Source organism: Rhinolophus sinicus, linkage group LG02 (assembly GCF_036562045.2).
Source record: "Rhinolophus sinicus isolate RSC01 linkage group LG02, ASM3656204v1, whole genome shotgun sequence".
Classification (NCBI taxonomy): Eukaryota; Metazoa; Chordata; class Mammalia; order Chiroptera; family Rhinolophidae; genus Rhinolophus; species Rhinolophus sinicus.
Window position 1 is genome coordinate 37,490,453 of NC_133752.1, and position 576,716 is coordinate 38,067,168.

The window sequence follows — 576,716 nt, forward strand, 5'->3', positions numbered from 1 at the left end:
ACCACCCCTTTTACCTGTATCCCCTGCTATAGGTAACACTTTTGTTTTTTTCATCCCTTGAAGAAAAGGAGCAAGGTAAACAAAGTAGGTGATGGGAAAGGTTCAGGAAATAACGCATTCAGGATTTTCATTTATTCCTTCATTCACAAATGTTTGGGTGCCCTTCTTAGTGCTAGTGTTCAAGCTTTGGAAAACATGTCTTTTCTCCCTGTCCTTAAGGGCTTGCCTGAGAATACCAGGCAGCACAGATGGGACTCTGAAGCAGTGGATATGTGCCCAGAGTTGAGAAATAAATCTTACTCAGCTTTTCATATAATGAAAATGCTAGCTATTGTTTTTAGCTGCCAAGGACACCAGTCAGATTACTGGCCAATTCCCGTCACACCTTCTTCTAGTGGCAAAGCTTATATCCCTGGTCATGTGGCTCAGTCCAGGTCAGTCAGAGTACTTCTCCCTCTGGTGAGGTAAGTCATGTGATATAAGTCATACTCCTTCACCAGGTGGAGATAGCAAGGGAGGCCTTGCCTTTCAATACTGGAGTTAGAAGTTTTTGAAAAGAGACACCAGTGCTCCTATTTCTTGTCTTGTGAAGAATGCTTATTTGCAGTAGGAGATAAGGAAACCACCAGACATGGCAGAGATTAAAGATACAGAAAGATAGAGGGAGAGAAAGAGGAAAAGAGAGAGAGACAGATGGGGGGAGGGAAGGAGGGAAGCAGGGGTGGGGAGGGGGGGTGAGAGAGAGAGAGAGAGAGAGAGAGAGAGAGGGAGAGAGAGAGAACACCAGGAAGCACTGAATGCTGTTTCTAGGTCTGAGGTTCTAAAAGCTGACATTCTTCAGTGTGTTAGTTGATGAAAGATTCTGGGCAGAGGCGTCGGCCTCTTCAGCTCTGTATCTCACTTCACAATCTGGAGCTGAAAGCAGCACTGTTCAGAATGTGTCTTACATAAACAGGTCCTTCAAACTCTAGCCCCAGGTCCTTATCTTCTATCAGCAATGTCCTCAACTCACATGTCCCAAGAAAAGCAACCCTTTCCAGGTATAAAGCAGTGTCACTCTCAGGGGAGAGATTCACTCAAAGGAACCAAATTTGTGGAAATTCAACTCTTGTCTACCAAATGAACAGTCTTTTACATAGTTAAACAAAACCCCATTTTATAATAGTAGTCTTTGCTGTATATTTACATCACACAAAAAATTCAAGAGGTTTAATCAGAACAAAGGGGTTTGTCTGAAATATGTTTCCACGTTTTTATGGAACAAAAAAAACTACCCACAGCTTTGAAATGGCAAATTTTCAACTCCTACCCTTCTCAACCAAGGTGGTAAAAATTCAAGGTACCCCACACCTAGCTCAAGGTACCCCACTCCGTCCTTCCTCCTAGGAGCCTGTGCAAGAAGAAGCTTTTCACAGCTTATGCCCTAGAAGTTGGAACTTCACCCATGGGGATGGTAACGCAGGTGACGTTCTTTTCCGTTTTGTTCCCGGTATCACGCTGATGTTCCTGTGCAGGGCATAAACATCTGAGTGGGGTTGTTCTGTGAGTAGTTAGACATGTAGGACTGGAACAAGGAAAATGCCAAGGAAAGTAATAGAAATGTAGGAGAAACTACAGTGGAGGTAGTTGGTTGAATTAATCTGTCATGTGGTGGGTTCACAGTGATGGTGACTAACACCTGTGGCACATTCTTCAGAAGCCGTCAGGAGACCAGGTTAGAGCGTCATGTAGGTTAGAACCCACTGCAGTCCACATAACTCTATCTGGGTGTAGTGCAAGCCCTCCAAATCTCTTGCCCTGCCTCTTCATATTATTGCCAAATAACAGCCGCAATCTTGATCAGTTCCTTTCAAATTAAGTTTTCACAATAGCCCTTGGTGCTTTTGCCTCTTGACTAGGTTCCTGACCTGGCCCCACTCCTCTTTCTGCTCTTGCTATTGCTGTTAATAGCATAAAGGGGAGTCTGACCGACTATATGACACAAGATGGTTTTGGTATTATTTTTATTCCTATGAAGAAAAGGGATGGGCATTTAAAAGAAAGACCACAAGTAGGTAACAAACAGAAGTAGGATGGTATTGGAAAAGCTGAGCTGCAATAAGATGAAATTTCAACTGGAGAGTGAGGACTTATAATTGGAGTGGTCTCATTCTTCCTCCAGCATCAAGAGAGAAGCAGACACTGGGGAAGATTCAGAGTTGAGTGAGATACCATAGGTGCATGGCATGGTGAGGAAAATCTAGGGTACTGAACTCCTGCTAGAAATGGCTGTATCCAATATTGTCATCTCGAATCTCCGTGTCTCAGATACAATAGATTGGTCCATATAACACCCATTCCATACACCTTCACGTCTTTTTCTTACTCGACTCTATTATAGCAGCTATAAAACCTAAAAATTCAATTCCTCAGCCTTTCTTGAAACTAAAGTGGTTATGTGACATGGTCCTGGCCAATGAGATACAAGCAGATGTGATTTCTGGTTTTGAGGCCTGGAGGTACTGCTGCCATTTGGTATGGTGAGGCAACACGTAAAGAGGACAGTGAGAGCATGATCAGGATTACAGAACAAAAACGTAGAAAGAGCCTGGGTGTCCAATGGAGTGGCTGAGCCATAGCACCAGCCTGGAACTACCTATCCCAAGTCTTGTGTCAGGTTTTAAGCTGGTGCTTTCCATCTACTTTTTTTATATCTTGGCACACAAAGAAATGATAGTATTCGTATGCCACATGTAGGTAGATGGACGCAGCTGCTTAGGACTGGAGACAATCTGTCACACCTCAAATGCCCACTCCAAAGACTAAATGATCATACCTCAGCTTACTTTGAACCATTTCAAGCCCTCAGAAAATTCTGATTTAACCAAATTTTAGTTGGGGTTTCTCTTCCCTGAAGCTGAATACATCCTGGACACACTGAAGTTTGAAAAAAGTCTTGAGAGGCAAGGATAGAACTTGTAACCTGCGAAAGAGGGAATGGTTAGGTAGCTGCAAATGGTGATGAAGGTAAAAAGCAAGTTCGCCTCCGTAAGGTAAAAGTGGAAATGTGGCCTGTAAAAGAGAAATTCTGTTAAAACAGAGGGAGTTTTGATTTCAGGAATCTGAGGATTGATCATTATGATGAAAAGATCGAAATAAAGGCTCTGCAGGTGATGGCTGATGGAAAGGAGACAGAGGGCTGCGGAGTAAAGGAGGGAAATAGGGACTGAGAGAACTGGAGTTGTTAAACTTCCTTGGGATGTAGAAGATGCTGGTGTAGAGGAAGAATGTACTGTTGCAGGTTGAAGGTATTGAAGGGGAAGGAAGAGTCTCTGCTAGATGAGAGCTGTCATGCTGTGAAGTAGGAAAGGGGATTTAGACTGAGGATATACTTTTGCAATGATGAGATTGGAAGGGAAGGTGCTCACTCTGTCTTTTAGAAATAGTATTAGGAATCTGGGAGAATACCAGTTCTAACAAATAAACCCTATATTTTCTCCTTCTCTCAGCCTTGTCATTCCCTCACTCCCATCCCTCCCCCTTAACCCTTTCCTGCTTCTCCTCCTTTGGGCAATGTAGGTCAGATTGTGCACTGCAAATACAATATATAGATGAGTATATTTTTCCAAGCCACCTTCCCTGATGACAAAGATTCTCTCCTTCACCAAACTCTACTCAGTCTCTGCTGACCTTTTTTCAAGTAGGCCTGACTTTTGGACTCTGGTGTTCCTCTCAGTATTGTCCAATTTTAGCAAAAATATTCATAAGTCAGTTTAACTGGAACTCCCATCCTCCATATCTTAACATTATCAATGTCTAATTTGGTTTCTCCTCTGCCACCCCCCACCCCCCCCAGGTAATGTGTGACCACCCCGGCCTGCCTTCAGCAAGAATCCTGACAGGTTGTTCTGGACTGACTCCCCTCTGGTTTCCTCTTAGTAATGACGCGATCCTGCCCCTTGGCTATAAATTCTCATTTGACTATGTTGTATTTCCTGTTGAGTCTACACTCGCTCCCACTGCAAGACTCCACTGAAATTTCTCTATGCCCATTGCAATGATCCCTTTTGAATAAAGCCTGTATAACCATCTTCAACAAGTGTCATGAATAACTTTTTCTCTAAGACTCTGAATAATATTTTTTTCTCTAACACTGATTAAGCCTTAACAATAATTAAATAATTATTATAGATAATATAGATATTACAGATAACACAATATTGAACACATACTAGATATCTGACACCATTCAAAGTAATATACAAATATTAATACATGTTATGCATTGTTTTTGTTTGTTTGTGTTTTTTTTTTAAGGAGGGTGCAGCTCGCAGTGGCCCATGCAGGGATCAAACCAGCAACCTTGGTGCTACCAGCACCACGCTCTAACCAACTGAGCTAGCCAGTCACCCTAAATATTAACATGTTTAATCCTCATAAAAACCCAATCAACTTTGTGTTGAGGCAGCATTGAACAGTACGATTTGGTGTGTGAAAGACAAACTACACTGGACAATTAAGGAGATTAATTTGTTTAAACAATTGCAATAGAGAAAATGTTTATTGATGAGGAACCCTCAAAGAAAAGGGAGGCGCCTGGGATTTTTTTGTATACAGGCAGATAAACAAGGGAGTCATGTGCTATATAGGAGTCACGAGGAAGGATGGAGGCATCTTAGAATGTGAGAGGCCAGGGTTGTGCTTTGTGGTTAGCCATTTCCCGGAACACAAAAGGGTACAAGGATTTCTTAGCCATTGATGCTCAAAGACAGCTCAGCTCAAAGTCCAATACTGTTAGGTGACAGAAGAATGAGAGAAATTGATGAATGTAGAAAACAATTTAATGGCAATTTTTAAATTCTATGCCCCTGATCAAACCTTTTAACATGAATTAACGTAATTATTCTTTGCATCTAAAATTATTTACTGTTAAATTTAAGGAGAATAGAAAATTAGAATCATCCTCAGTGCTACATGTTAAGAAAAACCAACGTGTGATTGATAATTGTGAGGTGATCATTTATGCTATAAAATGATTACTTGAAGTTTTTAACAAGCTTCCCAATAATCCATTTTTGGAGATAGTGTCAATGGTGAGAGGCTACCCAAGGACTTAACAATAAGAAAAATAACATTGCCCTCTAGGACAGCTACTCTTTATGGCATTTTCCAAAAAAGCTGCTTCAGTGTTTGTTTAGGTCATAGATTATACCTAGAACATCAAATAGTGTTTTGCATAGAGTAGGTACTCAAATATTTGCTTAAGCTAGTAACTTTGTAAGGATAAACTTGGAAACTGTAGAATTGTAGGACTAAAGAGTTTCAGAGTATCTCAAAATCTAATCAAAACAAGTTAGGTGCAATCTTACGAGGCAAGTCTGGAATGTAGTTAAAGTTTAATAAGTAAAACCCTCGGCAGTGGTATTGTACCTTACTTAGAAAGACTATATAAATGAAGCAGTTCAGAAACATCACCCAAAATATGCTGATCTGGCATATTGACCATTTTGAGCTAAAGACACTTGAAAAACAACAGGTGAAAGAAAGGTTCTCTGATTTCCCTTTTCTACTGAAAGCAGGAGAAAATTCCCATGCAAAATATGCTCTTCCTGCACCTAGAGGAAAAGAACAATCTTATCATCAGAGACAGGTAGTTGAGGCTCAGAAGAATCTATACCCATAAACCCTGTTAAAATAATCCTTATCTTCTTTTATTTTCCCCATATATTTTAGGTACTTTTCTTTCCACAATTACTACACTTTTTTCAACCTAGTATATAAGCACTTAGGTCTAATTACTTTTTGGGTCTTCATTTTCCAGTGAAGACTTCCATATGAATATGAAAATAAAATTTGTATGCTTTTCTTCTGTTAATTTATGCCCAGCTGGAAACCCTAAGATGGTAGAGAAAAAGTTTTGGCTCCCCTATATAAACAAAAACGTTAGTTCTGTTTGGAGTAGAGACCATGGAACCCCAAATGAAAAGGTGCTAATCTCCACATAAGCGCTGTCCAGGCAGAGAGTGTGCAGACTGATGAAAATGGCTGCGGAGGTGAGAGCTCCACGCTTTAACCTGATTTCTTTAAACGCTTGAATTATATAACTCATGTTTCTATTCTAAGCAACATTTAAATTCTAATATGGCTTCCTGTGACTATCAGAGGAACAAACCTTGGATTTAGGGAGTTTTGTACTGTCTGTACCAACCATGACAAATTGAACTGCAGCCATGCATTGAACTATTTCTTTACAGACACATTGTTAACTATTGCACCTTGGAGACTAAGAGACTGAGAAACACAAGTATAGTAATATGTTTAGAATTAGGTTTTAGATGGATTTCTCAGGCTGCAGTATGGGATTTAAGAAATACAAGACTGGACCAGGCAGAGGAGTTAGAAGGGAATAATTGAGACTGTTCAGTCAGAATAATGAAAAACCTGAATTAGGAGGCTATAGAAATGTGGAGCCAAAACAGGAAATAGTTCTCTGCACCCTTACTGGTACTGGGTGTTATTTTCTAAACCTCCTCATTTGACAGGTGAGCACTGCTACCTCATTATTTGGATTTCAAAGTCTTTCATTACTAATAAAGATAAAATTTTATCACTTAATTCTTTTGTTTAACTACTGTTTAATTTTTTAAATTTTTCTTTCATAAAATGCTTTAGACTTTAGATGTATAAGAGATTCAAACTACTTAGCATTAACCAACAATGGTAATAGGGACATTTAAGTATATAAAACTAAATAGCACTAATTGAAATGCAAAGCAACCTTACTTCACTTTAATGTAATGCATTAACTTTGTTCTGACCTTCAGCTTTGATTTACACAAAGTTGCCTGGGAGATAGAATTTACTTACTCTGAATAGACCAAAGGATTTGTGTTCTAAAAGAGTCCAAAAAGCTAATTCTAAGAAATGGAGTAAGTTCATCCAGAATTTAACAGTTCCAAGGCTCAGGAAGATATTTTTAAAAATGAGGCTAGACTGATCAGTGCACTGTACACCTGAAGCTGAAGTTGAGCAATAATGAATGCCAACTCAATTATATATATATATTTACAAGAAGTGGAATACAGCATTAGGAATAGAGACAGTGGAAATGTAATGGCTCTGTGCAATGTCAGAGGGGTAGTGGATGAGGGGAGGGGGATTGTCTAACTATTACATTGTTTTGTGCACCTGAAACTAATTAAAAAGTGTTAAAAACAAAATAAAATAAAATGAGGCTAGAAGTGCAATCAAAAAGCAAATTCCACTGTAATGGTAACGTTTTCTTCCTGATGTTTATATATTGTAAAATTAGCAAAGATAAGAACAACAAAGGACTCTTATTTGTTAAAAGAAAGTAAAATCATCCATAAACCCATGACCATATCACATTTTATTTAATTTTATTCTTCTTCAGTTTCTGTATCTGTGTAGTTGGTGTGAGTTTGATATCTCTATAAGAGTGTTTGGGAATTCACTTGAATTTATTTCCTTTTAAATGTCTTTAGAGAAGCTACTACATTTTTCTAGAGCAATAATAACTAGACATTACTATCAGTAGTATCTAACAGCTATTTGATATTACTGCAGTGATGTACCTAATAATTTTTTTTCATGGACCAAAAATTCTTACAATCCAGACTCGAATTTGAAAGATGTGTAAATGGCATTTAAAAATCATGTTACAATCATTTTGCCCTTAGTCATATCTTTTTTCTGTTGCTTTCAAACAAATATTAATTAGTATGAAAGTAATATACATATATATGTACTGTAACATATGAAATGTATCTTAGCACTGTAACTTACGTCACACATTCATCACTAACATTTGATCTTTAGTTTTCTCTTCTGTTAATCAAAAAATGCACACAATTCTTCTAAGGAATAGATGATGCCAAATTATAGATTATGCACTCAATGAATGTTCACTTTCATTCTATGAGTTGTTTTTAAATATATTGCTACTTCAAACTGAATTATGAGCTGACTTATGTGTGTGGTGCAAAAGATCAATGCAGAAAAAAAATCTATGATTACTTGAGTTTTCCTGAGCACATCTGCGAGTGTGTCCTTCCATTAATGGCTATAATCTGAAATACATTTACCTCACCCCTCTGGGACTGCCTTCAACTCTTAAGATTGCTTGATAAACTGCAAAGACTGAAAAACAAAACAACAAGCAAAACCCAACGTAAGCTTTATAACAAGCAATAAGGAATTTATGAAGTTACAAAAATTCTTTAAAGCTATCAGTAATTGTATTGAAAGTTCTAGCCAGAGCAATTAGGCTAGCAAAAGAAATAAAAGGCATCCAAATTGAGAGGAAGAAGTAAAATAATCTTTGTTCATAGATTATATGATCTTGTATATATAATAGAAAGCTCTACAGATACCACAAAAAAACCTGTTAGAACTAACAAGTGTCAGGATAAAATGTCAACACATAAAAATCAGCTGAATTTCTACACAGTAACAATAAACAATATGAAAATGATATTACAAGACAAATTCCATTTCTAATACTATCAAAAATACTTAGGAATTCATGAAAAAGGTAAAAACAAAATTATACAATTAAAACTCCAAAACTGGAGTTTTGCTGGAAGAAATTAAAGACAAATAAATGGAAATATATTTCATGTTCATGGATTGGAAGTTGCGTATTGTTAAGATTGATATCCCAAAGCAATCTATAGACTCAATCCCTATCAAAATCCTCGCAATATTTTTTGCAGAACTAGAAAAACGCATTCTAAAATTTATATGAAATCTCAAGATATCCCAACTAGACAACACTATCTTAAGAATAAAGAAAAAAGCTGGAGGAATCACAATTCCTGATTTCAAAACATACCATAAAGTGGGAGTAATCAAAACAGTGTGGTACTAGTATAAAGACAGACATATTGACCAATAGAAAAGAATAGAGAGCCCAGAAAGAAATCCTTTTATATATGGTCAAATGATTTTTGACAAGGGTATCAAGACCTACAGTGGGGGAAAGGACTTTTTTTCAACAAATGGCTCTGGGAAAACTGGATATCCACATGGAAAAAAATGAAGTTGGACCCTGACCTAACACCATATACATAAGTTAACGAAAATGGTCAAAGACCTAAATGTTAAGACTTACAACTATAAAACTCTTAGAAGTAAACATATGACAAAAGCTTCATGACATTGGATTTAGTAATGATTGCTGGGATATGATATCAAAGGTATAAGCAAAAAAAGAAATAATAGACACATAGGACTTTATGAAAATTAAAAAAATTTGTGAATCAAAAGACACTGTCAACAGGATAAAAAGGCAACCCAACAGAATGGGAAAAACATTTGCAAATCATATGTTTGATAAGGGATTAAAATCCAGAATATATAAATAACTAAAACGAAACAATAAAAAGCCTAACAACCTAATTCGAAAATGGGCAAAGGACTCAGATAGACATTTCTCCAAGAAAGATACACAAATGGCCAATAAGCACATGAAAAGATCCTCAACATCATGAATCATTAGAGAAATGTAAATCAAAACTACAGTGAGATCTATCTCATACCCATTATGATTGCTACTAGGATGTGAAGAAATTGAATCTTTGTGCACTGTTGGTGGGAATGTAAAATAGTACAGCCACTGTGTACAACAGTATGGTGGTTCCTCAAAAAATTAAAACTAGAGCTACCATATGATCCAACAATTTCACTTCTAGGTATATACCCCATAAACTGAAAGCAGAGTCTCAATGATATATTTGTATACCTATGCCCTAGCAGCATTATTTACAGTAGCTAAAACATGGAAACAACCCAGATGTCCATTAACTGATAAACAGATAAGCAAAAGGTGGAATATACACGCAATGAAATGTTATTTAGTCTTAAAAAGGGAGAAAATCCTGACACATGCTACAACATGGATAAACTCTGAAGACATTATGCTCAATGAAATAAACCAATCATAAAAATACAAATAATGAATGATTACACTTATATGAGGTACTTAGAAGAGTCAAAAATCATAGAAACAGAAAGTAGAATGGTGTTTTCCAGGGACTGGGGAAAATGGGGAATTGGCAATTATTGTTTAATGGGTATACAATTTCAGTTTTACAGGATAAAAATATTTATGGAGATGGTTGATGGTGATGGTTGCACAACATTATGAATGTATTTAATACCACTGAACCGTACACTGAAAAATATTAAGACGGTAAATTTTGTTATGTATATTTTACCACAGTACAAAAAAAAAAAAAAAAAGAAAAAAAAAAGAAAGCAAACCCACTACAAGTAATAATTATCCCTAAAATTTCTTGAACTTTTCTTGTTTTCTGGCATCATGCTCTGCCTAGCATGCTGGGTATGACCGGAAGAAGTCCTGTAGGCATGCTCTTTGCTGCCCATCTCATGAAAGAAAAGGGTCAAGAACATCCAACACTCTTCCAAACTAGGTTCTGACAGCTTGAAATGGGTTCTGGTTCTCACTGCTGCAAGAACCAGTAGAATCCCTAGTACTTTCCAGATATTGAGGGGATACCAGAATATGCCACCCCAAAATATGCCCCTTTGAGCATATGGATGATTTCGAGCTAAAGGCTATTAAAAACCAGAAGATTCAGGAAAAGCCCTAAAAACAGACACAAGTTTTCTTTTCACAAAGGAAATTTACATTTATAAAGAAAATTTTCATTTGCAGAGATGTCTCCATTTGCCTTATCAGGGAGGAAGACTCTTAGCAGCTTTTATCAACAGAGACGGCACCAATTTTAATTCTGTGTAACAAACCCTACTAAACAACCCGTTCACCATACTTTTCCTGGTCATCTTCACATAACTTGCCTCCTCGGCCCAACAAAACGTCTTTACTTTTGCTGGTATTTAAACTCAAGTTTTATTATAATTACCTCTTTGGGCTACTCATTACTGAGTACTCCAATGCATACACGTGGGGAACACATTAATAATCTTCTGTTTGTTATTTTCTTGTTAATCTGCCTTTGGCCGGTCTAATTTACAGGGCTCCAGCTGGAGATGAGCAGAGGAAGAGATTTTTCCTTACCTACAACACCCTTCTTTTCTCTCTGAGCACAAACCACGGATGGGTCCCTTCTCAACCTGGGTTGAGCTCACGCTAGCTCTGTGGTTGCCTTGTTTTTTTCTTTTTGATAAAGTTTAAGGCTCAGAGCACCTTGGGCTAAATGCTTGGTCCTAACATTTCTTTCTGTTCTTTCATTTGCCTGAGGAACAATTCACTAGACAAAGATGTATGTGGAAGTTCTTTCAGATAGATTCAACTATTTAATGAATTATTCCCAACTAATGTGTAGACCTCTTCTCAATAATGACTATCTAGCTATAATAGCAGCAGGTTTTTCTACATTTGTAATTTTTCTTCCTGTAAAGTGTGCAACTTAAATCTTATTTTTGGCCTGAAGGATTCCTGGAGTTTTCAGCTCAATTGTCTATAAGAGACAAATGATATACTGTGAGTCCAAGGACCCCCTGTCTACTGCCTCTTTGACTCATTCCTTTCCAATAGAAAGTCAAAAATCTGTTATTAGCTGACAATGAATTCAGGTATGAATTATTGATGGATGCCAAACTATCTCGTTGATGAAGAATAGGATATCTACATAGCCTCAAAGTATCTAATCACAAATTACCAATTAATTACAAAAGAACTACTGGTAGTAACTTTACAATGGAGGAACTTGGCAGATATCACCTTAATCAAGTAATTAAAGTTAACATCAGCAATTGTGGAAAAAATCAACATCATGTGCCTTCTGTTATGAAATACTGGTAGGAATACAATAACACTTATGTAGTATTCCAGCCCAAAATGCAGAACCTGAGTCTAACCATGAGTAATCATCAGATGAACCTAAAGTGAGGGACATATTATGGGCTTCCACTCTTCAAAAATATCAAGATCATGAAAGACTAAAAAATTGTTCCAGATTAAAGGAGACAAAAGAGACATAAACACTAAATGTAAAGTGTCACCCAGACTGGCTCCTGAACTAGATTTTGTTTTGCTATTAAAGATATTAAAATATTGGTAAAATTTAAATAAAGTTCTGTAGGTTAGATAATATTGTTCAAGGTTAAAATTCCTCACTTTGATCATTTTATTATGCTTATGTAAATGAAGTCTCTTGCTTGGAAACATACACTGAAGTATTTAGTGGTAAAGGGTCATGATATCTGCAACTTTATTTCAAATGATTCAGAAAAATTAGAATATATATAAAATATATAAGTAATATATATATAAAATTATATAATATAAAAATTGTAATATTTTGTTTCTCATTTGTTTGTCTTGTTCTTTTGTTGTTTTTGGTTTATATACCACATATCAGTGAAATCATATGGTTCTCTGCTTTTTCAGTCTGATTTATTTCGCTTAGCATTATAATCTCAAGATCCATCCACATTGTCACAAATGGTCCTATTTCATCTTTTCTTACCACTGAATAGTTTAGTGGTTATCAGAGGGTAAGGGGGGAGGGGTGTGACAGATGAGGGTAAAGGGGTTCCAATATATGGTGAGGGAAAGAGAATTGACTCTGGGTGGTGAACATACAATGTGATTTATAGATGATGTAATACAGAATTGTACACCTGAAATCTATGTAACTTTACTAACAATTGTCACCCCAATAAACTTTAATTAAAAGAAAAATTTTAAAAATTGTAATATTATAGAGATAAAGCAAATGGCACAAAATATTAATAATTATATCTGAGTGAAGGGTATAAGGAAAATTTTTGTACTAGTCCTACAATTTTTCTGTACATTGAAATGATTTTTTAAAAAGTTAAAAATGTATCACTAAAGTTAATAACACCATTATAACTTAAAAAAACAACAAAAAAACACAAAACAGAATAGCCATGAAGTGAGCAAGAATACAAGAAGTTATTAAACTAGGGATTATCAGGCCTTTTCTACAAAGGGCGAAATAGTAAATATTTTAGTCTTTGCAGGCTATATGGTCTCTGTTGCAACTATTCAACTCTGCTCTGGTAGCTGGAAAACAGTCATTGACAAAATAAAAATGAATGAATGTGGCTGTGCTACAATAAAATTTTATTTACAAAAGAGGTAGTGGACTCAATTTGGCCTACGGGCCATAGTTTGCCTACCCCTACTAGATTGTCATGTCTTTGACACTAAGGATGGTGTCTTCTTATTTCTCTCTGTTTCTCTGATGCCCAGAATAAGACCTAGCACTCAGGCCATCCTCAACAAATATTTGTCAAGAAAATGAAGATGATTCTTCCCTACCTTGGCGCTGGGTCTTTGTTTCTCACAGGTTATGTAATTTTGACCAAATCACTTGCTATTTCTTTCCATTGCCTCAAGTTCTCACCCTTAATTAGTACTAGTGACATCAGCTGTGACTACTTTGTGAGCCTGCTGTGAATATCTGAAGAGCTTTGATACTATTCCATGTGAATAGCCAATTGACAGAAATTCCCATGAGGTCATGAGAAAGAACATAATCTGTCTATTTGCTGTTAAACCTGTTGGATTTTAGTTGTAATCTTTTGAGAGCAAGTGATGTTGAGAGTTTCTTTTTCATAAAATCTTATTGTGACTTACTGACCAGAAAGCGCTTGGTAACTTGGTTGGAAAACAAAACACAGAAATGAAAAAAATTATATTCTTCCATATACCTGCCAACCTTTATTTTCATCTTCCTTGCCACAAGCTCATATGTCATTGATCAATTAGAAGTCATCTCCTCTTTCTGTTAATTCATATGGTATTCTGTCTATAGGTTGAGTTATAATCATTTCTGTGTGTATATTTTCTCTAAGGATTTTCCCAATAGAAATAGCCCTGCCAGCAGAACAAATGTATTCATCCCTGTGTTTGGGTGGGTTTCCCTGGGTGATTCCCCTTTTGCCCTACTTCTATAGCCAATCAATGTCCCTTTTTAATGGCTCCATTCTTGCATTAGCTATGCTAATATATTCAATAAAGTACAGTCAAATCTTATGGACTTGACTTGGCAGGAATTCTGGCTTTCAGGGGACTTTGCCTATAAATCAATTATATGTAAGTACACATTTTAACTCTTTGAGGACAATATTATTTACCCAATATCCAGATTCTTGCGGCATCACCCACTGCAGCACTTTGTACTGACAATTGTAGAAAGTAAATTAATGTTTTATTTATAAGTCGCAGTTGAGGTTGGTGTCATTTCCTGGACATCAATAGCTATTCTGATTGCGTAAGACGATGTTTAAGAAACTCTCTTAGGCATTGTTCCTCCTTGCAATTATTTCTCTTGAGCTTAGCTACCCTGGTGCTGTATTATTCCCATGTGCCCACATTTGCATATTTTCATTGTGATAAACATCTGCATTCATCTTTATTTTCTTCCTTCCTGTCTCAGAATATGAAGTGTCCCTCCTACCGTTCAACCCACAGCAATCTGGCTTCTGCCTATGCTCCACCCCCTTCACCCCATGACTGAAATTATCTTTGCTGAAATAAAATAAAGCATTATAATTACCAAATTCAGTGGATCCTTTTCAATCTTTATCTTACTGAGTCTCCTCTATGTCTGATTGTTGGACAAGCTCTTCTCAAACCTCTAGCCTTGTGCTCTTGGCTTCTTTGACATTGTTTATTCTGATTCTAATCACATATTCCTAACCAATTTCATTTTGCTCCCCAGGCTCGCTTCTCGTTTTGCCTACACATCTTTAATTTTGCTTGTTTCTGAGGATTCTTCCTGTATTTAGGCACTGCTTTTCTCTCTTTGTCCCCTCATGTTGGGTTATCATTAAAATACTCATAGTTTTAATTATCTGTTGTATGCTGACTTTCAAATCTCTATATCAATCCTGATACCTCCCGTATTCACTTATATAATTAACTATATACAAATTCCCAAGTATCGGTGATGTTTTGGTGTTTCATACTACGAAAATAAAGCATCACTTTCGTTGACCAAACTTTAAGTTTCTCAACCACATATATTGGTTTTAGGTAGAAAATTTTCATGTTATCACAGAGATAACTTCCATGTAATCTTGTTTTGATTTTTTCTATTTTATTAGATATGTAGATTAAAAAGCGAAGAAAATTAGATACTTTCTTAAACATGTGAGAAATTAAAGTACAACTGCAGCTGGATGTATGTTATCTCAAGTTTCTCATTTCAATATCCAGTGTTCTTTTACCTAATGCTGTGTTTCTAGTTGTAAATATATTACAGATGCACCTCAAATTAAGTTTGTTTCTCCTACCCTATTATGGTAAACTATCTTAAAGAGACAGCTGATGGATCAAATTTGGAGTTTCTTACAAACCTTTACGTAAAACATGTAGTAGAATTATGGCAAATACAGAGCTGATATTGGTTCAGCTGTCATCGGTAAGTCACCTGAGATGTCTAGGAACAGCTTTCTATAAACACTCACTGTCCACTTAGCATTACCATTGATGACCTACTTATGGACTCATTAACTTTCAAAGATCTCTGGTATTGCTTTAAGACTTCCTCTTCAGGAGACCAGATCCAAGATGGCTGAGTAGATAAATGTTGTACTCACCTTATTCCGTGAACAGATCAAAATTATAACTAAATTATAGAACAATCAACCTGAAGTCTAGCTCAACAGCATTTTTATAACTAAGGATATAAAGAAGAAGCCATGTCGAGACTGGTAGGAGGCGTGATGACATGAAACGAGCTGGTCCCGCACCCACATGTGGTGGTTAAAAACTAGGAGAGATGTCTCACCCACAGAGGTTTTCCATGAAGGAGCCAGGGACCCTAACCCCCCACACCAGGCTCCCCAGCCCAGAGTATTGGTGCCGGGAAGAGGAGCACCCACAACTTAAGGCTGTGAAAAACAGTGGGGATTCCGACTATCCCGTGGGATGGAAGGCAGCAGAAAATCCAGACATCCTCTTAAAGGGCCCGCACAGGCACTCACCGGGCTCCGGCAAACGGTCCGTGACTCTGAGTGCGTCGGAGACATATGGGGAGAGACTGAATTGTGTAACTTTGGGGCAAAGACTGGAGCAACATCCCCGTTTTCCCTGTGTGGAGCCTTCCTCCCATGCAGCCAGCAGGCTGCACCATCTTTCCTGTGTTGAGCCCACACTCACAGGCCAAATCTGAACCTGATTGGCCTGGTGAGCTCTGCTGCTCCACCCTGCTGATTCACTGAGACATTGCCTCACCCAACTTGCATTACCACAGGAGTCTTTATCAGAGGCTGAACCTTATGGGAGCCAGCAGGTGGTCATAGGCCTCGGAGTGTCCGGCTTTTTGCGGAGCTACCCCAGACCCAGTACTGGTAGCAGCTGTCCTTGGTTCACAGCATGGCCTCTCCATGCGCCTCCATGGAGTACAGTGCAGGCAGCGATCAACTGGATCACTTTGTAGCTCCTGCCAGGTACTCCATAGCCAGTCACAGGCAGTGGCTGACCTGGGCCTGCACTGGAGTCCCTCCCAAGAAGTCCCAGAACCAACATACTTGGAGGCTGGCTTCAGACCATAACAGAGCAGCACAGAGTTAGCCCCACAAATGGCACATACAAAGGGTGGTCTCAACAGGTACCAGAGTCCACTGGGATGAACCCTGCTCTGTGGGGTAAGCAGCTCCGCATAGCAGGGCATAAGCTGTGGATATAGCCAAGCCCAACAGCCCATCACCCTGAGGGTGAAACCCACATACTAACATGCCAACAGCAATAAAGATTCAACTATAACAGAAGGGCACACAGAATCCACACAAGGGACACTCCTGGAACACCTGGCACAGGTGACCAGGGAGACTGTGCCCCTGGGCCCTACAGAACCCATACTACATAAGGCCACCTGGCAAGACTGGGAGACATAGAAGCCCTACCTAATACATAGAAATAAACACAGAGAGGCAGCCAAAATGAGGAGATAAAGAAATGTGTCCCAAATAAAAGAACAGGAGAAAACTCCAGGAAAAGAACTAAATAAAATGGAGGCAAGCAACCTACCACAGACAGATTTCAAAACAATGGTTATAAGGATGCTCAAGGAACTTAGTGAACACTTCAAGAAAGAGATAGCATGCATAAAAAAAGACATAGAAACCATAAAAAAGAACCAGTCAAAAGTGAAGAATATAATAACTGAAATGAAGAATGCACTACAAGGAATCACCAACAGACTAGATGAAGCAGGGGATCAAATCAGTGATTTAGAAGATAAAGTAGCAGAAAACACCCAACCAGAACAGTAAAAAGAAAAAAGAATCCAAAAATTGAGGATAGTTTAAGAGACCTCTGGGACAACATAAAGTGTAACGACATTTGCTACATAGAGGTACCAGGAGAAGAAAATGGAATATTGGTTGGCCCGGGAAAGGAGTGGGTTCTCGCCATCTGTGGGAGCATGGATGGACATGGAGAGTATTGTGCTGAGTGGAGTGTCAGACAGAGAAAGACAGATGCAATGTGATTTCGCTTATATGTGGAATCTAACAAACAAAATAAAAAAACAAAACAGAAACAGACTCAGATATAGAGAACATTTTGATGGCTGCCAGATGGGAGGGGGGTTTAAAGGGTGGGTGAAAAAGGGGAAGAGATAAGAATTACAAATTGGTTGTTACAAAGTAGTCATGGGAATGTAGGGTATAGCATAAGGAATATAGTCAATAATATTGTAATATATCTACATATGGTGTCAGATGTTTACTAGATTTTTGGGGGTGATAGATGGGAAGGGGTTGGGGGGCAGGGTGAAAAGGTGAAGGGATTAAGAATTACAAATTGGTAGTTACAAAATAGTCATGGGATGCAAAGTAAAGTATAGGGAATATAGTCAATAATATTGGTAATAACTATGTATAGTGTCAAGTGAATACTAGACTAGTCAGGGGATCACTTCTTAAATTATATAAATGTCTAATCATATCCTGTATACCTGAAATTAATATAATATTGAATGTCAACTATAACTAAAAACTTAAAAAAAGGTGGAGGGAAAGGTGGAGGGCAATAAGTAGTCCAAATACCCAAGTATAAAATAAATGTCATGGGGATATAATGTACAGTATAGGAAATATAGTCAATAATATTGTGATAGGTTGGTATGGTGTTAGGTGGTTGCTGGACTTACCATGGTGATCACTTCTTTTGGTATATAAATGTTGGATAACTATTGTGTACACCTGAAATTAATATTATATGCTAACTACATTTTTAATAAAAATCTTAAAAAAAAGAAAATTGGTAAATAAAAGGAAAGAATAAAGTATGAAAAAAATTCCTCTCCAGGAATTGTCCAACCTCTCTAACTCTCTCAGCCCATCCACCGCCCTGCTCTGTCTAATCTGTTGAAATATAAGGGCAATCTGGCTATATAGCATGTCACTCCATTAATATCTAGTGTAGCTTGGGACAGTCTAGCTAACAAAGGAGATGTCATTTTCCCTACCCCCTTCTACATATGTGGACCTGCAGAAGCTCTTCCCTTTGCCCAAGATAATGACTTTCCTCTAAAGAGGACTTTTCATCAGGCAAGAATATCTAAGTGGAGACATTTCCCTATTAAAGTCTCTTAGGCAAGGATCTATCACAGTTGATTGTACCATCTGATAGGATTGTTCACTATATAATTAGGCAAGACTTTTCCAAGAGCCCAAACCAGGTCTAGGAGGTCCATGTGAGGTGTATATTCTGTTTGGCTGATGTGCTGTTTTGTATGTGAAGATATAGCTCAAGAGCTGATAAACTTTCTTAACTATAAATTATTCCAGAAACTGAAGTGATAGTAAAAAAAAAACTGGATAGATCTGAAACTTTGGCTGTAAATACAGTAATGTTAGTATACAAAAGGTCAACTGGATTGTAAATCAGGTAGACCTCATTTTCTATTGTTTCTAGATCATATTTTTTTCTATTTTTATGTATGAGGAAATTAAGGTCCTAATTGTGTATAACTAATTGTATATAATTAAAGTCAAACAGTGAAGTAAGAAAAATTCAGATTTTTGAATTCTTTGTCTAGTTAACTCATTTTAAGCATTCATAGTGAATGGAATCACCAGTCCACTTTGTTATATTATAGAGTTTTATGTATATTAAAAATGTACATTTGATAGATGTTAATGTTTAATATCTCTAAGTATTTGATGTATTTCACTGTAGAGAGACGATTTTCTTTGGGTTACTTAAGTTATTCATCCAACACTGGAATTCTGGTTATTATGTTCATATATAAGAACATGAAACATGGTATATTAGAATTATTATATTTTCAAAAACTTATTTCTTTATTGTTATACAGGTTTCCTGTTCAATTATTTGGGTGAACTATAAAGACAAATTATATTATTTGTGAATTAATGAGGATGAATTAGCATAAATTGGTGAAATTGTGCCATCTAGTGCCCTTTAAAAAAATTGTTTTTTAAAAAGATTTTTTCAGTTCCCACAATCTTAAAAGCTACAGATTAAAAATGAGTCTAGAAAACTATTTTTCCAACTCTTAAATATTAAAGATAAGAAATATGAGTACATAAATGAAAATTAAGTTAGGACACATGTTACTGAATGAGTGTATTCCAGCTACAGTAGAAAATGCTAGCTGATCCCTAGGAATCGGTGTGGTCATTCCAACTATTTCCTAAGATTTGTTTACTATATATAACATGCTTTGTAGAGTGTGTGTATTAGTGGGGAGTAGGAATAAGAAGAGCATGAGACTTAAAACTACTAAATAATGAGGTTTTTGGTGGTTGGTGATGGAAGGAAGGGAGCATCTTGAAGACTGGGGCTTCAGGATTCTGCCCCCCTTCCGTGTTTTTCCCTGTCTACTATATCACCACCACAGGCTCTATTCTGAGAACTGGGGGAAGCAGAGGGTGTGTGTTTTGATAAGAGGAAGAAGATAGGAGTCATGATCTGCATTGGGATAAACGGCAGAAATGTGAAGGAGAAGGTAGAGAAAATGAAAAATTATATTTTAGTGTTCTGGCAGCTGAAATTAATTGACAGAAAGCTTTGGAGTTACATTTACCCAGGTTTGGGTTTGTGTGAGTTTGGAATTACCTGATTACTTTTGAAGACTTAATTTTCATGTTTTAAACAAAGTGGAGGTGGAAACAAAGAAGGTAAAATCAGGTACCTTATAAAATAATTGTCTGGATCTTGTGACTTCTATCATTTTCTTGAAAATATTTTGTATCTTGAGTTGCTATTTAATTTATATTTTTAGGATTTGTGTCAACAACTCTATACCTACATATAAAAATGTTTTGCATACTTCTTATGTCTTGTTCATAGTAGACAATTAATAAATACTTGTTACATTTTTTACTGGGCTTCAGTGGAATTTTCCTTTACATAGGTAAAGACAAGTTATCAACAAATCATTTATAGTACAACCATGAAAAAAAAGTATATTTCATTAAGTGCATTTGAGATTTCACAAACACTCATGTAACTTAAGATAATTATTTTATTTAGTTTTGATTGTAAAAAACACATAACATAAAATTTAACATCTTAACCATTTAGTACAGTCCAGTAGTGTTAAGTACATCCACATTATTGTACAATGGATCTCCAGAAGTCTTCCATCTTGCCAAACTGAAACTTTACATCCATTAAACAATTCTCCATTTCCCGCTCTGCCAGCCCCTGGCAACCACCATTCTACTTTGTTTCTATAAATGTGACTCCTTTAGATACCTCAGATATGTGGTATTATACAGTATTTGTCCTTTTGTGGCTGGCTTATTTCACTTAACATAATGCCCGCAAGATTCACCCATATAGCATATGCCAGTATTTCCTTTTTAAGGCTGAATAATATTTAATTTTTTAAAGTACTTAGATTGTAGTCAGAAGACTTATTTAATCCATGTGAACTACAAATCAGTTTAATGTGGTCTACATATATAACAGAAAAAATATAGCTACATATATTTAGTAAAATACTGTACAATGCTGAGACAGAATTCCAACAATTGAGAATCTTTTAAAACTATAATAAGCTTGTTCCTTTGGGACATTATGCAAGACAATACATTATAAAAAATGTAAATAAATATGTTCTTAACAGTTTTATCAGCAATTTATAAGTTGAGCCACATGAGACGTGGACCTCAATACTCACATACTTTCCATTTTTAAAAGGAGTGGACATACGGTATATGTATAGGTAGGAAGGTCTAGGAAAAGAATACAAGTGAGTCACAGCTCTGTGAGGCTATACAAAGTTATTATAGCTTGGATTAAAGCAGAACGCATGCTAAGGAAATGAAGTTCATGTGTAGTTACAGTCTCTGTCTTTAACGGGTGGATTTAATGCTTCACACTTAATGCAATAACTCATATGCTTGATTTTATTTAACTTAACTTTTGGTATTTATATTATGTTGTTCTTTTTCCCCCCCTCATTTATGCTGGCTTGATCTAGTGATTACTCATTCCATTTTCTTTTGTTGTTAATGTGGAAGTCCTATTGCAAGATTTTTATTTTGTTATTGGTTACCACTTTTTCCTGTGCTGCAAATGAGACACATTTCTTTATCATTACTTGAAAACAAGATATTTTTCTTACAAAGGGACATTGTATTTCTCTTTTAGTCACTCTTCAAGGTAAGACTTTAGAATATTTTCATTTTATTCTTCTCTTCCTTATCAAGCCATGACCTTCGGAACACTGTGTCACCTCTTCTTCCAGCTTCTCCAATTCCTAGCTTTTTTCTATATAATTTGTTAGACTATTATTAGTTTTTTATTTACTACATCTTCTTAGTTTCTAGGGTCCTTACTTAGAACATATTTTATATATATTTGGCCATTTTTTGCATATTAATACATTTAAATATAAACAATGGTACATTGGTTAGAAAACTTTCATTGACCAACACAATTTCTTCTCTTCTTTATTGTGTCCTACCTTGAGGCTTTTCATGTAGATCATTTCTTTTTTGGTCCATTTTTAGAGCCATTTCATGAATCTTTTAATTTGGTATATATGTGAACAATAAGTAGTACTTTCTAAATCTCACATATCCACACATATCTTACTTATGCCTTGACAGATGAACAAAATTATTACTGGGTATAGGTTCCTTCGGTTTCCATCCACTACTTATTTTTAGTAGTGTGCATATGGTTTTGCTTTTTATACTAACTTAGTGTTGAAGATGAGAATGCTGACTTCATTCTAATCCTTTCCCTTTATAGATAACTTATTCTGTCTCTCCCACAAGAATTTTTTGGATCAGATATATTTACACGTATGTTATTTCTCATTAATCTCAACTCAATCTTAGTTCTTTTAATCTGAAGATTCAGATCTTGTTCTCAGCATTTTTCTTCTTTCTTTCTTTCTTTCTTTCTTTCTTTCTTTCTTTCTTTCTTTCTTTCTTTCTTTCTCTTTTCCTTCTCCCCTCCCCTCCCTCCCTCCCTCCCTCCCTCCCTCCCTCCCTCCCTCCCTCTCCTTCTCCCTCTCCCTCTCTCTCTCTCTCTCTTTTTCTGCTTTTAGAATTATTTTCACATTAGTTCTTGTGGGTCTATCTTCCAGATCTCTGATCTCTTCCTCTTGATTTCTGTGTTTTCACATTTTGTGTTCTCTGTTTTGATGAATTTCTGCCATTTGGTCTTCAAGGTAATTTGGGTCTCAACAATGACTAACCTCTCCTTCAGTGATGCATGAAGGAACATAAAAACTGAAAAATGGCATATGCCAGGGAGCCTGGAAGAACAAAGCAGCTGTCTTGAGTATCTCATAGTCCCACTATTTGTTTAATTTACAATCACTGTTTACCCATACAGTATACCCTGAAGTCTTTTATCACTTATTTTACAATATTTCCCATGCAATTTAACATAAAAGACAAATCTTTTTTTTTTTTTTTTTTTTATGATTTTATTGGGGAAAGGGAACAGGACTTTATTGGGGGAACAGTGTGTACTTCCAGGACTTTTCCAAGTCAAGCTTTTGTCCTTTCAATCTTAGTTGTGGAGGGCGCAGCTCAGCTCCAGGTCCAGTTGACGTTGTTAGTTGCAGGGGGCGCAGCCCACCTTACCTTGCGGGAGTTGAACCTGCAACCTTGTGGTTGAGAGCCTGCACTCCAACACAGCCATTTGGCCACCCGTGAGCTGAACGGCAGCTCACTGACTTCATTCTAGTTGTGGAGGGCACAGCTTGCTGGCCCACGTGGGAATCAAATAGGCAGTCCTGTTGCCCAGGGCTTGCGCTCTAACCAACTGAGCCACCTGTCCTCCCCAAAAACAAATCTTTTGGGGTATTACAGGGGCCCTTCTGAAACACTGCAAAGTTATTCTTACATATATTGAGATTTTAACACTTAAAACCTCAATTTCTAATGAAAACTAAGAAGTAACCAATTAGCATTCTTTAGCTTGGACATTTTAAAACACCTAGAAACATTTTTTCCTAGACATCAAAGTTAATTATAAACATGGACATATTTTTGTAAAATCTGGGTAAAATATAATACCGATAACTCAAAAAATATGTCTATTCTACTTAAACCAACAAACTTGAACTAGCTTTTATTTACTAAGGATTAATCTTAGATCATGTGGATTTAAAAGAATTTGAGTTAGTTTCTATTTTTCTGAGAATTTTAGAGTAGTCAATCCTCACAAGCACTTACCTTTATATTAATTTTAATAATACCATCTGGAGGTAGAAAATTACCTCACATTTACAACATATGTATATAGACATGCACTGATAGACACAGAGACCTTTTAGTCATGAAAAAATGCATTAGTTTATAAAAAAATAGTTGGATCCAAATTTTGTTTTAGAGGCATTTGTAATTTATATCTGTCATTGACAAGTCAAGTTCCAAATGATCTTTTCCCTTTTAAAATAAGGACAGCTATTTTTTAAAAAATTCAGGATGCCTTTTTAAATATAGTTTTATAGAAAGTTACAAAGATGCATTTATGAACAAGTAAACTATAGCTGCCTGAGGGACACAGTCTCCTTCACAGACGTTTCATCAACACTCCAGAGCCAAAGAAGGGGTCTGGAAAGTCTGAAAAAAGAATTGCAGGTCTCTGTGAGGTCGACATTAGTTATGAGTGGTGACGGAGATTTTGAGGTGTCCATGTGTGCCTTCCTGGGAAAAGAGCCCTAAAGAGATTCCGGCTGCAGAGAATAAAATCATGGCACAGGACTGATTTCATCAGCATGATGCAAAACTAGAGGAACACACTTCTCAGGATTGTTTATATGTTCAACACACTGTAGACAGCTGCAGGAATGGGTTTTGCTTGCTGACAACTAGCTTCTGATGCTGATGTGATATTCAGCCTCTAATGCAACCCACGTATATCAGGTTGGCCAGAAAACAGCAGACTTCATCAATGTCCGTGTCTTCCACTTGAATGAATTTCAAGGTAACTAGAAAAGCATCCAGAGATAACTGGTGTGTTTTGAGTAACAAGTATACTTTCTTAAAAAGATTCCTGTAGGTGATGATCTTCAGCTTTTCAAGGATAAGGAAGACACTACAGTGAATAAAAAAGATCATGGGCTTCGTCAGAGCTTTGTTTAATAGAAGGAGATTGTCTTACAGCTTTGGTTACTTCAGCAAACTGAATGAGATGATACTTTTTCAAAAATTTAATGGTTGGCATATGATCCAATATCACTTTTACTGGAAGTAAATATACCAGAATCTTTTGTTCTTCTAACTCAAAGGCAAAGGACAAGTACTCCTTGGCTGGCTTAGTCATTATTGAATGTGGCCTTTCATCCAACATAGTACTTGTGTGTGACCCTCTGGACAGTGCTGTAATCATCTTTCAGGTTTGAGCTGTCGGTGACTGATTAGGGGTTTAGACAAACGGAATCTGTTGATCTTAAAGTAAATGTTGAATAACTGATTCACCAGAAACAGCATCCCCCACTTCTCAGAATCCTCTATACCAGTGCAAACATCACTGGCAGAGACGTGGAAACAGCTCATCAACAATTCAGCTGCTTTTTCCAACATGTCCCTGACTTTGCTTTTTCCTTTCTTTATTAACTGCAGACCTGCATTATTGGCAAATGCTCAAAGGTCAAGTGCTGCTGCATACATGATAGGCAGAGCCCAGTTTTCTTCTCTGTGGACCTGAAATGCCCGCAGGAATGATTGCATGATGACAGTCTGGGATTTGTGTGCCTCTACGAAGTCGTGGATCCTCACCGTGTAAGTGCACCGTAGATAAGCTGCAACATTTCATCGTAAGTGGGCTCCAAAATTCTCTTCTGGAGAGGCCAACTGAAGCCATGGGTTGGCAACATGAGCATGCTGGAAAGACACCAGCTCTGCCCAGAATGCGCCATCTCTAGTGTCTTTTGTTTCATAGACTGGCTGCAGGAACTGGTTTATAGTAATGTGAGCCACAGTGGCACCCACTGCTGGCAGGACAGCCATTTTTAATACCTCAAAGAATTGGGTGAACACCTAAATGACATTATAGGTTGATCCATTTACTGCAATCCTATTTTTGAAGCTTTGAGAGACCAATTAAATATATGTTTTCCATTTATTCTGTCTAATATTATAGCTAGCTTTTTCTAATTATGCGTGCAAAAGATTCATTTAGAAGTATCAAAGGCTCCTCATCTTGGCCATCTTAGTATTGATGGAAGGCTGACTGCTGTGGGTATTGTTGGCCTCAGAGGCACAATTTCCCATGTTAATTTTGCGATCTGTAGAGTCTGAACAGACTTCTAGGGAAAACCAATCCTTTACATACATGTCTTTAGATGAGCCAAATGCGGTGGATATCCCTATAGGACTGCTTCATGCCCTTGAGGAAATTGTTCCTCAAGAAACCCCACAAAGATTCTTAGTCACCTAAGAATACCTGAGTAAGGGGCAGCGAGAGCTTACCAGACTTCACTGGAACTGTGATGCTTTCCAAGGTATAGGCCACTCTCTCGGGATAAACCTATTCCGGGGCATCCTGCCCTTCGCCCTGGGGTTCTTACCAGCTTCTCTGGAGTTAGCTGCATTTCCACACTGGACACCTTGTGGTACCTATCTCTGCCACTCCAGATTCAGGCATCTGCAACAACTATTGTCGCCCTGTTGGCTGTTTGGCTTGGGGAAACTATCTCTTTCAAAGCTAAAGAGAGTTCAGTCTCTCATTTAACCAGCAAAGATTTTATTCAGACTCAGTAAGTAATCCAATTAAAAAGCTGAAATTAATAGCCACCCATTCCCCACCCCCCCTTTTCCTAGGTCATCTCAACCCTTATCCACCTCAAGGATTTTCTAAGAACAGCTCAGATAAAGTCATGGCCTGCTACTTAAAGCAAGGAGGACTGGAATTCCAAGAGAAAGCTCACCCAAACTCACCCAATGTGAAGTGGAGAGCCAGCCAGTGATGCACAGGGGGCCCTTGCTTGTATGTAGTACCAGGTTTGCAGGGTAGTCCTGGATGGATGTCTTTGGAATCCTGCGATATGATGCCAAGTAAATGACAATATAAGAAACGTCCAAACCTGTAGAGAATTCTTATGAGTTTATTTTAGCCAAAATTGACAACAATTGTCAGGAATCAAGATCTCAAATGCTTCCAAGAGTGGCAGTTTGCAGCTTCTTTTATGCATTTGAAATTGAGGAAGGAATTTAAAGAAGATTACATGAAGGTGGGAAAGAGCAAGGCAGGAATTAAATTATAGGATAGTTAACAAGACTATGTGCTCTTTTGAGGGTGGTTGTACCTTTGAAAGTACTACTTCTGGTACTTCAAAGGTGTGTTAACCTAAATGCACAAGAATAATGGACAGGGCTTGCATAAAAACCTTTCCCTAAAGATGTAATAGGCTTAGGGTGTGACTACCCACCATGACATGCCCAAATTAGCAGGTGTCAGAAAGTACAATGAGACCCTGGAGAGTAGGGTATAGTTTTGGAAACCACAGAGGGGAAGGTTTCCCAAAGGGGAGATTGTAGAAGAAACCAAGAGGTGCTTTTCTTTAAACAGACTCCCTTCTCTTTACTAATAGAATCTGGTACCACAAAATGGGCTATGTTTCCCTGCCTCCCTTAAAGCTAGATGTGCTTATTGACATAGTTTGGGCCAATGAAATGTAAACTTATTTTTGTGCATTACTTCCAGGAAGTCTCCTTGAAAGGGAGGGGGGCATACATTTATTTTTCTTTCCTGCTACCTATAATGGCTGGAACTCCAGCAGATACTTTTTGGACCATGGGGTGATCTAAGCAATAGAAGCCAAAGATAAAGATGTAGAGTAGAATGGTAGAGCATTCTTGTTTCCTGTCATCAAGGGGCCACCATGACACATCTGAAGGACAACCATTAGAAGTTAATTTTTAGATGCACAAAAAAATGCAGTCAAGCTCAAATAAGAACTGAGGAAAAAAATCATTGAATGTGGGAGTAGAACACAGTTGGGGGCATTTCCCTCATAATGGACATGAAAGCAGGTTCTAGAGTTAAACTGATTAGCTTTAAATTAAGCTCCATCATTCATTAGTTATGTGACACTGGACAGAAATTTAATAGCTCTAAGCCTCATCATGTTAATAGATAGAGCTATTAATATAATTTACCTTATGGGTTATGTTAGAAGTGATTTAGATTATTCATGTAGAGTACTTCACACAGAGCTAACACATAATAGGTGTTTAATAAATGTAAATAAAAAATCAGATGGTTACTGATAACATGGTATTAGTTTTTGAACACATTTCACGAAATTTGGTGATTTTACAGTCATATTAATCCTAGAGTTTAGAGAAATACAAATTTATATTAAACAAAATACTGAATGTAAAATATACCTTGTAAGCTTCAAATTACTATGTAAAAATAATTTTTTACCATTTTAGCTTGAATGCCTATCACTTTATGTGACAGCGAATAACACTGAAAAGGTATATTTAGTTGATTTTGATACATGCCAAATGATTTATTACCATTAATTTTTATTTCTACAAAAAATGTACACACATTTTAAGAGATGTTAACTTTGGTCAGCGTTGCTCAAGCAGTAGTTCGCGGTAATCACAAGTGTCTGGACGCTGATGGTAACCACTTCGAGCACCTCTTGTAATTGCAGAAGTCAAACATGACTTGTATTCATTTTTTGTTATCAGTATATATTAATACAGATTGTTCCTTTCTTAAAAATGTATATACATTTTTTTTTGGCACCCTCTGTATATATAGCCTTTGTATGGAGAGCATTCTAACACATAAGGACCAATTAAACCACAATTAATGACTCACTGAGTAATGAGAACTGAGTAGCAAATTGTGTTCTAGAGTTCTACAAATACTATAAAAATTCATAGTAGGGACAAATTCAAGTACTGTTGTTCATTTGGGTAAGGTATGGTTAAGACAGGATGTGTTTAAATCCTTCAAAGGATGATTAGAATCTGGATAGGATTCTTGCTGGAAAAAGCAGCGTGAGACAATTCTGACAGGGATTCTGACAGACTCCTTAAGACCTATGCGGAAGCCAGGTTCCTTTTGCCTAAGGTTGGGAGTCTCATTGGTTTAGTGGGGTGGTCTGGGCTTTCACAGGTCCTTCACTGGGCTTTGTAAACAGTGATGAATCAATGTTGCTGTAGCCTGGCATCCAACAACAGAAGCAGCTTTCAGTTACCTGCACTTGCATCGCTTCTTTGAACTTCTCTTCTTTCTTCGTTCCCAGGTGCTTGTTACTAGCACATTCTGAGTTCCTCTTACACAGTTTGGACTATCTATGGGACATTCTATACGAGTGTAGCTGTAGTAGGAGTAGGGGGTGAGCTGGCACAACCCAGGCTCTGCTTCGCGCGAAGGCTTTTCTTTTCTTTCAGGTTTTGCTAGTCTCTTCCCAGTCGCCCTAATTCATTTTTTTGGAGTCAAGTTAGCCCTAACCCTTTTAACTCGTTTAATTGAGCTTTTCTGATGAGTCCAGGACCTGCTGTTTAGAGAGTGCAAGGTGCGCAAGCAGGAGCGCTCACGACTTGGAGCGCATGCTCCGAGGGCTCGATGCGCATGCTCCAAGGGCTTGGCGCGGGACGAGCCCTTCTGGTTCTCTCCCGGAAACTTCCGTGGGGTAGAGAAGTAGGCGGAGTCAGGGCCGGAAGCAGAGTGATGGCGCCTAATCTTTAATCTCCTGTCTGGGAGAAGCGCCACGGGTCTCCGCTGGTGAATAGATGTTTGGGATGTCTTATCTCTGGTCGCGCTTTCTTCCCCTTTACCACAGGGCTGTAAATCGACCTGGGTAAACCTGACACCCATGAGTAGGTGGGGAGACAGCCCCTAAGTTCTGCCCGCGCCTTCACAGACTGTTATCGGCTTCCTTCTGCTGCACACCTCCTCTAGCCGCAGTGTTTTTATTCCTTTCCAGTGGCTCCGTCCCACCCCTTCCCAGCCCCTCCGGCCGTTATGTATGATCGGGCTCCCCGCTCGCTCAGATTGACGGAAGGTGGCAGCACTGAGGATCACGTGGGTCCTGGATCTTACCAGGTACCGTTCCTGAAGCAGCAGGCAACAGGTAAGATGTAATGACAGGCAAGCCCTCTGTGACAGGCACCTCACTTTCATCCTGCACCGCTCCCTTGTGCTCGTGTGTTAAACCTAATAGTACCACTTCCTAAGTATAACAAAACATGAAGCAGGCAAGGAAAATTCTCATTTTACAGGTAGAACTGGTAAAATCATTTGTCCCGTATCACAAGGCCAGAAAGCATATGACTTGGACTTCTGATTGTACAATGGTGGTCTACATCATACTTTCAATTCTATAGATCAGATCTAAGATTTTGATTTCCTGGCTCAGTTGACTATGAGTCTCCATATCCTGTGTACTTCTTACTGCCTGCTGTCTCTTCATTGTAATCCTGGCTGCCGCAGACACCTTTCCTACCATTAGCCAGAGACACATTATTTACTAAAATGTAACTTATATTTCTATTTTGCAACATCATTTGAAGATAGTGCCATGTATTTTTCCAGATAAATGTCTGTTATGTGACCAAACCCATGTTCTCTTTGAACATAATAAGTGCCCCCTTCATCCCACATTCTGTAAAGAAAGGCTGTACTCTTGGGAGATGGAATGGAAATGGATAATTTAAATAATTATTTGTTCTCATTTGTTTGCAGTTAGTGACTTAGGGGAAATTGAATACATACTTCCAAATTGCTTTCTGCTTGTTCTAATCTGATGATTTCGTGGAGTTTAATATCATCTAAATTAGTTTTTCCCTTGCATTTTCCCTATTTCTATGCTATGTTTGTATTTTTAGACAAATGCCAGGATCCATTACTGTTGACCGACTGATCAGATTAGGGTATTAGATTAATTTAGTTTTCTATGGGTGGAGTACAAATTTGTCATTTGTTATTATTTTAATCTTGAATTTTATGACTTTTCAGCATCTGATATCAATATCAGTACTCTTGGAGCTTATTATTTCTGTCTTTAATGCAGCTGAGTTGTTATAAGCATTAACTCCCTAATAATTTATTAGTTGCCAATGACCACCCAAATGCTTCCACTTATGATACTTTTCAATCCTTATTTTATTGTAGCACTCTCTTTTTAGAAATATTTCTTCCCCTCTTATCTGTAACATAATTTTTTCCTGCTTCTTTTCCCAACTATTGTCTTGGAACAATGCCTGATACATGGTTAGGACCAAATAAACATTTGTTAAATGCTGAATTAGGGAATCATTTTCCCCCCTCTCCAACCCAACCCTTCACAGTTTTCTTTAAAAGTTTTAATTTTTCTAAACATCTTTTAAATGTTTATATATTATACTTTCCATTATTTGTTTGTTGCGTCTGTACTTGCTCATTCAAATCTATAGCTTCAACTACTGTCTATATTCTGACTCTGAAGACTCCCAGAAAAAAGCCCGTAAAGATATAGGTAATTTAACAACAAAAAAAACAAACAACCCAATTGAAAAATGGGCAGACGACCTGAAGAGACATTTCTCCAAAGAGGACATACAAATGGCAAATAGACATATGAAAAAATGCTCAACATCATTAATCATCAGAGAAATGCAAATCAAAACCACAATGAGATATCACCTCACCCCAGTCAGAATGGCTATCATCAACAAGACAAATAATAACAAGTGTTGGAGAGGCTGTGGAGAAAAAGGAACCCTCATACACTGTTGGTGGAAATGCAGGTTGGTGCAGTCACTATGGAAGGCAGTGTGGAGGTTCCTCAAAAAATTACAAGTAGAATTACCATATGACCCAGCAATCCCTCTCCTGGGTATCTACCCCAAAAATCTGAAAACATTTATACATAAAGACACGTGTGCTCCAATGTTCATTGCAGCTTTGTTTACGGTGGCCAAGACATGGAAACAACAAAAATGTCCTTCGATAGATGAATGGATAAATAAATTGTGGTATATATACACAATGGAATACTATTCGGCGGTAAGAAAAGATGATACAGGAACATTTGTGACAACATAGATGGATCTTGAGAGTATGATGCTAAGCGAAGTAAGTCAGACAGAAAGAGCAGAGAACAATATTATTTCACTGATGTGTGGTATATAAACCCAAAACAACCAAAGAACAAGACAAACAAGTGAGAAACAAAAACTCATAGACACAGACAATAGTTTGGTAGTTACCAGAGGGTAAGGGAGGTGGAGGGTGGGAGATGAGGGTAAGGGGGATCAAATATATGGTGATGGAAGGAGAACTGACTCTGGGTGGTGAACACACAATGGGATTTATAGATGATGTAATACAGAATTGCACACCTGAAATCTATGTAATTTCACTAACAATTGTCACCCCAATAAATTAAAAAAAAAGATATAGGTAATTTATATCTCTAAGGTAAGCTTTCTCCTTATCTTAAGTCCTCTGCATTATCAATTACTTTTTTGGACATCTCCACCTCTGGCATCTGAAATTCCAAGTGTCTGAGCCCATCATTTTCCCCTATTACTGGCTCTTTTGAAATTATATCAGTCAATTATAAACTTTAAGCATTTTCCCCACTGTTACTGGTCCCTTTAAAATTATATCAGTCAATTATAAACTTTAAGCTTTGGAATTATTCTCAACTCCTTTTCTGATTGATCATTCCCATTGATCTTTAAGACCTATTGATTCTATCTTCTCATTATCTCTCACATTAGTTCCCTTTCTTCATTTAACTGCCCTTGTCTTAGTTCAGGCCTCATTATGTCTATTCTGAAATAAACCAATAAAATGCTACTGGTTTCTCTCTATTTCAGTCTCCAATCCAACTTCTATCTTATGGCTAATGTGATCTTTCTAAGATATAATGATGTCGCTTGTTTAAAAATTTCCCTTTAACATTAAAAGGTTAAAATCTGAACTCCTTGCATGGTGTATAAGATTCTTCATTATCTGTTCCTGACATGGTCTCCTGCTTTATCTGATCTTTCCAGGCAGCCACACCTCCACCAAGACTTTACCTACTGTGGGGACAGAGCCCCAGAAAGTAGTTTCCAGGCTCTCGGCCTCACATAGAAAGGTGCTGGCTCAGGTAGTAAATGGCCATCAACTATGATTGGATGGCCATCAGCTGTGGCTAGTTGGCCGTCAGCTGTAACCAGTGAGCCATTGGCCACTAATATAACTGCTGTGGCTACGCTAGCAGAAATTGGGGGGCTAGCAAGAAGATGGTGGCTGAGCTAGCAAGTGCGGATTGCAGAGAGGTGGGTGCCGCCAGAGAGAATATAGTGGTATGACTCCCCTACTTATGGCTCCGTGGGTGTTCCTTTTTGGCTTTACCATGTCCTGCGTTCTCTTGTGGGGAGCGGGAGCAGAGAGCCCGCCTGGCACCCTGCGCGACACCTACATACCAGCAATTCCAACTTTGCATCTTCTGTCAGTTCATGCTTAACCACTTCTAGGCCTTTGTACCTGCTGATGCCTTTGCTCAGTATGCTCTCTGCTCCTTCCTCACCTGACTAATTCCTACTTATTCTTCAAAACTCAGGTAAAATGAAGTTGTTCTCTCACTGTTCTTAAGTCTTTCTTCTTTGATTCCTTAATGACTCTTTCATAGCACTTTGATTCTATATTGTAATTATCTGCTAACTCATCTGGCTGCCCCACTAAAATGAGTTTCTTGAGGGCAATAACCAGGATCTTTACTCAATTATTCTGTTTTTAGCTCAATACCATAACAGATAAGTACTTAAAAAAAAACAAAAACACAGTAATTCTTGAAATAAAGTTTAAAAATTTTAATGATCAACGAATAGCAGAATAAAAACTCTTACAACATGGCTTGTGTGAACTCTGTTTAGGGAGCAGTAAATAGGATATTGCAAGGCCCTTCTTTTACTGTTTTATAGAACTCTCCCTTGTCTGAAGGAAACTAGGAAATTCCATGCTTGAGAACTTTGAGCAGCTGCATCCTGGAGATCCCTGTTTTTAGTAATACTCAGTGATAACATGCTGATAATTGATGAAAGGTACAGGTGTCTCTAGTCATTTCCCTACTGCGTTCCCTGGCAAGATAGTTTAAAAGTAGCTGTTATCTCTCTTGTAGGTATATTCCGCCTTGCCTCTCTTTAAATCAGTAACACACTGGACTATTCAGAGGTACACAATTAAGGGTCAGGTAGATTTTATAGAGTATGATGTAGAAAGAGCAGATGTTGGAACTTTGTATAACTTAGTTGTTACCTTGAATTACACAAGAGGAGAGGAACTTAACTTCTTAGATCTTCAAAAAAAAGAAGCAAATAGTCTTTATTCCCAGCCTTTCTTTTTCCTAATTACCACTTCTCTCTTACTATGACATACTTGGTCAATCCTGCATTGTATTATCTTCACATTTTCCTGAGGAAATTCTTTCCACCTAATTTGCAAACTTCATTGCCTTGGCTTTGGCCATTGGGTCAGGGAGACTCCTTTTTTACCAGATTTGCAGCCTGAAAGGGACAGAACTGAGCTGCCTTGGTTTCCTGAGTGGGAAGGATAATGGATACTCCAATTACAGATTAGTGAGAGCTGTTGCTAATATTCTCATAATTATCTGAGCAGCAAGTATGTCTTATCTCATCAAAGCAAGTTTTCCCCAGAGACAACAGCCTGGTAAAATATGATAAAAACATAATCCTTTTAATAATGTGATGGCTCGTGGCATTACTGAGCTAAGGAATATTTCATTGGTTTTTGAGCTTGATTTTCATAATAAGTGACACCCCACATTAGCTGTATGTTAGTTATCTTGGTTCTGTATTAGTTATCTAAGCTCAGTGACACCAGCTTCTAAATATATTCTTTCCCAGATTTCTTCTCTGATTGGAGAGCAGTTAGCTTTATCTGCCACAGAGGCATGAGCTGTCTCAGGTCTTGTGCTTATGCCAAAAATAAATGATTTTATCTTATTAGCCAATCAGAACGTAGGGAGATCACCTCAGGGAATGCAGTCTATCTTTATTTAAGTTTAAATAATATATATGATTGTTCTGTATGTTGATGTTCCTGAAGATGAGCATATGTTTTAAAGATCTAGTTATTGCTTTTATGCAAAGAATCCTTTTCTTTGTTTTGTGGCTATGAAACTTATCTTTTAATCACATGCTGCCCACCCTTCTTTCTCAGAATGGACTTTTATTACTTTATCCCAGTTTGACTTATCTACTACTGTTGGCACCTCAAGCTCAATATATTCCAAACTGAACTTATTTCTTCTCAAATTTTTTCCTCTCGTGTAGTCTTAATTTCTTTCTACCCGACAGTTTGTTTTATCATTTGTAGTTGGCACTCTACATGTCAACATATCCATAAGTCCCAAATAAAGCTTTTTATTTTACATTCCATCAATCCTAATTCCCCAGAATCCTCTTCTATTTTTTTTATCTTACTAATTATTAGCACTGTTTATAGTGTAATTATTTGTGTATTTGTCTGGCTTCCCCACTATTCGAGGCCAGGGTTTTAGCTCATTCATTATTGTACCCTCACTGCCTCTGTCTGACACATAATAAAGCATTCGGTATTAGTGAATGAATGACTAACGGTGTATTTTAGAATATTGTCTATTAATTCTATATTTATTGTTTAATACCCATGGCAGTATGATAGGGTTACCAGCCATCTTGGTTTATCTGGGAATGTCCTGGTTTTAGCACTAAAAGTCCTGTTTCCTGAGTGACTAGGACAGGGTGGCACCCTAACTGTAAATATTGGGTATACGGCCATGAATAAAACAGAAAATTTTCTTCTCTCATGGAGCTTATCACTATAAATACTTTCCTTATGGTTTTACTTGAGCTCAATATTTCATATAAACTTTTAGCCTATTGATGAAAGATTCCATATAATTAATTTTGGAAAACTTCAATGAAGATTTTATGAGTACCAGCTTTCTGAATACATGTGGCTATTATGTAGGTTTTTTTCAAAAAACAAATTTCAGTATTTTGCAATTAGTTTTACATTTGTTTAGGTGGGTAGATTCAGTTAGAATCTCTGCCATGTTCTGATAACAGCAGCCTCAAAACTAGCTTGAGCTTAGGTTTATTCATTCTCATATTACGTATTACCTCAGTGTTACTATGAACCTAATTAAAAAAAAAATGTATATATATCTTTAATTGTGACATGAAATACACAGAAAATTACATAAAATATAAATTTATGACTTAAGAAGTAAGTACTCGAGTCAAGAAATATAACATTGCCAAATTTTCCTTTTCAGTTATAACCCTATCCCTTTCCCCTATAGGTAAGCACTATTTTGATTTTTATGCCAATTATTCCCTTTATAGTAATGAAATGTCTCTCTTATCTCTGGTATTCCTAGTTCTAAAAATCTACTTTGTATGCTTTTTTCATATGGTCACAACAGCTTTCTTTGATTCATGGATGTATGGTATATCTTTTTCATCCTTTTATTTTTATAGGTGGCTATGCACCATTCCTTTCTTTGGCTGCCAGAGAAAGTACTTTTACAGTTGCTTCTAACACTGAGAAAGCTGTTCCAGGTCCAGGATACTATAATGTTTCAGATGCACAGGTAAATTTATAATAGTTATTATAAGTATCTAAGTTAATAAAAGTCATGCTTTCTTTCTTTAATAGACTATCATGTCCATTTTCATATTTTATTTTCCCTTCACATCATCTTTTTCCTTTTAATCTATATTTTGTAATTAGAATAAGAGAAAATAAGTGTGTTCAATGTTGGTTGTCTCATTGGGTATTTTTCATTATTCTACATATTCTCTAAGTCATAGGATGCTTCATGGTTCTTGAGACTCTTGAATGGGAGAATAAGACTATGAATGAATTACGGCTCATGAAAATTGTACAGTTGGTCAAGATATATAGAAGAGAGATAGACATAGAGTGAAGGCATTGGTTTGTGTGCCCCACTCTATAGCTAGAGCTATTGCTATTGACCTATGTGTCTCCTAATTCTATACAGTCTCAGGAATCTGATATCAGAATATCTTCAATGGTCTATTCATGTTCAGAACAGTGGATGCAACTCTAATATTTTCATAACTATGAATATCATCTTCTACCATTTCTACATAAATTTTGCATTCTTACATAATGACTCCAAGCCGACCCTACCATACATATCTTTATCTCCCCCATTGGAGGCCCAGATGCAGTCATTGAAACCTTAGACTTCCTGAATGAATAATAGCAACCATTCTGTCAGGGGTTTGGTTACAAGCAATAAAATAGACTTAAAACAGATACTAGTTTTACAGTAAAAGATTTATAGGAAGGGCACTTGGGTAGCTCATAGATTTGAAGAACAGTGAGGTCTTAAGGAAGGACAGGATTAAAACAATTATAGGTATTTCAGGAGTACGAACTTCTGCATCATTCAATAGGAACTGCCATTACATAACTTAATTCTATAACTTTCTTCCATTTTATTTTTTATTTGTGACTCCACTCAAGATTAAAATTTCTAGTAGGGAGAATCTGATTGGTCTAGTTTCATTATGGTCTAACACCTGTAGTTCCTGGGATAGGAGATCCTGTGTTTGGCAGATCCTTTAAAACCATAAAAGGTGGTTTGATTACCATTACATTTCACCTCTTGATTGCCCAGTTCTCTTCTCTTCTCTTCCCTTCCCTTCCCTTCCCTTCCCTTCCCTTCCTCTCCTCTCCTCTCCTCTCCTCTCCTCTCCTCTCCTCTCCTCTCCTCTCCTCTCCTCTCCTCTCCTCTCCTCTCCTCTCCTCTCCTCTCCTCTCCTCTCCTCTCCTCTCCTCTCCTCTCCTCTCCTCTCCTCTCCTCTCCTCTCCTCTCCTCTCCTCTCCTCCCCTCCCCTCCCCTTCTCTCTCTCTCTCTCTGCCCCCCACACAGTTATTCTTCCCATATATATAATTTATAAAAATGCAATTATTTTATGTATGATTTTCAAAAATACCTTCCCAGAAGTAGCCAAACTAATGTCTAGCTACTGTATTCAGAGATGATATTGTAGTGTCACTACCAATTGAATCCTAGATTTCTAGATTAAGGCCATTTCATCTCTTCTTCTTTCACATTTCTATTTAATTGTTCTGCAACCTATAGATTAAATGGTAACCAACACTCAATATTTTAAAGAAATGGTTAAGAGTGTAGACTCTGCAGTTAGACTACCTAGATTCAAAATCTGTTCCTCCACTTACTAGTTGTGAAACTTAAATCACTTAATCTCTTTGGGCCATAGTTTCCTCATATGTTAAATAGGAGTAATAACTTTATAGGCCTTTTCTAAGGGCTAAATATATTAGTAAGCATTTAGAATAGTGTCTGACTATAGTTCGCATTCAATACATTTTCACTATTATTAGTGTTTCCATTTTATAGTAGGGGGGGAAAGGAAGAGATGGAAAGTGAAAGAAAGTGATGTAGGAAGCAAGGAAGTACAGGTGGGGACCTATTTTGTTTCTGTAACTGATCGTAAGGCTGTTGGCAGCCTAAGATTTTTCCAGCACTCATTCTGTGTTCTCCATCTTTTCAACAAGGACTTTATCTGCTGGAGTTCTTAGCTTGGTGGGGTGACAAGAATCTTCAATTCTAGGGAGTCTGAGTGCTTGGTTCTCAGGCTTGCTTCTCAAACCTTTAAATAAACTAGCTCTTAGCATTTTCACTGGGTTTTATAATGCGAGGAAGTGCTATAGGGTGTCTCTGTGATCGATCCCCCCACACTCTTCTCATTAGTCCTGTTTTTCTGTCCTGGTGAAGGTTAACCTCCTCTGCGAATACACTATCCTCCTTATTTTGCTTTGTAGCATAAAGAGCCTGGAATGATCAGTTGGTGGTCTCAACTTTTAATTCAGTGGAACATCTGTTACTGTTACTCGTGGTCTTAAAACTTGCAGAATACCAGAGCTTAGAGGACAAAAACCAAAAAATTCGATAGTGGGTCATTGGATGTAATCACTCCCGCTTCCACTCCATGGCCCACAGATCAGCATATTACGGGTGTATGAGCTTGCTAGTTCTACAAGTAGTTCCCTGATTAAAACTGATACATAACTCCACTATTCCAAGAGGGAAATGTGGTAAAATACACACAAGAGGTAGATTTCAAACTTGTTAAATATGACAAGTGTCAGGATGTTGGAATATTATTTTCATACTGATTTTAGTCACTTCCACATGTAAAATACTATGAAGTACAATTTAGATCAAATTTCATTTTATTCCAAATTGGGTGCATTTCTTGAATTTCTGGAATAAGGAATTAGGAAATGTGCTTTTTGTATAATGAATGATCAAGAAAAAACAGTTCTAGTAGTCTCTATTTTTTTTTTTCCTTATAAACAAATACCGGAAGAAGATTGATTTCCTTGGTTTAGAAAATGACTAGTGACTTATTCACTCAATTGCTGTTGAGGCTTTTTTTTTTTTTTGGTAGTTTATGCTAAATTATTGCAGAACTGTTAGAAGTTCAAGGAGTGTGAATTTATTGCATTGTTTAAAAAATAAAGTCCATTTCATTTTCAATAGATGAATTAGGAAACATGTTTATAATGTGACATAGTTTACATATTCTGTAAATAATTAATATGGATAATAATTAAAGGGACAACTCTGGAAATTAATGCAAGTATGTATGTATGTATGTATGTATTTTTGGAAGCATAGGTTGAAATGTTGCTTTCTATCAGCAAAGACTTAGCAAATATTATTTAGAAACTTCAAACGAAATTCCAAAAAACATAAATGTGGGTTGTAGTTGCAAGGGCCTTCCTACATGGTAAAATACTAAATAGTTGAAACTTTATAAAGCAGAACATTTAGGAGTTGAAACTGTGTGCCCCAATTTGGTTCTATTTCTCTGTACCTCTTACGGTTACTTCACTTTGATTATAGTTGCCACCACTATTCCAAAGTCAGTGGTGGGGTTGGGGTATACTTTTTGCCTTTGCAACTCTTGCCCAATTATGGGCAAATTCACTTTGTCTTTGTTTCCTTTAGCATACCTGAAACATATTAACTTTTTTCGAAAGGAAGTTTGCTTAGTAGAAAACATCATAAAGGAATTAAGAAAATAAAAGAAACAAAAGAATCAAGTTTACAAAGTACAGGCTTCTGATCCTTTGATAGTTATATAATTAGGTTATTAAGTCAGAATTTGTTCTGTTCTCCTGTTTCCTAGGATGATTCCTGCTGCAAAGGGTCAGTACAAATTTTACTTATGTTTTCTGATCCTGTTTTCTTTCGTATTTTTTATTATCTGGGAATCTTTTCTGGGTATAGACAAGTAGTTTCTGTCATATTTTTTATTACCTAGCCTAGGAAAAGATGTCCAAATTAGGTTTGATTTTTGATCCAAGAGATACCCTCCTTAGAGCTGAATGATAGGATATCATAGGTGATACAGTATCTGGTCTCATGCTTCAGGTGAGACTCTGACCCTGTAGTGTTGGGGGCATTGCTGACATATAATAATTCATCAAATAACTATAGTATATAGACAAAAGCACAACATTCAAAAGGTATTCATATAAATATGAATACCATTTTCTCATTGGTTTTCATATAAAATGTATAATTACTTGGTAATATTATTTTGGGTCACTTATCTGATACATATGCACTTTTGTAACCTCTTATAAAATGAGAATAATTGGTAATTATGAAATGAAAATTCTGAAAAAAACTTCTGGTTAGTTCCACAGTTTAAAAAAAATCACCTACATTAGATTAATTTTATTATCTTCTGTTAAAGTATTTAATATAAACTCAAATTGTAATTTGAATTGTAAGATCATAGAGACCATAGTAATGGCTTTTCAAAGAATAAAAAATGGAGAAAGCCTTCTTTTTTTCATGATTGAACTCTTTACATAACTTGTAATATTAATGGTTTTTGCAAAATCATTAAAGTCTATTATTATAGATGCAATCTCTTTAAACATAGGAATTCTGATCTTATTTAAACAGTAATCAAGTAGTGAATTGGCTATCTATGAATGTAATTTCACTCATTTTTAAAAAGAAAACCTCTTTTGTGTATTTCTTAAAAGCTGAATGAAGCTGAGTGAGATGCAAATTAGAGACAGGCTCAGTTAAAAGTGATTGTGAATAACTGACACGTGCACACCATGTGAAAGGTCTATTGGTAAACAATGACTTAAAAAAATCTGATCAATCAAATGCCAACCACTGTTATTATGAATCATCTTTAGAATGATTGCACTATGACTGTTTATAGAAACTAGTATGATGGAATTTTATCTGAATTAACTGGCTACTAGCCAGTTGATAATTTTCTGATTCTAGAGAATCCAGATATGTGGCATGGAGAGCCATGGAAGATTTCTTCCAGTGCCTCTTCTGCAATAAACAATGTTCAAAACTAATCTGAGCATAAAACCAACTGTTGCCAATAGGCCTACATCCCTAGAAATGACCAGAATGTTATTCATGAAAATAATTAATCCTAAACAAGCTTGGAAGTTTTGCTTTTTTCCTTGCAATATAAATATCAGCATTTTTAGCTCATCTCAGAGGTATAAATTCTCCAGGGGCCTGTAAACATGCGCTCTTTGTTCTTGTTCCACAGCCTTGGAGATTCCTATGCCACTGATTCCTGTTTTAAAACTGTTTTGCATTCCCTTACAGTGTTCTAAGTACACTAAATTTTAGTTTGAGTTTGGAGTTAAAATTGACAGCTATCGTCATTTTCTCTTACCCTGTTTTACTAGAACTATGTTTTCAATCAAGAGCCTTAACTTTCTCAGGCTGGGTTTTAAAACTGTTTGTTCATATTAATATATAATGTTTATTAAATAGGTATTATTAAGTACTTTTAATTATTTTGTATTTTTTTTTCTCTCCAATTTAGTATACTATAAAAGGAGGCCGTAGTCTCCAAAACCGGGAGAAACGTTTTACGAAGTTTATTTCCAACAGTCCAGGACCAGGAAGCTATGATCAGTCTTGTCCTGGAACATTAGGTATCACGAAGAGAAAAGTACTAAAGGCTAAAGAGCATTTTCAATCAGTACGTTACAATTTTAAAGTATTCTTCTAATGACACTTCTTTTAGTTAAAATAAAATAATAGAAAAGGCTCAATGTTTTAGATGATGTTAAGTACATTTAAAAAGCCTTAGTATAAAAAATCGTAGGTTTGTTAGTATCCATATTGTAGTTATTTTATAATAAATTGAATACTCATTTTTATAAACTTTAGCTTTTAAGTGTTTTAACATCTGACTTCTTTTTTGCTTTTGATAAATCTATAGTCACTTCCAATGTCCATGGTGAACAGAAAGTAAGGGAGATTTTACAAACCGCCTTCATGGTTTACCTGAATATGTATATAGATACACAGGAAACTCTGTTTAAGCATTATTAATAAAACAGTAAAATTTAAAACATGATTCCTGAAATAAAAAGAGCTTGAATTTTAGATAGGAAAGATACATAGATAGCTACCAAGATGATATGTGACAGTTGCAAGATGAAATAGGTGCTAAGTGAATGACTATGTAATTAAATGCCATAGGAATTTAAAGGAGGATTACTGTGTTATGGGGAAGTATAATTTGTAGAGGATTTATAGAGGAAGTTGGCTTTGAAGTATATGCATTTTGGGCATAGAGAGCTACGTGAGTGGAGAGAGAGAAGTGGGATCTTACAGAGGACAATGAGGAAATTATTTTGACTGGAAAGAAGAATTTGTATAGGGAACTAGCAGGTAATTTGTTTGGAAAGTCATACTGGTGTTATATAAATGAATAATTTTTCACCAAAGGCCTACTCTTTTGAAATAAATAATATAATCTAGCAGATTTTGGTCATGGTTTATTTTGAGTGGTTCCGTCTTCTCTTTCCATAACTCCTTCACGTAGCTCATATTAATTAAATTTGGATTAGTTTTGTGTTTAGGATGATATAATTTAGGGTTCAGTACTCAGTTGAATAATGTCAGTGCAATGAGAATGAGGTTAAGTTTTATACGTGTATTTAATATCAGCTATTTCATATGTAGGGACAAAGTAAATATTTATTTACTAATGCAAGGGTTTATCAGACATTTTTTTGAGTGACTATGTGTACCAGACAGTGCTAGGCACTGATAATACATAGAGGACAAATCACTGCTCCCTGGGATCTATAATTTTAATGGGAAAGTAATGAATGAAATTCAATACCAAAAAGTTGATGAAATGATATCTTAATAAACATACATCATAATAAAGTGGTCACTAGTAGCCCAAACAAGAGAGCTTTTGAAGGGGGTAGAGATAGTACAGTTGAGCTGGCTCTTGAAGGATTCACTAAGTAGTTAAAAAAAAATGGAAAAACACAAAACAAAACACTCTGGCAGAGAAACCACAAGAATAAAGATGTTGTAGTATTTAATGGTGTGGTATGTTCAGAGAAGAACAAAGTTCTTTGGAATACTTCGAGTATAGGATCTAAGGGAGAGTAGTAGACATAGAAGCTGGAGAAGATAGGGGTACATTTTGGAAAGTCTTGACATCATGCAAATATTTTTTGAGAGTAGTGAGTGGAGGGGAAGTCATTCAATACTTTCCTGTTTTAATTTGGTAATCAGTCTAATTAAGTATTAGGGAGAGTACTTAATAATTGTCTCTAATGATAGAAACATTTTCAGCTAATGATAATATGCTAATAGCATGCTAATAGCATATTATCATTATGCTATTAATTGGGCATGTGTGAACTCAACTATAGCATTTATCTATCTATTTATTTAGAAACTGTAGAGGATCAATATATTTTTAGTAAAGAATTTTCCAGATAACTAATTTATTTGTCTGTATTTTATTTGATATATTTTATTCTAGCATTTCTTATATATGATACTCCTTCCTGTTTTTATTTAAATTATAAAATATTTTTCATTAAAGGAAATTTTGAAAATATTTCCCTAAACTCCTGACTCTAACAGTGACATTGAATTAATTTTTGCTTAGCTTCTTTCAGTATTAAATCACATATGTATATGACTTTATACACTTATATATACATTCACATAACTTGCATAGCTATAGTTCTAAATTCAATTTTATATATATATTTTTTTATTTCCGTTCAGCATTATATCACAGACATTTTCCTTGCCACATAGTCTGCACATAATTAGGATATTTATAAAGGGCAACAGTAATATGGAAATAGGTCAGGAGCTGGGAAGAAATGAAGCCAGGAAATGTTACAGGAAATGTAAAGTTTGTTTTTGCCTGGCAGATACTATGATGGCATAGCACAAGTAACTAGTTTGGACTGTTGATTTTTGACGTGATTATAGGAATGAATGCCTGTTTCAAGAATCAGTGATACTAGTTTTACTAAGCAATATAAATAACTAAGCCAAGTGAGAGAGATTCCTCACTTGGAATCTCTCTCACTTGGCTTAGTTATTTATATTGGCTCATAAGGTAGCTATAATAGTATTGGTGTATATTATCTTGGTTTATATGATGAGGTAAGACTTGAATTCTTAAATTACTCCCTTAAATTACTTTTATAGAACAGATATTTTTGGCTTATGTTATGAAACTCATTAAATCAATATTTAATAGTTGCTTTTTAGTAAATTTTATTATTTGATTCTTCATTTTTTTCTCCTCTTGCCTTTGAATAAATAATGTGTTTTCTTACAGAAAATTTCAAGGACACCTTCAGCTTCCAGAAGTGTTGATGTTCCTTCAATTCCTTCTTGTGGATGGTCATGTGGTTATTATATTAATGAGGATGACAGTATTATGAAATGTTTTCCACCTGCTAGGGACAGCACACTCGGTCCAGCATACTATAAACCTCAATTTGTAAGTAGATTTCATTTTATATTGGCAATTGAAAGGTTGTTTATGATTATGTGTGTTTAGTTAACACTAATTGCAGTAACTAACTGTTACTAACACTAACTGCAGTAACAAATAGACCCCCAAATCTTAGTGGCTTAATGCAACAGAAATTAGTTTTTCCTCATTCATTTGGACATTCTTTGTTAAGAGACTTTTTCTCCATGTAGAGATTCAGTCTCACTCTATTTGTGTTACTGTCATCCCCCAGGACTTGGGTGTCATCTGCTTCCAGCTGGCAGAAGGGGAAAGAGGATGGAGGACTGCTAGTGGGAAATTTTTGTAGGCCAAGCCTGGGAGTTAATGCTGTCACATGGATAGACTTAAGTGCTAAAGAGGCTGGGAAATATAGTCTAACTCTGTCTAGGAAAAAGAGGAAACAGGTTTAACTTAGTAGAAGTCTCTGCTCTACTGTGTAATCATACTCAGTACATAGATATTCTTTTCCTGAACTGGAAAGTGAAAGAAAACATTTTATTTATAAAAGAATTTGGGTCTGATAGTGTATTATTTATTTCACAAATGATTATTAAAAAAACATAAGGAGCTTCTCTCTGATTAAATATCAAACACAATCTATCAGATCCATCTCATCCAGGCTTTAAATTTTAAACCTGGCCAGAGCTGAACCAAGATTTTATTCAGCTAGTTGAAATATATGAGTTATCCATGAATACAGACAATAAATATAGATAGATAATATGTCTGGTTTTACTTAATTATAAGACTGAAGTACACAGTGCTTTGAACCTGTTTGTTTTTATATTTTTATGAGATCTGGAAGAAGTAATCCTAAGTGAGGAAAATGGCAAAAATTAAGCATAGGTTTAAGGAGAGGCTGATGAGACACCTTAAGCAAAGAATAAGAATAGGTGCTCTCAGGATTTGCCTTGACCTTCATTCTCAATACTCTACAGTTTTTTTTGTTTGTACATGTCTCCATTTTTGGGCTTTGGCTTAAGCACTTTCCAAAACCATTTGGTTTGTGGCAGTAGGTATACCGAAGCATTTTTGGATCTTAGATCTATTGAATTGTGAAATGTTTTTTCTTAAAATATTTTTACTGTAATTTATATACTCATAGTTACACATTTATTGTACAAACATAATAACATACCCATGTACCCTCCATTACATATAACAAAAATAAACTTTTGTCAATCTTGAATTAGCTATGTTTTAAAATAAATATATTATTAATTATTACCATACTCAATTTCCTCCCTTCATTCTTCTCTTTTTGCCAAAGTAAACTTTAATCTTTATTATATACATGAATAACAATATATATTGTTGTATGATTTTAAAAATATGAGTAAATGGTGTCATCTGGTATGTAGATTGCTTACTGTTTCATTTGTTTAGATTTAACCATATAAATATATTAAATCTAATTTATCCATTGTTTCTAGTTAGTAAGTTTCTTTCTTAAAAATAATTTTAAATCTTGAAATAGTTTTAGACTGTTTCAGAAAAGTTATAAGAATAATACAAAGAATTCTTATATACCATTCATTCAGATCCTGCAGTTAACACTTTGTCACATTTATCCTTTTTTCTCCCTATACATTTATATTATTATGACATTCAGTATTATATTAGTTTCAGGTGTAATAGTGAAACTATTCATAGCATAGTTCATAGCATAGTGGTTAGGCATTTATATAATTTATGAAGAGATCTCCCTGATTTGTCTAGTAACCACCTGGCACCATACATAATTATTACAATATTACTGACTATATTCCTTATGCTGTACTTTACATCCCCATGACTATTTTGTAACTACCAATTTGTATTTCTTAATCCCTTCAAGTTTTTCATCCAGCCTCCCATCTCACCTCCTATCTGGCAACCATCAGTTTGTTCTCCGTATCTATGAGTCTGTTTCTGTTTTGTTTGTTTATTTAGTTCTTTAGATTCCACATATAAGTGAAATCATATGGTATTTGCTTTCTCAGTTTGACTTATTTCACTTAGTATAATATCTTATAGGTCCACCCATGTAGTTGCAAATGGTAATATTTCAATCTCTTTTATGGCCTAGTAATAGTCTATTGTATAATATATATGTACCACATCTTCTTTATCCAATCGTGTATTGTGGGTGCTTAGGTTGCTTCCATATCTTGGCTGTTGTAAATAGTGCTTCAATGAATATAGAAATGCATACATCTTTTTTAATTAGTGTTTTGGATTTCTTCAGATAAATACGTAGAAGTGGAATTACTGGGTCATAAGGTAGTTCTACTTTTAATTTTTTGAGGAACCTCCATATTGTTTTCCATAGTGACTGTACCACAATCAGGGATTGTTATTGCAATCCTATATACAGGGCATGAGGATTCCCTTTCCTCACGTCCATGCCAGCACAGTTTTTTGATTACTGATTCGGTTTCATTAGTTGTAATCAGTTTGTTCAGTATTTCTGTTTCCTCTTGATTTAGTCTTGGAAAATTCTATGTTTCTAGGAATTTATCATTTCCTTCAGATTGTCCAATTTGTTGGTATATAGTTGTTCATAGTACTTTCTTATAATCCTTTGTGTTTCAGTGGTATCAGTTGCCACATCTCCTCTTTCATTTCTGATTTTATTTATTTGGGTCTTCTCTCTATGTTTCTTGATGAAATGGATTAAAGATTTATCAATTTTGTTTATCTTTTCAAAGAACAAGCTTTTGGTTTCATTGATATTTTGTATTTTTTAAAAAACTCTATTATTTCATTTATTTCTGATCTGATCTTTATTATTTTTTTCTACTCACTTTGGTCTTTGTTTGCTGTTCTTTTTTCTAGTCCCTTTAGGGGTAAGGTTAGATTATTTATTTGAGATTTTTCTTGTTTCCTTAGGTAGGCCTGCATTGCTATGAATTTCCCTCTTGGGACTGCTTTCTCTGTTTCTCATAGATTATAGGTCATTGTGTTTTCATTTTTGTTTGTCTCAAGGTATCTTTTGATTTCTTCCTTAACCTCATTGTTAATCCATCCATTGTTTAGTAGCATGTTATTTAGCCTCTATGTGTTTGTGTGTTTTTCAGTTTCAGTTTTCTTTTTTTGTTTGTTTTGTTATTGATTTCTAGTTTCATACCATTGTGTTTGGAGAAGGCATTTGATATGATTTCAATCTTCTGAAATTTATTGAGACTTGTTTGTTGACTAATGTGGTCATTTTGGAAAATGTTCTATGTGCATTTGAAAAAAAAAACATATTCTGCTGCTTTGGGGTGAAATGCTCTAAAAATATCAATTAAATCCATCTGGCCTAATATGTCATTTAAGGCTGCTGTTTCCTTGTTGATTTTCTGTCTGGAAGATCTGTCCATTGGTGTCAGTGGGGTGTTAAAGTCCCCTACTATGACTGTATTACTGTCAAGTTCTTACTTTATTTCCATCAATATTTCTTTTATATATTTAGGTGCTTCTTTCTTGGGTGCATAACTGTTTATAAGGATTATATCCTCTTGTTGGATTGATCCCTTTATCATTATGAAATGTCCTTTTTTGTGTCTTATTATGGCCTTTGTTTTAAAGTCTGTTTTGTCTGATATAAGTATTGTTGCCCCAGCTTTTTTTTTTTCATTTATATTTGCTTGAAATATCTTTTTCTATCCCTTTACTTTCAGTCTGTGTGTGTCTTTCTATCTGAAGTGGGTCTCTTGTAGATTGTATATGTCTTGTTTTCTTATCCATTCAGCTACACTATGTTTTTTGATTGGAGTATTTAATCCATTGAAATTTAAAGTGATTATTGATAGGTACCTAGTTATTGCTATTTTATTGTCTATATTTTTGTTCTTTTTCCCCTTCTTAAAGAAATCCCTTTAACATTCTTGTAATACTGGTTTGGTGGTGATGAACTCCTTTAGTTTTTTCTTGTCTGGGATATATTATTATTTTTATTAAGAAATTTGCCCATTTTTTAATTGGATTGTTTGACTTCTGTCACTGAGTTGTATGAGTTCCTTATATATTTTGGATATTTACCCCTTATTGGAGGCATTGTTTGCAAATATCTTCTCCCATGCAATTGGTTGTCTCTTTGTTTTCTTGATGGTTTCTTTTGCTGTGCAGAAGCTTTTTAGTTTGATATAGTCCCATTCATTTATTTTAGCTTTTACTTCCCTTGCCATTGAGGTCAAATTCATAAAATATGCTTTGAACCCAATGTCCATAAGTTTAGTACCTATACTTTCTTCTATGTGGTTTATTGTTTCAGGTCTTATGTTTAGGTCTTTGGTTACCAGAGGGAAAGTGGGGAGGGGGGATGGTAGAAGAGGTTAAAGGGAGTCAAATATATGGTGATAGAAGGAGAACTGACTCTGGGTGGTGAACACATAATGCAATATATAAATGATGTATTATAGAATTGTATACTTGAAACCTATGTAGTTTTGTTGACCATTGTCAATCCAATAAATTTTAAATAATAAAAAAAAGATCAGTGTACGAGGTACATGCATTGCTACATGGGTGTCACTGGTTCTAGACCCTCTCAATGGACAGAGTTAGAAATCTATATTTATTTCTTCTCTGTCTGTCTATTAAACACTTTGAGTTTATACTGATACCTCCAATTTCAATCCAACACTATAGGTTTATTCTAGCTTTTCCTTTTCCATATTTGAACTCTCTTCTCCCACAGGAAAAACCTGGTTCTCATTATCCTCAATATGTTTACTTATTTGCTTAATCTTATAAAACACTGAGAGCAGTTGCAGAATTGCTAACCCATCACTACGAAAAACAGACTTAAGAAGGTACAAAGCTCTTGTCTCTAGGTGACTTTGAGGCTCCACAAAAGCAGGAAGTGAAGGCTAAGGCAGACTTTAAACTACCTACTTGTGTGTTGAAGGTGTGCCTCAACACATGCACAGAGCTCCTCTGTGAAGGTTGGAGATTTATTGGTTCAGGCATTTAAGGAAACCTCTATCCAACCATTACGTGAGTATTCAGCTAACCAGCCTGAGACCTCAGTGGACACACGTGACAAGGAATACAGAATTTAATGCATTAGTGTAGGAAAAATCACTAAATAAACAAACAAACAAAAAACCCTCTTGGGGTTGGGGAGATTCTTATTTTCAGAGTTGCCACATTATATCATTTTAAGTGTCTAATATTGAACAAAAATTATGATACATGCAAAGAATGAAAAGATATGGTTTAAATAATTCTCTCATTACTGTTAACTTATATCAAAATGGTATTCTTGCTTTAAAATTATATTTTGATATATACCATTTCTTAATTTTGGAATAATATGTCACCTATTAGAAAGCCAGAATAATTCCTCCAAGCTTCCCTAGATGTACAAAATCTTTTCACATGTGAATAAGCATTACTTTAACATATAAAATTTGATTTCTTTTTGGGTAAACTATTATTCATAGAAGATAGAAATAAGAAGAAAATTTATTCCATAATTTTAATAGGTTAATTTATTTGATGACTTAATTTAGTAATTATTGAGTCAATCCAACTTGTATTTATTGGAATAAAAATCTACATCTAATTTAAGAAAACATTTAAAAACATAGATTTATATGTAAATTAAAAACATAGTTGTTAATATTCAAGAAGATCCCACAAAGTTCAATCTGAATTGAACTGTGATATTTTCTGAAACCTCCTTCTTGAATTTGAGAGAACTAAGTAAAGCTTCGTAGCCAAAAACTTTATTTTCTTGTTTTCCTACAGCAAAAAACAGTTTCCTCACTGACCACTGTGAAGTTGATACTGTAGTAATGTTAATTCATACCTCATGCAAACTTCTGATAATTGTTTTCTTTAGATGTTTTTTGAGATAATACTATATGTGTGCTCAGATTCCAGATGTGAATATTAATAGAAAATTAAGAAAATAATCTAATAAATGGATAATTATTGTGGTTCTTCCCTGAACTGGTGAATAACATCTGCTGAAGTTATCTTATATAGCTTAAATACAGAAGCAACTCTGAAATTAAGAGTTGTATAAGACTCTAGCCAACAAATTATAAGTTTTAGCTACACTTAATCTGTAAAGAGAAATTATATTTATAAGTTATTTTGTATAACATTTTGATTTGTAGAATTTAGCTTCTCTCTGTCTTTTTAGAAGAGCCCTAGTGCTTTAGAAGTATCGTTATACATTTACTTTTCAGAGCAAAGTTTGCAGTTGGAATTATGACACTGACATGTTTGCTAATGATAACATGCTGAGAATTACCTGTATGCTGCCACACTGGAAAGCAGTCCATTAGTGTTTAAATTGATGCACTTTGGGACTTTTAATTCTTCATAAATTCTACTTCCATATTTAATTATGGAAAAGACTTGGGGGAAAAGTTGCATAGTTGTTTCTTCATTCATTTCATTGTCACTGGGAGTGACAGTTAGTAATTCTTCTTCAAGGTATATTCCAACATTCACTTAAAATAATGCAGTTCCATGCTGAGTTTGCTTCAATTAAGTCATATTTTATTTGTTAATGATTTTCCAAGTTGACAATGACCTTGAAGTTGATATTGTCAACACTTCTTGACATAAAGAGAGTGTGATTTAGAGCTAAGAGTGCATCAATTTATTCTTCATTTTCTGTCTGTATTTTTAAAAGACTTTTAAATTAAATTTCAGATGGAACATTTACCTGAGTACTGCAGAGGTTAGTGAGTTAAGTGCTTTTCAATTCTCATGACTTAAATAAAACAAATTTTAGTGTGCACACAGGAAAAAGATTTTGCTAATGTCTTGAATGGTGTGTGTGTATGTATAGTCATAATCTTTCCTTCCACTGGGTTACCTTAAGAATTGTTAAATAATGTTAATTAAATCGCAAAATCGCAATAGTGTAAATTAACCCAAAGAAAGCTTCCTGGACATAATTCTGTTCACGGTCCTGAAATGCTGTGTTAAAAGAATTAATATAAAACCTTAACATGTATTTTTTTGGCTATAAAAGAATGATGTAAAAGATGACTTATAAAAATGCTCTGTTTTAAATATTGATTTTCCTTTTTTACAAACCTATAGGCTATAATAGTAAGTCAATATATTAGATATGCTTCTGCCTGAAATATATAAAATATCTAACATGGCTATATTATATTAGAACAGAGTTCTACATCTGTGTACTTCACTAGTGATTATACTTAAAATCTGCACATTTATAAAATTCTGCTTCATTTCTAAGTAAAATAAAGTACAACACAAATGAGAAATTTTGTTCTTTCTTCCATCAAAACTGTATGTGTACTTTAAAATCCATGGCTATATTAGGTAATTCCATTTGAAAGGTGGTCTAGAACACTTATTTTAGCAAGCGAAAGTATTGTTTCTTTTCCTGAGGCTCTATAGGGTGCAACCGTCTTTGGAGTTGCCACTGACCCAATGGAACAGAAGGCTTTTCAGCTACTCTAGTGGGTGCCATGGTTTCTTCCAGTACTCTCCTACTACCATCTGCTGCTCTGCTGGACATGCCAGGCTGTGCCATTTTTCTACGCTACTCTGCTAGGTATTATAGCATTTCTCTCTGCACTCCAGACCCAAAGCCTTTGGATGAGCCTATTGCCTTATGTTCTTTTGTGTTGCACTCAGGAGTGCCAAAGTAATGTGTACTCTATGTGTGATAGAGCCTGGTAGGATAGCTCTTTTGATTTTTATTCATAGCTCTGTTCTAGGACTGACAGAGGTCTGGGTTTGGGAATGCTGTATCCACTAGACAACCTCCTTATAATAGTATTAATACTACTACCACTACTGCTACTAATACCTTACTTTGATATAGTGTTTGATAGTATTGTAGTTTCATAGTGTGTTAAACCTAAATGTCCATAGTGAAGAGAGGAAAATACCACTCTGCTCTTTGTGTTACAATTCATTAGAAAGGATCTGCATATCAATTAATATAAGCACATTGAGACCACTTACAGTGCTGGACATATTCCTAGTGGAAATAAGGATTAATACTTTTTATTTATCTAACAAGTTTTCGCAGGCTTCATTAAATTGTGGGTATAAAGAGAGTCACAGTTATGTTAATAACACAAATATGTATGCTGTCTCCTCTTATTGTGGTAGAGGACCACTACCTTCTACAAAGTTCCCTTTTCCAAGTGTTTCTAGAAGCCCCCAGAGGCTGTCACAACCAGGCTCCTGAACAAATTTGTTTCCACTGAGACAGCTGCTGCTCCACCAGACATCTCAGTTTCTTGCCAGATGGTGCTCTCTGCTGGGCATTTCCACCAGTGTACTCATCATAGCTAACGCTGCATGCTGAGTTGAGTGAAGTCCGGAGAACAATACTCTTCCTTCCTTGTGTTATATTCCTTTAGAGGGCTCTAAAACTGGTGCTGATTTTAACCAGTGTTTTAATGAAACAGGTCTTTTAGATTTTTATCATAGCCCGTTTGCACTTTGCAGGGCACAGGCAGAAATCCACTGGGGACTTTCTGTTAGGAGACAAATTCAGTCAACAGAAAACAGTATTTAGCACTGCCACTAAGATTTTTTTACTGGGCGAGGGTCATGGTTAGCTGCTTTCCATAGGATTAGTTTTCACATTCACTGTCGGGCGGTTTGCTCTATTAGTTCACCAGACATTCCAAAATATGTCTGAATCTTACTTGGACATAACTGGTAACTCCCTGCTTCTCTCAGCTCTAACATTCTCCACCATCCTAAGCAAGGAACTAGCAAGGAGATTTACTAAAACCAAAACACGAGAAATCTTCAGAGAAATTATAATTCCATTTCTCTATGAGATTGCATCTATGAAAAAAAGAATCAACAAAGGTCTCTCTTCACTCTGTGCAAACATCTAAGTTCTGTCAGATTGTGTTGGCCTCTGTTTAATTCTCTAAGATCAGGTGGTGTGGAAGAGAAAGTTTAGTTTTATTGTGTTTGCATTTGATAACATCCGAGGGCTAGTTGTTAGTGGTAAGTTCTAGGAAGTAACCCACATTTTCACACAGTAGGGAATTTTAGTGCTGTGCTAGCTTCTTTTTGCATTTTGTTGTGGCATCCCAAAGCTTTCTGGAGTGGTGCCTTTCTAATTAGAAAGTCTGTCCTCATTAGGAGCTAATAGCAGTGCTTCATTCATTTCCAGTCACCCATGCCAAGAAGAGAGTGGGTGTTAGCATTCTCTTTTACCACTTCATGTCAAGGCACTGGTGCAAATATCTAAAGGTATTAGTAGTTTCGAGATTGCTCCCTACTCATTACCAAGAGTCCATCCGATTTCCTATGTTTGTCTTTCTGGGGACATTAATAAGGTTCAGCTGAGGTTCTTTTTACATGCAGTGAAGTCTTTTTCTGGTTCTAGTTTCTGCTATGCTCTGTTTTTCAGAAATTCCTCAAAGTTTTGGAATGTGAATGACACTTTGTCTTAGTTTCTAGCACTGATTATTTGTGTCTCTTTTACACACATTTTATATTTCGGTGGGAGTGGGGCAGATACAGGTTTAATTAACCATTTTAAACTGGAATTATACTTTTTATGACAAATATTGCTATTTGTTTTATTGTAGTTTATAATAGTAATAGGGAGAGGTTGGTTCCATTGTTCTTGAATAGTAATGGTTACTTAGAACAACTAACACACTTATGCAGTTAAACTATAAGTTTATGTTATGGGGATTTTATTCAGTATCATATTAATTGTTTTAATAATTCAAACTTATTTTAAAAGTGTATTTTTACAAATATGAATTAAAAATGAATTAAATAGACTAGTGTTTACCTTTTACCATCAGTTAAAAGATGAATTTATTTTAAAATATTCTTAAATGATTGCTAAATTTAGAATGTAATTAAGTCAACAGAAGAGAACTCTTGTAAGAGAAGCTAGTATTCTTATACTAATTTATTTTACTAAATTATATTAATTTATTTTATTGGTTTTTAATAAAACCAGGTGCTCTAACTTCTCTAAAGTGAACTTTTTAATGGATCATGCTTAATTTTGATATATATAGTGGATGTAAAGGAAAGATGATTGATTTCTCATGTCATGAGTAATTTATTTGGCATTAAAAGACTGATCTTGACCTCAACATTAGTAATAAAATGAAATGGTAGTATTTAATTTTTTGTCATATATTTGTTACTCTTTGAAATGTTATAGTTTTAAATATCAGGTAATTAGAAGGTATCTAATATCAGTTGATGATGTTTGAAATTTAATTTAACTTCTTGAAATTAATGTAATTTCTGTTTAATTTAAGTCATCTTTAGTAGGTTTTCCCATTCCCTAAATCATAAAATTTGTCCCCCTCTTTTTAAAAAAATGTTGAGCAGCTCATTTTCTTTGCCCTTAAGGTTTTAGATTGCTGAGTGGACTGCTGGGAGAGGAAATGCTAAAACTAGAGGTGCTTCTCTAGGAATTCTGGCAGACATAGGAGTGAAATGGGGCATAGCAATAATAACTTACCTTGAGATCTTTCAAGAAAGACTAGCATTTACCAGTGGAACTCCTTAACTAAGGTTATCCTTGCTTTAGATTTAGACTTAAATATAGTTAAACATTGTTTCATAGCTTATTTAATTTCTCTCTCATCTTCACTTTTTTTTAATAGGATTTTTCCAACGCAACTTTGAAATACAAGGGAATACATTTTGGCAGCTCTTTGGGAAGACTAGAGTTACCTATAAAGTCAGGGCCTGGTCCTGGACAGTATGATATAGTCCAGTAAGTGAAAAAAAGTATACCTTTAATATAGTTCTTGACTATATTCTAACAATTTAGACTAATCTATGCTATATGAAAGGAAAAATCAGTATAAAATCTCCAAGAAGTAGTATATTTTGGAGTAACCCATATGAAAACTATTGTTTTTTTGTGAGTTAAATCCTGTGCTACCTGCTTTACATATATTTCCTCATTTAATCACCACAAGTCTCTGTGTAGTTACTATTGTTATACCTATTTTATTAGTGAAAAATGCAAGGGTCAAAGAGAATAAATAACATATTCCAGATCATGTGGCTATTAAGTGGCAGGGCTAGACTTTAACTGAGGCCTGTTCAATTACATAGCCCCCGTATCTAAGTTCTAAAATATACTGTCTTCCATTATAAAACAGACAAAATAGAAAAAATATCAAAGAAATAACCCAGGGTTCATCTTGTCCCTGACCCCAGTGTCCATTCTTCTGACTGCGTGATAGATTTAGAAGTCATTCTTGGTGTGCATCAGAGCCGTAACATAAGATTGGAGGTAATATTAATGAAATTTAATGAGGAAATACATTTCTGCTAAAATAACTCTGTCTTTAGTTTCTCCTACTCATACAGTAAGGCCTTAGATTTGGGTCCATTGAAGACAAAATTGAGTAACAAATACCATGTTTCTCTTAGACTATCAATCCATTTCATCATTAATTTTCTTTTTTTAATCAAGGTCCAGGTTGTCTGCCTGATTCTTTCGCTCTCATAGAATGAGTTTTCTCACAAGAAGTTCCATAGTGATTACCTATCCAAGTAGTTTGCTAGACAGATTCAGAAATATCTACATACCAGTGGTAGATACCACTTATGAGTAGACTCTTGTTGGACTCCCCTGCTACTGTTTATTCATTGAACAAACATTGTTTGAATTCTTGCTGTGTGCTAGTGCTAAACTTAGTAACTTAGAATAAAAATAGTAAAAGATGGCTTTTGTTTTGGAGAGTTTATACACTATTCTATTGTCCTTTCATTTTTTATTCTCCTAATATGGGATAGCCACATTGTGTTTTTATTGTTTTGGTAGTTATACTGGAACTTTAAATATATATTTAGCTTAATGGGGTCTAAACTTAATATCTTTGTCATTCTTCCAAACAAAACAAAGTCTGTTAAATGTGCTAACTCTACTCATCCCCTTGACATATGCTTTTGTTATACAGGATTCAAATTTTATCCTCCTTGTCTTCCAGTTGGGCTGGTTTGCTTATCTATCTGTCTGTCTGTCTGCCTACCAATTTTATTGAGGTTTAATTGACATAAAGCAAAATTAACGTTTTTTAATGTATGTAGTTCTATGATGATTGTTTTCCATCCATTCTACAATACTTCTCACTAAGTACCTCAGGCATAACCAGGACTCTATCTAATCATGTTGCTCTGATTTTACATGGCATTTTTTTTCTAAAGCAACTTTACTTTTTCAACCCTGTCCCATTCCTGTTCTTCTGCTATTTTTTTTTTTTTTTAATCGGGGAAGGGGAACAGGACTTTATTGGGGAACAGTGTGTACTTCCAGGACTTTTTTCCAAGTCAAGTTGTTATCCTTTCAGTCTTAGTTGCAGGAGGCACAGCCCACCATCCCTTGCGGGAGTCGAGGAATTGAACTGGCAACCTTATGGTTGAGAGGATGCTCTCCAACCATCTGAGCCATCAGGGAGCTCAGTGGCAGCTCAGCTCAAGGTGCTGTGTTCAATCTTAGTTGCAGGGGGCGCTGCCCAACATCCCTTGTGGGACTCAAGGAATCGAACTGACAACCTTGTGGTTGAGAGCCCACTGGCCCATGTGGGAATCGAACCGGCAGCCTTCGGAGTTAGGAGCACAGAGCTCTAACCTCCTGAGCCACCGGGCTGGCCCTTCTGCTATTTTTTAATATTATTTTCTTTTTGATCTTTGTCATTTCCCCTGTGTTTTTCCTTCTTTTGTTTGTATTTTTATTTTTTGCTTCTAGGAATGTATCCATATGAATTGCATTCCAGACTACTTCAGTTATTACCATTTCCATTATTTCTCTGCTCTTTGGCTTTGCTGTCTTGTATCTTTTACTTGGAGTTGTCTTGGTTCCTTCTGGCAGCTGACATTTTCTACCCCTTTTTAAAAATTTTTGACTTTTGTTTTATTGGGTCAAGTCTGAATTATTCTTGGAGATTTGATATAGTATAAAGTGGTGATACTTGCCCATTGTAAATGGAAAGATGAGCTTATAGATCTCTGGGAAAGACCAACCTAAATGATATGTGACCTTTCTGATGTCCCAAATATAAATTTGTTATCCGTAGAACTGTTCGAGGTTTTTTGAAAACTAATTTATTTGTTGAATTTTGTGTGAAAAAAATCAGTGAAGTTAGTTTTTAACAGTGAAGTAAGATGTTAAATGAGTATTTAAATCATAGCAATGTCAAAGAAAATAATTACAATTATGCAACTTGAGCATTTGTCTTTATGTTGTTCTTTAATATTATTTGCTTTTTAATCTGCTTATGTTCAGGATAGTTCACTGGAAATGTTTAATGTGAGATTTAAAAAAAATTTTTTTCTTTAAGAAAAAGAAGAAAATAGTTGATAGTCAGTATAGCCGATTTAAATATAAGTCTTATAATAATAATAGCTAACAGTTATTGTGAACTTATTTTGGGCCATGTATTGCACTAAACACTTATTATCTGCTTTAATCATTACAACCTTGAGAACTGTTTATTACTGTTTCCAACCAGGTGAGGAATCTAATCTGATGCTTAGAGAAGTTAGGTAATTTGTGTAACATTACACAGCTAGTAGGTAGCAATGCTGGGATTCATATCAGGCTGTCTGACTCCAAAGCTTGGGCTCTTAATTACTGTTTATTTAGTTTCTTATTCTTTCTTGAGGTTGTATGAATTTCAACGAAGCTTCTCCTTCATTTTCAAAGATCTTTCTTATGCTCTTTTCCTGATTATTTTATGATATAAATAGCATAGAGCTATTTTCCCTATTATATTAGTAATAATTGAAATACCAAACAATTTGAAATTTTAAAGACTTTTTATTATAAATAGAATACACAGGAAACTTTTGGTAGCCTTTTATGTAAACTCATGACATAAATCCTCTATTTTCTTTTCTTTTTGGAGTTGTTATTAGAATGTGTTTATTATAATGCTCTAAATTGGAAAATGCAGAACTAACCAAGATAAATGAATATATTTTATAAAATTTAGAATATATTGGCCTAACACATCCAGATAATGTTTTTATTGCATATTTTTTAAGCAGAAAATGTTGGTGTAAAAATGTTTTGTTGGTTTGTTTAAATATTTATGCATTTGAAATTGAGACCTCAATTTCTTTTTAATTTTCTAAAGGAAAAAGATACCACATTATGAAAATATTAACATCAAGAAAGATCAACAGAAAAATTATTACTCACATCTACCACGATTTTATGAAGTAATAATATTACAGGAGGAAAAAAAGGTAAGTTGAAAAGTAACTATTTCATTTACTTTTTAAATTTTAAGATCATTGAATCTTACGACAAGGTTAAAGTACTCCTAGATCTACTGTGCCTGGTAACTAGCTAGTTGTCACTCAATGAATGTTGTGGAAGAAACTGTACTTAAAATCCCCATCAAGTGATTACTGTCTCTGCTTAAACACCTCTTGTGATAAAGAACTCACTAATCCTACAGTTTCTTATTTCAGTAGTGGGCAACTCTGTTTCTTACAATTTTCCTTCTTAAACTGACTTAAATTTACCTGTTTGCTGCCTACTTATTCTTTCTTTTCCTATGACTTTTTAATCTCCTTATAAATCCTTTCTAGTATGGATAAATATGTTCAAAATATCTTTGACTGTTCTCATTATTTAACTGAAAAGGGATCGCTTCAGTTTGTGAATCTCTCTCTTTAAAAAACAAAACAAAACAGAAAAATCATACGATACCAGAACCAAGCATAATATTCTTGATGTAGTTCCTAGTAAGATTTTTCATCTTCCTGTTCTGGATAGTGTATATTTATTAATACAAGGCAAATACAAGGCCCACAATTCCATTAATTTTTTTTTTTGTGTTTATGTTTCAGTTTACTTATTTAGAACTTGTAGGCAAATAAAGCCCAGGATTTTAATTCCTTTAAGTATATTATATTTGAACTTAAAAACTTGAAGATTCTAGGATAACATTTTAAAAATAGACCCATTAAGAGTAAGGATAAATGATATTTGGTTTAAAAATCAATACTATTTCATTAAGAATTTTCTCTGCATTTGATTTCCTTGGTCTTCTCCTGAATATTAATCAGCAATGAAAAATATTGTTTATGGAAATATTAGAAATGCACACAATAACAGAATAATATAGTACAGTTGGTTTCACAGAATAACAATTATAAATCTTAAACAGGATGAAAAAGTGTTAATTTAGAATTACGAGAGATACTGGTTTATAGTTGATTTGTAATGTATTTGTCTTGTTTTGGTATTAAGGTAGTGCTGGCCTCATAGAATGAGTTAGAAAATGTTCCCTCTGCTTCTATCCCTCTGAAAAAGATTTTAGAGAATTTATATAATTTCTTTCTTAAATATTTGGTAGAATTTACCAGCAAACCATCTGGGCCTGGTGCTCTCTGTTTGGGAAGATTATTGATTATTGATTCAATTTCTTTAACAGATATATGCTTATTCAGATCATCTGTTTCTTTTTATGTGAGTTTGGTACACTGAACTCTTTTAAGGAATTTGTTCATTTAATCTAGGTTATCAACTGTATGGGTATAGAGTTGTTCATAGTGTTCATTTATTATCCTTTTAATGTCTATTAGATCTGTAGTGATGTCCTTTCTTTCATTTCTGATACTAGTAATTTGTGTCCTCTATCTTTTTTTCTTAGTTTGCCTTGCTAGAGGTTTATAGATTTTATTGATCTGTTCAAAGAACTAGCTTATGGTTTTATTGATTGTCTCTATTCACTTCTTTCAATTTCATTGATTTAGGTCCTAATTCTTTTATCCCTCCCGCTTTCTTCCACCCCCCCTCCCCCCCTCCACTCTGGTTCAAGCCATTGTTTCTCAGTCTAGTTGTGTAGGAGACAGCTTCCTGGTCCATGCTAGTATTATGAGCCTTGAACTCCCCCTCCCTCCACTGAGGCAGTCAGTCGCCAGTCGTTGGTCGGCAGCTCACAGCAGCTCTCGCCAGCTGTGGTCGCTCATGATGGCTGCCGGCCGCTCATACTGGCAGCTGGCCATCCACGCTGGCCACCAGCCGCTCATGGCAGCACACGGTAGCCCATGGCAACACACAGCAGCCTGCGGTAGCACACAGCAGCTCACAGCAGCTTACACCAAGCTCTGACTGCTCATGGCAGCCCCCCTCCAGGGAGAGCTGTTGTTCACAATCTTAGCTGTAGAAGGTGCAGCTCACTGGCCCATATGGGAATCGGACAGGTGACCTCTGCATTAGGAGCTCGGCGCTCCAACCACCTGAACCACGGGGCTGGCCCGGCACTAATTCTTATTATTTCTTTTATTCTCCTTAATTATTCTTTGTTTTATTTTCCTAAGGTGGAAACTTAGATTATATATGATTTTAATGCTATAAATGATATCAATTATATCAAGTTGACTGTTGCTATCACTGAGTTTAACTATGTCCTTATGTCTGCTGGTCAGTCCATTTCTGAGAGGCTTTGAAATCCCCAACTGTGATATTGGATTCACGTATTTCTCCTTGCAATTCTATTAGTTTTTGCCTCATAGTTTGCTGCTCTGTTGTTATGCACATACACATTAAGAAGTGTTATGTCTTCTTGGAGAATTGACCCTTTTATCATTTTGTAATGACTTTTTTATCCCTGATAACTTTTTGATGTGTGCTGTGGTCTAAAATCAATGTAATCACTCTTGCTTTCTTTTGATTAGTGTTAGTATGGTATGTTTCTCTACATTCATTTACTTTTATCTGTATGTGTCTATATTTAACGTGGGATTCTTCTTTTCTTTTAATTATTATAAGAGTTTACTTAGCCAAACTGATGACATATGCCAGAGAGCAAGATCTCAAATGCTCTGGAGAAGAACTGTTTTTCAGTTTCTTTCATGCATTTGAAAAAAGATGGATGTAAGGAAGATTACATGAAGGTGGAGGAAAGTAAGGTGAGGGGTTAGATTACTGGATAGTTAAGAATATTTTCTCTCTTGAGGGTGATTACACCATAGAAGGAGGGGAGTGAAAGGGTGGTTCACACATTAGAAGGAGGAGTCTGAAAGAGGCATTTCAAAGGTGTGTTAACCTAGATGTACAAAAACAGTGGACAGGGCTTGCTTAAGACAAAGATAAACATTTTACTAAAAAAGTTATATGCCTAGGGTGTGACTACCTACCATGATCTGCCCAGTTAGGAATCTATGATTAGATCACACTGTGAGGTTACTTTCCATAGAACTCCCATTTTTGTCCAGAGGTCCCCCTTTTGGTCATAAATCAATCCAAAGGATGCACTGACAACCAAACTTTTGGTCAGATAATGTGGTCTCAAAATTCTAGGAAGGCTCATTTCTAGGTAGTCTCAGTATCTATGTTGTCTTATTGACCATTGGGGATGGGGCAATACCATAACTATGTGATATGAGTTGAGTCCGAATTTTCCCAAAAAAAGAAGGGCAAATTAAATGAAAAGCAGTCAGGTCTCTTGACTTTCACTGCAAAAAAAAACTCACTCTGGGTCATTTTTATCTTGTGAACTGTCATGATCTGAGTTTTGCCTTCTATCTCATTTTTATGTATTTGGCATCTAGTATAACATTTACAAAAAACATGAAATGAATAGTAACAGTTATCTTATACATGTTCAATAATCATAAACAGTTGCACTATATAGAAAAACTAAAAGAGCAAGTATAACTATTATTGTGACTAGTATCATTAGCAGAGAGTTAAAGATAATCAAACAACATGGATTCTGAGTTCAATATCAATCTGTAGCTATACAGACCTTGTCAATGTCTTGGGATAACTGTCTACCTCTGGTGTAGACAGCTTCTCATCCTCTAGGAGTCTTTGCTGTCTGTAGACAGGGATAGATGTCCATTCTCAGGCGCCTAATAAGGTTCCTTCCAATGAGATTGGAGAGTGTCTTTTATTTGATGTCCTTTCCAGTAAACAAAATCTCTGGGTGGCAGTCAGAAAACTCTAAAGTCTTTGTTTCCTGGGAGCTTGCTGTGAAAGGAAGCAGTTAACCTATTTGGCATTTTTTTGAAGTGACTTTATGAAACCTTGGCAACAACGTAAAATGTCTCCTTTCAATAACGTAAACTCATAAGTTTCTTCATCTAAGTCCAGCTTAAATGCACTATGATGATGCCAGGGAGCCGGGAAGAACCACGCGGCCATCTTGGGTTTCCCAAGCCCTGATTATTTGTTTAATTTACAACCATTATTTGTTTACCCTTAAAAAATACTCTAGAAGTTTTTCATCACTTATTTTACAATGCTTCCCATGCAATTTCAAATCTTTTGTGGTGTTCCAGGGGTTCTTCTGAAACACTGCAAAGTTATTCTTACATATTTTGAGATTTTTGATCCTTAAAACCTCAATTTCTAATGAAAACTAAGAAGTAAGCAATTAGCATTCTTTATTTAATAGATTGATGAAGGTATTTTATAACCTGTAAAAACATAGTCTATTTTACTGGCAAATACACACACACACACACATATGTATGAATATATATGTATATATATGTGTATATATATGTGTATATATATGTATATATATATATACACATATATATGACATATAATCTCTAGAAACATATTCATAGATATCAAAGTCAATTATTAACAGACTTATTTTGTAAAACCTAGGTAAAACATAAATATTATATTTAATATCAGTAACTCAAAAGACATGTCTGTTCTACTTAGACCAACAAACTTTCACTTTTATTTACTAATGATTAATCTTAGATCACATGAGCTTGAAGAGCATTTAGTTAATTTCTATAGTCCTGGGAATTTTATTTTTATTTATTTATTTAGTTTTTTTAAGGTATTTTATTTTTTTATTGGAGAATATTGGGGAACAGTGTGTGTTTCTTCAGGGCCCATCAGCTCCAAGTCGTTGTCCTTCAATCTAGTTGTGTAGGGCGCAGCTCAGCTCCAAGGCCAGTTGGTGGTTTTCAATCTTAGTTGCAGGGGGTGCAGCCCACCATCGCATGTGGGAATTGGACCTGCAACGTTGTTGTTAAGAGCTCTTGCTCTAACCAACTGAGCCATCTGGCCGCCCAGTCCAGGGAATTTTAGAACACCCAATCCTTACAAGCTCTTGCCTTTAAGTTAATTTTAACAGTACCATCTGGAGTAGAAAATTGTCTCACATTTACAACATAATATACAAACAGACAGACACAAACAGAACAGTTGGATCCAAATTTTGTTTTGGAGGCCTTTTACTATTTATATCTGTCCTTGACAAGTCAAGGTCGAAATGACCTTTCCCATTTTAAAATAAGGACAACCATTTTTAATCCCTTAAAGCATTGGGTTGGCACCTAAATGACATCATGGGTTGATCCATTTATTTCAATCCTTTTATAGAAGCTTATAGAGACCAATTAAATACGCTTTCCATTCATCCTGCCTAATTTTATAAGCTGGCTTTTTCTAATTGTGCATGCAAAAGATTAATTTAGAAGTATCAAAGCAACCTTATCTTAGCTATCTTAGTATTAATGGGGGGCTGACTGTTATGGGGCTTGTTGGCCTCAGAGGCACAGTTTCCCATGTTAATTTTAGCTTTTCCTTTGAGGTATGTAATATCTGAAGAAACTTTTAGGGAAAACCAACTTTTGTATGCATGTCTCTGGAAAAGCCAAATGCAGTGGGTTTCCGTATAGGACTGCTTCATCCTCTAAAGAAAAATTTTCCTTAGAAAATCCCACAAAGATTCTTAGATACCTAAGAATACTTGAGCAAGGGTCAGCAAGAGCTTACCAAACACCCCTGGAACCGTGATGCAAAGTGGGAGCTAGTGGGGCACAGTGGGCCCTTGCTTGTACATTGCACCAGTCCAGCTCCACAGGGTGGTCCTGGATGGGCTTCTTTGGAATCTTGCTGTACTATGGCAAATAAATGTTGACATAAGCTAAAGTGGGATTCTTATAGATAACAAGACTACTATTAGGTTGGTGCAAACATAATTGCGGTTTGTAATATATAAGTCTTGTATTCTGCATTTTGTCATTTGATCCACTCTGACAATCTGTCTTTTAACTGGTGTATTTAGACCATTGACATTCAATAATTATTGATACATTTGTAATAATATCTACCATATTACTTACTGTCTTCTATTTGATGACCTTTTTCTTGTTACTATTTTTTCTTGTTACTATTTTTTTTGTCCACTCTTTTTCTGCCTTTTGTGGTTTTAATTCAGCATTTTATACGATTCCATTTTTCCTCCTTCCTTAGCATATAGCTATCTATACTTCTTTTTTCACTTTTAAGAATTTGTCCTAGAGTTTTTAATATTGATGTACAACTAATCCCAATCCACTTTTAAGTAATACTATACTACTTCACAGTTAGTGTGAGAGTTTTGTAATAAAATAATACTAATTCTTTTCTGTTGTCACTTGTGTCATTGCTGTCATTCATTTCACTTATATATAAGCATAGATAAGCCTATATCTGATATATATATATATATATAGAAATACATAATCAAATATATTGTTGGTATTATTATTTTGAGCATATTATCTGTTATCTGTTAGATCAATTAAGAATAAGAAAACTAAGAATTTTTATCTTACTTTCACTTATAACTGCTTTGATGCAGATCTAAATTTCTGTCCTATGCTATTTTCCTTCTCGCTAAGGAATTTCTTTTAACATTTCTTTCAAAGCAGGGCTACTGGAAAGAAATTCTCTCATTTTTTTGTTTGAGAAAGTCTTTATTCCTCTTTCACTTTTAAAGGACAATTTCACAAGCTATGGGATTATAGGTTGTTTATTTTCTCTTTGTACTTTAAATATTTCACTCCATTCTGTTTTTGCTCACAGATATAATTCTTTGTTTCTCTTTAGGCAAGATGTTTTCTTTTCTCGGACGTCTTTCAGAATTTTTTCTTTATCTTTTATTTTCTATAGTTTGAAGATGTTATGCATAGGTGTAAGTTTTTTGGTATTTATCCTTATTTTGGGGCATTGGTGCTCTCTGAGATTTCTGGATCTGTAGTTTGATATCTGACATTAATTTTGGGAAATTCTCAGTTATTATTGTTTCAAATATTTCTTTTGGTCCTTTCTCTCTTTTTTCCTCCTTCTGGTAGTCCCACTATGTGTATGTTACACCTTTTGTAGTTGCCCCACAGTCTTTGGATATTCTGTTTTGCTTTCTGAAGTCTTTGTTCGCTTTGCTTTTCAGTTTTGGAGGTTGTTATTGATATTTCCTCAAGCTCAGAGATTCTTTCCTCAGCCATGTCCAGTCTACTAATAAACCTACAAAGGTATTCTTCATATCTATTATGATGTGTTTGGCCCATAGCATTTCTTTTTGATTCTTTTTTAGGATCTCCATCTCTCTGCTTACATTGCTCATCTGTTCTTGCATTCTGTCTTCTTTATTCATTAGAGCCCTTAGCATATTAATTATGCTTGTTTTAAATTTCCCATCTGATGATTGTATCATCCCTGCTGTACCAGGTTCTGATGCTTGCACTGTCTCTTCTAGTTTTTTTGCCTTTTAATATTCTTTGTAATTTTTTCTTCATAACTGGATATATTAGTCTGCTCAGGTTGCTATAAAAGAATACCATATGCCGAGTGGCTTATAATCATGAGAAATTTATTCCTTTAGTTTTAGGAGTCTGAAAAGTTCAAAAATCAAGGCATCAGCAGATTCAGTGTCTGTTGAAGTCCCACTTCCTGGTTGGTAGATGTTTATATTTTTGGTGTGTCATCACATGGTAATAGAGGCAAAGAAGCTGTCTTGTATTTTGCCTTTTTTGTTTGTTTTTGTTTTGCTTTTTGTTTTTTCTTTTAATAGGGGCACTAATCCCATTCATGAGAACTCTGCCTTCCTGAGTTAACGCAACTCCCAAAGGCACCCACGTCCAAATACCATCACATTGGGGAAATAGGTTTAAACATGAATTTTGGGGGAACACAAATATTTAATCTATAGCAATTGATATGATATATGAGGTAAAGAAAAAGTTTCAAATATTTCTTAAAATGTGGTAGTCAGTTGTGGGGGGATGGAAGCATTCTACAGTCTTATGATTAGTTCTCAGTCTTTTAGTGAACTCTTGCCTCTGTACTGTGAACTTCATAAGTGTTTCTCAGTTTTTTTCTCTCCCGTTGGGGAAGACAGGATGGCTGGTGTGGCTTGGAGTTGAGTATTTTCTTTATACTATGTGGAAGCCTAGAGGTGACTGGAGTTGGGTATTTCCCTTCCTCAGATCTTTTAGGAACTGATGACATTCCAGCAGGGCAGGCTCTGGTTAGTTAGATTCTCCTGAGAGCAGAACTTGCTGAAAGAAATAGATTATTCTAGTATATTTAAAAACGGTTCCTTTCTCTCTATCCCTGCAAGAAGCATGAGGGAATATTTCTCCTGTATTTACTGTGAGAACCTCGTTGAGCTCTTGGAGATAAATCAGAACTGTGGGGTCCTCCCCTATGACTAGGCCCTTAGAGTGTTTAACAATCAGACTTGTCTGCACTGAGCATCCAGTAATTCTTCAATTACAGTTCCGATTATCCTAGCCTGGTACTGGTTCCCACCGTGGCTGCTACTTGTAAGTCTCTGCTGTGAAACTCTGTGATTCCCTGTATTAGCCTGTCTGCCTCTCCAATCCGGGGGGGGGGGGGGGTGGGGGTGGTTTGCTCTGTCAAAACAAAAAGAAAACAATTTTTCAAAATGGCAATAGTAGATCTTCACTTATTATTAATTACCTTAAATGTAAATGCATTAAGCTCACCAATCAAAAGGGCTATAGTGGCTGAATGAATTAATTAAAAAAATCCAGCAATATGCTATCTATAAGAGACTCACTTTAGAATGAAATGTATACATAGGCCAAAAATAAAGGGGTGGAAAAGATATTTCATGCTAATGGTGGCCAAAAAAAAGGCAGGGGTGGCTATACTTACGTCAGACAAAATAGAATTTAAGTTTAACACTGTCTCTAGTGACAAAGAAGGTCAATATATAATGATAAGAGGGTCAATTTTATAGAAAGATATAACAATTATATATACACTCAATATCAGAACACCTGCATACATAAAACAAATATTGACAGATCTCAAGGCAGAAATGGACAGCAATACAAAATAGTAGGGAATTACAATACCCCACTTTCAATAATGGATAGAACATCCAGACAGAAAATCAATACAGAAACAGCTAAGTTGAACAACATTATAGTACAAATGGATCTAACTGACCTGTGCAGATATTTCTATCCAACAGGAGAAGAATACACGTTCTACTCAGGTACTCACTAAATATTCTCCAGGATAGATCCCATGTTCGGTCACAAAAGAAGTCTTAACAATTGAAGACCATCAAAACCATCTTTTTTAACCACAATGGAATAAAAATAAAAATCAATGACAGCAAGATAATGGGAGAATTCACAAGTATGTGGAAACTAAACAACACTCTTTTTAAAACCACTGGTTCAAAGAGGGAGTAGAAAGGAAGTTTCAAAAGTATCATGAAATAAACAAAAATGAAAACACAACATACCAAAACTTATGGACTGTAGCAAAAGTAGTTGTGAGAGGGAAGTTTACATTACATTAAAACAAACAAACAAAAAAAGATCTCAAGGATGCTAACTGTATACCACAAGGAACTAGAAAAGGAAGAACAAATTAAGCCCAAAGTTAGTTGAAGGAAAGAAACAATAAAGATTAGAGCAGATATAAGTTAAATAGAGAACAACAACCACAACAGAACAAAAATGAACAAAACTAAGAGTTGGTTTTGTGAAAAACGAAATTGACAGATTGTTAATAGACTAAGAAAAAGAGAATAATCAAATAAAATCAGATGAAAGAGTGGACATTACAATGGATGCCTCAGAAGTAAATATGTAGGAGTATAAGGGATTATTATGAACAATGATATGCCAACAAACTGGACAACCTACAAGAAATGAATAAATTCCTAGAAACATACAACCTACCACTGAATCAGGAAGAAGTAGAAAGCCTGTGCAGACCAATAACAAGGAGTTTGAAGCAGTAATAAAAATATCTGACAACAAGGAAAGCTCAGGACCTAATATCTTTAGGAGTAAAGTCTATCAAACATTTAGAGAAGAATTAATAACAATCCTTCTTAAATTCTTCCAAAAAATAGAAGAGGGACTCTTCAAAACTCATTTTATGAGACCAGCATTGCCTTGATATCATAACTGGGCAATGACACTTCAAGAAAATAAAACTACAGGCCAATAGACTTGATGAAAATTAATACAAAAATCCTTTATAAAATATTAGCAAACAAATTTGACAGCACATTAAAAGGATCATATACCATGGCCAATGGGATTTATCCTACGGATGCGAGGATGGTTCAAGATACACAAATCAGTCAACATGAAACAACATGTTAGCAAAATGAAAGCACAACAACACAAAACATGGTTATTTCAGAGATGCAGGAAAAGTGTTTGACAAAGCTCAACACCCATTTATGATTAAATTCTAAACAAATAGGTACAGAAGGCTCTTTCATCATCATCAACAACACAAAGAAAATAAAAATGGTCACTATCTGAGATGAGAGCTATATTAATTAGCTTGGTTGTGGTGATTATTTCACTATATATGCATATCACATGATCACATTGTAACCTTAAGTTTATACCACTATAATTTTGCTTTCCTCTTGCATTTTTTCATTTACAGTTATTGTAAATTGTATGCCAAAATATTATCTCAGTTTTACCCTATTGTATATCTGTTATTTGCTGCACATGGAAAAACTAAAAGGTACTGAATGGTTATAGCACAAGTCTGGGTGTGTTGGGGGAGTGGGTGGTAGCAGATAAGAATACTTGAAAGAACTGAAGATTTGATTGCTGATTGGTATGTCCTTTTATAGTGAGATCTAATGTACAGTTTAAATTTGACTATATTTACGGGTAATTTACTTCTAAATACATCTATCTATCTAGATGTATTAGATAAATACATCTATTTATCTATTTAGATAGATAGATAAATATATCGGAGGAGCCAAAAAAATGTATACACATGACTTGTATTCATCTTTTGTTATCGGTATATATGGAGTATTACAATTTTAATATAGTTTTTTCCTTTCTTAAAATGTATGTGTGTACACACACATACACACACATATGTCTCGGGGGTGCCAAAACAATGTGTACACATTGTGTATACATTTAAGAGATATTATATATTAAGATATACATTTAAGAGTTATCTATGCTCAAGCAGCAGTTCACTGTAATCAGAAGTGTCTGGACGCTGATGGTAACCACTTTGAGGACCTCTTGTAATTGCAGAAGTCAATGTGACTTGTATTCATTTTTTGTTATTCGTATATATTGAGCATTACAATTTTGATACAGTTTTCCTTTCTTAAAATATGTATACATTTTTTTGGCACTGTGTGTGTTTGTATGTGTGTGTGTGTCTATGTGTGTGTATACTTCTAAATACAAATTTTAAATAGAATATTATGTTTACCCAGGGGCTTATCTGTTGTAACTATATGCAACTTGTTTCTTTCCCCTTCAAAAATCAACTGTGTGAAAACAATTTTGATAAAATAAGAGCATTGAGGTATCAAATACATTTATAATTAAAGCAGATGAGAAAATACTGATTTTTTTTCCTATTTAGAAAGCTAATAAATGTTTGTTTTAAATGAAGATTGTTTTCCCTCCACAGCTTTTTCCATGACAGCATCTGGAAACTAGAGAAAGAAAATCTAAATAATAATTTTTCTTATCTTTACCCTATAAATAGAAAATAGAATAAGGAATTAAATTGAATGAATTAGTTGCAAAATAGGATCTTGATTGTACATGGCATTTATCAATACTTTTTTGTCCATAGCAAACAACTGTATAAGATATAGGGATTTTTAATCTAAATTTTGAGGTAATGAGGGAAGATGGACTCTTTTCCATTTCCTAAACTCTAAATTTCTCTGTTTACATTATGATAAATGGCAATTTCTCAGTGATTATTAGGCTAGATTTGGCTCATAGGCCATAGTTTGCTGAACCCTGAAAGCGAAATATTGAGATGTTTAGTAGATATATTCAGTAATTTTATTTGGATGTCCTATATCGTTTTGGTGACATACGCAAAACAGACCCTCTCTCCAGAGGGTAAGCGAGTTAGATGTTCAACACTTGAGAAGAATGAATATACACTATGAGGAATGTGACAGGAATAAAATTAAGATAAATTAAATAGTTGCAGGACAACAGAAAAAGTTCCTATTTGATAGTGATCAGCAAAAGCTCTTTATATCAATATGGGGATAAGACTGGGAGCCCTTATTATATGGCTATACATTGTTAGAGATTGGAGCTATAAATATAGTAAATGGTGAGGGTTTGAGAGAATCAAAATTTTAAAGACCAGAATGGCTAACCATGGAATCAAGGCTATCAAGGGGATAAAATAAATCAGAAGGGCTGTAGAGGGTCGGCCCGGTGGCTCAGGCGGTTGAGCCATGTGGGGAGGTCAAGGCAGGGTGCAGGCAGAGAGCACAGCAGGATCTCTGGGGCACATGCCTTAATTAGAGTCTATGGGCGGAGTACTTTGGGGTTCCTGGGCTTAGGTTGGATTGGTCAATTAAAACAAAAAGAGAAGAGTTTTGGTAAGCAGGCCACTTGACCACACAAAATGGATGCTGAGGCAATAATATGGAGCAGTTTGGCTAAACTCTCAGCTTGTGCCTGTAGGTAGCTGAGGTGGAGATTAATTTAGTGATTAGGTGATAAAAAGCTTATAAAATTTTCTTAGCTCTCACAGTCACTGGTACTTTACTGCTACTGCATCATGCTGGCTTTCCTGTAGGTTGGATAAGCCCTATATTTTGCCGCTTTCCTAGCTGCTACATAGGAAATGAGGCATACGTTTTCTTTCTGAGTCATAACCCATCTGGTATAGATTATACCTTCCTACCCCTCAATTGACCATGTAGCTTTAGGATGGGGAAGTGTAAGGCTCAGGACCCATTCTCAAACACACATATCTAAAATCTTTTGCTTTTTTTTTCACCCCCTTACACATGAAATCTTTCTTTAGGCAAGGAGAGAAGATGCATGGGGAAAATGGCCTTTAAAAATTTTTTGTTTTGATGATATTTTCTTCTTTTGTCTGAATGCTTGATCCTTGACTCTAGACAATGCCAGGAAATTGCTTCTTGTTCTGTATGTCCTTTACCTTCTTAGCTGCCCCAGTGCAGATGAAGAGAAATGAGAATATGGGAAGGGATTTCAATAGTGGAATGCTGCAGAATTTTAAATAGCTGTTATGAATAAAGAAAGTAGCTAGTAAACAGACTGAAGAAATAATCTTGGGGACCCAGGATGGGAAAAAGAGCAAGGAGAAGTGACTAGCTTTAAAAGTGCAAGAAAAGTAACATTTTGGACTATCTCCCCCACACATTAAGACCAACTGAAGGAAGTATGACTTGGGAAAGATGATAAATTTGGTGTGGGTTAGACTGAATAGCTTCACTCCATTTCTTGGCTTTTAAAATTCAGCTGATGCACCGATAAGAATATTGAGGTATCAAAGAACATTTATAATTAAGGCATATAATGTGAAAATACTGATATTTTCTTCATAGTCAGGAATTATTTTATAAAGCAGCTGTACTATTTTACATTACAACCACCAAAGATTGAAAGTTCCAATTTCTCCACATCTTTGCGACACTTGCCATTATTTGTCTCTTTCATTATAGCTATCTTTGTGGGTGTGAAGTGGTATATCAGTGTGGTTTTGATATGTGTTTCCTAATGACTAACGATAGTGAGTATTTTAAATGCACTTATTGGACATTTATATCTTTATAGAAATGTCCTTTGCTCATTTTCAAATGGGATTGTCTTTTTATTGTTGACTTGTAAGAGTTCAGTAAGTTTGATTTGCTTTTGCCTGAATTTATGATTAATTTGAATAACAGTATTTCTTGTATATGAAATCTTTTTAGAAAAAATATATTTATCTATATCCCCAATTAAACCATTGTTCTTAGAGGACAAGAATCTTTCATGCAAATTGTTTGTTGGTATACCTATAGTTAGTGGAGTGAGATACATAATGTTTAATAATGTTTTTTAATGAATTGATTACAGATCTGAAAAATGAGCAATTTAATTTTAAAATTTGAATTTAGAGAAAGAATTCTTAGGTTTTCTCTTTCCTTCCATTTGCCCTATTGCCTTAAAAGATTAAGTTTCATAGCAGTAAAATAATTAAATAAGTAAGTACTTCAGTGTCTTTGGATTTAAGCATTTTTTGATGGTAGAAAAAAATTTAATATATAACAATGTGAATATAATATTTTAATGAGTGATTGTTGAGTTTTTAAATTTATCATTCCTTGAGATCTATTTAATTCTGTTGTATACACAACATTGTTTCAATGCATCTTTTAAATATATTGATGGAAGGAGAACTGACTCTGGGTGATGAACACACAATGGGATTTATAGATGATGTAATACAGAATTGTACACCTGAAATCTATGTAATTTTACTAACAATTGTCACCCCAATAAATTTAATAAAATTAAAAAAAAATATATTATGACATTCTACTCTACTGAGAACTCCTGTTAAAAAACCCAAAAATATCTTTTATTCAACCTGAATATTTTCCAGAGAAATATGTCTTGCCTTCTGCAACAATATTTATTTTTATTATCTTTCTTAACATTAACGAAGTCTTTAATGTACAAAAACATTTAACAATTGTTTCTATTGAAGTTCTTTGAAGTAGTAATGCAAAATTTATGAAGTTGCTGTATTAGCTTATCAGTTAAAAAACAGTAGAATTTCACTAGGTGGCGCCAATACTCTGGATCTTTCTTGATATACAACTTTATTCATTTCCACATTCATTAAAATAAAGATTTAAAAATTATGTTGCGAGCATGAAAATTTTCCTTGTAGTTCTTGTGAACAAACCTAAAATGGAAATTTTAATTCTTTGGAAGTTCTGCCAAATGGATAACTGGAGCTAGGTATTTTAAAATGTTTATTTAAATTCTAGTTGCAAACTAAATTTAGAGTTGTCATTTCTGTTCATTTATCTATATAAATTCATCAAAATTCTTAGAATATTAAAAGTTATATTTTAAAGATATAATTTATAAACTAGCTTTCCTCTGAATTAGTAGATTACCTAAATGTAATTTACTAATCTTAAGTAGATTTCAAGTAGAAAGGCATAATTTCATATAAGTAAAAATATGCTAAAAAGACTAATAATTAGGATGTAGGAAGCAGCTGAGATAAGACTGCAGTCCATTCCATATTCTCTGCTCAGATTTGTGCAGAGCACATTTTTTGCTGACATGTATCTGCAGATTTATTTTTGCAAGTTTCCCTTTAAGTATTGAGTTTTGGGTAAGGTACTTGGCAAGTCATTATTTAATATTTGGACTTAGGTAGTGAGAATTTGCATAGTGATCTAGACCTATATTTTTTATTTTTTTTATTTTTACTCTTTCTTCCAGTTTTATTGAGACTTTAAAGACCTATATTTAATTATGTTTTTTAAAAAATGAAATGAAATACATTAGTTTTGTTGTGGACTTGTAGGTTTTTTGATTTGCTAAACTTATTCTCTCTCTCTCTCTCTCTCTCTCTCTATATCTATATATCTATATATCTATATATCTATACACACACACACACACACACACACACACACACACACAGAGTTCTTTCTTGATATTGTGCATTTAAATAAAATGCCTTTTCTGTGTCCTTTTGGTTAAAGTCACAGACACTGAAAAATTATAGCATGGACTTTATGAAAGTCCGCCGTTGGTTTGAGTTCTGCTGTAATGTTTGCTAGTTGTGGGCCTTTGAGCAAAGTATTTAACTGTCATAAGGCTCTTCTCTGAAATGAGGAGAATCTCATAGTTTATTGTGGGAATTCATTTAAACAATACAAGGAGATGTGCTTAGTTAGTACTTATTATAGAGATGAAAACATAGTATTCTACTCAATAAATAATTTATTACATTCTGTAATACTAAAAATATAGTAAGTTTAAAGTCACAGTTTGTATAAATTTTTTCTTTTGGATTCTTTCCTACTAATATGCATTTATTTAACTTAACTGAGTTAAAGTGTTATACTTGTGTTCTTCCAGTTTTTAAGTTTTTTCTGTGTTCATTTAAGCCATTGCCTACCCTTGCCACCAATTATTTTGTCTTACATTTGAACAACATATTTATAAAAGTAACATGAAAATTATGATAACCATTGATTATGATTGATTAATTCGTGTTAATTTGGTATTTTTAACACTCTTGAAGAACCCAAATACAGAATCATTTCCTGATATTCCTTTTTTTCTTTAATGAAATAAAATAGTATGATTGCCTAGAACAAAGTTATTAGGACAAATAGGTGAGTGTAGCAAGAACACACAAGGTCAATATACAAAATAAATACTAATAAAATATATATAATATAATGTAAGATAATATATTATATATAAAATAAAGTATAAAAATCAATTGCGTTTCAGTAATCTAGCTGTGAAAAATTAAAGCTTGAAACAAAAACGCTATAAGTACTGCACATTATTAGAAACAATGAACAAATACAGTAAAGTTGCAGGGTACAAAATCAATGTACAAAAATCCATTGCATTCTTATATACTAACAATGAAATTTCAGAAAAAGAAATAACCAATTCTTTTTGCAATTGCAACAAAAAGAATAAAATACCTCGGAATAAACTTAACCAAGGATGTGAAAACCTATACACTGAAAACTATAAGACATTATTAAAAGAAATTGAAGAAGACACAAAGAAATTGAAATATATTCCATGTTCATGGATTGGAAGAATCAACATAGTTAAAATGCCATATTACCCAAAGCAATATACAGATTTAATGCAATCCCCATCAAAATCTCAATGGCATTTAAAAAAATAAATGGAACAGAAAATCATCAGGTTTCTATGGAATCACAAAAGACCCCGAATAGCCAGCAATCCTGAGAAAAAGCCAAGGCTGGAGATCTCACACTCCCTGATTTCAATTTATACTACAAAGTGACCAAAATAAAAACAGCATGGTATTGGCAGAAAAACATATACACAGACCAATGGAACAGAACTGAGAACCCAGAAATAAACCCACATACGAGGTGTGATCAAACAATACGGTAAATGTTTAAATAAAAACATAAATTTATCACAGTAAAAGACACATAGCCATTAATTCCCCTCAAAATACTCCCCCTCACTTTGAACACACTTATTCCATCATTCTTTCCAGTTTCTGAAACAGTTCTGGAAGTCCTTCGTGAGTGTCTTTAGTTGAATTGTCGTGGCTGCCTCCATGTCCTGAATTGATTTAAAATGTTTACCTTTCATGGTCATTTTGACTTTGGGGAAGAGCCAGAAGTTGCACGGTACCAGATCCAATGAATAAGGTGGATGAGGACACACAGTAATGTTTTTATTTGACAGAAATTGCTGTACCAGAAGCGACGTGTGACATGGAGTAGTATAGTATATGAACTGTAGAAATTCCTCAAACAATTTAAAAATTACTTTACATTAACCAATATCTTTCATAGTGTTATTTATACATAAAATGTGCATATGGTTTTTTTTAAAGTATGTTTTCACATTCTGACTGTATATATATATATATTTTTAATGACTTACCAAATGCATTTTTTGTGTTTTTAATTAGGGAATATTTGGGGAACAATGTGTTTCTCCAGGGCCCATCAGCTCCAAGTTGTTGTCCTTCAATCTAGTTGTGGAGGGCGCAGTTCAGCTCTAAGTCCAGTCGCCTTTTTCAATCTTTAGTTGCAGGGGACACAGCCCACCATCCCATGCGGGAATTGGACCAGCAACCTTGCTGTTGAGAGCTCGTGCTCTAACCTTCCGAGACATCTGGCTGCCCCTCTGGCAGCTGAGCGGCAGCTCATTGTCTTCACTCCAGTTGTGGAGGGCAAAAAGTAAACATGTGGGGCGGCCCGATGACTCAATTAGTTAGAGAGCGAGCTCTGACCAGGGTTGCGGGTTCGATTCCTAGATGTGACAGTGAGCTTTGCCCTCCAGGGGTAAGTGAGCTCCCTGGGGGTCCCTTGTAGAAGGGTACTAGTCCCATTCATAAGGGCTTTACCCTCATATCCTCATCACCTCTGAAAGGCTCATAGGTTTTTCAATTAATAGCTGCATTAGGTTTTCTTTAAGAGTTTAGATATAATGTAATACAGATTTTATTCTGAAAAGCAACTGCGCAGATTATGATTCTTGAGTCTTACCCACAGCATTTTTTAGAAAGTAAAATGACCATCTCTATAGATTTTTATGGGTATATAAATATTTCATGAATTGATCTCCAAAAGTGAACATTCTTTTTGGAATATGGAGTGAAGTAATTTTATTTCAAAGCAGACATTTCAATACTGTTTTTAAAAGTATCATTATGGAAAGATTGATATTTATTATAAAGTTATATAAATGTACCTAAAGAGTTTTATGACATAGGAAAATATTACCTTTTGTGTTTCATATCTATAGCATTGCTGTATCATAATATGGAGTGGATTATATTGTGAGTCAGTCAGTAGAGAAATTTAGGAAGAATTAATTTCTCAATAGTGCTAGCAAGGTTATTTTAAAAGACTGAGTCTAATAAATAAGAGTAATATTTTCTAAGAATTGATAAAGACAACTAGTAAAGAGTGAATTTGGAAGAGACAGTGAAAGCAATGTCCTGGTATGACTAATGAGTATGTGAAATACTCATCTTTGCTTTTCAAACTAAACCTTTTATTTAGGTCATCAATCAGTCAAGTGTGGCAGGTAGTGACCATTAGGTGCGTTCATTAACACCCTACAGCCTGTTTGTACAGAGTGACCCACATCTGTCTTCATTAGAAGTTTTCTAGTTGCCAGTAGTGAACAGATGGGTCATTATTGCCAACACTGCCCTCTGGGCCTACCTGGAGGACGTGCAAAGTCATCCCGTACAGGACACATACCCACATTTACCTACTAGGGTGTAAGCAAAATATTTTGAGTAATGGGGTTATATTAAGACATTTTTAACCAAAAAGCTGCCCCTATAGATTCATATTTGTAAACAGTTTATACAAAAATATTATTTTGAAGGAGAGGGAAATTATTTAAATGTGTTATTTAAAGTATAACTATTGTGAACATCTATAAAAGCTAGTATATAATTGAGTTGTAAATTAAGCATAAATTAATGATAAATTTTCATTCAGATTATTTGAATTTAAGAGTATATTGAGAGACTATTAAAAACATGTAGAAACATAAATATGGTTATTATTGGTGTTTTACATCACAAATACAATGTATTTCAAGATTTCCTTCCATTTATCTAATGTGGTCCAAATAAGATTATACCTTATAACACATGATATTAAATTAAAAATTTAAGATATTAAAAGCTTAGAGTTCTATATATTTAATCCATTTAACTGATTTAAATAAAAGGAAAATCATATTTATAGTCAAAATATGCCATTTTAGCAATGAATTATATCTTGAGAGTGTCTATTTAATTCAATGGCAGTAAGCACTTTTGTAAGAGCAGATTAATTATATTTGTTGTAATAACCTGGGTGTAAATGATGGTGAGATATCGACTGTGCACATTTATCTTTGCACCCCTGCTTCCCTTTTTATCTACTGAGATGCCTTTGTTCGTTAATATTCAAGGTCACCACAAATGCATGCTTCCTGTGTATAGATAGAATACTGAACCAAGAAAATTATTTCATGAAATTGTTACTCTTCACATAATGTTGTAAAGCAGTATTTTAAATCTAGCGTTGTTTGTTTAGAAATCTGGATGCTAAGGTCCTGGGGAATTAGAATAATTAGCAATTCTGGGAATTAATTTTTTTCTTAAATTTGATCGGCTGACGAGTGATGAATACGGTTTCTTTCATATAGGTTTCTAAGAGAATTATATAATGAGGGCTTCTAGATGATGATGATGATGATGATGATGATGATGATGATGACGATGACAGGAGTAGGAAGAGGAGTAGTAGGCAACTAGCTTTACTTTATAATGATCGTAGAGATATTCTTTGCCTAAGGAGTCAAATGAAGGTACACTAGAAACACAATGCCCTACTTTTTGTTAAAAAGTGTATGTTTTCTCATGGTTCCCCTTTTCTTCTCCCCTCAATGTGATCAATTTGGTTTACAATTGGGGAGAGAAGCAAAGATTTTTAAGAATTATATTTGAGATGACATTCAAGCTCTATGTCTGAGATAAAATTAATTTAATTTCAGGAAAACTGTCCTTGTATTAAGTTTTAAGTTTTCAAGGGAACAAAGAGGATAAAAGAATTAGGAATATGTTGTGGGGCGCATGTACAATGTTTTTGTTCTGCCATTGTGATTGTCATTGAAATATGTTGTAGGGACACAATTCAATCCATAACATTCTGTGAGAGTTAGAATATTTAGTATTAGTGAATTTTGCATTTTTGATTTAACTTTTATTATATTAACTTTTATTGGTACATTTAGGATTTATCAATACAATAGTATAAAATTAATGTTTTACTATTTTTATCTTGTGTGATGTTTTAAAAAATAGTTCTGTAAATATAGCAACACTTTTTGGTTTGATCATTTTCTCTCTTATCATTTAGATTTGTGGGGCACTGGTTCTCAAACTTTTTGACATCAGGACTTCTTTATACTCTTAAAATGATCGAGGACCCTACAGAACTTCTATTTATGTGGGTTATATCTGTCAGTATTTGTTATATTAGAAATTGGCTGAGAAATATTTAAAATATAAGACATAGAAGTGTTCATGAGAGAGCAAGCGTCAAATAGGCAAACAAAATCTTAGTATTTTCTAGAGACTGAATGTGTCTCCCTGAAATTCTTATGTTGAAACCTAATTCCCAATGTGATGGCATTTGAAGGTGGAGCCTTTCAGAGGTGATGAGGTTATGAGGGTAGAGCCCTTATGAATGGGACTAGTACCCTTCTACAAGGGACCCCCAGGGAGCTCCCTTACCCCTTGCATCTTGTGTGGATACAGTGAGAAGATTGCTGTCTATGAACCAGGAAGGAGGCCCTCACCCAGCACTGAATCTTGGACTTCTCAGCCTCCAGAACTGTGAGAAATAAATTTCTGTGGTTTAAGCCACCTAGTTTATGGTAATTTGTTATACAAGCCCAAACATACTAAGACAGTATTACTATGAAAATAACTTTGATTTTGAAAGATCCTGAAAGGATCCCAGAGGTCACAGGACCAAACTTTGAGAACCAGGACTAGAGGGTCTTTGAAGTTACAAATAGCATCATTTGTTGATTAAATGCCTAGATCAGAGAGTCTTTAACACGTTAGCCAATGGTTAGTAGCAAACATTCTATTATCCTATATAATATCAACTTGTGTGTTTTAATGTCCTGGTAGCTTTTAATAGACCTATGTTTTTCTGTTAATAAAGTAAAATTATAGCCTTTCCTTAAACATGCTGTGAAATTGTAATTGGAAATGAGAATAGATTTTCTAAATATACCTCTTAAACTTATAGTGACCTTTAGAGATATTGCTGGCATTTGCAACTCTTATATTAAATGTCTTCCAATATTACATTCTTAGCAGTGAACATGAGGATTGACTAGTTTGAAATGGCACTCTAAAGAAAAGACATGAACTTTGAAATAACCATAACTGCTTTTAACATGAAAAATCACACACGGACAATCTCAACATTTGTTTCAGTGATTCTAAAATCTCTAAATTTCAAAATTATGTTGAAGAAGCATATTCTTACTTGAATTTGCATCACATTTTCATATTGCTACCCCGGTTTTTTTTCCATTTTCATTTGCATGAAATATCTTTTTCCATCCCTTTACTTTCAGTCTGTATGTGTCTTTTGAGCTGAAGTGAGTCTCTTGTAGGCGACATATGTAAGGGTCTTGCTTTCTTATCCATCAGCTATGCTATGCCTTTTGATTGGAGTATTGAATTCATTTACATTTAAAGTTGTTATCAATAGGTACATAGTTATTGCCATTTCATTATTCATATTTATGGTTCTTTTTCTTCCGTCTTCTTAAAGAAGTCTCTGTAATATTTCTCGTAATACTGGTTTGGTTGTCATGAATTCCTGTAGCTTTTACTTGTGTGAGAAGCTCTTTATCTGTCCTTCAACTTTAAAAAAATATATATATATATAGCTAACACACAACATTAGATCAGTTTTACATATACACCATAGTTGTTCAACATTTACATACCTAAAGAAGTGATCACCATAAGTCCAGCAACCATCTGACACCTTAGCACACTATTATAATATTATTGACTATATTCCCTGTGCTATACCTTACATCCCCATTATTTATTTGTTTTATACCTGGAAATTTGAACCTCTTATTCCCCTTCACCTTTCCTCCCCCTTTTAAATTTTTCAGTTAGAGTTAACATTCAGTATTATTTTGCATTAATTTCTGGTGTACAGCATAGTGGTTAGACATTTGTATCATTTAAGAAGCGATCCCCCTGACTAGTCTAGTACTCACCTAGCACTATACATAGCTATTACCATATCTTTGACTATATTCCCTAAGCTTTACTTCACTTTCCCATGACTATTTTGTAACTACCAATTTGTACCCCTTGATCCCTTCACCTTTTTTATCCTGTTCCTCAAAACCCTTTCATCTATCACCTGGATAAATCTAGTACCCATCTGACACCATACACAGTTATTACAATATTATTGACTATATTCCTTGTGCTATACCACACATCCCCATGACTATTTTGTGACAACAAATTTGTACATCTTAATCGCTTCTTACACCCTCTCTCTCAACCCCCCTTCCATCTAGCAACCATCAAAATGTTCTTTGTATCTATAAGTGTGTTTCTGTTTTGTTTGTTCTTTAGATTCTACATATAAGTGAAATCATATTGCATCTGTTTTTCTCTGCCTGACATATTGCATGCTGCACAATACCCTCCAGGTCCATCCGTGCCACTGCAGATGGCAAGAACCTTTCCTGAGCAATATTTCATTGTATATATGTACCATCTCCTCTTTATCCATTCATCCATTGATTGTCCTTCAACTTTAAATGATAGCCTTGCTGGGAAGAGTAGTCTTGGTTGTACGTTCTTACTTTTCACCACTTTGAATATTTTGTGCCAATCCCTTCTGGCTTGTAAAGTTTCTCTTGAGAAATCAGCCTACAGTCTTATGGGAGCTCCCTTATAGCCAACCAACTCCTTTTCTCTTGCTGCTTTTAGGATTCTCTCTTTGTCTTTATCCTTTGCCATTATAATTATAATGCATTTTGGTGTGAGCCTCTTTGGGTTCATCTTGTTTGGGATTCTCTGTGCTTCCTGGACTTGCATGTCTATTGCCTTTGCCAGATTAGGGAAGTTTTCAGTCATTCTTTCTTCAAATAGTTTCTCTATCCCTTGCTTTCTCTTTTCTCTTTCTGTTACCACTATTATGCAAATGCTATTTCACTTGATGTTGTCCCAGGGGTTCTTTAAACTATCCTCATTTAAAAAAAAACACTCTTTTTGCTGTTCTGGTGGAGTATTTTCTGCTATCTTGTTTTACAAACCACTGATTTGATCTTCTGTTTCATCTAATGTGATGTTGATTTCTTCTAGTGTATTTTTCATTTCAGTTATTGTATTTTTTATTTCTAACTTGTTCTTTTTTTTATAGTTTCTATGTCCTTTTTTTATGCTTACTATATTTTTGTTGAAGTTCTCACTAAGTTCCCTAAAATTTCTTATAACCAGTGTTTTGAACTCTGTATCTGGTAGGTTGCTTGCCTCCATTTAACTTAGTTCTTTATTCTGGAGTTTTCTCCTGTTCTTTCATTTGGGACAGGTTTCTTTATTTCCTCATTTTGGCTGCCTCTCTGTGTTTGTATGTATTAGATAGATCTGTTACATCAACTCGTCTTGGCTGGTTGGCCTTATGTAGTAGGTGCCCTGTGGGGCCCAGTGGCACAGTCTCCCTGATCACCTCCACCGACCACTCCAGGAGTATCCTTTGTATGAGCTGTGTTTGCCCTTCTCATGTAGTTGAGCTTTGATTGCTGCTGGCTTGTCAGTGGTTTGGACTGACCATCACATAGGCTGACTGGTTGTGAGGATTGGCCATGAGCACAGTGTACGAGGTGTGTGGAGGCCGACCACACAGAGCAGTATTTACTCCAGCGGGCTCTGGTGCCTGCTGAGACCACCCTCTTTGTTTGCTGTATGTGGGGCTAATCAGGTGGTTCTCTGTTGTAATCTGAAGCTGGCTACCAGGTGTGTTGGTTCTGGGTCCCCTTGGCAGGGGCTATTTTACAGGCCAAGGTCAGCTGCTGCCTGTGACTTCCCCAGTGCTACCTGGTAATTGCTACAAAGTGATCCATGGTTGGTAGCTGCCTGCGCATGACCTGGGGTAGTTGGGAGAGGTTATGTTGTAAACTGAGGCTGCTGTCACTAGTATCAGGCCTGGGATAGCTTAGCAAAAGGCACAGGGCACTCTGTGGCCTGCAGCTGCCTGATAGCTGTCCGTAAGGCTCAGCTGCTGAAAAGAGCCTTGAATATTATGTGAATCGGGTGAGGTGGGGTCTCAGAAAGTCACCGGGGTTTAGAGAAATTGACTGTTAATGTCTAGTTGTATGGAAATGTGAGCGATACCTGGAGAGTTGTCTCTGAACAACTAGACATCAACTTCTGTTCTGATGAACACCAAATATCTGTAGCCACTATATTTCATGCTCTTTCCACTAGAGAGACCCCTACAAATTATTGCTCTTACTTAAGGCATCTGTCAATGAACTTTTTGTCATGATATCCCAGCCCACAGCAAATTAAAAAAAACTTGTTAAGGGCACACTGATTGCAGCAAGTCATGAAGACAGATAGGGAGAAGGCAAAATTTTATAAATAACATACACCAGGATTTAATAAATACCTAGAGCTATTTATTGTGGCAGAAGAATTCACATATTAGTTATTTCTGATAGAATTACTATTCAATAGCTAAAAATACTTAAATTTAAAAAGTCCAGTTATTTAAAGAACGCTTTTCAGTTATCTGGAAAATTTATGTATGTAAAACACTAAATCTCCTATGATTAAAAATAAGTATTACAGGCCGGCCCGGTGGCTCAGGCGGTTAGAGCTCCATGCTCCTAACTCCGAAGGCTGCCGGTTCGATTCCCACATGGGCCAGTGGGCTCTCAACCACAAGGTTGCCAGTTCAATTCCTTGAGTCCCGCAAGGGATGGTGGGCAGCGCCCCCTGCAACTAAAATTGAACACGGAACCTTGAGCTGAGCTGCCGCTGAGCTCCCAGATGGCTCAGTTGGTTGGAACGCGTCCTCTCAACCACAAGGTTGCTGGTTCGACTCCCGCAAGGGATGGTGAGCTGTGTCCCCTGCAACTAGAAAACGGCAACTGGACCTGTAGCTGAGCTGCACCCTCCACAACTAAGACTGAAAGGACAACAACTTGAAGCTGAACGGTACCCTCCACAACTAAGATTGAAAGGACAACAACTTGACTTGGAAAAAAGTCCTGAAAGTACACACTGTTCCCCAATAGAGTCCTAAAAAAAAAAAAATAATAATAAGTATTACAATGCAAGTGTTTAAAATAATGGTGATTGACACATTTATATAGTTGATCAATTTCGGTAGAATGAACAGACATTTTTGCACGTACATTTTTAATATATGTTTTAAAATTTAAAAACGTTTGGTGCCTATTTGTATTCTGCAATGCAGTAGCACGTAGAAGTTGTCCCTATACTTAAACTTTTTGGATCTCATTGTTTAAGTCTGGATCCAGAAAACCCATATGCATGTTTAAGGGAAAAATAAATAATTTTCTTCTCCTGACCTTGGTTATCTTTAACATTACCATGAAACTCAGGAGCTTTTTCAGATTAACGGCCATTTTTAAATACTTGTGCTTCATTTAATTTATTCAACATATATTTAATAAGCTTCTGCCATAATCCAGGTATTCTGCTAACCTCTGGAGATGCAGTGGTGAACAAAAGTACATGTAGTCTCTCACCTTAGGGATGTTATAGTTAGTCTAGCAAAACAGCACGTCACATACAAATGCAAGGGAAGAGAGGTACTTGGTTTTGAGAGTTTAAAAAAATGAAATTTGATATAGTCATGGAGATTAAAAGAAAGGCTCTCCTTTAGAAGTGACATTTGAGGTGAGGACTGAAGGAGAACATCAAGTAGAGGAAGAGGTAAGGGAAGTGAATTCTAGACAGAGGGAACTTCATAGGACCTGTGGTGGCAGGGGCAGATGAGAATCAAAGGAGCACAGCCTGCATGGTTCTTGACATACATATACATAAAGAAATATACAAAAGATTATGAATTATTTTGTAAAATCAGCATCTTATTGTGGAATTAAGTTTAGACAACCTAGGTCGTTTAGAGCATACCATCAGAAAAACTTTTACCAGAGAAATGAAAATTTTAAAAATTGCTTTTGTTTTCATCTAACTTCAGTAATAAATGGATCTTTTGGAGCAAAAATTAACATAAGACCCGATATTATATTACATTATATTTATTGTATATATTATATTATATTATATTATATTATATTATATTATATTATATTATATTATAATTATATTATATTATTTACTATATGACCCGGTCTTATACTAAAATAAGACCGGGTCTTATATTAAGTTTTGCTCAAAAGACGCATTAGAGCTGATTATCCAGCTAGGTCTTATTTTCGGGGAAACAGGGTACGATTTTGGATGTTGATAGAAAAAATACAGGCTTATGTACAGAATGATTATTTTCCATAATACCCAATAAAACATAATATTTGTCGGAATATTGTACATGATAACTACAATAATTTGGGCTTCAACCCCCAAAATAAAGTTGAAAGATACAGGTTTATCAGGAACCCTTTTGATTTCAGTGCTCATTGTTGAAAACCTTTAAAAAATGTATTTGCTCTACCCCTCATCTCTTTTAACTTTATACCTGAATAACATTGTACCAACAATAGACTATCTGGATTTAGGTGCTTTTAATATATAAAAAAAGATGTTAAATATATTTTATAAGTTGATACTGCCCTCCTTTCCTGCTCCCAAAACTTCATGAAACAGCTGAATCTTTTTGATATTATTGGCTGAAAGATGATTAAGACGTTAATTTACTCTAATATAGGAAGTACAGGCTCTCTGTCTTCTAGATGGAAAATGGTAAGCAGTACTGTTCAAAAGGTTAAATTGTTTAATTATTCTTAATAGCTAAATTATTGTGATTGGCTCATTGAAATGAAATTTTCTTTAAAATTGAATATTATGGGAGCTATATCAATAATTCTGCTATGAGTTTACTTCAGGTCAAAGTAATCTAGTGTTTACATTGTGGAATTCAGACTTTTATCAAGCACTCGTCTGAGATACAGTGTCAGATTGCCTTCTGAAAAAGCCTACCTCTATATGATAACCAAATAAGCAATTTTAAGTGTTTTTATATGAGGGGAATGTTTGACTCAGTGAACTATACTGATAGTTTAGATTCCTGAAAAGGAGAGAAGTGAGAAGTGAATATTTCCTCAATATGTTGCTGAAATTGATGAGGCCATGTTTAAATCTTGAGCCTTCTGACATCCATAAATGCTAAACTCAAAAAAAAAAAAAAAAAAGAATGTAATTTTATCATGTTTCTGAATACATGTTTTTCATTTAATAAAAATGACCATGACTGATATTGATTGTCAGAAATAATAAGCTTGTGAATAAATAAAGCAGTCACTTGTACAGTTATAGGTAGAGAGAATGAATTAGGCAATTTGAGTATATGTTATTCACTTGATAGTGAAGGTGATTTATGGATAGTACATTGTCTTGACTCATGAATAGTAACTTTAATAGTTGGTCTAGTAGAAAGGGGTTATATTTGCTGCCATTTCTGCTTTCTTTTATCAGTGTTCTGACAGATGAAGATATATTTTCTTGTTAGATATGGGTAAAGGAATGTGGCATAAGATTTTTTCCAAGTGGAATAAATATTAACGTGTGGCTTTCTCTTTAAATTTTGACAAATAACTTCTGCATTAAGACATATTACATATTCATATTCAATTTGTCTTTTGTGTGAGCCAGGTTGGATTACATTGCCCACCAAATGTGTAATTAAAAAAAAACACAACAAAACTTTTAGCCAATAAAGTCATTTAAATACTTACATAGGTGATATATTTGATTATATTATAAACAGTATATTTTTGATCTATAAAACAAACTTCCTTCAGCTTTGATATATCTGTATTTGATACATATTGTTTTACTTCTAAATAGCTGAAGTCTCTGAGGCTTCAAATTGTTGAGTTATTTTTAAGTCATAGCATAATCCAGTAGAGAACATTACATAAAATGAATGATATTAATATATCAACTTCTCTCTACTCACAAAACACATTATAATATAGTACTTTACTAAACTGCATATAGATACCCAAATTAAAACATGGATACATATATTTGCAAATTCACTTACCCTGATAAAGTTGCAGCTATAAAACATACAGCTTAAACATAGAGTGTAATAGTGTAAGTCAACATTATAACTAATAGTGGTCTTCTGAGTGCATCTATATTTAAACTCTATTGCCTTGTTATGATTAAATAGCAGAAGTAGCCTAGATATTGCGGCAGTTGTTTAAGCAAAGTAGCTCTGTGTTGTTGAAATGAAGAATTGGTTGTGAGGGAGTTTCTGACATATATTTTGTTGGATGGAATTATTTAAGTACGTATTTGTTTACTTTGTATACTCCTTATAGGTATATACTTTTCTTGGTTGGTGTATAAGATAAACCAAACTTAATCTGTCTTAAATAGAAAGGGAATTTGATGGTACATTTTAGAGTAGGTCTGACTCAGCCACTGTTTCAGGCTCCAATGATGTCACCAGAACCCATTTTTGTTGTTGTTGTTGTTTTTTGGCTCCTGAGAACCTCTTCTATACTTCTTTTGTTCACATAGGATTTTCCTAACAGTGACAAGATGGCTGTTGCGCTTAATAGCCTCACAGCATCTTGTTCAAATATAGTGAGGAAAAGAATATCTCTTCCTGGACTATTCAAACAAAAGTCCATTTTGACCAGTCTATTGGTTTGTGATGTTTATTTATCATGTATTAAATTCTTACGTACATTAGGATCAATTTCTGGCCCATTTAAATTGTTCAGACAGCTGATACAGGGCAGGATTTTTGGGGAAGAAATAAATCTTTATCCAGTAACTGGATTCCTTAAAAACTTTTTTTTAAGAGATTATCAAATAATTCTCTTAGCTGTTCTATACATATATGATCTTTATCATCAGAATGATAGTTTGGCTCCTGCCTTTGTCAGCATTATTTTTGGTTAGCTGTTTTGCTGCCCTGGACAAAATTACAGGACAATATTTAATGATAATGGTGGCATCTGATGTTCTATTCTGATGTTTTTAATGGGAATGCTTTTAGTTTTCCCCTTTAAGCATAGCATTGACTTCTAGCGTAACATGAATATTCTTTATCATTTAAAAATATTTTGTATTCCTGGTTTTGTAATGTTTTTCAATTTGGAATGTATATTTAGTGCTTTTTGTGTTATATATATGAAGTTATTATGTGGTGAATCTCACTAAACCTACTGACATTATAGATCTTTTGAGAGATTTTCTTATATTAGGCCACTCTTGAATTTTTGAGGGATGGTAGACTGTTCTCTTAATATACCACTGAATCAATTTTGCAGGTATGCGACAGGCCCACAGAACATCTTCCCGGTTAATGTTTTCCCAGTAGGGACTGCGTCTTATTTATGAAGACAGTAATATCATAAAATGTACATCCTCTAAACAAAATATGAAATTTTCAACAAAATGATATGCAGGCACATTCTAAACTAAAATTTGTGCAGAATAGAAAATTCACCTATAGGTATTTTGTAAAGTACACTGAGTTATCAGCAAAGGGATGTTCATCTGCAATGTTGCTGGACTAAGAGAGGCATCATAGTATTAAAACACGCAAAGCAACTAACTGTTTGTTAATAGCTATGTGAATTGTTTGATTATCAGGGAGCTATGTTTTAGCATTTTACTTCTTAAATATATAGGCATGTATAGGGTTTTAGTTACTACATAAAAAAGTGTTAGCAGTTTTAGATTGATTTATATATATTATAATTGTTATTTTAGCACAGAACATCTAAGTTTTAGGAAGTAATGATGTTATACAGTTGATGCCTGTGCTTCATTTGGATTTTTTTTCACCTTTACTCTGTAGTAGTGATAATAAATATGTCAGGTTATGATATCAGAATTTCTTTCATAAAATAAATGGAATAATTTAATCTTGATATTTTAAAGTACTTAGCAAAATTTTCTAGTCTGGGTCATTTTTGAACTATTAGTTAAATTTTATAATTCAACTTTTATCATTTTTTTTGTTTAATCAGATTTACCTACTTAATTTTGAATCATTTAGCTTTGAGTTTTTATTGTGGTTAGCAGGTGAGGCCAGCCTGGGGGTTGCCAAATGCTGGTAGGGTTTGAAACTCTTGCTGGTACCAACAGAGGGGACACTCTGGCTTTCTCATCAACTTGCCCAGATGTGGGCAGAGGGGAAGAGGAAGAGGTGAAGTTTTAGAAGCCCTCAGCAGTCAAACATCAAAAAAGGGAGTCACACTCTATTTTTCAGTGAAGTTTACAAGAAAAGATATAATAATAAATGATAGGGTATTAGTCTGCAACAGTTTTACGACTAACGAGTGAAGCAGTTGATTTTGTTTGGTTTCCCTACAGAAGTCATAGTCACCCTCTGGCACTTTATGATGTTGTGTCTGAACTGGAACACAAGTAGGATTTAAGAGTAGCTGTCGTCCTACAGGCTGGATGGAGTATGGATCTTTGTTGCTAACAGAATAATTTCAACATGTAGGGAATTTGGTTAGTAGCCATCGTAACTTCCTACACACCTGTGGCTGGGTTTTCTGACCAGGTCCACTTCATGGACCACTATGGGACAGAGCAGTTTTTTACTCTTATAAAACTGGGTTCACTCAGATCTTTATGTGCTCCCACAAGCAGAAGATTTATTTTCTATTTTATGTCTTCGTACTTTTGCTATCAGATGAAGGGTTAACAAGATACCCTACTCAGGCATCGATATCTCATTCGCATCTCCCTCCTCATTTATATTTTTTCAGTCTCTTCTTCCACTCAATATCTTTTCTCTCACAGTATCTTGAACATTGGGTCAATGGTCTGAAAATCTAGCCTCTATGGTTAAGCTTTGGATCAGACTACTCAGAAGAATACAGGCTAGAAACCTTAGCTTGGCAACAGGGCAGCATCATGCATTTGTCTTCTGAGGACTTGTAGCAGTGTCACAACACTGCAGCTCAGATGCAAGAGATTTACATTGTGTAGGTGCAGGATCCTGGCTTAAAGGCCTGTGTCCCTTTGGAGCTAATATCCCTTGTAACAACTTCATAGGCATGGCTTCCAGAAATTCCACAAGACATGGACCAGTTACAATTGTCATATTCTGGGAAACCCAAAGCAATGGTATCCCCATTAGGTATTTATAGTTTTCTCATTCCAGATGCAATGTACAATGCAGGGTCATTTTTCACCTAAGTGATGTGGCCTGCAACGCAGTTGACCTACTACCCTTATGTTACCAGGGTAGCAGAGCCTGACTTCTGCCGTATTTTCACCTATCAACAACCCTATGTTGTAGCTTATTTATCCTTATATCCCAGAACCTATTTCACTACCTGTCATAAAGTAAGTACTTTTTTTTTCATATTAAATAGGATTGCAATACATTTTAATTTTTTTTCCAAGGGAAAAAAGGTGTTTTTCTTTTTCTTTTTTTTAAATTAAAGTTTATTGGGGTGACAATTGTTAGTAAAGTTACACAGATTTCAGGTGTACGATTCTGTGATACATCATCTATATCTCATATTATGTGTTCACCACCCAGAGTCAGTTTTCCTTCCATCACTATATATTTAACCCTGTTTACCCTCTTCTAGAGCCCCTTTCCCCCTTACTCTCTGGTAACCACAAAACTATTGTCTGTGAGTTTTTGTTTCTTCATTTGTTTGTCTTGTTCTTTTGTTGTTTTCAGTTTTATATACCACATATCAGTGAAATCATATGGTTCTCTACTTTTTCTGTCTGACTTATTTCGCTTAGCATTATAATCCCAAGCTTCATCCATGTTGTTACAAATGGTCCTATTTCAGCTTTTCTTATCGCTGAATAGTATCTCATTGTGTATATATACCACAACTTCTTTATCCCTTCATCTACCGAAGGACACTTTGGTTGTTTCCATGTCTTGGCCACTGTAAATAAAGCTGCAATGAACATTGGAGCACATATGTCTTTACGGATAAAAGTTTACAGATTTAAATTTAAAGAGGATTTCCTGGGCCATTCTGAAGTCACAGTAATAATTGTGTATCATAGTATCATTTCTTTTAGCCCCTTTATCCATTTACTTTATCCATTTACACTGTTCCTTTCTGTGCTCAGCTTGTTTAGATGGTGCCTTTCCTCTAAACTTCTACATTTCTTAGCAGAGATCTCATTCAATTCCATGGCTTTAAATACCATGTATGTGCTGATTACTTGCAGATTTCTACCTTAAGCCACTCATCCCTACTGTAAATACTTTTATTTAACTGCATATTAACACATTTCTACTTGGATATCTAATAGGCATCTCAAATCACGCAGGTCCAAAACAGAAATTCTGATTTCCTCACTAGTCTTTCCAATCAGTCCAGCAAGCTAGTCATTAAATAGTACCAATTTCTTGTTCCAAGAAAACTTAGGTGTTTTAATTGATCTCTCTATAATCCATTACACACATGTCATTCAGAGATATCTTTCTAAAATAAAATCATATCATGCACTTCCTCTACTCAAGACCCCCCACTGATTTCCATTACCTTAAGAATAAAATACATACATTTAATCATAGTTTATAAGGTCTGTGATGATATAAACCCAGCCTCCTGCTTCAATTTTATCTTCTGCCACTTTTCTTATTACTTACCCTTAGGTATTCTACTGTCTTTTTTCAGTTTCTTTGAACATGCTCAGCTGGTTTCTGCTTTCAGCTATTTTGTATTTATTCTTCCACCTTGAATGCCTTTGCTGTTGAGAGGCTTTCCTCTTATTTCATCAAATTTGTGCTCCAATATTACCTCTTCAGAGAAGCCTTCTCTGACTAGCCGATCTAATCACCCACCTCCATGTAGTATTTTTCATTTTTCAACATTATGTATAATGTTATGCATTATGTATTTAAGTATTTGACCTCCCTATTCATTCTCCTATTTATAGACTTACTGTGTGTTTTTGTGCTCAAGGCAAACTTCATGGATGTGCCACCAGTGCAGTTACATAGAGCCTCAACTCAGAAGGGTCCCACACTTGGTTTAATGCTCTACTGTTTGTTTTTTTGAATTTGTTAATAATCTTTTACAAACAATACCACATTGTCATTTTGCGTCGTGCCTCAAGATCATGTAAGAACAGCAAGTCCTCAATGTCGTCAATAGGTTCTGCAACTTTAAGGGAAACAATGTATAATGAAGCCAATTTTACCATAGGCTAATTGATATAAATAAAAGTTAAGTTCCTAGCGTCTCCTCAATGTTATAATGTAAACATGTTGAATGATATGATGCTATTTGCTGACCTGCTGTGGTCCTATCTGTGCGCCTTATTTGGCATTGTTTTCAGATGATAGTCTCGGTTCCAGGATTCTTCCATTGGCTGTTTCAGGTTTCCGTGCTCCAGCCGGCTCCAGACCTTTTGTGATCCAGCCCAACCCCAGCTTCCTCTACCTCAGCATAGCTCCCAGGAACAGCACTGCGGTTAGCCTTGTCCTAGCCCTAGGCTCCAGAAATTTTTACTACAAGAATTTTACATAGGTATTATAGAAAATATTTATTAAACACTTACTAGATACCAGTTACTGTAATTGTTAATTCCTTATTTTATGAAAACTTGTAATTTATTAAAATGTTGTGAAAAGAACTTTACCAGAGGAAAATTGCAATAGAATCACTGAATGGTATGCACCAAAGAGTGATTATCTTCATTATTTTCAGAGTTTAATAATATTTTCAATAATAGCTTTGGCTCCAAAACGGATTTCAGTTATAAGCATTTCATTTTATAGTAAATGTGAAATTCATTAAAATTAGTGAAAATTTTTAATAAAATTGAGTTAAAACTTTTCTTTTAGCAGATAAAATAAAGATAATTTACCAAAGAATGTTGAGATCTAAGTACCTAGAAATATCATACTTAGTAATCTTTAACAAAATAAACCCTTATGCTGATTAATTTTGCTCACAATTATACTCCAAATTATGGTAATGCAAAGGTTATTTTTCTTCATATCATAATTATTTAGGGGTGTGCCTTCGAAGGACAACTTATTTGTATTTTGTTTCTTTGGAATAAATTGTATAAAAATGTAGGATGCAAAATTAAATATTATGTGAGTAATAACTGTGCTTTTGTACCCTGCTGAATGGGGTTATTTTATGTTATTTGTTTTTGCAGCTTAGGGATTGATTCTTAAAGGTTTCATACAGCTAGAGTTAATGGCTCTTGTAGAATGAAGACCTTGCTAGAAGTGTCTATAGAAACCAAAATATTAAAGGATATGGGATGCTGTGTACCTATACTCTAAGCAAGGGAATTCTCAAAGTGTCATTACTAGCAGATGGGTTCTTGTGAAGGGTTAAGAGCTGATCCCCAATTGCATGTTCTCATTTGTTTCTCATCAAAATCAATGACATCTTTGGCAGCAATTCTGACGTTATTTTGCTGGTTAACAGAGAAGTCCTTTTAATTCTAATGTACCTTGATTTTTTTATATTACTTTATTTTTTCCTAATTCTTTGTTATTAAAAAACTGGCAATGTTTGATGTAAGTGGGCCTGACATCATTTGTATAACCTAACCAAACTATCAGGGAAACTCATCAACCAACCAGCCTTTGATAGCTACTGTCCTTTTATTTAAGTCTTTGTGTATTCCTAAAACCTTGAAAGGTAAAGTATACCTTGAAGTACTCTTTTTATACTGAGAATATAGACTATGTTAACCTCTCTCAGTGAGGTGAGGGAGGGAAAAGACTGGATATAGTCACTGAATTTACTAGCTGTCTCTTAATAGGTGGTGACAGTTTATGAGTATATCAACATAATATAAAGATTCTCCTCTAGAATGGGTCCATCGTTTCAGTGTCTGCTATGACAGCCATTGTTATTTTAAATATATTATCTTATTTAGTCCTTTCTAGTTACTAAATATTTGCCTCTATTTATTTTCCTAATAACTATATTAGGTATATATTGGCTTTTCTTATTTTATTTCACTACTTATATAGATTTATATTTATTAAAATAGAATACTAGTTGTCAAGAACATATTACTGAGTTTTAAAAGCCATTAACAAAACCCATTTAATTTAAAACTGTATTATTCATATGTATATGCTTAGACAGATGTCTTAAAGGGTATTTACCAAAACGTTAACAGTGGTTAATAATTACTTAGGGGAGGAAGGTGTGAGAATTCATGAATATATAATATTTTTAAAATAAAAAAAACAAGCTATTCTTATTTCAGTACAAAAGACAATGAACCCTATCTTTGACTTGACAAATTCAAGTATATTTAAATTCTCATGAAGAAATAAAAAAAAATAGGAGCAATAAGAAAGCTCTCCAAAAATGCATCAAGTAATAAATTACATTCCTATCTAGAAAGAAAAGCTGCTAGGGGACAGAGGATTCGATCTCTATCAGGTACTCCTTTCCCATCTAATTAATTTTTGGAAGAGAATAGATTTTGTAGCCCGTTTTACTGGTAAATGCTAATTCGTTTCCCATTTATACATAACAGCCTGAGCTTCTGTACCTCCTCCATGATGCTATCAAGCCTCCTGTCCTCTTCCTCTCCATGACAATCTGAATAACCTCCAAAAGTTATCTAGAAGTTGCTTTTCTTCTGCGCTAGAACATTTTTTTTTTCCAAAGAAAGAATGATAAGGTAGCAGTTTTGATAGAATCAATTTTAACTTTGGCAATTTAAGGCACTTCCTCCACATGCCTAGTCGGGGCCTTTGGTGTGGTCTTCTCTTAATTTGTCAAAGACCTGAACAGAGTTCATCAGTTATTTGAATCTTCTAAGCATACCTTCATTGTTCTTCTCTTTGATTTGACTAAGACTTGCACTGGGCTTTGTAAGAAAGAGGACTTTACACAGGTCAAGGAGACACTCGGTCAGTGATGCTTCTTTCTATGATTCTTGACGTAATGTTGTAGTTCAGCTCAGTCAGTGTACACTTGGCACTCACAGGGAAGTTTCCTTCCAGCCACTGGTGAGGCATGGCTATTCCATCTTCATCCTCGATGTAGTCCTTCCCAGTCAGTGCCTGTGCCGTCCGTTTGCAGTTATTGGTTACTTCCATGGCACAAAGTGTGTGGGCTTCAAATTTGCACACTTCCCAAGACAGTCCTTCGTGGTTGGCAAACTATGGTCCCTGCACCAAACCATGGCCTATAAACCTGTGCTTCTTTTTTTACACGCTCTGAGCTTACAATGGATTTTACATTTTTTATAGGGTTGTAAAATAAAACAAATAAGAATATGCAACAAAGACTATATATGATCTACAAAGCGTAAAATGACTACTATCTGGCCCTTTACAGAAAAAAAAATTGCCAACTCCTGATTTATGTGATGTGACCCTAAATTAAACCTCTTGACACAAAGTACATTGGCCTAACATGTGAATAGGAATACCAATTATACATCCCCGAGAAATGGTACGTGTGGTATTAAGTAGGCTCAAAATATTCCCCATTCTGAATGTTTTTCAGTCTTTTGGTCCAAACTTTCATTTCTTTTTTGTTATCAGTACACAAGAAGAACTTTCTATATGGAATGATGACCACAAAGCTGTTGGTATTGGATTTAACCATATGAGCACGTGTCAGACCCACCTCATCAACAATGATTGCCTTTGTAGTTTTTGCATAGTACAATACTAGTCTTCGAGGCTTGAAGTATCTCCCTATCCCCTACCCCTCCTCTCTGTTTTAAATGTTGGTATGGGTGTTTCTTTTCATTTGATGATTGTCTTTTAGCAGATCTAGCCCCGATGAAGACCTGGCAGATGAGCTTCTGCAGGAACCCAGTTCTGCCTTGGACTCACTGTCCTTCGACTCTTCTGGGTGTCAGAAGCTGCAGTGAGCTCTGCTGAGGAATGCCTCCCTGCTGGCTAGCACACTGGCTGGTGTAAGCAAGGCCTGCCAGGGAGCAGAGGGACATAACTCTATTTTTTTATTTAAAAGATAAGAACAGTTAAAAGCATATACAAAAGTGGAGAGACTATTATAATGAGTTACCATATACTCATCACCCAGCTTCAATAATTTTCCGCTCATGGTCAATCCTGCTTATCTCTTTATTCTCCCTCTTGAATTATTTTGATACAAATCCCAGTTATTATTTATTTTAGTGTGTAAACATTTCAATACGTGTATCTAAAATATAATTGCAATCCCATTATTATACATACAAAGTAAACATAATATCCTCAGTAATATCCTATTTGGTGTTCAAATTTTCTCAATTGTCTCAAATTAAAAAAAAAAGCTTCAATAAGAATCAAAATAAGTTATACACATTGTAATTGGCTGATAAAGCTCTGAACTTTAAAAAAAAAATAGGCTTTCTCCATCTCCTTAGATATTATATTTATTGGAAAAAAAAGTTATTTTTTTCTTAAATTACCTATAGCCTGGCTTTGCTGAGTATTTCCCAGTGATGTCCTTTAATATGTTCCTTTGTCTCTTGTACTTTCTACAAATTAGTAGTTGAATCTAGAGGCTTACTCAGATTGATGTCTAATCCTTTCAGCAAGACTACTTCATAGGTGTATTGTATACTTCCATTAGGAAGTACATAATGTCTATTCTCTCTCCTCTTTCTGATATAATCTAGACCTAGTTATTTCTTAGGGGTTTCAAAGTGGTGATAGTCTATAACATAATTTCCCATCCCATTTACCAGTTGAAATACACACAGCTGTTTGATTATGCTATGGTACAGTTCATATGGAAAAGTCAAGATGAATACTTGATTCATTCGTTTTACTTACTACTTTTCAAAATACTAATGTATTGTTGCTTAGAATCCGCCAGTGGTGACCAATGATCTTTTAAAAATATCATTATGAATTTATAGAATTAGACATATTATGTGTGTTTCAATCAATATTTTTATTGCTGCCCAACATCTTCCATTCTTGGCAATTGGGAGCCTAATTTGACTTAGGCTTCTTTTTATTCAAACCTTATAGGCTTTGCAACCTTTCTTATTTTCTGGTATAGTACAGTGTTCCAAACTCATCCTCATATGACATTTAATCAGCCATTTCTTATGGAGCCCTGGTTCCTTTTTAGTGTTATCCTTGTTTTAAAGCTGAGAAGATGAGTTTGGCCTGGGTTTTATAGCTTATAACGATGGGACTGACATCCTGGCTCAGATCCATTTTATTTTAAAACTTCAAGTCCAGTATCCATTGGAGACTCTTCTATTCCATGAACTCAATTCTTATTTTGCATTGTTTGTCTATTTAAGTTTCCACATATTCTACTTTAAAGGGGAAAAAAAAGCCTCAAAACTTTTTATGTGTGCTTTCTTTTGCTTTGTACATCAAAAGGCCTACATATAACTTTACTTGCTTTTTCTATTTCAAGTTTAAGAGAAACTTTGTTCATCAGTTAGGATTAATTGCTTTGCTGCTATCTCTAATTATATGAACTCTTATCCAGCACAGAGCCTTATTCTTCTGAACATTCTGTAGTTCCTCTGAACATTCTTATACCTATTTTATCTTCTTTTATCTTGTGGATTAAAAAGGAAAGCCAAGAGAAACAGGACAAGACTATAACATTGTTTCATCCTTTCCAAACTTAAGAGTTTCTCCTGTTGGCCCCTCTGTACATTTCACAGTGCAGTTGTTCTTTTTTTTTTTTTTTTAAATTTATTGGGGTGACGATTGTTAGTGAAATTACATAGATTTCGGGTGTACAATTCTGTATTACATCATCTATAAATCCCATTGTGTGTTCACCACCCAGAGTCAGTTCTCCTTCCATCACCATATATTTGATCCCCCTTACCCTCATCTCCCACCCCCCACCCCTCTTACCCTCTGGTAACCACTAAATTATTGTCTGTGTCTATGAGTTTTTGTTTCTCATTTGTTTGTCTTGTTCGTTTGTTGTTTTTGGTTTATATACTACATATCAGTGAAATCATATGGTTCTCTGCTTTTTCTGTCTGACTTATTTCGCTCACAATTACACTCTCAAGATCCATCCACGTTGTTACAAATGTTCCTATATCATCTTTTCTTACCGCCGAATAGTATTCCATTGTGTATATATACCACAACTTCTTTATCCATTCATGTATCAAAGGACATTTTGGTTGTTTCCATGTCTTGGCCGCCGTAAACGAAGCTGCAATGAACATTGGAGCACACGTGTCTCTATGTATAAATGTTTTCAGATTTTTTGGGTAGATACCCAGGAGAGGGATTGCTGGGTCATATGATAATTCTATTTGTAATTTTTTGAGGAACCTCCACACTGCCTTCCATAACAGCTGCACCAGTCTGCATTCCCACCAACAGTGTATGAGGGTTCCTTTTTCTCCACAGCCTCTCCAACACTTGTTACTATTTGTCTTGTTGATGATAGCCATTCTGACTGAGGTGAGGTGATATCTCATTGTGGTTTTTATTTGCATTTCTCTGATGATTAGTGATGTTGAGCATTTTTTCATATGTCTATTTGCCATTTGTATGTCCTCTTTGGAGAAATGTCTCTTCAGGTCGTCTGCCCATTTTTCAATTGGGTTTTTTTTTGTTGTTGTTGTTGAGTATGAGTTTCTTATATATTTTGGATATTAGCCCCTTATTGGAGGCGTTGTTTGCAAAAATCTTCTCCCATTCAGTTGGTTGCCTCTTTATTTTGTCAATGGTTTCTTTTGCTGTGCAGAAGCTTTTAAGTTTGATATAGTCCCTTTGATTTATTTTAGCTTTTACTTCCCTTGCCTTTGGAATCAAATTCATAAAATGCTCTTTGAACCCAAGGTCCATAAGTTTAGTACCTATGTTTTCTTCTATGCAATTTATTGTTTCAGGTTTTATGCTTAGGTCTTTGATCTATTTTGAATTAATTTTGGTACATGGTGACAGATAACAGTCTAGTTTCATTCTTTTGCATGTGGCTTTCCAATTCTGCCAGCACCACTTATTGAAGAGGCTGTCTTTTCTCCATTGTATGTTTTTGGCTTGTTTGTCAAAAATGATCTGTCCATATTTATGTGGGTTTATTTTTGGGTTCTCAATTCTATTCCATTCGTTTGTGTGTCTGTTTTTCTGCCAATACCATGCTGTTTTGATTATTGTTGCCCTGTAGTACAAGCTGAAGTCAGGGAGTGCGATACCTCCAGCATTGTTCTTTTTATGTCAGGATTGCTTCAGCTATTTGGGGTCTTTTGTGGTTCCAAACAAATCTGATGATTTTTTGTTCTATTTCTTTAAAAAATGCCATTGGGATTTTGATGGGGATTGCATTAAATCTGTATATTGCTTTGGGTAATATGGCCATTTTAACTATGTTGATTTTTCCAATCCATGAGCACAGAATGTCTTTCCATTTCTTTGTGTCTTCTTCAATTTCTTTTAAAAATGTCTTATAGCTTTCAATATATAGATTGTTTCACATCCTTGGTTAGGTTTATTCCTAGGTATTTTATTATTTTTGTTGCAATTGCAAAATGAATTGTTTTTTAAATTTCTTTTTCTGAGATTTCATTGTTAGTACTATATAGGAATGCAATGGACTTTGGTACATTTATTTTGTAGCTGGCAACTTGGCTGTATTTGTTTATTGTTTCTGATAGCTTTTTAGTGGAGTCTTTAGTGTTTTCTACATATAGCATCATGTCATCTGCAAAAAGTGACTGTTTAACTTCTTCATTCCCAATTTGGATGCCTTTATTTCTTTCTCTTCTGATTGCTCTGGATAGGACTCCCAATACTATGTTGAAAAGCAGAGATGATAGGGGACAGCCCTGTCATGGTTTTTCACCATCAACTATGATATTAGCTGATGGTTTGTCATATATGGCATTTATTATGTTAAGGTATTTTCCTTCTATACCTATTAAGTGTTTTAATCATAAACAGATGTTGTATATTGTGAAATGCTTTTCCTGCATCAACTGATATAATCATGTGATTTTTGTCCTGTATTTTGTTTATGTGGTATATCACATTGATGGATTTGAGTATGTTGAACCATACTTGCGCCCCTGGGATGAACCCCACTTGATCGTGATGTATAATCTTTTTAATGGTTGTTGCATTTGATTTGCTAGAATTTTGTTTAGGATTTTTGCGTCTGTATATGTCAGAGATATTGGTCTGTAATTTTCTTTTTTTGTGTGTTCCTTATCAGGCTTTAGTATCAGGGTAATATTGGCCTCATAAAATGAGTTAGGCAGAATTATCTCTTCTTCATTTTTTTGGAGGAATTTGAGTGGGACAAGTATTAGATCATCTTTGAATGTGATGGTAGTATTCACTGGTGAAGCCATCTGGTCCCGGAGTTTTGCTTTTGGGAAGGTTTCGGATGACTGATTCAATTTCCTTACTGATGATCAGTCTATTTAGATTTTCCAGTTCTTCATGATTCAGCCTATGAAGGCTATACGTTTCTAAGACCGTGTCCATGTCTTCTAGGTTATTTCATTTGGTGGCAGATAGTCATTCATATTATTCTTGGATGATCCTTTGTATTTCTGTGGCGTCAGTGATTACTTCCCCTCTTTCATTTCTGATTTTGTTTATTTGTGTCTTTTCTCTTTTATCCTAGTGAGTCTAGTGAAGAATTTGTCAATTTTATTAATCTTTTCAAAGAACCATCTCTTTGTCACATTAATATTTTTAATGGTCTTTTTGTTCTCCATTTCATTTAGTCCTGCTCTGGTTTTTATTATTTCCTTCCTTCTGCTGACTTTGGGTTTCATTGGTTCTTTTTCTAGTTCTTTAAGGTGTAATGTGAGGTTATTTATCTGGGATTTTTCTTGTTTTATGAGATAGGCCTGTAGTGATATAAATTTCCCTCTTGAAACTGCTTTTGCTGCATCCCCAAAATTATGGTAGCATCTATTTTCATTCTCATTTGTTTCTATGTATCTTTTGATCTTCTTGTTTCTTCTTTGACCCAGTCATTCTTTAAAAGTATGTTGTTTTATCTCCACATATTTGTGTTTTTTCCTGCTTTCTTTTTGCAGTTGATATCCAATTTCAAAGCCTTGTGATCAGAGAATCTGCTTGGGTTGATTTCAGTCTTCTTAAATTCGCTGAGGCTAGTTTTATGTCCCAATATATGGTGTATCCTTGAGAATGTTCCATGTACCCTAGAAAAGAATGTATAGTCTGATGTTCTAGGATGAAGGCTCTATAAATGTCAATTATGTCCATTTCATCTAACGTGTCATTTAGGGCTGCTGTTGCATTATTTATTTTATGTTTGGATAATCTATCCATAGCTGCAAAGATGTATTTATGTTCCCTACTTTAATTGTGTTTTGGTCAATTCTCCCTTTAGTTCTGTTAGTAGTTTCTTGGTATATTTTGGTGCTCCCTGATTGGAGGCATATATATTGATGACTGTTATATCTTCTTGTTGTATAGACCGTTTTATCATTTTGAAATGTCCATCTTTGTCTCTTGTTACCTTTTTCATCCTGAAGTCTGTTTCATCTGATATCAGTAAGGCTATACCTGATTTTCTCTGGATACCATTTGCTTGGAGTGTCAATTTCTACGCTTTCATTTGGAGTCTGTATTTATCCTAGTAGGTGAGATGTGTCTCTTGTTGGCAGCATATGGTTGGGTTTAGTTTTTTGATCCAATCTGCTGCTCTGTGCCTTTTTATTGGTGAGTTCAGTCCATTTTCATTAGGGTGATTATTGATATATGAGGATTTCCTATCATTCTATCTTGGTTTTTTTGGTAGAACTGTGTCTCCATTGTTTCTTTGCCTTTTTATTGCTGTCTATTATTTCTGTATGGTGGTATTCTACGATTTTTCCCTCTGATTCTTCTTTTATTATGGTATATATTTCAGTTCTGGAATTTTTTTTTAAGTAGTTACTGTTAAGTTTATGTAAAAAAAAGTTTCATATTTAGAGTGTTCATTTTCTTAAGCATGCTTACTTTCTCTATTTCCTTATGCCTGTTCAGATCTTTACTCTCCCCCCTTTTATGTTGCTGTTGTCACAAATTATCCCTATTTATGCTGGTCAAATAGCCTCCTTCAGTATTTATTGTAGAGGAGGGAATGTGTTATAAAATTCCCTCACCTTCTGTATGTCTGGAAAGGTCTTTACTCCTCCTTCATATGTAAAGGATATTTTTGCTGGATATATTATTCTTGGTTCATAATTTCTCTCTTTTAATAGTTTGATTATTTGATTCCACTCCCTCCTGGCTTGTAGAGTTTCTGCTGAAAAATCTGATGATAACCTAATGGGCTTTCCTTTGTAGGTTACTGTCTTCTTTTCCCTGGCTGCCTTGAGTATTCTTCCTTTATTGTTAATTTTTGACCACTTCAATACAATGTGCCATAGAGAAGGCCTGTTGGGGCTGAGGTAATTAGGTGTTCTATTTGCTTCTTGGATTCGAGGATCCTGTTTTTTCCGCAAGTTTGGGAAGTTCTCATCGACTATTTGTTTGAATGTACTTTCTGTTCCCTTCTCTCTTTCTTCTACTTCTGGTATGCCCTTTATTCTTATATTGCTCTTTCTGATGGAGTCAGCAAGTTCTTATAGAGTTCTTTCATTTCTTTTAACTCTCAAGTCTCTCTCTTCTTCCATCTGTGTCATTTCCAGATTTCTATCTTCGATGTCACTGATTCTTTCCTCCGTCTGGTCAGCTCTGTTACCTAAGCTGGCTATTTCATTCTTCATTTCTTTTTTTGAGTTCTTAATCTCCAGCTGTTCTATATGGTTCTTTTTAAAAATTTCAATCTCTTTGGTAAAACGTTCATTTTGTTTTTTGATAGTGTGTCTGATTTCAGTAAACTGCCTGACTGTGTTTTCTTGCATCACATTGAGTTTTTTCAGAACTGCAATCTTGAATTCTCTGTCATTTAAGTCACATATTTCCTTTTCTTTAAGTTCATTTTCTGGAGACTTTTCATTTTCTTTTTGAGCTTCCTTGTTACCTTGGTTATTCATAGCAATTAGTGAATTATTATTTTGCTTCCTGGGCATCTACAGGAGTGGATTCTGCAACAGGTTGATAGAAAGAGGTCTTTCTTTTGTTGGTGTTGGTAGAATGTTTTATTTTCTCTCCAACTGCAGCCTTTTATTCTCTTTCACACTGTAGTGTTATGTTTTCTCTGCACTATTCCAGCTTCTTACACAATGGGCAGATTCCCTGGAAGGCAGGTTTCTCCTCTGTGAACAGATCACCTGGGTCAGAGCGTGCTTCCTCCGTGTTGGGATGTGGAGAGCTTCTGAAGTTCCAAAGCTCTTCCTGCACCAGATTCAGAGCCTGTTTATTTCAGCAGCTCTGTTTATTCTTGCACGGATATGCCCAGAACAGTGGGGGCAGGGGTGGGATGGGTTGTGAGAGGTGGCCCAGAGCAACGGCGGCGACATCACCCCAGCCAATTCTGCTTCCACAGCTCCCTCCCATTTGCTGGAACTAGTTGGGCTGTGAGTCCATATCTGTGGACCACAGTTCTCAGAACTGTAAATATTCTGTTCTTTTGATCTGACACTGCTACTGTTCCGCTTCTAGCATTGTGCAGGTGAGGGTGGGGCAAGCTCTGGGAGGTTGGGGAGGGTTGGCTAGGCTCAGTGCCTAATCCTTCTGTCCTCTGCTTGGCAGTGAGGGCTTAAACTGCTGTTTTTACCCTTCTTGCCTCAGTCTTTGCTTCAAGGTCTCTGCCCTGAGTGTTGGGTTCAGCCGTGTTACATGCTGATCTCTCAGGCAAGACTGTGGGCCATAAAAGGAGCACTAGAAGTCCAAGTTCTTCCCTATCCTCCAATTGCAATGCTCAGAGCTTTGAGCTAGATCTTCACCTACCTGTGTGGTCTGTGTCTCACCACTTCCCACTTCCATCCTCTCCTGCTCGCCCAATTTGCCCACCTTTAGATGATTTCAGTTGTGCGTCTCTTAGTCTTGCCTGTCTGCTATGCAGGGAGTCCTATGTGGAATTATAGTTGTTCAATTGGTTGTAAATTCCAGGGGAGATTTCAAGAGGCTCACTTCACTCCGCCATTTCTGTCACATCATGTGAGATACATTGCTACCTGATATTCTTATAAAATGTGATGAAAAGTCAGTGACAGTAATTATGCTGAGAGAAGCAGAGTGAAAATGAAATTCCTTTATTAAATCAAATCTCATGTCATATAATATCAGTAGCATATTGTAAAAAAATCTCCTATAAACATGTACTACTATCTGTTCAAACATGTTTTGGTTTATACTTGTGTTAAACTACTGAATTGCAGAAAACGATTGACTCTGGCTTATATTTACTACATATATACTGAGGGTGCCAAAAAAATGTATACACATTTTAAGAAAGGAAAAAAAACTGTATTAAAGTTATAATACTCAATCTATACCGATAGCAAAAGATGAATACAAGTCAAGTGTATACATTTTTTTTTGGCACCTCCAGTATGTGAGGAAGAATTTGGCAACTTTTAGTTATATTTATCTTTGAAAACTCAAGCAAAGGGAGAAGTAGTGTGTCTTTGATTTAATTTTATGGAACATATAGACTTGAAAACTTTCATTTGGATCAGCAATAAGTAGCACCAACCGTATTCACAACATAGAAGAGTGTTATGTAAATTAAAGAATTTCTACCTGAGTGACAATCCATACTCTGCTTTGTTCAGAGAAAGCAGTTGATAATCAATAGTCTACTTCCTGACTTTAGACTGGATTTGAAATAGAATGTAAAAAATAGGAACATATTCAAATTGCAGTCAGTGTATATATGTATTTTAGTATGGATTGTGAAGAAAGAAGTAATGGATACAATTGTTTGATAATACTAAAGAAAGAATGTTGATACAGGGACAGATGATCATATGAGTTATTGAAGTAAAATACAAATTCAGTGCCAGTAAAGACCATTATAATTTCATGTGGCCTTTTCAAATGGCATGTCTTAGTATCTTGCATGGTCTCAACTCTTCATTTCCAAGCCAAAGTACTATACTTTTTAATTGAGCATATTTTGAGGATATTTTGTCAGGATTTTAAAAGATAATTATATTATAACACAAATAGCTTGAGACAAACATTTGGACTTGTTCCCAGCTCAATGTTTTCTTCATGTATGGAAAAAGAAACTGATGATGTATTACTTAGCTAATATATAAACCACATCCAAATGCTGCAACAGAGCATGAAGAAATAATTTCCATGACTGAAACAAGAGTGGATTACTGTTGTCTTCCAAGTAGAAACATCCAACCAGCTTTTTGGCTGTAAAATGTTAGAACCTGTCATCTATTAGAGTCCTGAAAAGTAGTCTTCAGTGAGCCATCTCTCCATAATTTCTGGGCCATTGGTGTTTAATATGAATATCCAGACTTATCTGGCAGCCACTAAACACTTGGTGCCATTTACAGTGATCTATGATTGTGAATTTGAAATTTCTAATTTAGTAGAAGCCAGCATGAGAAATCCATTGCAAATATAACCTAAATTATAAATTAAGATATTCACCATTGAATGATATAAAGCTACCTTGGTGAAAGCCTGCAAACATTATTATCCTTCTCATTGAAATAAAACATATTTTATTGCTAATTTAAAAATACTGTGTATTTTTGTTATAAGAAAATTTAAGAAACACATTTTAAAAAAATTATCCAAAAATTGATGATCTTCCTGCACACAGATTACTCATTAAGGAGTGTGTAGGTGCCAAAATTTAGAAAACATTACTGTTGAATCTATAGGCAAGGAATCTCCTTTATCTTGAGTATTAAATGCCTTGTTTATTTCAGAGTTCGTAAGTAATCACAAGTATCCTCAATTTAGGGAGTCAGAATTTCCCCATCATCTTCACCCTCCATCTATGTGAAATTCATATTGACATTCCATCCATCATACAGAGTCAGAGAAAGTTCTTATTCTGGTGCTTTCATTACTTGATGACTTATCTGCTCAGAGGGGATCTATAAATCTGTCCAGCTGAGCCTACTTTCACACTTCATTTTCTGATTGCCACCAGCACATCCCCATACACTTCTTAGAGAAGTATGAAAAGTTCTAATTTCTTGTGTTCACTAAGTTGTGAATATAGTAGAAAGGTAGATCGTCTTTCTGATAATGAGAATTGTGAAGAGAAAAAATCAGTCTCTTTATAGTATTAGGCACTGCCTTTGATGTGACTGAGTCTGATCACTCTATAGTAATCTAGTTAAAGTAAATATGAGTAATTGGCCCCCTTTCCTACACAGCATTTCACAGATTACTTCAGACCGAGGCAATCCTAGTTTCAGATCTATCAGTGTGTGTAAAGATTGAGTGTCTGCTAATCACTTGTAATTATGAAAATTGTAATTTCATTTTGATACTACAAGTAGGAATAGAAAACTCCAACTCATTTACTGAACCTCTTTTGGACTTTGATTTTGCAAAAAGTGGAGTTATATGCATGAATTTACGTATGGAGGTATATTTTTACTATACCTACACTTAGACTAAGATATACTTAGACTAAGAGTTGAGTGTGGAATCTAGTAGCCAATGAGCTAAATTTAATCCATAAGTGGATTATGGCCAGTTCATAGATATGAAAAATTGAATTAGTTGCCAACATTTGTGATTTGTAGGATTACATATACAAATCCAGATTTTCAGCTTTTCTTAAAAATGAAAAAAAAAAAAAAAAAGAAACAAAACCCAACCTAACAACAATCATTGGGCTGATTAAATGCTGCGCTTAGGGGTGAGGGTGGGTGATATCCAGTACACCATTTTCCTTTAAATACTTACTTGCCTGCCTGGCTCCAGTAGATATTTGAATTTTCTATCCTTGTGAGTGTAACATCAATTAATCTAACATGGGTCCTTGAGCTTTATTTAAGATTTATAACCCTTAGCGTTATTTCATTTGGATGTATTCAATTGTCTGTGTTATTGTTACTTTTTCCTTTAAAAAGAGGAACTTGGGTTTGCAAAGAGCAGGAGGAATACACTCAAATAATTCTATGCAGAAGTTCATGTTGCATTGCACAGTATAAATATTAATGAACTCTGAACATTTACATAGTACTAACTTACCAAAGTAGGCATTATAAATCTTGACTGCTACTCGATAATCCACCATATAGGGTATAGTAATTACAGGGAAACAATATAAACTATTGTAGTTTATGTTATAAAATGGGCATTACAAACAATTATAAAATAGGCATCATAAATCTTGACTGCTACTAGATAATACACCATATAGGATATAATAATTACAAGGAGACTATGTAAACTACTTGTATATGTTTCCTCTTGATGAAAAAGATTTTGAGCATAAGCATAAGACTCTTACGTAATTGTTGATCATAAGATGTTTTGGGGATAGCCACATTTAGTCATACTCTAGCTCAGAATGTAGCAGTGTAACTTCAGATTTGTGCTATTAAATTTTTGACTCAGCTTAATTACTAATACCAGTGTTGACATGAACTGTTATTTCAACAGATATATTAGAGAATCTAAGTAGCTTTTTATCAGCTGTACTCAATTTCATGTTGGAATGGTTGAAATTGAATGACAAACAACCCTATACTCTAAAGCAACAACATACATTCAAACCTAGTATCTTACATTTAAATTCTCTCTCCTGATTTACTTGTCTAGATTTATGTGGGAAAGCCACTTTTGTTTTCCATTTTTGTTACTGAACATATGGTAAACTAACCAATATATGCTTTATTCTACTAAGCATTTTCTATCACTTATTTAATTTTTTCATTTCAATGGTATCTAACCTGAGTGTGATATCTGAGACCCAGTGATATTTGTAATGCTACTATTAGTAATACAAAGCTATTTTCAATTCCTTTTTGTTCACTAAAGAGTTTTTCTTACCACGTTTTTTGATTTAGTTTTGCTTAAATTTAATTAGTTTTTTTTTAAGTCATATAGAGCATGTGTGTTTCCTGACATCAGAAACAAAAAAAATGCATTATGCTTTCTAAATGAAATAAAATTTGTGCTGTAATGATGAAAATTAACATATGGACACATGTTCTTTTCTACACTCTCAAGTCAAAGTTATATATTGCTGTGTCCAGTTAATCATCATGATTGAGTGGATTTATTTATTTATCTGGTACCTGTTATTTGCCTGTCTCCCTTACTGGAATTTTCGCTTCATGAGTGCAGAGCTCTGTTTTGTTACCCATCCAAGAACCTATTGTATACTTGAAACATATTAGACCATTAAATAAATATCTGTAACAATAAGGAATGGATAACCAAAGATGTTCACATCTTATATTTCATTTTGTTATGAAATATAAGACAGGATGCATCGCTATATAATAGGTTAATGAAAAGTTAATATTTTTCAATCAGTTCTGTCATGATATCTGCAATATCGCAATTTTCTAATACCTGTTGAGGAACGAAGAAGGACTTTGTAGTTAATCAGACCTTATAGTTTGATTTGTGCCCCTCTAGTTATGTTAGAGGTAAATTACTTAATCTTTATGGATCTTATTTTCCTCATTGGGCAAACTTGAGTAATGTCTATCTTGTAGGATTTTTAAGGATTAAAGATAACATAGGAATAGTATCAAGTATAAGTGCCTGCCACACAGTGGTGCTCAGTAAATATAGGGAATTAATGTTTCTTCATTTCATTTGTAAGAAGGATCACCAATAGAGTAAACTAAAAACATTATCTAAGTAAGTATTTTTGTAGAAGTGAATGTTTTATAGACAAAGAGAAACCTCTTAACTAAAATAAAACCTTTTCTGCAATAGCTGGATGGATGCTAATAGAAAAAAAAATTATTTTTTTCTCCCTTTACACTCTTTCTGCAACATCATTGCATTATAGTTTGGATATATGAGGACATTGCTTTAGAATGAGGCCACTTAGTTACAATTATACTGGAAGAGCAAGCAACAATTAAATCAGTGAAACTAAAGTGTATAGGAACAAATGAAAACCTTAAAATTAGACTTCTCTCTGTGTCAAACTACACCAATCCTCATTTGGTAATCATTACAATTTCCTCAGTTTTTGTGTTTTTTGTTTTGAGTTCTGGATTGGAATAACCAGTTTAAGTCCATAGCATAGTTTCAGATGCTATATGTATAGTATTATATTCTGTCCAAATATCGGATCTTGAAAAGTATCTTCTGTATTTGAAATCGAGATGCAGAAAAGTCAAGAGTTATGGATAGTATTCATTAGTCTGTCTTTATAGTCTCGTCTATTCAATTAATACTGTTGAATTATTATGCGTCAAAAGTATGGTAAAGCTGACTTTTTCCTTTTCAGAATTACCACCACCATGACTCTTAGACTTTGATGGTACCATTGTTATATTGTCTGCTACATTCCTAGCTTCATGAAATTCTTTATATTTTGTAGTTATTGTAGGAAAGGATAGAAGGGCTTCTTATTGAACAAGGTTGATTGGATCCATGCTTATATCTTAGCTTCCTTAATCTGTTAGTTTCCTAGGGTTACCATAACTAAGTACTATAGGCTGGGTGGCTTAAACAAAATAAATTTATTTTCTCACAGTTCTGGAGGTTAGAAGTCTGATATCAAGATGTTGGCAGTGATTTTTTTCTGAGGTCTCTCTCCTTGGCTTGTAAATGACTGTCTTATTCCCGTGTCTTTACATGGTCTTTCTTCTGTGCACACTCATGTCTGTATTCAAATTTCCTCTTCTTATAAAAATACTAGTCATAGTGGATTAGGGCCCACCCTAAAGACCCCATTTTAACTTAATTACCTCTTTTAAGATCTTATCTCCAAATATAGTTACATTCTGAGGCACTGGGGCTTAGGATATTAACGTGAATTTGAAGGGGGAACACAGTTCAGCCCATAATGCTCCCAAAGCTTCACTAAATTAATAAGTAAAAGAATAAAAAGGTGCAATACAGCAAACACAAAAAGAATAGAGGAGGGAGATGATAATTGATAAAAGAGTTTCAGTTTTCAAAGATGGGAAACTAATGGCAAATGGTAAATGTAAAAGCTGGTGGGTAAATGTTAAATGGTAGAATGTATAAAGCTGTTATGTAAATACCTTAAGTGGGTGATGACAACATGAAAACCAATTCACATTATAGTCCCTTTGAGAAGGACTTTGAGAAGTCCTTCTCAAAGGAATATTAATTACTTTGGAAGGGGCAGGTGGGACTGAAAACATCAGGATTGATGATAATCTGGATGAGAAGCACAGTCTCTTATAGTGAGGCCACTTTGTCATCCCCACTCTAGGAGAAGATATGAGGTCTGTTGGTTGAGAAATTAAATGGTAGAGTTTCTGGACTCAGGGACACTGATATAGAAGAGGAAAGGGGTGAGGTGATGTAACAAAAACGGAAGATATTTCTGGACAATAGATTGGGATCTCTAAATATTACAAAGAAGGATCAGAGCTCCTTGGAGAAATGGCTAATTCCAGATCTGAAGTAGAAATGGTATATGATGAGCTTGAAACATCTTGTCAATACCAGAGAGCAAGGGAGCTTTGAAAGACTACTAGGGTCATGTCAAAAGGACTCAGAGGCTCATGCAAATAGGTTCTCACTGACCACAGATGGGATAATTTCAGCATCAATAAGCAATACAACTCCAATATGTTTAAATCCATGGGTTTAAAATTAGAATTAAAAAAAACTTTGAGACTCTTAAATAAGAGGGAAAAAAGATAAGCATTTATCTTGCTTTTCCTATATGAACTATACCTTAGAATAATAACTAAATAGTTGATGAAGGAAGTGTCTCTTTATAGAAGTATTTCAGCCAATGAATGGGAAAGAATTGTGGAATTATAATACCATTTTGGAACCCCTAACAAATTATTAGATCTAGTTAGTAATCATCTGTGGCTGCTAAAATTGCAGAATGAGAGAATCAACTATTTTGTGTGCCTCCTTGTGGAAGCATGAAGCACCACCTGTGAAGTAATCTTGCAAAAAAAACAAAAAAAAACAACAAAAACAAACAAAAAAAACCCACGGAAAATTGAATTAGAATCTGATTAAGCCTTTATATCAGACTGCCAGTTTACAGAAAATATGAGGGGCAGGAACCACATAGATACTCAACCAGGAAAATAAAAACTGGGGAAACTAAAAAAATTGGACAAAAAACTGAGCTTCTTCACAAATAAATTGAAAGAAAAAAAAGTGTTGGAGAAGAAACCTATTGGTTATAAGAGATTTAAAAACATATTAACCATTTATAATGGTATGAACTTTAATTAGTTCTGATTTCAAACACAAATATGTATTTATATATTTCTATACATATATTTAATATACACATAAATTGATGAAGCAATAAAAAATTTGAACTCTAAATAATTAAGGATTCAAATAATTGTTGATTTTTTTAAGATATAAAAATGGTATTGTGGTATGTTCCTTATATTTTAGGGATACATTCTGAAATATTTGTTGATGAAATTAATGACATTTTGGATTTGCCTCATACATCTTTGGAGTAGGAATTGGGAAAATTGGTTGGATTAGGAAACAAATTGGATATTAGTTGAGGATTCTTGACCTTGGGTGATAAACATATGGGAATTTCTTATACTATTCTTTATTTTTCTGTGTGTGTTTATTTTTCCATAATTAAAATAAGACTGGAAGAAAATGGAGAGTTTAAATGAAAGTTTATATACAGAATGGGGAGACATTTTCAGGCACTTTCCCCACTCACCTAAATTGTCAACCAGACTTTAGAAAAGACTGACATTTGAGGGCCTGCTAATACAAAGGTGAATTGTGATTCCATCACAGCATAATGAAGTCCAGTCCGGTAGGTTTCAAATCACATTCTTCCTAAAACACTAGCGACAATGGCAGTATAGAATTAGTGAAAAGTTAGTGTACCTGGGTGAAGCCTAGGATTGTGAGTTTTACATTGATTTAAACCTCAATATTAATTGTACATAGAAACAATCAGGAAGCTTTAAATTAAAAAAAAATTAATAATGCCTGGATCTCATTTCCATTGACTTTAATTTGAGTCCGATAGAATGAAGCAGGGTTATTTTAGAAGTTCGCCAGAGGATTCTCCTGTACAGCTTGGGTTCACAACCATTAATCTAGTGTGAGCTTCTCAAAAGCAGAGCCCGTGCTTTATTATTACTGTATACCAGTGCTTTGTACATTGTAAGCTGTTAATAGTTTTAATGAAAATAATAATCATCACTGATGGTGGCTCCAAGTTAGAGGAGGAAAGGTGAAACTGTATCACTTTCCCCACTCCCCCTAATACTTCCTGGTCATATCTCTCCCCTTAAATACGATTAGATCAAACGGATGATTATACCCCAGTTTTTAAAGAAAGAAGCCCATTTTTATTAGGTTGTACATGCAAAAATGCCATGAATAACCCTTCTCCACTAATCTAACCTCTGTTTCTGAGGCAGAACTCTCTCCCTTCTTCCTTCGGGTGGGTGTAACTAGCAAAAGAAGCTGTAGTAGTGACCCATTTGGGGATGAGTTTTTTTATGGTTCATGTGAATTATTGTGAGGATTGTTAAAAGTGTGGATTCCTGGACCCAATAAGATCTGAGTCACCAGATATCAAATGAGATACCGTGGCGCTACGTGTTTAATAGGTTGATACCAATGCAGGTGGTCTGTTGATCATAATTTGAAAACGCAGGATAAACATCACAGCATTTTCTGCGTGTGTCTAGGGTGTGGTCTTCTCAAAGTCTTTTTGCTTTTTTTATATTGTCATAAATGGAGACCTGCCTTCAGTGGTCAGTGTCTCACAATCCTGTTTTGGAGCTTATTTTAAATTTGCTTTTTAAATCCTAAGTACAATTTTTAGAAACAAAGACCTAATTTTACTACTCTATCTTGTATTAGTGAAGCAAAGTTCAGTGACATTAAGAACTTTATGAAAAAACAGAAGAAAATAAAAAAATCATTGAAGGGGTCAACGTTTCATTTCTACTTTTATGTGAAAGAGTTCCCTGAGACTAAATATATTCACTTATTTCACTATTCGCACTTAAAAGTCCCCCCTGTAGTCTCTTAGTAATGACCACTTATACAACTGTTGAAAACTGTAGGAAGGTAAACCCAGAATGTCAGTAGTTGATTATTGTTTTTACCATGCCTGTCTATCTAGGGAGAAGATGGATATAGCATATCAGTAACAAGAAAACAGATTAAAGTTATGTATTTCAACTTATGCTCTCCATATTTCTATATTTGATACATATTGCATAGGTTTATATAAACACAAAATTGTGCACAAGTTTTTTTCTTCTAAAGTTCACTTACTACAAGTTCATAGATTAAAAACAATTTTACACACCATAGACAAAGTGCATCTTTTCTATGTCACCAAATAATGGCATAGAGTTGTTCATTTGAGACAAGATAACATGGACCTTTGCATAAATTTTTAGAATCTAACCTATATATATAAGAAGAGGTACTTCTATTTTAGAATTTCTGCTGAAGAACTTTTTTCAAATTATTGGTTCTTTTTTTAAATAGGTCAGCTTTAAGATATTTTGCTATAATTAGAAATGGCTAATGCTATTATTTGGAGCCACTTTGTTTCCCAGATCATATCTCATTAGATGATGAGATGATATCTCATTCTCTAATCATATCTCATTATATGATTAGTGAAAATGTAGGATTAATACATGCATTTGTCAATTTATCCATTCTTTTGGCAGATGTTTACTAAGCACTTCCAGATACTCTTCTGTACCCTAAAGATATAGCAGTGAACAAAACAGAAAAACAAAAACAAAAACAAGCTTACAACATGGCAGAAAATCGTATTTTGGATAGTAAAAAAATAAATTGGTAGGTTAATAAAGAGGTAGGAAAGGAGACAGAAATTGTTTGGGGGACGCAATGAAATTTTAGACAGGATGGATTGGGAATGACACATTGAGAAGGTGACATAGAGCAGTGACCTGATTGAAGTGGAGTGAGCACTGGAGCTATGTAGGAGAAATTCCAAGCAAAGAGAATGGCAACTGGAAAGGTCCTGAGATGGACATACACCAAATCTTTTTGAGAACAGAGTGAGGGGAGTGGGGAGATTAGTAGAAGATAAGGTTAGAGTGATAATAGTGTGCCTGGAGGTAAACTTCATATCATATTAAAGACCTTGGTTTTTACTTGAAGTGAGATTGGAAACCATTGGATGGGTTTGAGAAGGGGAGTGGTGCAATCTGACTTGGAGTCTTAACTGTTTTCATCACCAGCTGCTGTGCTGAAAATAGGCTGGTGATGGACAAGAATGGAAGCAGTGTGGGTGGTTAGGAAGATTTCACAATAATCTAGGTAAGAGATGGTGCGTTGGATCAGAGTGGTATTTGTGGAGGGGGAAAGAAGTGGTTGAATTTGGACATATAATGATAAAGGTGACAGGATTTGCTGGTAGAATTTCATTATACATCCAAGTTATAAGCTAAGTATATAACTCACAAATAATGGAATAATTCTTTCAAATATAGAAAAGTAAAGGAGGTATACATAAAACAGAAGATTTGAATCTAAATTTTTATAACATGAAGGATACTTTTTCAAGGTAATTAAGATGTTTGATGATGAATGAATAGTACTTCTTGATATACATTTAAATTGCATTACTAAGATAATAAAAACTCAATCCCACTGTTTACTGAATTAATTTTTATCTATTTTAAAGTATCTAGTTAAAAGCTTAATGTCTTATATCTTATACCATTTGTAGTTAAAATATATTCTGAAGTTCATTTGTTGGAAACAAAACGGTCTATTGATTAACGGAAATTTGAAAGACAATAAAATATTTATTTTTATTTATTTTTAAATTTTTTTCCTTTTTAAAATTTTTTATTTTCTTTTTCTTTTTCTTTTTTTTTAGTTCTTTTTTTAATTAAAATTTATTGGGGTGACAATGGTTAGTAAAATTACATAGGTTTCAAGTGTACACTTCTATATACAGCATCTATATATCACCTTGTGTGTTCACCACCCAGTCAGTTCTCCTTCCATCACCATATATTTGATCCCCCTTACCCTCATCTCCCACCCCCCACACCGCTTACCCTCTGGTAACCACTAAACTATTGTCTGTGTCTATGAGTTTTTGTTTCTCATTTGTTTGTCTTGTTCTTTTGTTGTTTTTGGTTTATATACCACCTATCAGTGAAATCATATGGTTCTCTGCTTTTTCTGTATGACTTATTTAGCTTAGCATTATAATCTCAAGATCCATCCATGTTGTCACAAATGGTCCTATTTCATCTTTTCTTACCGCTGAATGGTATTCCATTGTGTATATATACCACAACTTCTTTATCCATTCATCTATCGAAGGACATTTTTGGTTGTTTCCATGTCTTGGCCACTATCAATAAAGTTACAATGAACATTGGAGCACACATGTCTTTATGGATAAATGTTTTCAGACTTTTTGAGTAGATACCCAGGATAGGGATTGCTGGGTCATATGGTAATTCTATTCATAATTTTTTGAGGAACCTCCACACTGCCTTCCATAGCGGCTGCACCAGTCTGCATTCCCACCAACAGTGTATGGGGTTCCTTTTTCCCCACAGCCTCTCCAACACTTGTTACTATTTGTCTTGTTGATGATAGCCATTCTGACTGGGGTGAGGTGATATCTCATTGTGGTTTTGATTTGCATTTCTCTGATGATTAGTGATGTTGAGCATTTTTTCATATGTCTATTTGCCATTTGTATGTCCTCTTTGGAGAAATGTCTGTTCAGGTCCTCTGCCCATTTTTAAGTTGGGTTGTTTGTTTTTTTGTTGTTGAGTTTCATGAGTTCCTTATATATTTTGTATATTAGCCCCTTATCAGAGGCACTGTTCGCAAAAATCTTCTCCCATTCAGTTGGTTACCTCTTTATTTTGTCGATGGTTCCTTTTGCTGTGCAGAAGTTTTTAAGTTTCATATAGTCCCATTGATTTGTTTTACCTTTTACTTCCATTGCCTTTGGAGTCAAACTCATAAAATGATCTTTGAACCCAAGGTCCATAAGTTTAGTACCTATGTTTTCTTCTATGCGGTTTATTGTGTCAGGTCTTATGCTTAAGTCTTTGATCCATTTTGAATTAATTTTGGTACATGGTGACAGATAGCAGTCCAGTTTCATTCTTTTGCACGTGGCTATCCAATTCTGCCAGCACCATTTATTGAAGAGGCTGTCTTTTCTCCATTGCATGTTTTTGGCTTGTTTGTCAAAAACTATCTGTCCATATTTATGTGGTTTTATTTCTGTGTTCTTAATCTATTCCATGTGTCTGTTTTTCTGCCAATACCATGCTGTTTTGATTATTGTAGCCCTGTAGTACAAGCTAAAGTTAGGGAGTGTGATACCCCCAGCATTGTTCTTTTCTCTTAAGATTGCTTTGGTTATTTGGGATCTTTTGTGGTTCCAAACAAATCTGATGATTTTTTGTTCTATTTCTTTAAAAAATGCCATTGGGATTTTGATTGCATTGAATCTGTATATTGCTTTGGGTAATATGGCCATTTTAACTATGTTGATTCTTCCAATCCATGAGCACGGAGTGTCTTTCCATTTCTTTGTGTCTTCTTCAATTTCTTTTGAAAATGTCTTATAGTTTTCAGCATATAGGTCTTTCACATCCTTGGTTAAGTTTATTCCTAGGTATTTTATTCTTTTTGCTGCAATTTCAAAAGGAATTGTGTTTTTAAATTTCTTTTTTTGAGGTTTCATTGTTAGTATATAGGAATGCAGTGGACTTTTGTACGTTGATGTTGTAGCTAGCAACTTTACTGTATTTGTTGATTGTTTCTAATAGCTTTTTGGTGGAGTCTTTAGGGTTTTCTGTATATAGCATCATGTCATCTGCAAAGAGTGACAGTTTAACTTATTTCTTCCCAATTTGGGTGCCTTTTATTTCTTTCTCTTGCCTGATTGCTCTGGCGAGGACTTCCAACACTATGTTGAAAAGGAGTGGTGATAAAAAATATATTTTTTTGGAGAAAAGCTGGTTGTAAACATTTAAATGGAAGAAATATAGAAGCCTCTTTTACTCATTGTAATGTTTAATCATGTGAAAAACCAGATAATTTTTTTTGGAGCTCTATCAGTAGAGGGCAGCAAAGTTTCAAGTAGTGTTTTTTCATGTTTCTGAGAAGCTTTGATAAAGGAAAATTCCCCCTCCCCTTTTTTTTGTTGCTCTTAAGTTTATTCTGTCTTGCCTTTTAATGAAGTGCTTTAGTAATATCATATAGGAATTCACTTAAAAACCCTGTAGCTTTGGTTCAGATATTTAGCCAACTGTTCCCTTAGGTGCTATAAATGTTTTCTTAATGAGAACATGTGTTTTTTTCTTTTCTTTTCTGTAATGATTTAGGGAGTACCAGGGCCTGGAAAATATGACATTAAAAGTCAATTTCAGAAGACTGAAAGTATGACACCAAGTGTAAATGATGCATCACCTGCTTTTCTTTCTCAATCCCAGGTAATGGTCTATAGTCATTTTCATAAGCAGAGTATAATAGGTATAATGTGAAGCCAGCGACGAATCCAATGATGTTCAGGGAGATTATAAAAAAGGAAAGTGATATTTAAGCAAATTGGAAACAGATATGGCCTGGGCAAATCATATTGCCAAAAAATGGGGGCAAAATAAAATGAAACAAGATTACAATATTAACAATAATACACATAGATGAATATTTGAATTGAAACCACATATTGAACATTTTCTATTATGCTGATTTGCATACATAAATGTTCAGTTTAGCTTATAAAAAATTTTATTCTGGGTTTTAAATATACTTTGCCAATGAATATGTAGAGTGTTGGCGTGCAGTCTGTGAAGAGCTGACGTTCTTTTGGAGAAGGTTCTGAAGGCTCTCTGCGGAGCCAGGTGATAGGCCATATATAGAACTGCCACTGGGGCTTTATTAATTATGCTAGAGTCTATTTCACAGTAATCTTTTCACATTGTCTAAGGTATATACTAAAGAGACTTGAAAGTATCTAAGATATTTCTAAGGCAAGAACATTACAATACTAGCAAACTTTTATAATGTGGTAATCTCCAGATCAAAGTAGTTGTGATATTAATTCAATTGTACTATGTACAGCTCTGATTATCTTATTTAACCTGGGAAGGTTATTAACCTTCAGGTGACAGCAGGTGACTACTTTAGTTTTATTGTACCTAAGTGGTACCTCCTTGGAGAGAAGTAGATAGATTGCAGGTATATTTTGAAATTATAATTAACATGACTTTTTTTAATGGGTTAGATGTTGTATGAGGGACTTAAGAATCAAGAATGGATACCAGTTTCTGCCTTGAGCAGCTTGATGGTACTTAAGGTACTACTCAATGTGACTGTGTGGTAATAGGAAATTATGCATGTGTGTGCCCTGGATTTTTAAAAATATTTCCCAGCTAAAACTCTCAGTTTTTATTCTATTTCTGTTCATCTAGTATATAGTCCTAATTTGACATCAGTTGGCATCAATTATAATATTTTAAATATGTTTGCAGAAATGGAGTAGATCATGATACCAGTTTTATTTAAGGGGATGACAAAGAAAGAATAATGGTTCTGGGGTAAAAATATGGAGGAGTTAAAACCAATAGGACTGCCTGCTAGGGGTACTATTGGTGTTTAGTTGAATATGAACAAATATACCAATGACTCTGGTAGGAAAAGCAGTAATGAGATTAATAAGATAGACTTAACACACACTTTTTGGTTTATAGGTATAAAGGCAAATTAATTTTCTGGAATATTCATTTTAATTATTGATTTAAGGAGTTGTCTGGTATTTTATCTAAATGCATTGAATTTCTTCATGTCTTCAACTATTAATTTTTAAACATAAGATTTCCTTTATCACAATGTTCTTCCTCTTGCTGTGTATTAGAAACACCTGGGAAATTTCAATACCTTCTAATATCCAGGTGCCTTCTTCCCTATCTCCCAGGGATTGATTCAGTTGGTCCAGCATAGGGCCCAGGCATCAGTAGTTTTTGAACTCCTTGAGTAATTCTATATGCAGCCCGGGTTGAGTATTACAATTTTTAAAATATTGTACTCAGGAACTAAATAATAAGATAGTATTTAGGAGAAAAATTTAGAGAGACTTTTTTGTTGGTTTCATTAATAAATTTATTTTTGGTAGTGTTAAGATTTATCTACTGTATGAAATGCAAGAAACAAGGGAAAATAAGAAACATACATGTAATTGCTTATCTTTACGCAAACACATCAAGGATAAATCAGAAAACAGTGAAATTGGTTACCTGCAGGGCTGCTGAGGAGATGGCGTGGAAGCACTGCTATACTGCTATATGTATATATACATATACATGCAGTTCATTTCTGCTGGCTGGCAGGAGCCAGTTGTTAACTTTTCCAGTTTTGCATGTTGGTTGATGTTATGTTGGTAGTGTAAAATTAGCCACCATGGAGGTGTATTTATATCGTGGAAACAAGCAAATGTTATAAATTTGGACATTTTTACCCCAGTGGCACAGATTCCATGGGGAAATGAGAGGGAGCAACACTTCTTTGAGTAAACCTTTAAAAATATATATTGGTCTTTTAGAAGCATGTCAGTGTTCCACATATTCAAAAATAAAGATTAATAAGAATGGCAAGGGTTCAAAAAAAATCCCTAAAACTGAAAGCAAATGGAAACAAATGAGCCATTGTATTCTAAATGTATACTCTTACCCACATTGAAGGGGAAAAACAAAAGAATAATCCAGGTTACCAAAGTATTTGAGTATATCAGTCTTGGCTAGGATGGAGTGGGGTGTAAGGAGTGCAAGAATTGCATTCTGAATTCTTCTTAGTAGATTGGTTCATTGTAATGATATAGGTGAAGCAATCATGACACTATTTTAGGTGTATTGCAAGGTTGAACAAAAAGTTGCTATTGTGAGCCAGGTTTTCACCATGGAAGAAAGTACATACAAATATGGACCTGGGGGAGGTGAGGTGGAAACCCGTGGAACAGGTTTGCATTGAAAGTTTTGATGTGAACTTATGACTTACAAAAATATGTATGTATACATGTATGTGTATATGACATATACGCACACATGTATGTGTGTCTGTGTATATGTGCATGTGTAGATACAGATATATAGATATGTATTTTAGCTCTGACTGCTGAATGAGTCAAGAAGCAGGGACTGTGCAGAGTAGGTGGAAGATGAACCTGTAACATCTTGTTATGTCAGAAAGAAATGTGTCAAAGAAAAAAAACGATGAGGGCAGATCACAGGGACTTATGAAGCATCTTGAAGGGCCCCCTACTGGTAAAAAAAGTAATTAATTATAAATCATTAAAACTGGCATTCATGAGACCATATGGATAATAAGTAGATAAGTAAGTAGCTAGATAGGTAAATAAATAATTAGGGGAGAAGGGAGGGCTCTTGCTTTCAGTAGAATGCTGAGTGCACACTGATAAATGTAGGTGGAGTGTTGCGTTTGATCAAAGTTAAAAATCACCAGTGAGGTCCAGAGGACATTGTGTGCTTCTTGATGTGATACTCTGAGAAGGGCACAACATCACCTATTTAGTATTCTGTCTGGAAAGGCATAACCTAACATAATTGTGAAGAAAAGGCAGAGAAACCCCAACTGAGGAAGTTTCTATTATACAAAAGAGGGGGTGCTATGTTCTACGAAAGTCACAAAACTAAAAGGAAGCCTTTGAAAATGTTCCTGCATTAAAGGAGACAAGAACAATATCTGATCCTAGAATAGATTATGTATTGGAGGGCAAAAATGCAATAGAGGCATTATTAAACCACCTGACAGATTTGGAATATGAATGGTAGAGTAGATAAATACATCATTGATACATTTACTGAAGTTGATAACTGTACTTCATATATGTATAAAATTTCCCTATTTTTAGTAAATACACACCAAAGTATTTAAGGATAAAGGGCTATCCATATGTAACTTTCCATTAAATATATATATATATATATATATATATATATATATATATATATATATATATGTATGTGCGTGTGTGTGTGTGTATAGAGAGGGAGAGAGAGAAAGATGGAAAGAAGGGGAAATGGATACAGAGAAAGAGACAGAAACAGAGAGAGTGGGCAAACAAACACAAAAAGTAAATGGTATAATATGCAAACAATAGGTGAATCTGGGCCATATACTATCATCTAGAATCTCATATTGAGATAATTTCCTTCAAAAAGTCTATGTGCCTTAGTAAAGTACATAATGCGTTGCTGTATTAGTATGTAGATTATTTTACTAAAAGCTATATATTTTATGTTTTGATAGGCACAAGATCTTAATTCATCTACATTTTCTTCACTCCATTAAGAACTAAATTAAATTCCAGATGTTATATTATTAAGAAGGCAGTTTTTAACTCACGAAGTATAAAAATGTACTATAGTTTCTCACTGGCATATTTTCTTGTTCTTCACCAGAGATTTGCACCTAATAAATCAACCACCCCAGCTCCTGGCACATATAATGAATCTCGAACTGCTTTCAAGTCCTTGAAGAAAACACCAACACTGAAAAATACCCCATTTGGTCAAAGTGCTGCTCGATTCACACAGGTCTCCAGGACAGAGGAAATTCCAGGTTAGGAATTAATCCGTGCATTGCTACTTTGTAGCTATATGCAATTTAATATTCTTAACAAGATGGATGCACTAGAGAGCAGTCATTTCGTTGTTGTTGTTCTCTCATTGGTGTTATCACTTTAAGTCAACAATGCTTTTAAAAAGCATTGTCTATACACTAAACAGATACAAATAGCATACAGTTTTGGTAAGATTTCAATTTGACATGTCACACATCTTAGTTACAATTGTCATTCAGTGAATTTCCTAATTTTCTCTTGGTGGATGAACATATAGAATATATCAGCTATGTAGTCATTGCCAGTAATATAACTTACGACAGTCAGTTTTGTTAAAATTTTATTTGGGTAGTCCAATCACATACTCTAATATTTTCAGTGGGCGTTCTAATATACAGAGCTAAGAGATAGAACACCAAAATAACTTATATAATTGTGATCATATAGTTATCTGTTGTTGCATAATAAACTTCGTGGCTTTGACAAAACCAGGCTTTTCTATTATAGATCATTATGTTGTGGGGTAGCTGGAAGGCAGAGCTCAGATGGTACTGTCATTCAGAGTGCGTGCAAAGAAAGCTCCAGTGTTGTTGCCCCCAGGTAGCTGGTCTTCGAACATGGTAGCTCAGAGCTGCATAAGACCTGGCAGGATGCTGCAAGGCTTTTTATGACCTATCTTCAGAAATCCACTTTCTATCAGTCAATCAAGTCGCTCAGGGAAGCACGTGTAGGGCATGAAACTTCATCTCTCAAAAAATCTGTGGCCACCTTTAACTTACTATAGACTACCCTCTGGTCAGGAAATACTTATATTTTTTTCTATGTATCTTCTCAAGGCTTCCAAAGTCTCATGCAATTAAGGTATAATCTTGAAGTCCGGGATCTTGTTATCTAAGTCAGGGATAGGTGCAGGTGAGGATTCTTGGATGTGGTACTTCAGATAAACTTCTTGAGTATGACTCCTCTCTATTAGAAGAGCTATGAACTAAAGACACAAGTCATCTGCCCCACACATCCAACACACTATGGTGGGAACGAGTGATGGGGTGATCATACTAAACAGACACTCCTGTTTAAAAAAGAGGGAAAACTGGAGGCCCATAGCAGTCACAGGGCTATAGCAATTCTGAAATCCAACCAGGCAGGCATACGTTGCTATTTCCTTGATTCTGTCTTTTGGGCTCCTGGTTTCATCCTTTGAATCATCCTTCCTTTCTATAAGAAATAGGCTGTGTTTGCAGCTGGAGCTTTCTCAGCCTGCTTTCTGCACACTGAACGTTGGTATCTATAAGCTCCTTTTCATTTTGCACTAGTGTTCCTTTCATTGCAAGTTGGTACAATTCCTTACAAAAAGGTTGTAGGTTTCTTAATTTACAATCAAATCTACTGGACAAAAGCCACACTTGCATGCATGAGGTGTGATCAAATAATACAGTGAATGTTTATATAAAAAAAAATATTACAGTAAAAGACACATTGCCATTAATCCTCCTCAAAATACTTTCCCTCGCTTTGAACATACTTATCCCATTGCTGAGTAGTCTGTTTGGCTCTAGCACAGTTTGATTGTCTATTCGCCCACTGGTAGACATTTGGATAGGTTTTATTTCTCTTGGGAAAATACGAGTAGAATTTCTGTGTCATATGGGAAGTATATATTTAACTTTAAAAGAATTTGACAAATTGTTTTTCAAAGTGCCATACCATTTTGCTTCCTTCTAGCAATATATGAGTTATTTCTAAAAAAACCTTTAAGATTTACTCCTTAGCAAATTTCAAGTATACAGTAGAGTATTATTAACTGTCGTAACCATGCAATGCATTAAATCTCCAGAATTTATTCATCCTGCATAGTTGAAACTTGGTACCCTTTGACCAATATCTCTCCATTTCTCTCACTGTCCCCCCTACCCCAGCCCCTGGCAACCACAATTCTAATCTCTGCTTCTATGAGTTTGACTCTTTTATATTCCACATATAAGGTAGATTATACAGTATTTGTCGTTCTGTGTCTGGCTTATTTTACTTAGCATAATGTTCACGTTCATCTGTGTTGTCACAAATGGCAGGATTTTCTTCTTCTTTTTTTTTTTTTTAAGGCTCAATGGTACTCCTGTGTGTGTAGACCATATGGTAGCTCTGTCTTTAAGTTTTTACAGAATCTCCATACTGTTTTCCACAGTGGCTGTGCCAATTTACATCCACACCAACAGTGTACAGGAGTTTACTTTTCTTCACATCTTCACCAACACTTGTTATCTCTTGTCTTTTTAAGAATAGCCATTCTGACAAGTGTGAAGTGATAGCTCATTGTGGTTTTTATTTGCATTTTCCTGGTTATTAGTGACATTAAGCATTTTCTCACATACCTGTTGGCCATTTGTATGCCTTCTTTTGAGAAATGTGTATTCAGACCCATTGCCCAGTTTTTAATTGGATTATTTTTCTTGTCATCTATGAAAGAATTGTTTACTCAGTTAAAAATATTTAAAAGCATGTTTATTCTTACATATGATATTCTTCATAATTTTAGGTCCTGGGTTTTATAATATCCTGAACAATACTATAATTGACAGCTTTAGCAATAAGTGCTTAAAGAAACAAAAGAAAATTGCTTTTGGTTCTTCTGTTCCTCGGACTTTCTTCTCAGTTCAGAAAGAAGCTTTTGATACTCCTGGGCCTGCTGGTTACCAGGTAATATATGAATAACCAAATAATATTCCTTATGTGGGTTTCAAAAAAAAATTACATGTGACATATACGAGGTCTGACAATTAAGTTCACGAACTCACCCTAGAAAAAATGCTATGTACCTCATTGTTGAATATCAGTATGGTCACCTCTGAAGTACTCTCCTTGGGAAACTATGCACTGACACCAGCGCCTGGTTCACCCTTCAAATAAATTTTGGAACTTTTTTTCTGGAATGGCCATCAGAGCTGTTGTCGTGTTACACTTGATGTCCTGAATGTCATCAACATGTCTGTCTTCCTTTCAATATTTCCTTTATCTTTTGGTAAAGAAAGAAGTCATTAGGGGCCAGATCAGGTGACTAGGGAGGGTGTTCCAATACAGTTATTTGTTTACTGGCTAAAAACTCCCTCACAGACAGTGCTGTGTGAGTTGGTGCATCGTCCTGATGCAGGAGCCATGAATTGTTGGTGAAAAATCAGGTCATTTAACTTGTTCACGCAGCCTTTTCAGCACTTCCAACTAGTAAAGTTGGTTAACTGTTTGTCCAGTTGGTACAAATTCATAATGAATAATCCCTCTGATATCAAAAAAGGTTAACAACTTCATTGCAACAAGTTCGCGAACTTAATTGTAAAATCTTTGTATGCCTCATTATTAAAAGCCATACTATTATTATTGAAATTATTTATTGAGTAAATTATGGTATAAGAATAAAAAATAATTTATTCCACAGCTTTATTTGTAATTTCTTTTTAAAAAATATTTAAAGAGATAAAGAATCTTATTCTTTATTTCTTTGACAATCTCATATGTACTTCATTAACTGCTTATCTTCATTTTTAGATTGCTCCACTGTGTTTTCTGAAAATACATTTAGGTCTTTTTAAATTTAGGTCTTCTTTAAATGCTTCTCAGCTTTATAATTTTTGTGTAGAAGTCTTGCACATCTTTATTAGATTTATTCCCTTGTATCTGATTTTTTAAAAATTCTATTGTAAATGGTACTTTTTAAATATTTGCATTATTTAGCTTTCTGTTATTGATATAAACAAATGTAATAGTCTTTATTAAAGATTTCATAATCCTTCTGCAGGTTCATCTTTAGAAACCTTATTAAAACTTTCACTTTATCTGGATAGTCTAGTTGGACTGTCTTATAGGTGCTCTGCCAAGGTGTGGACCAACCTGGAGGTCTGATTTGAGTGCCCCATCAAACCAATCAATACAAGCTTATGCTTCATACTGGGAATTTCTTGTTCATTGGGAATAGCTGCAACCCTGATTCCATGATGAATGGGGTCCACAGGGTTACCTACACTTACAGTTTCAGAGTGGGCCTGTGCTGAGCCAATCGGTTTTAGTGTGCATGCAAACCGGGACATCTAAGGGCATCACAGACCTGTTATTTGCTTAAATCCTGGGTGACTGCCTGCTAAGAAGTCAGGTGAATGGCCACTGCTTGGGGGTTGCATAACTAGTTATTATGCCAGAATCTTGTTTGTTATCAGAATCAGCCAGACAAATTGTTGTACCAACTAAGAATGGCCATGCACCACCACCTATGGAATTGAGGAAAAGCTATCAACTTTTCAATCTTTTTCGTGCCAGGGCCAAGTGAGGTATCCTATGTTGAGTCGAATTAAGCTACTGCACATGACATTTTTGTTAATTATTCCATTACTATTTAACAGGAAAGCCCTCCTTTTCAGCCTTCAATACTTTTCTCATTGCCCTTTCAGCCTCCATTAATATATTGTCATCCCTCAAGCGTTTGCTAAAATCTTTCCCATGATATGCAGCAGAATATATGTCGAATACTCTTGAGAAGTTCCTATTCATTCTTCAAAACATTGTTTATATGTCACCATTCGTGGAAATCTTTCATTGGTCACATTTTATCCCTGCTCCCACTCCACTATTCCTCCTTTTTGTTATCATGTATTTTGTATGTCTTCAGTAATTGCATGCATCACACTGTATTTGATTATGTCTATGTCCCTTCCTAGTCTATTAGCCCCTGGACGCAAGGAAACTCATCTTTTTCATTTTGGTAGTTCCAGTATCTAGAATACCCCTCATGTATTTTGAGTGGACTGTAGAGTTGTGTAGCTGTAGTAAAAGAACTTGTTAACCATGCCTACTTGGAGAATTTTGTTTTGTTTTCTTTTCGCTTTTAGGTGCCACAATTTAAAAGGTATTTAAACAAATTGGAATGTGTTCATGGGAGGATTATCAGACTTGTGAAGGCACACAAGTTAAAAACATATCATATAAAGAACACTTGAAAGAAGTGAAGATGTTTAATACAAAGGTTTAGAGACTTATGGAAAATAAACCAGACAGCTGGTTTAAAATGGAAAGTTTTCTAATATGGAAAAGAGTTCTTTGTGGCATAAGGCATACAGTGAAGACTAAAAGCTGAAAATTATGAATTTCAGATTTCAGTTCAGTGGAATTAGTTACTAGATTTTGATTTAGCACAGTTTTCAGATATATAATGCAATTTTAAGATGAGAACAAATGGCAGCAACAATGAAAACATAATAAAACAAACCAGAAAAAAGTATGCTTAATAATTTAAAGGTGGCAGTTGTTACTAACTACTTTGAACTGTGATGTTCTGAATGAGTGATGCATTTACTCTTTTATGTTTTATTCATAAACTTTATGGAATTAATTTTTATATTTTTAGAAATTTTTTTTTCAGGTATCTAACTTTTATAAATTTATCTTTCAGAGATTTACTTTCTATGTAAACATTCCCAAGGAAGTTTGTTTTCTATCTAAAAATCCATTTTTATTCTTTTTTATTATTAAGAGCCAGTTCACTGTGGGTGTTTTGTATTTTTGTACATTTTTTTTTAGGACTGTCCTTTCAAAATTGATTGCATAGCCAATAGCTTTGGAAGATAGAGCTAGTGTCTTCCCTTCAAGCTGTGGGCATGCATGCTTACTGCTCATTATAAAAGATTCGGGTTCCCTAGATTCATTGTTTTTTTCTCCTGAAACAAAGCACATAGTATATACAAGTGTCCATTTTATTCCATCTGTCTTGTCCTCATTAGGACTTGAGGGCAGATATCACTGTTGCTAGCATGCTGATGCTCATGCTATTTGTTATGCCATGAGTAATAAGGTCTTTTGTCTTTGACTCAGGAGTCTCATGTCTTCTGCCAGCATCAGTAAACTGTGGCAGGTTAACTTGTTAACTTGAAGTAGGTAAAAATCTCAGCTCCTTTACAGCTCTCACATCCATATATCCTTAACTTATAGATGTTTTCCTTCTATTATTTTTTGCCCGCAAAAGCCCCAGTAGTACATTTGATAGCCTTCTCAAAAGAGCTCTCCTTTTCTGTCAACTTTTTTCTGTTAAACTAGCCAGTTTGTTATTGAGATTCTAAAATAAGAACAAGTTTAACATGCCTTTGCATACTCTAAAACATCTTCATTTTTCTAGATTACTAGATTTTCTAGATTTCTAGATTTTTAATGTGAGTTTCTTTCTTTGACATGTGTATTTTTCTAACTTTTACAGTTCATTCAGTCTGATAGAAGTATATATATTTTTAATGTGGTGAAAAACACATAACACTAAATGTACCATCTTAACGATGTTTAAGTCCTGATGTAAATGTATTTTAAATACATCATGAATGTTAGTAGTTTTTAGAACATTTCTGTTGTATTTTGTTTAAAATGTACTAGAAGTTCATTATTGTGAGTAATCTGACATTTAGATTAAAAAGGATTATTAAAATTATGTGTTAAAATAATTATTTTTAAAAATCCTTATTGTAAACATTCTATTCTCCACTGAAGATATTGAAACAGTATAGCACAGTGATTATAGTGTAGGAGTGCTTGAATATATATTTTTGCTCTGTCACTTACTTTGTATAAGTTATTTGAACTCTTTATGCCTTAGTGAAATGGAGATCATAATAGTACATATCTCAAAGTATATTGTATTAAATGATCAATTCATGTAAAATACTTTAATTAGCTTCTGGCACATAATGAGAATGCAATAAGTTTTGTTTTTATTATTTTCAATTAAATACTACCTTTAGGTATAACTCAGACTCTGGTAGTTTACACACTATAAGAATGAAAGATACATCCTAAATGTGCAAATTTAAAAAATCCAGTCTGATAAACTTTGTGTTTAACTACAGTACCAATGCATTTATATTTAATGTGGTTACTAATATAATTGTATGTATATAAACTGTATCATTTTATATAATCTACTAGCCCATTTATTTTAGTATTTTTCTTACCTCATCTTTTTTCAAATTAATGAACTACTTTATATTATTCCATATTATCTACCTTTTTTACATTTTAGTTATGCAATGTTTTACTCTTCTTTTAGTGATCACCACAAAAATTATGCATCCTTTACTTTTTGTAATCCAATGAAAAGGATTACTTACATTGCTTTCCCAATAATGCTGACCTAGAACATCTTACCTCAGTTTTGCTAACTCCTATTTTGTTTAATTACTGTCATACATTTTATGTTTATTTATATTTTTAAACCCTTTAAATATTGTTTCCTAAAGTCAGTATTTATTCATATTTACCTACACAATTACCTTTCGTGTTGTGCTTCATTTCTGTCTGCGTTTCTAAGTTTCCTTCTGGAATCATTTTTTTTCTGCCTGGAAAACTCTCTTTAGTGCTTCTTCTGTTGATGATTAATTATTGTAGTTTTTGCCTAACAATGTCTTTATTTAATCATAGTTTATGTTTTTTGTTTAGATTTTTCGGTTGGTATAAATTTTCTTTTAGCGCTTTAAAGATGCTATTCCATTGTTTTGGGCCTTCTGTTATTTCTTTTGAGAAGGGAGTTTGACAGCTTATTTCTTCTCATCAATTTATTGTTTATTGGTATTGTTTTCTTTTTAAAATTAGTCTCAGGTGTACAAAACAACATAATGATTAGACATTTACACCCCTCACAAAGTGATAACCCCCCCAAGTCTACTACCCCTCTGACATCGTATATTGCTATTACAATAACATTGACTATATTACCTATGCTGTTCTTTATATCCCATGGCTATACATACATACATATATATATATATATACACACACATATACATATGTAATTATACATGTATATAATTATAGTTGACATTCAATATTATTTTATATTAATTTCATGTGTACAACCCAGTGGTTAGACATTTATATAATCTATGAAGTGATTTCCCCTGATAAATTCGGTACCCACCTGGCACCCTATATAATCTTTACAATATTATTGATTATACTTCCCTTACTGTATTTCACATCCCCATAGTGACAGTTATTTTAAAGTCCTGTCTGCTAACTCCAGTATCTGGACCACCTATCAGTCCGTTGTTATTTTCTGTTATTTTTTTTTTCCTTTTTGAGTGTTTATCATGCATGTCTGTCTTTTGGCATGCCCCATAATTTTTAATAGAATGTCAAATATTGTTTATAATATAGAGACTCTAAATGGTGTTATATTCTTCTAAAGAGATTTCATACTTTGTAATGCAGACCAAAGTCAGATGAGATCACCTTAATCCAATCATGAATTGTTTTTCTAGGACTTAGTTTACTTCTGGTTTGGTCATTTTTAAAAGTACAGTCCTCTGGGGATTTCAGCTGTGAGCCTGATATATTCAGTATCCCTCTCTCTGTCATGTTCTGAACTCTTTTAATACCTCTGTGTTTTAGAATTTTGACTTAGATTTTTAGCATCATTTTGCCCCTCATCCCTTTGCAAACATCTTGATGGGTGACAGAACGTGTTTTATGCCTCCTCAAATCTGCAATTTTTATCATTCTGGCCCAACAAGACCACAATAAGCTTGTTTCTCGGTTCTTTAACAACAGCCCTCTGCCAGGTCTAAATCCAAATTCTTTCTCTATTGCCTATTATCAGCAAATGCACCCAGGGACAAAGCACCTGCAGATTGGTAGCTCACCTTTCTGAGAGTCTACCCTCTTCAGAATCTTTGCGCCTCTTGTCTATAGTGACAACTCTTAGAATTGGAAGCATACACAACTCTATGAGGCCTTTAAAAATAGGTTTTTGTTATATTTTATTTGGATTTTATTATTTTTAATTATTTGGGTAAAAAATGTTGTCTTTTGTACAATACTTATTCCCCCTAAAATTGAAGTCATCCAATGAGTAATTCATTACTTGTACTTGTTAACTTCTTCCCCTAAACAGAAAAAATTGCAAAATGCTTTTGAACTTCTTTATGTCATAATTTCCATTCCATGTACATGATAATAATAATATTATAAAAGTAAATTATTTTGCAGTTTCAGTAAACATAAAACCACACAAAATAATAATGTTGGCTCAGATGCTCTATATTTGTAGGCTTTCACATTTCTAAGATGTGACTGCTATTTTTCTGTTTTTGAAAGAGATAAAATCTATTTTCTTCTGAGTGACTAGTTAGGAATAATAATATAATATTATGAGAAAAAGAGTGGAAAAGCACCAATTTCAGCATTTAGGGTAGAGAGACACATAGTTTCAAAGTTATAGTATGTGAGGGATGGATTTTTTAGTAGATTGGTGTTCTTCAAAAATGAAGAAAACGATATCCAAGTATTCTACTAGGTATAAAATTTGAAGTATTAAATATGAATATCAAATTCTGAAATAAAAACAGTGAAGTATGCAAAAATGGGAAAATAAATTCTCATCCCTTTTGTATACATAAAGAATGGTTATAGATGGCTACTGCTCATTCTGGTTTAAATTATTAAATGAATCCAAATGGTTTAATTGTATGATAAATTGGAAAGTATCATATTGCAAGGATTATATAATGGCTAATTAAATTTTTGATTACATACTTCATCTAGACTATTAATTTACATCTTCAATGCATATAAAATTATGATATTTAAGAGGATGTGAATCATTTCTAATAGAAAATGTATTAATCCAAGATTGTCACAAAATCCATTTAAATAGTTATTGCTATTATATTTTTATTCCACGTGTTAATAGTTAAGTATTAACAAATAATACTGTATAATTGGCTGAATATCTTATATAGTATAGAGATTACAACTTTCCTGGTTATGAATCAGAACGAGAATTGATGTCTGTATTTGACATTAGAGTATAGCTAATAACTCACCCCTAATATGTTTAAATAATGTATGCAGATCCATCTTACTTTCTTAGAGGTTCATATAATCAACTCTTTTTCCATTTTAATATCTCATTAACTTGAAGGCTTTTACTTCTATATTCCATTTAATTTTTCTTTTTTTGAATATATGTCTGTAATGATAGAGCAATATTGATGAGCTTCATTGCAAACTTATTACTTATAGTGCCACTTGTATTGACAAATATAAATGATATACTCCTTTCAACATGCTTTTTGGAATTCACAGGTCTGTGGAATTTCTGATGAACCTCCTCACTTGACTAGTCGATGTACTGCTTTTTTGTCAAGAACAGAAAGAACTACTAAACTAGTCAATATGGTAAGAAGACTCTTTATAACCAAACTTATTTGTAATCTGAAAATCTCAGAGTAGAATGTTATATTGTGATCTGAGAGAGGTACCCGGGAGCCTGTTGTAACATCTTTGGCTAGTATGATACTTCCATATTTTCAAAATTCAACAAAATTCTTGAAGCTAAACAGAAGTCCAGCATTGTTCCGTGAGAGAATATTACATGGAACATCTCCTGGAGGATTAGAGAGCATTCATTCCTAGGACATATAGGAAAACTGAATTCGTGTTACATATGAAGTGGAATTTACCTTAGCCTCAATTCAGTTTAGTCATAAGTGTAAATTTTTTCTCTTTTCAATTTGAATCTATCTTAAAACCCTAGAATCTTCAGAGATTTTTTATCCCCATTAATCTGCATTTTATACTGTGTTGATATGAATTTTTCTAACTGAACATTCATTTTTATAGGTACTGAATAAGTAGAAATAAGTAAAGCAGATACAATTTAAAAATGAATGCTTGACTGTTTCATTCAGAATTAACTTATTAAAAGATCAAAGTGAAATTTACAGTTAAAAAGTTAGATTTCTGTGTATAGGTATTGTTAAAACAAATTTTAATAGAAATTGGACTATCATTGTAAGATATTAATTACAAATGAGCAAAACAGGATCATCAACCAGGGTTTAAAATGAAGCCAATCAACCAGAAAAGTAGCACTGCTTGCTGAAATAATACTACTAGGTGCCTGATGCTAAGACTTTATTTATAAAGCTTTCCATGATGAAATAACTGGTACAAGATTAGGATGAACTAATTTAAGTACAAATACAATGCTAGTTAAATTAATATAGCTGTGAATGTCTAGGATATCATAGGAATTAGATTAATTTGGTGAGAGCCATTCAGAAATGGGTTTATTTTTTCTGAAACATCAGTTGACTGAATCTAAGAGATGGAGTCAAAATTAGCATCAGGTTTCATGAGATTTTTTTTTTTTTGTAGATATAAATTCAAAAGACAGTTTAAAATCATCTGGCAGTGTTCTTGACATGTAAGAGATTCTCATAATTGTTAAATAAATGTGTTGTTTTAATAGATCATTTCTTCATCTTGAGGAGTTTAAAGATTGTTCTGTGTTTCTCAAGTGAGTCATGCAACCCTTAGGTTCCACGGTGAAGTGTCATAAGTAATTTATTACTAATATAAAGCTTTTATATTTAGGGATATTTACAATGGATTCATAGTTATTTCTGTCATAATATTATAGCTACTAGGAAAAAACAATGCGAATCTCTGTGGGTACCCATGGGAATGCGTGTGTATATGTTATACTTTATGTTTGTAGTGAAAACAGATGGAGATCTGCCTTAAAGGAAGATGAGTTGCTCTACCAATTGCTCCTATCTAATATTTACATTTTTCTCTTTTAACTTTGTCTCTAACTGTATCTGGAAACTTCTTTTTGGTGTTTTGTTTTTGTTTTGGCAGGAAACACTTGGCAATTAAAAGCATTGGGTGAGACTGTGCTTACCCAAGAAGCAAAATAGTTTTAGTCATATAGAATACATAGAATACTTTGGTTTTTGAATCCTTTTGCAAATGAGAATATCCTTCAAACATGCAGGTGTATAATATGTATCTAATGAAAAATCCAACTTACTGATCTCAAATAAAAATTGATGTCAAACTTATAAAATAATGCAATTAATTTTATAATTTTTATTTCAAATACAAATATTAGAAAATTTACCTCCTGCATACTTAAAATTTGTGTATATGGTATGCTGCAATCTTGAAGGAAGGCATATAATTTAATTTTCAACATTTTACATAAAAGTTTCACAAAAGTATTTAAAAGCCCAGACTTCTTGTTTCAAATGAAATACAAAGCACATACACATCTCCCTTCCTTTTACAAGTTCCCAATGAAATAATTAAAAAAAACTATGATATAAGCATTAATTGGATATAAAAAGGACAAAGAGATTGAAAATATGATAAATGGAGGCTAAACACAAGCCATACATCTGTTTATTAGACATTCCAGAAACAGAAGGCTGAGATAGTAGTTGGGAGTATTTGATACAAACAACAGTAAGTTATCCTGAGCTGAATAAAGACATAAATGTTCAATTCGACTAGTTCAACAAAATACCAAGGAGGATGAATTTTAAAAGACATATGTTTTTCACATTGTTTTGCATTTTCAGAAGACTAGAACTAAACAAAACACCCTGGAAGCTTCCAGAGAAAAAAGTAACTGAGTTCCTTACAAAGGGAAGAGAAACATACTGAGATCAACACTTTCTCAACAGCATTAGCAACATTTCAGAGCTACGAGATGATGGAATATATTTCCCCACATTTCTGAGAGAAAATAATTTTGGATATTAATTTGAGGATTATCCAATAACCAATAATTTTGGATATTAATTTGAAAATAATTCGAGAATTCTGCCTCCACCTAAAATTTCAGTTAAATAAATCAAGAAAAACAATTTTCTGACATGTAAGAGCTCTGTTCTAGCAAAATGAAAAAAGGGAAGCAAGCCCAGGGTGACATAAACCGAGTGAAAAATAGAAAAAGCATTTTCCAGATGAAGTAAAGTGAAAACAAACTAATAAAGAAGGTGCTTTTAGCTCATGCTTGGAACATTCTTCAAGAGTCAGGGGATTGGTGACAGAATTTCATTTACCTCTATAGAAATTGCAGAGGACTTAATTATAATATAAAAATATAAATATTAGAAGCATTAATATCAATAATCAAATAATAAAATCAAGAGATGAAAGGTTGCGAGGCAGTAGAATGTGTCAAATTTCTTATTTCATATTGCAGAGTGAACAGATGTCAAAAAATTGAGAAATTACAGTGCTAGGCCCTATATTACATTTGTAATGGTAAATACAAAGCAAACAAACAAACAAACAAAGAAAAGAAAACAACAACAAAAAAACCTAAAAAAACCCAATCACTGTGAAAGGAATTAACCGTTAATGCTTGACCAACAATGGTTTGAACTGCATGGGACCATTTGTACCCAGGTTTTTATCAGTAAATATATGTACTGTTTTGATTCCTGGTTGGGAGCCCATGGGTACAGAGGTCCTACTGTAATCATTAATTTATGTCATTTTATATAGGGACCTTGAGCCTCAGCAGATTTGGAACCCATTCCCCTCTGCCCCCTCTATCCCAAGGACAACTAAGCTTTTCAATTTATGGCTCAGAAAGGGACATCATTTGGCTAGTGACAACTGGTATCAAAAAGTATCATAAAAATTTTTACCCATGTTTTCTAAAAATTAACAAATGACTTGAAATTAGAATTGTTTGGCAAACAGTTTGAGCTGAAACTTTTGTCATTTGGTAAATAGTTTTATGGTACATAGAGTTGAGAATGAAGATAATTTTTTTTTAAATTAAAGTTTATTGGGGTGACAATTGTTAGTAAGGTTACATAACATTTCAGGTGTACATTCTGTGTTACATCATCTATAAATCCCCTTATGTGTTTACCACCCAGAGTCAGTTCTCCTTCCATCACCATATATTTGATCCCCCTTACCCTCATCTCCCGCCCCCTACCCCCTTACCCTCTGGTAACCACTAAACTATTGTCTGTGTCTATGAGAATGAAAGGAATTTTAAAAGTAAATTTTGACTTATATTTTAATTTTTATTCATATGAGTTGTTAAAATCTTTTAAATATCATCCCTGAATAGGTTCAAGTTTAAAAGCAAAAGTTTTGCAATCAGAAACACTTGTCTAATCTCTGCTCTGCCTTGTAGATACACAAATGTAAGGCAACTTCCCTAAATCTCAGTTTCTTCAAATATTAAATAGGGACATAAATTAAAAAGTGATAACCTGATAGGGTCATAGTAAGAAATAGGTGTATTATTGCTCATGAGAGTCACTTCATTTTTACCCATAGTAAGTTTTAGCTTAACAATAAAAATGATAAATGGCAGGGTGATGACTCAAGGTAAATATATTTGCATTCCAAAGCCTATGCTCTTTTTTCATCATTCCATAGATTAATGAAGAGTATATATTGAAATATGGCAATGTCTTTTTCTTTTTAATACTTCCTTGCAAGTGGCATTCATCTTCCTCAGTCAGAGGTACCTCTGTCTTGCATGGTATTGCTATATCAGGAATGCAAGATGGAAAGAATAAGTGTTCAGTTTTTTACTTTGGAAACATTTCTTGAAGCTAATTTCAGAGACAGTAGTTGTGGGAAGCATGGCTTTATAATGGAATTTTAAAAAGAATGAAAAGTGTTTTCTAATATCCACTTTTCTTTAAATATTGTAGAAGTAGAGTATGGCTAAGAGGCCTAACTTCTGTATTAGTTAGTTATTTCTGAATAATAAATCTTAGCATCCAAAAAAAATCATTTATTACTTACTCGTAAATTGGCAGCTCAGCTAGAGAAGCTTACTTCAGGCTGCAGGTTTGCTGAAGAAACTGCTTCATGCTGTCATTTGATGGGGGTGATAACTCTTGGGACCAGCAGGATTGTTGGGCATGTTCTTCTCATGGTGTTGCCAGAAATACAAGAATATTACTATAAGAAAGAGAATAGAAAAATTTTAGGATAAAGGAAGTTTCCTACTACACTGAATTAGAAAGCCTGTCCTGAATTGAAAGGATAAAGAAAGGTAGCATAGCAAGGGAGTTGCTATTTGAGTATGAGGCCTATTTCATGCTCTCCCACCTTTTGAGTGAACTCTCATAAGACTGGGAGTTGAGTAATAGGGGTGGATAAGTGGAGACTCAGGTTAATACATCCCAGAGATGATGGAGTATGAATTCCACTTCATACCTGAGAGCCTGGGAGGGTGCTAGTGTAACACCCTCCTTGCACATACTGGGTGGCTGCTGTAGAAAGTTATAATGGTATGTTTAGGTAGAGAGGGCCTGTGTCAGTCATGGTCTAGTCAGGAGGCAGAACTGCACTAGTGAGTTTGAGGTAAGTAATATAAGGAATTGTGGATATTGGAGAACTGAAAAGGCAAAGAGAGAACACTAAGGTATCATGGAAGCAGGAACACAGGCAATGCCACCGTCCTTTAACTTTGGGGAACAAAGGGAATAGGTTGGAATTATTAAAACGTGAAAGCTGGGAGAGACCTTTTATTGCTGGGATTCATACCTCTGAAGGGGGAGACAATTCAGCTGGTACTGGTGACCCAGGAGCTCATAAGAAAGATCTCATAAGCCTGGAACACAGAGCCTTAGGACCCGGAAGCTAGTAAAACTATATTAGACATGAATTTCAGCTGAACTGTTCCATAAGAATCACAGTTATTATGACTAAAAACTCTATTCTGTTACCCTCAATCTTTCTTTCCTTCAATTTTTCACTGGAATATTTATTTATAGAAAGTTCTTAGATTTTTGCATAGTTTTTGAGTTTATTTTGTTGCTTGGCTAGTTTGCTTGCTGGTATCTTATTCCTCATCTAACCATTGATGGAGGAGAGCACATTAAAATGAATTTTGCAAGCCCATCAATGCAAATAAAGGAACTGAGGCAAATCATTTGTGACACACTGAAGAGTGAATTGGGTGCAGTACACTTACAGGCTTCCTGTACTTCCATTACATTTTAAAGTCTATAAAATTTTATTTTAATTTTCTAACTTCATTAGTTCAGAAAATGGGTTTGATATGCCAACACCAAGAATAAGTGCTGCTCAATGGCATCTTCGTCAAAGCAGAGAAAACACAGCAAAGGCAACTGCCGAGCAAGATACACTGTGATACGTCAGATTCTACTAGCCTGCTTCTTGACTGGGCGGGATTGTCTGTCAGTGCTTACCCAGATCGTGAGAAGAATGCAGTTATACAGTTTTAGATTAGTTATTTTTTTATTGCCCTACATAAATCTCAGAAAAAATAATAACTTCACACAGACATGATTTACTCTTTGGTTGATAAAAAGCAATTTTTACTTTCATCTGTTTTGAGATAGAAGTTTGTCTGAACATTGAAGGTGCCATGTCCTTTTAAAATGAACAATAGCAACATAACTCATATTCTACATAATCTTCGAGACTTAAAGTATACTCCCTTTGTGGCATCCATTTCAATCTGATTACTACAGGTTATATCAACCAATCATTGTTTTGTAGCTTATATGGGGATTAAAAGAGAGAAAATAATGTTAAAAGTGATGTGGAGATGATTAGTCAAGACCTTAACTTCATCATTTAAGTCTTTGTTGCCAACATGATTACATATGAACCCTACATGTGTATAATGATGGCATGGCATAAATACCATTAAAATCTCTTTATAATAAATTTATGATTAATGAAACATGACCTTGAGAAATTGACTTCTTCAAATGTCTCATTATCTTACTCAGATGCACATATTCATGAGGAGTAAACCTTGTTTCAGTATATTTAAATGTTTAGGAATTCATATCTCTTTTCGAAATTACCTCCACTGATGAAGGCTGCAATGCTGGAGTCTTTTACAGAAATCTGATCTCATTGGCATGATTAACACAGACATATTTTAAGCAATTCAGAATATTAAACTTTTGAGTATCTGGTCATCATTATTATATAGAAGTATGTACTAATAGTCCTTCTGTTGGCATTTTTAGGGTAAACAGTAGTTCCATTGTATTATTAAAAATGTCTAGGGGGAAAGACATTTTCCCATTACATAACTTTAAAATGTAGTTGCAAAGTAATATATTAGTATCATTACAAGTACACAGGGAGTGAATATGGAAAACCCTAATAGGTTTATATAAGTTCAAATGACACTGGTAGAAAAATAGAGAAAAAAAGAAGGTAAAGGAAAAAGGCCAGAGATATGAGGAGTACAAAGAAGTGAGATAATGGAAAGTGGTACTTATGTTGTAAAGTTTGAGGGGGTACAGAGTGACAGAAGAATAAACAAAAGCAGAAGCGTGTTGGAAAAATTGCAACTAGATTCAGTTGCTACTATTGGAAGGAGCTGCTGCTTCTCCAATGATGAAGCAGATCCATAGGAAGAAATTCCTTCTTCCACCAGCCATGCACATACCCTCTAGCATCTCCTGTTGGCCCAACAGAGGGCCATCTGACAAAGCACAAATATGGTTTGCAGACTCCCAGGTTTGGAGCTGGGACAATGGTTTAAAATCTGGTACCTTTCACACCGTTGACTACTTAGCATCCATATTCATCTTTCTACTTATATTTGAACTTCCACATAATATTCCAAACAATTATATTTCTGCCTAATACAGTACAAGTATTCTTTGTATAACAAATGTTTTCTCACTCTCCAAAATGAAGAGACAGCTTTCCAACAGATTGTTTTTATCTTTGGGCAACTTTAGTCATTGTCCATTTAAATATTTTGGTATTTAAATACTGTTATATATTACTGATTTATGGCTTTTAATTGTTGTCTGTATACTAAATCATACATTGTTAATTTCTTATAAAACTTTAAAAAAATAAAGAGGAGGAGGAGAAGAAAGATGAAAATAGTTAACACACACACACACACATACACACATTTATCTGAATAGCTGCCACAGTCTTTGTTTCTTAACTGATTCAATGCTGTAGAATATGTTTCTGACTTTCTTCTTCTGTCACCCTCTCTGTTTCCTTTGCCCTCAACCTGGTTGTCGGCTGTTTAAGATTCTTTATCTGATGAAAGACCAAACCTTCATTTTTGAAGGCTATGAATCCTAGCGATCCCTCTCTTTTTTTTTGGTCAATGTAATTTTTCAATAATTCTTAATATTGGAGATTGAAATATTAAGAGAAATCCCAGAGAATGCGTGACAAGCTCTTCCAATTCTCACGGTGTAGGAGCAACTCAGATTCCACTTGTTAATCGTGACAAATAATCCCAGTCAGTAGACTAACAAGTACTTTGTTTCAGTGGCGTGAGTAGCCCAAAATGCTAGTTGACAATCTTATGAGTAAGTTTCAATTCTGTAGAATCAGAGTTGTGTCTCTAAGTGGAAGCATTCCTTTCTTGGGAATTCAGACTTATAAACAATTAGAGATCAAAGATAAGGAGACAAGAGAAAAACACTTTGTGGGTGTGTTTATTAGGTGAAGTCATGAGAAAGGTACTTGATGTATGTTGCATATATTGCATCATGTATGCATAAATCCTGTCCTCTCAAGGTCTGGGCTCTCAGCTGGCACCATAATTGAGTTGTCAGCAAGCCCTTCTGTTGTTCTAGGTCAGCTGCTTTTAAATAACGAGGGCATGTTAGACCTAGTGCATTCTCTGAGCGCAAGCCCATTGTTTCATTTCTTTTGCTGTGAAGTGAGTTCTTTGATCAGAAATAATTTGTCTAGAATACCATAACAGTAAATAAGCCCTTTTTTAAGTCCAAGGAGGGCAGTGTTGGCAGAAGAATTATTGGCAGGGAAGACAAATGAGGTCTTTTCTTGTAATGACCTTTTCTTAGGTTTTGGAGTCAAGGTTATGCTGGGTTCTTAAATAGAGTTAAGTGTTCTTTTTCCCTCTCATTCCTGCAAAGAGTTTATTTATTTTTACACCACTGAGTTATTCTTCCTTAAATGTTTGTGAGACTTCAGTATTAAAGCCTTCTAGGCTGGTGATTTTATTTGTGGGAAGGTTTTAAAAGAAAGGATTCAATTTCTTTATCTATTAACCATGTGTTCCTATGCTTTGGCATCTGGGGCCCTTGTAGACTTTGGAGAGACTGTCCCTTCCAAGGTTGGCCAATTACTAGAGATAGCAAATGACTGTCCTTCAAATATGTCTTATCTATGCAAACTGTCCAATCCAGAGCTCACCCATTTTCTATGAAGCTTTCACACTCACGGGCATTATTCTCCTGCTCTAATCACCCCAGGGCCAGGTACTAGCCAACTAGGGACAGCTCCCTATGACCCAGAGCCTGCTGAAATTATTCCAACCAGCCAATACTAAGCCTGTGTACCCTGCCTCACGGACTCCTTCCTGTGGAAACCACAGTAAAGTCACTCCTCTATATTTTCCCCTATTTCTGCCTCCTGACCAACACTTGTGCTTCTCAGTGTGAACTTCTCTGGCATGGCGTACTCCTCCTCTGGAATCTGAGTATAACAAGCTCTCTTTTCAATGACAATCATCTCCTGATCTGTTGGCCTTGATGTACCTAAATAATAGTAAAACCTAATTTGTAAACATCTTACTAGATATTGGACTATTTATATTTTTTGTTTTGTCTACTTTTATTAATTCAACTTTTAGAGAAGTATATTCATTTCTTCCAATTTGTCATATATATTTGGTTAAAGTTAATCATGATATTACCTTCTTTTGTTTGTCTGTAAGATTTATAGAGATGCCCTGCCTTTTCCCGTGATATTGCTAATTTGTGCCCCCCCACCTCTCCCTCTCTTTGTTCCTTCCTTTTTTCTGTAATCTTACTGGTGATTTATCAATATTCATAATCTCTTTTTTAAAGAAAAACTTTGACTTTGTTGACTTTATTTTATGTTTATTTTCTATTTCATTGATTATCTTTATAATATCATCCTTTGTGCTTTTCTTAGGTTTGCTTTGTTTTTTTTTTTCTAGTTATTGAAATGGAAATTGTGTCAATGTTTTTCATCTTCTTTTTGATTATATGTACTTCTAAGGCAATATATGCCTTCATATACTACTTTAGTTGTATTCCACACATTTTGTTATGTTGTTTTTAATTTTTACTCAGTTAAAACATTTTTTTAATTCACACTTTTTCTTATTTGACCTGTTTAGAAGAGTACTGTTTAATTTCCATGAAGTTGGCTTTTTTTGGTAGTTATTTGTTATTGATTTCCAGCTTACTTCCATTATGAAAATAGAATATACTCAATTATTTCAATCTTTTAAAAATGTATGAAAGAAATGACCTATCCTCACTTTGTGACATCTGTAGAATTCTACCTAATGCTTAACGTAGGCTTAAGAATACACATTATTTCATCTACTAGCTCTCTCCATATCATGAAATAGAACTCATGGAGAGCTGCAGTTTTAATTTTCTTTGAAATATTCTGATTATCTCTGACAATTATTTTCAAGTTTTTGAAATCTATTTTGTGAACCAATATATGAATTTTTATTTTGAGTAGGAAAGTTACTTTTTGAGAAAAAAGATGGGCATAAAATAGGATTTCAGTAATTTTTCTTTCTCAATCTTCTAAAAAAGCCTTTTTTAAAAAATTGATGTTTCTCGTCTCTTTTTCTTTTTTTTAAATTTATTTTTTAAATTTATTGGGGTGACAATTGTTAGTAAAATTACATAGATGTCAGGTGTACAATTCTGTATTACATCATCTATAAATCCCATTGTGTGTTCACCACCCAGAGTCAGTTCTCCTTCCATCACCATGTATTTGATCCCACCCTCCACCCCCCTTACCCTCTGGTAACCACTAAACTATTGTCTGTGTCTATGAGTTTAAAAAAGCCTTTTATAAATATCATTACTCAAGAATGCTTTTTTAAAATCTTAATTTCACTTTGGACCATCTGTCACACATTGAATTAAGAACATTGCTATGAGGTTGGTTTTTACTTTCTTTACATGTGCACATATTATTTATTTCTTAAAGGTGAAGATTCTGTCTTCATTGTTGCCCTTTATGGTTTGGTATCATGCTAGTTACATAACAGGTCTTCAGCATATACTTTTACATTTAAGGAAGAATGTAAATCAGAGCCTGCTCTTTTCTCTTATGTGCAGTACCTTCAAAATACTCTCCAAATGAAGAGTAGATTTAATTATGAAATATCTTATGAGCTAAATAAAAAAGAGATGAAATCTTGTCAAATTGATATAGTGTAAAAGAAACACTTGACATACATAAAAGTTGCCAGAATGGTTTTATCTTTTACTATGTACCTTGCACTTGTTTAGCTGTGGTGTTTTTGTACCTAGTGTTTCTGAGATCTAGGCTGTTTGAGATTATTTCTATTCTCTGTATCAATATAGCTTGTTAGACGTATCTTTACATGAATCAATATACTTTTAAATCTGAAATTTATTGTTTATTTAAAAATGTGTATTAACTTAATTTCTCACCATTGTGTTTTAAATTTTTCTTAGCCAAGTGAAATATTATGCTCTTATATAAAAATGGGGAAAAATATGAAAGTTGTTAATTAATTCTTTGCCAGTGTTTAACTTGTGTTCAGATTTTCTCAATTTGTTCTCCTATTTTCCAAATCCTGTCCTGACTTAGCTCTTTATTTTCCTGGTGGCCTATCCAATCTATACTTTCTTTAGGTTAGTTCAGTGTACCAATTCTTTCTTACAATGATTACAGTGGTTTTCATTGGACTTCAGAAAATTCTAAGATTGGTTGTGTTTGCCTTAAAAGTAATCTCTAGGAATGTATGATGAACATCAATTTAACTTGAGATATGAATTTGCTCTCAGACAAAGATTACTCTGAAAACAACTCTATAGAGGGAGGTTTTCTTGCTTGTTGATATCAAGTATTATGTGTGTGCAGTTCACATACATCATTTCAAAGAATTGGTTATCTTGCATATGTAGGTCTAGATCTCATAAATGTTGTAAATTTTGGAGATTTTATTTTTAGTGCATGTTCTAAAAGTACAGTTTTGATTTGAACTTGAACATTCTCAGGCTTTGCATTTATAATTTCATGTTATTTTTGATTAAAATAAACACTCAAAATCAGGAAGCAACCTAAAAATTACATTATTGTAAATGTTAAAATTTGCCTTCAACTTGCTCATTTAAATCTGCTTATTAAGTTTAAAATATTCACATTTAAATTTCAAATTTAGCATGAGATTGTATAGGAAAATTTGGATTTCATATATGCTTTAGACGCTTTACAATTTGTAATCCAATGATTCTATTTGTTACATTAAAAACATGATGATGCTCCTATATTGAATGAGGATTTTTAATATTTAATCCATCATGTGTAGGTTTGTGGTCCAATTTAAATCACCCTTGGGAATATTAAACACTTAGAATTACCTACTATCATGCACTGTAACCTTAATTGAGAGTTTAAAGCTACACTCCCATCATTATACCATCAAGGAGTAGAAACTGGAAACTGTTCTATAGTTCAAGGACAAGTATATCATTTATGAGTATGTCGACAGCCCATCTTCTCCTTTGACCTAAGTGACAATTAAGTTTGCGAACTTGTTGCAACAATGTTGCTAACCTTTTTTGGTATCAGAGGGATTATTCACTATGAATTTGTACTAACTGGACAAACAGTTAACCAAGTTTATTATTTGGAAATGCTGAAAATGCTGCTTGAAAAAGTTAGACAAAAAAACCTGAATTTATGGCCAACAATTCATGACTCTTGTATCATGACAATGCACCAGCTCACAGGGCACTGTCTGTGAGGGAGTTTTTAGTATTAAACAAATAACTGTATTGGAACGCCCTACCTACTCACCTGATCCGGCCCCCAGTGACTTCTTTCTGTACCTGAAGATAAAGGAAATATTGAAAGGAAGCCATTTTGATGACATTCAGGACATCAAGGATAATATGATGACGGCTCTGATGGCCATTCAGAAAAAGAGTTCCAAAATTTCTTTGAAGGGTGGACTAGGCGCAGATGTCTGCATAGCTTCCCAAGGGGAGCACCTAAAAGGTGACCGTAGTGATATTCAGCAATGAGGTATGTAGCACTTTTTCTAGGATGAGTGTGCAAACTTAGTTGTCCAACTGAAATGTGGTTATTTCATTTTGTCTGGAGCTAAAAGCCCCTATTTAGTTTTCACAGTTTTTAGATAGCTACTGTATGTATTCTGTCTATGGTTTTTAGATGGATTCAGTGGGAGAGGTGAGGTGAACATTGTTTGCTCCATCTTAACTGGAACTAAAAACCGGTATTTGATTTTTTTCCCCTTAGTGCCAAGGTACAAGTATCTTTTAAAATTTTATTTTCCAATTGTTTGTTCTACTGCTTAGAAATGCGTTATTCATATTGACCTTATATTAGTGATCTTGTCAAATTCACTTATTCATTCTAATAGTTTATATGTAGTTTAATTCAATTTATTTGCATATAAAACTATATAACCTATGGAAAATGACTTTGTAATCCATATGCATTTGATGATGATGATGATGATGATGATGATGATGATGACGATGATGACGACGATGATGATGATTATCATGTATTAGTATACTGGCACTAAACCAGTGCAATGTTGAATGAAACTGGTGAGAATGAACATCTTTATTTTGTTTCTGGGAGAACATTTCAGTATTTCACTATATTGTGTAATGTGAACAATAATTAAAAAATAATCTTCATCATTTGAATAAGTCCTCTTCTATTTCTGGTTTGCTAAGAGTTTATATTGGGAATATGTATTAAATATTTTTTTTACATCTATTGGGATATATATAAATATATATGGGATTCATGATTTTACTTCATTATTCTCTTCATGTAGTAAATTATATTGTCTACTTTTTAAATACGAATCCTTTTTTGCATATAATGAATAATAGCTGCATTTGTTCTTGATGTAGTATCCTTTTATGTGCACATTACTTGATAATATTTCATTAAACACTTTGTTTCTGTGTTCATGGATAGATTGGTCTTTAATTTTCTTTTTAGCAATTTCGTTGTCAGGCTTTGATATCATGGTTATGATTACCTCATAAATTAATTTGGTAAGTGTTGCCTCTTGTTCTAGTTTCTGGAAGAATTTGGGTAAGATTGGTAATTGTTCCTTAAATGTTTCTTGAATTCACTGGTGAAACCATGTGAGGTTAGAATTTTTTGAGATTGCTTTACATAACAGATTAAATTTCTTTAGGATATCCAGGGATTATTTTTCTTTGTTTCTCTTGTGGATGTTTTCTTTCCATTAAATTCAAAACATATCTGCATAAAGTTGTTCATATATCCTCTAGTATTTCTAAATATCTTTAGGGTGTTTGGTAGAGGTCTGCTTTTTTATTCTTTATAATGGTAACATGTTTTACCTCTTTCTCTTTTTTGATCAGTCTTACTAGATATTTTATCAATTTTACTGATCCTTTTAAGTAATTATTTTGTGATTTTGTTGTTTTCTATGTTTATTGTTCTTTCTGTCTTTATTTTATTTTCCACTATTTTTAATTTGCAGTTGTTTTTCTCTAGAGTCTTAATTGGAAGCTTAAATATTTGATTTTTGGTTATTCTTTTTCTCTATAAATTTCCCTGTAAGCCCCATGTCAGCTGCATTCCACACATTTTGACACACCATATTTTTATTATAATTTTAATAGATTTTATAATTTCCATTATAATTTGTTCCTTGACCCCCATGGGATTTTAGAATCATATTACTTAATTTCAAGACACTTATGAGTTTACTATTTATTGTCTTTTTCTGGGTTCCTGGCTTATTTCACTGTAGTCAAAAATATAATCTATATTATTTAAAACCTGAAAAACATTATTGAGACTTTTTTTATAGACTGTCTATCACTATGTGGCATATTTTGGTAACTTAAAAAGAATGTGTATTCTGCAGTTATTGGATACAGTCCTCTAAATATGTCACTCATCTCAAATTTATTAATTGTGCCCTTTACATCTTCCATATTCTCAAGTCTTATCTCCTTGTTCTGTATCTGCTTTTTAAAACAAAGACAATTGTTTTAAAATCTTTAACTTGCAATATGGATTTATTTATTTTTCCTTTTACTATTGCCTGTTTTTGCAAAATCAAAAGAAAATGAGGAAGTCTGATGATTATTTTCAACTCTTGAATCTATCCTTTTAAAAATAATTATCGTCTTCCCTCTCATTTCACATTACACAAATAATTGAATTTTTCTAAGTGTAAAAATACAACTCATTTATAAGTTCCAGCTTTTGTTTGCCATTTCTCTCTGAATTTTAACCATATCTTCACTGAACTTTACAATTTCCGTTTATCTGTATTTGATAAGCATATCATACCATCATTGCATTCAAGTTGTTTACCATTTAATAACTAAAGAATTTAAATTACAGTGTAGGCAGTCTCATGAAAAACTACCATGTTTCCCAAAAATAAGACCTAGCCGGACCATCAGCTCTAATGCGTCTTTTGGAGCAAAAACTAATATGAGGCCTGGTCTTATTTTAATATAAGACTGGGTCTATAATATAATGTAATGTAATGTAATGTAATGTAATGTAATGTAATGTAATGTAATGTAATGTAATATAAAATAATACCAAGTATAATATAACATAAAATAAAAGAAAATAATGTAATGCAATGCAATATAATATAATATAATATAATATAATATAATATAATATAATATAATATAATAATATAATATAACCGGGTCTTATATAATATAAGACCTGGTCTTATATTAATTTTTGCTCCAAAAGACCATTAGAGCTGATGGTCCAGCTAGGTCTTATTTTCGGGGAAACATGGTAAGTACCTCTCCATGGAGATTATTTTAAGTAAGGAATAAATTATGGTTTCCTAGAGTGCTATGGAATTGTTACCGTATATGGAAACATTCCAGTTATTGGTATTTTGCGAGTCTTGTAAGCATTAGAATACCATATCATGGACATTTGCACAAAGAACATGCACAAAGATTTTGTGATTAAACATTCAGTTCTTAGAAAAGAAAAATGTAGAATTTGAAATATTAAGAGAATTGAAGGATTTTAAAAAAGTATTTATATCCCTTAGTATTCACAATGATTCTAAAATTGAAACAATTTATTGGTCTATTAAAGTTTTTTTTTATTTTTTAAATTTATTGGGGTGACAATTGTTAGTAAAATTACATAGATTTCAGGTGTACAATTCTGTATTACATCATCTATAAATCCCATTGTGTGTTCACCACCCAGAGTCAGTTCTCCTTCCATCACCATATATTTGATCCCCCTTACCCTCAAAAAATTATTTATAAGAGTAATACCTGCTTGAAGAAATTTTTGAGCACAAAAATGACGAAAGAGCAAAACAAGTTCATATAGTTCTGCAATCTAACAGTAGCAACTGTTAATGTTTCATTGAATTTTTATTTCATTGTAATAGTAGTGAAAATACTTTTTTGTATTTTGTTTTCTTTAATCAAGACTGTATTGTAGTATGTGATATAAAACATTTGATTATTATTATTTAATGACTGTAAAATATAGAAATCTCTCATTTGTTGTGAAGAATGCATTACTGAAGATGGCCTATAAGTCAGCTCTCATTTAAATTAATACTTTTCACATAGGAATGAATATACAGTTATGGGTACATTTATATTCAAGGATCATCTGCTGTAATTTAAGAACAAATTAGTTGCATTGATTTTTGTAGTCATATCACCCACAGGCTTATTTTTTTTTTAATTTTTCATCATCCCTAGCTAGTTATGTAATATTTTTTTTGCAAATTAAACATCTGTGGCATCTGTCCTTATTTACTTGTGACACTATTTACTTGCGATTTTTCTCTTGTTTTCCATGTGTACTCTGAGTTATAATAGGCATTCTTAAGGGGAGTTGACACTTTTGCTTCATTAGAATGTTATAGGATTCATTAGTTCCAGACATAAAATTTTATATTAATTTTATGTTGCTTCATTTAGGTTAATTATGATAGTTAGCATAATTCTATCTCTCTTGCCATGGTGATTGGTTCAGGTGGGATTAGGAACCAAGTTGGCCCAGAGAATAGCCTAGGATTGTGTTCTATGGTTACAAAAAAGAAGCTTTCTCTTCTTCTAGATTCTGTAACAGATGGATATAAGGCTGTAGTCATTATTCATCACAAAGAAAGCCTGCCTGCAGGAGTTGACACATGGAAGAGAATAGGGTTTAGAGAATCAGAGAAATAGGATTGATATATTGTTTCAGTCACATCTAAAACCCACCATTCTAAAGCAGTTTTGTTTAACCCTGTGTATACATTGGAAGTTATCTGGGAACCTGTAAAAAGAAATGTCTGGAGTACCCAAGACCACTTAAAGCATCATCTCTGGGGAGAGGCCACTGAGATGTGGGCAAGGACAGTTTTTTTTTTTTTTTTTTAAAACCTCCCTAGCTGATTCTAATGCACAGAAAAACTTGAGAAACATTGCTCCTGATTTTTCAGTAATACGAAGCCACAATTTTCTTTATTATTTAAGTCTATGTATGTTTCTTTATCTGTTATATGTGACTACAATCAACCTTTCTGATACATAGAGAAAGGGGATTTCATTAGACAAATGTAGGAAGGAAAGTTATCCTGAAAAACACATAGAACTCCTATCTCAACATCCCTTAGGCCCAGGACTTATTAAGAGAAGATCTAGTAAGTTCAATTTATTAGGAAATTTTTAAAAAAGGAATGGTGCAAACCATTGAAATGAGGTGAGAAGATGTGAAGAAGATAGAATTATGGCTTTGTAAAAGTACTCTTATTCATATTAGATGATGGAGTGAGTATATGTAGAACTAAACATACATGTACCACGATCTTTCCACTTGGATAGGAAAGATACTTTGTCATACAGTTGACTGTATCTCTTGAAAGGTAATGTGATCATGGGCTTGGTTTATGCATTTTTTCTTTTTATGTTACAGATAAAGATTGCCTTTTTATTTCCTTAGAGTATTTTAAGTGTAGATGAGGCACTTTAAAGGTGGTATTTCAGTATCACACCCTGCTTTTACATGGCAGGATGCTGCAGCATTTCTTATTTGATACTGAGCCCTCTTCATCAGACCTGGTTTCAATTGCTTCATCACACATTGGAACTGCGTTTTCTTTTCAGGTTACATAGCACAATGCCTACCGTATTCTTATTTTCTTTTTGAGTTATGTGATTTCCTTGTTTAGCATTTGGTCACATTTATTTTAGAAATTCACAGGATGGCTGAAAAACATAATACTGAGAAACAAAATTGAGACTGCAAATGACGTCAAGTATTCTTGCTAATTTTTGGAATTTTTTCTTGACCACTGAACTTCAATAATTTTCTTCTTTTTTTTAAATACCAATTTCAGAGATCTACTTTTTCTCTGAACTGCTTTTGTTTGATAGCCCTTGCAGATGGTTATTGTTGAGACTTAGCCCTCTGAATAGGGATACTGGCATTGCAAAATCTGTACAAGTTTCCTGAACTGGTGTAAATTTAGATCAAGGAAGACTTCAGTTTAGACATGTAGACTCTGTAGGCATAGAGATGACTGAGAATCACCTTGAGCATGACTTAATATTAGCTGGCAGGTGAAGACTATGGTTAAGATTTTAAGTAATTAACTGGAATCTTGAGATAAAGGAGTGAAATGTTGAACCCCTTGCAGATGATCATAAAGAAAGAGATAAAGGCAAAGTTACAGCCAAAGTAGACAAGAGGGAATTCTTATCTTACAAGTTGTTTTAGAAAGTCAGTGCTATTCTATTTTTGAAACTAGGAGCGAGAAGCAGTTACTTTGGTTTGAATGGCCTGTTTTCTAAGTAGTACAACGGGCAATAATACTACATTTTATTTTTTTCATACTAAGAGAAAATTATAATATTTTCATGAAGGAATTTACCACTTTAAACCCTTTCTGAAACGTGGTGACATAAATGTTATAGTAAGTAATTTGTGAATCATATGTATTATAGAAGAGTTATGTGACAAGTAAATTTAAAAAAAATCAAATAATATTTACACCTGGATTTATTCATAAAACAAACCTTGTAGAATGTGGTTCATCTTTCATAATTACATAGCCAGGTCTTTTAGGAACCTAGGTTTCTGGAAAGCACACCAGACTTTTTTTTCTAAACACATAGAACTTTATACTTCATATATTTGAATAGCTTTTTTGTTGTTGATGTGTTTTGTTTTCTTCTCTTGTTCTGTTTTATACTCCATTGGCTTTTACCTCTATTACTGGTACCAGGACCCATCATCTTTGATTTCCATATTTATAAATGGTATATTTTAGAGAGCTCAGAAAAATGTACCATGTATGTGGCAGGCTGCCATCTTCCTCCCTCAACATTTATTCTCCTCTTCTTCTTAGCAGAACACTGACTCTTTTGAAGCAATAAATGTACCAATTGTAGCTATATGTAGTACAGGGCTAAGTTCTGGCTAATGAAAGATAAACTTAATTTACTTAATAACTCGGTTTCTAAGCCCCTTTTCTCCTTTGTAAAATATGCTCCTTCCTTATGTTTTACTGAAAGATAGCCCTGAGTTTCTTCACTTCGAGCAATTTCTTTAAAAGAGAGTGAGTGGCTTTTTCTTTTCCATTTCTTGGACACCAGGGACAAGGGCCTGGTGGAGCAGTGAGGGACTGAGGAGCAGTGAGTTGGAAGAATTTCAATCCCTGATAACTCTGAGGAATGCCATATGAGCCCTGGATTACCTCGCCCTAGAATTATTGTCTTTATTTATTTATTTATTGTAATGATAGATAAAATTCATTGAGTACTTTCTATGTACCATTTATCACATTAATCTTTCAACAAGCATTAGCTCATTATGACCTTATTAACCACACTTTACAGATAAAAAATGGAGGCCTAAATATTTGCTTAAAGTCATAGTAAGTCGTGGAATTCAGCTTTTTCTTTGAAGCCGGTGCTCTGAACCATTATACTTTATCTTAAGGACAGGTATTAGGAAACCTCGGGGCTTAGTCTTAATTCTGCCAGTAACTCCTGCATCAGTGGGAAGGTGTCACCTTTCTTTACCTTTAGGAGCCCATATAGCTGCCCTTTTCCATGATCCCAAATCATCTTTAACCTGACGCCAATCCCTGTCATCCACACTTCACTGTCTTGTCTGTCAGTACTTGTCCTCAATGCAGAAACTGAACTCTTAAAGGTCACCATTGTCTTCTTTGCCAAAACAACCAGTATATCAAGGTCATTCACTCTGAATTCTCTCTGGCTTATTTAACACAATTGGCCAGTCCACTGATGTCAATGAGCTCTTCCAACCTTCCCCCACCCACCCCTTTTAATTACTATTCTCACTTTTTCTGCTTCTCTGATTCTTTCGTTTTTAAATGGAGCTCTGTGGAAGTAAAATAGATTTATAGTTTGGCTATTCTGGTAGGTACCAACTTTTCAGGGTTTATTTAGGGGTGTGTAACCAAAACAGTTTCATTCATTCATTCCTGCATAGAGTACCCTTCATTGTAGGTCCTTGCTTTTCATCAAGTTGAATATTTTGTGCCAATCCCTTCTGGTTTGCAAAGTTTCTGTTGATAAATCAGCCGACAGTCTCATGGGAGCTCCCTTGTAAGTTACTAGTTGGCCTTTCTCTTGCTGCTTTTAGGATTCTTTTTGTCTTTAACCTTTGCCATTTTAATTATAATGTGTCTTGGTGTGGATTCATTCTCTTTGGGACTCTCTGTGCTTCCTGGACTGGTATGTCTATTACCATCATCAGGGTCAGGACAGTTAGGACAGTTTTCAGTCGTTATTTCTTCAAATAGATTCTCAATTCTTTGCTTTCTTTTTTCTATTTCTGATACCCCTGTGATGTGAATATTATCCCTTAAGTCTCTGAAAGTATCCTCTTTTTTCTTTTTTTCCTGTTCCAATTGGGTGTTTTATGCTACTTTGTCTTCCAAATCGCTGATTCAATCCTCTGCTTCATTTAGTCTGCTGGTGTTTCCTTCTAGTGCATACTTCATTTCAGTTACTGTATTCTTCACATCTGACTGGTTCATTTTTTATAGTTTCTATGTCGTTTTTTTATGCTTGCTCTCTCTTTGTTGTAATTCTCACTAAGTTCCTTGAGCATCCTTATGACCATTGTTTTGAAATCTGTAACTGGTAAGTTGCTTGCCTCCATTTTGTGTAGTTCTTTTTCTGGATTTTTTCCCTCTTCTTTCATTTTGAATGTATTTCTCTGTTTCCTCACTTTGGCTGCCTCTCTGTGTGTGTTTCTATGTGTTAGGTAGATCTATGTCTTGCAGTCTTAGCTGGGTGGCCTTATGTGGTGGTGCCCTGTGGGGCTTAGGGATGCAGTCTCCCTGTTCACCTACTTTGGGTCCTCCTGGAATGTCCCTTGTGTGGATTGTGTATGCCCTCCTATTATAATTGAGCCTTGATTGCTATTGGCACTTCAGTGGGTTGGATTGACCTTCAGGCTGATTGGCTGTGGGGTCACATCCATAACTTATGGGCTGCTGTGCCCCAATGGGCTCCAGTTGCTGTTGAGACTGCCCTTTGTGTGTCCCACTTGTGGGGCCAATTGGGCAGTGCTTAGCTGTGGTCTGAAGTCAACCTCCTTAAGGAGAGAAATAGGACTCAGTTTTCTTAAGTACTTTTTCACTTTTTCCAGTTAGTAAAACTGAGTTGGAGCTTAAACTAATATCTGTTTGATTCCCAAACCCATTATTACACCTCTACATTTTATTAATCTTTTACACAGAGATTACAATAGTGTTATAAGTGCATTGATAGAATTTTACAGAAAAGTTGACATCTCAGTAGGAGTTATCTAAGTGACTTCTGGCAGTGAGAAGCACTTAGGTCAGGTACCATGGAAGTCAGAAGGTAGTTCAGGCAGAGGAAAACTCCACTACCTACCAGGTAGCAAGTTTTGGAGCAGTGCTTGATTTAGTGGAAAAGACAGATGTGATGGTTTCAGCTCTTATGGAGCCCAAGTGTTTCTCTAGTTTTGTAGAAAAGTTCATTGCTCTTTCCATTGAAATGAAATATTATTCAATTATTATTAAGTTTCTTCTTCCTTCAGAGGTTTAAGTAATTTCAGTCTAAACAATGCAACCTCTAGAACAAACAAGACTGAATAATGGAGTGTACGTGAATCTTTTTTCTTTTCCATCCCACAAGATATTTTTCTCTTTATAATAAGAAAATAAGAGGAAGATATATTTTTGTTTTGCAGATAGGACGGAAAGTAATATATCCAAAGCAAATTTACACACAAACTAATAAGCTGTGTTAGTAATTTCAACAACATAACAGCATATTATTCCTTATTCAGTTATCAATTGTTCTTAATATTTGGGTATCTCATTTCTTCATTTGGCTTCTTTGATAAATAAAGGTTTATTTTTTAAGAGTACACTTTTGATCTTAAATGTAATACGTTAACATAGAATCAGGGAGCTATTACTATTCTTAAAATATCATTTTTTTATGCAAAGCTTTCTCATAATATTGAAAGCAATGAGAATTTGCATATATACCTAGTTTCTATTTGCTTGAATTTCCTCATATCTTTCTTTTAGAAAAGTCTTTATTTATTTAATGAAATAGTGTTCTATTACAGGTAAACTAGTTACAACCCCAAAACGAGAGTGAGTAACCAATTTAAACACATTAGTTGGCCACAATTAATTACATCATATATAACTAGCTACGGCATACCTGATTCACAAAATATTAAATATCATTGAAATATAATTTTAATTCCTGTTGCTTAACCTCTATGAAAATAAGAATATCCTTTCCAAATAGAGGTTATTTTAATTTATTGAAGTGACCTTATTTTCTTTACTTATTCAATGCCTAGAAAACATGACCTCAAGTGAAGAGGAAAAATTACACTCTGATTTCAAATATATAATATAAAACAAAGTAAATAGTCATTTTAAAATAGAACATTTCTTATAAGAATGTCATTGTGACACTTGATTTTCACAGGTTAAAAACTATTTTGTGTTCTTTCTCCTCTTGGGTAGCATATCTATACCTCTAGAGGAGAATGGTTAGTTTAACAATCTTTCAAATAGTTGTTTTAAAGGTACTTTAAAAGGTTTGTATTTATAATTCTCTGGAGACTTTTATTTCTTTATACTTTTTGTTAGAGAGAACTTAAATCTTTGAAAAACTTCTCCTCTGTTGCCAGCATACCACAGAACAATTTTCAACTGTTTGACTTTAAATGAATTTATATACTTTTTTTTATTAACCTTTCAGTATTACATGTTTTCTTTTCTTGTTGCCTCATACAGAGCACCATGTAACTTTATCATATATGAAAAATATTATGCATTTATAATTTTTAAATCATTATTTTAAAAGAAATAGCAGGGGCTCCAGAAATTCGGACACATGCTATAATCTAAAGAAATCATCCAAAGAGAAAATTCTCTGCTTAAATGTCAGTTTACTGTTAGCACTCTTGCTGTGGATTTTCTGTGTGTAAATACATTGTTGTGTAATTACACATATAATGAACAATACTTTGATAGTGGCTCTTTTATAATATAAGCTTTTGAGGCTGGAGCAGATCACATTTGTGTATATACTTAGAAGAAAGTAGCTAGAAGAAAGTAATGAAAGTAAAAATGCTAGTTATTATAAATCGTTACAATCACGGTTGTTTTACTAATTACTTTGACAAATAAAATTAATAATAATTTATCTGGACAAGTAGTTTTCTAGATGGTCCAATTTAATGTATTCCTCTTAAACACTGGGAATCCTAAACAAGTTTGAAAGTTAATTGTTATGTGTTATATAAAATTAGCAAATTATTACAAGTAGATCACAGATGGAAAGGAAGTACTTTTTGGAAGTCTATATATGGTGATTTATAATCTCATTTACTTAAAAATTCTTTTAGAAGAAAAATAAAGCTCCAATTTATTATATGTTGAGTAGGTTTAGAAATTAGGTTAATGAAGAGATTCTCACATAGCTTCAAAAGTGTCTTTTTTTTTTTTTTTGGTGAGTTTCCATAGCTCTTGAGATACCTGAAAGTCTGAGGAAGGTCAAACGAATCTTTTAAAAATGTTTTTTTTTTTTTTTTTTTTTTTTTTTTTAATCATTTTTTAAATGGTCTGAAGCTATTCAGAGAAACAAGCTTTACAAAATAATATACCAACTTTAAATGGAAAAGGATAGCTTATAGAAAACTATCACTAGTTTCTTGAAAACCTCAAGTGTGTTAAATCCAAACTTTCATATGTAAAGCTGGATTAGTAAAATTTTATGGTGTTTTCAATGAGTTATTGCAAGAGGTTTTCTTGAGTTATGTTGGATTGTTATTAATCTAATTTATTGTTATTTATTTCTAAATAGTTTGCCAACCATTTGCTTGAATTACTTTAGCACCTGGAGAAGGAAGATTTAAATTTTGTCAGATCCAGGATTTTTTTTTTACTGTCAAAAGCAAATTCTAAATTATTTCTCCTGTCCATTGTATCATCACTATCATTCATTTCACTTATAAATAGTATATATGTGACATACTTAAGCAAACCTAATTGATTACATTTTGTTATTTTCAGCAAACTTGTATCTATTAGATCAATTAAGAATAAGAAAAATAAAAGTTTTTATTCAACTTATTCTATTTTATTCACTTATCCTTTCTTTGAGGCTCTTTCTTTCTTTATGTAGATCCACGTTTCTGACCTATATTATTTTCCTTCTCTCTCAGGAACTTATAACATTTCTTGCAAGGCAGGTCTACTGGTAACAAATTCCTTCAATTTTTGTTTTTCCAACAAAGGCTTTATCTCTCCTTTACTTTTGAAGGATAATTTTATTGGGTACATTATTCTAGGTTGGTGGGTTCATTTTCTCTGAACACTTTAAATATTTCACTCCATTCTCTTCTTGCTGGCATGGTTTCTGAGGAGAAGTTGGATGTAATAATCCTTATCTTTGTTCCTATATAGGTAAGTTATTTTATATTTTCCTCTAGCTTTTTTTTTTTTCTCCAGAGGTTTTTCTTTATTTTTGATTTTCTGTATTTTCAAAACTGATACGCCTAGGTGTAGGTTTTTTTTTTTTTTTTTTACGTTTATCATGACTAGAGTTCTCTGAGCTTCCTATATATGTGGTTTGGTGTCTGATATTAATTTGGGGAAATTCTCAATCATTATTTCAAATATTCTGTTCTTTTCTCTCTTTCTTCTCTTTCTGGTATTCCTATTACAAATCCGTTAAACCTTTTGTAGTTGTTCCACAGTCTCAGATATTCTGTTCTGTTTTCTTTTCTTTTTCTTTTTTTCTATTTTTCTGGCTTAGCAGTTTTCCAGGATTCTTGATATATTCTCTTGGTCAGAAATGCTTTCCTCAGCCACATCTAGTCTACTGTTTTCATTTGAAGTTTGAAATCAGTCTAAACTGATCTCTTGTTATTTTGACTAGTTTAATTTCTTTTCTTTAAGCTGGAAATAATAAAAAGTAGCAAGGATCTTTTATGTTAATGAAATAGCATAAAATTACTGCTTCCAAAGGATTATTTTTTTCAGATAGTCATAATGTACGACAACTACATTTTTAACAGCTTTAGCTATTTAGTGTAATAATCCAAAGGAGCCTTGGAGACTCTCATATTTTATTAATCCACAGAAGCAGTCAAGGAAATAGTAAGTTTAGCTCAATGACACATTTTGAAAATCATTGATTTTGAACTTTGTGATCCTGTTTAACTTGTTCAGCCTCCTACTTTATAATCATGTTATGTTCAGATCAGATCAGCAAAATATGTGTGGTTTTGCTGGTTGTTTTGTCATTAAAGCAAAATTACAGGCATGCCACCAGAAGAGGAATGTACAATACACAATCTGAATTTTTTGAAATGAGAAATTTGGAAACTGGACTTTTTTGCTTTTATGTGATATTTTTCCATGTTTGTTTGTTTGTTTGCTTACTTACTTTTGAAATGTGAGGCAATACAACTGATTATTGAGAATGTGAGCCTAGTGTTTTCAGGTCTAAATTTTTTTTATTTTTCCATTACAGTTGACAATCAATATTATTTTATATTAGTTTCAAGTATACTGCATAGTGGTTAGACATTTATATAATTTACAAAGTGATCCCCCTGACTAGTCTAGTACCCACCTGGCACTATATACAGTTATTACCATATTATTGACTATATTCCCTATGCTATATTTTATATTCTCACAACTATTTTGTCACTATCAATTTATACTTCTTATCCCTTCACTTTTTTCACCCAGTCCCCTAACCCCCCTTTCATCTGGCAGCCATTAGTTTATTCTCTGTTTTTATGAGTCTGTTTCTGTTGTGCTTGTTCATTTATTCTTTAAATTACACATATAAGTGAAATATGGTATTTGTCTTTCTCTGCCTGATTTATTTCACTTAGCATAATACCCTCTAGGTCCATATATATTGTTGCAAACGGTAATATTTCATTATTTTTTATGGCCTTGTAATAGTCTATTGTAAAATATATATGTACCACATCTTCTTTATCCAATCGTCTATTGTGGGTGCTTAGGTTGCTTCCATATCTTGGCTGTTGTAAATAGTGCTGCAATGAACATAGAGATTCATACATCTTTTTGAATTAATGTTTTGGATTTCTGTGGATAAATATCTAGAAGTGGAATTGCTGGATCATAAGGTAGTTGTGTTTTTAATTTTTTGAGGAAACTCCGTACTGTTTTCCATAGTGGCTGCAGCAATGTGTAATTCAACAGCAGTGCATGAGGGTTCCTTTTTCTCCATTTGCTTGCCAGTACTTGTTTGTTGATTTACTGATGGTGTCCATTCAGACAAGTAAGTGTGAGCTTACTTAAGTTATCTCACTGTAATTTTTATTTGCATTTCTCTGATGATTAATGACATTGAGCACCTTTTCATATGTCTATTGGCCATCTGTATGTCCTTTTTGGAGAAATGTCTATTCAGGTCTTCTGCCCATTTTTTAAAATTGGATTGTTTGTTTTTTTGGTGGTAAGTTATATGAGTTTTTCCATAAAATTTGGATATCAATCCCTTATCAAACATATCATTGGTGAATATCTTCTCTCATTTAGTAGGTTGCCTTTTTGTTTTGTTCATGGTTTCCTTTGCTGTGCAAAAACTTTTTAGTTTGATGTAGTCCCATTTGTTTATGTTTTCTTTTGTTTCCCTTGCCCAAGGAGATACATGTGATTATATCAGCAATATCAGCGGGTTTACAACTTATGTTTTCTTCTAGGAGTTACATTTAAGTTTTACATTTAAGTAAGTCTTTAATCCATTTTGGAAACTGTAGTTTTTTCACTTTTATGTGATATTCTGTCATGTCATTTAAATAGGATACCATACCAATAATAATAGTAGTAGTAGTAATAATAAATATTCAGAAATCTAGAACATTCGCACTAATATATTTGAAAAGTAACGTAGCATTCGAAAAAAGTATTGTATTATTACTGTTGTTGTTGTTGTTATTTGCAGCAACTTGTATAGAACCTGCTTGAGTGTTTTCACTAGCACATGGTCACAGTTACTACCACTCTTTCATTGGCTGCCTTTAGATGGCCTTAGATCTTTTGAAGTTTTGTTGATTCCATCAGTTAGATGTGTGCAGTATTTAATAGGTGAAAGGCTCTCGGGCCTAATATTTTCCCCAGAATTGACCACTGCTACAATCACCTAGCATTACAGTTTGATTTGGCTTTGTTTAAACTGAGCTTCTGAGACTCTCATATACTACAGCTTTCTTTTTATTTTTTATTTTTTTATTTTTATTGAGGAATATTGGGCAACAGCATGTTTCTCCAGGGCACATCAGCTCTAAGTCGTCCTTCAATCTAGTTGTGGAGGACGCAGCTCAGATCCAAGTCCAGTTGCCGATTTCAATCTTTAGTTGCAGGGGGCACAGCCTACCATCCCATGAGGGAATTGAACTGGCAACCTTGTTGTTAAGAGCTTGCACTCTAACCAACTGAGCCATCTGGCTGCCCCTACAGCTTTCTGAGTAGATGCCAACTTCTCTCAAGGTAATGCCACAGAAGTTACAAGGAATCCTCAGTGTCATATAATTCTGATTCCCAAGAGGAACATTTGGCTTCCTCTGGGGTATAGTCCCACAAGGAGGATATTTGCAGAGGTCAAAAGAGCTGGCATTACATGGGGAAAGGTATCTTTCTCTATAATGCTAGGGAATAGTTTTGATAGTATAAGGCCAATCTATGTTAGAGTAGGTAACAATTAGCCAATACCAATTTAGATAACCCTGAAAGTCATTAACCTGGGAGACCTCTCACTCACAAACCATAAACATCTTGTCTAGCATCTAGGATCTCTTGTTCAGAGATAATACAGCCCAAGAATTTCAAACAGAATCTCAAAATACATTTACCATCATTAACTTGGACTCAGAGTCAGTGCTGCAGTTGGAGATTGAGGACTAATTTGAATCAGGGATTGTGTAAAGTCAGATTGGGGCAGTATATTATTAATTTACTCATGGAAGCACAACCTTTAGGCAGGAAGGTCAGGAAAGATGCTGTTATGTGCACTTGATGTGAATTAAAATGTTTTCCAAGCCAAATGGCATCATCATGTACTTATATTGGCCCAGGCTTTATTTGGATGACTATCTTCTATTAATTACTTTCCAGGTAGGGATTAAGATTGCAGGTACTAGGGGTATAATTTTGTAGTGTCAACTAAATAATTTAGCTTACAAAATACAGTTTTCTCCTTTGAGCTTGTGTTGCTCATATTATGTGTCAGTTTTTTTTTTTTTGATCAGATCCAGTGTGGATATCAAATAAAAATCTCCACATTAATTTAGGGACTTTATTAGGACTATTCATAACAAATTGAAGTGTCTCACAATTTGAAGGATGAATAATAGTTTTAACAGATGTCGTATTGTATCTGAATTGTTTAGCAGCATTAACAGCAACTTTTTCCAAATAGTTTTAAGTTTTGCTGCCTTATTTTGTCTCCTGAATCTTATCAACCAATTCAATGTCTGTAAACTTAGTAAAGGCAAAACAGTGCTCTTTATCAATTAGAAAATGATGGAAGTTTGGGAAGCTTTCGGGGACTCATTGTATAATATAGATAAAGAAATTTAATTTCTATAGACTACTATTACTTTAGAGTTATCAAATAATACAATCTTTTATTTATGTGATTAATGTACTTTAACATTATTTATGTTTGTAATATTTGTGAAACTATAATTTAATTCAACTTGTGAATTTAATTGTGAAAGTATATTTTAATATAACTTAATTTATTTAATGTGATACATTAAAAATACAAGTATTTTTATTTAAGGCTTTTTTTAAAAATTAAAGTTTATTGGAGTGACAATTGTTATGAAGTTACATAGATTTCAGGTGTGCAATTCTGTAATACATTATCTGTATCTCACATTGTGTGTTCATCACCCAGTCAGTTCTCTCTCCATCACCATATATTCGACCCCGTTTACACTCTTCTAGAGCCACCCTCTCCCCTTACCCTTTGGTAACCCCTAAACTATTGTCTGTGTCTATAAGTTTTTGTTCCTTCATTTGTTTGTCTTGTTCTTTTGTTGTTTTCAGTTTCATATACCACATATCAGTGAAATCATATTGTCCTCTATTTTTTCTGTCTGACTTATTTCGCTTAGCGTAATTTCAAGATGCATCCATGTTGTCACAAATGGTACTATTTCGTCTTTTTTTTTTTTTTTTTTTTACCACCGAATAGTATTCCATTGTGTATATATACCACAACTTCTTTTTCCATTCATCTATCAAAGGACATTTTGGTTGTTTCCATGTCTTGGCCACTGTGAATAAAGCTGCAATGAACATTGGAGCACACTTGTTTTTATCGATAATGTTTTCAGATTTTTTGGGTAGATACCCAGGAGAGGGATGGCTGGGTCATATGGTAATTCTATTCTTAATTTTTTGAGGAACCTCCACACTTCCTTCTATAGTGGCTGCACCAATCTGCCTTCCCACCAACAGTGTATGAGGGTTCCTTTTTCTCCACAGCCTCTCCAACACTTGTTACTATTTGTCTTGTTGATGATAGCCATTCTGACTGGGGTGAGGTGATATCTCATTGTGGTTTTGATTTGCATTTCTCTGATGATTAGTGATGTTGAGCATTTTTTCATATGTCTATTTGCCATTTGTATGCCCTCTTTGGAGAAATGTCTCTTCAAGTCCCCTGCTCATTTTTCAATTGGGTTGTTTGTTTTTTTGTGGTTGACGTGTATGCATTCCTTGTATAAGTTGGATGTTAGCCTCTTATTGGAGGCACTGTTTGAAAAAAATCTCCCATTCAGTTGGTTGCCTCCTTATTTTGTTGATGGTTTCTTTTACTGTGCAGAAGCTTTAAGTTTGATATAGTCCCATTCGTTTATTTTAGCTTTTACTTCCTAGCTTTGGAGTCAAATTCATAAAATGTTCTTTGATCCCAAGGTCCATAAGCTTAGTACCTGTGTTTTCTTCTATGCACTTTATTGTTTCAGATCTTATGCTTAAGTCTTTGACCCATTTTGAATTAATTTTGGTACATGATGACAGATAGCAGTCCAGTTTCATTCTTTTGCATGTGGCTATCCAATTCTGTCAGCACCATTTATTGAAGAGGCTGTCTTTTCTCTATTGTATATTTTTTGCTTCTTCGTCAACAATTAGCTGTCCATATTTGTATGGGTTTATTTTTGGGTTCTCAATTATATTCCATTGGTCTGTTTGTCTGTTTTTATGCCAATACCATGCTGTTTTGATTATTGTTGCCCTGTAGTAGAAGCTGAAGTCAGGGAGTGCGATACCTCCAGCATTGTTCTTTTTTCTTAGGATTCCTTTAGCTATACAGAGTCTTTTATGGCTCTATACAAATCTGATGATTTTTTGTTCTATTTCTTTAAAAAATGCCATTGGGATTTTGATGGGGATTGCATTAAATCTGTATATTGCTTTGGGTAATATGGCTATTTTAACTTTGTTGATTCTTCCAATCCATGAGCACGGAATGCCTTTCCAGTTCCTTTCTGTCTTCTTCAATTTCTTTTGAAAATGTCTTACAGTTTTTAGCCTGTAGGTCTTTCACATCCTTGGTTAAGTTTATTCCTAGGTATTTTATTCTTTTTTGTTGCAATTGCAAAAAGGATTTTTTTTTTTGGTCTCATTTTCTGAGATTTCATTGCTAGTATATAGGAATGTAGTGGACTTTTGTACATTTATTTTGTAGCTGGCAACTTTACTGTATTCGTTTATTGTTTCTAATAGCATTTTGGTGGAGTCTTTAGGGTTTTGTATATACACCATCACGTCATCTGCAAAGAGTGACAATTTAACTACTTCATTCTCAATTTGGATGCCTTTTATTTCTTTCTCTTGCCTGATTGCTCTGGTGAGGACTTCCAACACTGTGTTGAAAAAAAGAGGTGATAGGGGACAGCCCTGTCGTGTTCCTGAACATAGAGCAAAGGGCTTCAGTTTTTCACCATTGATGATATTAGCTGAGGTTTGTCATATATGTTCTTTATTATGTTAAAGTATTTTCCTTCTATACCTATTTTATTAAGTGTTTTAATCATAAATGGATGTATCTTTCAAATGCTTTTCTGCATCAATTGATATAATCGTATGATTTTTGTCCTTTATTTTGTTTATGTGATGTATCATATTGATGGATTTGCGGATGTTAAACCATCCTTGTGCCCCGGGGATGAACCCCACTTGGTCGTGATGAATACTCTTTTTAATGCATTGTTGTATTCGATTTGCTAAAATTTTGTTTAGGATTTTTCATCTGTATTCATCAGAGATATTGGTCTATAGTTTTCTTTTTTGTGTTACCTTTATCAGGTTTTGGTATCAGGGTAATGTTGGTTGGCTTCATAAAATGAGTTGTGGAGTATTGCCTCTTCTTCAATTTTTTGGAAAAAATGAGTTGGACAGGTATTAGATCCTCTTTGAAGATTTGGTAGAATTCTAGTGAAGCCAGATGGTAGAAGTCCAGATGGTCCTGGACTTTTGCTTTTGGGAAGGTTTTGGATGACTGATTCAATTTCCTTACTGGTGATCGGTCTGTTTAGATTTTCCAGTTTTTAATGATTTAGCCTATGAAGTCTATATGTTTCTAAGAACTTGTCCATTTTTTTCTAGGTTATCGAATTTGGTGACATATAGTCCTTCATAGTATTCTTGGATGGTCCTTTGTATTACCATGGCATCAGTGATAACTTCCCCTCTTTCATTTTTGATTTTGTTTATTTTTGTCTTTTCTCTTTTATCTTAGTGAGTCTAGTGAAGAGTTTGTCAATTTTATTAATCTTTTCAAAGAAGCATGTCTTTGTCACATTAATTTTTTTAATGGTCTTTTTCTTCTCCATTTCATTTAGTCCTGCTCTGATTTTTATTATAGTCTCCGTTATCATTACGAAATGTCCATCTTTGCTTCTTGTTACTTTTTTTATCCTGAAGTCTGTTTCATCCGATATCAGTATAGCTACACCTGATTTTTTCTGGATACCATTTGCTTCGAGTGTCAATTTCCACCCTTTCACCTTGAGTCTATGTTTGTCCTTGTAGCTGAGATGTGTCTCTTGGAGGCAGCATATGGTTGGATTTAGTTTTTTGATCCAATCTGCTACTCTGTGCCTTTTTATTGGTGAGTTCAGTCCATTTACGTTTAGGTGATTATTGATATGTGAGGATCTCTATCATTCTATCTTTGGTTTTCTGGTAAGACTGTGTCTCCATTGTTTCTTTGCCTTTTTGTTGTTGTCTGTTATTTCTGTGTGGTAGTATTCTATGATTTTTCCTTCTGTTTCTTCTTTTATTATGTTGTATATTTCAGTTCTGGATTTTTTTTTTTTTTTGAGTGGTTACTGTTAAGTTTATGTGAAAGAAAGTTTCATATTTAGAATATCCCATTTCATTCAGCACGCTTACTTTCTCCATTCCTATATTCCAGTTCAGGCCTTTACTCTCCCCACTTTTATGTGTTGGTTGTCACAAATTATCCCTATTCTTGGTGGTCGAATAGTCTCCTTCAGTATTTCTTGTAGTGCAGGTCGTGTGTTAAAAAATTCCCTGAGCTTCTGTATGTCTGGAAAGGTCTTTATTCCTTTTTCATATCTAAAGGTTATCTTTGCTGGATATATTATTCTTGGCTCATAATTTCTCTCTTTCAGTAATTTGAATATTTGGTTCCACTCCCTCCTGGCTTGTAGAGTTTCTGCTGAAAAATCTGCTGATAATCTAATGGGCTTTCCTTTTTAGGTTACTGTCTTCTTTACTCTGGCTGCCTTGAGGATTCTTTCTTTGTCGTTCATTTTGGATAGCTTCAATGCAATGTGCCTTGGAGAAGTCCTGTTGGGGTTGAGGTAATTAGGTGTTCTATTTGCTTTTTGGATTCGAGGATCCAGTTCTTTCCACAAGTTTGGGAATTTTTTTTTGAATATTTGTTTTAATATACTCTTGGTTCCCTTCTCTCTTTCTTCTCCTTCTTGTATGCCCATTATTCTTATATTGGTCTTTCTGATGGGGTCAGAAAGTTCTTGTAGAGTGCTTTCATTTCTTTTAAGTCTTAAGTCTCTTTCTTCTTCCATTGGTGTCATTTCCAGATTTCTATCTTTGATGTCATTGATTCTTTTCTCCATCTGTTCAACTATACTACCTAAGCTGGCTACTTCATTCTTCATTTCTTTTATTGATTTCTTAATCTCCAGAATTTCAATTGTGTTTTTTTTTTTTTAATTTTAATCTCTTTGGTAATATGTTCATTTTGTTCTTCGATTGTGTTTCTGAGTTCATTAAACTGCCTGAGTTTTCTTGCACCTCATTGAGTTTTTTCTGAACTGCAATCTTGAATTCTCTGTCGTTTAAGTCACATATTTCCATGTCTTTAAGTTCATTTTCTAGAGACTTTTCATTGTCTTCCTGAGCTGTCTTGTTACATTAGTTATTCTTGGCAATTAATGATTTATTGTATCTCTTCCTAGACATCTACAGGAGTGGTTTTTGCAACAGGTTGATAGAAAGAGGTCTTTCTTTTATTTTCCAGTAAGTGTTGTTAGAATGTTTTGTGTTCTCTCCAACTGTGGCCTTTTATTCTGTCTCACACTGTAGTGTTATATTTTCTCTGCACTATTCCGGCTTCTTACACCATTGGGGATCCCCTGGAAGATGGGATTCTCCTCTGTGAACAGTTTGCCTGGGTCATTGGACGCTGCCTCCATGGGGGGATGTGGAGAGTTTCTGAAGTTCCAAAGCTCTTCCTGCACCAGATTCAGAGCCCATGTATTTCAGCAACTCTGTTTACTCCTGCAGGGATCCACCCAGATAGGTTGGGACAGGGGCGGGGTGGGTTGTGAGAGGTGGCCTAGAGCAATGGCAACGACCACCACCATAGCCAGTCCTGCTTCCACGGCTCCCTCCCCGTTGCCAGAACTAGTTGGGCTGCAAGTCCATTTGTGGACCACAGTTATCAGAACTGCAAATATTCTGTTCTTTTGATCTGATACTGCTACTGTTCTGCTTCTAGCACCGGGCAGGTGGGGGTGGGGTGAGTTCTGGGAGGGTAGGGAGGGGGCAGCTAGGATCAGTACCTAAGGCTTCCATTCTCTGCTCAGCAGTGAGGGCTTAAATCACCATTTTCAGCCTTCTTTCTCAGTCTTTGCTACGAGGTCTCTGCCGTGAGCATTGGGTTCAGCTGTGTTATGTGCTGTCCCCTCAGCCCTGTGGTCATAAGCAGAGTCCTAGCAGTCTGAGTTCTTCTCTCTCCCACAGCTGTGGTAGCTCTGGAATGCAGTGAGCTCGGAGCACCGAGGTAGGTCTGCGTCCTCTGCCCGCATGGCTCCGTCTCCTCATTTCTCCCTTCCTTTTTCCCCCACTAGCGCAATTTGCCCAGCTTTAGATGATTTCAGTAGTGCACCTCTTAGTCTTGCCTGTCTAAGGCAGTCCTTTGTGGAGTTATAGTTGTTCAATTTGTTTTAAATTCCAGAGGAGATTTCAGGAGGCTCAGCTTATGCTCCCATTTTTATGACGTCATCCCTAAAGGCTTTTCTTATCATGTAGGTTTGAACGTTTCAAAAAAAATACTTTGTCGTAGAATCATTGACTGAGTTTAATTATCTAGACTTTAGTAACTGTCAGTATTTAAAAATTGAAAGCAAACATAATAGCTATAAAAAGAAGACCATTTTTAGTTATATGGTTTGAAAGGCATTTAATTTTTTCATGCTGGGCATCCTTTTACCAAATTTAATGAAAATCAGTATGATGTTGTAGCAGTTAGTATTTGATATCTGCTCTTATCTTCATAAGTAGTGAAATGAGAGAGATTCAAATAACAGCGAATAAGCTAATATTATCTCTATCACATTCCTTATCTGAATCAGAAACTTGCATGGGCCTTCAGTAAAAGTTCTCTCTCCTTTGAAGGTACTTTCATTTTCTCTGTTCTCTGTGAGATTAGATCAGAATTGCTAAATAACAGTTTAGTAGCCTTCTTCTCAATTAAGTATTCACTTAATTAAGTATTCAATTCAGTGGATGTTCGTATATATAGTCGTTCTGAGAGATTCAAGGCAGAACTCAGTGATTTGACTTGTAGTCTGTGATGAGTCCATGAAAAAGACATGTTATGTCAATGTTTCTATTCATTGATCTCCATGAATACAATGAAGACAGAGTAATATTAAACTTTTCTTATCTTTATATAAAATATTATATGCCTTTCAAGCTAACTGTATCATTCCCATTTTGGATTTCTTTATAATATTTAAGGTCAAAGTTTTATCGCACAATGTTTGACAACTCTTGGCTTCCATGAGAATATAAAGACTTGATCTTTTACTAATATACTTTTTACTCTTAAAAATAATTAATATGTTTAAAAAAATTAGTATTGGCAAATCTTGTGAATGGTGAAACTGTATATTGTCCTCTAGTTTTAGATACGATGGTATTTTTACCCTTTTGTGATACTTTTACCCATTAATCACTCTCTTAGTGGTCTTGACATAGCTGTCATGATACACCTGATCTATGGCACATTTTCACATTTGGTGGGAAACATTTAGAGTTACTATGGTAACTCACTGGGAGCACTGTGGTAAGTTTTTGGGTTGAAAGCCTTTAGGAAAAATTTAGCTAGAAACCGACTACATTTTTGAGAAAACTGAAATGAGACCACAAATTTGGTATTTTGTACTTAGAAAAGGATGCCTAACCGAAAAAATGTGATAAATATTTTCTCAGAGATATTCTTAGGGGAAAACATTTTGAAGTAAATTCAAATTTAGAGTAAATCAAATTAAGGTTAAACTATTATATAGTATTAAATATTATGCAGACAGAAGAAATTATACTACCAATCTAGAAAAATTAAATTCGCTTTTAATAGTTGCTTATTATTTTAAGTTTCCTTTTATACTGTACTGTGTTTCGAATCAATAGGTTCTTTAAAATTCTACCTTCCTTTGTGTGTGTGTGTGTTAAGCTTTACTTGAACTACTTTGAAGAATAAAACTTTCTTCAAACTTTCTCCTGTAACTTTCAGGCTAGTGGGGGAAATGGAAAAATAAGGGCACTTTTGCAATAAACAATGGTAGACACTCTGCTCAGAGGGGCAGGTGGTTTTGCCCAAGGAATGACAGAAATAGAATCCAATTTTAGAAAGATTACTCTGGCAGCCAAATGGAGAATGAGTTGGAGTGGGATATAGAGGAATCAACATGACCAGTAAGGAAATGTATGAGATTTCTACAAGTACTATCACAAATGACCACAAACCAAGGAGCTTAATACAGCACCCATTTGTTGTCTCATACTTTCTCATAGTCAGAAGTCCAGGTGCAGCATAACTCAGCTGGTTCTTTGCTTAGGGTTTCATACAGCCAAAATCAAGCTGTTCACAGAGCCATGTTTCTTTCAGAAGTTCTCGAGAAGAACCTGTTCCCAGGTTTATTCGTGTGTTGACAGAATTTAGTTCCTTGAAAGTGTAGGGTTTAGTCCCTATTCTGGCTGCTAGCTGTCAGCCAGAAGAGCTACTTAAGATCAGAAACGTTCCTTTTCATGTGACCTATGCCATCTTTAAATCAGGAATGGCAAGTCAAATCCTTTGCATGTTTCAAATCTCTTTGACTTGTGACACCAGTCTGAGAAAGTTCTCTGCTTTAAAGAGTTCGTGTGATTAGGTCAGCTCACCCACTAATTCAGGATTATCTCCCCATTTTAAGGTGCATAATCATAATTAAATCTGCAAAATCTCTTTTGCTAACATATTTTCAAATTCTGGGGATTAGAGCATGGATATAAGGGGGACCATGCTGCCTACTGCAGGAGATCAGTCCTCTAATCCAAGAAAAAAGATTATTGTGACCTAAACCAAATCAGTGCCATTGGAGGAGGAAAAAAGTAATTAGCCCCAAGGATCACATCAATAAATTTATTAATTAGTTGTATGTGGAGAATAAAGAAAGAGGTTTAGTCTTTCCTTAAAAATTATCCTTTAGTTTTAGTTCTTCCAGGAATCTATACATGTTTACAAGTCTCCATCTGTCCAAATGTCAGTGTCTATTCATTTTGGTTTTTTGAAGCTCATTCTTTAGTAGATTCATCAAGAAGTACTCATAGGAACATTATGCCCTGAGTTTTTGCATGTTGATAACAATTTTTCTGTTACTTCTATATTTGAAAATTGCTTTGGCTGCATTAAAAATATTTAGCTCATAGATTCTTTCCTTGAGTAATTTAAATATGTAACTCTGTTTTCTATTGGTATAAAGCATTACTGTTGAACAGACTGATAAAAGTTTTATTTTTGTTCCTTTTTAAGTGGTTTGGTCTTTTTGTCTAGATACCTAATATTTTTTTCTTTTATTTCTATAAAGCCCAGTAATTTTACAAGTATGCATTTTGATTTTGCTCACTCTGGGAAGATTTTCCCAAGTAGGTGCTGTGCCCTTCATATATGTTGTATATACTCAGTTTTAAATCTTTTTTTTTTTTTCTCCTAAGGTTTTCTTGAATTATAGGTAGTAGTGTATGTTCCACTTCTTTGGTTGTTTTCTTCATATATGCACAATCATTTTTGCCTTGAAGAGTTTTCTTTCTTCACTTAAGAAACAATTTAAAAAATCAGCCTTATGTTCATCTTGGGACAGTATATATAGTGTGTATTTATTCTCGTGTGCCTTTAAGTTTATTCATTATATATGAAATCGTTTTTTCATATATTTCTATGCTTTCCTGGATTCTGTTATTTCATATATGAGATTTTCTAACTGTGATTTATATTGTCATTTAATATCTTATACCATTTAAAAATGTTTAGCTTGTTTAGAAATACAAGGTGTTCTGGATTATATATGGTCAACTGAGTACCTCAATACTTTTTACTAAAGCTGGAAAATGCATTTTCCAGAATTCCGTTTCATATCTATTTGTTTCCAGGTTAGAGTTTGACAATGAGGGAATTGCACTTGATTTTTGAAATGTGGAAATAAATTGAAGTCATTATTCTTGGGATGCCATGATCCCCAGTTGCCACAGCCTTAGAGATATTTCCACAAATTCCTACTTTATATTTGGAGTAACTGGACTCCACATTTCCTTTCAGACTTTTCTGTGAGTTCTGGCCTCTTCATCAACTGTAGTGTTTTAGGCTAAAGTTTAATGACTATTTCTTCGGTTCTCTGACTAGAGCCCTCCAAATGTTCACTTCTCTCACAGTGATGTAAGCCCTAATTTCCCTATTAAAAATTTCATTTCTTTAATATTTTTCATAGCTTTTTTTTTCTTGACTAAATCCAGAGAGATATACTAGGTTTGAGTTTTTAATCGTTAGGTACACATGTACTTGTATTTCCTAGAGTGCTGTCTTTGTCTGTAGCGGTGGTTTTTTGCATCTTGTTTTCTTTCATAACATGTTTGTGTATGTTTCTGTCACAACCCTTTTCTGTTGATCATTATTATACCAAATTTATTTTCTTGAACTTTTAAAAGGGAGAGATGGGTCAGGAGAGACTTTATGGGAACCAAACTGATTCAGTATCTTCAGAACTTCTTGGGAACCAGTGTGATACTCATGAGTGTGCAAAGCCCTTTCTTCTGCCCTTTCTCTACCGCTCATCCCTTCATTATCCTTCTCTCTCTCTCTCTCTCTCTCTCTCTCTCTCTCCTGTTTATACTGCATGGTGTTCTTTGATCATTATCTGAGGTTCTTTGATTATTATCTTTTGAAAGTTTTTGCTCATTTTCTCTTCAATATTTATTTTGCTCCTTCTATCTCTACTTCTGTGATTTCACTTATATATATATATGACCATTTGCTGTTGTACAGATTCTTTTTGTTGTTGTTGTTAAGCCCTTTTTCTCTTTCTTGTAATTCACTGGGAATAGCTTCTATTGGCCTATTTTCCATGCACTGATTCCTTGGCTGTGTCAAATCTATTGGTGAATTATTAGGAAACATTTTGCATCTCTGTTTCTGCATTTTTCATTTCTAATGCTTCTATTTGATTCTTTCTTAGAGTTTTCATCTCTTTGCTGAAATTCCCCATTAGTTTGTTCATGTTATTTTGTTGTTCACCTTTTTTCCTAAAGCCTTTATCTTTAATCATGGTTATTTCAAGTTCCATGTACAAAAGTTTCAACATCTGGGTCATATCTGTGTCTGGTTCTACTGATTATTTTCTCTCTTGACAGTTTGTTTTTCTTTTCTTTTTTTCTTTTTGGTGTGTGTGTGTGTGTTTGACATTGATTTTTTTCCATTTGTGTCTCATAAATTTTAGTTGAAAGATGGACATGCTGTGTAAGAGAGAAAAGAAAAAAGTAAATGATATTTATGCCTAAATTGGCATACCTTTTCTTCTGATAGGCCTTAGCGTGAAGTGTTGTGCCAGTCATGTCAGGAATTGAGTTGGTTTTGTGTTTTGTGTTAGAAATACTTACCTCAGTGCGTTGCTAGCTTTGCAGTAATTTTGTTACCTTATGTTTAGGGTGAGTATTCCTTGACAGAATATTTTTTCTCAGTATTTCTATTCCACCAACAGCTTTAGGCTATTCCTGATGTTACTTGCTACTGAGGTCTTACTGATGTTAGGGGGTGTGGGATGGATGTTCTACATTGTTCTGGCTCAGCCTCTGTTTCAGGCAGACCCATGTACCTAGGTATCTGGGATCTGGGTAGATCTTACAGTTATTTTGAGCTTCTGCTGTATTCTTATGATTTTAGTACCCCCCCCCCCCCAGAGGATTTTCTTCCCCTTGCTCCTTTCCTCCAGCCAGAATAGTTCTTCACCTGTGCCCAGGACGTTTACTGCCCATCTTCCTACAGCTTAAAGCTTTTGCTCTTGGTAGAGTTTTTACCTGTTCTATAGCAGTAGCTACTTTTCTTCTGCAGGTCTGCACCATGAGAGATGCTTTCTCGAGTTTCCCTCCCTGCCCCCAATATTTCTTGTGAGCACATGGTCCACACAGTAGAGTCTGCAAGTGGATACAAACTACCTTTGTGTCTGTTGGTCCCTGATGTTCCATACTCTCATACCAGCCTGCAGTTAGTCGTAAGCAATGCATTAAAAATTCTTCATACCAGTTTGCATGGTGTTTCCCTTCTTCCTCTCATGCTCCACCCCAGGTAAATAGGTACTTGTGACATGTCTTTTCTTGGGGACACCTGTCTCTTAAATTTTAGGCTAATTTTTTGCCCTGTTACTTCTTCTAACTGATGGGTTTAGGAAACGTTATCATTTTGTACAGTGACTTTTTCTTATTGTTAAGATGGAAATGACACTTATTTCAGCTTTTTACATCTGAAGTAGATGCTGAAAGTCAATTCTGACATTGAAAATGTTCATTTTGAATATGAGAGAATAGATTTGGTAATTATGATGGAGTACTACTAGGATACTATTTCGATAATCTTTGTGTTAGATAATGATGGCTGAAACCACAGTAATGGGAGAAGTATAAAAGTCATACATTTTCAGGGTGTATATTATAAGGTACATTTGAGGAGGAAATATTTTAATTTGAATCTGCTCTGATAAAGTCACTATTTAAAAGCATAACATTTATTCCTGAATATCATTTTTTCATGCTAAATGAGCTAGAATATTATTTGTTTTATGTCATTTTCAGTCTTCTTTTTTTTTTTTTTTAAGATTTTAATTGGGGAAGGGGAACAGGACTTTATTGGGGAACAGTATGTACTTCCAGTCTTCTTTTTTTCCCAAGTCAAGTTGTTGTCCTTTCAATCATAGTTGTGGAGGGCGCAGTTCAGCTCCAGTTCCAGTTGCCATTGTTAGTTGCAGGGGGCGCAACCTACCATCTCTTGGTGAGAGTTGAACTGAAAACTTTGTGGTTGAGAGGAGGCGCTCCAACCAACTGAGCCACCTGGGAGCTCAGCGGCAGCTCAGCTCAAGGTACAGTGTTCAATCTTAGTTGCAGGGGGCAGAGCCCACCATACCTTGCGGGTGTCGAGGAGTTTAACTGGCATCTTTGTAGTTGAAGGCCCACTGGCCCATGTGGGAATCGAACCAGGAGCCTTTGGCATTAGGAGCATGGAGCTCTAACCACCTGAGCCACAAGGCTGGCCCCTCGAGAGTCTTTAGAGTCATTTTATTTATGACTATAAGAATGTTTTAAACTCGGGGGTATTTCCTTGCTTGTCTATTTATGACTTTTGTTACTTAGTTCAATAATATTATTCAAAAGTATAGAAAATGCATTCGGAAAGACCAATGATGAAGATTTGAGGGAGGAAAAACTACTTAAAATAACAGCATTTTGGAGATGATAAAGACCTTAGGGAACTTTTAAAGTGATATTTTTGCCTTTAGTAAATGATAAAATTAAGGGGCAAAAGGTGAAGTGACTTGTAGAAAATATTGTAAAGAGATATAGTGCAAAAAGGAGAGGTTTGGCTTAGATGATCTTTGTCTGAGAAAAAGTTTTGTGTTTTGTCTTTTAATTTTAAAATGTAAGGGCCTCTTCTCAGACTTGATCCTATCTACTTTGCTCTTTTTTTTCTGGATTTTGGTAGACCCAGGGTACTGAGCCTCGGATTTCATTTTCTTTACTCATTTACACCATCCTTATTTCCTCTGCCTTCTTTATGCCTGAGTCCAGCTGCACTCTTTCATTTTTGCTTTTATTTTCAAAATTGGTAAATGGACCTCTTTCTTATTAAGGATAATCCTTGTAGGAAAACAGATTGAAGACAGCAGTAATAAAACGGACATTTTGAGCTGTCAAATATTAAAATTATGCTAACAAAAATGGCTGGAATCCTTTTTAACTGGTAACAGAAGTCTTGGTGGGCTTATTCCACATTTACTCTTAAGTGTGTTGTAGATTCATACCTGTTTCTCAACTTGACCATATTCCCTTTCTCCCTGCAGGCTTCATTTCCCAGCATGCAAATAATGGCAAAACATTCAAATAAGAACAATACTGTACTTCAGTTCAAGTGGCTAATTTGCTTTTTTTTTTTTTTTGCTTTGCATCTACTGATGTCAAGTCCCTTACTTACACTCATGCATGATCAGTTCTTGAGGGATATGACTTCTTACCCACCAAGATTATTTTTGCTATAGGACTATTCGATTTGGGGCTTCCCTAGTATTCCAGTTACACTGTAAGAGACCCTGAACTAGAAATCACAAATCTTGATTTCCTGCTCAAGACTTTATTTTTGATACTATGCTGCTTTCGAATAAAATAGATATTGCCATTTTTGCTGATGAATGAAGGTAATCTTCTTTCATCTGTGCTATTTCCTGTGTTTGGGCATACTTTCTCTGTCCCTACTAGTTATGCTTTTGCCATCTCTATTTTTTTCCTCTTTTTAAACTATACCTACAGAAATAGAGGCTCTCAATGTATCTGAAGTAATTGAAACAAAATGCAAAACATCTTTAATGAAGCATTTTATATTCACATGATGCTGTGTCCTAGTCCACAATTTTTCTGTTTTCTCTTGCTTATTACTAAACTAAGAGAACACAAGAATCTCATTGCAGAAAGTAAATACATTCATAATTCTCATCTATATATAATGGAAACTCTTTAAAAAATCTAAATAGTAAAAATTAAAAGGAAAAATGAGATTTTATGCATTCTATTGTTTTAGCTTCCCTTAAATTAAAAAAAAACTGTTATTAAAAATATTTTAAAACTTACATACACTAAGTTATCCATAACTTTTAAATGTATATAATGATTAATGTGGGAAAGATGTTCAAAGAAAGTATAAAGCACTTCCCTAAACAGTAGAGAACAAAGAAAGCTGCCTGTAATTTAATGGTAAATATCTCTGAGGACTTTCTAATTACTTTCTAATATGGCATTTATATCTAGAAAATTAATTTACCCATTTTTATGGTCCCACATCCAATTTTAGAAATATGCTTTTAAGACCTCATTGCTTTATTATAATAGACGCATTTACAAACTAGATTTTTAAAACCTGAATTTGCACATTTGAGCATTTCACTAGAATTGAAGCCCTTTTTTAGACTTTTGGTTTGCTGTACACAAAGAAAAAAATCACATATTAAACATTTGCCAACAATTTCCTAATGTGCATTGTAAATACATGATTACATCTGTTTCTTCATATGAATCTCATAGTGCACACTTAGGGGGCTTTTCTTCTACTGGTATTCAATTGATTTAAGTAGGCAAGTCCCACTGATGTGCTAATTGGAAGACAGACTTTTTAGCATTCGCCTGAGATTAGATTGCATTCATGGAATCATAATTATTTTGATGGCTTGCCACAGTGAAATAGATTAACTGCTACCAGCTAAATTTTTAATGAAGTTAACTTCTTACTTCCATTCCTGCTATAATTTCTCTTTTCATTTTGTATATAAGATTATTTCTCAAAATGTCCTTTGTTTTCTTTTTTCAGTTGTCGCTATCTTTCTAATCTGCTACATCACAAATGTTTTCATAACATTTTGTTGTATATTTACAAGATTGTCAAATGAAAGAAAGACAAAACAATGTTAATCTGAAAACATAATGCTGGGAAGTAGTAGTAATTAAAATTACATATTAGAGCCCAATTGTGGCATAAAATATTTTACCTTATAAGTTCTTAATATTTTACATTCTATTATACTTTCTGATAATTTATTTCCTATTTATTTAACTGGTTTAAGTTCATGATTCTGACTAATAAAACACTATTATGACATTGTTATGTTCCAATCATTGATAGCATTTGGACACAAAGATAACTGTGACCTTTCTGTAGAAGAACTTCATTAGTAGAATTAATGCCTTTAAAAAAACCTGAGGAACATTATTCGTTTTTTTTAATATTGTCTAGAACGATTCATTTTCCCATTTATATGTTCATTCTATCTGTAATTTAAGGTTATCATGGATTCCCAATTTTTCTCTTCATTTCTTTCCTTCAAAGTCTGATCTTTTTACTTTGCCCAATATTTCAGAGGTATTTGACCTTTAGAGAAAAATATATAAACAGATTGATGTAATTGCAATATAAATAAGTATTTAAGAGATAATCATGTACAACCACTTTGGAAAGCAGTTGGGCAGTTTCTTCAAAAGTCCAAATATTCAAAACTCACCTACCATTGATCCAGACATCAATTTCTATATTCAAGACAAATGAGAGGTATATATGTGAGTGTTTATGGCAATGTTATTAACCAAAGCCATTGTTATTAACCAAAACCTGGAAACAACCCGAATGTTCATAAACTAGTGAGTAATCAGCGGAGTAGTATATCCATACAATGGTATACTAGAAATGTAAAATGAATGAAATATGGATATACATAAGAACATAATGAATCTCAAAATTATTATGTAAGTGAAGGAAACTAGAAACAAAATATAATATGATTCATTTATATAAAACTCTAGAAAATGGAAACTAATGCATAGTCACAATAAGCAGTTTACATGTGGATGTAGCTAGAAGGTGGGATCGCTTATAAAGGAACATAAGGAAAATTGAAGGTGAAAAAAATGTTTATTATCTTGATAATTGTGATTGTTTCATCATGTGACATGCCAAAACTTATCAAATTGTGCACTTAAATATATGAGGTTTACTGTATATCAAATATACATTAACACAGTGCAAAAAGTTACTTAGGTAAGATAAATTGATATACTCATATGTCATAAAAATACAGAGAAAAACACATTAATGACAAACAAAAATACATCATTAAGATGATCATTGCATGAATTGGTAAGCCTAGAGAATAATGGGTCCATAAAATGTATCCAATGAAGTGTTAAATAACTAATTTTTATTTCAAATGTTCAATGTTTTTAAATGATTCTGTTTATTTTGATTGATGAGTGAACAGAGTTTATTTCTAATATCTGCTTTAACACTGTTTTCTAATGTAAAATTCTTCACTCCAAGGACTTTGACTAATGTTTAAGCTTCTCTTTTATTATCTACATTCCCGATTATCAATTATTTTATTTTAATTACATAATTAAAGAAAAGTGATTTAGGAAAAATAATTTTACTTTTTTATTTTAAACAATTTTTTTTTTTTTTTTTGGTGTGCTTCAGTAATAAAAACCTTCAAAGCAACTGTGAACTTAGAGGAGAACAAGTCTGTTTCTAAATTCAAAGATTTAATATTTAATAGAATTGATGTTAAGTTACAAGCTAGAATTTTAATTTTTCAAGAGATGGAAATATTTCTCATTCAAACATGTAAGGGTGCTATAGTGGAATGATTTTATGTCTGTTTTTGTCCCTGGGAAAATAAATTATATATAAGGATATAAGAACCGTGGTAGGTATTTTGAGCAGTTTGAAATGAAAGAAAAGGCATGACTTGAATACTGCTCCTTCATTTAGAAGGAGCAGTATTCAAGTCATGAATACTGTTTTTTCATAGTATTGTGAAATATAATAAGATGTATTTCACAATACTTTTTTTTTGTAGTATTGTGAAACATTACTCCTTAAAAAGAGAAGACACATCTAAGAGAAATTTTACACGTTCAATAGTGCTTTTTGTTGTTGTAATTTCCTTGCAATTAAAAATAATATTATAATTAGGAATCCAAACAACATTTGAACACGAATTTTGAACAGTTTCAGACTAAACACAAAAAGAACTGCTAAACTGTATTTATTTGTTCTATTTTTCACAGTGATATAGGTTGGCAATTTTAAAACTACTTTCTATGTAATCTAGGAGTAAATAAATAAATGACTGTACTGAGAATAATGAGAACTGTGATTCTCATTGTTGGAAAAGAGAGTCATAAAGAAGAGTCATGGAAAGGAGAAAAATCAGAATGTACATTGCAGAATTAAGTTGTATGTAATTGAAAGTACTGCTACGAATCCTCATTTTATATATATATATATATATATATATATATATATATATATATATATATATGTATATACTGTGTTTCCCCAAAAATAAGACCTAGCCAGACAATCAGCTCTAATATGTCTTTTGGAGCAAAAATTAATATAAGACCTGGTATTATATTTATATTATATTATATTATATTATATTATATTATATTATATTCCCAGTCATATATTATATTGTATTATATTATAAGACCGGGTCTTATAGTAAAATAAGACCGGGTCTTGTATTAATTTTTGCTCCAAGAGATGCATTAGAGCTGATTGTCTGGCTAGGTCTTATTTTCAGGGAAACATGGTATATGTATATATATATATATATATATATATATATTTGTATATACATGTATATATATATGTACAAAATATATGTGTGCATATATATATATGTATATATATATATATATATATATATATATATATATATATATATGTAGATAGATATAGAGGTATTTCTATATATACACGAGTATTGGTGGATATGCATTTTTCCCCCTAGCTCTGTCTGCTGATTTTTATGTGAACTTATCTTTCTTGGTTATCTTGTAGCTTAGTCTCTATTTGTTAGATGGTTTTGTCCTTTTTCTTCCACATTTTTTCCTATGTCAAATCAACCTTTTTATTTTGTTCATATCTGTTTTTAATTTTTAAATTGTATTCAGTATATTTTTAATCTCCAAAAGCTTTTTTGAGGAAGTTTAATTCAATTTGGAGTTTTGTGTTATAGTTTTCTTCTGGGGTGTGTGTGTGTGTGTGTGTGTGTGTGTGTGTATTTGGAGGGCATTTATTAGCTATTTTCTCCTCATTTAATTGTGGAAATGCAGACTGAGCTCATATATTTATTTTGTGGACAGGCTTTAGGCTTGGTGGTCTAGTATATCTCAGAATAAATAAAAATGCTCTAAAATGAACACACTATCCCCCCCCCCTTTCAATATAAGCCCTATTTGCTTGAAAATGAGTAGAAAGGAGTTTACTTTTTTCTTTCCATGACGTTTCACTTAGCTGACCTTAAGCTATGAGCAGTTAATTAAGAACATACATATTTGTCAGTTTCTGGGGAAGGTCATTTTAATCTTCTAGGATATGACATGATGATATTAAAAAAGCATGTGGCAGAAGATCTTATATTTGAAAATATAATAAATAAGATTACTATGGTGATGAAAATAAGCAAAATGAGGAAAAATCATTATATGCTGGTTGAAAGAAATGCCTGAACAGATTTTTAAAAATGATTGAGAAAGATGTGCTTTATAGAGTACCGGACTGCAAGTGGAAGATCTGTGTTCTTATCCTGACCCTGCCACTGATAAGCAGTAATGTGAATTAAAGTCAATTTATTTGTTGGCAAGAAGGCCTACAACTTAGAGATAAAGATTTGAGGACCTTAAACTATTACTTGATGTTAAAAGAGACTGAAAATTATGTTTAACTGAAATCCTCTGAAAAAAATTACTGAATGGTAGTTGGTTACCTCTTTGGTGTTGGAGGGCAGGTCAATACTTCTAAGAGTTATGCTTGAGTAATAATAGACAATAGCAACATTACTTTCTAAAACAGTAGGGGCTGGTTAACTACAGGAGTTTGATTGTTGAATGGCATTTTGCAAGTTTAGAGACATAGACATTCTGGATGAAAAGCAAAGACTGAAACCTGCTAATTAAGGGTTGCCCGTTTCATTCATTCAATCCCTGATTTAAATATGTATTTTTAAAAATAAGTGCTTTAAGAACATCTAAATGCTTAAAATATATTTAAAGCTTATCTGTTTAAAAATGCATGAAAATATTTGTCTTCTTGGGTCACTAAATAGTCTGTCTGGGCTCTGCACAACTCTCAGTTTAGTTCTGACTTAGAACAAGTAACTTAGCCTTGTTGTCCCTTTTAAAAAAATTTAGTAATTAATAAAGATGACTATCAGGCTATTTTAGAATTAATTTTAATTTAAATGACTATATGTAACCAAATTCAATAATCTGGAAGAAATGTACAATAATTGGAAGACATTATAAACTCATTCAATAATAGAGAATGAATTTCATCTATCCTAATTTTCAACTTATTAAATTTTTGAAAATATTGTTATTTTGTTTATAAACTGAGATCATTAGGGATTTATTAATACTTTCAACAAATTCATCAACAACGATTGAGCAGAATAACACAGAGCTCCACAAATTATCTTGTTTCCTGGCCATAAGATCTGCTGACCATATGCACATTTTTCACATAATCACATGCTCAATATACAAAACTGCAAAACTAATAAGTTGAAAACTATATCAAAGGATTTCTAGTTCTGGCATAATGTCAGATTAGGTGACTTGAAACACTTTCACAGCAAAAGCTTTGAAGTGCTAGATACATTATAACAAACATCTTAAGAATGACCTTTTAAGAATCAAGGATAAGAAAGGACAAGGCAATTAATAAAAACTGTTTTGTTAAGTATAGTCTGTTGCTGTGTATACCTGGGATTTGGAGGGTAGATGAGTATTGGGTACAGGTTTAGTAGGTAGATTCTAACCACTGTATGGGGATTAAAGATGCAGTCTTGGAGCTGTATGAGATGGGGAGTTAGGAATGAGACAGCACAAAGCCAGAAAATTGAAAGGAGAGGATCAGAAATGAAAGTGTGGACCAGAAATATTCACCAACCAACCCAAGAATTTGACAGGAAACCTTTTTGTTGGCATCTGAACTCTAAGAATTAAAAATAAATTCTCTGAAAATTCTAATAATGGTCTTATGTCTCACATAGCTTTGTGATCTTAATTTATACTACTACCAAGGTCTGGGAATCTCTATGCTAAGAAATCAATATAAAAATTACCTCTGCAGTAGAGTTCCTATGGGAAAAATATAAAATTACCCTGACAGGACATGATCTTAGGCTTGGATGACCAAGATTTCCATAGATAAACCTTTGCCAGCGATGAACTCACAGTCTGCAATTACAGTATCAATAAGGGAATAATCCACCATGTGTATGATTCATGTGGCACAACAAATATCAGGGATAGTACCCGTGAACTTCAAAAATAGAAGCATTATATAAAAGCTATAAAAATGAATTTTAAATGATTAAAGGTATAAATGAAAGAACTAAAATATAAGATAAGACACAATAAAAATAACAGATTGAAAAGAAGTCAAGTAGAACTTGAGAATAAAAATATACAGAAATTAACAATTTTTAAAGAGCTCAACATATGTTCATGGCAAGCACTTTCAATTGCTTTCCTAAAATCCTTTTTTTCCTATTTAGCAGAACACCTGGTTTGCTTGGGTTTGAAATATGACTATTAAAAAAAAAGTATGTTTCTCAGTATTCTTACAGCTGTGGATTAACCATGTAATATTTTGGCCAAAAAGCTATTTTATTTTATTTTATTTTATTTTATTTTTTATTAACTGAAAAGCAGACAGGTGGAATGCAGTGAAGCATCCATTTTGCTATCATAACGCAATCATGAGAATTAACCATGTGTTAAGGTTGACAGACTAGAAAAGAGGAAGAGCTTGGGCACTGATACTATTGTAAAGCTGCAGCATCAGCTCTGGGCTGCCAGCTTTCAGATGTCATAGTATGTGATAAAAATAATTTCCTGTTTGGTCAGCTTATGTTACATGTAGCAGAACAATAGCTAAAACTAATAATTAGCTAAGGAGAGAATTAGTGTACTGGAAGATAGCACTGAAGAAATCACTGAAAATACTAAAGAGATAATTAGTTGGAAAACAACAGAGAGAGTAGGAGAAGTGAATGAGAATTCCCAGAATACATCTAACAGGAATTCCACAAAGTTAATTGTGATGGTATGAGAGAGAATATCTGAAGAAGTCATGATTGACATTTTTCCAGTATAAATTGGAATTCTTAGATTCAGGGAACTGAATCAAGTTCCAATGAGGAAAAGTAGAAAATAAATACATGCCTAGATGTATCATAGTGAAACAGCAGCACACCAAAGAAAAGATTGTATAGAAATGCAGAGAAAGATCAAAGACTACCTACAGCTGTAGAGAAAATAATACTCTTGATAATTTAAAGGGAACAGTTTTATTATAATATATTCGTGGCTTAAATCATGGACCAATAAACAGATTCTAGGCTGCACTTCCAGGAATGCATCCCAAATTACACCTCAGCACCAGGCTACCCTATAAACTGCTGCTCCTTCACAGTTAGGAATTCACCTGCCTCAGTGGGAGATTGCCACTCACTGTAGCTGTTGGCCTCAGCACCTAGCTACGGCTTCTTGATGAGGGAGCCACATGCTCAAGCTATTTTGCCTTGCTGCAACTGTCGGTTTAAGTCACACTGCCTCTAGTGTATTCTCCCTAGCAAAGAATGCCTCGTGCACTGTCTCTCATTTCACATAACTTAATTCCCAATTCAAGCTTACATAAATGCATTCGAATGGTAAAAACAAATCATGTTTGGATTACTAGCTGTGAAAGTTTCCTGCAAGTACCGTTTTTAGTTTTGTAGTCTCTAAAATACAGGAAGGCAGAGAAGAAGGAAGTTGAAAAAATGTTAATGAGTCAATCTATAGTCATGACACATATCAAAAAAAGATGATTAGCAAAACAACATAATTTTCAGTACCAAAAATAAGCCAGAAGACAAGTTAGCTAATATCCTTAGATTACTGAGAAGACAAACATGTTTTTCAAAAACAAAGAATTTACCCTAACAGACCCTTTCTGAAGGAACTATTAAACAATAGTTTCATTAGGAAGGACATAAAACCTAGCAGGAAGGAATAACCTGCAAGAATAAATGATTTTCTTTAATAAGAACGTAGTCTCTTATCATAAGAAAATATTAACTTAGAAAGTAACAAAAACTCATCAAAGAAATAAAAGATATATATTTCAATGATTACTTTGAGGAAATAGTGCTAGGATCAAAGATGTAGTCTTTTGATTTTACTGTAATAATAATTTTGCGGATTTTTAAATCATATGATTTTTAAATCATATTGCGTATTTTTAATTCATATTCAGAGACATGAAACACCTATATCTCTCATTACTCCATTTATACTTAGGACAAAAAGGAAACCAAGATTCTAGGTGCTGTACAGTTGTTCCCAATCTTAGCAGACAATAATGTTTTCATACTTTCAAATATCTTCTTGTATATAATTGTAAGAATGGTAACAATATAACTTTATATTATAACAGATTTTCAATAAATACTTTAGTCAACTACTTAAAATATAAAATTAAATACTATCAGGACATTAAATTAATACTTATAAACCCATTATTAAGTAGCATCTTATAAAGATATTTTTGTCTCACTAATTGAATTTTAGTACCTCTAGCTATAGCTCTCAAAATATATTAACTATTAATAGACAATGGTTGTTCTCATCTTTAAAATAATCCTCTATTCTTTGCCTAGCGAAATTTGATTTGTCAGTTGCGGTGGGCAGAATTCATTAAATGTTTACCAAAGATGTTGTATCCTAATTCCTGGAATTTGTGAACATGATGAATTATCACTCACATAATTATGATATGTTTCACAGTTGACTTTAAAATAGGGAGGTTATTCTGGATTACATAGGGGGGCCCAATGGTGAGCCCATAAGAACAGAGAACTTTCTCCAACTGGTGGCTGAAGGAGAAACCAGAGAAATTAGAATTCTGAGGACTGAATGGGCCATTGCTGTTTTGAAGATGGAACAGCCACATGAAAAGGAATATGGAGGATTGGTCTCTAACCAGAGAGAGGCCCTCAGTTAACAGTTAGCAGGCAAAGAAGGACTTCAGATTTATAGCTGCAAGGAACTGAATTTTGCCAGCAACCTGTGTGGTAGTCAGTTCTTCCCCTGAGCTTCCAGGTTAAGAGCCCAGTGAAACTGACACCTTGATTTCAGACTTGTGATACCTTGAGAATAGAAGCAAGACCTGTCCACCTCAAACTACTAACCTGTGGAACTGTGAGCTAATAAATGGGCATTATTTTAAGCCACTAAGTTTGTGGCAATTTGTTATACAGCACTGGGAAACTAGTACATTAGTCCACAAAGTGAAGCCTTTATTTTTTTCATACTAAATTTTTTCAGTATCCATAAGAAATAATGTGACTTAATCTGTTCAGATTAATAAATGGTTTAAAGATAGAATAAGGAGCATGTATTTTTATTCCAACTCATGTTTATAGTTCCCTTCTCAACACAATGTGCTTTGATTATCTTCTGTATTTCATGTATAGATAAAACAAAACAAAAACACTGTGAAACTGTATTATGAGTATTTTTGATGCTTCGGAACATCATTAAATGATGATGTAATCACTGATGAATGTGACAACACCATTTGAACTAGATGAATGCTGAAAATGCAGGAATGATAATAAAATGCAGATGCAGTGCTGAGAAGTAAATGCCTTTATTAACTCTATTGATTTAAAAAATCATAGCAGGGACAATTTTTCATACTTAAAACAGAGCATAAAACATACTCATAAAATCAAGAATTATAGTATATTAACTATTAGTTTTTTCAGCAACATTGCAGGTAATATTTAAGAATGTCACATTGTGATCTTGTTTCTTTCCTGTATTTTCACGTGGCACCATTTATCAACTTTAATTTGTATTGTCTAGGTTTTAATGGTATATATTAAAAATGGTTAGTATGAAAACATTACTTAATTTGCCTTCAAAAAATCAAATTTCTATAGATCTTAGATAATATTATATTATTTGGACTAAAAGCCTTTCAGAGTGCAATATGTTTTGTAATAGATTAAATATTTTCCTTGGAAAAAGGGAAAGGCAACAACAGTGGTTTTTGCCAAATTTTGGAAGGAAGGAGGGGGGAATAAAGGGATGATGAGCATACTAAGAGTAATAAAAATTGAGCACCACCCTTTCATTTTGGAAAAAAATGTTGGTTTGCCAAAATGAAGGCTTTAGGTACGTTTTGAAAACCTCATCTCCAAATCTGGTGTATTATTTATAAATATTTTAGTTCTACTCAAACACTGGCTGGAATCAAAGTTATACTCAAATGTTTTTAAAATTCATAATTTATTTATAATAATGAAATCTGATAATAGACTGACCAAGTGTTTCAGAATATAGAATTAGTAGTTTGAAATGATATTAACAATAATTGAAAAAAGAAATTCAACTCAATTTTTAGCTTTATGTCATGAAATAAAGAATACAAAATAATGCTTTGCACCCTCACACCCATGGGAATGTGTTTGTGATGGTGACTGGGAGCAGGCTGGAGAGGAAGGCAGGAGGGCTGACTTCGCTGGTTTATGGGGAGAATCACAGCCTCTGCCTGCTAACGTAGAAGCCCTGCCCTCCAGCAGCAGACTTTACGGTATGCAGATAAACCTCTACCGGAAAGACTGGGAGGTGTTGCCTGCCCTTTCCACACTGAGACCTAAGGGAATAGCCCCACTGAGTTCTGCATTCCTTAAGAACTGCTTCTTGTGGGCCTTGTGGATACAAGCCACTCTGGCTTTCAGAGATAGGTGTTTTGGGAGCCCTTCCCTCTGGTGGGAGCCTTAAAATTTGGGGTGCTAGATGTGGAGTCCAAACCCTTCAACTCTTCAGGGAGAAACTAGGGGTTGGGGGTTCCCTCCCAATTGTTTGGCACTGTGCCAGGAGTGGGGTTTATGGCAAGAGTGTGTCTCAGCCTTTCGTAACCATTTTGATGTGGGTACTTTCCCATTCATCAAATGTGTAGTTGTTCAGCTAGTTTCTGGATTTAGTTGAGGGATCGGAGGGAATTGTTCCCTGTTTAGTTGTATGTTTGCTGTGTTTGTGAGACAAGGGGAGCTCAGGAGCCTCCCATGTTATGATCTTGATAGATTCCCAGGAAATATTTAATTTTTATTATTTTGATTATTAATTGATCATGGTGTATGTTTATTGGCTAATTTTATTTGTTTAAATATCAACCAATCATGTTCTTTTACACTTTCTATTGTAGAATGTATATTTTTCTTATTGCTTTCTAAGAGATATTCATATACTATAGAGAACAACCCATTAACAATAACAACTATATTACTACCAATAATGGTTAATTGCTAATTGGGATTTGTTGTTTGTCTTTAAATTTTTGCAATAATCTTTGTAGAAAAAAGTTGAAAATTCTTGTTTAGACAGTTACTGATCTTTTCCTTTATTCTGAGTCTTTTTGTGCAATTATAGGACACTTATCTTAAAACTAGACAAATAAATACATTTATATTAGTTCTTGTTCGTTTTTTTTTTTTTTTTTTTTTTCACACACCATTTTAAGTCTTTGGTTTGGGAAATGTTTCAAACATACTGGAAAGAAAGAGAATAACACCACACAACGAAGGCTTTCACACTCATCATCCTGCTCTATCTATCATACTCACATGCTGCTATACATTTTAAACATCCTTAAATGGGATAAAACAAACTAAACCTAGTAGATAACAACATACTGGTTTTTGTGGCTTTCTTTTAACCCTGCTCACTATTGAATTGAGTGATAGTTGATCATCTAATCTACAGCTGCTGTTCAAGTTGATTTGTATATATTTTTGATCCATTTTCATTGTCTAGTAGGCATTAATCTAGAGCAGTTGTGTGCAATTCAATTCCCTTCATCTCCCTGTTACAGGAAAAGAGGGTTCTTGGTTTTATCTTGGAAAGAGCTTATATAGAGTTTAAAGTAAAAGTAAGTAGAGAGTATGAAAACCAAGGCCACCCGACAGACAGAGTAGCGGTCTCTAATGGCTAGTGGACGAGAGACCTTGTCCATTCCCCAGACTAGGGTTTGTATGTGTTTTCTGCCTCCATGGAAAATTCATTGGTATGTGGAGAAAGGAGGCTAGAAGAACAATAATGTTTATCTTTAACTTCAGTTAAGATACAAGAAGAATAGGGGCAGGTTTGTTTTTAACTCTTATAAAGCACAACCTGTGTTTTCTTTCCATGGGCTTAAATATGGGGATGGTCCTAAGGGAATCTCTGATTTGCTCTGTATGATGGATTAAACTCAGCCTGAGTTCTGTGTCTTGAGTACATAGGTAGTAGGCTTGGAATCCAAACTCTTAGTTCCTTCTGCAGCAAAAATAATCCTTACGCGCCTTCCCTATGCTATCCCTATCCCCAGCCTCCAGCCTGTTTTCCAGCACTTGGAACCCATGGAGTTCGTGGAAAACTGCAGTCCTAAGTACTGCTATGAGAATACTTTCTCTCTTTCTCTGACTGTAATGTTTTGCTTTTATGAGTCTTCCTACAATGCATGTTCTGTGGCTGCTTCTCCTAGTCTCTACTAGGTACCTTTCTAATGTGGAGTGACAGGCTTCTAATAGTTACAGAAATATAAGTTGATTACTTTTCCTGTAAAACAAATTAAGTTGATTAAAGATTTAAATGCTCAATTAAAGACAAATTTGGATTAAAAATAATCTTTCATTTCAAAGGTCTTTTTGAACAAAGTGTTCATTCATAAAGGAAACATCAGGTAAATGTGACTTCAAAAAGTTAAATGTTTCTATAGCAAAACTAAATAAAAGTTAAATATGTTTCTATAGCAAAACTGAATAAAAATAAAAATGCCTTACTAAAATAAACAGAACTCTGAAAAATTTTAAACCATAAAACAAATGCTATAAATAGATGCAAAGGATAAATTATAAACTAGGAATAATATCTTAAACAAATATGGAAGACAAAATCTATTTTCTTGATATACAAGAACAATTTATAAAACAAGAAAGAAAAATGATGAAGAACTCGATTAGAAAATGACCTATAAATAGCTAATAAATACATAAAAAGATGTTCAAATTCACTTGAAACTAAAGAAATATAAATTTAAAAAGAGAAAATATATTTTCTCATTTAAGAGATTTTAAAAGATAATATGCATTGTTAACAAGGGTGGAAGAAATAGATACACTATTGGGATAAAACCTTTCGAAGCAACCGGAAGTTAAATTGCACATATCCCTTGCCTTAACAATTTTTGAGGAATTTATCTTATTGACATTTTACACATAGTGCATAAAATACACATTTTCATTTATTATTTCATTGTTTATAACAATGAGGAAATGAGCTAAATGTTTGATGATAAAGACTGGATTAAGTAATAGAATAGCATAATATAGGAGTTATCTTTGTCATGTGGGACTGTGTTGGTTGGTAGGAGAGAGACTTTCTTTTTTATTTTATATTTCAAATGTTAACAATGAGAATGTTATTTAAAATGCATGAGTATAGAGATGGGAAAGGAAAATGAGCAATACCTGATTGCATCAAAGTTGACCTACTGGCCCAGTAATCTGGGTGGTATTGATCTTAGGTGTCTTAGCCAGGAACAGACAGTGGCGGCAGGATGCAGTGTCTTCTCCCTTTTAATGCTAATAGATACTGTCTATTTCAGGTAACAAAGCAAGCATTTTATACCAGTTTTTGTTTTCCCTGCAGGACTATATGATTTATGTTATCAGATATTCCTCTTCACTTCTGGTTGTTGGCTTTTTTTGTTCATGTGATTTCACTTTTATGTGTACTTCTTTCTTTTCTATAGATGCCATGAATACCCTGGCAAATTTGGAGTGGCTTCATGAGACGTGAATTAAATACTTTTCTAATCTGAAAGCATGAACTTTTCTTTCTTTCTCTTACACTTATCTTCTTTCACATGCTTTTGTGCATGCTTAGTTGACATTCCTTTTTATTGTGCAGGTGTTAATATGGACTGTGGATTTTCTAAATCAGAAATGTAGTTTTTTCAAGGTAGTTGTATCTTTAAGGTATTAAAAGTATATTTCACAAATCCAGAAGCTGGGACTAGAAAAATTACATTTTTCTTAATATATTGAAATGTAGATTCTTGATAACTATAACAAAGGCATTTAAATAACACTTTTTAAAAGAATTGATTCATTCCCCTGAAATGCATTCAGAATGGTTAAAATAAGTATTTTTTAGCATGACATTTCTTCAAAAATATTAATAAATGAAAGAGCCCTATATGTTGTTTTATTTTTTCATGTCTATAAAGGTATTTGTTAAATTATATTTGGCCCATAATCAAGTTACAATTCCATGTCAGTCTTTGTACATTTTGTCATTTGAAACAGATACACTAATATTTTTTTAAACTGTTTGCTCTAAAATTAATTTATTTTTGACATTGAAGAATATATTACTTTCAAACAGTACTTGTAGTAGTTCTTTGGGGAAAAAAAATCAAATACCAGGAATTTAATATGTATAATGATGTATGATAATAACTAACGTTTAAGTAGTGCTCACTTATGTGCTTGGCACTCTGTGTTACACATATATTAGCTCATTTAATTCTTACAACAACCCTGGGAGCTGGAAACTATTTTAATTATATTCATTTTACCACTGAGGATATTGAGACTTAAAATACACCCATGGCCATATGGTTAGCAATACTGGGGAGCCAGAGATCCACTGAGTCCGTCTTTACTGCTGGTGGATGCTAATGCCAGTGCTGAGTAAGGCTCAGCAAAGTTCTGTTGTTTGGCTGATAGACCAATACTAGCATAGTGTAGCACTTAAAAACAGTATCATTTAAATAACATTTTGTTTATAGTACTGGGGGAAACAGTATAGCAATTGTTCAAAAGAAGGGAAAGGAAGAAGTAAGGATATTAACATCTTTATTTTAGATGATCATTTTCTTTATTCCTTATGAAGTTGAAAAATATTTTTGGATGTTTTTAGACAGCTATAACCTTTATACGTATGGCTCTGGAAAATAGTAATAGCACCATTGAAGCCCTTTCATCTAATGTTTTAATCTGCTTGTTGTTTTTTTTTTTATCTATTCAATCAATAAACATTTAGTGCCACTAAAAAATATGCTGTTAAACTTGACACTAAATATAAGCCAAATGAATAATTCTTTAGTGTCACATAATCAGTGTAAATCTGGAAGAAGATGGGATATTTAAAATATATTTTATTCATCAGAAAATATATTTATAGGAACATTAAGGGAGAATAATTAGGTTTCCTACATTTTCAAATGTATGATTTGCCTTTTGCTATTGAGATGTATAATCTATGTGTCATAAAATGGAAAACAGTTATTTTTGTGTGTGGTTAACATTACCAGTGCCTGCTATCTCTCTCTGTCTTGACAATGTTCATTGGCTCTTGTGACATACCTTCTTTGTCTTAATCACCTTGCTTTCTCTCCTCTCTTTTTATCTCTTTCATAGTTTATGCCTCTGTCATCACTTCTACTCTTCCCTGTCTAGATAGAACCAGAACTCTTTTTGCAATAGGTAATGGGATGCTAAGATTTTACAGCTTACACAAAGCAAGTCTGGACCATTCTGCTTACTACGGTAGAGAGAGCTTCCAAAAATGAATAGTTCTACAACTCGTCTTACTGTCAGTCTCATAGAATGAAAAAAGAAAGACACATCAACTGCACAGTGACCCATTGAATTTTTCTGAACATGACTTTGAGCATACATCATGGTGGGAGGGCTTTGGATGAGTGGGTCAGATCCTTGAGGGCCTTTTGGAGGCTAATAATAAGGCTGTGAACATAACCCAGGAATTCTGACTTCAAATTCTGTGGTATTTCCATGTCACTACCTTGAAATTATCCTTTTTTCACAGCGGATGATTATCGCCATATTGAACATAAGTAGATGACAGTAGGGGTCATTTGATTTAAAAAAAGTTTGAACATAACACATCGATTTGACTCTTGCTTACAGACATTTCTCTAGGGTTAATCAATAATTTTTACAACTCAAATTCACATGTCTCTCACAAATCACTTTCAAAATTTTCCTCTTTTAAGTTTTCTAAGTTTATTAAGATGATTTTAGGGTGTTATTTAAATCTGTCCAACTGGCTGTGGGAGCAATTATTTATTTTTTAAAGAATCATATTAACTTTCTCCCTTTCACATTCAACTTCAAAAGAATTAACTTTTGGGGTATGTATTGAATTGATAAAACTAAAGAAATGACATCATGTCAATTAGAACTATTATAACTGGCAATAATCTATGCTTTTTTCCTGCCTCGGTAGCATTAGCATTTATAGGAAGAGAAAGGTTATGCAGGCCATTTCTATTCACATGTTTTACTTTAATCTTCTGAGATATGCATTTTTTTTTATAATACTAGTGTCAAAGATGGTCATGAAACGCTTAAGCATCAAAAGTAAAAATCATCTTTTTTTTGACAGCAAAGAGAAAGAAATGCATCTCACATAAAATATTAACCAAATTTAACTACCTGGAGACACTTTGTAATGATATTGTGAAAGTTAGTCCTTGATTAGTTTGTATGGATATATCCATACTTCTGTATCATTGCTGAGGTCACAAATTGTATCTATCTTTAATAGAAACAGGAATATCGTTAGGGAAAGCAATACCTGAGTAGTCTTTACACAACACACATTTCTTATAGAACTACTTATATATGAGACAAACTTAAGCACTGTAGGCATTACAAATACTTTGAAGGCATAATGTCAGCCTTAATATTATGGGGAAACTCAGTAAGAAGGCTGAATGTGAGCAGGAGTGCTTCAAGGTAGACAGCTACTGACAGACTCACTCACTTATTCGTTTGCTCATATATCCATCAGCGATTAAATATATTCATTGATCACTTACTATGTGCAAGGCACTTGCCTTTACTGAGGGTACAATAATGAACAAAACAGATGCTTTCTGAACCCTCAAGAAATTTACATTCCTATGGATATGAATGATATTAAACAAATAATTAAAGACTTGTTTAATTGTAAGTATAACGGTTGCAAAGTTAAGAGCTGTGTATTCTGAAAACATCCCAGGAGACCTGACAAAGCAAATGGACTCAGGGAAGATTTGAGACCTAAAGGAGGAGCAAGAATTAGACAACAAAGCCGATAAGCCATGGGTTAAAGTAGCTTTTGATAGAGATAGTCTAACATTCTGGGGAGTGTTCTGGAAGTTAGCTTTTTTTTTTTTTTTTTTTAAATAGTTCTAGTGCCCTCAAAGGCAGAGAGCTATTATGACTGAGATTACTAGTTGCCTACTACATATTTATTCTCTTGTTCTTCCTTATTAGTAGAGCACAATTTTATTTAGAAAAACAACAAGCCCAGGTAAAACAACTACCTTTTCCAGGTTCCCTTATAGCTATAAGGTGGTTATTTAACATAGTCTTAACTACTGCAAAGAAAGCAAACATTACTGGATTGGGCTCTAGGAGAGTTCCTCAGAGAAGGCTGTTTTTTTTGGCTGTTAAATGCAATTTTGACTGTTTAACTTTTCCTTCATTTCTGAAATGAGAATGTTACGGCAGGAGCTATGATCAATATCTTGAGAGCATAATAAGCATAAGGGTCATCATCTAAGTCTGGAACCACAGAAAGCATGAAAGGGCCTAGATGCCCAGTGTTATTGTGGAGCCCCTGTACTCCTGGATTCCTACCATGAGTTTTCTTTAATTTGAGAGAATTAAATAAAAATTAATTTTCAAATGTGTAGGGTACATAGAATCTTATCAGAGGAAACCTTGCCTTCCTTCTCATCAGATGGCTTTATCCACTTTCTGCTTTTATAAAGACAAAGAAAGAAAGAAATGTTCAAATAACTATGATATATTTGTTGATGTGCTATTTATATGTTTATGTGTTTATGCAAACAATAACTAAAGAAGAGTTAAAAAGTGAAGGGTATCACTTTTAGCTAGGGTGATCAAGAATACTTCATGGAAGAGGATTCACTTGAACTGGGTTTTAAAATTGCATATTTGCCTTCAAATTTAAAAATACTTTGCAATGGAATACTACTCTGCCATAAGAAAAGATGAAATAGTGCCATTTGGGACAACATGCATGGATCTTGAGGTTATTATGCTGAGTGAAATAAGTCAGACAGAAAAAGTCGAGAAACATATGACTTCACTGATATGTGGGATATAAAACTGAAAGGAACAAAGGAACAAGACAAACAAACAAAGAAACAGAAACTGATAGACACAGATAATAGTTTAGTGGTTACCAGAGGGTAAGGGGGGAGAGGAGGTCATAGATGAGGGTAAAAGGGATTAAATATATGGTGATGGAAGGAGAACTGACTCTGGGTGGTGAACATAAAATGTGATACATAGGTGATGTATTACAGAATTGTACACTTGAAACCTATGTAACCTTACTAACCATTGTCACCCCAATACACTTTAATTTTTTTAAAAAAAGGCTTTGCATTCAAGGAGAATCTTCTGAATTTTTTTTTTCCCTACAGGCACTTGGGAACCAATGAACATTTTCAGAAAATTTCTGCCATCTTACTTGCTGTTGAGGTGCTGATTATTTGTGACTGGAAGATGTTAAGGTTAAAGAGGCAGTTAGGATAATTGTCAAATAATACATCAGAGCTCATGCCAGGATTGTTTTGATAATAAAGGAAAGAAAGAGATAAGGTGAGAGAGAGTACAATAGATAACTGATGATTTTTAGAAACAGAAGAGAAAGGTGAAGAAAAGTGAAAACCACCTTTCTATTTCCAGTCCTGGCTAAAGAAGGAATTACTGTAGGCTGGTGAGAAAGGATAGATGGTTGGGTAATTGCGGAAGGGAAGATAATGAGTTTTATTTTAAGGCTATCTGAGTATAATAAAGTGGAAATGTCCAGCAAAGAACTGGAAATTTGTGATTCAAGTGTGAATTGTATAGTGTTATTTTGGAGAAACTGGTTGGAATCAATGGTTATATTGCCTACATGATTTCATCTATCAGCACTTTTTGTTATTCTTGACTGAGCCTTGAAGTATCATGGTATAGCTGACAATTCTAGTTCCTTTCATAAAACAGCATTAGGATAAGGGATCTTTTTTACTGTGCCAAGAGAATATGGAAATCAAAATCAATATTTCCCATTTTTGCCTATCACAATTACTGTTATGTTATATCTATATTTAAATACTTTTCTTTCTCAAATAACTTGTTCTTTTCAAAGTCATATATTTAAAGAGGCAGATGTTTAGAATGATGAATATTAGGAATGCTGAAAAATGTCAAGAGTAACATGTTTGTAATTATAATTTGCAATTTGCAAAACAAAGATAATTTGATTATCACCCAAAATGACTTTCTTCTTTATAAAGCCCAAATTAAGCAACTTGGATAAACATATTGGTAAATTCTTTAATCAGAGTTTTTTGCATATTCAGGCAAACTTCCCTACATTTATGGCCTATCCATTTTTTCACCATATTTATTTGATTAAAAACTTTGAATCTTTCATTGAAGTCTTCTTACGTTAATTCACTGATATGACAATCTTCATCATAAAAGAAGTTCTAAGTAACTCTTTAATAATTATATATTTGGGATTTTAAAACAAAATTTTAGACTGGAATATACTTAGCTATGGAATAACAGCTAGAACAAGTACCCTCAAATATAATTAAAGTTTGTTTTAGCCCAAATCATAATTAGTGATTTTTACTATATTACACCACCCAACATTTTATATATTTATATATCAGTAGAAACAGAAATGGAAGAATATTTATTTCATAACTTGAAAGAAGCAGTTCTGGTTTAATTGCCTAGAATTTTAACTTTAGTGTAGTGCATGAATATACATATAGCTGTTCTACTCAACCTGTTGTATATTTCTGTGGGTTTGTCCTTTGGGTGAGAGAGACTGTGTCTTTTCCTTAGACATTTTATGACATTTCCCCTAATTGCTTCTTTCAGGTTTTCCTCCCACTGTTGCCTCTGGGAAATGGACATAGCTGCTAGCACAGCCAGTCCTCTCACTAAAATGGAATTTTTAATACTTTGTGTGTCTTTGAATAACTGGCTGATGGTTCAAAGGCTGGCATATACTCCTGTGACCTAGATTCATGTTTTAGTTAAAATTAAGCCAGGAAAATGAGAATCAGGCAGTTTTAGCTTTTGTGCTGCGATTCAGATTCTGCTGCAAAGCATGTAGAATTTCCCAAACACAGGAACAGAATTCAAATACTGGGTTTTAAAGAAAAAGTCATGAGAAATGTCTATTATATCCACTCATCATTTGCCTTTCCTATTTTCTGTGATCACCAACAGAGATTTGATAATCTTATCTATATAAACTATTTTTTTCCCTTGAAATGATGTCTAAGGTCTATATATAAGTATTGTTTAAGTCATTGCGGCTAGACAAAATTTCAGATTTATCTTACTAATCATTAGCCTGGAAAGTTACTTGAAATATTAATCTTTCAGTCAAATAAAATGAGAATTGAAGATGAGTTAGAAGAGCCCAGAAACATCTATAAAGGACACAAGCAGGGAATACATTTTCAGAGAAGCATAAATATGCTATAAGAAGCAGTTGTCATGAACAAGGGTAGTATATTTTCTCTTGGTAGAGGAGTCAGTGAATCCATTGAAATTTAGGGTAACTAGTGTGATGAACTTTCCTAGGTGGGAACACACTATTGTTGAAGAAAACTGACCACTGATGCTTTCTTACCTTTGCTTCAAGGCCTTTTTAAACAATGGATCTAGCCTTTTTAAAAATGTGGTTCCTGTGTGCCAGCAGCCAAACCCATCAGTCATGTCTCGTCTGGGCACTGGAAGAAGGAATAGATGGTGACACAAGGCATGACGTTAAGGGAAGCAGGAACAGTAATGACTTCTGATAGGGAAATTAAAATGTATAGGAGAGACAATCAAAATCTTTGCAAAGCTTTCCTAAATACTCTGGGTATAATGTGTACTCATGATTTCCTTGTACTTTTGCAATCTCTTCCACTTTCCTTTCTCATACCACAGAAGCACTCCAAAAAGATCCAAGTCATCTTTGGAGCTACTGCTACCAAATATACTCTTCATGCAGACAAGAAGAAAGCAGCTGCTGACATTTCTTAGTTGATTTACCGATTATGGTCTTTGGTGTTTCACACAGGACTTAAACCAGAAATGTGGGGTTTCCTGTAAGAATCTCCCAGTCATGATCAGTTATAGTTAGAATTAACTATATTTAGTAATTCTTGGAAGTGGATGATAATGTTGTTGACATATGCTTGAGGATGATAATAGGGATATAAGAAATAAGAGAAAGTATGTTTTAAAATGTATGGCTCCTAGATGGTCTTTAAAAGTATGCTTTCTCAGAATCCAAGTTTGTTTGACTTACTTGAAACAGTAAAATACTTCCCTATTAGCCCAAACCCTGATTGTTCAGTCTTGATTTTTGCATTGAAATTAGCTTTTGTGGAATATAAGATTAGCTAACACTTTTATAGAATCAAATATTTTACTTGTTTTAAGTCATTTAATGTTCCCAACATCTCTATGACATAATACATAAATACTATCATTTTCCCCACTACAGTTGAGGAAACTGAGGATCACAGAGGTTAAAAGGCTTGCCTAGGGTCTCACAGCAAGTAAGGAGCAGATATTTGGAACTCAGGATCTAATGCTAGAGTCTACACCTGTAGCCATAATAGTCTCCTGACCACCGGAAAATAATTAAAACGTTGGTATTTAAACATAATACAGATGAAGATATATGTTATATATAACACGTTATATTTTAAAATAATTTAAGGAAATGAGTTTTAGAAAGTTTTCATTGAGATAATTAGCTAATGGTTTACCAAAATTAATTGTGCAACAAATTTATGATGTATTTAATTTGATTTAGAATTATTATTGCAGTTATTAATATCTATGTGGTTTATGTTGATTAAAAATGTTAATATAACTGTAGAGCATATAAAGAACCATAAATGATGAAAGGGGTAGCCTTTTAACTTAATTGGAATCTATTCAAAATGAAATAAAGAGTCTCATTTGTAGAACAAGTAAAGTATGCCCACATAGGAGAGTAAAGCAGGGATGGTTTTGCTGCTTATGAAAACAATAATCATTGCTGTTATTCCTGTATGAAATTTGATTTTCATTATGAAATTTCAAAATGAGAATTTGGCAATTGTTAGTTGTCACCCCAATAAACTTTAATTTTAAAAAATATGAGAGTTTGATCTGTATTATAAGGCAGTTTTGTTTCATGAATATGGACCTAAATTTCATAATTCTGCTTATTTTACCTTAAATTTTGACAAGTGAATTTACACTTTTATTAAAAGGGCATAGGGACCCTATTTTAAATTTCTATTTTTAATGACTAATTAAAGAAAATTTTCGTATTTTTCTGCATATACCATTGATGAGTGTGAATATCTCCGCTATATTTTCTTAGATATTTTCTATGTAAGATATATTTATGATCATCCACTGACATGTTTTTCAGGATATTCCAGCACCAGGCAGCTACGATGTTCAAAAATCATATGAGATGTCCCAAGTTCAACATAGATACATGCCACCTCGTAATTGTGTGGCTAAAATAAAACATTCCTCCTTTCTTAGCACAACTCCTCGGTGCCTGGACAAAATGACTGATGGACCAGGTAAGTGTAGACTGTCTTTTTAAAGCTATTGGGGAAAAAAGACAACAACTGAGGTTTCCATATTAAAATAGACAATTGTAAACATATACTCACATATACCACGCCTCTTTTAAGTGTGCAGGACAAAAGCAAAAACAAAAACCCAAAACTCTTATTCAGTGAAAGATTTTAGATTTTGTTTCAACTGTAGATTTGTTTGGAGTTTTATATCTCTTAATTTTACCAAAGACAATTCTACCAATTTTCTTAAGCTAATAAAGTCATCTTCTATTAGGTAAAAAACCCAGAATTTTTTATATGCTAGAGTTGTTTGAGGAGAAAGTTACTTTACAATGATTTGGGACATCAGTTGCGTACAAGATACATATCATGTTAGTCTTCAACATTAATTTACAAATGTATTTCCACTAAACAACCAAACTGTTGTAATGAATCTTTATGAGAATTTGAAGAAAAAAAAAAAAAAAAAAGATAAAAGAAAAGAAACAGAATGGAAAAACTCATTCAAGAATTTTTAATGAAAAACCAGAGCAGAAGAATACAACCTGTCCAGCAAATAAAAATACCTGGAGAGCTTGAGATCCATAGAAGCTTACTTTGTTTTTCATTGTCCTTTAAGAATCAGGTATATTGCCAACTTAAAGGTTCACTTTAAGTCAAAATTTAACTTTTCTTATTTTCTTTTTCTTTTCTTGAGTTATTGTATGATTTTTGATTTTGTCAGGTTTTAGCTTTGTTAATAAAGTAGAATTTAAACACCTTTAGAGGTCCTTGACCACACTCAGTAGTCGTACTGAGAAGTGTCACTCAAAAGTGGTACAGGGAAATTAATTCTTTGAAGTTATGGTACGATCACTCACACCATCACCAAGCACAATGAATCAAATAATGAATAAATATCCACTTAAGAGTTCCTGGAAGTAGATAAGGTTGAACATATTTTCTGAAGATTTTATTTCCCTCTGCCTTTCCTTTCCCTTCCGTAAAAATGACTCTAGGTAGAAAGCTTAATAAGAATTTCAGTAAATGCCAGGATTGGCACTGTGAATTTCATTACTTCAATATCTAGACCAGGGCAAATAAATTCCCTAATTGTTTCATTAGTTTCTATTTTACAAAATTAAGATAATGTTTGCCACCTACTTGGCTCTCATGAGACTACTCAAGATTAATAAGACAATATTTTAAAGTCATTTTCAGAACCTCTGAAGCTTCTTATAAGTATAAAATCTTATAATTTGAGACATATTTCTTCTTAGTGTCAAACCAACACTAGCTTTTGAAAGCATTTGGGAGAGGAGAATATCTTCATTATGAAGACAGTTATTTGAAAGTCAAAGACATAGTGATTGTTAAAGTCACTGTTCTACTGTAGAATAGTCAGCTTACTAAATGAAAAGAGTTTATCACAGTGGTTAAACCAATAATCCATCGTTTGTCATCCTACATCTTCAAGTAGACTATACTTCAAAGAAATGATAGCAGAAATCCTACATGCCTCTATAAACAACACGTGAGAAGAAATATGGGTTTCTGAAGCTATTACCTGATGCCATGATGTATGAAATTTGATTCCCTCTAACGTGTGCAGATATTGTAATAATTACAGAATTATCCATATTTTTAAATTTAATATGCTATCTTAAGATATGAAGTCCAAAATATGTCTCCAAATAGATTTAATAGGTGACCAGGACCAATTCAATTCATATCTATGCTTCATTTTGGTAATTGAAGATTAACTTCTATTTGTCCTAACTTTGTTATATTAATCCAGTCAAGGAAAAGATATTTTGGTGTGATGTTATCAACTTTATCAACTCTAGATTCTTTATTTTTTATTGATTTTTACTTAGGTTAGGTTTATTATTGATCAATAACACAAAGGATTCTTGATTCTTTTTAATGCTATATACATACTAATGTGGTTTTCTATTTTAAAATGAGAAGAGCCCATTTCTGTTTATAATTCTTAATACCATCTAATTTTTGCTGGGGACAACTAATATGTTAAATCTTGTGATTTAAAAAAAAAATCTTTGTTATAAAATCAAAAGATACAGTGATAATAGTTCTATTGGTTATATGCTTTGTGTCAATGTTTGTCCTATGAGTGACATCCATTCATATCTTCATATTGTATCTTCTTAGAAATAAAAACAAGGAAAAAGTGTTTACTAACCCTATTATTTGTGATTTAAACATTGGTAATTTTGTTTTATCTTAATACCAATGGGAAGGAATTTCTTGTGTTATATGTCTAATTTTTTATGAATCAGATAAAACTATTTTGTGTTAGCATGTGTATATATAGGTATACATATACATGTAAATGAAACTATAAGATTGAATCAATTTATAGAGTATGATATGCATATTTGTTACTTGAAATATGATATCACTAAGAAGAATTGAGGGCTTTGCTTTATAGAACATAAGGAACATGTATATTGTTATCTTTCTATCTATAATTAGAATAATTGGCAAAGTGAAATTAATTACTGGATATCTTACATCTGTAGGTAGAAGTGTTAAGAATTGAGGTTGGTAAATGATATGAGTTGTGAGTTTGATTATTATATAAACAGTATTCTCATGAGATTTACAAATTTATAGGACATTCATTCAATCCCTCAGCATTTTATAGCCTAGTATTTATTTTAAATTCTTTTAGAACTTTTATTAACAATATGGAAATGATTTTGTTTTGTTCTGAAATTTTTTCTTTTAATGCATATATTTAAAAGGATATAAGCCATTATCATTTGTCTAAATTAAAGAGGGAGATATATTTGCAATCAGTATACTATATACCATTAAATGTTGTGTAACTAATAAAAACACATTAGAATCACTTAATGAAGATATTATTAAATGAGGTGTATCGCATTGTAAAGTAATCTACTCTTAATGCACCAAATTTTAATTCATGGATACATAAATGATTTTCTGATTGATCCAGCTCAAGTAAAGTAAAATTGTTAAGTGGAAAAAGATTTAAACATTACTTTATCTCTCCTATTGACATGGTTTTGGACATTTACAGGAGGGAAATACTTAGCAAACTTAAATTAAAAAATGAATGAAAATAATGAGAATGTAGAAAATTGGGGTCTCTCATACATCATAGTGGAAGTATAAATTGATATTAGCTATTCTCAAGGGCAGGATGGCAGAATGTTTCAAATATACATGGCATTTAACACCAAAATTCTACTCTGGGATTACCCTAAGGAAATAATTAATGATATGCCCCAAATTTAAGAATCAAGGATATTCATCAAAGGACACTAATAATAAAAAGTTTAAAATATCCTAAATGAAAGAAAAATGGGGTTTAGTTAATTATGATACATCAACTGAATAGAGTACTATGAAATATTTAAAAACAGTATATATTTTTTAAACCTGGTAACAAGATAGGATACCTTTGATTAATTTTTTAACACGTGTGCACTGAGAACTTCTTATGTATTAAGCACTGTTCCAAGGACTTGTGAAACAACAGTGAACAAAATATAAACATTGTTTCATAGAGCTTAGTTTCAGGTAGAAGAGATATTTAATAAATGACTGAGGATATGGATCAATAGATTGACAGAAGAAAGAAAGAGAAGGAAGTGAGGGAGGGAGGGAAGGAAAGAATGAATACCAGGTAGTTATAAATGCTATGGAGAAAAATAAGAGAGAAAAGGAGGATTGGTTAGTTCAGAATGGATACTGAGTCAGTTTCAAATAATGTCATCAGAGACGGCCTCACTGAGAAAATGATATGTAAGTAACAACCTTAGGCTTGTCAAATGTTTTGTTTTCAATTTTAATTGTTTTCTCTGTATAAACATACACTGCTTTATAGTAGGTAAAAATTTTAGCATTTTTAAATGAAGAAAAACAATGGAATTTCAAAGCATAGTTTTTATTCATATCAAGTATGCATATAAGACATTTGTAGGCTGAATAAAACAAGTACTGAGACTTCACATAGAAAGTATAGATCATTTCTCATGAAAAGAACATTGTGATTTCTTTATCACATTCCCACAGGAGATTAATTTAGGAAACAAATACAATTTATCTTAGAAGTTAAATATAACTCATGTAGGTAGTTTTACTCACTTTTTCAATAAACATAAGCAATACCTTTGACATAAAAATCAGTGTAGTGTGAAAACTAATTATTTATTCTATTTTCTCAGTGGCTTGTAATATAGTTTCAGTAGCGTTATAGAGTTTACAAGAATATAGTTCATCCCTCTTGCTGAGTACTGTTAACCTATTGCAATAAATTTGTAATTTTTTTGTTGTTTTTCTATAGCTTCCAGAAATGCTTCTGGGTTGTTAAAATGCAAAATAATTCTGAGTATAGGCGGAAATTGATCAGATCAATTTGGGGGTTTGTTGATTCTATATCTTTATAAAAAATGATGGAAATTTTAATATTGAAAATTAGCTAACTTCATTAGTTTTCTATTTCAAGTTATTTTTGTTTCTTTGAGTACTGTGTCTATCTATATATATGAAGTTCTTGAAATATATACACATATATATTTCTTTGGGTAACTATTTCTTTGGGTACTATATATATATATATATATATATATATATATATTTCAAGTAACTTCATATATATGTATGTGTGTGTGTGTGTATATGTATATATATATATATATATATATATATATATATATATATATATATGTAGTACCCAAAGAAATAGTTACTTGAAATATATATATATGAGAATGATTATATTTATAATCATATAACATAGTATATACTATATAATATAGGTAAAATTATCCCAATAGTCTACAGATTACTAATCTTTGAAGATTATGGGGAAAGCTTCATTTGAAAAGGAGAGTGAATAGGCAAGGGTGGGGAGGAAAGAATGGATGCATGATATTTTATAACACAAAGGGTAATAGAATCAAAGTCTGAAGTAGAGTGGTAACTTTAAGGCAGAAAATGGACTTTGTTTATTAAGATGGGAGATATGGTATATATAATAATTGAAAATATGTAGATTTTATACAGAGACATACTATATAGGTGAAAGCTTATCTCAAACATTTAGTGATTGTGGCAGTGTACAATGGAATGAATTATAAATTGATAAAACAAAAAGGCCACACAGTTTTTAAAATAATTATATCAGCTCGAACTAAGATATAGACACAGTATATAAAATAAAAAGAGGCCTTTGGACTATGTCTGTTCACCATTGTGTCTGAGCCTGACACATGGGAGGACTTTAGTAAATTAATATCAGATGAGTGTATATGTGCATGTTCAGAACATTGTTTTCCTTTCTATTCCTTTAATATTGTTACTGAACTCAAGTTTGGCTGCTTGTCGTTTGTGAGCCAATGGCTGAGAGACAAGGGTTAGTGGAAAGAAAAGGAGGATTATTCAAAATGCTGGCATTCTGGGAAAATGGTGGACTCTTGTCTCAAAGGCCATATTCCAAGTTCTGAGACCAACCGAAGGTTTTATAGATTTTTAGGCATGTAAGAAAAAGAAGAACAAAGAAAGGGGGGAGATAGGCGATTCGTGGGTGCTGACCCTAGAAAAAATGCGTACTTGGGGTCTGGTTTGCTTCAAGCTAATGTTATCTTGGACCTGGTCGTAGAGGCAATTCATGCATCATCTGGTGGAAAATTGCAAGGGAGTTGCAGCCTGGTTATTGGCATCCAGAGGTCTAAGAGCTGAACAGTTGCTTTCAAGCAGTGTTCTGACAATTAACCAGATTAACAGGGTATGCATGTAACCTTTGGAAAAACAGAGCAATTGAATCAGGGATGAGGGTAAGGAAACAAAGAAAACAATAAAAAAGAAAAATAAACTAGATTGTTAAATCTTGAAAAGTGTACCATCACCCTTACACTGATTTACACCTTTAAAAGAAGTTAATGTGACCAATGCAGTCCTTATATCGGAGCAGCAACAAAAGCATCTTTGGTTAATTCACAAACTATGACCAGAATCTTAAATTCATGTGTTGAGTTTTGAAAATTATGTTTTTATTGGTTTTATGCTTATACATTCATATAGCTTTCTAATGATATATTATTGTTCCTAACATGTTGTGGGTCTAAACATTGTAACATCATATATTACTAGTGAATTTGTCTTTCATTGCTGTATTAACAAATTGCCACCAACTGGGTGGCTTAAACCAACACATATGTATTAGGTCATAGTTCTGTAGGTCAGAAGTCTGGGCATTTCTGAGGTTGTATGCTTAGCTTTTCAAAACTTTAAATCAAGGCATTGATGAGGCTGGATTCTAACTGGAGGTTCTAGGGAAAAATATTATTTAAAGTTCATTGAGGTTGTTGGCTGAATTAAATTCTTTATAGTTTTAGGATTGAGGTCCCTATTTCCTTTCTGGCTGTCAGCTGGTGGGACACTCTGAGTTCATAAAGGCTGCCTGCATTCCTTGGCAGACATCTTGGTTTCCTACATTCTCAAACTAGCAAAGGCACATTAAATCCTCTTGTGCTTCAAATCTCTGATTTCCTTGCTTGCCACTAGCCAGAGAAAACTCTCTACCTTTAAAAGAGTCACCTTGTTCTTTTGTTGTTTTTGGGTTATATACCACATATCAGTGGAATCACATGGTTCTCTGCTTTTTCTGTCTGTCTTATTTCACTCAGCATTACACTCTCAAGATCCATCCATGTTGTCACAAGTGTTCCTATATCGTCTTTTCTTACTGCCGAATAGTATTCCATTGTGTATATACACCACAACTTCTTTATCCATTCATCTATCGAAGGACATTTTGTTTGTTTCCATGTCTTGGCCACCGTAAACAAAGCTGCAATGAACATTGGAGCACACGTGTCTTTATCTCTAAATGTTTTCAGATTTTTTGGGTAGATACCCAGGAGAGGGATTGCTGGGTCATATGGTAATTCTATTCGTAATTTTTCGAGGAACCTCCACACTGCCTTCCATAGCGGCTGCACCAGTCTGCATTCCCTCCAACAGTATATGAGGGTTCTTTTTTCTCCACAGCCTCTCCAACACTTGTTACTATTTGTCTTGTTGATGATAGCCATTCTGACTGGGGTGAGGTGATATCTCATTGTGGTTTTTATTTGCGTTTCTCTGATGATTAGTGATGTTGAACATTTTTTCATATATCTATGGATCAAATATATGGTGATGGAAGGAGAACTAACTCTGGGTGGTGAACACACAATGGGATTTATAGATGATGTAATACAGAATTGTACACCTGAAATCTATGTAATTTTACTAACAATTGTCACCCCAATAAATTAAAAAAAAAAAAAAAGGGTCACCTGATTGGGTCACTCTCATCGGATAATCTCCATTTTTTTTTAAGATCCATTGACTGGGACTTCAATTATATCTACAAAAATCTCTTCATAGTAGCAGCTAGATTAGTAGTTGATTGGATAACCAGGAGATGGGACTCTTTCGAATTCTGCTTATCATAATTAGTTTTATAGTGAACACATACTATCATCCATTACCAAGATCCATTTCTATAGTCCTTCCTTTTTTTTCAATCTCATTATGTGTCTAGTTTCAATGTATATGGGACTTTAGATAATCTCCATCTTAGTGCTGATTAAACATTTTAATTATTTGATTTTTGTATTTGTTTTCTTTTCCTATAGTTCACTCAACAAGTTTTACATTTAAAATGATCAGTTTTATATTTCTTTTTTATTTCCTAATTATGCTATCTAATCTTTTACATTAAAAACAACAACAACAAAAAACACACACAGACAAAACACATTTGTTTTCTTTGTTACTAAGAAAAGTATTTTAAAATTGGCCACTAAAATTTTGGAGTTTCTAATGGTTAGACCAGTTTTTGCTTTATATATTTTGAGACTATGTTATAAATGATTTTAACTTCCTGGCAAAGGAAGTTTTAAGTATCTCTATATTTAGTGTTTGCTTTTTTGTTTTGCTTGAGAGTGTGTGTGTGTGCATGTGCCTGTGTACATTCTGATATTAATGAAACTAAGCTTTCTTTGGTTTAGTAGGTTTTTTTTATATATTATTTTTTATCCTATGACTTTCAACCTTTTTGCATCCTAATGCTTTTATTGTTTCTATTTAAATAATATATTGTCTTTTTAAATTCAATTAAAATTTTTTTATAATTATAGCTTTTTAGTAAATTTACATTTAATAATTTTACTGATGTGATTGAGTTTAAATCAGTTACTTTTAAGTGTTTTCTATTTCTTCCCTCCCACTCACCTTTTCCTATCTTTTCTTGCCTTTATGAATTGAGTATTTTTAGGAATTTAAATATTATTAAACAATTTTTAATAACTTGGAGATTATGTTCTTTTATTTTTATTTTAGTGGGTAATTAGTGGTTACATTTTTGATTTATCAAAGTCAAGTATCAATTGATATTGTTACCTTATTCCTGAATAATGCAAGAGTGCTAGAATATTTCAATTCCGTTTACACTTTTTTTCATTTTCTGCCATTATTTTCGTGTATTTTGATTCATTAATACCTTATACTTAAAGATATTGTTTTGTACAGGTGGACAATTGGCATATAGTTTTATCTATTTATACACTTACGGTTTCATTGCTCTGATTTTTTTTTCTCAATCAAGGTACCATCTATGATCATTTACCTTCTGTCTGAAGTATACCCATAGTATTACTTTTATGGTGGACCTGCTGGTGGTGAATTCTCTTTGTTCCTTTAGTGTGTGCCTAAAATATTTCAATATATATATGTGTGTGTGTGTGTGTGTGTGTGTGTGTGTGTGTGTGTGTGTATTTTTAGGTAAAATTCTATGTTGTTCAGTACTTTTAAAATCAAGAAAGAGAAAGAAATAAAAGACATCCGAATTGGGAATGAAGAAGTCAAATTGTCACTTTTTGCAGATGACATGATACTTTATATAGAGAACTCTATAGACGCTACCAGAAAAAGCTATTAGAAACAATAAACAAATACAATAAAGTGGCAGGATATAAATTCAATGTACTAAAATCCATTTCATTCCTATATACTAAGAAATTTCATAAAAAGAAATGAAGAAAAACAATTCCTTTTGTAATTGGAACAAAATGAATAAAATGCCCAGGAATAAACTTAACAAAGGATGTGAATTACCTATACACTGAAAACTATAAGACCCTGTTAAAAGAAATCGAAGAAGACACAAAGAAATGGGAAGATATTCTGTGTTCATGGATTGGAAGACTCAACATAGTTAAAATGGCCATATTACCCAAAGCAATATACAGATTTAATGAAATCCCCATCAAAATCCCAATGACATTTTTTTAAATAAATAGAAGAAAAATAATCAGATTTGTATGAAATCACTGAAGACCCTGAATACCCAAAGTGTTCCTGAGAAAAAAGAACAAAGCCAGAGATATCACACTCCCTGATTTCAATCTATACTACAAAGTAACCATAATCAAAACAGCATGGTATTAAGCAGAAAAACAGACCCACAGACCAATGGAACATAATTGCGAGCCCAGAAGTAAACCCACATACATATGGGAAGATAATTTTTTACAAAGGAGCCAAAAACGTACAATGGAGAAAAGAAATGAAAGCCTTGTCAATAAATGATGCTGGGAAAATTGGAAAGCTACATGCAAAAGAATGAAAATAGACTGCTATCTGTCACCATATACCACAACTAACTCAAAATGGATCAAAGACCTAAATATAAGACATTAAATAATAAATTTCATGGAAGAAACAAAGGTATTAAACTAATGGACCTTGGGTTCAGAGAGGATTTTTATGAATTTGACCTCAAAAGTAAAGGAAGTAAAAGGGACTATATCAAACTATTAATAAAAAGCTTCCGCACCTCAAAAGAAACCATCAGTGAAACAAAGAAGCAACCAACTGAATGGGAGAAGGTATTTGCAAACAACTCCTCCGATAAGGGGCTAATACTGAAAATATATAAAGAGCTCATACAACTCAACAACAACAACAAAAAACCAGTCCAATTGAAAAATGGGCAGAGTACCTGAACAGAAACGTCTCCCAAGAAGACATACAAACAACCAACAGATATATGTGCAAATGCTCAACTTCACTCGCTATTAGGGAAATGCAAATCAAAACCACAATGAGATACCAACTCATTCCTGTTAGAATGGCTATTATCAGCAAGACAAGTAATAATAAGTTGTGGAGGTTGTGGAGGAAAAGGAGCCCTCATACACTGCTGGTAGGAATGTAAATTGGTACAGACACTATGGAAAAAAGTGTGGAGATTCCTCAAAAAATTAAAAATAGGATTACCAAATGACCCAGGAGTCCCTCTTCTGGGTTCTACCCCCAAATTCTGAAAACATTTATTTATGAAAATACATGTACCCCTATGTTCATTGCAGTATTAGTCGTGGTGGCCAAGACATGGAAACCTAAGTGTCCTTCAATAGATGATTGGATCAACATGTAGTTCATATATGTAACGGAATATTACTCGGTCATAAGAAAAGATGAAATATTGCCATTTGCAACAACATGGATGGATCTTGAGATTATTATGCTAAGCGAAATAAGTCAGACAGAACTATATGGTTTCATTCATATGTGGAATATAAGACTAAAAGCAACAAAAGAACAAGAGAAACAAACAAGCAAAAACTCATCGACACACAGCAGTTTAGTTGTTACCAGAGGTTAAGGCGGGGGGGAGTGGTAGAAGAGGGTAAAGAGGGTCAAATATATGGTGATGGGAGGAGAACTGGCTCTGGGTGGTGAACACACAATGCAATATATAAGTGACGTATTATAGAATTGAACATTTGAAACCTATATTGTTTTATTAACCAAAGTCACCCCAATCGATTTAATAAAACTTTAAATAAAAAGAAAATCATCATTGAATTAGATTTTGGCTTCCATTATTTCTGTGTAGAATTCAGAAACATCTAAATAATGTCCATGTAAATATTGCTTCTTTGAAGATAATATATATTTGTTTTCAACCAAACCTTGTCTTTAGTTTTCGATAATTTTAGTATGTTGTACCTAGGTATACTTTTCTGTGTATTTATCTTAATAGGTTTATACACTGCTTCTTGAGTTTGTTCCTTGCTGTCCTTTTTTTCCAGTTTGGGAAGGTTCTATCATTATATCTTCAAAAATTGCATCTTTTTTACTTTTCATTATTTCCTCCACCTCTTTTCCCTTGTAGTTCTCATCATTTTCCTGCTTCTTGTTTTTCGACTTCAATTCAACATATCTTTTCTTTTTGTTTTTTTATTACAACCTCTTCGTTTTCATCCTTTTGTTTCCCCATTCATCGTGTAGGTATTTTATTTAGCCTTCTCTTCCAGTTCACTGATTATTTATTCTGTGTATAATGTGCCGTTTGAACAATCTAATACATTCTTAATTTTAGTTGTTATTTTTATTTCTTCAATTTGCAGTATATCACTAAATGATTGGCATTTTGAGGAAGTTTGTTTAGTTGAGTGTCTTTTGGATACTCATAATCTTTACCATGTCCAAAGGACTAAATAATTATTTTTTGGTTAGCATTGTGGTACATAGCAAAAGAAAAGGATACATATTTCTGTTCTTAAGAGTTTAAAGGTTAAAATGTCAAACAGTTGGGCAGAGGAAATATTAAAAATGTATAAACAAATTTACTTATTATTTTCTAATTTAGCCAATAAATATATTAAACAAATTAATGTTATTTGAGAATGAAAGTCCAAAATTGATGAAAATTGGAATTATATCATTTTCCTCAATTTAAATCAATGAAGGAAATAAAAGCTGAGTGTAATATTATCCACATTATGGAAAGACATTGGACAAATATTTATAGATGAACTATAACATTTGTTATAATGATAGAATATATATGTATATATGTGTATATTACATAAATATGTATTTAATGTTTTACTAGATCAGTCATTGATTGTAGGAGGATATAACTCAGGAGTAGCCAGATAGAAGAATATGTAGGACAAGGTATGGGGAAAGGGTGAGGAGCTTCCATGTCCTTTCCCATGTACCATTTCCTCCAAATCTCCACATGTTCATCAACCCAGAAGCTTTCTGACCCACATCCTTTTGGGTTTTTATGGAGGCTTCATTACTTAGTCATGAATGATTAAATCATTTGCCATTGGTGATTGATTCAACATCTAGCCCCTCTTCCCTTCCCTGGAGGTCAGGGGTCATGGGGCTGAAAATTCTAACCCTCTATTCAAATGGTTGGGTCCATGAGCTACTAGTCCTTATCTTTAGGTGTGGTCCAAAAGTCACCTCAGTGGCAATTAGCAAATGACATCTTTGTTGCTCTTATGATAGAATATTTGACGTAATACTGAGAATCAAGTCAATTGAATATTATTCAATGATGAAAAATCATGTGATTTATTCTACTGTAGTGCATGTTTCTTTAATGTGAATTAGCTTATATGTTGTTTTAAGAATAGGACAAAGAAGTCAGTAAGTGTCAGAAATTGTCTTGGTTCGTATGCAATTGTGTTTTGAAGCAACCAATAGCAAGCTTTCTTATAATTAATGATAAAGACAGCAATGTATGAAGATCTTAGGAAAAATAAGCTAACAGTTGCACACTTGTACCTTCTAAATGCTCATACTAGTCACTGACCTGCTACACGTTTCACCACGTTAAGATTTTGAGAATGCTAAGAGAAGAGATCAAGAGGTTGGAAAGACATTTCTCTTTGTATTAACAACACCCACCCTGCAAAAACAAACAAACAAACAAACAAACCTTGATTCATAAAATCTTTACCTCAGATCAAATTTTTATTATTGATGGAAGTACTTTTTATAAGGAGTGAATGCCTTCAAGTCTCCAACCTTGAAAAATAAAGCAGGATCTCTAGAGTTAAAGGCTGCAAAGATGGGATGATACTGATGCCAAGTAGAGATTATGGATTGTAACAGTATCTGTTAGTACACTGGATACTAGGTTCTCTTATTTTCTTTCTTTATTTTTTGTGGGAAAATACACATAAAATAAAATCGATCATCTTATATACATTCATTATATTCTGCAACCGTCACTACTATTCACCTTCAGAAGTCTTTTCATCTTGTAAAACCGAAACTCTATACTCATTAAAGAGTAACTCCTCATTGCCCCTCCCATCCAGCAGCCCCTTCAAACTTGAGAGTGAATGGAGGGCCCACCATGTGTTACAGATGAATACATGAAAAATATTTTTCAGTCAGATATAATGTTCTTTTCAAGCAAGACATGTTTAATTTTGTAGAGCAGGTTCTCTTTGAAAATGGTACATTTTCATTGTTGTAAAAATTGAATTCAAACACTTGGAACACAGAAAAACAACTCCTTTTATATTAGAAAACATAATAAAAGTTTTAAAATAGTTTAGTGTAGGATAATTGTTTTACAAAGTCTATCTAGATAATGCTGCAAATTTATTAAAACTCAACACTCTATGATATAATAGTTTTATATAGTAGCTTTACAGAAAGCTCAGAGTATGCAATTTGTTATACTTATTGGAACTGAATTTCAGTTAAAACACTTAGCAGTTTCTTTGTTCTTTTTGAAATATTTTGAAACCCATTAGTGTGTCAGTGACTTGGCATTGCTCTCTAATTGCAATAGATTTCAAGTGATAAAAATTGATTTTTTGTAGCATACTTTGTAGAGTCAGCATTGGTTACCTGAATACATTACAGTTCTCTTAAAACATTATTCTATGTTGTTAGAAGGTTTTATTGTCTGAACTTGAGATTATATGTGCAGTAGTTATTCTTCACTACAGAGTGATTTGCATTTCAAGGAAATGTGATGAAATGTGGAGTTTTAAGAAATATTAGGGTATTGAAAATATATTTCAAAGGCTTTTTTTAAACACATAAAGCTAAATTATATCAACATAGGTTCAATGTATTTATCTCTTAGCATTTTGGGAACCATATGTGTAATTTTTATTATAAATTTATCACAAAGCCATAAAAGAAATATCAAATTTATATTTCCAGGATACAGTGAAGCCTTGTGGCTTTCTTTACCTACTAATTATGATCCTCAATCTCCACACCATACATTTTTTAAGATAAAAAACATTATTACATTAAAAAATACTATAGAAAAGTACAGATTATTAGTTTGTATCAATTCATCTTTACAAAGTGAACCACCCATGTAACCATTACAAGCATCCTCAACCCTTCTTTTACTTTCTCTGAGTAACTACCATCACCCCCAAGGAACCGCTGCTATTCTGGCTTCTGTAACCATTGGTTTATTTTTACTGTCTGCAACTTATGTATAAATTGAGTAAAATATGGTATGTACTATTTTGTGACTGGCTTCTTTCTCTCAACCTTATAGTTTTTGGGTTATAATCTATGTTGTTGCAGGTAGCAATAGTTCACTCTCAAAAGAATGTATCACAATTTTTAAATCCATTTTACACCTGATGGAAATTTGTGCCTTTTCTCAGTTTAGTGCTTTTATGAATATTGTTTCAGAGAATATTCTTGTAGCTATCTTTTTTTGTGCACATAAATACACATTTCTTTTGATTATATACATAGGACTGGAATTTCTGAGTCATAGGGTCTGTGGACATTCAGTTTTAAGAGATCTTGCCCAACAGTTTTCAAGTAGATGTAGTGATTTATATTTCCACCTGTAATGTATAAGAGTTAACAGTTGCTTCACAATCTCACCAACACTTGGTTTAATCAGTCTTTTTCATTTTAGCTATTCTGCTTTAGGAATATTTCATTGAGGCTTTAATGTGCATAGTCCTCATGACTTAATAAAGTTTAATACTTTTTCATATGTTTTTTGGCCACTTAGATATTCTCTTCTAAAGTGCCTTTTTATGTTTCTTACCTATTTACTTATCTAAGTTCTTAAATACTTTTTATGGAAGTTTCATTGTTTTGATTTTCACAATTAGATCTACAATATTATCTCAAAGATTTTTGCACATATATTTATAAATAAGATTAGTCTGTAATATTTTATGAATTTTCCTTGTCAGTCTTTGTTATCAGATTTTGTTTGTTCCTTTGTGGCTTCATGAAGAAAGATTTGGGGAGTTTTTAATCAGTTCTTGGTCTATTTTTAAACAACGAATTCAAAATCTCAGTGGCTTAAAGCAACTTTGTTTGTTTATTTATGCTACTTCTCTTTGCTTACTTTGTTTTCAGTATCATTCAGTTCTAAATATATCCTAATTTACATTATCATATCTCCTTTGACCTATAAGTTATTTAAAATTGTGTTTAAATTTTCCAAATATTTGCAGCTTTATTAAAAAATAGTGTTTTGGTAATTGATTATTAACTAAGTTGTAAATTTTCTAGTCAAGAAATATGATCTAACTACTGCCCATCTTTTGAAATTTCTTAATACTTGATTTATAGCCTAATACTTAATATTTTTGTAAATGTTCTGTTTACATTTGAAAATAATGGATGTTTGCCAGTAGTTGGATGTAATCTAGATATCAGGTAGATTAAGCTTATTAATTGAATTTTTCATGTCATCTATATCTTGCTTAATGTATTACTTTGATTATCTAAAACTCCCACTATAATCATGTGTTTTATAATTAATTAATCCTCATGGTCTGTTTAATTTTTACTTAATAATTTTTGAATCAATACTATGAGGTAACTGCAAATTATAGCCTTTTGTTGAACTGAACTTTTCATCATTTTATAATGCCTCTCTTTATCTTCATTCACGCTTTTAGCTATTATATCAACACCCCCCCCTTGCGTTTTTTTTTTTTTTTTTGGTTAGAATTTGTCTATTGTATCATTCTTCATCCTTCTATTTTCAACTATTATCTGACTATGGGTTTTTTAGTGGGTCCCTTTTATTACTAACATATTCAAGAAATAGGTTGATTTTGTTTTGATAACCAGGTTACAAAATCTCTATTATCTGTTGTTTTCTACTTTTCCATATTGCTTTGCTTCCTTCTTCTCCTTCTTCTTCTTCTTCTTCTTCTTCTTCTTCTTCTTCTTCTTCTTCTTCTTCTTCTTCTTCTTCTTCTTCTTCTTTTTTTCTTGTGCCTTTTTTTGAAATGATTCAGGGCTTTTCCAACATCTTCCACCCCCATACCTTTTTCATATGTTACCTTTACTGGTTTGGAATCGATACACTCTATTTTTGCTTTTTTAGTAAATACTGTTGGTGTTGCTACATGCACACTTACTTAAAAGTTTATATGTTGTCAACATCTTTGCTCCCCTGAATAATCCTTTGGCTTTGTTTACTTTTTTAACCTTATAATCTGTCTTCTGCAATAAATTGCTGTTTAGATTCAACCATATGTATTATTTTCTTCATTTCCTTCTTACATCTCAACATTCCTTACAGGGTCATTGTCCTTCTTCCTGAAGTATATCTTTTACAAATCCCTTTAGTGACAGACTTTTAGTGATAAATGCTCTCACTCATTCATTCACTTATTTAAATCAGTATATTGTGTGCTGGACATAACAGTAATATACTGAAAAATCCCTGTTTCATGGAGCTAAAATTCTAGGAAGGGAACAGGCAATAAACAAGATAAAAATGTAAAATATATAGTATATTACATTGTGCAGCAGAAAAAATAAGGCAGAAAACTGTGATAGGCGATTTTAGATGGGGTAGTCAAGGAAGGCCTTACTGGGAAGGTGACTTCTGAATCAAGAGCAGAAAGAACTGAGGGAATTTGAAGATAACTAATGAAAAAGCATTGCAGACAAAGAGAGCAGATTCTACAAGAGGATCTGGCAAGTTCAAGGTATAGCAAGAAAGCCAGTAAGTCTATAGTGGAAAACTTATTTGAATATTAGTAGATGTGCCCCTAGATGTATATCCAGATGGTACATGGCTTGATAGACCATGATTCACAGTGAGATGGAGGGCTGGGCTATTAGAGGATTTTGAATCAACAATTGATCTAGTCTGTTTTAGCAGGTTCACTCTACACATTATAGTCCGGAGAAGAGCAAGAGTAGAAACAATTAATAAGCGACTGCCATATCTGTGAGAGATAGTGGTGGCTTGAAACAGAGTATTGGCAGTGTGGCTGATGAGATGTGTCACAGTCTAGGTATTTTTTGAAGGCAAAGCTGATAGGATATGCGGTGGTTCTGAGGTAGGCTGTGAGACAAGGGAGAAGCCGAGGATGACTTAGAGTTTTAGGTTCAAACAACTGTCAGGGGAGATTTCTCATGAACTGAGATGGAGAAATGTAACTGGTGATGATTTTGAAGAGATGATCAGGAGCTTATTTTTGAACAAATTAACTTTAAAAAATATTCAAATGTTTTAATTCCATCCTTATTATTACAATAAAGCTTTGCTGGCTGTATCATTCTGTTACATATTTAGTTTCTCTTAGCTCTTTAAAGAGTCATTCCACTGACTTCAAATTTTTATTGTCACTGCTGAAAATTCAGCCCTCAAATTGTCATCTCATTATATGTAACTGGTCTTTTCTTCCTACTTTTAAGATCTCTTTATTTTTCATATTACTTAGTGATCTTGTATCTCATGCTAGGCATTCTTCTGCAAAGTGATTGTTTTCTTTTGTTGTAATCATCCAGGAATTTTTCTTGCCCCTAATTTTCATTAATTTGAATAAATATGAGGGCTTTATTTGTTTGTTTTGTTTGTTCTGCTGGGATCTAGCTGCACCATCTCAGTCTAAGTTCATATGCCTTTCTCTCATTCTCAAAAATTCCCAGCAATTATTCTCATATTACCTCCCCAGCCTTCCTTATATTTTTACATATGTATGTATTTACTTAATTATTTATAGCTAATGTTGGAAATTTTGGCCTCTAGGTCACTTTTTCTTTCAATATCTTCTAACTCTTTGTATCTTTGTTTTAAGTTCTTAGAATATCCTCGTAAACTGACCCATTTGCCTGCTAACTCAAGCCATGTATTTATGTATTTGTTTTACAATCTGAGAAGTAATTTCTGTATCTACTTGTATTTTTTGTAGATATCTTTATTTGAGCCCACATGTTCTAGAGTTGTACATGTGTTAGCTTATCTCTCTTAGGACATTAAATATTCTGATTTTAAACTATGATTCTAAATGATCTTTTCACTTTGTTTCTTTGGTTATGATTTTTTTTTAAATTATCATTTTAATCAAGTTGTCTTTCTTCAAGTGTTTGTCAATACTTGACTTTGTGCTCATCTTTGTAATTGAAATTTCTTACTAGGTGGAGCATTTATGTAATGTATCACCCAAACTTGGCCACTATTTAGCAAAATAAATGCTAAATTTAATAGGACACCAAACCTACAGGCATAGACCAAAGTCCTGGGAAAACCAGGCCACAGGGTCACACAACTGTTAGACTCCAGAGTGTATGTGCTGGTATAGCCCACCTGTACCAGGGGAAGGAGCTGCTGTTATGGCTTGCTCTCTGAACACTATTTCCAGTAAGGAAAGAGAACTAACATGCGCCAATACATGGGGTACTTAGACATTTGGTTTTCACATACTCTATTTCACATAGTAGCCCTCTGAAACACTCCCCTGTGTGTCCAAGGTTTTCCACTTATACTTTCTGTTCTCACCACCTGTCCACCCCCACCCCTGATCCAACACAGGACAGAGACTTAGATGGCTTCTTCAGCGAGAGTAGTAGTGCCTAACTGTTCTTGCCCAGGCACCTCAGATAATGACCCTGTCTGTTCCCCTGAGTTCTGTCCTGCATGATTCTTGCTACTTCAGTGCGTGTCCTGGAATGAGATTTTTTTCAATCTTATCTACTTTCAATCTCTCAGGAATTTTTCATCACACACACACACACACACACACGCACACACACACACACACTTTTCTATAGTTTTACATCTTAAACCTGACAATCACTAAGTTCGTTGTTACTATTAATAGATATTTCCAGCTGTTCAGTAATTCTATCAATTTTAGAGTTGATATCATATCTCTATTCACTATGACAGTATTGAAAGCTATTTATTCTTTACTATAATGTCTCTAGACTAGTTAAGTTTTAACATACATTTGACACAATTAGCAAAGTAATCCTCTTTCTAGAAATGTGATATGTGATACAAATTTAGTTTTTGTTAAAGGTTAGTATTGATGAACAAAGTTGTACATTTGGTATACATGTCTATTTAGAAAAAAACAAAATTCACACAATTATTATGTATCATAATATGTCTATTTGCCCAATAAAGAGGCTGCTGTATTTGAGGTCCCCTTTCCAAAAACAGTTTTTATATGATTACTAACTGGATAATTTCACAACAGTTCTACTTATGTGATTTGTATCCTGATGATAGTAGAGGTATTGCAGTTTGCCTAATTTTTCTTAATTGAATATAATAAGATTACTATATTTGTAAAAGATTTAGAAGAGAAACTATCAGCTTGAGACTTCAATGTGACGGAAACAATATTTCATAGAGATTATTTGTATTCTAAAGTAGTTTTGACAACTTTAAATTGCATTCAGTCCTAGGCAGAAAAATGGTGTTACATAAAGTCATAACATTAGCGCAGAGTATGAAGTAAGCATAATAGTCGTACTCTTAGCCATTTTATTTTGTTATAAATGAAATTCATTGTTCAGTATAGCCTCCTGAACTGTACTTTCCAGTCAAGTTATTTTGTAAAGATTAAATTCATTGCAGGGTACGTGCATTCAGAGATTGTAACAATTCCTATATATTTGAACTATACTGTGAATTTCTTTTTGGGTAGGAAAAGGTACAGAAAAACAGTTTTCTATCTCACTGCACCTTTTCAGGGCAGTTCTCATACTTCAACCACAAGGTTTTATTAAATACCAATCGAATGAATTTATGTCAGTAAGAAATAATGTAAATACACCTTCAAAGGTCTGATTTGCTTTTTCAGAGTAGGAACATAAACTGTACTTCAAGATTACTTAGAGAGTAAGCAAAAATTTTGTAGAATTTGAGTAACTGCTATGTTTAGAATATAATGAATGCTGAATAACTCATTGTCATTAATCAAAAGTCTTGCAGACAGAATAATGCCTTCCCATCCCTTAATCTCATCCCTCCAAAATGCCTCTGCTTTAATTTCTAGAACCTGTGAATACATATTATTGTTACATGGCAAAGGGATTTTGTACATGGAATTAAAGATTGCTAATCAGGTGACATTAAATTAGGGAGACTATCTTGTATTATCAGATAATCACATGGGCCTTTAAAATCGGAACAGAAAGGCAGAAAAGTCTGTGAAAGATGCAGCAGAAGATAGAAGAAGAGGACAATTAAAATGTGAGATGGATTTTTACATTTACTTGCTGGCCCTAAGGTGGAGGAAGGGGGCCTTAAGCAAAACAATACATTCAGCCTCAAGAAGCTGAGGATGACCCCCTCAGCCAGCAAAGAAATGAGGGCTACTACATCTGTATGGAACTGTGTTCTGGAAAAAGGCTCAATGTTTTGTGAAGTAGATTTCCCTCTGGAGTCTCCAGAAAAGAAAGCAGCCCTACAGCTACTATTTTTTTTTTTTTTTTCCCGCCTTGTGAGACAGAGGCTGAGAAACAAGCCAGGGCAACTGGAATTCTGACCTGAAGAGCTGTGAGATAATAAATTTGTGTTATTTTAAGCCACCAAATTTGTGGTAATTTCTTATAGCAACAATAGAAAACTACTGTGTTTCCCTGAAAATAAGACCTAACTGAAAAATAAGCCCTCGCATGATTTTTCAAGATGACATCCCCTGAACAGCCCTAATGCATATTTTGGAGCAAACATTAATATAAGACCTGGTCTTATTTCTGGGGAAACACGGTAATACAATTGGATATATGTATATATTTATATCTATATACCTATATCTGTATAAATATAGATATATAGATATAGATACAGATATAGATCTTTATATATTCTAAAATAAAAACCTCTGAAAAGGTCAGAGATCTCATCATATAAAATAAATTGAAATGATAAGGTAAAATATTGCACTTTTTCTTTCTGAATCCCATCCCTGCATCCCTTTCTATCTTTTCACATTCATTATATTTGTAACTTTTTCTTTCTTTCTTACACCAGTGACTATATGGGAAGAAGGTACACAGTCCAGGTTGTGTTGTGAACTTATAAACACTGAAAAACTCTATTTAAAAAAATTAAACAAAGGACTATCCAAAAAAAGAAAGAGAGAAATTGAGAAAACAATACTATATATAATAGCATCAAAAAAAACAAAACAAAAAACACCAAAAAAACACACACCACAAAACCTTAGGAATTAATTTAACAAAGAAAGTGAAAAATTTGTACACTGAAAACTATAAGACATTAATGAAAGAAATTGAGGAAAACAGAAATAAATGGAAAGATATCATGTGTTCTCAGATTGGTAGAATTAATATTGTGAAAATGTCCATATTATCCAAAGTGATCTACAATTCAATGCAATCCCTATCAAAATTTTGATGACATGCTCACGGAAATGGAGAAAACAATTCTATCATTTGTATGGAATCCCAAAAGTCCCCGAATAGCCAAAGCATCTTGAGAAAGAACAAAACTGGAGTCATCACACTTCTGACTTCAAACTATCTTACAAAGCTACAGCAGTCAAAACAGGATGATACTGGTATTAAAACAGACACATAGACGAATGGAACAGAATAGAGAGCCCAGAAAAAAGTAACAAAACTTACATATATAGTTAGGTAATTTATGACAAGCGTGCTAAAAAAACACAATGGGGAATTGATCATCCCTTCAGTAAGTGGTGCTGGACATCCACATGCAAGAGAATGCAACTGTACCAGTTTCTTATGAGGTCGGACAATTAAGTTCATGAATTTGTTGCACCGATGTTGCTAACCTTTTTTGATATCAGAGGGATTATTCATTATGAATTTGTACCAACTGGGCAAACAGTTAACCAACTTTACTATTTGGAAGTGCTGAAAAGGCTGAGTGAAAAAATTAGATGACCTGAACTTTTCGCCAACAATTCATGGCTCTTGCATCACGACAATGCACCAGCTCACACGGCACTGTCTGTGAGGGAGTTTTTAGCCAGTAAACAAATAACTGTATTGGAACACCTGCCCTGTCCACCTGATCTGGCCCCCAGTGACTTCTTTCTTTACTCGAAGATAAAGGAAATATTGAAAGGAGGACATTTTTATGACATTCAGGACATCAAGGGTAATGCAACGGCAGCTCTGATGGCCATTCCAGCAAAAGATCCAAAATTGCTTTGAAGAGTGGACTAGGTGCTGGCGTTTGTTCATAGCTTCCCAAGAGGAGTATTTCAAAGATGACTTTAGTGATATTCAGCAATGAGGTATGTAGCACTTTTTCTAGGATGAGTTCACGAACTTAATTGTCCAACCTCATAATCGGTGGTATTGTAACAGCTATATACAATGTTGGAGGAGTAGTAGGTTGGGGGGGTTATCAATTTGTGAGGGGTGTAAATGTCTATTTTTTTAAATTAAAATTTATTGGGGTGATGATGGTTAGTAAAATTACAGAGATTTCAAGTGTACAATTCTGTAATACATCGTCTATATATCACATTGTGTGTTCACCACCCAGAGTCAGTTCTCCTGCCATCATCATATATTTGACTCTGTTTACCCTCATCTACCACACACTTCCCCATTACCTTCTGGTATAAATGTCTAACTATTAAGTTGCTTTATTCACCTGAAAATAATAAAAACAAATCTTTTGAAATATTTTGTAAAAATTTTAATTTATTCACCAGAAAACTGTGAGACTTAATTTTAGTTTCATATAAGAGTTTTTATATAATCATTCATATTTTGAGCATTTGAAAATTAATAAATTTGAATATCGTGATTATAGTATATGGTGCTTACATTTGATTACTAACAGATATAGTGATGGTGTAGAATGTGGGTTAAAAAAAGAATGTAACAATGGTAAAATGACTTTCCCTTGTTTATGGAAGCAAAGTGGTATGAAATAGGAGACAAATTATTCTTAGATTTTTAAAAATATTTGATTTTGGAAAATTTTATGCTTTTGTTGATGAAACAGGAATATTGTGACTGCTGTATGAATTATGCTATCTTTTCCATCACATTTTGATTAGCCTAAGAATTAAGATAATTGATACATGAATATTTTAGTTTTATATGTGACACATTTTATTTAAATCCCATAATTAGAATAACTAAGAAGCTAAGCATTCCTCTTACCTCTTTTAATTCTGTCAGTTATCCTCTGAGACAGGTATTATTTTCTCCATTTTATTAATGAAGTAACCAAGAAAATTGTAACATAGTAACTAGCAGCATTGAGATTAGAACTCAGGTCTATCTTAACTCCAAAATGAGGTATTTTTCTAACATACCATATTGCAATCAATTGTTTTTATTTAAATTTTTATATCAGAAAAGAAAAAAGGCTTGAAACTCAGTGGAACAAAAAATAGACAATGAATAATGACAAAAATTAATTATTATAAAAAGTTAATAAGATTGATAAACCTTTAGTAGACTCACCAATATAGATGACACATATTAAAAAGATACAATATATACATAAAAACCTAACCATATTTCTATATACTAGCAATAAAAACTTTTAAATTGAATTAATAAAAAAATACTATGTAACATCAGAAATTGAAAATTGGACATTTTACATATTCTACACACTTTAAAAGGGTAATAATAAAATATGAAAAACTTTATGCCAAAGAATTTGACAGCTTAGATGAAATGGACACATTTCTTGAAAGACAGAAATTACCAAAATTGTCTCAAGAAGAAATAGAAAATCTCAATAGTTCAGGACAATATTTACCTAAGAAATTGAATTCTTATTTAACACCATCTGACAAGAAAATATCAGGCAGAAACATTTAAGGAACGAAAAATATTGATACTAAAAAAACTTTTGTAGAAAATGGAAAAGATGGGAGTATTATTTATCTTTTTTATGAGGCCAGTGTATCCTGGATACAAAGGCATACAGATACGTTCCAATATAAGAAAACTACAAATCAGTATCTCTCATGAACACATCCAAAAATCCTTAACAAAAAATTATCAAATTAAATTTTGCTCTGTGTTTGTTTTACTGTCTTCATAAAGATTATGCCCATTGAATTTTCATTTCCCATCTCCAAGCAGCTGATAAAGTATTTTTCTAATGTAAATTAGTTCTCTTTCTAAGAAAAGTCTGGTGCCAGGTGGGGGAAATTATTGTTTGTTGGTTTTGTTTTGTTCTTATGTTTTATTTTTTAAAACCCTGATACACATATTTTTCTTTTACCCTTCAATATTCTCCTTCACATTTGTCTTTCTGTTATAACCACCATAACATGTGAACACAAACTTTTTTAAAAAAAGAAATCCATTCCTATTCAAATCATTAACTTCTTCATTTGTAGGAATATAAACCTATATATAATATATTTATTACAAATTATAGTGTAACTTAAAATAGAAAATGCGTGGAAAATCTTATACAATGATTTAAAATCATTCTTTTTATGTTGTTGAGAGTAATCTATGGTAGTACTTTAAGAGAAACCCTCTCAAAAATAGACTGATGAATGGACAGATCATGATGTTCTGATGAATTACATTTTTATGTTATAATAAACAACAGGAATTGCCTCTCACGATACCTTCTGTTTAGGATACTATGTAGATGAACAATTTTTAAACATATGCTAAGCTTTATTTTCATCAAATTTCCTTTAATTAGCAAGAAAACTCTTACTGGAAAAATATTATATAATTTAGCACAATTATAAGCTACTTTAAAGACTAGTAAAATTATGCTGCTTATATTTTAAAAGGTGTATATTTTTTTATCTATGCAGTTCCAGCAAATAATACATTTATAGTGCCTCTATTTTTCACATTGAAAATATTTTATCTTTTATCAGAAAGTTAAAAAGCATCTGAGGCAGAGTTCATTAAGAAACATTTTTATAGATGATTGCCCTTTTGAGGCATTACAGAAAGATTGAATTAGGATAATTTTATCAGAATTTATGGATGTAATTCACACAAGAATTCTCATCCATTTCCCCTTTGTTGTTTAGCAGTGCTATTTATGGTTTTGAAAAATAAGATATTCTCTATCATAACGTTACGTTTTAGTAGCTCTTGTAACTAATTGCATGAAATGACATAATAAAGAGCACAATTTTCCTATCTTGTGTATCTCTCTTTGCTATTTATTAAGATTAATGTTGTAAATACCATCATTGAGTCTCTCAATTGTTTTCTGTGGTACATAGTCAAGTTCAACTATCAGCATCTAGGGGAAGAAAGTTAATCCTATTTGCGAAATAGTCTTCTAATGAACTACTAATAGAAAAGTTGGCTGTATGCATTCCTTCAAATTTGTTATTAGAAATATTAATGAAATTAGTTCACATGTTATAGGAAAATCTTGCTAAGGTCCATATATATTATTGGGATAAAGTTATAAACAGGGATATTGTGGAGTACACTATAATACAGTTTTCATTCATGAACACTTTATGGTAGTTAAGAGTGTAACTGGTGAACTGTTAAGTAAGATACCGTATTTGATAGGCATCTAGTTGAGAGTTGATGGAATGCCTTGTCAAGATAAAGAATTTGGCAAATTTGCTTTTATCAGTTTTAGTCATCTTTGATCAAAGTGAAAGAAAAAAGAGATAATGTGAGTTTTATCTATGCAAGATAAAGGCTTTGGACACATATTTATAATTCATGGAATTGTAGAATCTGCAAGGTAGGCAGGACTGTATATATCATCTGATCCAATTTCCACTTAGAAATCAGGAATGTGAAAGCCCAAGGATTGAAGGATGTTCAAACCATTGCATAGCTTGTGAAAGAAAGAGACAAAACTAAAATCTAGGTTTCCCAGTATTTAGCCTATTGGCCTTTCTTCCCAACTACAGACTTTATGGGGAAAAAACTATATATATATATATATATATATATCTCCCCTCCTCTTTCTCAGAAGCTGTATTATGGATATGGATATAGATATAAACAAAATAGCAGGATATATAGTCATTAAATTTTTTACTTTAAGGAAATATGGTTAAATAAGTACATCCATAAAGCAGCTAACAAGGATTCATTCATAGATTATTTAACTCATTGTATAGTTCTCTTTAATCATTGCCAATTGATTATATAAATCCAAATTATTTGAACTAGAAATATATATTTTCCCCATAATTTTTATAATATAATAATATTAAACAACATGAATCACTGAATAATAAGGCAAGAAGATATTCCAAAGGCAAGAAGATATTCCAGAGTCAAGATTCTGCTATATTCCTATTGATTCAATATAGAACTAACTTAAACCATTCATAGTTACTGTATTTGGAAGAAAAAATATATTCAGAGATAATGAACGAAAACATTATTGGCAACATATCTTGGTGTCTTAATTTCTCTAGTGATATTTTCCCTATATACAATATCACAACATTGCTATAGTAAGATTGACATCATTATTTGAATCTCTAATAGGGAAATGTTATTGTCATACATAATTGGCACAGGCAGTGTAAACTGAATCAAGAAAATTTAGTTCAGGAAAAGTAGCAGACAGTTCTTTGCTAAAAATGGAATCTCTGACACATAGGAAATTACCCAAATTATGGAGCTATTCTACCATGTTTGACCTAATTTTATGCAATTAAATTTTAATTTTACAAATAAGGAATAGGTCAAAGATTGAGTATATAATCCTCATCTTTGGCGGATAGCTTCTAAAAGCAGAAAATTGATAGTAATTTGATATCTTAGGTTGATACTCCACTAGAGGCATAATATAAAAAAATAAAAGAGAATGGTAAATCCACTAAGAATCACAACTGAAGAGAGATCATTTTTATCCTAGTTAAAGCAAGCATTAAGTCAATAGTATTTAGTCTAAAGTAATGAAAGGTAGAGTAGAGAAGTTAACTGATTATATCTTTTTAGTGAACAAAAAATAGGGGTTCATACTTTTTTTACTTTTGACTGTAAAACCAATCAAAGAGTAGCTTTTATATACAGAAAGAAAGAAAGAAACTGAAAGCTGCTCATTCATTGATTTTACAATCCTTTCTGTGTTTCCTAGAGCCAGTAGCACCTGGTATAGCAATGTGGCTGGGACAGTCTCACACCGGACCAGGAACCTGCACCACTTTACTCACAGCACAGAGTCCACATGGGAGATCCCTGATCAGAAGTGGGATTTTTGACTCAATATTGTGCTGCCTGGGAAACATGATTAAATTGCTCCTTGGCTCTTTTTTTAAGTACAATTTGAATGGCACCTTTTAATTTGATCTTTAAAAGACTATTTTGTGATATGGTTTTATCTCAAAATTGTCAGGGCAAAAAAGTGACAAACCCATACAGGCAGTTGTTACAACTTAACTATAAAATATTTGCTGAAGGGTCAATAATACTTCCCCTTTGGCTAAATGGGACCATCTATTCCTGCATTTTTGTGGAGTTCTTCCTGGATCAATTTTTCAGTGTGAAGGGCAGTGTGATCATCCTCTAACCTTTATTTACTGTGCTCGTATATAATGATGGCGATTAAGCCTAATGACCTACTCTTATATTTGTATAGCAGTTCATAGTTTTCAACATGCTGAAAGAAAAACCAATGCTTTTTATTCTCAAATTAAACTTGTGAGGTAGGCAGCCAAAGTTGACATTGTTCTCCTATTATTCCTAAAGTTAATAAACAGAAGAACCAGCACGGAATTCTAGGATTTTTGGCATGCTCGCCAGTGTTCTTTTAGTTGCACAGTGTTGCCTATCCAAATCTCACTACTCTGAAAAATAACAACAATAAAGAACATTTATTATCTTTGGAGATATTTCAGAGATTTTTCCATGTTTGATTTATCTGTTTAATTTTATTAAAATAGTAGACACTAATGGCTTTAATGCTTTTAAAAGTGCTCTTCTTCCCTATACAGAATATCCTTCTGTCCACATTTCCTTTTGAAATTCCAGCCGTCATTCCAGGACTGTATTAAACGCCACTTCCTCCACACACTCGGCAGATCTCAACTTCATACTCCTTACTCCTCTCTCGCTAATCCATTCATCTGTCTATACTATTTTGTTCAGAGATCAGCCCTTTTACCGTTGCTGGAGTTAAAGAAAATTGAATAGAAACATAATTATGATTAATGGGTGTAGAAAATAAGGTTAGGGAGACTGAATGAATAGACAATGGAGAGGAAGAGTAATGAACTGGGTAAAAGAACAGATTTTAGAATCAGACTCCCAGAGTTGAATCTCAGCTCTGCCACTTATTAGTCGGGTGACCATGGTCAGGCCATTGCCCAATACGTTGTCACTAAATTTTGTCATCTGTGGAGTGGATATTAGTTATGCCTTGTCGGGTTAACACAATGCTCACGGCCCTCCCGACTGGACACTGCTCCAGGCCTCCTGCTACCCCAAGGCCCCTGCTCCCTCCGCACTTCCACTGCTCAGCCTCCTGGCTGCAGTGAGTCTGCACCCTGTGTCCTTCCATTCCCTTTGCGTGCTGGCCATTGGCAGGGTCTTCCCTCACGGATACCGCGCTCAAATCCCTGCGGGGCATCAGAACCCCCATGCCCTCTGCGTGCTCACATGCCTGCGTGCTCACCTAGGTCCCACCTGTATCTCCTCCTGCACTCCAGAGGGAAGCTTCCAGCCTCCCACGAACTACAGAGCAGCTCTGGACTGGGAAAGTCAGCTAACTTCTTTGTTATGCAATAGTCTGAAGGACACCTTCCCCCCAAAAGTTTGAAACTCACCCTTAGGAAGGAGGGCCTCCTTGCTGTGTTTGTCCTTCCTTGGGACTCTCCCTTAGCCCTAGGGCATGGTACAGAGTTTTCTTATATCCTAGAGTTACTCTCTTATTATAATTAATAATCCTTTATTCACCTTTCCCTGTTTAAACCACCGTGTGATTTCAGTCTCTCCTGATTGGCCTGACATCGATACAGCATGCTTTGGTTTTACTGCACTTGTGGTGCTGACAGGATCTGACGGTAACATCCATGATCACAAGTACCAGAAATAATGCCAGCATTTAGTATATTCACTTTTCCAAAGTTAAATAACAGAATTGACCTCAAAACCAACTCTAAAGCTGAACCTTAGGGCATTCCTGCTATTATTAGTGTTCAACTTCCAAATGTATATATCCAGCCTATATTTCTCTCCTGAACTTCAGACTTGTATACCCAGGTGCCTATTCAACATTTCCACTTGGATTGTTAACAGACCTCTCAAAAACAAATCGTAATATAAACAAAAACAAAAACAAAAAAAGCCGTGTCCAACACCAAATACCTGATCCACCCCACCTCTGCCTCCTGCATTCTGAACTTTAACTGTCCTCCCCATCTCAATAATGTCAATTCTACTGTTCATTTTTCTTAGACGAGAAACTTCATCCTTGATTCTGCTGGTACTCTCAACCCCAAACCTAGGCAAATCCTGTAGGCCCCATCTTCAAAATATATCAAGATTCCAACAACTTTTTTATCTCCTCTAATGCTAATACTTTGATCCACGCTGCTATCTTTGCTGGATCCTTGCAAGCATTTTCTAACCAGTTTTCTTGCTTCATCTCATGTTACTCCTCTGCTCAGAGCCTCTAGTAGCTTCCAGTATTAGTTAGAGTAAAAGACAAAGTCCTTATTATGGCCTACGAGGATCAGCATCTCAGAACTCCCTCCGCTGCATCTCTGAACTCATCTTTTCTCTCCCTTGTTCACTGAGCGTTAGGCACATGACAATTCCTTGAATTTGCCAAACGAACTCCACCCTGTAATGTTCTTCCTCCAAACATCCACATGGTTCACTTCTTCATCTCCTTCAGGTTTCTGTTTAGATCTCATCTCACAGTAGTCTTTCCTGATGACCCACAATCAGCACTCATACCCTCTTTACTTCATTTTATTTTACCTATGGTACTTCTTTCATGTCACTTGTTTAATATTTACATCTCCGTTTGCTTATTATCAGTCTGCTACCCTTAGAATGCCAGCTCCATCAAGGGTAGCACCTTATCTAGTTAGTTCACTGCCATAGCCCCAGCACCTAAAATAGTGCCTGGACCATGGTAGGTGGTCAATAGATGTTTGTTGAATGAAATGAATTCATGAAAGAATTAATGAATGACTTGGTTGCCTGTAATATTTCATTCAATCCTTGACATTAATTTTGAGGAGAAATATCAGATCCCAATTTTCAGACAGAAAACTGGAATGCAGAAAGTTTAAATTATTTTCCTATGGCAATAATAAATAAGTAGCTAACAATAAACAAATAGTAACAAATGGCAGCAGAGACAAGATAACCAAAACCCATGCATGATTTTCATCTAGATCAGGGGTGTCCAAACTTTTTTCAACGTTTTTCACAAAGGGCCGTATGCGGTAAAATACACAAACAGCCGGGCCACTCACTCGAGGTGAAGTACATATTGCCTCACCTGGTTTATTTAAGTAAACTAAATATATTTTTGGAATTTGCTGCAGGCCAATTAAAAATGGATTGCGGGCCGCAGTTGGCCCACGGACCACAGTTTGGACACCCCTGATCTAGATCATAATGTCTCTAATTTCTAATACATATATAAATAGATGTGATCAAATATATGACAATATAAGAATATGTATTTTTAAAAAGTATGTTTGAAACTAAGATTTTCTTAGTCATTTATGTTATGAAGGTAGGCTCCTTTAGTATTTAAGTGTTAATGCTTGGTCTATTTTCTTCTAGTTAGGGTATCAATTATACTGCAGAATATCCAAAATTTGTGCTTAATAATTACAAACTATCTGGTAGTACTTATTTATTTATTTTTTACTTTTACTGTGTAATGAACTACCCTAAAACTGCTTTAGGGACAGCTAGGGGTTGACAGGGGGTTTGACTTATGTTAGCTGGGCTTGCTCACATGTCTGGGATGCAGCTGGCTATTGGATAATCTAGACTGGCCATTGTTGAGACAACTGGGTCAATTTAGATCTGCTCCGTGTGGCTGTCATTCTCCAGTGGGTTAACCCAGGCGTGTTCTGTTATTGGCCAAGGTGGAAGAGAGCATGCCTAATTGTGCACACCCATCCACTTCCAGCCTGTATTTGCATCATGTCTAAAAAATCACTGGCTAGCAAGTCATCTGTATAAGCCTGGAATTGAGCAGTTGCCTCAGTGTTTTACCTTCATTATTCCTGAGTTTCTCTTCTCATCCTTTGACTCTTGCTTAACCTCTATTGAGTTTCAGTTACTTTTTGTTTTCTCTAAAATGACAATGTTCTAGGAAAAGGCCAAATTAAACAAATTCTTTGGGGGATATGTTATAATATGGGAAAACAAAACATTCAAACATTCATTATGTAAAGCTATCTCCTAATTTTGAAAACAAAACAGGTAACTGATTTTTGGGAACGTTGCTTTCAAAATTGCAATTTTATGAAAGTTCATTATGAATCAAAAACTACATGGGAACGTAAATTATGTAAGATTTATTCCCTTCTTTTGTAATTATGTATAGCAAATACTGTAAAATTTAAATTCTAATAGAAGCTACAGTTTATTATTAAAACATACTGTCATATTTGTCAGAGATATTTAGGATCTTAAAAAAAAATTTTTCAACAAAACAAAATGGTAATCATTGAGAATAAATGATAAAACCTTTAAAAAAAATTAACTAGAAGGGAAAATAAAGCCAAATTGTCCCTGGTTTATTTACTACACTCCTTTGTGGGTTTGTTTTAGGTATAAATTGGAAAAACTGATTAAAAGAATACATTGTACTTGGTATTTAGTCAACATTTTAACAGAGAGAAAAGACAAACATAATTAGCAGCAGAATAAACACTATAAAGCCTTTTTTCAAATAATCAACAGCTGAGTTTCATTTGCCCTTTAGGTAATAAAATCACTGAGCTTCTAAACTTGAAGCTGAAAGACAATTTTCTTGAGTGTCCAAAAATGTATTAGAGTTGCCCATGGTGAATATTTTGAGATTCACACTTTTAAAATACTGATTTTTATAGTGATTTTGCATTTCTTATTGAAATTTAATGAATATTTACTTAAGTGACTATGTACTAGCTCCTTGAAAAAAATCACAGTGTATGATAAAATTAAACATTATGTCTTATGATAACTAATATTAAATATAAAATATCTAATTAGAAGATAGAGAAGAAACAGATTTTGGCAGCCACAAACATGTTTATTATTTAAGATGGCATTGAACTTACTTGTTTGACGAAAACAAATACCAAAAGAAAACTTATCTAATAGTTATTTTTCTTATAAAAAAAGCAAGCATGAACATTCTTCTGAAGATGTATGTAATTCATTAAATTTTAATTAAAAAGTTGGTTGATTTTAATATTAAAAATTTTTAATAAATTCTATAGTGGATGGAAAAATTGAAAATCATCAAATTTCCTATCAGTTGTCATGCTAATGCCTACAAACACACCATAAACTCATAAATGAAGTAGAAGTCATATTCTGCACACACAATAGAGGATCATTTTATAAATCTCTGTGTGCTCATTAGTAAGTCTGTTTTATTTTTGAATAATATTTTGGAACAAAGTCAATTTTATATTTGTAATTTCCTATTATAATTTAAAATTTAATTACTTGATTTTAAATATTTAATCTAAATCTTTGTGAATGGTAAAACTTTGTGAATGGTATTACATATTTGACTGCTACACCCAGTCTTAGTCTTAATTTTGGAAACATATAACTTATTTAAAAGGAATCCTTCCTCTCTGTACCAATTCTTGTTCATAATGATTTTATAAGAACAGAATGAAGGGAAGAAACCAACATATAATGGACATTGGGTCTTTGGAAAAAGGTCTATACTGGTTGACTATATTTTGTTATAAATTTTGCATTTTAAAAAAGTAGCCCTAATAGTCTTTTGACCCAACCAATATTGGAATTCTTTTAAAATAAGCTATTGGAACCTCCCAAAGTCAGGAAACTTTCCAAGCATCTTAAAACTACCAATTTTATTTTTGACAACCTCTGCAAGTTAGAAAATCTCTCTAAATGGGTTATCCAGACGCTTCCAGTTATTGGTCTTAATTTCACCAAGTAAGAATACACAGAACAGTTGTATTACTGTTTATTTGACCACTCATTAAATATGTAGAGTGCTACAATGTCCCTCTACATTTTTTCTTTAACAAATGGAACATCCCAGTTTCTTCAACTATTCTTAATATGAAATAGTCTCAAAGTTTTTAGCTATTCAGGGTGTATTATACTATTAGTCAGCTTTCTCTAGGTTTTGCTGTGATAACTAATAATTTTATAATCTTGGTTACAATAATACATTTTATTTCTCACTCACATAATATGTGAGCTGTATATTTGCTCAAGTTCTTCTCCATATGCTTTTCTTTTAGGACTCAGGCTTAAGGAGAAGCCTCTAAGTTATGCCAATATTTTAATAGAGGAAAGGAGTAAAATTTGCTCAGAAGTGGCATATATCATTTGCTCATTTTCACTTATATATTTTACTCTTTTTTTTTTTTTAAATCTAAAGCAAGTCACCCATTCAAATCTAATATTGATGGGATAGGAAAATATACATCTCCCACTGGGATGTGCTGTAAGTCACATAGCAAAGGGCAGGGATCTACAAGCCTCTTACAGAAAGGGCAGCGAACAATTAAGAATAATAATACAATCTGGAACAGCCTCAAAACATGTCCTGTCTTTCTCAGTATGTTACATAAAGTGACGTTCCACGATTAGGCAGTACGCCAGGAGTGTTCTGAGTAGCTCTGTATAAAGTCTTATTATTATGCTCGTTCTAGACTCTCCTTTGTTAATTCACTTTAAGATTACAATATCTCTTCAGGATAATATTGAATAGACCTCTGTTATTGACTATGTGTAGTCCTCAGAATCATTCTTAAAAATTCCTGGTCTGTGTACCATGTGATTATGTTAGCTATATTCTCCATGGTTAGTCAATTGAAAGCAAATATTGGACAAAAGTTGATAGTTATAATAGAGCATCAGCACTTACAATACTAAAACTAAATTCGAGACTATAACAGGGCCCTGAACACTCTTACCATGTAGAGGATAAATGATGTATTTGTATTTATCATTTACCACTTATCATCTACCACCCCCTGGTCTGCATGCAGCTATGTCTAAGAAGCAAAGAAAAAGAGAAAGTAAGATAGGTCCAGATGACTTTCCTAGGCCATGGCCTTGTTCTCTGGTCAATGAGACTCCATGGAAGTTTCTGTTCATCATACCAATTAATATACTTTTTTTTTCCTAGGGGGGAAAGAGCAAGAGAGACAGTAGAAAGAAAAAACATATAGTTTTTACTATATTATTAAAAATCCTGTCATCATTTTTTTACATACATATACTTGTAATTATTCCCACTCTTTCTTGTGCAATTGTTTCTTTGGTCCTAACTGCAGTACCTCAACTTTATTCCTGCTATATTTCATTTGTGATATCACTCACCTTTCTAGTCTGACAAGATTATCTTGGGTACTAATTCTCTCATCCAACATGTTCTCTATCCTAATCTTGTATCCTTTCACCTCCTAAAGCACAATTATTGATGTGTATTTACTTTGTACTAGGGCACTGTGCTGAATATGGTAGCCATAGTAGTGGATAAAATTCATTCCACTGACCTAATGTGTCACAACGTGGAGAGGGAGATCATCAGCTATTCTACAAATATTTTAAATTGCAAACAAAAGTAAATACTATGACTAAAAGTAAAGGATGCTGTGAGAGTATATTAAAAAGGGTTCTGTTCTAGTCTTCAGGGTAGGGTCAGCTGTGCCCAGGTTAGTGCCAATTGAGTTGAGGTCTAAAAGTTAACTGTGTGTATGTGTGCAGTTTGTTGTGAAAGTTGGTTTTGGAGCGTGATCCAGGCAGAGGCACGACTGTGTTCTATAGCTTTGAGTCGGGCACAGTTAAAGAGCTGAGAAAAAGGGAGGATGGCTAAAATGGAGAGTAGAGAAGGGTGATCCAGAATAAGGGTAGAAAAGTGGGCTTGAGCCAAATCATGTCGGCCTTGCAGACCATATTAAAAATGTTTAACCTTAATCATTATGTAGTCAAAGCTGTGACTTCAATATCATCTAAGATAAGGATAAAAAAATTTGAACACAATGATGTCAAGAAATATCCATACTGATTAATGCTGATAATTAATCACCAACATTTGCTTAATATCATACAGAGTGAATTCCCTTTCCTGTTCGGGCTGGTCGTGGGTTTATTCCATGGGGCTGGAGGTAGAAGAGGGAGTACCTATCTCTAGAACACCAGAAATTAGTGTGTTAGGGGAATAAGACCCTGAATTGAATTTTGAAGCTGAGTTCAATAAGCCATAAAACCAAAGATCAAGTGAGTCTAAAGAAATATTAATTCCTGTAGTATTAAAAAACAACTGAGGTCAAAGTCTGAGGGCTAAAGGTTGAGCGTAACCTGGCTTTGTGTAACTAATTGCCTACAATAGGTGTACTTTTGTCTGGGTTGATATTTGTGAGAGATACAATGTGACATATGGGGTAGCCAAATTGTGAAATAGTAGGTATAGTCACATAAAAAAATTATCCACATTTTGTACACTGATATAATGAAAGACATTATTAAATGCCTTGAGAAAGTCTGGCTAGACTATATTTATGGCTCACTATTCCAGAGTAGTAAACTGAGGAACACTGATCTATTGTTTATAGACTCTATCCTGTTAAAATTAGAAAAAAACAATTGGAATTAAAGAATTTCCATCTCCTCACATTCTTTAATTTCCTCCTAGATCACTGTAACACTCCCATAATCTAACTTTCAGGTTGTCTCACTTCCCTGCTCTATAATGCTTCCAAAGCAGTAGACTTGAATTTCTTTAATTTGAATTTCTGAGCAGATAGGTGCATTACCATTGAATTTTTATTTCCCTTATTATCAACCTATTTCTTCCCTTTTCAGTGACCCAAAGTAGATAAGAAAGCCAACTTAGAGTTGGAGCCAGATTAGAGTAGAATGCTCTGCTATCCATAAGTGGTGCTTTACTGTCAATAAATCACTAGATAGAAATAACGAATCTATCTTAACTGTATACATTTTATTTTTAAAATTATAAATGTAACAAAATATTTTTATAATGCATTTGGGGCTTAGCCTTCCTGATTTAATTATTTTGTATAGGGTGACTATAATATTGCTCATCTAAGAGGACTTTGAGAGTGCAAAAGTCTCTGTTAATGACTTCAGACAGCAGGCAAAAATAAAGTAAGACTGTCCTGGTCAAGCTGGGACACTTGGTCACCTACTTATAGGTCCTGTATTTGTCCTAAGTTACATGCCAACTGAGAAAGCTTGTCCTGAAATCCAGTAAACTATGTAATAGAAATGTATATGTATAGTAGTGACATTTAAATATACTCAAAAAATTTATTTAAAATCCTTTCAATTAGGTTTAAATAATCTTTTGTTTTATAGTATTTTAGCTTACCTTTGTATGATTAATCTCTTGTTTTCTAAAATCCAAGGTTAAGGAGTTAGGGCAGTATGTTTAAATTTACCACTTATCACCTATATACGACGTAAGTAACTAACACTCTATAGATAATTATATGCTAGTCTCTATAGCATTCTTTGGGTAAAGCTTCTTATTATTTTCTCGTATTAAAATTTGTGTCCATTTTAAAAAAATATAACATTGATTATTATATTTACAGTTAGGTCTTCTGAGAGTCAAAATTGAGAGAATATTAGCAAGATTTAACCAGGACGCTTTGACTATGTGAGAAAACAGATATGTTAACATTTATGAAAAAACTAGAATGCATTATTCTTTTTTAGCCATATAATTTTATGAATAATATCTTTTATAATCTGATAATGATAGCTAAGGAAATGAAAATACTTCACAAGAAATGGAAGAGTTCTTGAATGACACTTTTTTTTTTGTCTTGAGGCATTTCTTGTTTTCAATTTGTAAAACTTAGTATGTAGTTAGTCTTGAAATTAATGTAAAATATTTTTTAAGTAGAACAGAGGCAATAGCTTTGATTTTCTTTTCCATTGCTGTTGCAAAATAAAATTTTCTCTGTCTGCTTTTTTTCCTGAGGCATTTTAGCTACATGTTCCTCATAATTGAAGTATGTATGTGTGCATATTTATTAATGGTGTGCACATCTATAAGGCAAATGAGATCCTTTTCACAGGGAAAAAGCTTTCTGTTAGGCGCAAAGCTCTCATTTTTCAGCTGCACAATTCACTTTCTCCTGTTCCTTCTGTTATCAGCTACTACTTATATGGGCAGAATAGGTCTGAACCTAATGTTCCTATAAAGATGGGTCACTAGGGAACATCATTGAATGTGCTTATCTCAAAAGACAAATGTGTTAATTCTACTCTATTAAGAAGGAGAAAGATAAATTTGACAACGAAAAAAATGTGAAGAGTCATTTTGTCTCTGTGGGGTTAAAAGATCTTTGGAAATATATATTTCTTTTTTTTTTTTTAAAGACATTTATTCAGCGTCATGATCAGACTGTTACATTTAGGTGCCAACAGCATGGGTGCCAAAAAAAAAAAAAAAATCTACATTAAAATCCCTTGTTGGAATGCTTTTACTTTCCACAGAACAGAAACTAAAATAACCTGTTATACAGTTAGTCACTAATACAGTCCTCGAGGTTTTTGCCCATACACATGAGTATTGTCTAAAACGTGTCTTCTTTGTAGCAGCTAGGCCTTGCCGCCACTGTGCTTGGCTGTGTTCACAAATCTGTTGTAACCTGTAGCTTTCCTATCACTTCTCTGGCTCTCCTCTCCTGCTAAGCTTTGTTTCCTGGCAGTAATTAAAACCTTCTGCCACTGCTATAGTTACTGCTGCTGCTGGAATTGCCATAGCCACCTTGGTTTTGTGGTTTGGCAACAGATTGGCCTCCACCACTATAGGGGCCAGAGCTTCTGCTTCCAAAGTTTCCTCCTTTCATGGGTCCAAAATTTGAAGATTGATTGTTGTAATTGCCATAATCAATGTAGCTCGACTACCTCCAAAATTGCTTCCATCATTACGAAATCATTTATAATCCTCCACCACCACAACTGCCACCAAAGCCACCTTGACCACTGAGTTTCCCTCCACAACCACAGTTGTCATTCCCATGAAAACCACCACCTCCTTGACCACCACCAAAATTTTCCCAAACCACTTCATTCCAGTGCTTGGCTGGATGAAGCACTAGTCATCTCTTGCATAGACAGGGCTTTCCTTACGTCACAGTTGTGGCCATTTACAGCATGGCATTTGTGAATGACAGTCTTGTCAGAGTCATGGGCATCAGAGGTTACAAAAGCAAAGCCTGTCTTCTTGCTGCCACTGCCTCGGTCAGTCATGATTTCAATCACTTCAATGTTCCCACGCTGTTCAGAATAATTTATCAGGTGATGTTCTTCAGTCTCTTCTTTAATATCACCAGCAAAAATCTTTCTCACAGTGCAGTGGGGACCAGGTCTCTGAGAACCTTCTCTTGAGACAGCCCTCTTTGGTCCCACAACTCTTCATCCACCTCATGTGGCCTTCACAGCTGCATCCACCTCCTCCACAGTGGCACAGGTGACAAACCCAAAGCCTCTGGAGCGCTTGGTGTTTGGGTCTCTCATCACCACAGTCTGTGAGTGTTCCCCATTGCTTAGAATGGCTCCTCAGACTCTCATCCATTGTTCCAAATCTCCAACCTCCAATGAAGGGCGTCTGCAGCTGTTCAGGCTCTTTGGAAGACTGACTTAGACACGATGACCGTGGGAGGGGAGACTTTAACGATACTTTCTTGGCGGTGTCGACCGACAGAAAGCCTGGAAATACGTATTTCTCTCAAAGTAAGAAAAGGAAGGAAATTCTGTCACCCCTGAGAGTGTTGTTAGATACTAGCTGCAATTAATACAAATTTAAATTTGTCTTTAAAATATTCTTCTGTATAGCAAAGGAAACAGAGTGGAAAGGCAACCTACGACTGGGAGAAAATCCATATATCTGATAAGAGATTAATCTCCAAAATATATAAGGAACACTAACAAGTAGGAAAAAAAAAAAAAAGCAACAACCAAAAAACCTAGTACCCAATTGAAATGGGCTAAGGACTTGGATGGACAGTACTCCAAAGAAGACATACAGTGGCCAACAGGTACATGAAAAAATTATCTGTGTTACTAGTCATCAGGAAATGACAACCAAAACCATAATTAGATATCACCTTACACCTGTAAGGCTGGCTATTATCAAAAAACAAAAAGATAACAAGTGCTGGCGAAGATGTGAAAAAATTGGAAACTTTGCACACTGTTGATTTCAATGCAAAATGGTACAGTTGCTATGGAAAACAATATGCAAGTTCTTCAGAAAATTGAAAATTAAAAGTAGAGCTACCATATGATCCAGTAATTCCACTTCTTAGCTATTTACCCACAAATTTGAAATCAGAATCTCAAAGACATCTGGATGCTCCCAAGTTCATTACAGAACTATTCACAATAGCCAAGATGTGCAAACAGCCTAAATGTACATCAAGAGATAAATGGGTACAGAAAATGTGGTGTATACATACAGTGGAATACTATTCAGCCTTAAAGAAGAAGGAAATTCTGCAATATGAGACTTGATAAAACTTGAGGACATCATGCTAAATGAAATAAACGAATCATAGAAAGACAAATACTCTATGTTTTCTCTTATATGAGGTATCTAATATAGTCAAATTCATAGAATCAGAGTCGAATGGTGGTTTCCAGAGACTGGGGGAAATGAAACGGGGAGTTACTAATCAATGGTATAACGTTTTACTTAAGTGAGTAAGCTCTAGAGATCTATACAGCATTGTATTTGCGGTCAACAATAATGCATTGTACACATAAAATTTGTTAAGAGAGTAGATCTCATGTTAACTGTTCTTACCTCAATAAATTAAAAAAAGCAATCTCCTAAAATTGAGAGTAGAAACTAATTTTATTTCCTTTTTTTTTTCACCCCAGTTTACTTAAGCTCTGTCATAGTGCTTAATCTATACTTTGGCTGCACATTTCTTATTTAAATTGTGTGTTTTCCTAAATTGAACTTAAAGTAGCCTTCTACAGGTAAGCACTTAATTCACTTGATAGTAAAATCGGTAAAAAAGCAGTGGTTTAAAATTGTTGCTAAATGAGCCAAAAATCTTAATAGAAGTTCCAGGAAGATAAAAGCCTCAGGGTACTATATAAATTAGAAGAAGAAGAAGACAAAAAGACCATCATTTCCATTTCTTTAAAAAGATATTTATCTTGTTCTTTCTTAATTAGAGGGCAAATGTCTTCTATTTTTATCATTTTGCCACTGACTGTAAGTCAAAATAATGCCTTCCCCTTCCCCCAATAATGTCCATGTTCTAATCCTCAGAACTTGTGATTATGTTTGTTACAGCATGTATTAGTTTGCTAGGGCTGCCGTAACAAAGTACCAGAAACTGCATGCGTTAAAACAACAGAAATTTGTAGTCCCACAGCTTTGGAGGCAAGAAGTTTCCATAAAGGTGTTGGCAGGGGGCCATGCTCCCTTTGAAACCTGTAGAGGAGAATCCTTTATTGCCTCTTCTAGCATCTGATGTTTACTGACAATCTTGGCATTCCTTGGCTTGTAGATGCATACCTCCAATCTCTGCCTACATAGTCTCATGGGTATCTTTCCTCTGTATGCTTGTCTCATTTTATTATAAGAACACCAGTTGTATTGGATTAAGAGTCCATACTACTCCACTATGAGCTCATTTTAACTAATCTGCAACAACTCTATTTCCAAATAAGGTCACATTCTGAGGTACTTGGAGTTAGAACTTTAATATATGTTTTGGGATGACACAATTCAGGCCATAATACATGCCAGGGATAGTGAAGGTTACAAGTTGCTAATCATGATTTTTGAGATGGGGGAATTATTCTAGATTTTTTTCTGAGGGGGTCCAATATATTCACAAGGGCCTTTATATGTGAAAGAGGGAAGTGGGAGAATTAAAGTAATACATTGTGAGACTCAACCTGCCATTGCTGGCTTGAAGGGGTCGTAAACCAAGGCATGTGGGCAATATTTAGAAGCTAGAAAAGACAAGAAAATGGATTCGCCCCTAGAGCTACCAGAAAGGAATGCAGCCCTACAGATAATCTGAATTTTAGCCCAGTGAGACCTGTTTTTGGATTTCTGACTTCCAAAGCTGTAAAATAATAACTTTTCATGATTTTAAGCCACTATGTTTGTAGTAGTCTGTAAAAGCAGCAATAGGAAACTAGTATGCTGATCCTTGCTAATGAAGTATATATAGAGATAGTTAGGAACCTGGGTTAGTGTAGACTTTCTTCTAATATGACCATCTTTACATGCTTAGCATTATGTTTTCTTTCTGATTCTCTCTTTATTTCCATTCCTAACATGCTAACCATGGAATTGTTGACTCACAAATTCGGAAGAAATTTTGAAGACTCTATATAGTCCAATCTACTGTTTCAAGTTTATGTCCTCTCTACATCATCCCTGAGAGATTATCATGGGTGCCTGATTTTTCTTGTTTTATGTGAATTGCCTAAATATTAACTACCTGGTAATCACTGAATCCTCCAACCTTCCTTTTAACATACATTGAAAAATCCAGCCCTTCATACTCCCTAACCATGCAATATTGCTCAAGATTCTTGATGATTTACATTCTTTCCTACCACCTCTTATTTCAGTTTCCTCTTTCCGCTCAATCCTTGATCTCTGCTTTATATCTCACTACCTATATTTTTCTTCCTGCCTCCATTCCATTAATCTGAAATGCAGAATTCAACTCTCTTTCCTTTAGTTGCCCCAAAGTATCATGTACAACAGACTGCACTAAAGATAGGTGGTGAAAAAGGTTTTGTTTTTTTCAGAGAACGATGGTAGTATTGACCATCTTCCCCACCCCACGCCCCTTTTTTGAGCCCTGTAATATGGGAAAGCAACAGAGATTAAGAAATCCCCCACCTTTTTGTGTACAAAGTAAAGACTGATGGCAAAGGACCTTCCTGTCCTCTGATATGAGACCAATCTTTATCCTTTCTTGGTACACCTATATGATTTGTGGAGGACTCACCTTTTCCTGCCTCTGTAAAACTTCAGGCCCCCTTCCTTGAGACGTTTCTCATTAATGACATCTTTTATGCAGTAACCTCAATAAAATTATCTCCTTAATTGTCCAGTGTATTTTGTCTTTCTCATCAGCAAACAATTTAAACGTAAATATTACACATGCATTTTTCCCAAGTCTTTTGCAATGCCCTCCCTAGCAGGTCATGCTTTCTGTCATCTCGCTAATTTCTTTTTTTGTTTTCGAGCCTAAAATTGTATTGTTTCTTTTATTTATTGGGTTCTTCATCCCTTTCTGTCTAGAATGCCAGAGCCAAATGTCTTTCATTTTCTAATAGTCTTTTATCTCTCTCTCTCTCTTTCTTTTTTACACTTTCCTTGAAAATCACCATGTAGGGTTTCTCTTTTCTCACGCAAATGGCCTCCTAAAATGCTTTGATAAACTAAAATCATTCTTTTCTGAAATATCTGTCACCACCTCTTAATATATCATTTTAATTATCATTAAAATTACTTATGGCCAGTAATTCAGATCCCCTGAAGCCTAGACTGACATCGTCAAATGATGTATGAAAATAATAACTAACACTTTTAATTAAAATTGCTTAAATTTTTACAGTTTATCTCATTAGCAATATTTACCGACTTTGTAATGCAGATTTTTTTCTTCATTGAAGGTAATTGTCAGAGAAATTAAGTGTCTTGCTCTTAACTATATGATAAATTGGGGCTAGTATAAGGTCAATGATATAGTCACAAATGTTAACTTCACAAGTTATTCAACCTGTTGACTTCTATCTACACCCCTATAAAATATGTACAAGAAAATGATAAGGAAAAAACACACTATATAGAAACAGAATGAACTGACCACTCATCATGCATAAATACACTTGTTTTGGAAAGTTGATACTTTTTGAACTAGTGAAGGTTTTTAGTCTCATTGTATGTAAAGTATTATTAATATTAATCAGAAGGAGATCTACTATTTTGTATTGGAGATATATACACACACACACACACACATAGTACATATATGCATTTAATTTAGGAGTAAATATAGAAAGTGTTAACTCTGAATTCTGGACAGTGTTAATTCTGAATTCTTAATGTCATAAAGAATATTCAAGAGGGACTTACTTTGCAAAGTGTTTACTTATCACGACAAACATGAGTTAAGCCCCTATTGCAGCTGAGACTCAATCTCATGTAGCAGAATATTAACCTAATTGCCAACTAGAGTACCTCATCCTAGTGTTAGCGATAATAAAATGAGAAAAGTACACTTGTGTTTGGAGTAAGCTTAATTAGGAGAAGAGCTGCTTGTGATATAATTAACTTCATTTTGTAGGAAGGTCAGGGAAGAGTTTTCAAAGGGTTTTTTTTATGACTAAAACATGAAAGGATGAGACAATGAAGGGATGCTCTTGAATTATAATAAACGACCAGCACCGAGTTTTCAGCTTCATGGTTACTATATGTGATATGACTGTAGTCAGTGGAAATAAAAAAAAATATCTGTGAATTCAAGTTTTCTCACATATTTCACCTGGTGTTCTCACTGCTGAACGAAAAGTCAAGGCGCCTGGAAATGGTAGGTTGCATTCTTATAGTGGCTCTTACAAATGGTTGGTTTGGGTTACAATCTATAATAATAGCTTGCTACCTTGATTATTTTCTAGGCCCTTACTACAGCAGAGGAGTGTATCTACACAAAGAGGATGGGATAATAGAAAAGGGAAGCAATGTGATGAGCACATAGAAATATAACCAGATAAAAAGTATTTTTAACTTTTTTTCTGATGTTCTACTATCAGTTTTCTTCTGAAATTAAAAAGAGGAAAATAGAAATAGTAGAAATGCTCCATAAATCTGCAATGAACATCAGAACATATATATCTTTACGGATAAATGTTTTCAGATTTTGGGGGTATATACCCAAGAGAGGGATTGATCCAATCAATTTCAATTAAACAAACAAACAAGGAAAAAAACAACAACCCACATCAGATTGTATTCAAAGAACTGCTTTTGGCAATGTGAACAATTCTTGAGATTTTAATAAAACCAGCAGATGAGGCTTTGGCTTTTAAAAAAATAACAAAAAATTTTATTTTGGAAAAAAAGAGAACTGTTCCAATGCTTCTTGGAATGAGAGGAGGAAACAAGAAATTAAGGGACTTCCTTCCTCAGAGACACTAATTTCTCTTTAAAATAAGAAGAAAAATCATTTTCTAAAAGGTACAGGGAATCAATTATATAAAGAATGTAAGAGGGAATAATTTGCTTGCACTTTTAATAATTTTGTTCATCTTTTGATTTTTTTTCAATATTAAAACTTCCCAATATGCCAAGGCACAAATTGCCACTGAGTGATTCATTCATGTCCTTCAACAGGTGGGAAGATTTGAAATAACTCTTGTGGGGAGAGAGGAAGGAGAGAAAGAGAGAGATAAAAATAGTAATAAAAAAAACAGAAGGAGAGAAGAAACAGCAGAGGAGAGAGAGGGAAAAAATTCTGGTTAGAAACAATCAGAAATATGCTCAGGCAATGTTGCTCGGTCAACAGGAGCCACAAGTTTGAAGGGCTAACCCATGTCATGGTCAAGGTTTTTCATTGTTTTTGTGAATCTTATTCTAGGTGTCATGAATATTTATTTTACATTTTTAGAATATAGCTTACTGGGCTGTTTCCTAAGACTTATGCAAGGAATTTTTAACATTCAAAATCGAAGAACATGGCATGAAATAAAGATAGGAACCCATAAAAAGAGAATGGAGTTTACACATCTTTCATAGAGAATCATTTTTAAGAATATAAATGTAGAGCTTTTATCCACTTTGCAGCATATTCAGGAAGCCCAGTAAATATAAATTAATATAAAGATTTAGCTGATCTCTTCATTTAAGAAAAGAATTGGTCAAATTTAGGTACACATACAGTGAGAACCAAATATTTTTTAAACATGAAATAAAGATGAAGAGAAATGAAGGCAATATAAAGCATATCTTTATTTTTTTAAGGTAATGGACAATTTATACCACTAGGGGAAAGGAAATGTAGTATGTCTATGGGAAATGGGTTTATGTCAAAGTAAATAAAGATAACTCAGTTCTAGAGCAGATATTGATAAATCCTGACAATAGAAGAGAATAATACTAAAGCATGCAATATGAGCACAGTTTTTCCTCTCTGCACTATTATGTTGCTTTCCATGTACCTGTAATTCAGGTAGAATATTTTTCAGGGTTTTATATATTACACTCTGATTGCAGTTATATTAATAGTATATAGTTAGAGGACAAGCTTGAGTTACTAATAGACATGGTGTACCGTTCTCTGCAAAATTTTCAAAATATTTTATACTTGAGAAGCTATAGGTAAAGACTCATATTTATTAGGTAATTGTTAGAAAAATGAAAATAATAAAAGTGGAAAAGTGTACCCTATTCCTCAAAATTCGCACACAGAATTTTTTTGAAGTATGAAAATAAGCAGAAACCTTGAATTAACCTTTTTTGTTTGTTTGCTTAATTAGACCTAGCTACTCTCATGCATTCACCGAGTGGTGTTTTAAAAATTATAGTTAGCAAAACTAGCCACAGGATATTCCTGTGTCATCAAGAATGTGGTAGATTTCTAAAATGGCCTCAATGATTCTCAGTCAGGAAATACTGAACAAGAAATCTGGAAAAATTATTTTTCTCATCTTAAATCTAATATGACTAGCTTTGTGACTTTGGGGAAGTCATTTACCTGTCTAAGCTTCAAACTTCTCATCTGTAAAAAGAAGCAATTGAATGTTTCATTCTGATGGAATAATAAAGCCATTTAAGGGACATACTTCTAAAGCACACTTAGGATCTGCTGATAAGATGCCTTTAGTAAAATGTTAATTGAAGAAAAAGAGTAGATAAAAATTTCTACAGAATGTACTCTCATTAAAAAATATTGAATAAAAATTGTATGTGTTAATAATAAATAATATTCATTTTAAAAGGGATGGAAGTAAAGACAACTAACTCATAAGGTATTTTTATAAAAGAAGTGATTTTTTAAATTATTTTATACTTTGTAAATATAATGAGCATGTACTACTTTTTAATTAAAAACACACAATAAAAGAATTTTGGATTGTACATTAGAACTTGGACTTCTAGAGTATTGTAGTGTAGGGACCAAAAAATGGGAAGGTGGCAATATGTATGCATACAAATAGATCTGAGAGAAAATCTGAGGGCAATTGGCAGGATGTAGTAATTGGGTGAGAATTTGAAACCATCCTCATGATCTCCCTTTGTTCCCTTCAGTTTCTTTATTGAAGAGGACCTGTGGAATAAATTTCCACTTGTTGGGAATGTCTGACACACTCCAGATCGATGCTCATAAATGCAATTAGGCCTTGACTGCTGTTTGGGAATTCAGTTACATTTATCTATTTGATGCAATGAATACTTTCACATTGGCTGTTCCAAACTTTTGGCTCTCCTTTTAAAATATTTAATTCCTTGCTGAATTATTTTTTTCTGTTTTCATTACGTCAAAATTTCTTCATAGAAATGTGCTCAGTTTGACCCTTGTCCTTCATCTTGTGCTGTGCATAACTATTAATAATGCCTTGTTTCACTCCAGTAAGTATATCCATCTGGAAAATGACTTGCGTGGTCATCATAACTTTAGGAAACATACGATACTATTTTGTAGTTGTGTCTGGGGTCCATAAGACCACTCACAGGGTTGATGACTCACTAGAAGAACTCCCAAGAATTGGAAAATCTATTATACTCACAATTACTATTTATTACAATAAATGATACAGATTAAAATCAACAAAGGAAACAGGTACATGAGATGGAGTCCAGAAGAAACTAAGTACAAGGTCCCAGGTATCCTGTCCCAAAGGAGTTACATGGATGCACCTAATTTCCCAGCAATCGTGTGTGACAACATGTGAAATGTCAACCAATGAAGCTCACTTGAGCTATGGTGTCCACAGTTTTTCTGGGGGTCAGTCACATAAGACAGGCCTTTCTTGGAAGTGTGCAGTTTGAGCAACCCAGGCCTGGAGTTAACTCTTTCCTGCACAGTAGTTTATAACTGAGAATTCTATTCTCTGAAGATTTTGCCTTATTGAATTTTAATGTATTTGTATTATGTCCTCAGGGAAGAAGGGAAGTGACTAGATACAGCAACTATGCATATTAAGTGTCTACAGAATATCAGGCTTAGAATTTGCATGAATTATTTTATTTAATTTGTACAATAATTCCATTATTGAGGTGTCCCCTACTTTAAGAGATTCCTCTGTGTCTATTTTCAACTAACTTTGTCAAATAAGTAACATTTATGTTTTTCAGGTGTCACCACCTGAAATACTGTTCTGAAATTACTTTCTTCTGTTCCTAGCAGTCTTTTTTATAAAACTAATATCTTTTTCTCATATTTTATTTTTCTTATTGTTGCTATATCAGTTGGTTGATTAGGTCTTGTCTGAAAATCCCTCCCCTCTTAACATCAATTGCATTCACTTTTTTGGTTTTCTTCTTACCTCTTCCATTCCATTTCACTGTTTTCTCCTACACTCTCCATTCCATCTAGTTTCTGAAAATATGGAATATTAGATATTTTGAAAATCTTCACACTATAAAGAAATGCTGGATAGATATGGCAAACATCCTTTGAAATGCAAAGCTGAGTTTTCAAGAAATCAAGAGCTTTCAAGAGGTATCATCTCTTGAGTAATAAGCAGTTAATAATGCTTTGTCTGCCTGTGGAAGGTGGGGAGTTGGCATTTTGATAACCATGCAGAAGAGAAGATTCATGTTATGGACTAGTAGACTAGTGAGTAAAAACTGATACCTACATACAAAGCCAAGATTTTCTAAGGGCTCCACTATCAGTTAAAGGATGGGCTGGCAATATATATATTGAGTACATATATATATATTGAGTACAGATCAAGTGTAGCATTTACATTATACTACCTTCAAGATTTTGGAAGACCTTAATGTCATGGCTGTTGATCAAGCAACCAAGACGACCTGCCCCACTTCTAAATTTATAATTCCATTTGTATAAATTTCCATGTAAAATGCATTATTTGTCTTAAAGTAAAAATTAGACAACATGTAAAGTAAGAAAATACAGGCTTCATGATATCCTGAAAAATAGAACATCTCATGAGGAAAGAGATGCTTCAAAGAATGTACAAGTATGAAATTGAATGTGATCCCAACAAAGAAGAAAAGGGAAAATAATTTTAATATGCCTGCATGGCCACAGAACTGGCAGCAAAAGGTCCTCAAATTTGTAAAAAGTTTAAGTATAAAGGACATAAAAGAAGGCATACTAAGAAACTTGGACAGAAATTAAGTTATTTGCTTTGCAGTATGTAGTTAGGAATTTGACAGCATGGATTGAAATGCCAGCATTGCCACTCTTAATGGTTATGGGACTTGGACACATTGCTTAAAAATCTTAATTTTTTATTTACTCATTCAGTCAATGGATATATAAAAGTACCCAATATAGATTTTGAAACTTAGCTGTAATAATATATTACACTGCATGGAGATTGTGTTAGTTAGCTCACATCACACCTCTTTCTCACCCCTACCCTACCTTTTCTTCTAGCTAGGGTTGATTACATAGTCTTGTTTTGGCCATGAAACCTAGAGAAGTCTTTTGGCATATTACTGTAAGAGGTTTTGCTTTTTATACAAAAACAGAGAGATTGTTTATGCTATATTTTCCCCAATTTTTCCTGACTTAAAAATAGATTCATTCATGTATTTAAGATATATTTGTTGAGTGCATGCCTATTATGAGACATATCAGTGACTAAAACAGACAAAAAGCCCTGAATCTCATGGAGCTCGCTGGGAAGACATAAAATATAACCTCTGAAAAGGTGATGAATGCTCTGTAATGGCATTGAGAATGCTGGGAGGAGGGTGGAGAGCAATAATAATTAAGTGATCAGGACAGGCTTTGAAAAAATCACTTTACAGCAGAAATCTGAGGAAAGTGAGAGTATGAATGTATGAATAACTGGGGGGAAAGTATTCCAGCAGGAGTAGCCAGTCAAAGACCCTGACATGGAAACATGCCAAATAAAGAGGTCAGTATGACTAAAATGAGTGAGGGAGAGCGAAGTGAGGGCTGAAATTCGAGACGAGATGTGAAAACTTGGCTGTGGCAACTGTCTTGCCAACATGAGAGAACAGCTGATAGAGTCACATGCACACCTACTCTGACATTGTCAGGCAGTTGAGCCATCACTAAAAGCCATCTAACTCAAGACTTCTTGTTATGTGAGAGAAATAATGACCCTTTTGTTTAAGCCACTAGGTGAGTTTTTTGGTACTTGTGGACGAAATCATTCCTGACTGACAAAAAGTGTTTAATGACTGGCATATGCAAGTGCTCGCAGCATGTTGGCAAATACAGTTACGTGTACGTCTCCGGACTAAGCAATCCAGTAGAGTTAGAGGATAACAGGCCTTTAAAAATAACAACAGTAACAGTTCCAATAGACATAGTAATAAGAAGATTAGATGGGGTATTTTAGGAGCTTGTGAATTCCCATTCCTGTGATAATTTGTGAGATAGCTTAGAGGTGCACAGAAAGCTGAGTCTGCTGTGCCTTTTGCCATACTAGGGAAACACAAAGACGGTAACAGTGCTGTCAGTGTAATTTGTTTAAGCCCTTTAAAACCCTTCTTTTTATCCCACTATGTGTTATTAATAGCTTTATGATTTAGCTGACTAGATTTTGGGTATGATTTTATCTTATAATATTATCCATTATTGAATCCTCTCGCAAGTATGTGCTATATGGCTGAAATTAAGTGGCTTCTCAATATTTTTCATTATGGATAAAGTTTTATCCCTTCTGTTTCTGCCAATAAGAGAACTTACTGGAAAAGATCAACTATTAAGCTGGATAATCACATTGCAAGTATATTGCAGAGGGGATCTCAATGGGTAAAACCTGGAACAAATAATTTTTTAGTACTTTTAGCTTTAAAATCTTTGGATTTAAGTATGACTATCATTTTATCCAATATATATAGCTTTGTTTTTAAACTCTTATTATGATGTCCTTTAATTTAATAAGCTAGAGATACAAGTTGATACGGTTTTATGTGTGTACATTGTAACTGAATATACTGAAGGCTTAACGGTAAAGTTATGGTACAGTCTATAATTCTCATGAGTGTGTCCATTTGTTAACAATTTATTCAACCACACTTCATCTATCATTATCAAATGACCATCTGTATAAAGAAAACTAAACTTGATGTAAAGGTTATAATATTACATAGAAATGGGCAATTGGAACATCCAAGAACTTTTAGAGAAAAAGATGAAGTTCTTAAGCCCAAAAGATAAATTAGCTCAAATGACTGTCATCTTCTCATACCACATCTTATACAGAAAATTAGAAATCCAGATGTTAAGATTAACTCTTCGTATTTTCAAACAAGTATTAAATTGCAATGTAATTTTGAGAGCATTCATTTTGTTATTCTGAACAGCTATTTAATTGACTTGGAGAAATATTTTGTAAAGATAAAGTCATATGCACATATAATTTCAGCTTTCTCCAAGTTTTCTTAACTGATTTTAATCTAGGTTCATTGAACAATATCGTCTCATATAAATCAATGTAAGGCTGTTTTATTCATCCACAGATTTGCTAAATTCTAATAGAATACATTTTATTTTCCCATAAATATTAAGACAACAGCTTTTCTGACATTTTATTTATGAAGATATTAATTTTAGTAAAGATCTTTAATAAAAATGTTTAACAAGATGTATCAAGCTATGATATTTTATATGAGAGGATTTCATGAAATAATAGACTAAGAGGAAAAAAAAGAGGAAAAAATACCTTTAGTTTTTTAAAAAACAGAGATAAACACATAATTTTATACATTGATTTAAAGTGGAATAAAGTTAAATATGCCATAAATGCTCTTTACAGATGTGCATTTGATTTATTGGACCAATTACGGACATTTTTCTATACAATTTTATTTTTATGTTGTGCAATAGGCTCTGAAAGAGAAGGTAAACAAGACTTAAATTTGACTGAAAGCAATTCAGGTTAGGCCCTAGTTTTGAAGTATCAATAAAAATATCCATAAATTATACCATATTGCGGCACATTTCTTAAACCATTGGTGGCTTCTTTTTAGAATGACTGAATAGGCGATTTTATAGGGAATTACTTCTGGAAGTACCCACTCAGAGTAATTAAGAGAAAGCTCATTGGCACTTTTAAAAGCAATGTATTTCTCTTTTATGTGAAAAAGATGGTAAAGAAGAAACATAAATTTACTGGAGTCTTCCATTTGAACCTATAATTTGTTTTAATTTTTTGAATGTAGTAATTATCAGCTCAAATAATCAAAACTATTATTAAAATAAAAATTGAACTATTTTGTAAATTTTTTTGTAAATGTTTAATAAAAGTAAAACAATATTTGTGGAAATGTAATATATATAATAAGAGGATACTATCATTTCTCTTCTCTATCCCTCCCAACAATTAAAGAGCCATTTGATATTAAGATAAGGCCACACAATAATTACCTCTGGGTTTATCCTTTACAACTTATTCTACACTTCTTAGAATAGTACATATTACATATTCTGAGTAGTATGGATAAATTGTCAAGTTTATTCTATAGGAAATAAAGTTATAAAAAAAGAAAAAATTAAGACTACCATAATCTCAGAAGCCATTTTTATTATATATATATATATATATATATATATATATATATATATATATATAACATGTATATATTATACATATTATATATAAATATTAATATATACATATACATATATGTATCGTATATATATAATATATACAAATTAACATGTATATATTATACTATATATATATGGTTCAAGAGTATCCTAAAACACAGCTCCGGCCATATTATTCCCAAGCTCAACAGCATTTCATGGTTTACTATCAACTACTATATAAATGCAAAGGCTTCAACTTATGTAGTATGTCCCCATACTTTCCATTCCAGTTATATCTTCTCTATTCTTCATCCTCTCCTTTATTCTGTTCTTTTACTATATCATCTAATAGAATTATACTATTCAATCCCCAAACTGTGCCTTATGCTTTGCTTTGTAAAGATTTTGATTATGCTGTTTCCTTCAACTAGGAATAGCTCATACCTATTTAACAAGAATCCACTCATTTTCTAGACATATCTCAAGTGTCTTCTTTTGTGAAACATTTTGTGATACTGCCAACCAAATGAAATCTCTCACTCTTTAAAGCCCAATAGAACTTATAGTACTAGTCTTATTCTACCTGATAATATAAGCATATATGCATTTGTCTTTTTTCCCTTTCCACTCTACTGGAATTTCCTAGAGGTAGAACTTGATTAATTATCCTCTTTGTATCCCCTGTAACACCAAGATGCTAAATGAATTAGCACCTTTAAATGGAAGATATGACATGAGAATCTTCTTCAACTTCAGTGTCTACAGATTGGCTCTCCAGAATATGAAATGAAAGATCAACTATTTAGGTGATTCAAACTCTGAGTAATTTAGAAACAAATGATCATACCTTTGGTTTATCATAGTCTTTCACAATAATAATTTAAAATTTAGGTTTCTTTGGTTGTGTAAATAAGAGGAAATCTATACAAATGAGACAGTGGTCAAGATGTAAACATTTATCCAAAGCTTAGAACTGAGAGTTTTAAATCTGATCTCATTCCTTCATTCACTCTGATAATATTTAAAAGCAAGGCAGGCAGCCTGGTTTCAATCTTGCATCTGCGGGCTAGATCCAGTCCACCTCACCCACCTTGTTTAATATTTAAAGCTCCTGAATGTGTAGGTAGGAGGGGAAAGAGCTCCTCCCCAAAATGTCAGAGTTTGCAAAGGCACAGCATTATCACATACGACTTATCTAATACCTTGAACACATTTCTATTTCAATAATGGTTGTCAAAATTAATGTAATTCTGAAGTTACAACTATATCATCCATCCAGGTAGCTTTGTCAAAATAAGAGGAACTGTGGTGACACCAGTTCTGTTTTATTCTTTAACTTTGAAAGATGGCAAAAGTCATATATTCTTCCCCATAGTCTACTAGTGTCCAACATAGCTTCCTCTGAACCTTGATAACAGGTGCTTTCTTTCCAGAAATGAGCTAAGGGCACATGTCCTTGAAATGAGATTAGGATTTTAAGATCTAAAGTTATGCACTATTTTGTCTTTTCTCAGTTAGCCCCAAGAAATCTTTTTCTGTCTCTCTGTCTCTGTTTCTCTTTTACTGTCCCACATGCACGCGTTCTCTCTCTCTCTCTCTCTCTCTCTCATACTAACACAGATTTCTTGATATAAAGCTGTCCAGAAGATATTTCTAGGGATAAGGTATTTTTCCTTTCCTTGGTTGTATTTTGGATGACATTTTCTGAAGTCTAACACTGCTGTAGCCTTGTAGGTCTGCTGAGAGGCTTGTTCAATTTGGTCAAATATGTTGTATAACTCCAGGTGAGCTTGGCTCTCGTCAACTTTTTTTTTTTTTCTGTCTCAGATCTGGGCAGTAGCTTCAACAAGTGTGCTCAGATTTTAAAGTGAATCTGTGTTCTGGGACAAATAAGCCTTTAAGGAAGATTAGATCCTGAAATTTTCTCTATGATGATCATGAATAAGTTACCTTGGCTATGTAGGAGAGGAAGTCAGTAAATTACCAAGATAATGACAACTTGGGGAAAAAAAAATATAGATAGATAGATAGATAGATAGATAGATAGATAGATAGATAGATAGATAGATTCAACCAAAAACCAAACAATTTCTACCTATTTAGGTGACCTTTTTTTGCTGCCTGTGAAACTAAAAACATACTAATAAAAGTGAAAAATGTCATCGATGGAATGGAAGGCCTTTTTAAACTAATATTTATAAATAAATAAACTTCTTGTCCTCAAAGTATCTCATTTCTCTAATTACCCGTATTTGTTTTTACTACCATATAATAATTCTATTGTATAAATTTCGGACAGATTATAGCCACCATGCTTCTAAGTTTTGTCTTATTTTGTTTTGAATTGGAGGATAGAGAAGTTGAAGAGAATATAAATGAATAAATTTCTTGCAGCTGTGACCAATTATAGCGCATACCATTCAATATTGACGTCATTCTTTGGTTCATACTTTATGGTTGCCCAAAGATACTGCATGCTGAAACTGACAAAGTTATTGTCTGACTAGATAATATGCATTGCTAAAGATGACTGATTATACAAACTGAGGAGGACAGTTTTATAATATCCAAAACCAAAGATGATATAAATGGCTTTTTAATGTGGCTTTTTAAATGGCTTTTTAAGTGTAATTTACTTTGAATTTTTTTAATAACAGTAGAAAAAAGTCTTTATTATAATTTTGTCCCTGCTTTCATTTGTGCTTTTTAATCAGCACCATGGCTAACATTTAAATTACAATTTCAGAATTAGTACATTGAAAATGACACTAGAAATTGGGGAACGAATATGGCTTTACTGAGTTAAAGTTTCCAAAAATATATTCCACAAACATTAGCTCTATGAGAAGATTGTGGGGGGAAAAAGAGGTGTTCATGTTGAAACATGTGTGGTGGGAAATGCACACATTGTATTAATCCTTTGTGATGTATGAATTAGAATATCACAGGTGCTGCCGTGACCTGCGATAAAGAAATCTGTTTTAATCTTGTTTGATCCAACTTTCCCCATATTTATTGGATCAGGGAACACTTTATGTGTGACATGAACTAACATTCTGTGAAACTTTTATTCTGTAGAAAAAAACGTGGGGAATATTGTTTCAATGCTTGGAAAAGCAAGAGTTTCAGGTTTTTGCAAGTCTGATAAAAGATGAAATAGGCATTGTCATCTTTGCTTGACTTTAGCTTCATCATTTGGCAAACGTACCACTTTTTCACTGAAACACCACACAATCCATGCTGGCAAATTAGTTATAGACAATCACACTCATATAAAAGACATTTTATGTAACTTTGTCAATGATTTGTTAAGGAAAATAAATATTTAAAAGGGTAAGTGTAAAGCTAATATGGGACCATGAGCTAGACATATCATTAATATAGAATATACTATACGAACACACAGTATACGCCTAATATGTTTATTTACATAATTTTGCCTTTTCAATATTTAACTATAGAAACCAATCTGTGGATAATTATGTATTTAATTTGCACCTATTCCTTCTGATTATTTTATGAATTTCAAACACATTTAAGCATATTTGAAGATATTTCAGCCAAAAGCATAAATTCCTTTCTTTTCAAAATTCTGTTTCTATCTCTGCAGGACATATACTTTTAGAAACAGAAGCCACAGAGATGTGTGTGTGTGTGTGTGTGTGTGTGTGTGTGTGTGTGTGTAATCATGTACCTGATAACAAACCAAACTGTATAAAAGAGCTCAAAGAAAAGCAATAGACTATTGCATCATTCTTCCACATTATCAGAGACAAACTTTTTAAGTTACTCATCGATGAACCAAATGGAATGCAATGGTGAATTTTCTGTTTGTGGTTCCAATGCCATTATCTTTTGGTTTTTCAAAGTAGTACATTATTGTCATAAAAATAACTTGGATTTTCTCTTTTACATTCCATTTGTAGCTTAAATTTTGCCACATTTTAATTAGTTTCATATTTAGGCCATAACTTATGATATCTGGAACTTTAACTTATCTTTTTCAAAAAATACACATAAGATTTGCCATCTTTACCATTTTTAAGTCTACAGACATCTAGAATTTATATCATAATTTCCTCAGCATTTTCTATTTTCTCTTTCTGGAAACTGGATTTAGTACCTACTAAGTGTGTTTTTTTTGTTCTTTATGTCTCCATATCTTATTATTAGGTTGGTGCAAAAGTAATAGCGACTTTTGCAATTATTTTCAACCTTTTAAACTGCAATTACTTTTGCACCAACTTAATATTATGTTATCTCTTGCTCTCTCTCTTTTGTCCTTTTGCTTTATATGCTGAAAGGTCTTTTTTTCTTTAGCTATTTTCTTGTTTCATTGAATTTTCTATACCCAAAATTATGAGCTCTTAGAATAAATTCTTGTTCTCTGATTGTTCTTTGTTTTATAAATGCAATATTATACTAAATGTATTTTAGTACATTATTTATTTAATTTTTTTAAGATCTATTTTTTTCCTGAACAATTTCTTATTCCTCTAAAGTTAATTTTTAAAATTTATTTTGGTCTTTGTCTTTCATGCTTCTAGCTCTTGTCATATGCCACATGATCTTTGGTGCCTGATCATATATTAAATAAAAAAGACTGTGTATCTATTTGGGTACTCTTTGAGCACACTGCTATAAGTGGTGTTATTCTCTTCTTCCCTCTTTTAAGAACAGTTCTGATTTGCAACTCTATCTTGTTTGGTGGAGGAAGGGATATGTTGAATAGTGGGCCTTTTTTTAGGATGAATAAGTAGAACAGCTGACTTCTTTCCCACTATAATACCTCATCCTCAGTTTCATGTGCTCTTTTCTGTTAGATACTAGCATGAAGGACAGTAGAGGGTGATGGGCAGAAGAACACTGCGTCTTAAACTGCTTAGTCATCTAGGAGCAAAAATAATTCAACAGAGGTAGAGACAAGAAGAGTTTTGCTGGCAGTGTGTTCTAAGGTGGTTTCATTTTTCGTACTATATTGTTTTAAAAAGTACTGTAATAAAGAGCGGTGGAAACAATATCTTAATTAAATGTACCTATTTGTGCTTAAGAAACAAAAACTTGGAAAACAGTACAAATAAGTTCCTTAATTTGAAAAAGATTATAAACCAAAAATTTGTACTGAATACTATTCCTAAAGGAAGGAAGACAAAGACACCCACTGTTACCACACCGTCTGAGCAAAGCAGGTAGTTCACACCAATACCTAAGGATACAATACCTCAGAACACAAGAAATGGAAGGATTGAAAGAAAAGTGATAAAACTACCTTTAATTTTAGATTATAGCGTCTTATAGCAAAACAGCTTTTAAAAATGTAGAAACAACTAGAACTAATAAGAAAATTCAGTGCACTTGTTAGATATAAGAATGATGTACATAGTACTAGTAGTGATCAAGTATGAAAAAGTAATAAAAGTAAGTACAACTCCCCAAAGAAATAAAGTTTCTAGGAATTAACTAAGAAGACAAAGGTTTCCATAAAGAGATTTTGTAAATTCTGATAATGGTCTGAGTAAATGAAGAGCTGATTCAAGGCTCTTGAATGGGATAACTTCATATAATAATAATATCAATTTTCCCTATTTTAATCTACAAATGTAATCTCACTTTAGATTCTAGTTAGATTTTTGAAGAAGTTGATAAACACACTAAAATTTATGTAAACATAAAAGTACATGAATAACTGAAAGAAAGAAAAGGGAAGAAATTCCCACACCATTTATTAAGACATATTGCAGAACTATATTAAAAACACTGTGGTTTTGGCACAACAATAAGATAAATGGATAATGAAACAAAGAAAACAGCTCAGAGACATTTCTGTGCATATATGAAGACAATTTATCATAAAGATGTCACTACAGATCAATGAGTAAGGGAAAACTTTAGTAGAACATACAGGGAAAACTAACATACTAACTAAAGAAAAATAAGGTTAGATCCTTAGAAAAACCACATACAATGATGGAATCCAAATGGATTAAAAACCTAAATGAAAAGGTAAAACTACAAAATGAATAGAAGAAAATATTGGAGAAACCATTATAACCTAAAAAGTGGAGAAAGACTTCTTAATAAAAATCTTCAGAAGAGCCTTAAGGCAAAAAGTTGTATGAGTTTGATTATATCAAAACTAAGGATTTCAGTTCAACATTGGGCACCCTAGGCAAAGTTAAGTAGATGACAGAAGGAAGAAGATAAAACTGTCAGATACTCAAATCTGGCCTAAACAAGGAGTTGATAAACTCAAGGGAAACAAAACAAGAAACCCAAAGAGAAAATGGTCAAAGCATATGAAATTATTTTATATTCTCTATTAATTATTGCTTGCTTTATTCTTTTCCACAGATATTCAACTTATCCCAGAAAGACTCATGTTCTTTCTTTTTAAAACTCATTTATTTTTAGGTTACTACTCTTAGAGTATAAAGATTCATGTTACTGTTTTTAAACCTCAAGGAATAACAATGATTGTAACTTTCCTAAAAAGTCTGTTAATTATGCGAAAACACATAGGACTCTAACTTCAGTGATAAAGTTTTCTAAAAAGACTCATTGGAGTTACAATTATCAAGTCATTTCTAAAGAAAGGATAAATGTATTTTACAAAACAAATTGGCTTGGGAAATAATGTAGTACCAGGTTTCATCTAAGTGTAGAACTCACTGTTTCCCCTCGAGGCTTAAACAAATATTACATGAGTGAGGGCTCTTGTAAAATGTTATGTTTTGAAATGGATTTCATTAATGGTTTCTAGTGATAATTTATTTCTCCCTTTATGCACAAGTCTCTTCTCATACTAATAATGGATAGCTTATTTGCATATAAATAGATTTCAGTATTTGCTGAAGAAGAGACCAAATATATTTCTTTTTTTTCCCTCCTGGACATTATTAAACAGAAAAAAAAAAAAAATAGAGGGGAGGGTGGTATTGCAATAATTAGCAATCAGGATTTATAATAATTTTCTTTAGTGTTTTTATTGGTATACTTCATGTCAAAGGTTTTGACCTCTATTAAAATCATTAAAAGAAAAATCTTGCACAGTTTTCTCAGTGATGCTTTTTGGTATATAGTTTGAACAAAACAAACACAACAAAGCAGCATGAATTGGTTATTGAAATGTTTACTATTACCCTCTGGGTATCTTCTCTTAATTAGTTTTTACTGTTAAGGTAGCATGTTCTGTTTTAGAGAAGGTAAATGTTACTTTTTTGACTATATTGCTTAATTATATAAATCCTTCATTTATGAGATATAACAAGTCACATGCTTATGATGGAGAGAGATTTTGTACTTTTCAGTTAAAAATATACAAACACTAATCTTTCAGTTATCATATGGTTAAAAGCACCAAATCTCAAAAAAATAATTAATTGTAGAACATAATAGACTTCCTAAACACGTCTTATATTAAGAAGACCTTTTGAGCCTATTTTCATTACAACTAAAAATGGTCATTATTAGAGAAAGAACAGTGTTTTTAAAGACATTTCATATTTGCTTTTTGACTTTCAGTGTATGAAATAGGATATGTACCTGTATTATTGTTCTTTAAGTGAATCGGAGGCATCATAGTATGGTACACTGTGTTTTTCAGTAATTCCTTCAGGAAATTAAGAAAACAGCTGCTTTCTGGTAGGTATGTTGTCGATTAATAAATGTGTCTTTTTGACCAGCAGAGGTCACTCAGTACAAAATGAATAATGACTTCAGCTTTCAAAAAAGACAGCAAACATGTCTATTCTATTTCAGCAATTCTATTTTACTTAATTTCTGTTACTTGCATAAATACTGTTTTCATCTGTTTTTATACATGCTTGCCTAGGTAAGTGAGACAGTTCCTCAGGGTCCAAAGATCTTTCCAAACATGGAGACAAAAATATCCTGAAAGAAGTGGTAATGTATTTAAATGTATGTATTTTTCAGATCTTGTCTACTAGTTAAAAAAAGCGAGAAAGTTGTCCTTCAGAGAACATGACACATTGCATTCAGCCACAGAGAGGCAGCCTTCACCAAAAGATGGGACTTAGGGCTATTTGGTTTCTAGGAAAATAACATTTAACCCTAGATATTGTTTATAACAGGTTTAGAAGTAGCAGTTGTGTGGCAGCTTTGACAACTAGCAGTGTGAAAATATGGAGATCTGAAGACAATTTGATATTTAGGATTGTGACATTTTTGTTTACCTTAAATGTATATGTACTTATAAGTTTAAAAGTATAGGTGTAAAACCAAAATTATATTCACTTTTGGTATTCTAATGAATTAATAATCCAGGCACAAAATCTCCCTGAATTTATCAGATAGACCTCAATTTATTCCATCTCCAAGACCAAACTGACCTGTCCGGGGAATGTCACATTCAGGTAAAGGTGTGACATTCTCATTTAATTAACATGATATTTGTTTGGCCAATTTGATGTTTTTGGAAGATGCTAAAGAAGATTAAGAAGGCAGTGTGTAAGTGTAAGGAGAGTTGTTAAATCCATAGCGCCAGTACCGGTCAGCTATTAACTCAGTTTCCTGGAAAATTTAAATGATTTTATTTTCCCTTCTTTTCTCTCAGGATGTTACAAGGATTAAAAGTGGTTGAATAATTTGGTCCTTATTCATTGTGTGACTTTGTGTGCTGTTTTATCCCCCTTACATAAAAGAGGAAACTAAACTTAATAAGGTTTAGGGAATTTATGAAGTGTAAATGGCTAGAAGTCTTGAATTTGGATTTAGATTTACAGTTTATTGTGGAAACAGACTAAAATGAAATAGAGATGATAATATAGTTCAAAGAATTGCAGTCTCCATGATCATGAAATAAGTTTTGCACATTTCGCCCTAAATTGAAATAGTGTGACGTGTCTATGACAGAATTCATATTGTTTTTAAAGGATATCACTGAAAAGTAAATCTCTTTTCTATGTTAATAATGCCAGTCTGCACTAATCTCTTTTCTCTCAAACAGCAATTGAGTGGACTCCTTAATTGACTCATCCTTCCTTGGCTTGGCTCAGTTCAGCTCACCAAGCATTAATTGAGGCTTTACCATAGGCAGGCACAGAGACAAAACATTCAGATATTGTCTAGAGGATAGTCTCATCCATAATTCAAGAAGGTTTATTCTCTGGATTACTAGGTTTTGAGATTATTTAAGGAAGAAATGATTTAATGTTAAAACATAGTATTTGAGAATAGCTACATACTAAATTGTTGTATTTTAGAAGCCTAAAGCAATGCATTTGTTAAAGTTATGTCTTCTTGGTTCCACTTTCAGAGAATATGATTTTTTATTTTGGCATGAATCCAAGAAATATGTGTTCTAATACTAATCTGGGTGGTTCTGATGCCTGTGAACTACATGTTGAGAAAGACTAGTTTAAAATACATGGTACTGAATATGATCCTCTTTGTTTTTCAGTCTTGATATTTCTGGGGACAGAGTCCCAGAGAGCAGTTTCCAGGCTCTCAGCCTCACATGGAAGGGTGCTGGCTTGGTTATTAGATGGCCATCAGCTGTAATCAGCTGGCCGTCCGTTGTGGCTGGGTGGCCATTAGCTGTTACCGTTTAGTCATTCGCCACTGATATAACTGCCGTGGCTACGCTAGGGGGTTGTTGGTTGGTTGGGAGAGAAGCAGACAGCGGATTGCGAATCGTGCTGCTCCTACTTTCTCTGTCTCACCCAGCCGCCAGTGAGACTGGGGTGCAGGAAGACCCCTCATTGGGGTACTGGCAGATGTTTGTTTGTGTCTCAACCAGCATCCATCGAGAATATAGTGGTATGACTCCCCTCTCTATGGCTTCGTTGTTGTTCCTTTTTGGCCTCACCATATCCTGCGTTCTTGTGTGGGGAGCGGGAGCTGAGTCCCTGCATTACAATATTTCAAACCATAGAACAAGTTCAGCCAAAGACCAGTGGAGAAACATGTCCAAAGCCATGGAAGGGCTGTAAATAGGCCTTGTGGGTCATGGGTATAAGTCAAGTGAGGAAACCCTTAACTTTTTGGAAATAAACATTATTAATATAAACAAATCACACTATTACTAGTCTTGGTTAAAATTAGCTAGTGGTAGTTGAGAATGCTTGCAAGGGAAGATCCTGCTGAATTCTCATAGTAGCCTGCTATTATTCCATGAAGATATGGAAACAAGGTTAGAGAATATTTACATTATACAATCACAGGAACAGAGTGAATAGATAACACTGTTAAGGTAAAGAGATAAATCTTATTTAGTTTTAAATCTTTGTATAGATTTAAGTTTACTGAAAATACAAGAAGCTTTCTGAGATAATCAACGGTTAACCTAATAGTTTTGTTCAATCTCTGATGAATGTCAACAAAACATTTGTGCATCAAAGTACAGAACCTCATTGTATCAGTCATTTAATCTATAAAACGTTTAAGTTGCAGAATTTATTCATTTAACTCATAAATGAAAGTATTAACCTTTGTTTAATTGACTTGTCACTATGTAAATCATGTAGGCTCTTCTTTTAGAAAACTCAAAATTCGGTGAGTCTAACATTGTAGCTGAACTATTCAAGGAGAGATTCAAATATAAACACTCTTAGGAGCCTAACCATTTTGAGCAAGTTATGAAAATGTCAAAAAGTCACAAATGGTAAAAGAAAAATCAGCCATTTAAAAAAGTTTTATTTAAATAATAGCTCCTTTACTATAGCTTTCTTAAAGAATTTAGTTTGATTAATATTAATCAAATATTTTAATTATTTTAAAAATATAGTTTGTATTTATATTTAAAGAACTCTACATAATTTGATCTATGTCAGGATGTGTTTTCCAAAGACATCAAGCATTATCTTGATTTTTACATATAATAGTTACAGAGGTAGGTGCCAGTCTTAAGAGGGAATATCTTACAAATTCAGCCCTAATTGAGTGTTGAAATAATGGTGGTGATCTAATATGTCAGGCCAATTGTGAGGTATCTTATTTACCTTGAAGTCAATTTATATTTTATTGATTATTTGATAACTTTGTTCATTCATCAATAAAAATCACTCATGTGTTACATATTTACATACTATCTACTCAAAATGGTATTAGATGAAAGGTGATCATTTTTCCTTTCAGTTGGTTCCTATAATTCATACAAAAAGTGTGTTATACCTACATTTACAAGACTGGTAAAAATCATTCAAATTTGTACAGTGTAGTTATTTTATCAGTGAGAGTGAAAGTATATTTTATAGGAGCAGGTCAAAGACTTTATTTGAAAGGGCTGTTGATGCACATTTTGATAAATATGTACATAGAGATACACAGATAAACAGACATTGTTGTTTGAAGATATATTTCAGCCAAACCAAATCCATGTGATTTTGTATTTGTATGTCATAAGAGTGACAGCACTACAGCTAAATCAATGCTCGGAACACAAGTTTTAACGGTGGATGATTTAGGTAGGCTCCAATAGATGAAGTTCTCTGTTTAGGTTGGAGTGCATTATAATAGTCCATTGCTTAGGGACTATGTTGGTAATAATTCCTAGACATTCCATAGAGACTTTGAGATATCATCCTTAAATATTTAAGCTTTTCTTAAAATGTATAACATCCATTTTGTTTTTTGGACAGAGAAGTTAGCAGGATGGTAAAACATACATGGAAATTTCGGTTAAAAGTTTATGTATTATTGGGATTCTTTTTCTCATCACATATACACTCAATTTAATAGACTGTGCAGTTCTGTGGTCATAATCTGAAGTGCCATTTAATCAAATCGAGTGTTAGAAGCAGGAGAAAAGCATTAAACCTGAATGTAGCCTTGACATTGATGATAATACTTCTTTGTGTACTAATCTTTTGTCTTTGCTGTTATTTTATTTATAGCGCTGAAGGATAAAATCAGTGTGAAAAAACGTGTTCCATAAATATCTAAACTCTCTAAATGACATTTTAAAGCCATGCAGTCCATTTCAATGAACAATTTCATAGATCCTTTTTAATTTCTAAAGATATGCTCACATATGGATATTTACTTTTCAGTAGTTTTCTGTCACCTTCACATGAAAAAAGGACTGAATATTCATAAGCAAAATTGACTACGTGATTTATAAATTTCAGCTCATTATGAAGACAGACATTTCTTAATCTGAGGCTTTGCAGCTTTATTTATACAAGTAGTTATTTCTGAGTCCACTGTAATGTACCAAAATGAATTTTATTTTAAATTACTCATTGTTCCTGTTCTCTCCCATTTTTGCCCTGTAGCATTGGTTGACATTTCATAGAAAGTGAGTTGGCATAGGGCTGGAAAATATGTAATTATAAGAATCACCTGCTCTTGAATTTCCCATTATATAGTAGTCATGATTCAAGGTGTGTGATTTGGAATGAGAAGTTTTCTTCTTCCATGACCTGTGATTAAAATGTGGCCTTTTGGTAAATAAATAGAAGATAGTTTCTGCATAATCCAGCTGTGAATCAGAGCTGGTGAAGCAATGTAAATCTTTGACCTGTATCATATAAGCAGTAGCATATGTAATTGGAAATATATTTTAAGCTGAAGAGCATTAAACCTTTTTTAAACGCTCTGTATCTTACAGCAGCCTAAGTGCTAAAATGCAGCAAGATGCATATTTTGCTTCACTTGATGCTCCTCAAAGGAATTCCAATAAAAGGAAATGCACTACAACTACATTTGAATATTTTCTTTTTTCTAATGAGTTATAACCACGAATGTAAATATTTATCAGTTGCTGTAGCGTGATGGTAAAGGCAGGGTATAGAGTATATTTCTTCATAATTGAAAATGAAACTTACCGTTACAATAGTATTTAGATAATAGTCTTACCTGTTGCATTAACCTTTATAAATCTTTATGGTTAAAGTTGCAATTTTCATTTAGTTGACTGTGGAATTATGCACCGAATTCCTGATTATAGTTTGTGTTTACTGGATACTGAAGTAACTGGTACATTTGTTTCCCCATGCCTCGTTTAGCTTATGTATTTAAGTTTATTTGTAAAGATATTATGTATGCATATGTACATTATTTTTTTGCACTGTAAATATAGACTATATTATTCCAAAGTCATAAATGCTATTGTTTTATAGTAAGATGGCAGTTGCTATAACTCTTTACTTGTCACTTAGTAGATCAAAGCACATTAGCTTTTGTTTTAATCAGTTCGGGCTGCTATAACAAAAATACCAGACTGGGTGGCTTTAAACAATAGAAATTTGTTTCTCACAGTTTTGGAGTCTGGGAAGTTCATGATCAAGGTGCCCGAGATACTGACCTTTTTGATTCCTAATGAGGGCCCTCTTCCTGGTTTGCAGGTAGATATCTTTCTGTATCCTCACACAGCAGAGAGACAAGAGGGAGGGAGGGAGGGAGAGAGAGAGAGAGAGAGAGAGAGAGAGACTCACTCCACCCTTGTGATCTAATTACCTCTAAAGGGACCATCTTCAAATACCATCACATTGGAGATAAGGGTTTGAACATATAAATTTTAGAGGGACACAAACATTCGGTCCATAGCAGCTTCTCATAAGTACTTTACCACCTTGGTTATCTAGCCTGTTTAATTGAATTGGTATTGGAATAATTAAACTAGAGCCACATGTCAGTTTTTACTTTAAATTTTGAAATGTCCTGTGTTAATGAAGCTACAGCATTAAAAATGTGTTATATGAATTTATCTATTATAAAGTATTTTAGATTTTAAAACATCAGTATTCTTCAAAGTAGATGATTTTGGATTATGTGTTCACTAAGGAGACAGAGGCATTGATCTTATATTTGATTAATACCTTTATATTTACTATTTCACTGTTCATGTTCATTGTCAGTATTCTATGCTCAAAGTTGTGTTTCCTCTCCCTACACAGTCTCTTTAATTCCCTCTAATGTAGTTTCATCCAACACCACTCTTCTAAAGTTACATTCTATGTGTTCTACAGTGACCTCACTGCAAGTCCTCTCTTGAAATACTTGATATATGAGGTGTGATCGAAAAATAGGGTGAATGTTTAAATAAAAAAAATTATTACATTAAAGACATATTGCCAATACTCCCCCTCACTTTGCACACACTTATCCCATCATTCTTGCCACTTTCTGAAGCAGTTCTGGAAGTCATCTTTCATGAGTGTCTTTACTTCATCCTCCATTATGACAACGCTTCATGTCACATATCGCTTCTGGTGCAGCAATTTCTGTCAAATAAAAACATTACAGTGTTTCTCATCCACCTTATTCACCAGATCTGGCACCGTGCAACTTCTGGATCTTCCCCAAAGTGAAAATGACCATAAAAGGTACACTTTTTGAATAAATTCAGGACATCGAGGCAGCCATGATAACGGAACCAAAGACACTCACAAAAGAGGACTTCCAGAAATGCATCAGAAAGTGGCAAGAATAAGTGATAAGTGTGATAGGATAAGTGTGTTCGAAGCGAGGGGCAGTATTTTCTAGGGGATTAATGGCACTGTGTCTTTTACTGTAATATTTTTTTTTAAATTTAAACATTCATCATATTTGTTGATCACACCTCATATTAGACCTCTAACACTCTTGAAATACAAAGCTTGGCATGTGATAGCACTAAGTATTGCTAAACTTATAAATGGAGGGAAAAAAAACCTCTTCCTATTTTCTCTCTATTGTGTTGTACTTACCAGATTCTATGCACTAGATTCTTTCCCTTTTTGACTCTTTTCCTTCCTCTCTATATTCAGCCCCCCAAGTTTCAGTCCTCAGTTTTCTCTCTCTGCACTTTCACTTAGAGAAACCTCAACTATTGTCTCTACGTGAATAACTCCATTCTTTTTCTCCAGACCAGCTTTCTCATGAGCTTTAGGTACGTATGTACAGTTGTCCTCTGAATGTTTCCATTTGGATATCCTGCCATCTTTTTAAATATAACCAGTTCAAACACATGTTGTTACTCTCTAATGGTATCTTACTTCTGTGTTTCCGAATTTCTGTCACCGTATTACCTTTTTCATAGCCACTATTTATTTTTATCTTCTTCCAATCACTATATATACTGTTTGTTGAGTAGCTTGGAAAATATTCTGAATTGTTTTTTCCTTTCCCTTATCAATGTTAGTAAATTCCTTGTTAGTGTCCCTTAAAAAGACTTTCTTCAAGTCATCCCATCCTATAAATTGCTGCTAGACTTTGTTTTTTAAACTATCTCTTTTTTCATGTGTCTCCTTTAGTCTAAAATCTAAGAGCTCTCCACTGATTATGGAACTGGTTTTCAAAAGCTTTTTTTTTTTTTTAAAGTACTAGATAACTTTGGTTAAATAAAATATTACATGAGACCCAAGCAAAACAGAAAATCTAGAGTTGTTTTTAGAAAATAATTCAACCCTCGACTTGGGTTTTACTGACACATTGTCCCCTAAGCACTTTTGTTTTGGAATTTTGGGACATTTTAGAATATAATTTGAAATCCATTGACTCTAGTACAAAATCCTTATTTAGGATTAAGCCCTGTTACATTCAACCAATCTGTTTACAACTTCCAAATGTTCCATGTAAATTCCATCTTTGTGCCTTGGCTTCTATCATGTATACTGCCCATAATGCTCTTAAACCATCTTTCTACTTCTTTAAATCTTATTCATAGCTCCAAATGAAGTTCAGTCACTACTTCTTCATTGGACATATGAATGAATATTTAGGAAATAAAAGAGTTGAGTATCTTTTTTCCTGATGTATATGTATCTTAAGGGAGTACTGTTTTCTTTCTTTTGGGGGGGGATTTCTTCTGTATTATATTTAACTATTGGATAAACAAATGTTACTATTTTATGCATATAGTATTTTGAAACGCTGAACTGAATGATTTTAAGCATTTAAAAGGAATGAGTCCAAGATTGTTTGATCCTAAATTTACATATTAACAGCATAAATCTAAGAATAATATCGCTGTGACCAAAATCAGTACTTTAAAATATACTTTATTATTTTTACATCTGTTTTCTTTTAGGGCCTGCAACATACAGTCCTGTTTTACAGAAATCTTGCTCAATACCCTTATTTGTTAAAGAATCAAAGCATTTTCAAGTTCCCAAAGAGATGACTCCTGGTCCAGCAACATATGAGGTTTGTCAATGATGTTTCACTTTTATGAATAACATAAGAATAGAATAATTTCTAGAAAGTACTGAAAATATCTACATTAAAGTCCTTTTCATATTTTTTATTCATATTGCTCCCTAATCAAAATATTTTGTCTAAGGAGCCTTTTTTTGAAGACAGTCTGACTTTTTAAAAATAATTGTTTAACAATTTATTTATAAATAACCTCTACAGCATTAATATATGTAATTTTTCACATCCATGCAACTTTAAGTATTTACTTGTCTATGTATACAAATTGAAATTTCCAAGTATTTATTGAAATCATGAATTTATTAGAGGGCTCTGAAGAAAGCCCTGTGGATCCAATAAAATCAAGTATTCATCTTTTACTTTCTTTTAATAAATGTAGATACTGTAGTTTAGATTCATAATAAATAAGAGTCTCTCTTAAGCTATGGAAATTTCTGATTGTAAGGAGAAATTTTAAATAGACCTGCACAGTTTTAGAAATTATGTTCACAGTAGGTCTTAATTCCCCATTTCATATGAAATAACTCCCCTTCCCTGCCCTACTAGTGAAATATTTTATAGTGGCTGATAGCAATTAATTTGAGTTACTACTCAGTGCAAATCATGATGAATGTTCTTCTTTGGGTTAGTTAATGACAAGTTTATTTTTATTGGATGTATGCTTTTCTACTTAATATGTCATAATCTAAATAATATTTCAGCATTGTCAAAAGCAGACTCATAATATCAGAAAAAAGAAAAAGAAAATGAATGAGTTATTATTTTACTTGTTGGCTGTGGAGTCCTCCAAAAGACCACTGCTAATGCTTACTGATTAAGCAAAAGTGATTTTATTAGATTTACTTCAGAAAGAAAGACTCTGCTAGACAATCTTAGTGTTTCTGAAGGTAGAAGTCAATGGAGGATATTTATAATGTTTTAGGACTTGGGCTGTATGATGTGATGTAAGGCAAGTCTTGCAAATTGGGAACTGGTTGGGATTTGGCAACATTTATGACATGTCTGCTTTGTATTTGTTGGGTACATGAGGAAGGGTCTTGAAGCAAGTATTGAACAGTAAGCTATTAAGTCTTGATAAATTAGATATTGTAGCTTTTTATAGTCTGATCATATTAAATCTTTAGCTGAATGCTTTCGCCCCTCCTTTTCAAAACAGATTTTAATGGTGTCCACAAAAATAAATGCCAGTAAATCTAATGTTAATCTTTTTCATTGTGATGCATTTGTCATAGAAGATGTAGTCACCAGTCCTTCTAGTATTTAAAGATGCTCTTTTTTCTTTCATTAAGATTTTTAAAATTATATTTATACTTCCTCATAGTCATTGAGTGTGGAAAATTATTTTCCATGTCAAGAGAAAACAATTTTTGGATTTAATAATGATGTTTATTAAAGTATTGCCTACAATTTCAAACTAATATATAGCCTATGTATACTGCACTACCAGGTAACTTTTCTATTGAGAACTGAGTGTAATTTTTTTGGTCTTCCCAATATCATTTGTTTCCTTTAACAATTGAAAACTTTTTTTGGACAAATAATTGTCTTTCATAATTTTCCTTCTTTAAGGAAAGGATACTTTTAAGCTGATAGGCTGATAAAATTCTAGGTCCCTTTATTATATGAGTAACTTGCTCTTAATTTTTATTTAATGTTGTTCTTTCTCTGTCAAGTTTAATGTTAAGTTGGTGACTCTTAAAAATATGTTTGCCTTAAACATTTTACATTTTTGTTTCAGAAAAGATGATTCTAGAAATTTATAACATTGCTTTAAGACTGTAATATTGGTTTTTTATTTGAAAAGTACTTAAATGTATAAGTATATGACATCTAGATGGTTATAAGTTTTTTAGTGTTTCATGCCCACACTGGATATCAAGTTGTCCAGTGCTGGTGGTCTTTACAATAATATTATAATAATTATGTCTCTCTAAAGTTACACACCTATATTTGTAAAATCTGCTTGTCATTTTCATTCTTTTATGAACTCTGTTTTGAGTTTCATAGGCAGCATTAGTTTTCTCTTTTTTTTGTCAGAGTTGCCATTGGAATATTATCTTTACTTTGCCCATTATATTTTAATTACAAGCTAATCTGTTTGTCTTTTTTGCTTCTTCTAGTTGTTGCTATTTATTGATTCAGTATCATGAACCCTTTTAAATATCTAATGAAAGCTAGAGGCTGTTTAATTTGTGGGGAAAAGCAAGTATATTTATAACAAAAAAACTGTGAATACAATTTTAGAAGGTTTATTAATCCACAAAAGCTCAATTATGGTTCTAATCAAGAACTCCCAATAGATTCTGAGCTCTATGAGGGCAATGGCGTATTTAATTTTATATGATTAGGGTTTCAACCATAGAATCTGGCACATGGTAGTATATCAATAATTGTTTACTGTATAAATTAACAAAATGGATAATCCTAGGATTTTCTTCCTAGTATTAAATCACTAATCTTTATCTAGAAATAAAGATTTATTTATGGACTTAGTTCTCAGTGAAAAGAATATGTATATGTTCTTTTAAAATAGCAGTAGGTTTTATTGATTGATTCACATTCTCTTGTTAAGGAAGTGTCTGAGCAAAATCATGTATTTTTAAGTATTAGACAAGGCTCTGCATTATTTCCTGAAATTTAAAATTGACAATTATTATATGAGAATATTTTTTTAAATGGATAAAGGAAACTTTGATGAATTTAACTTTAAAATAATCCTTCATTTAAATATTATATAAAACTTTAAATACACTTCTCTAATAAAGCAAATTCTACTGAAATTGATTAAAATTAAATAATACAAGTTTATTTTTAATATGTTTTTCTACTTTATGGAGAGGTTGACATATAACATGTATAAACTTAAGGCGTGCAATGTGATGATTTTGTGCACATATAGGTTGTGAAATGATTACCCGCAGTGGTCTGTGGTGGCTGTATGGGACATTGGCTTCATCAGTACGGAATTGTTCCTGCAATTGTTCCTGCTGCATGTCTGCTAATAATAGCCTCTGATTTTCTTCCTCGTTTTTAGCCAGCTCTATACATCTCAGCTTTGCCAGTTTGGGTAGGGTGAAACCAGAATGGGACCTTCCGGAAGTCTCTGGGAGGCTGGAGAAGCTAATGTTACCCCACTCTTCCTTTTCTGGCACGTGGGGCTCTTTCTAGCTGGAAAGTTCCTTTTGGGCCCTAAGCAATGTCGTTTGGGGGATAGGATGGTACAAGCAAAATTGTTCTCTTCGTTTTCCTCTTGTGCAATTATTCTCAGTTTTTTGTTGTTGTTCCACTGTGTTGCTAAACTTCCTAAGTAGACTCTAGAGATGTCGCAGAAGTGTTTTGTTCATGGATCACTGTCAAATCATTGATCTTTGTTGGGGGACAGGGAAGCTGCTTTTTCCCACTTTACCATTTTTTTTTCCCTCCAAAATATCAGCAGCTTTTTTTCTTCCAGCACTTCGAATATATCATCCCACTCCCTTCTGGACTGAAAGGTTTCTTTTCTGCTGGAAAATCCACTGATAGTTTTGTAAGGTTCCCTGTAAATGACAAGTCATTTTTCTCTCGCTGCTTTCAAAATTGGCTTTGTGTTTGAGTTTTTTTTTTTTTAATACTTTTAACATTTTTTATTGGGGAATATTGGGGAACAGTGTTTTTTTTTCCAGGGCCCATTGGCTCTGTGTCAATTTGTGTATTTTTGTTTGTTTTCAATGTATTTGTGGAGGGCACAGATCACTGGCCCACGTGGGAATCTAACTGGTGATTTTGGTGTTATGAGCACTGCACTCTAACCACTGAGCCAACTGGCTGCCCTGTGTTTGACTTTTGATAATTTGATTATAATGTGTCTTGGTGTGTATTTTTTTAAATTTTTATTATTCATCTTTTTTGAGATCTTTTGGTCTTCCTGAATCTGATTTCCATTTTCCACCCAGATTTGGGACATTTTAGACAATATTTCTTTGAATAACTTTTCTGGTCCTCTGTCATCTTCTTCTGGAACTCCCATAATGACCATGTGGTCCAGTTGAAGGTGTTTCATAAATCCCATTAGCTTTCTTTGCTCTTTTTAATTCTTTTTTTCTCTGCTCCTCTGACTGAATAATTTCTAGTGACCTACCTGTAAGTGTATATTCCTGTCTTCTGCTTATTGTAATATTGAAATATTCTACTGAATTTTTCAGTTCAATTGTTATATTCTTCAATTGACTGATTTGGTATATATACATATACATATATATATATATATATAATTTTAACTCTCAGTTTAAATTCTCACTTTGTTCATTCATTGTTCTTCTGACCTTGATGAACATATTTATGATGATTATTTTGAATACTGTAACATGTAAATCATATACCTCCATTTCCTTAGGGTCAGTTTCTGGAGATTTATCTTGTTTTTTTGCTTGGAACACATTTCTCTATTTCTTCATTTTCTTTGACTCTCTGAGTTGGTGTGCACATTAAACAAAGTAGCCACCTCTCTCAGTCATCACTGGCCTTGCACAGGAGAAGACCTTCACCAATAAGCTCGAACAGAGATTCTGGAGACCTGTCAAACCTGCTACTCCAACCCACCTTTTTTGCTCTTAGTGGCCTCCAGGAATCTAGAGTATGCTACATGCTGTCAGTGCTCAAAAATAAGTGAGACGAATTCCCAGTTACTTAGGCAGCTTCCGGAGAAGTTAAATCAGTAGAAACTCTGTCTAGCTCTTTCCCTCCCTGGGGATAAGTTGGGATTTGAGGTTTTTTTAGCCTGTCCACTCTGCATTGAGCTGTGATCAAGGGGTCTGGCAATTAGCTGTGTACTAGATTAAATGCCACTGTTTTACTCACTAGATCCCAGGCAACTAGAGTATGCCAGGTCCCATTAGCACTCCAAGACAGGCAAGACAGTAGCCAGTTCTTTGGTTATCTTCCAGAAAAGTTGGAGCATTACATGTGTGGTACATCTCATTCCTTCCTGGGATAGAAGGTAGGAGCTGGGGTTCATTACCTGCTCATTTTGTGCTGAGCTAGAGGCGGAGCTGTGGTAAGTTAGTTCTAACACATTAGAATTCTCGCATTAGTTCTAACCACTTAGTCCCCAGGGCGTTAGCATATGAAAGGGCCCTTTCAGCTCTCTGAGACAAGTGAGACAGAAGCCAGTCTCTCAGGGAGCACACAGAAAAGTTAGGACCTAAATGTGTGATATAACTCCTTCACTTCTCAGGGAGAAGTTGGGAGCTGGGGGTTTTCCTCCTGATTGTATGGTACTATGCCATGGAGGGGGATATAGCCTGAAGCTCTCTCCACTTTTCATATCAGTTTTTTCTTTCCCTTATCAGTTTTGATACGGCTTGTCTCACAGTCACCAAATGTGCAGGAACCTCTCAACTAGTTTCTGGATTTCTCACAAAGGGAATTGATCTATGTGTTGCTGTGGAATTGGTATATCTATGGGGGAAAGGAAAGTCCAGGGCTTCCCATTCTGCAGTCTTCCTCCGACTCACATCCCTATTCTCTCTTAATCTGACACAAGGATCTTCCCCGAACTACTTCACAAAAATGGCTAGCCAGTGACTTTGATAAATTTACTGCTGAGTCAAGTGATTAATCTTGTGATGAATCTCCTCATCTTATTTGTCCTAACAACATCATTTAATACAGTGGATTCTTCCTTCTTGGAAACATTTTCACTGCCTCCTACTGGGCTTTCCTATCATTTTCTCTGCTTATCTTCCTACCTCACTGGCTACTCTTTCACAGTCTTGTTTGTTGGCCTGTATTCTCTTGACTTATAAATGTAGGAGTTTCATTTTTAGATATCATCTCTCTCATTACTTTGGTGATCTCATCCAGTCCTCATTGCTTTAAATACTGATAACTCTCTATATCTAAATAGTAACAATTCTCAAATTTATATTCCTAGTCCAGAATACTCTCCTGAACTCCAGATCTATCTATGAAACTCCCTAGTCATTACCTCCTCTTGGATGGCACATCCCAAACATTCTCTATTCATCGTCTTCCTCTTTCTTGGGAACACAATCTTAATTGCTCAGGCCAGGAACCTTAGAGTGTTCTTTATTTCTTCTCTTTAATTCACACCACATAGCCCATTTATTCACAGGGATATCTTGTTAGGTCCCCTTATGATATGTGTCAATAATTCAATGACCGTTACCACTATGGACCAATGTACCATCACATCTAGCTTTGACTATTACAATAGCTGCTACTTTGGAAATATTGTCAGAATCTGATCATTTCTCACTATCTCATTATTATCACTTTCTTTTTAAGACACATTCTCTCTCGGATTATTTCAATAACCTCCTATTTATTCTTGATGTTTCTATGCTACTTCAAGCTAATTTTTCAATACAGCAGCCGGAATGAAATGGTTAAAATGTAAGACAGATCCTATTCTTTGCTAAAAAACAAAAAACAAACAAACAAACAACAAAAAATAAACCGAAAATCAAAACAAAACAAAACTCCATTGTTTCCCATTTTTCTCAGAATAAACATTAAGTCATTGTAACAGTCGACTAGGCCCCATACAATACTCTAACCAACTCTTTCTTCTCTGCACTTGTTTTCTACCACATAGCCTGTATTTTGCTTAATTTAGCCACACTGCTCTCCTGTGCAAGCTTGCGTGGCACATTCCTACCTCACAGATGCTGCCTTAGTTGTTTCTAGTGCCGTGAATACTTATCCCCCAATACATGCATGTCTGAATCCTATATCTTCTGCAAGTTCTTCATGAGGACTTTTTTTTTTTTTTGGCTTTTCTCACTGATTTTCACTTATTAGAACAGTATGTAGTAATAGTAGGGATTCAATAAATATTTGTTTGATTTTTAATGGATTTTAACTTTTTTCCATGCCATATTACTAGTTAGATATTTTATAAACTTAATTCTAGTCTTTATCACCAGCCACGAAATTATAATTTCTACTCTTGCTTGTTTCTTTAAGACATTTTAAAGAGCAGTTTTAGATTTACAACAAAATTGTGAAGGAAGTACAGAGATTTCCCACATACCCCATATATGCATAGTCTCCCTCATTGTCCCCATCACTCACCAGGATGGTACATTTTTTACTAAGGATGAACCTACATGACACATTTTAACCACCCAAAGTCCACAGTTTATTTCAGGGTTCATTCTAAGTGTTCTACATTCTACGGGTTTGGGCGAATGTATAATAACATATATTCACCCTTACAATATCATACAAAGTATTTTCACTGCCTTAAAAATCCCGATGCTCTGCTTATTCATCTTCCTACCCATTGGCAACTACTGATCATTTTATTGTCTCCATAGTTTTGCCTTTTCCATAATAACATACAATTAGATTCATACACCCTTTTCAGATTGACTTCTTTTACTTAGTAATATACTTTTAAGGTTCTACTCTTGCTTTTTAGAGTTTAGCTGTCTTTTAATTATTAATGTAATGAAAGAACATATCTCTGCGTTTCTAAAAAAAATGTATAAGCACATTGAAAAGGAGATTTAGGGTTTTGCCATTTGAATTTCATAATCAGAAATTCAGATGGAGGATATACAATTTAGAGAAAAAATATCACCAAATCATCTTTTCTTTCTTTGATTTATTACTTGACAAAATATGTGTTAGATATGAATTGTTAGTCTCAGATGAGCTCAAATTGGCTTGATATTAGTATATTTTTGTCTCAGGTGCTGAAAAATTAGGCTTTTATTATCATCAGAGATTTCTGAAGTTTGGGGGTGCCTTTTTGTGTGAAGTTTATAGATCTTATAGAAGAAGTTGACAAGATTGCTTTAAGAACTGCTATTCAGAATACTTTTTAATATAGAAAATTGCCTATAGACAATTTTGACAGTAAGTAAAATGGAATAAGGTGGTATACGATCAGAGCTATTGAAAACAAATTCTGTAGGGCATTAAAGTGTCTGTATTTGTTCCAAAGGGCCACTTACAAGAAATGAAAGGATGCCAAGTATATGTGTCTAGACGTCCACTATCAGCTTCAACTGGAATAGCTTGTTGGGAAAGTATCCTGAGGTGTAATGGAACTGACCTCTAATGGAGGATGGGGCTTAGAGAAGGAAGAAAGAGGCTGACAACTCCAGAATTAAACTAAGGGTCTATTAAGGAAACTTATGGACAGACGCAGTCTTGGGCGGCAGCAAGATGGTGCATCGCCTCACCCGAAAGGGGATAGGGACTTGATACAGCTAGTCTCCAGAATACAGGTGGCTTGTAGCCACATGACGTGTGCTTGTTAAGAGCTGTACATTCCAAAGCAGTAAACAACTTAATGATCTACTTATCTATGTAAGAACATTGCTTTCAGTTGATATGGGCCCACCCTTCCTGGGGAGAACCAATGGTCACTGAGAGCAACTTGTTTCTTAAGGTGGCATCAGTTATCTAAAGCACCAGAAACTGTTTTGTCTAACATGGCTCAATTTTGTGTGCTTTACTATATTATACATTTGCATAAAATTACCTTAGAGAAAGAGTTCTACTGCATAAAGTTAAAAAGAAAAATGTAAAGCCACACTTGTAGAGAAAAGGTAGGTTTCTCAATTAAGAGAAAACTTAGTATAAATGTCATTTCAAGCATTTAATAACTCAGATATAAGGTTAAAAATCTACTACAAGTATAGTACAAAACAAGGACAAAAAAAAAAAGCGTTTATTGGATCCAAACAGTTGGATCCATAAATTATAGTTATTGTTACTATTACTTTTATTTCATAACTATATTCATATTTTTCTAGTTCATAAATATGAACCCAATCTGGTCTAGGCTCTGAGAATAAAAAAATTTAAAAAATCTGTTCTCAAATATATAGCAATCTGGTAAAAATATATAAATATTTTACTTCTAATAAAATAATTATTGTATTGGGAATAGGTGAAAGGTATCAAGGTACATGTGGTCAGAAATTCCTAAGTCAGTCAAATGCAGTGAAAGAATCCTCAGAAAGCATTTTATAGGAAATAAGAGATTAATGAGATTTTGCTATTTGGACAAGCCAAGGGAGCACATAGTGGGCAAAAAGAACCATAAATGCAAACTCCAGGAGGCACTATAGAATAAAATATCCTTGGGAAACTGTTATTAAATCAGTATTACAAAAAATATGTAATAGATGGTATGACATGAGACATGTAGACAATATTAGATCATAAGTGTGTTAAACAATATGCAGAGTTTTTGTTTTCTCCTCTAAACTACAGGTAGACACTAAAGATTTCTGAGTAGAGGTTATATACTTATATAAATTAAGCAAACCCTGTTTTTAAATTTTTAAATATTGTTTTCACCTATTTGGATAAATTGCTAATAAAAATGATAAGGTTGATTTAAATTATCTATAGTTTTCTTGGATGAAAGTTAGTTCTTAAGTTCATTTCCAAATGTTCACAGTCTTTGCAGAAAATATTTGGTTGTAGCTATAAAAAATTTATTTTGAAATATGACTTAAACTTCTATTTTTAAAAGTTCAGTTTTATACCTTAGTTTTCAAGTTTGTGGGATAGTATTTCAAATCCTTTGGAAATGTGATTTAAACTTTTCTTTTAGAAATCAGTTTTGCACTTCAATTGTAAAGGTCATGGCATGTTACTTAAAACCCCAAAGTGAACGCTTAAAAGCTACCTGTCATTTGCCATTCCCAAAAAAAGGTCTTTGACTCTCCATGGACCACAAGCGGCGTTTAATTTCCCCTGCTTCATTTCTGCTTATAGAGCTCTGCATAATCCTCTGAACTTCCTCAGTTACTAAGCTTTGGAAGACCGTTAAGGTCTGTCCTGGCAATTCTATTTTATCCTATTGTATTAGGCCTTGAAATGCCTATCAGAGGTAGGCTCTGCTGTATGGTATGTTGAGAGGATTCCTGATTAATCATGTTGCTGGATATTATGTTGGACTAGCAATGACTCTCTGGATCTTAAATACTCGTTTCAATTTAGAAAGATTGCTGGGTGATTGTATATTATGGATCATTCTCATGATGTCCATAAATTCTTTAAAAGAAGCAAAATATTGTGTGCTCATACATTTGTGTATTTTTCTGTGGATAGTTTTCATAATACACTCAAAGGGAACTGTACCCCCTCCCGAAATAAAAGTTTAAGGATCACTGCTTTTTACCCAAAGAATACCTTTAGATACTAATAATTCAGAGAAAGAGCAGAGAATTACAATTTCTACCACACGGGAGGCAGTGTGGTAGAGGAAGGAAAACAAGGAAAAAACAAAAAAAAACAGCTCTACCTATGGTAATTGCCATAACTGCAAACCTTTTTATGTACTAATCTATTACTTTCCTATATATGTATAATTAAACACAGAACTTATTTATGGAATTACCTATCAAAAATATTTTTTAAACTGGGATAGTTACACCTCATATTTTACACAGTGGAGTAGTACTATAGTCAAAAAATGGGTGAAATATATGACTTTTACAATGGCATTGGGTGATAACTTGAATGTAATAATATCAAAATAGGGAGAGTGGAAAGGAACCAGGTTCATGTCTATTTAACCTATTTTTAACTTGAAATAGTGTTGTTTTAATGGGTTACATTGAAATATATTAATTTATGTGTGTTTCAATATGCTAAAAACTTACCTGAGCCATGCCATGACTATTTTTATTACTAAAAGGTGTTTTTGCCTAAGACATAATTTAAGTTTGTGCTATGAAGGCAAGAAAGATCTTATGAAAGATCTAGTATTAATAAATGAAAATTATGTTTTTCTACTTTATTGTTCTGATTGCAATTTAGAAGTTTCATTATTTGTTCAAAGAAGTATTTTAACTTTTTGATAAATAATCATGTTTATAACCAAAGAATGAATATTTTATAAAGCTTCCAAATTCTTATCTCTGGTTATCAGAATAACTCTTTTTAAAAAAAATATATTCTCCTAAAATATAAACTTTGGTTTACCAAGCCATAGCATATGTTTATAAATTGAGGTTTGTGGATTAGAATCATTAGAGAAATATCAGTAATAATAAAGGTACTAAGGAAAATAGGCTTTGCTTCGAATTCCCCCAGTAAAATTGTTAGAAATATCAACTATTTTATCCTCCAAGAAAGTCAGAGATGAGTCTGTTGTTCTCACTGGCTGTCAAAAACATTTACTGACAAATGCCAAAATGTAGCCCCTCTGGCCCTCTTTTTCCTGATACCACCTAGTTCCAAGGATGATGTCTCTCAGGGTTCAGTGTCTCCTTTCCTTCGCCTTCACTGCAGTAATTGCATTCTGACGGGATATTGGCACTCAGTGCAGTAATGTTTCATCTTCAGTGATGCTGTCATTGATGTTTACCTAGTCATTCCTGAGGCAATTGATACTGACCTATTTATGTTTATGTTCAATAGTTGTATTTTTGAGGAAGAGGGGTATAGCTACAAAAGAATATATCCTTTCATTCACAGTTTTTCAGAATCCCAAGTTATGTTATTTGCCGTGATCTTTCGTTTTTCCCCATAGCACCTTTTTTTCTTGGCTCTAGAAGCAGTTGGAAGAAAGCACTATTAACATGAACATATAAATTAATAGCCACATGTATAAGCTAATGCCATCAGGGATGCCTAAGCAAGCTAGGGTACCCTGAACTCTCTCTGCCTTCAGAGTGAGTTCTCTGCTCATCAGGTATTTTATATAGAGAGATATTAAGCGATTGGTTTCTTCAACATTGGTTAACAATATTAGACTTTGGAGAAGACCATCCGTATCACTTTGTATAATCATTACACATCAGAAATGGTCCTTGATTTTTCTATAAATAGGACTACTTATTGATTTGCCCAAATAGATTCATATTTTTACCCTGAAGATTAGAATAGGCCACCTTCTTGCTTTTTCCTGTATTAATCATCTTATCTTTTAAGATAGTTCATTTTATGTACTGAAAAACATTAGTTTCTTCATAATTGACTCTGATATGGTAGCTCAAACCTAATTCTCATGAGTCTGAAATATATGGTGAGTAGCTGTTGTCAGTAAAATGTAAACATATCAATTACTCTAATTTACTGGCAAAGAAGGTGATGTTATTCACCTTGTAAAGTGTTAATTTTGTATTTGTAAATGTTGGAAATTATATTTAAAAAGTCCTGGCCTAGAAAAAGTGCTGTTGCTTCAGTGACTGCTTTATTGAGTTAAATATCCTTGAAGTGTAAAATTAGTTTTAAGCCCCCTCAAATACTAAAATATTAGTGAGGACTTTAGAGAAAATATTTCAAATATAAGTCAAAAAAATAATCCTTACAGGTATTTTATAAAATTATGGACAGAGAAAATATACATGGTTTTGGAGTCTTCCCTCCTTGTGAAATTTTAAGGTGTCAAAGTTGACAATCTGAATTCTCTTTTTCACTTTTCATGAAAACTGAAGAATTCCCAATTAAGACTTCCTTTTGAGGGACCTGTGTCTTAAATGGAATTAAATGATTAAAGTTTATTTTGTTGACTATTATGAATGCTAGTGTTCCAAACATTTCTACAATTAAATTATGCTATCATGCAATGTCTGTTACTGTGCCTGCTTATTATTTTATTTTCATTTTCTGTTCCAAAAAAGATAAAAATCTTTCTAAACTTTTCTAACAAATGCACCATTTAATATTCATATAAACTACTTCCCTATTTGAAAATTACTAATTGTTTTTGTATGTAAAATAGCAAGTATGGCAACTACCATCTATTATTGCAACAATTTTCCCCTTGTAATAATAAACATTTACATTTCAGAGAGAGGAAGAGAGAGAGAAGTAAATCTCCTAAATGTACTTTTTCATATATTGATATAATGGCCATTTTAAAAAAACACCTTTTTCTATGTGTGACACATACTGCTTTACATTTGGTCAAAACATTTGTCAGTTTCTTGATTATAGGAAGAAAAATGGGAATATAGATTTTTATGAATGCAAAGAGTTTCGTGTTCTTTATTGTAAATCCTCAGATGCTTTGCTATCAATCTTGTATCATTTACTTTGTGATGGCCAAAAGGTTGACTAGAAAAGTAAAACCAACATCAGACAGCATATTCAGTTGCATGTGAAAGCTATTTATTTAGCTTATTTGAGAGTATAGTGCTCAGTGCTGCAAAAACAAGCAGCCAAGCTTTCAAGTTATGTTTTGTTTCTATAGAAGTAGAGGAATCAATAGCATTGATGATTTATTTTTTACCAATACCTAAAAATAATACATATACACGTCTTTCTGATCTCAGTCCAGAGTGAAAGAAAGATCTTAGATTACATTTTCTGTTGCATAAGGATAATGATAATAAAGAGTTAATGATTATTTATTTAATTAGTAAATGTGATACCAGTTTATTCTTAATATTAAATCCTTGTTTTCTTCACTATTCTATAAGAATATTACTACCTTCATTTCTGTATGTTCAATAATTTTAATTGATTGCTGAGAGATTAGAGACATATGTGACCTTCATTTTTAAATAATCTGATACCTATTAGATATAAACAAGATCTTCTGTTGTCTTATTAAAAACCTTATATCATTGTCATTTTCAAGAAACTCTGAATTGGTTTATTATTAGAAATCTAGCATTTTTCTATTCATATGTTTATTTTTTAATGTACACTTGCCTTAATAGAACTTAATTACTCCTATATTTAAAATCTTAATACATTTGTATAATTCTAAATATTTTCTATAATCTACTTAATAATTTGGTACAAATAGCAGATAAATGATTTTGAAAATGCTTAATGTCAATATTTTGCCTAAGCTAACTAGATATTTATTAAAGATTTTCCTCATTTGGGTTTTAAATGAATATTTGCACAAGATTGCTAAGTTGAACAACTAATGGTTATGTACATATCATGTAAAGTTTGCTTTTAGGTCATAAAATTTCGTATTTGAAGGATACTGAAACGTTACCTAATTCAATTCTTAATATGCTGTCTAATTTTATTCTGTCATTGAACAAATACAGCACGCAAAGAATTATGCTTGAAACTGTGAAGGATACATAAGTAGATTAGTCTGTAGCTGTTGATAGCTGAATTCAGGGATAAAAAATACAATTGTGTAATTAAAAAGAGAGTGGTTTAGTAAGAAAATAATTTCAGAACATATATCAAATTTTTTTACATGTGATATGCATGTTATAATGTATTCAAAAGATCCCTTTTTGAAATTGACTTTGTCACTACTAATTTTTAAGAAGCCAACTCATCCCTAAATCCCTCACCCACTCCACACACGAAAGTGGAAAGACAAGGCTGGGAACGTTAAGATTCTATTCTATTCATATACTTTCATTATCCCTCCTTCTTCTGAAGTTAAATGTGAAAGCATATTGAAATGTTAAGTATGTAATTTGAGAGAAAATGAAAATTTACGTTTGGAAAATTAAGCATGTGAAATAATGTTAAAGAAAATATAAATATCAATTTATAAAACTAAGAGTATAATGCATTTATCACTCTGACATATTTCGTCTAGTGGGGAAAAAAAGATTCTTAGCTGACTAAAAAAATGATTTAATATCATATTTAAAAATCATCCGTAAAATAAAAATATTATTTGCCAGCCAATAAATTTAGTATCAAAATTGAAAGGGGAGACATGATGTACATAAAAAGGGGAGGGAGTAAGTGAATAAATATTCACTGCAGATTGAGACGACCAGTCTTCTCCCAGCTTACTTCTAGAAGAATGGCATCCAGGAGTTTAACTTTTAGGCAGGAGAATGGATGATTCTTTTCTGAATAACAGATCAATGCTGAAGAAAAAGCAAAAACAAAAGTATCTTGAAGGTATTCACATCAAGGTTTTGTTAATGAAACAGCTGAGCCACATCATCCTTGACACAAGTTCAGTTGACAAGCCCCAGCTATGCCCAAAGAACTTCTAACCAACTTTTAGTGGCCTCAGGAGTGAGGCAAAAATATGAATGGGCCACAAAGATCAGTGACATTTACATCCAATGCGTTTGATATGAGAAAGGCAAAAAAAAAAAAAAAAGGAGAGAAAGAAAGAAAGAAAAGGAAAAGAACACTTTGAGGAAACATAGGTCTTGCAAGGAGAAGAAAACCTTTAATAATCTAACATTCATAGTTTTCAGATTTCCATGATATGAGTGCACTCAGTGTACTTTTATTTGGTAAGGAATACCTATGAGGACTGAGTGTTGTTACCTGAAAGAAATAACATGCTTTTTTTCATTCTTCCCATCCAACAATCCTCAGTGTCTGACCTCATCTACAATTCAGGTTGAACCATATAAAATTACAAATTTTGTAGGTCAGCAGTGGTTAAATATTGACACTTTAATATAGTTTGACCGAATACTATTCTTTGTTATGTATGTTATACACTCTCACCCAGATCATTCTCCTTGCGTTTTTTAAAAAATAGATTTATTTTTTTTTAGAGCAGGTTAAGGTTACAGAAAAATTGTGCTGAAATACAGACTTCCCAGACACTCTCCCCTTGCACATACAGAGTTTCTGCCATCATTTAACATCTTGCATGTGTGGTATATTTGTTGTAACTGATGAACCAATATTGATGCATTATTATTAACTAAAGCCCATAGTTTATATCACTCTTTGCATTGCACAGTTCTGTGGGTTTTTACAAATTCATAATGTCCTGTATTCACTGTTATGGTATCATACAGAATAGTTTTACTACCTTAAAAAAGCCCTGTGCTCCACCTGTTTGTCCTTCCCTTTCTTCCTCTGATTTCCTGGAAATTACTGACCTTTTTGCTGTCTCTATAGTTTTGCCTTTTCAAGAATGTCATGTAGTTGGAGTTACAGTGTGTAGCTTTTCAGACTACACACTGTAACTCCAACTACATGACATTTTCAAGTCTGGTTTCTTTCACTTTATAATACGCATATAAGAGTCCTCTATTACTTTTCATAGCTCATTTGTTTTTAATCACTGTATAATACTCCATCTCCATTGTATAGCTGTTCCATAGTTTATCCAGTCACATATTGAATAAAGGACATCTTGTTTACTTCTTTTGGCATGTATGAATCAAACTGCTCTCAACATTTGTATGTAGATTTTTGTGTGGACATAAGATTTCAACTCATTTGGGTAAATGGAAGTGAGATTTCCTGGATCGTTAGATAAGACAGTATTTAGCTTTTTAAGAAACTGGGAGACTGACTTCTAAAGTGGCTGTACCATTTTTTTGTTTTGTTTTGTTTCCACCATCAGTGAATGAATTGCCAGCATTATGTGTTATCAGTGTTTTACATTTAAGCCACTCTAATAGTTGTGTAGCGGTATTCCATCGTTTTAGTTTGCAGTTCCCTGATGACATGATTTTGAGCATCTTTTCACCTGGATATTTTCCATCTGTATCTCTTCTTTGGTGATGTGATTATTCAGCTCTTTTGTCCATTTTATAATTTTTAAAAAGTTGAGTTTCTTTACGTATCTTGGATACAAGTCCTTTATTAGATAATGTGTTTTGCAAATATTTTTTTTTCCCTGGCTTATGGCTTGTTTTTTTTTTCATTCTTCTAAGAGTATCTTTCATAGAGCCTAAGTTTTTAATTGTTATTAAGTCCAATTTATCATTTTTTTCACATGGACTGTGCTGTTGGTATCTAAAATTTTTGCCAAATGCAGGGTCACCAAGATTTTTCTCCTATATTATCTTCTAGAAGTTTTATAGTTTTATGTTTTACATTGACATCTATGATCCATTTTGAGTTAGTTTTCGTAAAAGGTGTAAGGAGTCCATCTAGATTTATTGTTTTCATTTTTTACACGTGGATGTCTACTTGTTCCAGCATTATTTGTTGAAAAGGCTATCATTTCTCTGTTGAATTGTCTTTGCTCCTTTACCAAAGATCAACAGACTTTATTTGTATGGGTCCATTTTTGGGCTCTCTGTTATGCTCCATTGATCTATTAGTTATTTTGCCAATATCACATTGTCTTGATCGCTCTAGCATTATAGTTAGTCTTAAAATCTGGTAGCTTAAGTCTTTTGACTTTGTTTTTCTTCAGTATTGTCTGGGCTATTCTGGGTCTTTCACCTTTCCATAGAAACTTTAGGATTCAGTTTTGCAATATCCACAAAATAACTTTCTGGGATTTTGATTGCAAATGTATTCAATCTATAGATCATTTTGGAATATTTAACATCTTAGTAATATTGTCTTTCTAAGCATTAACTTGAAATACTTCTCCATCTATTGTTATCAGCTTTGATTTCTTTCATCAAAATTTTGCAGTTTCCTTGTATAGACCTTATACATATTTGTTAGATTTATACCTAAGTATTTTACATTTTGGGGTGCTGATATAAATAGCATTGTTTTTAATTTCCAATTCAATTATTCACTGCTCAGATATAAGAAAGCAATTGATTTTTTATTTAAATTTTGTGTCTTGCAAACTTGCGATATAATTGCTTATTAGTTTCAGAAGATTTTTGTTGATTCTTTGGGATTTTATGTATAAGTAATCATATATGTTCCAACAAAGACAATTGTATTTCCTCTTCCCCAATCAGTATTCCTTTACTTAATTTTTTGTCTTTTTATTGCATTAGCTAGGACTTCCAGTTCAGCACGGAATAAGAAGGGTGGTGAGCAGAAATATCCGTCTCCTGTTCTGATATTAGGGAAAAAGCTAGTTTCCCACCACTAAGTATGATGTTAGCTGTAGGTTTTTTGTAGATGTTCTTTATCAATGAGGATTTTCCTATTTGTTTCTAGTATGCTGAGAGTTTTATCATAAATGGATATTTGATTTTGTCGAATGCTTTTCCTGCATCTATTAACATGAACATATGATTTTTCTTCTGGTCAAATCTCCTTGTAAACATGTTAATAACATCTTTGCAATCACACTAATGGTATTTTCCAGTGGCAGTCCTTAGCTACGGAATGCTTTTATAGCAGGATATACCTGGTCTGTCAAGGTTGCTAATTGTAAATAAGTCTGAAATATATTGATTTATGAGACATGACTCTCTGGAAAATGTCACTTATCTATGCAATTATATGAGTATAAAATAGAGATCTTTAATGACTGAATAGCTTCCTTTTCTATTGTTATGCGTGCATCATTTAGAAGCCACAAATGTTAAACCTGGGCCAGGCCACATCCTAATGTGACAAGGCAGGGTGACTGACACAGGTATGTTGATGATCATGCTGCTGCTTGCTGGATCTTGCCTCAGTAACAGAGCTCTTTGCCTCTGACACAGGAATCTCATTGTTTTTGCCAGCATCATGAAATAACAACTGGTTAACTTATTAGCTTCTAACTAGGGTAAACATGAAATCCTGACTCAACACATTTCTATATGACAACAGTTGGCTGGATTTACTTGGCAGCTGCCCCTTTCAATGAATTATGTTTTCTCCAGTTTGCATGGTCCACACTACTGTGGCCCATTGTCAGTTTCCTCTTTTTATAATTGACTTTTTATTGTTTTTATTTTAAAATTAAGAGTAACAATTACCACCAAGGACACAAACTATGATTCTAGTATTCAAATCTGAATTTTACTACATAAACCTATATGACTGTAGGCAAGTTATTTAAAGTTTCTTTGCCTCTATTTACCCATATGATAATGATGGCGGAGACAGTAATGCGCTCTTTATATTTGTTGTGAAGGTTCACTGACCTAGTTACCAACTAAATTATGCTAACTTAGTTCACTGAGTTAATATGCTTAAAGTACTTAGAATCATGCTGACTATATAGTGTTAGTTATACTACTAAAACACATGTCCCTATTAAAAATGAAAAAGTAAAGGAGGGATATTTGGGTCAAAATTTGAGAATATATTATTATTTGTGGAATTCTTCTGTGTGCTTATATAAATTGTATCTGTATTGGAGAATTAGTTTAGTAATATTCCAGGTAGCTATAGGAAGCTGGAAATGTTTCATGGTTGTCTTTGTGATCTAATTTTGGTAATTTTTTTTTTGTAAGTTTGTATTAGAAATTTAAAATTTATATAAAAAAAGAAAGTAACAAAAACTTAGATATAATCTCAACAATGAGAAAAGAGCATCTTATAGAACATTCTAAGCTTTCACAGTATAAAAGAATACCTCCAAATATTGTCAGAACATCTATTGATAATTAAATTATATAAGAATAATACCAATACTCAATTTATTCAATTCAGATTTAAAAAGAAACAAAACAGAAAAGCCAAATGTGGTGTGACAATTCTTCATAAATAAAGTATACTCAAGATATATTCCATCTGTCAATTCATGGTTATGATAGAGGTTATTACTCATTCATTTTTTTTGAGTTGTAAATCTTGAGTCTCTTGGCCACATTCTTTTATAAATGACATAGTTTTTGAAGTTACAGATCTTTTGGATACCTAGTAGAGAGTTTACTATGACCTATATAATTTGTGAAATCTGGTAATATGAACTTTCTGCGTTTAACAGGAACCTATAGGAAAAAATGACCATTCTTAAGTAGAAAATACAAGTTTTAGATAATATGACAAATATCTACATTATAAAGATATTAGGGATTTGATCCTAAACATTTTTTATAACATTGTATGAACACATGTTTTATCAGCAGTGGTCTTTTAGAACAATAGCATTTGATTCAAATGGTTCTTAACTCAGTTTACTTGATTCAAATTAGACAGTTGATCATATCAGAACAAGGAACACTTCAAATACTAAATTGGTAACTGCAGAGCACTATGTGATAGTATTGTTATATCACAAAAGAGATTAAACAGGGGTGTAAACAGAACAAATACATTAAGTAATATTAGAGCAACTCTGCCATTCCTAGAAATCTCTTTAAATAATTCTCATATGGACTGTTTGAACACAGGTAGATTTTCCATAATGAAGATGATAACTAGTTAAGGTTTGACTTCTGATTTGATTTTAAAAATAGCTATGCCTTTTGTAAAGTGCCTAATTGCTTGTATGGTCAGTTCCAATTCACTAGAAACAGGGAAATGATGTATCCTATCATCCTCCATGATAGAGACTTCAAAAATTAAATCCTGAACTTAGAATCCCAATTTATGAATATCTAGGGAGCCTAGTGACATGAGTCACACTTAATTTAAGTAAACAGAATTTACTGTATTCTGGGCAGCTAAAATGGTTATAAAATCAAACTTCACTGATCCCCAGCGTAGCTACAATTTCTCCCGTAAAAGTTCATTTTTTTTTTACAGTGGCTAGAACATTTCCTGAAACACTGTAATAGATTTCCTTTTCTTGTTTCTATATAGAACGTAAAATGAACCTATTCACATCAGAGGTCAGAACCCCTGCTCAATTCAACAGTCTACATATTATCTGAAACTTGTATTTTGTATCTACTTAAGAATGGTCATTTTCTTAGACCTTTCACTTTCTTTTTACTTCCATCAGCACTAATAATGGGTTTCTCTTTGGGTATATATTTCTTCAGGAAATGTAGTTGTAATAGTTACTATGTTCCTACGCATGCACAGGCAAATAGAAAATTACCACTTTGAATTGAAATGCAGATGCCAGCATCTTAACAATGGGTAATGAAAATACATATTTAAGCAAAATAACATATCATAAGTTTTTATAAATTCTTACAGTAGTTGAAACTATATGGTAAATTCAATAAAGCCAAATTTCTATCGTAGTTGTGATTACAACTACTATCCATCAGCTAAGTTCAAGATGATCTTTGAGTTGAAGGCATAAAGGGAAAACTATATATATTAAATCTCCTTATTATTGAGGTCTTTGTCGATAGCATAGTCTAATCATTAGAAGTTCAACTTTTCTGATAAAAGACATAGGAGCTCCACTGGCTCTTCCACCCTCTCCCCCCTTTACTCATCCAGAGAATTAGAGAACTGAGCCCCAGATTCCTTATCTTTAAAATGAGGGTGATACTAGGATATGTTTGATAGGATATTTTAAGGCTATGAAAAAAATATGTATGATGCCTGGATACAGATTAGTTCTGTTTACATTATTTATATGAGGTCTGATCAAACAATATAATGAATGTTTAAATAAAAAAAAATAATTACAGTAAAAGACACATTGCCCTTAATCCTCCTCAAAATATGCCCCCCTCACTTTGAACACACTTATCCCATTGTTTTGTCACTTTCTGAGCAGTTCTGGAAGTCCTCTTTCGTGAATGTCTTTAGTCGCACTGTTGTGGCTGCCTCAGGACATGGCTGCCTCAGTGTCCTGAATCATTTTGACTTTGGGGAAGATCCAGAAGTTGCACGATTCCAGATCCGGTGAATAAAGTGGATGAGGACACACCACATTGTTTTTATTTGACAGAAATTGCTGTACCAGAAGCAATGTGTGACACGGAGCATTGTCATGATGGAGGATGATTTACAGCACACTTTAAAACACACCTTCTCTCAACTGTAGCTCACACAGGACTCACTGCGCTGAACAAGTTGAACCTTGTCACACACTGTTACTAAGGTTCGATGTGCTGCTTCCTATGTTGAAGATGCCTGCCTTTCCATTGGATGGCACTTGGCAGCAGCATTCACCATAGTTTTTATCACAACAGAAAGGCTCTGTGTCACCCATAGCTTCCGGTATATGGCAATTTCTGTCAAATAAAAACATTAGGGTGTGTCCTTATCCACCTTATTCACGAGATCTGGCACCATGCGACTCCTGGCTCTTCCCCAAAGTCAAAATGATTTAGGACATCGAGGCAGCCATGACAGCACAACTACAGACACTCACGAAAGAGGACTTCCAGAACTGCTTCAGAAAGTGGCAAAAACGATGGGATAAGTGTGTTTGAAACGAAGGGAAGCATTTTGAGGGGGATTAATGGCAATATGTTTTTTACTATAATATTTTTTTTTATTTAAACATTCACCATAGTTTTTCATCACACCTCATACTTTTAAAAAAATTTTTATTCATTAGTAAGCAACAGTTTTAGCACACTTTTATTTTTATAACCTAATCTATTAATAAATATTTAATTTGAATTCTATTGTATTTAAATATAAATCATTCCAAAATGTTTGTGTGCTGACTTTATTTCTCCTAAGTGGATCTTTCTTTGGTTTGTCTTCTGTATGTTAGCAGAGAAATATTTAATTTAGTATACAGTTGTTAATTAACTCTATATGTTCATTACTGGCATGATTTCATAGTGGTTCCAATTAGAAACCTGGGGAAAAAAAGTAATTCATTCTAAATATGAGTTCTAAGTTATGTGTTAAATACGTATGGTTAAAATGAACTTTGGATATTTTTGTTGAGGTATATACTTCCTGCAATACCTAGCATTTCCATTTACGATTTCGATTTTTTGTTCCCAGTATATTCACACATAAATCATAAAATTCACAAAAAATTTAAAGAAACAGTTGAATAGTTTTTTTTCTAAAGGACAATATTTAATGGTATATATATATATATATATATATATATATATATATATATATATATATAGTTTTCATGATGCTTTAAGAGATTTTAGAACTACAATTTAATGAGAATTAATCTTAAAAATGTCAATGTTGATTAGGAGTAGGCTCAGTTACATATAAAAGAAAATTCAAAATAACTATAGAAATTTTTCCTTTCTCATGTAAAATACATAGTCTAGGGCTCATACAGAGGCTCTGTGAAGTTACCAGGAACTTGCCCTTCAACCAGCTTACCACTTAGCAACCCTGGCCATTTGTCTTCCTCCTCCTGGTTCAAGAGGGCTATTCCAGACATCACATCCCAGTTCCATGTACCAGAGGGAGAGAAAGGAAAGGGTATCCTCTCTCCTTTTGAATGAAATGCCACCAAATTTGCCACAAAAAGTTACTTTTGTAATCAGATAACAGTTCTCTTTACTTGTTAATAGCATGCACTTAACAGATGCATGTTCACATCCAGATATAAGTGGCACAACTAAAAATTGGGATATTATAACCAATTAACAGTCTCTGCACACCATCTTTTGAAGAATACAGGTATGTACTCAAACGTGGTAAAGATAACTATTAAATCTGTCTTTGTAAACTATAGAAAATTGGTCAGGCTATTCCAACCTAGTCATCATTTCATTTCTTTTCTTTCTTTTTTTCATGATTAAATTGTTATAATAGCTATAATTGGTTCTGCATCATCTGCTAAGGAAATGGTAGTTGTTAAAAACAGTAAATGCCATGTCATACTATTCAACTGTTCAATACATCAAACCATTTAGAATTCCTTTAGAGTTTTTACTAAGTAGGTTACAGTCTTTAGCTGCAAAGAGAATTTTATGGTTTATGAGCAGACAGTGCCTGTCTGTTAGTATTGATTTAGAACAATATTCATATTGACTAAAATGCTTCACTAATTGACTTTCAAAAAAACATTTTTTACCTCATGCTTTTAATTTTGAAAAAAACAAAAAAGCCTACAAAACTACTAATCTAAATTTGTTAAAGATTGAAATTGAAATAGCTATCTAATTCATAAAGTTGTTCATGAGTAAATAACTCTTTATTCAAAGTAGCACTGCCTCTTCTTGCTTTCTAATGGAACTACTAAAATATGAGAGAAATTACTGGAGAATTTTAAAATGCAGGTTTTTGTCTGTTCTGTTTATAATGGAAACAAGTCATTTGCCTTAGATTCAAGAATCTGTGACAGTACAGCTAATGTTTTAACTTTAATTAATTTATCAAGGCATAGAATTTTAGAATTTGTGGAAATCTTTGAGAATATATTCTTCAATGCTGTCATTTCATGTTGAGACACTAAGGTCTGGAAAGTGTAAGTGACTTGGCAGTCACATTAATTAGTTAGTGGCAGTACTAAAACCATGGCTGAAGTTTTATTGTCTTTTAATCTAGTACATTCTATCTCCGTTCCCCTTTCCCTCACTCTCCTCTCCTCTCCTCTCCTCCCTCTCCTTCTCTCCCCTCCCCTACTCTCCTTTTCTGTCCTCCCCCTCCCCCTCCCTCCTTCCTTCTTTCCCTCCCTCCCTCCCTCTCTCCCTCCCTCCATCCCTCCCTCCCTCCTTTCCTTCCTTCCTTCTTTTGCTTTCTATATTTTATTAGTAGCACTAAGATATTTGTGTATCATACCAGGTTCAGATGTAGAAAAGGAAATCAATTTGATTTGGCAAAAAAAAAGTTAAATACAGGGAACTACTGGAAAAATTGGTGGAGGAAACTCTAACCTGGGCTTCCAGAAATAACTTGCAGAACACCATGGTACAGCCCAGCAGGGAAGCAGAGACTGCTACCACACATTTCTCTCCACATCCATAAAACATGTAACTGCCATCTAAATACCGGTAGGGAAGCTGCACTGACACTGTGAATGACAGGCTTAAAGCTATTGAGTGGACCTTGGAAAACTCCATATATTAACTACGTCTACCAGGAGACAGAGCTAAGCACAAAATGATGGCCTCCACTTCAGTACTCCTGCTACTCCACATGTTTGCATTTAATTGTTGGGACCTAATATACATCCAGAATCCCAGCTTTAAAGGATTTTCCTGAAAGTTGTCTTCAATTTTGTAACCTCTATAATGCAAAGAAGGCACCCCATAAGAGGTGCTTATGGAAACTGGTGTTATGTAGTGCAAACATAAACAAACACTCCTAAACACAGAGCCAAAACAGAGCAAAAGAGAAAATACTGCTGTGGCTTTGGCTGGAAAGCCTCTTCTTATTCGTTGGGCACTCAAGGAAGTACGACTTCACCTCAGTGTGGAGCAGCACATCTGAATGTGGAATATGTTCCAAAGTCCAAAGAGGCTTGGCGAGATATGCACTTCTTTCTTCATGTTAGGGAGGATAGAGGACGTTTTTTTAACTTTTCTTTGGCTGCATCAGCGCAGTGGAGCCCCAGACCCTTCATAATAGTGGCAGGTCTTCGATAGTGGCAGGCCTTCGATTTTCATCAAGTTGCTCCCACGCTTGTAAATATAATTAATTCACATAATCATAGAATTCATAGAAACTGTGGAGAATGTATACTCCAGTGCTATCTATTAATAGTTGGGACAGTTGAGGTCAAAATCATTTAGGTCATTATGGAGTAGCAGTGCTGAGGGTAAAACTAAAGATCTCTTCTCTCTAATTTAATGCTTTTTATTGCACCCTGTTTCCTCTAAATGTGTGATCATCATTAATATGTGGAGAGTTTTGTTTTAGGTAACATTTTAATTTTAGGGTTCAGATAAAAATTATTGGAAAAAAATGAATGTTTTAAATCCGAGAATGAATGAATGCCTGCTTTGGTTAATCTCTTCAAAACAACAATGTCATCAATAGCAACACAGTGTGTTGTAGTTGAAGGCAGACTGTATTACAAGGACAGAATTGATCATTTGAAGGTAGGAAAAACTGAATGTCCACTCATTGTAGCGCTCTGAACATGTTTAAGGGATTGATTGCAGAGCATTCAGCACCATTCTTTTCATGATGCTACTCTGTGTAAAGGGAAAAAAAATCAGTTTGAGCTCCAGAAAAGTATATGTGGAATAAACATACCTGAGTGAAATATGACTGCTGCATTAGCAGTTTGGGCTTGCTTGACCAATGTACTGCTATATTTTGTCAGCTTTCCAAAATAACCTACTGGAGTCCTACTCTCTCATGTTCTGAATATTATGAACCACATTTTGAATTTCAATATTTCTATAATAACACATTTCCTAGATATCTGCCTCTGCCCCCTTCCCTTTCTCTTCTTTCTTCTCTGTTTGCATCATCGTTCAATCTTAAATTAAAAAAACAAACAAAACATTTTATGAACCTCTGTTATGTGACTTGATACTATCTACAATGGGAATATGAAAAAGTAAGGCACTCTTGTCCTCAAATAGCTTCTAGTCTGGTTAGAGGGACAGGCCCTATCCTAGCAAAAAACGGGTTAACATTAAACAAAACAAAACAAAACAAACAAACAAACAAAAACCAATGTATGAAATGATAAGCATTAGGGAAGATCAGAGCAGGAAGAGATCACCAGTGAATGGCAAGTCAATTAACAAAAACTTCAGAGAAGAATATCTATTTTAGATTTGAGGGATTTAGTTGGGATACATTACAATATGCATAAATTGTACTAAACCCTTTAAGCCAATGTTAGGTCTTTATAGACATTTAGAGTAAATTTGTTATAAACTACCTGACATTTTAAAGTTATGATGAACTAAATCGTCTTCAAGGACATTTAAATTTAAAACACAAAATGAAAAATTTCATTCAGATGATATAAACCAATTACAAAAATGTACACTTTAAATATGTGCATATATATATTACAAAATGCTAGATATGTTTTATACACTGCAATAAAGAGATAGGATGTGATAGAATAATCACGTATGTTTCTGCACTTTAATTCTTTTCATACTTAGTTATAGGACCCTGTCAATGTAGAAAGAAAAACAATATAAACTCTCATATTCTTTAATTTAATTCTTGTAGAAAATATAACTGAAGCCAGAGGCTACGAGCCTCAGTTGACAGTTTAATGAAGACTTGAAAGAATGGTAGACTCTGGGTGCTTTAAGACAAGCTCTGAGCAAGTCATTACATCTGTTTAGACAAAGAAAAGATTAGCGAATATTTATGTATCATTACAAAAATATTTAAGTTAAATACATGTTTATTTTTTATCTAGTTATCGTACATTTGCATTTTTCTTTAAATCTATTGGCTATGAAGGCCAAAGAACTTTCCAATAATATTGAATCATTTATTTTTAAACTCCCAAGGGCTGTTGGCTTGTGACTGTGAAACTATAAATATTCATTATAGAAGACTACATGCTAAAATGTTTGTTGTGAAATACCTGCCTTTTCATTTAAAGTTGTAAATTCTGTTGTTTCTTTCAAGCTGATTTTTTTTTTTTTTTTACCTACTACACTTGTGATATCAACTATGACATTTTTTTCCTATAACTTTCCTATATAAGTGGCTTGAGTTTGTTAGATAGAATGCATCAAGGTTTTTTTTCCCTACAGGCTTACTTACAATAAACCTTGAGACTCTAATGCACTCAGTTTTGGAAAGCATCACAGTGTGAGTTTTTCGCAGACATGAAGATGTATTGTACACGGTATAAGTTTGTCAGGTTCAGGTTCAGAAACTGCTGCAAATATGGAGGTAACTGGGGAAGTTAAAAAGGCAGTAATTTCCTGGATCTAAACACCAGCACATTAGAAGCCAGTAACAAGTTCCTTCCTAACCCCACCAGTGGATTTTAACATGAATTTTACTGTGTCTTACACAAACCATTATCACATGCCTGCCTGTAACTAGAGAAGATAACGCTCTTCTTCTTGCTCCAGGTAGTTCAAATGCATACTGACCTCCTTCAGATAAACTCAGTTATGTGCTTCTGAGATCCACCCCTAAAATTCCTTTCCTTTGACTATATATTTTTATGCCCCTCTTCCAACTCTCATTAAATTATTACCTTATGTCATAGCTACGTGTAGACATATTTTATATTGCTGACTCCCCTTACTATATGAAACTTGTTAGAAACAGGTTGTGTAGACATACCTCGGAGCTACTACGGGTTTGGTTCCAGACCACTGCAATAACGTGACTATCAATAAAGCGAGTCACACATATTTTTTGGCTTCTCAGTGCATATGAGATTTATATTTCCATTACAGTCTCATATATTAAGTGTGAAATATCATTATGTCTAAAAAATATTTTAATGAAAAAATACTTGATTACTAAGAATGCTAACCATCATTTGAGCCTTCAGTGGGTCATAATCTTTTTGCTACTATGGGGTCTTGCCTCAATGTTGATGGCTGCTGGTGATCAGGGTGGTGTGGGCTAATGGTTGGGGTGGCTGTGGCAATTCCTTAAAGTAAGACAGCAATGTCATTTGCCATACAATTGTCTCTTCCTTTCAGGAACAGTTCCTCTCTGTAGCAAGTGAAGCTGTTTGATAGCGTTTTACCCACAGTAGAATTTCTTTCAAACTTGGAGTCAGTCCCCTCAAACACTGCCACAGCTTCGTTAACTAAGTTTATGTAATAGTCTGAATCTTTTGTTGTCATTTCAACAATCTTCACAGCATCTTCACCAGGGATAGATTCCATCTCAAGAAACCACTTTCTTTGCTCATTCATCAGAAGTAACTCCTCATCCTTTAAAGTTTTATCAAGAGACTGCAGCTATTCAAACACATCTTCAGGCTCCACTTCTCATTTTAGTCCTCTTGCTATTTCCATCACATCTGCAGTTACTTCCTCCACTGATGCCTTGGACCCCTCAAAGTCAGTCACCCATACAGGTTGGAATCAACTTCTTCCAAACTCCTGTTAATGTTATTTTGACCTGTTCCCATGAACAATAATGTCCCTAATGGCATCTAGAATGGTGAATCCTTTCCAGAAGGTTTTCAATTTACTTTGCCCAGATCCTTCAGAATAAGTATCTATGGCATAGAGAGAGGAGTTACTATCAATGGCAGCTATAGCCTTAGGGAATGTGTTTCTTAAATAATAAGGCTTGAAAGTTGAAATTACTCCTTAATCTATGGGTTGCAAAATGTGTGTTGTGTTAGAAGGCATGAAAACAACATTAATCTGCATCTCCATCAGAGCTCTTGGGTGACCGGGCAGGTACCCTATCAATGAGCAGTAGTAGTTTGAAAGGAATCTTTTTTTCTGAGAAATAGTCTCAACAGTGGGCTTAAAATATTCAGTAAACCATATTGTAAATAGATGTGCTGTCATCCCTCCATTTCTTGTTCCATTTATCGAGCACAGGCAGAGTAGATTTAGCATAATTCTTCCGGCCCTAGGATTTTTGGAATGATAAATGAGCACAGGCTTCAACTTAAAGTCACCAGGTGCATTAGCTCCTAACAGGAGTCAGCCTATTCTTTGAAGCTTTGAAGCCAGGCATTGCCTTATTTGTAGCTATGAAAACCCTAGATGGCATCTGCTTCGGATAGAATACTGTTCCATCTACATTGGAAATCTGATGTTTAGTGTAGCCACCTTCATTAACGATCTTGCTTCCTTCAAGAAACTTTTTTTTTTCCTTTTGTATTCACAACCTGGCTAACAGTTTGGCATAAGAGGCGTAGTTTTTGGCCTATCTTGGCTTTTGACATACCTTCTTCACTAAGCTTAGTCATTTCTAGCTTTTAATTTAAAGTGAGAAATGTGTGACCCTTTCCTTCACTTGAACACTTAGAGGCTATTGTAAAGTTATTAATTGGCCTAATTTCAATATGGTTGTGTGTTAGGCAATAGGGAGGCCCAAGGAGAGAGAGTCAGTGGAGTAGTCAGAACACTCACGTTTATCGCTTAAGTTCCTCACCTTGTATGGGCATGATTTGTGGCGCCTCCAAAACAATTGCAGTAGTACCATCAAAGATCACTGATCACAGGTCACCATAACAAATATAATAATAATGAAAATGTTGAAATATTGTGAGAATTATCAAAATGTGACGCAGAGACACAAAGTGAGCAAATATTTTTGGTCAAATGGTGCTGATAGACTTGCTCGATGTAGGGTTGCCACAAAATTTAATTTATAAAAAACGCAATGCCTGTGAAGTTCAATAAACCGAAGTGCAATAAATGGAGGTATGCCTTATTAATTTTTATGTATCCTAGCTTTTCTAATACTGATGTAAAGAGAAGACTTTGAATTTATAGTTGTGTAAATAGTTTAACTTCTTTGAGACTCAGTTTCTTACTCTGTACCACGGACATCACGACAACCTGCTGCTCTAGTATTTTATGTCCATCCAAATAATTGAAAGTGCCTAACAGTGCCTGGCATGTAGCTATCGCAGCAGCAGCAGTAGCGATAGAAGTAGTAGCACTGGTAATAGCAGTAGCAACAGCGGCAATAGCTGCTGGACAGAATTTTTCTTTTCTAATGTTATAAAGAATATCTTTTTCACATTTTTTTTTGTTTTGTTTAAAACATTTTTGCTTTAATGTTGGGGAGCACTGGTAGCATTCAGTTCAAAATAAAAAGTGTTACAACTAAATACAAGGCCTGCATATCTAAGTTTGTAGGTATGCAATTAACCTAAAAATAAAAAGCCAAACTGAGAGGCAACAAGTGTTTATTTGAGATTACCGAATTGCAATTTGGGGCACCGATTCAGTGAGAAACTCAAATGTGCCCCAATTACAGGGTAAAGACAGCATTTTTTTTTTTTACGAGAAAAAGGAAGGAGAATGATTGCATGGATAGAAAAGGAATTTCTATTGGTGTTAAAAACTGAGATACTTTTTAGCTATCCCTGTCTGATTACTGATTCTATCTTCAGAAAGAGTCCATGATTCTCAGTACTTGTGGTGAATTTCTGCTTTTCCGGTGAGCTTTGCAAACAGTTGTTTGTAAGATGATGTTTATTTGGCTCAGTCCAAAGGTTATTTTGCTCAGTTTAAACATTTCAAGGGTTGAAGGAGCAAAATGTACAAGCAGTTCCTCTGGCTCTATTTCAGAATGGCTCCGCTTATGTCAGGTTTTCACAGTAGTATGTATTCTTACCACATACTGTTTTTGTGCTATAATCCATGTAAGAAATTCAGTCCCATTGCTTTTTAGTTACATTTCCTAGCTGAATATCGGTAGATATATATGTGACATGAACTAGAGGAGCAAATTAAGTGAAATGGTACAAAAATATTTGCCTTTCCAGTGCAATCTTTTGAACCTTTTTTGCCTCAATTGAGCCCATTTTCACAGAAGCCGAATGTAAGGGCTTGGGGTGTGGTGTCTATTGTTTGGTCTTATTACAGTCATTAACCGCAGTCAAGGTGCCTTTCAGGAAGAAAGGATGATCGATAGTCCGCATGCTCAGGACCACATTCGCTGTCATGGGGAACAAAAGTCAGGGAGGCGGGAGGTAGCAGAAGACAGAGTGCAGTGGGATACAGGTGCACGTTTCCAGAGAAGAACAAGATGAATGTTCCCATTGTCACTGCTCCCTGCATTTCCTCAGTCATTAGTGTGACAGGTCTGTAATTGATGGCATGACAGGGGACCTGTTGTGAAGCTTCTTTCCCCTCCTTTGAAACTACTTCTGTGTCCTTTAAGCAGTATATGGTTATCTAATGTGTCATTACATCTTCCTTCGTATCTCAATCTAAGATATTTTGGTAATGACAGAAAATCACATCACTTGTAACAAGGGAAGATGATATTAAAGTTTCATAGCAGTGTTAACTGCAATTCTCAGCAGTGGTTTCTTATGTAATAATAGGCAAGGTCAAGAATAAATTTATCAGAATAAGAGAAAATAGCATAATGTGAGCTCTCAATCTGCTGCAGGAAATTCTTTATAGTCTCAAGCCATTGTTATATGCTTTCTCTAGTTGCACTGTTTAGATTAAGAAACAGTTTCACAGTTCTGTTTCAAGAGATACTACGTTATGTACGTCATTTTAATGAATTATTTAAACTAAATACTTGAGTAAAACAACTAAATATGTAAATCAGGACTAACCATCTTAATTCCTTTTTAATAATTGTTTGAAAATTATTAAATCTTTCAAGAACTGCTGGAAAATATACTTAATTGTAATTATATACTTAGGTTTATTTCACAATTACTTATTAATTAATCAATATTGTCCATCTGGGATTTTATTAAGAAAATCACTGTAAGAAACCACAGAGGTGAAATATATGTGCTCTTATAATACATGTTAAAAATTTAAAAAATGAATCCTTATGATTAGAACTTTATTACTCATTAAAAAATGTTACCAACATTTAATGAAGTTTGTTTTACTTGGCTAAGATTGGTTTTTCTAATATTATAAAGGATATTTTTTTCCCTCTAAGTTTTTAGTAATATAGCAAAAATAACAAGATAGGAATATAGCAAAATATTTTATATTATAGTAAATAATATAGCAAAAATTTTATAATATAGCAAATATTTTATAATATAGCAAAATAAAATATAATGTAGCAAAAATTTTCATAGGAATTGTCTATGAAATACCCTATACATGTTGGGAATAAATCCATTTTTTTCTATATTAAATTTGGCTACTGCATATGTCGAGTTGCTTTACTATAACTCTTAATATTTGTAACCTCATTAGGAATGTAATGACTTACGCTTGCAAAGGAAAATTACAATGAAAATTAAAATGAGCATCAGTGATGATACAAGTCAAAACTACATTTTATTAGTATATTTCTAGCTTCTTTGTTATTCTGCAAACTACACTCCCATGTCTGATTCTCCAAGATTATATCTTTAATAGAAGTATTATAGTTACCTCCTTCAGATGTATACCTAATTGTAATATGTTTTACATGAGACTGTAACCTGTCATCCCGGTGAACTTTACCAGTTCATGAACCAACATATATATATATTTTTGTTGACTAGTTAGGTCAGACTTTGTGAAATATTTTCTTAACTAAAAAATCTACTTAGATAGCCATCAAAACATCAAGGGAAGAGTAAATACATTTAACTGATCTCTTCTTTATTTGCCAAGCACACATTTGTTTTTTACCTTTGTTTCTGAATCAAGCATTCCTCCTGGTTTTCTTTCACTTCTCTGATTATGTTTTCTGTTCTTCTTGATGTCAACTCCTTCTTTGCCTGCTGCTTAAATGTCAGTCTACAGATATTTGTCAGAGTTCTGTCCTATCCTATTTTTTCCTCAGGTACTGTAACTTTATTCTCAATTTTATAGCATTTAATCTAATTTTTTATAATCTTTCATTTCTTATTGAGATTGGGTACATGTTTCTTGTCTTCTGAGATCTGCTCCTGAAAGACTTGCTGATAATGCAAACACTGCTTTCCCCATCAAATCCCAATTTTTGTTTCTTTTTTAATTTTTAATATATTTTTAAAAATGTTTAAATACAGTTGGCATACAATATTATATTAGTTTCAGGCATACAAAATAATGATTAAACATTTATATAGCTTATAAGTGATCACCCAGATAAGTCTAGTACCCATCTGATAACATAAATAGTTATTACAATATTATTGACTATAGTCTGTATGTTATTATTTACATCCCCATGACTATTTTGTAACTACCAATTTGTACTTCTTAATCCCTTCCCCTTTATCACCCACCCTTCTATACCCCCTCCCATCTGGAAATTCTCAAAGTGTTCTCTGTATCTATGAGTTTGTTTCATTTGTTTTTGTTTCCTTTTTTCTTTCTTTCTTTTTTTTTTTAGATTTCACATATAAGTGAAATCATGGTATCTGTATTTCTCTGTCTGACTTGTTTCATTTAGCGTAATACCCATAAATCCATCCATGTTGTTGCAGATGGCAAGATTTCATTATTTTTTTACGGCTCAGTATTATTCCATTGTATATATGTACAACTTCTTTATCTATTCATCTATTGATGGGCACTTAAGTTACTTCCATGTCTTGGCTATTGTAAACTATGCTGCAATGAACATATGGATGGATGCACATGTCACTTCGAAGTAGCATTTTGGATTTCTTCAGATAAATACCCAGAAGCGGGATTTTGGGCCTTTCTTTGTCTCTTGTTATAGCCTTTGTTGCTACCCCAGATTTGTTTGTTTGTTTGTTTCCATTTTCGTGAAATATCTTTTTTGATTCCTTTACTTTCAATCTGTGTGTCTTTCAATCTGAAGTGAATGTCTTATAGGCAGCATATGTAAGGGTCTTGTTTTCTTATCCTTTCAGCTACCCTATATCTTGAATGGAGCATTTAATCCATTTACGTTTAAAGTAATTGTTGATAGATATGTAATTATTGCCATTTTATTATTCATATTTTTGATCTTTTTTTCTCCTTTTTCTTAAAAAAGTCCTGTCAACATTTCTTGTAACACTGGTTTGGTGATAATGTGCTCTTTTAGCTTTTTCTTGTTTGGGAAACTGTTTATCTGTCCTTTGATTCTATTAATAAATGATAGCTTTGCTGGGTAATCTTGTTTGTAGTTCTTTGCTTTGCATCACTTTGAATATTTCGTGCCAATGCCTTCTGGCCTGCAAATTTTCTGTTGAGAAATCAGCTGACAGTCTTATGGGAGCTCCCTTGTAGGGTAACTAAATACTTCTCTCTTGCTGCTTTTAAGATTTTCTCTTTGTCATTAACCTTTGGAATTTTAATTATGATGTGTCTTGGTGTGGGCCTCTTTGGGTTCATCTTCTTTGGGACTCTCTGTGCTTCCTGGACTTGTATGTCTGTTTCCTTTGCCAGGTTAGGGGAGGTTTTCATCATTAATTCTTCAAGTAGGTTTTCAATTTCTTGCTCTCTCTATTCCTTCTGGTACCCCTATGATGAGAATATTGGTAGGCCTCATGTTGTTGTCCCAGAGGTCCCTTAAACTGTCCTCATTTTTATTTTTCTTATTCTTTTTTCTTTTTGCTGTTCTGATTAGAAGTTTTTTGCTACCTTATTTTCCAAATCATTTATTTAATCCTCTGCTTCATGTAATCTGCTGTTCATTCTCTCTAATGTATTTTTAATTTCAGTTATTATATTCTTCCTTTCTGACTGTTTTTATTTTTTTTCATGTTTTCTATCTCTATTTTTATATTTTCTGTATCTCTCCCTGAGATCAGTGAAGTTCTCCCTGAGATCATTGAGCATCCTTATAACCAGTTTTTGAACTCTGCATCTGATAGATTGCTTGTCTCCATTTTGTTTAGTTCTTTTTCTAGAGCTTTGTTCTCCTTTTCATTTAGGACATGTGTCTTTCCCTCCCCTCTTTGGCTTCCTGCCTGTGTTTGTTTTATATATTAGGTAGCACTGCCATGTCTTCTGGTCTTACTAAAGTGGTCTTATGTAGTAAGAGTCCTGTGGGGCCCAGTGGTGTGGTCGCCCTGGTCTCCTGAGCTGGGTGCGTGAGGAGTTTCCCGTGTGTGTGTGTGTGTGTGTGTGTGTGTGTGTGCCCTCCTATTGTAGTTGAGCCTTGACTGCTGTTGACACACCACTGGAAGGGATTTTTCCTCAGGCTGATTGATTGTGAGGAGTGGGTGTGACTACAATTGGGGATCTGTTGTGCATGGACTGACTCTACAGAGCAGGATTTGCTTTAGCAAGTCTCTGGTGCCTCCTGAGTCTACCCTTTGGGTTTGTCATTAATGGAGGTGGTTGGGTGGTGCTCTGGTGTGGTCTGTAGCTAGATACCATGTGTGTTTTTTCTGGGGCCTCTTGGGAGGGGCTCTGGTGCACACCAAGGTCAGCATCTACCTGTGCCCTACCTGGGGCCACCCTTTATGAGCTACAAACTGATCTGCAGATGGTTCCTACTTGTGCTGGGTGTGGAGGTGTCTGGGAGAGTCTAAACTGTGATCTGACACTGGCTGCTACTAATGCTGGGTTTGGGTCTTCTTCGGAAGAGGATTAGGCCAGATGCTGCTTGTTTGGAGTTTGTGAACTTTTGAGAGATTTTAGGAAAGTCCACAGTATGAGCCAAGACAATCCATTTATATGGAAAAACCACTGGAAGTGGTTTGGGTAGGTCACAAGTTGAGTCGGATGGTGTCTCAGGGAATCACCAGGGTGGGACAAAGGGTGTTAGCTAGGTTGATGGAGACTCAGATACGGCACCCAAGGGCTAGGTGGTAGAAGTGTTCAACAAAGGACCAATGCGTTCTACCAGCACTTCTGTGTGGGAGAAAGCTGCCCCTGCGGCTCTGACTCTGAAGTCAGACAATTCAGTTCCTCCTTCTACGTCCCTTGTGCCTTTCGAGCTGCTATCCTAGCACAGAGCAAGTAAGTCCATCAGTGAATAAGTCTGTGCACTGGCTCTTTAAAAGGACTCCAGCCCCTTCAATCTCACTCAGCCACAATCTTTGCTTGTTTTCACAGCCAGAAGTTGTAGGCACTTATCTTCCCGGTACTGGAACCCTGGGTTGGGGAGCCTGATGTGGAGCTGGGACCCCTCACTCCTCAAGGGGGACCTCACAGGCAAGACATCCCTCCCATTTTTCACCACCACACATGGGGGTGGGACCAGCCCTTTCCGTGTCTCCACCCCTCCTGCGAGTCTTGAGGTGGCTTCTTCTGTATATCCTTAGTTCTAGGACTTCTGTTCAGATAGACTTCAGAGGATTCTCAGTGATGGTTGTTCTACAGTTTAGTTGCATTTTTGATGTGATTGTGGGAGGAGGCAAGCGCAGTTTTGACCTACTTCACTGTCTTGACTAGAAACCCCCATTAATTATTTCAGTGTAGAAATCTTGATGTCATCTTCCATCTTCTTTTTCCCTTTCTACTCCTTCAATTCTGTGAATCTGTAATCCTGTGAACTTGATCTCTACAACTGCTCCTAAATTCATGCCATTTTTTTTCTATTCTCAGAGAGAGAGTCACGTGTTATCTTTTACCTGGATTATTGCAACAGGCTCCTAATTCTGTTACCAACCTCATCATGTGATACTCACAATTATCTTCCTAAAGCATAGATCTGATCATTTCACCCTCCTGTTAAATTGCTTCACAGGTTCTTCATTTCCAACATAGTAAAGTCCGAATTCCTTAGCACAGTCATCAGGACGTTTCATAGTCTGACCACACTGTCTGTCTTTGCAGCCTCATTTCCTGACAATTTCTTATGGAACACTGCTGCCTTTCCCAGAATATGGCATACATCTCTGTGTCTCTCTTCCTTTACTTTGGTTTTGACTGCTGTCGTGATGCCTTACCCACTTTTTCCTCCTTATGCCTTCTTCGTTATTCTTTAATTCAGTCACCAAATATCTATTATTTATTACTCTATTATTATTTATTTTTTTTACATAATTGATTCATACTATGTATTAACTTTTGGTAGCTGGCTATTTTGCCTCAATTTTTGAGATGTAGCTATGTTAAAACATGTAGATTTTGTTTATTACTTTTAATTGCTGATAGTATCCTGTTGTATGAATACACCATTCTTTTCCATTCCGTATTGAGGATAAATAACTTGTTTTTACTTTTTGTTCCCTTTGAATAAAACATGCTACAGAGAACAATCTTGCCCTTGTATTTTTGAGCATATGTGCACAATTCATTAGGTAATTAATGAATTAGTTTCAAATGGCTAGTCTGGGGACTTGTGGAGAGTAATGAGAGGATGGTAAAATGTAGACACCTGCCATCATTTTCCAAATTTTCTTCACTTCAAATGTCCTTGTGTGAAGTATGATAGTGTCAAAATGCCTGTGTTATGCTTGGTTTAGCATGTAGTTATATGATGCAAATAATGTAAGGAATGAAATGTTTTAAAAAAAAGTTATTAACCTAAGTTTTTTCTATGCCATGTCAAATTGTAATACCATTTTACCTAATAAGGCTCTCTCATTAACATGCCTTAACTGCAGGAACAAATACAAAATCTTGAACGTCAGTTTATATTGTATTATTTTCTTTGTCCTAAATTATGCAAATAGATTAGTACTTTAGGAATCATTTATTCCTTATAAACCTAATTGTTTTTTATAGTGAAGTCTTACTAATATACTTGCCTGAAAAATGCCTGAAAATTATACTAGGTCATACTGTTCCAAATGGCACAAAATACAAAGGCGTGTACACTGCATCTATATTTAAAACATTATTCCATTTACCCTTTTATTTATATTTTTGTAACCTTAAAAAATGTTTGTTGAAGTATTTTAACAATTGAAATACTCCCCTATAAATTGAATCACTATTGCATATTATAATGGTCGTTTTATTTTACTAGTGTAAGAATGCCTCGGGAGTGTGCTAAGATATGTTTTTTGTTTCTACTACGGAATACTCTGATTCAGTCGTTTTGGGGTATATATTTTGAATTTTATCTCCCTGACCTTACTACTGCTACCACTATTCCGATTATGCTCTGGAAACTGACTTCTTCGGAAACACAGGTTGAGGCAAAAGATGGGGTGGTAGTAGTCATAGTCATGGTTGTGGTGATGGTGGCAGTGATGGTAGTGGTGGTGGTACTGGTGATTGTTGGGTGATGTTGGACGTGGTGCTTGTGGTGGTGGTGGTGGTGATAGAATGGAGCTGCCACAATTCAGGCCTTTGGAATCAAATAATTCTGAGTTTGAATCCTAGTTCTAATACTATCTTTATCATCTTGATCAGGTTAGTTAACTGTTCTATATCTGAATTTTCTCATTTGTAAAACAGAAATAATAATTTACCTAATTTATAAGACATTCACAATTTCTGGCCTGTAGTTAGTACATAAAAATTGCCAACTGTTATATATTCCTAAAGTGCTTTTATTTCTTTTCTGGTTTTGTAAACAATATTTGAAGGTGGATTTTTTATGGAAGAATAGAAATAGATCTAAAACTCTAGATCTCTGACTTTCATAAACCAAAAGCCAAGGGATATTTAGGTATCTCATTTTCCTTATTTCTGTGAAAATTACTTAATGACACTTTAACATCAGAAAACTTAAAGGGCATTTAAAGAAGAATAGAAGAGAAATCATAATTTTCTTCCAGAATTAAGTTTTGAACTTCATGAAACTGAGAATGATGTTTTATATATTATCACATTAGAGGTATTTTGAATTGTTGTGGTGCTTTGCTAGGCAAATTTAGGGTACCGTTAAATTACCAGTTTTAGATGGGGAAAATATTGATTCTCTTTTCATATATATGTATATAAGTTGAGCATTAACTGCTATGAAGCATTTTACAGAGTGGTAGAGAGCTGTGGCATGGAGGTGGCAGATGGTGCTCTGAGAATGAATGAGAACATAAAGAAAGGAGAGCTTAGTGTTCAGACTTAGAATGCAAGGCATATCAAGTCCACTAGAATAAGGAAGGGGACAAATTAGAAGGTCAGCTGAGAAATTTAGGAATTCATAGACTTATGAAAGTATTATTAAAATATTTATTAATTTAACTAAAATATGGATTATTATATTAATATGTATTCATGGAATGCTGAGGAGAGAAGTGATTATTAAGGGGATGGGATAGTGATCAAAGCAATCAATTTAGGCTCCTAGGTGAGAATGTAGTGGAAGTTAGAAGAGGCATTATGGGCAAACCTGCATGTCTTGAATCATACTCTCTCTACTTTTTAATAGACCTTATTTTTTGGAGCAGTTTTAGGTTTACAAGAAAACTAATCAGAAAGTTCAGATATTTTCCATAGCTCTTCTGTCCCCTCACATATATAATCTTCCTTATTCTGAACATCCCCCTCCAGAATGGTACATTTTTATAATTGATGAACTTATGTTTCACACGTCATTATCAACCGGAGTTGATAATTTACATTACGGTTCACTCCTGGTGTGCATTCTATGGATTAGGACAAATGTCTAACCCCATGCACCTACCCTTATAGTATCATACAGAGTAGTTTCACTGCTCTAAATATCTTATCTCCTGTTAACCATTGATCTTTTTACTATCTCTAGAATTTTTGTTTTTCTGGAATGTCAAACAGTTCGAATCATACAGTATGTAGCCTTTTCCCATTCCCTCTACTTTTTTTTTGTGACTTCTAATTCACAGTTCTCAACTATATAAAGTACTTTACTCCAAAAAAGCCTTTGTGAATACACAATCTAGTATATCAGACTTAATGTTATGTTTTCACATTGCCCCTTTAATTTTTTCTCCTGCAGTACTTACTGTAGTTTATGTAATTAATATATATCCCCATTAAAATGTGAACAATTCAATTGTTGATATTTTTGTAGCTAGCAGTGTTCAGCATATTCAGGTACTCAGCAAATATTTGTAGAATATTTGAAACAAATTAAACCTAGATGTCATATACTAAAATACATTAAGCATATGTATATAAACTGACAAAGCTGATTCCATAAGCTATAACATAAACTCAAATTCTTATTTCATTGGTTTATCACACCTTATACTTGTATAGGTGCTCTAATAACATATACTTTTATTTTTAATCTAGTAGAGTTTATATTATTCTATTCTAAAACTACCTAAACATTGTTATGAACAAGTTGGGTATGATTTCTATATACCAGATAATGTAGTTGTTTATAGGGCATATTTTGGAATACTCTTTCAATGTTTTAGTAGCCATCTTTCACTTATCTCCTACTGAAACCTGTTTGGTTACAGTTACTAAAATAACCAGTATGCAGTTATTGGATTTCATAGCTTGTAGAGACTGTAGAATTCATGCAAATAGTCGAACACTCATTTTACAGAAGAATAATCTCAGAATCTATTGATTTGTATAGGATTACAGCAGTACACAGGGCTGGACCCTCCTTACCTAACCCTGAATGCAATGTTTCTTAGTGTACTGCTCTGGGCCACTACTTCCAAAACTCTTTCTTGGTAGATCAGGCCTATAAAATGTAGCAGAGAATTGAGAAAAGTAAAGTCAGAAGCATAAGCCTAGATTTGAGAAGATAGTTTTTTTCCCTTTCTTATTTATGGTCTTTTTCCCCCATTAGTATAACTTCTTTTCACTCAAAGTATATATAGTGGCTAGCATTCTTCTTTTAGGTATTAATGTTGTAAGAAGTACGGATAACTTAGACTTCGCCCCTTTCATCTCCATTTTAAAGAACATTTGATAACATGTGCCCTGTGTCTTCTAATTCAGTGTTCCCACATTTATTAAAAGTCTTCCTTTTTCCCCCCTTGCATGCAAATGATCAGCTCCAGACAATAAACACATTATGCTGATACAATTCACTCTAGAGAATGATATGATGGATATGGATTGTGGGAGAGCCACCATGTCACAATGGCCTTCGTACACAACCACTAATTCTAACAATAGCCATGCCGTTCAGTTCCTGAGATCCTCATTTTATTGATGAGGAAACTGGCTCAAAGAGGGTAAGTAACATGCCCAAATTTACACATCTCATAGCAGCAAAGCTAGGTGTATCTAGTCTATGTTTGTATTGGCTTTGTTTTGCTTTCATGACACAAATTCCTTTTATTATTATAGATTGTTTTCTTAACTGTCAATAATCCATATTAATCATGGAATCATTGCTATAACTGTGATAGCTATAAGTAAATTGTATGTAGAATTTCCTTCACCATTTTAACAATAGAGTGCCATTTAAGTCATTTTTGCCTTCATAGAAATATTTTGTGACTCTCTGTTTCTGATAATAATCTTTCCATCCAAATGTGTATGGTTTTATTTTACGTGCCTTGGCCAAGTGTACTTCATGGTTCTTACCAGGAATGTGAGTCCCTAATTCAAACAAATCTCACAAGTCAGAATATAGCTAATGAATTAATATGTACATTGGTTAATCTATGAAATGGGTGTAATTGAAAAAGTTAACAACCTAGCCTCTTCTATTTGCTAACTTTGTGATTTAGGGCAATTTATTTAACCTTTTTGAACCTCAGTTTCCTCACCTATAAAATTCGGGTGATGACAGTACTCCCTTATAAGATGTTTTGGGGATCACATGAGAAAATGCATGTAAAACACTTGGCACCATATCTGCTCAATAAGTTTTTTAACCAGATCTTACTTTTCCTGTCTGTGGATTAAACAGTCAGAGCAATATCCCCAGATCTGGGAATGTTGCCATTATTTAGTAAGTGTATTTTGTGAAAGAAGTATGAATAAATGGCACCCTTTTTCATCCATGCTGGGAGGTGTTTAAAAAGTCCCTCATATCATGTATCACATCCCTCTTTAATTCTGATATGATTGCTGCACTATTCTCATTCTGGTAGTTGTATGTGATAAAGTACACAAAAACTCTTGTTGGGGTGGGGCGGGGAATTTCAACAGCTAATTTGCTCAATAGCTACAAGGCAAAACCTAATTTACCAGATCCATCAATATAATATGAAGCCTCATCTACAAATGCTCCACTCCCTTAGGAGGATCATGTCCAAATTACTGGTCAGAGGCTGAAAGGAGCCATATTATGATGAATTATTGTTGGGCTATGATAGATGTGTTCTGTCTCAAGTTGACAGAACCTGCACTAGAGTGCAATAGTTTCCTTTTCCAGTTCTTTTAAAAGTGTGTTCACTAGGTCAGCTACACCTTGACAACCTTTCCCCCCCTACTTACTATTCATTATGTAACAAAATGGGATCACGTCCAGCACTGTGGGTGAACTGCTCAGAAGCCAAAAGTAGTCATTATTGTATTACTGAATGGACATTAAAACCTAAGGTGTATGTAGTAGGCCAAAACACCTTTCTTTTTCTCTCTTTATTAGGTAGATACAGCTTTATCTGAAACAGCTACTTCAAAAATAAAAAGGTTATTCACTCACAGATTTTCTAGCATCATGAGCTGACAGAGGCCCTAGAGTAAATAAGAAATCACTGCCACTGTCATCCTATAAAAGACAACATTACCTCTTTTTATATAGTAGATCCCTCTCCAGCTCTGTAGAGACCTAAAGTCCACTTTTGTAAATTAGGTAATAAATCCTTGGATTAAGCTGTAATTCTGTCTTTAAATGATTTGTAGTAGTTAGTCCAGAGTCTGAATATGTTCAATCCAAGCTAGATAACAATTAAAATGCCACATGTACACTGAACCTATTTTGTTGTTTGTTATACACATATAAATGTTCATGAATTTCTATTTTTTGAAGGGAGTTCTCTAACAGGCCTTCATCAATTCCATCTAGAGAGATGTGCAACCAACTGGGTTCCTAACTGTTATTCTGATCACAGAACCACTTTACACTCTAAAAGCTATGGAGGACTTCAAAGAGCTTTTCTTTATGTGGGTTATATCTACCAATATTTACTGTAGAAATTAAAACAGATAATTTCTATCAGTATTTATTGATTGTTTTTCTGCTGGGTCATTCCTCCCCCAAGGAATACAGAATGGCTAGTCAAATGAGTTGGGGAAGAGGGCATCGGGCAGGGAGGATAACAGGGGCAGAGACTCTAAGGTTCATATTTTTAAAATTCCTGCAGCATATGTATTTATTCATGGATGTTTGTATATATTTCCTTAATACTCCCACTGACTACAATAATCTCTGCTATTTTAGAGTTGAAATCTATTATATATTTCCATACATATGTATGTGTATGCAATAATATCTGGTCTAGTGATTTTTTAAAGAAAATTTAATTTCTTAGAAAATGCAATTTTCTACACAGTCTACTGGCCAAGTGCTCTTTACAACATAAAGTGTCCCATTAATGTCTCTTAGTCAAGTCTCTTTCAGCATCTCTTTCCTTATCCAGGAAATATAACTACTGCTGAGATACCTTTTATTATTTCATGGTCTATGAAAGGCTAGACTTTATTTCAGTAAAACAGCTGGGACAGTTACTCTACAACTTACTCTGCCATGGGCAGTGAGTCAGGGGTCTATTTCCAAGTAGTTGTCCCTCCACCTAAGCTTAAGCCCCATTTCCATGCAGTTTACCAGGCCATGCGGTGTCTTACCAACATATGACATAATATTTTCTGCATACTGACATAAGCATGGATGATTCTGCCTGATCTTGTTTCTCTAAGTAGTTCAATTCAACTTAATATATTTGTCACTAGTATTGTAAAGTTGTTAATGACTCATATACTTGAAGGCAATGGGTGGAACTTATTATATATTTTTCCTTAAAAACAAAATCCCAAATTTAAATATTGCAGGTGTATATCGTATTTAGTATTGATACAACAGTGAAAGCATATTACAGTAGATATCTTCTGTTTCTGATCTCTCAAAATATTGTCATTCTAATTGTTAGAAAGCCTGTCTATGAAATGTGATAAAATGTGGACATTTTTAGAATAATCTTTGATCATGGAATTATCCATCTTGGAAAGGAAAAAAATAAACAAATCATGTATGTTTTTCCTGCAGAATTTTATCATTTTGTGTAAGTCATATCTTCTGAGGAAGAATCAGTTTTGACCACAAAGAATCATTTCTCCCACAACATGCAGCAGTTTACATGGCGCCTCCTTACTCTGCTACGCAAACACAAACTAAAAACTAATCGATGTTCATAGATGTGTTTATAAATGGGGTTTTCATTATTTTAGATAGTTCACTTTTGACATGGAAAACTGGGCATGATATATAATTAAGTCAACAAGGCAGCTTACCAAAGAGTATATTTGTTCAGTATGACTCACTTTTAGATAAATATGTATTTTTCATGTAAAGTTAAATCTGGAATCATATGCAGAGAAATATTAATTCTGGTTATTTCTGGCAGCTAGAATTCACAAGTTGATTCACTATTCACAGATGATTTTCAATGTTTCTACTATGAATTTTATATATACCGTGTTTCCCCGAAAATAAGATCTATCCAGGCAGTCAGCTCTAATGCACCTTTTGGAGCAAAAATTAATGTAAAATCCAGTCTTATTTTACTATAAGACCAGGTCATTAATATAATATAATATAATATAATATAATATAATATAATATAATATAATATAATATAATATAATATAATATAATACCGGGTCTTATATTAATTTTTGCTCCAAAAGATGCATTAGAGCTGATTGTCCGGCTAGGTCTTATTTTCAGGGAAACACGGTAGTATGTGCTTTATAAGAATAATGCATTATAAAGCTATTTCTAATGAAAACATGTTGAGTCTAATATAAAGAGCCTATGGTGGTTAAAATACTATGTCTTTAATTATTACAATGTAGTGAACTGATCAAACATAAAACAAACATTTGAAAATGAACAAAACATTTGTATATATTATATTATGATACTAACTTTTAAATTCTTTATATAATCTAGATTTGTATATTAGAGTTGCAGAACTGTGGTATGAAAACTAATCTAGCTTTACTAGTTCTCTAATGAGATATATTTATGTGCATTTTGTAGGAAAAAAAACACACTAAAATTAAAGTTGTTCTCTTTTACCTTTTCAGGGATCTGATAGACTAGAACTATTAAACCAAAACGTAACATTTCATTTTGGTTAGTGTCTTGATTCGTATTAATGTCAACTTCTTATATTAATACTTTTGATGCAATAGAGAAAATAAAACTCCAAGAAAAGAAGACACTTCCATTTTTTGTTTATCAAGATAAAAAATGTATAACACCAACTATATTTTAATAATGCCTAGAGCACCAAAAAAGAGACTTTAGGTATTTACTTAAAATAGCTGGCATAATTATTTGTTTTATTTGCTACTTCAGTTTTAGCATTGTATCCATCACTTATGTTGCTGCAATACTACAATCTACTTTTTTTTTAAAGAACAGAATTTATACTATTTATGACAATTAGTCTCCTAATCCCTTGACATATTTTAATAGAACAAGTGAAAAACAAAAACAAAAAACACTTTAAGACCAAGTAGTGATGCAAAACTAGAACCTAATTTAGTGTATATCCTTTTCTCTAGTTAAATAACATTTATTGTTATTTCATATTTCATGTATTTTTAACATGACTCATTTGGTGGCAATCACAAGAGCTATATAGATGTGCATCTTTAAAAATTATTTTTAAATTAATTTCCAATTATAGTTGACATTCAATATTAATTTATATCAGTTTCAACATAGTAGTTGTTGCACAACTACTATGGTGTACAACATAGTAGTTAGACATTTATACACATATAATTTACTAAGTGATCTCCCCAATTAGTGTAGTACCCACCTGGCACTATACGCAGTTATTACAATATTATTGACTATATTCCCTATGCTATACTTTATATTCCCTTCAGTTTTTTATTACTGACAATTTGTGCTTCTTAATTCCTTCACCTGTTTTTCACCCAGCCCCCCAAATCCCGTCTCATCCAACAACCATCAGTTCTGTTATAGATGTATAGCTGAAAATATATGACAAGATCCACTGTCTTTAGGTGGTGGTTGCAGTAACCACATATCACATATCCTCAGGACTGCCCGTAGTACCAGCAAGAAGGGCCTCTGCCTCATGCCCTGTGCTTAGAGGCCCTGAATATCACAAACACGCGAAAATAAATGTGTTAAACAGTGCATGGATGTTCTTGTCATTGTGTTGCCATGCTCAGTACAGGTACGATGTGACCTATAACATTGCAAATCCACCTTTATGACTAACACCCTTTACCTCAGGGAAACACTTCACGTCTCTTTCCCTATGTCCTCAAAAATAAAGAGTGACTCCATCCAAAGGCCATGAGGTTTGTGGTATGTGCTTCTGTCAGTGTTGGACAAAGGCATATTTTAAAAAGGGGAGATGATTTGAGTAGTAAGTACTTAAGTAAGAGAGGGGACAAATTAACTATCAGATCCTTACTCTCAGGACAAATGCAATTAAAGTCTCTTTTTTCCAGCTTCATTGAGGTATAATTGACAAATATTTTTCTTTTTACATTTAACATGTAAAATTGATGTTTTGATATATGCATACATTGTGAAATGATCAGCACAATTAAGCTAATTAACATAGCCATCACCTCACATAGTTACCATTTTGTTTTTTGTGTATGTCTGTGGTGAGAATGCTTCGGATTTGCCTTCAGCAAATTTCAAGTTTACAGTGCAATATTGTTACCAATAATCCAAGGCTACAGAGGTCATTCTGACCTTTAGCATAGTGGACCACAAGTGCCAGAGAATCGACACTCCTTAGGGCAGCTTTGAACCAATGGCTGGGACGAATTAGTGGTAAATAATCCACTTTCCGTGACCCCTTGTGTTTATAACCCTGATGCCTATGTTTTTGAGATTCCTCAAGTTTCCCTATAGGATTAGCTATTGTCACCACAGTGGTAGCTGCTTTGATAATGTTCCCTGTATTAGCTGCCTGCCACTTTCCCTCTTTCCTGCCATTGCTTCCAATGCTTTCCATAAATTCTTCATATGTGAATTCTTTTCTTAAGAACAGTTTGTAGACACTCAACACTATTCTCAGACAAGAGTTGTTCCACTTCTCCTTCATTGCTACAAGCTTTTAAGTTATCAATAATATAAGCATTATCAGTTACATAACTTACAGATAGATTTTTAGTTTGTGGGTTTTTTTGTAGTGTTTTCTCAGAGAGCAAATTTGCATTTTTATTAGGTGAAATGTATCCAAGATGTTTCCTTTATAATTTCTGGCCTTAGGGCCATATTTCGTTCTTTTTTTTTTTTTTAATTTAACCTCACTCTAAAATATGAAAAAACCAAAAACACTCTTACTGCTTTTTTTCTTTTCTTTTTTTTAACTTTCCATTTGAAATTTTCGTGGAAGATGCGAAATCTTTGGTGGAGATTCAAGTTACTTTTTTTTCATATGGGTAGCTATTTTTCCCAATACAGTTCATTAAGACATTATATTATTTGATCAAAACTTTCCTTGGGTTATGTTATTAAGTAACAAAATTAGATCCTCAAACCAACTCTCCTTTCTTTTCCCATTCCATGCTGCTGTGTGGTTCCCTAAGTCCTGAGTGAAAACCTGCAGTTAGGAGTGATTCTGATATTTAAATATATATACCACATTGTGAATTTTAGTTACTGTATTACCAAGGCTACCACTTTTGTTTACATATTTAAATTTAACTCTTACTGTGACAAAGTTTTGGTCTTCTACTAAAGGTATATAAGGTATCATTGTATTATATTTGGACAAAAAGTCCTCTCTTAGCACCCAATAAATCAAAGAAAGTGATCATTTTCATCCATCTTCGTCTAAGGACAAACTTGAAACATCAGTAAAATGAGTTGTTGAAGAATCTACTTAGTTATGGCTTGTTGCGTCCAGCGCAACACGGGCAGTGAGAGAACGAGAAGGGATGGCAAAGGGTTAAGAAAAACAGAAATCAAGAAACTTTTGAATCAGAGGGCCAAGGGTCTCGCAGCCTCAAAGGACTGAGAGCCCAGAATCAGGCTGTCTTGTGGCTTTTATTGATAAACATACAAGGAAGTAGCATTGTTGTTTTCCACGGTCTGTGAGTCTCATACATCATACTAGAAAACTGATTGAAATCAATCACCCTTGCCTGCAAACAGCCGGAATAGAAAGTCCCATGATGTCTTAACAATTATGATATGTGCCTCCCCAGGAACAAATCCTTTATGCTAAAACTTATTGTTAAGAATGGAAGGAGAACTGATGTTATTACTTCCCAAGCAGGTTGTGGGAAGGAATATAGCCACATAGGCAGAAGCTCTCCTTAACCGGGGGAAGGTGGGGACTGTGCCCACCTCTGTCGACCCCGTGAGTTCTCCTGGTGGTCCCCACACGGTTCCGCCTGGCTTAGGTTGTTTCTCCCCTGAGAAATCTTACCAGTCATTGGCTGGCAAACCATCTTTTGGGGGCCAAACAGAGAGGCATGAAATGTATGCACATAGGTAAAGCAAGGTCCCTGAAAGGAACAGTCTCACAGACTCTTCTTTCTTCAGGGATAGGCACGAGGGGACAGACGACTAGGCTGCTTTGTGACAACAATTGCTGACCTCATCTTTGATAATTTTCTTGGCTTTTAATGTGTTTGTGCTCTGAGGAAACTTCATTTAATGTCTACATCAGTCACTAAAGTTTTGATGATAATTTATGCTATTATATTTTATAATTTTATATGTACATAAATTTTCTTTTCCATGCCCTTCTACTATCTTTTAAGGTGTAGGTTTCATTTTATTTTTTATTATCTCCCCAATGTACATAGCTGAGAATGAAGTAGGGAAATTAATCTATAATTTTTGGATAAAATATATAAATTTAAAATATTTAAAAGCATATTTATAATTTTACAAAATACACATTCTAATACAATTAGCTTATGGATAAGTAACATAACTTACCCATAAACTGTAGAATTTTTTTCATGGAAGAACATATAGTATCAACTTCTAGTACTGTTCTCTTTACTTTTATAATCCTGAGTAGAGCACTCAGTGGTCAAAGACAAAGAAGGTTGATGATGAAGGTGCATTTTATACAGCAAAAGACATGCTTGCTTTTGTTTATATTTTCATCAAATTTTCATTTTATAACAAGTTACAGAATAGTTATAAAATGGAATGATAAGAAAACTCTACTTCTTGTTGTTTTTTGTTTAACTTTTATTCTATCAGTAAAAGACTGATAAATCAGTGTATTTGTAGGGCATGGTAGAGGACATGCTGGCAATTTTAAGTCTTTTCTATGCTTCACTTTCTTCATTACAATATGTAAATGAAAATATTCGTCATAAATGCCATAAAACTTTTATCATAAAAAGTATCTCAAGGCCTTTAGATAAAAACTCATTTGAGCTTGTACAAATCTGTGATAGTAATATTAATACTAGAGTATCCATTTATCTGTTCAAGATTATATACTTGTTTTTATTATATGTCAGCAATATAATTCATATTAGTAGGCTTTACCAAAGTTTTCACTCACGATATTTTTAGCATAACTATATTCATAAAATGGGAGTTCTTTCATTGGGCAAGAATAATTTCCTAAGAATTTTGTAAGAGTCAGTGGAGAAAATTCAGATATATTTCACATTACGATAGGCTAATATTGTTAAAAATGTGGAAAATTCTTTTAAATATGAACCTGTTTTTCATTTCTTCTTTATTTACTTTCCAGATTCACACTACTCTTTCTTAGTTCATGCAACCTTCATCTGTTTTCCTCTAATTATATCATCTTTCACTGTTTTTATCACCTATTTTCTTTGCTTTCAAGCGCGATTACTTATAAAATGATAAAGAGAGGAAACGGCTTTTTTTTTGCTACTTAAAAAATAAATAACTTACAACAAAGTCTAAAATATAAGTTTATCTGACCAAGTGTATTATCATTCTGATGTTTCACTTTTCTATTTTAAACACTTGTCTACATCATTTAGGGATTTATGTTCAATTCAAATTCTACCTTGATGATTTTAATGTTCCAGGTAGCATGATAACATAAATATAAATATATAAAAATAATATAGCAACATAATTTATGAAAATGTTCCTCATGACATTAAGTTTGGAGCTATTTTGTACTCTAGATTGATTTTTATAACAATGATTTTATCTGTTAATCTCTGATGGTGAGCATTCATGATAACACATTCCCTTTCATTTATGAGGTTTCTTCATATTTTTAGATATAGAAATCATTTGTTTTATAAATAAGGAGATATAAACAGTAATTTTTGCTCTATTTCAGAGAACTATATTTGTCCAAGAAGAATCACATCTATACAAGAAAGTTATTGACATATACAGGATTTTAAATTGGATGGTTTTAAGGGCTTTGTAACTTTCATTCTTAGGAAGAAATGATGGGGGAGCATCTTGTGCTTTTCTTACAGTCTTTTACATGCACACAACATGCATGGCTCATTATTTTTTTCTGTTGGTTCTCTAAAAGGAGATACAACTGAACCGGACTGTTAAAACTATTAGGTAGGTGCAAAAGTTATTGCGGTTTAAAAGGTTGAAAATAATAGCAAAAAACGCAATAACTTTTGCACCAACCTAATATTTTAAAATTCAAATAGCTATCTTGGTTAAGTCCGCATCTCATAACAGAGATCTGAATGTCTGCTCCAAATTATGTATGGAAATATCTGCATTAAGTTTTTCAGCCCTTCATCTGCAGCCCAAGTGCCGTGATCTCCTCTGCTACTTCCAGCTCCTACTGACTATGGACAATCTTCCCACTTTGGTATAATATATCCCTTTCACATACCCCTGAAGCCCTCAGTCAAATTAAATCAAATCAAATCAAAAATAAAATTCTTCTTAAGTATTATTTTGCCTTAAAAGTAGCCTGTCATATTAGGATAATTTCGAATTAAAGCCAATTCAAGATCTAGAGATAGAGAAATGCTTTACAGAGTGTTAGAATATCTGTTTCTCTCAGTAAGTGTTAATATACGATTAGAGAAGCAAAATAACCTTTACCTGAAGCTTTTAACCTGGACTTCCTGATTCATAAGTCCACAGAGTGAAATAATTATCTGATTTCTAGAGAAATGCTAAACAGAACTAAGATAATAAGTGTTAATACTCTCTAGTGATAAGAATGGTCCAGATCCTTGGCAGATTATACATCAGAATGCATGCATTTCCTGAGTTTTTATTCTTTCCTTAAAGTCTTTTCTGACAATTAGTGGAAAATTCTTTAATTGCACATAGATTTTAATGCAAAAGAAATTGTCAAGTACTGTGTTTTGGATTATTGTTAGACAGTCTTGGGTTCTAAGTATGCAGCAAACTTATAATCTGGTTGTATAGGATGAAAAAGAAACTAGCTGAACAATCAGTTCTAATGCATCTTTTGGAGCAAAAATTAGTTTAAGACCGGATCTTATTTATATTATATAAAACCTGGCCTTATATTATAGTACAATAAGACCAGGTCTTATATTAATTTTTGCTCCAAAAGATGCAGTAGAGCTGATTGTCAGGGAAACACGGTAGTGGAAATCCCATTGTTAATCTAGATAGTACCAATGTTTAGCCAACAGACACTGGGATGGCTTTATCTGTTGTTAAAATGTGTCTATATCTTGACAGATAATCTTTGTCTCAAGCTTCCTTCCCCCCAACCCAGGGCTTTTACCACCCAAACTGCCCCAGCCCTCTCCTGGGACCTTGTCAGACTCCTCATCAACTACAGATTAATGTCTAATGAGGACCTTTAGGATTCTACTTCTCCAAAGTTTGCAGCTATTATGTTTGATCAGTGCCATCACTGGCCAAACTATCAGATCAACCCTTTGGCAAAAACATGGGCTCTCCACCTAGTAATGCTCAAGGCTTTCCCTTGTCCCATGTCCATCCTATGTCCCATGTTACAGAGACCTCATCGTAGGCACAAGAGCCACATTGGCCCCAGCCAGTCTGCTGGACCTCCACATGGCTCACTGCACTTATTACAGCTCTTGGACTGGCCCATCCACTTCTTTTTCCCTCTACCCAAAGTAGGCCCAAACACCAGAAGGAAAGGTGGCAGCTCTAGTGTTAGCATGTTGGAGGACAGACACCTAGTGTTCACCTGCCCCCAAGAGGTTGTAGCCACCACCACTGTTCCTATCTCAGCCATCATCAAAAAGTGCTTGGGTATACTGTAGCCTCAGTAGGACTCTGAGAAAGCTGACAGAGATGGCGAAAGCTGGTAGATAGAGAGTTGTGGGGGCAGCATCAGGCAAACACCAGGGACTGCTGTCTCTCTGGAAGAGTGGGGATTTTTGCAAAGGAGAAAGAAGCAGAAGACAGAAGAAGACTGTGGGAGTAATATGCGGCCAGAAGATGACAAAAGTGCAAATCCTTGTTTTCAACCTTCTCAGGTAAATATCACCTCTATTTATTTTGCTATGCGACAGCTATTCACAGACATTAATAGCATCCATATTAACAATAAATCAAGGGCCAGAAACCATTCAATTCAATAGGCAAGGAAACTGAGGAATTGAGAGTTTATTTAAAACTTAAATGGTGGCAGAGCCAGGATTTTAACTAGAGCATCCTGGCAACACACCCATGTTCTATAATACCACTTTACAACTCTCACTTGATCTGAAGGATTAGTTTAATCTTATTACAAGTGAGATTCAGATTTATTGTCATGTTTTAATTAATAATAGAAAATTAAATCTATAAAAATCTCAGATATCAGTTAGAAAAAAAATATATATATATATATTTTATCCCTATGACTATTTTATGACTACCAATTTGTATTTCTTAATCCCTTTACCTTTTTCACCCTGTCTGCCAACCCCCATCTCATCTATCACCCCGATAGATCTATTACCCATTTGACATTATACATAGTTATTACAATATTATTGACTATATTCCTCATGCTATATATGTCCCCATGACTACTGTGTAACAACCAATTTGTACTTCTTAATCCCTTCCCCTTTTTCACCCATCACCAACTCTCCTCCCATCTGGAAACCATCAAAATGTTCTCTCTATCTATGAGTTTATTTCTGTTTAATTAATTTTGTTCTTTAGATTCTACTTATAAGTGAAATCATATGACATTTGTCTTTTCCTGTCTGACTTACTACACTTAGCACAATAACCTCTAGGTCCATGCATGTTGTCTCAGATGGCAAGATTTCATTCTTTTTTATGGCTGAGTAATATTCCACTGCATATATGTACCACCTCTTTATCCAGTCATCCATTCAGGGACACCCAGGTTGCCTCCAAATCTTGACTATTGTAAATAATGCTGCAATGAACATATGGATGAGCAAGTCCCCTTCAAGTAGTGTTTTGGGTTTCTTTGGATAAATACCCAGAAGAAGGATTACTAGGTCCTTCTTTGTCTCTTGTTATAGTCTTTATTTTAAAGTATATTTTGTCTGGTGTAAGTGTTGCTATCCCAGCTTTTTTGTTTGTTGCCATTTTCATGAAGTATCTTTTTCCATCCCTTTAGTTTTCACCTCTATGTGTCTTTTGATCTGAAGTGAGTCACTTGAAGGCAGCATATGTAAGGGTCTTGTTTTCTTATCCATTCAGCCACCCTATCTTGTGATTGGATTTTATTTACATTGTGATGAAATGTAAATATTTGTGATAAATGTGATAAATTGTGATCTTGTGGTTTCATTTACATTGAAAGTAATTGTTGATAGATATGTAATTATTACCATTTTATTATTCATATTTTGGATTTTTTCTTTCTTTTGTCTTAAAGAACGCCCTCTAAGATTCCTTGTAACACTGGTTTGGTGGTGATGAACACTTTTGTCTTTTTCTTGTCCGGAAAGCTCTTTACCTGTCCTTCAATTCTAAATGATAGTTTTGCTAGTAGAGTAATCTTGGTTGTGGGTCCTCACTTTTCATAACTGAATATTTCATGCCAATGCCTTCTGGCCTGCAAAGTTCCTGTTGAGTAATCAGCTGACAGTCTTATGGGAGCTCCCTTGTAGGTAACTAACTGCTTTTCTCTTGCTGCTTCTAAGTTTCTCTTTTTGTCTTTAACCTTTGACATTTTAATTACAATGTATCTTTGTGTAGAGTTCTTTAGGTTCATCTTCTATGGGACTCTCTGTGTTTCCTGGACTTGTATGTCTGTTTTTTTCATCCAGTTAGGAATGCTTTCCAACGTTATTTCTTCAAATAGGTTTTTAATTCCTTTCTCTTACTCTTTCTCCTTCTGGTGGCCCTATAATGCAAATATTGGTATACTTGATGTTGTCCTAGAGCCCTGATAAACTCTCCTCATTTTTTTTTTTTTTTTTGGCTTTTTTTCTTTTTGCTGCTCTGATTGGGAGTTTTCTGCTACTTTATTCTCTAAATTGCTGATTTGATCCTCTGCTTCATCTAATGTAGTGTTAATTCCCTGTAATATATTCTTCTTTTCCATTATGTATTCCTTATTTCTGACTGGTTCTTTTTTTATGTTTTCTATATCCATTTTTATGTTTCCTATCTCTTTGTTGAAGTTCTCCCTGAGATCATTGAGCATCCCTTACAGCTTGTGTTTGGATCTCTGCATCTGGTGCATCACTTGTCTCCATTTTGTTTAGCTCTTTTTCTGGAGCTTTTTTCTCTTCTTTTATTCGGGACATGTTTCTTTGTCTCCCCATTTTGGCTGCCTCTCTGTGTTTGTTTCCATGTATTAGGTAGGGCTGCTGTGCCTCCTGGTCTTTGTGGAGTGGCCTTATGTAGTACGTGTGCTATGGGGCTCAGTGGCACAATCTTCCTGGTCACCTGAGCCACGCACTCTAGGTGTGTCCCTTGTGTGGGTTGTGTGTGTCCTCCTGTTGTAGTTGAGACTTAGCTGCTGTTTGCACATCAGTGGCAGGGATTGACCCTCAGGCTCATTGGTTGTGAGGACTGTCCATGACTACAGTGGAGGAGTTGGGGTATAGGAGCTGACCCTACAGAGCAGGATCTACCTCAGCAGGCGTTTGGTGCACCTGCCTGGTTTGCTCCTTGAGTCTGTTATCCTTGGAGGCAGCTGGTTGATGCTCCGGTTCTCCAGCCCCAGGACCACCCAGGAGGGAATCTACTGCAGGTCAAGTTCACCTGCAGCCAGTGCCCTACTTGGGGCCACCCGGCAGGAGCCACAAAGTAATCTACAGATGGCCACTGCCCACACCATGCTTGGAAGTACCTTGAGAGGCCAAGCAATGAACCAAGGCCAGTTGCCGCTAGTGCCAGGATTAGGGCTGCTCAACCAGAGATATGGGACATGCTCAAGCCTGATGCTTCTTGTCTAGATTCCACAAACCTTGAGAGACCATAGGAAAGTGCAGAATGAGTCAAAACAGGGATTTTGTAGGAAGAAGCCACTGGAAGTGGCTTGGCTGCGCCCAAAAGTTGGGCAGGATGGGGTCTTGAATCACTAGTGTGTGGCAAACAAACTGCCTTAGCCAGCTTGATTGAGACTAAGATATGACAGCTACCTACATCTGTATACCAGGTAGCATGAGGTCTCAACAAGGAAACAATGGCTTCCGCCAGCTTCTCTGTCCAGGAGAAAGCTGAGCCTCCAGTCCTTGTCCTAAAGCCAGACAACTCAGTCCCCCCACATATGTCCCTGTTGCCTCTGCAGCTGCTGCACCAGTGCTGGAGCTCAGAGCCAGTGATTCTGTCCATGAATAAGTTAGATGAGCATCTGGGACTCCAGCTTTCCTCCATCTTACTCAGCCACAATCTTCACTAGTTTTCACAACCAGAAATGATGAGGACTTCTCTCCCTGGCACTGTAATCCTGGGCTGGGGAGCCTGGTGCAGCACTAATACTCTTTGCCCCTTCAGGGCGCCTCCACAGCTGAGATATCCATACTGATTTTTAATGGTCACAGGTGGGTGTGGGACCAGCCCAGTCTGCATCTCTGACCCTCCTACCAGTCTCAAAGTAGCTTCTTCTGTATGTCCTTAGTTGTAGAGCTTTGGTTTATCTAGGTTTCAGGCAATTCTCAATGATGGTTGTTTTGTAGTTTAGTTATAATTTCCATGTGGTCATAAGAGAAGATAAGCCCAGCATTTACTTACTCCATCATCTTGACCAGAACTCCTGTATTTAGTTAATTTTGATGTATAATTCAAACTTTATATAAAAGACCAAGTTTTCAAAGTAATAGAAGATATTGCATTATAAATTATTTCCATAAAATAAAACAAGGTATATCAAAACAATTAAGTGATCCCTTTGGATTCATACTGAGAGTGATAAGAAGATAACATGAGACTTCATTGAGATACAAATGGTAGGTGGAGGTCTAGCTTTTGTTATAATAAATCTCACTCCTTCTTGCATATAACCTTGCAGTGTGTGCAGATAAAACTAGTTTCTTAGCAAAACTAAAAACTGCTACTTGTCATAGTACTTCAAGGACTCTCACAAATCTTCAAAACCACACATTTTAATTTGTGAAAGCCAAGCATGGGTCTGTTTAAAGCAGCATGAAGTTTGTGATTGATTACATATAGAAAGACCCACAGAACCATGGGCTTTTCCAATGACACAATATCAGATCATTCATCCCCACGCCTCATTACAAAGATGAAGCAACTGAAACCCAGATCCCTGGACTCAAGAAGTTTGTATGTGGCAGGGCTGGGGCTGGAATTTATGTATAGTGGAAACACTTTATTCTAGTACCTTATGTTACCTCCTCACTAAGCCAAGTATAGGAGAGAATATTAAATACTTTGCAGTAATGATTTTTACCTCAATGAAATTTTAGAAGGAGTCCAGAAGCAATATGTGTACCTATAGCAAATGAAGTAAAACTGTAAGTAATTGAACTGCAGGAGTCATGAAGTTGGCCAAAACGAATTTGAAAACGTCCTACAAAGGATGGCTTCCACATGTAGTTTGGTCATAGGATGTACCATCTGGCTGATTTCTCAAAGCCTGGAAGGGAAGCAACTGAAGGTTGCCAACCCCCCATGAGCAGATATGAGAGGCTCTGACAATGCCTATTAATTATGTCATAAAACTAACTAAACAAGCCACATTCACATGCTGCATGGCAGAGGTTAAAATGCAGCTTGCGAAGCCTAAGGATGCTAGAGTATGGGGAACTCCAATAGCTGCAGCCTAGTTGGAAGTCAGTAGCAGAATAAAGAGGCTTCTTGATATTATTTAGTGAACTCTATCTTTAAAACCCAACTTTCAAGTCCTTCATGTGAAAAAGAATAGAGAGCTGAGCACACATTGTTGTGCTGCTAGTTTCTTTGTTTTCCTAGCAAATGCTTTCAATGCGCTCTGCTCAACAGCTGCCATTAGTAGAGGCTTTTTCTTATGAGTGGGGAATTTTTTTTTTTTAACCATAGGTAAATAAAACAATAGGCCATATTCAGTTCTTCATCTGTCTTTTATATCCCTCTGGATTGCTTAAAGAGGCAATAGTTTATTTACAATCACCATTGTACTCTAAATAATATTTAATGAAGGCTAGTTTTTAAATTATGAGAGAAATTATGTAATTCTACCTTTAGGATATGAGAAAAAGTGCACTGCAGTTCCCTGTAACTTTCCTGACCCTGCTGAGCCATGCAGTTTGCTGGTACACTTTATCCAATTTTGAACATGACATTGTAGGGAACGAAAGATGACAACAGTTGATACAAACTCAAGTGTTGTCACTGACAAAAAGCTTGACTACTTTTAAATATGTGCTTGGGAGGAGGACAGCAAAGTAAATTGACCTGTCTTGACCAAAAGTTCAAAATAAAGAGGTGTTAGAGAACTAGGATACTGAGAAATACATTACGCATCTGTTAATTGTGCTCTGGTAAATCACTGGCAGCTCTTCAAGTGAGAGAGTATTGAATATCATTATCCTTTTAAGTGAGATCTGCTTAATTGAAAAATAAATCATATTACGTTCAGTGTTCCCAACCTGCTGAATGTCAAATTTGACCCAGAGGGTTTCACAAAGTGGTTAGAACCATGTGATATTTGCTTTCTGATTTTTTCAGTTTGGTATTAGAAGGTAGGGCATATCAACAAATTGTGGATCAAATAATACACATTCCTCCGGCACAATGTCGAGACGGTTTGTCAGAGAAAATAATCTATTTGTGGAGTGTTTATTTGTTCCTTTTAAGGTGCTTATTTGCTTGGCTGGGGACCAAGGAAAGATAATTCTTTTGTCAAAAGCAGTGATGCAGGACAGATAGAATGCTCATTTTCTTCCTGAGTTCTTGTGACAATTTGTGTTTTATTTTTATTTTTTTGAAGGGGAAAGGAAATAATGTATCCTGATACCTTACATGTTTTGCATGCTTTAAAAACATTTTCCCATTTTAATGTCATAATAAATATGTGGGGCAAGTTTTTCTCATAAATAATGTATACATATGTCATAATAAAATGAAAGATTTTTACTAAAGTTATGTTTTCATTTCAAAGGCTTTGAAAATCAAAAGATCAAAGATCACGTCAAAGAAACATCACATCCTCTTTGAATTTCATTCTCTTAAATCACAGAATGACAGGACATTTGAACTTTGGTATATCAATTCAACTCTAGATTTTCAGATTTTCAAATCCTTGAAATGGAAAAGATTGAAAAACAGCTTATTTAAAGATATGCATCTACAATGTTTGAGGTGAAGTCACTATTTCCAATTTCCCAGTGATTCACATTTTGTGTAACCCAGTTCTCAGCCTACAAGTATTGTTAGAAAATTAAATATGGCTGGAAATAAGGTGAATTTCACCCAAATTATCTTTGGAATAGAGGAAGTTGTCTCAAATTCTCTCTTAGTATCAGACACTGTTGAAACAAAGTCCCATTTGGAAAAGACGTTAATCTAACACAACTTTAATTATTGCTAGATACCATGTTTCCCTGAAAATAAGTCCTGGTCTTATATTAATTTTTGCTCCAAAAGACACATTAGGGCTTATGTTCAGGGATGTCATCCTGAAAAATCATACTACGGCTTATTTTCTGGTTAAGTCTTATTTTCGGGGAAACACAATATGTATGCTTATAGAACTCAACTGAAAGAGTTCCATTTGAAAAAACAAACAAAGGAGGGAAAGAAATTTTACATTAACCTAATAAATATGTCTCGGTATATGACCTCACATCTATATGTGTAATGCTATTGCAAACAAGACATTTAAAATAAAGAACTAAACAGTTAAATGATTATAGTGTTGAGATTACTTATATGTAAGTGCAGAATGAATGAAGAAAACACTACTATAATATATAGAGAAGTACATGTGGCTTAGTATAAAATTTGCTGTGACAGTATCAAAATTTCTTTAAAAAATGGCTGCATTTCAAATTACTTAGATGGAAGTGAGAATAATATGCTCCAGGAAACTCTGTGACTACAAATGTGGCTATACAATGAGAAAGGTGTTGATGTCTAAGATGAACGTAGAGGTTTAATAAAATTGTTTCATGAGATGTGAAAACAGAACCAAGGAAATTCTTTATTAATAATTTAAATAGCCTCAGTAAAGTATTGAGATTATTTTATAATGTCTTTAAAAGCTTTTCTATTGAAATCGAACAACCGCCTCTTTTTAAGTTGTGTCATAAAAATTTCTAACAGAATGTAAGCCTCATGAGTTTCCATTCTAGTATTTCTGAAATACAACAGGCATTCAGTAAATATCTGTTGAATAATGAATGAAAAGTGATTTGTATCATTTCCAATGAAAAAGTTGCAATTGCATAATTTGATTGATTCATTTATTTATCAAATATTCATTACTACACTTGCCCAAGAGTTTTTCAAAGTGGTGATAAATATTGCCTGGATTCTGAAGAGTTCTGTTGTTTTTCAGTCCTTTTGAATTTATTTGACAATTATTCTCTGAGGTTTAATTTTCTCTTTGATTGTTTTGATTATTTTATGTTTTTCTAAAATTTCAATTAATACATTCCAGTGTGACCTAAGATATAAGAAGAAAGATACATATATCACATGAATTTTCCTTTATTTATTGTTTGATGTTTATTTTACTTATTGTGTGGTATTTTCATTTTTAAGTTCAGCAATTCAGAAATAGCAAATTAAGATTATTTCCACACTTCCTGTTCATAACTGATCCAAAGTGAAATAATTTTGTTATATTTAGTAAATCACTTCAAAATTTATAGTGTTATCCATGTAAATCAGTCATATATTGCTTTAGCTTTTCTAGAAAATGTTTCAACATTAATATGGCCATAAAATATTTTTCACTTTTTTGAATGTGAGAAATTTATATATTTCTATGCATTTTGTTATAAATACTATTATAGATGAACTATTATCTTAAGTATATCAAAATAATATCAAAATATTTTTCATAAATGCTGTTAATATTTTCCAAATATTAAATATGTTAATATATTTATCAAAATATGTGATTTGAATATATTAGTATGGTTTTCATAAATATTTTTGATGGTATACCCTAGGAATTAAATATATGAGTTATCAGGAATTAATGTATTACATCAGAGCATTTTATTATTTTTGTACTGAATTAGATTTCCCTAAAAATACTCTACAAATAGGTAGCAATTGAATATCTATGGATCTACTTATGTTGAGCAGTAAAAGCCATAGGCGCATCACTTTCATTTGTCATTATTGACAATAAAATAATTTGGAGAAAAAACAGGGTTATGGTTTATTGGTTAGAGCATAAATAAGTTAAATTGCAAATAGAATCAAGGGGAAGGAAGAATATGTGTTAGTTTGTTTATAAAGACTACACCTGCAGCTTTCCTGTGTCATATTACTCCTACATACTGATGAAAGTGAATTATAAATACAGATTTAAAGGGAAAGAGTTTAATAAGCTTCATTTCATCCTTTAACAAACATTGCCTATTTAGGAGGAAAATAGGAAAGAAAGCAACATAATGAATTGCTTAGAACACTTCATTGAATTTCCTTTGTTGTTATAGTACTACAGAATAATTGTATGTATGTTCAATTTTTTTTCATTTTGTTCATTTGGACATAAAAGTAGAAAGAAATACGTTTTAAACTAAAAATATTTTTATATAACTGCTCTGCTGTCATGGCCTATGATAAGGTAAAAATAATTATAGTAAAAGTTACAATGCATTAGAAAATTAGCTAAAATTGTATCCATATGTTTCCCTTTATATTAATTCCAAGATGTTCTGTTCTAGATATGTAATAGAAATACTAAAATACAACTGATAAAGAACACATATGCCTATTCATATATGTCTGTGTGTGTACAACCATATGCTGTAATGGTCCAGTAAGTCTAAAAAATTGATTTCTATGATTAATATCAATTACAAGTGGAATTATTTTATTTTTAATTCTTTTCTGGTATATACAGAGATATTGTCTATTTATGAATTTTGATTTTGAATTTCATTATCTTACTAAATTAATTAACTTACTAGTTCTAGCAATTGCCTTGTATATTTCTTAGTTTTGATAATAACATTGTTTGCTAAAAGAGAAGTGTTAACTCTTGCTTTAAATACAGTATGCCTTCTGGTTTTTTTTTTATGCCATTATTTTCCTAGTTATCACCTCCAGTACAATATTAAATAAAAATGGTGAGGGCTACCATCCTGACCTTTCCTCCAATTTTAGAAGGAAAGATTCCAGTATTTCACTTTATTTAAGATGTAGGTTTTCATAGATGTAGCTTTCACATATATGTCATATATTCATTATAAGATCACCTGTGTTACAAAACTGAGCTCCTTTGTTCCTCATAGTGCTTGTTGCATTACATGCTACTTAGTCTGATATTTAATTTCGTTTTTAAAGTCTAATTTTATTATGTCTCTGCCCAACTTCTATTTATTTTCTCTGCTATTTGATTTACATATTATCATCTCAAAAGATGCATAAAAAGCATTTGACAAAATTCAACAAACTTTCCTGATAAAAACTTAGCAAATTAGAGGTAGAGGGAATGTTTCTCTACACAATAAAGGCCGTATACGACAATCCCACAACTAGCATCATGCTCAATGGTAATAAAACTAAATGCTTTTTCTCTATGTCTCTGCAGATGAGGTAAAATACCGAAAGGAAAAAAACCCAGACTACACACACACACACACACACACACACACACACACTCACACACACACACACACACACACACACACACACACACACACATTTTCAACCTTAAAAAGTAAATCACGCTATTTACAACAAAACGGGTGAGGCTGGAGGACATTATGCAAAATAAGCCAGAAACCAAATGACACATACTGAATGATCTCATAATGTGGAATGTAAAAAAGTCAAGCTCACAGAAAACAAAGGGTAGAATGGTGGTTGCCAGAGCTGAGGGGAGGGGAAAATAGAAAGGGATTGGTCAAAGGGTACAAACTTTCAATTATAAGATGAATAAGCCTGGGGATCTAATGGACAGTGTAGTGACCACAATTAATACTGTATTATATACTTGAAATTTGCTGAGAGTAGATCTTAAGTGTTCTCAACACACACACACACACACACACACACACACACACACAGAATTTAACTGAGGTGATGGATGTGTTAATGCATTGTGGTAATCTTTCACAATGTACATGTTTATCAAATCAGCATATTACACACTTTAAATATGTACAATTTTTATTTCTCAATTACACTTCAATAAAGCTGCGGAGGGAGAAAGAAAAAAGTGAGAAAGTTTTAAGAAACAAACATCATGTGTTGTTAGGAACTTATAGGGAAAAAGCAGCATGATTTTTCTGAGATACAAAAAAGAAAGTTAAATATTTTGGAGTATAAGAAGTCTTTATATTTCAGCACTGATGATTATTTTTAAAATCATACATTGACATTTCATAATTAAAATTTTCAATGTGATAACTAGGTATGTCTAGAAAAGTGATAGTAAAACAAACCTTGAAATATAAAAGGGTGAGGTCATTGAATAATTCATAAAATGGGAAGTTTAAGTAGATGAATTTGCCACTTCAGATTCTAAATGAAATTTCAAAGTTACAGTAAAAAAAAAAAAAAAAAAAAAAAAAAAAAAAAAAAAAAAAAAATATATATATATATATATATATATATATATATATATATATATATATATATCAATTGGTCTAGAGAACTGAGACAGCACAGAAATTACATAATAATAGACAGGTGTACAATAAAATCTGTACTTGTTAAAAAAAATACCTCACTTCACATAACAAATCCATATATATCCAACATGATTTAAAAACTATAATATATATATGTATAACTATAGCATTGTTAATATTGTCTTAAATATGTGGAAGAAATACCCATATCTATCTATCTGTCTGTCTATCTATCTATCTATCTATCTATCTATCTATCTACCTACCTATCTATTCAACAATCTATCCATTCTCTTTTAAATGTAATTAGAACAGTGCCTGGCATATAATAAACATCCAATTAAATTGTTCTTGAAAGATTATCCCTTCTGACCACTCAAGTATTTTAGCACTACATATTACTGCTACAGGCATTGCGCCTATTTCCACATTTCTTCCTAGACTTGGGCACATTGAACACAAGCTGTGTATCTCTCTGCATCTTTATATTGTCATTCTTTAGCAAAGTGACTAGTGTGGCATTTTTTGTTGGCTCATGTTAGTTAAGGTATGACTTTGTAAAAGATATTGATTCTTATGAGGAAGTAAATATATAACAGTGTTGTTCTTGAAAACGGAATTTTTCGTATAAATATTACATTTTAGAGCAAGTATTCAAGATCATAAAAATGTCATTTTATTGACACATGTAAGTAAGGCAGAGTCATATTAGGTAATTAGATTTCTCCATAAATTATGAGTGAATATCAGTACTAATTCATGACTTTATTAGATTTTTTTTTACTTTTACATGAAATTAACTTTTATTTAGTCATCATTGTATCTTGCTAGTTCAACTTTCCAAAATATAGCCATCATCTATTTTACTTTTCCCATGCCAATGGAAAACTCAGAAAAAAACAACAACAAAAAAACCTGTAAGCACACTAAAGTTTTTGTTTAATTTTAGTAAACCTAGAACCAAAAATAAAGCTATTATTGCATGTATATTTTAAGTTTAATAGTGATTTTTAATAACAGAATGTGATTTATTGTCATAAAAATGATGACTTAGTTTTAATTAACCTTTTGTGATAGGAGTACAAGTGAAGGTATCAATATAGAAAGATGGATTTTGTTGTTCTTTAATGATTAGATAAAAGTAAGCACCATTTTAATGTTTAGGTCCTTTAAATAGAGACAAAAATAATGTGATATATGCTATTTACTAATATATTCTGGTTTGGAAATGTGCTTTTACATGTAATGGGAAGCATGTTATTCAAGATAGGCTTCTTCTGATCTGTTTCCATCTTTTATTAAAACATTTTTCTAATGTTTCTTATTTCTTTTATGAATTGAAAAATAGCAAAGTAAAAAATAGTCTGCTTTTCTCAGAGCACATCGCCTTGCACTGTCAGAAATGTCACAGGTTAATGGTACAGCTCAGCTCCATTTATCTTATTCTGACAACTCAACCAACCTAGCGCAATCTAGCAAAAACATGCTTCCTAGGCCAGGTGACATTCTCGGCCTTTGTTTCTTTAATGTGGTAGCTGTAAGAACCTTTAGTGTACAAAAAGTTTGTAAAGAAACTTTTACTTTAGGTTTCTTCAGTATTCAATCAAGGGCAAGAGTTTTTAGAATTTAAAATCCTTTTTCAAATATAAATATACAGAGTGCACTTTTACTTTGAACCAACCAGAGGATAAGCTAAAAAATTACAGAATGTATTTATAATTCTCTAGCTTATTGATTGCATAAACTGTTATTATTTTTTTAATGCTGAAAGCTAAATTTAACATCAGGATTGATATCAGGTCTCAAAAGCACTGTCCAGATCACTTGGTAAATGAGTCTGAGTATCTTTGTAGAATAGTTCTCACTGTGTTGATGGAAATTTAAACAAGTTATGACACCTGAATATTTCTAAACCCATTTATTTGTTCTGAATTTGATATTGAATAATATCTTGCCTTCTCTGTCACAGAAATAATCACATTAAAATAGTGACTGTAATACTTTTCTTCTCTATTTTTGATTGCTCAGATTTAATAAGATATATTTTTCTCACTATAATAGGAAATCAATTAAAAAAGAGAAGTAATGTTTTGTTTTTAGGAACAATAGATTCACGAATATGTGTGTGTATATCTTGCTGTCATTTTCACAGTAGTTTTTATATTTTTGAAATAAATTAAGAATGTATAATCCAAATAAATCTTTACCTCTTGCCTGATCACAAAACCATAAACATTTAATCACATTTACCTAAATTCATTGTTTTTCTACAATTTTATAAATGTTTCATATTTAATTTTCATACTGATTATGTAGTCTATTACCTCTGGAAACACTAAATTCTTAAATCAACTTCATAATATTATTTTTATAGTATTTTGTAAGTTTTTTTAGGATTAATAAGACAAACATGATTAATCACCTTTGAGTTTGAATAAGACCTCCTCTAATAGAGCACTCTCTCATAACTGTAATATTTTTGCAATATACTTAATTATTTTGACATATATCCTTTTAATCATCAGTTTTATAGGGAAAACTAATATTTATTTCTGCTGAAGGACAAACGTGTTTTATTTATATTTAATTTGAATTTCAGGTAAATATTCTGTTAACATGCCTGATCAAGATGTAATTGTGATTTACATGTATACATAAATAATAAGAATGCTAGATAAGTTATTTGCTATAATAACAATGAAAAATCAGAACAATAACATTGGGCCAAGAAGTAGAGTCCATTTTCACCATATTATTTCGTAATTTATGTTATTTTAAAAAAATTAAACTGCTTTTGTTCTTACTGAATTGTAGCTAATAGTTCTTTAAAATAGTGGAAGTTGTATCATAATACTAAAGTCACTTCAGATATTCTCTTGAGATAGATTGTTTTTTAGAAAGATAACCACAGTTATTGTATTTCAGGATTAATAGTAACTCTAAGAGATACGTAAATCAATTCAAATAGAATCCTTGGCTTTTTCTAGTTTTGGTGATTTCAAGCATTATTTTGTAGCTCTACGCAAAAATTGCATACTGCACTACATGATTTTGTTTTTTTGAAATTAGCCAATGAATTCCATTATTATTTTGCATTGATAAATTGAATGAGTTTTGTATGGAAAATGTTCGCATATTTATATAAATTATAACTAACAGCTGGTGCTTAATATGTAGATAATTATTAATTTATTTTACAACAACTCAATTAATGTCAGGGAAGATTCATTGTCTGATTACTAGTTTGATATTGTCTATGAGTTAATAAGCATATCAGCTTCATATAGAGCTTTCCAAAGTTTCTGTGCCTTCACATATTCTATTTCAATTACAAAATTTCCTTTTGTTTTGACCATGTTAATGATTATTCCTATCTTGTTTACTTGGCAATCCTAATTCCTTTTATTCCATTACTCTGTCATATTTCAGAATGTTACCACTACTCTCAGATCTTAAAGATGAAATTATTTTGTAGCCAAATGTGTCTGTATTCTTTTCAAGATACTGATCTTTGTAACCTACTGTTTTACAGATCCGTTCAACCAACATTTATGGAATACCTACTTGGTGCAAAGTAATGTGCTCAAATTCACTGTATTAACTTAATAATTCTTGAAACATTTTTTTCTGTCATTGAAATCCTTAAAGTGTTTGTTCAAGATTCACAACTAAGTATTGGAGCAAAGCCACTCTTTTCTGTTATCTTTATCTTGTTTTGCTTCACAAGGACATCCACACCTCCCTGTTGAACTTTCTACAGCATGTTTTTTTAATTCATTTTTTATCTCAATAGTAATTAGTAATATAAATATGCTCAAGTAGCAAAAATGGCACCAAACAAGCAAAACAACCTTTCTTTTTTTACATTGTTAATGAGTCATTAATTGTATGTACTCTTTGCCCAGATTTATGACTAATGATACCTTCATAAAGTAGTTTTCTTTCTTATATAAAATTCACATTTTAAAATCATTATTTGACTCTTTTTAAAAATTTTATTAAGTTTATTGGGATAACATTGGTTAATAAAATTATATAGGTTTCAAGTGTACAATTCTATAATATGTCATCTGTGTATTGGATTGTGTGTTTACCACCCAAAGTAAAATCTCCTTTTGTCAACATATATTTGACCTCCTTTACCCTTTTCTACTGCCCTCATCCCCCTATTCCTCTGGTAACCACTATACTGTTTTCTGTGTCTATATGTTTTTGTCTTGTTTGTTGCTTTCATTTTATATCCCACATATGATTGAAGTTACATGGTTCTCAGCTTTTTCTGTCTTATTTTGCTTAGCATAGTAATCTCAAGATCCATTCATTTTGTTGCAAATAGCAGTATTTCATCTTTTCTCATGGCTGAGTAGTATTCCATTGTATATATGTACCACATCTTCTTTATCCAATCATCTACTGAATCTTCTTTATTCAATCATCTATAAGGACACTTGGGTTGTTTCCATGTGTTGGTCCCCCTGAATAATACTGCCTGAATGTAAGGGTATATATGTCTTTATGAATAAATGCTTTCAAATGTTTCAGGTAGATACCCAGAACAGGGATTGCTGGATCATTGGTAGTTCTATTCTTAATTTTTTTGAGGACCCTCTATACTGTTTTCTATACTGGCTGTACCAATTTACATTCCCACCAGCAGTGTATGAGGGTTCCTTTTATTCTCAACCTCTCCAACACTGGTTATTACTTGTCTTGTTGCTAATAGCCATTTTAACAGGGTGAAGTATATCATTGTGGTTTTGATTTTCATTTCCCTAATAGCTAGTGAAGTTGAGCATCTTTTCATGTATCTGTTGACCATTCGTATGTCTTGGGAGAAGTGTCTATTCAGATCCTCTGACCATTTTTTTATTGGTTTGCTTGGGGTTTGTTGCTGTTGTTGTTGTTGAGTTGTATGAGTTCTTTATATATTTTGGATATTAGCCCTTTATGGGATGTATTGTTTGCAAGTGTCTTCTCCTATTCAATTCATTACCTCTTTGTTTTGTTGATGGTTTCTTTTGCTGTGCAGAAGCTCCTTAGTTTTATATAGTCCCATTCCTTTACTTTTGCTTTTACTTCCTTTGCCTTTGAGATCAAATTCATAAATCCTCTCTAAGAGCAAGGGCCATAAGTTTTCTACCTATGTTTTCTTCTATTTTTCTTGTATTTTATTGTTTCAGGTCTTATATTTAAATTTTTGATCCATTTTGAGTTAATTTTTGTGTGTGGTGATAAATAGTAGTCTAGTTTCATTCTTTTGCATGTGGCTTTCCAATTCTCCCAGCACCATTTATCGAAGAGGCTGTCTTATCTCCATTGTATATTTTGGGCTTCTTTGTCAAAAAATTATTTGCCCATATATATGTGGGTTTATTTCTGTGCTTTCAGTTTTGTTCCATTTGTCTGTGTGTGTATTTCTGCCCATACCATGCTGTTTTGATTATTATAGCTTTGTAGTATAATTTGTAGTCAGGGAGTGTGATACCTCCAGCTTTGTTATTTTTTCTCAGGATTGCTTTGGCTATTTGGGGTCTTTTGTAGTTTCACATAAATTTGATGATTTTTTGTCTTATTTCTTTAAAAGCTGCTATTGGGATTTTGATGGGGTTTGCATTAAATCTGTATATTGCTTTGGTGAATATGGCCATATTAACAATGCTGAGTCTTCCAATCTATGAACAGGGAATATCTTTCTATTTCTTTGTGTCTTTAATTTTTAAAAATAATGTCTTACTAGTTTTCAGTGTATAGGTATTATTTGGCTCTTCAATAACACATGTTATTGATGGCTTTTCAAGGCTTCGTATTATTATTACTATTATTACAATTACTGCTATGGCATTCTGACTCTAAATTCATTTTAATCCCTTTGCATTTTATGCTGTACATATTTAAGATGGATAGTGTATTCAATTAAAGTTTATACATAAATATGGGAGATCAAAATCAGTTAACATTCTAATCTTTAAAGATATAAATGTCTAGATAGAGAAAAATATGTCTGAAGTCTTTGCTTTTAAAAGGTTGGCATGAAACTTTTCCTTTAAAATATGATGAACAATTGGGATTACGGTCCATAATAATGCAATACAGATTCTATTTTTCAGGAAAAATTAATCTAGAGGCAAATTGATCATGAGTGAGAATATAGTAAAATGTACTATTATTTTATGTACTAAGAACAAAAAATACACTACCAGTTTAACTGTGATCATTAGATGATTTGTTGACTGAGGCATTTCAATTATTCAGTCGCACCACTAGACATAACATCCCAGTTAACAGACCATAATAACTTAATTCTGATATTTGTTTGCCTCTCAGTGATTATAAGACAAATCTAAATTTCATAAATATTAAAATATGAAAAATAAGTTGCTTACAATTGGTGAAATATAGTAACACATATGAAGTGCTAAGCACAGTGTCTGATACAAACATTTAATAAAATATTAGAGTATTACTATTGAAAAATAGGAAACACAAATTGGATGTATATTTGATTCCCTTGCTATTTCCCTAAATTTAAATTTAGTTTTGTTAATATTTACTAAGAATGTGTGCAAAAATCTAGACTTGACAACTAGAACAATGTAGTTTAGTTTATTTACTCTGATACAGCTTTATTGTTGAGTTGCTAAAATGGTTGGTGGAAAATAGACCCATGCACGTAATTTGTCATCCAGCTTGAAAAGGAGATTTTAAAATGTCTCATTGAACCTCACTAGGTTCTCACTGATAATCTTGCCAAAATCAGGAGCAATATCTGTTAATACAAAGTCCTTAAATAATAGTGTTTCTTCTACTTTACTTCATACTGTGTAGTAAAGCAAATTTGACGTATGTATAAATAATTCTGCCCTTTAAACATTTTATTATGGAACATAAAAATAGAGGGGAAACCTATTTTGTAAGTGTTTGGCTTATAACAGAATGTCTGTCACTATGTATGTTTAAGAAAACACTTCAAGATATTTTATATTTTGTTCTATACTCTGTCTTATATAATAGTTTCATAAATGTACATGTCTCTTCAGATCAATATTTTACTTTGTAATTTAGCTTAAGTCGGTTAAATATCTTAGTTTAAATAAATGGGTTAGAATAGAAAAATTACTTTCCAATTTCATTTAAAAAATATTTTCTCTATATTTAGAATTTTATATTGAACAGAGCTATGCAATGAATTTCAAGCGGATAAAACTTTAACTCCTAAAATATTAAGTGCATCCCTTTTATGCTTTGACTGACTAGTGGATGCCTTATATGTTCTTCAATTCCCCAGATATGGGCTTTTCAATTTTGCAAGAGTCTATTTTTTAAACTTTATAAACCTGATAAATTTAAAGCTATGTGGTAAAATAAAATAAAAAAAGGAAAAGGAGGGAAAGGAGAAGAGAACGAGAAGGAGAAAGAAGAGGAGGAAGAACCCAACATCTTTGATTAAAGATAAATGAATATATTTGGAAATGTTGAGACCCTCAATGGGTATTAAAATATTTGGGGAAATTCTAAATTCCAAAATGAATGAGACATCTTGCCCTGTAGAGAGACGTAGTTAAAAAGGAGATCTTCATTTCCTGATTATTCACTGGCATGGATTTTGACATAGTAGAGGCATGTGCAAAGGAGTAATGTGTGCCTAGATTTGGAGGAAACCAATTCTGTTTTTGTAAGAGCAGGAAAGGTAAGGAATACTCCACAAAGGAGGTGATAGTTCCTGAGTCTTGAAGAATAAATAAGAGTTTGTGATACTTATAAAAAGGGCAAGTATATTTCAGATAGAAATAGAAAGTGTAAAGTATAAAAGAGCATGACATATGTTGTTGGGAACTGCAAGTAATTTAATAACAGGGATATATATAGGTCCAGGGCTATGCATTATGGTGAATCTGTGTCAATTTTACTCAAATATTTTTGGAAAAAAATTTATAATAATTTTTCTGGTAGTAATTAAAAACATTATATTAAGCCAAAGATACATATATTGTGGGGTAGAGAATAACATTCATGAGATTTCAAATAACTTGTGCACTTGGGAATAACCACTTTATTCATATGATTAACCTCAGATGCTGTGAGTAAAGATGAATTTTTCTCAGCAGTTATGGATATATTGCCATGAAACTTTAAGAATGTAAGTGTAGGTGATGAGTCACTTTCCAAGTATTATAAAATCATCATTTCACCTAGGATCAGTAATATCTGTGGGACAGAATTTAGATAAGGGTTTCTAGAGGTTGTCTGCAAATAGCTTAAAGGTTAATGTTTCCAGCTACTGAGATGCTTGTTCCATGAAGTCACAGACCGTCATGGCTCTCATCATTTCCATTCCAGCTACAAGAAAGGAGCAGAAATCCAGAGCCAGAGATTCACTCTTGCATACATCTTTGCTGTTTATATTTCATCAGCAAGAGAACATAGACATGTAGACCCACAAGAGAGACTGCAAAATGCAGTCAGCCTCGTGCCCAAGAAGAAAGGCAGAACAGATTTTGGTGGATAGCTTGCATCCATTCACCTCTAAATGATGCAATTATAGAAATTCTTCATTGGAATCATTTTACTTTAATCATAATAAACACTGTTTATTATAGCCAAGTTCACTCAAGTATATCTGTCGGTATTGTTATAATTTCCCCTATTAAAAGATATCAAGCTGCATTTTCAAAGTTGTCAATTATATTAGTTTGCTTGGGCTGCCATAACAAAATACCACAGATGGCATGACTTAAACAACAGAAATTTATTTTCTCAGTTTTGGAGGCTAAAAGTACAAGATCAAGGTTCCAGCCAATTCAGATTGTGGTGAGAGCTCTCTTTATACTTTGCAGATGGCCACCTTCCCACTATGTCTCCACACGGCCCTTTCCTCCTGCGTACACATGGAGATAAATGGAGCAATCTCTCTCTCTCTTTCTCTTCTCTTCAAGACACCAGTCTTACTAATTTAGGGCCCCACCCTTCTGACTTCACTTAACCTGATAACTTCCTAAAGACCCTGTCTTCAAATAAAGTCACACTGGGCATTAGGGCTTCAAAATATGAATTTGAGGAACACACAGTTCAGTCCACAGACCCTGTATTTTATTGTCTTTACTGACCCAGAAAAGATTTGTCCCTCTACATCCATATAATTACTCTAATAACTATATGTTAAATTCTGTCTTTAGTGGAAAAGAATATCTGCACTTAAGTTAGCCACTACAAGTAATTCTTGAGAATAGAAAGGACATCTTTTAAGTCTCACAATGAGCCAAGTAAATAGGAAGAAACTTTCTGGAAATAGAATGAGAAACCAAAATATTGGGGCTTTGTCTCACTCATGAAGTTTTCATAGCACTGCATAAATTAGTGCTCAAAAATAACTTCTTTGAAAATTCAGCCCAACATAGCACACAGAAGGGAATTTTCCTGCAATTTCTACAACTCTCCTCTCAATGAATATTCATTACCACTTTTTGATATGCTAATTATCATCTTAAGCATTGAGAATACAATTTTAAAACCTTCCTTTATGGAGCTTAAGGTATAGTGGGTGAAGTAGCGCGTGAACAGGAAATTACAAAATGTGATGCAGACTCGTGTGAAAAGTACAGGGCTCTTTAGGAACACTTAAGAGGGACAAAAGACAGGAACTTGAAAGGGTCATGAAGGGCTTCTTGGAATGGCTGACAGCTCCTGAAGGCATTTAACCTGGACATTATATATTCATTTGTGGCAGGGGTGCATTTTGTGCATTGGTAACTTTGTTCCAGCCAGATAGTATATGGGAAAGTTCTGGGGTGAGAAATAGCATGGGAATTGTGTCAAAATATTGTCTTCCTACCAGCTTTCAAGACAAAACATGCAATAGTCTTCTAGTGACTATCACATCATGTAATGAATTCTTCAAATTTTTAAAACCCTCTCTAATCTTAAGAACTGTGGAGAGTTTGGTATTTTATTCTACTTGTGAGCTAAGAAGTTAGCCTGCCACAGTTCATGGATGCTGGCAGAAGACATGAGACACCTGGATCTGAGATATAGACCTTTTATTACTCGCAGCAATAGCAGTAGCCACAGTATGAGCATTTGCATCATTTCCCCAAGACCCAGTTCCTTTAGGAGGTCTGAAGAAGGCCCCGTGATGCCTGCACATAGAGTGTGTTGCATTACATCAGTGGGATACCCAACAGAGGGAATATGAACTTTGAGCAAGTAGACATTATCTTTATTACACATAAAAGTAAACAAACTTGTCCTTTGCTCTGGAAGGATGTCCTATATTTTCCAAGACTGTTGAATTTATAAAAATACTTGTAAAGTTAGTTAAAACAATCTGTATTTGCTTGTAAGAAATGTAAGAGTCCCATAGAGAATTTCTTCTCAATAATTTTAAGATCCTCTATAACCTTATTTTTTCTGAGTATGCAATTTTCTTTTCTTTTTATTCTCCAAAATAATGTTCCATTTCGCTCAGTTTCCCTGTCTAGAAAGCCCTCTGCTTTTCCTCTGCTTATCTATAAACTACTAAAATGGACAGTTCCAAACAGAGCTCACTTTCTGTGTGTCAGGAACTGTGTAGAATATCAGATTTTTCCACACTTGCAGGGCAACTTGTTAGCTTGTAACTGTATCATGGATGCCAGGAAAAGACATGAGACTCCTGGTTCAGCGACACACTTCACGGAAAAGCAAAAGCAATTGCCAGAGCTTCATGTTTGTTTTTGCTGATGCCCATGCTCCCTATAGACCATAGAAAGAGGCTTGCCAAATTTAGTAAATAAAAAATACAGGATATTCAGTTAAATTTTTATTTAGTTCAATATTTTTTCATTGTACGCATGTGTTGCGCAATATCTGAGACACAGGAAAAGTCCATTATTTATTCAAAATTCAAATATAACTGGGCATCCTGTATTTTATCTGACAACTGTATATGGGGGCTATGGAAGGCCAATGCTGGATGCCTGCACATACAGGGGGCTGTGTGACAGGAGACAGAACTAGAGCTTGGGAGAGTCACTCACTTTCATAATGAGCGGGAGCAAAGCTGTTCTGGGGGAAGAGATGAAGAGATGTTACTTCATCTCTCAGTGATGCTCACTGAAGAAAAAGAAAAACAAACTGGAAAGTGGACCAGGTAAAAAGTGATCATGGCCTTGCATTCTTTGCCTACTTAGCAAGAATGTGTGGGACTCGTCAGGGTCCACGGTGAATTGTCTACTCCAATATTCTGAAGGCTGCTGCTGCTGCTTCAACCAGCCCAAATTCCCATCAAAAAGATTGTGCTTGGACATAGCACTGTAACTTTTGATATTTACATCTTTAATATTTCTTTAGTTCAACCTAGCTTTTTTAAAAAAATTTTTTTTATTTGTTCTGTAATCTTAGTGAGGCCAGAGACCGTGCCTTACTTTTTATTTTTTTAAGCTTTCACAGCATCTTTTATAATGTCTGCTTAACAAGAACTTTCCACATAATGGATGCCTGTAGGCTGAATAGCTTTTAGCTTTTACATTTTTAGGGATAATAGTAAACAAAGAATAAATTCTTTGGGAAATACTTATCTGAACCGATTTAGAAGAAGCTTTTTTTTTTTTTTTTTTTAGCCTGGATCAAGTTGTCTTGATCTGTGCTCTGTAATAAATAACAAATTTGTCTTTTGCTCTCTTATGTTTCCTAGTGACCTAATATCTTCTTACGTTTATCCTTTCAGATATATTGGCATGTGCAAATGAGTAAGCCTGCTCATCTTTAAGGTTGAATAACTTTATGAAGCTTGGCAGGTTACCATCAGTTAAAGCTTTCAGATAGAATTTCAAAGTGGTGTCTGGGTACTGCTTCTCTATATTTCCTCTTAGACAAAATGAGGGTTTTTTTCATTTGAATTTTGAGATAATCAGTCACTATAAGCATCAAATATCCATGCACGCATGCATGCATGCAGACACACACACACACACACACACACACACACACACACACACGCTGTTTCATTTTTTCCCTTATCCCATCCATTGACTACTATTTGAACAGAGGTAGCAGTGAGGCGAGGCCATTCTTTATGCAAAAACAGCTTTTTGGACATTCTTTGGTACCTTTTCATCCTCAGTAGAAGGGATTTTTAGGGCAGGTGAGAAGGAGCATCTGTGATCCGGGGGATAAGTAAGAAAACAACAATAGATAGCTCCCTCGATAGGTCCTATGTGTCAAGTTACAGGCCACTTTTTAACTGATTATTGTAAATAACTTAGTAATGAATCATTAAGCTATGTTCTGTCTCTTGAATGTATGAAAGCCCCACTTATATCTGACCCTACTCTGTTGATGGATGTCAAGTGACAACTCCTAATAATAAACAGCTTACTAGTAATGAGTGCCGTTGCTGCCAATTCACTTACCTAACAACAAATGAGAATATAAATTCCGCAGTAAAATAGCCACCACAGCGCAAGTCCTCCATTTGATTCTAGCAAGAAAGCTCCTTATAATGAATGCAAACCACTTGATTAACACGAAAACAGCATTCAATTGAAAAACACAGTGCATCTCATAATCAGTGTTTACACTCAGGTCACCCATTTGGATGATATTAAAATTTTTGGATGAGCTGTTTCCTGAATGAGCTTGTACCCTGAAAGAACTCATTTTTTCAAGGTTTCGCATACCCTGAAATATTTTACATTCCTAATGAGTTAAAAGTGTTTTGTTCCTTACTTGTATTGTCTGTTGCTATGTATCAAAAGACCCAAATGTTAAATGGCTTAAAATAGATGTTTTTTATATCTCATGTTTCTCTAGGTTGCCTGGGTTCAGGTGGGTGATTCTCAAATGGGGTTTTCCATAGAGTTGCAGTAAGATGTAAGCAAGCTGGAGCTGGCATTATCTAAAGGCTTAACTGAGCTGGCTATCTAGAAAGGAATACTCTCATGACTGGAAGTTAATGCTGGCTTCTCACAGCTTGGCACATGTGTTTCCAGAAGGAACTTCCCTAAAAGAAACATTCTAAGAAGCTAGGCTTCTTATGACCTAGCTTTGAAAGTCCCAAAATACCTCTCTGCTACATTCTGTCGGTAAGGCAAATCACAAAAGCCAGCTCAGGCTCAAAGGCAAGGGCGTTAGACTCCAATTCTTGATGTAGGAACAACAAGGTCACATTACAGAAGAGCATGTTGGATGCTCTTTGGAAAATATATTCTGCGACAGTTCCTTAGGGTTATATACCTGGGCTTTGAAGCAACTCTGGATTTTTATACTGAAGACTACTTGCTAGGAATACTAATTAGACAAAATGCGATGATAATAGAGACCTAGCTAACCATCATTCTTACAAACTATCATGTGGTATCATCATAATCTAATACAGATTTTCACCATTTCTAGCATGCACGTCTCTCTCTGTTACTGGCACTCTTCTTAATACTACCTGGACTACATCCACTTCTGATATCCAAATCACATTTTCCTTTCCTAGGCTGACTTGCTAGTGTATCACTTTATCTAATACTTAAAGGGAGTTACATGGCTCAGAGAATGGAAAGGAACGATCTTTGTATCTTGTTATTGCTACCAAATGGCATATCCTCATATCTCCATCAAACCTACTGAAACCATATAAATTAAGTTTAAAAAAAAAAAGTTTACAATACAAACGAATCTTCCAGAAAAGTACCCTTGCAATTACTGTTAGTCCCCCTTATGTGTTATGGAGATGTCACCGGTTCTAATTCCTAACCTTAAAGTTGGCCACATGAGTAAATCATTTCCAGTCTGAGAACTAGTGTTTTCCATATGAGATCAGTAGTCAAAAAATTACAATCATAAAACAATTAATATGTACTTTTTTTCCTTATTCTTGAAATGAGGATAATGACACCTCTTTCTACATTTTATTTATTCACTTGTACACCTATTTAGTGCCAGGTATTGGGGATCCAGCTTTGAACAAAACAGAAAAAAACCCTTGCCTTCGTGAACCTTACATTCTAAAAGAGTGATAAAGCTAAAGTTTATATATAATATATATGTTTAAATTTATATATATATGTTAAATTTATATATATGTATATAAAATTTAAGATGGTGTGCACATTTTATCTAAATAATCCCTCTATTCTTTACTTTCTGTTACAATGTAAACATGAAATAATTTGTCTAGTAAACCTAAGAGCCAACATATTAAAATAATATAGTATTTAATTTTTTTTTTAATCTGAGGAAATTTGATAGGATTTATTAGTTGTATTTATAATGTTTGACGCTTCATACATTTAAAGTAGTATGCCCCTTCTTTTCCTGCAAACAAGATCACTCTTACCTCTTACTCAGTTTATAAGTTAGTAAGTCCTCAGAGGGCACATATGAATTGACATAAGTTAAGCTTTTGCTAAGAAATAATTTTCTAAAAGCTAACCTCTGTTATTGTACGAATTTAAAGTCTTTTTTTTTTGTTCGTTTGTTTTTGTTTTTGGAGGAAATTTAGTGGTAACACATAGTTGAACCTAAGTTAGCAAATGCTATTCCCCAAGCCATACTTATATTACCACTCATGATGTTTTTGACAAACAACAAATTAATCAGTCCTCATGCAATCTGTGCACAGAAATAAATGGAGTAGAAAAAAAATCAATAATGTCAAAGAGAAAAAGGCAAGAACAATAATAAAATAAAAACGATTTCCTAGTCTCCAAGAGAACGTTACAAATAATGAAAAGGAAACTGAAAAGTATGACTCTAAAGCCTTTTGCTAGATAGGTGGAAAATCATGTTATTTCTCAAAATTTGTTACGGTGAGTATAGAATAGTTATATTCTATTGCTACTTCACCTGTGAAAATAGGGCTATAAAAATCAGAAGCTTAGTGAGAAGGAAAAATAAAAAGTAAAGTATTGATCCCATTCCTTTCTTGCTAATTGAGTTTACACTACTTAATATTTTTTTTCTTTCTGATCTCACTAAAAAGATGTAGGAAATCACATGGAATTTTTCCCAAAACAAAACATTGAATAGGTATTTTAATCTTCGTGACTTTTTAAGGTACCTCCCTATTTCTCTATGGTTTTCTAAAACTCTCATCCTTATATCATTTTATGTTTAATTGCATATAAAATGGGTTGATTTAATCTTACTATTGAAGGATGTTAAATATTATTTTTTTTGCCAGCTCAATAGTACAAAGCAAGTTAGTATATAACTCAGTAGCTGTTCCAACATTTCCTTAATAATTGCCAGGAGCAATTCAGATGTCAATAAAATATGTATTTTATTTATCACATTGTATACCATGGTAAGGTTAGGGATTTGAAAAATATTATTAAAATAATGAACAAGAAATAATAGTAAATGAGACAATTTTATATTACAAAATAATTATCAATATATTATCAAATTAAGGATTAATTCTTTTTTTTAATTCTTATTAGTTTCAGGTGTACAAAACAATGTAATAGTTAGATATTTATACTCCTCACAAAGTGATAATCCCCCATGCCTCAATCTACTACCCCTCTGACATTGTATATAGCTGTTACAGTTCCACTGACTATTCCTTATGCGGTACTCTACAAAAGGCTTAATTCTTTACATATAAAAATACATATACACACAATACACATTCATTTCACATTAATTCACTGTCCTGGATGTTGCCTTTTATGTCACCATAACCACCAGCAACAAGCATTTATTACTTGTAGCCGTTAATGCAGTCAGGCCAGGGCCCAGATCTTGGTTCCTAAATACCATTTTTCAATAAAATAAACCAGAGCTCCTTGGAGAAGTGATCAATTCTACCACTGGGGCAAAGAAAATCCATGAGTCTAGTACAGCTTATAGTGCTAGAAAATAAGAAGTGGTGAAAAAGATTAAAGGATAGGAATATCTCAATGGCCAAAGCTGGAACAATTTGAGCAATAAAATAAATAATGTAGTATTGGATTGTAACCCAAAGTATAAAATTAAAATAAATGAGTCCAGATTGACAGAAATTAATAATTGAATAAATGAGGTGGAAGGGACAAATTTTCCTCAGAGAAAAATTTTAAATAATCTATGCAGGTTATTTAAACTTTTGCCTCCAAGAGGTAGAATATAATCCTCTCCCCACTCCTCTCCCTCTCCCCCAACACACACACTTATTTGAGTGTTGGGTGGACTTAGTGACTCACTTCCCAAGAATAAAGTATAGAAAGGAAAAAAACAATAACTTTATAGTGCAGAAACCTGGCAAGCACTACCTTAACCAAGCGATCAAGGTGACTATCTCTAGTGGTAAGTCATGTTAACATCATGTACTTTCTGAGTTGGTGTGATGAAAAGGGCATTTCACCATTTTGGTATTCTTCACCTGAGCCCATTACCCCAGTCTAATCATGAGAACAAAATCACACAATCACATACTGAAGGACATTCTACAAAATACCTGATCAGTACTCTTCAAAACTGTCAACAGCATGAAAAACAGGATACTTTTAATATCACAAAACAATTGATCATTGTTACTTTAGAGTTTTTATTCCTCCTTATTGTGTGTGTGTGTGTGTGTGTGTGTGTGTGTGTCCTTTTGTATTTGGATCTATTTACATATATTCTTGACTACTTGTAACTGGGAAATATACTGTGGTAGATTTTTATTTGTATTCATTAAACCCTATTCGATTTTTGTTTCTTTCACCTGGGCACAGCCTGGGCCATATTTCCCAGCCTCTTTTAGGTAGATATGGCCCCATGACTGACTTCTAAACAATGTTGTATGGTAGGCTGTAAGGGAATGCCACTTTCAGACCAAGACCATAAAAATTGCCCCACATGCTTTTATCACTCTTTCCCCATCTACTGACTGAAGAGACATGACACCAAAGATTCAGACTGTTTGCTTCCTTAGTACAGCTTAAATTACAGTGTCAACCGTCTGAGTATTTACAAAGTAATTTACATATATTGCCAAACTATTTCCTAGAGTGGTATACAAATTACACTCTGGCCAGAATTGTTTTGTTTCAGAAAATCTTCATTGTTTAAAATTCTGTTTTCCTTTTTGTTTTTTCTTCATCATTTTGATAGGCAAAGAAAATGTATCTTGTAGTCTATTAGGTTTAATAAATGATGACAATGATATTCTTAAGTAGTCATTAAGCAGCTTTTTGTGTGTGAATTGTCTAGTCCTGCATTAGTGCCATTTTTCCAATGGGTATCATAGTTTTTCTTTTCTTGATTGTAAAGACCTTCAAATAGATTCAGCATGTTACACCATTTCCTGCCATATATTTTGCAAATATTTGATCAAAACTTATTAGTATGTTATGTACATAATATCAGAGATTGATTCTTACTCTTTGTGAGTGCTTCCTCTACTTTTGTTCTTACAAAGGACATAACCTGAATTCCATAACCTGCCATTCAATACATATTCTTTTATGTACTTTCATTTTTAATGTTTTTTTTTACATTTATCTATAATCCATCTGAAATCTATTTGTTTTCTATCGTTATGTAAAGATTTAACTTTCTTTTTGATAATAGATAATGAATAGTCTTATAACTAATTATTGACAATTTCTTTCCTCACTACCTTAAAATGTCAACTTTATTGTACACTGTGTTAGATCTATTTATTCCAAGTTTTGAAAAGCTTTTTACATTCTTTTTGTACCCTTATATTTTGAAAATTTAAAAAAATTTTGGTACATTCTAGTCATTACGTTTGTGTACTTAATTTTCCGAAAAGTAACATTTTGCTGTCTATTTAACTAATCACATGGTTTTCCATTTTTGACCTAATTATTTAATGTATTTTCTAATATTATATCAAAACTTTAATATTGGAATAAATCACACTTGTTCATAGTATTGTGTTTTATTATGAAAGCCTAGTTATTGTTTACTAGCATTTTTTTCTTAACTTAGCACCTTTGTTCATTTTGTGTGTGTGTATGTGTGTGTGTTTGTGTACGTGCGCGTGTTAGTGTATTAATATCATCGGGTTTTTATATAATGATTATACAAATGAAAAAACTTGAAGTTTCCTATGTTTTTCTGTGCTCTGGATTTGTGGTCTCTCCACATACTAGATTGTAAGCTCCATGAAGACAAGAACCATGATTTTCTTGCCACCACTTTATTCTTAGTGCTTAGCAATCTATCAGCACATAATAAGTAGCACTAGATGAATATATTTACTGATTTCTTACTTTATCTGTTGTTTAAAAGATTAAAAACATATATGAGTCAAATTGTTTGAGCTAAGAGACTTTTGAAGATAGAAATTCTATGAGAATTTTTTTTTAATTCCTTCATGAATTATTATTATTTTGTTTTTGGTCTAACAATTGATCATTTTCCCCAGAAAATATTTTATTTAATTCCAATTTTAAAATATATTAGTATAAATTTACAAATAATATTATCTTATAAATATAGAAATGTTTCATCTATCTGATTTCTAAAATTTACCTTTATCTACTGTAGCTTATGTTATTCAAGAAGAATAATATATGCTACTGAAGAATTTTTATTCCTTCAGCCCACGTGCATTTTTTCTCTTCTTTTGTATCATAATTGGTGTGTTATTGTTTTTGTGTTCGCCTTTTAATGAAGAATCATACTTGTCAACCATCAAATATTATACATTGGTCTTTATTACTCTACCTCACTAATACCTGGTCATTATTAGAATTTTTCAGCCACATCTGAAATTAAAAGGTTCGTTGCTTGTAGTTATTAATCTAGTGAGCTGTGCTGGAAAGGGACTCCTGCTTTCGCTGCCTGGTCAGCTATGTCAGTGTGTAGATAAGAATTAATTTTAGGATAATTTGAAGCAATCATATAAACTATAGCCCAGGGAATGTGTAGTCTTTCTATGATTATTCTTCCTTTCAACTCCCTCTGCTTCTGACTTCTTTCTGGGGTGTAATTTGTTATTTCTAGTATAATTTTGTCATGGAATCTGTTGATTTTGGGATTTGTAGTCCCAGTTGTTGTAATGGAGGGCAACAGAGAATAGCTTTGAGTTGCTTAGAAAACTGTTCCTACTCATTAAATCCTCTGAGTGTTGTTGTTTTTTCAATGTCCCCTCTCTAGATTTGTTAAAAGGATGCACTCTACCCCTGCCTCTAACTCTGTGGATATAAAATGGTGGATTCTTAGCATAGTGACAGCTCTATTTCTTTTTTTTTTTAATGAATCTTATTGGGAAAGGGTAACAGGACTTTATTGGGGAACAGTGTGTACTTCCAGGATTTTTTCCAAGTAAAGTTGTGGTTCTTTCAATTGCAGTTATGGAGAGCACAGTTCAGCTCCAGGTCCAGTTGCTATTGTTAGTTGCAGGGGGCACAGCCCACCATCCCTTGGGGGAGTCGAACTGGCAACCTTGTGGTTGAGAGGACGTGCTCCAACCAACTGAACCAGTGGGAGCTCAGCGGCAGCTCAGCTCAAAGTGCCATGTTCAATCTTAAGTTGCAGGGGCAGAGCCCACCATCCCTTGCGGGAGTTGAGGAGTCGAACAGAGCCCACTGGCCCATGTGGGAATTGAACCACCAGCCTTCGGCATTAGGAGCATGGAGCTGAGCCACTGGACCAGCCTGGTGACAGCTCTTTCCAGCAATTTTCTTTTCTCCTCTCTGTGATTCCTTCTAATATCCTTGCTTTGGGTAGTGACTCCAAGAGCCACAGGACAAATTCTTTATCATTGGTCTTGTAAATTCATCATATCTCCAACACACTGCCAGGAAGAGCCCCCTATATCACCCCTACCCACCTTATGTAATCTAGGCTGCTAAAGAGAGAGTTGCGGTGGGAAGAGAGAGAGAGACAAAGAGAGAGTGAGAACATGCTATGTAAAACTTTTTGAGATACTCAATTCTGCAGCTGAAACAGCAGCTGATATTATTGCTGCTGTTACTGCTGCTACTGCTATTGCAGTACCTGATATACATTCAAAAATGTATCAAATTGTGGGAAAAATCAATATCTTGAACATTTTATTGAAGTTCTTCAATGAAGATGTTTTTTCTGTTAGAAGTAAAACCAGAAATAAGTCAATTTTTTTGCTATAAATACTTCTTTGTTTTATTATTTTATCATATAAAAAGGTGATAACTGCAGTTCTTTATCATTTGTGATACTAATTGTAGCCCATAAATGCCAGTACTTTTGAAATTTCATTTTAAAAGTTGCACAGAAGTTTCTTATTTCTTTTAGATCCTTCTTTGTAAACTCTCGAATTATAGGCATAACAGAAAGGATGGAAACATCTGATAAAATGCAAATACTTAAAAACACACATTTTCAAGATGAAAGACAGACTGATATAAAGACTTTAAAGTTAAATCAATTGTCACAATCTTTCAGTTATTCATTTAGACTCAGTATTGTATTGTAAGCAATACAATGGTAAATTGTGATTTAAAGAAAACATTTCCCAAAACTTGATATGTCAGAAATAAAACCTGCCAGTGGATGAATCAAACATGTGGTATATTTAATGAGTTATTTTGTTGAAGTACATCTGTAAGAGAAAATATCCAGAGTTAGTGTGCATCTCTGAACTTGACCTATATATATTTTTTTACTTTTTTAAAATTATGTGTTTTTTATTGAATTTATCGTGGTGACATTGGTTAGTAAAATTATATAGATTTCAAGTGTACATTTACATAAAACATCACCTATATATGGTATGTATGTTCACCACCCAGGGTCAATTCTTCTTCTATTACCATATATTTAATCCCCTTTTCCCTCTTCTATCCACTCCCTATCTTCCCTTACTCCCTGGTAACCACTAAACTGTTGTCTGTGTCTATGAGTTTTTGTTTCTTTGTTTGTCTGTCTTGTTCCTTTGTTGCTTTCAGTTTTACTAAAATATTTTTGTATGTTCTCTATCCTTGGTACAGTAAAGCTCCCTGATAGAGAGTTCCATTTATGGGATTTGCAGAAAATGTACAGCCCCAAGAAAGCAGGACTCCCAAGTGCTCAGTGAATTTATATATATATATATAAATTCAGTAATAGTGTCAGTTAAGAACTAAAATAAAAATCAGTTAACAGTTTTTATTTAGAAAATAGTGTCTATCTTGAAAACATTGCTACTCTTAGTAACAAATACCACGGCGCAGTCAAAGGTCATGCACTACAGTCACAAACTCCGGTACCATAATGCCTCCTCTACTGATGGGAAGGGCAAACCTTGTAAAATAGACATCATCAGCATCCTGCATTATGCAAGATCCTAGACCATTTCAAATCGTTTTGAAGGAGGTGAATAGAGCTGAGCTGCTGCTTGAAAGTAATTCCTATTTCAGTTCTTATCTAGGAATGAAAATTAGATTTAAAATTCCATAACAGGAGGTTTTATAACACGTACAAAACTCACAACAATGAAATTGCCATGGCTTTGAACTAGTTTTTCAAATTATTCTTTGTGGAATATTTTGAGATGATATTGAGGAACCTGTACTGGGGTCTTCCGTTTCCCTTTCTTTCCCTCTTTCTTTCTTTCTTTCTTTCTTTCTTTCTTTCTTTCTTTCTTTCTTTCTTTCTTTCTTTCTTTCTTTCTTTCTTTCAACATGGAATTTAGTTTTCTTTTTTTTTGTAATAATGCAAATAAAATGGAAATACCTGATTTTCCTCTGATAAATGTATACATTAGTTAATAGGTATTGAAACTAAGTTTATAAATATAATATCGGATTACAGCGTAGGAATCATTATGATTCTATTATATTTACACACATTCTGATGTGTAATTTTCATATTATCATCAGCAATTTACAATGAAAAAAACACCTCTATACAACTTTCAAATCATAGCACATTTCCAAAATATTAATTTGTTAACAACAGTGGCAACATATTTTATTCAATACAGAAAGTGCAGATCTTGAAATCGTGAACTGGATTTTAGTTCCCGGTCCATATAATAGCCTTATTGCAACTTTGGACATCTAGAATAAAGCCCAAAATAGCAGCATGGGCCAGGGAGCTGTGTCCTACACACCTAGAGTAGGAAACAATGGCTTAAACCGGAGTGGGGGGCGGGTAGGAAGTGGAAGAAGGGGGGTAAGAAACATAGGAAGCAAATGGATATAATTGTTGAACTAAGTAAATCACAAATGTATACATCATAGAGTTGAGATTTAGCTCTTCAAAGGGTTATTTGCTGTTATTCTAGGCAGTTAGAAGTTATTATAGAGTCTTAATTCAACTAGAGCAGCTTTGGTTTATTTTTGGAAGAGTAACAATATATTCTAAAGTTCTATTTTGTTAATCTTTTCTAAGAAAGGGAGGGAAAAGGAGAGGAGATTTGTTTGCTATCTGGGGTAGTTCTTAAAAAATACTACTGAGATCATCTTGCCTTTGGAATAAAGAGGGGAAAGTCATATTAAATATTGTTGTGCTCAGATATTTGGTATGTTTGGAGTTAGAATATAATATAAATCAGAAGTAACCTTTACTTGGTAGCCAGACCTGGCCATTAAAATGTTTTAGTTCTCAAGTTAATGAAATTGCCTCCCTTGGCATTCTAAAGCCTTATTCTTTGAATGGGTCTTGGGGAAAAAGTGTCAAATAAGCAAAACAACTGCCTTTGGAAGGAACCAATGAAGATCGAGCTCTTTTCTTACGGACTTCGGAAGGGCAGAAGATTAAATTCATTCAGATGGTATTTTGGCTCCTAGTGAAGTACCGGTTCAAAAGGGACATCATGTCATTCAACACATTCATTCTGAGAAAGAATGCTTAGACTGTGCCTTGGAACTAGGGATTGGAAACTAGAAAATTAAATTTTCAGTGCTGCTACATCATTTTTTTTCTTCCTTCAAATAGAATATTTAAATGTCTATGTATTTAGACATATGGTCTCTTTTAAATGCTGATGTTTAGTAGTCCTCATTCAGTTCACTGTGAATATGTGTAAAATATTTTTGATATGTTTCCCTCTGGCCAGATTTTTCCCTCACAAACTTAGAGGAAGATATGGGACTATCCTTTCAGAATATGGATTAGTAGATTACCATTTAGAATATAGACCTACCCTAGAGTAAAACTGAGCCCAAAGATCAATGTAAGGACATACCCTATCTTTGGGACTGGATCTTTTTCACTATGACAAAGATTTTCCCACATAAAGTGTTTAGAAACAGATAGTTTCTTGTAAGATTAATTTTTAATTGTGGTAGTATATACATAACATAAAATTTATCATCTTAACCACTTTTAAGTGTACAATTCTACAGTGTTAAGTATATTCACATTGTTGTGTAACCAATCTCCAGAACTCTCCATCTTGCAAAACTAAAACTTTATGCCCATTAAATAACAACTCATCATTTCCCCTCCCCTCAGCCCCTGGCAATCACCATGGTACTTTCTATCACTATGAATTTGAATACTCAAGTTACCTAATATAAGGGAAATGATATAGTACTTGTCTTTTGTGACTGGTTTATTCACTTAGCATAGTAGTCTCAAGTTTTATCCATATTGCAGCATGTGTCATGATTTCCTTCCTTTTTAAGGCTGAAAAATATTACGTTGTATACATATAACACATGTTGTTTGTCCATTCATCCTCAATGAACACTTGGCTTGCATTCATCTTTTGTCTATTGTGAATTATGCTATAAATATGGATCTCTTCAAGATTTTGCTTCCAGTTCTTTTGGGGATATATCCAGAAGTGGAATTGCTGGATCATATGGTAATTCTATTTTTAATTTTTTGGGGAGCTGCTATACTGTTTGTTCTCCATAGTGGTTACACCATCGTATATTTCTACCAACACTGGTATTCCAGTTGCTCCACATCCTTGTGGACACTTATTTTCTGATTTTTAATAGTAGCTGTCCTTTGGGGATGATGTAGTATCTCATTATGGTTTTGATGTGTGTCTCCCTAATGACTAGTGATGTTGAGTAACTTTTCATGTGCTTGTTGGTCATTTGTATGTCTTTTTTGGATACATGCCTATTCAAGTTCTTTACCCATTTTTAAATTGGATTGTTAGTTTTTTGTTGTTGTTGAGGGACGAAAATTAGATTTATAGGATTACCTTATATATTCCAAATACTTATCTCTTACCAGATATATGATTTGCACATATTTTTTCCCGTTCAATAGATTGTTTTTGTTTTGAACAACTTATTTTTAGAGCAGTTTTAAGTTCACAGCAATATTAAGCAGAAAATACTGAGATTTCCCATATGTCCCCTGATCCCACAAATGCATAACCTCCCCCATTGTCATCATCCCCCACCAAAGTGGTACATTTGTTACCAAGAGTGAACCTACATGGACATATCATAACTACTACCTAAAGTCCATGGTTTAGCTTAGGGTTCACTCTTAGTGTTGTACATTGTATGGGTTTGGACAAGTAATGATGACATACATCCAACACTATAATATCATGTAGAGTATTTTTATTGCCCTAAAATTCCTCTGTGCTCTATCTATTCATCCCTTCCCCTCCTGGAACCCCTGGGGACCCCTGGAGATCTTTTTATTGTCTCCACAGTTTTGCATTTTCCAAAATTTCACATAGTTGGGATCATACAGTATATAGCCCTTTCAGAGTGGCTTCTTTCACTTAGTAATATGAATTTGTGATTCCTTCATGTGCTTCCATGGATTTATAGCTTATTTCTTTTTAGTGTTGAATCATATTCCATTGTCTAGAAATGCCACAATTTCTCCATTCATCTATTGGAGGGCATCTTGGTTGTTTTCAAGTTTTAACAATAATGAATAAAGCTGGTGTAAACATCTATGTGGTTTAAAAAACAAAACAAAACTGTGTGAACAAGTTTTCGACTACTTTGGGTAAATATCAAGGACTGCGATTAGTGGATCAAATGGTAAAATATGTTTAATTTTCTAAGGAACTGCCAAACTGTCTTCCAATGTGGCTGTACTGTTTTACGTTCCCACCAGCAATTAAAAAAGAGTCCTTGTTGCTCTACATCCTGGCCAGCTTTTGGTATTGTCAGTTTGGGGCCATTCTAATAGCTGTGTACCGGCATCTCATTGTTGTTTTTATTTGCATTTCCCTGATAACATGATACGGAGCATCTTTTCCCTATGGATATTTGTCATCTGTATATTTTATAGTGAGGTGAATATTAAGGTTTCGGCCCAATTTTTATGTCAGTTGTTTATTTTCTTATTGTTGAGTTTTAAGGGTTCCTTTTATATTTTGGATAACATTCCTTTATCAGATGTGCCTTTTGCAAATATTCTCTCCCAGTCTGTGGCTTGTTTTCTAATTCTCTTGGGAGTGTCTTTCACAGCAGTTGTTTTTAATTTTTATGAAGTTCAGCGGATCAATTCTGTCTCTCGGGGATGTATCTTTGGTGTTGGATCTAAGAAATCATCACTTTATCCAAGGTCATCAAGGATTTCTCCTATATTATTTTCTAGGAGTTTTGTAATTTTGAGTTTTACATTCAGGTCTATGATTCATTTGGGTTTATTTTTATGAAAGGTATAAAGTCTATGTCTAGATTAATTTTTTTTTACCTGTAGATGTCCAGTTGTTCCAGCACCATTTGTTGAAGAGACTATCTTTGCTGCATCGTGTTGTATTGTCTTTGCTCCTTCACCAAAGAACAATTGATTATATTTATGGAGGTCTATTTCTGTGCTCTCTATTCTCTTTCACATAGATTGTTTTTTTGATTGTGTCCTTTGATTGAATTCTTTAAGGTTAACATAAGATAAACTTTTGAACTCGAGAGATAAATAAAATAATCAGAAATATAATGAAATTATAATATTTGTTATGTTTTGGTGAGGCTATGTATTCTATTTTCTTTTTTCCTTTATGATTTACATTTTCTAAAATATCAAAACCTTTTGCATTTTTTACTTAATAGATCATAAACAATGTTCCGTAACATTACATAACTTTTTTGATTTTTTCTTGTTGCTTTATCTGAGTCTTTATCATTTTAAAATATCATTCCTGGATTTCTGGTTGAAAATGGCAAATTGATCATTGAGCTTAACTCATCCTCATTGCAAAATTCCACTAAACAATAAAGGAATAAAAGAAATCATTCCTGTAAGGACTAAGACAATGGAAAGTAGAAAATACATTAATGCAATTAATATGTTAACATCTAATGCAATTAATATGTTAACATTTAAAAGAAAAAAACAGAGGATGCAAAATAAAATAATAATGACAAAAGGTGTTCCCTAAACTCGGCACCCATTGTGAAATTGAGAAATATATATTTGGTCTTTTACACTATAACTGGCACAGAGTTCCTAAAACCCTTAGGATTTCCTAATTGATGAGAGCCATAAAGTAGTCTCCTGTTATGTTAATGACATAACTTTTGGAAAGCACATCAAGGATAGTGGCTGGTTGTCTGGGAACCAACCATGTGATTAGAGGGTTGGAACTTTCAGTTTAACCCCTTGATCTGCCAGGAGAGGAGAGGGGCTAGAGATTGAATTCAATCACCAATGGCCAATGGTTTAATTAATCATGTGTATATAATGAAACTTCACCAAAACTCAAAAGTACAGGGTTCAGAGAGCTTCCAGGTTGGTGAACACTTGGAAATTTGGGGAGAGTGGCACTCTAGGAGAGGGCATGGAAGCTCTGTATCCTTTCCCTATATCTTTCATCTTGCTGTTCCTGAATTATATTTTTTTATAATAAATTAGTAATTTAGTAAATAAAATATTTCTCTGAGTTCTGTGAGCCATTCTAGCAAATTAATTGAACTCAAAGAAGGAACTATTGGAACCTCCAATCTATAGCCAGTCAGTCAAAAGTGCAAGTGACAATCTGGACTTGCAATTGGCATATGAAGTATGTGGAGGATGCAGTCTTGTAGGGCTGGCCCTTAACCTGTGGGCGCTGACTCTGTCTCCAGGTAGATAATGTCAGAATTGAATTGAATTGCAGGACACCCAGCTGGTGTCAGATAATTGTTTAGTGTGGGGGAAAAACCCCGACAAGTTGCCATTGGGTACAGAGCCTTACCCATCCTCAACAAAAACTCCTAGGAAACTAGTAGTAATAGATAGAAATGTAATTAATCTAATTAGAGTATTTACTCAAAACATAAAACATTGTATTCAATGTTATAATCTTAGAAGCATTTTATTCAAATTCAGGAGAAAGACAAGGCTGTCACATATTTCTCCCCTATTTCAATAGAGAGTAATGTAGGCACTATCTTAAACAATAAGGTAAAGGCAGAAAGTGTGGATAAATTGGTACTATTGGATTCATAAAGATTGGAGCAGGGGGATGGATGGATTTTTAAAAGAAGAAAATTATGTCTTATAGGGCTACCAGGTGCATTTCAGAATTTGAAAAAGTGAAACCAGTAGGCATTGGATTTGATGGAATATGTGAGACACATTAGTGATAGATACATAGAAAATCAATAAAATGGAAAAACCGTCAAAAACTAGCATCATTTGAAGATGATATTTTTAACAGAAAAAAAGACGACTCTGTAAGCCAATAAAGTTCATGTAAGAGATTTTGACAACTTCCAGTCATAACATCATTATACAAAAAGTGATTGCATTTCTATATACCAGAAGTGATTAAAAAATGTAAAATTATTTAAAAGTTACTATGTAAATAGCAATAAAATATGAGGTGCATAGAAATAAATCTAACAAAAGAATTATAGGTAGAAGTATATGGAAAGACATTGCAATGACCTAAATAAATGGAGAAATCTATCATGTTCATGAATAGAAAGCTTCTCTAAATTTGATTTCTTCAACTTGTTCTGCAAATGTAGTGACTTTTTAAAAGGCTTTCTCAAGGAAGTTGACATGGTTGTTTAACTTTTATTTGAATTAGTAAAGAAAATATAAAACAATCCTAAGGAAGAACATTGCAGGGAAATTCCTGTACCACATAACAAGTTTTTATAGGGCAATAGTAATTAAATTAGATGATATTGGTGTAGGGAGAGACACACACCCCAATAGAACCAGAATAAAATACTTCAAAATAGACTTGTGTATATATGGAAACTTAAAAGAGAGAGTGGCCTTGAAGATCATTGGGGGAAATATCAACATTTTGAGACCTGTTGCAGAAAACAATTAAGCATCCATGTGGGAAAGAAAAATGGATGTTCATAACATGCCATATGCAAAACTCAGTTCTGGGTAGATTAAATATTTACTTTAAAAAGCATAATTTAAATATTTTAGAAGACTATGTAGAAGATTTCTTTATAAGAATTTTTGCTTTTAAACAATTCACACAAAAGCACATAAGGAAATCTGGAAGACCAAATATCTAACTAACAGGAGTTCCAGAAAGAGAGAACAGAGCAAATTAAGGTAAGAAATTTATCGAAGAATTAATAAGAATATTTCTCCCAGATTTAACAACATGATCTTCAGATTGTAAAGGCCTACCAAGGCCCTGGGAAAATGAAAGGAAAAACAAAACTAAATGCACAAAGAAACAAAAGTACATTGTTTTGAAGTACCCAGACCAACTGAAATAATGATAACAACCAAAACTTTAAAGTCAATTTTGGCTTTAAGAACTGCTGATTTAATTTGGGTTCTCAATAAGGTAATTTAAAAATTTTATCCATTTCTATGTTACTATTTAAGTGTTAATCATACTTATTCCAATGTTTTTTTTTTATTGCCCTTTCTGATTACTATATCTTCTGAAGTTTTATGCAGTGCAACTTACTTATTAAAAAAATGTATTTTAATGTATTTTCTTTTTATACAATTTACATGTTTGAGTTTAAACAATTTATTTAATCACAAAAAATGATTTATAGACAGATAGTTCTCTAAATTTTTTATCAAAGGAATAGTATGCTTAGGGAATTATTTAAAAGCAATGGTATATATGTTAAAGATAAAAGCATATTTTAAAGCATTTCTTATTACTTGCAACAAATAATATTCTGGAATTCTTAATGTACACACTATAAGAAAAAAACATCCTGACTGATGACATTCACGGGATTAATGAGAAGGTTAGTTTATGCCTTCTGAGAGAACCATGATTTGGATATTGATACAAGAAGAGAAAACCAATTTGGTTGCAGTGAACCATGGCAGACTAGGGTACAACACGTGCTTGAAAGAAATCAAAGAATTTTATCCGTTTATCTCTTATTTCACCTCATTTTTCATCTTCAAGTGTGATGATCTGTGGAAGAATCGGGTTATCCCAAAAGTGTACCATTTATTTCTAACTACAAAATATTCCAAGCTACTAAAACTTTTTCCTTTTGTTTCAAAAATCAAGTAAGTCAACTTATGGACTGGCTCACATCGGGATGATATTATATAACTTGGTCTTCATTATTATGTAAACTAATTAATGGTAGAGAAAATAGAGCAGCAAATATTTATCCTTTTCTGAAATAGTTATACCCTTTCTTTATGTATGCAACATTGTTTTTTGCTTTAATTCCAAATACCAGGGTTTGTTAATAAAAATTGATTTGTAACATATAAATGTTATAATTTTATTTAAATTATTTTTAAATATTCTGGTAAATGGAGCTCTCTCTCTCTCTCTCTCTCTAGTTTTAGGTTTCTTTGAGGTCATACAATTATTCCGTAGTTGCATATTTATCACTTTATTAACTGAAATCAGTTTCTTCTGTCTTTGAGCTATTTTTAAAGCTGTTGGATGGATAGCTTGAAGGGTTATTTTGTATGTTTCTGATACTGAAGTATGCAGCTAAAATAAGTTTTCCAAATATAGACTCAATATTGTGTAGTGTAGAATTTCCGCTCCTAGTTTTGATATGTAATATCTTTTACTTATTGCAAAATAGCAATGGCCTATTTTGTTGATGTGTTTTAATGTAAACCCAGGCAGCAATTAATTTGCTTTCTTTATGCACAAACTGAGAATAAAGCTTCATCATGTTTTCTCCTTGAAACCCTTGTTGTTAAGTAATTTGTTTGGTATCAGTTAAGTATATAATCATTGATATTATTATTTTTTACATCATTTCATATTACATATGAATTTCTTATGCTTGAGTCAGGAATAACCTCTTAGTTGGTTCTTTCACTCTGTGTATGTGTATGTGTGAGTGTCCACAAACAATAGGTATCTATGAATTATATGCATATATACTTATTATAACTATACATAATCATGGTATTTGTAGGTGAAGGACATCTATTTGCAAACTGCAGTCCATGGGCCAAATCAGGTCTAATGCCTATTCTTGTAAATAAAGTTTTATTGAAACACAACCATAGTAATTTTTTATATGCATTGTCGGATAATATTGAATATATACTTATTTATATCCTATAGTCAGATTCCACTAGGGTAGTTTATTTCCTTCTTAGTGGCTATATGAGCCCTCATAAATTAACCAAAATACTCTTATGGCTCTCATAATGTTAGATAAATAAGCTTTCCTGGAATAATGTAACTTTTGCAATTGCATTTGTGGTATTTTTTTCTATACTTGAGTATTGAATTTTTTTTCAAATCTGTCAAGCTTTTGGAGAAACTGGTCTTAGTTTATTTCTTACAAACATTACTTTTATGTCATATTACTATTTGTAGTATCATACATTTTATTACCTGATTTGGAGAAAGGGGATGTCAGGAACGAGATCTCCTCTTAGTATCACAACCATGATTAAAACTTCTAAAGATGAATAGGATTATGAAATTCATTTTTGTCTAGGTTTAAGTATTTCTATAAATTTACTGATGCACACATCCGTCAGGAATTCATTCAACATTAAGAAGAGTCAGACTAAGTCCTTGGATGTAATTCCTCAAAATTCTAAAGAGATCCTTTTAGAAAATGAACCCTACAACATTTCATCTTCCACAATGTTTTGAGACTAGCGAATATAGGAATATAGGTGGGGGCTTAGGTTGTACGTGGGAAGTATGAGACAGAAACTTAGGACATTTTAGTGCTGCAAAGACTATTTCAGAAGATGCCTCCAGTCTTCTCCAGATCTGAGAATGGAAACTTTGGCAACTGACTGCCATCAAAAACACCATAACTTAAAAAATAAGACCACAGGACTTGTATACTATATCGTCTTGCCCACATTAATTCCTAATGTTTATATTATTGAGATTGGCTGTGGAAGAAGGGTTCTTGTACAATAAAATGAAGGTTCTTAGTACAGTATTTTGAAAAATTTTTTTTTTGGTAATTTCTTTAATATATTCTCTGTACTTCCTCAATTGCCAAGAAGTTATAAAGCCATATAGCTATGGAATGTTGTTGAATGTTGTCCTAAAAATAGCATAACACCAAGAAACATGTTGGTTAAAAATAATGTGACCAATTAGGCGCATAATTATAGATGGCAGTATTTCTTAGCAAATGGCCTTTTCTAAATGCTTTTCATAATAATCATTTTAATATTTGAGGTATTTAGAAGAAGAGAGAGTGTGATGGTAAATATAAATTTTATTCTTCATTTCATTCATCCACTTAATAAATATTTGTTGAATAATACTATGTGCTAATAATTCTGAAATATACTATGATGATATTATGATGAATGAACTATGAACCCAGTTCTCTAAAGACTGTGTTTTATTAGTGAGGAGAAAATAAACATTATCTGTATGGCCACATTAATAAGTGCCATATATAAGAGAGGTGCAAAATCTCTATACTATCTCATATTTTTGTGTATTTTAATTATCAAATATAATTTATAAAACTCAAGAGGAAAAGGATAGTCTCTTGTATACACCCAAATTTCTGCTTTTTCTGTAGTTTTTCCTTCCTTGCTGATGCTCCATAATCTTTCCTTTTATAGCAGAACATTTTTTATCCAATGCTTAAGATAAGTTGGCCAGCAACAAATTCTTTCAGTTTTTCTCCATCTGAAAATGTCTTTATTTCCCTGTCATTCCTGAAGGACAGTATTGCCAGGTATAGAATTCATGTTGACAGTTCAATTCTTTCAGCACTTGAAAAATATTGTGCCACTACTTTCTGGCCTTCATGATTTTATATGAAAAATCTGCAGTCAGTTAAATTGATGTCCTCCTGTAGATGTAATTTCTCTCTAGCTGCTTTCAAGATTTTTTCTTTTTCTTTCGTTTTCAGGTTAATTATGATGTGCCTTGGCACAATTTCTTTCAGTTTATAAGTTTTGGAGTGTACTCAGCTTCCTAAATATGTAGGTTTGTGTCTTTCATCAAGAAGTTTTAGCTATTATTTCTTGGAGTATACTTTTCTTTCTCCTTTCCTTATGGGACTCAGACTACATAAATGTTGGGTATTTTCATATTGTCCCCCAGTTCCATTATGCCCCTCAGGCTGTGTTCATGTTTTTCAGTATATTTTCCTTGTTGCTTGAATTAGATGAATTGTATAATGTTTATGATGGCTTCCTGAAAATCCTTGTCAAATAAATTCAGCATCTAATTTATCACAGTTTGGCATCAGTCTTTTCTCTTTCAGGTTGTAATTATCTTAGTTTCTGACATGACAGATGATTTTTGATTGAATCCTAGACATTATTCTTTCTTTTCATATTTTGTCTGGGTCCTATTTAAATCTTTTATTTTAGCAGGCAGTCACTGTTTAGGTTGAACCCACAGTTACTGACCTACTGTGAGGGTTATGGTTCTAAAGATAATTTAATTTTTAGAGACTTTGCAGTGTTACAGTGATATGTTTGCGTTTATCTGGTACCCACTGGTGCTCCTACTAGTCTCTTCTGATGCTACCTGAGGAGGCAGAAGGTGTTTCATAGACCACACCATAGTTTTCTCTCAGCAGGAGGGGTTGTCAAACATGTGGAAATAAAGAGGCTCCCTTGTTGTGGCAGAGTTGCCCTGTCTATGAGAGCTCTATTACACTTCTCAGTCTAGGTACTTGTTGTAACAAGATCTTTCCTACCAATGCCCCTTGGCCACATTCATATTTCTAGGTGTGCTAGGAAGGGGAGTTTCAGACCCACAGGGTCACAAAGGCTTTCTCTGCTGGACTGCTTGTAGTGGTTACATCCCTCTCACCAGTGCTACCCCAGCAACCTTGGTATTTCTCTCCGGGTGAGATGAATCTCAGTCCTGCTGGTAAAAGAGCCCTTCACCCGATCACTTAACATTAGTGGAGCTCTTGACTGATCCCCTTGATGATGTTCAACTGGCTAGCCTGTGTCACTTAGAGGGAGAGAGGAATTTCGGCCTGTTGACAGCAAAAAAGGCTTGTAAGTCTGGTCTGCATGTTCTGGTTGGCTCCTTCTAGCTGACTCTGCCTACCCACTCGTGTCAATGGATAGGAAAGGAGAATCTCAGGCACACAGAGACAAAGAGATTTCTGCTATTGAGTTTTGAGGGCTCTTTATCTGTTCCGGATAGGAGTACTTTATCATATATTTTTTGTGATTTTTTTTTTTAACCATGTGTAGCTTGTGTTTTAATTTCTTTCTTTCTTTCTTTCTTTCTTTCTTTCTTTCTTTCTTTCTTTCTTTCTTTCTTTTTATTATTATTTTTTTTTAAGATTTTATTGGGGAAGGGGAACAGGACTTTATTGGGGGACAGTGTGTACTTCCATTTCTTAAAAATACCATTAAAAAATAAGAAGTTCTTAATTATGTACATGTCTAATATACATCATGTTTCGCTTCTTTTTCCCCAACCAAATACTAAAAGGCCTATTTCACTGGGGATAATTATTCCCACATTCTAAAGTTGGCTATAAGAGCCAGTGATTCTCCTAAGATTGTTTCCTATCAGTTAATTCACATGGAAACAGCAGGAACTCTTGGTTAAGCAAAGATACTTCTTAATCCAAATATTTGCCTTTTTTTTGAATTGACATTTTTGTTTTACTTAAAACATTCCCCAAATTTGTAAAATGTAGGTTCAATGTCATTATTTTTTAAAGAGATTCTTTCAACTTAGTCTCTCTTAATACCTGCATTATGACTAGACTAGTTCTGCACTTTACAACAGCATTGTAAAGGGCCCACCAACTGACCAATAATTTACAGTTGCTATTCCTTCAATTTGTTATGAATGACTCTAGATAGATCTCTTTCTATTGCTTCTCTAAAAGTTTTTATAGCTAATAATAGGGTGAAGCTGGTAGCTGGCCACTGTGAAACTGGTTTTCAGGACATTAAATCTCTTCTAGTGGAAGAAATTCCCTACAAGTCTGTTTGTAGTTTTGGTAAGAAACCATGACAGCCTAGATCATCAAGTCTATATTTGTTTGTAATTCGAGGGCTTTAAAAGTAGCATCACAGTAATGATTTAAAGGAATTTTTATCAGTAATGTCAAAAATTGTATGTTTATGCAAAATAATATGTCCCCAGGGATGTTTCGCTGATAAGCATACTATAGTGTCTCAAAAACATCAGGAAATTGTCACATTTTTTATAATATTTGTCCATTTGTAGACCTTCTTTTCTCCTTGTTTATAACAGCAATTCATCTAGCACTGACCTCATTCATCTCCGTGTTGTGGTGTAAATAATACAGAGCTTGCTGGTGAACCAGTTAACCTAAAATTTATATTTGGATAGATTTTAGGGTTACTATTAGCATTTGAATGCATTCAGTAAATACAACTGTTAAAGGTATCATTGTGCCACTGATCAATTTATCATTCTAGGCTATATCTTGTACTCTGTTAAAATAATGTTTGTTGATTTAGGCTTTTTCTTTCCTATATCATATCAAAAATATTCTTTTCTGAGAAATTACAAGTGATTTTAATTTTTGTTAGAGAAGTAGATTTATTGATGGTTGATGAGAACACAAATTAATGACAGAGAAAAAGATAATTATGAGTATAATTAGGAGATGGAAGAGAAACATTAAATGGTACAAGCAAATGACTTTATTATAATAGTAAAACAATACCTTCTATTACTAGATTGGCTCACTTTTGTTTTCATTCATTATCATTTACCATGAAATTTGTAACTAAACCAAAATTGTTTTGTGTTGCATTCTCTCTGATATTTACTGTTTTTCAAGCTTATCTATTTACTAAATTGATTTTTCTAGTCCACTAAACTAATTCAACTTGCAATTTGGCAAATGCACTGAGTAGGTGCATGCACATTCTATAGGTCTTAGTGATTTGTGGTTTAGAAAACTTTTAGAGAAAGAATTGGTTCTATGGTAAATGTCTAACTTCTTACATAATGAGGGAGAATCTGGGGCATGAGAATAAGAGGTGATGTTGGGGCAGAGGCTATGGTTCCAGGATTCACTGTTGATTGCAGCCAGAGATATTAAGCAAAAAGAAAATTGTAGCCTAAAGTCATAGTTAAAACAGTTATTTAAAATATAATAAGGCCAAAAAATAAATAATCGTAATTGGGAACAGAATAAATGGATACAATTATATTCCCATTATTTTATCTGGAAAGATTCCTAGAGCACCATTAGAAGATCTAGCGAATGAGGACTCATAGCTGGGCTGGAGAGATAATGTGAATTCTGGATCATATCAACCACAAAACAATTACAATTCTTTGTAATTTGGGCTCCTTTAAAATATTTCCATTTTAGAAAATAATTCCATTTTCTGATTATTTTTTCTAAGCACAATAGAGCTATTTTAAAAGAATTACAAATATCTGGTTTCAGGGCATACAGTGGTCCTTTCCTGCTATAGACAATGTTTGTATCCTCACAAAATCCACAATTTGAAGCCCTAATCCCCAATTTGATAGTATTTAGAGGTAGGGATTGTAAGAGCTAATTAGGTCATGAGAGTAGAACCCTTATAAATGGGAATGATGCCATTTTAAGAAGAGAATATGAGGATACAGCAAGAAGGTATCCCTGTTCAAACCAGGAAAAGGACTCTCACCAAGAACCAAAGGCCTTGATTTTAGACTCCCTAGCCTCCAGCGCTTTGAGAAATCCATGTTTGTTGTTGAAGACAGCCAATCTATGATATTTTTGTTATAGTAGCTTGAACTAAGATATCTTTCATTTGTCTTTGACCATAATATTATAATAATCGTTTCCACTAAGTGAACTGCAAAATTAAATTTAATAAACCAATCAGTGAGTTAAATTTCAGTGTTTTGATAAGGTGCTTGGTATTTAGACTTTAGAGTATAATTAATTCCAAACTATATTTGAAAGTAGGCTGCGATTGAACTTACATGAGCCTATCATTTTTATTAATTAAGCGTTAATTGATCTATGTTTGTATTACCCTATTTGCTTTTAAAATACTTTTTCAGTGTCCTTTATGGCTAGTGAGTTGGGCCAAATATAATTTGTATATAACTGTTTATCACTACTATACATTCATAAATTGTGCTGAAACTGTATTATCAACCAGAGTATCTTTGGCTAATGAGAAATATTGGTTGCCAAATGCCTAGTGCAGTGGGAAAAGCAGAGACTAAAGATAGACCTGGGTCCAAATATTGGCTGTATGAGTTACAGCACAGATTGCCCAACATCACGATCTTTTCACTCTTTGTGGTACTCCTAGAGCATCACTGCTCAAAAGAACTTCTTGAAATAATGGAAATGTTCCATATTATATGTCAAATGAGCAACTGAAGTGTGGTTAGTACAAGCAAGGAGATGTACTTCTAATTTTATTCACTTTTAATTAAATTTAAATAGCTGCATGTGGCTGGTATCTACTTTATTGGATAGCACAGCTCTAGAATGTACAAGTAAAGAATTAATCACCATTACAATCACACCGAAAGTAAACAAATAAAATGAAGAATGCGAAAAGCTTAACTTTTAATCATTAATAGTTTTTTATCAAAACTGTTTGTGATTTTATTTCTTCTGATTTGAAAAATAATAATGATATTTACTCATAGGAAATGCTAAGGAAAGGATATCTTTACAATGTAGGCAGGAAAATGATCTTTCATGATTATTTGAAATAACCATATCTTCATGAAAATTCAAGTGTATTTTAAATAATAAATCGGATGCTCCATTAGCATAGCTGAAGAAATCATGAGAATAAAGTATTTATTAACTGACCCATTCCACTTCAAATTATGATTTTCTTACACTTAAATGTTTGCTTAATATAGAGTAGAATTACATTCATAGATTTCCTTTTATCATAAGACAGTTTAAAGTTGTCTGGAAGCTACAAGCACTTGTTCCTGATTAGTAATTAAAATATAATTTCTTAGAGAATTTAATGACTCTGTATTTGTGTGTGTGTGTGTGTGTATGTGTGTGTGTGTGTATGAGAGAGAGAGAGAGACAGAGAGAGAGAGAGAGAGAGAGACAGAGACAGAGAGAGAGACAGAGAGAAAAACAGACATACACAGAGAAAGAGACAGCGACAGAGAGAAATTTTTATCTTGACTTCTATTAATAATTATCAATGTAGGGACCAATCAGTGATTGGTTGTTCTTAAATTATCAAGTGTATAGGTAGAAGAATATTGTAAATTTCATTTATAGATAAGTGTACAATATCTATTCTTAGTAACTGTCAGATAATCTTTATAGTACTTTGTTCTGTAGTCTTGATTACACAAATTATGTCAATGATTATATTAGATAATCATTACAGCTTGTACTATATAAATTACAAGTGTGTGTGTGTCAGTTGGAGATTCTGGTACGATGTCCTCTAAATTGAATGAGTGAATATCGTTTTGTGATTTTATTACAGACTAGATACAAGTAATGGGTGTCTTCGTTTGACAGCTTCTGAGCAGTTACATAATTCTTGTATTATTTTATGGTGTAATAATTTGTATTATTTTGACTTTAGTTAGTCATGTAGTTTATTGAACTCCAGTGTAATAAATATCCATTGAAAAGTTAGTATACTGATTGGAGTGATATATGTCATAAATATGCAATCAGTCTAAACTTTCTTTCACTATCTTCATTTGCCACATCTAACTGACAAGACATTTATAATTGATGATAAAGTATCCGTATATAATTCTCATTTTTGATTGCTGCATATGTGCAAATTTACAATGACTTATGGAGAAAAGGGGTTTCAATAAAAGATTTGGTCATTGTAAAATATAATTTTTTTTTTTTTTTTTAAGTTAGGCAGTGTACCCCAATTAGTCTGCAGAATTGTGTAAGTGAGAGAAAATCAAGGTCCATTATTCAAGACCAAAGCATGAGCTTAATGACCGTAGATGTCCTTAGTGCGGTGCACTGGAAACCACAGTCAGAGTGTGAGCTATACAAGTAAATAGATGAGTTAAAGGAAAGTAATAGTTTGTTTCTTCTATAAAGGTGGCAGCAATTAATTTGCAGCTTCCACATAGGAGACGAAAGGCCATGATTTTCACATTTTCCCAGAAATATTCAACTTTAATTCCTTTCTAAACTTGTAATTAGTTTCAAATAGAGTTTAAATAAAAGTGGAACTTATAAATTCAGGTAATGAAATTAGCATTACAAAAATCTTTCAAAGAAAAGAGAGGGCTACATATTTTATCTACTCCCAAACTACTATTTAGACATATTTTAAATCCTAGGATTAAATCTTTTCTAAGATGTTAGGTCTAACTCCCAATTATAACATTTACTTTGAATTTTCCAGAGCCAATATATTGGTACCTGAAAAAAAAGTATTAGTTGGTATTTCTTCCTTCCGTTTTCCTGAAGATACTTAGTAAAAATAGTTAATATTTTAACTTACATAGGCAATGATTTGTATTTTCTGAGTGTGTGTATTGTGTGTGTAGTTATGTATGTAATGTGAAACTCTTCAGTATCTTAATATGTACTTTTCTATTAATAGGAAATCAATGTTGGACACATTTAAATATCATTTAATAGCCATATATTATTTTAACCCAGTGAGAACTTGTTGGACTTTGGACCTACTGAACTATAAGATCAAGTGTGTTCTTTTCAGCCACTAAATTTGTAGTAATTTGGGAAACGCTGCTTTAACTTTAACTTCTTTATTGATGAGATAAATGAGGCCTACTAATATTAAAGATGTTTGGCAAGCTCAAAAAAGTGTTTACTTTTGTAGGGATGGCAAAATTTTCTTTATCTTCTTTGGGTCTCCCACAAGGCCTGATAATTAAGCTGATATAAGACAGATTAACAGGAGAAAAGCATATAAATTTTGTTTATTTAATGTTTTTACATGTAGTTGGGAGCCTTCACAGAAAAATGAAGATCGGGAAAACAGTTATGTCTAAGTGCTTATACTGTGTTGAACAAAGAATAGTAATATTGGAAAGTAACTGAAATATATGGGGAAGACTAAAGGAAGAAAAGGGTTATTTTAACAAAGTTTATCTGTTCAGCTCTCTCAGGCTTGACTTCCCGTATTTTGTAGTAAGAGTGTTCTTTTCCTCCTGGTTTAGGGAGGACATCTTTCACATGGGAGTTTTATTTCTTGCTTTTAGGAAGAATAGAAGTAGTCAGAGTACCCTTCCTTATCTTTTGTTTTCCAAGTAACTTTAGCTCAAAATAATCCTTATAGAAAAGTGGGATATTTTGGGATCCCATATTCTGCTACCTTTCACTTGTTAGTGTTGAAACTAAGCATAGTTGACTTAGCTCATAATGCCATGCAGTTTCCACTTAAGCCATACTTCTGGTAGATGAAGAAAATGGTAATGAACATGTATGGACACAGGATATTGAGGTCATTTAAAAAAATTATGTATGTATATATGTATCTAAGTTTTGAGTACGGATACGTTTTAAATTGCCTTTTTCTCATGATAGTAAAGTGCAGAAATTTTTCAATTAATTGAAAGCTCAGAACTTTTAGTATTGTTTGCATTTAAATCTTTTTATTTAAATTATAATTTTAAAATAATTATGATGATATTAATAAATATATAGTAAAACCTTGTTTCTGACATGCAGCCTTTACAACTAGCACTGTGACATTTTCACTCTTTCCTCTTCAGATTCCCCACATCCTGATTTTCAGCTATCTCATGTTTTATTTTACTTCAGGCATCTGATGGAATTACCAATATTGGTCTAATGGTTACTTGTGCAAATGGGTGAATGACTATGCTAATGAGTTGTAGAGCATATTTTAAATGTTATATTTTTATTTAAAATATGTAAAACAATTTTATTTCATCAAAATAATTTTTATATAATGTGTATGAGTTTGTTCCAATTATAAAAACAATTTGCTATAGAAATTAGGAAGAATTATAGAAATATAAGGAATTCAGAAACTCAAAGTGAAGAAGGAAATTAAAAATCGACCACATAGAGGGCTGAAATTTCACATTGTATTTAGGCCTAGCAAATATCTGAGGCCTTTTTATTGAACCACTGCAGAGGGGAGAAAATGAACGAGGCTTCTGTCTTAACAACCACAAGTTACCATGAGGATTTTTATAGTGTTAAAGATCAAATTCTTAACTCTAAGTGGGATTAAGCTTGTTAAAAGCCCACTGAATTTATTTAAAATTCATTTACATGTGAAATTGATTAATAGTAGTTACATTTTATGAACAATTACTATCGCTAACAACTAACAATGTTTTCTCATTTCCCACATTTATTTTAAAGCACGTTTCCCAAAACTTTGACAACCATATAAACTAGAAATGAATGGAAGTTTGGTTTTGGTTTGATATTCAGCCATAATATGCTATTCAGCTTCAACTTCAGGTCTTAAAATTTTAAAAATAGAATGGGCAAATATTTATTTCAAAATTGTTTCTAACATCTTTGAACTTGGAGTAGTTGTCATAGGATCATGCAGGTTTCCAAAGCACACTATAATCACCACCACCACCAAAGCATGACATTTGCCTTGATGTTAATATCCCAAGATTCATTTTCAAAGAGAGATGAACATATAAGATGTAATTCAGAATACACTTCATATTTTGAAATTCTGTCATTACTTAAAAGATTTTGGAAACTACTCTTACATGAGATGTTCAAACCAGATATAATAACAGCTATTACATGTAAAATTTTTTTCCTAGATATTGCTTGAAAACAATCTTATCAAATTCTGGATAATAGGAATGACCGACAAGCAATGGTTACTATTACTAATGGTTACTATTACTAATAAATAATACATAATTGAGGACAACAGTCTGATGATGTCCTTGAAAATGTTCAGAAAGCATTTGATTCAAGCAGTGTACAAAACTTCAGTTTGAGGGATTACTTGACTTAATTTCTCTCACTATTGTAGAACAAATGGTCAAGTCCAGAAGTCAAGAAGAACATAGGCGTATACCTTGATCAGTTACTAACCAAGCGATAACTTGATGACAACATCATACATATACTTGCAGAACAAGCCAAAAGATACTTACTTGTCCACCAGCTTCGTTGAAAAGCTATCATTTATTAAGTTTCATGTATGTACGTTAAGAAAACTAACAACTGATATTAGTAAGAAATTATTCTCCCAGTAATAGTATGTCAAAATTTTAATAAACACTAATGCAATTTTGGTAATGCAATTATTAAAATAATTAAAATTGTTTTAATTATTTAAATATATTCTACCATCCCAGAAGTTCATTTTATGTGGTTGATAATGTGATTTGGGCCTCAGCTTTTACTTCAACTTTAGTGTTATGTTGAAATCTTTAATCTTTTATTTTGAAATATTTTTACACTTACAGTATAATTGCAACAATAGTTTTCTGACCCATTTGAGAATAGGGGCATACATTATGCTGCCCTTTAGGACTTAAAATTTTAGTGTGTATTCCCAAATAATAAGAACAATAAGGATATTATATATACAGCCCAGCACAGCCATCAAATTTAGAAATTTAAATAATATAAAGTAACTTTAATTAGTAATCCACATCTTATTTTTGTCAGTTATCCCATTATTGCCCTTTGTAGCATTTTTTGGAGATACAGAATCCAATCCAGGATAGATTATGTTTGGCATTTAGTTGTCATGTGTCTTTAGTCTTCTTTAATCTGGAATAGACTTTGTCTTTCATGATGGTGATATTCTTGAAGCAATTGAGCAGTTTTTCTCAATTGAGACTTTTCTCGTATTTCCTCATGATTAGGATCAGATTATTCATTTATGGTTGGAATGTATATGTGATATGTATACTTTTCAGTGTATCATATTTTAGAGGCACAGAGTGATTATTTGCCCCTTAGTAGTAAGGTCATTTGATTAAGGTTCTTTCCATTTTCTCCACTATATAGATACTATGGGTTGTTTTTTGTAATTAATATTTTATAGGGCGATACTTCATGACTATGTAAATATTCTGTTTCTCATCATCCTTTCTCTACCTGTGTTTAACATCAATTGATGATTTTTGCCTAAACCAATCTTTAGAATGGTTACCAAACAGCTTTTTTTCCAACTCTGCCACTCATTCCAAATTCATCAGCTGGCTGTAAATGTAAAGAAGAGACCTCCATTCCTCTTTATTTGTTAATCCATCTACCTATATATTTACTAGCTGTATGTACTAATACAGTTTTATTATATTCAATTGATTCTAATCCATTACTGCAAAGAAATATTTTTGATGCTAGCTCCTTCAAACAGCTCCCAGAATCTTTTGACATGCCTCTCCCCATCATTTTATAGCCTTTTTTTGATACTAACTTCATTTGTGGTATGAGAAAATGTTTCAGAATCATTTTGCACCTTCCCTGCTCAAGTCCTGGACTCAGCTATTTTCCCAAGAAGCCTTAGTTTTTTCTAGTAGGCAATAGTATTTAGAAACAAAGATCTAGGTGCTAGATGTGCTCATTGCTACTGGCATATGGTTGTTTCTAGCCACTTCAGGAGAGAGAGAGAGAAAAAAACACTGGTGTGTGTGTGTGTGTGTGTGTGTGTGTGTGTGTGTGTGTGTGTATTTTGCTGTAAATTTCTCACTATATGTGTGTGTGTGTGTGTAAATTATAAGTCCATCCTTGTTTCTAATTTCAATCACCTGCCACAGACTGCTTCCTTACCTTTATCTAGTCCATAGTCACAGCATACTTCTTTCATTCTTAATGGCCACATGAATACATTTACTTATTTGCTTAATTTTGTGCTAATATCAACATTTACTCATTTGCTCAATTGTATCATGTACATAAAGAGTTTCAGAACTGCTGTCTTCTACTAAACAAACCTACTAAAAAGAATTCAAGATTTGTTTGTATTTTTTCTTGTACTAAATTTAAAAACTATGATCAAACAATATGGATTAGTTTTTGTTTTGTTTTTTCTCTTTCACTGTGGTTATGTTATTCATTTTAAATGGAGTTGGGTTCATTGTTTCCATTTTCATTCTTTGTCTTTTTGATATGTAGAACATTAATATTCTTCTAAAAGTCAAAACTATGCAACAACATATAATCAGTGAAATATCACTCCCCTCCAATCTTTTCCACCCCGTTTAGCAGTACCCACCCTTGTAGGCAAATACTTTCATTGATTTCTGGTTTTTCATTCTTCGGTGTCTTTTTGCAAAACAATTACATGAATCTTTTCTTACACAAAGGTCACATAATATACACTCTTATGTCCTTTGCTTTTCATACTTAATGAAGATTCCTTCACATCAGTTCATAGAAATGTTCCTCATTTTTTTCACAGCTATGTGGAACTTTAATGTGTAGATCTAGCATACTTTTTTCAACCAATCTCATATTTGGACATTTCAATGTTTTGCAATTATAAAGGATGCTGAAATGAATAAGCTTGTACAGTACAAATGTCTTTTCTTCCTGTTGGCCTAATATCTTCAGGATAACATTTTAGATGTCAGATTGCTGGGGGGGGAAAGGCAAATGTATATACAGTTTTGTTCTCCATTACTAAATTCCCCTATTTTGGGGTTACTAGAATTTGCATTTGCACCTACAATTTGTGGTGCAAATTTGCCTGCTTCTCCAACGGCTCACCAACAGGGTGTACTGTCCAGCCTCCTCCCAATAGCCAGGGAGGCCTCATTCCAACAGCCCTTGAGGCGTGAACTCCATCAACAGGAAGTGGCATCCTTCACCAGTTGAGACACCTGGATGCAGCCTTGCAAAATACCCTGAGCCAGAAGACCTAAGCCACCCAGATCCCGAAACCAAAGAAACTGTGAGCTAATCAATGTTGTTTTAAACTGTTCAATGTTGGTATCATCTGTTAAGCAACAAGAAAACTAATGCAATACAACTGTTTAAAGAATTTTGTCTTAGCAAAATTTATATCTTTGTGTTTGTGTCACATATTCACTAAAGTCTAAGCAAATGCCGGGACAAGTAAAAATGTATCATTATTACTGCTGGATTTGGAAAAAATATATATATAAAGTTACTGAGCAATAAGCACTGACCTCCATAAAGGCTTTATTTTATTGTGTTTTTTTTGCCATAAATTTGTCTCACATTATCAGTAGTCATTTTACCAATGAGATTTTCTTTATTTTTTTTTCTCTTGGGATAACTACTTAATAAGAATGAGAAAAGAGGGGGAATCATCGACTTTAAAGATAAATGAGATCTAGAACTTGAAACTAATATCTATTATTTAAACATTACCCAAGACTACGTTTTTGTAAAATTAGAAATTATATAAAGTGAAATAATATGCTTAAAACAATAGAGGCTGGTTTTATATTATTCCATTCAAAATTTAATTAAATTGTTTTAAGAATGTAATAATAAAAAATGTACTGTATTTTTAAAAAATCCAATACTTTAATTTTTTCTTCTAGTAGGAATGTTGTGCACTTATTTATTTGCAATAGATTATTGCCTATGTCCACACACATAAGCAGAAAACATAAAATGAGTGGAGGTCAGAAATTCCTATCTTAGTAGAATAAGGCTTACTTCATGTTTCTATTTAATGATGAAACTATTTCAAGCCCCCTGCTCTTCCACAATCCTGTTTTGTACTTTATTTGTCCTCTGAAACCTGCAGGAGATGTTCAGCTTCAACTGACTTCTGGCTTCTTTGACTGTGTTAAAGTGTGACCTTGCTGAAAGCTGTCCTGACTTTCTGATTTCCAGAACTGTAGTTCTCTGTGTTGATTTCTGCAGTGTATTTGACCTTCACTCCTTTGTCTCTAGTTTGGAGTTTTTACTGATTCAGTTCCAACTCCTGTCTGAGTTACCTTACCAGTGTGTATCTTATGCCACCTTCCGTTCCTATTGCCCTTTTGACAAAAGAGCAAAATATTTTAATCAGCACGTTATTGCTCAGCAACAAATATTTAATAAGTATATAGTAAGTGTGTGCCTTATGCAAAGCATTTTCAGTTCCTATTTCAATTTTGTAGCCTCTTCCTTCTGCGGTATCCCTCAGTTAATCCAAACGATTTGTTGTCCTCAATTCTCAGTCCTTCCTGCTCACCTGATAAATCTGAATGGTAGAGGGATAATATTTAAATGGTGTCAGCTCTCGTTGATGCCGTCTTAACATCTGACATTGTCCCAGGTGGCAGATTCCAACACTGACCCCTAGGAAACTTATTCTGCAAAGCAGTGTGATACAGTGGAAATTGGTCTGAAGGCAGATGAGTCTGAGTTACAATTCTAATTCTAATTATAAGACCTTGGGAAAGTCTTATAGTTTCCCAATTATGAAAGAATACCTTCCTCTGCTGAGATATTATTAAGAAAATGGGCCCCAATACAAAGTGTAATGTGCTCTCATCAACCACATTGTAAAAATTTGTGCACAGCCAAAAAAGACATACGTCCTTTCCTTCCTGGAGTACTAAAAGTGTTTAGGCAAGGAAAAATAAATTTTCTGTGACAGAGGACATAATTTTTTTTGATGAGTGAGGCTCTATGCCCTTTGAGAGAGGGAAAGAATTAGGAACACTTTGGAGATGTAAGGGAATATTTAAGAGAAGACCTCAAAGACACTTGAGCTGTGGCAAGTCTGCCCCTCTGTAATCTAACACCAGATTGAGGGATGATTGTATATTGTTGGAGCCATAACTCTAAATTCCCCTTTTGTCAGTCTGCAAGAGAAGATGCAAGTTGACATAGACCAAAAAACAAAACAAAACAAAACAAAACAAGGGAGCTTGAATTGAATCCAGAGAGTAACATCAGGTAGCCTGGAATATTGGTTTTAAAAGAGCTCCCAGCAGATAAGAAAGAAGGTAAGAGACCCCTATCGATGACTGGGACTTAGAGAAGATAATAACCTGAGAGCAAAAAAATTGGGAAGAGGGGGAAAATTTAAGAGAATATTGAAATTTGAAAACATTAATTTCATAACTTTAATTAAAATTCTATAAAATTAAGTCAATCTGTGTAATTTATCAGGTTAGAGTTCACACTGTTTTTATAGACCCCAATCCCAAGTTTCTCCCTGGCTGTTGACCAGAGGCTGGCTGTAGTGCTTTGTCATAGACGTCTATAGCACAGTTCACGCAAGGACAGCTGGCTTCCCTCAGAGGAAGGAAGCCAGAGATAAGAGTGTGAACAAGGAGAGCCAGCGATAGAGTGTGAACAAGATGGAAGTCACAGGCTTTTATAACATACTTTCAGAAGTGATAGCCCATCATCTTTTTCATTAGCAGCAAGTCACTAGGTCTTGCCCACACTCAACTGAAGGGACTACTCAAGGTTGTGAATACAGGTAGTTGGGGATCATTAGGGCCACCTTAGAAGGCTGCCTATTGTTCCCCCCTTTCAACTCCCATTCTGCATTCTGGGATTTTGACTAATTATCAGGTAGGATTTGCATGATCCACAGATCTGTGAGTAACATTTCCCAGACTGGCATGTTAATTCTCAACTATATTAATTAATAGACTATAATTATCTGTTGAGAAACCAGAACCCATACCAGGGAATAACAGTGTATATGACCTTGCATGGATTTATCATATGGCTACTTTAGGCACAAGTACAGGCTTCCCCGCCACCCGAGCCTTCCTACGAAAAACTTTGTAAGCTGAAATGGTGAAGTGGAAGAAGCAATTACAATTAATTTGTATGGACAAGGTTTTTGAGCATTCCTGGACCCAAAACTCAATACATTCACACTGTCTTTGTTTCACTCACCATGATTGAAACACTTAATAATGTCCAGTTTTATACTAAGCATAACGCCCTTACTAGCTCTCTTAGGCTTTTCTAATAGCTTAGGACACATCTTGCTAACTAATGCGCAAATAAATGGAGGTGGAGCACAGATGCTCACAGACACAGTTCAGAGCTATTGGACTTGATGCTGAGATGCTGAATGTGGTTCCTGGGGAAGGAGCCCAGCGGGGCTGCTGTTGCTACTGGGATGCTGCTGCCTCCATATCGGCTGCTGCGAAACAAATGCTGAACGTGATTTTCACTTTTCATCATTTTTCATAAAAGCAAAAATCTTCCTCAGATTTCTTTCAGTTAGCAAAAACAGGTACTAATGTGGGTATTTTGTAAAAGCAAAATGGCGTAATACAAACTTTTGAAAACTGGGTATACCTGTATATATAGCCACTCTAAAAGATATACTATAGGGTTCTAATGTAAAGTGGCACTGAATTACCTCTTTCTAAGAAAATGTAAACACTTAGTTTGGCTTAAGAAGTAGTCTGTATTCTGCTTTTAGCTAGATTCCTTTCTTGTGTGTGTCACGTTGCTCTTGGTGTTGATACCTCTTATTTCAGGATCTGTATTCTTTTTGCAAGAAAATCTCAGTCCTTGCTAATGCAATTGTTCAAAGGTCACTTTAAGTACAGTCTTTATAAATTGATTTCTATAGAGTCTTTGCTTCCTTTGCTCCAAGATGACCTGCAAAATGCTTGCTGCCTGTATTAATTGTTAACCTCAGGAATGACTTTTATCTATTTGGTTGGCCCTGCAACCCCTTCTCTTGCCAGAGAAATCTGTGTCTGCCCTTGTGTCTTTTCTGCCATCTTATTTCTCTTTCTGAAGCTGAGATAAAGTGGTGTTTTATATTCTATTCCCTTTGGCAAGATGAGTCAGTTTTGGGGTGTCTGAGTTGAAGCATGACCCTGCCACATTTGTAGTACCATGGCACCAGAAGGATCTCAGGAGTAATTCTCTTTACAGCGTTTTATTGTCATGTTTTATGTGCCGCATCATGATAAGATAGAAATGATAGCCACTTTGTTCATCTCATTTGACAAATTCTGAAAAACTTGTATTGTTTATCATAATAGCAAATATCAACTGCTTCATTTATTTTGACTCCCTCTGTCTCTCTGATAGCTGACTAGGGAATTACAGATCAAGAGACCCTTCTTACAAGATTAATTTTCTAAATGAAAAATTTTATCCAGTTTATATAATTTAGTTTTATACTGGCACAAACCTCCTAACGAAGTATGAGTATTTTTTATGAAGGGAAATTAATGTACTCTATTGATGTATGTCTCCTCTTTTTGGTTCTTTTATGCAGTAACTTTTGATTCAATAGAGTAGGACCATTAATAAAATACACACATACATTTTTTTAGTCCGTGTTTTAACCTTTTTATTCCTTCAGTCTTTCCAAAAAAGTAACTGTAGAGACAGGAGAGACTTATCATTGTATTCCAAAAGTGGGAGAGAAATGATCATGATGTTTTTATAGTTTATAGTTATAGTTTGTTTCTCAAATAGAGCTAGATGTCTCATCTTTCTGTTGTAGTTTAATGCAGTAAAACCTTTAAGTTAGTGTTCTGGCTTATTAAAGACTTTGGTTTTTGTTGAGGGAACTGCATAAAAATATGTAGATTGTGTGAATTCAGGTGTGTGATGTTTTCAACAGCCTACAAATCATAAAATGCAATTTTCTCCTTTTAGTGCCAAGTTCATGATACTAAATGGCTTAGAAAATTGCATTAGGTAATTTTCTCTAGTGCATTTGATGCAAATTGCACTAATATTGTGAAGTGCCTTTGTTTAACACATTTTCTTATAAGTTAGATAAATTAAAATTTCTGAAGGATGGAATTGAATCAAGATGATTATGATTAGGGAGATGGCTTATACCTCTGCAACAACATTAAATATCATTAATTCCATGCATTACTGATGTAAACCTAAGTAACTTCACCATTTACTCTAATGACCACTCTCTTGCTTATCTTTTAGTAGATGAAGAGTGCTTTGTCTAATAGTTGTACAATAAAATTTCTTTATTTCTGCAGATGTGTGTAGGAGGCATTACCAGTTTTCATTAAATTATTTTTACCACTTAAAGTAGCTATTTTCAGAGATACCTAATAATTCCTCAATTTATTTTAGGGGTTTAAAAAAGCATACTGGAATCTGAAGGAAGATAAGACTCTATCATGCCTCATAATGCTCAGAAAAAAGACATATGTTATGTTTTAAAAATAGAGACCTTTATGGAATGCTTAATATATACAGCTCATGGTGTGATATAGGCAGATAAGAATGACTTACTCAGAGCAAGAGTTTGTCTTTGTTGTCTCCCATCTTTAATGTTAGATTTCTATTTTACCTACCTATTCTTAGGAGACTATTTTTTTCATGCTGATATCAATCTTGTATTTTTTGTCTTGTATTATTTGTTTCAGGGCTTCTAGTCAGGCAGGATCTAGCATATATTGTCTTTGTCATATAGTGAACACCCAATGAATAAATGTTGATTTTGTAAATTAATTAACCTCTGGAACTATCATTTCTCTTTACTCTTATGACAGCATAACCATAAATAATGGTTCTTAGTTACATTAATATATTAATGGCAGATAATGTCCTTCTCACCGTCATTATTTCTTCAGTACGTTTACTTTTACAGGGACAAAAACCTAACATGCTAATTAATCTTACAGGAATTTCAGCCCCTTTGGCAGTCTGAGTTTCAAGGAGATCCTACCTGCTGTTACCTCGGACCACATTACCTAGCCAATGTCTTCTATTGAGATAAAATGAGATGAAAGACAGTTTGTAACCAAGCCATTTTAAAGGAAAAGTGATGCAATTCTTAGGAATAGATGTTATTTGAGTGCTAAAGTTGAAGTGGCCTATCTCGCATAAGCAGATAAGCATATCTTATGTAGTATTATCATTAAAGTCTTAAATACTTCCTATTTTCCATTCCTTAAATTCTGGGACACATAGGTTTACATCTGGATAGTTCCCTTAGCTCAAAATTTTCTGTACTCATTTTACTTTGTTAAGAGAACAGTAGAAAATAAGACAGGAAATAAAGCTTAGATTTAAGAATAGAAAAGTAACGAAAGCAGTTAGAAGCAGAGTCAGTAGAAGGTATTTATGTGGACATCTTAGGAGAGATAAAGCTAATGAAAAGAAATTAAATACAGACTTTAGAACTGTTAGAAAGTAGGGAGTTGAAATTGGAAATAGAATGTGTGAAGTGTCTCCTACCACAAGATTCTCCATAACCTAAGCCTTAAAGTTCAGATAATAAGATTGAGCCAGTACTGAGAAAAATGCAGACTATTCTCATTCTCATGAGGTGTGGTTTGCAAGTGCTGTTGAATAGACTGGACCAAAAAGAGAATAGGCCAGACCCAAGAGAGGAGCCTATGCCCAGAGTTGATCAAAGCTGCTGTCCATTGACCAGGAAGACTTGAGACTAAGACAGAATGGTCTAACAGCCATGGGAGATTCAAGAGAGATGGAGGGATTGTCCAAAGATATAGATATTGAATAGCAAAGTAAATTGAACCCAGTTATCTGGTACCCATTACACTGTTCTTTTAAATATACCCAGAATCTTTATTTTTTTTTTTTTACCAAAAATGTAAGTAAATACTGAGGATTTATAATTGAAGAGACTTAGTAATGGTGTTTAAAATAAAAGTGGCCCTAAAATGTACTGACAATTTGAATAGTTTAGAGCCTACATTTATAAAACTGTATAGACTCTATCTCAATGTCACATGAAGAAATTCAGTAGTACTTGATAATGATGAAAAAGAGATGACTGGTCCTCACTGCCTCTCCCAATAGTGTGGTGATTCTTTCCCTAAACATTTGCAGTAATATATTATTTTGTAACAAAAATAAAATGGCCATGATACACCAATACAGCAGAAAGTAGAAAAAAAAAACAATTTAATTTTCTGTCATGATTTGGAATGTTTCCAACAAAACCACTCATTTAGGATTTCGTTCCTTATCTCACAACCCATGCTATTAACATCCATGTCATAAAGAAAGAGAATATAAGCCATTAACTGCTTTCACAATAGAGAAAATTAAAGATGTACTTAGTAACTACAAGAGGAACACTACCATCTACTTCTATAATGGAGGTGGATTATTCAGAAAAGGGCTCTATAGAAAAGAGCATTATCATTGCAAATAATTTCTCTAATGGAAAGTGATTAAGAGTTAAGAGTATCAGTCTGGTTTTACTTGCTATAAAAGATAGCTCATAATATGGCATGACCTTTTTCAAGATTCAGGGTTCAGTATTACTAGTACCTAATAAAATTATTTTACTATCATGGGAAGCAACTACTAACATGCTTTTGGGAACTTGAAAAAAAATGTGTTCTCATATTTGCTCCAACGTTAATTTTTTCAATATTTGAAAACACAATACATTTCATTTTTCTTCTTTATGTTAGAATTTGTCTACAAAAGTATAATATTTCTCTGTATAGTTTTCTGGGTTTTAAAAATCTAAATTCTAAAATTATTACAAATTGTAACAGATATGTTTTGTTTCCTCTGGTCTATGTCTTAAATTCATTTTATAAGATTACTTCTTCTAAAAAAAACTCAGTGGCAGAAAAATCACATTTTGATAACTTAGAACTGGTCTTTCCTTTGATATGACATCCAGTCACGAAAAGGCAGGATTACTTGGAAATGAGAATTAGAGCTGGCGGAAATGTGACAAAGGAGGAGCAGAAGTGAGTACCAGTTGGCTAGGAAAATTATTCCCTGTTCCAGCAAGTTCTAGACTCACTATGGTTCTAATTGTTAATATATTTCTTTACCTTATAAACAACTGTTTAAGCATTTATTCTATGCAAGAACTATTGTATTAATAAATGATTCTTGTGTATCTGTCTACTTCTCATAACAACTGTATGTGGTAAGTTCTTTTATTATACATATTTTACAGATAAAGAAACTGAGACCAAGAGAGGTGAGGAAACTTGCCCTTGTTTGCCCTGATATATACAAATAAAATGGAATGTATATCAGTCTTGATTTTAATAGTGGCTGTTTAGTGTTTTTTTTCTATTTTTGTAGACTCAGATTAGATACTTTCCTTGCCAGTTCAGTACATTCTTGGCACCAGCAGGGCTTGTAGACACTCTTCAAATCTTTTTAATACAAACTGAACTAATTTAGATATTTATTCTATTTGTATTTTTAAATACACATGTCTTTCTATTTATCCCTATTGAATTTCACATTGTATTATCTCATCATCCTAGTTTATTAATATATTAAGAATGTAGATAATATTATGTTATGTTGATTAGACCTTTAAGCTTTTGGTAATCTCTTAAATGCCTTTAATGGGCACACAGTAAGAGGTGCCTACCTCATCTCTAACTTGTAATGATGGTGGTAAGCAAGTAACTATGATATGAAGGACCTACCGATCCTAGGGGAGCCTGAGTACTTCCCTGAACCTATATCTACATACTTGACAACTGTCAAAGACAGCTAGAAAAAGAATTTTTGTAGTAAGTGTTATTTTTTCCATGTACATTAGTGGGAACCCCTCATTTTGAAATTATAATTTACATAGTAATAATTATAGTCACACAACTATTAATGAGAGAGCAGAGACTAGAATTTAGGTCTCCCATGGAGATATTCAATAGCAATTGAAATTTGTTTTGTTCTAATGCAAACTGAAAAAAAAATCAACAGCAGATGTTGATCAAAGAAGTAAGTGAAAAACTCTCAGAAATGTCATAGTGTTGTATTTAGTCTGTGGATAGTTACATTCTCAGGTTCTGGGTGGACATATCATTTTGTGGGGGGAGGTTGGAGTGCGGGGTCACAATTAAATCCACTACATCTACATATACTAATATGACACATGCTAGGACTTTAACCTACATATTCAATCTCCAAATCCAATACTATTTGTTTATATCCAGGCTTCAAAAGCTCTGTCTGACAAGTTAAAATAGGATATTTTAAATTAATTTCATCCTTTTCTATATAGTGACATTAAATTTGAGCAGGTCAGTGAAAAATTACATTGCTATTCTCATTATCGTTTAGTTTTTGCTAGGTCTAGGCGTTGTGCTAGTAAATTGAATGTATGTAATAAATGTATTATTTCACTTAATTCTCACAATGGCATAATGTACACTGTATCCTAAGTTTATAAAGACATTGAAATTCAGCTGGGCTAAGTAATATGCCAAGGCCACAAATTGGTAAATAGAGTGACAAAATGGGTACTCTGATTGGTTCATTACAAAAGTCATGACACCATAACTGAACTCATTTTATTCTACTTCATATGTTGAGTATAGTCATACATGTATATTAGATGTCTCATAAACTCTTAAAGTTAGTTTGTCCAGGGTGACAATTCTTTTTAAACCAACTCATTGTCTTCTAGTGATTCCTAGCTCACCTTCCCTTCATCCTCCTGTTTTCTGCAATTCATTCACATAAGCACTTTTCAGTTTCTTTAAACACTTCATGCTCCCTCTTTCACATGCTTGTTAATCTATCTGACTCTCTTCTGTATCCTTTTTCTAATAGAAGCACAGGTTCCTCAGAATCAGATAACATAAGTAGGGTACCGTATTAGTGCTTCATTCTATATAGCACAACTATAATAGAAACTTGACAAGTTTTAAATTGGGATACTTTTTATAATCTGGTATAGTAGGACAATTTTAATACATGGATATTTTTCAATAAAATTATCAATACTTAAGTACAGCACCATTTCAGAGAACGTAAATAAAAATGTAATTATGAAATTATCTCTAATGTATCTTTTTTCTTTCAATATCATCAGAATTTGTGAAATGTTTTTTTGTTTTCTATTTAGAAACAAAAAGTGTCCTTAAATTCCAAACAGTGCATAAATCATTTCCTTTGTAAAAGCTTCACTGCTATGATAGTAAGGATTCATGCAAAAATTAATAATATATTTTTAAGTATGACCTCCAAATGAACTAAAGACCATAAAATAATAATGTGAAGTTTATTCTTTAATCATAAGTAAATGCTTCCATCCCTGGTTCAGTCCTAGGCATTTTGGATGTAGTGGTGAATAAAACAGACCAGATAAGTTAACTGTCCCATGGACCTTGTGTTCTAGTGGAGAGACATTACCTTAGCTTTCTATAACTTAGGCAGTGTTGGTTCTCTCTCTCTCTCTCTCTCTCTCTCATTCCCCACTCCTCCCCTCTTGTTTTTTGTTCCCCCCCCCCCCTGCTTCTATGATATCAACACCATGCTTTACTAATTTTCCTCCTGTCTATCTGGCTGTTTTTTCTTAGTCACCTTTTCCACCCCATGCTGTAAAGGTTGGTAAATTCTCAGAGCTCTCTTCTCATTTCACACATTTTCCCAAAGGTAGTCTATTCAGACTCACAATGTAGGGGAAGAAAAAATAATTTTCCCTCTACCCTTCTTAGTTCTTGGCAAAAGACCTATTAACAACAGAAAAACAAATAGAAGTTGACTAACATGCATGTCTCATGTATACATGGGAGGTAACCAGGGAAAAATGAGCTAACTTGAAGCAGTGTCTTAGAACTCAGGTTTATATACTATTGCCAACAAAGAACAATAAATTTGTAGAGAAATGGCAAGACAAAGGAAGGCAGTTTTAGGCTTCCAAAGATGGCCTAGTATGTGAAGATAAATATATGGGAGAAAACTAATGGTAGATAAAGGATAGTTAGTAAAGTTTGTTATGTAAATTCCTCTGGTATTACTATCTCTAGACTGATATGGTCTAAGGTTGTCTCCTAGTATTAACTTTTTCCTTTCTGGTAGAGAGGGAAATGGAGACACTAAAAATATATGTTGGGGTTTTAGGCAAATAGGGAGAGTGCAGGAAGACTTTCTTGTATCTGCTGTTTCTCACTTGCTTTTAGCTTAAAATAATCCTTATACCAAGGTGGCATATTTAGAGTGTGTATACTACCACGCTTCATTATATAGCTAAATATTTATATTGAAGAAGCTTCTGGACCTTACTTCTAGCACTGCATATTTAACTGCTTCCTGCCATCTCACTTGGGATACTTGTAGGTGACTCTTAACTCAGTAAATCTCAGCACCTTTTCCTACCCCCAGTTTATTCTCCATTTTCCTCTTTGAGCAAATGTTACCAAGACTTGAACCTGGGTGTTATGTGTCCTTTTTCCTCACTAAACCCCCATTCAATCAAGTAGAAACTTATTGATTTTACCTACTGAACATTTTTCTAAATTGTCTGCTTTTATTCATTCTCAATACCAGAAACCTAGGCATAATTATCAATGCTATGTAAACTGTATCAACTCCCAGCTTTCAGTCTTTCTCCCTACTCCCCACCACAATCTGTGTTCCACATTGCAGCCAGAATACTTCCTAAAGTGAAAATTCAGTTGTATATTTCTATTGCTTTAAAATCATTTAAGAGTTTTTCATCTCTCTCCGGCAAAAGCCCAAACCCTCGTGGCATGTGTGACACAGCATATGTTTATCTCCCTAGCCTCTTTTCCTGTCTCATTTTTAGTTTAGAGATGCTGAACTCCTTTCATCTGCAAGAATATACAATATAATTGAGTTTGTTGAACAAATTAGCCTTGCTGCTCTTTACTTGAGTAATATCTTTTAAGCTCCATTTTAGGAATCAGGTATTCCAGAAAACTGTACCTGATGCCCTGCATTTGGATTATGTGTCTCTTCTATATGTTCCTATAACATCATAAACTCATATACTGCCTGCTACACCACTTCTCACACTGCAATATAACTGCCTGTGGGGTTGGCCTGCTGAAGTCAGGGACAATGTCCTTCTTGTTCATCAGTTTCTCTCCAGCATCTAGCGCAATTACTGGCAGATAGTAGGTATTACTTAAGGACATAATGATTATAATCTTTGATTGAAGCTTTTAAAATGACATTATTTAATTTTAAATCTATTTCTTTATAAGAAGTAGTAACGAATTTTAAAAAGTTGTGGATTTTTTAGAAACACTAGAGGGGACTAATTAGATCTACCTTGCTTATCATGTTGAATACAGCAACCTTTGTTTGCCATTATCTTTTCCTTCTCTATGCTGCAAAGTATAGAAATAGTCAAAGGAAAAATTATCTTCCTATTTTTAACTTATTATATTATGTAATATACTGCTCCTCGTCTTCAGATATAGCTATATGCTATTATTTTAAACAGTGTCTGCTAATCTATTCTGCAATTTTATTTACTTAGTACAATGCCCTTTACAATAGATTTTTCATAGAAGGACATTGTGAAGAATACATATACCCTTTATTTGTAATATTTGTCTACCTTCTAATACTCAAATAATTAGATTCTATTTTTTTCTATTACTAGCAAATGGTCTTTAGAAATATAGGTAAATTAAAGTGCCCAATCGGTTTTGTCATTAGGACTCGCTATTTTATACACTATTACATATCATTTTAATCTTCCCTTTCTCAATTAAATATATCATTTACTCTTTTATCATAAAACAGTTCCTCATTTTCCTTGTAAATGTAATAGTCTCTCATTGCTTTCTGGTTCTGTGGTTGTTGTTTTTTTTTTCTTCATATCACCTCCTAAAGACAATATGACTAAGTTGACCACTGTAGTACTATAGTTAAGATAAAGAGTTATTATTGATTCATAAATTGAGGTATGATAATACATGTGTCCTATTTCTGGCCTCTTTTAATATAGTTTAATACCTCATTCCATTTTTATTGCCTCTAGGTAGTGAACAAATGTCTTCATTGAATTGCACAAAGAGATACATAAATCTTATTCCTACGAAAATTACATTTAGTACAGAGCTCATCAATGTGTATAAGTAATTTGAATTTATTTTTCAAATGTGCTTTGCCTTTACATATTTTAAATGGATTTTACTAACCTTTGTGTTTCTTAATTACCTTATATTGTTAGGTCTTTTGGAATTCAACCAATTTACCTAATCTCTAGAAAATTAAAAAATATTTTTTCTGCAAATTTTAAAACTTCACCGTCTTTTCCAGGTCATTAACAAAAGTATTGAATAGGAGACACAGTTCTGGATCCTAGACTAACCCTGTTAATTAACCTCTTTGCCTCCTGAGGATTTGGAACTCATTTCCACTCAAGTCTACCACTTAACTTGTTTTTAATGGTTTAGGGCTATCCCTAGGGTGGTAGAGGGTCCCTAGCAAATCATTTTGCAATCCCATTGCTTAACGTTTTTATTCAAATGGACTCCTAAGAAAGTTAACCTTAGAGACATGCTTAAATTCTAAAATTCCTGGGAGCTATGTGTAAAGAAGGCAATTGTTTATAGGTAGGAAATCCATTCCTATACCCTTTACCCGCTCTTTTTTATGAGCCAGTGCTTCACAAATTTTAGAATTCATAGAGAATCACCTGGAGGAGAATGTTAAAACTGTAGATTCCTATGCCTCCACTTGGATCTGCTGAATCAGAATCGGGCATAGTTTGGTTGACTCACTTTACCCTTTTCAGGAAAAGCCTAGATGAATTGCAGCTGTCTAAACTGTTTCTCAAAGTCTTGTCCAAGAATTAGAAGAATCAGCATCACCTGAAAGTGTATTAGAAAGGCAGAACCTTAGACCTCTTTCTAGGGCACTGAATCAGAATCTGAACTCTGAACAATAGTCTTATGTTGTTTACCCATTAAAATATGGAAAGCACCCTATGGACCACACTGAGAGGTACTGTAGTGTAAGAAAATAATCACTTGACATTTATAATATCAGCTATAGATGTCATTTCCTCAATTCCCTTCTCTCCCATAGCATTTACAGTTTTACCCAGATCTAAGTGAATACTGAACTATATATACTGTATGTAAATGATTGTTGAATGAAAAAAAACTTGCTGTGTAGTACATAATCTAACTTCCAATTTTAATTTTTAGAAAGATTTAAGTAGAGATTAGGCCATGGGAACTAAAAAACTTAATACTTTTCCTCCCACCTTCTAAGTTCCACCTGGACTAATAATCAAATTCACAGAGACAGATTAACAGGAGAAAATCAAATTTTTAACACATGCACATGGGGAATTCACATATGAATGAATATTCCAAAAACAGTGAGGCAACACAGGGTATATAAGACATTTTTGGACAAAGGAGAAAGGAGGGGTGGGGTATCAGATTTCAGAAGTGAGAACGCAATTTACAGGGAGTTGAGGAAGGGTGGAACATACATTGAAGGAAAGTTCTTGCTGGGCATCTCAGAAACAGCGGGACACGGGGTATCTAGCTAACTGGCTTTTGGACTCTTCCAGACTAATGCTAGGGTGAAGATTCTTAAGGTGATTAAGCCAAAGCTCCCTTCCTAAAGCAGGTTTTTTGTCTTAATCTCTTGGGCAGGAAAGTTGGGGGGAGAAGGGCCCAAGGTTCTTTCTGAGTCTTTTGTTTCTTAATATACAGCTTAAAATCAGTATCCGCCAAAACAGCTTCATGGTGGCAAAATTTGGTTCCCTTCAAGACACTATGTACCCTACATCCTGGTGTGTTAAAGAAAAAATTATTCATTACTCTTATTAAAGACAGTAAAGACTATTCAACAGGGACTAATGCAATGGGGTTCCGTAGTAGTGGAGAGAAATTGAGCTCATTTCCAGATACAACAAGGACAAGTGGAGGTTTATAGCAATGGAGCAAGATAGGGGTCAGTGGATGGAAAATTACTAGTGTGAACCAACAAGGTTAGGGGGATTTTTCCTAGACCAACTCAACAGGATTCTTACTGAAAGCAGGCCACAGTGATAAGATATTGAGGGTGGTAGATGAAGAATTTGATCAGATATCCATATTAACATTATACCAAGAGTAGGGGATTTCACTAAATTGAGCAGATTTCTTGATTAAAACTGTACTAATGGAGCCAAGGACAGAGCCCAAGATTGGGGCCTAGTAAAAAGAGGAGAAGCCTGATTTTAGTTTGGTCAAGGAGAGAGTCCTACATGTGTTCTATAGCCTTTAATACATTAGGGGAATTTTAAACGCCATGTTAATTTCCTGCTTTTATAATAGTCTGGCTTCTTGGAAATGGCTAGTCTTCATTTCTTATAAAAAAAAATTAGAACAGTTTAGTTTAAACTTATTTTGTGAAAAACTCAGATAAAAAAGTATTATATGTATAATTAACAGCTTTTAAGTAGAGATTGTGATTTCATGATACCTAAGATAACCATTTTCTCTTCTATAAAAATAATGTAAGCAAGTTTTTAATCATATTCTATGCATTTAATTTAACAAATTTATTAACCATTCCACTATTTAACTAAATCCCAAGGGAACTGGGATTTAGTTACATAGTTCAGCACTGAAACCGAAAGAATATATATACAGGTTAAGTAGGTGGAGGGAGAGGGAATCAAGCCTGAGAAATTTTTAGAAGCTGCTGGCAAGGACAGGTAGATGTATGCATGGAAACTGGGAGGAAAGAGGGATTTTGTTTTTGTTTTTTTTCTATAGGAAAGAAGTACCATTAATTATCATTAAGTTGTTTGCTCTGTACTGTCTTATACCTTTTCTTTTATAACTACCAAAATATTTATTGAAAATTGCATTGCTTCCTCTTAAAGCTTTGTAAAGAAAATTTGTATTTTGGAGTTGGGACAAAGTGTTGAGTTCTATTGTAAGATATATATTTGTGAAGATATAATAGGCCTTTATTAAATATTCTTCCTTCCATAAGCTCATGTGGGTTTATGCTCATATGAGTTTTTTAAAATATGGCTATTAAATTTCATTCTTCTTTAATGTAAAGGGTATGCCTAATATATTTGTATTACTACTTTGCAGAGAATACTACCCTATTTTTGCTGTACTTATTCTTTCATTTTTTGGACTGGAAATCATCATAAAATCATTGGTTTGAAAGGGGAAATGAGGGTCAAGTATAACACATTGCCTAGATCAGGAATTCTCCTAACAACTTGGACTCCCCCTCTGTTTAATTCCTGTTAATTCATTGAGGAGCTCTAATCACTGCAGACTGTTTATATTATATAGTTTCCTCTTTACAACTTTCTTCAGTTTTTCTAGTTCTCTATAGCAGTTTATATGGCTTCTGAGTTTCCTTTATGAATGTTCTTTGAATATTTGTAGGTAGCTCTACTATTCCCATTGTCCTTTTAAAAATTACTTAATCCATTTACCCTGACTTTCTTTCAACCTATGAATCTCATAATGAAGAAAATAGTATATAGATATAATCTGAAAAGTTCTACTTAGTGGTACTGTTATTGGAATCTGAACTGTATGCCGTTATGGATAGCTCTGTATTCCATTACCTTTGGGATCATGCATTCTGAGACACTGACTTGTAATATAACTAATTACAATTATGTTTTTATAATTTTAGATGCAGAGAGCTGTTTTTTCATTATTTTCTGATGAAGTATATTTGCTTAGGTAAATTTGTTAGAAGCTATTTTACAGCTATATTTAATTTTAAATTAAGCTTCCTGTGACCTCTTTGCAGAGTTTCTTTTTAAATAAATGAAATTATGCTGTGATTTGGGGAAAAAAGACTTTTCAGTTCTTGTCTCTTTTGAAAGTGTTTCTCATTGTAATATGCTAATGTGTGGGCAGTAGATCACATATATCAAGAGCACTGCTAATCACAAAAATATTTATTTGAGTCCTATTGAGATGTACTGGTGCCAATCATCTATGTGTTTAGTAAGTTTCCAGGTGATTTTTACTAAAATATGATAACCTTCAAAAGAGTTTACTTATGATTTCAAGAAGCTTGGATCAAGACTAAAGGTCACATAGTCAATTTATTATGGTACAAAATAAAATTATGTAAATCTTGTGTTTCTGAAATCATAAAAGAATGGTAGCTTTGGTAAATCATTTATAATTTTAATTATCACATAAATCTAGGCAGGACATTTTCTCTCATTAGAATTTTGCCATCCAATAGAGTAACCTAAAAAGACAAAAAATATCAGGCAAAATGAAGGCTTGTACAATTACCTGGCAGTAATAAATTATACATTTATTATTAATTAGGATTAGATGGTTTCTAAAAATTTTTTAATCGTTATTTTATTACTATATTAAAATGGTATTCTCAGAGTTGAGAATTGGTAGTAAAATTGACACTGTAGATTTACATGCTGTTCTCTTTTCACAAATGCATTACTAAATTATAAGCAATCTGTCTCTTTAATAAGTCAGAAAAAATGATTTGTTTCTTTCCACATATCTCTGCCAAATGGAATTTCTTCTTTACACCCTAAATTTCTTTTCCAGACAACTATATCACAAGTGGTATAAGAAAGCCCCACCATTGATGTGGGATTTCTAAGTGTCTGTTAATGAAGAGTTCTAAATCTGACTACTTGTTTGCCAGAGGGAATTTCTAGTAAATATATTTGCATGAGAACAATGAGCCTCATAGAAAAATAAAAGATAGAAACTGAGGCCCATGTATAAAACACTACAAAACAAAGGATAGAAACTGAGGACCATGTATAAAACACTACAGCTAATGCCATCAGAAGAGACGATGAAAAAGGACACCCTTTATCCTTTCCAGGGGTATTCTGGGTGGGTAGATAATTTATATAAAATATGTCTACATATATATAGACACCCAAACTGATAGATGGAGAAAGTGAGTCACTCATTGAACTAGACTTTGCTCTTTACTCCTTCAATATTTGGATAAGAATTTATAAAAATCTTACAATAATGTATAGAATTCATATTCATTAAGAAATATTATTTAGGTATTTCCTAATAATTTCATATGTAAGTTTTGACATGGAAATTCTAGCACTGTGGTTAAATAGACTTTTATATTATTTTAATCACATAGTAATAATACAATTACTTTTTCTAATAGAAGTATATTTAGTGATTTTAGTGAGTTGAAATGACAGTTTGAAATAATTTTTTTATACATTGTCAGGTTTCTTAAATCTTTAGTATATCTATATTTGCAGTTACATTTTTTGTATAATCTGTAAAAGAATTTGGAATACATCAGTTTACTTGAATGATTTTACTACCAACAAAATCAGCATTTTATTCCCTTTGGTTTTAAAGAAATTATTTTTCTTGCATTTTTAAATGTCAGGACTATATTCTTTCAAGGAAAACAAAGCAGAATTTCTCCCCTATTTGATGATTTAAAGTAGTATACAAAAGAAAATGAAATAAACTACTCTGTTACAAGACATATAATTAAAAGTTTGCTTTCCTCAAATTAAGAAAAGTACGTGGAAAGAGGGCTTCTTGAAAGACATGTTGAAATATAATATAGATTAATTGTACTCATAACAGTGCAGGAAAGAAATAGAACATACCTTAAAGAAGTGTTAGATATGATTTGTTATACAAAAATGTGCTCATTCTAGGTTAGATTGGATAGAATATGCTTTTACTACTATAACAATGGACAAGAAAAGAAGTTTAATTTTTATAGAGTATATATACATTTAAATACACATAATAGTGAAAACAAATGTACATTTGACAAAGTACAAGAATTGTTTGAACTTTTTTTTTTACTATTCCTCTTACCGAGCGTGTTGTCTTATAGAATTTAAATACATAGAATAATAATCACGTGGAAAGGAAGAACAGTGCGTATTAGAGGCTCAAAAATACTATTCATACTGTAAACAATTAACATAAACAGAACCATTTTAAAATGGACCTAGAGTTATCATGCCAGAGGAACTGTCTTGCATGTCTTATGCCTCAAATCTTTGGCATGTTGAAACAGGACAAAATAACCTTTGGATTGGGCCTAAGAAACCCGGTTTCCCAAGGAACTGTTGACAAAGATAACAAGAAAGTAGTTATGACTACTGGACTGGGAATTAAAAACATTGGTTAGAATTAATATTACTATATTATCTTTACCAATACAAATGCCTTCCTTCTTTTGATACAATTGTTCCCCTTCCCCTTCTTAAAAATACCCATTGCCTCTGTCTCCTAGGCAGAACACTTTTTTGGACTTTGGCCTGAAGCAATGATTCTCAAATAACTCTTCTTGTTGATCTTAATAACTGCTTGTTGCCTCTCACTTTGAAAGGTCTTTTTATTTTTAGGTTAGCATTAGGATGAATAAATGTAATAATTAGTGGGAGAATAAACTCAGATATTCATATTCTCATAGAATATCAATTTTTTTATTGAATGGAAATGTATTTCTTAATTTATCAAGTTACAGTTTTCCGTGTTATCTTTATTACTTTTAATTTATATATGTTGATGTATAATGAAAAGCATTTTAAATATACAACTTGGTATGTTTTAACCAATGTAAACACCCATGTAACCACCATTCTAATCAAGATATACATTCCCTTCATACCAAATATTCCCTAATGTTCCTTTGCAATTTGTTTCCCTTACTTGCCCCAAAGTTATTCTTATTCTGATTTACATGATGTTCTGATGTACATGGTGTACATATTTTTCTCTGATTGATTTTATCTTCTCTTTTATATCATTTGCAGTTATTATTATGAACTTTGATGGTATCTTATGTTCATTTTGCTTCAGGTTTGTTAAATTTCTTTGGTCTTAATATTTGTATTTTATGAAAATTGGAAAATTTCAGGTATTATTTATTTAAATATTTTCATGCTCCCCCGTTCTGCTTTTCCATATGAGATTACAATTGCACATATGTTCGACTGTTAGGTACTGCTCTACATGTCACTGGAATTGTTATTTTTTCCATCTTATTTTTTCCTCCTTGGGCTTCATTTGAATAACTCTTATGGCTGTGTCTTCAATGTCACCAATATTTCCTTTTGCAGTATATTTGTGTTTAACTTGATTATGATTTCTTAACTTATTTTATCTGTGAGTTTATATTTTATATTTTAAAATCAAAATTAGAAAAAAAAAGGCCATTATTCAAATATTGTCTCACTTTTTTTTTTCTGGACTTCTCGTGACATGTGCATTAAAAAAAAAAATCCTTAAATATACTTATGATAGCTCTTTAAAAGTCCTTGTGTGCCAAATTCAGCAGCTTAGACATTTCTGAGTTCATTTCTAGGGCTGATATTTTCTCCATTTCATGAATCACATTTTCTTGCAAATTCTTATATATAGTAATTTTTGCTTGAACACTGAGCATTGTGAGTATTATGTTGTATAACACTTTGATGTTGTTTTTCTGCAAAGAGTGTCGAGGTTTATTCTAGCAATGTATTTTTGCTTCCACTGGATTTTTTAAAAGAATTTTTAAAGCCTTTTTTAGAGTAGAATAGCCCTTACTCTGAGATTCTATTTTTACTACTGAGGCACAACCCTCTGCATTCTGCCAAATGCTCCAGGTATTCAATAAAATCTCTACAGTCTGACTTGTCTGAACTTAAACTTTTCTTCACCCTGTGTGACCTCTGGGAACTATTCAGGGTTTGGCTCCCCTGTAATTCCTCTTTCCTAGTAGTTATTTGTGCATATGGAATTCTGTATGTGTGCACAAATTACTATTTAGATAAAGACTCAGAAGATAATGCTCCAAAAGAGATGGTTGCTACAGGCTAAGAGACATACTAGTATTTTCATTAAATAATAATAATAATAATAATAATAATAATAATGGAGTAACTCCTTGGAATCCAATTAGAATAAGATGCTTAGGAAAAGAAGTATTGCTGATCTTTTGAGTTTCAACAAAACAGTGAGAAGCAAGGCAATGTTAATATGAACAGAAGGCAATAATAAATTAAGGAAATAAAACAGGGAGCTGACTACAAGTTGAGAAAGAAAAGATCACATCAATTTAACACCAAATGGACCTTGATGATCAAAGATGTTTTGAAATTTGCTCTCCAGAAAATTAGCACTACAAAAATTTGCAGATTTGTTTACTCTGATTATAAAGTTGAGACCACCAACCAAAAAAGAACAAGTCTGGCATAGCTGTAGTGATAAACTTAGGGATTTATTGAAGTAATTTTACTAGAGAGAAATGATAATTGTACAATGGACAAATTAAACAGTTGGTAACCAAATTTAATCTTAATTTCCTTTGCTCTGCATTTTGCTAGCTTTTATGTTGTAAAATAAATAGAACTCTTACAAATTTTGCTATAGTTCAACTTTTCTAGTGCACTGTGCTATTTACCTGGGGTCTCCATTGTCTACTCCTGTCACCAAAACTTTATTACATTTTTGGATGCATGATCAGCAAAGGCTTCTTCATTCAGAAAGTATTTTCTTTCCCCTGAACCCAGTTCTGATTCCTCCTTTAGAGACTAAGATATCTTATCTGAGTTTTAATTATGCACTCATTATTGTGTATCTTCCCATTAAAGGTGAAATGATTTTTAACAATTCCATTTTTACTATATTATATGCTCCTTTTATTAAATGTATACATTTAATAAAACTACCAATAATTCATTGGATTTTAATATGTGATTGGTATTATCATGTCACAACTTTTAACCTTGTTTTATAAAAAGAAAATGAATACTTAAATGCACCTGCCATCATTTCTGACTTTCTTTTTTATTCCTAGTTTTGTTTCCTCTGACGACATTTTCATCAAACAGTTCTTAACTCAGTGCTTTTATAGTTTTTAATTATTCACTGTCATTTTTAAATGAATGCTCTAGGAGTACTTGAATATTTACATAGTCTTTGTCACCTTGCTTAACTTGCATGTCTCATAGAAGGGTCTTGTTAATTATTGTAATAGAAGTTGAGAGAAGTTATGTCAGCCTGCACATACCATTAGTGCATTAATGTGTCAAAATAGCAGTGAATGACACAGCTCTAGGCAGTCTTAAAAGCTACTAATGGCGGACCAACTCTAAGGAATTGATTTGTAAGCAATACTAAAGCTATAAAACGTTCTCCTTGATATATGGTCACAGAAAGCCTGTTCTACCATTCACCTTATTTTTAGTAAATGAGTAATAGCTGTTTGAATGAGAGCAATCTATAAAGACAACATGGTTGATGTTCTTTTTGTTAAAGTAGCGATAGGAAACTTCAAATAAGAAAACTAACAAGGTAGCAGCATGTTGACATTAATTCAGTTGTTAACATTTAAACTGCAATTTAATCATGGGTCGAATCTTACAAGTTACTCTTTTGTGGTTAATAGAAATGGATGTGGTAATGTAGTTTGTCAAATTAGCTTTTGACACCTAGAAGCATTGAAGAGGAAATGTTCAAAAAGGGAAATAAATGTCATAAATAGAAATTTGTGAGAAATAATATAATAAATATAGTTGTGTATTGGTTTTAAAAAACTGAAAAAACATATTTAAAACTTAGAAAATACAAAATCCCACGGCTAAATGACCTGACACATTTTATGTTGAGTTTTAGATATAAATGTACTTCTATTGTTCTCCATACAGCAATCAGAGATCCTTATAAACTATATTGTTATTTTGGCCAATCTGTCTCTTTCCTACGGAGCTCCATTAAAACAGGGATCACCCCCACTGTGCTTTTCATTGTGGCTTCCAGGACTAAACCCGATATATAGCACAAATTAGAAGCCTGATGAACGTTTTTATACAAAAGAATGTGTGCACCTTCAAGGGCGAAGCGTTTAATTTTAATATAAGGCAGTTTTTTATATGTGCCACAAGAATGGCACAGAGGAGAATTTAAGTAAGATGAACATATGTCTCAGATTTCCTAAACCTTGCTCCAAATGGACAGCTGTTGAAAGATAAAAAACAGTGTAGCATGGTATACTGTGCGTTGGGATTGACATTCAAATTTGCATATAAAATAAATGAGTTCAATTAGAGTATTTGGAAATTTCCATTTGACCCTAAAATTTGTAACTCTGATTCAGGTCCAAGTTCATGGATAAACCGTTTAAGTGACTCCAAGTAATTGATATTTTGAATGAATCCAGAAATACTTTTTTTTTAGTGTACAATGAGCTGAGCTTAGAAACAGGCAGCTTCGTAGCTTATGGATTTTATTCCATATGAGTGACAAGGAAAAGGGAATATCAGGAAGACCCTAAAGCGCTTTGAAATTTTCCAAGGTGTACTTGGAGACAGTGCTGGGGAAAAAAGATGACTTGCTTATTTATTTTTCGTTTCTTTCCTCCACTCCTCATTCCATCTTCATAATTTCCATGGATTTTATTAAGTAGTTGAAAATATAGTGACTTTTTGAAACAATTTCTTTATTCAGGCTGAAAATACAGTATCATAATATCAGCTCAAAATATAAGAATCTACATAAAATTTTAAAGTTATATTTAAACAAAAGTATATATATAAACTATATATAAATTTATAAATTTTATATGTATATATAAATTTGACTATATAAAACATATACAAATATTTTTTCTAACATAATTGCAGGCTGAATTTCTAGGGAATTTTATACTCAGTATTACAGTACATTTTTTTTCAAGTTGCAGAAAAACAATATGGCATAATTCCAAAATATTTTTCATACATTACAATTACTTTAAAATTCCTCACTTCAACTTTACAATATTTTAACTTTACAAACTATGCATTGTATCCTAACTTCCTGTTTCAAATTGCTCCCTCAACTTATAATTTACTACTCTGGAGGCAGTGGTTGACTTTTTATGGGGTGATTATTTTCCAGTTGTTTCTTCTTTCAATTCCCTTTTCTGCTTTTCCCCTCTAAGCACCCACAAACACATGCATGTGTCTTTTCTCATTTACTTGATATGTGGTCTTTACAATGAGGCTGTCTTTCTGTGAAAATGAAATTTTATATCTTGTTAAAAATTCCAGAATGCTGCATCCCCAATTGGGTATACATTTCTGAATCCAAGACACTAAATCTGAAAAGCCAGAAGGAAAAATGACTTGCTTGTAATATCCATAACTACTTATAATAATGCAACCTTATAGATTTACTAACGCCATGATTTATAGTCATGCAAATTCCTATAAGTAAGGTTTTCATCTCTGAAAGTGTTCCACACCAAAAGAAAACAGATTTGTAGTTCACTTAATTACAGCTGTATATCTTCATAGCATTTATTAGTCATGCCTCACATTCACCTTAGGGAGATCATGTTCCAGATACATTTTTTTTATATTGTCAGAAAGTCTGATTATTTTGCATTTAGCTTGATTTTGCTGAGACCTTGATCTTAAAGTCCCATGCATGTTTTAAAAATCATTCTCAGTGTTTCTCCTCATAATATTTTACAAACTTTCAGATAAGATATTCCAGTTAGTGACCACTTTTTTCAGCTTTGTTCCATCCCCAGTCATCCTAATGACACACATTAAGATGAATGTATGTAATTGTGTGTGTGTGTGTGTGTGTGTGTATATATATATATACATATATATATATATATATATATATATATATATATATATATATATATATATGATCTCTTATGTGAGACCTCGCAAGATAGTAATATATAGTCAGGACAAGGGAGCTACAACTAAAGAAATTCAGACCTGATTGTGTATATGATTTTTGGTAGTAATAAAGAAGATAATAGCACAAGGTAATCGGCAGCTGGAAAAGAAATTTGAGCTAACTGACAGAAAGAACTGGGAGTTTAACTTTTATTTAAATATCTACAAATAGTATTTTCAAGTATGTGAAAGCCTGTACTCTTGAAGCTAACAAATTATAAGGAGAAATATGAATGATTTGGAGTTTTGTTTGCTCTTTAAGTCATACCAAATCATATGCTGTATGAAGTATATTTTTATTGCTAATACAATTCAACTCGCTTTTTTCTCCTTCATAAGAAAGTTGAAGTTTCAGGAAGAACTTCTTCAATTCTTTCCTTTTTTGGGGCATCCACTTTTTTTAAACCTGTTTTTTTAAAATTAAATTTATTTAAGGTAACATTGGTTAATAATATTATATAAATTTCAGGTGTGCAAAATTATAGTTTAATATCTATATACTTTACTGCATGCTCACTACCCAAAGTCTAGTTTTCTTCTGTTACCGTACATTCAAGCCCCTTATCCAGTTCACCCTCCCCCACTTTCATTTACCTCTATATAAAACAGGAAAGTCACAAATGAACTAACAAAATAAACTCATAAATACGGACAACAGAATGGTGGCATTAACTTCCTCACTGAAAAGAAATTTTCTCCTGGGATTTGAGGACAACTATACTCTCAGTCCTCCTGACACAATCTCCCAGGGCTCTCACACTTTCTGTTCTTCCTTTTTTAAAAAAAATTGAATTTGTTGGGGTGACATTGGTTAGTAAAATTCTGTAGGCTTCATGTGCACAGTTCTATAATACATCGTCTGTATATCACATTGTGTGTTCACCACCCAGAGTCAGTTCTCCTTCTGTCACCGTATATTTGTCCCCCTTTGCCCTCTTCTACCACCTCCTCCCCCCTTACCCTCTGGTAACCACTAAACTGTTGCCTGTGTCTGAGTTTTTGTTTATCTGTTTGTCTTCTTCGTTCGTTGCTTTCAGTTTTATATCCCACATATGAGTGAAATCATATGGTTCCTGGACTTTTTCTGTCTGCCTTACTTTACTTAGCATGATAATCTCCTGGTGTCCTGTTTCTTCAGACCACTCCCTCATTCAGTTGCCTTCTTTCTGCTATTTCTTCAACATCTCCAGCTGCTTACACTCCCTTCTGCACACAATACATTCATGACTCTCAGATACGTGGGACAAAAACCATGGCACACTAGCTACTCTCAAGCTCCCTTTCTTCATATCCAGGCTCTAAAGAAGAGTCCGAATTTATTTTCTGTCTGTGTACCTTGTATGAATGCCTCCGCTTATTGGATTCTATCTTCTACCACTAAGTCACAAGTGTTTTTGTTGACAGCAGCAGTGAACTCTTGAATGCAAAATCCAAAGAACATGTTTTTGAAGCCTTGTTTCTGGCTTTTTATTTTTCATTTGTTTTAGTTTGTTTTTGCAGCATTGCCCACTGTGACCACTTCTTCGGTATTTTATCATAGCTTTGTGACATAAGCTGGGCAGGCACCATAGCATAGTGTTTGATTTCATGGAATTTGTCAGAAATACCGGGATTTAGTGTCTCTATTTTGCTTTTTGCTATGTGGATTGCTTTGGTCACATTACCTAATCTCTTCAATCTCAGTTTTCTTTTATTTGAAGTAGAGATGGGAATCATATCAACCTAAAAGGGTTGTAAGGATCATATTTTTTAAACAAAGTTATTAAAGGACCTATGTTATATGTATTGCATGCTGAACCCTCATAAGTGAGAGCTATTATTAATATTTTAAACTATGAGGATACTATTCCCTGTATCTTCCATTCTTTCTTCTCCATATCAACTACTCTATCCTTTCCTTCTTTCTTCTTTCCATTCCTTTCCCTTTCCCTTCTCACCTTTTTCCTTTTCTTTTCCCCTGTCTTTCCTCTTCTTACCTTTCTCATCTCTTCTCAGTCTATTTCTTTAGTGCCCTCAGGTGTTCCAATAACTATCATGGCTGTTGCTGCTGGTAAATCCCAATTCATTTAACCAGTCCACTTATGTCTCAAGTGCTTCAAAACTACAGATTGAATTTCATGCTAAATACTTCCAGCTGGATGTTTCCTAGGCTTGTCAAAGATAGCATTTCCAAACTGAAGTGAACCTATCTGACCACTTGCCTTAAATCTGCATTGCCTACGTTTCTTCTCCTAGGTATTGATGCCAGTCATTTAGTCCTGGAAATTCTTTAATTTTATTATCACTTAAATCTTTATCATCTTTTCCTTATGCCCACTCTTATTTCTCTAGTTCATAATCTTATTTATTTTCACCTAGATTACTAAAATGGCCTACTATATATGGGCCTTTATTAAGTCTTGCACACTTCTAAGCCATTATTCAAACTGTTGTCAGTTTGAAACTTTGCAAGTGGAAATCTGATTTTCTTATGAAGCTTGTTGTTTTTTCAGTTGTTCCCTATACAATCTCAAAATTTTTTTAAAAAGGAAACAAAGAAAAAAGGGCTTTAAACAATGTTATGCTTATTAATTACATAATTGCTTTGTTTTCTATATATTTTTGTTTTGATGGTTACTGTCTATTTATGGCAAGTGAACCTTTAATGGTATATTTTGGTCAATGTTTATTGAAAATAATATATATTCTGTACGTATTGTGCATAATGTTCTATATATGCCAATGAGGTCAAATTGATTAATTATGTTGAAATTTTCAACTATGTTATTGTTTTTGTTTGTTTTGGGTTTGTTTGGTCTGTTTATTATACCAGTTACTGACATAGGTGTATTAAAATCTCCCCTACTATGACTGTGGATATATGAATTTCTCTACTCATCTGTTAATATTTTCTTCACATAGTTTGGATTGTTTTATAAGTTAAACAGAAAACTAGGGATTTTTATTGAAATTATTTTTTAATCATTATGAATTATACTTTTTTGATCCCTAGTAATTATTTTTACCTTAAAGTCTTCTTAGTAAGAAATTAATATAGCCACACCTCTTTCTTTTAATAAGTATTTTGTGATATATCATTCCATTTCTTTACTTTCATTTTTCTATATTGGCATATTTTAAGCATGTTGTTTTGTAAATAACATGGCTTTATCTTATTTTTCAAAACTATTCTGACCATCTCTGTCTTTTAATTGTGGCTTTAGTACTTTTAAATTTTATGTAATTACTAATATATTTGTGTTTAAATTTACCATCTTGCTATATATTTTCTATTTCTTCTTTGCACTTTGTTTTTTCATTCCTCCTTTCTCATTAAGAAAGAGCTTTATTTATAAGTATATTAATTGTATTTAATTAATGACATATTCTTGTTTCTTCCCTGTATTCCTGTTTAGTGATTATCCTTGAGAATTCAACATACATTCTTGATTTATTAGTCTACCTATGCTAGTGGTATCATCAGCATTTCCTAAACAATGCTAAAAGCATGCAACACTTAGCTTCATTCACTCCCCTTTTACCTTTTGTGCTACTGTTATACATTTTTCTTTCTGTGTTATACATCCACAAGACACAAATAATATTGTTGTTTTAAGAAGTCAGTATTTTTTCTATATATTAACATAGTCACCTTTTCTAGTGCTCTTCATTCATTTCTTCAGTTTCATCTTTGCATCTGGGGTCATTTTTCTTTTAGCCTGAGAAAGTTACGGTTTTGTTTTGTTTTGTTTTATTGCAACCAATTATGTCAGCTGGTGACTAATTCATTTTCTTTTTCTGAAAACATTGTTATTACACTTTTACCTTATCTTTGAAGGATATTTTCACTGGTTAAGTATAGGAGAATTTTTTTTTTTAATCTTCAGAGCTGAGCACATTATCTACTGACTTTCATATTTCAATTGATAAGTCTGCTATCCGTTTTATTGTTACTTTTTAAAAATAACTTATTTTAGTCTTTGTATTTCAATAACTTGACCTTGATGTGGCTATTATGGTCTTCATTTTATTTATCATGCTTACGGTTTGCTGATCTTCTTCAATATGTGGGTTGATACTTTTGATTGTTTTGGAAAATTCTTGGTCATTGTCTGGTCAAAGATTGCTTTTGCCATAATCTCTTTGTCATCTTCTTTCAGTAGTGTAATTACAAATATGTTAAACCTTTGCTGGTCCCTTCTGTCTGTTGTACTCTATTTTGTTCTTTGAATGCATTTTTCTATGTTTCAGTTTACAAATATTTTGATTGACCTTTTTTTTCGTTCACCAATCCTGTTTTCTTTTCTGTCCAGTTTACTGTTAACCTCATCCAGTGAGCTTTAAATTTCAGATATTGCACGTTTCCAATTTTTACATGCCTTCTTGATATTTATAGAGTCCATTTCCTGATAGAATATGTTCATCTTCCCATCAAATTTGTCAATCTTTTCCCTAAGTTTTAATAACATAGTGATATCAGTTATTTTAATCTTCTTTGTGGACAACTCCAGTATTTGGATCATTTGTTCCTATGCTTCCATCGCTTACTTTTTGTCTTGATAGATGATCACAATTTCCTGCCTCTTTGTATGACAAATAATTTTTGAGTGTTAGTCAGACTTTGTGTGTAAAACAATTTTAAGTTTCAGCGCTATAATTCATTTGCCAACAAGTACTGATTCCCCATGGGAGGCTAATCAGTTCAATCCAATGTAGAACAGAGCAATATCAGGTTTGGTTTGCAATTTTAGTTAAGACCCAATTCACTTTTGGTTCACTTTTCATTTATCCCTATTCCTTGGACATGGTCCTTATGAGCTTTTGATTAAAAGCCTGGTAGATTTTTGTCTTCTTATCCCTGAAAAACTATGGGAGATTTAGCTTTAGAGTTTTGCCCCCAGAAAGCCTCAAAATAGGTCAGGTGTACATATGTCATGGGACACCTCCTTTAGTAGTATTTGTCTCACAAACAAAACAAGATGGAAAAAATGTCATGCTTCCCTTCAGGCCTATCTCCATCCTGTCCATTTACCAACATAAAGTTGACTGATCTGGAAAACTGGCCACTTGCCTGTGGCTTCTCAAGTTTCCAGTCACATAGCTCCACATGCCCACCAAATATTCTGCTGGTGTCTCCTTATTCCAGTGAAGTCACTTTGTGGGATCCTACTGTGATCCTCAGATCATACCCAGAATCAAATGCCCCTAGAGAAGAAAATAGATAGTGATAATCAGATAGCCTAGGAAAGGCTCATCCCTCTGGTATTTTAGTTTATCTAATCCTTATTGTTTCCTCAAAACTCCAATATCTTAAAAAATGTGACTTTTTCAAATTATCTCTTTCACTAATTGTGACAATGTGAGCATTGTCCTTCTGTAATTTACTAGATCCTATTGAGAAGTGGAAGTTCCCCACACTTAACTGAAGCTTGTTGGTTCTTTCCTAGGATTCTCCTAACATTGTAAGAGTCTGTGATTCTCTTTGTCATAATACTTTTCTCATTTGATCATGATCCATGTGTGTGTGTGTGTGTGTGTGTGTGTGTGTGTGTATGAGTGTGCAGGAGATAAGGGATCTGGGTTGTGTTTATTTGTCTCTGCCTCTAGACTGTAGGGTTTCTAGAGTCAGTGTTCCCAGCATTTTATCCATGATGCATAGGAGGTGAAGAGTACACTTGGAATTAATCAGTGATCCCAGGACACAGATTAGTAGAAGTTTAGAATCTTATGTTTCACAAGTTTATGGCTTTTCAGTCTCTATGGTCCAATACAAGCCCTTATTAGCTGTTGCCTGAAATACTTAAATTAGCTTATCATAAAGGTTATCCACATTCTCTCCATACCAATATGTAATTGAGCTCCAAAGATGCGATTTTGACCACAACACAAGATTATCAGCTTAGCCTGGTAACTATAACACTTCCACTTTGTATCTTTCACAGAGTTTGTAGAGTGCTTTGTTCTTAGAAGGCACATAATGTTATATTTAAGATGATTGCTAAGGTTTCTATTTTCTACAATTTTTAAGGATTAATTCTAATAAACAATTGAGTAACATTTATGTAAACATAAATGTTATGTACCAGGAGTACACAGTTATGATGTCAGTTGTAATTCTGAAGCACACATTACTGTTTTCCATCTTCAAAATGAATGCCCTTTTTCATCTCTCTAACACGTGGCAAAAGTGGGGGAAACAATTGTAGTTTTAAATATTTTATTTACTCTTATATAATGTTAAAAGTGCAGGTTTGTCTTGATTTAAAATCAAATACTATAAATACCTTCTATTGTTAACACCCAAATAAGGTGTTTTTAGATTTTCTTTTCATATTATATGACACAATTCCTCATTAGTCTATTCTTTTTCACACTTTTCTTTTTCATTTGGAAATTCTCTATGATTGTCTGAACAATGTGCTAATGAAAATGAAACTTCACTGTTCTTTACAGTTTATTTTAAGGCAAGATATTATTACAATTTCTTGTAAGATTTTTCTGAACCTAATTAAAAATTAGTACATCAAGTCTAATTTTTATAGATTGGATGTCTAAAACTCACAAGGAGGAATAAAATTTCATCTTCAACTTAAATGAAAACTTTTGCTGTGTTATGTAAGTTTTCATCTGAAGCTTTTAAAAATTTCCTCATAAATTGGAATTAATTGGTGGATTGTTTTTAGCTTCATATCCCACATAAAAGTCAAGTTATACTTTTTTCTACTAGAACTGTTTTGTTAATTTAAATAAACGCATCACTAGTTATTTAGGAAAAGAAAGAAAATCATAAGGGTTTAGTGAGTTATCTGATTTGTTTTTAACATAATCTGAGAGGTATATGTCAAGAAAGACTGTGTTAACAAATAATTCCCATAATTATTGGCTTAAGAAAACACAGTTTATATCTTGTACATGTTAGATGTCCATATCGGTTTTCAGGGCTCTTCTCAGAGACCCAGAATAAAAGGTCCCACCAACTCAAGCACTGCCAGTCACTCTGCCAGGGGTAAACTAATGTTCTGGAGGGTTCTACATTAGCCATTGCATGCTCAATAAACATCACTTCCACTTAAAACTCATTGGCAAGAAGGAATCATATGACTCAACTAATCGAAGGTAGGGACGGAAAAGGCAAGTAATGAAATCCTACTCTGTATTTGGGAGGCAGAGAACTAGAAGTATTAGAATAGTTACATAAATGTTTACTAGAGAAGATCTCCGCTTTTATTAGAAAATGTAGCTTATTCATGTTGGTGGTGATTAATGATATTATTTATGGCACTGTTCCTGTAGCCTTGTTTATTCAGCATATTTTCTTATAATTTGTTTTTATCATTCTACCTATTTGATTGGTTAAATTGGGGTTGGTGATAATAGTGATGCTGATAACTACTGGCAAATTAAGTTGAAAATTTTAGAATTTAAAAACAATAATTTGTTATCCAATAGCACATCTCATTTAGCTTAGAAAATACCTACATATAAGAAATCTTCTTCCATCAAGTACTATCAACTTCTATTTTCATCTTCTGGGTTAGATAAGTTAAGTGTCTTGAAGATTATATATTTGCTGATACTGTTCATTGTAGGGGTGATAGTGAGCAAAGAGCGGGGGTATTCATTATTAAAATGAGAAGAATGTTGCTTGGGGGAGGTGGGTCATTTAAAATGCCCCCAAGGTTTTTCCAAAATGTGAAAAAAACAAAAGCAAAAGAAAAGAAAGTGACAACATGGATGGATCTTGAGAGTATAATGCTAAGTAAAACGAGTCAGACAGAAAAAAGCAGAGAACCATATGATTTCACTGATATGTGGTATATAAACCAAAAACAACAAAAGAACAAGACAAACAAAAGAGAAACAAAAACTCATAGACAACAGACAATAGTTTAGTGGTTACCGGAGGGTAAGGGGGGTTGGGGGTGGGAGATGAAGGTAAGAAAAAAGAAAAAAAAAAAAACACAAGAAAAAGAAAAGAAAGGAAAGAAAGCATTAGGCCCCTCCTATGGCTTTGGGTTCATCCTGAGTAAATGCTTTGATTTCTGATTGGATTGGTACTTGAGTGCAGTCCTATTTTATTAGTTACTTGTAGGCTAAAGATCCAGCTCAAATTATCTAAATAAAGAAATCCTCTGGAATATACCACTATTTGTGGCTGTCCTTTGTGTTTGGGCTTCAGACTTCCATTTTTGGTTTTGTTACTTTGGGCAAGCCTAATTTCTATGGATGTTGGGCTTGCCTTGTCATTAACATGGTGACAATAATAACTTCCTTTCAGAATTATAAACAGCAAAACACATTATATTAGAGTTATACTGAATAGTCCCTGGGACATAATAGGTCTTTCATTTGGCATTCAACTACTTGTAAAGCTAAAAGATTTCTCTGTAACTTAAACGTCAAGAACATTTCTCTTTCTTGCTTTGTGTGCATTTTAACAATCCCAGAGGAAATTCCAAAAAGCTCTTTGTACTAACATGCTGCATTGTATGTAGTTTTGGCTCTTGTTTTCCTATTTTTCAAACAGCACTATAGATTGATAAAAGAGAACATTCAGAATTTAAAATCATAGAGAGTAGAAAGTTTAACAAAAAAATATATTTTTTTCTACTGAATGTAATAATTGGTTATATGGAACATAGCTTAGAATTTAAAAATGATGAGAGATATTATTTCTCTCACATTATTTCCCATGGGTCCTTTTTTCAATTTTTCTTATTATTTTTCAGTGATGTTCTTCTTCCCCCACATTCTTCCCCCTCTCCAAGTTCTATAAAGCTTATCTAAATACAGAAGTGTAATTTTGATATCAAAACCAGAATCCATTTAGTATAAACTATAGACAGGTTTTAGTTATATTTTATAAGAATCTTAAAGAAGTTGATATTCTTTTCCTATGTAATCCAAATTCTAGGATACATTTTAAGGAAGTAACCAGAAAAAAGGAGGGAAAAATGCTCAAAAGTTTTTTCATATAATTTTGTATGTTGTGAAAATTTTGAAAACATGTAAATATTTGATAAATTCAGGACAATTTTGTACACTATTAATTCCACATAGTGGATTAGTTTATTAAAATATTGCTTATAGGTAGACATGTATGTTGCAATGTAAAGTATGAAAAACATAATTGTAACTTGCACTATAATTTTTAAAAACATATATTCTTAAAGGTTATAAAGAAATACACAAAAATATTGACAACATTTATGATTAGGTAGGTGGTACATTTGAAATATATTTTCTTTTCTTCTGTTATTATAATTGTTTTCATATGACCATTTGTTGTAAGTAAACATGTTTGAAAAATATGGAGTCTCCTCATTGGAAACAAATCTAAATTATTAATAAATACATATGTCTTATAGCATCTGACTATTTCTATGGTGTAAATACTTCTACCATGGCTGATTTTAAACAACTAATTGATGGAAATTCTGGAAGTTTAACAACAGTTGTGTGAGCTGGTATGAGCCATTGTATCATTTCATGGATCTATTTAATCATCCTGAAAACTAGGTACATAAAGGGAAAAACTCAAATGTTTATAATCCTTTTACAATTGAATTATCTCCTGGATAACCAAATAGTATATAAGAAGTATATTCTTATAAATAATAATTTCAGCTATAAATGAATATAAAATCATATAATTAACTATTACAACTTTTCTGTCTTCAATAAATTAATGAATCTGGACTTTGTGCATCATTTGGAGGGGGGAGGTAGGTGGGGGAGACAGTCTAAACTGCAGAGTACAATAGACATGGTCCCTCTATTGACTGTTTAATAGGGGAGAAAGAAATTAAAGAGATGTTTTTAGTTATGTGCTCTAATTTAATCTGCATATAATGACTCCCAGATTTACAAATTAGTTATGTGTTTTATCAATCCTCTCACTTTCTAATTCTGTTGCTAATACTATTTTTCTTTGTTAAGGTTTATATTGTAGACTCTACTAAAACCCTAATTTTTCTGGATGGTTTGCCCTACTTTCGTAAATGAATTCAATGTTTACTATCATCCCTTTACTAACCATACCTACATCATTAATTTTTTTTTGAATTCTCAATTTTTGAATCATGTTTTTGGTTGTGCAGATTTCAATACTAAGTAGTTAATTTTTAAGCCATCCATGAACTCATGGGTACTCTGATATGTTGTCTCATGTATGTGGATGTTTGTCATTTGCCCTTATATCCAAAGGCAACTTGCTGGAGAATAATAATCTTCACTCACACATACTTTTGAACACAGTATTTCACTGTATTCTGGTATTAAATGATGCTTGATGAAATTTGAGGTGAGCGTGAATGTTTTTCTCTTTGAAGTTGATTTTTGTTTTCTACCTGTATACCTGAGGGATTCTTTATCATGGAAACATGATAGTTTAACCAGAATTTGTGTCATTTCTGAATGTTATGTTAAATTTCTTTCTGGTATATGATGTAACATTCAGATTCAGTTTTTTCTTCATGTCAAATAAATTTGATTGTATTACATTTCTTAAACTTGTTGTTTCATTTACCAGATTTCTAATAAGTAGTTATCCATATATTGGATCATCTTAGTGTGTCTTCTTACTATCATCTCTCAATGAAAAATCTTTAATATCTATTTCTATTTTCTCTTAATTTCTTATGATTGCCTGAAATATTTTTTGTCGTTTATTTGACTTTTTATTGTATTCAGTCTGAGTCTTGCTATTTTTAATCTATACGTTCTATTTGAATATTTTGACTCTTGCTCTCCTTCTCTGTGAAATCTTGTATTTTAACTCATTTTGCTGTTTTTCATCTTATCTTTGTGATCCATTTTATTGACTCATAATTTTTCTGTATCTCAAAATGTTCTTGAGAATATACTTTTAGTCCTAGGATTTTATTTCATGTAAAGTCTTTGTTTTATCTTGCACGTGATGTTTCTTTTTTTTTTTTTTTGCACTCTCCCATCTCTGAACTTTCCGTTCTTTTCTTTTTTTCCTAATACAGTATGTTTGCATAGTTTCCATATACTGTTTTCTTTCATTTTAAAAAAATCTTAAAATGGGCAGCTTTAAGGCAGATCTTATATTTGCTCTGACATATGTGAGTGAATTATCCTTGACATATATTCTACTTTTTAAAGACTGTTGTTTGTTACTCTATTTAAAGGCTAAATATTCTGACCTACGTGCATATTTGCATATTCAGCAGTATTCATAAATGTCTCCTGCACCTATTTGATACCTCCTCTCTCATCGTGTACTAGATCAAGTCCCTTCTCACTCAAAGACATCTCTTCAACAATTCTTCCCTAACCTCATTATTAGGTTGACCCAAAAGCAATTCTATCTCTTCTATCTCTTCCACTATGTGGAATTAATAGTGTGCAAAAATGTAATTGCAATTTAAAAATTTAAAAATTGCAAAAACTGCAGTTACATTTGCACCAACGTAATAGATATCTTAGCAGCCGACAAACTCCTGTGCTTGACATCCAGGACACCATCCTACCTCACTGATCACACATTTTCAGTTTTCTTTGCTGGTTCCTTCTAATCTCCCTAACTTATTAAAGTTGGGGTGCTTTTAGGCTCTGCGTTTCACTTCCTCTTACAACCTTGGTGACAGCTAAATGCTATCTTTATGTTGACAAGATCCCATGTTTTACCTCCAGTCAGGATTTCTTCACTGAAGTCCAAACATCAAATCTCCATTTAGATATTTCATGGGCATTTCAAATTTATCGAAAGCCAAACTTCTGGCTTGACTCGTTTCTTTCACACCTAGTCAGAAAGTCCTATCGGCCCTACTTTCCAAATATATTCAAATTTCAACCTCATTTTATAGTCTCTGCTGCTACCACTGTCATCATCTATTCTCTGAATTATTGATACAGCTTCCTAATGGATCTCCTTACTTCTATGTTTGCTCCACCTCTTGTCTACATAGAATGTGCCAATTAAAATATAAATTAGATGAAGTCTCCCCTCTGTTCAAAACACTCCATGAATTCACTTCTCATTCTGTGTTAAAGCCAAACTACTTACAATGGTATAAGGCCCTATACAATACACCTGCCCCCACCTCCAATACAGTAACTCTTTTAGCTCATCTCCTGCTAACTTTCACATAGCTCACTCCATCTATGTGGCAGTGTCTAACTGGCTGTTTCTCACACTTGCCTTTTCTCTCACACCTGCTGTTTCTGCTGCCTGGTATCTTACCTTCACCTGTTCACATGGTTTATTCCCTTACTTCCTTTCCACAGAGGATTTTCCTGACCACTATATTAAAAACTGGAACTCCTCTCCCCCAAGGATTGTTCTATCTCTCTTCTCTAATTTTTTCCATACCACTTATCATAGTCTCATAAGCTGTAGATTTACTTGGGTTTTGTTCGTTTTTAGTACTGTTTCTAACTATCAGAATGTAAACTATATAAAACTAGATATTTTGTCTGATATTCACTGCCATTTCTTTAGAGCCTATAACAGTGCCAGATACATAATAGCTTCTCAGTAAAGAATGGTCAAATGAATGAATACAAGAATAAACAAATGTACCTTGGAAGGGCTAGGCATAAGATGCAGCTCAGCATAATCCATGCTGTGTGACCAGGGTTCTTTTTCTTACTGTTTTATTAATTGCCATATCACAGCCCACTTATCCCAGCTAAAGATGTGGCACACCCATAGTTTTTAGATCCTTTACTTAACTCAGTATAACATCCTCAAATATAGAAATTCCTGGTGACAATTTCGCTCTCTGCTGATGTTACCCTGCATCACCAAAGTCATTTTACTTTCTTGAGTTTATGCTGATTTTCCCAGGGAATCACTGCCATTAGCTTTGCTCAAAATTACGAAGTGTTCATGAGAATTTCCAGGATTTTCTTGACCCATTGCTTCCCAAGATTGCTTTTTCTGGGGAGTAGGGGGAGAAAGGAGTTGGGGCAAGGAATGATACTTTCTTTTTACTGAGATTATCTTGTTCTTTCATTGTATCCCTTTCATAATTGGGTCCTGCTGGTGAGTTTTATTATTTTTATTATTTTTCTTCATTTTGTTACATTTTGATTGAAGGAGAATCTTCAGTACTGATTTAATCCTCTGTCTTTGCAGGAGGTCTATGAATTATATTTTATTTTTTTTAAATGAAGCGATAATTAAAAATAAAACAAGCTGTGCTATTGGCATGTTTTTGTTTCTTTGTTTCTTATTTTAGTTAAAATGTGCAGTTAATTGGTTGCAAGTTTCAAGACCATTATGATTTTTTTTTTCAGGATACTTTTTATTTTTACAGTTGTAGGTTTTATTGTGAGAATTTCTAGGTAGCATTTTCCTAAATTGTATATTATGCATTTTTCTTCTGTTTTTATACATGAAAACACTTGTTTTGTGATTTACAAGTCTTCATAATTAAACAACAGCAACATTCAGCAGTATTACATACATATAATCAAGAACAAAATGTCTTCTGAAATGTTAAGGCAGATCTTTATGAGGTTTTTCTTAATCTTAAACTTCATAATACAAAAAATTGAAACACATGAACTTTTAATTAAAATTCTTTTAATACCTTACTTGAAAAATGACATGTATCTTCAAAAGTACTTCACCCACTTGCAATATTACTCTTCATGAAAATGTTCTCTGCTAAAGTCCACCATTTAAAATTGGGCAGCATGGTTTGCTTCTGAAATGAAAACTGAGTCATTATTTGAGAGTGCCTAATGCCTGATGGACCCACAAACACTAAATTGCATATTTCTTTCTTAAAATTCCTCCATTTAATAAACATATTGCCTTAATTACATACTCCATTTTCAGGAAAGAAAAATCGTCTGTGAGCTTCTGATTTTCTCCAGGGTTCATTTAGTAAGGGATATCTGTAACTGCTTCTTCCTGCTCCCCTTCCTGCATCAGAAGAATTGGTCCCCATGCTGTTACTATTAAAATCTGTTAGGTTTCAGCATCAATAAGTTACTTTAAGGCAACAAAGGAAATGGAATAAATAACAGAAATCATGGGGATAATGAAAAAATATAGGAACCAGGAAAACAAGTACATGAACATGGAAAAAATAAAAAATTTGTTGTGATAGTTTGCTAATTTGTGTTTTCCTTATTGATGTTTTGAAAGCATATTCATTTCTCTGACAGACATACCATACCATAGCTCTCTAGGAGCGTAGCAAAAAGAAGGCACAGTAATGTGGCATTGGGGGTACATGGAGTATTTCCGTTTGCATTGCTAAAATTTTTTAAAGTCCTTACTCCATATACCAACCTTTAAATTATAGTTTCCAAGTATTGATTTTATATTGAGTGTACAATAATTCATATTAATTTATTTAGCTAATAGAAACTAGCATAAATCTGTTTATATAAGGACTTTAAATAGAAGAAGTATATCTTTTTCTATTAATTAGAAGATTTCTTTTGGTAGATGATTCCTCAAAATTGGAAAAATAATTTGGAAAACATATGATTGGACAGGAAAATATTGCCTTTTCCTGTTATATCAGAACTTAACTGGAGCATTTATATTAATGTTATATATTTTGTTTATGTGATCTGATCAATAATGTTAAATAATTGACATTCATTAAGTTGCTAGTTTCCTTAGATACTATAATTAAATTATTGTAATTCAATATGTAGTAAAGGTTGTGTTTATCGATAGTTTTTGTGTAATTAATTTCTACCTTTTTTTTTAGGTTGAATTTACAAGTAGTCAGAATCATATATGATGCCGGCATATAGTTTTCTGTTTGGATTATCCCTAGTAGCACTTGGAAAGTAATGGAAATAAGTAATAGTTCCAAACTATTTCACCATTTTTATTTTAAATAGTATTTATTTTTTCTGTGTAACTCATCTTGAATAACGCTTCTTTTGTCCTATGTAAAACAGTAACCACAACTTCTGCTTTTTTTAAAAAAAAGATGGAATTAAACATGACAAATTTATTTTTCTTAGCATTTTTATATGAATGTTGCTTTCTCTTCTTTCATGGAGTCATGAACTTCTAACTAAAGTATAAGAGCAGAAAAAAAACTTCTGAAAAAATATTTGGCAGACGAAGTGAATGCCTCATGGTGAGTCTCACCTTTTAGGAAAGTCAAAGTACAACCAAAGGTATATTTGTAAGAGATTATTAGACAAGAGAAATGATTCACATACTGCTGGGATACACATACTGCTCTGTGGGAACTTCTTTCAGAGTTAGGATGTTTCTGAGACAATGCATAAATTGTACAGGTATCTATCTGCACAAGCACTGAAGACATGAGTATGACTTTCCAACGCAAAGATCGTTTTATTTTCAAATCTAATATTTTCTTGCTACCTTCTATATTATGCAGTATATTTCACTGGGTAACCATGGCAGTGCAGTGATTCTCAGGTTAAAGCTTTTTCATGAAACAAAGCTTACATTTTTTTTTTTTTCTAGCAGCAGGAAACATTTGACTGAAAAGCAAATCACAATCTTTTGAGACTAGATACATGCTGTGTAATTCTGAGTTCAGCATGTATCTCCGGGGGTGTTATATATATATGTATGTATGTATGTATGTATGTATGTATGTATGTATATATATGTGTGTGTGTGTGTGTGTGTGTGTGTGTGTGTGTGTGTGTGTGTGTGTGTTTTCCTGAGGCAGTTCTATTTTTCTTTGCTTAGGGATACAAAAGACATTTTATTCAAGTACTAAAACTCTGTATTGATATGGATAAGAAGATATAATTGTTAAAAATCAAGTGAAAAATTGCAAATTATATTTTGCTTTCTCTGTATATTCTGACAGAAAGCACTGCTTTTTCTGTTTGGGCATATAAGCAGGTTCTTTGAAGATATTGTCATGTTTAGAGCAATAAAATTATAAAATGAAAGTCCTATAGAAATTTGCCTCTATTAATGTTAGTCATGTATAATTTATAAAACACATTTGCTATCTCTCTCTCTGTCTGATTTTTCAACAATTGTATGTATATAAATCGTTTTTTTGATTCTTTATTTAATATATCCATGAAATCTTACAGAGAAAATAACAACACAGTCCTCTCATAAGAGTAAAACTTTAGATGAAAAAGCCTGCAAATATTTAGGCTCATGTGGACAATAGCTATTTATTGATATATATAGATGTTAATAAGCTCAGTAAAGTAAATTACTTCATCTGTTTTTTTTTCTGAACCAAGCTCTTTGGATAGAATTCATGGGAACTTGAAATTTTGTTTACTTGATCGTTCCCTTGGTTGTTTATTTTTGTCTAAACATCCCTTTTTCAAACATTTAATATATAATTTTTGGCAAAAAAAAAGATTGTTTTACTGCTGAGAGACTAAGTTTATTTTGAACATTGTAAATACAATTAATTGAGATAGGTTTTACTTGCATTTACATAGTTTTGAAGTCTAAATTATTTTATTCAAACTCATAGTATATCACTCCCAAAGAATGAGACAGGATATTGCCTCATGGAATTTAAACATTAAATTCAATACTAGGAAGAAACTTCAAAAAGAGTAGCTTGTCCAATATCAAAGAATAAGAGACCAAAAGAATTGTGTGGGTTGTTTTAAGGCTATTATTTTTTTTCAAATATGTACTGTGCATTTTGAAATATTAGTGTTAGAAAGTGATGTTTTGTGTTTATGTATCAGATTTTATGCCATCTCTTAGTATAGAATAATGAAAAAACGTGGAGATAAGATGTTAGGGAAAAATACATAAATAAAATTTGGTGATTTTTATAAGGAAGTAGGACTAAACAAGTAGGAATAATAGAATAAAGAAAAGGAATGATTGAAAATAGAATAAGAAATATTCTACATACAAAATAAAAATACTCAACCAGAAAAAGCATGTAGTTTGCTACAATTCTTTTGCTTTTTAAAATGTTTATTATATATTCATTATTACATATCTGTGAGTACTCAGTTATACTCTGAAAGAAACACTAGAAATGTGGGTGCTAACAATTTATGTTATAGAGATTAACTGATACACTGTTATTCCTTAACTATATCAAAAACATTTCTTTTGATATTTGTTTTATGTCATCTTTATTCCTCATTTTTATTATCATCAATGTGTATAGTTTAATTTAGGATTATTATGATGGAACAATGTTAATATCAGATTGCAGAGAAGCTTGTGGGATGAGAGATTATTTTAACTATTTTTGAAATTGCAGTCTACTACTATCTGCTCTCTGGCCATAAATACTCAAACACTTCCTGCATGAAAAAAAATCCTTACTTCTCCCCCAAGAAGTCTCATATCATTACTCATTGGCTTGAAGTCCATTATCTCGTCATCTATATTGTCAACTTGGGAATGGTGCTTCTGAAGGCTGGTACCTAAGGTGTTGCTCCTTGGATATAGTTTTTCTTCATCCAAATCTTTACAAACTAGAAAGACAATCTGACCTTTCTTCATCCAACATACGTTGGGGAGAACAAAATAGGAGGACCTCAATAAACATATATAATGGGAAAAGAGAAAGATAGACTACACATAGAAATCATCGGTCCATAGCAATTCTAACTCCAGCTAGGCAGATTTTTCTGAGTTTCTTGGGAAAGCGTCTTTGTAGTTCTTCACTCTGCCAAATGAGTTGTCTTCCTTTTCTGTAACAAAGGCTTTTGTCTGCAGCTGAAAAGTTTTCTCAGCATGCCACCTGTTTGAAGGCATTTGGAGGCAAAGAGAAAACTATTTTAAAATATCTGTATATTTCAGCCCATGAATGTATATGTTCTTTTAAACCTTGTTGATTTCCTACATATAATTATAAATTTACTGCATTTGACAAATCCATACCCACAAATCTCTTTGAGGTAATCCTCTCCCTGCTTTGATTTAAGATGTTGTGGGACAATATTCTTAAAATATTTTGGTCTATGTGAGTGACTGAGATATTGCCTTAGGATGCTTAGGAGCCCATTTGTTTAGCAAAAGGGTTCTAGAAGGCACCCCCTGAAATTATTTGACAGCGTAACAAAGGGTTTTACAGACCTTTGGCTTGATTATTATCCTTGCAGCACTGTGAATTCAATCTTTGCATTGAAACAGTTTTTTACTTTGATAGTTCTGGTTGGAGGAGATGGCAAATAAGAAACAATTTCATCTTTGATCCCAGTTCATGGTTCTTTTATATTTTCGCTAAATCCTACTTGAAAATGGAACAGTTCCTCCTTTAGTGCATCTTAATATGGGCAGCTAAAATAAGATAATTGGCACTTTGAACATTTTGTATGAAGACCTTAGCAAGAGATTAGGAATGGAAGATTTTATTGAGACCATTTTGGAAATAATCTTCTAAAATATATGGTATAATACATTAGTATTTTAGATCTTTTGAACTTTTAGTCATCAGATATTATAATTTTTATGGTGTCTTCTAAGCTATACAATTTAGTGTTCTATATAAGAAGGACTCCCTTGTTGGGGAAATAGAATTAAAAATAAAATCTGCTAACTCAGAAATTTCTCTCCACAAAATATGGGAAAGAAAGAAAACATTTTTATGATTAAATGAGCTGTAAACCAGTCTGTGACGCACATCATAGGTAATCCCTAAAGAGATTACAAAGAAAAAAAGAATCCTTTATATAGCCAGGCAGATACAATTCACTAATACATGTTAAATGCCTGTATCTAAAGGAAAACAGAAACTTCTTGCTTGTTTGAAACAAGTAGGAGGTTACATCTTAGTCAAATGCACAGGCTTAAACTTCCAAGAAGACAGGGAGAAAGGGATTCACTTTCCTTGATGTTCATATTTCAAAAAAGATGGCTCCAAAGTCCACATGAAAGACTTTCCTAGGATGCAAAACTGGAAATAAGCTTATTGTGCTTTTAAAAGATTACATATATCTTAAGGCGGCAAAGAAAACATTTACAACTTCAAGTTTTCTAAAGGAAGGGAGGGAGTTCGCCAATCAGAAGAGGGAGGAAGAGTTCCCCTTCCCTTTTCGCACCATGGAAAAAATTTAATGTAGTGTTTTTAGAATTGTATTTACCCTTACATTCTACACTCTTCTTACCAGATGATCATTTAGTCACACACTGAGTACATATCAAAAGATTATTATGGCATTGTAAATTGTACCATTATTGGATACTGTATTTTGTTGGTTATGGTTCTCCAGAGAACAGAGAAACAGAGCAATAGGATACACACACACACAAACACACACGATAATGATGAGATTTATTTTAAGGCATTATAAGAGACTTATTGTATTTATTATAATGAAGAGATTTATTTTAAGTGATTATGAAGGCTGCCAAGTCCCAAGATCTGCAGTGGGCAAACTGGAGACACAGGAAAGTGAATGGTGTAGTTCCAGTCTGAATGCACAGGCAGAGAACCAAGAGAGCTACTGGTGCAAGTTCCAGTGTGAATCCAAAGGAAAGAGAAGACCTACATCCCAGCTCAAATGATAGTCAGGCAGAGAGAGTGAATTCTCCATTACTCAACCTTTTGTTCTATTGAGGCCTTCAATGGATTGCATAAGGCCCACCCACATTGGGGAGGGCAATCTGCTTTGCTCAGTCTACACTTCAAATGTTAATTTCATCTAGAAACACCCTCACAGACATGCAAAGAATATTTAACCAAATATCTGGACATCCTTGACCCAGTCAGATTGAGACTTAAAATGAACCATAAGTGATACTAATCATTAGAAAAGTATTCCTTACATTAATAGAAAAGTTGTACCAATTTTTACCCATTTACTCTAGGGCATCATTTATTTCCTTCCCTACATTGCATATATGAAGGAGTTTCTGTGGGAAAGATATACCAAATGAGGTGGGTTTGGAGTGGTTTATGAAATACTATTTTCTACTAATACTTGAAATAGTGGACTTAGTGCTCAGCTAAGATGAGGTTAACATTCCACCATAGATTTAGAAAGAATTAACAAAGACATTAGCCTAAAGTATCAAAATTAGAAAAAAAAGTCTAAAATTGTTTAAGTTAGTGAATCAGAAAGAGAATCAAAAATTTACCAAGCCAATTGAGGTTATAGCAACTAAATTCCCTACTCTATAAATGGGATTTAGTTACATATTTACTTGCCTTTTAGTGAATTTATTTGTGTACCTTTTGCCAAAGACTAGTCAGTGAAATGTGAGCAGAAATGAAATGTCTGTTCATAGGCAATGTTTGAATAAATGATAGCAGTGTATGTGTGCTAAGAATATGCTAAAAGAGTAAATAAATAAATTCATTAATAAATAGATTTATTAAGAGAGTGAATTAATGCTATAGTGATTGACTTGTGGAGATATCCAAAATATGTCATTAAGTTAATAAGCAACTTAAAGAATTATATATATTATATAATGCCATATATTTATGAGAAAAATCTATTTATGTATATCTGAACAAAGAGAAAAATATAGATGGATCCACATGAAAAAATTATTAACTTTTATCTGCTAGGGAAATGGTGAGTGGTTTATTAACTTTTAAAAATACAACTCTTTCATTTATTCCAATGAGTACTCATTACTTTATAATTTTATAAAAATTCAATAAAATAAATGTGAAAATAATGATATTAATTGAGGCTTTTCTCTCTAAAAGTCAAAAAGGCATCTGGTTCAGCTTCTAGGCTTTCTCCTCTTCTCTAAGCATCTTCCATGGTTCTGGTTTACCAAGGGATGGGGTCGTAGGAGCAGTTTGTCCTATGTTCATGCAATAAGGAAGCATATTGTAAAATATTTAAAAACAATAATCAAAAGTCAGCTAGACTTTTATTGTAACTATGTGCTAGCAATTCTAAACAATATCAGTGGTGACATTCCCCTCTCGCCATAGTGTCCACCCTCACTACCACCACCACCACCACTTTTTCATGTTCTACCTTTAATCAAGAAACTAAACTAATATAATGTTATATGTCATTATATTTCAATAAAAAATGTTTGTCTGGATAACTAATTTACTAACCTGTAGCTTCTTCTAATGTGTCTCATATTTAGACAATTTTGTCTCTAGTTAATCCTTTGCTATCAATAAAGTGTGTGTGCATGCGTGCATATCGTGCATATATTTTGGAGGTGGCAATAAGTAATTAATATGAACTACATTTTTGTTTTGTAAATCTACTTTAGTCACAGTAGAAATATACATTCATAAAAAAGGAAATGTCCTCAAGAAAGTTTATAGAATTTCTAATTCTATCTCAAAAGGACAACCAATGTTAGTTAACCTTTGGTGTGTATTATTTCAATAAGCAGATATGTCTTCCTTCTAATTTTTGTATTTGTTTATTTATTTGCCTTTTAATTGTTTTTATTACTCAAAAACATCTTCATTTTTTATTTAGTTTTCTGACTCTGTGCTTGGGTTTCAACACTCGTACAACAATTTTCTGTTCCTCGATAAGGAAAGCATGCTTGATCCTGTCACGGATACATGTAGCACACATGGATCCACTATAGGCCCTGCTGACATTTTTTTTGTTTGTTTTAGACAACCTCATTAGAACTTTAGGTCTCACAGCACCAACTCTGCGAAGTTTTCCTGGGCACACGCTATATGCAGATTTTGGTGCTTTCCCAAACTTCTTGGTATAAAGGTAAACAATTCTATTACCAGGGGTTCAGACAGCCTACTGTTGTGAGAAGCTGTATGGTAGAATAGCCTCTGATGGTATGTCAAATGCTGGACCATTCTAAATGCCTGCAGACACCGTCCCTGGAGGAGCCCTTCTGATCTTTTTAGACATAATCTAAACATAAACAAATTCAACCATTTCAAAATTCAGTTATATATTTTTCTAAGTGTTCTTAAATATGTATTTTCCTCTGTTGTGCCATTTATCAAGTTAAGTAACAACTTCATATGTATTCTGAATAGCTTGAGTTAAAAAGTACTATCTGTACTCAATGTACACATAAATGTTCTCAAATAAATTAGCCATTGTGAAATTTTGTATAATGTTTATTTTATGCATATGTAATTTGAGAATTCAAAATGAAGAACTAAATCTTTTTATTTACCATTTAGATCTACTTGCTTTATAAAAGTTGGTTTTGTGTTATATGTAAAATTAAAGAAATAATAGTGCTTAGATAAATCAATACAGTCAGAAAATGTTTACTTCAAATTTGAGAGGTATTGTATTTACAATATTAAACCTTAGCTGACATGAAACTCTTCTTAGAATGTTAATTTTTGTGTTTTTTTTCAGTAAAACACTGTTTTAAAATTATTTTTTTAATAAAAAGGAAAATAGGATCAACAGATACAATTACAGCTGTGGGGGAAGGTTGCGTAGATACCTTAAGGCTCCACCACTTTTCTCTTAAAACCCACGTCCAAGATAGTCCCTGAGTCACCTTCTCAGAATCTCTGTGGGTCTGTAGAGCAGTATTTTAATATTTTATTGTGGATGAAATATTGTCTTATGAAGGAATCGCTTCAATGACTTATATGATCCTGAAGAACATTTGAGAAATATTGAAATGATAGATATAGCATATTATTTTAATAATATGAATATTACTATTTCCTCCTACTGTGTTTCCCTGAAAATAAGACATAGCCAGACCATCAGCTGTAATGCATCTTTTGGAGCAAAAATTAATATAAGACCCGGTATTATATTATATTATACCTGATCTTATACTATATTATACCTGATCTTATATTATACCTGATATTATAATATCTTATATTATATTACATTATATTATATTAAAGACCTGGTCTTATATTACAATAAAATGAGACCAGGTCTTGTATTAATTTTTGCTCCAAAAGACGCATTAGGGCTGATGGTCCGGCTAGGTCTTATTTTGGGGGAAACACGTTATTGTTCCAACTAGAGACTATGGTCAGAAGATATTTACTGAGATTAAATGAGACTGAAGTTTAATTATGTGATAATATATTCTGCATGATATAATAGTTTATAACAATTCTATAAAGATTAATTTTGTACCATAAATCAAATATATTAAGAATTACATGTTCCAAAATGTACACTGGAAAATACTATAATATATTAAAGAAAAGATATATAAATACCAAAAACTCCTCTGCAAAATAATGACATTTTTCGCACACTATGTAAGTTACAGATACTATTTAGTGAAAAACTTTGACAAAGTAGCATAAATCAGCAAAGCAAAAGTGCCTCAGATCTCAATCAGCAGTGTTTTAAAATCACAGAGCTTTTATTAAAAGAATTCATCCACAATATTTCTCTAATCGCATTTCTTCCATATTGTATAGTATTGTATTGTATTGTATTGTATTGTATTGTATTGTATTGTATTGTATTGTATTGTATTGTATTGTATTGTATTGTATTGTATTGTATTGTGTTGTATCGCATCATGATATGTTGTATTATTTTATTTTATTGTTAATTATCAATCTCCTGAGGCAGAAGACTTGGATCCACATCACAAAATAAGTGTCTCGAATATTACTTTCATTTTATTTCATAAAATAAAACCTTGTATTTTATAAGCCTAAAGCTCCCACATTCATAGCTTATCATATATAGTGGTTCTAAGAGGATCCACTATTATAGAAAAGTATCTTTTACTCCCATGTTAATTTCTACTTCTTTATATAATCATAGCTTCTAAAAATGAGGCATGCTCAAATATAATCTTCTTAATTGTCTGTCCTTTTGGTTATTCGTCCTTTCAATTCTGTCAGATCATTCCCTCACAATTCCTTGACCTGCATGTAAAAGTAGGCAAGGGATAACAAAGCCTTCGCTAGGCACTTGTGCTCCCTCTTGCCTTCCTGACTCCCTGACATAGAGATTTCTGCCTCGAAGTTTTAGCTTCTGTATCTTCTGTATCTATGTCTTTATGTGGCATTTCTCCAGATTCCTTTTTTGGCTCTTTAAGCTTGATCTTTCTATTTGCTTTTACTTGCATCTCTGGTTTTTTATCTTCTTTGTAGTCATGGGTCAGAAACAACTAATTTTACCTCTACTACCTTGTGAGTTCTAGACTCAAAAGTACAACTGCTTACTGTTTTCATTGTCCTAGCTCTCCCTCAAATGTCTCAGGCTCAAAATGTCCAGAACTAAACCTAGTATCTTCCTCTCTGATTTTGCTCTCCAACTGCACTGTCTGTGTTGGGGAATTATAGCAACATCCTACCAGTTATATTTGACTCCTTCGTCTAAATCATTGCAGTATCTAATTGAACAACCCACCCAATGTTTCCAGGAAAATCTCCAATTTTTTCTTCCAAATGTTACAGAGTTCTTGATACATCATTTCAGGTTTGGGTTATTTTATTACAAAAGGTGAAAATGATCACAGTAATTCCAAATTCTTCAGAGTGAATTCAGTTCCTTATTATAATATATTAACATACATTTGTAAAGTTTTATAAATGTTATTGGGTTGTTATTATAGAAAACTGAGCACTCTGTTAAGTCAATAAACAGGTGGATTTTTAACAATACTACCTGAATGTCATGATGATATATATTTGCTTAATTAAAAAAAATATTTCTAGCTGTGTGGCAGTATTTACAACCTCTGTTTTTCTTGCTTATTATTCCTAGAAAAGTAGCAGCTAATTTAATTGCCTGACCAGAATACCAAAATATTTTAAAGATCTTAAACTTTGATTGTATGTGATTTTTGTTGGGGTTCTAGTATAGTGTTTTGTTTCTGTGTGGAAAGAAGCTAAATAGCAGAGAGAAGGGAGTTTGTGGGTTTTAGTATCTGTGAGAAATCTGAAAGCAGCCTGACTAAATGAAATACTTTTCTCAAATATCTTTTTCTTCATTCGCCAGTTCCAATGCATATGCCAAATTACCACAAGTTTATCTGACACATGGAAGAACTTTCTCTGCCTAAGGGGAAGAAAATGGGATTCATCTGAACTAGGAGGGAGTTGATTTGCTGCTCTATAGTGTTTATAGGGCAAAGGCAAAACATTTAGTAGTCTAGGTTCAGGTTTATAATGACCACCTCCAGAGAAACTGTTTGAACTATTTATTACCACTGTCAAGTATCTTTTCTTCTAAAAGCTCAAAGGCTCCAGATGTAGAATTTTATGTAGTAGTGCGTGTTATATATTTAGGAATTTGAGAGAGAAAAATGGTGTAAAGCTCAGAAGGAGAGAAGACTGATTCTTCTAGGACCTTCCATTCTAGATGACATCAATTACAGCAACTTATCCAATTAAATTCTCATTTCCAGAGGCTAGAGGTCACTGGGGTTTTTCTTTTTCCTGATGGTCAATCAGAAGCAAAAAGAGAGCACTTACCCTTGATTAATTAAAACAAAACAAACCTGGTTGGATATAAATGAGAATTTTTAAAACCCAAAGAAATCACTTTTTAGTATTGCTTTCAAATATTCATAAAGCTAAATTCACAAGTTTGTCACTGTCATAAATTTCTAAAGAAATCATTAAATGAAAGAAAGTTTGCCAGAAATATTTAATGCGCTAATTTCTTAGAGTCTTATAAACATTTATCTAAATGCAGAGGCCTTTCAGTTTTTCATTGTTTATACAAAGTGATGACAGGCTGTTAAAGTATAATTTAACCGCAGGATTAATCTTTAAGAGGATATATAGTAAAATCATTTAAATATGCTTGTGCCCCCTTTCCTATCACCTTATTTTCCCATTTTACAGATAATATAAGGCTTATTCTCTATAGTCTACAATATTCCAGATAAATGCCATACCAAGTAGAGAATCCATTTTTACTGCAGTATACAGTATTTCAATTTGTAAAAAGTGTAAAGCAGTTTCAATAACTTCATCAGCTATATTCTTATTTAAACCATGGTCTGACTTTTAATTAGTACAGAGTTCTGGCAGTGCTCCTTGATCACAATCTAATTATTCTGCATCTGTCTACTCAGTTTGCATTTACCTCCTGACCCAGTCACTGAAACAGTCTTAATTTTTTAAACCTATTTACAGTTTTCTCATTATCTATTTTTCTCCAATTACATTTTTAATATATTGGTTAACAGACTGGTCTCTTTTCAATAGCTTTTAAAAGTCACTTTATTATTAATATGCTTTGTGGTTCACATAACATGAATACTGTATGAATGTAAAATGAATTCTTGGACACATTATACATGTAATTTATTTTCAAGTTGAAAATTTCTTTTGGTGAATCATCATCTAGTGATTCTTTTCTACTTTGGCCATTCATAAATGAACAATGATGCTTTTGGGATTATTTTTCTATATGAGTAAAGGAAGTACAGTATTTGATTATAGTAATATGTAACTAAGAATGTGTATGCTTTTATCCAAACTAAAATATTTAGTGTTCTTTTAATCACATACTTTTTAGCATTTTAACTTAAGAAATGAAAAATCTCTTTCATAGTTTCCATGAAAAACCAAAATGGTTATTTTGGAAGATTTTGAATATATTCAGTGAAACTGGCTTATATTTTCCATCTGTAATAATGTCAAAGCATTGACTGGCTAAGGCTTCTCCATAAGATGGGGTTAAATTCAGTGGCTATGCAATTTTCATGACCTTTTTTAGGTACTGGAGATAACTTAGTCATTTTCCATTTCTCAGCTATAATAATTCTTTTGAATGTTGTGAACTTTTAAAAAATGTCACTAAAATGTTAACTATTTTTTTTCTTCACACATTTGTGGGTTTTGACTATACTAGCATGGGTGCTAAAAAGTCTATTGCAAATATCTTTAACACACTGTGTAACTATTCTCAAGTTATAGGTAATCCTATTTCACACTTGAATGCATGATTTATGGCATTGATTAATTTATGCTCTAGTCTTCTGAAAGGACACAGAAAAAGATCACCAGTTTCCTTTTTTATTCATGATTATTTATTTAAAGTAGCTCATTTTTTTTATTCTAACATTTTTACTGTGTTGATCAGATACTTTTTGGATGATTTTGTTAAACTCCAGCAGAGTGTGAATATATAACCATAAAAGCAGTGGAAGAACCCCACAAAACACAACTGTGATAGACTTATCCATCTAAAAAGTAAAAACTTTTGTATGAAAAATAAACATTTGAAATCCTCAGAAAGAAATGAAAAAATATTATTAGCAAATACCACAGATAACTAACAGATATGGATAATTGTTAGGTTAATGAGAAAGTTATTGAGGTTTAAAAGGTTAAAAATAATAGCAAAAACCACAATTACTTTTGCACCAACCTACTGTTATGTGCCCAGCTCTCTTCTAAGAATGGCTCATTCTCATCAGTGGAAAAGGAAACCAAGCTCTTATCTCCATTCACAAAACTATAAGAGGCAATACGTGGAAAGTATAGCTGGAAAGTATAGCTTGAGAGAACTTAGCTCTTAACCTCTCCACGAAGAGTTAAAAGAAATATACAATTATTTCCATTACGAGTGAAGGAATTCAGAACATGCCACCCAAAATATGCCACTCTTAGCATATTGACTATTTTGAGTTAAAGGCACGTGAAACATAGCAAATAACAACAAAAACACTCTAACCTTTGTTCTTGTTTGTAAAAGCAGGAGATGAAATTCCCATGTGAAATATGTCCTCCCTATACCAGAGGGAAAGTGACATTCTTATCATCAAGGATGAGAAGTTGCAACTGAGAGAATTCTATACAAAGAGATTGTGTTAAAATAATTCTTATGTTTCTTTAGCCTCCTCACTAGTTCAGCTGGTTTTCCATAATTGCCCGTTTGTTCAACCTAATATAAAAGCCTGTAGGTTTCACCATTTCCTTGGGTCTTCAATCCTTAAGAAGGATCCATGCCAGGTAAAACTTGTATTAAATACATTTATATGCTTTTCCCCTATTGATCTGTCTCTAAATGGGTAAAGGAGAAATTTAGACTCCTCTATACTAGTAATCAAAGCAAAATCATTAAAAGGACTAGATGATACTACATATCAATCAAGTTTGTAAAAAATTTTCTTCAAAAAGATACACAATGACAAGTATATAAGAAAAAAGACAGCAGTATGAATCAGGCCTCTTAAAAAATTCAAAATATGATTCCCTCTGACTCAGTGATTCTATGTCTAATCATCTATCTTAAAAGTGAAAAACTGAAAACAACATAAATTACATATATTAAGTAAATGTTGAAGTACTATATGACATAACCACACAGTGGTATATTATGCAGCCCTAAAACATGTTTTTGGAAGGTTTGAATAGTTTTGGGGAAATCTTCACATTGTATACAAAGCGTATAAACCATTGCTGCATAACACAGAAACAAGCAAGTGGCAGCAGCATCAACAACAAACGATTCCATAAAGGAATGCAGGGAACAATAGTTAGGAAAAATCTAGATATTTCAAAACTAAATGGACACAGATGAATCCCAACCTCTATCAATTACATACTCAGAATGACTGTATGAACTTACAAAAGTTTCAACCCCAGATATAAGGCTATCATCATTGGAGCTGGAGGTTGGTTTTGGCTGGGTATTTAATAAGAAAAATCTAAATCATAGGCCTCCCATAAATCATAGGTGGGGGTCCAATTGTTATTACCTTTTGGAATGAAAATAAATAGATATAAAGAATTATTTTGGAACCCTAGAATCTTGTAAAAGCAAACACAAAACTCTTCTGTAGTAATTTTTCCAGCTTTGAACAAATTTTTCTTCCTTAACCCCTAAAAATGAGTTTATAATAAAACATTACAAACTGAAACTGAAGTTGCAGGGACAACCACCACTTTGAAATCTAAAGAGACAAGCACATCCCGAAAGATACAGTGCCTGAGATCCACCTACCCGGAACAGAAGCCACTGGAGCCACACATAAACTGGGAGGAATACTTACATGGTAAATGTGACAAATTGCTGGAGGCTGAGTCTGGACTAGCCTGAACGTGAGAAAGTCCTGGGTGCTGCAGACTTAAGGAGCCACCACACTTTCCTGGACTTTCTCTCTAATTAATTCTCTACCAGATTCTAGAAAGATGCCCTTTACACCCAGAGAGGAGAATGATCATGTGAGATGAGCCCAGAGCCTTCTCCATAGTAAAGGTTTACTCTCCAGGAAAAAAGGACTTTGCATGATGCAATTTTGAAACTTTATCCCAGCTGAAGAAAACTGAGGCACAGGAAGTATAGGTTACCTTTTCTTTGAAAGAGTGCATGTATTAAGAGGGCTATAATTATTCGAGTGGATCTAAGTGTGACCTTTTTGAGTATCTATATACTCGTATACCTATGTGATAATGCATTTAGATTCTTCGCAAATATTCTGTGAAATAATTTAGTCCACCCACGATTTATCACCACTATTATGAACTACAGACAATACACATTGCTGGTGAGGATGTGGAGCAACAGGGATGGGAGCAGAATTCATTCCTGGTGGGAATGCAAAATAGTACAGCTACTTTGCAAAATAATTTGACAGTTTCTTACAACACTAAACATAGTCTTACTATATGAACCCTCAATCATGCTTCTAGGTATTTACCCAATGGATTTGAAGCTAATGTCCACACAAAAACCTGCACACAAATGTTTATAGAAGCTTTATACTTTATTGCCAAAGACTGGAAGAAACCAAGATGTAATTTAATAGATAAATGGAAAAACAAAATGTGATACATCTATACAATGGAATAATATTTAGCAATAAAAAGGAATGAGCTATGAAGTCACACATAAACATGACTAGTAAATGTAATGTGATATCCTACATGGGCTCCTGGAATAGAAAGTGGATATTAGGTAAAAACTAAGGACATCTGAATAAAATATGGGCCTGGTAAATAATAATACTCAATATCAGTTCATTAATTGTAACAAATATACCATATTAATGTAAGATAATTTCATTGGGAAAAGTAGGTGTGGTTTACATGGGAACTCTTTGTACTATTTTTGCAACTTTTCTGTAAACCTAAAACTATCCTTATATAAAATGTTTATTAAACCCTGTTAAAATTTCTGGAATTTATATATACACATATACATAAATTCATTTAAATAAAAAATTGTATTAGCTTGGTGCAAAAGTAATTGCGGTTTTTGCAATTATTTTTAACTTTTTGAACCACAATTATTTTTGCACCAACCTAATAATAGCTGTTCACAACTGAGGAATGAAAGGCATAGTAGGTAAATATAAGGAATCAGAGTATACTTCAAAGACATAAAGAGATTTTGTTTCAAAAGATTCTCGACAACATGGGGAATAATTCAGGATAGCAAGGGTAAAAGAATAAAATGTGAAAAATAGTAGTTTACCACATTTGTAAATAGAAAAAAGTTTAAAAAAATGAAAAGTGTGATCATCTCAATAGATTCAGAAAAGAAAAAAAAAGATAAAATTCATGGTCATTTATTGTAAAAACTCAGCAGATTAAAAGATAGAAATGAACTTTCATAATCAGACAAAGATATATTTTTTAAAAGCCATGCTTAATGATGGATTATTGAAAACTTTCCATCTATGATTGGGAATGACCCAAGGAGGCTAGTATAGGAGAGGAAAGACTTTTCCTATACTGTCATCTTATGTTCTTGCTGGGGTCCCTGAATTAAACTGACAAAAGACAGAATAACATGAGGAAAAAGCATACAAATTTTATTTGGTGTTAATATTTTTATGTAACATGGGGAAATTCATGGGAAGAAGTGAGAAGCTCCAAAGAAATGGTTAGACCTGGGGGTCTTTTAAACCATTTTAACAAAGAGTGAAAAATTGTGAAGACATGACAAGACAAAAGAAAAAGGGGTTTAGGCTAGGGGTAGTAAATTGTGGGAAAGTAACTAGGAAATATATGGGGGAAGTAACGGAAGATAAAGGTAAAACATTGTAGTAAGTGTTGTTTGTACAGAGTCATTTAGGTTTTGACTCCCTGTCACTGGGATAAGATGTTCTTCTCTTCCTTGTATAGAGAGGACACATTTATCATGGGAAAATTATACCCTGATTTTAGATAGAAAGGGGGAAGTGCAGAGAGCACTTTCTGCATTGCTATTTCTCAACTGCCTTCAGCTTGAAATAATCAGTATGCCAAAGTGACATAGTGTGGGGTGATGTGTTCTGATTTCTTACCTGTAACCACTGCTACTTGAGCTAGTATTAGAAGTCTTAGTCAATACAATATGGGGTGGGGGGGAGGATGTGGGGGGATTAAAAAGAATAAACAATAGAAAGAAAAAATAAAATTGCAATCATTTGCAGATAACATATTTTACATTTTAAAAGTTCAAAATAATCTACAGATAAGTCACATGACTAAATAAACAGCAAAAGTCAATGAACAAAAATGAATTATAGATGTCAGCAACAGATGATTAGAAAACAAAACATTTAAATATCATTTCAGTGACATCAAAAAACATACGATACCATTTTTAAAAATCGAATGAAAGATGGGCAAGACCTCTAAACTGAAAACTACAAAAAAAGAATTCTGAGAAAAATTAGGAATGACTCAAATAAGTAATGGAGGAACATAAGTTTACATATTAGAAGTCTCAATATTTTAATAAATATGTCAGTTTGCTCAAATTGATCTTTAAAGGCAATGCAATCCCAGTTAAAAATCTCAGCAGTGTATGTGTGGAAATTGACATGGTGACTTTAAAATTTATATGGAAATTGATAGCCAAAGTAATTATGAATAAAAACACAGCTAGAGGATTTACATACCAAATATCAAGATTTATATAAAGCTACTGTAGGTAAAATAGTGTAGAATTGACATAAAATAAAGAGAGAAATGAAAGAGTAGTGTATGTCTCAGAAATACTCCTATTTTATGATAATGCAGTGTAGTGGAATACGTTGATCTCATCAGTGAACAAAACTCATTCAACTGGCTTATGGTAAAAAAGAATCTTGACTAGTATCTTACATCATGTACAAGTTCAATTTCAAATGTACTGTAGATCTAAGAATGAAAAGTAAAATAGTAAAAATTCTAGGAAAAAAGCTATTGGAGAATATCATGAGCTTGAGCTAGTCAAATACTTCTTTAACAAGACATTAAAAAGACTGCTAACTGATCATGAAAAATGATAAATTGGATGATATTAATATTAAGAACATATTGATTGAAACATGTCACTAAAAGAATGAAAAGACAAGTCATAGAGAAGGGTAAAGATATTTGCAATACACATGTCTAGAAATAAACTTCTCCAAATTCACAAAGAAGAGGCAGACAACCCAATTTAAAAACGGACAAAAGCTTGAACAGGCATTAAAAAAGGTGAGGATATTCTCGAATGGTCATAAACATATGAAAATGTACTCAATTACATAAATGATGACAAGTTAAAATTATAGTATTCTACTGCTTCATTCCCCTTAGTATGGATAAAGTACAAAAATAGAAAAAGGAAAAGACAACCTAGTATTGGAAATGATGTGGTAAAAAATGAAATTCACATGTACTTTGAGAAACTATTTGGTAGATTGAGTAAAACTAAAAGTGTAGATTGTTGGTGACCCAACAGTTACTCTTCTAGGTATATAACCAACAGAAATGTGTACTATGTGCACCAAAAGACAACCATAATGATGGATAGCAGCACTATTTATAATTTGTAAAATCTGGAAACAATCTATAAATGGTCACCAGAAGTAGAATGGATAAAATGCATTGTGGTATATTTATACAATGGTATACAAACGAGAATGGAAAATGAATGTTATACATATACACCACTTGGATCCATATCACAAGCATAGTGTTGAATGAATGAAACCAGACACAGAAGGAAACGCTCTTTGTGATTCCATTATGTAAAGTTCAAAATCAGGCAAACCTTAAACTAACAATGTTAGAAGTCAGGATACCTGTGACTCTTGCAGACTGTGAAGTGGATAGAAAGAGTTGCCACTAGGTGGGGGCATACAGGAGCCTTCCAGAGGGTTGGTAGTGTTTTATTTCTTGACCCGGGTGCTGTTGACACAGCAGTGTTCACTTTTTTGAAGATTTGTTATATTATACTTATTTATTCATTTTTTCCTCTATGTATGTTATACTTTTATAAACATTTACGTAAATAAATGCATGGAAAATATTTAAGAAGATAGAACATATGTCTAATGCCAGTTCCAGAAAAAGGAAGTAAAGAAAATGAAGAAGAGATGCACAAATAATCTTAGCTAAGAATTTTTCCAGAAATGAAGACTTAAAGTCCTTAAAATTTTAAAACAAACATAAAACCTCTCTGATCTCTGTGTCAGGCATAGTTGTAAGTACTACAGATCAAAACAGACAAAAAAACTACTTCTGGCAAGCTAGATAGGAAAAAAAAATCAAGATATAAAATAAAATATATTATATGCAAGTTAGTAATAAGTAGAAATAATAAAGCAGAGAAAGAGGCTAGTAAATACTGGGTTTGGTGAGCAATGCTGAAATCTTAAATGGGGTTTTCAGGGATAGCCTTACTGAATGTCAAGAGACATAAAAAACTCAGATGCAAGTTGGTGGGTAGATATGGTGGTGAGGGTTGAGAGAAGAGGAGAAAGTGAGACTTTCTTCTATAAATACTGTAACTAAATCATAATTCAGTTACCTATTACCTGATTGTGAGGGATACACCATGGTGTTGTATATATATACATATACATATACATATACATATACATATACATATACATATACACCATGTAGAATGACAATATACATCAGTTGTTAACGTAATGTATTACATGCACTCTCTCGCTCTTTCTCATTGTCTCTCTCTCCTCCACTTCTTTCCCTGCCCATCCCTCTCCCTCCCCTCATCTCTTGCACACTTAGTAAATGAAACATAGTGTTGCTTTCAGCATCATTCTCTAATTATTTGAAAGAGGTTAATATCAAAGGACCATACTATTTCACAACACTTACAGAAAGACAATGAAAATAACATACTTCTCTCCAATACTTGTATATGTGTTGGATAGACTTCATGCAAATAGAATTGACGATTAGAAGGACCCAATCAGCCCAATAATACAGATTTTACAAATCTCTAGGAGAACAATGAAGCTGAGGCTGTCTAACATCGAAGCGGATACTTCAGAGGAGACTCCTCTGAAGCACGTGGTATGCTACGGAGTAGAGAACAGAGGACTTACAATTCTAGGGGAAGAGGAATTGTAACCAGAGTATTAGCTAAGGGGCAGTTAAACACTTGCAGTCGTGGTCAAGAGAGCATGTGTTGAGTTTAAATTTTATTTCAACATTTGTTTAGAAAAAATTCAAACTTCAATATACCAATTGTTAGCATATTGTATCATTTGTGGTCTAGCTCTCTGTCTTTTATCTTCCTCTCTATCTCTCATACACAACCTCACACATGTATACAAACATATTTACACCTTATTATTATTATTATTATTATTAGTTTAGAATACATTGTTGTGGAATTATATTGTGTAAACCATTTGGATCTACCAGGTACCATAATCTTTCACTACTAAATACCTCAGTATGTACCATCTGACAACAAAAATATTTTTGCATAACAACAAAACAATGATCGAATCTGGGAAATTTTACATTGTTACAGTACTCTTGCCTGTAATATAATTCTTATTCTAATTTTTCTAATTGCTCTAATAATGTTCTACACCCAGGATCACTATTGCTTTCAATCACCATGTCCCTTTAGTCTCCTTTCATCTAGAATAGCTCCTCAGTCTTTTTGTCTTTCTGGACATTGACCTTTTTGAAGCTATTTGGTAAATTTAGTTTCAATATTTGTTTATTCTCTCTTCTAAATGCATAATTCTAATCAGTAGTACAAAAGTTATCAGGTCATTGTCCTTTCATCCTTCTCTGACAGGGAGCAATGTTTTTTGTTTTGTTTTGTTTTTTTAATATCCCACTGTGGCTTGAAAAGACATTCATCTCCCCAGGAAAAAGATAATAGTTGCTGTCCTACCAAACATATGAATAAAAATACCCTAATGATTCCTATTGACTAAAATGTCTTAGGCAATGTGTTTCACTTCACATAATTAAATGTACAATATTATTTATAAATTCAATGAAAGCCATAAACATGGCAAATTAGAATAGAGCCAGTTTAGCTTTTATTTCGTTATGAGTTTGAGAAAGAAAACATGCAGCTTTTAACATTGTATTGATTTTATCTCAATTGTAATTCAAACTTCAAACACATTCATCATAATTTCAATGAAATGGCATATATAAATTGTTCTTTAGTTTAGATTAATTTTAAATCAGTTTTGCAAACCATAAAACACAGAATATAAAAAGCCTAAGGGGACATTAGGTGACTCTTTGCTCCAGACAAGTGGTTTCAGATACTTCTGTATTCTGAAAGCTACAATCTGAACATGGTTTCAGTGCAGATCAAATACACTTAAGAGCCATCTCATATTCATTCCAATTTCAGGTGGAAAATGCTTGGAATGCAAAATAACTGTTTTCATCCCTCTATACCAAGAATAGAAGTCTTTTTACTTCTCCCACTTGTATATGATTTAAGAAAAAGCAAGTTGTTAATTAGATGTTTTTGCATAGTTAAGAATTTATGATTAGGTGCTGTCATCCACATCACTTCACTTTTTTCATCCAACACTGTAATAATAGTTAAAGTTTAGTTCTTTGGTCATTGTCACCTCTTCATCATGGTTATTTGAGCCATTACATTTTGTTTCTCTCCAATTTCCTGTTAATATCACTCCATTTTTAAATGCCCTGTGGTTTAAAGTTAATGTTTAGTTTAGGTTTCACCTTTTTAGTCTTTGCCAAACTTAAGCCGTCTTTTCCTATATTCATTTATCACTCTCCTTTTGCAATTATTTGCAGTGTTAGTGATATTTAACCATTTATTTTACATTGCATACCATTCTTAGCCTCTAAGTTTGCATTTCAGTGATGAAATATATAAATGCATTATTGAACATTCCCCATGAATGTCTTTTTTTAATTTTCCTTACATTAAAGAATATGAGATGAAATTACATTTAAAAAGTAGTCCAAGAGGATGAATTAATCATGTTTGGCAAGTAAGAATTTAGGATGGAAATATATAGGGCATGGTAACATTCAAGTTTGACAAAAGTTGTCTCCATCCAAAAATGTGTCTGTCAAATAGCATACTAGTATATCTCTGTTTTAATCATTATGGCTATTTAAATTATCTAATTTATAACAGGGCAAGCTTATTTTCACTATTGGTTTTTAAAATTTACTGATCTTTTAAAATTTACTGAATTTTTAAGATACATTTCAGAATCACTCCATATATTTATAATAGGTTATTTTTAGAACAGTTCTATGTTCATAGTAAAATGGAGTGGAAAATACAGAGAGTTCCCATATACTCTCTGCCCCATCCCAGCATCCCTTATTATCAGCTTCCCCCACCACAGTGAAATATTTATTACAACAGGTGAACCTCATTAACCCATCATTATCACCCAAAGTTCATAGTTACACTAGGGTTCACTCTTGGTGTTGTACAGTCTATGGATTTGGACAATTGTATAATAATATGTACCACGATTATAGAATCATACAGAAGAGTTTTGATGCTCTAAAAATCTTTGTGTTCGACCTGATCTTCCTTCCCTTTCCACTAACCCCTGGTAACCACTCATCTTTTTACTGTATCTATAGTTTTACTTTTCCAGAATGGCATATAGTGGGAATCGTACAATATATAGTCTTTAAAGCTTGGCATCTTTCACTTAGTAATATGCAACACTTAGTAATATCCATGGCTTTCCATGGCTTAGTAGCTCATTTCTTTTTAGCACTGAATAATATTCCATTGTCTGTACCACAGTTTATTTATCCATTCACCTACTGAAGGATATCTTTGCTGCTTCCAAGTGTTGGCAATTATGAAAAGCTGCTATAAACATCTGTATGCAGGTTTTTTCATAGACATAAGTTTTCAACTCACTTGGGTAAATACCAAGGAGCAGGATTATGGAGTGTATGGTATAAATATGTTCAGTTTTGTAGGAAACCACCAAACTCTCTTCCAAAGTGGCTGTACCATTTTACATTCTGGCCAGCAACAAATGAGTTTGCCCACATCCTCAACAGCATTTGGAGTTGTCAGTGTTTTGGATTTTGGCCATTTGAATAGACGTGTAGTGGTATCTCATTGTTTTAATTTGCAATTCCCTAGTGACATATGGTGTTGAGCATCTTTTCATATGCCTATTTGCCATCTGTATATGTTTTTTGCTGAAATGTCGGTTCACATCTTTTGCCCATTTTTAAATCAGATTGTTTAGTTTTAAGAGTTCATTGTATATTTTGGATAACAGTTCTTTATCAGATATTTTTTTGCAGATGTTTTCTCCCAGTCTGTGGCTTGTGTTCTCAGTTTTTGGACAGTGTCTTTGGTGGAACAGAAGTTTTTAATTTTAATGAAATCCATTTAATCATTTATATTTTTCATGGATGTGCCTTTCGTGTTGTATCTAAAAAGCCATTGCCAAACCCAAGGTCATCTAGATTTTCTCTTATGTTATCCTTTAGGAGTTTTATGTTTTTGCATTTTACATTTAAGTCTATGATTCATTTTTAGTTAATTTTTGTGAAGGGTATAAGATCTGTATTTAGGCTGATATTTTGTACATTTGGATGTACATTGGATGTTTCAGGATCATTTGTTGAAAAGATAATCTTTGCTCCATTATATTGTCTTTGCTTTTTTGTCAAAGATCAGTTGACTATATTTGTGTGGGTCTTTTTCTGAGTTCTTTATTCTGTTCTATTTACCTCTTTGTTCTTTCACCAATACCACATTATCTTGATTACTGTACCTTGATAGTAAGTCCTGAAGTTGGATAGTGCACATATTTTTTGATAGTGAACAGTAGCCATGTTTTAGAATTATATAGCTAAATTTATAAAATGACTGTGGCAATATTCTATTGTTTTCTATACTGGGACTAATTTAAAAAGCATTATCAGAATTTCTTTCTAGAAAATTTGACTTTATTGATATTCTTATTATAAAAAAATACAATACATATCATCTCAGATACAAATTTGTGAAGACTCAGGATGATTTCCTAAAAATAAAATCCTAGACCTGAGATTCACTTGTCCTTTCTTCTATTTATTCTAATGTTCTATTAAAATAATTTTTTTAAAACATTTAATTTTATATGAGCCCATAATGTGAAGTTTTGATATATAGTCATTTGCGTTTTGCAAATCTGATTATTCCAGTACAGATGACTTTTGAGTACATTCTCTTTCTGTTGGCTTGAAATGCCAATTTTACCATATGCTAAATGCCTATATTTATTTTAAACCTAGTAAGCTACTTTCCACTGAATTTACCACTTGTTTTTGGACGTGAGCCACATTGTTTTAAGCTTTATACATTTACATTATTTTATAATATTTGGTACCATCTCACTCCCCTAAATCTTTCTCAGATGGACTTTCAATTTCAGACCCTTTTAGATCCAGAAGCCTTTGTGGAAAGATACAGAGAGAACTGGTGCAGGGAACAGCCACAGGAAGAGTTTCATTTCTTTCCTCTGCTTTAGATAGCTACAGCCTGATACCTCTACTCCACTTTCTCTTCCTGATGCCCAAATTCAGATATGCTAATATGTTCGCTTTGTCTGACTCCTGTCAGCATTTCTAATTTTGTTCTGTGTGCTGTGCCAGGATTGAAACTTGGAGCTTCTCAAAACTGTACTGAATCCCAATACTTCAAATATATTTCACTCCCAATGATAGATATTATACCACTTCATCATTTCTAGACCAAGAATGACAAAATTTCAACTTCTTGAAGTTAAGATTTTTTGGGGGGAGTTGGTTGAGGATGGAAGATAGAAGGTCTGAATCAGCCCTCTAAATCTCCCTTTAGTCCATTCCCATCATTAATGTAACTAGCAGTAATTCTTTGAAAATTTCAACAGATAAATGTTTAATCCCTATTTTTCAACATTAACACAGGATTTTTCCTAATCAGATATTTGCTTGGTCATTTACACGGGAGTCTGAGTAGGAGGAACACTTGATGCCACATATAGAGAAACAAAACAAAACATCAGATGGAGATATCCTCAATTAATTGTATTTAATTCATAAATATATATGCATCTAGATTTATCTCATAATCTTTTCCAACTGTTACCATAGATCACTCATTTTTTCTAACACCAAATATGAAATTTATGCTATGAAATTTATTCCCTTTCTGTATTTTCTGAAATATATCAGTATCAGTTATCCCCTCTCAATCTCAACTACAGAATGATTCCCATTGTCTTTTAAATAGTTTCAAATCTCTTCCAACTTCTAGTTTTGAAGCTAACATTTCAAAAAAGTTTCTCATTATTGCTGTACTTCCTTACTTCTCAATTTCCTCCAGTTGGGTTTATATTCACTTTAGTTAACCTCAACTAAATTCATTAATGTACTACTTTTCTCTCCATGTGATGAAATGTCTCAGTCCACTTATTAGATCTGTCAGCAGTGTTAAAATCTTTGTACACTCTCCTCTTTTGGCTTCCCTGACACACTACTCTCTGATTTCTTCCTATCTCTCTATCTCCTTCATTTTCATATCTTTTACAGTCTCCTTCCAATATATGGCTATGAATTTGGTAGTTCCTAAAGGCCTGACCCTTGATACTTCTTTCATGCTATTAATATTATTTCTCAGTAGTCTATTTGCATATAACCTGCAAATTTTTATCTTTAATCCATTCTTCTCTGATTGTCAGACTCTAGAGTCTTCCCTGTTTCCAAATGGTAATTGTAACCTGAAAAAACTCTTAAGTAATTTTTATTTAAAATATAAACAAAAATAAATAACTTCCATTGAAATTAGTGATACACAGCTATTTCAGTAATAAGTACACATATGATATTCGATGTTTGCATAATGAAAAATACAGTAATGCATCATCATTTCAAAAAGCAAATCAGAAAATCATCTCTCACCCTCTTTTTAATAAACCTCTATGGTTTCTCATTACTTTTATCATAAGACTAAAATCCTTAAGTCTTAAAATCTGGGCTACTCACCTCTATAGCACCATCCCTCACGATGCCTCCCTTTCTCCAGGCCTCCAGGCCCACCAGTTCTCTTTTAGGGACTGGAACATACTCCCAGGGTCTTGGCTTATGCTGGTCTCTGAGCCCGGATTTAACTCCCTCCATCCCCTCCTCACCATTGCCTCGCTAAATTCTATCCTCCCTTCAGATTTCAGTTCAATGATCACTTCCTTAATGAAGACTGATTGCCTTCAGATCAAATCTCCCTGTTTGTCTCTCTGTACCTCTTCTTGAGAGTTATTATCACTGTTTGATTGTACATTTATTTTATGATTATCTGATTATTGGTAATAAGTTTCACAAGGCCCGGAATTTCCTTATTTGTTGATAGTTTTATCATTAGATGCTAGTATAGTGCCTGGCATGTTGTATGCACTTGATATTCTTTTGTGGAATGAATGAAAGGAAAGGGGAGATAAATGGAATTTCCCAACTTTTCCTTTTGTAAATCATGCAACATTTTGGATTAAGACTAAAGCTTTGGGAATAACTCTATGAATGTTGATTCATTGTTTTCTTTTTTCTTTTGGTATTATCTTCTAAATAGTTGTAATTTTTAATTTAATAGGTATTTTAAATGCTCTCTTTAAATTTTTGAGTGATTGAGGGTTTACCCTTCAAGCTTTATTTAGTTCTAATTTTATTATATTTTTCCTGAATTTAATTTCTGGTTTATGATAGTCCTCAGCTATTTTTCTGAGTGTTTCATTCTGTACAGCATCTACACTCATCTGACAAGCCTGTATTGTAGATTTCACATTATGCGTCTTTTAAGCCTATTCTTCTTCTTCAAACATAATATTTTGCAAAATTGTTCCGAAAATCTTTTCTGGTGTTGACAAAAGCACATCCTCTCTCAGGACTAAGGACAAACACTTCTGTTTCAATGCAGTGGCAATGCAGGCCACTTCTGCCTTGGACTTGGCACGTTCTTTTCACATGGATTCAGGAATAGGTATGAGGAACATCCCCACCATCCTACTCTCTCAGGACTCCCCATCTTCAGCCAGCAGAATAGAAATTGCTACTTGGGCTGTGATCCCCCAGTGCAGCTGCTTCCAGGCACCACTGGGGTGGAGGTACCAAAGGGAAGCGAGTGTGGGCTGTAAGCAAAATGTGATTTCCAATATTTGCTCATATTATAAATAAATATTAGAACTTTCCCCATCCTCTATTATTCAGATTAATGTTATTTTCCTTTAGGTTGCATTATATTCATTGGAATTATTTAAATATATTTCTGTTTGCTCATACTTTCAAAAAAGGACATCTATGAAAAATTGGTATTTTCAGACAACAGGGTGTGTGGATTGTCCAGACTCTGCTTTCTGTCTTTTGATCATAGAAATAATCTTTCTGTTAATTTTATTCTGCCCAAGAAATATATCCCAATAAACTTTCAGTGTTTTTGCAGACCACTAGACTGAGGGCTAATTCCACCTGCCCTGCTTCACACTTCTCTAAATACAAGAATGAAAATTTATTTTTAAGTAATTTGATGCAAATATTTACTTTTGGGGTGGGGTGAGATAACAGTACTTGATACTTACATAATGGTTTTGATATGCCAGACTTGATATGCTTTAAATACATTAACTCATTTAAGCCTCAAAACAATACTACAAAATAGGTATTGTTTTATCATCCTCATTTTCCAATTGTGAAAACCAAAGCACAGAAAGGTTAAGTAAGTTGCTTAAGGACACGCAGGAAGTAGATAGAAAGAGTGGGGTTCTAACCAACGCTAAGTCCATGGTCTTAACCACTGAGTTATATTGCCTCTCAAGAACAAAGACCACTTTACATACTTTAATACAATTGGTATACCCAGGAAGTCTATATAAGATAGATAGCATTGCCTCCATTTGAACAATGAAGAAACTGACATTCAAAAAGGGGAGATATCCTTCTACAGGCCACAGACATTGGAAGTATTCAGGTCCAAATTTGCACTGAGATATTAATTATCCTTCTACATGGAGCTAACTCTAAACCTATAACTCTCATCCTATCACATGCAGCCAATGAAAACCTATAAATCTAAGAATACAGTATTCTCAACATTTGTATTTATTAAATACTCATCCCAATTTCCAACGTTTTTATACATCCTATTGCACAGTGTTCTTGGGGAGAGGAGCATGAAAGTAAAAAGTGTTGATAGAGCTATATCAGGACTGGTACCTGTCACATAGAAAGCACTCAATAAATATTGGTTAAATGAATATTTTATTAATTTTGTTTTTCAGTCATCTTTTTGCAAGAGATTTAGTGGACATTACAGCTGTTAAAAATTAGAAACTGGTGTGTGTTTTTTTTCAGTTTTTAGAGTTGTTTAATATTTTGTCTTTCTCAATATTTCCATTGGTGGGTGAATGTTGAATATAAATGACTTTATCTTGTTATTGCATGTTTATAGCACTAAAGATATTTTGGGACAGATGAAATGCATTTAGTCAATATTTGTTGGAAGGATAAATGTTGAGAGAATGCACATCTGGAAAACCAGTATCTACCTTCATTGGAAGCAAAATTTATTTTAGAGTAAAGATGATTTGATATTAAAATATGCAAAAAATTTTGTATTTCTTTTTTAAACAATGGTTTAAGGTTTCAACAAAGATTTTGGTCTCTCACAAATATATATGCATTTTTGCAAAACTGTTAAGCATGCTTTAGTTAAGCTCATGACTAGTAACTTTTTTACACTTGGAAGTATATCTATAGATATTAACCCTGGGAATCTAAATGTGAAAGATATTAATATATGGTGTTAAGTTGTAAGTTTATTTGCATCAATGAGTTCATTATTGATATATGTAAAATAATTTTTGAAAGTTTATGAATGACATGATTAAAATATACTATTATTTTGTTTGAATCTTCATAGCTCAGTCCATTTTTAAGACATTCTGTTCTGAAGAGGACATTTAATGTCACTCTACCAAATCGTTTCCTGATTAAGAGAGAAAATAGTTCTACTGTAGGACAGAAAGACAAACAAAAATGCCCAAGAAGAAAAGTAGAATCTTCTAAGTGGTAAGTGTGCTTGTCCTCACTGAATTATATGTTTGCTAAATTTTTACGATCCATAAATTAACTGTCATTCAGAATCTGTGGGTCAGATCATTTTTTTCTGTCTTCAGAGCAATATATTTTCATTTCTGTTCTAGAAATTGATTGTGTTTATGGCCCCAAAGAGTAATTAATGGATTGCAGGAGAGGACAATCTGCATGCTTCTAGACATAAGTGTTAATCTGGTCATGAAGAGACATTACATTTTCATTTTTATAATGTCTGCTTTTTATTTGCCTTTCATACCAAGACAGGAGAGTTACCTTAACGAGGTAAAGGTGACAGCCTTTCTTTTAATTAGCCTATCTTTTTAAATACAAAGGTATGTAAACAATAATATCATTGTTTAGTCAATGATTGTGAGGTTACATCTCATTGAAACATTTAGGCTTTTTGACAAAATTGTACAGTCTGGCAAGTTTGGACTAAGAATAGATACTCTCAGTAAATATTTAACATATGTTAAACTATGGGTTAAACATTTGAGTATATAATAATGCCTGTGACAGTGGTTTAGACTTTGAGGTTTGTTTTTTGTTTTGTTTTCTAAGATGGGACGGGATTTGAATGATTTGATGTTACTGTATTCCAGACAAAGATTCCGTTTCACTTTAGAATCCATACTACCATGTACCACCAAGTGGCATGATATTTCAGAAACCTACTGAGATTGTATTAATTGCTAGGGACATAGATTCTAAACACCACATCATGTATTAAAGTAAAAAAAATATTAAGTTTAATATCTGATATATCATTAGACTACTTATTGGAGTAGATCAAATTTATATAGATGCCATCAGAGTTTATTTTTGCTACAGTCTAGCCTTCTGCTATCCATAATGGTAGACTCATGTGACCACTGAGCACTTAAAATGTGGCTATATCAAACTGAGATGTGCTGTAAGTCTAAAATGCATACCAGATTTTGAAGATTTCACTAGACAAAAAAAAAGAATAAAATAGCTGATTAATAATGCTTTTATTCATTACATGTTGAAATAATATTTCAGATATCTTGGGTTAATAAAATATACATTATGATTATTATTATCTGTTTATTTTTACTTTTTAAATGTGGTCATAGGCTCATATTATATTTCTATTAAACACTGTTGGTCTAGAACTTCCATGTTTTGGAATAGTGAATTCATCAGTAAATTATGTTGAAAAACAATGTCTAGAATAATGTCTTATTTTTGATTCCATTACATACATTATACTTTTGCTTCTATTATATATTTTATTATGGCAGGGAACAAAAGCCCATTAACTATAGACATACTCATTATTAATTAAAATATGCTGTATTTCCTTTAAAATGAAAATATTTGAAAACTATTTCATTTCATTTAAAATTATACCTTGCCTTTTATGCTGTAATTGTCATAATTTTTAACACTATAACCATTTTGCCCCCTTAAGAGGTTATTATTATCAGTTCTTAAGTTATATTAATTTAGATTTACCCACATACTTGTCTGTTCCATTGTTCTTAATTCCTTCTTTCATTTCTCTGCTTCTCTTTGGGATCATATTTTTTTAATGTACTCCTTTTAATATATATGTTCATTCAGGTTTACCGTTGATGAGTTCTCTCAGTTTTTGTTTGTTTGGAAACACTTTTATGTTCTCTTCATTTTCGAAGAATATTCATCCTGGATAAAGAACTCCAGATTCACACATATTTTCTTTCAGCATTTAAAGATGTCATTGCATTATCTTCTGCCTTCCATGGTTTCTGATGAAACATTTTTCTAAAGATAGTGTATTTTTTATTTATCTGGCTAGTTTTTCATATTTTCTTTATGCATTTTTAAAAATTAATTTTACACTAATGTGTCCTCCCAACCCCAAATCCTAAAGTTCTAGATTGTATGGGTCAATGTCTTTTTATCAATTATGGAAAATTGTCACCTATTACCTCTTAAAATACTGCTTTTATAGCATTCTCTCTTTTTAATTTGAAAAGTCAATTATAGATATTAAGTCTTTTTACTGTCTCAAGTATCTTGGATATTCTGTTGTATATTATAGATCCTCTTTTCTCTGTATTTCAGACTGTTTTCTAACAATCTCTCTTCTGGTTCACTAATCCTCTCTTCAAATATAGATATACACATCTACTGCACTTTTAATACCAATTATTATTTTTTTAAATCTACAATTTCCATTTAATTAGTGTTTATAAATTCCAGTTATATGGTGAGATTCTCTATCTTATCAACAATTTTGTTAAACATTTTACTCTTCATTATTTTGAAGGCTATATAACTCTGACTCACCTTTGTATCTGCTTATAGTGTTTGCTTATTCTCTTAGTTTCTGTCTTGATTCTATCTTCTGGCAGTCCTAATAAGTTTGATCAAATGTTGGTCATAGCCTATGAAAAATTATAGAGATAATTTGATGCTTTGTCTCATATTAACTTCTTCCAGACAGGATATCCTTTTGCTTTCTCTGGGGCACCTGAAATATGGGGCAAACTAACATTTTCCACTGGGATTTTGGGATTTTGTGGGATTTGGGGATTGTGGGATTTTGTTTGTTAGGACTGGGTTGCCCATTATAAAAAAATGTTTATCTAATTCCCATCATCCATGTTCCCAGAGTGCAACATTTCTGTGATCCTAACAGGAAGTCAGTAAAAATTACTAGATTTCCTCCCTCCATTGAAACTGTTAAACACTGTACAACTGTCCAGATCATTAGCTGTCACTTTTCATTCTAGCTCTTAGTTTCTTTGTCCATCCATAAAACAAAATTTGACAAATTTCTTGAGGGGTAAAAATGACATAATCCTAGAATTTTATCAATGTTCTTCCTTTTTCTTTGGGATTTTGTTCCTGCATGTCCTGCTGTCTTGGACTTGAACTATAAGGTTTGTTTGTATAGATCCCAAGAAGGCCAAAATCTCAGTTTAGATTCCTATCCAGTTTGTAGCCATCTTCTTAGCCTTTTTGCCTTATGTTGCTTAAGAACTAAGAGTCCTTCAAAATAATGTAAGGCTCTCCTCAATGTAGTTCCTGCCTTACCCTTCTTACCAGGTTCCTGGCCTTACGTGACCTGGTTGTCTGTGTAACTTTTCATTCTCTTAAATAGATATAAACAGAAATACATTCTCTGATTTTTCTCAGACACTTGATCTGCAAAAAAGTTACTCTGCCATATCTGAAATTCTTCCTGTACTATAGTTTGCCAAGCTCTTTCCCTTTACCTCTCCAACTCCTGAAATCCTATATATATCTTGGATTAACATTTATAACTAAAAATAATATCTGCTAGACATGATATAGCTGGACATGTAATGATTTACTCATTGTCCTACTCTAAAGCACATACTATTTTTAAGGAAGTATATTTATTTATTTATTAAACTTACCTGAAGATTTAATTCTTTGAGGATTATTATTGTCACATTATAAACTAAAAGAACATGTTAATGTGACATATTTAATTATTTAATTATTTTTACATAGAGTTACACAAAATAAGTCCTGAAAAATGTTTCAGTGCCCAGACACGCCCACCCACATTCCAACCCCTCTGTGAAATAAACCTTCAGAAGATAAAGCCAGACTAGCTCCTTGTTCAACATTACCATTACAGATGAGCAAACTGATTCTACCTTTTCTGTTTATACACTCTCCTATCATACCACTAGAGAACCTCAAAAATGACATCAGATTTGCGTTCAGAATTATTCTGCCTTTCAGTAAGTATAGTTTCATTTGGAGGCTCCCTCCAATTAACTTTCAGGAAAAAACAATTCCATTTCACAATTAAGTGAGTTTAATGTTCAGTGAGTTACTACACTAACTCTAAAAAAAAAACTGAGTTAACATGTTCAGATGGCTGCTGTCGAGTTCCACTCATGTTTGGGTAAAGGGGGAATGAGGTAGATAACAGAATGTGTTGGCTGATTAAAAATGAGGAAACAATCACTATCTGAATGTGAAATACAAAGGTAATGTCACCAGAACAAATTCTCTGGACTTGCCAGGTTTACCTTGGGTTAAGCTAGCCACATTTTGTTCAAGTGTTCCTGTTCATAATGGAAAGGAACATAAAATAGTTTCGTCATGTGTAGTCTCACATGTATGAAACTTAAAGGAAAAAATGATATTTCTTCTAGTATGGACTCCTGTGTGTTACAAGAACATATTATAGCTTGATTTCATTATAAAAGATCTTCATTCCCAGAATATTCCTCAGTGGATAAATCAGTACATTAAATTATATTTTGAAAGTTTTAACAGCTTATCTGATTCTTTTCTGTTCTATCAGTTGGTACTTCATCTTATTAAATTCACTATTATTATGATATAACACCCAAACTTTTCAGGTATAATATATATTGTAAAACACACTTTTGCTTGAGTGGCCAATAGAGTCATTAGGACAATCAAAAGCTAGGATTATGACATAATATAAACTACTTTATATCAATGATACTTAGTTAATTTGGTTAGAAAAATAAGTTGTTTCTTGTAATTTTTGTATTTTTTTATTTAAAGTAATGTAACTAGGGAAACAATCTGAAAGGATATTTTGGGTTAGGTGAGAAGTACAATAGAGACACCACTTACTAAAACAGCTTTTCTTTCCCAACAGATATATTCCAAAGGTTTTATCTATTAATATAAAGTTAAGCTGACAGTTCTCTCACAAAGAAGTAATTCCATTTTGATGATGTTCTCCACCAGCAGCTCGAAAGAACATAATTGCTCTTCTAACCTCGAGAGAGAGAAATCTGTTATTTTAAGACATTTAGTTCTCTATTTTTACCTAAAAAAAATTCCTACTTCAAAAGCAATACACACACACACACACACACACATCAATTATCTGTTGCATTCTTTCTAAACATATTACTAGTGCTTCTATATAAAATATAATGCTGAATAAAGACATCTGATGAAAAGCATTTCTTTTTTACTTTGGAATCTCACTCTCTTACTAGAGAATACAATTACTTTCCAGATACTAGGCATGCTGAAACAAAGGAAACAATGTTATTACGTGTATGTGTTATCCATTTGACTAATTTTTTTACTCTTCATTTCTCTGAAATTATAAGAGTGGAAAATAAAAATCATAAAAGAAAAATTCAGTATGTTTTACTTTGTGTGAATTTTATGTACAAATAGGAGGGCAAGAAAAACAAAAGATTAAATTGTGGCAACACATTTAATTCTCTCCAGTAGCCTACACATTTGGAGAAGATGGATAAGCTTAAACATTAAATTCAAATATTTTGGGGATTAATGCTTTACCTGTAACATGGCCTTGCAAAACAAATCAGAGACAAGGACTTGGACCAATACTCCTTAATTAGGTTGGGTAGCATAAGCCCTCTGAAATTTTGATAAAAGCTATAGAAACTTCATTGATAAAAATATGCTTATGCAAATAACCTAAAATTAAGCATAATTTCAAAGGATTCAAGTACCCCTGAAATATTTCAATGTATTCTGCTTTAAGAAACTTTCATCTAAAACATTTCCATTATTGTACTTAAGTCTTTCAAGGTTGGAACCATAAATCCCAGAATAAATGATCAATAAATACTTGTTCTTCCATTGGACTAGATTAATTGAATTGAATTGAATTGAATTGAATTGAGAAAACAGCATAGAACTGATGGTTAATGGAAACCTTGAGCCCATATCCTAGCTATGTAATCCTAGGTACATTATTTAGTCACTGAGTTGTTTGCTCTATAGTTGTAAAATAAAGCCCTTGGTTTGCTAGATAAGTAGTTTCGAAACACAGATGCTGGTTCACAATAATCAAAACGTTGATAAAATAACTCAGCTTCCCAATGCCCAAAAACTTTCCAACTACTATGCACTGCATTCTGGGAAAGAGACCTGGAATCTATATTTTCCTTTAGGTGTTTATGTGATGAAGTTAAACTATAGATACACAGTGGGGGAAAAGCCTTCCCCCACTACCAACTGATCCTTTCCAATAATTTAATTCAACATGTCCCTTATTTGCTTTAGTTAGTTTTCATCTCTTTCTACTGAACTATCACTTAACATTAGGCTTTCTTGAGGAGACTCATCTTATTTGATAATTATAGAGATCATTTTAAGGAGATAGTTTTGTTGCTGTTTAGGAATATTTTTTTAATCATCTCTTGTCCTTTAGTATTACTGAACAATTTAACCTTTGCTTAATAAGTTAATGTTCAGAATATTAAATGATGCTACATTTTGTTATTATAAAAGGGACTTCATAAGCAGGATGATCCATCGTCTGGGCACTCTCAAGATTTATGCTGCTACTCTTACACTGTAGGTTTTCCCTATGTTGCCCAGGGTCATCACTAACCATGGTAACAAATAAATCCCTGCTACTCACAGTAGGGCTTGTTGCCTAGAGTGAGAAGCAGCTATATTGCAAACAAGAACTATGATATAAATGATCTTCCCTATAACCTCTAATTCTGTGTCTAATTTTAAAGACATTATATGTTTTCTTGTTCTCTGGCCTATTAATTACTATATTTCTCCCAATCAGCCTCTGTTTAAAAACTAGTGTTATACCTCAGTTTTAGCAGTTCTGGAAAATTACTATTTACCTCTTTATCTCCAGATTGCTGAAATGTGTTTTATGTGCCTTATTTTCCTTTATTTTGAATCAGACCTTCCCATTGATTATCCCTACATTTGGAGAAAACACATTGAGCATTCTTCATGGGAATTAGTTTTAAACCCTCAATAACTAAAAATGTACCTATACAGAGAAATTATATGTGACAGTTAACATAGACTATTTAGAAATTTACCATACATAGATATCTCTCTCTATATATATATATCTAGATATATGTATAGTTTATACAGAGCGTTTAAAAGATGAATGAGCTTTACTTATATATCCAAATATAGATAGATAGGTAGATAGATAGATAGATATAGAGATATAAAGTCTAAAGGCTGAGTTTTACCTATAAAACTCAAGAGGTAATCTCTTCAATGATATTTTTGTTGTTGTTGTTATGGCATTCCCCAAGAATTTGCTGTGATTTCTATGATAATAATATTATCTTCTTTGTTAATTTATTCTTTCTAATATCTGTCTTCTAGATTTAAAACTGAAATAAAGATAATGAAAGCTTCTTTGATTTGTAATCTTGCACTCATAAATACTGAATATAATATTTATTTATGTAGGTTAAGGATGATCCCTAATATTAATTCAAATTCTAATAAATGTCAAGCATTAAGAACAATCTTGTCTAAGAATTTGCTCTTGTATATATATTTATAGTAAGCACCTCTTCAATTATTTTTACCTATTTCTTGAAAAGGTGAGGAGTGTGTTTTTTTATGCCCTGTTGACAGTAAGGTACTGAGTATAGAACAGGGATATAAGATTTTGGGGAATGATTTTGAGCCAATGATGATCAGTCAGAGACAAAATTTTGAGTGTTGGTGATTAAAATAATGAAGAATATAATTTTCTGAATATAAGAAAACCACATAGAAGGTAACATTAATCCATGAGGTACCAATTGATTTTACACACGGCAGATTCTATAATGAGGCAATAGATAATTAAAAATAAACTGACATGAAGAAAGAAAATTCAGGACCCATGTCTTGGTCAAGGTCTCCTCAGAACTAAATCTTTTTATTATACATCTGTATCTAAAATCTTATTTTGCTATATTAAGAAACAATTATATAAAAATGACTAAGATGTCAAGAAAAATTCATTTAACATCATTACTTAACATGACAGTGAAGTGAATGGTAAATTTAAGAAATGTGTCTATCAAAAATAATTAAATATTGTAACTGATAGTATTTAAAAGATTACAGCTCAACTATCTAGATAATTCAAATATCCAGATCACATATACTCTGATGATATGATTCTATCTTCATGTGAGGTAGATTTTACTGATGAACTGTCTTTAGTTTACTTTGGCACCTATACATACTATTTTCTCTACAGTCAAATAACAAAAGATCTGAAGTTGGATTTAGCATCATTCTTAGCAGATGATATCATAGGAAAGGCATACGTTTATTACTGAAGCTTATCTTCTCTATACATGGTTAAATATGTCTTCAATCTTGTTGCAAAATGATTTGTGTAAAGAAAGACACTATTCCAAAAATACAAATGATCTCATTTTGAATTTAATCTTCTAAATTGTTTCAGAAGTGAATAGGGATCTCTATGTATTACATAGAGGTTATGTGGACTTAACCCTGTCTTCTTAGAAAGTGTGTTTTACTTTCCTAAATTCTTATTCTTTTTTAGGTAATAGTGAGACGAGCAAACTCAATGTAGCATTAATTGTTCATTTTTTTTTATTTAAGAGTGATAATGTATTGTCCACTGTTTGCTAAGGGGTCATAGAGTAAAATTTCAACAAAGGACAGGTTATTTTCCCAGATCCTGTGCCTAAAACTATTCCTCTTCAACTAACATAATGAAATTAATACCTAAAGGTACTTTTCATGAATGTCAAATAAATGTATCCTAGAACATTTGCAGGTCCTAGAACAAAATGTGTCCTAGAACAAATGCTGATCCTAGAACAACAAGGAAGTTAACCACCGTGTTTCCCCGAAAATAAGACCTAGATGGACAATGAGTTCTAATGCGTCTTTTGGAGCAAAACTTAATATAGTATTATATTATATTATACTATATTACATTATATTACATTATATTACATTATATTACAATATATTACATTATATTACATTATATTATGTTATGTTATGTTATGTTATGTTATGTTATGTTATGTTATGTTATGTTATGTTATGTTATATGTTATATTATATCATACTACATTATATTATATTACATTATGTTATATAAGACCCGGTCTTCTATTATAGTACAATAAGACCGGGTCCTATATTAATTTTTGCTCCAAAAGATACATCAGAACTGATTGTCCAGCTAGGTCTTATTTTTGGGGAAACATGGTACCAACTGAATCTTTTCTGCAATAGATCATTGTTTTAGCATTAGGAACCCGGTGGCTCTGTGAAATGGGGTCCATCGTGGGAAGGCTGTGGTTGGCCCACCAAGACTCTAGGAGGTACAGTCTACCCTAGGCAAGGTTCATGGACCGGCCGTTAGAACCTGCTTGCCCCAAGGGCTATGCCAGAGACTTCTAGGAGTGCCCACCAGTGCTCAGTGCGCAGGCGTCAGGTGCATGTTGCTTAGCTGTGGGGACTGAAGACCCCGAGTGCCCTGTGGTCTCAGGGCCTTACCATTCAGGATAAGGAATATATACTACTCATGCATTTAAATTTTAATTTTAAAATTCAAAAGATAATGGAGCCTTTGAAGATTTTGGAACAGGGAAGTGAGCCAAGGGACCTAAACTCTAGAAGTACACAAAATACAGAAAAGCATGCCTCTTATGAAGACTGCAGAGAGAAAGGAACACTCAGGTAATAATCTGCCATAGGCCTCAGGTGCCTTGTTTATCAACTGGCAGTTGCAGATTTATGTCCTTATCATCCATTTTGACCTTGAAGACCTTTAAGAATTAGTTATCTTTTCAGCCCAGCAACTGGATTCATCCCTGTGGGAGTGGCTGTCTGTGAACAATATTGAAAACAATAACATTCAAAGAGGAGGAATGGCAACCATTGAAATCTGCTCAGAGGAATTTAAACAGGGATGTGGTGCTGAAGAACTATAACCTAACAACCTATTAATAGTAGGCTGTCAACTCACCAAACCAGATATCAGTTTCAAGTTGGAGCAAGAAGAAGAGCCATGGGTTGTAGAGGAGAAATGCTAGGAAGATGTTCAGAAGATAGGGAAGTTGGTGAGCAGATGGAAACAGAACAGCAAAGACTTGTGAAAGAAATTGCAACCATACTTAAGAAAACCTTGACTGAGGAGAAAGGCAGTTTGAAATGAGTAGAAGAGGATGCCTTCCCATTCCTCATCCTTGTTGGGAAGGACTATACTGAGATTAATATAACTGGGTCACAAAGTGGATTGCTGACTGACTTCCTGGAGAAATCCAAACACCAAGAGAAGGTTTGACTAGAGCTGCTTTTCCATCAGCCAATAATTTCAAAGTGTATCCAGGAAAAGAATGTATGAGTGTTACCCAAGGACCAAGTCTGGCCCTAGGTCTAGTGAAGGAGGGACACTTGGAGAAGTGAATATGCTTTAACATAGAGAATCTAGAGATATTTCTAAATTCACCATCTGGATTAAAATTTCTCAATAATAAATCTCAATTCTCACACCATGTAAAAAAATTAAATTGAAGCAAGTCTGGGTGACAGGATGTAGAGGGTACTGTGGTCACATCTCAGCTAACCTCCCCATTTGTTTGAGCATCCCACTTCTATTGTTTAAACACTTCGTGCCTTATCACTATCGTGTCTCTGATAATTTAGCCACTCATGGATGCTAATCCCCTTCCCTAGGTGCTTAGCAGCACTACCAACCTTGTTTAATTTTTAGCAGATTATTTATCCATTTAGTTTCATTATAGAACATGTCCTCTTTCATTATGAAAGGAAAACAGTTTACTGAATTTCTTTTGCTAAAGAATTCTATAATGTTTAGATGCAATATGTTAAATCAGAAGTCCTTAGTAGATGGATTGGTTTATGGATACTTAGAATGTTTTAGTTTCATTGAGGAAACTGGAGTTTGGGGATGAGTGAGATACACAGGCTCCCACTATTTAAAGATTACCCATCCGAGGCAGAATTAACATTATTAAAATGTCCATACTACCCAAAGCAATGCTTATCAAAATATCAATGGCATTTTTTCATAGAACTACAACAAATAATCTTAAAACTTATATGGCACCACAAAAGACCCTGAATAGCCACAGGAATCTTGAGAAAGAACAAAATTGGAGGTATCATGCTATCTGATATCAAATTATACTACAAGGCTATAGTAATCAAAACAGTATGGTACTGGCATTAAAAACAAACATGAAGATCAATGGTACAGAATAGAGAACCCAGAAATAAACACATACCTATATGGTCATTTATGACAAAGGAAGCGAGAATATACAGTGGGGTGGAGACATTCTATTAAATAAATTGTGTTGGACACATACATGAAAAAATGAAAATGGACCACTTTCTTAGACTATATATAAGAATAAACTTAAAATGGATTAAAGACTTAAAGGTAAGACCCGAAACCAAAAAATAAACAAATGGGACAACATCAAACTAAAAAGTTTTTACACAGCAAAGGAATCCACCAACAAAATAAAAAGACAGCCTACTGAATGGGAAAAGACATTTGCCAATGATACGTCTGATAAGGGGCTAATATCCAAAATATATAAAGAACTCATACAACTCAACACTAAAATAAAAACAACAACAACAACAAAAAAAAAACAATCCAATTTAAAAATGGACAAAGGACATGAATAGACATTTCTCCAAAGAGGGCATACACATTACCAATAGACATATGAAAAGATGCTCAATGTCACTAATCACCAGAGAAATACAAATTAAAACCACAATGAGATATGACCTCACACCTTTCAGAATGGCTATCATCAGTAAATCAACAAACAACAAATGTTGGCGAGGATGTGGGGAAAAAGGGAACCCTTGTGCATGGTTGGTGGGATTGCAAAATTTGTGCAGCCGCAAAGGAAAATGGTTTGGAGGTTCTTTAAAAAATTAAAAATAGAACTACCTTATGACCCAGAAATTCCACTTCTGGATGCCTATTCAAAGAAATCCAAAACACTAATTCAAAAATATGTATGTGTCCCTATGTTCATTGGAGCACTATTTACAATAGCCAAGATATGGAAGCAACCCAAGTGTTCATCAATAGATGGCTGGATGGAGGAGATGTGGTACATATATACAATGGAATATTACTCGGTCATAAAAAATAATTAAATCTTATCATCTTCGACAATGTGGATGGACCTTGAGGGTATTATGCTAAGTGAAAGAAGTCAAAGACAGAGAGAAACAAATACCATATGATCTCACTTATATGTAGAATCTAAACAAACTAAACAGTAATACATTTATAGATACAGAGAACAAACTGACGGTTGCCAAAGGAGAGGGGAGTAGGGGAGCTGGGTGAAAAAGGTGAAGGGATTAAGAAATATAATACAAATTGGTAATTATAAAACAGTCACAAGATGTAAACTACAGCATAGAGAATACAGTCAGTAATGTTGCAACAACTGTATAGTCCAGGTTGGTACTAGATGAATGGGGGTGATCATTGCATAAATTATATAAGTATCTAACTAGTATACTGTACACCTAAAACTAATGTAAAATAATTATTGAATGTCAACTGTAACTAATAAAAAGAAATAAATTATTTAAAAAAATAAAAATTACCCATCTAACACACCTAGAGAAAACATTAGATCTGAAAAAAAAAATTATACCTGTATGTGAGCTGGAATTATAAGCACTAAATCTGTGATAGGGCTGCCACAGGGATAGAAAGGGAATAGGATTGAGAAACAATGGGTCTTTGATATTCATTTTTAATGTTTCATTTCTTTACTATAAAAATATGAAGGAAACATTATACAGTGTTAACATATTAATTCTATGTGATAAAAAATAGACCATTGTTTTATTTAGCAATAAAAATGCTTTAAATAGCCTTTAACAATTGATAAGTTCTTCTTCTATTACAGTCATTCTCAATGTAATTGGTGATATAAATTCATAGAATTGCAAGATTCAAGGACTTTTCACAACTTCCAGCTCTCAGAGTACAAACCAAATTCTGCAATGAAGAAATGTGTTAAAAACTGAAGGACTGTATAACATTTTTCTTAAATTGCAGACAGTACTTAAATGTCTTTGTATCCTTGATGTTTATATAAATACAATATTATAAACATTTCAAAGGCAATGTCCTCAACTTGTATATCTTCATGTCACCCAAAGTGCATAGTAAAATATGTTGTCATGTAATCATCCATCAGTCAACATATGTTGATTCACTAATTCTGCTCATGCCAGACTGATGATAAAATAAGACATACAGGAAAACTGTAAAACAAGGTATTATTTTCCTTTTGCTTAAGCTAAATATTATAGCAATGTTATTAGAAGTATTAAGTCACCACTATGTACATATCTTACTAGAACTTGCAACCTACTTGTACATGTAAAAATAATCTTTCATATGTATATGGTTGAATTGTGTCCTCCAAAAAGATTTTGAAGTCCTGATTCCCGGTACCTGTGACCGTGACCTTATTTGGAAATAGATGCTTGTAGATTAAAAATAATAATAATAATAGAAAGGTGTATCTTTTAGAATATACTTACACACATTCCTTTAACCACTATGCTTGTATTAGCTTCGACCTTAATCCTCCAATCCATATTTTCTAGGTCCTTCCTCTTTTTTTATCACTTTCCCTAAATCCTCTATTATCTCTGAAAATATATATATAATTCAACAGTCAGGATACCTTTTTCTTAACAAACATGTTTGATGTAATGTTAGAAGCTGGGCTCCTTGGAAAATAGTTCCTGGTACACATTTTAACATGTAGAATGTTTTTGTAAGGATACTTTCAACACTTATGGAAGGGAGTAGAAGGAAGCTGGATTAAGCAGAGGGAGAAGTTGAGCTGCAATTCTAGCTCAACAGCTACCCTAGTCAACCCATAGAATGGACTTAAAGATTTGTATTAAATTGGGCTAAGATGGCTGGCCTTTGTGCTCCTGCATAGATTAGTCATTGGGTGTGGGCCTCCCCAGGAATAAGAGTCACCTTGTGCAAGGTGGTTCTCTGCAGCTGAGTCAATCATTGAGAAGGCTGACAGGTCAAAGCTGTCTGGCAACAGCAACTGAGGCAGTAATTCCTTCCCTGAAAGGAACCTGGGTACTGCATGACAAAGTCCACTACATGGAGGAATGACTATCCCCGTAAGTTTATCTCACATTAATGTAAAATATACTCTCCTAATATTCTGTAGGGATTGATTTTTTTTAAAAAAATGGAACCATATTAATTATGAGGTAAGAGATGTCATGTTCAAATCTTTTATAAATGAAGGATTATTTATTTCATAAAGGAAATAATTACCCACTAATTTAGATTTTTAGCTTTCAGATATGAGGTATGATCAATAAATACTGCAAATGTTTAAATAAAAATAATAATACAATAAAAGACACATTGCCTTTAATCCCCCTCAAAATACTCTCCCTCTCTTGAACACACTTATCATTCTTGCCACTTTCTGAAGCAGTTCTTGTGAGTGTCTCTAGTTGCACTGCTGTGGCTGCCCAGAGGTGTCCTGAATCAAATCAGAATGTTTTCCTTTTATGGTCATTTTGACTTTGGGAAAGAGCCAGAAGTCTCACAGTCCCAGATCTGGTGATAAGGTAGATGGGGACACACCGTAATGTTTTTATTTGACAGATTGCCATACCAGAAGTGATGTGTGACATAGAGCCTTTCTGTTGTGATCACAAAATATGGTGAATGCTGCTGCCAAGTGCCATTCAACAGAAAGGCAGGGATCTTCAATACAGGAAGCAGAATGGCCAACCTTAGTAACGGTATGTGACAAGTTTCAACTTGTTCAGTGCAGTCAGTTGCCTGTGAGCTACAGTTAAGAGAAGGTATGTTTTAAAGTGTGCCGGAAATCATCTTCCATCATGACAAAGCTCCATGTCACACATCACTTCTGGTACTGCAATTTCTGTCAAGTAAAAATTTTACATTGTGTCCTTATCCACCTTATTCACCGGATCTGGTACCATGCGACTTCTGGCTCTTCCCCAAAATCAAAATGATTTAGGATACGGAGGCAGCCACAACAGTGCAACTAAAGACACTCACAAAAGAGGACTTCCAGAACTGCTTCAGAAAGTGGCAAGAATGATGGGAAAATTGTATTCAAAGTGAGGAGGAGTATTTTGGGGAGATTAATGGCAATGTGTCTTTTACTGTAATATATATATATATATGTATATATATATATATATATATATATATACCTCCGTATCCTAAATCTATCTATCTATCTATCTATCTATCTATCTATCTATCTATCTATCTATATATATATATTTAATTTAAACATTCAATGTATTGTTTGATCACACCTTATATATTCACATGTTGACCTTGCTAGAGGGAGGGTTCACCTCTATGTATGAACACCCTCTAAAATTTTGAATGCCAAATGATTTCCTACACTGATACATGCTGACCTGAATTTTCAAACACAATTATATCAGCATGATAAAGCAGACTTTGAGCAAATTCTAAAGAGTGACTCCCTGTTATTTTGTCACTCATTGGTCACCTCTTACTGCTACCACTCAAGAGAATTTAAGCTGGGACTTTAAAACAAAATTATTTTAAATATGATGCTTTTGATGCCATAAACTATACCCTTTTTACTTGTCCTAAAATATTTTCAGCCAGTAACTTCACACTTCTGTGTAGAAAGCTCGGGTTCTACCAGTACCACAGATAGGACTTTTATGGGTTCACAATTTTGCTGCTTAAGCTCTTTACCTATTGCTTTCTTTGTTCATTAAGCTCTTAATTTGAAATCCAATTCTTCCCTAGGTTTTTATCCCCTGTATTTGACCATGAACCACTTAGCTCCTTCAATTTTCCTTTATGATCAAGCTTATCCCCAAAACAACTTATTTCTGCATTTCTGCTTCAGCTCTTTTTCTTTATTGTTAGAGAATTAAGTTTTTATTCTCACCCTTTGTAATCATATAATTATTTCTAAGCTACATTCTTTCTATGGCACTAGGTCACCTCGCCCTTATCATCACTAAGCTTATTCATTTTTTATAATTCCTTTCTCCTTACTGATAAAATTTGCTCAACGCTTTATGACACAAATTTTGTGTATTTATTTCCTTTGTAGTGGCAGACTTTCCAGTGCTCTGATTTAAACTTGTCTGTAAATATTTTGAAGTTTCTGGCAATAGACCTATGGCCTCACCAGAACCAAAGTGACATTTAAGATATGTTTGCACAAGAAGTATATTCAAACTTTAAGTATTAAAATAGGTTTTTATATCTACTCACCATTTTTTTAATTGAAAATCTATTTTGTTTAGCCCCTAGGCTTCATTTTGCTCTTTCGTCAAGTGATTCATAAGTCTTGGTCGGCAGGTTTATTATTTACTCACCAAACAATATTTTGTTAACATAAACAATAGTTATTCTGAAAGCCAGTGTACGTTATGATTATTTTGGTTTCAATCAATAAAGATTATCTTAAATTCACTGTTATGTTGTGGAAGGAGGTATATGACAACAGCCATAATGTGATAAGAAAGTAGTCCTATTGGTGTTTTTAAAGTGTAATGATTTCTCTGTAGTAACTAATTGTACATATCTACGTTATCCAGGCATTTCTAGTCTGTGTTTGACTAGCCACTATTGTTAAACAAAAACCTTCATAGCCAAAACCTTTTCTGAAAGAAAATGTTTATTGAGCCATGTACTAGCCAGAAAAAGAACCAGGTCCTGGGACGTATAGTCAAAACCACCAGAAGCAGAGTAGATGGAAAAGATGAACATGTCTGCCATCCTGAAGCTGACAGGGCTCTTTTCAAGATGTAAGTTGTTCTGAAAGAATTTACATTGGCTATAGATAAGGGTGGCAGGAGAAGGTGAAGTGGGTGCAGTTCTAGGGTAGGTGTGCAGTCTGTAAGGAAGAAATATTTGCTACTTTTGATTGGATAGGGGCAACAGTCTGGAAACTGCATGCTTAATCAGGATGCAGTGGCATCTGGTGGTTGACTCTTTCTTTTTAGACAACAGCCTGGAAGTTGGTTCGAAGCTCCATCATACATTCAGGAATGTGAGCCATCTTTTGTCAATTGGACAACAGCCATTAACTGGTTAATTACCCTTGTCTCTTTCTCCCACTCCCTAGCCTGCTCTAATTTAATTTAGAACAGCTCAGAATTTTTCTCTTGTCACTATAATATGAAAAATAGTTTTATGAAATGAACTCAGCAAAGTTGGGGGATACAAGACCAATGTGAAAAAATGAGGTGTATTTCCATACATTAACAATGAACAATCCAAAAGGGAAATTTTTGAAAAAGATATCTATTTATAATAGCATAAAAAGAATAAAAGACATAGGAATAAATTTAACCAAGGAGGTACAACTGGCACATTGCAAACTATAAAACATTGCTAAAAAAATATTAAATAAGACTTAAATAAAAGGAAGACATTATGTGTTCATGGATTAGAAGCATAATATTGTTAAAATGGAATTATTTTCCCAAAGCAATATACAGATTAATGCAATCCCTATAAAAATCTAAATGGCTCTTGTTTCCATTTTTTTGTTGTTGTTTTTAAGAAATGGAAGAGCTGACTCTAAAATTAATATGGAATTGCAAGGGACCACAGATAGCCAAGACAAACTTGGAAAAGTAGAACACAATTGAATTGTAAAACTTACTAGAATAGTGCTACAGTAATAAAGCTATAGTAATCAAAGAGTGTGTTCTGACATATGGAATGACATATAGATTAATGGAATTAAGTTAGACTCAAAAAATAAACTGATACATCTATAGTCAATTTATTTTGATATGGGTACCAAAACCATACAATTGAAAAGAATAGTGTATTTTAACAAATGATGCTAGCACAACCGACTATCCACATGAAGAAAAATAAAATTGGATCTTTCCTCATACCATATACAAAAATTAAATAAAATAGAACAAGTAACTAAATGTCAGAGCTAAAAACTGTAAAACTCTAAAAAGAAAACAAAAGAAAATCGTCATGATCTTGGATTAATTATAGTTTCTTAGATATGACACCAGAATCACAAGCACAAAGGAAAAAAAATAGATGAATTGGACTTCATCAAAATTAGAAACATTTGTGCATCAAAGGACAATACCAAGAGAGTGAAAAGGCAACACGTATAATGGGAGAACATATTTGTAAATCAATACCAAGGGTGCCAAAGGAAGTATACACATGACTTGTATTCATCTTTTGTTATTGGTATATATTGAGTATTACAATTTTAATACAGTTTTTTCCTTTCTTAAAATGTGTATACCTTTTGTTTTGGCACCCTCTGTATATGGAAAGGGTTCAGTATCCAGAACATGCAAAGAACCCTTACTACTAAAAAAACAAACAAACAAAAAACAAAAACAAAAAAACCCAAAACAAACAACCCAATTAAAAATTAGATGAAATACTTGAATTGACATTTAAAAAAAAAAAGATATGCATGTGGTCAACAAGCACATGGGAAGATGCTCAAGATCATTTGTCATTTGGCAGATGCAAATCAAAACACAATGTGATACCGCTTAATAGCTAGTAAGATGACTAAAATAATAACAATAATAATAATTATAATAATAAAATGAATATTGCAAGGATATAGGGAATTTGGAACACTTATGTTATTGGTGGATATGTAAAATGGTGCTGCTACTGTGGAAAACAGTTTGGCAGTTCTTCGGTAAGTTAAACAGAATTGCTATGTGACCCAGCTATTCCATTTCTAGGGATACACTCCAAAGAATTGAAAACTTATGTTCAAACAAAATCTTGTACATGAATGCTCATAGCAGCACTATTTAGAATAGTAATAGAAGATGGTCATAACCCAGATGTTGATCAAGTGATGGGCAAACAATGTGGTATATATCTATACAATAGAATATTATATAGCCATAAAAAGGAATGACACACTGATATCGTGTTTCCCTGAAAATAAGACCTAGCCAGACTATCAGCTTTAATGCATCTTTTGGAGCAAAAATTAATATAAGACCTGGTATTATATTATATCATATCATATCATATCATATCATATCATATCATATCATATCATATCATATCATAGACTGGGTCTTATAGTAAAATAAGCCCAGGTCTTATATTAATTTTTGCTCCAAAAGACGCATTATAGCTGATTGTCACACTAGATGTTATTTTCAAGGAAACATGGTATATGCTATAGTATGGATAACCTTGAAAATATTATGCTAAGTGTTAAGCCAGATATAAAAGGCCACATATTGCATAATTCTGTTTATTTGAAATACCCAGAATAGGCAAATTTGTACAGACAGGAAGTAGATTAGTATTTGCCAGGGTTTGTGTGTTGGGAGGAATGGGTAGTGACAGTTTAATGGATAAGAAGGTTCTTTTCGAGGTGATCAAAGTGTTCTGAAACTAGAGAGTGGTGATGGTTGTACAACATGTGAATATACTAAATATCACTGAATTGTATAGTGCTTTAAAATAGTTAAAATGGTGAATTTTATGTTATGTGAATTTTACCACAATAGAAAGTGAATTATGAAAAAAAATGCCCTACCAAATGGATCACGTACATTCTTCTCTAAATTTAATTCCTCATTAAAGTAGAAATTTCTTTCCACATATTTGTAATGGGTAGAATTTTATCTTAAAACACAAGTGGAAGAATATCTGACAACTCTTCCTCATTTATATAACAGTAATTAATTTGCTTGGTCTGTTAGAAAGTTATTTAGTTAAGTAGATATTATGATCTTGCCACCAAACAAGAAATTCTGTAATTGTATTTAAAAAAAAAGTAATTTGGATCATACAATTTAATCTAATTATGTGTTCATTTTATTGAATTGTAAAAATCACTAAGATAAGTTTTGGTATACCCTGTGTCATAGATTTGTGGCAGCTATTTTCACACTTGTCACCTGCAAATCGTAATTTCCATCTGTAAGTCTGTGTCAGAAGAGTTCTAGACCTGAGTGACATCAATATAATAGGTCATCACACTGATTCTTAACTTTTCTGCCTCACTGTGGTAAAAATTGATCAAACTCAGAAGGGCCATCTTTACCCAGTGGCTTGCTTTGAAAGGGCAATCATGCTGTCTAACTAAGCATTGGCAGCACAGTCATTGATTTTAGAATCAATGGGACATCAGGGCAACACTGGATCTCTGATTGGCAGCAGGAAAATGGGTTAGAACATTTCAAACTTTATAAGATAAAAGAAAGTAAACGTTAAATTACATGAATCACATCTGCTCTAGTGGCTTGTTATCTTAGGATTTAGCTTAAGGCAGACATGAAATGTCCAACATTCAACTTCAAAAATTTGATAATCAGCCATCCATCCTGACCTTGTAGCCCAACACCCAAAATTCCAATTGAGACTCAAATGTTGACTGATTTATTCTTGAGGCCTCTTTCAGATATTTCATTTTGAGATTTTTTAAATCAGTTTTCAAGAGCTGGGATGCTAGGTTGTGGGCTTGGATAGGAAAGTACATTCCCAAAACACTTATGACAAAAGCCCAGCATTGTTTTCTGGTCAATAACTTGACAGATGCTAAGTTTATATGCTGCAGAGGTAGGTAAAACACGCCTATTGGAATAAATGCCAAGTCATGGTTTCATCTCATAATTAAGTGATGAAGTAGAAATAGTGATTTATTTCAACTTAATATGGGTTTTTAGATGAAATTATACTAAGCAATGGAATATTTATTCTTTGTATTTTTTTGTTTCTGAGGTTTGTCTCTCTTTCCCGCCTGCACATATCCCACTGATGCTTTTAACTGAATTCATCTGCCAAAATAGTGGCAAATAGTAGTATCCTTCCTTAATCCTCCTGATACTGTTTTGGGCAGTTGATTTTAAGTTACAGGGTGTTTCATTTTGATTTTGCAGACATCTCTAATCCCAAATATCTAAACTTTTACTGATACACAATTTGTACTTAACTTTCCTTGTACCTTTAATTCTTTGACAGATGGCTGCTGCCAAGAATCAGCTTGGGTGGGGAGCTAAAGTTCCAAGAAATATAAGAATTTCATGCATAGCTAATTTCCCTTAGGTGTATTCCTGCATTCCATATGATAAACAGAGACCCGAGCCAGAGCTCCTGTCTTCTGGGATGGCCCTTACCAATGATGGCTTTGTCTCTTGCTTGAGTCCCAGTTCCCTAGTCTGTAAATCAGACATAATTGTGTTTGTCATCCCCTTTACTTCACCAGGGGATTTTAAGGATTGCAAAACCACATAGCACTTGACAATATAAAATGCTATGGTAATGGTTAAAATGAAGAATGACCTTGTCCTGCCAATGAGTAATTTACTCTGAGGGAGTAAGTTAGGCATCTGGGATGTGAATTAACTCTCTCAGGCCATCAAAGCACCATTTTCAGCTTTGTGCTGGAGGGCATGAAAGAATATACTATTTCCACGTGAGGCCAAAGTACTTCTGCCCTTTCCATTATGACTACATTTTAAAGTAACTGAAAATTTACAGGAAGATATTAGATACTCTTGGAAAATGCTAAAAATTAAATCTGGAAAATTGTCCCAGTCCTGTACATAATTATAGAAATAATCTTGAATGATTATCACTTTAATATAATAAACTAAAATCTTTTCATTATGTCTGTCAGGTTCTCTCTCTGAAGCCAACCTCAGACTACAAGCATATATCATAATTTTCCTTCATAGCTCATTATAACTTTATGAATTATGGATTTATACAAGCTTTTTTATTTTATTGATAAATTATTATCGCTTTGTAGTGATGTATGTTCTTGAAGTTTACAACTTATTTTCTACACTTGATCTTAGCCAAAAGGCTGAGAAATGATAACAACTTATTTTCTAAGTTAACAATTAATTTATATTACTTTGCTAGAGCTGCTGTAATGAAGTACCACAAACAGGGTGACTTAAACAACAGGAAGGCATTGTCTCTTGGTTCTGGGGGCCGTGAGGAGGAAATCTGCCCCCTTCTTCTCTCCCAGCTTCCAATGGTTTGACAGCAGTCTTCGGCCTTCATTAGCTTCTGCTCTATCTCCTTGATGCCCGCCTTCATCTTCCCTTGGCATTCTCTCTGTACGTGTGTCGGTGTCCAAATTTCCCATTTTTGGGGAAGATGCTTGTTACATTGGATTAGGTGCCCACTTACTCCAATATGACCTTATCTTAATTGAATTAATTATATCACAACAACTCTATTTCCAAATACAGTCACACTTTGAGGTACTGGGGTTAGGACTTCAACACATGAACTTGGAGGTAGGGGACACATAATTCAACCCATACTACAGTTTTACTAAATATAAGTTAAATGTACTCAAGCAATAAGAAATAACTCATTATAGTCTGAAATTTATATTTGAAGCCATATTAATTTTTTAACGCTCTTCGTGGCTATTTAGATTTCAGTCACATCTCTTTTCAGCTTCTACTTTCAATGTCTATGTTGTGCCAATTGTTTTTACTCAGATGTCTTACAGGCACTCTTTCTTACCCTTTCTAGAGTAATTTCCACATTTTTAGGGTCCTCAAATACATTACCATTGCTTGGATTACCACTTCATGCATGTGTCATGTATCACCTGTTTACTCCAAAATTTATAAATGCTAGAAAGCCAGGCACCTGAAGCTAGGATTTTAATCTGAGTCTGCCTGATAGTAGATCTATGACCTTGCCCAAGTGAGTTTCCTCACTGGTTAAGGGATTCAGAATATTCGTAATAGGGTGTCATAGAGGACAAAATAGAATATTTCAAATATAGTTGGTAAAGCTGTTAGCAAAATGCTTCAGACTTAGCAAATGCTCAGGTAATTTACTTGTTTTCATTTTATTATTCAAAATGACAGTGTTACGTATCTGAAAATTGAAGGGAAATCAATGGTAGCATTTCTCCAGGACATTCAACAAAATTGCATAAGACTGTGTCCATTTTTTTTTTCTAGTTTAGGTTGGTATAACAAATGGCTGTCCCCAAAATTTCAAGCAGCTTGTTCTTATAAGAATACATAAGGGTTTTCATGGTTTTCTTTTGGCTTTTTCCCTTGTTCCTGTTTTGTATTAGCTGCTTATTATGGTAATTCTGCTCCTGCCCTACATTTCTTCCTTAGACCAGAATGCAGACTAAAAACAGAGCCTGGAGGCCCTATCTAGAACATGCTATTATTGTAACAAAGGAAAGGAGACCAAATCTAAGTATCTAATGGCTCTTGAAGCTTCTGCTCACAACTGGCATATTCTCAGTTCTACTCAAATTCCATTTTCCAAAGCTAATCATTCGGACCAGCATGATGCCATGAGGTTAGGAATTGTACTCCTTTCACTGAAAGGCACTGCAAGTCACGTGATGAAAGGTAGAAATGTATACTTTTCTAACAGGGAAGGAGGGAGAAAATAATTTGGAATATCATACAATCTACCACAAAGACCAATCCTAGTTCTGACATCTGAAAAACACCAGTATTAGTATTTTTCTCAATGTAGATGTGCCTTTTTATTTCAAACTATGGGTTTATTTTTATTATTGTTATTGTTTCTAATCTCCTGGAAATACATAATTGTAATCTTGAAATGACTAATATTAACAGCATTCATCAAAGGATATTAGAAAAACATCTAATCAGCATGTTTTCATCTACATGCATATTTAATCTCTCCAAACTCCCCAAACTAATATAATGTTTATTTATGTACAGATTCATATTACCTTTTTCATAATTTATACCCAACTATTTAGTGGTCTGTTAGACATCTTTTGTTTCTGCCTACTTAGGAAAACTTTTCACCTTCTTCTGGGAAAAAGGCCCCAAGTTTTGTTATTGTTAATTACCCTTTAAGCATTTCCTGTCCCCATGTCTCAGTTGGTTATTCCATGCTTTAAAATGTCACAATAATTGATTCTTGGGTAAGTATATGAATCAGCCTGAGATAAACAGACCCAACAGGTGTGTGCCAGACAACTCTGACAGAAACCATGGGGAAAGACAATCTCTCTTTTTATGGGGTTTCTGAAATGCTAAGATTCATACCTGGAAATACTGGTTATTGTCTGACCACCATAAGGATATAGCTTATCTGAATTCTCCAGGGAAGATAAATGAATTTCTGACAATTTCCAAGCACCTAGATAAAACCTTAACTGAATCGCAACTCCTTGGATTTGTGACCAATACATTTCCCTTTTTTTGCTTTAACTGGTTTGAGTTGCGTTTCTGTCATTTGCAACCAAATAGTTTTCACTCATGCAATTTTCTAGAATCTTCTGGACTAGCAAGGAGATATGGATATATGCTTTCTTTCTGTTTCTTTTCCATTTTCCTTTTCTGTAAAAGTTTTCATTTGATTAGAGTTCTATAGAAATGTTGTTTTATTCATTCATTTGCTATCAAATTAGTATAACCAAGAATTATTACACAGATCTACCTTATGACAAGAAAAATTTACTTCTGACTCTATGATGATAAGAAATAAAAAATATATATATTATAACAAAGAATTATTTACTATAAATTATTTTCAAGTTTCAAGAAGGGGTGGCATTATGATGTCAGGCAAAAGAATAAAATTTGGAATTAATGGGCCTGAGTTAAAAATCTGGCTCTGCTATATACTAGCAGAGTGAGTAGAGGAAATCCTTTAATCATTTATGCATATCCTTTCTTCATTTTAAAAATGGGAATAATACTACACATCTAAGAGAGCTATTGTGGGAATCAAATGAAAAGGTATCTGTGAAAAGAATTAGTACATTTTATAGAAATTACTTCTATTCTTACTTACCACAGTGCTGACGTGTAGTTCCAGAATTAGCAGCATTTGCACCACCTGGGAGCTTGTTAAAAATCCAATTCTCAGACTCCAGCTCTACTGAATTAAGAGTTTTTGAGATGCAGCCTAGGAGTCCATGTTTTAAGAAGATCTACAGGGAATTTTGGTGAAAGCCATAGCTTGAAAATCATCATCTTAAAATTATTGTACACATGAAAGAAGCAATTCACCTGCATATCTGTGTTGCTGAGGAAGATTCAATGAACTATAAGAGGAAGCTTATTTATCAAACATTTTCTGATATAGCCACAGAGATAAAAGGGACATAAGTTTTAAAAATTTTCAATACACAAGGTAATGATATGTGAGATATAAAGCCCTGTATGTTTAATTATCAAAACAATGATATACTATAAGTGATATGAAATTAAAAAGAAAGGATTATTGTGCACTTTAATATTCTCAGAGGACTGGATAGTTTGGGAATAAATTCTCCAAAGTATGGGTAGGATCTAGGTAAGTTAAGTGAATGTGGAGAATTCCAGATGACAGAATTAGGGTGAAAAACAATATTGATGGGAAAGGCCAGGAGTAAGTTCAGCATGACTGGAGTATAGTGGGCTTTAGTATGGAATGCTTTGGGTGAGAAAAAAAAAGTTAGGAAGGAGCTCGGGAAAAACAAAAACAAATGGCTTTTAGTGACAAGCAAAAGAAATTTGACTTCAGCATGTCAAGCAGTAAGGAACTTACAAGGAGAGAATGGAATAATGACAGTGCCGATCATTTTGCTTGGATCTAAATCCTAAACAATAACTTACTACCTGTATACATTTAACAGACATTTAACTACTCTATTTAAATTGTATAGTGGGAATATATTCATCTATAGAGTTCAGTGCTCAAGTGAAGTTATCATAATCCATTTTGACTCATGTAAGCATGGTGAGAATATTAAATAGCCTTTGGAAGCATTGGCTGGACTGAAGAAAGCAGTCGTTATGCTGACTTTTAAAAAATGATGCCCAAAACCACACTGCAGAACTGGACTATCCCAGAAGCTGATGCTCCTACCATATCGAGAAATCACCACTACATCTCTGAGGTCCAGAGTCATGACATCTCTAACTATAGTTCTGTATCTCTTCTAAATTTACTCAGTTCTAATTCAAGCTTTTCATGAATGTATATGAATGATGTCTGAAACCTTGGCTGGAATCCAGTCTGGGGATTGTGGCATTTTGCTTTTCCACCTCTAGCCCAGGAAGGCACACTAGGAGAAAATTAAGTGTTGAAGGAGCCAATCCACAATATCATCTCAAAACTCTCAGGATGACATGCGAGAATTAGATGAGATTCTGTGTGTCAGCCTTCAGCACATGTCTGAGATACAGTAAATGCTTAGCAAATGGCAGCTTACAAAGATTTTAGGATCACAGATTTGAATAAAGAGAAAACAGAAGCAATGAAGCCATTTCTGAAATAATTTCTATAGTTTAGAATAGAGGAAATAATGGCTTATAATGAAAATAAGACTTAGAAATATGAACAAAGGAATGAATATTTGTGCTATTTCAAAGGCATCATGAACAGGATTCAATGATAGCATGTAAGGACTAGTTTCTAAGTTTATTGTTCAGATTGCTAGTGATTTTCAGTGTAAGTCTCCTTGTTTCATTTTGACATGCACATTAGAAAGGGAATAAAATCCGTTTCAGGTAGTAAACTTGGTTTTCCATAGCCTTCTTGTGTTTTCAGACCCAAATATCGTTAGGGCAGACATCTGAAGAGTTTGTGGCAATTCAGCACGCTCTATGAAGAGTAAATTTCAATAAATACGTATAGATGGCTCTTATGCAGTGTTTGAGAACCAAGCTAGATGTTTACCTGGAACCGGAAATGAAATCAATATGCTGTTTGTGTGTGTGTGTGTGTGTGTGTGTGTGTGTGTGTGTGTGTGTGTTTTATTTCTTAAGCTCAAAATGTCACCACTTGAAGATAGAATCATTAGTGGAGAGAACCTTAGGACTATTTTCTGTAAGACATTTATTTTCCTGAAGAATGATTACTAGCACGACCAAAGAATGTGTTGATTCCAAATGCTCAGTAGTACCTTCAGCGTAACTAGGTTATAAACTAGTCAGTAATAGAGTTCTCAGTGTTTTCTTGCACTTGACAAGAGGGAAGCAATCATTCACTTAGCACCTTCTTCATGTTCTTAGTACATGAATAATGATCCCTTTGTCTGATCTCTAGTCAGGGTCTTTGGCTCTTAATCTTCTGTGAGCTTCTGTTCACAGCTCTCTCCCTCTCTCGCCCCCCCCCCTTTCTTCTACTCACATACAAAGTGTACAGGCTAGTTTAACTAATATCTTTTACTGATCACTGATTTCTGTCCTCTTAATGTGATGCTTTAGCTAGTGCAAAATGACACTTAGTGCATTTGGTTAATCAGATTGATCCCAGAAAGAATGCTGATTCCTCAGGCAATATATTCAAGATTTATTTGAGACTATTCTAACCTCTAAACCCCTGGGTATGTGGGCCAGATTAGAGGAGTGTTGCCTCTTTTCACTTGAGACATTCACTTTGAAAGCAATGAGAAGTGAGTTTTCTGCTTCCATACATGTTTTTCTCTTGTCCACAGGAAAGTGTAGTTAAACTTAGTTTAATAATGACAATTTTAGATACGATGGAAGAGATTGGAATATGAGTACGTTACATCAATAAATCATGATTTAAGGTTTGGAAAAGTACATTAAGTAAGAAAATTAACATTCATTGGGCACTTCCTATTTACCAGGTATTATGGGGAACTCTTTCAATATATTTTCCCAATTATTCCTTTTAACAATCATGTGTTGAAGACTATTGTCTACATTTTACAGACAAGCAAACCGAGGTTTAGAAGCATCAAGAAACTAACCCGATGTCACACACACGCAGCTAGGAAGAGCAGTGCAGGTATTTAAACCAGGCAGCTTGATTCCAGACTCAGGGGAAATAGACGTGTGTGTACCATGTGAACTAAGATCTTAATTTCTTAATGCTAATATGAAATTGATTCACTGTGATGTTTCTCCAGAAAAGCAAATACTAAATGTCACAACAGATGGAATACTAGCTTGTTGTCTTATTCTGCCCTTTGGATGTTTCAAACTGCTGTTTCTGGCTTCAAGATTTTAGTTAGGAAAGTCAAAGTTAGAAAAAGTGGATGGGAAAGAATAGAACAAGCAGCAAATCTATCAGAAGGACAAATTCAGGTTATTTTTCAATAAGGAATTGAAAAAGGAGTACATACTGCTCATCTCTAAGCAGCTTTTTAAAGAACAAGAGTTTTAAAGGGAAAAAAATATTTGTTTATCCCATTCTTTATTCAGAACTTTTGTAATATACGTTGTGATATCTCTATGTAGCATGTATTAGTATTGCTTGCATCTATAGAATCCAGAGATTCAGCTATCATTTCCTGCTTTTCTTTCCTTTTTTTTCATATTTAATCACATATAGTGAGGAAGTAATGGTTTTGTGGCCAATGAAATGTCTACTCCAAGACCTCCGGTCAAGTGGAGGGGATTACCAGCTTGCTCAGCACTCCTGGAAGTCTAATGGGTACTTCAAGATTAAACAAAGAAGAAGAAGAAAATACATGAGTTAACAGGCTGCATCTTAGGCTTCATCCTACAAATTTTTTTGTCAGACATTCTAGTGGCCACTATCAGAGAAGGTGTCTGTGCAACTTTCCTTGATTTCTTGCCATTTCCAGGTTGTACAATAGTTTATGGTAGTTCAGTGAGCTAAAGGCTTTGTCTGGTTAAATCCTACACTTCTTTTTTTTTTGTCCAGCTTATGACGGTGAAACAGGCCTGAAGGGCCCGGCCCAGCAAGGTAAATTCCCAATGATTTATGCAATGTCACTTTCTTGATGATTAACCTGAATAAATCATGCTGGTATTTTGAGCAGTGATATAACTGCCCTTTATATTCTTATCAATTTTCAGGGCAAGAAGAAATTAGCCCAGTTCTCTCATTGATCTTCTGAGGAAAATTGTACCTCAGAGCAGGGGTTCTACTGATAAACAATGAACACTACAAATAACTTTTCAGTTTACTTTTAATCAATATAGCTTCTCATGATGCATTATCCTAGCAATCGTTCTAAATCACTGTGCCTATAACCGTTGTTTTCAAAACCTTTTAATCTAATTGGAAAATCTTCCTTTGTACTAGTAATAAACACTCACTAAACTGCCTGCATTGCACTTAATTGAGCTGTAGTAATTTATGGGTGCTGCCTACTGCTTTTTCCCTCTTTAATCAGACTGACTGCTCTCTGTCTTTAACTAATGAAATCTAAGAATCCACCTAGTAGGTCTCATCAAATGTCACTAGGGAATAAATCTTCATTAACACTGGCAGGTTCCAAACCTGGTCTCCATTTTAGTTTCATTATTATTGCACAACTGTACTCTTGTCAAGTGGCAAACCTTTTCTCTGTTATCAGATAATAAGCCTTCATCACCAGATCTGCTTGTAAAACACAGCCCTCTGACAGCAAGTCTGTGTCCTCTGTAGGGATGGCAGCAGGGCTGGCTCACTAGTGTATTCAGTCCATGTCTCCTGTCATGGGCACTGCTTCTCTTTCAGCTTCCTTTGCAATTTGTTCTACTTCTTACTTTTGTCAGTGTAAAAACACACTTCTATTAATTCACTCAAGATGTTCAAACTGGTCAATTAATTTACGCTACCCAAAGTCCTCCCAAAAACAAATAAAAGATAAGCTGAAATACTGTTAAGAGGAATCGACTATCTCCACAATAGCTGTTTATCCCAGTAGGAAAGTTTTCTTGGGAAACTGACTTAGGCCAGAGCACGTGGAGTTAGATGATAGTAAGCTTAGAGGAGTGTCACAAAGCGGGGACCTACCTGTGACCAACCAGATCCACTGGAAAGTCTCCTTTAATGACATTTATATTAAACTGACAGATCACTTACGTATTTCCCTAAACTGTGCTCAGAAACACTGACTGGTCAGGTTTAGTGTGAAAGTTCCTTTTTGTCTCACCTGCTTCATTTTGAAACATGCTCTTCTATCACTTACATAATTCTAAGAAAGCATGCCACCCACAAGTAACTTGGATACATTAAAATTAATAAATGGTAACAGGCAGGAGATGTTAACGGATGCTTAATCAATAGAGAAAGCAACAATATTGGCCACAGAGCTAGTTTAATTGCTAGTTAACAAATACTTGTGTGGTTTTAACCATATGCCAGGTACCCTTCTAAACCTTTCACAAATTTTAATCTTAAAACAACTCCAAGAGGTTGCTCTTATAAAAATAAATAAGTAAGTAAATAAATAAGTAAATAAATAAATAAATAAATAAATAAATAAAAAACATTTTCCAGCTGAGGGAACTGAGACATAGAAAGTTTAAGCAACTATGTGGAGTCACACAGCTAAGAATTGTAGAACTGGAATTTATTTCCAGGTAGACAGGCTTTGGAGTTCATGCTTTCTCCTCTATAGTATTATGCTATCATTTTGTCCATGCACAACTGGTTTATCTGACTTGATTCTGAGTTCTAGAATGTAGGGCAAAAATGGACCATCATGATATTTTAGAGAAGACATTTTCCCTGATATTTAATTATAAAAATGTATCCTAGCACTATTTCAGAAAACTCTAGTCTCTCACAGTCATCCAAAAAGAATTCCATGGGTCAATGAATTGGGGAACTTTACCCATGTTGTAACTTCCTTGGAAATTCACAAAGCACATCAGAATGCTAGAGGTTCTAAGGAAATGTACAATGTAGACATAAGAATAGGTGTAATTTAGTGTTTGCAGACCTACTCAGCAGCAGAAGAAGTTGTCTGGAAGACTCACTATAATCTTGCAGAATTAGTAACTCACCATGAATCATCTTTATGGAAAAGTCATATTAACGTCTTGTTTAATCTGGGCCCTCATATTCAGGGACACTGAACAACATATTTAAAATTTCCTTGATACAAATAAAAAAATAAAAACAACAACAAAACAAATATCAAACTGGTATTTGCATGCTTTCATCAACTTTGTTTTTAAACTGAATGTTTAGCACTGAAATACAGTGTGTATAAGATGGTCCTGAGGGAATCTAAACTACATATAAACTTCCTATGATCACTAGATCAGATGTAGATGGAAGGCAGGAGCCACCTACCACCATTTTCAAGACTAAACTTATAATGTTTATGTTTCAGATTATTATTCAGTTGCTTCCCAACTGAGATTTTGGAAAATACTTATTAACATAGCCATAAATCATGTTTTAACATGGGGTGTAGCTATTTTATTCCATAGTACAGTAGTTTTTATGTCTATAAGGAAGGTCATTTTTTTTTCTCATCATTAGGTCAATTGCTGATCCCCAGAGCCTTGATTTTTTGAAAAGTTTTATGTAGCCTTTTCTACTTTGGGCCTGCAGTTGACTTTGCTATAGGGCCTTCTGGGGACAGAGCCCGGAGAGCAGTTTCCAGGCTCTCAACCTCACGTAGAAAAGTGCTGGTTCAGGTAGTAGATGGCCATCCACTGTGACTAGTTGGCCATCAGCTGTAACCAGTTAGCCATCAGCCACTAATATAACTTCCGTGGCTACGCTAGGGGCTGGGTTGGTTGGTTGGGCAGAGAAGCGGACGGCAGGTTGTGGATCGTGTGGCTCCTACTTCCTGTGTCTCAACCAGCCACCAGTGAGAATATAATGGTATGACTCCCCTATCTATGGCTCCGTGGGTGTTCCTTCTATAGAAATAGAAGTTGTCAAAGTGATCACATTATATCAGGTATGTTTATCAGAGGCTGTGGGGGCAGAGCCCCAGAAAGTAGTTTCCAGGCTCTCGGCCTCACATAGACAGGTGCCTGGCTCAGGTAGTGAATGGTCATCAACTGTGATTGCATGGCCATCAGCTGTGGCTAGTTGGCCGTCAGCTGTAACCAGTGAGCCATTGGCCACTAATATAACTGCTGTGGCTAGGCTAGCAGAGAGAGGAGAGTGGAGGAGAGTGAAAGAGAGTCGTCGGTGGGTTGCAGACAAAACGGACAGCGGGTCGCACGTCCAGTGAACCCAGCCTCCAGTGAGACTGTAGTGGTATGACTCCCCTACCTATGGCTCCGTGGGTGTTCCTTTTTGGCCTCACCATATCCTGCGTTATGTGGGGAGCGGTACCAGAGACCCTGCAGGCCTCCCTGCACGACAAATGGCGCAGCGAGCAGGGTCCCCCGCACGACAGAGGCATTTAACACATACACATATCACAGATATTTAAGAAGAGGGCCTTCAGGCAGAGTTATTGCTTTAACCTAGAATCAGTCAAGAATAGGATTTATGAAGAGATATATAAAAGTCTTTGTTGTTGTTGTGTTTTTTGTTTTTTGTTTTTAAATCTCTAAAGAAGTTTATAAAAGTCGGTCTACACTGGTTCTGCATTAGCCTGGGATGGCTTGCTTCTTCCCAAAACAGTATGTCATTCAAGTGCACTGCTAAGTAGCAATGTTTTGTTTGATTATTGTTTTGTATCAAATTCTCTTGTCATGACTTAATGGTGGTCTCACAGAGCCCATTTTACATTCTCCCTGGTATGTCTCAACAGTGCATTTCAGATGGTCCCCCTTAAAAGTTATCCAGTGAGAAGTGCAGCACTCATGAGTCATCAGGGGCCCCTAAGTGTGCAACCTGGACTAGAATCATTGAAAAGTTCATCTTTTTCACCTTAGAACAGATGGAAGCAGCTAGGGTAAATGATAGACAGAAGGGGAACAGACTTCATTACACCTTCAGAGTTAATATTGACCTGGGAAAAATACAATGATTTCAAAGTTTGTCCTACTAACTGAGAAAGTCTTCTTAATTAGAGGTAATGTCAAAAAGGTGGCTTTTCCCCCAAATTCCTGCTCACCTACCATCTGCTGCTGATAAAGGTTGGCAATTAAGCAATGTTAAGAGTAAGTTCTAATTACCTTCCTACCCCTGTATCTCATTCCCTTGTTGCTCTTTGATAGCCTAATTGAAGGCCTCCCCATGTGTGAATCACATCTTCAGCTGCATGCCAGCTCCTTCTGCCTGAATATGCAGAAGTCAGAAATCATCGTAAAGCCAGTTGCCTTCAGGTAAGTGTCTGATGTTAAAAACATATTGTTACTTTTCTGTATGTATTACTCTGAGTGCAGTGGTGATAGCAGTTCTAAATTTAATACTCCAAGAATGGTTCTTGTCAATTACCCTAATCCTCCCCTCTGGTAAACTTGATATGCAGTGGAAGTGGCAGCCTTTCTCACCAAGCCCTGTGTGTTGAGATCTATGCAGTCATATTCTATTGGTGTCACCTCTTCTTTTATAAGTTGCAGAAACAAGTTTCAGAGTCTCTATTTTCAGTAGGGACATTGTGCTTCCTGTACTTTGGGTATTGCCAGTAGAGAACAGAAAAAAAAGAGCAGTATTATTTTGGAAGTTACTTATGACTGCTGAGGAATAAGAACTGATATGCCCTCAGAATGCGAGGTAAAACTATGATATTCAGACTCCATGCTATTATGGCGTTTTTTGGAGGAAAGATCACACTGACCTGGAAAAGTACAAAATAATCGTTTGACTCCATCATAAATATATCTTTACAAGTGGTGCCCAGAATCCACAGAAGATCCCCAAATATCTGAGTCCATGAAATTTATTTATATCCAGCATCTGTTCAATTTTTTCAGTAATTATTTTAGCAAAAACTGAAGAGCCAGATTCTGATAATTTTCCACTTTATCACACAATTCAGAAATGCATAAAAAAATCACAGGCAGTTATTCTTCATGGAGCACTTAAAGGAGCAAAGCCATATGCTTCTCTGTTTGGGATGATTATAAATCTTTAGACATTAAATGTAGTTGCCTTTAAACCTGATATTAACTCCAAAACAAACAATTTCATGTGAACAACTCAACATCTAGAATACCTGTGTACAAAAACAGTTAATTAGGTTCATGCATGTATCCATGCAAACAATTACAAATGGCTTTTGTGTGTTTGCATGAATAATCAAAGTAGGCTATAAATTAACACATTATTTTTTCTTTAAAATAGTCCACCAGGACTTGAAGTCACAGAATATTAGGTATCTACCAAAGTGAAGGATCTAAGATAGAAAAAGAGAAAACAAGACAGAAGCCACAGTGCCTTTGGTATTGTGCACTTCCCAGTCTTGGAAGTGACACACCATCATTTCTGCCACATTTAAGTGGTCACGCGGACAAACCCTAGTATAATATGGAAGGAGCCTACACGAGAGTTAATACCAGGAGGCATAGAGCATTGAGGGCCATCTTGAAACTAGCTACTATAAGTGGGGAGCTGGGCATATTGACTGCATGACTAGGAGTATAAACCATTGCTAATTAAGGTATAATCCAAGGATTGGCATCACTTGGGAGATAAGTGGAAATGCTGAATCTCAGGCCTCATCTCAGATCTTCTGAATTAGAACCTATATTTTAATAACGTCCCCAGGTGATTTGTAACCATGCCGTACTATATCCTGAGAAGCACTAAGTTAGAACAAATTACTGATTCAGATACTTTGCCTTTTCAAAGTAATTGCCTTGAGTCATATACCTAGTTCAAAGAGACTGTCATTTCTTGAAATCTTCTATGAAGTTTGCTTCGAGACAGATCATGAGGCACCTTAAGAAATCAATATCTTCCCCATAAGGCCACACTACCTTACTGTAATCATAACAACATTTCATCCTTTGGTCACACAAATTTTATTTAACTGAGTTGGCTCAATGATATTTAATTTATTTTCAAAACACCAAAAGCCCATTTAAAGAATAAAATCTATTCTACAGTATGGATATTAATAATGTATTGCATCCGCCAAAGGTCATTCCTAAAGTATAATGCAGTTTTCAGAAACAGCAGCCTGAGTTTCTAGCCTCTCAACTTCTTCTGAAAGAAGTATGATCTTGCCCTCAAATAATTTGAATCCAGTGGTGAACTGAGTCTGACCAAAAGCACAACAAAGCTCTGACCAAACTAAAATACAGATTACATTAACTCAGGCTCTAATACCAATAGCCTGAGAGAATAAGGGGCCTAACGCCCAGCAGAGCACAGTGCATGGGTTCCCAGTCTCAGGGGAGAACCCCGACCACCTGGAGGACAGTAAAGGTCATCACTGTACTAACCACCAGAAACAGAAGTCCCAAATACTTCAGTCCATTGCATTTTGGTATTGGAGTCACCAAGGAAAACACAACATAAACAAGCCATGGATGGAAAAATGCATCACTTACATAGAGAAGACACAAAGCGAGATCATCTTCTATAGTGGGTGTCAGTTTTTCATGGCCAGTGGGTCTCTCAGTAGCCAGCACAGGGCAATTCTCCTATGGTACTCTTCTTGTGCTACCGTGGAAGGACCCCATCCCTGCCCTGTGGAGAAGAGAGATAACAGTGTGGTTGGACAAGTGTTCTAGGACACACAAGTCAAGCAGAACCAAAGAGCACCCACTGAGCATGAAACAGGGAAAGCAATTCCCACACAAGGTGAAAAGCCTGGTGCGGGCTGTGTGAGCTCTCTATCTCTTGGGAAAGAAGTATGCTAGCCCCAAGGCCCATTCTTACCAGGGGGTCAAAAGACTGTGAACATGAGACTACCTTTCCCAACATACAAACTTCTCTAGGTGGCAAATATATTTAGCATCTTGTTTTTGTTGTTGTTGTTTACACATTGTAACTGTCATGTGATAACAACTTATCAAACACATAACAAAGTAAAAAATGTATATATATAGTCAAAGAGGAAAGAGTCAATAAAATCAGTCTCAGAGATGGAGGAGATGTTGAAATTATCTGACAAATACTTTAATCATGAGAAATATGTTAAATATTCTACAGGAAAGGTTAGCAACTTCAGGGAACAACAGAAGAGAGATGAAAACTATAGAAAAAAATGGCATTTCTAGGGATAAAAAGTATATGATATCAACCATATGGAATTTATTTGATGAGCTAATGTGATCTGGGCACAGTGTACCTGCATTAACGTCAATAGAACTTATCAGATCTGAAACTGATGAACACAGACACAAAAATCTTCAACAAAATATAGTGAATCAAATCAAGTAATACATAGAAAAGAATGACACATCATGATCAAGCAGAGTTTATCTCAGAAATGTTAAATTTGTTCAGAACTAACATTTTTTACCAATTTAATGACCATATTAGGAAGAAAAAAAATCATAAATTAACCTCAATAGAATCATAACAGACATTTAATAAAATTTAGCACCCATTTTAATCAAGAACTTTCAGCAAATGAGAAATAAAAGGAAACTTCCTCAGTCCGATGTAGGGCATCTATGGACAACCTGTAGCCACCATCAACCACAAGTCCTTACCAATTAAGCTAAGCTATCCTTATTTAGGGAAGTCTTGTCCTCTGCTTGTCTTCCCCTGCTAACCCTAACAATTTGAGGATAAATACATGGCAGTGATAATCTTGAACTTGGGTGTCCTTCAAGGTCTCAGGACATCCTTCATTTGATCAATTCAGAGTCTGCTATGTGTGAGGCACTGTGCTAGGTAATGGCGAATTATTTACAGTCCTTGTTCTTAAAGAACATATAGATAGATGGAAGAGGTAAAATAATAGCCCTTTACAGTAGAGGTTGACAATGTGCTACTCCAGGGATAAAAACAGGCTACCATGGGCACATAGGCGGGCATTAACCTTGCCTGGGAAGGACAGGCCAGGGAGAAGTAAGGAAAGTCCTTCAGAAGCAGGTGAATATGAATCCTCAAATTTGGCTGCTAGCCAGTAGTTTCTTGCTATAAAGCCCCAAGTACCAAATCCAATGCAGCCAAAAGGATTTCCCAGTGACCCCACGTGCCCTTGATCTTCTTCATTTGCAACAAGCCAGAGAAAATGTATTCATTTACTCCCACTTGAGCGCAAGGGAGTGTGAATCCAGCCTCAGCCCAGCCAAGGCTCAATGGTCCACTGCGACGTACTGCTGGACCTTCTTTTAGCCTGGGTCCTGTGTGTGACAACTCATGCTGATCAGTCTGTCTTGGTCTTGGTCCTGCTTTGTCTGGAACCATCTGACTTAGTCATAATTTTCCATGTTCACTATTTCCAATTCATATGTATAGAAAGGACTGGATGATGAGCAGATACTAACATTTTTATGTGTTACCACAGAGGAAAAAGGAGAGTGATGAGTTGTTCTGACAAAACAAATTTCAAGTGCAAAAGCTCAGAGGTAAGAAGAGCATGGCTCTTTCATGGAACCCCAAGTGCTTCAGAAGTGACTTCTGAAAGCCAAGCACGGGGAGTTGAAGAGGAAGGGAGGGTCCAGGCCATGAAAGGACCTAGATGTCACACTGGGAAGTTTCAACTTTTCTTTCCCTTCGGCCAATGGAGAGCTATTGAAGAGTTGTAAGAAAGGAATGTGTCACTGCATAATTCAGTTTTGTTTTAAGAAATATTACCCTACTGACAATGTGAAAAGTGAACTTAAGAGGGCAAGATAGGAGTCTTGGAAACCATTTAGGAAATTGTTACTATAGAGGACTGCAAAATGATGACGCCATAATTCAAGGTGCTGGTACTAGGGTGGAGAGGAAAGGACAGATTCAAGAGATTGAATAGATAGCACTTAGTGGTTAATTGGACATGAGGAGTGACATAGGATAATTATGTTTTAGCCCTTCCTCCTTGGTCGTTCATCAAAGGATGTTTTTGAAACACTATAACTTTCCTATGTTTTATACTTCTTCACCAAATCATGCACTTCTCCATTACCTTGTAAAAGCCTGAAAATGTTCATCCATTTAAAATGTTTTTTATTGTCAGTTCCTAAGATTGAAAAAATAAAATGTATCTTTGAACAAACTATCACATTACTTTCCAGTAAAAATCCCTGAATATAATACACAAGCATATGGAAGAAAAGCACAAGATACAATTTTCATCTATTGTTAAAGAGCTTTATATGTTTATTTCCATGGAAGCTTGAACTGAAAGAAATCTAAGGAAAAACAATATTTTAAATTATTTTTCTGGTTAACTGTAAATTAACCAGAGATCTCTCTTTATATCAATATCCATCGTGGAAAATCTTATTAAAATTAAATTGTCAATCCCTTGCTTTACTAGCTATATCATACCAAACATCATTTAATTTTTTGATGAGTCAAGGTTATTTTTGTACCTTTTAGTCATTATTATAAATATCAATCATTAATCACCCTTCAGCCCACTCTATATTCAGTAATGACTTGACTCATTAAGCTTACCAAAGAAAGAATAAGATCAATTTTCTTTAAGAAATGAATAACCTGATATAGAAAATAGCATAGTTTCAAGGGGGAAATTAAGTTAGCTTTCAGGGACACTGTCAAATTTAGACAGTGGGGGGCAGGGTGTTTTTATTTATAGATGTTGAGTGAGCAGTAGTAGTGCAAAGGCCTTAGGAAGGAGCATGCCTGGTGTATTCAAAGAACAGCAAGGCGGTGGGTAGGCTAGGATTGAGTGAGCAAGGAGAAGAGGTATAGGGATAAGATCTGAGAAGTGACCATCTGTGGTGGTTTTAAAACTTAATTCCCCAAATCTTTGACACTCTTCCCATTGAGAGGTGGAGCCTGACTGCTCAATGTAGTTGAAGTTATGCTGTGGCAGTTTCTAGGTCCAGACCTGGAGAAATAGGCACCTTCTCCTTACTGTTCCTTAGGATGCCTGTTCTTGGAACACGGCTGCAAGGCTGTGAGAAATGCGGCCATGGGAGGAAAGTATTTGGGGATTGCAGCTAACAGACCACTGACAGGCAGCATCAGTTGTCAGATGTGTAAGTGGGAAAGCCTGTCAGATGATTCCAGCACAGACTCTAAGTGCATGAGAGAACCTGAGAGAGAGCCACATAGCGGAGCCAAATCAACCCCAGAACCATGAGAGAGAATAATAGCGTGGTCACTGTTCTTTTCATCTACTAATTTGGGGGATGATTTGTTATACAGCAATAGATAAATAATCAGAATACCGGTTTTATATGCAGTAAACTTTTTCAGGCCATTGTAAAACTTCAACCCTGAGTGATAGAGACTGTGAAATTTGAACTGAAGATTGATATAATTTGACTTAATATTTTAAAAATGTCACTGATTTTATAAAACAGTAAATACTGATTTGATAAAACTGATTTTATAAAACAGTAAATACTGATTTGATAAAACTGATTTTATAAAACAGTAAATACTGATTTGGTAAAGAGGAAGGGGTAGAAGCAAGGAATTTAGGCCACTGACGTAACTGAGATAGGCGTGGGTTCACAGAGTTTGGGATCAAGGTGGTGGCAGTGAAGTGGGTAAGAACTGGTCACAGGATATATCTTAAGGGAGCAGTAACAGAATTTCCTGAAAACATTGATGTGGGTCTGGTTTATTTTTATAATGCACATTCTCCCAGGTGATTTTTATTTATAAACATTTTCCTCTTAGCACAGAGCAGGATATATATGCATAATTTTTTTTTGCCTTGTTTCAGTCTACTTTTTAACATATTTGAAGGGAATATTGGAATAGCAGGCACTTACTGTTTCTATACATTCTATTTTATTTTATGGAAACTATTTTACCTGGTCACTGGAGGCCACTTTTAAAGCTTTCTTTAAACTTCCACAAATAAGTACTCCCTCTTCCCACTTTGTTTAAAGTAAGATAAATGAAAATTAGAAAACGAGTGGACAGATGTTACCTGGAGCCAACCTAGATGTTTTCTTTTGATATCGCTCACCTAGGGAAAGATTGAATTAGCATGAAAAAACTTAGTGAATCATCTTGTCTTATAAAAATAAATATATATTTACGGTCTATGTGAAGCCATGCACACTTTTAGCAGCTTCCAAATTTGTTATACTCTGGTGAAAATATAGTATGTCATGTCAACTATGCATTAAAGCAAAGTTTGCTTTCTGGGAATAGTTTGTCCAAAACTGATGAAGAGAATGAGTTTAGGGCAAGGGCCCAGGAGTTAAAAAAAAAAAAAAAAAAAAGACACACAAAAAAATAGTGCAAAAGTAATACAAGATAATAGAGAAAGGAAGGATTCAGAGATTCTGGATGTGAATGTGTATAAGGAAGAAAAGCTGATGAAATTATGAGTTGTCATCAAAAATATAAATAACAGCCCTGTGAGACCAACTGCTGATAAGCTGCCCTCTGACACTGAAGGGTGAGCATATATGTCACATCAATTTGAGATTGGTGTGTCTCTTCCAGCCCGAAGTCTGAACCATTTCAATAATTATTCACACAACTTTAAAGCACAATTTCCCAATGAAGAGAATCACCAGTCTAATCGGTAATGCTAAGTTTGCTAGATGAGATCTAAAAATTCAACCAATAAGTCACCAAATGCCTGCCAAATGTAGTGCCCTTCACAACTGGCTTCTGAAAGCATTGATTGTGGAAGATGGGGAATTAATATTTTCACTCTGACTTCTCATTTAAAGATAAGAGTGACTTTATCAGAACTGCTACAAAATCATAAATGAAAGGGAAATATGATGCCTGGTTATAACAGCTGCTGGACCATGTGCAACACCATTTCAGGAGGGGTAAGAAATGAAGCATGAAAATATAGTAGAGGCACCATTAGAGAGCCACATGAAGAATCTTCTGAAATTATAACTTAATTAGACCTCTGGGAAGAGAATGCCTTGCCAAATGCAGGTATTCATCTATCATATTCTGAAATATTTCTTCTCTTTATTATTCAAATGTACTTACTGAGAATAAGCTCACTGTCAAATAAAAAAAAAAAAATGAATGTACACTGGAAAAATTACTAGAGTTCCAGATCTTTTTCTGTCACTAACGCGTAAACCTGGGCAATTCATGACCCATCTCGTCATGGTTTCCCCATCAGGAAAACTGCAGTTTAAATACCTCTTCCCCGACTACTTAAAGCCACCATTTTGTTTAGGTTTTAGACTGGCTCACTCTAGACTATGGGGGGAAATGCAGGTGTTGGTTCTTGGTTGCTTCTGATTTGCACATGTGCACAGAGTCTCTGAGGCCTCCACTCATGACAATGCTGCCCGCCTTCTGGAACGTCTCCTCTCTCTAGGCTACAGCCTGTTGTCTATGTGAGTTAGTGGGGAGGTGAAGGTCCTCCTCTTTGTCACCTAGGTCCTTCAAATTAAAACAAGACCATAACACCAAGATATCAGGGCCAAAGGGACTGTATTACCGTGTTTCCCCGGAAATAAGACCTAGCCGGGCAATCAGCTCTAATGCGTCTTTTGGAGCAAAAATTAATATAAGACCCAGTCTTATTTTACTATAATATAAGACCTGGTCTTATATTAATTTTTGCTCCAAAAGGCACATTAGAGCTGATTGGCAGGCTAAGTCTTATTTTCGGGGAAACATGGTATTGAAGGACTGGAGTACATTAAAAGGAAAATTATGATGGAAGAGGGCAAAAGTGAATATTATGCACTAAATATCTTTTCTAGAGTGAGTAGTGCACAGGGAGAAAGTACCATTCTAGGGTACATCTCCTTTCTTAGCCTGGCTTCTCAGCCTTCAGATCCTATAGGACAGTGGAGGTGACAACTAAGAAAGTGGCTTTGAGTTCAGGTCCCTTCAAAAAGAGCAGATGTGAGGGCCTGGAAGCAGGCCCCATTGCTTGTGTGGTAATTTAAACTGCAGCAATGTTCAGCTGTAGGGTTTTTACTTCTCATGGCTGCATGTTGAATCTCTCCAAAACCATTTTCTCTCTTTTTTTTATTTATTTTTTTATTTATTGAAGAATATTGGGGAACAGTGTGTTTTTCCAGGACCCATCAGCTCCAAGTCAAGTCATGGTCCTTCAATCTAGTTGTGGAGGACATAGCTCAGTTACAAGTCCAGTCGCCGTTTTCAATCTTAGTTGCAGGGGGAGCAGCCCACTGTCCCATGTGGGAATTGAATTGGCAACCTTGCTGTTAAGAGCTCACACTCTAACCAACTGAGCCATCTGGCTGCCCAAGTTTCTCTCTCTCTCTCTCTCTCTTCCTTCCTCTTTCCCTCTCATATATATTCATTCACTTATTTATTTTTCAAGTGTTAAAAGAGAGCCTACACTCTGCGAAGTTAATAGTAAAATAATAAACAAGGCATTAAGCAACAAAATCTTGTATTGTGATTATGCTCTTAAGAAACAGTAAGATGAGTGAGAGTTGCACAGAGCAGACATTACTGTAGGAAGATAATCAAGACGGTCTCTCTGAGGAAATAATATGAGCTGATATATTGTTTATGAAGTTACAATAACAATTGTATTTACCTTGATGGTTTTTGCTGAGGATTAAATGAGATAATGTGTGTGATGTGATTACCACTGAGTGACTCATAGATAGTGTTCAATAAATATTAGCAGCCATTATCCTTGTTATTTTTGTCATTAATCTTCATAACAGTCTGGCAAGATATGCAAAAAAGATACTATGATTCTATTTAATAGGTGAGGAAACTGCAATTCAGAGATGTTAAAAGACTTTTCTGTGGCCACAGAACTTGTAAATGGTAAAGCCAAGTCTCACACCCCAATCTTTTGACTACTATTCCAGAGCACTTTCTGCACACACTCTCAAATCATTTGGGAGCAGCACCTCTTTATCTATGTATCTTTCTGTCTCTCCATCCATATACATTCACCTATCTATCTATCTGCTTACATTAGTCGGGGTTTTCCAGAGAAAAAAGAGACCAATAGAATAAATATAGAGAGATATAGATATGTCCCTATGTGTCTCCTATCCTACAATAGGGGAGAGAGAGAGAGAGAGAGAAATTTTAAGGAATTGGCTCATGTGACTGTGGGCGCTGGCAAGTCTGAGATTTTTAAGGCAGGCGGGCAGGCTGGAGCAAGTGTTGATGTTGCCATCTTGAGTCTGGGGGCAGAATGCCTTTCTTTTCAGGGACCTCAGTCTTTTCTCTTAAAACCTTCAACTGACTAGATGAGGCCCACCCACATTATGGACAGTAATCTGCTTTCCTAAAAAAGTCTACTGATTTAAACGTTAATCACATCTAAACAACACCTAAACAGCAATAACTACACTCATATTCCCAAACAACTGGGTACTCTAGTCTATTCAAATTAGCATATAAAATCATGCATCTCCCTACCTATGTACCTAGGAGTGCATACTATTGTCACAGATCTTACTTGTACATTCAGCGATTGAATAAGAGGAAGCTGTCTGTTAGTTTTGGTTGTGGGCTTGGGAGGTACAGGAAGACTCAGATTCCTGGCAAGCATTCCTCCACGGATGCCCCTTAATAGAATGTGCCTCTTATTTTAAATGCCATAATAAATCACATGTTATTCTAGTTACATGCATTACAGTGGATGTGCACCACTGTTCCCGGAATCTGGTATAACTATTTTATTTATTTTCCTTCAGCTTAGCTGAACTAACCAAGTGCTTTCACAGAATGATCTCCCACACTCACTCTAACATTACAATGTCAAAGAGACCCCAAGAGGAGAAAACCAACCTTCCCTTTGTGTGTGTGAGGATGTGGATTTCATGCTTGGGCAGTCGTTAAATTATATAAAACTAATATTTTGTGAGTTTGGTAATGAAGTTGGTTGTCAAAATAAGGTATCTTAGTTCCACTCATGTAATAACACCTAGATATTTATTATAAGGTACTATTCTGCAATGTATACAATGGTTTATGCACTAAATATTATTTGGAATTGTGAAAATGAATACAAACAATATTTAATAATAGGCAAATGGCTAAATATATTGAAGTATGTTTTTCAAGCCTTTAAAATGTTTTATGAGATTTTTTTAAAGTCATGGGAAACTTCCTATAAATGTGTGCAATTGAAGTAGAATTCTCTCTTTATTTGTCTCAATTTGTAATATCTATGTAATATTACAATGTCAAAAAGCCCATAAACTAAAATGATATTTACCTAAAAAATATATAGTTATTAATTATAATGGCTATTATCTCCAGATGGAAGTAGTATGGATGATTTTATTTTGCTTCTTTAGATTATCTTTATTAAAATTAGCTTTTATTACTCACTTGTACATTTTTATAATAACAAAAATAAACAAATTTAGTATGCCCATAAAAATTAAAGGAAATGAAAAAACCCTAGGTATCCTAGTTCTCCATGAAGAGCTTAAGTGGTATGTTTGTGACATGTACTCTCTTTTTGATGTTCAGTTTCATACACTAATAAAACAGAAACATGGCAATATGCCCTAGTCCATTCCATTGGCTATCAAACTTTTATAGTTTAATTTAGAAGAGAAATTCTAGAAAAAATAAAACCATTTCTCAGTTTCAAGTTGTACCTCTAGATCTTCACACCATGAAGCTTCTCTTAAAATTGATGAGCAGTCTATGTAACTATAGTCACATTGTTTCCCCTCCTGGAATGCTCACATCTTCTCTCCCATTCACTTGGTGTACTTTCAAGGTTCTGTCAAGTTCAAGGCCTTGGCACTTCCAAGAAGTTCAGTTTCCTCAAGCCCAGAGTAGTCTTTTTTCCTCATACTCAGCACATTATGGGTTTGCGTTAGTTGTAAGGGTTAATCCCCACTTGAACCCTTTACGTCATCGTTTCCTCTCTCTTCCATTGACTGTTGTTTATTTGCATTAATCTCTCCTTTAGATTTACCAGTGGGTCCTTTTCTTTAGTGTACACCCATGTTCAAACTTCTTTCTGCCCACACTTTCAGTATGCTCTCTCACTTTCCTGGCCTTAGCAGCCCAGCTGACCTGTGCTATCTACATTTCCCTTTCTTTAAGTCATGGAGGTCAAGCTTTAACCCTCTGGATGTAACTGACCCTACATTACAGAAGGTTGCCCATAACCTTCATACTCTCAAATCTAGTTGGCAATTTTCAATATTTTTCTCATGTGTTCTTCATGTGGTGATTGAAATTGTTGGCCGCCACTTGTTTGTGAAAAGTTTTTCTTTGGCTGCCACTGTAGTCTCTCCTTATTTCACTTCTACTTTTCAGATCATTCTAAATAAGTCTTCTTTCCTGGATTCTGTCTTTTCCATCTCATTTGGGGATAGTGTTCCCAGGATTATGTGTGTGTGTTTTTTTTTTCCTTTTCTTGTCTTCAGTTTATTGCACTTACTTTCTTTGAGTAATTTCATACACTCCCAGCATTTCAGCCAGAATCAATATGATTCAGACTCTGATGTACATCAGGATGCAATTTTTCTCCTGAGTTCTAACTCATATCTCCATTTAGCGTATGAACATGTACACTGGAATTTTCCACAGATACCTGGAACACCACGCGCTAAAACTAAACCAATTGAAGGCCACTCTTACTCCTCTCCCCCAATAACAATAATCTGGTCATCTTTTTTGTATCCCTTTTATAGTTAGTAGTATCACCATCTACCTAATTCCTGAGAAAGAATCCTTTTATATCTTCAATTTTTCTCCCTTTCTCCCACTGCCCTCCACCAGCTCCCACAATAGCAATGATTAAATACTCATTAATATTTAGCAATATTATTGCAACAACCCCCTAACTTATCTCCCTACCACTCTTCCACTCCCACCTGATTGTCTTCCACACTAACGCATAATTCTATTTTATTTTTAACAGTTATCAGTATTTCCAATAATTCTTTATTTGATTTTCACTACCCAGTAAAGCCCAAGCTCTTTAGGAGGACACAGGAGAACTTCATTGATTGGACCTCTTCACACTTCCAGGAAAGTCATTGCTTTCAGCTGTTGTTTTAAGGCCAGATACTGCCCCATATTAATCTATGCTTTTAATCCATGCTTCCACTACCTTCCATTCTTCAAATATACCTTATTGTGTTCTGTCCACCTGAAATACAAATCCTGTCACGATTTGCCTGTACAAGTCCTATTTATCTGTAAATTCCCTCTCAGAAATAACCTTATACAAAACCTTTCCTGAAACACCCACCCAGAAAGAACTAGTGACTCACATATTTTTGTTCAAAAATCATCATCTGGTTCAACTTCATCGTCTTGTTAAGAATTAATTTTGTACTACATTTGTCTTTATTACTAAAATGTAAAATGTCTTCCCAATGCAATTATAAGATTTCTGAAGATAATCTGATTCTGATTTTTCTTTTGATTACCCTATAAATTTAGTGCAAGGGTGAACTATAGGCACGGCTCAGTGAATATTTAATGCGTGGATTTCACAACTCAGAAGTCCCTTTAGTAGATTATATGAGTTTGCTTCACAGTCATTTAGTTTACTTGTCTATAATTCAGCAATTACCCACAACAACAAACAAAGATCATTGGGTTTCATTGATGGTTTGTGGCTTGGGACTTGCCTGCCTTTTTCTTTTTTATATTAAAATTTATTGGGTTGATGATTGTTAGTAAAGTTACATAGGTTTCGGGTGTATAATTCTGTATTACATCATCTACATATCACACTGTGTGTTCATCACCTTGAGTCCATTCTCCTTCCACCACCATATATTTGATCCCTTTTACCCTCATCTGCCACCCCCTGACTCTCCTTACTCTCTGGTAACCACTAAACTATTGTCTGTGCCTATGAATTTTTGTTTCTTCATTTGTTTGCCTTGTTCCTTTGTTGTTTTCGGTTTTATATACCACATATCAGTGAAATCCTTTGGTTCTTGACTTTTTCTGCTTGATTATTTTGCTTAGCATAATAATCTCAAGATCCATCCATGTTGTTGCAAATGACATAATTTCATTTTATGGCAGAATAGTATTCCATTGTGTATATGTACCACATCTTCTTTATCCAATCATCTATTGAAGGACACTTTGGTTGTTTCCATGGCTTGGCCACCATAAATAATGCGGATTGGTACAGCCCCTTTGGAAGACAGTGTTGAAGTTCCTCAAAAAATTAAGAATAGAATTACCATATGACCCAGCAATCCCTCTTCTGGGTATCTATCCATAAATCTGAAAACATTTATCCGTAAAGATATGTGTGCTCCTATGTTCATTGCTTTTTCCTTGCTATCTATCTTAAGGGGGATGAGCTTAGCAAGGCTCTTTTACAAAAGGAAAACAAATACACATTGCATCTTCTCAATATTTTGAGACCAGCATTTTTATTTCAAAATGTATGCTTAGCCTCAAGCAAAATAATGAAGTTAATGGTTTGCTTTGGGGCACTCCCACCCTGCTTTTGCAGTATCTTTCCCTTTCTGTTTACAAACTAATTTTCCATTTATATCTCCAGAGCACATGGTGTTCTGTGGGGCTCCCCATCAAACAACCTTGAAAACTGTCTCAGGTTACTATTCTTTCTTGAAACTATTAATCCTTCACACTGTTATTAAAAGTTGCTTTTACTGGACTAATAGATTAAGTGGCCTTAGATATGAGTGATCAAAAACACTTTGATGTGTTATCAGTCACAGATACATTTAAATTTTAAAGGACATCTCTAAAGATACATGTTTTTAAAATTGTATCTTTCTAATGGTGAAATGTTAGTTGCTTGGGGCAGGAGGGAGGCTGGCACCAAGGTATCTTGGAACAAAAGTAGCTGGCTATTCTCTTAGTCATGTGGTATTTATTTGAAGAGTTACTGGGAGTTGGCAAAATCCAAGATTTTGGCACTCCCCCCATAAGATTGCCCTCACTTCAAATGCCTGTTGCAAGTTTAGGGGTCCATAGAGCCACCCTGAATTCTGACCACCTAGCTATAAATTCAAGGGTTGCCTCTCCTCAGGTTCAATAATTTATAGGAAATACTCAAAGAACTTACTGAAAGCACCATACGTACAATTAATTTGTATTATAGCAACAGGATACAAACTAGAACCAGACAAAAGACAGATAACATAGGGCCAAGTCTGGGAAAGTTCCAAATGCAAAGTTTACAGGGATGAGTTACATTCTCAAAATCAAAGTGTGACAATACTCAGAGTATTGCTAACCAGATACTTCAAAGGAACTGTGGTGCCCAAGTCTTTATTTAGTCTTCTTTATGTGGATATGACTGATCAAAACATTGGTCATGTGGCTGAACTCAATCTCCATCCTCCCTACTGTCCTCAGAGGTAAGACTGAGTCAAAGTCAAAACCTTTTAATCATATGATCGTTTTTTCTGGTAGAGTAGCCCCATTTTGAGTCATTATTAACATAAACTATCAAATGTGGTTCATGGGCCCACCCCGAATAACAGATACTCCTAGCACTTGGGAAATTCCAAGGTTTAGGAAGTTATTTCCTAAGAAATGGGGACCAAGGCCAACAAAATCCTTTATTACACAATAGTAAATACACTATTTTAACAACTTTCTTACAGAGCAGAAAAAATTTAGCTGCTCGGATTTCCATGTGTACATTTTTAAACCACATGTAAAACAAGTCAGTGGCCACAATTTATAAGGTATCTGTATCTTCATTCTCAAATACATTTATTAAAATAAATAAAACATAATACCAAACAATCAAATGCTGTTCATTTCCTAGATTCCCATATGAATCAGAGGCAAATTCTTTTTTATTCCAAGCCATTTAAAAAAAATATGAACAATACTTTTTGCTATTTGAATTAAAATCTTTAGAAAAGGAAGAGTAAACTATAAGCTTAAGAGTCAGTGAAAACTCAAAATGGATCAAACATCTGAATTTAAGAGGTAATACTATAAAACTCTTAGAAAGAAACATAGAAGAAAATCTTCCTAACCTTGAATTTGGCAATGATTTTTCAAATATGACACCAAAAGCATAAACAATAAAAGAAAAAGTAACTTGGACCCATCAAAATGTAAAACTTGTGCAAGAAAGAACACTATCAAGAGAGTGGACATACAACCCACAGAAAGAGAGAAAATTTTTGCAAATCATGTATCTGATATGGGTTTAATATTGAGAATAAAGAACTCCTAGAACTTAAGAATAGAAACACGAAGAGCCCAATTATAAAATGGGTAAAGGACTTGAGTAGATATTTCTCTAAAGAAGATATATAAATGGCCAACAAACTCATGCAAAGATACCCAACATCACTAATAATTTGGGAAACACAAATCAAAATCACAATGAGATGCCACCTCACACTTAGTATAATAGCTGCTATCAACACACACACAACAGCAACAAAAAATACTCTAGAAAATACAAACATTGGTGAGGATGTAGAGAAATTGAAACCCTTGTGCACTGTTGGGAATGTAGAATGGTGCACCTGCTATGGAAAACAGTATAGCGGGACCTCAAAATATTAAAAATAGAATTATCACACAATCCAGCAATTCCACCTCTGCGTGTTATAAGCAAAAGTTCAGAGGATCCTTTTGAGAAATTAAGAGTTTATTCAGATAATGATTTGCAAACCAGGTAACGTAACTTGGTATAAATCAATTTGTTCCAAAATAGAAGGGATAGGGCAAGGTTTTTAAAGGCAAAAGTTGTAAGAAGCTAATGATTAAGGAGATGGTTTGCTAAAGGAAACAACACCAGAAACTTACATCATTCATTTTCTGACTGGTGGGGGCAACTAGATTTTCATTAGTCAGCGAATTAGTCGTTAAGCAAGTGGGGTTGTGAGATGAAAACAACGGGTAATGCCTGATTAAGCATTTATCAATGCCCTAGTTTCAGCCCAGGCCTGCAGAACAAAAAGGCTGGTTTTTGATTACATAATCATAGTACAGAGAGTATTATTTATCATCAATGCAAGGACTACGATTTGTCAAACAGTACAATCAGCATGGAGGGGGCTGCTTGCTCTGCAGGTGGTTTTAGAGTCCAAAAGGGCAAAGTTATGCCTTGTAAGCAGCTTCAGAGCTCAAGCTCCAGAAATCAAAATGTTGGGCCACAAATTATGATATTAAAGTTCTTATATAAGTCCTTAGTATATACTGGAAAGAATTGAAAGCAGGGTATTATGCAAAGGCATGAATGTCAGAAGGCAGGGATCACTGGGGTCACTTTAAGGTCCGTCTGTCATACCCAGTTAGACATTACATGATTTTGTGTTCTCTCCCTGTGCTTAGCAAGTAAACTGATAACCAGGCTTAGGTTAATTTTTTTTTTTTTTTTTTGATACCTATACTCATTTAGAGGCAAAAATGGTGAGCATTTGTTAAAAGCACTGATTTTGGAGTATTTACGTAGATATGGAATCAAATAACGGTTCTAATGTATAATTTCAGACTAGTTATTTAAGTGCTGTGAGCATTGACTTACTCTTATAGAAAATACACATAAAATTACTTATCTAATAGTTTTTCATCAGAATTTAATGACGAAATACAGGTAACATATTTAGAAAAGTGAGACAATACAAATTATCTATTTTATATATTTTTTATTTTTATAAATAAAGGATGGATATATATATATATATATATATATATATATATATATATATATATATCTATCTATCTATCTATCCATCCTCCTGGTCTTCAGGCAAGAGTCAAAGTTATTATCAGGGCAAAAATAACGTGTTTTATAAGATATCTATATAGCATAAACCAGTCTGTCAAACAGATGCAATTTATGCCACGTGAAGAGATTTTACTGATTACACATTTCATTTTAAGTCATTCTTTATTAATCTTAATATCAGTTTTTGGAAATTTAGATTTCACAAATTTATATTATTATGAGAAATACCAAACATAAAGCTCACATTTTAAATAATTCCTTCTCTAGAATTAGATTGAACTGGATGGATTTATTTATGTATGTATTTAGTGGACACACAAAATAATTGAACTCCTTAACAACTTTTTCTTTCTGTTTCTTCTTTGATTCCCACTTTCAGAAATGACTTTGTCTGCATGAGGTATGAAGCCATGGGAGTTCTTAAATATAAGAATCAAGTGGCAGCAGAGGGGACAATTTTTATAGCAACCATTGTTTTGTTATAGCATGTGGTCCATTCCATTTCACATTTATTGTTGAACTATAAAGCGTGGTTCATAGTATGAGTTCATGTACCAGCTGAATTTATTTTTGTCAATTAACAGCTGCATACGCTGCTGAGATCCTTTGGCTAATGTACTGTATTTAGTTCATATTACAGCATCCAATGCAGATCACACCAGGGCATGGTTGTCTCGCAGAGAACAATTTTATTATAGTTATTATTGTCGTTGGGGAAAATGTCCTTTAGCTTTTTATTGTGCTTCACTCATCGAAGATACATTGATAACTAGGTAGGTAGGTAGGTAGGTAAGTAGATAGATACTTCTTGTAAGTGATTCATACCATGTAATTTTGGCAATTTAGCCATATTAAAAGTGCTGCACTGAAAAATGAATAGAATTTTATAAATCAGAGGAAGTATAAGACTTGAGAAATAAAGTTAATTCTTAATTTGGTGGTTTAGGTCTATTCTTGTCTGTGTTTTTCTACTTTTTCTTTTTAATTCTTTGTTCTTCACAGCTATTTTTCTAAATGAGCATGAGATTCAGGAAAGAGATTTAGACTTGTAGTTCAAAGACCTGGGACCAGGTCTCAAACTTAATAATTAATTGTTTTGGTAAATCATAGAATTCTTTTTAGCCTCAACTTCTTCTTCTGTCTTACCTACCACACACAGTTAGAATGATTAAAAATATATAAATAATGTATTGATCGTGTCTCACAATTTCTTACCGATATATACCTTAAGGTTATGGGGATGTAGTTTTATAATCCTGGGACTCTGGGGCCAAGTCTGAACCAGTCACACACAAAACAATTACTTTGATTTTCTTGTTTTTTAAATAAAAAATGTATATACCTTTTAAAATCTACACCTCAGTATATTGCATTAGCTTTAATAAAATGTTGTTTTATATTCATCTCTGAGTAAAATACATGTCATGCAAAGATATACTTTGGCTGTAAGAATTTCATGGCATATGGCTGCTTTGTAAATATAACTGCTTTGTAAATTGTAACATCTTACACATCTGAATTATGTTAATAGATAAAGAAGGAAAGCCCTTCTCGGTGAAATAAGCTAATAATAATTTTTATTTCTCTAATAAAAGAATATGCTTAAATGAGATTAAGGAAGGCCAAAAATATGTGATAGAGGGATAAATATGAATATTCTATAATGGTTACTCAAAGTACACTTTAAGTAGTTATTAACAACAGACAGAAGATATCTTAAAAATTATACATCAGAACCGTATCAAATAAGTGCCTTTTAAGCAAGGTAATATTAAATACTTCATATACCTTGTCGTGAATAATAGCTTTAGATACCACCTTATAAAATGCAGTGAGCCTTTTACCGATCATGGCAAAGTAATTGAAGGGTGCGATTCAGTGGCAATTTAAATAATCCAGTCTTTATATATATAGTTATTACGCTATTTCTAAGACCAATGTCTATATTAACTACTTTAATCTGACACTCAAGGTGAAGGATTGGCTCCAGGTACAACATGATTTGCTTTTGTGTGGGAGCTCACCAGATCATTCCAGACTCATACCAGCTATTTCACAGGGCTGCATGGTGGAAGCTAGGACTCTATTGCTTTCCAAATGTGCACATTTATTCAGACGCCTTCATCACCGAAGAAAATCTTAGGTTGGTGAACATTTAAATGTCACCATTTGACTGATGTCCACAGAGCTGCTTTGCATTACCAAATGATTGAAGAAATCACACAAGGCCATCTGGAGTGTATAGTTCATGTGTCCTGAAGTTCCTACTCCAGAGATTTTACCATGTCTATATCACTGGAGCTATTCTTATAAAAATGGGTTTCCAAGGAAGCTGAATCATTTGATATACGATACAATAAATAGAGGAGAGAGCATAAATATGAAATGGAGAAAATTTACAGGGTAACTATATTCTTTCAATTTTTATGCCTCTACATTATATCATTACAATTCCATTCAGCTGTTCATTCTTTTAAAGTTGGTTAAACTGCTCTATTTAAGGATTTATGTACTAGATTCCTTACAAATATGGAACATAATTATCTGTGAATTATATTCTGAATATGGCACTTCTGAATCATTTCACGTGGCCCTCAGAGATAGAAATAGAAGGTCATATTTATGATTGCTTTAGCTTACTGTGTCTCACAAATGATTTTTATAAAACATGGTAAAAAAAAGAAAATCCTACCAAGTGATCATGTTGAACATAAAGCTAAGTGTAACTTCTAATTTTCTAATTATTTGTTTCTATCTTTATTCAATTATGGAGAAAGCTAAATCCCTAAACATGAATATATCTTTTCCAAAAGCTGTTTCTGCTCAAAGTAACTGCAAGTGTAAGTGGTTCCTACGGTTGTGTTTATCTTCTTCAGCAATTTAACTCTCCATTATGTAAATTCAAAGACATCGAAAAATGCACCCCCATGTTCAGATATTGTTGAGGACTCCTTTCTCATTCATGCGTCAACTGGGAGCATGAGTTGTGAGAGCAATTTGTTATAGCAAAATTGCTAGAAACTGACCAATTGAAAGCCATTCAGTCTCTAAAAATATGAGCCAGTTTTCACAATAAGGCTGATTGGTAGAGAAAGTGAAAAAACAAAAAATTGGCCAATACTGATTTATTTTCACCATCTAGTAGTCCATTGGATGGGAGAAATAATTTAGCTATATTCTACAGATGTTCTTAAACAGAATGTTTCTTTCTTTAGTCCCTCTTTTGACTCTACTCATGTTTCTCCCCAAGTTATCACCGACATCCCATGAGTCATTCATTGATTAAGTGAACAAATATTTGTCGTGTTTCAACTATGTGACAAGCATCTTTGTTAGGCACTGGAGATACAGCAATGAACAAAACAGACAAAAATATCTGCCCTCATGAAGCTTATATTGGGGAAGGGAGAGGATAAAATATTAATTTAATTAAATAAAAATGCGAGGTAGGAAATTAAAGCAGGGAGGGAGGTTAGGACATTTCAGTATGGGAGGTGGAGGTTGCAATTTTTGCCACCGTAGCCAGGGAAGTTCTCATTGAGAAAGGGGGCATTTGAGGGGAGATCAAAAGGAAGAGTAGGGTGAGCCATGTGGCTAGTAAGAGCTAAAAATCGAGGCACACATACAAATGCCCTGAAGTGAGAGCCTGATGTTTAATGAATAGCAATTAGACTAGTATGTTAGAGCAGAGTGAACCAGCATGAGGTTATTAGGTGATGAAATCACAAAGGTGATGGGAGAGAGACAAATCACAGTGTGACTTGGAGGGCCTTGTAGGACTTTAGCTTTTACTTTGAATGAGATGGGAAATCAGTAGAGTTTTGAACAGTCATGAGGCATTTAACTTACATTTTGACAAGACACTCTGGTGTCTGTCTTGAGAAGAGAATGAGGAGAGACTCAGGACAGAAACAAGGAGATCATGATTCAGGTAAGAGATGGCTAGTAGCAGTGGAGGTAAAAAGGCTTGGCTAGATTTTGGAAATATTTTGAAGATGGAGTGAGCAGATTTGCTGACAGATCAGTTGTATGTGTGAGAAAGAGATGATAAGGGAGACTCAAGATTTTCCCATGTGTCTTTCGGAAACTAAAGACAGTAAAAGTAACAGATTTGTGTGAAACTCTCAGACATTCAGTTTTGAACATGTTAGGTTTGAAACATCTACTAGATATACAAGTGAAGAGAATGAAGAGCTAGTTGGATGTATGTCTGCAATTCAAAGGAGTGATCTAGATAAGCTGATGAGACTTGAAGACAAACCTAAAGATGTGATTTAATCCACCAAACCTAAGGAATGAATGTACATAATGAAAGAAGTTCATGGATGGATAAAACTCTGTGGTTGATTTCAGTTTGGGATCTTTTTGTTTCTTGAATTAATTGTGTATTTTAGCTTGGTTCTTTTTTGGGGTAGAGAGTGTAGGACAAGCACGCTTTTTGTTATTTTTAAGTTAGCATTACTTCTAAAATCTCATTTGGAACTTAATTATAACTCATTAATTAATTGTAACTAATTATTGATATTTTATTGTGTTTTATACATATTTTCAATTCCCAACATATACAAGAAGATAGTACACAACATTTTTATACCCTAATAAAAATACACATACTACATATAATTATCTTATCATATCGCAAGTCATTTTTCATTATTTCATAAGTAAAAAAAAGAGAGATTCGTGATTCAAAGCCTGGCACTTTTTGTCCCCAGCATCTAACATGCTGTCTCATATATAGAATGTGCTCAATACATGTTGATTGAATGAGTAAATGTGCATGCTAATTTACATAACATGAGAAATTTGAAGAAGATTTTATTTATAGAATTGAAGAAATGATATTCCAGTTATTTAATAATAGGATTTTAAAAGTTATTTTTAATTTTGAAACTTATACAATTATAGAAATGTAGTTAATACAGAAATATAAAGGTAAGGAAAATATAACCCAATTTAGAAAACACTTAAAAAACCACTAGTAACATTCTGCTGTTTTACTTTCTAATCATTTTATCTATACTTTAAAATTAGTTATGATTGTTACATATGTATATTAGATTAAGTTTCCTTTTTCAGTAACATCACAACAAAATATTTTGAAGCTGTTTTGTTTTAAGGCTATACAAATTTAACCAAACCATTCTCTTTTTAAGATATTTTGGATATTTCCAATTTTTTATTTTCAAAACACAATGCTCAATGAATATCTTTGCACATATTTTTCTGAGGTGGTATTCTAGACTTAGAATATAATAAAACTTAAAAGGTATTTTAAAATGTTTTGATCTTCAGTATCAAAATCTGTGTATGATACCTTTGTTTACACAGTACCTGCCTAGTAGTATAAATTCAGAAGTAGAGAACAAGTTCTCTCAAGCATGAAATCATCACCTTTGTAATATTTCTTAAGAATAAGGCCTAATAGTCTGATTATATTTAAACTTATATGTTGACTATATCTATGCCTATATCTATATCTATACAGTGATTATATATATATATATATATATATATATATATATATATATATATATATATACACACACACACACATACACGGTAACACAGCCATATTAATGCTTTCAAGAGGAATGATAATTATAATATTGCAATAGAAGGTTATAAGGAAATGTCAATGTAGAATCCTAGACAAACGTTGTAGTAATAACACACTCACTCAACAACGGCCAGAAATAAAGATGAACAAAACAGAATTGCCCTTAAGAAGTTTAACATCTAGAGAGGGAGAAATACAGATAAACTGAGTGTTACAACACAACCCATAAACCCTGCAGCACTGGGGTTCCGGGTCTGCGCAGTACCATTTAGAGAAGCACTGGATAGCCCCCGATATAAGGAAAAAGAACGTCAATCATTACTCATGTCTCTTGAAGGGCCCACGGCGACACATCTCAATAACCCAGTCATTCATCAGAACTTATGTGGACCTCACACCTCACACTAATCATTCTTTCCATCCCAAGTTTTCTTTTACTCAATTTCTCCTTCTACCTCTAGCGCTTTATTACATTGATTTAGCCTCCAAGTCCTGCACTCTTGCCTCCACCCTCTCCCAGGATCCTGTTTCTTTAGTCACAAAATATCCAAGAAGTTTATGTATTTCCCTTGTGGGAGAGGAAGGTAGTAAGGTAGTCAGGAAGGCAGAAACATTCATATGATAATGAACCTAGCCCTTATCACAAGCTTCTCCCCATCTTTATTTGAAAATGTGTGCAAAGAGATACCTAATATGTATGTAATTTTGCCACTAAAACTCTCAAACCCCTTTCTTCTCGTGGTCACTTCCAGAGGTACTGCCAAACTTGGCCTGTTTGTGGCAGTCAAAATTCTTTTTCTGGGATGTGGGAGGTAGAATAGGGGGTGTTTGAGCGTTAGGGCTTGAGTATTGGAATTTATCAGTTGGGTACCCTATCACCATAGGATCTTCTGAGTCAAAAACAAATATGTACAGTTTTCGTTGGTGTGGATTTGGGATTTGCCACATGCTTAACTCTGAGAGCAGACCCGTCTTCTGCAGACACACTACTCCATGGGAATCAAAAGAACTGGCAAAGTTATCAGTGGCTGTCTCTGAGAACCACTATGGAAATTACCACTGTCCTTTGAACACTGGGGTTTGAACTGCACACATCCACTTACATGCAGATTTAATTCAATAAATACTGTAAATATATTTTCTCTTCTTAATGATTTTTCTTAATAACATTTTCTTTAGCTTACTTTATTGTAAGAATATAGCATATAATACATATAACATACAAAATTTATGTTAATCAACTGTTTATGTTATCAGTAAGGCTTCTAGTCAACAATTAGCTATTAGCTGTTAAGTTTTTGGGAACCACAAGTTATATGTGGATTTTCAAATGGAAGGGGGCTGGGGGAGCGGGGCTCAGCACCTCTAACTCTGGTATTGTTCAAGGACCAACTGTACTATCTTGCTTTTCACCCTCCCCTACCCCCCATGAGTGGTACCTCACTTAACAGAAGTCCAACCTCATATCCCAGATCTGAATTATTAAATCCTGTGTAAGTAGTTTCCTTCATCAATGACTAGAACTTAGATAAACCATTGGTTTCACAATACTAGGGATAAATTAAAATCTTGGGTTCCTGATTTTTTGTGTTTATTCTACTAAGTCCACACACTGGTTAAATTCCAGATGCTTAGAATTTGTTCATGTGAAAAGAACTATTGGAGAATTTTAAGAGTCGATTTAAGAGGGTACTGAAGAGAGGCAGAGATGTGAAATATTTTAGAATAATCTGTGAGAAATGAAAAGGAAATTGAGTAATGAAAAAACAACAATAGAAATTGGCAGCTAAATGGTAAGCTTAGTGGGTTTTGACTATATGGAGAAATATTAAGTGGCTTGCCATGGAATTCAATAAATATTACTTTAGTGAATAAATAAATATCCTGTCACAGCTTTAAAAAATCTCTTCTTATGGAGGTTTGTATGAATCAAATAGCCAAATCTTCTGTGAAGGATTTGATATAGTTTTTCTGAGAAGACAAAAATAAATAAATAAATATACTCCTCCTAAAGTCTGATTTAGCCTCATGATTTTATGTTTAACTTCATCTTTATTTATTAGCATATCTGTGTAACTTTCTAGGAACAGATGTTGATTTGTCAGAATTTTTGTAAAGTCTCAACATAATTTGAAATCTTGATTTCCATTTGTTATCAACTGTGAACTTTCCATATGTGTTTTTAAAGAACAATTTTCTAAGGAATAAGTTGTTACAAAATAACTGATAGTTATGCGTACAGAGAACAACATTTATCTTTCTTTATAATTTTTCTAGGAATTTACAAGACTTAAAAAATGTTTTTATTAGTTTCGGGTATAGAAAGCAACATAATAGACATTTAAATGACTCATAAAGTGAGTCTGTCCCCCAGTCTACTACCCCTCTGACATCTTATATAGCTGTTAAAATACCATTGACTATCTTCCCTATGTTGTACTCCACGTCCTGTGACTGTATATACCTACATACTTAGTTACTGTTGACATTCAATATTATTTTACTATTTTACTTCAGCTTTAGGTGTATAGCACATAGGTCAGGCATCTACACAGTCTATGACATGATCCCCCTGATAAGTCCAGTGCCCATCTGGCACCTTACGTATCTTTACAACATTGTTGATTATATTCCCCCATACTTTAACTATCAATTTATATTTCTTAATGCCTTCACCTCTTTCCCCCTGCCCCCAGCCCCATTCCCATCTATCACCCTGACAGAGCTAGTACCTATCTGGTACCATGCCTAGTTATTACAATATTATTGACTGTATTCCTTATGCTATGACCTACATCCCCATGACTACTGTATAACACCCAATTTGTACTTCTTAATCCCTTCCCCTTTCATACATTCTTAACCCTGCTCCCATCTTATAGAAGTCCCTCTAAGATTCCTCGTAATACTAGTTTGGTGGTGATGAACTCCTTGTTTTTTCCTTGTCTAAGAAGCTCCTTATCTGGCCTTCAATTCTAAATGACATCCTTGCTGAATAGAGCATCTTGGATATATGTCGTTGCTTTTCATCACTTGGAATATTTCCTGCCACTCCCTTCTTGCCTCCAAAATTTCTGTTGAGAAATCAGCTGACAGTCTTATTGTGGACTTCCTTGTAGGTGACTAACTGCTTTTCTCTTGCTGCTTTTAAGATTCTCTCTTTGTATTTAAACTTTGGCATTTTAATTATGATGTGTCTTGGTGTTGGCCTCTTTGGGTTTATCTTGTTTGGGACTCTCTGTGCTTCCTGGGCTTATATGTCTATTTCCTTCACCAGGTTAGGGAAGTTTTCTGTCATTATTTCTTCAAATAGGTTTTCAATTCCTTGCTCTCTCTCTCTTCTCCTTCTGGTACCCCTATATGAGAATGTTGTTACACTTGGTATCGTCCCGGAGGCCCCTTAAACTCTTCTCAATTTTTTGGATTCGTTTTTCTTTTTACTGTTCTGGTTGGGTGTTTTCTGCTACGTTATCATCTACATCACTGGCTGGATCCTCTGCTTCATCTAATCTACTGTTGATTCCCTGTAATATAGTCTTCATTTCCATTATTGTATCCTTTATTTCTGACTTGTTCTTTTTTATGGTTTTCATCTCTCTGTTGAAGTTCTCCCTGAGATCATTGAGCATTCTTATAACCAGTGTTTAGAACTCTGCATCTGATAGATTGCTTATCTCCGTTTCACTTAGTTTTTTTTCCTGGAGCTTTGTTCTGTTCTTCTATTTGGGACATGTTTCTTTGTCTCCCCATTTTGGCTGCCTCCCTGTGTTTGTTTCTATGTATTAGGCAGAGCTGCTATGTCTTCTGGTCTTAGTAGAATGGTCTTATGTAGTAGGTGTGCTGTGGGGTTCAGTGGCTCAGTCCTTCTGGTCACCTGAGCCATGTGCTCCAGGTGTGTCCCTCATGTGGGTTAGTTATGTACCCTCCTCTTGTAGTTGAGCCTTGGTTGATAATTGCACATTAATGTGAGGGGCTGACCCTTGAGCTCACTGGTTGTGAGGACTGGCATTGACCACAGTGGAAGAGTTGTTGTGCAGGGGTTGTCCCTGCAAAGCAGGATCTGCCTCAGCAGGACTCTGGTGCCTGTCCAATCCACCCCTTGGGTGTGTTGTACTTGGAAATGGCTAGCTGATGCTCCAGCTCATTTTGAAGCTGGCCACTGGGGTCGCCAGCCCCAGGACCACCTTGGAGAGGATCCGCTGTAGGTCTACTTCAGCCACAGCCTGTGCCCCACCGAGGGCCACCTAGCGGGAGCCAGAAAGAAATCCGCAGATGTCTGCTGCCCACGCTGTGCTTGGAAGTGACTTTTCTTCAAGTTATTTCCTATAATATACATACAGGATATAATATAACCTCTTGTCATAATTGGGATGAAAAGTATTGCATTTAACCTTCCTTCCTTCCTTCCTTCCTTCCTTCCTTCCTTCCTTCCTTCCTTCCTTCCTTTTCTTTCTTTCTTTCTTTCCCTCCCTCCCTCCCTCCCTCCCTCCCTCCCTCCCTCCCTCCCTCCCTCCCTCTTTCTTTCTTTCTTTCTTTCTTTCTTTCTTTCTTTCTTTCTTTCTTTCTTTCTTTCTTTCTTTCTTTCTTTCATTAACAGGTTCTTTTAATCATTGTAACACTTTTGTTTTAAAAATCAACAGATGTATCTAGCCATATTTTACACTTAGGCTTTTACTCCAGGTCTGTATCTGGCACACAGTAAATAGACCATAAACATATCTTGGATCAATAGATGGAAGAGTCATGTAGCATTGATTTCTATAATTTCTGAGTAAAATATGAGTTAGGAAACATTAGCAAAATTCTTGAGATAAACTTTTAATATTTGCAAACTGATCAATGTGTTTTGTAACAATTTTAAAACTTTGAGAGATATTCAGATTTTTTTTTCACAAGTGTAAAAGTGGACTTAGGAGAAGAGTTCAGATTTTTTTTTCCATCTTTGTCATAGATTACCTTACCAAGGACAGCATGAATAAAACGTAAGAACTTATTGAGAAATAGCAGTTCAGTACAGTTTAATTACTTGCTATTGTCAGGGAATTATATGATCCATGTAAATAAGTATTGACATATACCACTTTACATGGCAAAGTGTGTTGTTATTGTAACCAAAAAAGAGATAAATCTTCTTTTCCACCTCTACTTGTTATATACTATTCAAAAAGTATATAATTAAAACGCATTTACTATTGAACAACTGGGGAAAGTAATAAAATACTACACTGACTCAAATTTCACTACCTAGAAATAATTGACAAAAATTTTCATACATGTTCTTCTATACTTTAAAAAAAAAAAGTGTATATTTTAAAACTTCTTAGCGTAAGGGAGAAAAACAATTTTTCCTCTACCCGTCTAAGTTCTCCTGGCTGATCTAACCAATTTGGTATGAGACAAATTGGAGAAAATAACTAAACGTATTATGTATGTGCATATGGAGATTCCATAAAAGTATGGGACCCAAAGACAAATCGGACAGTTGAAGCTTACATGACATCTTTTTTAAACTTTTATTTATTTTAAGTGTGTTTTTCCAGGACCCATCAGCTCCAAGTCTAGTAGTTGTTTCAATCTAGTTGTGGAGGGTACAGCTCGCATTGGCCCATGTGGGGATCAAACCGGCAACCTTGTTGTTAAGAGCACCGCGCTCTAACCAATTGAGCTAAGGAGAAGTGTGTGTGTGTGTGTGTGTGTGTGTGTCTCTTTGGTGGTGGTTGGGGGAGGGGTAGGTAGTAATTTGGAATTCAAAGGTACGATAGATAAGAAGGAACAAACATTTGATAAATTCTTGCTAGGCCAGCTAAAAATAATGGGACACAGAGGGGAGTCTAACAAGCAGACTTTGTTAGGTTCCTTCTCATCTGCCACACTTAGTTCATATTATGCTAAGATGATCTCCCTTTTTTGGAGCAGGTTTTTCCATCTGAATTCTTTTAGGCAGGTCAGTGGGAGGTAAAAAGCTCTTCTTGACTCTTTCTTAAAAATAACCAGCTTAAAATAATCAATATCCCAAACAGGAATACATGGGGGGTGGCAAACTCTGCTCCCCCTCATTAGAAAACAGGGCTATTCTAGGTGGATTGTTTTAATCTTTTTTTTTTCAATTGAACAATATAGTATGAAAATCTGTTCATGTAATTAAATTAATCCACCTTATTTTTAAACAACTGTACTATATTATATACATGTACAATGACTAATGTCCTGAATTTCATACATTTAGATTCTTTTTCCTACTACAGTTGACCCTTGAAAAACACTGGGGCTAGGGTTCCAATCCCCTGCACAGTTGAAAAGTATAACCTTTGACTCTCCAAAACTTAGTTGTCCCTCAGTATCTGCAGGGGGTTGGTTCCAGGACTTCATGCAGATACTAAAGTCTGTGGATGCACAAGTCTCATACATCAAATGCCGTAGTTCAATGCCTACAGTCATCCCTTCATATCCACGGCTTCCCAACTGTGGATCAAAATTAGTATAGGTATTTATTGAAAAACATCCACATATAAGTGGACTTGTGCAGTTCAAACTGATATTCCAGGGTCAGCTGTATAAGGAAATATTTAGTAAACAACTTTATACATATACTTTTCATTATTTTTCTATTTTTATTATGGATTTTACATATTGTATTATTCCTTTGTTGATTCATATTGCCAACTTTCCTTCCAGTGTGGCAAAATGATTCATTTGGACATCTACATATAATGTGGTTCATTTATTTCTCAAAATCATGCAAACATTGTATACCATCATTTAATGCTTTGACTAAATAATAAATGAAGAAATGATCTCATTAATAGCCAGCAATGCTTCCTCTTTTTTAAATTCTTAAAGAACACTATGAAGTAAGAACTAATACTATTTTTTCTTTTGTAAATAAAGACTCTGAGACTCATAATGCCTTAAGTATCCTGCCATAGTTCACAGAGCTAGAACCCAAACTTCTCTTACTCATGAGCTGGTACTCTCAACAGTGTATCTATCATTCAACCTTTCCTACTAAATAGGGACATTTTAAAATCTCATGTCCTAGCCACTGCTATTTTATAAAATCTATTCCCTACTTGTGTTTTTTGCTGACTATGTTTGCCTTTTGACCATCATTTTTTTCATTATTGATTTGCAAGAAGTCTTCAAATGTAAGGCAACACCTCTGTTATACTACATTTTCAGTTGCATTTGGATCTTATTTAACTTTGTGCAATAACTCAGTATATCCAGAGGATTCTGCAAAGTTTCCAGTGGTTGGAAATCACTAGTTTAGACTATTCAAAATTTGTGATTTCCAAATAAGTAAAATGCTACTTGAGTTGACATGGCTTAACACATCAATTCCTCTGCAGGATCTCTTCCAACTCAGTCTTGTTTCTCAGCCTTTTCTGAATTACAACCCATATACTATAGAACTTGCTTAATTTATTAATTTCTCTTCCACAATTGTCCATCTATGGATAATAAAGGTACTTACTGCCCTCCTAAATCTTTCCAGATAAAGCATATGTCTTTCTTTGTCTAAAGTGTTTGCATACGCACACGCGTGCATGTGAACAGTAAGAGTAACATTCTATTTTAAAAAGTCACTTATTTTTTAGATCCAGGAATAATGATTTTTAAACTCTTTTGCATGAAACTGAAAAATGGGTATTTGATATACATTTTAAACAAATAAAGAGATCTGCATTATTACCAGATTAGAAGTTGCTTTGATGAATAATGGTCCAAATAAAGGGAAAATGAAGACTAGTAAGGGTACTAAAAATGCTTTTTTTTGCCTTTTCATGAGCTCTTGAAAGTCAATTTCTAAATAGAATTAAATTTTTTCTTCATTGAGTACCACCTTAATTTTATTAGAAAGCTTCCTGAAGTTGTTCAGCAGGAGTTCTATAAAATGTATCTTTAACCCCATTTTCCCTTCTTTTCTCTCATCTAAAAACAGCTTGAGGATACTTGCCCAGTTGGTTGTCATTTTGAGAAGGCCTTTTAGTAAACGTGTTCTGAGCAGGAACTCTCTGGCTCTGTAAGAGACAGCTGGCTCTTATTAACAAACTTTGCATTACAAATAGACGCAGGCACATCACACGTGGGGCTTATGCATCTATTTTCTTCACATTCCAGGCAGGTGTTCTTCCCAGAGAGGCCAACTCTCAAGCACTTTTATTTTAACTATAGATGAATTATAGGAAACACGTGCTTTCCTTTTGAGAGCTCTGCGTAGCCTAGAAGTGTATTTACCCAACTCTAACAGCAAATGTGGAACAATTGTCCCCCAGAGCAGAGGTAAACACAGAATCAAATATTTTTGGAAAGAAAAAAATAAATAGTTAATAAACTTTATGAAAAGATGCATAACATAACAAATAGCAAAAGAAACTTAATTTGGTGAGGGTTTTTGCAAAGATTATTTGTAAGGATATGTATGCAGACATGTAGACTTTGATGTAAAATGTCATATTTATATACACATACATGTATATGTGATATGCACATGATACATACACAATAATTACATGATATATGGGTATAGTATGTATAAAATTTATTTATAAGAATATATATACACACTGTATAACATGTCTATATGTATATATGAAATTTATCATCAAAATGTTTGTCTTTGTACATACTGTTGCAAAATATATGTATATACATGTATATATGTATAGACATCTCTCTCTCTCATCTCCTAGAGCCCATCTAGTTTATTTATTCTAGGAAATTATCCTATGGAAATGATTGGGCAAATATACAAAAATATATATACAAGATATATTTTTCTTGTATATCTTGTATATATATGTACAAGAATGTTTATTATGACATCAATCATAATAGTACAAGTAGTTTAAATGTTTATTCATATAGAATTAGTTAAATAAACCAAGGTGCATCTATACATTAGGCTACCAGACAACTGTTAAAGAGGATAAAGTCCTTTGTCATTCCACTTCTTAGTGATGTAACCTGGGACAATTTACTTGACCTCTTTACACTTCATTTTTCTCAACTGTAGATAAAGATAATAATTGTATCCAACACACTGGTTATTATAAAGATAAAATGACAACTTATGTCAAGTGCTAAGAATGATGCCCAATGAGTAGCTATTATAATTGTTAGCTTTTATTATCTATAGTACATTATGAAGTACAGCTGTATTGAAATATTAGTTATGGGAATAAATCAGATTACAGGAAAATATGTATGTATATTTTAATAAATGCACATGTAATGAATGTTTTATAATTATATTCAATTTTTGTTTACATATATAAACAAATCTGAATGGATATTTATTAACTGTTAAACAGAGATGATCTCGAGTGATTTAAGGAGCAACTTAATTTTCTCCTTTATGCATTTTTATTCATGATATATTTAATAATATCAATGCATTACTTTTATAAAAGAAAACAGCAAGGTTACTTTGATTATAGAAATAATCTGAAGAACAAAAGCATCTTCCAAATAAGGGAGACAATTTAATTACATATGTAAAATAGGCTCAATACTTACTAGTAATTTAACAAAATATTTGTGATCAGATGTTATTCTGTAGATGGAAACTTTAGAATCAGATGTAAAATCTTCTGATTTTTGTATGCTTTACCAATTTCCATCAAGTCTTCTTAAGAGAGGTCAGAGTAAAATGTTTTTATGCACATCTTTTTCATGCAGCTGCACTTACTTATTGAACAATTATTGGGGCTGTTCTGTTTTTACATAATATCACATTCTTTACATTTGTTTTTCTTGCTTGATTATATTTAATTAATACTAAAGACTTACTTTTTAACTATGCCGACGTTCCATTATTTAAATTGCAACTGTGATCATGAGCTGACTATATTAATGACATTCATTCTCAGGACCTAGCCTTCTCTTATAAATTTCCTGTTGTTAGAATGATAACTTTGAGCGCTGTGGACTCCTGGGGAAACTGAATGTGTTTACTACTTCTGACTCTTGCACTATTGTGAGACTGTTATTAACTATTTTTCTGAGGATGAAGAATAAAATGGGGAATTGGGGAGAAATTGTAAAAGAATATTCCAGTTATTTCAGACAGAAATGAATGACAGAATTGATCAAGATTCCATAAAAGGAGGAATTAACTATCAGTGATCATGAAACAGCATTTCTATGTCACATTAGAAGAACTAATCATTTCCCTGTGCTCCTAAAGGAAAGTGCACCCCACTATAGCTATATATCCACAATCATATTTCTTGATATATCTGAAAGTTTGTCAGACTGGTACAGTTCTGCATTGTGATGATGGGCCATTTAAAAGTGTGTTTTTATTTCAAAATATTTTCTAATGTATTTAATATCTTATTGTTATTAATCTCTAATTAGCACTATTGTGGTCAGACACACTATTTTGCATTGTTTTGATCCTTTGAGATTTACTAAAACTCATTTTATGCCCCCAGCATATTGTCCTTTATGGTGACTGTTCGATGTACGATGTGGGGACAGAGTCCCAGAGAGCAGTTTCCAGGCTCTCGGCCTCATGTGAAAAGGTGCTGGCTCAGTTATGAGATGGCCATCAGCTGTGGCTGGGTGGCCATCAGCTAATACCGGTTAGCCATTAGCCACTAATATAACTGCTGTGGCTAGGCTAGGGAGCAGGTTGGTTGGTTGGTTGGTTGGTTGGTTGGTTGGTTGGTTGGTTGGCTGGTTGGCTGGTTGGCTGGTTGGCTGGCAGGCTGGCAGAGAAGCGGGCAGCAGATTGCAGCTCCTGCTTCCTGTGTCTCCAACCCAAGCATTGGCGAGAATATAGTGATACGACTCTCCTATCTATGGCTCCGTTGGTGTTCCTTTTTGGCCTCAACGTATCCTGTGTTCTGGTGCAGGGAGTGGGACCAGAGACCCTGCATGACATACGCTTACAAAAAAAAGTGTGTATCTATAGCTGTTGGTGTTACCGAAGAGTGGGCCCTTCTCGGTGAGAAGTCCGGGCTTGGTTTCCACACCCGCGGTCGAGCCTGGGCCTCGGGTAGAGACACTGGGAAGCTTAGCCGCTACGGGGGTTTACCGGAGGATGGGCCGCCCTTGATGCAATGTCCAAGTTCTTGGCATCTCAAGCAGAGAATTGAACAAGATACTGAGGTAAAGCAGTAAAAGAGTTATTAGAAGAAAAAGTACTCTTCAAAGAAACAGAAGGGGGCTGTGGGGACAGAGCCAGGAGTGAAGTTTCCAGGCTCTCGCCCTCACATGGAAAAGTGCTCACTCGTGTAGTACATGGCCATCAACTGTGATCGGATGGCCATCAGCTGTGGCTAATTGGCCGTCAGCTGTACCCAGTGAGCCATTGGCCACTAATATAACTTCTGTGGCTACGCTTGCAGAAAAGGGGGGCTAGCAAGAAAATGGGGGCTGGCAAGTGTGGATTGCAGTTAGCACAGCGGAGTGCGGGTTGTGGATTGCAGAGAAGTGGACGGCAGGTTGCGGATAGTGGGGCTCCTGCTTCCTGTGTCTCCAACCCAGCCGCCAGCGAGACTATAGTGGTATGACTCTCCCATCTATGGCTCCGTGGGTGTTCCTTTTTGGTCACATGTCTTGCGTTCTTATGTGGGGAGCAGGAGCTGAGACCCCGCAGGCCGCCCCCCATGACACATGGCACAGCAAGCAGGGTACGGTGCCGGCCAAAGCTCTCCTAAGTGCGGTGGAGAAGTTTGTGCGTATGAAAGCTCAGTCTCAGGAAGACCAGGAGAAGCAGCTGCTGGAGAGCTGGATCCTGTGGAGGGGTGGGAAGACTTGTGCCCTTGGAAAAAGCCCATGTACCTCAGAGGGTATCTCTCCCCACTTTCATGCTCTATTTCCAGGCTTCAGTGTACCCATCATGGTGAATGCTTGGGGAAAGATTGGAAAGTGGGTGTAGACCCTTTCTGTGGCTGAGGTGCTGTTTGACTCTCATCCATCATACAGGTCTACTGGTGCTAAATATTCGTTAAGTTTGTACATGCCTTGCCCTTGTCTCTGAAAGATTCCTCCTCTTCTCATCACTCTGTTAGCAGTAAAAGCAGCTGCCCAAGTGCACATAACTCTCAGAGTTCATTTTGGTTTCTTTGCATACTCAATTCACTGATTTTTTTTTTTTTTTTTAACTCTGATTTTATGGCTTACCTAGGTTATTCTAGGTGTTTGGATCAAGTGACATTCCCTTGTGACTTTCTACATACTAATTCCGATTGGTGATTAAAAATTTGTATTACTAATTTGAACTCTGGAACACTATGAAATTCATAGCCAACCTCAGGAAATTATAAGGAAAAAGCCAAGAATGTAAATTTATTCTCAATCTTCTTTGCTTCACACCATGTTCCTTTTTCATATTCAGTGTTTGCCTTTGAAAGTTCCAACTCATTTTTTTAGCATTTTTATGTGTGTTGTCTTCCTCAATTGATTTGAATTTACAGTTTCTTTTCTTAGGCCAGCTTTTTTTTATATAAAGACATGTGACCCTTCCTGATCTTAAATCTGGGTCTCATGGTAATTCTCTTCTCCTTCAAAACCCTTTTCATCTCTTGGCAACTTTGTGCAATTAAGTACCCAGCACAGTTTCTGCTGAGAATTTTTTATAAATTATGTTGCAAATTATGTATGGCCCCATCGATCTATCATGTAAGTATATTGCTAAATTGCTAATCAGTACATATTTTATCAATTGTTTTTACTTGATTTAATTCCCTTGAATTTATTTACTAAGAATAACACCAAGGAAGGTGATTTGCTCTAGGGAGTTTCTATGTATCTTATTGTTGTATTTTTATATGTCTCTAAATCTCACACTCATAGAGTTGAGCACTGATTATTTGATGATTTACATATAAGATTTTAAAATTTTCAGTATTATTGAGGTGATTAAATATTTGATGCAACACTATATTCATATACTCATTTTAATCATTATATATAGTTTAAGTGTGAAATTGTCAAAATGAATATGAGAAGATGAAATCTTTTATTAAAGTTAAAATGAGGGAAAGTTTCTCACACTCTGTAGAAAGTCTAGATTCTAAAAAATATTAGCAGGTGATAACAGGATTTAGAGATTAAACTGCAAAGTCAGTAGTGCTGCCTGAATATGTGATGTACTTATACACATTTGGAATGAAAAAAAGGGGGGGGATTTTGATTAGGAGAAAAAATACCATATAATTTCATTCAATAAAACACCACTTAGCTAATTCTTAATTTAATTAAATACTAAAATTTAAATATTCATTTCTCCCATATAGCCCATTATTATCCATTTGCAGAAAGTAAATGACCCAGGAATTTAAGATTTGAAAAATATGTGATAAAAATGTGAAATTTGTCTATATTCCACATGTCTGAATTTCACTGATTACTATTCAAATGGGTGTTTGATTGTGTGTGTGTATGTGTGTGTTTGTGTAATCACATTATAGTCCTGAGCTAATCAGAGAGTAGGATGTCTAGTATAGTTGCTATAGCATTTTTTAATACCTTCATTTTCAGAAAAGGGGAGGAAAACCCCATCTCACTATGTCACTTAGAATATTTTGAGATGAAGAGCTACTTAATGAAGAGTACAATCAAAGTTATGATTGACCATTATCTAGGGAAATGTCCTAACAAGGAAAATAGAAGTTGTAGAAACATCTGGTGTGCATTTTTGGCATAAGCAACCAAACATTGTACTCCTGAGGAGCAAACCTTCCCAAAGAAAACACAACTGAAGCTGTCTGCTTTTATTAATGCACCTCCATGGTGAATCTTCAGTGGTGATGGATCACTCTCATTTAAGAAATGATGTGCTGGAAAAATGCATTATTTTCAAGAGTAACAGAGTGGATTAATGCAACTGTGTACGGAAAAAAAAATTCAAAACTCTCTCATGATATACGCTGATTTTCGGGTGTTCCCCATTTGCACGGCTGTTTAAGCAAGCACTCTAAATGGAAATGCATTTGACATTTTTGCAACTGGATGTGATCAAACAACATTAGAATTTTAGCTGATTTCTCAGAAAATGATTAAACCAATTTCTTCCTCATTTCCAATACTTGCATGGGGAAAAAGAGGAATAAAAGACATTTAATAAAATACACGCCCAAATGAAAAGCTGCCTGGGAACAATGTAAGGAGGTTGATATCTTCTTTTTTTTTACCCTTCCCTCCCTCCCTTCTCTGTCACAATAGTTCTGGGCTGCATATATTATCGCAGGAGAATTTTGATCACCTGTTTCCAGGCCTTGGTAAAGCAATTCAAGATAAATGTTCCATAAGGTACCTTGAGACTGAGTTATGCTTTCCATTAATGTTTATGTCACAAGGACTTGTTAATACAGAAATATTCTTAAACACTCTATCATAAATTATTTTGGCCTTGCAGTGCCTGGGGGTAGACAACTGAGCATTAAATTCTGCCAGGGAGCTAAAAGATAACACAATAAAGTGACTATGTCTCCGGCACACGCTCGCCAGGCACAAGTGCTTATTATATTACCTGGTACAACAAGCTAGGGTGGCCTAAGAAACAGGAGGATGACAGGAAATGTAATTGTTAGGCCTGTTTGTAGCTTTTACCTACAAGAGAATTCCTGTTGTTTTATTGAAAAGAAAATGGATCAATTACTATTTTAGTTATCTACCACTATATAGTAGTAAATTATCTCAAGCTTAGCAGCTTACCATTAAAACATTTATGACCTAACAATTTCTATGGTCAGGAATCAGGGTCTGGCTGAGTTGGGACCTCTGCTTCAGGGTCTCACAAGCCTGCAAACAAGGTGTCCACCAGGGGTGGGCTCTCGTCTGAGGCTTGACTGAGAGGAAGGATCCACTTCTAAGCTCACACGGTGGTTGGCAGGATTCAATTCCTTACTGGCTGTTGGCGGGAGGTCTCCCTCAATTCCTTGCCATGTAGGCCTTCTTGTGTGGCCGTTTGTTTCATCAAAGCCAGCAAGAAACAGAAACAATAACGAGAGTCCGCTAGAAGATAGAAACTACAGTCCCATGTAATGTAGTAACTGAAGTGACATCCATCGCCTTTGCCATATTCTGTTGACTAGATGCAAGTCACAAGTCTCATCCACACTCAAAGAAAATCGATTACACAGAGGTATGAATACCAGAAAGCGGGGATCATTGAGGGCCAATTTAGAGTCTGCCCATCACAATTACTAAGCCCTAAAATGTTGCTCTATTTTTGAATCCAGTTACATCTAAATAACTGTATCCCTGAAAAATTCTGTATAAATATTTCTATGAAGAAGAATTTATAGGATTGAGGAGTTCTAAGTGACACATTACTTAACAGTCTAGAAATTAGAGAGCATATTTTGTAATCCTTTCCCATTCCCTGTCAGCTATATAACATTGGGTAATTCTTAGCCTTATAACCCTCAGTTTCCTACATATGTTCATGCCAAATAGGGAAATTAGGGTTATTCTCTTACCTCACAGATACATTCTTATTATTAAATGATATAAACCAAAAAAAGAAAAAAAAAGAAAAAAAAAGTGCTTTAAACAAGTAAGTTGGATATAGCCATAAGATAAAAGTGCAGGTAACTTAAATTTCCCCAGGTTTCACCAGTCTGAGATCCAAGATATAACAACTTGAAGTGTTTTGAACCCATAGTTCATAAGTTCACCATACCTCCTCCTGGATTTTCCCCTCTGAATTTTTTTGTGAGCTTCTAAGGAATGTCTCTCACTTTCTTATTAACATTCTTAACCAGCTGCCAAATGACAACTACAATTTCTTTTTCTCTGGCTCTGGCCTCCCTGTGTGGGGCCCTGGGAATATGCCAGGTCCATTATCTTCTCTGGGAACAGTGCCCTGGAGCTTTGGAGATGGTGAAACTGTGAGTTAAGGGTTTAAATAGGGGCAATATAGTTCACGTTCCCCACCTCCACCCCAAGTTTAGAACCAGTTGAAAAACAGACACAGGAGTTTAATAAGCACAGACTGAAATATTAGCTTGATTGCTAGTCAAGGTGCATTAGAAAAGACAGCCTGGGTTTGTGACTGTACATGGTCTTCCTAATAGCCATTGCCTGAGTTCTGATCTTAGAAAACTCCTTTTAGGAGTACAGCATATGCAGGTTGTTTGCACAGATAAGCTGCAAGGGGAAATCACAGTCTCAACCCACTGAGGTCTCCTAGCAGGGACAAAGAGAGAGAGACCCAAGGGCATGAGCCCACTAAGCAACTGAGGAACATGGACCAATGGGTGCCAGACTCTTCTCATTTCACCAATCAAATCAGCGAATCCTTTTTCTGTAGGGAGGAGGGACTAAAGGAAGGACAGAGAGGCTGGAGGAAGAAACTCACATAAACCGGAGGGAAATGAATAGCATATCCCTTAATCCTGTGTAGTGTATCCCCAAACCTGTGTAGTGTTCTCAGGCAAAGTTAGGGAATAATTAGTCTCTCCTTGCAAGGTTGCCTTAAGATACCAAGCAGTGCTGCTGTTGTCTGCTTAAGAGTCTGAGAAAAGAGTGGGTCAGCCACTGTGTAGCTCTGCTACTTGAATGCAGTAGAAATAAAACTTTACTGTTATGTTGTGATGTTTGCACCCTGTGAAATGGACTTGTCCCTGCGCTGAATATTGACAAAACCACAGTATATCAAATGGCACCACAATCCAGCAATAGCAGCAACTCCCTGCAAACACAGACCTATTTTTGTTGATTCTTTTTGCTAAGGCCACATATGAGTACCTTGGTTAGTTGCAAGCCAGTGGTCACAGTTAACTGTGAATGAAAATGACAAGGTATAGCCTGGTGTTTTTTATTGAGACTAATTTTTTTCTTTTATTATCTAAGTTGTAAGTGACTTGATGTGCCTCCCCAGAAAAATCACAAGGTTGCTAAAGAAGAACAAGTATGAAAAAAAAGAGAGGTAGTTTGCAAACTATTGTCTGACCAGGTCTAATTCAGACAATGGAAATGAAATAATAAGTGAACCTATTTTTTAAGCAATATTAGACAGAAAATCAATTTCTCCTTGCCCACATTAAATATACACTGAATGCAAAAAAAAAAATGTTTTAAACCTGTTTGAAGAAATAACAAATCAAAGTAGTACTTAGCTACCTATCCATTTGGGGTGATTTTAACTCTTTTTGGCTCTTGCCCTCCAAAGAATAAGGGCTGGTTAGCATTGCTAGGCCTGAATTATTTCCCAGGAAATTTTTAGTCTCTTATAAAATTAGACTTTTCTACTCTTCAAGTTTCCCAGTTCCTCCCCAAAGTACCAGCAGCTTAGGCTCAAGCCAGCACATTTCTTGCAGCACATTTCTTGTATTCCATCACTCTTCTCCACTTCTCTTCAATAATAACTCGAAAATATCATGGTGGAAATGAAACTGAGGGTCCCTATGACTTTAATTAAATTTAATTTGAAATCCTAGCTGTAGAAATCTTCCCCCCACCCCACCCTCTCAGAGACCTAGCTTTCCCCCCATCATCAGCAAACCCGAAGGCTGCAGAAGACATAGCCCAGACCTAACAATGGTCACATGGCCTGAACCTCGGGCAGGCTAAAGAGAACATGTTGACCTAAGTTATATTTCAGCTCCTAAGCCCTCAGGTGGAATCACCCCCTGGCTACTTTCCCATGAGAAGGAACAGGAATGTCAGAAAAGACCTCAGAACTGTCCTTAAGACCTGAAGTGTCCTTATTACTCTTACCTCACCTCCGACCAATCAGCTCCCAGCACCACCCAACCCCAAACCCACAGTGCCTTGTGATTTTGCCCTGTGTAATCCATAACCTACACACCATCGGGGAGTCAGATTTTTAAGAACATAAGCTCCCTGTCTCTATTGGTCAATTCAATATTAAACTATTTTTTTTCTTTCTATACTGCAAACTCCTGCTTGTGTATTTCGGTGGACCAGTGTGTGCAGGCAGGTGGACTCAAGGAAAAAAACACTGGAGGTTCAAACGAAACAAAACTGAATTTAGGAGTTAGGAATAAGAGGTGTTTACTCAGAACTTTTTCTTTATTTGCTGTTGAGAAAGAAGTAATGTTCTGTCATTTTGATTAGATAATTTTATCTCTCTATGTAAACAAGACAGAATTACCAAATCGTAACCATTTTTCATAATTTGGCTTACTTTCTCCTTGCAATGCCCAAGTGTTTTGTTAGGTAGTTACACTATCGCAAGGGCTTCACAAAGCTGAGGGTGGAATCCGAATGAAGATTGTTCTCTTGATCAGGGCATCTCACATTTGAGATTTAAAATGCATTACACTGCAGGTGTTGACCCAACCCTTGCTAATGCTGAGGAAAGTGCACCCCCGTGACAGGAAAGGAAGCAAAACATGTTTCCTGCTGTGCTTATAGCTCTGTCATCACTGTCCATTATTCTTTGTAGATGGTTTTATTGGCTGCTTTGCTCCATAACTCTTCTGCTAAGCAGTTCTTATCTCAAAAACAACTCAATCATCCAACTGTCCATCACCCATCATGAATCCCATTGTGTCATGACTAGATGGAAAATTGCTGAATAAAATGCCTCACTTTTAATATAGAACCAAAACAAGACAATAAAAACTGTTCTTTCATCTTTTTCTAAAACTAATAATGCTGATTCTAACCAGCCTCAGCAACAGAGGTTGCCACCACTAGGGTATTTATACTAATAGTATAACTCTTTGGATTATAATTCTAATCTGCACCTCTTTCCCAAATGCTGAGGTAACTAGAATAAGAAGTTCATACACAGAGTGAAAAGGATGTTTTGTCTTGGGGTTTCAGAGTTTTCACTTATTTCTTGTCACCTAAAATCATACTTTGAAAACACTGACATGGAGCAGATAGCCTTTGGGACTGGATCGAGGTTTATTTCTATAGTCACTCATGCTGTGTGTTTTTGACTGAATGAATGTAAATTGGACCTTTAGAGGAGATGTATGAGAATAGAAGTTGTAAATTGCCAGTAATACCAAAAAGTTTTACTTGTATAAACAACAAAAAAAGCATTTTTCTTATTTTTAATCCAGATTACAAATTAATGATATTTATGTGTTATATACTCTTTTCTTACAAAACCTTATTTTCTGAAAAGGATTCAGATGAAGACTGCAATCATCAGGTCTAAAATCTGTGACAACTAGTCTATCCATGCCTACCCTCAGTAATTCTTACGTTAAGTTTCAGTCACTGCTTTCCTATTTCAATGCTAGTACATACATGAACACTTGCTGATGTGCTGGATATCCAATCAGAACACAACTCTGATTAGTCATGGGCCCTATGAAGGTATTTATTGGTTCAAAACAGACATAATACTGTAATTGAAATAGGTTTATAAATCCTTGAACAATGTGAGTCTTATAACTAATCATATTTCCTTTGTTGCCATAGTCAGCATGTGAAAAAGTCCTTACCATGTGTGCTTTTATTCTCACCTTAACATGGCTTTATTGTGTATGTGTGTGTGCTAGTGTTTGCCCCAATTTACAGTGTGCATATGTATATGTGCACCCCCCCACACACATGCACATACGTGTCCACGTGCACATGTATTTTGTACATTTTGCATGCAGGATACGTGTTTGCATTTAAACTGGGCTACGATTAATAAAGACTGTGAGGCAAACCCACAGTTCAATTCAAAACACCCTTCCATTTAGATTCAGTCTTTGTGCTGGTGCCATTGTTTGAAATCTCCTGATAGATGGTGCTAGTGCTTTATTTCAATCTGCTAAAAATGGGTCAAATATTTCTTTCTTTCTGTTTTTTTCCCCAGATCTCATGGGTTTTGTTTTGTTTAATAGATTCTTTCAAAAAGGTGGGATCTTGCCCTGGGTTTCTAACGAAGCTTTTTGTTAAGTTCAAGCCCAGTAATCACAAACAATGTAGAAGGTAATGGCGCGTGATAGACATAGTTTGCTCTTCTAAGGATTTCAGTTACACTTGAGTTTTTATATTCAGCAAATGAGAATGCCTTTAAAACCTCTCATCTGTATATGAAAGTGAGTAAAAAATAGAAGAGAATGGAAGTGAATAGAAACTACAACTACAGAGTTTATGATAGAAATATAGAGAGCAAGATGGCATTCGTTTGAGAAAGAAATGCGTTTTTAAAATTTTTATAGGAAAAAAACACACCTTCAGATGACAATTTACAACACAAACGTTTAGTACGGATAATTTAAAAGAATGTTTGCTAGTAGTCAGGCGGTGAGGAGAGAGTGTAATATTTGGATTTTGCAGGCACCTTTGGCCTCTCTCCTGCCCCACACCGACTCTAGAGCCACTGTGTCTGAAGGCTGCCCCCTCCTCCAGGGCCCAAAAGTACAGGCTGCTCTGTCCAGGTGAGCACATTGTGTCCCATCCCTCTCGCTGACCTAATAGTCTCAGGCTCACTGTGGATGCCTAGATGCTCTCAGGTCTCCTTAGTTACTAATCACACACAGGGCTGGTATTAATGTGCTTGGATTTCAAAGTCCTAATTAAAATTCCTTAAATATCAGGAGTAGATATTTTTAAGCTGCAAAATTAGTTAGAAAATAACTGAGGCAAAGAGGATTTTGGCTAACATAAACGGTTTTGTAGTCTTCCCTATGAAAAGCAAAGGGAAGTAAAGGGGCAAGGACAAAAGCTGCTCGCCTATATTTTCTGATTTAAAACTTGGAAGTGAAGCCTGCGCACCCTCAAACACTCTACTAGGTGTGGCAGCCACCCAGTTACAAAATGAGAGCACGGAAAGATTAAATTATTATTCTTGGCCTTAGGATGCTCAGCACAGAGGAAAGATCCTATTCTCTCTACTTTCCTGTTGAAACCCTGTAACCAATCTTTCTATTCTCTGGTTGAAAGGATCCAAACTATGCCGCTGTGGCATTACAATTATTTTGAGCTGAAGGCATTTGAGTTCCTGAAATCCCTTATCAGCCTAAAAGCAGAGCCTTCCAAAAGAATTCAATTGTCATAAATCCCCTCTGAAGAGCAACCAGATAATGATCAACCGTTGATCATTATCACCAGAGACAAACAACACAAGACAGTAGCACACCTAAAAGACATTGTCACAAAACTATCATATCTCCTATTTGTTCTCCTAAGGGCCTGTTTATCTTACCAAAAAGTCATTTGTTTTCGCATAAGTGTTCTCCCCACCTCTTTGAGTCACTTTCCTTTGTGAACTCCCTTGTGTATACAGGTGATTAAAATCTCTCTTTTCTCTTGCTAATCTGTGGTGTCAGTTTAATTCACAGGCCCCCAAGAACTCCACCTAAGAGAGTAGAGGAAAAGTTTTTCCTGGAAGATAGGGTTTTATGCTTATGCTTAACAATTTTAGCAAAAGTTCTCTCTGTCATTATTTGTTTTAAAGGTGGCTTCCAGAGGTCAGTGTGTTTAACAATTTCATGTATATGTGCATTTATAAAATTACACCATGAATATGCATATATATATGCATATACATGTATATATATACATACACATAAATTTATTCCTTATTATTTTCGCTTACATCCATTTATACAAAACTTATTTCAGACACATATTTAAAACAAAAGGAATCATGAGAAAATGTTTTCTTTAGTAAAAATGTTTTCTTTAGTAAATTAGGATTTTCCTAAAATTCTTTCTTACCACAGAATCCAGTGATTCAAAAAGAAGTTCCATTATTTTTATAATGATAGAAAAATGTGAAATTCAACTTCATATTACCAAAGAATTATTGATTTAGTACTTCCTTTCCCTTTCCATTTTTCAATAGCTTGATGTCCAAGAGAAAGATAGAAAATTGGCCCTCATTTTTATTCATTTCTTATCATCTGTTTGTTTTAGATCCCAGGTGGTGAATTTATGGATGGTGATAAAAAACACAACATCTGACCAACACCTACCAAAGGGCATATGATTATAGACATATGAAAATCTGGACTTAAAATTAAAAAAAAAAAAAGATTGACACTGCGTTATCTGAAGTGTTCTTCACTCTGCAATAGGATGATGCTCAATAGAAGTTTTTTTTTTTCAATTTTAGTAAAATGTCTAATCATGTCACTCACCTATGTAATGGTCTTCATGATATTGCCAAGTCATTTAAACATGATATTCAAGCCTAATTAATTCGTTTCCTCTCCTCCTTTATTGTTCCATCATAGTACCTATCACATTCTGTTAGGATTATGTGTTTACTCTTCTGTCTTCCTCACTAAATTAATATTCCATCAAGACAGGAGCATTTCATGTCTTCATCCCCCCAAACTGGCACAAATTATATTCTTATGCCAGCATTTACCTCTTAAATTTAGCACATAGCAGGTGCTCAATATATGTGTATTGAATGGACTCATATCTGGAATGTCCCTCTGATCTTTCTGCAGCCTTAGCTCTTATACTTCCATTAATATTAAGTTCAAAAATTATCTTTGTAATAGCTAGCCTGGTGTCACAAGCTGAATTAATTACACACTAATCTATGCATCCATGGCACTCTGGTCCTACCGCTAATATCACATTGCAACATGTTTATTGTCATATCTCCTTTCAAGTAAGAATTAGGCCTAATTCATTTTTATTGCTCAGAATCTAGCATTGTGTTTAACAAATAAAAGATTGCTAAATAAATGTCTGTGACTTGAATAAAGGAACAACAACCATGGCAGGAGATATGGAAGGTTTTGTTTCCCTAGTGCTGTGAGTGGAATTGTGTCCCCTCAAATAATACACTGATGTCATGGCTCCCAGTCCCTCAGAATGTGACCTTATTCTTAAATAGGGTTGTTGCAGATGTAACTAGTTAAAATGAGATTATGCTAGAGTAGGGTGGGCCCTTAATCCAATATGACTAGTGTCTTTATAAGAAGAGGAGAGACAGACACAGAGGGAAGGCGGCCATGAAGACAGATGCAAAGGTTGGAGTTACGCTACTATGTATAAACCAAGGGACACTTGCTGAATTAGGATACTGATGTATTTTTCCCCGGGAACGTGATCCCGCTGTTACGGAAGAATGGAAACAGAGATCCAGAGAGGCAAGCAAGGTTTAAGTAGAAGCAGTTTTATTGCAAAAGCGTAAGACAAAAAGAGCAAGAGATATACAGCTCTCGGCAGATCCGCAGAGAGGGGGGATTTGAAAGAAGTACCCTGTGGGCGGGGCTGTGCTGGGACCGCTAATAGCTCTGAGTCAAAGCTCATTGGTCTTCTATACCTGGGCAGTCATTCTTGGCGGGATCAGCAAGCTGATTGGCTGCCCTTCCAATGGGAGAGTTTTGGCATGCTTTTCAGCTTGAATGTCTTTGTTACAAGCTGAATGGCCCTCTTCCCTCTCTACACCTGAGCCGATTACTGCAGCTTGAATCTATTAACTAGCTATTAAAGTTATCTCCTCTGGCTTTGTTATGGTCTCCGCCTTAATTCCCTCTACCTGGGCCGTTTTCCTGACTGCCTATAATTTTTCTATGTCATTGGGAATACCAGAAGCTGCAAGAGACAAGGAGAGATCTTCCTCCAGGGGCTTTGATGGGATCGTGACACTGCCGACATCTTGATTTCAAACTAATAACCCCTAGAAATGTGAGAGAATAAATTTCTGTTGTTTTAAACCACCCAGTTTGTGGTGCTTTGCTAAGGCAGTGCTGGGAAACTAATATACGTATGTGGGGGCGGAGCCCCAGAAAGCAGTTTCCAGGCTCTTGGCCTCACATAGAAAGGTGTTGGCTCAGGTAGTAAATGGCCAACTGTGATTGCATGGCCATCAGCTGTGGCTAGTTGGCCGTCAGCTGTAACCAGTGAGCCATTGGCCACTAATATAACTGCTGTGGCTATGCTAGCAGAGAGAGAAGAAGAGAGAAGAAGAGAAAGAATGGGGGCTAGCAAGAAGATGGCGGCTGGGCTGGCAAGTGTGGATGGCGGTTTGCGGACAGTGTGAATCCAGCCTCCATTGAGAGTATAGTGCCGCCAGAGAGAATATAGTGGTATGACTCCCCTACCTATGGCTCCGTGGGTGTTCCTTTTTGGCCTCACCATATCCTGTGTTCTTGTATGGGGAGCGGGAGCAGAGACCCCGCAGGCCACCCCGCACAACAAATGGCGCAGCGAGCAGGGTCTCCTGCATGACAACGTAGTATGTTTAAACTGTCATATTTTTGTTACTCAGGGTTATGTCTAAAATGGAACTGGTTTAGGCGAAAAAAATAAAAGCAAATGTGATGTTTAAGGATTGCTTCTGCTCTGTAGGATATTATATGGTGTTAATTGTCTCCCAACATGGCATCCGCCTGAAATGTAAGTTCTTTGAAGTTGTGGGCACAGAGTCCCAGAGAGCAGTTTCCAAGCTCTGGGCTTCACATGGAAGGGTGTTGTCTGGGTTATTAGATGGCCATCAGCTGTAATCAGAAGGCCATCCGTTGTGGCTGGGTGGCCATCAGCTGTTACGGGTTAGCCATTAGCCACTAATATAACTGCCGTGACTACGCTAGGGGGTTGGTTATTGGTTGGCAGCAAAACACGGACTGCGGATCACGTGGCTCCTGCTTCCTGTGCCTCTGAAGTAGGAATATTTTTCTGTGAGTCCCCAAATGATGTAAATGATGTTGGATCTGCCGGCAGTTTCTGGGTCTGGGCCAGGATCCTGTCTCATGAAGCCAAAGAATGGACACATGGTCCAGGGAGAGGCAAAAAGTTTTAAAAAGAGGATAGTTTATTAGAGGCAGGAGAAGAAGTCGCAGCTCCCAGGCGGGAGGGGGTCCCGAATGGGGGGGGGGGTGCCCCATGACTGAGGCAAAAGCTCTTATTTTTATATCTTCCCTTGCCTGCTTGGGGAAGGGGGCTGGAGCCCTCTAATGGAATTCATCCTTGGTTCAACCAACCCATTCTTATCTATCAGATCTGCTCCTTTGTATCGACATAAGGGATTTGAGATCATCTATTAACCTCAAGGCGTATTCTCATGTCCATGTCTCTGTCCTGGAGAATATTGGAGGCAGTTTGCTCTTTCAGGTGTCTTTCATAAGGTAGCACTTGAATGGCGTAAGAGAATGATCTATCTATCTAATCTATCTAATCTATCTAATCTATCTAATCTATCTATCTAATCTATCTAATCTATCATCTCAGATATGTGGGGACAGAGCCAGCAGTGCAGTTTCCAGGCTCTCGCCCTCATGTGGAAAGTTGCTGGCTCAGTTAGTAAGTGGCCATGAACTGTGATTGCATGGCCATCAGCTGTGGCTAGTTGGCCGTCAGCTGTAACCAGTGAGCCATTGGCCACTAAAATAACTGCCGTGGCTACACTAGCAGCAAATGGGGGGTAGCAAGAAAATGGGGGCTGAGCTACCAAGCGCGGATTGCAGTTAGCACAATGGATTTCAGTTAGCAAGTGGGGTTGGTTGGTTGGCAGAGAAGTGGACAGAAGGTTGCAGATCATGTGGATCCTGTTTCCTGTGTCTCCAACCCAGCGGCTAGTGAGAATATATGTGGTATGACTCCTCTACCTATGGCTCCATTGGTGTTCCTTTTTGGCCTCACCATATCCTGTGTTCTTATGTGGGGAGTGGGACCAGAGACCCCGCATGACACCCTGCATAACAACATATTTACCTATATATGTGTATGTATAATCTGAGAGTAGAGTGATTGGGCAGAGGAAACATGTCATAACGTACAAGTGTATTGTAGGAATAGCAAAAGAGCCAATATTGCCTATATGATATGGGGGTTGCGGGGGTGGGACTTCTGACATGAGACCAGGGAGGTAATTGGAGACTAGATCATGTAAGTTATGGAGGCCATTGTGAATTTTTTTTCTTTTTCTTTGAGCCTGTGGGTGGGTTGTAAGTAGAGGAGTAATATGATCTGAAATAAGATTGCAAGTGTCTTCTTGACTGTTGTGTTGGGGGATACCCCATGGGGTGAGCAAGGGTAGAAGTCAATACACTAGTTAGATGAAGATTGCAGTAATCTATTTGAAAGCTCATGGTGACTTGAACTATTCTGAGAAGCAGTGAAAGTCTGGATGTGTTCTGAAAAAGGAATACAAGATTGGCAGATGGGTATGCAGCTAGATCTGAACTGAGTTTTGTCAGACAAGTAAATATTGTGTTGAAGAGGAGAGTGGTGAAGGTGGGAATGTAAAGTGGTGAAGGTGGGAATGCATTCCACCTTATTACAAGACATAGAGGCTTAAGGAAGCAGTGCATGCTTGAGGAACAGGAAATACTTTGGAGGAGGAGGAGAAGAAAAGTAAATGATAAAGGAGGTTTCAGAGCTCAATGGGACCCAGCATATGTCGTATTTGTTGTTGTGTTGCAGAGGTTGGAGTTTATCCTGAAGGCAATGAGGAGTCATTGAGGGATTTTTGAGTAACAAGGTAGTATCATATTCATATTTTAGGATGCTAATGCTGACAGTAGAATGGAGAACAGATTGAAGAGAGGACAAGGTTTGAGGTTAGAGACCAGGTTAGAGATTTTGAAGTATCCCCTGAGATATGATGGTGGCAATGGCACTGGAAATAGAGAGGAGTGGATAGATAAGAGATATTTAATGAAGTTTCAAGACTTAACCATTTGTTAAACATAGGCGGTGAAGGAGAGGAGAAAGCAAGGATAACTCCAAATTTTCTGATTGGGTAACGGACAGTTCGTGGTGGGTCGTGATTAGGTTTGTCCACAATTAGCTCCTAAGAGGCCATAAGGGGAAAACTGCTAGGGCCTGGTAGCAGAGGCATAGATGAAGGAAGACTGCCATGTTCTGGCACAGCAAGAATGTGAAGGTCTGAAGGCCTTGGTTGTTCAGTAGCCTTATGTGATAATGTGTTTCAGCGTGCTGTTGTAGCAACAGCTAAAATGCCAGTGAATCGAGAGTTCTGTTTCTCTGACCAGGCAGACATCTCCTCTGTGAGTAGTCAAGAAGACCAAATTTGAGCACCCATCCTCATGAAAAAAGGGAAGAAAGAGGGAGGCAAGTCTACCACTTGTATCCTTTGCTCTTCCTCTGTGGTTTCATGAATAAACCAGATAAAAGTACAAACTGACCTACTTCATCACCAACTCCAAGCTTTCAACCATTTCCAGACTAGCTCATGGGTGAATGATGCTGCCATTAATTAGGCTTATGGATAACAAAGGAGAAACATATTTTGGGGTGTGGGTGGGTGGGTAGAAAGGATGGGAAATGCAAGAAGAGATTTCCTGAGTCTTTAATTCATGTTTAAAACCTGTGTCTAGAGCCCCCAAATGAGGTCTGGCTTTAACCATAGATATCAGTGCCATTAGGGAGCATAGGAGATCCCTGGAAGAGGTCAAAACAAGGAGAAAAAAGAGTCTAGGGCTGATTTTATGAAACATTCAAATACAAGTTATTAATACAGAAAGAAGACCCCAGGAGAGGAGAGATGGAACTGCCATTGAGGTAGGAAATAAAGGAGTGGATCTTGGAACTCCAGAGACAAGGATTATTTACAGAGTTGCAGAGAGGCCAACTGAGGTAAAAGATGAAAACTCTTTGTTGGATTTAGCAACTGGGAGGTCACAAACGATGTTAGCTTTAATCACTGTGATAGCGAAGTACAGAAATCAGATTTCAATGGGATAATGGTAGGTGGAACACTAGAAATAGTGAGTGTTTAACACTTTATCTTTTATAGGCTTTTAGGGGAAGGGGATATCAGGTGATGGCTAGAGCAGAATGTAAAATCAAAGATTTGTTATGTTAAAAGATAAACTGGGGCATTATAAAAACTTTAACAGTTTATTTGCACAAAAATCAATTTGAATTGGACAGCATTCAGTCTAGCAAATAGAAAGGAGCTCTGAGGAACTGTACAAAATGAAAGACTGTTATAGATAGAAGGGAGCAGGAATGAGAAAGTTATACTAGCAAAAGAATAGGTTGGTTATTGCAAAGGTTACTTCCCTCTAGACACAGGGGGACTATCAAGCATATTACCTAATTTGTGTTGATCAGGTGATTCTTGATTGACTGGTTTAAGATTCCATTTCTAGGAAGGTCAAAACTATAAATAAGTCTTGGTTTGGTGAAATGGGCCTTAGCATAAGTGACTCCATGTTGTCTTGATTTTTAATACAGTGGTACCTTGGTTTTCAAACAATCTTTTCCAGAAGACCGTTCGAGTTCTGAAATGTTCGAAAACCGAGGCACGGTTTCCCCATAGAAAGTAATGCAAAATGGATTAATCCAGTCCAGACCTTTAAAATCAACCCCTAAAACTGCAAATTTAGCATGAATTTTACTATCTAATGATACCATACATCCATAAAATTTATGGTGTTCATAAACCAAAATGTTTGTCAATGGAGACGTTCAGAAACCAAGGTGTCACTGTAATTATAAGTGGCAGAGACTGTGGAATGTTTGCATGTTGAGAAGAGAAGCAAGTCTTAAGTAAGTTTTAAGAGGCATATACTTCAAACAGAATAAGCTACAGTGTGAGGCACTGGAGAAAGCTGATGTTTCCATTATTCTAAGATTTAGATTTCGTCTAGTGAGTTTGCTGAAAGAGTATTTGCACCTGGTGTTAAAATCTTTGTTGGGAGAGTGGTTTTATGTAATGGTTTAAGTAAACCAAGTCTAAGCTACTAGGAATTGAAGCTAGGAGGGGACTAAATAATTAAAATTATCCCTTCATCCTTAGAAAACCTGGGAAGTAAAAGTGAGAAAATGATAGCGGGGCATACAGTGAGTGTTCCATTAACACTAGTTCTTTTCTGAACATTCTGAAAAAGATGTAAGAATATGAGAATCCCAATATGTGTCAGAATTAGATAGCTCATTAACATCTCTGAGACAACTTGTCTCAAATAGGACCCTGTAGAAACTGGACAGAGGAAGTCTTAACAAAGGCAAATCAGTCATTCAAAGTCTCCTCATGCTCCTTAATAAAGGAAAGAGCTTGAGGAAATACGTGGTACAATGGCCCATGATTCGGACAGCTTATCAAGAGTCCATGCAATGCTGCACTTCTGAGTTCTCTTCGAATAGCTTCTGTAAATGCTAGAAATATATCTAGTGCTCTCTGAGACAAATAGTGCAGACAGACTCTGTGACTGATTTCTTCCTTACTCCTATTTCAAGGCAAATGCTACTAAATACGAGCCATTCACAGTCCAACAATGAACTCCTACGATCATGTGTGCATTTTAAAATACACTTTATTTTTTTTCGCTTGTCTTCACTTTTCACACTTTCATTTTTTCCCTTTACACTTTCTCACAGAGCCTTGAAGAAAGAGCCTTTGTTGAAAAAAATCTAGATTTCAAAGAATACCTCTGTATCCTCCTTCAATTCGGTATTACTTTCCTTTCTTCAGCAGTTCTCTCCTAGCCCCTCTAGATGTCTTGCCTCACTTCAGTTAGAGCCTGGCCCTTTGCACCATCCAGGCCATCATTAGTTATTTCAAAGATTTTGGAGGAATGATAAAGGAAACTGTTGTTTGAAGGACTTGGGGCTCTGCATTATTTTCTTGGCCTTAACAAATACCCATTGGTAATGAAGACTTCAAAAGGCCTTCATTAGGGCTGCAGAAAGGAACAGCAGGAAAGTTAATTACCTGGAGCCAAAAATCCTATTTTCCCTTTAACAACCCAGGGCCGCACTTTAAAGGCAATCAAATGGAGTGCTGTTTGGCAAATAGTCAGCCTTTCTTGAAATGCTGAGTGTAATTAGATGCTCTCCTGTCTGTCATTAAAGACAGATTGTTTGTAAATGGTTAACAGTTGAGTACTGCACTGTGTCTTCAATCTTTATCATAATTATATTTCTAATATTGACCGAAATATTCTAAACTGAGAAATGGGAGCTTAATGCAAGGGTAATTGCTTGATAAAGAATTGCCGCTGTTCTTAAGAAAACTTGCACTATTTATTTATTTATTTATCCATCCTTCATTTTCTTTTGGGAGTTTTGACATTTGCAATTCAAATATACTCAGGAGAAGTCATCTGTGAAAAGAATCATCCATCCCTGAGAGTGGATAATTTTGTCCCTAACGAGGGCTGTGAACCATTACAAGAAAGAACAAAAAAACAAAAAAACTCAATGCTGTCCAATAGCCACTGATTTGAAAGAAACCCAGATGTCATTTAGTGTTTTCAGTGCTCTCTGGTGAGAGATAAAGATGAATAAAGCACATCTGATGTTTAGAGGATGTTTTGAGACTGTGATGTCATCGGCTTTGCCCATGCTTGATAGCAACTTACTTCATTATATTGTAATCTATTTGTAGTCAGTAACTAGTCACCCTACATAAGACTAGAAAGTCCAGAAAAAAAGACAGAGGATTCAGCCTCCTAACCTGATGGTAATATCGATTTAGACTCTTCAGCATCTTTCAAATGATAAGTTTTCAAGCTGTCACTTGTGCCTATTTCATGATGAAACAGGTGTCATTGTGCCTATTTCTTCGGTATTATTTCAGTAGTTTCATTCTAAATGATGGAGGAATATTTTCCTGTGAGTCCCCAAATGATGTAGATGATGTTGGATCTGCCGGCAGTTTCTGGGTATAGGCCGGGATTGTGTCTCGTGAGACCGAAGAATGGAAACATGGACACAGGAGAGGCAAAGAGTTTTAAAAAGAGGATAGTTTATTGAAAGCAAAGAGTCAGAGCTCCCAGCGGGAGGGGGTCCCTAATGGGGTTAGCTCTTGACTGAGGCAAAAGCTCATGCTTTTACACCTTCCCTTGCCTGTTTGGGGAAGGGAAGCTGTTTGAAGAAGGGAACTGGCGCCTTCTTAATGAAATTCTTCTACCAGATTTGTTCTGTTTGCCCATCCTAAAGGAATTAGCAAAGTAGCCTACTCTTATCTATCAGATCTGCTCCGTTTGTCAGGCCAAAAGGAATTTTATGGTTAACCTCAAGGTGTTACATTATGTCCTGGAGTGAAGGAGTGATTTCAAAACCTGGAGTTTTAGGATATGGCTGTCTTTTGTTTATTCCACCAGGGACCTCCCTGTCTACCTAGGGACATGCTAACTCTTCTGTCTCATAAGTACTGAGCCTAAGAGGGTTGAGAAGTTTTTGCTTAGACTTCTGAACACAATAATATACATATGTTCCTGGTTATGAAATTTAAAGCATGTTGCTTTTAAGTAGTAATTATCATCACTAAAACTGAATATTTCAAGGGCAGACGTCAAATCTATTATAGAGATATTAGCAGAACTCAAATGTTCATTTCTCCATGGTCTGACTAATAAAACATCTAACAATAAACAATAAACTATAAATAATAACTTAGACATTAGTTATTAAGCGGTTACTATACGCTTGGGACTGTGCTAGCTCCTTTGATGTATTTTCCATCTAATTTTCACTGTGACCCCCAGGAAATAGATATTATTCTTCCCCTTTCATAAATAAAGAAACTGAGGCTTGGCGACACCATTTTCCCTGGATCTATAGGTAGGAAACTGCAGAGTCAGAAATCTGAGCTATGTTTGCCTCTAAAGTCACATACTTTCAAGTAGACAATTTATCTAATTCTCTAAACATTCTCTGCTATTACTTTCCACTCTTTAGAAAACAACATTATAAATACTATAGAAATACAACATGGGCGGCTCTTGACAAACTAAGTACAGGACATTAAGGAAGGCACCTTCTTTGTTAACAAAATTAATCTTAACTACATTATCTATGTTTAACGTGTGTGTCCTGAAATTGTTGCAAAACTCTAGAGTCGGAGTCTGCAAACCATTGCCCATAGCTGATGCCTGTTTTTGTAGATAAAGATTTATTGGAACATGCCCATCATCCTCATTTACATATTGTTTAAGACTGCTTTTTTTGTGCAATTGTGTGGAGCTCCAGAATATACCACTGTGGCATAAGGATTATTTTGTGCTGAAGACATTTGAGAATCAAGAGATGTAAGAAAGACTTTAGTTGAACTCCCCTTATCTTCCTAAAAGCAGAGCTTCCCAAAATAATTCAACTGTAATAGTACTTGTAAATGCCTTCCCCAGAATTTCACAACCAAGGAAGACTGACTATGAACAAAGACAAGAAGTCAGCCCTGGGATAAGAAATCGCCAAACATAAATTGTTACAAAACTATCATAAACATAAATTGTTACAAAACTATCATATCTTTCATCTGTTCTTCTGGAGGTCCATTTATCGTTCCTAAAAGTAAATCGTTTTGCCATAAGTGTCTTTTCTCCTCCAGTTCTTCCCATAGTAAGATGGTATACAAGCCCCGAATTTTAACTGCCTCTTTTGGCCATATTTTCTGTGAGCTGGCCTGTGAACATACTTGAATAAAATGTGTCTTTTCTCTTGCTAACCTGTCTTTTGTCCGTTTAATATGCAGACTCCCAAATACTGAACCTAAAAAGGTTGAGAAGATTTCCCTCCTCAACCAAAGTCATGTCAAATAGTTGTAATAGAGATCGTGTGGCCTCCACAGCCTAGAATATTGGCTATCTGGCATTTCAGAGAAAGTTTGCTGAACGCTGGGAGGCTGAAAGTTTATTCAAAAAGGGGATATAGATCTTTACTACCTTTTAGCTCACTTCACATGACTATGAAGTTTACATAAAAGGGTATTATCTATTTGTAAATAATCACATAGATAATGAAGAAAATATATCAGCTTATTTATTGCCATCTTGGCCATGTGGTCCCCAGCAATGAGAACCTAGATAGCTTTTTCTTGTCTTAGAGGAAGTTATTGTATCACTGTTGCAAAATTTCTTTCTATTAAATGTGCCTCATTTAATATATATATATATATATATATATATATATATATATTCAAATATTCAAATATAAATCTATAAAACCATTGTTGTTTAATTTCTATTTTTAAATTTTTATAGTTTGATTACTTAATAATTAGCCATGCATGCTTCCTCTTCTGTGAACTGTCTGTTCAAATCTCACTAATCTCATAACTATTTATAAGTACTATATATACATGAGTATTTGCTTTTAATGCCATGTGCTTCTTTTATAGAAAGCAGAGATATTTTTCATTCTAGTAATATTCATCTGTATTTCTGTTTGATTTTTTTTCAATCATTTATACTTCTAGAAGTTCTTAACCTATCCTATAATTTTCTGTTAACTTTTATTTTCATATGTTATGCCACTGTTTGAATTTTTCCTATTTGTTCTTTATTAATACATATGGAATTCGTATAGGAATTTATTGGTGTGAGTCAACACAAACACACACATATTTTATGTCCTCCTTCTGCCAACTACTGCCCAATCAAATAGCTAAACAAATGCCATTAATAAAACAGGGTTCCACCTTTCTGAAAGAAGGTGGATTGGCTAGGGACCTCAGAACCGGGGGAAGGACATAGTGGTGAGTGTCCTTGGTTTTTTTTTTTTTTTTGGGGGGGGGTCTCTAGTATCCCAGACATGGAGCAGAATAAGTTAGCAACTCAGAAACAAACTTCATCAAAGTTAAAAGAAAGAAATAATAAAGAATGTGTTTTCTGACCACAGTGGAATCAAACCAGACATTAGTACAGAAAGATAATAGAAAAATCTCCAAATAATTGAAAACAAATCATTCTTGTAAATAATCCATGAGTCAAAAAAGAAGACCTAAAAACTACATGGAACTAAATGAAATAAAAATACAATATATTAAAATTTTTGTGACAGCTAAAGCAGTTTAGCCCAATAACCAATAAAGAAACATAATTCATTTATCTGAAAATTCCTTAAATAGATATGTTTCTGCCAAGATGTTTTCACTGGAGAATGCCATCACAGGTTAAAGAGGTACTAATGCCAATTCTTCACAATCTTTTCCAGGAAACAGAAAAGGAATTCATTCTTTGAGGTCGGACAATTAAGTTTGCGGACTCATCCTAGAAAAAATGTTACATACCTCATTGCTGAATATCACTACAGTCACCTTCAAATTATTTCCCTTGGGAAGCTATACACTGATGCCAGCACCTAGTCCACCCTTCAAAGCAATTTTGGAACTCTTTTTCTGGAATGGACATAACAGCTGTTGTCATAGTACCCTTGATATCCCGAATGTCATCAAAATGTCTTCCTTTCAATATTTCCTTTGTCTTCGGGGAAAGAAAGAAGTCGTTGGGGGCCAGATCAGGTGAGTAGGGAGGGTGTTCCAATACAGTTATTTGTTCATTGGCTAAAAACTCCCTCACTGACAGTGCCATGTGAGCTGGTGCATTGTCGTGATGCAAGAGACATGAATTGTTGGTGAAAACTTCAGATGGTCTAACTTTTCCACGCAGCCTTTTCAGCACTTCCAAATACTAAACTTGGTTAACTGCTTGTCCAGTTGGTACAAATTCATAATGAATAATCCCTCTGATATCAAAAGAGTTTAGCAACATCATTGCAACAAGTTTGCAAACTTAATTGTCAGTTCTCATATATGTATGTGTGTGTATACATACATATCTATGTACACATATATGTATACACACATATATATGTGACAGTGGTTTAAAAACATGTATCACAAATACTTTGCTTCTAAAAAAACATGGCTTAAGAGAGTTTGAAAATTAAAACATTGTGAGTTCACCACCCAGAGTCAGTTCTTCCTGATGTATTGCAGAATTGTACACTTGAAACCTATGTAATTTTACTAACCATTGCCACCCCAATAAATTTTAAGAAAGAAAGAAAGAAAGAAAAGAAAGAAAAAGAAAGAAAAAGAATTGAAATAATACTCCTTTGGCACATTTATGCAGGACAAACATTCTACTTTTTAACTGTTGGTCTCTCTGTCCCGTCCTGGTGCATCTGTGGTGTCAGTCATAAAACTGGCTTCAGATCATGCAGGTCTCTTCTGTGTGTGGCTGCAGAAAACTGGGAAATTAACCCATGGATGAGCACACAATAAGGAACATGGTAAAAGACTGATCAATCACCCTTATTTGCCTAATCCTACTTCCCAAGTATATTATAAAGACTAAGAGGAAAGCAATGATAGTAAAAGAAGCCTAATAATAAGAGACATTTAAACTTCGTTTATTTCTGTTTATTTTGTGTGTGTGTGTGTTTTTTTTTTTTTTTCAGGCTTATAATACATAGTTAGATATTTAACAGAGGAGAGTATAGGGATCATAAGAAAAGATGATAAATAAAATGGATTGTTCTGAAATCAAAGAATTTTCCTAATATAATAGATTACAATGAATGAAAGTACTTTTCTGAGTTCTGAGTTTAATAAGTATAATAAAATTAATATTCAAGTTTTCCAATATTGTCCAATAAATAGCTACAATTATTTCAGATTTATAAGCAGATTGACCACATCATTTCTTCTTGAAAACAGAACATTTTAAGAGTGAATAGGCGAGCTATGGATAATTATGCCTGGGCAATAAGCATAAGTACAGAATGTTCCAGCCAAGCAAACACATATGGCCATGCCCTCACAGTGTTCTGTAACTAAGAGATAATTACTGAATTCAATCAATTTTCAAGTCTTTGTTTAATTGTTTGCTTTCTTCGATTTCCTTCTCTTTTGTTTTTGCCTTTTCTGCTGCTTGGAATGTACAAATATTCACATGGCTGACTCCTTCTTATCATTTAAATTTTAACTATAATATCTTATTTTTAAAGAACTTTTTTTTTAGAGTACCTTATCTAATGCCACCTACCCCACTGCCCACCCAGACCGATATATCATTTTGTTGTTTTCGTCTCTTCATAGTTATAATCATGATCGGAAATTATTTGTTTATTTACTTGCTTAATGTCTGTCTCATTTAATTATAAGCTCCATGAGAAAGGAAACTTCTCACGGTCTTGTACACTGTCAGATCTTTAGAACTTGAAAGAATTTCTGGCTCAATAAAAATGTGTTGAGTTTATGAACAAACAACTAAGAAACTAGTGTTACCAGTTTATACTGGTGTTTACAACTAGGCATAAACAAATAACTTGAATTTAATGTATAGATTACCTGAAATTTGTATGTTATTATAATTTCACGGTTTTATTCATTGTAAAGATTTCGTTCTATGTTAACTAGATTAAGAAGTTTGGGCCATTTAAATAAAAGACACAAATTGTAGTTTAGGGTGAAACATCTTAATGGTTTCCATTTTCAATCTGTTCGGATTATAATTAACCTTAGATCCTCTGTTCACTTTCTGGCAGTTGGAAATGATCACAAAATAGCATCTAAGGGATTCCAATCATGAATGCCTTCCACGTGAGGTTTTTACAATGTACGGAAATCATTCTGCCATGTCAGGGAAGTATAGAAATAGCCAAGTACACTATATACCACTGAGGCGATTTAACTCCATCTTTGGAAACCCCAGGGTGTTTCTAAATTACTTTATCAGTATGCAATTACAACCCTGAAACGTATCTATCATCTACTTGTGGGAGACAGCCTGAGATCTTAACTGGCAGGTCCCTCCCCTCCCTTCTTGAAAATAAGGCATACATAACTCTACATAACGGATCCTAAATCTCAATATTAATTGAATCAAAATTTCTTGACAAGAATATTATATGCCATCGGAAGAAGTGGGGGGGATCTCTCTGAGATGGACTAATTTTTCTGGAGACTTTGCCTATTTTCAAATTAAAAAACACATTAGAAAGAATCAACTCATAAAATACAATTTATAACTTGAATGAGAAAATGGCTATTCTTCAGCTGAAACATTATTTTGCAGATGGCTAAATTCTTTAAAAAACTATAAAAGAAAAAATTATTAGAATAAGCTTCATTTTTTTTTATGTAACATAATTGTATAACTCAGTCTAAATGTGTTACTAGACCTAGAACTCTGCATAAACAAGGTAGGCAACATTTAACATTTGAAAGACTTTGAAATAGCAACCTATCTACAAATAAATCTCTTATGCCCTGTTGTCCTTATGTCCACCCATTTTTTTTCTTTGTCTAAAATGTTACTTTCAGTTAAAATTTTATCCATAATGTCTTTCATAAAAGATTGTTCTCTGCACTGTTGTCCCAAGCCTTTCCTTACCACACCTTTTCTCTTTCCTACATTATTAATAAAAGTATTTTAAGTTGCAAGTCTTTAGTGAATCCTTGGTGACGTCTTTATATACAGTATTTTAAAGGTTATTTCCAGATCTCAGATAAATATTATTAAGCCTTTAGGAAAAGTGGCAAGGACACTCAGTCATACAGAATAAGACATTTTTAAATATTAGGAACTTTCCACTTACAAATAATTAACAGGAAAAAATGCTTCTGATTCCTGACAAGCTGCTAGCTTACCCTTTAAATCTAAAACCAGAAATAGAAAATAGAATGGCATGCTAAGATTCAAGAACCTAATACAAATGATAAGAAACTCCTGGGGAGAGAGAAGACATTTGGGACCACATTTGCAATGGGATCACTGGGAGCTGAGGTAAGAGAAAAATTAGTTGCCTCAAAAGTGAGAGCTTTATCATTATGCTTTTCTCTATTCCCTATTTAATATGGTGGAGGGTATGTGGGGATAATTTCCTGTATCTACACAATTGTAGCATAGGCAAATAGTGTACCACAGCAAAACTAGCCAGAGGTGACAGGGTAACATCTATATAGTGTTGAGACCCAACTGAAATGGAGAGCAGATAGTATCTAGAGCAAGTGCATGGATGAGCTCCTGGGAATTTTCTTCTCCCCACTCTTTGTCTAAGTGATTTTAACAGAGAAGCAGCTCAGGGAAAGAACAATGCCAAGGACCATAAAAGATATACAAGGAAAATATCCAAAGAAAATGATCATAGTGATTAAAATTTAACAAAAATAGAATCTAAAAGAATATCATATTAATCGACGAATGGGAATTTTTTGATTGAGACAGGGTAACCTTGTGAGGGTAGAGTGTGGCAGGTGAGTGAGGACCAGAGGTAGGTGAGTAAGGGGAGTTGAGGGAGTGTGGACCATATGTAGTTGAGCAGATTATAATGGCAGAGACTCTCTTCCTTGAGGTGGGTCCCACACATCCACACCCTAACTCACCATAGGGGCAAAACCTTTGTGCTATGTTTAGTTCCTCCCCTAAGTGACTAATAACCAGTCATTGTATCTGATATACCCAGAGAAATATAAACCCACAAGAAAATAGTAGGTTATAAATGAAGAATACAGTCATTGAAATAAAGAAATAATTAGATGGATTCATGAGTTCATATATTTAACCAATAAATATTTATGTACTTTTATCTTGTTAAACTATAGCATCAAAAAAGTGAAAATAAAATTTACAGGATGGGAGAAAATGGTTGCAAAATGTTTATCTGATTATTAAATCATACATGGGATAGAATATACAAAGAACTCTTAAAACTCAGCAATCAAAGAAATAACTCATTAAAAATGGGTACTGGATCTAAATAGCTATTCCTTCAAAGAAAATATACAAATGAAGAATGCTCAGCATCACTAGACAACAAGAAAATGCAAATTAAAATCACAAGATACCACTGCACAAGCACTAGGGTGGCTATATTAAAAAAGAAAAATAATAACAAGTGTTGGGAAGGATGTGGAGAAATTAGAATCATCATATTTAGTTGATGGAAATGTAAATACTGCAGTCACTTTGGAAAACAGTCTGGAAGACTATTTAAATGTGGAGTTTGCATATAATCCAGCAATTCTACTCCTAGGTATATAGCAAAGAAAAATATGAACACATGTCTCCTAGGCATGTAGCCAAGAGAAATAAAAACACATGGATAGTTGTAGCAGTACTATTCATAATAGCCAAAAAGTGGAAACAACACAAATGCTTATCAACTAGTGAATAGATAAATAAAATGTGGTACACCCACACAATGGGATATTATTCAGCAATAAAAAAGAAAGTACTGCTACATATTACACTATGGATAAACCTTGAAAACCTTATACCAAGTAAAAAATGCCAGTTATGAAAGACTACATATTATACTGTGTTTCCCCGAAAATAAGACCTAGCCGGACAATCAGCTATAATGTATCTTTTGGAGCAAAAATTAATATAAGATCTGGTATTATATATATTATATTATTATATATTATGTTATGCTATGCTATGCTATGCTATAATAAAGACCCGATCTTATAGTAAAATAAGACCAGGTCTTATATTAATTTTTCTCCAAAAGATGCATTAGAGCTGATTGTCCAGCTAGGTCTTATTTTTAGGGAAACACGGTATGATTCTATTGACATGAAATGACAGAATAGGCACACCTATAGAAGTAGAAAATATGTCAGTGGTTGACCAGGGCTGAGAAAGTTGGAAGAAAATTGAGAGTGACAACTATGGGCATAGAATTTCTTTTTGGGTGATGAAAATGTCTTAAAATTGATTGTGGTGATGGTTGCACAACTGCACACATACTAAAAACCATTGAATTGTACATTTCAAATAGTTGTGTTGTATGGTATGTGCACTATGTATCAATAAAAAAATAAAACACTAAGAAAAGTAGATAAAGACAACAAAGAAGTTAGTGACTTGGGAGATTATGTTGATGAATTCTCACAGAAACATTTAGGGAGTAGATAAAAAGATGGGAATGCCTTTTAAAGTATGGAGGATAAACTTGAAAGAGTCAACATCCAGGTGTAGGAGTCAGAATAAGAGGGTTAAAATTCACAAAGTCATATGTGGGCTTTGGGGGGTAGGAGTGAGTAGACAGAGAAGAAGATGAGAGTATGCAAAGATACTTGTTTTGTGTGAGGGGATAGATATTAATAGCTCAACAAACAAAAGGGAGAATAAAAACAAATATGAGTATTACTAAGTTATCAATAACCATCTCAAGAATACAAATGAAATGCATACTTCAAACTGTCAGTAAAAAATGTTATCTCTAAAGGGAGGGAGGAAAGCAGTAAAACAGAAACAAAAACTAAAGGTAAGTAGAAAACAAGGAATAGCACGTCAAAAATAAATCCTAATAAAACAATAATAATTACAATAAACAAATGCAAGTTAGATTCAATAATCAAGAAGCAGACTCCCATATCAGATGTTAAGCATGATCCAGCAATATATTTATCAGGAGAAATATTTAAAGTAATAGGATGAAGAGAGTTTGGAAATAAAGGATGAACTTAAGTTCAACTTTTGCTTCCATATTTTCTTTTCAAAATCTATTATTTCACATTAGGTTTTGTGTCAGACTTTGAAAGGGCACATAACTGACTGCTCACCTCAATATTATTTTGCCATCCCAGAACTTGTGCAGGGATGATGAGCATGTGATGGTGTAAGTTACTTTTGTGTATATCCAGGAAAAAATTTCAGAAATACCAGAAGGTGTGTCATCTAGATTTATTATTAAATATAAATATTTACTTTGAAACTCTGGATGTAACTTGGAGTGAAAATGCTATTGTGACATAAAAGTGATTTTGGAGCTGCCTTGATTTATATTTATATAAGATTTTCAAACAAGATGAAATATCAGGTTTTACATATCTAAAAGATTGCTTGAGGGAAATGCATTCTAGCCTGACAGAACTTATTAACAATAAATTGTTGCTTACATAAAAAGTAGTTGGTTTTTTGGTTGCTGACATTTCTTGGCCTTGGTAGTTCAGTTATTTTTTCATGATTCCATCTGCAGAGCTATTCTTGTCATATTATGTCAGGGAAGATTCATAATTAATTTTAATTTTTATCTATCTGTCAATCATCTATCTACCTACATTTTGTATGAAGAAATATTAATATAGATTTTAAATACTTAGAAATTTTATTCAAAAAAAGCACAAAGCCTATGTTTGTAAATTCCATGAATTATATTACACCACCACTTTGTCTAAACCTGGATTGAAAAATGCAATGAGTTTTTACTTTGGTAAAATAACGAGTTGGCAACTTTACCATCAACAGTTGAAAAAGATCTGCCATTGGGCACTCTTATTTCTCCACAGTTTCAGGGGAAAGTGGGCATCTATTTCAGTATCCTAAGTGTGCAGTATTGTGATTGTAGGACCAGCTAGCTTCTAATAATGCTGCAGACACAATTGTGTCTACATTAAACATTTAAACTTTTCAAAGTTGACCACTAAATAAAATACAATAAAACCATCATTTTGAGAATGAAATATCAGATTATTACATTTATTATTTGATGGGTGTATTTGACTTTTACGTCAATCTTGGTAAAATATTAATTTTCGCATTTGCCCATTCTCTTTTCAGTGAAATTGTATATTCAGTATATCTCTGTAAATAAATATATGGAAAAAGATATACCAGGCAAACATCATTCAAAAGAAAATCCAGGATAGTAATTATAAATCAAACTAATAAAATCCTTATGCCAAATAAATAAGTATTCATTTAAAACACACATGGCCTAGTCAAAAAAGTTAGCATATTTAAGACTATGACTATAAATAAAATCTCAAATAATGACAAAACATTATATATTTTTATCCATAATGCAATAAAATTGGGGAAAAAAAGGTGTTAACTAAAAAAAGATTATATATCTGAAAACTGAAAAACAGAACTAACTTTAAGGGTAAAGAAAATGGGAAATTTAAAATATTTAAATTGAATATTGAAAGCACTATGTGTCAAATGTTACAAGACACAAATAAAACAGTATGTAAAGAGAAATTTGCAGCTTTAGCTCTAAAAAGATTGAAAACAAAAGAACCAATGTTTAACCGCAGAAATAAGAAAATAGTGACCAAATAAACGAGAGAGAGAGAGAGAGAGAAATGTTAAACAGATACAGAACATTGAAAATTCATTTTTTAAAGTGTCATGGGTTAGGTAACCTTATGGCAAGACAGTTGAAGAAAAAGTAAACATGTAAATAAAGAAAATGCAGCATTTTAAAGAAAACTAACATAATGAGGTTATAAGACTCATGCCAGACGTAACGAGATTCAAAGAAACATGGCACAAAGTATTGAAACAAGGACTTCATAAAAATGGTGGCATGAAGTGAGCCTCTGGAAATCTCTCCTGGAATTTACAATAAATTGAACAACTATAACTCACAAAGGACTCCCTGCACAGCAGACAGGCAAGACAAAGAGGCTCACTACTGAAGTCACTTAAAGGTGGGCAAATTACGCGAGCAGGGGAGAAGGGAAGCGAGAAGTGCTGAGACGGCGCTGCGCTGGCACAGGACGCAGACCTAGCTGGATGCTTCGAGCTTGCTTCATCCAGGAACTATCACAGCTGCAGGAGAGGGAAGAACCCGGATTGCCAGGGCTCCACTTATGGCCCACAGGGGATAGCATATAACACGGCTGAACCCAATGCTCACGGTAGAGGCCTCAGAGCAAAGACTGAGGCTGAAAAAGGTGGTTTAAGCCCTCACTGCTGAGGAGAGAACAGAAGCCTTAGGCACTTAGCCTAGCTGCTCCTTCCCTACCCTCCCAGAGCTCACCCTGCCCCCACCTGCCCAGTGCTAGAAGGGGACCAGTAGCAATGTCAGATCAAAACAACAGAATATTTGCAGTTCTGAGAATTGTGGTCCACAGACATGGACTCGCAGCACAACTAGTTCTGGCAAAGGGGAGGGAGCTGTGGAAGTAGGACTGGCTGTGGTGGTGGTTGCCACCATTGCTCTGGCCACCTCTCACAACCCACCCCGCCCCTGTCCCCACCTATCAAGGCGGATCTCTGCAGGAGTAAACAGAGCTGCTGCAGCACACAGGCTCTGAATCTCAGGCAGGAAGAGCTTTGAAACCTCAGAAGCTCTTCACATCTCCCCACAGAGGTGGTGCTGTGTGACCAAGACCAACTGTTCACAGAAGAGAAGCCCGTCTTCCAGGGAATCCCCCCATTGTGTGAGAAGCCAGAATAGTGCAGAGAAAACATAAAACTACAGTGTGAGAGAAAATAAAAGGCTGCATTCAGAGAAAAAATAAAACACTCTACCAACACCTACTGGAAAACAAAAGAAAGACCTCTTCCTATCAACCTGTTGCAGAACCTACTGCTGTAGATGTCTAGGAAGAGAAATAATAAATCATTAATTGCCACGAGTAACCAAGGCAACAAGACAGCTCAGAAAGAAAGTGAAAAGTCTCCATAAAATGAATTAAACATATAGAAATATGTGACTTAAATAACAGAGAATTCAAGATTACAGTTCTGAAAAAACTCAACAAGATGCAAGAAAACACAGACAGTTTAATGAACTCAGAAACACAATCAAAGAACAAAATGAACAGTTTACCAAAGAGATTGAAATTTTAAAACAGAACCAAATAGAATTTCTGGAGATTAAGAACTCAATAGAAGAAATGAAGAATGAAATAGCCAGCTTAGGTAGTAGAGTTGACCAGATGGAGGAAAGAATCAGTGACATCGAAGATAGAAACCTGGAAATGACACAGATGGAAGAAGAAAGAGACTTGAGACTTAAAAGAAATGAAAGAACTCTACAAGAACTTTCTGACTCCATCAGAAAGAGCAATATAAAAATAATGGGCATACCAGAAGGAGAAGAAAGAGAGAAGGGAACAGAGAGTATATTCAAACAAATAATCGATGACAACTTCTCAAATTTGTGGAAAGAACTGGATCCTCGAATCCAAGAAGCAAATAGAATGCCTAATTACCTCAATCCCAACAGGCATTCTCCAAGTCACATTGTATTGAAGCTGTGAAAAATTAACGACAAAGAAAGAATCCTCAAGGCAGCCAGGGGAAAGAAGACGTAACGTATAAAGGAAAGCCCATTAGAATATCATCAGATTTTTCAGCAGAAACTCGATAAGCCAGGAGGAATTGGAACCAAATATTCAAACTATTGAAAGAGAGAAATTATGAGCCAAGGAAAATATACCCAGCAAAGATATCCTTTAGATATGAAGGAGGAATAAAGACCTTTCCAGACATACAGAAGCTGAGGGAATTTTCTAATACACGACCTGCACTACAAGAAATACTAAAGGAGGCTATTTGACCACCACCAACAGGGACAATTTGTGACAACCAAAACACAAAAAGGGGGGGCAGTAAAGGCCTGAACCGGAATATGGAAATGGAGAAAGTAAGCATGCTGAAGAAAGTAAGCATCTAAATACCAAACTTTCTTTTTCATAAACTTAATGGTAACCACTCAAAAAAAAAATTCAGAACTGAAATATATACTGTAGTAAAAGAAGAAACAAAGGGAAAAATCATAGAATACCACCACACAGAAATAATACACAACAAAAAGGCAAAGAAACAATGGAGACCCAGTCTTACCAGAAAACTAAAGATAGAATGATAGGAAATCCTCACATATTAATAATCACCCTAAATGTAAATGGACTGAACTCACCAATAAAAAGGCACAGAGTAGCAGATTGGATCAAAAAACTAAACCCAACCATATGCTGTCTCCAAGAGACACATCTCAGCTACAAGGACAAGCATAGACTCAAAGTGAAAGGGTGGAAATTGACACTCCAAGCAAATGGTATCCAGAGAAAATCAGGTGTAGCCATAATGATATCAGATGAAACAGACTTCAGGGTGAAAAAGGTAACAAGAGACAAAGATGGACATTTCATAATGGTAAAGGGGCTATACAACAAGAAGACATAACAGTCATCAATATTTATGCCCCCAATCAGGGAGCACTGAAATATACCAAGCAACTACTAACAGAACTAAAGGGAGAAATTGACCAAAACACAATTATACTAGGGGACCTAAATACATCATTGACAGCTATGGATAGATCATCCAAACAGAAAATAAATAATGAAATAGCAGCCCTAAATGACACATTAGATGAAATGGACATAATTGACATTTATAGAGCACTTCATCCTAAAATATCAGGCTATACATTTTTTTCTAGTGTACATGGAACATTCTCAAGGATAGACCATATATTGGGACATAAAAGCAGCCTCAGCAAATTTAAGAAGATTGAAGTCATACCAAGCATATTCTCGATCACAAGGCTTTGAAATCAGATATAAACTGCAAAAAGAAAGCAGGAAAACCACAAATATATGGAGATTAAACAGCATACTTTTAAAGAACGACCAGGTCAAAGAAGAAATTAGAGGAAAGATCAAAAGATACATAGAAACAAATGAGAATGAAAATATATCCTACCAAAATTTTGGGGCTGTAGCTAAAGCAGTTTTAAGAGTGAAATGTATATCATTACAGGCCTATCTCAAGAAACAAGAAAAATCCCAAATAAATAACCTCACATTATACCTCAAAGAACTAGAAAAAGAAGAACAAATGAAACCCAGGGTCAACAGATGAAAGGAAATAATACAAATCAGAGCAGAATTAAATGAAATAGAGAACAAAATGACAATGGAAAAAACTAATGTGACAAAGAGCTGCCTCTTTGAAAAGATTAACAAAATTGACAAACCCATGGCTAGACTCACTAAGATAAAAAAGAAAAGACACTAATTAACAAAATCAGAAATGAAAAAGGGGAAGTTATCACGGACACCACAGAAATACAAAGGATCATCCAAGAATACTATGAAGGACTATATGCCACCAAATTCAATAACCTAGAAGAAATGGACAAGTTCTTAGAAACATATAGCCTTCCTAGGCTGAACCATGAAGAACTGGAAAATCTAAATAGACCTATCACCAGTAAAGAAATTGAGTTAGGCATCCAAAACCTTCCCAAAAGCAAAAGTCTGGGACCAGATGGCTTCACTAGTGAATTCTACCTAACATTCAAGAAGATCTAATACCAATCCTGCTCAAACTCTTCAAAAAAATTGAAGAAGAGATAGTACTCCCTAACTCATTTTATGAGGCCAACATTACCCTGACACCAAAACCTGGGAAGGATAACACAAAAAAAGAAAAATACAGACCAATATCTCTGATGACTACAGATGCAAAAATCCTAAACAAACTTCTAGCAAATCGAATGCAACAATACATTAAAAAGATTATTCATCACGACCAATTGGGGTTTATCCCAGGGACACAAGGATGGTTCAACATACACAAATCATCAATGTGATACATCACATAAACAAAATAAAGGACAAAAATCATATGATTATATCAATTGATGCAGAAAAAGCATTTGACAAGATACAACATCCATTTATAATTAAAACACTTAATAAAATACGTATAGAAGGAAAATACCTTAACATAATAGAGGCCATATATGACAAACCCTCAGCTAATCTCATAATTAATGGTGAAAAACTGAAGCCCTTTGCTCTACATTCAGGAACACGACAGGGCTGTCCCCTCTCACCTCTGCTTTTCAATATAGTGTTAGAAGTCCTCACCAGAGCAATCAGGCAAGAGAAAGAAATAAAATGCATCCAAATTTGGAATGAAGAAGTTAAATTGTCACTCTTTGCAGATGACATGATACTATACACAGAAAACCCTGAAGACTCTACCTAAAAGCTATTAGAAACAATCAACAAATACAATAAAGTTGCCGGCTACAATATCAACGTACAAAAGTCCATTGCATTCCTATACTTTAACAATGAAGTCTCAGAAAACGAAAAAAAAAAAAATTCCTTTTGCAATTGTAGCAAAAATAATAAAATATCTAGGAATAAACTTAACGAAGGATGCAAAAGACCTATGTGCTGAAAACTATAAGACATTTTGAAAAGAAATTGAAGAAGATACAAAGAAATGGAAAGACATTCCATGCTCATGGATTGGAAGAAACAACATAGTTAAATGGGCCGTATTACCCAAAGCAAAATACAGATTCAATGCAATCCCCATCAAAATCCCAATGGCAGTTTTTAAAGAAATAGAACAAAAAATCATCAAATTTGTATGGAAGCACAAAAAAACCCCAAATAGCCAAAGCAATCAAGAAAAAACAATGTTGGAGGTATCACACTCACTGACTCTAGCTTGTACTACAGGGCTACAATAATCAAAACAGCATAGTATTGGCAGAAAAACAGACACATAGACCAATGGAATAGAATTGAGAACCCAGAAATAAAACCACATAAATATAGACAGATAATTTTTGACAAAGAAGCAAAAAACATACAATGGAGAAAAGACAGCCTCTTCAATAAATGGTGCTGGGAGAATTGGAAAGCCATGTGCAAAAGAATGAAACTGGACTGCTATCTGTCACCATGTACCAAAATTAATTCAAAATGGATCAAAGACTTAAGCATAAGACCTGAAACAATAAACTGCATAGAAGAAAACATAGGTACTAAACTTATGGACCTTGGGTTCAAAGAGCATTTTATGAATTTGACTCCAAAGGCAATGGAAGTAAAAGCTAAAATAAATGAATGGGACTATATGAAACTTAAAAGCTTCTGCACAGCAAAAGAAACCATCAACAAAATAAAGAGGCAACCAACTGAATGGGAGAAAATTTTTGCAAACAGTGCCTCCAATAAGGGGCTAATATCCAAAATATACAAGGAACTCATGCAACTCAACAACAAAAAAAAACAAACAACCCAATTGAAAAATGGGCAGAGGACCTGAAGAGACATTTCTCCAAAGAGGACATACAAATGGCAAATAGACATATGAAAAAATGCTCAACATCACTAATCATCAGAGAAATGCAAATAAAAACCACAATGAGATATCACCTCACCCCAGTCAGAATGGCTATCATCAACAAGACAAATAGTAACAAGTGTTGGAGAGGCTGTGGAGAAAAAGGAACCCTCATACACTGTTGGTGGGAATGCAGACTGGTGCAGCCGTTATGGAAGGCAGTGTGGAGGTTCCTCAAAAAATTACGAATAGAATTACCATATGACCCAGCAATCCCTCTCCTGGGTATCTACCCAAAAAATCTGAAAACATTTATACATAAAGACAAGTGTGCTCCAATCTTAATTGCAGCTTTATTTACAGTGTCCACGACATGGAAACAACCAAAATGTCCTTCGATAGGTGAATGGATAAAGAAGTTGTGGTATATATACACAATGGAATACTATTCAGCGGTAGGAAAATATGAAATAGGACCATTTGTGACAACATGGATGGATCTTGAGATTTTAATGCTAAGCGAAATAAGTCAGACTGAAAAAGCAAAGAACCATATGATTTCACTAATATGTGGTATATAAACCGAAAACAACGAAAGAACAAGTCAAACAAATGAGAAAAAAAACTCATAAACACAGTTTAGTGGTTATCAGAGGGTAAGGGGGGTGGGAGGTGGGAGATGAGGGTAAAGGGTATCAAATATATGGTGATGGAAGGAGAAATGACTCTGGGTGGTGAACACACAATGTGATTTATAGATGATGTAACACAGAATTGTATACCTGAAATCTATGTAACTTTACTAACAATTGTCACCCCAATAAACTTTAATTAAAAAAAAGTATTGAGAACCTCAATACATTTGAAAATTAGATAAAATAAAAATATTTCTTCCAAAATATGTCAAAATTTGTATGAGAAGAAATGAACTCTTGAATATATCTAAACCACTAAAGAAGTTAAAATGATAAGAATATAATTTAAGGGACAAACCTCGTAAGAGACACCTTAGGCAAAAGCTCCATATCCAGTTTTATACATAACATCTAATGTGCAATACCAACCGAACTTTCCAGCAAAAACTCATCCGTATCTTCTACAGGTTTTTCCACAAAAGATAAGTGGGAAAGCTCTGAATTTATTTTTAATCCTAGTAATAATTTGATTCCCAAAGTGGTTGAAGACAATTGGTCAAATGAAAGTGTGTTCAGCTTTAGGTAACAGAAAAACCTACTTAACAACAGTTTAAATAAATAGGGATTTATTCTCCCTCACAAGAAGACATCCAGAAGTATGATTTTCTTCTATTCATGCAGCTATTTAATGATGAAATGAAAGAGGCTGTTTTTATCTTTCTACTCTTGTCTTGGTAGCAGGTTGGTTTTCCTCCTCATCCTAGATATTGCAGGATTAGAAGTGGCTATTGCAGCTCCACAAACCATAATTACCTTCAAGACAATGAAAAGGGAGAAAGGGAGAGCTAGGCACATTCCTTTGCTTCATCACTAAAATAAGAGTTCTCTCAGATACCTCCTTTAGTTGACTTCGGCTTAAATCCTGTTGGCCAGAATCAGATCACAGGGGCACACCTAGCTATACGAGATTTAGAAAACAAGTAACAGGACTATTTTGATTTACTTTAATCATGGTTCTCAAAGTGTGATCTGGTAACTCCTCTCTTTCTCAGGGGATCTGAAAGGTCAACAGTATTTTCATAATAATACTAAGATGTTATTTGCCTCTCTCAGTCTCAGGTTCCCCCCAGCCCCCAAATATAGACTCCAGACTACATGATATGTGATAATTATGATGTTAATGATCTGATGGGTGTGGAATGTATGTTTGTGCATTTTTGTATTCTAAATATTTCTCAATAGACTTAACGCACATAAATTAAAGCTCTTTGGGGTCCTCAGTGCTTTATACAAATGTAAAAAGGCCTGAGGAAAAAAGCTTGAAAACTGCTGGCTTAAACTATTCAAGGTTTTTTAACTGTTAGGAAGATTGCTGCATTGAATAAATTGGAATTTTATTTGCAAAGAAGATGTAGGGTTTGGTTTTGTGTAGAAAGCTAATGAAGTCTGAGCAATCTATATAAGAAAACAAACTTATATGATCACTCCATTTAAAAACAGACAATTCCTAAGTGAATTATTAGAAAAATGACTACAACATTAATTAAAAATCAATATATCCTGACAAATTAGGATTTATTTCTGGAATGCATAGGTGGTTCACCATCAGAAAATTTATCAATGTAATCTAACATATAAATGGTCTAAATTATTTAAATGATATAATTACCTCAAATATAAAGTTCCAAATCAATTTTATAACAAAAATTTTCAGACAATTATGAACTAAAGGGACATTTCACTTGATAAAACGTATTTACTAAAGCATTTTAAGCAAACATCATGCTACATGCATTTTTTAAGATCAAGAAAAATATAATATGCTATAGCACAGCAGCTGGACAATACAGGTTTAGAGAACCTGATTAAAATATATATGGACTAAAAGAGATTTCTTACTTTCAGATGATATGATTACTTATATGGGAAGCCCAACAGAATCAACAAGTTATTAAAGCTAAAAAGGGAGCTTGCTGAATAAAAAAGAAAATGTTACAAACTTCCTTAACATTTTTCTGATCTAGTAGTAAGCAACTGGAAACTATCATGAAAACAGAAAATGCCCTTTGTACATAAGAACATTTGGTTTCTTTTTCTTGCTGTAGCTATTAAAAAAAAGCTAATGTGTCATTTAATGAACTTTTATTGATAAACAAATATAGCAAAGCACCATCCTTGGTGATCAGCATACAGAATTATCAAAGAGAAAAAAACACCCCTTTTCAAGGGAATAGCTTAATAAATGGAGATGATATGTACCAAAGGGTAAGTTTCTATTTTGTATCTAATATAATAATAAAGCACGTTTTTCTTAACATTATTGCTTTTGGAACCAATTTTTTGACTCAAGATGCCCAAAACAATATTATATTTATTTGTCTCTTGAGAATATTATCAATAGTAACTGTTTTTTTATTTATTTTTTAAATAAGTATCCAATTACCTGACATCAATTAAGCATTCATGGTAATCTTACAGCTAGCAGTGCACACAGGTGCTTTAGACAGAAATATAAAATATAATTCCTGACTATGAGGACCTTAGAAGCTAGTTGAGGAAATAAAACAGGCACGTGAAACAACATGATTGCAACTGCAAAACAACTACTAATCTATGTAGTAAAACCTCTGTAATGAGAGTTCACTAGAAATAAACTAATCAAAATTAGTTAAATATATACTTTCTTCCTCCAAGTATATAAAATAACTCAGTTAGGCTAAATAATGATCCATAAATTAATGTATGCTGAGTAATCATGCATAAATAATTTCTATGGTGTAAATACCTCCACTGTGGAGAGTTTCAAGTTACCAATGATTTAACAGAATTTCTTAATATTTACAGAATTTCCTTAATACTCACAAACCTGTATGAGCTGGCTCCCGCAAACTACTTTAAAAAGCATGCACTCATTATCTCCGAGTTACTGCTTCCATTCTCACTCTGATTACTGGAGAAAGAAGTGGAGATGTTTTCTTTACAGACTGTTGAAATCTCAAAATGTCTTATTTCTCATGTCTTTTCAGAAAAAAAAAACACACACACACAAAAAAACTACAGATGCCATCAGAAATATATGAATGCTTACAGTCTATGAAACCATACCCTTTACCACTGTATTTAAAACAAACTATGACAAGATAGATGTATTTTTTTATGTGCTTATGACATTTTCTGCATTTCATTGAGATTATTTTCTTTCTTCATAGAGGAAGCTTCATCTGAGAGAAGATTTATCTTCTTCTCAGTATCCTCCAGACAAACTCATTTTTTCTCAAATGCTATTTTCATGTGTGCTTTAAAAGCTCCTTTACTGTTTCTTAAAAACTTAGCACTTACTAGTTGAAACACATCTTGGACTTGGTTTATGTGAGATACAGCAATGCTGATTATTTGTGACAGGAATGTTAAAGAGTTGAGCTGGATACTATTTTGCGACAGTTGTTCTGTTGATGTTTACGGCTCAGACTTTGGAAAAAAGTGTTCTCTGGGGTCCTTTGGGGTCCTTTGGAGTAACTATGTTAGTGTTGCAGGCAGGTACTAGTGCCACTGGCTTCGAGCTTGGGGTGCCTTGAAAGCAGAGGGAATGTAGACAGTTTGACTGAAATTCTACATATCTGCCTCCTCTGTCTATAGAATAATAAGGTTTGACACCCAGATTATTTGAGTTTCCAGGAAAGACTGTGGGAGACACACTCCTGAATTATAAAGGCAGTTTCACATCAAATCTTTTATTAAAGTCATTACCATTCTCCATAAATCTCAATAGGACACTTAGATGGAGAAAATAAGGATATGGCATGCAGTAATATAATGTGGACGGGGTGGAGGGGATTTAGAGAGATAAAATGAGGAAGGAAAATGTTTTGAAAATGTATCGAAAATGCATTGCATCAAAGAGACACATTTAAACTGTTCAGGTTTGATAAGGAAAGAAAAAAAAATAATTTATATCCAGGACAGTGAACACGTGCATGTAATATATATTGAAATCTCAGAGAATCAGTTCCCTGGAGGAAATTTCTTCATTTGATGCATTATGGTATAAAATAAGTAAAGGCATGATCTTGCGTGTATGGGTTTTAAAGAATATATAAAGATATTTGACATTCTTATTCATTTAAAAACATGAATTGATGAAAATGAAATAAGTAATGATGAGATAACACTTTCAACTTAAATTGAACAATGATTTAGTTATCGTATAACATATGAGAATTATTCTGTAGGTTCTATGGTGGCCACAGGTATGAATAAACAGCATGTCTTTAACCATGAAGAGCTTATAATCTAGTAGAGGAAATAAAACCATATATAATTAGATTTAAAATGTGGCAGGTCATGATAAGAGCTTTATGAGGTCTGACAATTAAGTTCACAAACTCATGCTAGATACCTCACTGCTGAATATCACTATGGTCATCTTCAAAGTACTCCCCTTGGGAAGCTATGCACCGATGCCAGCGCCTAGTCTACCCTTCAGTTTTGGAACTCTTTTCCTGGAATGGCCAGCAGAGCTGTCATCGTATTACCCTTGATGTCCTGAATGTCATCAAAATGTCTTCCTTTCAATACAGTGGTACCTCGGTTTTCGAATGTAACTCATTTTGGAAGACCGTTCGGGTTCTGAAACGTTGGAAAACAGCCGACAACTAGGCCTGAGGATCTTGCACTCAGTGGAAGCCGCTTGACATGTTCGACTTCCGAGGCACGTTAAAAAACCGAAGCATTTACTTCCGGGTTTACAGTGTTCATTAAACCGAGGTACTATTGTATTTCCTTTATCTTCCAGTAAAGAAAGAAGTCGTTGGGGCCAGATCAGGTGAGTAGGGAGGGTGCTCTGATACAGTTATTTGTTTCCTGGCTAAAAACTCCCTCACAGACAGTGCCATGTGAGCTGGTGTATTGTCATGATGCAAGAGCCATGAATTGTTGGCGAAAAGTTCATGTTGTCTAACTTTTTCACGCAGCCTTTTCAGCACTTCCAAATAGTAAACTTGGTTACTGTTTGCCCAGTTGGTGCAAATTCATAAAGAATAATCCCTCTGATATCAAAAAAAGTTAGCAACATCATTGCAACATGTTTGCAAAATTAATTGTCAGACCTTGTATGGTGGTACAAATAAGCTACAGGAATTAAAGGAAGAATAAACTTAGTTCTGGGTGGAAAGGTAACTAGGAAACTTTTGGTAAACATATAGCTTTGAAGCAGAATATTAAAAGACACCCAGGAGTTATATAGGAAATATCTGAGGAATAGGAACATTGAAAATACAGACCTCTTTTCATTGTTCATTTGTTAATCAAACTTTATGGATTGTTCTTTAGCTGCCAGAAACCGTGTTAGATGCTGAAAGGAAGACTGAATAAGGCATAGTCTCTGCTCTCAAAGAAATAATAGTGCCTGTTCATTTTATGGAAGTAATTTATCTTTTTCCCTTTTCCTCCTATAGTATAAGTATATTGATACAATTTAAAAAAAAAATGTGTTTAACCTGTCAGTTATGGTTATAAGTGGAGAAGATAATATAGAGGCAATAGAGGTTGAAAATTAATAAATCAAGGCAGATAGCACATAAAAGTGATAGAATGGGGAAGAGCCAACAGAATTCTTGAACTTTAGCACCAGCGCTGTGAGGTAGCTAGTATACTTGACATCTTTTGAAATATTCCTCTCTTTTCTGGACAAAAATATTTCGAGTAATAACTATATAATATTTAATAATATCTGTTTTGTTCTTTATTAATAAAACAATTAACAATTTAAAAGCAAATTGCTTTCAATTATAAAGATATTAAAATATATTTAAAAATTTCATGTGAACTAAAATTACACTTAACCAATTGCATTAGTTTCCTATAGCTGCTATAATAAAGTACCACTTTGTGATTTAAAACTTAGTGACTTAAAACAATATATATTTATCACCTTACAATTTTGGTAGTCAAAAGTATGCAATGGGTCTCATGAGACTAAAATCAAGCTGTTGGCAGGGCTGTGTTCCTTCTGGAGACTCAAGAGGAAAAGTCTTTTTTTTTAACCTTTCCTGTTTCTCGAGGTGCCCTTCCTTCTACAAATCAGTAATTCCACCATTCAGACTTCTGCTTCCCTAGTCACATCACTTATCACTTTTTGCCTCCATTTTCACTTATTATTTTTTTAATTAAAGCATGTTGGGGTGAAAATGGTTAGTAAAGTTGCATAGGTTTCAAGTGTATAATTCTGTAATACAGCATCTATATATCACATTCTGTGTTGACTACCCAGACTCAGTTCTCCTTCCATCACCATATATTTGACCCCGTTTACCCTATTCTACCACCCCTTTCCCCCCTTACCCTCTGGTAACCACTAAACTATTGTCTGTGTCTATGAGTTTTTGTTTCTTTTTTTTTTTTGTCTTGTTCCTTTGCTCTTTTCAGTTTTATATCCCACATATGAGTGAAGTCACATGGTTCTCAATTTTTTCTCTCTAACTTATTTCGCTTAGCATAATAATCTCAAGATTCAGCCACGTTGTAGCAACTGGCACTAGGTCATCTTTTTTATGGCAGAGTAGTATTCCTTTGTGTATATATACCACACCTTCTTTATCTAATCATCTATCGAAGGACACTTTGATTATTTCCTTGTCTTGGCCACCATGAATAAAGCCGCAATGAACATCAAAGCACATATATCTTTATGGATAAATGTTTTCAGATTTTTTTGGGTATATATCTAAGAGAGGGATTCCTGGGGCATATGACACAAAATCATCAAATTTGTATGGAACCACAAAAGACCCTGAATAGCCAAAGCAACCCTAAGAAAAAAGAATAATGCTGGAAGTATCACATTCCCTGAATTCAGCTTGTACTACAGAGCAACAGTAATCAAAACAGCATGGTACAGGCAGAGAAACAGACACAGAGACTAATGAAATAGACTTGAAAACCCAGAAATAAGACCACATAAATATGGACACATAATTTTCAACAAAGAAGCCGAAAACATACAGTGGAGAAAAAAAAAAAAGAAAGCCTCTTCAATCAAAGGTGCTGGGAGAACTGGAAAGCCCATATGAAACAATGAAACTAGACTGCTATCTGTCACCAAGTACCAAAATTAACTCAAAATGGATCAAAGACCTAAACATAAGACCTGAAACAATAAAATGCATAGAAGAAAACAGAGGTACTAAACGTATGGAACATGGGTTCAAAGACGATTTATGAATTTGACCTCAATGGCAAGGAAATAGAAGCTAAAATCAATGAATGGGATCATATCAAACTAAAGAGTTACCACACAGCAAAATAAACCATCGATAAAATAAAGAGACAACCAACCGAATGCAAGAAGATATTTGCAAACAACGCTTCTGATAAGGGGCTAATACCCAAAATATATAAGGAACTCATACAACTCAACAACAAAAAAGCAAACAATCCCATTAAAAAATGGGCAGAGGATCTGAATAGACATTTCTCCAAAGAGGATATATGGATGACCAACAGACATCTGAAAAGATGCTCAACATCACTAATCATCAGTGAAATGCAAATAAAAACCACAATGAAATATCACCTCACCCCAGTTAGAATGGCTATCATCAATGAGACAAATGGTAACAATTGTTGGAGAGGCTGTGGAGAAAAAGGAACCCTCATGCACTGTTGGTGGGAATGCAGATTGGTGCAGCCACTATGGAAGGTATTGTGGAGTTTCCTCAAAGAATTAAAAAGCCTTCTTTATTAATTTTTTACACTTGGAAGGGGCCCTCAGAAGGGTGCAGCCTGAGAGCTACTAGGAAGTGCTGAAGAGAGGATTATCTGAAATTGACTGCGATATTGTAATGCCAGCTGTGACAGGTATGGCTCATAACACACCTGATGAACTGAGATAACAGGTAGATATTTGAGGTGTGTGCATGTGTCATGCAGGGTGTCTGATCCCTCTCCCCACACAAAAACGCAGGATATGGTGAAGCCAAAAAGGAACACCAATGAAGCCATAGCTAGGGGTTTCATACCACTATATTCTGTTGGCGGCTGGGTTGGAGACACAGGAAGCAGGATCCACACGATCTGCAATCTGCCATCCGCTTCTCTGCCAACCGACCCCACTTGCTAATGGCAATCCATGCTTGCTAACTCAGCCATAGCAGTTATATTAGTGGCTAATGGCTAACTGGTTACAGCTGATGGCCAACTAGTTCCAGCTGATGGCCATCTACTACCCGAGCCAGCATCTTTCCACGAGAGCCTGGAAACTGCTCTCTGGGACTCTGTCCCCACAACATGTTTGCATTTTGTATATTACTATGTCTTGAATCATCAGGGTGCAGTTTTCTACTATCTCAAACTTTTTCTCACTGATGAGACTGCACATAAGCAAATATGAAGTTTGCATCATGCTCAAATTGTTCCTTAATATATCAATCTCATTGGAAGAACTTTGTGTTTTCAAAGCAAGCATTATAGCAGGGCCCACCATAATGTCACTTCAACTCTGAGGGGCAATATAAAGAAACACAAATGCCCATTTTCCAACTTTTAGATCAGAGAAGAGGCTTGGTACTAGGAGACAAAATGATTTCATGTCAAATACACAGCACCTGTGAGAAAACTCTCTACCACTTTGTCAGGCATCACTAACAGATCCTAGTACTCTTCCTGCTTGAGTTTTAACTTGATCTCAGAATCTTTCTAAAGGTAAGTTTCCAGAGCGTCACTGCCAATCAATTGGAATTGGCAACAAGAGATGGAAAACTGCTTTGCGATCATTGATAGTGGAGAAAAGCACGGTTCTGAAGTCATTTAGACCGGGGTTTACATCTTGGCTCTTAGTTTTTATTTGTAAGTTGTGACTCTTGAAGAGTTACCCAAACTCTCTTGGCCCCTGTTCTCTGAACCATGAAACTGAGCTAATACTTCCCATTTCAAATGGTTATTGTGAGAATGAAATAAGACCATATAGACAGAGTACCTAATACAGTGTCTGCATCTGTCTGTCTTGAGCAGTTTCCTTAACCTCTTGGCCAAACAAAGAAGCAGAGAAATAAATCTAGCTCAAGCCTTGGCTAGATAGAGGGTAGAGGGTAGAGGGTAAGGTGGAGGTGTGTCAGGAAAGTCATAAATCAAAATGACCATCTTTCTTTCAGGGGTGCATGATTTCCATGCCCTATGCATGACGACAGACACATTTGAGTGGGATGTTACAAACCACAGACGCATGGCACATGTTGCCTGGGTTCCCATAGCAATCGCAGGCAAGATACAGAGCCACTGAAACTGTACTTATCACATCTTGTCATCTGCCCTAGCTACCAGGCAATGCTATATAGAACTGAGCTTTGAGAAAAACATTTTGGCTACTCATGGTAGGCAGGTGTATGTGAAATGGATTTTAAAGCTGAACCCAAAGACAAAGATTGCCAATGGAAAATGCTTCATTCTCATCTCCCTAAAAGTGCTTTGTTCTTCTGTTTTTAAAAGTGCTTCCTTCTCTCTGTCTCTGTTCTTTTGATGATTTATGATGTGAACTCAGCCGTCCTGGACTGAAGGAAAAAAAAACAAAAAACTTCAATTCACAATCATTTCTTCATGATATCACAAAAAAAATAAGCACAGAAAGCAGGAAAACTCTTGCTTATTTTATTCAAAAATAATAAAATAGTTGGCTATTAAAGTAATTTTAAGGCATGCTGTTGAAAGGCAATCTATGTATTTCTTTCAACTGGTAAAATAGAGGCCATTTAAAAACTGATTACAGTCTGGCAAAAATGTGGGCACTATTGATTGCTGTAGGATGTAAATTGCCCAGCTACAATTTTTTCTATCAAAGGCACCACATTCTAAAGCTTTAGTCCTCGTTTCAGAGGCAGAGACCTGCTTTTTGGTATTGTAATCTTCAGACAAGAAGATTCATGCCCATAAACATGAGCAACAATAAAGCTACCCAGGGCAGATGAAACGGGAACTTGGCAGGAGATGGTGTTGTTTCTGCCATGGCTGTGCCAGTTACATGATCCCTACTGGAAGCTGCTCGTTGGCTGAGGCATTATTTCGATTCAGAGCAACTGAATACCAGTGAGGTTCATGTTCTGGTATAAAAATGGAAGTGCTGAGCTAAAGTCAAATAAAAGTCAGAGCTCTAGGAAAGTAGACGAGGATGTTATTTCTGCTCCAAGCTCACGATAAGGATGTACAAATTCATTCCAAATTTAGCCTGAATTTAGACCGAACAGGGTATCATAGATGTTTTCGTTTGGTAAGACTGTAATACTGATGAAAAAATTTTACAGTATTAGTATTTTTATTATTTTACTGTAAAATTGCTGATCGTCTGTTATTCTAGGAAACTATATTTCAAAGGATAAAGGGAATATACAATAGTACTGTTTTTTCAGCCAGACAAAAGTTGTGGATCGTGTGTCTAATGACGTAGCAAAGATGCATTCTAATCTATTAAACCAATAGTTCTTTCAGAAGCTGGACTAGAACCACACTCCCTTCTCTCTTCGAACAGTGAAAGGGCAAAAATTCACCTGGAAGTTGGAGTGTTTTTATAGTAAATCTCCATGAGTGCCATGCTTAAATATCCCAATGACTACCTAAGATTCCCTACTTTCATGTGTCAGTGGCAACAGGTCTGATGGAAAGTGGCGGATAGCCTTGTGTGTGTCACAGTAGCACCAGTGTCCAATGAAATTGACTTCCTGATGGAAGATGTCACTTAATATGGCATTATCTAGACTACCCACCTAAACCCAGTTGACTTGCCATCTGCTCCACAGTGAAACTGGCACAGTGTCTAAGAGGAAACATACTGCCATCCTATATAATGGTCTTTGGGATGGAAAGCCAATTGATTATTGTAAGTTACGTTGATTAATTGTTGATGTTAAAAATCCAGGTTACAAGCCAAAAAAAGAAAAAAAAAAGTAAGATACTAGTTCATCCTGAGTTTTTATTTTCAATCTGAATTTTTATGCTAAAAATGATTTCTGGTTATCTGCTAAGGTGCTATATTATTAGAATTCATATTAACAGTAAAATACCTATATCCATAGATATTTGAGACTAAAATCAGGTTTATGAAATCATTAATTACATGCTACCAAGTCTTGAGATAGAATGCTAATTTTGTAGTTTTCTACTCACTACACGTGCATGCGCGCGCACACACACACACACACACACACATGCACGCATATTTGTGCTTGCATTTTCCATACTATGACTTACCTGAACATTTTAAGATATTGTCCTGATAAGCAGTGATTCCTGTGCTAAGAAAAAAATTACCTCTGTAGCTAAGCCCATTAAATGCAATCAGTGTACTCCTCCCAATATAGTTCCCTTTCAAAGTGATTGCCAAGTCTGAACTAGTATAGCACCAGGAACACAGAGTGAGCTTCGCGTTTTCATTTTTATTTGATATTACATCAATTATCTTCATGAATGTCTAAGGCTGTAATTTAATGACACATGGATTTTGCAGCCTGAGGAGTTGTAGTTTTTCTTACTTTGTTCCTTAACAACCTCTCCATGATGTGCTTTTGCATCTAAATCAATGCCTGTTTTATCATGTATGGTTAGTTGATAGTTATTCCCATATTATAGTTTAAGTCTATTCCTAGATATTCCTAGATCATAGTTTAAGTCTATGCCCAGCTTGTAGTTCATATACAGAGATCAGGGTTTGTTTGGCCTGTACTATGTTTAAAATTTGTCATGTTGGTTTAAGAATTTTGTAATGAATGCATTCTTCCTCTAAATGATGGGGGGAACCTATGTTTGGGGTAGGAGGTAACTCTACACTGTAAAAGCAGTGGGAGACAGAAAAGAAATCTGAATGGCCCCTGGTCTGACACGGGCAGGTGCACCAATCAACCCCTCAGTGAGAAAGCTATAATGATGAGATATGTTATAGACTTGTTGGCTTCAACTCCATCAATCGTGGAAAACACTGAGAGCAATTAGAGTTGATGTTGATAGGCCCTCATACTCAAAACTCTAGGGGGGAGGGATCCCCTCTGTCAACTATTCAAACAGGACGCTTATTCGTATAAAATGTCTGGCTCTTTAAAGAGTAAAGGTATCCAAATTAAACCTAAGCAAGGGTGCTGTGCTAATCCTGAATTAAAGTTTTATTCTAGGTAAGAAGACAAATGGTATTTGGAAAAGGATTGTAAGATGATCCTTGAAAACACTTCTGCACGTCTCTTTCCAGATATTCAAAAAGAAATTTGTGCAACTTAAGGGAGGCAAACTGTGCTGGCAGTTTATCAAATTACTCTTCTGCTTTAATCAGTGCCTTTGAACTTTGTGTTCCTGCCGTCCATGGATTGAGAAATCTTCCATGCTAGTTTAATATTTATAATATACCATTGCTTTTTATTTATTTTATTAAACGTAAGCAATTTCAAATACATATTTGGAATGTTTGTATATGTGTAACATAGACATATTATGGAATGAAGGCAAAACAAAGCAGGAAAATGTCTTTAATTGCTGAAGTTATGCATAATATTTCAGTTTAGGCATTACTCTGAAGATAATGTAAAATATTTTCCACATTTAAATATATTTTAGTGGTTTTGGCTCTTAAACATTTAAGAAACATCTATTCCAAAAAGCAAATAAAAAAATAATCCTAAGAATTACTTCATTTTGTTGTTTGCTTATTAAGATTCCCTGAGACAAATCATATTTATCTTAAATATGTACAAATAGTTGAAAGATGATTTTAACTGCTTTTAAATATGCTTTCTCTTTATTAATAGTTTTTGAAGGTTTGATTTGTCACTTCTAATTATCAAATTCTTTGAATATATGAAGTTTTCCTGATATGTTTCTATTTTTATATTCTCCTATTTTATTTCTAAAAATCCAATTTAAAGGTATTGTTGACTTTTTTGAACATTTTGGAACAAAGTATATAACGATGAAAATTCTTTAAGACCACATGATCTCAGCGTCACAGTAAAACTGATACTTGTATATGTGAAACTGGCCTCTAGCTTGTCACACACAAAAAAACCTGTCAACCCAAATTATTGCACCTTCAAGATCATATTAAAAAATATATCAAGAAAAGAAGTAGTATTCTTGCTTAGCATAGTTTTCTTCCCTAGGATGAAATCCCTGAGAGAAGATATTCTGTCTTTCATATGCTCTGCAAGACAGTAATACAGAGAAAACTCCTCATTTGTGCTCAGGCAAAAACCCCTCCTTTCCCTGTCTCTACCTTTTCCCATTAAAGTTGTTAGTGTAGGTCTGGCTGCATTTTTTTTTTTTTTTTAAAGCAGTAATATAAACAAGATAGAAGTTTACTACTTTCTTATACATTTGAATTTGGGGCCCAAAGACATGTTGCATGCTATATTAACCCCTTTCACTAGAATATGCATGGAAATGCTTACTAATATATATTAAGGTGATTTCCTAGAACTTGACAGGATCTATTTGTTCTTTCCTTGTCTAGATTTATTAAAATTATGTGGAGCCTGTGGATGTATATAGTTGTAGTTTTCTGTATATATTTGTTTTTGTGACATAAGATGAAAATCAGTTCATTCCAAAATAACTTCTTTTTTTTTTTTTTTTTTAATTCCTCTTGTAATACTAAGTTGAAAGAATCTTCATAGGAAGAGGCTTACTACCCAGTGATCTGGCTAGATTGAGCAAATAAATATCACTGCTCAGTGATACCCAATTCAAAGGACAAAATTTCTTTGATATAGGTGTCCTCATACATGCAAACATTTCCTCTTTTTTTTCCTGCTTAATGTGGAAGCTTGACGCAAGAACAGTCAGAGTACATCTATTTGTAACTTCAAAGACCTAGAGAAGGTAAGATGCTCTGAGAACACACTCAAATCTAGGGTTTTGCTGTAACAATTTCCTTGAGAAATCTCTTGAAAATCTGAGTTTACATGGAGAAACTCTGAGGAGAGGGTCAAAACTAATATTCGTTTCTTTCTTCCTGTATCAGTCACAGGAAAATCCTAGATGCTTTGATCTAGCTGGAACCCCAAAGTTGTCTTTAACAGTGCTCCTTCATTTGATCCAAATACACCAGTGGAAAATGGGGCTACTATTCATATCAATAGGCAAATTCCTCAGTGACAGAAAGAATTTAGAGTTGTTATGTTGCACAGATAATTAATCTAGCCACCCACAAAAGTAACTATGCAGATTTTGTAAAACAGCTATTTTTTAATGTGTATTTTTCAACCCAATTTATATGCTTTGATATCTTTAAATGTAAAGGTATTTTATCACTGTATAGTACACTAGAATACTGAAGTACACGTCTGGATGTCTCATGTCCCCAGAACACCTAATTCCTGAGGTTTTACTGTGCAGCTAACTGTGAGTGCACTGTAAATACTGCCACTTGTCCATTGTATTAATTTGGTAGTCAGAAAATCTGTCCTTTGTGGATTAGAGACAAGTGGAGACAAGCTTATAATCTTTGCAGAAGCATCAATTTTATCATGTGCAACTGTGAAAGTAGGTTGGGTGAATTTAATTAGGTTATTTGCACTATGTTGTTGAACCAAATGGATGCTCATTTTAACATTCCACTTTATTGTTTTTTTTTTAGATCTGCATAGATGTCTGGGCTGAATCAATTGTGTAGCAGCACACAGTGCAGATCTTTATACTTTAAAATGTAAATATTTATCGCTTACCCAGAATAAGTCTGTTAATCTAGGAAGACGTAAAGTTGATATTTATCATTTGCACTGGTATAAAATTTATGTGTATTCCCTTAATATATAAATTATGAAAAGTCAAAATGTGCACAAGGCACTCATTACTGTGCTTGATTAGGGATATTTTACCATGTTTTGCTTGTTTTTGTTTCTTTTTTTAAAAAACATTCTAATGTGTGCCAAAAAGGGACATATAGACAGTTTTAGTTGCCTATCTAGTATCTATCGCTCACCTCTTTCTTTTCTGTTATAGCATTTCAGTTTTGTTCACGTGTCGATTTTTTTCCCATGTGACTGAAGGGAAGCTGATTTAGCCACTCGAACCTGATTTATCTAAGCCAATAAACGCATGGCACTGCCCTGGTGACATTACTCATTCAGAGGTGGGCATATGAACTAAGTCTGCCCAAATATAATACATGATTGAGGAAGACATTTCTCTGTCTCTTACACAAGATGTGAACAAAAGATTCACTTAACGTGTCAACAATCTTGGGAGCATGAGGGTCCAAATCAAGGGAAAGCTGACAGATAAAAGACAATAGAGAAACTATTTAAAACCTGGGTTCTTGATGACATCATTGAACTACTACTGAATCTATCAGCCTAGGAACCTTACCTATTTCTGAGCTTCTTATCATGTAGGATGATAAATATCCTTGGTGTTTTGGTTAGTTGAATCATTTAGTAAAACATATCTGTTTCTTTTAAAATACTGTAACACTAATGGATGTTATAATGATCTGAGAAAATACTGAAAAGTAAATCAAAGAACGTAAAAAGATTTATAATAGTGATACCTGGAGATGCCACTGTTGAATTTAAGGTGTTAATGGAAGTTATTTATTTTTTTGGGGGTGTGTGTGTTTTGTTTTGTTTTGTTATGCATATGCTGGTTATATCTTTTGTAAATGTGATTTGAAAAGCTATAGTTTGATATATTTATCAAGTAATTTTACTGTTTCTTTTATGTCTTTTCTCAAATTTTCTGATGAGTATTTTAATGTTTTTCTTTTTGATTTGCAGGTTTTAAAAATATGTTAAAATATTTATTCAATAAATATTTATTAATCATATACTATATGCTAGACAGTTTACTTGGCCAGAGGGTACAATAGTAAGTGAAAACAGGTAGTGTCCTTGAGTTCATAAAGCTCCATTGAGTTAGAGCTCAGAGAAGAACGATATTTATAAAATAAACACAAAAATAAATGCATTGTTACAAGCTAGTTGTCATGAAGGAAAGACAAACAATGTTAAAAGTGATTCTGAGGAAACACAACCTACTGATCAGCTATGGAAAGTTTTGGTGAAGAAATCAGAAAGGCATGATTTGAAGAATGTGGGTAAGCAGGAGTGTCTTCAAATCTCTGTGGTTGGAGGGTGTGTGGGACTTCTGAGCAATTAGACAGGGTTACGATGATTGTAGCAGGAAGAACAATTCTGTACAAGGGAAGCAGGCAGAATTTAATCATGCATGGCTGGGAAGAAAGCTTGCCTTTATTTTAAAATCACTGGAGAACCACTAAAAGTTTCAGATTATAGGTGGAGGTGGATTTTAGATTTTTATTTTTTATTTTTTTTTTAATGATTCTGGCTTCAGTGTAGAGGATGTATTGGTGGAAGGACAGTACAGGTGGGAAGGAAACTGAAGATGAAACCAAATGGGATTTGATAAACAATTGGGGGTTAAAACTGGTGCTAAATTGATGGAAGGGGGTTACAGATAACTCCTAGGTTTTGACTTAGGAAAAGGGAAAATGGTGCATTTTCTTGATTAGCCAAATGTATCACCTTTTTCTATTTTATCTTTTTATGTTACTTTGTGCTTCCCAAACTTAATAAGAGATATTATCCTATATATTCTTCTTGTGTGCTGTTTTTATTTACTAAATCTTAATGCTTTAATTCCTTAAAATTATTCAGCTTTATAGAAAGAAGCAGGGCTGTCCTTCAAAAATGTAGTATTTATAGTTGTTTTCTCTGATTATACTAACTGTAGATTTTGATGTTATAAAGAGTATAATAAAGTGAATAATTATCTAAATTATTAACAGAATCCCTCATTTAAAATATTGCTATTATACTGTTTCTTTCTAATCTATTTCTATCATCTAGAATATTTTTTGGTAATTAAATCCTATAATATATTCTTTTTTATGTTGTTATTTTCACTTAATTTTATGTTGTGATGATTTTCTATATGATTACTCTTTAAATGTGATGTGCATTAGTGTTATACTTCCACTGTAAGACTATATCTTATATTATTACTTTATTTAGTCAATGCCATTATAAATGACCTTGCAGTGAACATATTTAAGCAAAATATTTCAACACTTCTTTGGAACAGATTTTTGGAGTTACTGGGTCAAGAAAAGTTTTATGTGCCCAGCATAAAATGCTGATCTGTATGTCTTAAAATATAGATTTTTGATTCTTTACCCCAAAGAGATCTGGTAGTATAGAAAAACATGCATTTACTATTTAGCAGTTGGTCTAATGCAAAATTTACTTGCATTTTCTGAATTTAAACACTGTGAAAAGTCAAAGGGTTATATGGCTCTTGCCCTTCAGTTCAGTATGTAACGTGAACATATTGATCATGATGTGATTGATTCTTCTGTTTATTTTACCGCAGTCTTAGTCTGCTCAGGTTGCCATAACAAAGTACCACAAATTGAGTAGCTTAAACTGTAGAAAAGTATTTTCTCAGCATTCTGAAGACGAGAAAACCAAGGTCAAGGTGCCAGCAGGGTAGGTTTCATTCTGAGGCCTCTTCTCTTTGCTTATAAGTTGTCACCATCTCACTGTGTGCTCCCATGTCCTTGCCTTGATGCATGTGCATGGAGAGTGAGCTCTCTGGGGTCTCTTCTTACAAGGACACCAATCTTAGATCAGGGTCCCATTCTAATAACCTCATTTAACCTTAATTACTTCTTTAGGAGCCCATCTGCAAATAGAGCAACACTGGGGGTGAGGCTTTCAACATAGTTGAGCGGTAGGTGTAAACATTCAGTCCATAAAACCAATCAAATGGTTTCTTTGTCATATCTGTACACGTGTGCTATACCACCACATGAACATAGAAAACTAACAGGAATTCATTGTTAATAAGAGAGAAAACAAAACAAAAAATGAATAAAAGTAAAGTAAACCAACAAAAAAAGCAAACCTATTAGGTGGGTGCCAAAGTAATTGAGGTTTAAAAGGTTGAAAATAATTGCAAAAACCGCAATTACTTTTGCACCAACCTAATATTATAATTGCTCTACTTCTTAAAGACTCCACTGCTAATGTGTATGTGTAATTTCTACTATTCTTTTCTTCTATGAATATATATTTTAATTTTTTCCTTTCTAAAGTTAAAATTATATATTTTATATAGTGTTTTATATGCAAACATAATTTTACTTTAAATATGATGCTGGCTGTTGATTTGCCTCAATTGTTATTGCTAATGTTAAGGATATGTCCTTATATTCATAATGACACAGATAGAATTTAAATTCACCCCTTCATTCAGCTAATATTTCTGGGACATCTAGCATGTGCCAGGCAACGTTTTAGTGGAACAGACAGATAAATTATACATAAATGTAAAATATGATTTCCCATTGGTACATATGTTATAAAGAACATAAACGTAGGTTGGAAATTACCTTGATATGGGAACAAAGAGAGAAAACCATTTCTCACAGAGAAGTCAGGAAGGCTTCTCTAAAGAGTGTTACTTGAGAAAAATTTGAATGAAGTAAGGAGGTGAAATTATGTGAAAATATTAGGTTGGTGCAAAAGTAATTGTGGTTTAAAAAGTTAAAAATAATTGCAAAAAACCGCAATTACTTTTGCACCAACCTAATATAATGGAAAGTGTTTCCAGGTAGAACTTCAAATACAAAGGCCCTGATGTGGGTACAGGTGAGTAGGGTCTTAGAAACAGCTGGAGATGAGTAAGATGAAAAGTAGTTAAGAGACGAAATCAGGGGGATCATTTGAGGCCAGACCATGTAAAGCCTTTTAGGAGGTGGTAAAGACTTTGAAATTTGTTCTAAGAGTGGTGGAATTCTTTGGAGAGTTTTGAGCAAAAGAGTAATATAATGAGCTTTATGTTTAAAAAGGATATATCTGGCTACTGTGTGGATGAGGAATAAATGGTAAATGTTTGAAAATTTCCTTTCTACTGCCTAAGACTATTACTTTTTAAAAAATATATTAATGTGATTAATTGTACTGATACTGATACTAAGCCATCTGTGTATTCCTGGAATAGACAGCACTGAATTCTATAGGTTAACAAACACAGCTGATTTCTTGAATTGTTATTATTTTCTCTGGGATATTTGAATTTACATTAATGAGTAAGTTTTCTTTTCCAATCTTTATCAGGAAATTGGAAGAAACTGAGGCAGGTGATGTTAAAACACAATTTAAACTGAGCATTTTATTGATACGTATTTTAATGTTTCAATGTTTTAATTATTTGTGTCTGAAACATACCTAAGAAGGTGATCAGAAAAGAGCCGGTGAATGTAAAACTACATTTGGATTAGCAAGGTATATTTTTTAAATGAATAGTTTGTCATTGATATTATCCATATTTAGCTGATAAATGGGAAATGAGAAGTCAATCTAGTAGCTGAAACAATACAGAAGCTTGGTAAACAGCATTTTACTGAGTTAGATGCTTTCATTCTTTAGTAGAACAAAGAAGAAATACATAAATGAATGGATGGATGGATGGATGGATGAATATATCATCACTATTTGCACAGTATTTTTCAGAATACAAAGTTCTTTCACCAACATTATTTTATTAAAAACTCACAATTTTTGCAATAAATATTCTAAGAATCGAGCTATTCCAAGGTTTTAATAGAAACAGTATATTAAAGTGGTTAAGAACCCTCAGAATGCCAGAATAAAAGTCCTGTTTGTGCTTCTTATCACATGTATAATACCTGCTAAATAACCTCTTTGCTCTCCAGTTTTCTCATTGTAAGACGGAGATAATAACATCGCACAGTTTTATTGTGAACACTGAATAAGCCATTTAGAACAATGCCTGTAGAATAGTATGTGTTCAATAAATATTTGCTCACAAAGATGGTGGGGTAGTATTAACTGTATGGAGGTGCACTAGACTCAAACAGAAGTCTCACAGCATAGTTCTTTCTATTAAACAAAGCTAATAAAAATACAGTCACAAAAGACATGCTAAATAATTTGCTCTATCAGCTCGATGTTCTCATATAAAAGAGAGATAATGAATGCTTAGCATTTTGCACAGTAACTGGCACATAAGTGTCATGGTTATTGTCAGTACATTTAGCTAAATTAAGCACCTAATTATTTTAAGGCTATATCATTTATATAAATGTAGCATGATGTTAAAGAGACAGTAGCAAGCTGTACACTAGCCACAGATTTGCTACTTGTTTCTACTGGCTATAGACATTTCGTTTCAAAGCATAGCTTGCTGTATCGCCTTAAAAGTCGTTCAATCCAGTATTCCTCTATGTGTCCATATGGAAGATGGTATTTTGCAATGTTCTCATCTGATCAGGAAACAATGTCATTTTCAGAGATTGGAGAGGACTATGTTATTTGGCCAGGGTTGTTTGTCACTCCCCTACATTCATCAGTAAGCATGGCAACAGGGCATTCTGCATTCAGTGGCACCTGTGTATTCAAAAGCTTTTACTCCCCTTTGCTCTGAGTTTGCTCAATTTGGAAGCATGACCGAACTCTAAAAGTCATATACCAGCTGGGTGGGAGGAGAAGATAAAACTGGGCCAGAGAAATTCATCCCAGAGCACCTGAAGATGTATTTCTAAATGTGTCAACTCACCTGAAAATGTTCTACCTGAAATGAATGCATGTGTTACCTAACATGAATGAATGTATAATACTACACTATTGTTTTTCATAGTGTGATGAAATGAAACACAAGTATGGAAGTAGTTGGCCCTGTTTATGTTATCATCTCAAATATTTGGCAGTGATAATTGTAGAACCTGACATTGGTGAGTTTTAGCCATAGCAGTCAAAGTATCTTTGTGAGTGTGTGTGTATGTGTGTATGTGTGTGCGGCAGGGGGGCTCAAATAATAAAATAATAGACAGCCATTTCAGCTGAACATGTAGTCTCTAAAAGTTTGCCTTGCATTTTTTTTTCTTTTGTCAGTCTTTCAAGTTGAATCTTATTTTTGTGTGTGTGTGCTTAGGTATCTGTCTTTTAGTGCTTTACAATATACTCTTGGAGAAAACACATTAGTCTTATTATTCTGTACCCTGTTCATAGTAAATGAATGTGTCTTATTTAAATTAGTAAAAATAGAAGCTCAACTAGGGAAAGGTTGAAGTTTTGGGGTTGCTTTTTGGAAATACACAAGCTAACATTTCTCAGCCTTCATATCTTTATGAAACGCCTCTATAGCATCTTCCCATTACTCACTCTTCTCAGTGGAATAATAATGTATCCAATAAATCCTTCTGTGAATATAAAGGCTGCCTCAACTACTTAGTAAGTTGTTTTTAAATTTAGTTATTCCTCATGCTCTTTTAAATGTCTTTTGTTAAAACGGTTTTAATCATAAGGAAATTGGGTGAACTCATGACTAAAACTCTTTAGAGAATAGTCTTGAAAGACTGGCATCATATTTCCCAAGCAGTCTTTCTGCCTCAGAAAATGATTTATTAACCAGAGTTCAGCTGCCTTTTGCTTTTGTTGTGATGACAAAAGGCATGTTTAAGCATGTTAAATTGGCTTAACAGAGTGGACAGAAATGATGGTTTACCGTAGCAGAATTTGCTGCCAATGCATATTTCTTCTTTGTGTTACATATAAGGAACAGTTAATCTGACCTCAAAGAAAAGAAACATATGCTGCCCTAGATAAGGTTTTAGAGATGAATGAGTCTGTCTGCTATATAGCATTTATTGGTCACAGAGAAGGGAGAAAAAAAAGAGAGTGGAAAATAAGCAGAAAATGAGACTCACTAAAAGCCTGATTCCAAAGGGAAAAAGTGAAGTAAAACAGAGAAATGACACATAAAATGGAAAGGAAGTGTGGTGAATGGATGGGGAACGTAAAATAAGCACAGATATATTGGCAGTCAGCAGTCTCTCTGGGGTCATATTTGTTATTTGTCCCTTAGCAAATGATTCTGGGACGTTAAACAATGTACCTGCTCTAATAAATTAGGCTGTCAAACATAAATAAATAAGCTCAATTTGGGAACTAAGGTGCATCATATATAATTCTATAATTGCAACAGGCACAAGCATCATTCAAATTCTATTTTGGGCCATGTCTATATGGACCGAATGAATTAAGACTGCAGAGTTCTTGGCCCAGTTTGGAGTGGCTCATTACTGGAAGCTGAAAGTGGTGGCTTCTCCTCATTCACATCATTAGGACAATTCAGGATGGTTGGATTCAAGTTCCACAACTGTTTTGCCCTCTATGACACTGTCTCATGTTGGGCCTGCGTCTCTTACTCACTACTCTTTTCCCATTCTCTTCCTCTCTACCCTATTTCCTAAAGTGGTTATATTTTGTTTTGTTAGAAACACTTATTATCTCAGGCAAATCCTCCTTGACCTTCCAACCTTTCTTAATTTATTGAGCACCCCTTTATTCTTATAACTGATCCTTTTATTTTCAAGATGCTTCACTTATTTGGTTCTTTCTACCTTCCTGATCATTTCTTGTTTCCTTTCTCTCTCTTTTAAAATGTTTAAACAAATCATGGTCAGTGAGAAAAGTACTCTTTTGTCAAATAAATTTGGAAAATATTACAAATTATCAACACTTCTTAATGATTTACCATTGCATATTAGATTCTTTTTAGAATCTTTTTATGACAGAGAAAACTGTTTGTGTTTAACTCAACATCTGGCACTATTTAAACTCTCTTTTTTTGTTTCTCGTTGGTTGTTATGCTTTACAGAATCAGGAGTCTGTAGATAACTCTATATAATGGGCCCCAGTTTCCGTCTCAAGAGTTAATCCAACAGTCCAGTTACCTGTTTGATACCTTGGTCTGAATATTATGCCAGAACTTTAAATTCAATATTAAAAGACACATCACTTGTCCCCTTAATGAAAATACTTACCAATAGGCTTCAATGAGCTAGGTACTGTAGATACTAAGCATAGAGTAAAGCCAAGTAAACAGAAAGTGGGGTGGGGGTTGGGCTAGACCAGGACAACAAGGGAGCCTGGAGAGTGAAACTGAGATCAAAGCATGGAAAGCACTCAATGCCATACTAGAGTTTTAGGCTTTCCTTGAAAACAAAAGGCAGTCATTGGTGAGTAGATAAATATGAACTTGTTATTGTTTAAAACATGTTGTAGAGCACATTTCCTCAAAGAACTGATAAGCAAAAAGAAATTGAGAAAGCAGTTAGTGACAACCAAGAGAAATAGGGAATTAGTGATGGGTGAAATACAATCATAAAGAAAATAAAATTTGGTGATAGAATTGCTTATTTAGGAGACATATTAGTTCAAGGGCCTAGTAATTTAATACAAAGAATTTCTTTCACTTGTAAGTCACAGAACTCCAGTCCTTACATCACCATTTTGTTTTAAAAATAAACTTGGGGAGACGGTCATTGCTCAACCTGCCAGCCCCCTCTGGAACTGCCCAATAGATGCCCTGGGCCTGACACATTCCCCTTTGTGGAAGACAGGTGCTGAGCAGTCACTTAGCCCGATTCATCCTTCGGATTAGGAGGGAACTTCCCCATGTTCTGGGAACCCAGTGAACATGTCCGTGCATTGCTTATGTGTGTGTCATACGGCACCTGGCCAGCCCAGCAGCACATCTGCTCCTGCCACTCCTAAGGTAAGAAGGTCTTCCCCTGCTGTACAAGATGGGCGCTCAGCCCCACACCCTGTGCTGACTTTCGGGAGGGGCCTGCTGGTCATGGGTAACATTGAAGGTGCTGATCCTGGAACGACTCTTCTCCTTCCACCAGTAAAGCTTCTTCCAACCCGTGTCCTGTGTTTTGAGTCCTCTCTGGTGACTCTGAAAACAAAAGAAGACGCAGTGGGCCGCTGCCTGTGGACTCCTCTTTCTCGGACCTGGTGTTGTGATGATCTCTACTGTTCTCCTCACCTTCGGAATCCTCACCTGGGATTGGCCACTGGATTTTCCTTCTCGACATAAACACCACAGCTTGTAAGAACTGAGCACGGAGTAAAATCATTGCGCAGAACAGTCAAAATTTGGTCACTGTTCAGTAACCACAGCTGAAGTGAAACTCAGTCCCAGGCTCAGGCAATGGATAAAAGCGGGACCTTAAAATGCGGATGGTCTCCTTTCGTGCCTGTAGACAGTGTGAGGTTGAAGGGATGTTTTGAACATCCACTGGTTATTATCTTATTAAATGATAAGCCTTAGGCTAAGAGTCCAGAATCATTATCTAGTCTCAGTGAACTTGGAGGAACTCTTCGATGCTCTTGGAGAATGTTAGGAAAATACAATGTAGTATCAACAGTTTATTGAGCCTTCAGTATATGCCAGGTCACATGCTACAGCATATGCGTCATCTCCATCTACCTAGCCCCACTTTAGAGGTAGGAAAATTGAGGCTCCCAGGGGTTAAATAACTGGCAAAGAATAGCTGACTTTAAAGTGTGTGCTCTTAAATTCTGTATTTAAAGCTCCCAATTTTATTTCAAACAACAGAAAATGATTCCCTTTCTCATGAGCTCAGGGGTGCTTGGGAACTCTTCTGGCCTCAGTTTGGATGAAAACTGCTAAAAGCCATTTACTTCGACTGTATTTATTAACGATTCTGCTATGGTAGTCAATAGGTTAATAAACCTGGAAACTATAAGCCACCATCCTTATTCCTTTGGTTGTAGGTTCACCTGGATCAACAATATTATCTTCATGATACCAGGAAGAATGGCTCAGATTTGCCCAACAAAAGCCTGCATGCTCTGAAAACTCACATGCTATCGCAGAACTTCACAAGTTTGGGTGTGATCATACAAAAAAAAAAAAAAAAAAGGAATATCGATATTAGACATATCACCAAAATAAATTAAAATTAAGGTGAAAAAAGCTCCAATGATGATAACAGCAAATAGCCAACATGTTCACGTCTGATGAGCATCTAGGACAAGGAGAGTTAGTACTATATGTCTTCTAATAGATCTTTTAAAAATTCTTCCATTTTTAGCTTTTGAAATACTGTCTTGGCTCCTGGGTGAATAACACTTCTACTATACTTGGTTTTGCATACTATGCTTAAAGGAAACAAACACACTATTTTAAAGTGTCAGCAGGGATATATGTAAAGATAGGAAGTAAACTACTCCAACAAAGAACAGAGGAGCCATGCAGCCTCGAATCGACTCATTAAGACTAACTTCATCTGGTGCTCTGGGGAAATCTATGATATCTACTCTGTGGGCCAGAAATAGCTATGTCATATTTTAAAGGCAGATCATTGATCTTACATTTTTTTTCAACCTTGAAACATACAATAAAGTACAGAAAATGGAAAAGAAAGCTGTTCTAATTATTTTCCCCAAGACAGGGGGGTAGAAAGGCCTGGACCTTGGAGGCAGGTTGTTTCGGAAAAGCTACGACTGTATCACTTTCAAAGTAGTGTGAATAGATGCTCAACCTTGAACAGCTTGAACAAAACCCTGCAGAGCTTCTAGGTGCTCAGAGAGCACGTACAGAAGAATCAATGCACAAGGCCTTTCACTACAGTAGCTCATACATTTTCTCATAAGTTTTCTGCTGAAGCTGAAGGCTGAGATAGAGTAGAAATAGGTAATTCTCACCTTCGTGACATTTACTGACAGCAAAAGTGACATTATGAATAGAGCTCATTCTTGCAAACGATCAGAAACCAAGCCATCTCCTCTTAACTGGGAAACATTTGTACAGGTGGAGGTGATGTCGAATTAATACATAAAGCAAGGCCTAAATCCTCTTCTAATACAAATCCGGGTCAGAACGGTCCTTTTGCAGCGGTGTTCTAGCGGACAGGGCTTCCAAGGGCCATAGAATTTCCACCTTCACCCCATTCAATAAAGTCTTCTGTTCCTATAATGGGGTACCAGGAATTTTTGTTTCCATGATTAGAGAAATGGGCAAAACATCTACAGAAACATATCGGCTGAAACTCATTCATGTTAAGCTAAAGGCGGTCCCTTTGACTTTATTCATTGAGGGAGGTGAGGTAAGAGATTTTCTTGGTTCAGATGTAGAAGGAAGAAGATGATAAGCATGGGGGGAAAGCATATGGATAAAAAGTTCAGTTACTTAATACTGGGGCAACATGTCCTACTCTGATGCTTTCAGAGGCGTTTCACCTGAGCCATGCTTTTGTGCTGAGTTCAAGGCTACTGGTACAGATGAGTTGATAGAACAGCCAAAGTACAAATGTGTTTCCCCCAATGTCTACAGAGGTTAGGCTTTCTTCTTAGAATGGAGACATATCTTAATAATGCCAGGGTAGTAGGAATAAAGTCAGGTCAGCTTAATCCCTAGGCAGAGTTTTTCCCATGGCAACGTCACCAGGGACTCCCTAAAAACAGGAGCCCATCCTGATAGCCATGTGAGAACACTCGGCTCCCAACTCCATACACAGAACAAAAGTTACTCCAAACGTCCCTGAGGAAAACCACCATTTCCCTTGAAATAATCAAACAGAATTCAGTGGAAAAACAATATCTGTACTCTGTTTTAAGAAACTCACTAAGATCAGATTACCCAAATACATTGTGAGCTTTATTAACAATATACCAGCCTAGTTTTACTATCAACAGAAATCAAAGTAACTTTTAATTTTTATTTTAAAAGGAATCAAAAGAAAGTCTAGATGTAAGATTTTCCCAGAATCTTGTTATATTTAAAAGTGAACATTGATCCAGTTGTAAATCCAGTTGGCTTAGATGTGGAAAAATGTTCTCTGTAATTGAGGTAAATTGGTCTTAAAAAAACACCACCACCAAAAACAAACAAATAGTTTTTAACTTGCAAGTTGCCCATTGCTGAAGCTTGTTGCTCAGTAGGCTTCCCAGCTGGTGCATCTGGCTCCATGACAGGGGGTGTCAGGTTCTATCCGTCATGATGTTCCACATGACATCATGGATCAGAGAAGATTGCAGACGATGAAAGGAGATTGTGTCACCTCACAATATGAGGTCTCAGCTGGGGAAAGTCTCAGAAACCCTCCAACCCCTTATTGAAAGGAACACAAATTGGAGATGAAAAGTTAAGCTTGCTGGGAAACTTGATTTTCATTTGGTTCAAAATATAACCTCAGGAAAAGGAAAGAGGCCATGGGAGCAAACACAGATTATAACGTTGGGTTCAGAGATCTTGTCTGGTTTGGAGATAGATAATTAGAATACTCCTACTAACTCAGCTCAGGTTTCACCTCATAGGACACTGGCTAAATTCTTTTGGTTATTTGAACATTATTTAAAAAATACATTTACATTAGTTAGGAAAGACTATCTTGGTTTTCCAACAAATGACACAATGTATTCTGATATTACTTAAACATACACAGTATTTATTACCTTTCAGTAACAAATGCATTTTGTTTCATGTTGTTTTCGTTTTCTATTAGCACCCAGTGGCCCCTATGACCCTCACACAACAACTCTCTGTTTATATGGTATCATTTCACATGGGGGAAGCTGAGGCTAGTCTTGTTTCAGAGTCAAATACAGATAGAAAAAGAACAGAGACTTGGTTAGTACAGAATATTAGAATTGGAAATTTTCTTAGAAATCATTTAACTCATTCCTAAAACATACAGATTTAGAATATTATTTCCACAAGATATTCTGAACAGAAAATTCTGTTGTCAAAGAAATATAAATAATGATGTATTCTGTACGCTCATCTGGAGAGGCTCATGTACGTTAGTATATTGAAGACCTGAGATTTTCTAAAAAAGAAATTCTTTTTTCTTTTAATTAAAGTTTATAGGGGTGACAATGGTTAGTAAAGTTACCTAGATTTCAGGTGTACAATTCCGTAATATGTCATCTATATATCACATTGTGTGTTCACCACCCAAAGTCAGTTCTCCTTCCATCACCATATATTTGATCCCTTTTACCCTCATCTACCAACCCCATTCCCCTCTTACCCTCTGGTAACCACTAAACTATTGTCTGTGTCTATGAATTTTGTTTATTTGCTTGTCTTGCTCCTTTGTTGCTTTCAGTTTTATATACCACATATCAGTGAAATCATATGGTTTTCAACTTTTTCTGTCTGATTTATTTTGCTTAGTATCAAATCTCAAGTTTCATCCATGTTGTCACAAATGACACTATTACATCTTTTCTTATGGCATAGTAGTAATCCATTTTACATATATATATATATATACACACACACACACACACACACCACATACTCTTTATTCAAAGAAATTCTTTAAAAAAAACCTGTTTAATCTATTTCTTCATCATTTCCCCAAGGTACTGACTGTAATGTGGTGGTGACAACTCAAATAGACTTGGCTCAGAATCCTGTTTACTATTCATTAATTGTGTGTACCTGGCAAGTCAATTAGAAACCCTAAATCTCAATTTCCTTATCTAGTAAATGATGGATAATATTTTTTACCACTTAAGGTGGGGTGAGGGTAAAATGAGACAATGAAGATTAAAGCTCCTAGCTTTGCAGGGCCTCACACGTAGTATGTCCTCTTTAAATGATAACTTAATTATCTATAAGATACGCCTATGACGAAAATGTCAGAACGTAGTTCTAATGGGAGTGACAGCAATGCATAATTTTGAAAAGGAAAGTGTAATAAATTATTAGTGAAAGTAAATGACACTTGCAATCCATAGAGTCATGTACCAGTAAGATGTGAAATCTTTGGACTTCTAATACTGTCCTCTCTCCATGATAACTTAGTCATCTTCCATAGATTATGAATTAGGTGATTACATAAAATAATGATAATGATACACAATTTGGTACTATACCATTTAAATTCAGATTCTCACCTGCCAATTCCCAGTGGTGTAAACTTACGCAAGTCACTTGACCTTCTGAGCCAGTTTTCCTATTTAGAAACCATTATTAAAATATTATTCCTCTTTGCTGATGATAAACTATAGCAAATTTATCATTTATTGAGGGCTTACCACATCCTAGGCACAGTTCCTAGGTAATATGTATTTACAAACAATAAGTAAGCACCTGTTCATGAAATTGTTGTACAAACTATAATGCTATATGTAAATATTAGTTAATATCAACAGCTAATGCTGTGTGACACCCCATGCTTTCTGAGTAGTTAACTAAGTAATAGCTGTATGGCTTCAAAGCCTAGTAATTACACGAAGGAAGAAAACAGGGTATCCAAACGTAATCTTGAACTCTTAGAGAGCATTTTAAAACCTGTGCTAATAGCAAATTTTAAACAATGAAAAAAATCCAGGTTCAGCTTGTCCTCTGCTAGATGGGATTTTTCTTTTCTTATCTCAGACCTTCAAGGAGTCTGCCACTAAGCAAATGTGGATATGGACTTGCCAGGACCATATAAATTCTTATTGATGTACCCAGTAGAAATTAAAGTATATATTATGATGATGATGATGATTTTTCATAAGAGGAGACTGAGGTTCAGGCTAACCAACAGAACGTTAGAGAGTCAGGACACAAAGCTAATTTTTAAATTTCAAAGTCTAAGCCATCTTCTACTATGTTCACGTTACAAAGAAGAAAAGATAATTTAACCGATGATTTCTAGAGTTCATGCTCTATTAGATCAAGTTTATTAAAGAATTAATCTAAATTACTTAAAAAATTATTCCCAGGCATACATTATGTATTAAAAATAAACTTCTTCCAAAAGTTTTATAACAATTATTTTTACATTACTAAGTGATTATGAGGAGCTTTTGAAAAATGTTCAGACTGTATATATTTTGAGGACAAGAATTATAATTTTCCATAGTCTCTCTATGAAGATAGAAAGTAAGCTGGGTAGTCTTTATTGAGTTCTGGTATAATATTTGTTTTTTGTTGATTTTTGTTTTTCCTCCTCTAAACTTTATGTGTATGCTCTCAAAAACACAAGACAAGAATTGGGTAGTTAGACGTATAATTTCCTGACCAATATCTGTTATTCAGGATAAAAATAAATCCCTTTGGGGTGAAAATCTATGGGGAAATTGCTTATCATCATATGTTCTGTATAGAATTTTAGAGCAGTGAAAATATATATTAAGGAGAATTTGTCAAACATCTTTGCAGCCACCATGTTGTGCAAGGCAGTAGAAGGTTTCCCGCCTTGAAGGAAGTTAATAATCTTGTGAGGGATGTGGACAGAGGCAGAGAATATTTCACTCAGAGGGAACATATTGGGCCAGAACATCTAATGGGTGCTTTGCCCTGCCTGGATGTGTGAGCTAAGCTTCTCCTAGCACTGTATCCATTCATTCATTCATTCATTCATTCATTCATTCATTCATTCAAGGCATAGTCACTGTGAGTCTACCTGATACCAAGAATTTTGCTAGTCTCTAGTGATACTACCATAAAATTAAGAGAAACCTATAAACCTTGTCCTCAAGGAGTATGAATCTAATTGACATTTGTGACTATACTATTACAATGTAGATTAATGTCATGAAGTAGACAGTAGCAGAAGTTATTGGAATATACGGGTTGAACACTGCCCAGACTTGGGGACTCAGGAAGGCTTTCTGAATGAACTGACATCTGAACTGATAATTGAAGGAAGAGAATGAGCATACCCAGCAAACGTGAGGGAAGTGGAGCTACCATTCTAGCCCAGACAGGAGTCCACAGGAAGAGCAGTCTCAGCCTCAGCCTATAGAATAGAATTGAGCCAGTTAAATAATATTTTTGAGAGGGAAAAGCACAGGTGAAATTATAGAGGAATTAAATCACATCATGTAGATGAGGAAGCACTATTATTTTGGTATAATCCTGGAAAATTCTATAGTCAATTTGACAGGACATGAGCCCTGGTGGGAGGAGGAGGATCAAGATTAAAATGGACCTTGATGTTTTGTTAGGTAATAAGGAACTACTGATAGACATCATACAGCTTAGACTGACTTCCTGAGATTTGCAGATAATGAAACAGCATCTAGAGAGATTCCGTGACTTGTTCCAAGGCACACAGCTAGTTAGAAAAAGAGCTAGAAATATAATGCTGGTGTATGGAGACCTGCTACACACATCTCACCTTTGGGCTTTTGAATTATTTGGGAAGTTTAAAATAATGACAAATTGATTGTGTATTATTAAGTAACTGATACAAGTGGATCCTTCTCTCAGGAATACTCCTAAAGTATGTTCTTTCCAGAGTAAATCCTGGGATGATGTCTACATAAAGACAAAAAGAAGGCAATGCTTGTTTGATTTGCAATATATTTTGGTTTCTTCTTCTTTGTGTCACTCCCTTTACACGTCACGATTTTTGATTATTCATTGTCTCTCACCCTGAATATGAGTTTCAGAAGGGTCACTGTCATCTTGTCGCAGCCTTAAAGCTGCTTCCCCTGGGTTCCCCAGCACCTGCAGCAGAGTTCACAATGATTCCCATTAGCTCTGGGTCAGCTGTGCTGCAAGGAGAGGGTTTTAACCCCCTGTAGACCTGGTTTCTTTCTTGGAGTTTGTCTGAGGAAAACACATTCACAGCACTCCTGTTTCCCTGGTCTTTCCTGCTCACTCCTTGCCCTCTCTCCAGAGCAGGCCGCATTTTCTCCCTCAGCCTGCAAGCTTCTGTTTTCTGCCTGGCTGCGCTCACCGCCTTCCTATGGCACCTCAGGGAATTGCCCTCTTATTACCACAATTACAATCTGTACACATTTCATTAAACTAATATCGCTTCGCACAGGCTTTCTCCACAGAACTGCACAGCTGGAGGCCCATTTCTTTTCCTCAGCTTAAACACTTTGACAGGTTAAGAAAGCTATTATGGCTGAATAACAGGTGTTGCAAAACAATGTGCATTTGATGTTTAAATGAGAGAGCTTCTTTATTGACTGCCTTTATTGCAGCTAAGGCTCTCCTTTTTCACAATGACTGGATTTTTATTGTTTTTACTGCTTTTTAAAGTGTATTCTGTTGTTTCAGAATAGGACTGAAGTGACTGTGTGATTATTTGTTATTCTGCTGCCCTTTCTTTATTATTATTATTATTTGTGCTTCTTGCTTTACTTTCCAGGTAAACAATAGCTGCCGAAATAGAAGGGTTTTATTGGGTTTCTCTCTCTCTCTCTCTCTACTGGGAGCACACCCACTTCATAAACAATTCCCTGAAGGCCTCCAATGGGACCGTCCTCCATTATTTTGCCTACCTCAGTCCAGTTACCTACCTCCCATTGACCCAATGAACTGGCTCCCAGAAGAGAAACAATAAAATACAAACAGAGGAGTGGTGTACTGTATACTTCCTTATCTGAACATTGCTGTCACATGCTTTGTTCAGGACCTTGCTGCATAGTTACACACACACTGATATATATTTGGCATTTACCCTTTATCTTTTGACAGTTTGCTTATTTTTCCTTACCTCATCAATGTTAAGCAAATCTTTGTTTCTTTTGTCAATTCCCTCCCCCCCAAATATCTTTCTCAGCAGGATACAGTCTGTTTTATTATTTTGATAAGATGACTTTTGCTGAAGAGACAGTCAACTGTTAAAACACCATTTTTGAAAGGCAAGAGCTCAGTGAGAGAGAACACATGATTATGAAAGCATCGCAATGGATGGAAATAAAAGATGGCTTTAAAATATTTAGATTTGTGTCTTTAAGTATCCAATGTAGGGCTCTTCATATGGTGGGTACTCAAAAGATGCTTATTAACACAATAAGCCATAACATACTTTTAAAACCACAATCTATGTTTACTTACACTTTATGGCAGTAAAAAACAAGAAGAATGAAAAAAAAAGAAACAAAAACGTTCATTGTTTCCTTTAGCAGAATGTTATCGATTCTCAGTGTATTCAAAATTGTATTCATCATAATTACCTCCTTCTAATTTTGAGGCCAAATGAAGTCATGTTTCTGATTAGGTGAGTCATGTTTCACTCAACATGCGTATATCACCAGGAGGGTTGGCATAGTGCCTAGTTCCCTGTGTGTCTTCAGGACCCAGGGCATTTTGGAGGACAAAGTAAGTGCTCAGTAAGTTATTGCTGAATTAAGGTTAGTTCCTTTGGAATGAGGAATTTTTCACCTGGATTTCAGACCCTTTGAAATTCTAAGTACAATTATGTGCATATGCACAGGAGTGGGGCAGTGAGAATTCTTGGTTTACGTTTGATTCCAAGGAATCTGTGACTCCTCTAGGATGAAGTGCTTTGGATGGTAAATTAATAAACATTTAGTAGATAAAGGAATTATTTATTGAGCCGGTAGCTTAAGTATTTGTTTTTTTCTATTGTAAAGTTATACCCAGTTGAACATGCAATTTAGGAAACTGGGTAAGCTTTACTTAATTTTATAAAATTTTTTAAATTGCTTAATTGTTTCTCCCCAGAGCCAGAGACTCTGATTGTCAACCTACAATTGTGACACAAATGGATATTTTTAATAACGCCCAAACTTGTAAACTCTTTCCAGTTTAAAAAGTGCTTTCTCATTTAAAAGACAACATAAATCCATGTCACTAGAGTACTGATTCATCAGTATCCCTGGGAACAGGTAAGCTCTGTTCTATTTTCGGGAATTTTCACGTACAGTATGTGTCTAAAATTTCTGTAATGTCTAACTCAGTTATTGAAAAAAAAGTTAGTAACCCTATATTTATGAGGCACATTTCTCCTAAGAATTTCAAAGAACTTTGTTGAGCAGGACAATTATTTTCCTCATTTAACAGATCAGGTAACTGAAATATATTGTTCAAGGATTTTTCTCATAGTTATTTGTACCACGAGTGGAACTGCAAATCAAAATATTAACCCTAGATTTTTCATTGGTTACTTGCTTCTAAACTCATAAACACAGGTAAAAAGAATGTAATAGATATTATAACTTTTAAAATATTTTTACAAAACAACCTCCTAACATATATTTCTCTTTCTGGTTTAAAACTGAGAAAATAATTTTACCTTAGGAAACTGGTAT

At 34.2% G+C, this 576,716-nt stretch overlaps 1 protein-coding gene and 2 pseudogenes across 1 annotated transcript; 1 reads left to right on the top strand and 2 right to left on the bottom strand.

Moving 5' to 3' along the window:
* Positions 1–22,860: 22,860 nt before the first annotated feature.
* Positions 22,861–28,849, bottom strand: LOC109452302 (PCI domain-containing protein 2; annotated as a pseudogene).
* Positions 28,850–29,099: 250 nt separating this feature from the next.
* STPG2 (sperm tail PG-rich repeat containing 2) lies at positions 29,100–439,230 on the top strand. Its single transcript, XM_074324807.1, has 13 exons — positions 29,100–29,510; positions 35,896–36,008; positions 41,302–41,430; positions 44,095–44,259; positions 54,849–54,961; positions 58,338–58,449; positions 117,047–117,154; positions 121,139–121,298; positions 123,833–123,993; positions 131,404–131,496; positions 196,808–196,967; positions 264,870–264,985; positions 439,078–439,230. The coding sequence occupies exons 1-13, from the start codon at positions 29,402–29,404 to the stop codon at positions 439,228–439,230; spliced, it is 1,692 nt and encodes a 563-aa protein (XP_074180908.1). The 5' UTR covers positions 29,100–29,401.
* LOC109452304 (large ribosomal subunit protein eL34) lies at positions 417,512–417,866 on the bottom strand (annotated as a pseudogene).
* Positions 439,231–576,716: the final 137,486 nt, after the last annotated feature.

Coding starts and splice junctions, on each gene's coding strand:
- STPG2 (XM_074324807.1), top strand. CDS start 29,402: ATGTATGATCGGGCTCCCCGCTCGCTCAGATTGACGGAAGGTGGCAGC. Junction 44,260..54,848: donor CATACTATAAACCTCAATTT/GTAAGTAGATTT, acceptor TTTTTTTAATAG/GATTTTTCCAACGCAACTTT. Junction 123,994..131,403: donor CTGGGCCTGCTGGTTACCAG/GTAATATATGAA, acceptor TGGAATTCACAG/GTCTGTGGAATTTCTGATGA.